This window comes from Perissodus microlepis, chromosome 4 (assembly GCF_051167445.1).
Source record: "Perissodus microlepis isolate ML-2025 ecotype Zambia chromosome 4, ASM5116744v1, whole genome shotgun sequence".
NCBI classification, from domain to species: Eukaryota; Metazoa; Chordata; class Actinopteri; order Cichliformes; family Cichlidae; genus Perissodus; species Perissodus microlepis.
In genome coordinates, this window is record NC_140464.1 from 15,306,255 (window position 1) to 15,810,497 (window position 504,243).

The window sequence follows — 504,243 nt, forward strand, 5'->3', positions numbered from 1 at the left end:
GATGTTTGTAGATTGGACACCTTGTAAGAAGTGAACAAGACACCTTCATGAATATGTAATAAAGCTAAAGGCTAGCCAGCATAAATTAGATTAGAAACTAAGCAAAGACAACCAGCAGCGTGCTAATCTCTGCTTTTTCTCACACAACAACACTGGAGAGTGTGTGAATGTGACTCTTTACAGATGTGACTGGATGTTTGTCCATTTAAAAAGCAGGCTGCTGGTTAAACTCCGGATTCAACATGAGTGAAATTATGCAGCAAAGCCTGTGCAGAGTTCTCCTGTGACACCAAGAAGAGATTAAAATGAATGAAAAGTAAATGTGTGCTGGTGATGCTCCAGGTGGTTTGGGGGAAGCTGAAACAGCTGTTAGTTAAAGTGCTTGCACATATTACTCAAATGCACTTGTTTTGGAAAGGATGGCTCTACCGATCCACCAGAAAACACCAACAGGCGTACAGGTTTTCTCAAACAGCAGGGGGCGCTAGACAACAGCTTATAAATACACCCAGAGCCTTAAAGGCCAAAAAGGTTTCTTGTTCTTTTTAAGTCCACTTGATACTGAGTGATACGACTTAAAGTCACTCTGTGGGAAGACGATCTGATGCCAAACCAGTTTCTCCTGTTTGCTGTAGAAAAAGAAGTGACCACGTGGGCAGAGGTCGGTGTATGGGTGATGTGTTTACTTCTTGGGTATTGATTTAAAAAAACAAAAACAAAAAAAAAAACAATGACGTTCTTGTTCAACAGCACTTCAGTGAAAACATCAGCAGTGATTTATAATGAATGAGATTCAAATAGCTGAAGTGATGAATTTAGAGCAAGAAGCACGTGAAGCAGGTCTCTGACAGCTCTGAGCTCTTTAGGAAGATGACCGCTGGATGATGGAGCCACTGTGTCATGTGGGTGGAAGGTTTTCTGAGGTAAAGGAGCCATCGTTTGTTATTCAGCGACATGCTGAAACCCAACCTGTCAGGCTGCACAGGAGTATATATTGCAGGAGCTCGCGAGTGACAGCTAAAATACTAAAGAGATAAATATCAAAGGCAAAATCAGAGCATTTTCTCTTTCCAAAGAAATGCAGAAAACGTTTGCACTTTTACAATGTGACAGACAATAACACACCACCATATAATGATGCCCACAATCTACCAGACAATAGAGCAGCGATTTAATATCCTTGTTAAAAGCCTTAAGTGAAGGTTGTTATTTCAAAAAAGCCCTTATAATCCTTTCATTTCATGCTCATTTTAGAAAACAGGAGCTGCGAGGTCACATGGGAGAAAAAGCTGTTTGAACGGAGAGTGCACCGAGAGGATTTTAAGCCAAATCAATTAGCGTGACTTTATGCGTAACCTCCCTCAATGACTTGTGTGATGGAAAGTGGGGCGCTGGGAGAAAGGAAGCTGCGCACGATGGAGAGGTTAGAGAGTCGGGCGATTATCGTGAAGCAGCGTTTGGGATCGTGAACCGGAGGATCACGGAAGCAGAAGAAAGCAGGAGTCTAGGCACATGCGGTCACTCTGTGGAGCTGAACTAAGACACTGCACTTTATAGCTAAATGCAAACATTATCACATTACTTCAGCGTGTTTACAGCTCAGTGTTAGGCTGGTAACATTTACAAATCTGCATTAAAGCAAAGTACAACTACAGTCAATACAGATTAGATTAGTTTTGCAGCTAGACCTATTAAGCAATAATCCTGTGAAGACCAAAAACGTAATGGAGAAAAGACGAAGAAGAGTCGGCAGACTATATAAAAGATGGATACACACTCACCAGCCTATTTTAGCTACACCTGTTTAAATGCTTGTTAATACAATTATATAATCAGACAGTTACGGTGCTTGTTAGGCTGAATATTTAAGAAACTGCTCATCTATTGGGATTTTCCTGCACAACCATCTGCAGAGTTTTCTAATCCCAACAGTGGAATTGTGTTCATTTTATAGTTTAACCTAAACCTTAAAAACAAAGCCAACAAAATAACTATCCTTATGTTGTCTATATTGTGGGCACATCTTACTTTAAATAAGCTTTTTAGATATTTATTGATGTAATAATGGTGCTGCTAAACTATGTAAAATAATATGTAGAAAAGCAAAAATTTGGGAAATCACATTTAGTTGTATATTTTTAGATCTTCACAGTAGAAAGAAGAAGTACAAAGAAGTCCAATCATATCTTTAGTCGCCCTTGATCTATGACATCATTAAACACTGATGTCAATGGCTAATTTCGGGTCTTATTGAACACACATTATGGACATTTTGTAGATGAATAGAGTCACAAAAGCACAATAAAGGATGATGTGCTTTAGGGCAGCCCTGCTCTGTGAGCCGCCACCGTATCGGTTTTGGTGTTCCTGTTTCTCAGTCAGATTCATTTATTTTGTCTGTGAGAATGACAAATATCTACTTTATGAGTGTCCCTGTTTTCTCAGTCAGATGCGACGCATGCTCGTTCATCATTCATCTGAGTTTCTAGTCCCCTTTTTCTGATAAACACATAAAGTACATGCTCCAATTAATGTCACAGTTGCTAATAGATACACTGAGATGATGCTGGCCAAAAAAGCCACATCCCAGGCTTTAGAAGAGTTGTGGGTGACTTCACAGTGGCTGTGTCTCATTTTAGCGTACCGGAGCTCATAAGAGTCCAATAGGTGTTGGAATATTTGAATCTGGATCAAAGTGGTGGATCGAGATTCAAGCTGCAAGCTGGGCTAAAAGAGGAAATCTGTGTTTCTCTGCTGCAATTAGCATTCCAACACCGGTGGGTGGTAGAAACTGTGGGAGTCTGGTTATTTTTATCTACTGTGGTCATTAACTTAAACACACACACACACACAAACACTCATCACCAGGAGACAGAATGCAGAAATGCTATAGAAGTCACTAATAAAAATCAATCAATAAAAAAAGTTTTGTCGGTTTCCTTACGTGACCTCCAAGTTTAATAAAGAGAGGTAGAGTGCAGAGTAATGGCTGACTGCACTGGCACAGGAGGAGAGAGAGGACAGAGAGGGTGAGGGGAGTGTGCCTCGGTGACCCCCCCGCGCAGCCTTCAACATATAGGAAGAAAATTACCATCAACCACCAGACAAATTCTTGTCAGTGGGGTCAGAAATCACGACATATTTTCTAAAGCATACTCAGAATACAAGAATAGTTTTAATGTTTTTCTTAGAACTGCATTTAACTGAAACCACTGCAGTTATACTGTATGAAAAGAGAGCGAGAGCAATCATGTACCAGTGGCTGTTCAGACCTGTGCACTATTTTTTCTTTCGCTGTGATGACTAAAATTCATTTGTGACTTTTAAAATACTTCTCGAGAAGAAAAACGCCCCTGAGGTCTAATTGTGAGCTTTTCCAGGAGCACTGACTGCTTTTACCCAGATGGGCAGTATGGGTTTGTACTTGGATCACATGATCACGTGAAACCTGAGTCAAAATCCATTCACCTGAGAAAGCTGGAATTTTTCATGAGGATGATGATGAGGATGTTTGGGTTTTGGGGGAACATTGAGTTAAATAGGTTACTCTAAGGGATTTAGTACTTTGTAAATCATCAGAGACTCAAAATCAGGAGGAAAACAATCAAGTGAAATCATTTGTTCTTAATAAGAAGACGCCTGGGTGGTTAAATTACCAAACAGGTCTAGTATACTCATTTAAAATGACAAACAAGCCAAACTCAGATATCAAACTTCATGTGTACACGCTCACACAGTTGCTGCAGATTTGTCAGCTGCACATTCATGATGGGAATTTCTTGTGTCACCATATAAGGTGATTGAGATCTGGTAACTGTAGAGGACATTTGAGTACAGTCAACTCTGTCACGACCTGGCTCAAAACCTCTTCTCACTAACCAGAGTGTTAGTGAGAAGAGGTTTTATCTTAAAATAGCATAGCAGGTTAGCTAAAATGGCTGGTGCCACCACGGCAAAGACTAGTGAGCTTCTGGAAAGCCTGTCTCAGGTATGCTTTTATCCACACCTGACTAGGTGTGGCCAATTAGCACCAGCTGAACATATTGAGGATATTGGGGGCTGCAGAGGGGTGTAACAAACTCGTTGTCATGTTCGAAAAAGCAGTTTGAAATTACCCTGCAGGAAGCAGACATCAGAAGATTTGCACACTGTGGTCATGAAGGGATGGAGATCAGCAACAACACTCAGGTGTTCAGGCTCTAGGGTTTAGACCATGCTCATTTGATACTATGGGGCTCGAAGCATGCCAAGAAGCTATCCCCCACACTAATACACTACAGGCCGTCTAAACTGTTGATGCAAGGCAGGATAGATCCATGCTTTCATGTTTTTTTCTGACTTTCTCTACAGTAGCATAGACCATATCACAGCACAATCTGACAAGCAGATTTTACTCTAAGGCCGTTCTTTTACAGGTCAGAAGCTTGAAGTGGGGGGGGGGGGGGGGGGGGGGGGGTTCGAGCAGGGTTCCTTTTTAGTCTCGTGGGATTCATAGATCAGGGTTAAAAAAAAAGATTCCTGTGAAAATGTTCAGGTGCAAGGACTGGACTAAAGAATGAGTGAAAAAGTAGCCAATGCCCAGAGAAAACCTCTGAAAGACCTTCAGAAAAACTGGAGAAATATTGCTCAAGAACGCTTTGAAAGCTCACAAGAAAGTGTGGCTCCTTGGAAGCAAAATATAAAGAAATGAGGGGTGGCTTTGATTTTTGCACAGTACTGTATTACTCTACTATTCTTCTAATGTTAGCATGGGATCCTGAAATGTGGAGCCTGGCTTATGTTTAGCATCTTCTGCATATTTCTTTTTATTAAACTTTTTAAAAATGATTTTCTTTTCCACAGACTGTTTTTGTTTTGTTTAGTTTTTTTTGCACAAAGACAGAAGACTCTGTAACAGCTTGGCAGGGTCAGCATGCTAATAATACTCAATTCTGGAAAGGTCTATTGATCACACAGTAGCATATAATCAGTAAGGTATGCTCTTGCTGATCCATTTGCTCTTTTGATTATCTAGCTGGTGAACTTTCTAAACCCCCACACTGTCTGTGCTGTAAGGAGTGAAGATGTGTTTTCTGACTTTCTCTAAGAAAGAAATCAAGACTAATCAAGCCGATCAACATCTTCCAACCTTCTTCTGTCCAATTTTGGTGAGCATGTGCGAATTGTAGCATCATGTAGTTTTCTTTTCTTAGCTGAAAGGAGATGCAGCGAGTGTGGCGTTCTGCTACTCAAGATTTGACATGTTGTGCATTCAGAGATGCTCTTCTGCACATCTTAGTTGCAACAACTGACTACCTTCAGCAGGTTTCTTGACTACGCATGCCTGCATGTCTACATCAGATATTTGCATTAACAAGCAGTTGGCAGCTGTATTTAATAAAGTGGCCAATACGGGTGTGCTGAATATACAGCAAATGGAGCATAAAGCAGATTGTGGCTAGAAATACAATCCAGTAAAACAAAAACAAAAAAACATATTTAACCATAAAACTGCAAAAAAACGAAAGTTTATGAACAAATAAAGTTTTTACTGTTATATGTACATATGCATTTTATTTCATTTCATTTTTTTTAGTATTTGTATTGGAATTTATATATATGGGTTTTTTAGTGTGTATCACAGCTAACGAAAATGTTAACAACAATGTAGGTACAATTATATAGCTGATGGATTTCGGAGCCTTTTGGACGTAGAGATAAAGGAGAAGGAAAATGAGAAAATGACAGACACACATAATTCTTTAGAGGATGAAGCTGAAGGCTCGGGACAGAGATGAGGGCAGTGCTGCTACTTCAAGGACAGATAAAATGAGAGGGAGGAGCAAATATCTGTGTTTAGTTTTTTTTTTTTCTTTTCCAGGAACCGCTTCAGGTCACACCAAAAAGAGCAAATACTAAAAATCATCTCCTAACAGCATTGAAACAGAGAATATAATGACTGGGAAAGGTTAAACAGAAATGCTGTATTTAAGGATAAATGTATCTTCAGCTGATTAGTCCAGCCTATTTCTAGTATTCAGAGCTCGTATTTTTTTTTAAAACCCCCACACAGAAAGGCTGAACAGCAGCACAGACCATATCACAGCATAATCTGACAAGCAGATTTTACTCTAAGGCCGTTCTTTTACAGGTCAGACGCTTGAAGGGAATCGATATTTGGCAAGTTACCTTTCAGTCCACCGCTTCAGAGCCCAATCAGCTGAACAGCTGTCCTGATGCACCTAATGGCTCCAGGCAAAGGACAGTGAGAGGATAGAAGCAAAGGGCCTCTCCTGCAGAAACTCCATACCTGTCTTCTGCTTAGGAAGGGGACATAAACATAAATAAAAATGAGAGGAACAAGAATGCACGTGCATTTCAATGGAAGGAAAGACAAGACAAGGAAGGGAGCAAACGGGATTAGCATCATCTCTTGTGCTATCGCAGTGACTGCAGCGTCCTCCAGTCGTCCCTGACAGAGCCCTTCAGTCTGCCTCGGCTCTGATCTCCGCTCTATAACACACTTGCATCTGCACAGCTAACTAGTGCACACACAGACTCACTGAAAAACAACAAGAGCCCAAAGATCTCGTGCACTGGAGTTCTTCTGTAGTCTCAAATGAATCTGAAGAGATGCTAAAGTCTTTTTCCCTCAGCTCTGTTGAAATCAGGGGTACATTAATCATTTATATCCACTTGCTGCAAGCAATATTTTCTGTATGTGTATTTAGTGAGTATTGTTTGTGACACAAATCACAGGTCTAATCATGTAGCCTGCCTCTAGAGTCACAGCATGAGCCAGTCTACATCAGTATGTGGTGTTCTGCTGGAGGGAGAGAAAATAATTAGAGGGAAATTGAGGGAGGGAGAAAAGGAGTAGAAGGGAAAAAGGTGAGAAAGGAAGAGGAAATCTCAAACATTATTAGAAAAAACGGGGGAGGGAGGGGGTTGCAATTCAGCCATGATGCACTGACAGGGTAATCTCCCCTTTGCCACTTGTAGATTCATATTTAGGTTTTAGTGAATATCTCACCAACTTCCGAACTTAGTGTACCCGAGAGAACTCACCCAGGCATGAGGAGAACATCCAAACACCTCACAGAAAGTGTGCAGAGTGGTTTCAGACCTAATAAAAAAATCATCTGGTAATTGGCAGGTCTTAAAGTTAGTTAATACAATTTCAGATGAACAACAACATGATATATTACACAGTGCTGTTTTATATTTAACAAATATAAGCCAAAAAGGAAAAATAGTATGAAAATCTAAGTCCACCCTTACTGTTTGCATAGGAATTAAGAGTCTAAGTAGCTGCTAGGAGCTGCTAATCAAATGCACCTGATTAACTGATTATCAGCAGGGAGTGTTCACTTACACATTAACACAAAGCCAAAGATTAAAGACATGAACAATGATTTCAGAGAAACGATTGTTACTGTCCATCAGTCTGACTTTGTTTTGCAAAATTGCTTCTGAACAAACCAAAAGACTTCTGGAATAATGTCCTTTAGACAGAGGAGGCCAAAGTGGAGAAGGTTGGCTATAATACCCGGCACAATGTTTGGTGAAAATCAAACATAGCATGTTGGCACACACACCTCATATCAGAGGAAAAGCATGATAATGGAGGGATGATGATTCATGTTTGTTTTGCATCCACAGAAGCTAAGCATGTTGCACTCCCTGAGTCTACTATGACATCCTTTGTATGCCAAAGTATTCTGGAGTCATATGTGAGACCAACACCAAACACTTGACCTAAATTGCCCAAAGTCCAGACACCAAACAGAATCAAATGCTGCTCAGCTCTCTTAAATGCGTAAGAGAGCTGAGGATATATGAATGTCTCAAACCTGAACCTCAGCTTTTCATCTAGTTTGAAACTTTTTTGGTGAGAGCTGGAATATAAATGTGCTCATCTCTAAAGCACTTTGGGCCAGCTTCTGTTATTTAAATATGCTTTAGGCTATACATAAAATAGACATGACAGTCCAAACAAATATTTAGACATTTTTCTTAGTGTGTGTTGGAGGTATACCTTTTTTAATTTACAAAATAATTATTTATTTAACACAATTCTTTGGGCTCCACACTGAACTTAGACGATAGACACAAAAAGTCAGTTCTAACATGCTAGTATCAATCCAAAACCAATACCAGCGTTGGTATCACTAGTATCGATATTTGGATTGATCACCTACCTCTACTTTCTACTACAAGTCTAATTCTCCTGCATTTTGCCCAAGGGTTCTTTGGCAGGCAAAACAAAAACATGAACTATGAACTATGATCGGTCAGTGGCACTGGAACACAGAGAGATAAATGTCAGTGAGTGGGGCGATTGGTCAGGTAAGTCAGAGTAAGCAAACTTAGAGCGCCTTACAGGTTTTGCAGGACCGAAGCGGTCCGGGTGAGTGTCCAGAAGCCGGGAGTCCAGAGGGAGTGTTTTCCGTGAATCCTTTAATTGTGGCAGGGAGGCAGGCAGGTGAAACAGATTTCCAACAGAGCTTGGGCTGTGACTTTGATTACCAAGAAGACCAGCGTCGGAAGTGATGAGTATTGCCAAAAGTTTATTTATCAGTTTTTAAATGGTAACAAAGCCATTTCTAGGCTTTGGGACTCCAGTGAGAGCCATTATCCACAAACGGAGAAAACTTAGAACAATGCCGAACTTCAGAGGAGTGGCAACCCTATCAAATTACTCCAAGCATGTTTGAGTGACTCATCCAGATCACAAAAGAACCCAGAACAACGTCTAAAGACCTACAAGCCTCACTTGCCTCAGCTAAGGTCGGAGTTCATGATTCAACAGTAAGAACCAGCCTGAGCAAAAGTGGCATCCACTGGGAGAGTTCCAAGGAGAAAACCACTGCTGACCAAAAATAACACAAAGGCTGATCTCACATTTGCCAAAAAACATCTCAATGAAACCTTGAAACCTTTGGGAAATTATTACGTGGGCTGATGAGACCAAAGTTGAACTTTTTGGAAGGTTTGAGTCCCGTTAGATCTGGCGTGAAACTAACACAGCATTTCATAAAAAGAACTTTGTGCTAACAGTCAAGCATGGTGATGGTTGTGTGATGATCTGGGGATGTTTTGTAACTGATGGAACCACCAGAAAATAAAGAGACTTAAAAGTTCCTCCACAGTGATGTGAAAGACTCATTGCCAGTTATCACAAATGCTTGGTTGCAGTTGTTGTTGTCAAGGGTGGCACAACCAGTCTTTAGGTTTATTACTTAATTACTTTTTCACACAATTTTTCTCCTTTAGTATTTACAAGGTTCTCAAAATTAATTTGCTCTGAAACATGTAAGTGTGACAAAAATGCAAGATAAATATTCAGGAAGGAGAAAATACTTTTTCACCTGACTGTATTTAAAAACTCTCATAGGCTAACCCAAGACTATTACACATAAAGACCGACTCCAATGTGTATTTAAAGATCCAGGCATTAGTTACATCAAATAAAATAACATGAAACATTAATCTGAAATTGTCCCTGAGTAATTTTTACTTTAATACTTTCATATATTATAATATTGTTATAGTTGCTGCACATTTAATTGAGTAGAAGGTACATCGGAGGAAAAACAGAGTTAAAAAAAAATAAAAGCAGCTGAAGTGAACTCCCGCACGCTGTTCTGCTTACTGCTGAACATCATGTGGGAGTTCAAACAGAAAGAGAGAAATGTCTGAAGGTTTAGAGGGCACAATCTCCTGATACAGATCAATCAAGAAACATAGTGGGAAATAGTGTCCATCCTTCTGTAAGTGCGAGCAGGTGTTGTCCTGCTCAGCCGCCTCTCCTGTGTTGTTCAGCTTGAGTTTGAGTCTTTTGTCCTCAGTTCGTCATCACTGCCACTGAGGATGCCAGTGTCCACAGTTTGGTCTGAAAAGACAGATGACTCAAGAGAGGAGTAAAGGAGACCATCTACATCATCTTACAACACCATCTTCAGCTGAAAGAGTCTGGAGATCCCCGCCCAGCTCCCACTCGCACTACCTCAGGTGACCTCAGCAGCTCACTCAGAGGTTTCACACCTTTCCAACTGTGATGGCAACGATCCACGTCTTTTTTTCACGTCTTAGCTCATGTGACATCAAGTATCCCCGGGACCACCGCCAAGGGGCCATCCCCCACTCTGAAGCAGCCTCTTGGATGAGAGGTAAAACATCTTCAAGAGTCCAGTTGCCTTCACTTCAAGCACTCGAGACTACCATGACCTGGATGACTGAGAACTGGCACCGATATACTCCACCCTGTCCAGTTCCCTCAAATTTCTTTAAGGACACACCCCATTGGGGTGGAGGGGGGGTGGGGGGCTATGACAGGACACAGTTTAAAGTGGGTTCTTTGCTAAGTGGAGCAAGTTTAGAGTTGGGTTCCTTTTTTAGTCTCGTGGGATTCATGGATCAGGGTGGGTTACCAAAAAATAAATTCCTGTGAAAATGTTCGGGTACAAGCACTGAACTGAAAATGAGTGAAAAAGCAGCCAATGCCCAGAGAAAACCTCTGAAAGAAAGTGTGGCTCCTTGGAAACAAAATATAAAGAAATGGGGGGTGGCTTTGATTTTTGCACAGTACTGTATTACTCTACTATTCTTCTAATGTTAGCATGGGATCCTGAAATGTGGAGCCTGGCTTATGTTTAGCATCTTCTGCATACTTCTTTTTATTAAACTTTTTAAAATTGATTTTCTTTTCCACAGACTGTTTTTGTTTTGTTTAGTTTTTTTTGCACAAAGACAGAAGACTCTGTAACAGCTTGGCAGGGTCAGCATGCTAATAATACTCAACTCTGGAAAGGTCTATTGATCACACAGTAGCATATAATCGGTAAGGTATGCTCTTGCTGATCCATTCACGTTTGATCTTTTGAGTACCTAGCTGGTGAACTTTCTAAACCCTCACACTGTCTGTGCTGTAAGGAGTGAAGATGTGTTTTTAAAAAAGATGAAAAAGGATCCTGGCATGTATACAGCGCTCACAGGTGCTCTGTGGGAACTATGACAGCTGTCTCAGTGCCATATACGTGTGTGTTTGTGTGTATGCACTGAGCAGGATTTGCTCAAAGACAACAAATGTCATTTAAATCCTGGTGTCAATTGTGTGGTGGTTTATTTGTTGTGTGTTTACCATTGGAAATTCACAGTGACTGACAATGAAAGTCCAGCTGACTGCCTGAGACCATTAGGAAAACAAGAAAAAGATAAGAGAGAGACAGCGCAGGGATTAAATTTAGCAGCTGTTGGTTTCGATCTGGCGCTGGAAGAGCACGGCTGGGAATTTGAAATTAAAGTTCAAGCAGCAACAACTGATTATGCTGCTCACTGGATACTTAGATTTCATTGGTTCTTTAGGTAAGTTTTAATTCAGTTTGTTAGATACACTTATTCAACTGCGCACTAACAAAAATATCTAATCAGGAAAGGAACACTTTCAACAGCCAATGTATGCAGAAGAGCATATATGAATGCATGAATGAATGAAGTTGTACCTAATAAAGTGTCTGTCTGGCTTTGGATGGATCTGATGGGAACAATGAAAGGGAAGCAAAACTGTAAAATATGGGACAAAAACAAAATAATGAGCTGAAATAGGCCAAATAAACCTAAGAACGAACAACATCGATATCAGCAACATTTTTCACATTACACACAGTTATTTGATCGATTGTAAGTAAGTAAAAACTTCAAAAATGACTTCATAATTAAGATGGAAACAAATCATCACCGTGAGTCTGGAAAACTTGTTAAAAAATGGGTATTTGGATCGACTAACAAATGGTAAATGGTAAATGGCCTGCATTTGTATAGCGCTTTTCTAGTCCATAGGACCCCAAAGCGCTTTACACTACATTCAGTCATTTTACATTCAGTCAACAACAGCTGCATCGAGGCGTTTTGTATTGCAGAGTGAAGAAGCACCAATACATGTTACTCTGAACCTGAACATCTCCTGTGATCAAGGACAAACACAACCCACTGGAGACAAAAGATAAACGTTAATGACATGCAGTACTGGCGTGTAAATGCATGGGGAGAAAAGAAGAGGCGTGGATAAATAAATGTTTAGTGCATCATGGGAAATCTTCAGGATGTGTCACCAACATCACATAACCGATGTTTCCTAAACTGAAGTGAAAAGCCGATCAGAATGAATCATTCAAATACACTCACACAAATTAAGAGTTCACTCTAACTTTAGCCTTCATTAGCCTCTTTGCCTCATTATAACACAGGTTAAAACACAATCGTTCACATTACAGTAGAACAGGTACTGTTGCTGCGATGCTGGGATGCTTCTCCTGCCCTCCACTCACAGCCTTTCCTGTCTTGTTTGTTTTTCTTGGCTCAGCAGCAGGTCTGCTGTATGACGGATGCTGACGAGCAGCAGGCAGACATCCATCTGGGAGGAAACAGCACTGCATCCTCTGCTGGGCTCTATCGCCCACTTAAAGATCAATCAGTACTGAAGGCAACTAAGGTTAGCACCAGCAAAGCATCCCCGAGGCTTCAGAGAAGCGTGTCTCTGTGCAAGCGATGTGTATGCTGCACTGTTACTGCTTATAAATAGCCTTTTAGGAAATGCACACATTAACGTTAACAAAGCCACTAAATTGAATTTCTCACTCACAATATAGTGTGAGACGGGGGGATCGTTTTATAGTGTAAAATTCATGTTTGTGGGAGCCTGGTGTTGTCTTCGAGATAGCTGTCAGAAGTCATTACACTTTACAGTTTTAGATTCATGCTCAACCTTTTTTTTTTTTTGTAGCATCAGTAGGTGGGATCCAGGTGCAGTATGAAACCTGAAACCTTGAGGTTTACATTACACCCACAACACTTTCATATGCAGGAAGCATCCTGTGTAGATTCAGCCGGCACTTAATTAAGTGTGCGCCGATAACACTGGGTTGGATCACCTTTTGATTTTGATTCATATTGACATGATGGCATCACACAGTTGCCGGAGATTTGTCGGCTGCACATTGTTGCAAAGTGTGCAGAGAAAATATCACCCAAACCAACAACCAACTACGAGCATGTGCTGGATCTGACTGAGAAAACAGGGACACTGCAGACTCATAAAGTAGATAGTTGTCATTCTCACAGACAAAATACATGAATCTGACTGAGAAACAGAGGAACACCAGACGCCATGAGGCAGGGAGTCATGTGCTTTAGGGCTGCCGTAAAGCACATCATTTATTGTGCTTTTGTGACTCTAATAAGGGCTGTAATTTAGAAAATGGCCATAATGTGTATTCAGTAAGACCTAAAATTAGTGACTGAGATGTCACTGTTTACTGATGTCATAGATCAAGGGTGCCTAAAGGTAGCTTTTCCATAAACTATGTGATTGAACTTCTTTGTACAATCAAATGGGTCACCCCCATTAAGGTTCAGGGAATTTCTCCAATGAGTGGGTGCACTGCGATCATAAAGGGATGGATATGTTTAGCAGTAATATTCAAGTAGTTGCTTCATAAAGGTTTTTTTTTTTTTGTATTTCCTGCTTTTTAAAAAAGCAAAAGTGCACCTTACGTAACACAGCAGCCAGACAAACACATGACATTTTCATCATAAGGCAACTCTTCTCCACAGGTGGAGCTGGAACAGTCTCTCTGAGCAGATGGTGACCATATTTCCATCTAAGTGCACTTGGCATCGTGCTGTCACTGTAATCTGTCACACACACCCATGAGTGCACGGACATCCATGAAAGGAGCACGCATGCACACATTTGCAAATAGGGGATATAAAATAAAGGAGTACGTGCAGCAGCAAAATATCCGCTGAGACTTCTCTCACGGCTTCCTCCACCCACACAACTTATGTCATGATAATGCACTTATCACTGTGTGTGCTGCAGTGAACAGGAATCAGGATTCAAGGATTCGGTGAGGTAAACCTGCTTCACGGGCTGAAAAGCTCTTGTTAGCCATGTTTGAAAGCAGACTGGAGCATTTCAAGCTTCCTGATAGATGATTTTCATTTCTAAATACTGAATCAGGAAGTAAAAAGTCTGCCATTACAATACAAATGCAGTTTCATACGTAATAAAACTACAGCTACAGCACAAAATGTGACACTCGTGTGGCCTCGGTTCAGCAGATGGCTAGCTTGTTAAATGACGCACATTTACACAAAATTACAAAGTGCATTATAATGTCCAATTAACCACACTGAGCTCTCAACAGGAAGTTTAATATTTTCACAGGAAAAACTAATCAACTAATCATATGAGTCGTATGGGAACAATCCATCACCGTGTACTACAGGGCTAAGGGCTTCTTCTGAGCTGTTTAACAATCTTCTGAAACTGAAAACTTTCTTAATTAAACCTCAGCGAGGTCTGCATAGTGAGTTGAAATCCAGCCTGGGTCACATACTGCGTGTACTGATGCTCTGTTCACAAATTCTTTATAGATACAGCTAATGATGTGCTTAACCTTTAAAGGCGAAGCAGTGCTTATTGTATTTCAGTGGATTAGCTGGTGAGTTATACGAAGCGCTGACGACTCACCTCCATCTGGGCTGAGAGCGCGCGTTGGATCTGTCAGTGCCGATCTCTACTCTAATAACTCACTATTAAGCATCTGCTGCCGATCAGGAGGTCCAGAGCAAATCGAGTCAAGCAGCCTCATCTGTGAGTCCTCTTGGCTTGCTTTACTCTCACCCCCCTCACTTTGGCTCTGTAAATACAGGGTGATCTATCCATGCGTGCAGTGAGGGAAGGCAAAAACAAAGAAAAAAGCACCTACATGAAGCATAGCCTGACTTTGTTTATTTCAGTTGTATAGATTAGATTAATGAGAATATTTCTTCAGTCATTTTTAAATACACGTTACTTTTTCCATAATAGGTTTCCAACCTTTCTTTCTTTCCATTTTTTATACATAAGGTGATGTGAAAAAAGAATACACCCTTTCTGCTTCCAAGCCAGGTGCTCATCATGATCATCAGATTGATGATCAGCAAAATGGGAGCACCTCTATAAAAGCAGAAGTTTGGGCAGTTTGCTGGTCTTGAGCATTCAGGTGTGTTTTAACACGATGTCAAGAAGGAAATATAAGCTCATCTGGTGAAAAGAAAATGCCACATACCGAATGTTCGGCATGGTGGAAGATGGGAGACGATTAGGATTTTTTTTTGTAGTCACACGACCTGGGCACTTTGCAGTCACTGAGTCTACCAGGAAGTCCTTTGTGCACCAAAGTATTCTAGAGTCTTCAGTTGTCTAAAGCTAAAGCTTACCTAAAATTTGGTAACACAAAAGGTTAATGGTCCCAAGCAAAGCAGCAAATCTCCAAAAGAAAGGGTGAAAAAGAAAAGAATTAAGGTGTTGCAAAGACCCAGAGAAAGTCCAACTTGACTGAAATGCCGTGCTGTGACATTAAGAGATCTGTGCATAAATCAGTGCCGACAAACTTCAGTGAACTGAGGCAACATTTTAATGATGAGTGGGCCAAAAATCCTCCACGATGATGTGGGAGACTGATAAAGTCAGGCAGAAAATGATTCAAGCTGTTGCTGCTAAAGGTGGACCTACAAGCTAATAAATCACAGCATGTGCTTAGTTTATTCACATTTGGAGACTCCACAGTGAAAGCATTCAATTTAACATGACATGAAACGATTCAATAAAACGAAAGAAATTAAGAAAACTGAGTTCAGAAACTGAGCTATAATCTGAATTAGCAAAATCGTTAGCATAATCAGAATGCTAACATCCTAAAATGATCAAAATCATAACTAAACATCGGTATTTAAGCTGATGTTAGCTCTGCTGATGTTAGCGTTCAGCTCATGGCACAGCTGTGATCGAGAACAACCTCACAGACCTGCTAACGTGACTGCAAACGCTCAAGTTTTATTTATTGTTTATGCATCTGTAATTAGCTTAGATTCATTCCAGGACCCTCCTGAAAGGATCTTAAAACCAGGTAGGAAACCACTGCAGTGGCAGACAGCACTCGTAGATTTCTGCTGTTGGTTCTTGACATAAATTTAATATTTCCAAAAAAAGCATCAGCTGCTGGTTCTTTCAGCCACTGAAAGAGTTAAATGGTTTCCATCATTACGATCACTGTACTAGAGAAGCTTTGCAAGTGAAACAAGTGGGGAAAGGCACGCAGACTTCATTAATAAATTAATCTTATGGCAGATGACTGCAGTTAGTCTATGCTGGTATTTAACTGGATTCCAGTGCTGCGTTCCATCAGTGAACTGTCCCATCAGACAAGTGGAAAAATTCAGGCTAATTAAAATTTTGTTAAATATCTGTTTATTTTCCTTCCTTTGAATTCGGTTTCAATGTCATTATCCAAACTGTGGCCCTTTTCTTACTTTATAGGAGTCAGCACAGCCCTCTGGGGAAAAAAACAAACATGCTGCCCACCACTGATTTTCGTGATACTTGAGATCAAATTTCCAGAAAATATATATTTTTTGTATTTCTACAAACATCCTTAAGCTGTCATCAGAAAGCAGAGCAAAGTGGCCTGATGTGATGCACTGAGCTGAATTGCTGTGACCTTCTGAAATCCTAAATGGAAAGACCACTCGAGCTGAACTCGGCGCTGCAGGTCACAGAGAAGCTAATGGGGGGTGCAGTCCTGGGAGGAGCAGTGCTTTTTCATCTTCAGCTGTGCACCGACAAAGAGAAAGGGAGAAATGAATGAAGGAGACTCTTCCTGCTGAATGAATGAGAAACATGAATAGAAAGGCCTGCTTTAATGGGCCTGCGTTGTGTGCTTATTTGTAGATTTTTGTGAATAGTCCTGAGATTGATTTTGTGAAGTAAGTGCCATTATTAGTGAATGAAAAGGAAATTCTATTTAGGAAAACCAATGAATGTCAATGCTGCTCGTGTTTTCCCATCAGCTCTAATCTTTTGTAGCAGGTGCTGGATATTCATTTAAAAAGATATATCTAAATCAAAGGCAGAAATCTATCTGCTACTTGTGTATATACACTCAAGGGCCACTTTATTAGCTACTTATTGCTAGTACTGGGTTGCTACTGCTTTAATTCTTCATGGCATAGATTCAACAAGCTGCTGGACTGTTCCTCTACGGAGATTTTGCTCCATATTTCCATGATAGCATCACACAGTTGATGCAGATTTGTCGGCTGCACATCCATGATGTGACTCTCCCGTTCCATCAAGTCCCAAAGGTGCTCTAATGGATCTGTGTACAGTGAGATTGACATCTTCAACACATCAGTTGTAGAGGATTAGAGCTTGTGACATGGTGTGGTATCCTCTCAGAAGCACCCATTAGAGCAGGTGTGTCAAACTCCAGACCTCCAGGCCTGATGTCCTGAAACTATTAAATGTGTCCCCGCTGCAACACACCTGAATAAAATTAGTAGGTCATTAGCAAGACTCTATAGGACTTGACTGCACCCCAAGGTGGCAACCCCTAATCCTACTCAAGTAAATCTAAATAAATGTAAATAAATGTAAGCATTTGGAAAAATTTACTTTTATTGCACCATGTTCATGCCCTCATGAGCTGCAGTAACATAAATCAAATGGCTGAATTGCAAGTTGCCTGTTTCATGACACCGGCCCTTGAGGACTGGAGTTGGATGGGTCATAAAGAGTTGGACCTGGTCAGTAATGATACTTAGGTAGACTGTTGTGCACAAAGTGTGCAGAGAAAATATTCCCACACTAGCAGACCAGGATGGATGCATGCTTTCTGCTGTTTATGCCAACGACTCTGCCAGAAATCCTAGACTTATCAGACCAAACATTTCCATTCTTGCTGAGCCTCTGCCAGTTATATCCCGTTTCCTCTTCTTAGATCACAGCAGTAGCACTTAGTTTGGTCTTCTGCTGCATTAAGGTTCAATGTATTGTAACTATTGCCTTTCATCTCAAACCAGTCTGGCCATTCTCCCAGAACCTCCGGCATTTCAATCCAGAGGACCGTTGCTCACTAGACATTTTTTCTTTGCCTGAGTAGTCTCTGTAAACCCTGAGTTGGCTGTGTGGGGAAAATATCAGTAGATCAGCAGATCCCGAAACACGTCCAATACGTCTGGCACCAACAGCCATGCCACATTCATGTCAAGTTGAACTTCAGCAGGTCATCTTGACCAGGTATACATGCCTATGTGTACTCGAGTTGCTGTGATGCGATTGGCCGATTAAATAGTTGTGCTTGAAGACACTGAGGTCATGTTGCAATCAAACGATGCAGTAATGTTATGATCCATTATTTATTTTTCTAATTTAATCCAGTCGGGCAGTCTACAAAGGTCAATATGTGACACAGTTTGAGTGAAATTTATCCCACTGCTGCGAGTACTTTGAGGGGGACTAATAAATTAGAAGGAGTAAAAGTGACTAAGCTCAGATAATTATAAAAATAGATTTCCAGGTCACTGAGGGGCGAGAAGAAAAAGTGAGACACGATCTTCACAGGTCCAGAGGAAATGTGCGCCTCTTGTTTATGACACTGCGGTGCTGGAGGTCTGGCTCGGCGTGAGAGCGAGAAACCATTGAGTATTTAACAAAATGCACTCAGAAAGCACTTCACTGATGCATCATGGGTAGCTGCTCTCAAATCACAGCAGGTTTGTGTCTGAGAACAAGCTCTTTTTCGATTTAATGAAGTAGGAAGAGGCGAAGTACATTTGGGCCACATCCTACAAAAACATAATGAGATTAAGCTCTGCTCCGCTTCGCCCGTCATCCTCCTCTCGATTAGATTCACCCATTTTAAATAAGCACAACACAGAGACCGTGTCAGAGTCACACACACCCACTTTTCTCTTTTTATTCAGTGATAAATAATTTCCTATGATCATAGGCTTTACGTGTAGACATCCGATCAAGGCAAGAGACAAATTAGAGGGCACACATGTTGCCATCATTAGAAAATAATAGCTGAAACAAAAAAAAAACCCAACAAAAAAAAACAAAAAAAAACAATGAGGTAAGAAGTTCTTTTTTATACATTTGTGGTGCTTCTATGTCTGTTACCTATACTGTTGAATGCACAGTGCTTTCTAATACAGAAATCCTGCCTCTTGTGTCTGTACATTATTTTAAAAAAGAAAAAGAAAAAAAAGAAGTAGGTCATGGCACAATACTGAACCAACCAAGACAGGGCACTGCAAAGTGTACAGAATAGCCGTATACATCATCAGACTGAGAGTAAGAAAAGTTGAGCAGGAAACAGAAAATACAAAACAAAAAGTCTAAGACTTGGCGAGTGAGCGACTGCGATCAGTTCAACACACACACACACACACACACACTTTCCAGGACAGGTCCTAGGGTCAGCAGCTTGCATGCTCCCTACATTTACAGTATGCTATGAATGTGTGAAAGAGCTGCAATGGCTGAAGGAGAATGAATCAGCAGCTATTTCGATAATAAATCAGAAATGCTAATCGGCTGCTGGTTCCAGCTTCGGCAGTGACACCTCTTTTCCCACCAGCACAGCACTGGTGCAGGGCCAGCTCTGCCTTGGTGTATTTTTGAAGAACTGGCTCACATTTTGACAGGTTTGATGGGGTAATTTCCGTGGGAAGAAGATAAAAATCACATTGGACAAATCGGTGGGCTGCATTTGCCAATCACTGCTGAATTTCCTGCAGTAGCTCCAAACGCGCCCAGTGAGAACAGTAGTTCCAACAATCCTGTGCCGACACCCCAGTGCTGGTGGAAAAAGAATCATTTCTGCCTCTTGTGACTTTTTTTTTTTATTTATTTTTTTATTTGATTAGTTAAGGAAAGGCTCTGTGAAGGCCAATGGAAGATGGGATGGATACACTCTGTTTGAATTTGGTGCCGTGTTTAAACCAGAAGTGTGCGAGCTACGAGGTTGTGTCGATGGACAGAAGTCAGACTTATCAGTTCAATCTCAACATTCACTGATTTTTTTTTTTTTTTTTTTTTTTAATTTTCGAGAGACTCGCACGTCCCAAGGATGTTATCCATATCAAATCAACCTTGATAAGTCCACTTCTAAATCCTAACTAAGAGCCTTCTAGTAAATTCAAAACTTGCCTGAGGATCATTGTAACTTTACACTGGTGCTACCACTGCCCAGCTGGGCTGAAGACACAATTGTGTTGGTTTTTACTTCCTTTAAAGATATATCAGTATAAAAGTTCAGAAATTCACAGATTACTACCTTTACTCTTATACCAGTGCTGATGAGGAGGATGTGTCTGAGTGGCAACTACTGTAGTCGCACCCTCACTGTTAGTATAAATGGTACAGAGCACTGCAATATTGTCCCATTTACATGGTTCAAACCTCCTAATTGATTATATTTGTTAAAGGAGCACTCTTTTTGTTGTATTTTATGCAGTTTCTATTTGTAGGAAGAGACCAGAAACAACCTCAGACATCACCCTGACGAAGGCAAGACAGCTAAGAACTTGTGGTGAGCAAAGAGTGGTGCAAATTAATCTGGACACTGATAAAGTAATTACTACAATAAAACCATGTTAGCTTGCACACAGTGCAGACTGCGTGCAGGGCTTTCCCCCTCACAGAGGACTTTTTGGGCTCCTTTAAAAGACCTTATGCCAGAATCACCAAATTATTTTTTTAATTAAAGGTTTAATTTTAATGTGAAGTGTTCAAACCTACAGGAAAATAACTCACCGAAGGTTCACTGCAGGCCAGGAAAAACCCTGCAAGGGTAAATATATTTTTGTATTTGTGTGCGTTTATGTATGTGTGTGTTGCATTCACAGACATCACAAGCAGCAAACTGAGGCACAGCCCCCCTATGCATGGACCTGACCTGCAGTCCCTTCACTGATGCACAAAGAAAGAAAGAAAGAACAAACTGCTCCTGGCTCACTTACTTCCTGTCCAACATTAAAGGAGAATACCACTGATTTTTTAGCATTCGCATGTTATTTTCACACCACTTGTAACTTCCAGCTTCCACTCAGGGAAGCTCCCAACCTGCAGAAAAATGCAACACTGCAGTGATCCCTACAAAATACTTTGAAAAGGCCACTAGGCGTGTGGCTGTGCTTAACGCAATTAAGTGTATTACTATAAATACGAGGTGCGTTTATGATGATTATTCTCTAAATTCACAGTCTTCTAGTTACTGGCTGTGGGAGTGTATCAGCATGATGGCGTTAGCTGATGGCTTAGCAGAGCTGTCTACACTCACTAATACTTTGCTGCTATTAATAACACTATGCAAGGTCTTACAGTAAGTGGCATTCTCCTTAATGGTGCTTGACCTTGTATTCTGCTGCCCAGGGAGGTCAGCCTCCCCTTTGGGGCTACCTGTTCCTGAGCAGTAGCCGGCTGGAGACAAAAGAGGAAGCACACCTGCATCTTCCTCTCATCCACAGCAGCCCGTGTGTGGCCCCCTGACAGCTGTGACCTCAGCTGCTCACCTCTCCCACACACCTGGGGCTGTGCAAATGTGACAGGAGAGAATAAACCCCACTCTAAAGCCAAGCTTTTGCAATCTCCCACCTCCCCCGAAGGGTTTCCTTCAAGGGTTCAGCTAAGTGAACCTCAGTAACACTCAAACAACTTCAGTGGACAAAGGTGGTGGGGGAGGAAGAAGAAGAAGAAGTAGAAAAAAAGAACACAAATTGTACAACAACAGAAAAAACACAAAACTAAAAATAGCTAAGAGAAGCCAAAAACAGCAACAGGAGCGGTCGTGACGGCGCAGATGATGCTGAGAGCGGCGAGGTGGGGCGGGTGGCTGGAAATCATGTCGAGGAGTGACTTTAGTGGTCCTCAAGAAATGTGCGCCAGCGTTGTGGTCGCGGTTGCCATGACAGCAGCACATTAAGCACCCTTTCCAACAGAACAACAACAGAGAGACACCATTTTTCTTTTTTTTTTTTTTCTTCTTTTTTTTTCCTTTTAAATCAACAGTGGCAGGGTGCTGCAGCAGCCTCGGCTGCCCTCGCACTCCCCCAGCCTTTTGCGTCCATGTCCCCTTTAAGTGTTTTGTTCATTTATTCGTCTTTTTAGTCGCTGGGTACTCCACGGTGCTGCGGTCCCTCGACACATAAGCAGAAACTTCCCCCGTTTCAGGCTTCTGGCCAGAGTTAGTCGTTTTTGATTTTCAGTCATTTTTGCATGTGTGTTTGTTTTTTGTTTTTTTAAATCCCATGACATTTTCAGAGCCTCTCGTGTCAGTCCAGAGGCGACAGCGTTGGAATCCTCAGCCCGGGAGGCAAACTTTGCCTGCAAACAGCAGTCCCACTATGGTGAAGAAGATGGAGAGGACGAACAGCACGTATGAGGAGCCGACCACCGTGTTGTTGGGAAGCTTGTACGGCTGGCCTCCCACCTCGTTGATATAGAAGCCTATTGGGAAGATGAGCGCCGCCATGCAGAACAGGATCACTGGAAGCAAGGGAGGGAGAGAGGAAAAATATTAGCTCCTTAAAAGATGACTCGAATTAATCTGTAGCTTTTCCTCAATGCACTGAAATCTTGTGTGTAAAATAAGCTCTGGGGACAGACTGAACTGATAAATGACACTAAAGGAGTGTCAGCTCTTATTCTAGTCTTTGTTCTCCACAGTGGATTCAGAAAATTAAGCCTAACCTCATCAGCTAGAGCAGAAAGCATAGCCTCAAACTGACTTCAATTTTCGGGAGTTCATTAGTGAGATACAACACTGCCTTTCAAATGGTGTAATTGTCCCTTCAGAAGCAAACAGACCCATGGCATGGAGATAATTCTGCCTCGCATTTTCACAAAGATGAGAGGCAGAGGCAGTCAATTATGTAATGTTAATGTGCGTCATAGATTATACATTAGTCTGACAAGCATACACTGGCCTGAGTCCAAGCTCGCCCAAACCAAATTTCGTCTCCTGTAGAAATGAGACATTTCTATTTTTAGTTATATCTTCCTCCGAAGAGGAAACAAATAGGGCAGCTGCGCAGACATCGCTGAAAATACCTCAAAACTTCAACATTCAGTTGATGAACAGCAGCTGACTGCAGAAAATCGGAGAAATGAAACACTCACAGAGAGACGCGTTCATGAAAGCAGCAGCTGGAACTTTCTATAGACAGAAGATTGAAGCAGGCACTGAAAACACTTAAAAGCACATCATATATGACTACAAGGTAAACGCAGCGCTACAATCATTAGAGTGAAACTTAACCAAGAAAGTGAAAAAGCAATAACTTATAACTTTTCGGTCACATTTTAATACACTGCTCAAAAAAATTTAAGGAGACACTTGATCCTCAGCAAACCTCAGAGATGTCCGTCTGTCCAGTGAGGAAGCAGAAACCCTGATTCAGTGCTTACTTATATAAAAAGTATAAGTTCAGAAGACAAAAGGATTTTTTTCCTTCATCTTCAATAAACCTGTGAGGTCATGAAATTACTGTAGAGCGTTTGGGGGACTGACAGTACGGAAAGGCTGGAAACCACTAATGTGCTGTGCATTTACACAGAGTAGCCGCACGCACGCACGCACGCACGCACACACACACACACACACACACACACACACACACGCACACAGTAGAGGTTTGTTGTTCACAGATGTGCAGCTCAGCATCAAAATCTTGATAAAATACTGATTAACTTTGTTTGGACTTTGAATGATGTTCTTAATAAATGTGCAACATTTTCTAAGGAACCATGTCAACGTCCTCTTCCAAACCTTTGTCTCAAAAATCCCAGAAATCGTCCTCTTTGCCAGTTATGCTTGCATTCTGCCATCGTTTGTATTTAAATAATATTTCTTACAGCACCTGAAGGCAGCATTTTTCCACAGTTAAATGTTTTAGCAAATCTCTAATAAGCCACCCAGCAGTAACGGGCTTGATTTAAGCTTTCAAGTTTGTAAAGTTTGTGTGTGAATTATTTGTTGGTAAATCATTAACTTCTTCCCTGGAGCTTTAAATGAATTGACACCATTTCCCAGACTAGCAGAATGTAGCATTAGTTTCAGTAAATGCTCCTCCAAGAACCATAAACAAGCTCTTTATGCCACCTCAGGCTGATTAACACAGTACATTTCTCTACAAGCTTAAAGGTGCAGATCAGTAATCACATTTTAAGCTTTCTAAACAAGCACACTGCAGCTCTGTTTATACGCTGCAAGTCAAGTCAAATCCAGAAAAGGGATTTACCAAATTTACAAATGTTAGAAGCTGTGGTGGAAATGACACGTTTGCCGATGTTGTAGTTTCCTGAGACTGCCACTAGATGTTACATGAGAGGTGTGATTTACTGATTGAACCTTTAGTCAGGCACAAAAAACGTGTTCATCAAAGTAGAAAAGATATAGTCTTAAGATTTTAAGTTAGAAAAGCAAAAGCAATGCTGAAGGAAACGCCGTCGACGACCAACCAGAACAGGACAAATACACAAAGTTCTCTGCGAAAGAGAGAAGATTTCCAAGGCTGAGGTATAGGACAGTAAACTCCACTCCATGTGTTCTTTCTTATCAAAGCCCATCAACTACTTTACCCACAATGCAACTCAACCGTAATATAGACCCAAAATAAACCCCCCAAAATGTGCGACAGCAAATACATTAATTGGATTTCATACAAATATTGACACTTTCGTCACTGAATAAAAACCGAGATTAAATTTGTTCTGGGGAGACTAGATCCAATCAGAAGTGTGGAAAGGCAGGACAAGTTTGGAGGTGATCCAATTAGTTCAGCTGACTCCTTTCCTCCCAGTTGAATGAAAATGCGACAAAATGTCAACATTTAGGAGGAAAAGATGAGTAGATGCATTTCACATTTGATGGCAAGGAAAATAAGATGCTTTCTAAACTGTGTGGAGCAACTTTCCCTGGTAAAACACAACAAAGTTTACACTTTAGATTTTAGTCACCTTCATCAACTTCCGATGACATTTAGTTGACAAAAACTAAAAGCATTCAGGAGCTTGTAAAACCACATTTAGCAGCAATAGCTTGAAAAAAAAAAAAAAAAAAAAAAAAAAAGAAAAAGAAAGAAAAACTTTTCTAAATGACTTTATCGGTATCTCACATCATTGTGGAGAAATTCTGGCCCACTCCTTTTACAATGATGCTTCGGTTCATTGAACTCTACAGGCATTTGTTGATGCATGGCTCTCTTCAGGTCCCTCTGCAGCATAACAATCAGGTTAAAGTCTGGACTTTGACTGAGTCACTGCAACACCTTGTTTCTTTTCTTTTTCAGCCATTCGGTTGTATATTTGCTTTGATATTTGGGATCATTGTGCTGCTGTATGACCTGTGTTGCCCTCTTCTCTTTAGAGAAAAAGGATTTCTTCAGGTAACCCAATTGTGCTGCCATGAATTTTAACATCTAATTGGCCTGTAGAGTGAGATATAGCTCTTGGGTTTTTTTCTTTCCCCCCTTTTTTTTTTTTGCAGTTTCTCTGAGCAGCTATGAAATGGATGATGATGAAGTAGAGCTGTAGCACTAAGGTTAAAAAAAATAATTACAGAGCCACTTGAAGCACAGTATGACCTTGGGGTGACACTTGCTAGGACAGGGATTTCTGGGAAGATTGTTGACTGTCTTGAATATTTTTCACTTGTGAATTATCTCTCGATGCACAATGATTTGTTTCAAAATGGCCTCATAACTCCTCCCAGCATCAGCAGCAATGATGGCTTTCTGTTGGCACCTCAATGCTACAGATCTGCAAACAGCCAAAGCTCTCACTTGCTAATGATCAGTTAATCAACTGCATTTATTTCTTGTTAAATGGCGAGAGTGTAATATTACATATACTGTATTTCATCTACGACCTGCTAAGGACCAGATAATTTTCCTTTTTTTATTATTAAACGGCTACATATCGGAGAACTCTGTGAATTTAATGTCTCAGTGTGTCTTCCGAGTACATGATGTAGAGGTCAGGCCCCTACAGGAGCTCAGCTACCATGGGACATGTTTTTCCTTTTTCTTTGTTAACCTGGTTTCCTTCTGCAAATCCAATTCCGCTGATTGGTGAGCTCTGACAATCACCATCAAGCCCTGTGGGATCAATTAGCCCGGCGCGTTGACCGCATGCTGGGAATCGCTGCATTTGCAACAGGCACCATTCTCAATAAACAGTGTGATGTTCTGATCAACACGCAGTGGGCAAGTCAGCGGCTGCAGAGCAAGCACAGCAGAGATCAGGGATGAAGCCATCGTGTGGTTTTATTAAACTGTCCAGGAAGTAGGTGAAAAATTGAATAACAAAGCTGTTGCCAATAGCAAAGGTTCCCTTTTCTCTTCCTTCCTTTGAAAGTGTTGTAACTGAAGCTCGAGGTCCAGTTGAGACAACTTATGTAACTCACAGTGACGTTAAGCAGCAAAGCAAACTGTGGCTTTTGAATCCAAATCAATGGTTGTGCAGAATTTGTGGAATAGCTTCAAGTAATTAAAAATAACTGATCTATCAAAGAGCTTTTCACCATTTTTGTGTATTTTTTTTGCTTTAGATCAACACTTCTTTCTGCACTGCCTGAAGCAGCAACACCGCAAACGGAAACTGCATTAGATATCCTTTCCTACATCAGTTCAGAGTGACTTCCTTGTTGTTTAGAAAAAGTTGTGTGTCCGTACTCTAGAAGCCCTGTTGACTTATTGAGGTTATGTCATAGTGAAATGTTGTGAAAGCATAAAGAGCCGTTTTCAGATTAGACAGACATTATAGGAGAGAAATGCAATGCTCAAAGCACCCTGAACAGAAATCAATGCCAGACGGCGAAGATGGCAGTTTACCCCGAAGAGCCAATGAGAAATCCGAACTGTGAAATATATGAGCCGGTCCTGCTCTTGCACTGATGTGTGAATACAAGTTCAAAACAGCATTAACTGTGTGGTGACAGGCGTATCAACTCATTACTGTCACAAAGATGCAGATAAGTGGTGGCAGTTTGGCTCACCTGAAAAAGCAGGTGACCATGTGTCACGGAGGTTCGATGCAGCGGTTTGGGTTCGATTCTGACCCAGAGATCTTTGCTGTGTGTCTTCCCCAAAGCTCTAGCCGCACTTTCCTATTTAAAAAAGCTTCACTGTCCAAATAAATAAATAAAAGGGAAAAATGCCCCAAAACATAATGTTTTAAATACAAATTATAATACATGCAGTTTCATCCTTGTGAGCTTTAAAAATTTAAGTTTAGAAGGGCTTTAAAATAACTGCCTGGAGGCAACACCAAGATAGCTGCCCAGCAACGCTTGCTTTTAAAGATGACTGGGTTACAAGTAGCGTTGTCACAGAACGAGAACTTCATACTTTATACCAATACCCAGAAAAATATTCAATATCATTTTCTATACCACGGGATACAGAAGTATAGAAGATTTAGTTTTAAAGTAACTAATTAAAATTAGGTTTGGAGGTTTCATTCATTTTAGAAATGATTTACATAATTTCATTTCGGATGGTGGAGGTAAAATATATTTTAGAACTTACTAATAAACAAATACCTAACGCATCTAAATCATTAAATTATTGCACAAAACGTATTACGGTAAAGTTAAAAAAGATCTTTGGATAAAGTGTAGTATTAGTTATGTTAAAATAAAGAGGTGGTAGACTGTATCAGTCACTGGATGCATGTTAAAGCTGACCAGACACTTCGCTATAGCAAAAATAAGAAACACATTTTAATCAATTATTTTAAAGTAGAAAAAGTAGAAAAGTTTATCATCCTGTCCACATCTGACTGCAGCCTTTTTCTCATCCACGGTTCACCCTGATCCACCTCGGTCTGCAGCTCGTCACATCCTCCGCTCTGCTTTTCGGGCTTTAACCCCGCGTGATCACTCTGCTCTGGATTTCACTCTATTTGCTCGGCTTTGTTCTCCACACTCTGGACTCTCTCCTCAGTTCATCTACGGCTTCGGCGCAGATCTGCACAGTCCTGGCCGCTTCCCCATGTGTCTGTGACACCAACAAGACTACACCACCAGGACTCTTCCATCCATGAGCTGCAGTCCACTAGCCGAATGCTAATAACAATTGGCTAATGTGGCTATCGGGTAACTGCTAATAGTTAAACGGCTAATGTTAACATGAGCTTTACTGGCCTCTTTAAATTCCTCCTGAAGTATTGTTCAGTGTTAATAACATCAACTACTTCAGCTGTTAGCAAAGGAAGGAGCTGTGTGCTTTGCGTCAAGCGGAGGAGGCACGACAGCAAAGTTAGTATCGATATTGTTGCAAATGAGTTTCTTAATGTTAGTTTTAGTATCTGAGTCTCAATTGTTTGGGGACAAACCTACTAACAACTTTTAATGTTTCACTACACAGTTTCCTGAAAAAGAAAAATCTGAGACTTAATTCCTGGAATTCACAGATTAAAGGTTTTACTAGGATGTAGAATATGCATAAAATAACAGACTGACTATAAACTGTTAAAATAAAGCAAAGAGCCTGTTTTTAGATTCTCCTGCAATTTAAATTTCAGACAGTTTAAAGTTTTATACGCTTTATTCCCTTAAGGCAAAGATATACAAATCCAATAAGTGAGTCGTGCCTATCTGTTTGCCACATTACCCCAAAAATATAATAAAACTAGGAATATTTATGGGTTGGCAACCAAGCTGTAACTGCGCCTGCATTTAATCTAAACAAGATTAACCGAGTGTGACATTCACGCAGGTATTTTACTAACTAATAAACCGGTTTTACAGTGTTGTGCTCCTATTAGCCGTTTTTCATCACAAATAAAAATTCCTGCGTCATCTGATGAGGTTTTACTCATAAACCTACCGGTTTGCTTTCCTCCCGTCTGTTAGCGAGCACAAAAGATCCCAGCAGAGTAAACTTGCGTCACAATTCGAGTTTAGATTTATGCCCGCTCATTACTCCGGACATGTGTTTATTCGTGAGGCGAGCTAAAAGGCAGCCAAAAATACACGACTCAGCGTTATACCTGAAAACTTGAGCAAAGTGCACTTCACGGTCAGATGCTTCTCTTAAGTGTTTCAACCAGTGACATATGGAGCCTTCAGAGAAGCAGTCATTCTTTGCACTCAAACAAGAGAGCTGCAGCAATTATCCGATTAATTCTTTAGTTGATTGACAGAAAATATCTAAAAACAACCATCAGCTACTTAATCATTTATGCACCTTTTCTAAAATAATAAAATCCACAATACTTGAGCTTTCAAAGCACTTTCTTTCCACAAGGCTCATTCACCCATTTACACATACTCACTCATACATAAACCCCTTTCTATGCCTAAATCCTTTTAACTTAAATTTCTCTCACACACACACACACACACACACACACACACACACACACACACACACACACACACACACACACACACACACACACACACACACACACACACACACACACACACACACACACACACACACACACACACGTGTCAATGGATGCATCCTAGAAGCTTGCACAAGGATACTTCAACACATAGGACTGAATGAGACAGAGATCGAACCACCACGCTTCCAATTAGCAGAAACCTGCCCAAATGACAAATATGCAGTTTTTCTTTCTTATGGCAACAGAGATTTAGAAAAATAATTTATGGTTTAATCATTAATACAAATACTTGTAAAGAGTAACAGTTACCACATTACTCATGCTACAAGTAGTTATTCTGCTCCCTTGTTCAACTTGCTTATGCATACATTTTCTTTTCTATAGGATGCTGATTTGATTTTTTTAAATACTATTCAGAATATTATTTTAACATATTTATATTATTTCTGTGAATTCACCGGTGCAGCGCTTTCCCTACAGCTGGGTGTCACAGTTTTCATGCTGTAGACTTAAGTGTTAATAAATCCAGACGATCTAATATACAGGTCTAATCTGCAGCAGTAACCACTAACAGCAACTATGAGAGCATCAGAAATGTGACAGATTTAAATAACAAGATACTGCAAGGATAAGTTAGAGGTCATTTAGAAGCAGGCAGCACGAGTTGAGCAAACCAAACAGCAGATAACAAAGATTTCATGCACAGCATATACTCTATATTTCCATAAGTATTCACTCACTCATTAAAATCATTGAATTCAGGTGTTCAAATCAGTTCCATGACCACATGTCTATAAAATCAAGAAGCTAGGCACGCAGACTGCTTCAACAAACATTCCTGAGAGAATGAGTGTCTCTTATTTTCCAGCGTGGTACCGTGATAGGACGCCGCCTGATGGACGAGTCTCACTGCTCGTGTAAACTTTGGTGGAGGGGGGATTTTGTGTGGTTGTCTTTCCAGGAGTTGGGCTCAGCCCCTTACTTCCAGGGTAAGGAACTCGTAATGTTTCGGCATAACAAGACTTGGTCTCTCAAGTTCATATGTGTGTGAAGACAGATGAGAGAATAATTTTGGCAATATAGTGCATCATCTTTTGGGCTCTAAAAGGATAATTTAGTAGCTCTTTCTGTGAAATGTTTCAGTTGAACTGTTGCATAGGGAGTATAAGCATATGCTAGTTTTTCAGATTGGACTGCCTGAATAAATCAAACCTGAATTTTGATTCCATTAAGCTTGTTTGGTGGTTCTTCCTTCAGCAATCAGATTCTAATAACTTCTTGTGCTCTGCAGTTTTACCCCTGGAAACATGTGTCCACATCAGAAATGGTTCAGTGCTCCACCAGCAGGCATACCACCAGTGTGAGCACCACTGGTTTATGTTGCTGGTAGTCTCTGACTCTCCTGAGTACTAATGTTTTTGGGGTTTTTTTTTTTTTTTGTTTTTTTTTAAATTCAGGTCTCTTATTGTGCACCAGCAGTAGTCACAGATTACGTTTTAATCAGTTAGACACAACACAATTCAGCTCTGACATTGCAACTCATAAACCTGAATCACATAAATGTGCAACTACCCAGAGAAGGACCATAAGCAGCAGTTTAACCCCCTTTAAGAATGAACACAAGATTTCCTCAACTCATATATTTGAAACACGACATTGATGCCTTGACTCACTTTTCTCAGGATGGATCACAGATTTTTAATTCAAAATTTGCAGGATCTGGGTGGCTTCTCTTGCAAAACAAACACAATAAAAAAAAGGATCAATAGGCTATTTAATAAAGTTGGCATCCATGGAAACCAGTTCAGTGTTAAATCTAGAAGAATGATTCTGTTTAAAGTGGTAAAAAAAAAAAAAGAAGCTGTAAATAGTATCTAAAGAGAGAGAAAAGGCTGCTTTGTTCATTTTCTAACTTCATTAATTAGCGAATGGTTTGCAGTTACTGTTAACGAATCTTCACAATGACATTTTCTATAACTCTACATCCACTCCACCCCCACAGATGACCTTCATACTTTGGGGGAAAACGCTGCTGGTGTGCACACAGCGATACACAGAGGCGGGCCTGTGCCAGTTACACAAAGCTGTCCATTCAAGTCCCGATGGCCTGGAGCCAGTAACACTACACACTGCCCACCTCCTCTCAACCTTCATCACCTGTTTTGCCCAAAATGAACCAGCCCTGCCTTCTTGCTACCAGCTTCACTTTATTCCTCTCTTTCCATTTGCATCCTTACATGGGCAACAACCTCTCACTTTATGTCTAAAAACAAGATTACTCGCTCAGCTTGCCATCTTTACCATCACACCAGTTTTTTTCTCACTTAACCCCCCTTCTCTCAACCACATGAAATATTTTAGACATCACAGCAAAAATTCAGCAACATCAAGCACTTTTCTCCCCTTTTCATCCACCTTACCCGCTCAAGAGTTACAAGAGAATCCCAGGTAGACCATCAGTCTCTAAAGTGCCAACTAATGGGGGTACTAAAAATAGAAAAAGTGATGCTTTTCTATCACTTCTCCCTCTGTTGCCACAGGCGTAGCTTCATCTCTCAAATAGATCACAAGTCTTTTCCTCCTCCAATCTTTTTTCCCTCATTTATTTCCTTGCTGGTAAACGTTTTCATGCTTTAAAGCTGAACTAAAAATATACCTCTTGTCTAATATGCCCAGCAGAAGCTGTACATGGGAAGGGAGGAGGATGGTGGTGGTGGTGGGGGTAACAACTGCTCACAATTGCCATGGCAACGCTCTTACTTTCCTTTGAGTACAGTCGTTAAACAATGACTCGACTGCTTTCATTTTAGCATGTAACACTGTTTTGTGATTAGTGGACAGGCAGTTTGTGCAGCGGGGGAAAAAAAAAAAAAAAAAAAAAAAAAAAAAAAAAATCGGGATTCTGAAAAGCGGTGATTCATCACATGATCAGGAAAAAAAAAAAGTAAAAATAAAAAATATGAATCCGCAATCGGCCAGGCAGGCAAAAGAAACTTCAATGTTTATGGAGAGAGAAAAAGAAATACACAGGCTTTCAAACAATTTTTGCAGGGCATTGTGACTTCACATACCACTGCTGCATCTGTACGAGTACGTTCAGGTTTGTCTTTGTCTGACCAATCAAATGCCACCCTCCTACGCGGCCTTACGAAACCAGCCCAGCCACAGTCAGTACGCGAGATGGAAGTTCTTATCGAATGGTGGAAGCGTACCTTTACAAAAATCATGTCTGGGGGGGAAAAAAAAACAGAGGAGCTGCGATTTCAAGGCAAAGAGGGAGATTTAAAAAACAAAAAAAAATTGCCGTGGCACATAAGCCACCCACTCAGGTACCAGACAAAGTGCATTACTCAATATCGGCTTCAGGGAGAAAGCATAATCGACAAAAATGCAACAAAATAAAAAATAAAATAATTCTCATAAATGTGCAAATGCAACAAAACACACACACCCACACGCAGGTCCTCGCATCACTCTGAAAAACACAAACTGACTGATATCCTGCGCGTAGCCTCGGATGTTTCTGCTGCCGTGCACATTATCGCACATGTAAATGAGGAAGTGCAAGACTCGGCTAAAACCAAATTTCCACATCGATTCAACCTAACCTCCTCCCATTTTATTATTCACTGCTCTGCATAGATGCATAAATATACTGACGTGGTGAAGGGGAATTTCTAAAGGTCGTCTCATCAGTTTCAGGGAAAATGTTCACTTACTGCCAGTGAAGGCGATCCAGCGGGCATATTTGGTGGCTTCTCTGCGCCAGTGTGATGCCACCAGCAGTCCACAGGTGACTGTGAGGGAGATGATGCCCATGATGATGAAGAACAGTGTGGTGACCCACTCTGGGGGCAGCCTTGGTGGGATGCAAGTCCGGTCTCGTCCGTGGATCGTTTGACATTGCCGGACCAGTCCGACCGTGAGGGCTCCTGCAGAAAGACGACGAGGGTCAGTGAAGCAGACATTTTAAGTCGCCCTTCTCACACAAATAAATAAATAAAATGAAACAAAAGTATTTGCCGTTTTCAGATGATCTGCATCAGGACTCTTAACGAATCCAAAAATATATTACAAAGCTATGGGAGGGGGAAAGGTTTCAGCTCCACTGCTAATCACTCGCACAGCAGGGTTACAGTTAGGAGGGAGACAGAGACGCACTGCAGACTTCATTTCCCACTTCCAGCATAAAGAGGATGTAATCTGTAAATAAGCCAACAGGAAATTACAGCTACTGTCATTCACATACAGCAATAAATGATAAATGATGTGGAAACCTGACCTCACAGACCCACTAAGTCCTGATTCAGACTTCTGTGGTGAATCTTCATAGAGGCTATGGTAAGAGCTATAGAAGTGGATGCAACATCAAACTGGCATTTAGTTACATTGACAGCACAGGGTTTCAGAGAGGTTTGCAGTTAGTAGAGGTGGGTGGATTGACGCAAATATCGATAGTGCCAATGCTGGTATCGGTATTGGATCGATACTAGTGCAAGAGGATCTGTTTCAAAATACACAAAAAGCTGAAAGGTGTTTTGTTGTATTAACTAATTATTGTGGAAAGCAAAAATTATTTTGATTTAGTAATCATTAAAATATGCTCAGAATTTGCAAATTGATGACAATTCATCTCATTAATCAATACACTTCTCCCCCCTACATATGGGAGTAGGGATGGGTACCGGTATCCGGTGCCATGATGCCACCGGTTCTGACATAAACGGTAGTAACCAGACCGAAAGCAGCGCACATTTCGGTGCTTTATTTCGGTGCTTTTTTTCCTGAGCTGTGATACATCCCCCAAAAACCCGAAGAGGAGAGTCCTGGCCCCTAGCCCTGCCAGTGTAGCAGAAATGATGACGGATGATGATGGCTGCAGCAGCCGTTCTTCTCTGCGTGAGTAGCTAAATGTTGTTCGTGTGTAATTTACGTTGAGTAGGCTAACCACGTTATTACATTAATGCATGTAAGGTGAACTAGCAAACATCATCATAGCTACATGCGGCTGTCTTCTTGTTTGATGGCAGATATTCCCTTCACCCTGGCCAAAAAGGCTAAAATGACCAAAGAAAAAGTGGAAAACAGCTAAAAATGAGAGGTTTTTGGACAAAGTTTGTGTTTTTTCCATTGTTTAAGCACTGCTTCCAGCCAAGAGTGATACCATATATGCCCTATAGCTGCAGAAAAGGCTAACATTGTTATCTTTTTACATAAAAACAGCTGAACATGAGAGGTTTTTGGACAAAGTCTGTGTTCTCCATTCTTTAAGCACCGGCACCATTTCAAAAGTACCGGTTTGGCACCGGTATCGAATAAAACCTAAACGATACCCATCCCTATATAGGAGTATCAGTATTTGTATCTGTATCGGCAATGTTGGCCGTGCTGGTAATGGATCAACACCAAAATTTGTAGTATTGCACAGCACTGGCAGTTAGGGTGTAAATTTAATGCTGAAGCATAGATCTCCAGTAACTGTGCCTCTAGAAGTCCCAGTAAGAAGAAGGACTGAAACCACAGGTGAAAAAGTTGAGAAAAAAGAAAGTAAAGACAGTAATCAGTAAAGAAGTAACAAATACTGTAAGTGCCTCCATCACTGACTGCAGAGGAAAATGTGACGCAGGTAAACTGAGAACACAGTGAAGAAGGAACAGGTGAAGGGACGATGAGAGGAAAAAATAAATAAATCCTTAAAATGTCACTAATTCACCCACGAAAATGAAACAAGGACTAACTTTCGTCACACTGGTGGGCCCAATTATTTCAGTGGCCAACATTTTTTTTCTTGCATTTTCACACTCAAGCAGAGAGGGTGAAGACTAAATCAATCCAGCCAATTACTGGATGTATCCCACACAGGTTTGTTGCTAATCACAGACACGCTGTAAGAAACTGCAATAATATCAGACAAATTTTGAGCCGCTTTACAACACTCAATATCACACAATCGGCAAACAAGCAAAAGATCCCCAGTTTTCCCTGGGAGGAGACAGAAATCCCTTTGGGGTTGCATTGGAAGGGCATTCAGTGCAAAAATATGAGAAAAAAAAAATCAAAAATACAGAGCTACCCACTGTGTCGAATATGAAATATCTTTAAGTTTTTTTAAAGACTAGAAAATATACCTACTCTTTAAATCCACCCTCTCCATCTTTCATCTTCTACACACAATTAGAGCCCAGAGACTTTAAGTAGTGCACATCTGCTATCAGAAACATGACATTGCCTAATGTTCCACAGTACCTATCCATCTTTGATCAGGCATGGGAGACAAATGGATTAGCTCCTCAGGCTGAGTCATTAGCAAACCTCTGCCAGAGTGTGAAGGCCAGTACTCAGAGCGGGATCATGCTCCAGCAGTACAGCCACTTTGGAGACACCATTCAATTAAAAGCACATCCTCGAGGGGATTTTCTACCTGAGTAAGCAGAACAGCGTCACACTGCTCAGGTCTTTGCTGATCACAGGTTCAGGGCAGACGACAGACTGCAGGGCTAAGTAGTGTCTATCTGGAAAGACTTGTGGGGTGGAGGGGGATTCAGGGTGGGGTTTCATCAGAGGATAGTGCACACTGGCATAACGTGATGAGCTGTCATGTAATTTCTTCCATGTGTAAATAACTGAACGGGGATGTGTTTAGAAAGCTGACAGCTCATCAGAAATCAGACAAGCAGGGTTTTGCCAGCATCCAGCAAAAAAGAAAAAAATACCCAAAGAAACCTCCGAGAGAGGTTTTGGCTTTGCACTAAGGAAGAAAAAAAAATCAGAAGGGTTTCATTTACTCAAGCATAAAATACATATTTATTAAATGGCCAGAAATAACAGTAATTTTGCAAAATAAGGTAGCACGGGGTTACTGCAACTATGTGGACCAATCATGCTTTCATGTGTAGTCACCCCCCCTAAAGACCAATTATGAGCCAGGAAAAAGTACTTCAAAAGGAAGTGAAATAATATTTGTTCTTCCCTGTGAGCACTCTTTGTCCGCCAACACCTTTACAAATAACAGACAACACTGAGACTTCTTTAGATTTAAGTCATCCAAACAGCTTTGGGTGGGTTTTTCTGTGAGTTGGACTGTTTTGGTGAAAATAATGATTTTTTTTTCCCCCGCATAAAACAGCAAACACTGAGATTTAACTTTCTGCAACATGGACAAAATAATTGTGTAGTTTACTTTTTTTTGCTTTTTAACAAATAAACTGATAAAACACCTTAATCAATGCCTTATAACAATCATGCACACACTCACACTTCATGTTTTTTGGGTTAAGAGTGTCGCCCAAGGACACTTTCACGTGTGGACTGGAGGTGCCTGAAATCAAACAACTGTCCTTCCGATTAGTAGATGGCACATTCTACCTCCCAAGCCCCGATCAGTGTTCCTAGCTCATTATGGCTACAGTAAGCCAACAATACAATAATCACAGTTACGTCTTTACTAAAATAAATACAAATGCCTCAGTATGGGTTTCCCAGTTCGGTGGTTGCCTGGCTCAGAGTTCTGCCACAGATTTGTCTTCAGGATTATTTGTGTGCCGTGTCTCTCGTTCATGTCTTTATAAAACTTCCTCCAAAAAGTGACCGTGAACTTCAGAGCACCACTGTAGGCCAAATCTCTAGAGAGTAAATAAAAACACCATTTGTATATCTAAAACTGCTAAAAGAAAGTTAAGTAATTGTCAGCTGAAGCTCTGGTGGTGAAAAGTATGCTCAGAATAATACTACGATAATTTTCTCTGCTGTTTTAGGACATAATCTGAGAAAAGAAAAATAAAGCAGTGGTAAACACTGACCACAAAATAACCCCATTCAGTGAAAAGGCAAGGCTGTGTGGGCGACATCATAAAAGTTCAACAGTGGCTCGGCAGGTGGGTGGACGCGAGCGTGAGACAAGTATGCAAGCTGGAATTTCAGAAGGTCAAGTGCGGCACTTTGTTCGTCTGGCACCCAAATCTAGACATTTTATAACCTTGGTACATATTAAATATATGATGCTTAAGTGCTTGAATCCAAACAGCCTGTGTGAGAGAAGTGCTCTTGTTGACCCTGGGGGCGTAGTAAGCTCTGCAGGCTGTCCAGAGGAAATCCTGTACCCTTTTTAACAGCAAACGAAAGCATAGCTTTTACGCCAACAACCAAACACAGCCCAGCCCACACAAACAATGCCAGTGGCTCAAAAGAAACGCCTCTGGAGTCTTTAAGTGTTGCATTATAAAACTCACAGCTCCAGAGAGAGAGGTATCCACACTGGAACACCACCGATGAAACATATGCCTCACTCCACCAAGTAAAAATGTTGTTTTCTGCCTTCAATTTTACCCCACAGTCTGCCTTATTGCTTTGGCAATTTAGTTCTCACTGTGCAGAACACTTACGTAATAACAGCGAAAAGAAGAAGAAGAAAAGCAGGAGGTCGTGGTTTATGACAAAACTGGCACCTGAATGGCTCACAGCTTACTCAACAGTCTATTCCTCAAGTCAGCCCAGTATTATAGAGTAACCTTGAACAAATTAAAGAACAGAAGGTGAGTGAGGACTGGTGCTGGGAACAGCAGAGCATTAGGCCAACGTTTGATAGCACATCTTAATGGCACCGGTTTACGACCATTTCCCCTGGATCCTCTGGCCTCCTGCTGTTTCACAAGCTCTCTGTGGAATTTCTGCCCTACAGCAGGCAGGCACGCTATGGTACATGGACACAGGTAAACAATTCAACAAACAGGCGCACAAACTGTTCTAGTTTAAACTTTAACGGTTATAAAGCAACAACAACAACGTGTTGCGCAGCTTTTTTCTGAAGATACCACATGATGTTCTACCTCAAACTTTGTCCAAACACACCAACAAGAAACCGCTGCAAATTTCAGGTGGATCAACTGACGAGCGGCACCAAGACAAATAAGGATCGCTGTGAGTTGTGAACAATGCAAAGCTTTGCTAACAGAGCTTATGGAAAATGGAGCTGGAAATAAGTACACTAGGCCTCCTTTTGAAGTCAAGAGCTGATCTGGGTTCAGCGAAAAACTAACCTGCTGCAGCGTGGGTCTACGTGCCCTATATTGTGATGCTGAGTACATAAATTTCAATCAATCTTGTGGTTGAAAAACTACTTGATTTAGTCCATGTCAAAACGTTCTGCAAACAACCCCAAAAGGTTGATTCTGTTCATCTGGACGTAGCATCCAGATTCTGATCTTCTGGATGCTACGTCCAGATAAAGTTACCTGACTGAGTACGCATCAAGAAGTTCTACAAACAACGTTTCTTGGTTGTTACAGCCAGCATATCTGCAACTTCAACTTGAAGGTTTTGTGTTTTTTTTGTGTGCGTTTGATGTTAAAAGAAATGTGACACAGTAGTTCAGCTTTGGCAGCTGTGGAAACCACTAATCAGACCTAAGGCTCTTTTCAGCCAAAGCAATGTTTCCCACATGACCTAGACAGCAAGTCAAAAAATAAATAAATGCATTTTTTTTTTTTAAAAGAGTCCTTGTTCTCCTCTGTGGAGCAGCACATGAACTGTTCTCCACTTGCTCAAGGTTCTTGTTAGTTCCCAATAATTCTCCTGTACAGAACAAGGACTACTGTCTACAGATGGAGTCCAAGATGGTGGAACAGGAGATTTGAGTGTCTCACATATTCTGAATATATTAGCTATAATGGGCAAGACTGGCTAGCAGAGGCTAAACTTTCAAAATAAGAGCAAAGGGGGATCGTCCACTACTAATACTAAAATTACTAAAATTAAAATTACAAAAAAAAAAAGAAAAAAAAAGAATAAGAAGCAGCTGTCTACCTAAGTAAGTAGATAGCTGCAATGGCAAGATAAGAACAGGTCAGAGTGAGGATTAAACAACTTGAATGGGATGCTATAGCAAGGTAAAGTCACATTAAACTTTCTTTAAAACCGGTGCCAAAAAGTCACAGTTCTGCTGGGGGGTCATAAATAATGCTGAGCAGAGAGATCGCAGTCTAAGAACGAAGCCTGAGCAGCTGTAGTTTTTGTGCAACATAGCCAGTGCATGTGCGTTTCTTTCAGCTGACAAAGCACATCACAGCAAGACAGCCCGGTGGGCTCTGACTTGAGAGCCCACCGGAACCAGAAGATGATTACATCCAGACAGGAAACAGAGGCTCGAATTCATGAGTCACACTACATACTTCAATTAAAAGTGAATACAAGATGGAGCAAACATTCACAAGCTGTAACGTGAACACATCCTCGCCCTGCTAGAAACAGGCATAAATCAAACGCCAACAATTCTCACGTGGCTTTTGCCCTCTTTCATTAGCGGAAAATAATGGGCCAATTCTCCATTTGATGCCCTGCTTACATTCACGCTCCCATCACGCCCTGTTACTCCGCAGTCAGCTCTGTGCTCGCTATGATCAAAACACTCCTCTCACCATGTCTCGGGCCAAATGAGAGGAAATGAGCGCTGTGTCTGCTTATCTTCAGCATGATGATGCTGTCATTAGTAGAGCACAGGGGGAGCTGATGTTTGTAAGCTCTGGAGGGATGAGTCAAACAGGCCTCTGAACTGTGGTGGGCGTCAAATGGGCAAGTCAAGGCAGTCAACAGCTGCTGCTGCTGCTGCTGCTGCTGCTGGGGGCTTTTCCAGTGCCCACTTACATGCAGGGGCAGTGGAGCACAGCTGTGTGCGGCCCAAACGCACATGTAAACCAAGGCAAACTGACGACAAATGGGATACAAACACTGACATGAATGGAAACGTATGACCCAAAGCGTAAACAAAGAGAAAAACACTTCTCAAAATATAAAACGATGCTCGTAGCTGCAAAAAAAACAAAAAACAAAAGAGAGAGAAATTAGAGTAAATTACATAAATCCCCAAACTTAAACACCAGCCCGACAAAGCAGTTTTCATGAAGACCTTCCTCACTACCACAGTCAACAATGACTGTATGCTAAATGGACAAACCTTACCATCCAGAGTAAATTTAAAAGAATGTAAATAATTTAAAAAAAATAAAACATTTACTAAACACTCACTAATATAAAAAGGACACCATCAGCCCACCAATAAGTGATTGCTAGTGTGTTTTTATTATTTGGAATCATTTTGACTTTTAACCAGAACACAAGAAGGACCCAAGGCCCCAGAGACCAATCAGTGACTCCCTGATAACTACCAGTTGCTAGGAAAACACCTGCTAGTTGTTGTCGTCAGGTGAAACTGGTTGCAAAAAACGTATACAGTGCTGCACCAAAAACCTCTTTGGATTGCTTTGGCCGCTGCCGCCCATAGCTTGCAATTACGGTGACTTGTCCCCAGACACTCTCCAAGCTGTAGCAAAGCTGAAAAGAGCAAAAGCAAAAGTTGCGTCTTACTGCTGCAACCACCACATCTCAAAAGACGCACCTTTTACTTTTAATTTGGCGTATTTTTCAAAGATTTAGACTTCTGCAGGAAATGTACATCATCACTCAACTGGAAACCCCCTTTTAACCTCCTGCAGTTACCTTCCACATCATTCAGTCGTTGTGGGCTGCGGCAACCCAGTGTGTAGTTAAATGAGTTAGGCGCATGTCAGATAAAGTGTAAGGTTATGGCGTAAGAGACAACGTAGTTTTTTTGGGGGAGAAAGAAAAGCTGTGTGCACAAAGGGAGCAATGCCAAGGTGACAGTTGGATACTGCAGACTCTGGTTGCCAAGGTAACCCTCTAACGTATTTAGTACAAGGTCATATGTCAATCACCGGTATTCTGCACTGTCACTAGTAGTCACTTTAATTGCTCATATTGCTAACGTTTTGGGTTTTTTTTGCAGTTGCATGTAGTCTCTTAAAGATGTCTAATGGTCCTCCACATTACTGTGAATCACTTCCTGTATGGATATAGCTTAAAGGCCGTGAACTGATCAGGGCTGTGATGTAATTTATAGGGTGCTGCTGCTTTGCAGCACAACTCAGCTGTCATCATCAAAAAAAGTTTTGTGAAACAAGTCACTTGAACAAGAACTGCAGCTGCCGCATCCTATATATATACACTTTAATTGTTAATAAGTTACCACGTCAATTTCTCCAGGAAGCAGGTCATTAAATTATAAAAGAATAAGTAGCCATGTAGATCCTTGTTTACAAAAAATGTATCGCCTTCAGTTATATGCCTCAAGACTACACATTCGGTGCCTGAAGGTGGTGAACATGGTCACATCTCCCACCTCTGCAGCTGTGTTTGTGTCCTTCCAACATTTCAGGTAAACTGCAGGTCAAATCTGCTGGCACTGCAGCCCTGTAACTGGAGAATTGGACAGACCGGTTTCAGTTGCTCTGTATCAATGACACTGTGTGCCCTTGTGCTTTGAAAAGAGACACCTAAAATAACAGGATTTAATAGTCTCCCATTTCATCTATTTTAGGTATTGTCAGAATTACAGCAGCAGTTCTTCGGCACTTGACTCACTATACTGTAATTTTGCCAAACGTTGCTGTAGCCTTTCAGTGTTATGTAATTGTTTGTGGTTTTACAATTTTTTTTTCATGATTTTTTTTGCAAGTTGCTGAAATCAGTCCACTTTAAACCATCATCAACTCCTCTAAACATAGTCCATTTAGATTTTCGAGCACAATCAAAACCCACAGAAGCATATTAGAGCTGATGCAGTCGAAAATAAATTTGTCTGTTTATTATTACATAAGTGATACTGACTAGCAGGCACTTAGGGGTAATATAAACATCTCATGCTTAAATGGAAAATTCCTGTAGTGGGTAGGTTATTTACAATAAGTGATGAGAAGATGATAAAAATGTAAATGCATGTGTCAGGAACTTACTTGAAGAGTCTTGATAAGTCATTACTACCGCCTTCTGAGCACATCAGCAGGACTTTTTGTTTATTTCAGCTCATTCAGTAGCTCACTGCATGCAATAAAACACATCCAAAGTAATCTCAGGAAAGAGTTTTGTTGGAATGGTAAGTGTTGGTGCACTCTACTGACAAGAGCACTTGTACAAAATTGATTTTGTGAAGAGGTTGCCTTTAAGGTTTGAGACTGAAATTAAAGTTAAAAACCATGGTACGTATGTCATCAACGGCTTTGGATCCGGCATCCTGAACCACAGAGGTGTTATGCATTTTTAAGTGCGAGTTGCACACACTCTTTCAGAGGTTACTCAGGCTCAAGAGAAAGACATCCACTGTAGTGACGAGTATCTGCAGGAGGGCAGTCGTTGGCGGAGCTTTTGAGAGCCACAGTTTGTGTCTGACATTGCTGTAACAATGGCTTTGTCTTCAAGCTCGTTGCAGGAAATCAGCCTCAGCTGTTACGGCCTGAGAATATCACACTGAGGTGAGGACAAAGTCATGGATCCACTCTCTCTGTCTGCAGTGCCGAGGGAGAACAGTGGTCACCCTCGTACTGGGCACTTTTACAGGGGGGTTGTCTTTACGTGAACCAAACCCAACTGCAATTACTGCAGGCAATAACAAGAAGAGGCAATCGGTGCCAAATGATTTTCTGAGGACATGTTAAGTCGCTTATTCGTCATGCCTTCACACGACAGACGGAGGCAAAACTTCAATATGTCTTGAGAAAGGTCAATGTGACCGTTTCTCAGTGCTCCGAGTACAAATACACTCGTGTGCAAAGATGGTGATCCGAGGTCCTTTAAGGGAAGCACTGAGCTTTCGGATAAGACAACAACAAAGCTGAAGGACACAGCTGGCTGGAATGTGAGGAGTTATCAGGGACTCTCACGCCTTAACAGATTCAAATAATGCCACAAGGTATTGTACAAGGTAGACCAATTAATGGCAACAGCTCACAATACACTGATAAACTCAGGAATTACTTTATGTCTTCTTTTTTTTTTAAATACATAAATGAAAGGTTATGGCTGTGTGAAGCTACTAGAAGATCTCTTACATTTCTGTCTCATTTGCATAGTAGTGCTGTCCAAAAATATTTAGTTTGTCCAGTTTTTTTTTTTTTTTTTTGAAAATAGGAAGGCAATGGTTTAGACTCCTGGGAGGTCCCATAGTTATATATAGGGATCAGTGTGAGGCACTGATGTTAAAGAAAGCTCTGCACTGCTAGTAAGGCATGGACAAGTTTGCTTAAGGCATGACAAGGAGCCCTAAGGCAAATTAACGAACACCAAAAGTCAGATAGAAATAGAAAAACCACAAAAAGTAATGCTGCATATCTCATACATGCTGAAAGACCACAGAGCCTTTCAAACACTCAAGTTATACATAACAATAAAAAATTCTTCATGAGACCATTTTCTGCCTAAAATATTTTTTAACTGGTGCCTGGAAGGATGTTAATGATGGATAGTCAAATAGTTCCCAGAGAAAAATCAATGAAAAATGATGATCCATGGTTTGTGTGGGCGAGAATGAAGCCAAACTAGGTAAAACACCACTTTTACAATACAATTTGTTCTGCATTCCTTTTTCCAGTAATTTCACACACTGAAATTTTATATGTGCAATGCAAGCGTGTGTTTATATTGGTTCACTGTAAGGATGGGAAAGAGTAGTTTGAACATTTTTTTTAATCTTTGAGAGGGGAGGGCCTGCAGAAGAAGTCTGAGAACCACAGGGCTAAAAGGGGTTTGATTTGTGTCTATGATGACAAGCATGTTCAGTTTTCCCACATACACTGAAAGTGCCGGCGTGGATGTGTGTTCATTTTTGCAGTTGGTTTAGTGAAAGAGTTGGAATAATGCACTTTGATATAGTGATGTGCAGTTAATTATAACACCATTGTGGTAATGAATAACTGTCTCATTCGAAATCATAATATCAGGATTTACATGACTACCGCAATTGGTTCTATTGGTATTATTCTCTGTACCCCAATAGATAACAGCAAATGGTTCCACCTTCCTGAGCCTGGTTATGCTGAATGTCTCTCCCTGTTAACAGGGGGTTCTTCCTCCCCACTGTTGCCAAATTGCTAGTCATAGAGGATCACCTGATTGTACCATCTCTAATATCTTACAAGGTTACCTTACCATATAAAGTTCCTTCAATTATATGTATGCATAAAAATAAAACTGAACTACATATTGGTTATAAGCATCCTTAAGGTGTTGAAAAGTATATTAAGAAACAGAACCACATTTTGGTTTGTTAGAAACAAATTCTAAACTTAAGGAGTATAACTCCTTAAGTTGTTAAAGCTGCTAAATCCAACCAATCCAATCCAAGTAAAGCTTAATACACACATCTGAAATGAATCTATATAGAACCTACAAAATAGCCTATGCAAGTGGGCTTTGCAGATTTGGGAACAGAGACATAAATCCACTGTAAGGCTGTGTATTTAATCAAATTAAATTCTAATGAAAATGACACTGTTTTGCAATCACGTGCTCATTTTGCCTTTAAGTAGAATTTTTAGTTTTGTTGAAATATAATTAAAAGACTAAGGAAATTGCAGGGAGCACAACGGTGTAGTGGTTAGCAAGGTTACATCACAGCCAGAAGTTCCTGGTACTGAATCCAGTCTGGTTGGTGGTTCTCTCCAGCCACTCTGACTTCCTCCCACAGTCCAAAGACATGCATGGGTTAGGTTAATTGAGGATTCTGACTTAAATGTGAGCATGAATGCCCTGCAAAAGACTGGCGACCTGTCCAGGGTGCATTCCTGCCTGTCATCCTACAGACAGCTGAGACAGAATCCAGCCCACTCACAACCCCGAAGTGGACAAACAGATTAAAGCTACTTGCAAAGAAAAGCGTCTGGACTTCTTTAAAGAAGTTAAAGAAGTCCAGACGCTTTTCTTTGCAAGCTCCTTTGACTACGATGACCTGGATGACTGAGAACCTTCACAGACAGATTAAAGCTACATTTTTCCAACGCCTATATGATAGTAAATAACTGCAATCCCAACACTGAACAAAATACTTCAGATTATGACTACCATACTTTTACCATAATCAAGGAGCCCTAATAAACAGAACTGTTTAGTGTGCTTGTCCCTCCTCCATTGAAACACTCACAAAACTGTGCTACTCTCACAAAGAGAATTCAAATCTGTGGGAAACTACTGAAAAGACATTACATAACGTTGACTAACACTCATTGTAAACCTACGTCAAGCTCCTATTATGCATTTCAAATGCTTCATATATTATTAAAATGACAAGAGAAAAACCAATTTAAAAGGTGTGAAAAAGATGAACACGAGTGGTTTATCACCCACATGCCACATAAAACCATCCAAGAGTGGCCACATCTCAGTCATCAAAGAGAAATGTGATACCTGTGAAGGGAAGTGAGAAGAGTGACAGCAACAGGGAACCTGATCACTGTACAACATCCACCCCAATAACAACGCCCACACTCATCACAATCCTCCACTTCAAATATAGCAATGGCTCAACTTTCATCACATGCAGGTACAGAAGTGAAGATCTCAGCGTGCAGTCACCATGCACACTTCTTGTGGCTGCAGTGTGCTAAGTTTAGATGAACTGAGACAAAGTGTCCAGAACTAAACTGCACTGGAGACCAATTACGCAGCTCGATCAAATTGAAGTCACTGTAGACAACGTCCTCATTTCATCAGCATCCTATTAAGACTTTTTTTTTTTTTGCAGATTAGTTATTCCACCAAGCAAACGCAGTGTGCATGTGTACTGGTGGATGATGAACCCTCCATGACCCAGTTACTAAGCTGTCATCCTGCAGAGGGAACAAAGAGTAGCAGCTGTCTGTCAACGGCCGAACAGCACGTGCTTCCATCCCAAATCAGCCGGAGCGCCACAAATAAACATGCTGGCTATGGGACTGATCACACGGAGGTCACTTCAAAAGTCAAGTCAACTGCATTAACTCAGGATTACTTTTAGTGCTTCATGAATCTTCTTAATGTCTGAAAGTAATATGTAAGCAATAACATGATTGGATTTTTTTTTAATCTAAAGATGCTGAGTTTATAGATGCTGAAATCAAAAAAAGGAATCCTTGGCTGATTTTACAAGGTGGTCCAAGCAATAATTTGTCTTTCCTTCCTTGATAAATTACTTTAAAAACACACTCAGCTCACCATTTCATCAGCCAGCTGCTCTACAGCTTTCCTAAAGACACAGTCTCCAGCTCTAGCTTTTCAAATATCTTGCACTTTCTTTGTGAATTTCATGTAATTGTTTGCAGGTGGGTTTTATGCTTGGAAAACAATGTGACACACTATTGTTAAAAAATGTTTTTCTGTTACTTATTTCTCCTTTTTGTCATAAAAAAGGAAACATTCACTACAAAAATGACTAAATATAAGCCACTGCTATGCAAACATCAGCTGTCTGTCAACAAGGTAGATATTGATGTACACAGGAGCATCCCTCAGTCTCATGATGGACATGTTTATGACACTATATAGGCTCAATGATTGATTGAAAAGAACAAGTAGTGACAAGTCTATGTCGGAGGTCCAAAGTGCTGATTAATTATGAAACCGATCAGCTTTACAAACAATGCTGCTGCTGCTGCTGTGAAAGACAAAAGATGCTGCTGCAGATGAAACCCTTGCACACACAATGGGATATTTCTCTCTTTAGATCACCTCATGGCACACACTGCTGCAATGTAAAGACAGAACACGCACACACTCCCACAAAAGTGCTTTAAATGGCCAGCCTTGTTTACCTGCTGATTCACCGGTGTTGATCCAGTCCGGGTTTGCAATGCTGGCTATTGCAAAGATATCTGCTGCCAGAAACAGACACCCTGAAATGATCGTTAGTTTATCCATGTCGCCAGCCGAGAAAGCTGTGAATGACGTGGGAAAATGTCCAAAATGTGACTCCGGGGGTGCTGAGAGACACCGTGGCCGTTATCAGTCCAACCTCGCCCCCTTCAACAGGAGCCTGCTGCTGTGGTTCTGCTGTGCATTTTGCAGCAACATTAGCTCCTTCGCGTCAGCCAAGCGAAAGCCTCCAGCTACAAAAGGCTCAAATACGAGGCACAAAAGTATCACATCTCAAGTGCTTGCTGTAGCTCGCTAATGCAAAACGATAATTTAATCAGCACCGAGCCCCCAAACAGCTTGAGTTGTTTTTTGGATCCGTTTTAACAGCTGCAGCCGCAGCAGCAGCGGCATCGGGGTACAGCTGCGGCTAGCAGGCAGCTAGCTAGCTATTTCCCAGATTCGGGCTCGGTGTGCCGAGCTGCGGCCCAGAGGCTGCTCGACGGCCGAGACCGCAACTGCGCTAGCATTTCAGGAACAATGTCACACAAACGGAGGTGCCGGAGAACAGAAGAAAGCTCCCCTCACTTGGCAATATCCGCGTTTATTTCTGTCTTTAGCTCAGGTTTGTTGTTACCCGTCAGGGAAACGAGAACCCATCACCTTCTGCTGCTGCTGGGACCCCGTTCTCCTTCTCCGCTGGAATAGCATCTGGTGCTTTCGGTCCGTTAGCCTACCAGCCTCTACCCGACTCCTGTGTTCTCCTGCTCCGTACCACGGTGATGGGAAGCCCGGAGTTTAAAACACTGCGTATTTCAATCCAAAAGCAACGCTGTGAGTCCTAGCCTGGACGTTATTGTTATGCTTTCCACCCGTATGCCCACCGCTAGCTCAACCTCCCCTCCTGCTTAATGACATCAGGCGGACACCCCCACGCAGCGTCACAAACACACACACATACACACACCTCGGTGTCTTCACGTTCGGTGGGGAGGTATCTCGCGATACTGTGTGAAGACTGGGGGTCTTTTGTCCTGAAAATAGTGCTGTGCGATCCTGCAAACGCTGGCATGGACCCGATACCAAGTAAACACAGAGCGAGTACTGCCGATACCGATACTGATACTTTTAGCCTATAATAGGCAGCTTATGATGTATGAGAGGAATCATTTGTTTGCAAACTGTTAACATATTTTAGTAATTACTAAATCACTGATTTTTATTTTCCACAATAATTAGTTAACACCTTTCAGCTTTTCATTTATTTTGAAACGGTTTTTTTTTTTTTTTTGGAAACCTGGAATATAATTGTGCAGGTCTCCAAAGCGGCTCAACTTCTCTTAATTGCCCGAAAGGCTATAAATAAAATATACCTGACAGTCAACACAAAAAAACCTTTTTTTTTTCCATTTCTAAAAATAACATATTTAACACAAATCGAGTAATCATATAAAAACACTTTTGTCTAAATAATGACCAATAATAAGAGAAAAAACACGATCTTTCATAATAAACTGCTCACTGGTTTTCATTTGAGAAATTTCAGTGTTTTAATAGTTATAACTGCACACAACATCTGCTAATTTTTCACATTTTAATTGGCCTAAAAGACCTTGTGAACTTATATCGATCCTGTCACGCTAATATCAATCCAATACCAGCATTGGTATTAATACTATATAACTGCTGTTAGACTTAGACTCCCTTTTCTAAATGTTCAATATTTAAGTGCAGAAAGGATTCGTCTTTTTTTCTCCTTTTTGATTTCATAGCCATTTACTGCACGGAAAGTACAAGTTATCTTAGAGTGTGCAGGAACAACATGCCCAGAGGGAAGTTTCTCATTTAGATATCACATATTCCACTAAATAATTACAACTTTCTGCTACTTTTTTGCACAAACTCCACATCTTGTGTGCAACTATTCATCTGACAGATACAAGTCAGTCTGCACATTAATAGGCACCTTACAGAATACACGGGGGCATAAAATAATGCATTTGTTAAATTACAGAAAAATGTTGAGCGCATGATGAGAGCTGGCAGATGTTAAACAACCTCAGTCATCTCAGGAAGTAGAGATGGCTTAGGCCTTTACTGTAGAGGGCTTCTGTTTTAAATGAAACCCAGTTTATTGCCAGTATGGTATTAGCTCTTTTACTGACTATCTACAAGACAACCCTCAAACGTCAACTTCTGTTTGTGCGCTTTTGGGTCCCCCCACTGGCTGATGAATGAAACAAAACCTCTTGGTGCTAAAGTGCTCATTACCTAAAATAACAGCTTTTTGCTGCCAGTGTTGGCACATAGTGCTAACATCATCCAAAACCAAGCACTCTTCAAGATGAGGTGGAATCATCAATCTCATGCAGAAGACCGCACTTGTGCACGGCACACATGCCAGAAACTTGTCATTCAAAAATGCAAAATCAAGCAACAACCCAAGTGTTTTACTGTAATTGTTTTAATTTACACTGATGTACAGTTACACTGATGAATCCACCCTCTCCCCCCCAACAGACATTACAATTCTGCAGCCCTCTCTGATGGTGCTCACACATACTGCAGGATAAACTACAAATGACAGGTGACATCCAATGAACTGCTGCAGGAGGCAACATCCAGGCACAGCATGCCCAAGCAGAAAGAAAAATCAACTGTTCTTATTATTCTTATGTGCATTTTCATACTTCATCCACAAATGGTGTATTAATGAGGTGTCCACTAGCTGACATGGTCTTCTTGCCATCCACAAATTTCTTTGCAGCCTGTAAAGAAAACAGAGAGCAAATTCACTGACGGGCAGTATTTCCAAATATATCCCAGTATTTATAGTCCACTGAAGCCCTGCCGCAGCTCCGACACTACACAGAACCCCACGCAGCAACTAAACACAAATGCAAGTGTAAACATATGAATAAATAGCCTGCATGCATAATTTAATAACTTTTTGTTTTTGTTAGTATAGTCTTCAGGGATATATTTTCAAACTGAGGCTGCCACCAGTGCTTAGAGGAACTACAGTGTTTCTTACTATATTTGAAATGAGGTTCAAATGTGAAACTAAAACAATATTTACTCTGTAATGATCTGTATAATCCCAAAAGCCCTTCAGTATAACGCACTGTCAACATGATCTATCGCATCGCTTCTTAATGAACTGTTGTTTTATTTGGTCATGAACAAACTAGTGAGCCTTTACTGGATGATTTATGACTCCGACCCACGCTCTACTACAGATGGGGTACATAAAGGTAAGACTGCTGCCCACTCCACAATGCCACTGCAACCCAGTAATGTAACAATGACACGACATCAGATATAAAATCCATCAAATGGGTTTAAATTTGACATGTATTGAATCTAAAAACCACATGTATATAAGTGTGGTCAGAAATTTACAGGGCCATGGATGTCATGGTCATTTTTAATGACTTTTTAAAACTTTTTCAGGGTTGAATGATTGTACAGTAGGGCTGCCACAAACGATTATTTTGATAGTCGACTAGTCACCGATTATTTTTGCGATTAGTCGACTAATCAGATCATGCATCCATTGAACGTAAACCGTACAGCTTATTGCACCAGCAGCATCTGCTCTTATATAACTATCATTAGCTTACAGCTTTAAGTGTTTAAGGTATGTGCTAACTAAAAATAAAGACAAGATGATAGTTTATTAAATTTTAATGAAATTTGCAGATTGTTTCGGTGAAGTTTAATAAACTCAGCCGTCTGCTCCTTGCTATCTAAAATATAACGGGACACCGGAGTATATTCTCGAGCATCTCACACTTCTGATGATCAGCTGTCTGCTTGACGTCTATTCAGCTGTGTAAAAACTATAACTTTAATCTCAGCCAAACCAATTTACTCAGGAACAAATAAAATACTGAAAAAAGCCAAATAATAACATTTTTAAGTTATCTAAGTGACTTATATATGTTTAACCTGAGTAGCGAAAGACGATTTGCCGGGAGTCCGGTGTTCTCACGGCTCTAGTGAGCCTTGCCCCCGGCTAGCTATCGAGCTAGTGGGTAACAGACGTCTCCGAAAACGTCAGAGCGCTTTTGAAAATATGTGGTGTCTTGATAAACTGAGCAGATATTTGAGGTTTACACAGCTACATTCTCGCCTGAAAATATGTTAAACGTTTATTTTGTGACCCAGAAAGAATAATAAGAGTAATATTAAAACTAACTAGCTGCCGCCATTGTTGGAAACTGAGCTGGGCTGCGCTATGAATTCTGGGACACAGTTTCTTCTTCTTCGGGGTTTAATGGCAGCTGGCATCCTTGTACACGCAGTGCTGCCATCTTCTGTTTCAGTCCGTTATTACACTCTTAAATCCTACTACTTATTCCTGCGTCTTTTGTGATCTTACAAAGCTTCAAACGACGCATCGACTATTAAATTAGTCGTCGACGATTTTGATAGTCGACGTAATCGTGACTAGTCGACTAATCGTGGCAGCTCTATTGTACAGTATACTTTAATGACTATTTCAAGTTATTCTGGATTTTCTCTAATCCACACAGGGTCAAAAGTATGCATATAACCTCAAATACTTACTTAAAAATAACTTTTAATAAGTGGTGCTGAAGGTTCTACAATGCCTTTTCATTTGATAACGCCTATTAACTTCTCGTTAGTGAACTAATGAGAGAGACTGACTACACCTGGTAGTTTCTCTTTGCCAACATAGAAAGGATTTGTTTAACAGCACTCACTGGACTGACCAATACTCAGAATAATGGAAAAGTCTAAGGAACCAAGGAAGAGTGGTCCCCACAGAATCATACCAGAAGCTTGTTAATGATGAAAAGCAACTGGTTGAGGTGCAACTTGCTAAGGGACATTTACCAAATATTAATAGGGGTGTATGCAAGTATTTGTATATATAAGCAGGGCTCTAGACTAACTTTTTGCCATGGGCGCACCGGTGCACCCATGGCAAAAAGTTAGTGCCATGGGCCATAATTTTCTAAATTATTAACTAACAATCTTGTGCTTAAAGTGCTTTGTCAATATTGTAGAAAATGTTAAACTTAATCATCATCTCGGCCTCCTCTGACGACCTGTTTGCTGTTGCATGCTGCTGACAGGCAGTGGGGAGAGGGGACACTTGGGCAGTGCATTTATTGCAGCATATAATGTGTTTTCTGGATACACTGTGCTTTTTCAGCATTCAAAGATTGATGGCACCGTGTCAGAGCACTGGCTATGAATTTCAGACGGATCAGGCTTTAACTTAACAAAAAAGTTATCAATAGTTCTTTTCATCTTTTCTTATTACCCACAGCTACAACCACTTCTGTCGGGCCAAGTCTGCTCACTAGGGCTGGGTATCATCACTGATTTCTATAATCCATTCGATTCCGGTTCTCAAAGTCCTGATTCGATTCAATTTAGCCTCAGACAGTCAGAAATATTATAACTCTGATCATTTATCAGTACTGATACACATGAGACTTCATCAGAATAGTGAACATCACAGCAGATGCCTTTGTGTGAAAGTAACTGAGAATAAAACACAGAAAAACACGAAGGAGATTTTTCTGGTCTGGCTTTTTATAGCAGATAACCTTAAAAATATTCTGCAATTTTCTGCAATTTTGCATAATTTTAAAAAGTTTAAATTTCTTCAGTATTGAACAGCAGAAATTAGGCTTTCTTGTCCGAGGTCATTTACGTGAAAAAACGAAAAGAAAAAGACAGCGGCCGACAGCGCTGTAAACAACGGTAGACTGGTGGGTAATAAGCGAATGAATAATGCAGAAAACAGAGATTTGAGACAGAACAGAAACTGTTCTTGAAGTACAGAGAGAGAGAGCTGTGCATGAAGTGTGATTTTTATCATGGTGGAAGCAAAACAGCAAAAGTCAGAGGGAATTCATGACGATATTTATCAAATGTGAAGCGTAGTTTGCTGCTTCTTTTGCTGCTGGCTCGGTGAATTTTGGTTGGAGAGACACAAAACCTGCAGCTCAGAATCAGCGCAAAAAGACGTAAACACAGAGCGGACCCGACACATCAGAATCGCTAAGCTCCGACAGTGTGTCCGTCTACGGGCCGTCGGGTGAGAAAGCCGAGAAAGACAAAGCTGATTCTGATGCGTCGGGTCCGCTCTGTGTTTACGTCTTTGTGTGGAGTGCGTGTACCTGCTCTCATTTACTGTTTGGTGGTTGTTGAAATAGTTTTGTGAGCTTTAATCTGAGAATCTGGCGTTTCTGGCAAAACACAGTTATATTTAAAAGTCAATTCAGGATTTAATGAATCAATATCGCTTTATTCAAGCTACTCACCTCCCTCTATCCACCTGCACTTTCAACTGGACCACGGCCAATCAGAGAGGTCCCGCTCCTGACTATCTCTGATTGGTTTAGTCCACGATAGGGGCATAATGTGTGTCTGTTGTTGACCACACGGAGAGTTGCAGAGATTTTTTTTTTTTTTTGTTACCCGAACAGTTTATTTTTTTAGTCGCACCACTGAAAAATTTGGTCGCACTCTAGAGCCCTGTATAAGTATTTTTAAAGTCTTTAGGATGATATATAGATTCAATGTATGTAAAGATGTATGCTTTACAAACATTCCACCCAGTTCAAAGAAATCATTAAAAGCCCCAAATTACATGACATTCATTCCCTTAATGAGTTGATGTAAACGTCTGACCACAACTGTACTCTAGACTGCAATAATCACTTCTAACAGCTAGCTTGTTCTTCTGCAGCTGTTTGTTAAGTCATGCTATTAAAATCTCACTGAAAGCACACACCTTAACCACATCATTCTGGGTGATGGCATCTATAGCCTTGAGGACAGCGTCAGGTGCCTGGTACACTCCAGCGGTGAGAGCCTGAGCACCAATCTCCTCAAGCAGCCCCTCTGAGCTCTCCATCGACATCAAGTACTCCGCTTTCAGCTGGTTCCTGCACAGAGGTGTCAAACACAGACAGGAGTGAGCAACAGACGAGTTAGAACTCCACCTGCGTCATCTTTGTATGAACTTACTTTGCTCTGGTGATGTCAGCCTCAGACACGCCTCCCTCGGCCACACCCCTCACCTGTGCAATGGCGGCTTTGATCACCTGCACAGAGAGAATAATTCTGGCATTTCTGCAAATTTTTTAAATCAAGTTAGACACAGAAAACTTGGCAACTACCTCTCCTGCAGAGGCAGCTTGTGCAATGGTATAGACCCCAAACAGGCCGGAGTCGGCGTACGAGACGTTGAAGGCAGTGGCCTGAAAGACAACCAGAGGTTATCTGATGTAGAGTGAGAAACTGTGCATTTATAACAAGAACAGCCAAGCATCCTAAAAAATAAAACTATTCTAAATACTCCAATTGAGGCAAATCATTCTTTCAGCAGATTTCTGGGGAAGTTTCCCCAAGAGACTTCATCAAAGGAAAAGACCACTGAAGCCTTTTCTTTGTCTGTCAGTTCCAGACTGACGGAAAGCATCGTGCGCCAGTTTTTGGCTTTTTTGACAGATTTCTGCGTTAAATCGGGGGAACAATCTCAGAAAGACTCATTAAAAATGGACTTGAACTGTTACGGCTACAAAAACCAGTGTCGCTGTCCTGTTTCAACTCACATCAAAGGGCTGTGTGGTAGCTTTGGCGATCCCCTGGCTCAGTTTGCTGGTGATGCTGGAGCCCCTCTTTACATGCGGACCAGCTCCCAGGATCCTTTGCAGCACACTGAAAGCATTAGCCTCAGCACTACCTGTCACAGCACCTTCACTGGCAATCAGAGCGTGGACAAGCTCATCCTTGTTCTGCACTCGCAGCTCACCTTACACACAATATTTCCTCATGAGAACAAGGCAGCGGCGGATTGCAGAAATAATTTAAAGTTGCTATTTTTAAAACACAAGCTCCTACCTCCACGGTACACAGATTTAGCCACAGGGGCCCCAACCCCACTGCGGGCACTCAAGAGCCCCTCACCCACTTGCCTCAGGACCGAGTGGTTTACACCTGAATGGGTAAATGAGATTAACATGTAGGGCTGCTCAATTAATCGAATTTTAATCTCGATTACGATCTGGGCTATCAACGATCATTAAAAATGACTGAGCCGATTATTAGCCCCTCCCTCGTGCTTTACTCTCGCGCTGCTCCGTGTGGCAAATCGAGCGCACCTCTCTGCATTTCGAACACGTGTCACAACAATTAAGATCAGCGGTCCCCAACCTTTTTTGCACCACGGACCGGTTTATGCCCGACAATATTTTCATGGACCGGCCTTTAACCCTGGAGAACCCATGGGGTCAGAGCCGACCCCATTGGTTTTCTAGGGAAACCATGGGGTCAAATTTGACCCCATGGGTTCTCCAGGGTTAAGGTGTCGCAGATAAATACAACAAAATAAAACTAGTACCGGTACCGAAAAAAAGAAAATTTATTCATAACACACGTGAAAAGACCAAGGAAAACCGAGTAAACGATAAAAACAATAACAAAATAACGCTGAAAACCGATAAAAACCCTGAAAACTATACATTTCACACCTGAGCCTCAACTCTCGCGGCCCGGTACCAAACGACTCACGGACCGGTACCGGTCCGAGGCCCGGGGGTTGGGGACCGCTGATTAAGAGGACCCGAGGGAAGCTCAGAAAGCTAAGCAGAAGTTATTTGGAGAGGAGAGTGACTGCCGTTGGTTGAAAAGAGAGGTAAAAAAACTTCAGTGGTGTGGAAACATTATGGGTTCGCGGAGTCAGACGTGGATCAAGTAGACATAGTGTGTAAACTTTGCTACAGTGTCGTAGCTGCACCACAGAGCAACACTGCAAAGTTCACTAAACATAGATGTTTACATTTTTCATTTATTTTTTATATTGCAAACATTTGCACTGTTATCAGTATTTTCACACTATTTTATATTATTTTTTGACAATCTTTAAAGTCATTATTCAATACATTGTTATTGTTAAATAAATATCGTCAAATAATCGAGATCTCAATTTCAGTGAAAATAATCGTGATTATCATTTTTGCCATAATCGAGCAGCCCTATTAACATGCGTAAATGAGTGAAGTGGAACAGAGTTCTGACATGTCAGCAGTGACTCACCATCTCATTGAGATTTGAGACAAGCGTAAGCAAGACTGCTTAGGCTGGAGATTGCTAACTACCTATTAGGAAAGCCAAATGAAGAAGGGGGGCAAGCTGTGATGAAGCAATCAAGGCTGGACAACACTCACCTAGTCCTACTAGAGCCATTCTGCCAGTGGTGAAATGGTCCTCAACAAATGACTTAAGCTACAGGGAAGGATAAGGAGGAGGACAGGTGTTTAAGTGCATCACAAAAAGTACTATTTTGCTAACTGAATAGACCCTTTAAGACCCTTAAGATTAAAAAAAAGATGTAACGCATATCCTTACCTGTTGAGAGGAGACATGGCCGACCATGTAGTCAGGGCAGTACAGAGAGTTGGACAGGGTGTTTTTGTATGCTGCTTCATGCAACTTCTCAATTACACCTGCAGGAGAAAATTGAACAGGACACAATGAAAACTTTAAATATGGATAATCAAAAACTGCTGCATCTAAAAAACAAACAAACAAAAACAGCAACAATGCACAGGACTTTTTTCAGAGATCAAGTTAATTAAACAACTTTTGCACAAGTATTAAAGTATGTCAGAAACCATGCAGAATATAATATATCTACATTAATATGAGAGGGACTGGAATGCTTACTGCTCAATGAGGCTACAGATCTGACTGAAATGGCACAAAAAAAACAAAAAATGCCTCAATCCCAACAGCTCACGTTAAGCATTTCTGAAGTGGCCACAAAACTCAGAGCAAAAACATTATATAGCCTTGAGGTCTACCGCAGCTTAGCGAGAAGATTTTTGATGTTTTACATAATTATAGCCAAATATAATCATCAAGGATCTTCTTTAGAAATTAAAAATCACTTTCACATCTGATAAAACTATTTCCTCAGTAAAAATACAGGCAATCAGGAGATGAACTGTTGCTTCTGTTACACACCTATCTGAGGACACTGCTGAGCCAGAGCCTTGTCAACCTTCACTCTGGGCGTCAGTTCGTCCACCTCCCATGGCCGAAACTCCTGAGCTGTAGTCACATTGACCAGAAACTCCATTAATGAATCTCTGGACACAAATAGGACAGCGAAGTGTCAACACAGCCTGACGAGTTTTAATGAAAATAGAGAAGAGAAAAAAATAACTTGACGTTAATATGGGAGCACTTACATGTCATCTCTCAAACAGTCGGCAGTGTAGACCATTGTCTCTCTTGACGATGTCGCGCTGCATGGATAGAGATGACAACACAGCCGATTCAGTGTGATCCGCTGCATAATTTTGAGCAACAAAAGCAGCGACGGTCAGTGTGTGCATGTGCATGAAGTGTGCTCACTGACCTCAGGCTGCCCCCGATTGCTTCCACACTGCGACAAATCTTGAAGGCAGACGCTCCCTTTGTAGTCTACAAAAGCAAAAATAAGATAAGTAAGCAGCGTAGGCTGTCAGGCTAGAGGTAGAGGTGCTGATAAAAACAAGTGCAGTCGTGTCCTTCTTATTGTGGTAAGAATAACCTCAGGAATAATTCATTTAGCTATCACACGCTTACAAGCTCATTCACAGTTTACCAGGTTTGCTGCCAGTCGTAACACATGGGAGACACCCTGGTTCTCCACAGTCTCATAGCGACTCCCAGCTTTCACAAACACACCAACACTTGACACGGGGGAGTAGTTTTCCAGCGAAGCTATCACCAGGCCGTTTGGGAGCTTGGACACCTGAAGGAGGAAAGAAAAAATGTTACACAAAACACACAACTTTCACACAGAAACAAAACTAGTGGTACACTGCAACTTAAGATGACACCAGCAATTAGAAAAATACTGCAACAGCTCACAAAACACAGCAGAAGTGTTTTTTCGGAAGAAAATATCATGACAACCAGCTGTGAGTTAGATTTCCATTGTGTTTTGTTCGATTCGAGAGCAGCACCTACCTGGGCATCCTGGGGAGGAAGAGGTGCGCCTTTGGACGGTTTCAGACCTGAGAGGGGTTCAGCCAGACTACCGCTCCTCCTGGCAGCTGCGTAGCAACGTTTCTGCAGGAAGGTGACACCGTAATTAAAGACAATGATTCATTAGCAGCTAAAATAAGAACAGGAAGTTATTACTGAATTATAGCCACAATCCCGTATATATTGTGCTGCTTTAAACTGTGTGTAAACAATAGATTGGCGGAATCTTAATCCAACAAAGAGTAACATGACCGCTATTGTTACATAATAGCTGCTAACACATACAAGTAACACACAGATTACACCGATATCACCAGCTAGGGAAGTCACCGCCTTTCTATCTCACATGGAGCTGCTTTAGGAAGGTCTTGAGACAACAACCTAATATAATCTAATACTGCAATCATCTAATATTATTTTTACTTTTGATTGGGTTTGCATAACTGATAATAGTAATTTTGCTTGCAGAAATGCCCAAAAGTATGATCTAGGCCCCCTAAAACCAGGCCGTCTTAATAGGACCACAAAATCAAAACAGCACCTGTGTGTGCAGGCTGATACCAGCTTGACCTGAGTGACCTGTGCACATTTATGTCCCGGCAGCAAAGTCTGGGACTAATGTGGGAATGCACTAGCATCATAATTGGATAACACCGAATTTATGACCAAATAGGGGGCCTGGTTCGCTCAAAAGAGACGCTGGTGGACTGGAATTCAGGGATGACCTTCAGGTTACATCCAGCTTACCACAGCAATGCAAAAGGCGACATAAAACAGCTAAGTCGAGCACACACGCTTTTCAAATTGTATTTATATTTTTTACTGCACACTTGATGTTTATTTTATTGTTTTCAGTACGTGTGAATGATGAAATGAGAACGTTGCCCCTAACTCGAGACAGAAACCGTTTTACGGTAGGTAAACTTGGAGAGCTAACCGGCTAACTGCTACAGCGAATGTTCGGTTTTTTTAGACCGGGGCGAGCAGGGAGCAGATCCGGCGGATGACACCACTCAGACCGCACCAACACAACACAGGACTCACGGAGATAGTGTTCAGAGACTGTATTCCTCTCATGACTCCTCACTCTCTCCTTCAGCCGGTACAGAAAGACAGATATGGCGGCGGACTGACGTCTTACCCACAACTCACTGCGCCGTGTAGTCGCTAAACCTTTCGAAATAAAAGTATCACAGCGTGTTTCAAGTTTCCTTGAGCTAGTGAAAACTGTTCGGCTTGTGGGTCATTAACAACATCAGCAAATAATAATAAACATCATTCCTCCCCTTTCTCCTCCTGCTTGGCAGCTCGTTCTTCAACATCCTTTGTCCAGTATATCCACTCACCCCTCTCTGGACGATTTATTTCCAAAGTGCTCAACCTGAGCTGTCCCTCAGATGTACTGACTTCTAAACCTGTTAATTACAGTCACTCACCTTCTATCTTTTTGTGACATAATAGCAGGTCTCACTACCATCCTGTAAACCTTTCCTTTCAGGTTTGCTGCTATCCTTCTGTCCCACTCCATCCTGCCTACATCTCTTTTTTTGCACTGTCCATCACTCTGGATAGTGGACCCCACACATTTCAACTTTATTTGCCTCTTTAAAATGTTTTTCAGATGCAGACAGCTTCCAGGCATTTTAATGAGATAAATTTAGCTAATGAAGCATCGGTTTCACCACGCACAATAAAATTGTTGCTGATCTTTTATGTAAACATGAGAAACATGAGAAATGCTGGAAAAACTTCTCAGCCCCAGGAAATCAGGGAAAGCCTGTAACTTGGAAAAGCATAGATACAATTTTACATGGCACTAAAGTTATTGTACCAAAAAGGCGGTGTGGATGTCACAAAGTCAACTACACAAAGTCTACTACAGCAAACTAAAACTAAGGTAAAAACTAAACTTCGATTTAAAACAAAAGAAAAAAAAGAAAGAAAACTAGACTATTTAAAAAACTATTAAACTAACTGAAATGATTTTGTGAACTTGGCCACCTAAGAAAATGTATTTAAAATGCAGAGGAAAAATACTTAGTCTTTGCCAGCTTGGTGCATTTTTACTGTAATGCTGCTTTTCCTAAATCTTGCCTTTGATATCAGCCCTCCAAACAATGTTAATTAAAAGGTTATTATTATTATTATTATTATTATTATTATTATTATTATTATCATCATCATCATCATCATCATCATCATTGCCATTTAGTCACTATTTACAGTTTTAGTTACACCATGGTTTTGGCTTTCATCTTACAACTGAAAATCATTCACGATTTCGTCTTAAATTATTCTTTCGTTAACGCTGACTTCCATCGTTGCTACCTGTAAACACTTTTAGTCTGAATTTCTTCGCATTATCCCCCAGATTTTATGGGGTATCTGGATTTTTATTATTTTGTTGTTGTTGTTTTTATCATCTCGTGCTAAAAGATCACGCGCTTCTTGTCCTTCACCCATTTTCTTCTTTTTCTTGCGGTCGGTGTTTCTCCGCTTCACCTGGAGGTGAACGTGTCTCCTTAAATAGATAAATGTGGGTGTGGCCGTGTGGAGATCGCACGTAGGCAGCACGAGCCCGTCTTTAAATGTTCGTGGAAACTTTTTTCGCCGTGCGCAAAAAAAAACAAACAAAATGTGCGTAAAATTAATTATAATTATATGATTATAAAACGTGCACACCGCCGTGCGTATGTTAGGAAGTCAGACTGATTTTGAACCAACAATGTTCAATCTGCATGCAGCCACGCCCCCGTTTCTCTAAAGAAGGAAACACGTTTGTGTCCAGGTGAAGCGGAGCAAGCGGTGACAAGAAGCCTGAACCAGAAAAGAAAGAAAGAAGAAAACCAAAAAGAAATTTGACTGGTAAAAATCAATTCTATAGACAAGAAACACATCAAGAGCCTCAAAGTCTTCTGTGCAACTGAAAGATTTCAAGATTGTAATATTAAACAAACAAATCTTAATTTTAAAAACAAAACACCATTAAACATGCTGACTGTATCTACTGCTGCTATGAGATGATGATATATGATTCTGATCTTGGGTATTTGATACTCTTTAAAAATGTCAATGTAGCAGGAGTGCATTCATCAATACTTTCGATTGTTTTCAGGCTTCATTTGTAAAAAAAACAAAAACAAAAAAAAAACAACTAACCCACCCGCATTCACAGTAAAGAAGTAAACATCTTTATTACAAGTCATTTTCACTTTAATTCACCAGTATGCATGACGCACATTACAAAAATATACTCAACATATAACAGGTAGTCAAGACAATCACTAAGAAGTTCAATGTGTAATTACAAAAAACACTCACATGTACACCTTTGCCCCGCCCACACAGGTAACCTTCAAAAACATTCATAACTGACTCTTTGGCCCACAGAGCTTTTTAAGAGGACCATTCTAATCTTATCAACCTCCAATAAATACAGTCACATAATACAAAAATAATCCCATTGGCTGGGAAAACATCCAGATTGTGGCGCTCGGACAATAAAACAACAACTAAAGAATGTTCACATCATACAGAGCGAGTTTAGACTGCAGACATCAGATCATTTATGTTAAATCACTGCACCTCTGCTGCCAAGCCACAAAAGAAAGGACCCCAAAGTGATTAAGACTTATTCCACAGGCTGTCACCAAACAGGTCCCAGAAACAGCTCAAGCAGCTCAGTGCCAGTTCCAGGCATCACTCCCCAGCACGCCAGTCTTCGCAGCTCTGAGTCTTGTAGCGCATAATCTCCGAGGAGAGTGCAATTTAAAAAAATAAAAACAAAACCACAGGAGATTTCCCATTTGTTGTCCTCCCTCAATTTTCACTGGGCGTCCCGGGACTGCTGCTCACTTGAATGTCCTTTCTAAGCCGGAGAGAGACGCAGCTGAGCCAGCTGCGGCTGGTAGGCATCTCCCCAACAATCTCCCACGTGTCCGTCTCGTCACAATACCTCTCGATAGTGTCGTGATATCTGCACGCAGAGCGGGATCAGCTTTAGACAACCTCATTGACCTCTCCTGTGTTTAATCCACAGGAATTTAACCCCCCTTTTCTTAATATTTCAAATAAATGTGAGCTCTGCAATCGCCTGGAAAACACGAAATTTACAGGCAACTTCTTTTCTAGAAAGCTCCTCACCTGTCCCAGCCCTCTTCTCCTCCCAAGACGTAGATTTTGCCATCCACGACAGCAGCGCCGGGCCGATAGCGTCGTTCCTTCATGGGGGCACACATAGTCCACTGGTTGGTCTTTGGATTGTAACACTCCACTTTATCTGTGTTCTCTGTCGAGGCATGCCATCCGCCTACAAAAAAAGGATTTAACAGACATGACTGCACTTTTAGGAACCAGAACAAAGCACAGTTAATGGGCTGGATGATAAGTTTGTTACCTATGATATAAATCTTTCCTTTAAGAGTACAAGCAGCTGATCCAGAGCGGGCAATCTGCATGGGGGCGACCTCTGTCCATACTGCCGTTTTAGGGTTGTACACCTGTGCCAGATCTGTGCCGTCACCATCCTCTAGGACCGCACCACCTGCCGTGACACATCCCAAGTGAATAAATACACTATATAGAATCAAAATGAACAAGAAAAAAGAAAAACCCTGCATGTGTAAAAACCTGCGTTTCCTACCAGTAACGTAGAGCAGGCCGTCCAGAGCCACCACTGCTGGACTTGTGACGGCCATCTTCACAGACTCTGTAAACTGCCAGGAGTTGGTGTGGGGGTTGTAGCACTCCACCGAGTCCAGACGTGAGCGTCCCTCCCACCCTCCCACTGCATACACAAAGCCATCAAGCATCACCAGGCCTGTGGGGAGAAGGAACAGTGGCTAAATAAACATTGTTGCTATTAAAAACAGTCCTTCAGTTTACAGTTGGACATCTCATGCCCCGGTCTAATTTTCATGTTTTCTGTCCTATTCATTAACCATTACAACGACAGATGCTCATTAACGTAGGTCAACATTTGAGTTAATAAAGTCAGTATATGTAGAAGACATCACTATTAGCAATATTAAAGTACATTTAATGCTCAGTTTTAGACTTATTTTCCACTTATGGAGGCGCATAGATCATAAGGGCACAGCTATGGCCACCTCAATCCTTCTGTTTGGGAGGGGCAGCCAATCAGATAAAAGCTGGGTTAGAGGGAGAGGAAAGGAGGTAAGACAGCTCATTAAGGGTCAGTTTGAGATAAAGATTTTGAACTGTGCATCATGTAAGGTAGTGGTGCCAAACATGAGGCCCAAAGGACAGAATTGGCCCAGCAAAGACTGCAATGGGGGCCACTGGAAGGCTTTGAAAAAAAAATGTGAATGAGTGTCTCGATTTTGAACTTATAGCTGTGTTGTCATAAGTTTTACAGCTTTTTCTATTGATTAAGACGTCTACTATTGCCATTCATACTACACAAAGGCACTTATATCAAAGCACTTTCCTGCTTCTCAGCACCAAACAGCAAAAAAAAAAACAATTAAATGGCAGAAAGGGACCCATTTTCTACTATCTGCTATGGAAATGTCTGGATTCTCTTTTTTTTTTTTTTTTTTTTAAAGTAGGATTATAACAATCAAAAGACTCTTTTTGGAGCTACTAGAATCAAACAAAGTTAGGATAGTTTATGGAGTTCTTGAGAAGCAAAATAGGGTAACGTGGCTGAAAGACAGGAGCTGTAATTACCAAGACTCCCTCACCTAACTCCGAGCGAGCTACATTCATGGGTGCCATTTCCATCCAGGAGTCAAAGCAGGGGTCGTAGCGCCACATCTCTCTGCTGGCTGAGCCGTCGGGAAACTCTCCACCTGCCAAATACAGGGTCGAATCTACAGGCGGGGACAGGGAAGAAAGGTGATTGGATAAGCAGAAGTACACATTTTCAGCACTTAAGTTTATCTGTGCATTTCAGAGTGTCTTAACCCATCAGGCTGAGTTTTACTGACCCCCTCACCTGAGACCACCAGCCCGTGTTTGCTCACGGCGAAGGGCAGGCATGCCAGGTTCTTCCACTGGCTCGTCACGGGATCGAAGCTCTCGACGCTGCGCAGCACCACCTTGTCGTCCTCCCCGCCAACTGTGACTATCACTTCAGCGGTTCCTGTTTCCGTGGCAACAGGAGTAGAGGAAGAGAGGAGTGAGCCACATATGTTAATGTAAAAGAAAAAAGCAGCCTGTATGGTACAACATAAGAGTGCGTGGAGCTGCCAGCCATTTAATATTCAACTTCCACTATTCGCTTGATTTGCATCTGGATTAGGCTAAAACTGTTTGGTCCACAGTTTGATAACACAAACCGGGAAAACCAGCAAACATCTAAAAACCTGGAATCCAAAATCTTTCTTCTAATAGAAGAAAATAGACCCAAATAATCGTCTCTCCATTGAATAGCCGAGCATTCTTAAACCCTTGCGGAGTATGAGGACGGGGAGACAGATACACACTAACAAATCACCAGGCTGACAGAAAATAGTGCAATGCTAAAAATTAGCTCTTTGATTCAGACGTGAGTGTTTTTTATTTTTACCAGTGGACCTGCGAGGCCTCGCTCTCGGGCAGTAGAGCTCTCCACGCCGGTCCTTAAGCAGCAGATAGTCCTTGGCCTCAGAGATGAGCCTCTGGCAGACCTGGCTCTCCTTCACCACGTCCAGAGACTCAATCACATCATGGAGGTAATAGGGGCTGATGAGAGGCAGGCGGATGTGCTCCAGGACCTTTGAGGAACAAAAATGGAAAGGGATCTGATGGGTGGTACTCATGAGCAGCTGCTGTGGTCATGGATTTTCATTCATGGAGTATGGCGCCCCTGATAACAGGATAGCACCAAACAGCAAAAATGTATGAACCCCCCCCCTTTTTATTTTTAAAGATAAGCCTGAAATTACCTGCTAATCACTCTCCTCTCACCTTTTCAAAGCTCTGTTTGCGAGAGGAACATTTATTCAACCACAGCATGGCGGCCTCAAACACAGTCTCCTCTTTGGGCACGTTGAGGAGATCGCTGGCAAGGATTTCCGTCAGCTTGTCCACACACAGAGACAGAAACTCCTCCTGGAGGAAGACAGGAAGCGCCGAGAGTTTGATTATTTATGTGAGGGCACAGCTTTGCATTAACAGTAGGTGATACAAGATTACCTCCTTCACGACTCCCTACTCTGGGTTTCCATCACACCCTCACCTGCTGACAGACTGTGCTGAAGTGCTCAAGGATGTAGTCCATGCTGCGTTTCTCCAGCACCTTACAGGAATGCGCCTCAGCAAAGCAGTGAATCCCCACACAGTTCATCTCGTCCATCTGACGCTCCATGAAGCGACAGCAGGCCTCTCGGACCGCCATCACATCCAGCAGGTTGGCTGCTGCCAGCAGCGCCTGGACACAGATCACTTTCTAAGCATGCACGCGCTTCACGAATGACGGCAATGAAGAGGCGTGAGAAGATTCACTACCTGCACGTTGGCTTTGGAAATGTAGACCTCTGATGTGTAGGCGTAGCTCACCAGCATGCCAATCATCTGAGGCTCAACACCATTGATGGCAACACGCTCCTGCTTGGACTCTATGAGGTCAGCGGAAAACATCGCCTAAGGATAGAGAAGGATGGAGAAGGAAAACACATGATTCTAAAGGTGGAGTCGTTTTCAGTATGGACATACCTGTGAGGAAAAGTGCGTTTACCTGGAAGTAGGAGCTGAAAGATGCCAGCACTATGCGGTGGCAGGGGAACTCCTGTCCTCCGCAGCACAGAGTCACATCACAGAAGGCGTTGTTGAGCCGCAGGCTGTTGAGGCCCTGCAGGACTGTGTTGGGGTGCCTGGTCTCCACAAACAGGTAGTCCTCGCTGCTCTGGGGAGCAGGGACAACGGCAGCAGTCGGGCTGGCTTCCTCCTGGACCTTAACGGTGGCGTTGATAGAGGAAGGCAGGAGCAAACCGGCGCTGACGGAGATTATTTCAGCCATGTCTGCCATTGCAACCCAAGCCTGGGAGGCAAAATATCACAGTTAGCACTCTTGGACGCAAACTAAGACAATCAGAAAACGGGTTGAGACATAGCTGGCAACGCAAATCAGCCTCGCAAAGCACTAATTTGAAAGTGAAATGCGTGAAAGTCGCAGAAGGCTGCAAAGCAAGGCGGGGAGAGAGGACCCGAGATTGTCTCACTAATGAGGCTTAGCTGTGAGGCAGCGGCCAAAAGAAGCGGCTTTGTGCCGAGCCAGACTACTCAGACAGCTCAAGAACAGATATGCGATCCACACACAGGTGAGATTAATCACTCAGCAGCGGAGAGACCAAAACAACTCACCTGTTACACATAGTCGTGACTGCTGCGGAGGACTACTCGCTCTCCCACATACCAACCAAACCAGCTTCCGGCAGTCCTGAGCAACATTAAACGCCTCTCGCTGCAAGCCACGCCCACACACACCCGGCAAACGTAAGAGTGTTCACCCCCATGTACTTCCTGCTTTGTTTGTTCATCAAAGAGTGACACACACATTTTCCCTACTTTTTTTGTTTTGATATTGACTATGTGCACGTTAGCATATGCTACTTCCGGTGCGGAAACTCCTGTGGGGAGCTTTGTTTCCGGTGTCCTATTCGCGTCTGGTTTACGGTCCAAAACAAGTTAAGCAAATGAATGAATCAAGCGGCGATTTACATTTCTATAGATGTCTTGGGCATTTACCCAATATATCTGTAAATGATGTTCATCGACTTGTCGATATTTTTCCCCCGCGCCTCAGAGCAAAAGAGAAAAGGGATTCAAATGTTATATTTCTCAGCTGTCCCTCGTTTATCGCGGGTGTTATGTTCTAAAAATAACCAGCGATAGGTGAAATCAAGTAGCCAATTTTATTTTTTGACGGTGCAAAACGTTTCGTGGACATACAGTACTGCACTTCAGAGTCACACTGCTAGCGATTGATGCAGCGATTCTGTACTGTACAGGAGAGACGTCACGGAGGAGATCGTCTGCAGCGATCAGGACGCAGGACACAATGTGACGTAAAAATAAGCATGCAAACTTGCACTAAAAAATCCGCGAAACAGCGAGGTGAAAGGTGAACCGCGTTATAGCGAGGGACCGCTGTAATTTTGAAGGTAAGTCACAACATACCCTTCGTAAATACTAATGTATAGAAAACGTTACCAGAAATCATTCATTTTTTGTGTGGCTTTTTTCACGGTTTGTTAACATGCTGTGTAGGTGTGTACTTGACTAGCTGATATCGACATAACGGGGGAAACATCTGGTTTGACTATTCTTCACCTGTAGTTTGAATGCTGAACATTTGCCTGTTTAAATCATAAGACCAGTCATTATACAGAGATGTGCTTCTGAATGTGGACGATGTGTCTTCTGCATGCAGTAATGCAGTTCTGCTTGTGTTGAGTGATGTAAACAACTGATCGATCTAAACGCTTTAAACGTCAAAATTGATCATTAGATTTTTTATGACACAACAGTGGTGAGTGTTCCCACCTTCTGCTCTTTGTAACTTAACGCAATCTTTCCGTTTTCGAGTTTTGGACATGATTTTGGAGTATATCTTCGCAGTAGCGATTGACCGCAAAGTAAAGCTACCGGAAATGCACAACCCCACATCCGGTCTCAAACCAGGAAGTTAGCATTGTCTCGTGCACATAGTCAATTGCAGAGCAAAATCTGATCGTTTGCCAAAAAATATGATTTCCGGTATTTTCTAAAAAATGTATGCAAACTGTTGCGAATGACTTATTGGCCTACAATCTGTGAAACATGTCAAAATCATCTCTCGTGAATAATGTCACGTCATTTCGTGTGTCCCTTTTTTCACCTCCTCCTAAATATTTCATGTACTTTAATCGGTGCTCTTTGTATATACGCTCACTGGTGATGCAAGAAGGAGCGTTTCCAGAGGTCCTTCCTCCCTGCAGCTGTCAGACTGTACAATCAAAACTGCTCTCAACAAACACAGATGTTTACACCAGCGCTGTAACTTGCACTAATCAACCGAACAAATACTACTTTTATAACTTGCACATTACTTTTTCTCAATTTATATATACTAACTTATTGTAAGTTACATGTCTACTTTTTAATGCACAGGTACAATACACAATCTGTACTTTTCTAACTTTTCTAATTATTCTTAACTATTTAAACATCTTGCAGTATCCTGCTCTGTTTGCACAATACAACCTGGGTTTGCCACTTATCTGTACTTTAATTTTAATAACTGTACAGTACTCTGTTTTGGTAACTATTATCCATGATGTAAATATGTAAAAAAAAAAATTGTGTGTGTTTCTGTTCAATGTCCTGTGTCCTGTTCTGTTTGTATATGTTTTTTTTGTTGTTGTTGTTTTGTTTTTGTGTGTGTGTGTGTGTGTGTGTTGTTGTTGTTACAACCAAATTTCCCCTTGTGGGACAATTAAAGGAGTATTCTATTCTATTCTATTCTATTCTATTCTATTCTATTCAGGTCACTCCATTGTGTTTACTAGTTCACCAGTTTTAGCCTGCCTGCTTGTATTTGCTGTGAGTCATTTAGTGGCTCCTGTGCTTGTTTTCCTCTCTTTTTTGTTGTGTTCGTAGCAGCTGTTGTTCCTGTCAGGGAAATTTTAAAACCCATTGGGAAATATTAAACTGGAGAGACTATCGTGCGTGCGCGTTTTGTTTATTTAACAGGTGTGTTATCTGAGGTCGACATGATTACAATAAAACATTCAGCTGCACAAGCAAATCATCTGTGTGCCATATCACCTCATATGTGGAGAAAGTCAGCCAGCAGGTCAATACCAACACTTTATTATTTATTATTCTTTATTTTTCTTCCCATAATTATTCTTTTCTTCTCTTGTTTTAAAACCAGATGTATAAGATATTGTTGATATTGTTGGTTGATGCTGCCATGCCACTTTTAACTTGATATAACAGTTATACACGGAACATATTGTCATAATATGATCAATAAAGTTCAATCTGTAGAAATGTTGGAATTTTTCACTAGTTTGCTGAATCATGTTTGTTTTATACAGAAATTGAACTGACAAAAGGCTTATTTTAAATTTGGAGGATAAATAACTGTTGTTGTTTCAGATCACAAGGAGCTGTCCTTCATGACGCCTGCATTTTCCAGGGCCTTTCTTCTGCGAGCAACAGCTTCTAAGATCTTCTTCCTGGGTCCGAGCTGGATGTGGATCCCTTTGAGGTCTTCATCAGAGCAAAGCATGAGTGCCTCCAAGTCAAGGTGCTCTCTGTTGAATGCGGGCGTAAAATCTGGCAAGGAGATAGAGGACAGGAACACATCCAAAGGAGAGGTTTCCTCATCTTCATCATCATCCAGTCCCAGATCTTCCTGTTCCCACGGCAGTGCGTTGTCACCCGTCATCAAGCCAGAGGTGTCTTCGTCTGCCTCAAACGGCTCGCTTTGAACGAGGTAACCAAGGCTTTCATTGGCACTGCTGGGGATGTCGTCAGAGTCTAGCCCCATCTTCTTCCTGAACATCAGACCTCCAAGGCCGGGCCGATTGAAGATGGATTGTTTCACTTGGCCTCCATCGTCGTCGTCATCTCCGAAGCTGTCCATTTCTTCTAGCATGTTCTCGTCCTGCTCGCTGAAGACGTCCACAAAGTCTGGGTTCTCAGATCCGCTCTCTGGTTTGAGGAAGATAACGTTCCCACTTCCTTCTGATCTCTGCAGCGTGCCTTTGTCCTTCTTCCCAAACTTCTTCAGGAGTGTGCCTTTAATAGAGCCAACTTTATCGTCAGTGATGAGCTTGGAGAAGTGTTCGTTGACGCCCGTGATGGTGCCATCGTTTGACAGTGACGATGCCGTTCCTGCATCTGAAAAGGAGTTGCTTCCACGCTGCATTCTATCCATTTTGCTCTTGTGTTTTTTCTTCACCTTCTCACAGAGTTTCACGCGTTTCTCTGCCTCTTTTTCTGCCTCTTTCTTCAGATTGGCGACCTTTTTCGGATTATGGTTGGTCTGCTTTGCAGCAGCAGCGTCGAGGAAGCGCACACACTCCATGTGGTCGCGCGAAGCGGCGACATCCATTGGCGTGTGGAATTCATTGTCCAGAGCAAAAAGGTTGGCGCCGAAGTTGACCAGGAAGCTGAGGATGTGCATGTGGCCGTTACCTGCTGCATGGTGCAGGGGTGTGTTTCCCCAGATGTCACTCCTGTTGGGATCTCCTCTGTACAACACGAACACACACACAAGATTTTTTATCATTAGTGATGATATTTTGATTATTTGGCTATTCTGTATTCCTGATTTATACCAAACTCCATGCATAGTAGTTTTTCATGAATTTAGGGAAAATAATAAACTGATAAAAAATGACATTTAAAAAAATGTCAGTCCAGGAAATTAAATTAAAACAGAGAATAGATCCACATCCAAATCTAGCATATGACAAATTAAAGATGGGTGAAGTTAATTGGTGAGCTATTAAGACTTAAAGTCCTTTTACTGCTGCCCCCTGTCATGTTTTGATTGCTGTGTGACTGCTACACCTTGTCATAAATCCCAGTTCATGCTGCGTAATGACCAAAGAGGAAATGGTTTAGATAATCCTGGCCACGTAGACAAGACACGCTTTATGCCCATTGAAATATAAATAAAATTAAATAAATCTTATGCATTCTCTGAATCTCAGAAGTCTGTAAGAGCACTGTGCCAGATTTTGTATGGTCTTGGTTGTAGTGAAAGAGGGACGGAGATACATGTGGCGGTGGTGGCACGGCCTGGATGAACAGCTCTTTTGTTTTTGTGGGATGGATTGGGCTGGTTAAACTTTTGGCTCAGCTAATGGGAAATAAAGTCTTAGCTCATTAAAATGGAGTGAACAATAGCTGTGGAAAAAATCCAGATGAAGTGCCAAAAACAAACAAAGTACGTATGAGAAAGCATAAAACACACTTTATTTCATGCTGGTCAACTTTTGCTCTGTGAGCACTGTTCCTGGTTCCGCTGTAGATCTTAATCTTATTTGGTTTTATAAAATATAATATATTTAAATGAAAAGATTTTATGTCTAACTGTATGTTTTCTTTAGAAATGACAGAAAAATTACACAGCCTGAAGAAAACACTTGACGAGAACTCATATGTTCAGGTCATTCTGTGTTTTTGTCTCAGTGTAAGATGTGAGATGAAAGACAGGCAATAGAAAGCTTACTTTCTGCTGCATATGAGCTGAAGAGCACTGATATGTCCATGAAAAGCAGCCAGTATGGTGGGAGTCATGCCATCCTCATCCGGCGTGTTCAGGTCCTTCACCGTGGCCTCCTTCAAGAGTTCCACGTATCCATCAATCGCTGCTTTGTGGTACCTAGACATCTCTGGTAAGAAGGGAAAAGCTTGGAGAAAAATAAAAATCTAAGTTTCTCTGCGCTCCCCCGGCTAACGTCAGATGAGCAGAAGCGACTGCAGACCCAAGCAAACAAAGAGATGACTGGGCGTCAACGCACCAGCAGCTCGGGGCCATAAAACAAAAGCAAAGTTCGCTTCACTGCTGTGAGCTGCCCCATTTCCTCAACACTATAAAAAAATCCCTTACTGCGATTTCACCCAGAAAACGTGTTCACACACAGCAGGAGTTTCTGCTGTAATCACTGTTTCTTCACAGGTTTGGAGGCAAAAGCAATCTTTATGAAAGAATAATATATTGTTGTGGATTAGAATGACCAGTAAAATGAAAATGGAACATTATCTGTTATTTCTAGTTTTCAGGTTTTAGCTCGTTAGAACTCTAAATTTTTCATCAACATTTGTAAACTGATGTTTTTATGATACATTTTTATTCTGTAATTTGTAGAAAAGTATTTAAAAGAGTAAAAAGCGACATCGACTCCCTCTGTTACCTTGAATCAACTTAAAACTTGGAACATTCAACTTTTTAACTTAAAGCGTTTATACCTAAAAACTGTCTTAAGTATAATACATGAGTAAAGCTATTATTAACAAATTATTGCTCTATTCTATTTATATATCTATTTATCCATCTAATCTAATTAGATATTGTTAAAACTTTGGCAGACATGCTTGATTGGGTCATTAATTACAGCAAAAGTAAAAATAACACACTATACTTAAAGTATCAAATGTAATAAAAAACAGGAAAAATAAAGTATTTTTATTATTAATTATTGCAAACAGCTTGTGATTATTTAAATCATGTGTTAATCTATTTTCTTGATAAATTCATTTATTGTTTTGTTTGTAAACTGTTTTAGCAAGATGAATATATTAAATCAAGGTACACGTTCATTTTTTTAATACATGCAATTCAATTGTTTTCTTTACTTTTTAAAAAACGGCTGATTAGTCACATGTTCTAATTTTGCTACTTGTTTAGGTTCAAAATAATATTGCAGGATAGTTTTCTTTTTACAAGATATTATATTCATCATGGGAGCTCATCCTTAGAGCTTAGCGTTAAAAAGAGAAATTTCTCCATGAAATGAATTGGAGAAACTGTTGATGTGAAGTAACATGAAACGGAAGTGTATGCGTACAAGCCCAGATACAGTCCAGCATTTGAGTATGTGTATTTTACATAAGTGTACTAAAAAAGCATTAGTGTAAGTCTCTTAGATCGTGTGTTGTCATATCTAGATGATTATGATATCTAAGTCTGTCCCTTTAGGGGTGTGTCAGAAAAAATCTGGAAAATCACACATGCTGTGGTGACCTGCCGCAAATAAGGGCTGTAAAATGTTTTTCCACCACTTCTCCTTCCAGTCCAGTAGGTGGCTAATAAATTCTATGCTAAAGTTAATGGTTTACCAAAAACAGAAGAAGAAGAAACAGAACCGGCAGAAGAGTCAACAAAAGAAGAAGAAGAAACTGTCCAATCAGCGGCATCTTGGGAGGAACTATCCCCCCGACCAGTTTTTCACTCTCTTCTTTGGTTTCAGTTTCTTGTCGCTTTTCAGCTTCCTATAACATGAAGTTGTGAATAATTATTGTTTAAAACGTTTCCACTGTTCGGAAAACCCGGACATCTTCCATTGGGTTCACGGCAGTTACTTCCCGGTGTTTAGCTTGTGTGGTTGGACCGGGGAGAGCCTGCAGAGATGTCCGACAACGGTGGCTCGGCTGTCGGCCTCCTATCCTATGAGACGCTGGTTCATGCTGTGGCAGGTGCAATGGTGAGTAGCTTTGTTTCTTATTTATTTATTTTTTATGGGGGTTGGGGTATTATCCTTCTAATAGCAGGATAGCATGGTGTTGAAGAAACCACTTTAACCTGAACAATGGTGTTAGATGTTGTGTTTTCAGGTGTCAGTATGGATGTTAATGTTGCAGTGCATTGTCTTTTTAGGGGAGTGTGACAGCTATGACCGTCTTCTTTCCTCTGGACACGGCCAAAAGCAGACTCCAGGGTGAGCTGGGGGGCTTTATCATCTTGGACAGAGGTCACCTGATAAGCTGCAGAGTTGAAAGAGGTTTAACGCTGGGGTCATAGAGCAACCGTAACTGCATCCCAAAGAGTAGCGCACTGATAAATGTAGTTTTTATTTTACCTCATAAACAATCCATTTCTGTTTATGTTGTTTCACGTGTCTTTTTTTTATTGCAAAGCACGCTCATGTTCAGCTCTATATAAGACATAAAAAGGTGTGTTATGCCTTTCTGCTTCCACTCTTTTACATTCAACAAGCTGAGATAATGCAGTTAAACTGATCTTTGTGTGTCAAGTCATTGTCCGGAGACTCATTACCTGATTTCTGGCATATTTGTGTTTGTTTTTCAGTGGATGAGAAGAGAAAGTCGAACTCAACTCCAGTCATTCTGGCTGAGATAGCAAAGGAAGAAGGCTTGTACGTATAGTTTGGGAATTTAAAATCACTGAGGCTTCTGGTTAGAAATTACACAAGTTAAGCCTTGTTTTACTCTTATTTGACCACATTTATAATTTAACCAAATGTTATGAACCAAAACAAGGTAATCACAGATATAAACAGTTATTGAAAATAATTGGTAGCTGCAGCTGTAATCTAATCCATAGTTTAGGATGATGTTTTGGCCACATGACTGAAAACACAGTACTCAAATGCCTCATCACTACCTCTCCCAGTCTGTCACTGTACAGAGGCTGGTTCCCAGTTATCTCCAGCCTTTGCTGCTCCAATTTTGTCTACTTCTACACGTTTAACTCGCTGAAGAAGCTGATGGCATCTGGTCCAGGCCAGTCCAGACCTGGGAAAGACTTGCTCATTGGAATTGTGTCAGGTAAGTACTGACCTGATGGAAATTGTCTGAAAGACTTAATTGGATGCAAGGTGTCCAATTAATAGAGAAGCCTGTAGCACAAAAGGCAAACTTTTCAAAAGTGGAGGGAGTGACTGTGTGACAGATGCCTGGATTGAATGGATGAATCCTGGATTTGTGTGTGAAACGTTTGCATGCATGTATCCCATAGACTGTATGCAAAAGATGGTGATATTATCCTCTGGTTTGTGGATTCAAGAAACTTCAATATCTCTTGTTCATGTAGGAGTGGTGAATGTGACCCTGACCACTCCCATGTGGGTGGTCAACACTCGACTGAAGATGCAGGGGGTAAAGTTCAGAAACGAAGACCTCCACCAGACTCACTACAGAGGCATATTTGGTGAGTGCTTCATATCTGTTAAACAGGTCAAAACTTCTGACGTGCTTGTCTTGTGTCTGTGTGATTTTCAAACCTCACTGCTTCTCTGTCAGATGCTTTCTCACAGATCATAGCCAACGAGGGGGTGGGAACCCTGTGGAACGGCACTTTGCCTTCTCTCATCCTCGTACTCAACCCTGCTGTGCAGTTCATGATTTATGAGGCCATGAAGAGGAAGGCAGGCAGAGGAGGGAGGAAGGTAAGAAGACTTAAAGAGAGCCAGTGATGTATGCAATATTGCATTATTGAAGCTAATCAGTCAGCATCCTGTCGTTCCATAGCTGAAGGGCTGTGATCAGGAGGGACCCTGTTTAGACCAATCTAGCGATCAGTCACCTGACCTGTGAATTTTCGTCTTTTACCACAGATATCCTCAGCAAAGATTTTTCTTATTGGAGCCATTGCCAAGGCCATCGCTACCACTGCCACGTATCCTCTGCAGACAGTTCAGGCCATACTGAGGGTAAATACTCTAATACAGAAAATGTTATTCCTGTATTCTGTTTTTCAAAGATTAGGCTGATGAAGTTCAACATTTTTGCAATGACAGAAAATTCAGTAAACAGACAAAAACAACTACAAATTGTATCTGTGTAATTTTATGTGTGCCAAAAGCCGTCTATTACACTCTTACACAGGCAAAATGATGTTTCCTCAAAAACTAAAAACTAAAGTGGAACTCCTGGCTGAGTCTGGGACACAACATTGTGTAAATTTGACTTAATTTTGTGTATACTCCTTAGAAACTTTATTAGGGAAAAAAATTTCTGATCCGGTCCCAGTAGATAAGAACGCCTGCTACCAAAAACCATGCTACATTCACTTAAATCACATTTCTTTCCCATTCTGATGCTCAGCAGCAACTTCACTATATCACTAAATTAGCTGAGTTGCTGCAATGTGATTGGATGATTAGATATTTCTATTGATCAGCAGATGAACCGGTTTAAACAAAGTGGCCGGTGAGTGTGTATTAATAGAAACATTTAGAGAAACCAGAGCATCTTTATATGGTTAATACCATCAAACACTCAAAGCGAATATGCATGACTGGTAAATGATATAGAATCTTTACTACACATGCATCACTTGTTTTATGCTTTTTCATCAGTTTGGCCAGTATAAAAGTGACGCTGAGGGTGGTGGTGTGATGGGGAGCCTTTCTAACATTTTGTTCCTGCTCATGGACCGGATCAAGTGAGTGCAGCATCTCTAAAATTACACTATCTAGTCACTCGACTCACAACAAGCACATGTGTGAATATGTAGCAGTGGTCACAGTTGTATACCCGTGTTTATCGCAGGAAGCACGGTGCTCTCGGTTTGTACAAAGGCCTGGAGGCCAAGCTGCTACAGACGGTACTGACGGCTGCCCTCATGTTTGTTGTGTATGAGAAGATCGCTGCAGTGACCTTCAGAATCATGGGGATGAACAAGAAGCTGAAGCACTGAAGACGGCTACCTGAACACAGCAAACCATCAGTGCACTCATCCTCAGTAGGTTTTAAAGCCTGCTGATGCTATTACTAACATTATGAATTGTTTCTGTCGCATAGGCACGATAATATGATCCCGCAATGGTGCTTTGGGAGCCCCACATTCCTATTCCATTCCCAAATTATATAACAAAACCAGAGGGGGGTTTAATTATTGCTATTGTTAACCTCTAACTGTGAACATCTGTGCATACACATCCTCTCCACTGGTGCATTTCTCTTGGTTCAGCATGGTCCTGCAGGGACTAAAGTTAACTGAGTTTATGTGACAAAGAAAAACATACAGACATCATTTATTAGTTTGGTTTGCTGTATAATATCTTCTAGTGTGAGGCGAGTTAAACAGGTCCTGTATTGAGTAACTGTTTGAAAAGAACACCTTTCAAAGAGCTGAACTTTCTACTGTTAAAAAATAAAATTCTGTCAGGTGATGATTAAAAAAGAAAAACAGTTTAGGCAAAAGAACACAAATACACCTGTTTGGCCTCTTTCTGAGAGATGTTGGCTGCACTGAAAGACTGATACAGCTCTCGTGGAAATATACATGCTCTTTAAGAAATTACTGGTTCAAATCAATGGGCCAGACTAGCTGCTTTCCCCTGGTCCGATTTTTTTGTCATGAGTCTGCTGTAGTTTCATATTTCACTATAGGAGATGAATGATATTTGTCTTTACATTTTCATATGAATTTGAAAAAGTGTATTTCAATTTAAGACTTTTATCTTAACATTTGAGCTTTATTGCACGTGATGATAAGTTTACTGCTGCCTTAATCTAAACCACTGGGCCATTCTTTACATACACTTAAGCTTTTAACTGTGAATTTATCCAGTTGTGAAATCCTGCAAGATGGAAACCTCATTAAATTAATTTAATATAAATTGAGGGAAAAGCACAGTGAATATGCGTCTGCACGTGCTGCAGTAGTTGTAGGTACCAAGTGCCTCTGATTATGAAAAAGAAACTGTATGAACTGACATACAGACGAGTGACAAATTAAAGGGAAAAAAAAAGCTAAAATCTTAGTTGTGCGTCCACAGCATCAGTGCACCTCAGCATGTTTTCTTCAAGTCTTTGGACCTTTAAAGGTCCAAACAGTATTCTTCCAAAAGACACACCCTCATTATGTTGCTGGTGGTGGAGTACACCAACTAACACCTACACACAAATTTCTCTCAAATTAGCTTGTTTTGTGATCTTGTGACTGCAAAAGCTGTAGCTTCTGATTCTTACTGTTGTGTGTTCATGAAACCACTCAGAGTATAATATTTCCTCACTGCAGGAATTAGAGGTTTGTTTCCTCCATAGACTGAATATAAAACGAGGATTGAGCCACTATCAACCACTGATTAGCTTTGTACTCTGCATTTTAAGGTTTTGGCTGCTAAAATGTTGTTGTTATCAAGTTTTGGAGGGTTTATGAGCCAGAAGTGACTATTTAAACTAGGCTGACAACAGTTAGTCAGCGTAGCCACGCCTTTTACTTTTGAGCTTTTGTAAAGTTTATATAAGAAAGCAACCATGTGGAGTTATGACTGGGGCTAACAGGTTATAAAGACAAAAAGAAACTGTATCAGGTTGCAAACACATTTATTTTTGTTGTAAAGCTGGGCATTTTAACATCAAAGGTTATAGGGTTTTGACTCTTTTGAAGCCAGTCTCACTCTAAAGAGCTGCAGGTTTTGGCACTTTTTCATTTTTATGCTTGTCGATGGTTTAATTCTTTTTTTTTTTTTTTTTTTTTTTTTGTCACTCGTTTGTAAGTTATTCAGTGACTGTTGATCTACACAAACACCTGATGCACTGAGTTTTTTCTACTGTTTTCAATATCGTAGTGTTCGACGTTCGCTCTTTTTCTTTCACACAGATGTCTTCCATTATTTCTATCAGTTCCCTGCGAGTAGTGTAAACTCGTCGGGGATCGCAGTGATTCACAGTATTTGTCACAGTACTTTCTCTCTCTCTGATGTGGTAAATGACAGTTAATGCTGCCTTTCAACTTGATGCCAGTTGACAGTTGATCCACTCCTCCTCCTGCTGCTGTTGTTAAACTGGTTTTTCTCTCTTTACGTCTTGGTTATAACCAAGAGAGGTTCTTCCCTTTAACACCGCAGCCTTTAGACCTTTTGTTGTTCTATCAATACTCTAGTCAAGTGACACATTTACCAGATTTCAGCTCCTCTGCCAGTTGTCACTTATATTTGGTAGCAGTTAGGAAAAACAGCTCCAACTGTTTGTTTTTTTTTGATTAAAGCTTTACAATTTTGCTTTTTATATTTTACAAAATGAACTTTGTTTACATCCAGTTCTTATTTGATATCATCTTGACTCATTTACAACAACAAAAAAAAACAAAACACAACACAGATTTTCTAATTTTGTTTAAATAAACATAACACTGTTTGTGGGTTGTAAATTATTGTTATAACCAGGGAATAAAAAAGATTGAGAAACAATATTGATTTCTTTAATTGTGTTTTGTTTAGATCATTACATGCCAGATAAAATGTAGTTCATCACTGCTTTAAAAAAAAAATAAAAGTATCCCCCCAGAAGACTGATGAGTAGTGATTGGTGAGCTCATGCAAATGTTTACCACGTTAAATGTCCTCCACTGGAGGTCTACAGGATAATGATGCATTTGTGACCATGCCTCAGGTGGAATTTATACTTCTGCAATTCAGTTTATCAGAGCCATAGGTAGGGTTAAATCTTACGTCACAATAACCTATGCTGACGTGCACCTCCCTTCCTCAAAACAACTGTGATTGGCCTGTTTCCTCCTCTTCTAATTGACTGGAAGGGAATGAATCAACTCCAGGCTTTCAGACTTCAGTGCAGAAGTATAAATTATGCTTTAGGCTCATATTGGGAGTCTTCACTTCTCGTCATCTCCTCAACATACCAGTGTGGCAGGAAGCAATACTGAGAGTCTCTGTGGGCAGAGTAGGTGACATCTTTGTAGGGATCCCAGGAGAACAGGTACACCACTCTGAAATGACAACAGAAAGAGATTAACATGTATTTACCCCAAACCAGAATATTTTAAAAGTGTTGTTATAGCTCACCTAGGACTGTCTTCGGTAACTACACGCTTCACAAAAGACAGGAAATCGCAGCAAAAGTTCATGCATACTGTCGGCTTCCAGCAGTTGTACTCGTTCTGTTTAAAAGATGTACAGAAGGCTCATGAAGTGTGCTCATGGTGTGCTGCCAGATGTTTTTAAATCACAAGTTATTTATTGCTTTACCTTGATGAGATGGGAGATCTTAGAAATGTGAAAGGTCTCCACGGAAACAACGACACCTTCCTGATCTCGGAAACCTGCCACCACTCTAGGGACTCCCGGGAGAAAAGACTGGGCCCACCACTTAAGCAGTTTGAACCTGAGGAGCAACAAAATAAAAGCGTTACCATCCAGCCAACCACATAACATGAAAATTATGAGGCTTTACTTTATCCTGTACCTGTGGAAGTTGCTGCGCTGTTTGGGGGTGCAGATCTCTGCAGAGGTCTTCAGCTCCACGTAACAGGCAGGAGCAGCCGGAGCTTTGGGATCTTTATCCCGACAGTCCACCTCGCCGGAGAACAGCAGTCTGTGATCCGCGAGCCGAGTTTGCACCACAGTGCAGAAGGCCTCGTTGGTGTTAACCACTCCACCAGGGTCAGGTAGACTGTGGGTATTGTCTACAGGAGAGACAAAGGTGAAACTTTACCACTGAAAGCACTGTGCTCGATATGATCTAGGTTTAGTTTTCATATCTAATATAATGGACACACGGATATGTACAGAAAAAATAAAAAAAATCATGATTTGAAGTCAGTGTTGGGCATTATAATAATCACGTTACATTTTTATAGAGTGTAGTAATTTTAATTAATCATGGTAAGATCAACAATCATACTGCATTTACGAGTCTTTGCTGTTACTCGAGTTCTTCAATTACATGAAGACATGAAGATAACTTTTTAAAAGGACAGCTGCTGGAAGCGGCCATCAAAAGATAGGCACTGTGGTCATAAAGGGATGAACATAATCAGCAACAATACTCAGGCTGTGTCATGTAAATGATGCTCAACTGGTACTAAGGGACCCAGCAGCCTGGACTGCTGACACAAAGCAGCATGGATCTGTGTTTTCCTGTTGTTTATCCCCAATTCTGCCATTACCAGTGCAGCACAAATCAAGAATCAAGAGTCTCTCTTTGATCTTTGGTACCAATGAGGAATTTTCACCCTGAGAACTGCCACTGACTGGATGTTTCCTCTTTTCAAACCAGTCTCTGTAAACCCTAGAGATGGTTATGTGGGAAAATCCCAGTAAATTAGCAGTTTCAGAAACCGTTACCCAAGTGTGAAATGGTAAAAGGTGAGGTACAACCTGGACAGGCTGCCAGTCTATTGCAGCATTAACAGAAACAGACTCCACACCAATTACCCAACAAGAGTGCCTGGAGAGAACCCACACAGGCAGCAAAGCTCACACAAAAACAGCCGGTGAAATCAAACCTGGACCTTCTTTTTGTGAGGCAACAGTACTGTTTTTGTTTGGGGGTTTTTATTATACCATTAGCATTTTTTCCCCATAGTGGAAATCTCACATGTTGTGCTTTCCAGGCACAAATGGACTATGAATATAAAACCAGTTGATTATGAGGTATGCCTGTGAATCATCAGCTGTGGGTAAGGCAGCTTTAATCAGTACCCAAAGTTTCAAAAAAAAAAGGAAAAATAAGTTACTTGTTTACTGCTACATAAACCCACCTACCTGCACATGTGTATTGCTCAAACTTGTATCCCCAGTACATCATCTCTTCATGCCTCTCGGTGCGGTTCTCCCGTTCCCTGCGAGCAGCTTCCGTTTCCACCTCACTGATGTAAAATGTGCCCCTGAACCTGGTGACTGCTAACAACCAGCCTTCCCTTGTCTCATAAGGAGTGGTCAGCAGCTTAGTTAGGTGGCCCCGCCATGTCACAAAGTCGACATCTACAGCGCTGGAAAGAGTAGAGGTTGATCAAAGAATACGTGTCCAGTAGGAACTGTTGTTGTGGTTAGAGATCAATAATGTTTATCTCTCTCTCTCTGTGTGTGGGACCTACTTGATCACCTGAAGAGAAATACAATAAAAACAGGAACCTCACAGCTACACTTACCGAGGTGAGGCTGCTGCCCCTGTTGGGTTAATCTTTGATTTATTGGCTACAATCCACCGGAGAATATGGTCCAGCCTCTCCTTCACACTGTCGTCTCTTTTTATAAAGCGATCCCTGTATCCATCCCTCAGGTTGAAATTTGGATTCCTGTCAGGCTCCACGTAGTACCTCATCTGCCTGCTGTCGTTGAAGAATCTACGCTCAGAGTCGAGGGAAAAACATCCCACTTCCACAGGCTGTTTGTAAACAGGAAAGTCTCTTTCATAAAGCTCTCTTCTCGTGCTTAAAGTCCTGCAGCTCAAAGGGTTTTGACCCAGAGCCGACTCAGACCGATACTGGTGCTGTGTGTTCGTTCTGAAGTGTTTATTCTCACGAGGATTTCTGCCACTGTCGTCTCTTTGTCTTTTGTACGAGGACTGATGGCTGTGATAGCTGATGCTGGATCTGTGGGGGTCCATAGCTGGACAGAAAGAATTTATGAGTTTTTGTTCTTTAAGTGCAATTTTTTCAGGGATAAGTTAGGTTAGGGTTAATGTATATGTGCATATTCTTTAGCTAACTTTTAAAAATACTATTCCCACTATCAGTTAATTCCACCTACAATATTGTGTAAAGGGCTTAAGCTACTCCTCATGTCTTTTTATTTTGCTTCCAAGAAGGCACTTTTTTTTTCTTTGGACATTTACTGCTTTTTCACTCATTTTCAGTCCAGTCCTTGCACCTAGCCATTTTCAGAGGCGTGGTTTTTGTTGGCTGTGCTATGAATCACTCAAGCATAAAAATGCCACCTAACTCAAAGGATGAACCAGTGTTGTATCTCAACATAACAGGCAACTTTGCAAAGAACCGATTATAAGCTGTGTCCTTACAGTCTTTGCTATTGACAGTGTAGCAAAAACGGATCATTTGATCCAATTTCTATAGATGAATCTACAGACCACAGTTTGACAGGCGGCCAACAAAGGGATTTCCATAAAGCTATTAGGTGAGCTGTGGTTACAAGTGGAGGGCAAAAGAAGTGCCAGGCCTATAAAATGATCTAAGGCAGATGAACAGTGTCTGAAATTAGTGTCCTTAAGAATTCGCAGAAAGCCCCTAAAACACCTGACAGAGGACCTGTGAGATGATTCATCTATTGTTCACTGAAACCTCATCAGAAATGGCCTCAGTGGAAGGGTTATTACAACATTATTGAACCAGTGTGGGATCATCTTGATAAAGAAGCCATCCAACATCCAAAGAAGAGCTTTGGATGTCCTTCAAGAAGCCTGGAAAACTATTCCTGAAGACTGCTTAAAGAAATGACAGGAAAGCTTTGCTAACAGAGTTCAGGCTGCGTTGAAGAATAAATGTGGTCAAACCAAATATTGGCTTTCAAGATCGTTAGAACTGTACAAAGTTGTTTTTGCCTTATATACGTTATAGTCTTGTATGCTTGAACATGTTTTGATAAATCGCTGCACCGGTTCCACATTTTCCTACCAAAATATGAAGACATGATGGGGTGGCTGAAGACTTTTGCACAGTGCTGCATATTTAAAATTAGAAATGTGTTCTTTCCTCTCTGTAACAAATTGTGCACAAACAATGAATTAGTTTAAGTTTAAATGCAGCATGTCTGGACCTAGAACCGCCTGATGTGCTTATAACAGTTTATGTGTTGAATGTTGAATGGAAAAGAGGCAGGTAATGTCTGGCGTGTGTCTGCACTGTTTCTTAATTAAATGCATGTTTAAAATTAACAAAGGTTTCCTAATACCGCTGTTACTAACCCCACTACGAAAACTAAAGAGTACTTTCATGAATAAATAAGACGTAAGTAAGTGATAACCTACCTCTTTACAGCACAGCGAGCAAAGGTTGCTAAGCTAACGTTAGAAGTTCCCTGTTTATATTATGTCAGAGGAAATAAAATAACAGACTTGGCACAGGAACAACAAACATACGTTTGTTGCATCTTTACCGACTAAAACCAAGAAGTAGCTGAGTTAGAAAAACGCTGCCTTGTTTTTGTAGCGGGACAGCTAACGAGTCTCACACGCTAACAACAAGCTAACGCCACTTCCGTGTGCAGTTTTCCATCCAATCCGCTGCTCGGTGGTAGCGGCGACACGTCTTCTAAAAACACTGTATGTCCGTGAAAAGAAGAGTTGTAGCAGTTCCCTGTAGCTGTTGGGCTGGTTTGTAGCTCTGGCAGGGAATAAAGTGATGTAAAAAAAACCCATTATTATTGGGTTTATTCATCAGGTAAGGACGAAAATTATTTTCGAGTTCAAATAGCTCGGTCTAATGTTGATAAACGAGCTAGCGTTAGCATGGCTAACGGTGTAGTGTTTTTAACCTAACAAAACTTGTTTTCTGAGGGTACTTTTATGGAAAATATGAGATTATGTCTTATAATTCATTCATCAGAAATTGGCAAAGGAGTGGATCTTGACTGTGGGGCATTGTTCTTAATTAGTAGGAAATAATGATATGATTGACCATTTAAAGGTCTTTTAATAGGCTCTGCGTTGTGTAGTGAGGAAAGCAGCATCTTGGAGTGAACAGGTGCAAATTTCTCCTTCAGGTATGAGCAGGAAACGGGCTCTGATTTCAGACGCTTTCAATCTGAAGAAGAGAAGAAATGGCGCAGAACAATTTGGAGCTACTGCTGCTGAAGAGGGTGGGTGTGTGACTCCTAAAAAATCTACAATAATGTGATCAAAAAACTCTTCATTTGAAGTTCACACTGTCATTTCTTCACTTTAAAAGGACCAGCTGACATTAAATCCAGTCTGGAGTACCTCGTGACCCTATTTCCCAGAAAGCTCTTCAATGATTCACTGCCTCAAATTGTGCTGAAGCACCAGCTCTACAGCATACACAGTGACAAGACTTTGGTGGACAAGGAGGTGGTAAGGTGGATTTTAAGTGTTAGAAATGTATGTGTAATCATTTCTGCAGATTCAGATGTGAAATACAACTCGCTGCTGTCATCGGTAACAGAATAAGATGCGTGAACGAGGAGATCTGCTGATGTTCCAGCTCGGGTTCGACGCAGAAGCCTTTGGGTTGGTTTTTACTTCTGACTACAAGGCCAAAGTGCTGGCGGGAGAAGAGGGCAAAACCACAAGAGCCACCGTGGAGAGGTTCTTGGAGAAAGTGGTGTCCGCTTGCACAGATCTGAGCTTCACGAAAGACAAAATGCTGAAGGAGTTTCTCTTCACAGACTCTGAGATAACGTATGAAAGACACCCATATATTGCATGCGTTTATTATTTAGCTTTATCATTCCCAAACCTTCTATCTTAGACATAGTTTAACATTTAACTTCCTAGATAAATAAAAAACAAAGCAACACTGCTGACAATGACTGAAAGAGTTTGAAATTTATTTACAGGGGTAGCAGAGAATAACATTTTCTATGGCATTAAAGCTGTTTATACCGATTTCCATAACTTTGTGCTTGGCATTATTGAATGAATGTGTAACCTCTGACTTGGCCATTCTGAAAGATAAAGATCAACTCAGAATCTGTTTTCTCCCCACACACAGGCAGCTGGTTAAGTCTGGGGTCCTGACTGTGAGGGATGCAGGCAGCTGGTGGCTTTCCATTCCCAACTCTGGCAAATTCACAAAGTACTTCATAAAAGGTTGGTGTTGAATCTCACTTGATTGAATCGTAACAGCGATTTCCTTTAGTTACGACACTCATTAATGTCTTTGTTCTCATTTTGCCGTTAGGCCGTAAAGCAGTGCTCAGCATGGTTAAGAAGTCCAAATACGGCGAAGTCTTAAAGGCAGAAATCGAGGAGCGGCGGACGAATTCACAAGTGAAATTCCATATGAAATACCACATTCATGACATTGTTGGCGCAGAGCTGGTAGAGAGGTAATAAGACTGGATGCTATCACTTCTGAAAATGGGCAAACATTTGATTTTATTTATTTATTTTTTTACCTCCTTTCCTTACCTTTATCTTAGTAGGTCAGTTTAACCACCTGTTAAGGCATTAAATACAGCTGCTCTCAATCTTATTTCAGTAACTGGACTAAATTTAAGAAAAATTCCCAATCCGACCATCTTTGATTTCTCTGAAAAAAGTCCAGGGAGACTAGACCTGTGTCTTTCAAAACTTTTTTAGGTCAAGTATCTGGTACTATGACTTGAGCAATGTGGAATTTCAAAATAATCTCACATTCAGTTGAGCGATAATTAGCTTAAAAATTTGCTAGTATAGCTTATACAGGCCAAATTTAAACGGCTGTAGAAAAAACAATTCAAAGACAGGAGCTTAAGTTTATAACACTTTCATGTGTTAACCTCTTATAAATGGATCCCCTCATATTAAATTTAATGTGTAGTTTTATTATCACGAAACTACTCTAATCAGATGAAGTTCTTTGTGATGTACCAACAAATGGCATCATCTGACATTTCCAATCTCACTTTTCTAGAAAGATTTGGTGTCTGGTGGTAACAGATCCAAAATGTATGATGGTGTTCTGCCTTACTTTCCCAAAGGTTTCCTTTTTCCCATTTGGTCTATTTACATGTAATAGGATTATTAGTCTTTATGGTCACTAATGTGTGCGTGTTACTGTCAAACAGTTTTAACAACTCTTGATCTTTAAAATTACGTCTGTCTTGAAGTGTGGTTCCTTTTCTTTAACGTCCAAAACAATCTGACTTGTTTTCCGCCTAACTCGAGTCAAGTTTTCGTCTGATCCCACTGATTTTAATGAATGCTTTCTTTCTTTCCAGCATACCGACAACTTCAGGGACCCTGTTGCGATCTGTGGATTCGTGAGGCTGACGTCAGGCGCTGACGGACGATGAGAAATTTATGAACGGAATGAAAAGTGTTTATAAAAAGACTGAATGGAGTAATTGAAGTATTCAAGTGCAGATTCTGTGCCAAATGTGCTACTAATGACCTATGATGACGAGACGTTGTCAAGTGTTGATTTATCTTGTAATAAGATTTATTTAAATTTCTTTGCATCACATATGAGATTCCTTGTCTACATGGAGTTCACAACCTAACGGCAATCATTGCCTCTGTGCTGAGTGTTTTCAGGAAACAAAACGCTTTGTTACAAATAAATGAGATTTCCCAACATCCTGTTTGAAACTTGAAGGTCAGTTTTCCAAAATCAAATAATGTCCTGCCTGTCAAAGCTTGAAACTGTGTCACCTTGAAGTAAAACGGATTACATCATTTTTTGTTCGCTGCTTCTCTCATGTTGTCTCTTCTGTTTTTGTGCTCAGTCAGCATCACTTGTGTGCAGCATTCATCCTTTGCCCGTACTGAACTGTATTTCAAACCCTTAGAAGGGTTAAGCTCATTATCAATTGTTTTGAACAGGCCCCTTTTCCTGAGAGCTTCAGACAGGATTTTTCATGTCCCACTAATAATTCCCAGGAATTGTTTTTCACTCATCTCGTCCAAAACCTCACAGTGTATGTATGGAATACAAGTGCAGGACTGAGCTTGAGATCATTTGGGTTAGAAGTTCTATTTTTTTTTCCTTCTAGGTTTTCCCCAAAGTGACTGCTCCACTCTGTGTGCGTGTGTGCAGATTTGATCTTTTGACTACATTGATGTCACAGATATTATAGTTATATTGATTCCACTTTTTTTGGAAACTTCCTTGTAACCTTTTGTAAACAGTTTGGAAGTGTTTGTTAAAAGAATAACTGAACAGTGATAACGGGGTTAAATTACACTGTAAAATTGCACTAAATAGTGGTGATCATATTTTGTGGAGCTCTGCTCTACCAGCTGATTGCACCGCTATGTCTGTCAACCCATCCCCACAAGGAAATATCAAACATAAAGGGGACAGTGTCTGACTCCAGTGAGCCACAAATTCACCAAAGAGGCTTTCCCCAAAAGTTCTGTGACTAGTTAGATAAAACAATGTCTGTTAGCACCAACCAAGCATATTCTATACTTGGACAAGTTGGCATAAAACATGCTCTAAAAAACAAAACTTAAATATAATTTTACAGAAAGTGTCAAGACTTTGAGTTTATTTTAAGAGGATTCATCCATCCATTTGATATGTACTGCTTATCTGGTTTCAGGTTGCAAGGGAAGAAGTTTAAGCAGAGTAATCTGGTTCAAACAAGTAATGTAAATCAGTTTTCTTGCTTATTCTGATTCTCCGGTTAAGCTTCAGGGAAGTCGTCTTGAGCTTATTTGTCTGTAAGGACTGTCTGGATAGATTTTGTGTTGATGAGCAGTTGAGTGTATATTAATGAAGATATTTCTGAGACAGTGTCATTAATTGATTTTTTCTAAAAGCATAATGCAAAATATATTTTTAAGTGTTATTCATGTGGTTTAATATGTTGCCCAAAACGTACATCTAATCTTATTTTATTGCTCTAACTAATTATATCAGTGATCGGGAGAAAAATGTACATTTTCATTTACATTAAAATATGTTCGAATAATGGTGAATCTTTATTTTTCCAGTATGGTATAAGTGAAAGATTCACAAGAATAAGTGAGTCAGCAACACTTCAGCTATTTTTGCCATTTTGGCTCAAAGGAAAACAAACAGAACCTGTTTTAGGGGAATTTCTTCGCTTTAAAAAACAAAACAAAAAAGCACAATAGCTTTTCTTCATAAAGCTAAGCGTATACAACATTCATTTCTCTCTGCTTCAGACTTCATTTACTTCATGAGAGTGAATTAACATGAACCATTAAGGCAAAAAATTAATTACCAGTAAAGACGTTACTCCAAACTTCACAGGTGGTTAGTTCAAGTTCAAGCTCTTTGTTGACACGCCTCCTTCCATAGAGAGAAAGTGGCGTTTTTAACTTGTAAATGCTTGATGTGGTTGAGCAGGAAACAGCAGCAGACTGTCAGCTGTGTTTTAAAGAGACAACAGATCAAAGAATTTCTTTTCGGCTAAAATACAGCATGTGTACAGTCAATTTGGAAACATTTCTACTACCAAAAATCAGTATACACTTTTAGGAAGCAATGTCTCCTAAAATTGACCTTACAACTGTATAACTGATGCACACATTGAAGGACAGAATCTGAAATACACTGTTTCAGTGAAGTCTTAGAGGAGAAGGCACTTCTTTGTCTTCTTGATGATAGGTGGAGGGGACACGGCAATCCTGATGGCCTCATCAAACAGAGTTTTAACGCCACGTTGAGTCAAAGCTGAGCACTCCAGGTACTTGACAGAACCTGAAGACAGGAAACAGAGAGCCAGATTCCAGGTTTATTACTGGAATCTGCTCTCTTCCGTGATGATTTAAAAGAAAAAGTATTAGAGATAACTGAAGCCATTACCAATCTCTTTGGACAGGGCCAGTCCATCAGGGTAGTTAATGGGAGAGAGATTAGTCTTCTTCTCCTTCTTGTGCTTCTCTAAAGCATCTTTGTCATCTCTCAGATCCATTTTGGTCCCCACGAGGATTATGGGAGTGTTCTGACAATGGTGTCTCACCTCATGAATCCACTGCAAAGAGACAATGTTTATGAGTTTAACTTCCCAGCTCGGCCTGCACCACCTTGAACACTTTATTTTATTGAAGCTGCAGCTACTTCCTATTTGCATTGTCATTCTTTTGATTTTTGGTGAATGAATCATGTGGAGCATTCCTAAATGGAGCTTGTATGTTCTCCCTGTGCTTTTGAGGGTTTCCTCCTACAACTCAAAGACATTTATGTTGGATTAAGTGGTGAATCTAATTTGGCTGTAGGTGTGGATGTGAGTTCGACTGGTTGTTTGAAGGCTTTAACTCTAAATGTTACAAAATAATGCTTATTACCTGGCTACAAACATACAATGCCATACAGTTGCTACATTATTTAAAAAATAAAAAACAAAAGAAGTTTCTTTTAAAGGGGGAAGACGGGAGTAAGACACCTTTGAAATCCAAAGCCAGAGCAATAGGTCGGCATTGGTACACATTAGATTATCTAAAATAACTGTGATAAAGCAATTACCCCTAAACCTAATAACTGGTAGTGCCATCCTTGGCAGCAAGAACTGCAATCAAGCATTTGTAATAACTGCTAATGAGTAATTCACATCACTGTGGAGGAATTTTGACCCACTCTTCTCTGCTGAATTGTTTTCAAATTGCAAGCATGAAAGCCCTGTTTAAGGTTACCTAAGCATCTCAGTCAGGTTGAAACCCGGAGTTTGACTAGGTCACTCCAAAATCTTCATTTTGTTTCTTTGAGCCATACAGAGGTGGACATGCTGGTGTTTTTTGGATCATCACCCTTCTGTATAATCCAAGACCTCTTGAGTCTCAGGGCATGAACTGATGGCCAAAAATTCTTCAGGATTTTCTGGTAGAAAGCGGAATTCATGGTTCCATCAATTACAACAAGTTGTCCAGGTCCTGAAGCAGCAAAGCAGCCCAGACCCTCATACTAGCACCACCATGTTTGACTGTTGGTATGATGGTGTTCTTATGAAATGCTGTGTGTCTTGGGGATCATCCAGATGCTTTTTGGCAAATGTGAGACGACCATTTGTGTTCTCAGCAGTGATTTCCACCTTGGAGATCCAGTCTGCTACTCCTGGCTGCTTGCAGTGGGTTGCTTAGTTGGCATATGTCACACTTCAGAGTAATCACACTTAATAAAAAAAACGTTGTTTATTAAGAGAAAATATGCCTAACAGAATTTTGATGGCACATTTTAAAAGTAAAAAAAATGCGAAATATTTTGTCGCCATTTTCCACTTTCTTGTCGTTTTCTGGTTTTATGAAAACTCACTACTTAATAGAAATTAACTCACACATTATTCACTAATAAAATTCATTTGTAGTTGCGGGTCTACTTTCCATCATGTTAGAATCCTTTGGGAAATATAGTTAAATTTTTCCATTTAATGTATGGTTAGGTCTTGATCCACAGCAGCTTGTGCTTGCTTTGCAGCACAGGCACAATATAAGTAAATGTCATGATATTGATATGACAGTACTGACACTGTCAGTACCTGACATTGTGCAGCCACCTTTCCATAATATAGCGACTACTCACCTTATGACGGACATTTTCAAATGACGCAGGAGACACGAGGGAAAAGCAGATGAGAAAAATATCCTGGTAAGACAAAGAAAGCAAAACAGTCAGAGCCTCAATTCTTTATATTTTGAAAATCAGTGAAAAAGCTGCCAATGTCCAACGGAAAACTTAAAGACCTTCAGAAAGCATGGAGAACTACTGCTGAAGACCACTTTTAAAAAAATCATAGGAACATCTTACTTCATTGGAAGTGAAATATAAAGAACTAAGGAGTGACTCAAATCTTTTGCACAGTAATGTAAGTGAAGTATAGCACAACATTGTGTGATCTGTCTTTTTGTGGTTCTTGTACCGTCTGTGGGTAGGAAAGGGGGCGGAGTCTGTCATAGTCTTCTTGTCCTGCTGTATCCCAAAGGTTCAGGCTCACCGGCTTCCCATCGAACAAAACACTGGCGGAGTAGTTGTCGAACCTGACAGAAGTGATGAAGCGCAAATAAACCAAACCCTTCTGGCTTTATATAGACTGTCAAAATATAACTACTGAAAAAAAAAACTGAAGTGGAAGTTGATATCTTATCTGCCTTATTGTAGACTTTTATGGCGTCTGCTCTCTTAAATTTGACTCACTCGGAAGCTTGTTTATCAATGACTTCATGCCACAGTTACAGTAACAGCTAGGATCAGAATGAGATAGGCTGAAGGGTTTCCTCATAACATCCTGTAACATGTATTTCTGGTCTAGTTATAGTCCACTGCTGTGATTGTAAGCTCCTCTGCAAGCCAAATTTTCATATAATGCACTGATTTTAAAGGAGGGTGGAGACCGATCGCTGTTTGCTAATCTTGCTTTAATAAATAAATACTCACTGCACTGCAAAGTGAGATACTCACACTGTGGGGATGTACTCTCCAGGAAAGGCTTTGGTGGTGTAGTTGATGAGCAGACAGGTCTTACCTACTTCTCTGTGGGGGAGAAGAAGCTGTATTAGCATTTACTGACAGAAGACAAAAATAAAAAAACACCAATGCTGTGTCTGAACTGATGGACATTCAACTTTGTTACACTGGACTCAGGTTGCCAAAACTATTTAGGCAGGCACACAGCCCCTCCCCTCTCTGGCAGCTAAACATATGAACAGTAGCTGACATCCACATCACTGAACAACACTTATCACAACACAACAGTTATCAGAAGTATCACCCTGTCTGGTACACATGTGAATGCTAGCTGTTTAACTAGCAGTAAATGTTAGCATTAAAGTAGCAGCTATAGCTAATCATAACACAGTAACTTTAATGACACATCGGAGAGCAAATTGGATTTTGTATCTTGCCTAAGGGTGTTTGCACACAAACAGGAGCACCCGGGGTTAACCCAGCAACCTCCCAATCAGCCGGTGACCTGCTCTACCTGCTCTGAGCCACAGCCATCACATTTTACGGGCAAAAACCAAGTGTAAAAAATAAAATAAAGTAATATTGAGTAAGTGAACTCACCCGTCTCCGACGACGACACACTTAATGGTCTGCATTGCGCTGCAGCAACTGGAGGAATGCTGTCAGCCCAGGAGCTCATTTCTTATCAAGCTTCTTTGCTTTTACCTTGAAAGTCGGATGCTGGGTCTGGGGCTGGGCGTGTCGTCAGTGTTACAGTCAAAGCTAGGAAAACAGGTTTTTTGCTCCATGGTAAGGTGGAGCCCTCCATCCATCCATCACTAGTTGTGCGCTTAAAATATAACCATTGAAGCCGATATTCAGCAGCAGTGGTACTACAGAGAGTATTGCCATTTTAATACTGTTTGCATGCACTGTTGTCCATCTTGGGTTCTGAAGTTGAGAGAGATAGGACTTCTCGCACCTTCTTCCTTCTGCAGCTCCTTTTAGCGGTCTCCATTTGTTGCTCCTTCTACACCTTCCATGCATCTTCTCTGTCCAGATAACTTAATATATAACTTAATATCTTTAATGATTTTGCCCATTGATATCTGATTTGTTTTTAAAGTGTTCCTTTTTTTAAATTATTTTTTTTAGCAGTTAATACAAATGTGTATGTGTGTAAACCAATACTCATATAATATAGTTGTTGTTGTGATTTGGTGCCCTATAAATAAAATTGAATTGACTTGAATATAGTTTATGAATTTTACACTTAAAGACAGTACAGCGAGCAGCTAAACACAAATACTGACAGCTTACTTTAATTAATACATTTGACTAGTATAATCACATGTCTAATCCCAACTCACCAAAAGCCCAGCAACCTAAAACTATAGGTGTTATTTTTTATTTTATTTTATTTACACTACTATAAATTATCTTTGTTATCGAGACCTAGATATTTCGCTAGAGTCACGAAAAAAAAAGGCGTGAAACATAAACTAATATTAAGTGAACTCACCCGTCTCCGACAGCAACACTGTTAATGCTCTGCATTGCGCTGCAGGAGCAGTAAGACACTGTCATAAATACACAACTGTGCTACTGCAGAGACTAATATTACAGTTTGACGCGCACTGTTGTCAGCTTGAGTTTTTAAGTCAGGGTTAGTTGGACTTTGGCTATTTTCTTTTCTTTCTTTTTTTTACATTTTTTATTTAGAGGTCACCATCTGCATCCATCTCCCTCTCCGGCTGGCATCCTCACTTGTCACCCCAATCCTCTCCACTTCCTCCTTCGCTACATCCGTGGATCTTCTCTGTGGTCTTTCTCTTTTTTCCTGCCAGACAGCTCCATATTCGACATCCTTTGACTTCTTGGACTTTCCGAGTAGCAAATCCAACTTAAGGGGTAAATTCCTGTTGAAATTCCAACTCAGAGCTCCAGATATCTTCATAACTATAGCTTGAGATAATATTATCTAGCATTTAACATGAGTTTACTCATAAATTATGAAGCACAACAGCAGCCACCACATCTGAGGTATTAAAAAAGCCAATATGAGTGGACAGGTCGATAGTGTGACAGGATTGAAACTTAAATTTGTTTTTCTACTCTAAATTCAACATTTTGCGGCTGTTTCATCAAACAGTAACCATGCCAGTGCAGACATACTCATCTCGCCCTCACACACACACACACACACACACACACACACACACACACACACACACACATCACTCCTCATCCTCCTCCCTGCTCTGCTGTTTTGTTGTTGTCACGTGACTAAGCTGCCTCAGACACAAACTCGCTGCAGTGAATGAGAAATGGAGATATTCTATGGCTATAAATGAAAACACTGCAAACAGTGATGCATGTAGAAAAGAAATTCCCTTTTGTGGCAAAACAAACAAACAGAAAGGAAACAGTTTATTTAAACACCAGGAATAAGAGATATTTCCCCCCAGAGCAAGCAGTAAAAGAAACTTTAGGAGGAGGGAAATTCCTCAGACACACCCAGGACCCCCCAGCACAGAGGTCAGAGGTCACTATCAGAGTCTTTCCAGAAAGGCAAAGAACATCCAGGTAGCTCAAAGAGTGGTGAAAATGATGTTTCATCAACACAAGCACACTTTCCAGGTAAGCACATTTAAATTCCAGGTCTTCAAGAACGTTTCAATTTTATTTGTCACATACAGAGTTATAGAAGTATATCGTACAGTGAAGTGCTCAGACTGACTGTACAAGTAAAGAGGAAGACATAATAAAGATGAATTCAAATAACTTCTTGAATAATAGCTATCCAATATAAATAACTAGAAGGGCAACCATAGTTTAGGGGTGAGTACTGGGTAGCTGAGTAACTGGTGGGGTGGGGCAGCCAACAAGTGGTCCCATCAAGCAACCAAGTATTAGTGACAGTGTATTGGTATAACTGTTACATGGAAACATGGAAACTGTTATGGAAGGACAGAAATACATTGTTTTTGTGCATGTGTACTGGTGTTTTTCTTGTATTTCTTCAGCCACCCTCACCAGTAGCAGTCACGTTCCCCTGTAACAGTTCCAGTGAAGGAAGTCTTAGAGGACAGAGCATTTATTTGCCTTCTTTTTGATGGGTGAAGGGCACAGGACAGCCCGAACGACCTCATCAAACACAGTTTTAACGCCACGTTGCGTCAGGGCTGAGCACTCCAGGTACTGGACAGAACCTAAGGACGGGAAAAAGAAGGCAGCTGGTTTATTACTGGAATCTGCTGTCTTCCATGAATTATAATTAACCATTTAAAAAAGTATCAGAGATAACTGAAGCCATTACCAATCTCTTTGGACAGGGCCAGTCCTTGAGAATAAGTAACTGGAGAGATTTTATTCTTCTTCAGCTTCTCCACGTTGTCCTTGTCATCTCTCAGGTCCAGTTTGGTGCCTACGAGGATTATGGGAGTGTTGGGACAATGGTGTCTCACCTCATGGCACCACTACACAAAGATAACATTTACAATTTAGGGATATAATGTTTTAGATCGTTCAGTGTTATCTTGAACACTTTATTTTATCAGTGCTGCAACTAATTTCCATTTGCATGAGAAGCCTGCTAAAGATGCAAACCAAGAATCCCAGCTGTGCACAAAAACTAGAATAACCAGATTTTCCAATATTTCCAGTGTTTGTTCTCCTAACTTCTGTAAAGATCTCTCAAAACTATCTCTGAAAATGTAATTCAGTAAACACTTTTTGATGGAACTGCAAATAAACAATGCACTATTTTGCCCCAAATCCTGATCCAGTAAAACTCTTGGCTATAAGGGGGAAACCTCTGCGCAGCCAAACACACCTAGAGTAGGGGTGTGACTTGTGCCATCAGCCAGTGACATTTGCCCACTTGGTGATATGAGTGACTTTTCTGTCTTTAGCCTGTGGTGACAGGCTGTTTGGATTGTGACTAACTGACGGTTTCTTGTAAACCTAGTGGAGGTCCTTTTTTGGGGGGGGGTGGTAAATATTTATCTATTTGGTTCATTACTAAGCTACAATAATTCAAAGAATAGGCAAAGTTTGACATCTTCAAGTTCAAAATTTATAGAAAATAAACAAAACTCGGTCTTGTTTGGTGTTGGTCTCTTACACCCTTTCCAATGGAAATTGGTTATACCGCACATGGTGTTAAACTTAAGTGGGAAACAAGTGTGACACACTGACAAATGTGTCTAATATCAGGCTAAATAATATGTTGTCTAAGAAGGTATGATAAGTATGGTGATAAATAGGCTGTGAAATCACCAGCAGTAGATTTGTAGAGAACAATCCCCTCTTTTGGGTCTTATTTGGACTCATGGTTATTCCCGTTTAAGTCTAGTGTTTTCTTTTCCCGCTATCTACTGAGAAACTTTCAGTCTCTGTAGCTCATAAATACTCTGTTATATTCATCAGCTTGTTTCTGCCAACTTATGTCTGCAAAATGAACTGAGAAAGTAAAGTTGTGTGCAAGAAAAACAACAGCAACGATGTTGCTGTGATGCTGAGGGAATCTCTTCAACACAACGGACCAGTACAGCATCCATATTATTACAGATGAAGCCCCTCCGTCTGTCACTTTCCTCCACCTGGGGCAACAACTCATCCTTGACCCGGAATAGCCACACAACCTTTTTCTGTCTGAGAAACTATTTTTCATTCCTGTCACTTCACACTCCGCTGTGAGGCACTCCAATGTGAGCGGGAGGCCATCACCTGATGGAGCCACTAGAACCACATAATCTGCAAAAAGTAGAGACAAAATCTGCAATTGGACAGGCACCAACCACCTTGCAGCACCAGCAGCAGCAGCTCAGTGCATCGACATTAACAATGAAAATACAGAAAATGGTCCATTCAGACTCAATTTTCTCTGCCTTCCCTCTGCTGTTGAAGTTCTACTGGAGGTGACAACTGAAGATAATGTAGACCAGGTCCTCTGCCAGATCTCCCAACACACCCTCACACATTGGGTAAGAATTTGATGGCAAATTCTTAAGCAGAAATGATAAACATTTGTCAGCTGTCTCCACTTTCCTGTGTTCCTTTCATTTTATGACAAGTTGGAATCTGTACTATAATTACCTATACAACGTCCTGTTAGTTACAACTTTACTTTCCATCATATTAGGATCTTTCAGGAACTATAGCTGCATTTTTCCAATGAGCTTATTGATTAGTTTTCCATCTACAGCTGCTTGTGCCTGTTTGGCAGCACAGGCATGAAATGAATGAACAACATGATGTCGACTACTCACCTTATGACGGACGTTTTCATACGAGGCAGGCATCACGAGTGAAAAGCAGATGAGAAACACATTCTGGTAAGACAGAAATACCGAAGTAATCACTGCCTGTAACAACCACTTCCTGTTAAGAAGGGTTTTTGAGTTTTATGCCAAATCTTTAGCTAATAGCTTTTTGGAAATCACCTTGTTTGTGCAGAAATACTTTTTTTTATGTCTGTTAAATTGTTATGTTTGAGATTTTTAGTCAATTCAACTAAAGAAATGGGAATAAATAATGTTTTTGCAACACGTTTATTGTAACAAAGTGCTGGAAAACACAATTAAAAATCTGTCGACACAACAGTGGTTCATCCCTCAGCTTAAGTTCGTTTTTATACATGATTCTTAAATGGGTTAATTAAATAAATAAATAAACACTGTAGAACTATTGCTCAAGAAGACTTAGAAGTGAGATATAAGGAAATGAGGGGTGACTTTTGCACAATAATGTAAGTGAACTATAGCACAACATTGACTGATTGCTGACAATCAGAACGTAATCATGTTTTTGTTGTGGTTGTTGTACCGTCTCTGGGTAGGAAAGGGGGCGGAGTCTGTCGTAGTCTTCTTGTCCTGCTGTATCCCAAAGGCCCAGGTTCACTGACTTCCCATCCACCATAACATTGGTGGAGTAGTTGTCGAACCTGATAGAAAATGAAGTGCGTAGAAGCTAAACCTTCAGGCTTAATATAAACTGGTAAAACATTACCTCTACTAAAATAAAATAAAAAAAACAGGAGAACAAGGGAAATTAATTGATTTATTGTTTCATTATTCCACTCCTATGATTCTAAAATCCTCTGCAAGGCTAATTTTAATATAAGAAATTCACACGATGTCAAGCGATGCCAAGCATGATTGTGTAAGGATTGTGCAGGAGGATGAAAAACCAATTACTGACTTACACAGAGGGAATTTCCTCTCCGGGAAAGGCATTGGTGGTGTAGCTGATGAGCAGACAGGTCTTACCCACTGCTCTGGAATGAAGAAGAGGCTGGATTAGCATTTATTGAAAGAAGGCAAAAAACTCACCAAAAGTTGTTACTGTTCATCTGGACGTAGCGTTTTCAGCGGGAGAAACGTTTCGTCACTCATCCAAGTGACTTCTTCAGTCTTTTATAAGTTTTCCCCAAGCTTATAAACACTCTGTGAACTGCCACTGATCAATGATCATGTAGTTAGTTAGGATTATGTGTTAACTAATTATTTCCACAATAATTAGTTAAATAAAATGAATAAATAAAACAAATAATTAACCACAATTCAGTGGGTACCACACTGAACTTAGAGGAAAGAAAAGTATTGATCCTATTGCGCTAGTATCAGTCCAATACCAATAACAGAGTAGGTAGTATCGATATTATCGATGTATGTCTTTCTAATCTTTCTCTGAGTGAAGTTAGCTCTTTCTTTTCTCCCTGTGAAATACAACCTTTAACTAGCAACACACTTTGAGACAAACTGCACATAAAAAGTTTGTGTGTTTGCTGATGTTTGCTGGGCTGATAGAAACGTTGCATTTGAAATGATCTGCTAATTAAAAAAAAATATTACTCCCTTTATGCTCTCTCGTCTTCTGTAGGGCTAGTTAGATGCTGAAGTAACTAATGGACATCAAAAACCAAAAAACTTTAAACCCCTGACTTCACCACACGGTTTTGCCTTATATTCATCTCATTTTATGCGACATGATTAATTAATTGATTGTGATTAATTGCCTTTAATGTGTCACTGTTTAGGCTCAAACCAGAAATAAGGAGCCTGTTCTGAAAATACGCGGAGTAGAAAGTACAGATATGTGTTTGTTAAACAAAACAAAGCAAACAAATAATAATAATAGAACCTCTTCGTTACTCATTTCCCCCCGTAGTATCAACATGGTATAAGGTATCAGCATCGAGTTTGAAATTGCAGCATCGCTAACCACCTGTAAAATATCAATATTAACTACTTATATTAAATGAACTCACCCGTCTCCAACGACAACACACTTAATGGGTTGCATTGTGCTGTAGCAGCTGGAGAAATGCTGTTAGCCCGGGAGCCAGCCAACAACAGCTCATTCTCATCACGCTGCCTTGCTTTAACCTTGAAAGTTGGATGCTGGTGCTGCGCTGGGAATGTCGTCCGCGTTCCAGTGCTCGGAAAACAGGTTTTTTTTGCACCATGGTGGAGGCCTCCGCCTATCAGGAGCTACAACAAAGCAAAGCATGTTTTTCGTTGTTGCTGCTGTTGTAACATATTCCTGGATAGAGCCCGCTCGATCATCAGTACACATCAGGTGGTACTAGAGACTTCAAGTATTACAGTTTTGTTATATACTGTTTGCACGCACTGTTGTCACCTCGAGTCACAAGTCGGGGTTGGTGGGACTTCTCCCACTTTCTTCTTTCGGCTGTTTCCTTTAAAGGTCTCCATCTGCCCCTACACCTTGCATCCTCTCCTGTCACCCCAACCGTCTGCATGTCCTGCTTCGCTACATCTACGGATCTTCTCTGTGGTCTTCCTCTTTTCCTCCTGCCAGACAGCTCCATATTCAGCATCCTTTGACTTCTCGGACTTTCCAAGTGGAAAATCCGAATTTAAGGAGAATTCCAGTTGAAACTCCCATTTGGAGGAGCTCCAGATAACGTCATAACTTTTAATGCGAGTTTACTCATAAATTTCCTGGATATATTCCCATATTTTCACGGGCTGCTCCGGAAGTAGCAGCAGCAACCGCTTCTGAGGTTTAAAAAATTTGCCGCGCTTGTATTGTTTTTGTTTCAACTGTGTAACAGTGTTATTATTCCTCCGATAAGGCAAGTCTCTTAATGAACCTTTCGGGCTTTCGTCCTCAACCGTGATGTAGTTATTATTATTTTTTTTAACTTTATGTAATGAAGAACATGAAGGAAAAGTGCACCTAAAAGATTAACTCCACACTTAAAGTCATATGCTCATACAAGATTTTATTTGCTTTTTTTTTTTTTAAGTGAGGTAATTGAAAAAGGATATTCCTGGTGTCAGATTAACAAAGTGAGTGAGTCTAACTTCTGTGTAAACAGGTTATGGCACATGAAAAGTGGAGGCAACACAACTTCACAAATGGTTACTTCAAGCTCTTTGTTGACAGCAAGGTGACACGACTGCCTTCATAAAGAGAAACTGAAGTTTGTTAGGTGCTAAATATGGTGGAGCTGAATGAACAGCAGCAGGCGGTCAGGTGTGTGTTAAACCTTTGAGATGACAGAGCAAAGGTTTTGAAGTTTTTTACTTGTAAAAGCTTGAAATACACACACACACACACACACACACACATATATAGTCAAAGCTTTCAAGTTTTTTTCAGAAGAACACAAACGATTCTTTGGTCAGTTCCAACTTAAAAAAGTATGTACCTTTATTAAATAAAATCTCAACAAACTGCATTGTATCATATACTTTCTTTTGCATATATTTGTATATAAACCATTTTAAATTGTTGGGAAACAATCTAACAACTGAATAGACAAAACCCCACTCTGTATATATCCTCTGTACAAATCTGGAAAATTACATAAAAGTATATAAGACTGACATTCATCCAGCTTTGGTTTGCTTGTCTTTTAAGGCAATAAATAAACGAATAAATAAATGTTAAAAAATAAAAAGACAGGCTCAAGAAGTGCAGTATTCTCAGTGAAATGGGCAGTGAGGCTCACATATAAATACTTTGTTAGACTTTAAATAGACAAAATATCTGTTGAATGTCTGTTGGGGACGAGGAAAAGTTTTGAAAGAAAATCATTTTGTAATGACCCTGCCCTACTTCCACTTAATGATAATAATAATGGATTGGATTTATATAGCGCTTTTCAAGGCACCCAAAGCACTTTACAATGCCATTATTCATTCACTCTCACATTCACACACTGGTGGAGGCAAGCTACAGTTGTAGCCACAGCTGCCCTGGGGCAGACTGACAGAAGCGAGGCTGCCATATCGCGCCATCGGCCCCAACACCAGTGGGCAGTAGGGTAAAGTGTCCTGCCCAAGGACACAACGACCAGGACAGAGAGCCCGGGGATCGAACCGGCGACCTTCCGGTTACAGATGCGCTTCCCAACCCCCTGAGCCACGGTCGCCCCACTTAAAACAAACTAAGCAACTGACTGTAAGCACACACACACACACACACACACAAACAAACAAACAGTGGGGGAAAGCTGAAGGCAGTCTGTGGTGTGTCTTACAAAACATCCAATACATATTAGAAGGCCTCAAGAAATTCATGGTCTCCTCTATACAGTATTGTTAGGACAGAATTAGGGTCTAAAATAGTCCAACCTCTTCTCGTAAACCTGACCCTGCGTTGGTATAACTGAAGTTTGGTGTGTTTCTCCCTCACCACTAGCAGTCATGTTCCCCTGTAACTGTTCCAGTGAAGGAAGTCTTAGAGGAGAGAGCATCTCTTCCCCTTCTTTTTGACAGGTGGAGGGCACAGGACGGCCCGGATGGCCTCATCGAACACAGTTTTAAGACCACGCTGAGTCAGGGCTGAACACTCCAGGTACTTGACAGAACCTGAAGACAGGAAATGGAAAGCCACTAGTTTATTATTGGAATCTGTCATCTTCCATTAATTACATTTAATCATTAAATTATCAGAGATAACTGAATCATTACCAATCTCTTTGGCCATGGCCAGTCCTTGAAGATAGGAAATTGGGGAGAGTTTCTTTTCCTTTAGCACCTCCAGGGTTTCCTTCTCAGCCCTCAGATCCAGTTTAGTGCCCACGAGGATTATGGGAGTGGTGGGACAATGGTGTCTCACCTCAGGGTGCCACTGCACAGACACAGGGGTGTCCTTTTTCAAAACTGTCTGTTATCTCAAGCACATTATTTCATAATCGCTTCAAGTGATTACTGTTTGCAATGCAATGTTTTGTTTTTGGATGAATTAATTATTTTGGACCTTTCTGCATGTTCTCCTTGTGCTTATGAGGCTTTCCCCCCACCATTCAAAGACACTGGTGATTCTAATTAGACTCTTGGTGTGGATTTGAATGGTTGCCTCCAAGTTAGATAAAGTTCCTTCTACATATTTTCTGTCACTTGTCCAGACCTCCCACCCCAAAGCCACCTCCTCAGGCTTATCTGTGAGGAACACCTAGGCATTTCCAAGCCGGCCAAGAAATGAAATCTCTTCAGTGTGTCCTGGATCTACTCCAAGGCAGTACATCCCTGGAAGACTTTGTCCACGAGGCACCCTGGAGGCATCTTAGTCAGGTTGCCTTAACTACCTCAGTTGACTCCTTTTGATGTAGAGGAGTGGCAGCTTTACTCTGAGTCACTCCCAAACGACTAAACTCTGCACACTATCTCTAAGGGTGAGGCTAGCCTTCAAAGAAAGCTAATTTCTGCTGCTAAAATCTGCAATCTCATTCTTTCAGTCACTACGCAAGCTTGTGACGATAGGTGAACGCAGGGACACAGAACAGTAAATCAGCAGCTTTGCTTTCATGCTCAGCTCTCTTCACTACAACAGACAGGTACAGTGTCCATATCTGCAGACACTTCACCCATTATGAGACATTTCCAAAATTTCCACTCTTTAACATGTCAGGATCCTTCAGGCAGTATAACTGTATTTTTCTATTATTGATCAGGTTTCCATCTACAGAACAGGCATAAAATGAGTAAACATCATGGTACTGACACTGAGAGCTGGACTAGTAAAACCTAAACAAGCTAACCCCATCAAAAAATCTTTCCATAATACAGCCACTGCTCACCTTATGACGGACGTTTTCATACGAGGTACAACACACAAGCGAAAAGCAGATAAGAAAAATGTCCTGGTAAGACAAAGAAACGAAGCAGTCAGAACCTAATCTCTTTGTATTTTGCAAAAAAATTGGTGCAGCAATTTATTTAAATGTGCATGCATACACTTGTGGAGTTTACATACTCTGATTATGAACATGACTGTCATGGTAATTTGGGGCTTTTAGTATTTCTTGGAACTGTTATTTTCCAAAGTGGAATGACTGTACAGCATACGTCTTTGGATACTGGCTGTCTTTTCTTATATTCCCCATCAAGGGGATCCCACACTGCTTTAATAATGTTCTGTCAGGAAAGGTTTCTTGACAACCGCCCTTAAACTGAGGTAATTTCAGATGAGGCTTTGGTGAATGGCCGATGGATCATCCCTTGAGTTAGGTGCCTTTTTTTATTCCTGAATGATTCACGAGTCAGTGTTAAATGGCTTAAGATATAGCCAAACCACCAAAAAAGAAACATTTCTCTAAAGAACTGAGGCAAGGCTCAAGTACTGTAAGTGAACTTTAACACAGCATTGTGATCTTTTTTTTGTATGTGATCTTTTTTTTGTACCGTCTATGAGTAAGAAAGTGGGCGAAGTTTGTCATAGCCTGCTTGTCCTGCCGTATCCCAGAGAGCCAGGGTCACTGGGTTCCCATCCACCATAACATTGGAAGAGTAGTGGTCGAACCTGACAGAAGTGATGAAGTGTGAATGAGCTAAACTTAGTTTAATATAAACAGTTAAAACATTACCTCTACTAAAATTTAAAAAACAAAAAAACAAAAGACACACAGAACCTAAATGGAAATCAACCTTTCCTCTTACTTATTGTGCCCTTTAGCGACTTCTGCTCTCTCTAAAGAAATATTCACTCATTTTTTAAATCTAACTGAACCAAAAGCCTGTGTATCATCCCACAGTTACAGTAATGAGGATCAGCACTTTCCACAGCTGAAACAGAATCAGATTAGGTGGAGTTTCCTCATAACTTTCTGTAACACATATTTTTCTTGGCTAGTTACACTCTCGACCTGTCCAGGATGTACCCCACCTCTTGACCCATGACAGCTGGGATTGGCTCCAGCCCTGGTAAGGATAAACAGAAGTGGATGGATGGATGGATGGATAGTTACAGTGAACTGCTGTGATTGTAGCCTCTTCCACAAGCCAAGCTCTCACATTACATGATTCTGCAACATGATCCCAGCTTGATCATGAAGTGAAGAGGATGGAGACTGATTACTGACTGCTAGTCTTGCATAAATAAATAAATGTTCACTGCACTGCACTTTTGGATACTCACACCGAGGGGATTTCCTCTCCCGGAAAGGCATTGGTGGTGTAGCTGGTGAGCAGACAGGTCTTACCCACTCCTCTGTAAGGGAGAAGAGGCTGGATTAGCATTTATTGGGGAAAGGAAAAAAAAAACAATCGTAGGTATGAACTGAGGAGACTGCACCTTTTGCGTGACTGGGGTCAGGTCAGTACCAGTTGTGCTACTTTTCTAAATCCCTGATCGATCTAATCATTTGGAGTGTACAATGCCTTAAACAGTATTTGTACACCCTGAACTTTTCCACAATTTGCCACGTTACAATGACAAAATGAAAGGGATTTTATGTGATATACCAGCAAAAAGTAGTGTGAATTTGCTTCCATAGTATTCTACATAATATTGTACATTTAAAAATATCTTAATCTAACATACAATGTGTCATAATAGAATTTTCCATTCTGAAAACACCATCACCAAAACAAAGGAATCCATCAGACATAGTACTACACGTTGCTGTGTTTGTGTCTACAAAGTGTTACTACATGAGACAACCTAGAAAATAATGTAAAAACCACAACAGCATAAAATGCTGTCGATTTAAAAACTAATAAATAAATAAATATTCCTCTATATTCTCAAGAAAACTACCTGCTTTGATTATTTTTCTGCTGATGCTTCTCCTCCTTTATTAAGTTAAACTGTAGTTTTTCCCCTGAAACAGCGCTGCTTAGTGGCTTCATGAAAGCTGAGGTGGAACGGGATCAGGTGTTCCCAGCACTGTCGTCTATCGCTTTCCCTTTCAGCACTGAGTGAAGCACTTTTGAAAGTGAAAGTCAGTTTGTGGATTTAACATTTGAGCACACTGTTTGGAGATGCAGTGCTAAAAATCAGAGGCTGGGATGCTGAAAATAAAAATGGTGTATCTTTATATCCCCACCGAGGATCAGAAATTGTTTAGCATATTTATGATTTTTTTTGTTCCAAAATAAATGAAAAATAAATAAATAAATAAATAAATAAAAGATATGGCATCGAAAATTGTTGCCTATCCCCCCCCACTATCAAGTTTGAAATGACGATATCATGAAAACACCAAACCTTTAGCTAATGTTATATTTAAAGGTAAAAAGCAGGTTTAAAACATTAACTAATACCGATTAAATAAACGTACCCGTCTCCGACGACAACGCATTTAACGGTCTGCATTGCGCCGCAGCTAGCCCGAGAGCCAGCTAATCCCAGATCGATGCTCATCATGCTGCTTTCCTTTTAACCGGATGGTCGGAGCTGGAGATGAGCACTCGAGGTCGAGGTCAAGCCAGCCGCACCTTCAATTTTCCTGCTCCTCTATTCTTAATATTACGGTACTAGTGCCGTCCAGAAATCCAGAAACCCAATGAAAGACGTCTTTATCCTGTAGCTTTGAATCAGTTTTCATTTTATTTGCAAAAATAAACCTTTACCTTGTGGTTAATAAGTAATACAAGTTATTATAATAACGTATTAGACATACATGACAAATTATAAAGCTGTTTTAACAGGATATTTAATATTGCGACATTGAAGAAATATTTCAGTAAATTTTCATTCACGTCTCCCAGCTCACAATTAGTGTCATAGCATATAACTAAAATAAAACAATACAAAAATAAAAGTCCGTAAATACTCCATCTAATCAATTTATATACGGTATTATCGTATTGCTTCCATAATATTGTACATTTAGAAACATTGTAGTGTTGCATATAATGTGTTATAATGTTATATAATTTTCCATGATCAATAATTCTAATTAAACACTTGTAATTTATATTCTAGGGTCTTACACGTTGAGACAACAGTTGCTGTGGATTGGATCTATATATATGGAATTGAATTGAATAGTTCTGGTGATGTATTAGTTTCACTGGACTGCTATTCAGGTTTACCCCAATGACTCTAGAGTACTGTACAGTCATTGGTTTACCATGACTCTACATGTGGTGAGTCTTACCTCATATCTGTACAGTTTTAGAAAAAATTAAAAAAAAATAAAAGCAAAGTTCACTCATATTACATTATCATATGTATAATAGTCTCAAATTTAGTACTTTTAGAGATGATTGAACAAATCCACTATTCCAGTTAATGGCACCTCAGAGAACTGTATATGGCTTGATAAAATAAATAACTAAAAACAGGAAAAGTCCACTCAAATTACATAGTAATATGTGTAATACTACCATTTGTGAACTGTAATTACAGTTTTCTTTATAAAAGAATAATTTCAGCAGATACCTACAATAATAATAATAATAATAATAATAATAACAATAATAATAATAATGATGCACTGGACCAATTCTGCAAAAAATTACCTTTCCACATTCATAATTTTGCATTTTTTTGACGTCCTCACTGGATTTTTTACATTTTCCCAGAATCTCCATGATTTTTCATTTTAGATTACTTTAAATAAAAACATTTGATTAAATGAAAAGTTATACAGTATAAGAAGATATATCTTAACTATAGTTACCTGTGCTGGTTAGAGTTAGTGTCAGCTTTCATGGGAACAGAGTGAAAGCTTTGTGTCACAATGTAAGGAACTGCAGGAATTATTGTTTTGATTGGGTTTTTATCAATATCCTCAAATACAACCCCAATTCCAAAAACTATGAGAAGCTCTGAAACGCAATTAAAAAGAATGCAATTACCTGCAGGCTTTTAAAAACACTTTTTAATTCAAAATAGAGCATAGAAAGAAAAAGATAAAATAATTTCCAAACGCATGGCTGAAAAAATAGTACTTAAAAAAAAAGCATTAAAATCGCTTTATAATTTATTGCGTATTTATTTATTTATTGCGTATGTATAATTTATTGTATTTATGTAACAGAACCTGTTACTTCCACAAATAAAATGTAAAAACAATTTAAAAGTTGCAGGATAAAGGCTTCGTGCTGTTCTTTCTCAGAGTATCTGGATCAATCGGTACTCGTATATACCGCGAACTTCACGGCAACTTCTTAGACGACAAAAGAACAAAACAAAAACACTTAAAAACACTGGTGTGGATTCTGAAGCCGGGATTGTTGGGAAGCGTCCGACTTTCTTTTTCTTCTTTCCCTTTAGGGGTCGCCGTCGCTCTCTTCTGTATCTCCCTCTGTCAACCCAACCCACCAAACCAGTTCAAATTTTTTGCTTTTCCGACTTTCCGAGTGGGGAGTCCGACTTGAAGGAGAATTCCAGATTAAAATTCCGACTCGCGATTCGGGATAATTTCTTAACTTTAACTGGATCACTTTATTTAGCAGTTTAACCCGATGTTATTCAGAAGATCCCTCCCTACATTCCCACGCCTTTGTGGGTTGTTCTGGAAGCTATGAAGCAAAACAGCTGTCACCACTCCTAAGGGAAAATAAAAAAATAAAACAAAATAAAAATGAAGTTAGCCTGCACCACCAGCAGATGGTGCATCCGGTGCCCTGGAGCCAGACGCCCAGACAAACTCTGGGCATGTGAAACATCCTAAAAACAAACCATATATGCAGCTGAAACAATGTATTATAATGTAATACATGTTTATCTTGGTCCTTTAAAAGAAATAACACGCTGAATGAGGAAATGACGTAATTTGTGCGATTCCTATTCATTTCTTTGGACTTTCGCGTCAGGCAAAATAGGATTTGAAAGATCTCTCGGGCTTTTTCTTGGTAATTTACTCTAAAATTCGAATACGTTTATTGATGCAGTAAAACAATATTGTGGTTTAATCGGTTTGAATCCATGTGAGTTTTACACACGCAACATAATAAACTTAATGGGGCTCATCCAAGAAAAGTAATTACATCAGTTGTTGCTGAATTTAATCGGTATGACTGTGAAGGTTTTATTAATGTTCAAAATAGCTAATTTCTTACTTTATGACCTGATGTTTGTGTCTTGTATTTGTTTACTCTGTTTAGTCAGAGCTTCCTTCTCATGCATCCCTTGCCAGTTTGCTTGTTGCCTGGTTTTAACCAAGTAATTTTTGGTCATTATTCTTTTGATACAGGAGGTCTATTAATAGGGTTTTCTGGCTTTGCTCCTCATCTGTACTCTACAACTTTATGTAATTTTTTTTAATCTTTTATCATTTAATAAACACAAATAATTAAAAACTAAACTTTCCCAATGGGAAACTTTTTCAAATGAAAGATCTAAAATACAACACAGTAACTACAACATTAATTAGTTATTTCTTTATTTACTTGCATTCATATTTATTTATAGTAAAAGATTTGTTGTGATCTGTTAGAAACAAGATGAATTTTAACTCAGTTTAAAGGAATTAACAGCTTAATACGTACAGCTACCTAAAACTAAAGCAATCTAATACAATCAAACCTTCACGAATGGTGACTCTGTTTGCGACTATTGTAATTTCTAGACAGGCAGTCAACAAAGTGTCCTGGCCAGGCATTAAATGTGATTTAACCCATTAAAAGACACCACATCAACATTTTAATTGAGATTTAAAAATCTCAAGTATCCCAGTGTCTACTAAAATGTCCTGTGAAAATAGTCTGGTGAAAGGACTGGAGTGAAAATAAGCAAATATCCAAAGGCAAATATTTAAAGACCAATAGAAAGAACTTTTTTTAAAAATATAACATTAAACATGCTGGACTGTTGGGCTGTTTTAACTGAAGTATTTTGCCAGTTGAATATGGCAATAATCTTCCATTGAGTAAATTGCACTTGGATCCCTTTTGTTTCGGATCAAAGGAAAACAAGCAGAGCAGAGTCTGTTTTACAGGAATTTATTGGCTTTTTCAAAAAGTGACAATAGCTTTTGTCCATAAAACTAAAGAGTCACAACATTGGCTTGAATTAAAGCACAGCTTGGAGTCTGAATACAATACCGATGAGCAACATGTACTTAACCCCTGATCTAGTAGTTCAAATACATTTTGTAAATAGGCAAAAAATATAACTGTAGCAAATTCTAATCTTAGTTTTCAGTATATGATACATGTACATGCTATCAGCATTAATTACAAAAAGCTAGGATTGTGGGGAGATTAAAGTAGCATTAACTGCAGAGGTAATAAACAAAAGATATTCATAGTGTTAGTTTAACAATACAGTGAGTGAGTCTAACTTCTGTGAAGAAAGATACAAAATAGTCAAATCACATGATTATAACAAAAAGATGAGTACACTGTATACTACACCATAACCGACAGTAGCTTTGTTACTGTTATTAGCAGGCATAAATGCTCTTTTAGTGACATTGCTTAGCCAGTAGTGATGCTAAAAATAAAAATAATAACATATAAATCAAATGTGCTCCACAAAAAGGTTTCGGATAAATGCCCACAGAGCATTAAAGGCTCTCTTGTTCCCCATCACCAAAACACCTGAATATTTCTCTTCCAAATACAAAAATCAAGTTTTCAGCTTCGCACTCCTGGGCAGCCATACAGTCGAGACACTTCTAGGGGGAATATTGCAAAGAGGAAGGAAAAAAAAAAAATACCACAAACACAACGGGTCCAATTGGAGCCAAATGCATAAAATACTGGAGATTTTTCAGGGATTTGTAGCACTGTTGGTGTCAGCAGACCTTTTTCCCCAGTCTCAATTTTCTCTCTGTGCTTCAGGCTTCATTCGATCCATAAGAATGAATTAACATGAATCATGTTAGGGCCAAAATTTAATTACTGGCAAAGAGGTTATGGTACATAAAAAATGGAGGCAATTAAATTTCACAGATTGTTACTTCAAGGTGTTTGTTGATAGCAAGGAGTGACGACTGCCTTCATAAAGAGAAAGTGAAGTTTTTGACTTTTAAATGGTTGATATGAACAGCAGGGAAACAACAGCAGACTGTCAGCTGTGTTTTAAAGGTTTGAGACGGCAGAACAAAGGATTTCTTTTCGGCTAAAATACAGCATGTGTGCAGAGTGTATTTGGCAAAATTTCTTCCACTTCAAACAAACTACCAAGACTGTAAACAAAAAACAAACCAAAAAACTGGACAACCAGTGGAAGAAAAAGTTGAAGACATTCCACGGTCCGTTCTACAAAACATCCAATCCATTTTAGAAGGCCTCAAGAAATTCAGTCTCGTCTATACAGTATACATTGTTAGGAAATAACTAGGGTCTAAAATAGTCCAAACTCTTTTACCCTAAACCTGACCCTATGTTGGAGTTTTCATGGAAACGGTTGGTATAACTGTTGCAGCTACACATATAGAAGGACAGAATCTGAAATACATTGTTTTTGTGTGTCTGTGTGTGTGTTTGTGTATACTGGTGTGTTTCTCCTGTGTCGTTAGCCACCCTCACCACTAGCGGTCATGCTCCCCTGTAACTGTTCCAGTGAAGGAAGTCTTAGAGGAGAGAGCACTTCTTCCCCTTCTTTTTGACAGGTGGAGGGCACAGGACGGCCCGGATGGCCTCATCGAACACAGTTTTAAGGCCACGCTGAGTCAGGGCTGAGCACTCCAGGTACTTTACAGAGCCTGAAGACAGGAAACAGAAAGGCATTGGTTTATTATTTGAATCTGTCTTCCATGACCATTTACAAGAAAAGGATCAGTGACAACTTAAGCCATTACCAATCTCTTTGGCCATGGCCAGTCCTTGGGGATAGGTAATGGGAGAGAGTTTCTTCTCCTTCAGCTTCTCCATGGTATCCTTGTCATCTCTCAGATCCAGTTTGGTGCCCACGAGGATTATTGGAGTGTTGGGACAATGGTGTCTCACCTCAGGATACCACTGCACAGACACAGGAGTTACAAGTTAGTGGTGTAAATATTCAGATCAGTCAGTGTCATCTTTAACACTTTATGTTGTCAGAGCTCCGACTTATTACCATTTTTAATCAAGTGAAAGTTTTTTCTGCTCATCCAAACTCATATAGGGCCTTTCTGTGTGGCATCTGCATGGTCTCATCATGCCTACGAGGGTTTCCTCCCACATTTAAAAGGCACATACGTTGGCATAAGTGGTGATTCCCAACTGTCTGTAGATGATGTGAGTTTGAATAGTGAACTTTAAGCGCCTGTGTCCGGACGTTAAACTCAGCCCACTCTACAGATAATGACAGAATACTCAGTGACTTTATGACATCTTGAATAAACAAATACATATTACCACAAAAAAAAAACAAAGGTGCAATTTAAGGGGGAAGGCAGAATTAACACAACTGTCAAGTTGTGTGTCACCAAGAGGAAGTGTGAAACAGCCAGGGCTTGCTTCTTATCAGCACAAATGAGGCTTAATGTTTGCTTTCTAAACCGTTTACTTTCCTCCCGTCCACTCTGAAAACTCTGGACAAAGCAGTAGGTTAGCATTGCTAAGCTAAAATGACTTTGGATTAAAGCAAATGTGTTGGTCGCTTAGACCCCTTCCCAATGGAAACCGGCTAGTGTGGACCTGGTGTGAACTTAAGATGGTAAAACGGGTGACAAGTTGATAAATGTGTTTAGAGTAAGGCCTAATCCCATGACAAGCCTAGAGATAAATAGGTTGTAAAATCACCAGCAATACATTCATTATGTGGACTTATGGTTATTTCCAATTCTTTAATTTAAGTGTATCATTTTCTTTTTTCACCAACTCCTGAAAAACTGTCTGTAAATACTCAGACATTTTCATCAGCTTGTTGCTACCAGCGTGTCTATGTTGTTTAGTGTGGCGCGGGCAGTGTAAAGTGGGTTTACAGCTACCCACAGCATCTACATTTACCATATACTGTAAGAGAAGTGAAAGTGAACCAAGACAGTAAAGCTGTGGGCAAGAAAAGCAACACAATGTTGCTGTGTGAAGCTGAGGGGAACTGCAGAGTCAGATAGTAATTTCCTGTGGTTTATCATTCCCTTTGCACTAAAGTAATCATATGACTCATGGCATATATAGTGAGGTTTGTCACACTGCTTCAGCTCATTTGTGTAAAAATATCCACAATGTTGAGCAAATGTATCTGTAGTCCAGCCTCCATGTTATTGGTCGGTTAACTACTTTTAGACCAGCAAGGAGCACAAAGATCGTTGACTTTCATACAGTCGTTTAATGCAAGGAGCAAATTCTCAAAGGTAAAGGTTAACTGATAACATTTATAAATTCTTTTAATCAAAATCAACAGATTAACGTCAATCTGCTCCTTCGTCTCACAATAAACACACTGCTGAAAAACAGACCCTAAAGATGGACAAACAGCACAACATATTGACAGTAGGGCTGGGCTATATCATACTGTTCACGGTAATACCGGTGTAATGTTGGGCAACGATAAGAAAATGAAATATCGCGATAGAATATGGGTAAAACGCGCATGCGCAGTGCCTTTGTTTACATACGCACATTGCGGCGACGCAGAATGAGAAGAACGAAAGTGGATCGTTGAATGAAACGGATGAACCAGAATTGGTTTGTAAAAATGCTGCAACTTCAGTGGTGTGGAACTGGTTTGGCTTTCGTCCGTCAGATACACAACAAAGCACTATTTTTGGTAGCGCATGCTAGCGGGCCGTCGTTATTACCGTGTTGTTTGGAAAATACGGCACACTTAAAATCAATCCTTTGATTTTTCTGAAAATCGACAGTGCCCCTTATAATCCCGTGTGCCTTATGTATGAATTCTGGTTGTGTTTACTGACCTCGAAAGGATTTTATGTGGTACACGGCACTCGAAAATCTGTCAAATGTTTCAGTACGACTTTGCTAAGCTACGAACCCGCACCGCTTGATGGATTGTCGGAGCATTACGGCTATCGTAGGCAGGAGCCTCGCGGAGTGATACGAACTGTGCTTCAACATAATATTACCGTATTGTGTGTGTATAACCTCTTTTTAAGTTTTGTGGATATTATACATGGTTATGCTGAGGATATGTCGGCCAATTTCCACTGGAAATTTTGGTTTAACTGTCAGCAAGGAATTTGCATTTGCACTGTTAATTTTTTTATATAACTTTAATGCACTTAAAAAAGCTGCTTGTTTAAGTGAAAATACATTGGGTTTTTTTTTTGCACTAATAAAGTTGTGGAGTTGTAAAGTATTTTGTCTAGTGTCAATAATATCGTCAGTTATATCGTTATCGCAGATTTTCAAATGTATATCGTGATAAATATTTTTGGTCATATCGCCCTGCTCTAATTGACAGCTATGCTTAGTTGACATACTTTGCCATTGCACTGACTTCATCAAAAATTAAAAAAAAAGCTTCATATTCACAAAGTTCTTGCACATTACCCTAAATGGTAAGCTCAAGCTCAGATCAAGGTCTTCTCAGAAAATAAACTGATTTAGTTTAATTGGCTCACAAAAGGAAATGATTCTAGTTTATCTGTGTTAACTTTAAGCTGATGTAGACAAACTGTGTAGCAAACTTTCCTTGTGTGTCTCACATGAATAATAGGGATGTACTTCTGAAACCGAGAACATTGCACCGCGTTCCATCTTCCCGTACTGCGAAACACACACAAAGCGGGTAATGCCAATAACCAATAACCAAGGCAACGCTAATCTGGTAAAGGCTGAACAATTTAAAGATAACCTGGGTAAAAGGTAAACAGGAAACAGAGCAAAATAACTGTTTTCTCCTCCTTAACTGAATGGGCCAATCTGAACAAAACTGCACAATCATCACCACATACAGTGATTATTAACATCTAAATATGAAATGAATCATTAAAAAAAAAGTCCTTAGAATTAAAAAATTTTTTTTTTTTTAATGTTTTTTGTTATTCAGCTCATCCAAAAGGAAAACACATGAGGTAGTGCCCCAGCTGTGATTTTGAAGAACTGCTACACCCTTGTTGGGGGGGTGTAGCAACAAGCAACATAGCAACAAGATCCAGCCTCACTGAGCCTTTCCAAAGTGTGGACTTGAAACTATATAGCAGTTTTTAAATTCTGTTGATAGGCTGAGTAAAAGCAAACTTATAATGAAATAATGTAAGGCATGTTTTTCCTGAATGCTGTCGGAACATTTTATCCAAGAAGAAATGGTAAAACAGGATTTTCAAAGAAAAGAGCCCCACTTCCTATGGTCAGAAAAATACATCACATCAATCAAAACAAAACAACAAAAAAAATAAGACAACACGTGGCACTAAGAAGTGGGCAAATTTGAGCGGTTTGTGAAATGTTTCCATTTGGAGTTGAAAGTTACTGTGTAGTCTACACCAGCGGTCCCCAACCCCCGGGCCTCGGACCGGTACCGGTCCGTGAGTCGTTTGGTACCGGGCCGCAAGAGTTGAGGCTCAGGTGTGAAATGTACAGTTTTCAGGGTTTTTATCGGTTTTCAGCGTTATTTTGTTATCGTTTTTATCGTTTAATCGGTTTTCCTTGGTCTTTTCACGTGTGTTATGAATAAATTTTCTTTTTTTCGGTACCGGTACTAGTTTTATTTTGTTGTATTTATCCGCGACACCTTAAAGGCCAGTCCATGAAAATATTGTCGGGCATAAACCGGTCCGTGGCGCAAAAAAGGTTGGAGACCTCTGGTCTACACCCTTTTCTTGTTTTGTGCATCAGAAACAACTGCTAAATGTCACAGATGCTAGCTAAAAAGCCACCAAAGGCAGTATTTGCAATGTAAATGCTAACTCCACCAAGGGGTGGATGTATCGAAAGTTTTTCCTCATACAATGGTTAAAATTGCTTTATTGTAACCATCGAGTATAGATTGCCGTGGCAAAATTAAGCTGTCTGCATGTAATTCAGTGTGAGTTTTTATTCTCCCACATGCTGTGAATGCATCATTAATTCCCCCTCTTCCAACAGGAAACATTTCTACCAGGCACACTGCACTTCATATACTACCAGATAGGGAAAAATATGGTGACAGCAGAAGTTTCAGACGAGCGAGGGTTTGGATTTCACAAGGAGGGTGTCGAACAAAATGCAGTTATTTGCAAAACATGCTGTAAAACTATTGCCATGAAAGGTAACAGGACCAAGAATTTATTCCAAATCAGTCACTGCAAAACTAAAAATGTTTTAAATTCGGCATGTCAACATCTCTCCACACACCAAAGAAAGCGTTAAATAAACCAGCTGTGATACCTGCGACTGTTCTTGGTCAGTCGTTTTCATAGTCACTATTTGTTCTGTAATTTGAGGTGACTACATTTTTTATTTTACAATTTCTATACGTTACGAGCACAAAACAGCACCTATTTAATTTCAATTGTTTTATTTTTTCGTAACTATTGCTTTTTTGTAGCTATGATCTTTTGTTTGTAAAAGCCGAGTGTTGATGACAAAAAGACTTACTGTCGCAATATTGTCATTTATGAAAAAAGTCTGTGTGCAACTGATGTTTACAAAAAAAACCCCCAAAACGTTAAAATAAAACATTTCAATTCATTCAGATTTTTTGCATTAAAAGAAAACAAAATATTGAATTGTTGATTTGAATGAGCATACTTGTGCAATTTTAGGCATTATACGGTTGAAAATAACATCTGTTTCTGAAGGTTATTTAAACATACAGTGGAACCCCGACTTACGAATACCCCGTTTCACGAAATTCAAGTTACGAAGGCAGTGAACGGCAATATTTCTGCCCGTGTTACAGCAAAATGTCCGAGTAACGAAATCCGCTGGCTCTGATTGGCTGAGCCTACAATGCCTTCCGAATCATGTGACAACCCCTTGGCTTCCGTACTTGCGCTTTGCTGTTCCACTTGAACGACGTATTGTTGTTCTAGTTAGCAATTAGCCTATAGCCTATCGTTCAGCATCGCCTCACTCAAAACGCGCAATGGGTGCTTCGACTTACCAAAATTTTCAACTTACGAAAGACCCTCGGGAACGAATTAATTTCGTATGTCGAGGTTCCACTGTATTGTGACATACATCATGTATTGTGATATAGCCAAAAAAATATTGTGACATTAGATTTTCCTAATATCACTCAGCCCCATCTCCAGCTGGACAACAGGAGGAGTGATACACTCCCCAAGTGTCATGCCTGTGATGTGCCCCTCCTTCTTGTGGTGAACAGGAACTATTTTTGGGGGCGGTACGAATAATTTGTGTGGCATTTTGTATGTGATATGTTACTCTGTTTGCTAAATTTGTATGTTTGTAGTTTTAGAAATGTGTTGTTTGTGGGTTTCACAGTAAAAGAACAAAAACAAATCTAACTTTTTCCTACTCCACTTTATGTTTGTTGTGTGGTTTTGGGTCCATCATGTTAACACGTGTCAAAATGAAATAACTGCTAGACATGGGGGATTGTGTTGTTTTTTTCCCCAGCAGTTCAAAATGAGTTAAATGAGTTAAAAACAACCAATTGTGTCCTTGAAGGGTATAATGCCAAGCAAGGACAAAGGTTTCACAATGAACAAAGTTTTATTGAGCTGAAACTCTTAATTTCATCTCTACTTTCCAGATTTTTTCCTTCATTTTTTCATTTAAATTTACTGATTAATTTTCTATCTACAGTGGCTTGTGAAGCACAGGCAAAAAATAAGCAAACTTAGAGACTACAAGAGCACCAACTGGACGGATGAAACATAAATAAGCTGACACCTTTCCAGCCTTCACTCGTTCTGACATACAGCAATTACTCACCTTGGCACGGACGTTTTCAAACGAGGCAGGACTCACAAGCGAAAAGCAGATAAGAAACACATCCTGGTAAGACACGGAAAACAAAGCAATCAGAGCCTGTAACAATCATTTCCTGTTGAGAACACTGGAAGGGGTGGAGGGGAATCCTGTGTTCACAAAGGTGTGCGCGTTTCTTTCTGTTTTTTTTTTTCCTTTTAACTTCCTCATTCATTCTCAGAAATCAGACTCTGGTTTATGCATGGAGGATAATACATGAACTGTAGCACAACACTGTCTGATTATGTTTTTGTTGTGGTTGTTGTACCGTCTGTGGGTAGGAAAGTGGGCGGAGTCTGTCGTAGTCTTCTTGTCCTGCTGTATCCCAAAGACCCAGGTTCACCGGCTTCCCATCCACCATAACATTGGCGGAGTAGTTGTCGAACCTGACAGAAGTGATGAAGTGCAAATGAGCCAAGCCCTTCAGGCTTAATATAAATTGTTGAAATATAACTACTAAGAAAAAAAAAAAAAAGGACAAGAAATACGCGGTGATCAACCTATCCCCTGATTTATTGTGCCCTTTTGCAACTTCTGCTCTCTCTTAAAAACAATTGCTCATTTTTAAAATCTGGCTGAACCAAAAGCCTGTTTGTCAACTGCCTGCAGAGCCAGTTCGTGCCACAGTTAAGGTAGATAAAGATCAACACTTTCCACAGCTGGTCTAGGATCAGATTAGGTGCAGGGATTCTTCTTGACTTCCTGTAACATGTATTCCTGGTGTAGTTACAGTTAAATGCTGTGATTGTAACCTCCTCTGCAAGACTATATTTAAAAAACAAGATGCCATGCTTGCTCATGCATTGATTGTGTAAGGAGGGTGGAGACCAATTACTGACTGTTATTCTCACATAAATAAATAAATACTCACTGCGCTGCAGTCTCAGATACTCACACTGTGGGGATGTACTCTCCAGGAAAGGCATTGGTGGTGTAGCTGATGAGCAGACAGGTCTTACCCACAGCTCTGTAGGAGAGAAGATGTTGGATTAGCATTTATTGAGAGAAGGCAAAAAAAAGTGTGACTGGGCTCAGATCTTACAAATACTGACATAAGCAACAATCATTACAATTTCATTTCTACAAATGGTGTTAAGATCAGTAAACGGCACTGCTTACAACAACCAAAAATCCCTGGTGTAATATTCTGGGAAAACGGAATTGTGTGATTTTCTAAGTTCTTCTTTTTGCAAGATAAAGCACATGAGAGCAGTGGCAGAGGCACATTTGCCAAATATGAAACTTTCTTGGTTCCCTTCAGCATGCTACCCTCATGTCTACTGCACAGTTCCCCTTACACTCAAAGCAAAATAAAGAGATTCAACACAGCCACGGGCTCTGAATGGGTCTTGCTGCTGCAGTATCTACCACACCCAGAGCAAGCGGTTATGAGTGCATTTACCTCCCACATATTGTTAGCACATCTTGATGTCACTGTCTTAGCTTGTGTGTTAATCCACTGCTGCTGAGGAAGCCCTTAAATTTTGGGAAGCTAAAAAAGCGCTGTGTTTGTAGCTTTAACAGTGACTTGCTAGAATACAGCAGCGAGATGATGGACACACAGACACACACAAAAGCTAAATTCCTAAGTAATAATAGCGAAACTTGAATTTAAGCTGTGGATGTACGACCTGCCCTGTGATGTCTGACTCACCTAAGGGTGAAAGATTAGTCAACCACTTGCACACTGGCCAGCCTGTATTACCAATACTTACTCATACCACCAACCCTAATGTATGAAAACTGCAGTCTAAATAAATAGATAAAAAATATAATAGTCAAATGCGAGTACCCATGTCGGCAAAATTAACAGGTAGTAAAAGATTAGCAGCTAACTTTACCCGCTCGGAAATCTGTTGCAAAGGGTTTTAACGTCAGCTACTCGGATGACAGCCTTTTAGCTACAATTACATTTTTAAAATGTAAAAAAAAATAAATAAACATGTGTTTAATATAAACTAATACCCGGCTGGGTTTGGTGAACTTACCCGTCTCCGACCACAACACACTTTATGGCCTGCATTGCGCCGCGGCTAGAGGAATGCTAAGTTAGCCCAGGAGCCAGCTAACGTTAGCTAGAGTCTCTTTTCCTTTGTCCGGGATTGCTCGCTGATGAAAAGTCCCAACGAGCGTCTTTCTCCGCCGACCTGTGCTGCTACAACCGAGCTCCTGGGACGCGAAACAACTTAGGGGGAACTTACACTAACTTTATCGAGCAGTTTACGGCGAGTTTACTCGTGAATTTCCCTTCCTACATTCCCATGCTTTCGTAGGCTGATCTGGAAGCTATGAAGCAAAACAGCGGCCACCACCCCTGAGTTAAAAAAAAAAAAAAGTTAGTCTACAACACACCAGTAGATGGCACATCCGGTGCACTGGTCCATACGCCCACACAGACTTTCGTCCTAAAAATCAACCAGAGGCAGCCGAATTTCAGAGGATTGAATGAAATGTATTATAATATAACGGATTTAAAGTTTATTGTTTAATTTAGTTTGTGAAAACAAATAATACAAAAAAAAAGTGGAGGGACTATTTATGGAATGACACTAAATGAGGAACTGACGTCAGCTACACGATCCCTGTAATTTCTATGGACTATGGCGATTTGGAATTTTTACCCTCAATTATGTCTTTCAGGCTAAGCTTTAAAAGAGGATTTGAAAGGTTTTTCTGCTCCAGATTCATGTTTTTCTGTGTTACAAAGCACACCAGGCATCTGTCCATACCCTAAAGATCATTCTTATGTCGTGATTACCCCAACTTTTTTTTATCATGACAAAATCGTATTTGGATGTAGTAGACAAGACCCACTGATCTCTCAGTAAACACAAATTGCTTCTTTGTTTTTGCTTTTGTTTGTAATTCACTAAGAGATTTGTTATTAGAGCAGGAACTTTTACACTCCCTACTCTCACCTCCACATTTTCTTCTCTCTCACTGGCTCCTAAAATACCTCCTGTCTGTCTTCTTCCTTTGTCTTTGGTCAGCAGTAGGATCATTTCCATTTGTACCCTGTTGGTCGATATCTATGGAGGCAGACATTGTTAACCTGGGCCCTGATCAATTTAGTGTGGAACTCTCATTTTTGAGCCACAACAAGAAAGTGCTCTGAGTGCTAGACTACAGAAAAAAAGGCAGTATACAAATGCCAACCCTTGCTTCAGATTGTGGCACATTTGTTTATTTATTTGGCTCGTTTCTCACATACACTTGTCACTTTTGTTTTCTTGTTTTACTTCAATTTTTACTTAGTAATATATGTGTTATTATTCTTCAGATGAAGGACGTTTCTTTTCGAAGTCAGGTTTCCTTCCTCATCAGCACTATACTTATTGCCTTTGGACAAATACAAATAATTAAAAACTAAATGATTTTGTCCGACCATTTCACTTAATTTCACATAAATAAAAATTAGACCTAAAAGATCATTTCCACACTTGCAATCAATTTTAATCTTATATATTTAAGCTTTGTGTATATTAATCTATTAATGTAAAACAAACCATTGCAACTACAGCATTTGTATGTTGTCTTGTATTTTTTACCTACTGTCTGGATAAATATGAATGTGAAGTAACGACACTTTATGTGTACTTAAGCTGTGATTTGTTTTGTTTTTTTTGAAAAAAACGAAGAACCATATATCTGAGAGTTTAGCCTCGGGGTTCCAGTTGCCCTTTATTACCTCTTACTTCCGTGTGTCACACCGTAATGAGTCCCCGGTAAACAGCTATCGGGGTGGAGCAGATTTGCCAACACAATCGATGTAAAAAAGGACAAAAATGGGGCTCGGTGTCGACGAGTGATATAAATATGAAGTGTGACACCTTTGCCATCGCTTCGCCTTACCAGATGACAAACTAACCCTGGAAACCAGCGGGCGGACTGAGCTGTATGGCGGGTCTGTCATATTTAGTGCTCCGGTTTTCGGGCTCTGCTGGTCGGACGTACGGAGTATTTTCGAAAGGCTTGACGAGGACTTTGTTGATATTTTTTGATCTCGCATGGCGGCTGCGAATCAGATTCCCCTATGTCTACCTCGTCGCCTCGATGATGTTTAATGTGAGATTACAGGTAATCATTCAGCCGCTGTAATCGGTCATCAACCCTCTAAACGGCACAGAGACAGCTGCTGATTGCAAAGGCCCCTCATGTTGGATTCATTACTGCCTTTGTTTTTGCCTGAATGAGCGACACGTTGTAAAAGATTTATCCTTAATGGCCGGATAAAAGATCAATTTTAACTAAATTTAAAGCTTAAGTATTACAGGTACTTAAAACTAAAGCTGCCTAATACAAGGAAAATTCTCCCTTTATCTTGTCTTTAATGCTCACTTTTCTCAATTAAGGAGGTGCCGATTTATTATTACCAGCATTTTATTGGCTTCCATTTTTAGTGCCTTAAACTTTCAATGAAGATCTATTAGCTTATTAATGGATTATGTTGATTATTTTTGGGTAACTCTGCCAAATGTGTTAATATTATGCAAACAAAACAACTGCCTTTTGTTAGCGATACATTGAGAAACTGTAAAAAAAAAAAAAAAAAAATTTATTTGTTCTTTATTTTATTTATTTTAAATTATTGCCAAGATACACACATCTTGGCTGACCAGTAACTGATATATCTGAAGCAGGCAACAGATATCCTGGTCGGGGACTTGAGATTTCATCTGTCTCCAGATTAAAAATATTGCTTCTAATTTGCTGCCCTTTTTGGGTCCTGTTGCGTGACCCAATTTTGGCCAAGCTACAGCTGTCACATTTGACTCAAGAAGATTTATAGAGAGGAGTTCATAACCGACTCAATAACTTAAAGGCATCCACGTCCTGTGGCTGCAAAACAAGCCCAAATCATCATCCCTCCACCACCTTGCTTGACAGCAGATGTGAGGTGTTTGTGCTAATATCCTGTGGTTGGTTTTTACTTTGGTCTCGTCTGTCCAAACAACATTGTTCCAGAAGTCTTTGGCAAATCTAAGCTGCTACTTACACGCTTGTATCCTGTGGAAGCGATAAGGGTGACCTAGTTTCTCACTGAAGGGGATAAAGTCCTGTGAAAACTTTATTTTTCACATAACTGCAGTTCAAAAGTAGATATCAAAATAATAAATGAAGATGAAAAAACTAAGAAGAGATTGGATAAACAGACTTTGCATTGTTTGTCCACCAGAGGGCACTCTGCAACTTTACTGTCAGCAACACGGTGTTTGGAGCAAGAACCTGCTGATATGAATAGAGTCAGGCAGAGCATAAACAAGTATATAAGTAACTACTCAAGACAAATTTTGGAAATGTTAGGAAAGTCTATTAATAAAAAAAAAAAAGATAAAAACTGATTTTTAAATCACCAAATATCTAAGTTGGTCAAAAATCCTATCCTACTTCTCAATTTTTTTATTTAGCACTACCTAACAGAGTTCTCATATCTTTATAGGTTCACATCGAAATCCACTGAGTCTTCAATGGCTGCATTAACACTTAACAATGGATAGTGTGCACTGCTACGTTCCAGCCATCAGAAAACACCGGCTGACCACACATAGCGATGTGAAGAAAGAAGACACTTCAAGACACTTCAGTCCAACACAATAACATGGCTGTTCGTTTTTGCCGCCCGGTGCCAGTTGCACGGCCCGGCGCCTTTGCAGGTGAAGGGAAGCGGTGATGTCTGCAGATATGAGACAGGGTGAGCGGCGATAGATGGAGCAGATGGAGCGGGGAAAGAGCCCAGCAGTCACCAATTCAGGAGAAGCTCGTCAGGTGCATGAAGATATTTCCCCCGCCTTTTCTCTCTGATATCGAGGACTGTAGCATGAATGATTGTTGCTGTGAAAGCTTATAGTTTCTCTTTATGTCTTACATGTACAGCTGACCTAAATTAACAGTATTAGTAATCACCCAAATCCTTTTTTATGTTTCTGTAATGGTTAATCCACCAGTATGCACACGCTCTATAATTAAAATTATATTTTAATGCTAAAACATAATTATTGTTATCCATGAATTTTCAAATTTATGCCCTTCAATTTTTCTGTTTCATCAAAGAAAAAACATCAAAGCATTTTTATTTAATAGAAGGTGCCAAATTACAGTTATTTACTTGCATTACTAAACAGAATATTCAGTTTGAGTTGTTAAGTCCAGTGTGCGGTTCAAATCTGGGTGTAAAAACATGAATTCGGTTTGAAGACTCAAAATGGTCAAAGATCGAGAACTCACCGAAAAGGACAGAGTCCGCATTAAAGTGCTTCACGATGCCGGATGGTCTTTCAGACAAATAGGACAAGACATAAAATGTTCTCACAGTGTGGTCAAGTACGCTTTGGAGTCAGTTGCAGAGACCGGTACTTACAGAATGCGCCAAGGAAGAGGCAGAAAACAAAAGCTGACTGACGCAGATGTCCGGCACCTCAAGATTTTAAGTACCAGTGACAGAAGGAAGACCACTGCTGATCTTCAAGTAGAGCTAAATGCTTCTAGAGCAGAGTCTGAAAAGGTCTCCAGAATGACCATAAGCAGACGACTGAATGAACAGGGCTTAAAGGGGAGAGTCGCTGCTAAGAAGCAGTTATTGAGGCCCACAAACATCCAGAAACGTCTCAGATTACCCAGGGAGCGCAAACACTGGACTGTAGATGACTGGAGTAAGGTACTTTGGACGGATGAGACTGAGTTTGAAGTCTTTGGTCAGAATAATCACCGAAAATCTGGAGAAGGTTTTGATGCTTGATGCACTGCACCAACAGTAGAGCACGGTGGAGGTTCCATTATGGTTTGGGGTTCCATTTCTGGAAACGGCGTGGGCAAATTAGTGAAAATTGACAGTATCGTGAACATAAAGATCTACCACAACATCTTGGTGGATCATGGAATCCCTTCTGGACTGAAACTGATTGGTCGTGAGTTCATATACCAACAACACAGTGACCCCAAACATACTTCATAGCTGTGCAGAGAGTATTTGACCAAGGAGAAGGAATCTGGAGTACTGGAACTGATGGACTGGACAAATCAGAGTCCAGACTTGAATCCTATTGAACAAATTTGGGATTTGGTGGATTTGAAGATAGATTGCACAAAAGTTTCATCCACAGCAAGTCTCTGTGAACAGCTGGAAACTATTTGGAGCTCGGTAACAAAGGAGACTGTGGAAACGTACATAAAAACAATGCCAGTAAGAATGCAAGCCGTTATCGAGGCCAACGGAGGCCGTACAAATTATTAAGTTTTTCTGTTTGTTTGGTTATTATTGGTGAATAAGGACTATTTAGTAGTTTCAGTTTGTTATTTGCCTTACAAATAACAACATTTTTTAGTTTTAAACAATTTCTTAAAAATTTCTAAAAAAAAAATTGGGTTTAAGGCCATCTAATGAATTTGTCAAGCACCATACATGTATAGACATTCAGTGTGAGGTATAAAGTAAACATCTCATTTTTATTTGAAGAGGTTCTTTTCCCTGCATGACGCACAATGTTTCTTTTGTCCTCTATGATCTGGACTAATCATTTGTGGCTGGGTTTAACTGGATGACAGATATACATCAGATATCAGCAGGTTTGTTGTAGGAGAAGTCAGTAAGTGCAGTAATGGTTCTCACTCTCACTCTCATGCTCAGGTGGTCACCGTTTATATTGTGTTTCTGCTTACCAGTGGGATCAGCAAATCGATGCTAGTGGAAGGTGTTACATTCAAAATTATTTATTACTGTTTCAAGTTTTTATTTCTGTGAAATGTGTGTGAGTGGGGTTTGAAGTTACAGAGCAAATGCTGAGAATGAATGAACTCTGTGAGAAATAAACGAATTACACCACGACTCTGAGCCATTTCTATGAGTAAAAAGTAACAGTTGTCTCGTTTGGGTTTATTCAACTGTCCTTTAGAAACAGATCATCTTCGATAGCATGTTCCTGAACCACATAGAAACAGCGACACGTGTGGCAAAACCACTTATTTTCTGTTGCTATGTTTCTGGTTACGTGGACAATTTTAAAAAAGAACATGAAAATCTTAAAATACAATGAAGGAAAAAGTGTTTTGATGATCAAAATGAATTTGAAACAATGGCAATGAATTGAGTTGAAAATGATGAAGATTGAGTGTCATCGTGGATGTGTAGCTGACAAATCTACAGCAGCCGATGACGCTATCATGTCAATATAGACCAGACGGAACCAGAAAGGTGTAACTAATAAAGTGTCCTTTATTAGTAAACTGATGATCCATCATATATCAAAGTTAAGTAAGAAAGAAAACTGTTTTTTTAATTGTTAGTTTTCAAATGAATAACAGTATCAATAATTAATTCTATGGTACAATTTTTTACACAGTAATAAAGAGAAAATTTGCTGTAAATTCACTGACAGTTTTTAAAGTTAAACTTCTTTGCACTGAATATAAAGGTTGAGTTGGAGGTGACTGGTTTATAGTTTATACACCATGTATTTACTGGTTCAGCCCACTTAAGAGGAAATAAAGAAGATATCAAAGTAATCTGACACCCTTGCTGTAAAGCATCATAAAAAGCTGTGATCAGACAGCTGTTTGCTTTTCATGTGGGCAAGAAAGCAAAAGAAGATTTAAGGCTTAATAACTGTTCTCTTTATAGCATTTTAATCTCACCGTAAATCCATGCAAGAAGTTGAAAGGTTCCTTGAATTTTGTCATTTTCCGTCTTTCATACATGGATACTTGACACCTGCTTCCTCTGCTGGGTAAGTGTGATGATTGTGTTGTGTTGTGGTGCCAGCTGTCCACAGGGGGGAAGCAGCTTACTGAATTTCCTTTCCTATCTGTTGGAAACGGCCACTGAGAGCTGTCAATCTCTTTGAAGCTGACACAGGCTGATATAGGCTAATAAAACTGTAAATATAGCTCACCATTATTTTGTCCCACACTGTGATCTTTTATAAAAATCTGTTATTCAGATTTAGTGCACCTGTGAAGGAAATGTTTAGTTTCCCTTGTACGATGTATCCGTTCCCTCGTTCTCTGATCTAAATCAATTTAAAAAATCCTGTGTGACTAATGTCTGTGTTTGAAGAGGGAGTGGGTCTTTGCAGTGGATCAATCTTAGCCACCAGATCCATTTGACACGTCCCTTCAGTGTGCACTTCCTTCAAGTCAGTTTCCAAACTGCTGACACCCTCCTTCAGCGCAAAATGTTCCCAGTAAACTTATCCTAGCCAGTCACTCTGCAATGCCAGGCTGCAGTGTAAAACCATAAGGGGTTGCCAAGGCAACTGTATTTTTCCATGTGACAGACAAACCATCCCTCCTGCCCCCCTTTTCTAAAAAAAAAAAAAAAAAAAAAAGAGGATTTATTTTTCAGCGATTTGCCAGAGGAAATATTTTAATAGGGTTATCATAGAGAACTGGCAGAGAGAGGGAGAGATCTATAGATGGTGGATAAGTCGGGTTATCTTTACCCTGATTTTACCATTTGTACCCTTAAAAAAAGAGGGGGTAGTGGTGTAAGGATTACAGAGTTTTAGCCTTTGGCATGTGCAGCAGCTCGCATGTGTTGTTTGACTGAATGTTACAGAGTGATAACACTGCAAATGGCAGAGGTTCAATTACAGCTGCAATGCAGTATTTTAATGCACAGCGCACATCTTTACACTTACTCATTAATTTTAAGAATTTATTGGTGCGGGAACTTGAGATTTCTTGACTTGAATTCAGAACTGAGGTTACTTCAACCTTGGTTTAACTATGATTTTGTAAGATTGGAGTCTATGTCCAAGTCAAGATCATTTTTTCCGTTGTCCTTTTTGCTCAATTAATCAGCAGAATCTATTATTCTGCACAAACACTATTAAACAAAATATCCCGAACCTCCTAAAATCTTCTTCTCCCAGACTTGCCAGACTGTTGTGTTTGACCTCATAACCCACTTTGAGAGATGCACATTACTGAGCACTATGTTTTGTTTAATTGTATGTTTGTTTGTTTTAGTCAGAAGGTGTGTTCATTTCTTTCTCACTTTTTTCTTTCTTCATGGAGGAAGGCTTTAATTTTAGGAAATATCCATTATCACTTTATCAGTTACACCGTACTAATACTGCATGTTCTGGAAACCTTCCACACAGATTTTGCTCCATCTTGAAATGCTAGCATCACACAGTTGCTGCAGATTTCTGGGCTTCACATCCATGATGTGAGTCTTCTCTTCCACCACATCCCAAAGATCCTCTACTGGATTGAGATCTGGGTACTGTGGAGGTCATCTGAGTACAGTGACCTCATATTATGTTCAAGAAATAAAGTTTGAGATTAGCTGAGCTTGTAGCTGGTATTAACTATCAGAAAATGGGTACACTGTCACCATATAGGGATAGATCCATGGTTTCATGTTCTTTATGCCAAATTCTGACTCTATATCTAAAAGTTGCAGCAGAAATCAAGACTCACCAGACCGGGCAAGTTTATTCCAATCTTCTGTTGTCCAATTCTAATGATCTTGTGTGAACTGTAGCCTAATTATTCTGTTCTTAGCTGACAGGAGTAGCACCTGGTGTGGTCTTCTGCTGCTGTAGCTGAGATGCTCTTCTGCATACCTTGGTTTTGATGTGTGGTTGCCTTCCTTTCAGCTCAAAGCAGTCTAACTGTTATCTTCTGACCTCAGGCATCAACAACACGTTTTCACTGCTGCTCACTGATATTTTCCCCTTTTCAGACCATTCTCTATAAACTCTAAAAAAGTGATGGTTGTGTGGAAAATCCCAGTAGATCAGCAGCCCATCTGGCACCAACAACCATACCACATTCAAAGTCACTTAAATCACCTTTCTTTTCCATTCTGATGCCCAGTTTGAGCTTCAGCGGATCATCTCATTCATGTCTACATGCCTAAATGCATTGAGTTGCTGCAGAGTAGATATTTGTGTCAACAAACAGTTGAACTGTACCTAATAAAGTGGTCGGTGAGAGTATTTTGTAGTTGTCTTTCCACAAGCTAAATGAGAAGATTGATACTCCTCTTGTGGGTGGGCGGCAGGTAAGAAGCTACTGTCAGCAACTAAAATAACAGCGTAAAAGAAGTGTTTCACAGTTTTGCTGTCAAGCGTATCTTCGTTCCTGGTAGAATTTGTTTCAGTACACAGAAGACAGCTGTTCAAAGTCTTTTGCTTGGTGTTGTTGGTCAGTCAGTTACTTGTAAACAGTCTGTCTGGAAGTCACATACTATAAGTCCTAAAAACCCTCCACAATTTCCTGTGCTCAACAAATCTACTTTGTTTTGTCCTTATGAAAATCCCCCGTATAAAGAACCAATCCCAGTGTAACTACCCACACTACATATTTGAACCTCTAGCTCATAGCTCTGATACACCTCATTTGAAAGTCCAAACTGTTTATGTGTCAAACTGTTTATGCCGATTGCCAAACTTTGTGTTTTGCAACCAAACAGGAAATGGGACCCAAACTGTAGCAACTAAATGTTAAGTCTCAGCTGCTGACAGACCTGCACTTTCCAAACCGAGTCTACAGCGTGACTCACAGAGTGTCACAATTCTTACTTTGCTTAACATGTGATGGACTTTCCAATAGCTTGGCTGAGAGCTGTGAATATTTTATATGACACGCATTAATGCACACCTCCATGTGTAGTCAAACAATAATCCACATGATTTTAGCTGAGATGCATTAAACACTAAATTGTGATTTATGCTTAGTATTTTGGCACCGGAGAGCATTACTGTGTGAAATATCCTCTTCCTGGTTATTTCTGAGTTTCTTTTACAATTTTAAACGCTGTTGACCAGGGAGGGGAGACATATGCAAAGCGTTAAAAAAGATGAGATCAAGTGCTGAGATGAGCTCCGAGCTGACCTGAAAACTGAATGAAGGGGGGAGGAGAGGTGCAGGGGGAAGCAGCGGAGGAGGTTGGGTGGTGCATTTGCTGTAGTCACATCGCAAGACTGAAGCGGGTAATGCAAGAAAACCAGCGTTCAAATGCATGCTTATTTTTGGCAGGTGTGATTGTGACATTTTTCTGCGTCAGTTTTTTTTTCTATCTTTTGCATTAATTTATTGAAATAGGACAGTTTCATGTTGTGCAGAGCCTCAAAAATCTGTCAATGTTTGTTTTATTCAACATATTCGTCTTAATTTATATAATTTCTTTGTTTTGTTTTTATTGTTAGGGGAAAAAAACAGGTTCATGCAGGAATGTGACAAAAAAACTGCAGATTTTACCAATGATTTGCATCATTTTGTTTAATAGAAGGACACAGTAATATTTTTGGGGTAAACTGTCAGCTCTATTGGATTCAAAAGCTTATTTTCATAGTGGTATTAAAGGATCACAGTTTAGCTGTGAATCCTTGCTGGGATCGTCATGCTTTTATCTGTGATCCTTTTATCTTTGATGTTGCACCCCCATGTTGCACTCTTCAACAGGCTTGTGTGCTGTATCCTGCATCAATAATCTCTTATTTATAATCACTGAAATTGTTTCTTGATTAACAGAAGAGCTGGGCTTTCTTCAGCGTGTTTTGAACGATACACTCATTGCTAAAATCTTAAGTGAAGTAACTTTTGCCACTGGGTATTTAACTGCAACAGGTCTTGGAGGATTTTTGCTTTAGATGTAGGGACTCACTTACAGCTTTATGTTCAAGTTCTCTGAAACACTGCCGTCTTTGTGAGCCCAAATAAAGACTCTACTCATATGTGTCCTTGGATCCAGAATATCAACTCAACTTTGCCCTTCAATCAGATGGTGGCAGGAAAGAAGTGGCCGAGATGCAGGGCTGGATATTAAACCAAAGAGCATGAAAGGAGGAAATCCTGCTGCCCTCTGCTTCCTGTGACCTCTGTCACACACGCCACATCACACCACGGTCAACCTCGTCACCCTACACAACAGGAAGGACATGCAAACCCCCGTCATATCCCCCAGGTTTAGGTTTGGTCCAGCATTTTGGATATAAACACACAGAGGAAGATGGATCAGGAACTTCCATTCATCAGTAGAATAATAACCTCCCATAAGGACAAAATCCATCAAAATAAGGATACGAATAAAATTGTCACTGTCACTCACTGATACTAGATACCAGAACACATAGTACTCCTCAGTAAGTCTGTTAATACATTTACCTATGCAGCAAGCTATGCTATTTGTCAGACAATAGCAGTAACAACAAGAATAATGCCACTAATAATGCAAGTTTTAAACTTCATAAGACTAAATCAGATGAAATTCACATGGGGGAGGGGGATTACCTAAATTAGAAATTAGAGATCAACATGTTTTTTTCTGCTCTAAATTTGGACTTTTAACTGCAGACAGAATAGAAAATGGGTATTACTACCGTGACATCCCCCATTGCTCTAAAGTCCAATTACGAAGCCTGGAGATGAGCGTTTCACCACTGTGACACATCATTTCTTCACGTATTGAAAGCAGGTGTGATAAGTAATGGATGGACTTCACTATACAACTGCATGACCAGTCAATCACTAATCACTAGCTAATTAGTGTAGATCCTTTTTATCACTTAGAATGACCAAAACAAATCTAAAATATACATAATGTTTCTAACCGTGTCCATAAACTCATCAGAAAAGTCTTTTATGAAGGTTAGAACAAGGGAACATTTGTTCATTTAGGACCAGAAATCTTTTTCCAACCACAGGTAAGGCTCCCTGCTGACCAGTCAAAAGAATGTAGATCTAAGGCACTGCCGTGTTAGGCTCCCCTTTAACACCCCCAAGCTATTGTACTTTCTAAAAGTTTCTAAATGTTTCTCTTGTTTTCTTTATGTGCTTGAAACATGAAAAATTAGTTCAGTGATTTATTGAAACATGTAAACATATGTGGAAACATGCAGTTCTTCAGGAATCTTTAAGGAGATGTAAATCTCTTCTATGTGTTCTGGATTCTCTGTCAAGATGAACCCAAAATGCTCCTGTAATGTTCAGGTTCAAGCTCTGGGGAGGCCAATCCATGACTGATAGTTTTCCACTGTGAGTTAAAGGCTGATGGTACTTTTCTGTGTTCATATTTCCAACAATTCTGACAAGATCCCCAACACCACTGGCTGAAATGCAACATCAAACAAGACCCTCCACTGTGTTTTACAGACAGCTGTGGAGACTCACTTGGTTCTAATCCACCGTCCAGCTGGGGTCTTTTTGTGTGCAGTTTATATCTTCTCCTTGCTTCTGGGTTGGTTCTCCCCGGGTTCCTCCCACTGTCTCAAAACATGCAATGCTAGATGAAGCTAAATTGACCATAGAAATTAGAAAATGGTCGTCTGTCTCTCTGTGTCAGCCCTGAGAGAGATGTTAACCTATCCAGGGCGTACCCCACCTCATGTCCTTTTATAGCAGGGACAGGTTCCAGTGCCCCCATGACCCTGAAATGGATAGGTGGAAGAAAATGGATGGATGGATATTTGATGGCAGGGCTCGTGGTGGTTGCAGAAATATTTGGGTATGGACTAAAGGGTAGCGCAACTCCCATATATCAAAATATTACTCAGATTACTCACAGAAGGGAAGTGAAATCCCTTGAAATGGTGGGTGAAATGATAGATCCAGACATTTCAGGGGGTTGGGTTTGCCGTGTAAAGTGATTCCACTTGATTGCACTGTGAAGGATTGGAGTTTTGGGGAGATGGAGACTGAGCAAGGTTAGGGATGTGAAGGGGGTTGCTTGTTTATGTAATTACATACGGCGGGGTCAGGAGTTTTTAAGGGAGGAGGTGAATGCCTTCCAGGCATCGCCGTGGCGACTGGAGCATATAAAGTGGTCTGACTGCTCAATCAGGTCACGTGAAGTCGGTCAGGAGTACCACAGACGTTTCCCATGATGGTTGGCCTAATCTACCAGACGTGGTCCTCCCTGGGGGCACGCACCCTTTGCAGCACGAGACACAACTCCACACATGCTCACTTCAAGGCATCATGTTTTTTGTTTTTTGTTTTCTTTTTTTTGGGGGGGGGATACTTTATGGCTTCTCTTTATATATCACACCCAAAAGTGACTTAACCTGAACACATTTTAATTATTGAATAAAACAAGTAAATACATTCTGAGTCTGGGTGTTCAGTTGGCTCTTTACTGAAGCTATCTGGGACACACCGCGTTTCCTCTAATGACTCATAAACACATTAGCCTGACATTTATGTAGAATAGAGCGTACTGAGGGAGTTTGTGTGCCAGAGAGACAGACTCAAGAATCTAAATGCTTTTAATGCAACTACTCTGACTTTCAATGAGGATGCTCTGCTTGACGGGTCCAGTGATGACATAAATGGACAGTAAAACTATATTTGTCAAACCATATTCCCTAAGCTATCACCAACATTATGTATATGACCCATTTTCCAGTTGTAGGGCAGAGAATATTCAAATCAGAGCCTTTTTGTGCATGTATGTGTGTGTGTGTGTGTGTGTGTGTGTGTGTGTGTGTGTGTGTGTGTGTGTGTGTGTGTGTGTGTGTGTGTGTGTGTGTGTGCTATTTCACATCAGTCTACCACATATGCAAAAACTTCATAGCAATTGGAGCTGAATAACAAAGACTCTTTCTGGTTTGATCATTGGAGGGGCTTCACCCAGATTCCCCCTTACTAAACATTCCCTATTTCCTGTTTGCTATTTCTCAATCACCACCAGACAAAAATGTTCCAGAAAAAAAAATCCAATCCAAAGAAAGTTTTTCACTTTCTTTTCTACTGCAAAAGCTGAAACTGGCACACATGTCCAGGAGTTAAGCTTTAAAACACATGGTTAGGTCATTAAAACACTTTGTGTCAGAGTGCAGAGAAAACAAACACTGTCTGGATGCCTGTGCCCAAAAGTCCTGTCTACCCCACATCTCACTGCACTAAACTGGACTTTGCTGGATTGAAGGGCTTCAGCAGATTGTGTAATCTGCTGAAGCCCTGCTGATGAGCAGAAAAGGACTCTTTTTTGAGTTTCTCAATGTCCGCTCAGGACTTTTTAACCATTACTTTGTTGGAAGATGGAAAAGCACCATTATAGTGAAAAAGAAGAGCAAAGACACAGAGCTGCAGAGTCACAACAATGATGATGTTTTGTATGCGTTTGTGGTAATGATTATTAGTCAAACTGAGCCTCATTCCATATGAAACAGGAGGGAATTTGGGCCTTTAACCTCACGGCGACATGAAGCAGCATTAGGAAAATTGACTGTGTTATGGCTGGAAAATGGCACTTTGTTTAGGACGGATCACCGAGACGGAAACATTTGTCTAAAAGAGACACCTATGAATAAACAAATGAATGAATACATTAAAACATCTGTTCGTGCTTGACCACTGGAGTAATGCACACAGGAAGCAGGACCTCCTCCTTCTCTGTGGAGGCAGGAATGCTATAATTGAAACCACGTGTGTCGTAGAAACAGAGTCTGCCAATATATCTCTTTCTGTATTCTTCACCCCCCTGTTTCCTAACCTGATGGCTCTTCTTTCTTATGCTCTCATCCAAAAGTGAAAATGATCTGAACTGCTCAGAGAGAACAAAATGCTGTGTCTAAGTGTTTTGTGAGGCCGCAGAGCTCACTGGATAAATAGATGAATCCCAATTTTGGGCACATTGGAAAGGTGGGCATTTCCGGCACACAGCAGCACTCTCCATGAGCTTTTCTATTACTGCTTGACGATTTTCTGTCTGTGTAATGATTGGATCAAGACTTTTTACCCCCCCTTTTTTGGAATTTTTAAAAAGTGGTTCCTTGGACATGGGCTGCTTTTTCACTCATTTTCAGTCCAGTACCTGACCATTTTCATTTCACTGCCATTAGATGATTAAAAAATAGATCATGGAATAGTTTCAATCTTGGTCACAATTTAAAGTAAATGCAATTACATAAAATTAAGAAAATACAATAAAGTAGTAAGATTTTTTCCCAATGTGTAGTATTTAAAAATACACTAAATATTTAAATTAAATGTAAATATTTTAAATATTTTGCTTCCAGCGAGACAGATTTTCTTCTGTTCTTGAGTGCATCCTGAAGATCTTTTAGATGTAATTTTCAGTCCAGTCCTTACAGGGTGGAGGATTTTTATTTATATATTTTAAGCCACTTCACACTGACCTTTGAATCATGAACCAGTGTTGTGTCTACACATAACATCTCAGCAGAGAAATAATTTTCAATTGTATCTTTAGGCACAAACAGCCTGTTCACTCATTATTTGTTCCCACTTCCTAGTTGAATTTGCAAAATAATGCCAAAGATAACACAGTCTGACAGACGAAAATCATATTTTTGAGAGATGCATCTGGATCTTCAGCTGGTCCATCTACAGTTCACTGAAGCCTCATCAGAAATGGTCTGAGAGGAAGGTTAGCTGTCAAGAAGCCATTCTTAAGGAAGGGAAACAAGGGGAAAAGACTGAAGTATGTCTTATGGATTGATGACTTTTAGGTTCAAATCATTGTCAATGTGTACAGAGGAGGTCAGGGGAGAGGCGGAACAGTGAGTGTAAAAACAGTGGAGACTCTATTATGGTTTGGGGCAGCATTTCACCTGGAGAGTGTTGGAAAATAAAGGTGGTCATACCAAACATGAACTTCCAAGCTCATTAGAACTGTACAAACTGTTTGTCTGCTTGTATGTATTTTCCTTGTATACTGTATTTCCATGTATGCTTACATACATGCTACAGCTATTTCCAATTTTCCTCTGTGCAGAATAATATTTACTACAAACCCAGGTTATAATCGTGGAATAAAAGTAACTTAAAACTGTAGTACCAGTAAATTTCCAGCAATAATTTTATGCCTAAAATGAAAACAACAAAAAAAGCACCGCGAATTCCCATTTTTCCAGATGATCCGCATATTTCCCGCATAACTTAATTTAAAAGAATAAAGTGTCTGTATATCTGGTAACCGGTGCTCTCTGTAGTCACGTGAGTGCTGCTCGGCGATGAATGCTGACTCGCAGCACAAGCTGTGCAGCGGAGCCGGGATGCGATTAACACCTTGGATCTTTCCGTCTGCGCAATTATTCGAGAACTACTTCCGGTTGTGAGTTCCAAAAATAAAACTCACTCTTCAATTTACCCTGTGTCTCACCTGTGCTCGAGCATGATTCGTTTATTTTGAAGTCAAAATAACAGTACTTCCGGTGCTTGCATTCGCGAGCCGACCAACTTGACCCAGCCGTGTGAAAGGCTCTCCTGATACTACTGGAGTGAAGGCGTATTTGGAGGGATAGCGATAACACGCTCGGCCGGCGGTGTGGGCTAAAAGACGAGCAGCTGCCGCCGCCGCTGCATCACGGACATACCGCTCAGTGACCGGTGGACTGACGGAGGCCCGGGGGGATTCGGAGAGGCGTGAATGGCAACAACATTTCCTAAAAGAAAACCCTGCCCGTGAGACAACCTGTATGCCAAATGCGTCCTAGAAAATAGGACGAGCGTTTGCCGTAAATTAGACGTGGGCTCGCACGGCGGAAGTTTCTGCGATCGATTTTTTGGGGGAGATCTTGGTTTATTGGCTGCAGTCATGGACGAGGACAACCAAGGTATGATTCACTGAGTCGTTTCATCCCCGTGATTTGTTGCCATTTCCCTAATCAGAAGACATGCGCCTCTGCCTCCTCAGTTTGATGATGATAATAACAACAATAATAACAATAACAATGCTATAATACTAATACATTTGGACCTGTTTGCCCTCAATTTCAGTAATCTAGGACTCTAAACAGAGTTGCTTTGACACCAAAGACATGCCACAAACAGTATTTTGTGACACTAACAAGAAGTTGGCTTCTAAATGTGCAGAAAGCCCCTCACTAATGTTGCTGCTTTCAAGAGCAGTTTAATGTCTACGCTGAGGAGGGTGATGATCGACACTCAAACAGATTATAGGGCTCGAAGCGTGGATGAGAGTCAGCGCATCAGTGTCGGTATGAGATGCTGTGAGTATTATGTTTTTCCTGTGCCTTTGTCAGCTGTGGGCTGGTGCCACTGTGGCCCAACAGGTCCTGTCATGGTCAGCCATGCATGGCCACCGAGTCGTTTATTGACTGAGGCTGAGCTTTTGTTGCAAGAATGTGTTGGCACGGATGCATCTCTCCAACAGGAGCCTGCTCATCGTTCAGCACACGGGTGGGTTTAGAAACTTTTGAATGGCAGGGCAGACTTTGGCAGGGTTATTTGGGAGTTGGCACAGGGAGTTGAGTAGAAACGCGTTTACAGTATTGCAAGCTCTTTTCGTTCTTACTTTATTACTGTGCAATGAAACTATGTAAATAAATACTTGCAAGGTAACTCTAAGTAGCCTGGAGCCATTAACAGAGTCATGTAAAGGCTCCTCCACCCCTCCTGCATATAAGATACACTTAAAGCAACACAAAGCAGCTACACACTGTAGTTTCTATCCTTCTGGTTGTTTAATTTAGGGTTCTGGTAACCTGGGGTTAATCCATGATACCTGTCACCGGCTGACTCAGGCAGAGCAGGCCAATCAGATTCCAGAGGGACCACCCCCTGTTAATCATACACTGCACAAAATCACACTTTTAATTGGCCAAGACCCCTCCAGGTTAAAATGCTCACTCCTGTTGTTTCAGGTCGGTGGTATTCAGTCCCACTGGCTCACCGCTTACGGAACTGCAGGATGTGACTAATTGCTTGCGTACTGCATGCACGAATGCACGCACGCATGCATGCATGGCACTTGGGTATAAAGCAGCCATTGTGCTGGGTTCAGGCAGCCGGGCCTCCAGTGTTGGGAGACGTCAGCATAGCCACACAGACAGACGTATGGTGCTGTGACACCAAACAGAGGTAGCTGTCAGCAGCCTCACAAATTTAATGTCTCCTTTTCCCCTTATGGCACTTTTTGCTCTGAAGATAGATAGATAGATGGATAGATGGCTGGACACAGGGAGTAAAAACATCAACAGTTTGCTGCTTATTGTCTGAACAAATGAGTGCCTACACAGCTGTACACACAGGCCCAATGCAAGGTGACAGACTAAAGTAGAGAATGAGCAGCAGCAAGTTAGTCAACGAGGTCCACTGTGCGACTGTCGCGCCTCACAAAGTGACACACACGCAGAGACTTTGCCAGGCCACAAGTTAAGCAGGAGGGAAGACTGGAAAGTGGCGGGTGTAATGACCGAGAAATGCGCGAGGAGGGAAAGCACGTGTGACCACAAAGAGAGCGAGAAGCAGTCGTAGTAGCGGCGATGGTGAGATGTCTGAAAGGGAATGAGAGAGCAAGACAGGAGCAGTGTATGTGTGTTTGTGTGTGAGAAAGAGCGTGTGGACGGACTGGATGAAGTGCCAGGACAAACTTGGAGAGTGGCCAGAGAAGTGTGGAACGTCGCCAGTGAAAGACGACGAGGGAGAGTGGCGGCGGACTGGATATTCTTTCTGAATCAATTCTCCGGCGTGTCAGTGGAGTTTCTCTCAGCAGAAAGTTCTTCTTTTCTGTCATTTTCTGTTAAGTGAGTTAACTTAACAGCAGGTGGTCTCAGCCTCTCTGTGATTATCTATTAAACCAGGTCGCCCTCTTGATGGGGACTCACTTTTCATTTCTTTTTCCATCTTTTCTTCCCCTTATGTTGACATATTCTCTTTGCTCTGCTAAAACCTCTTAGCACATGCTTTTAGCCATGCTTGGCTAAAATGTCAATTTTGCATCCTTTCCAGACATTTTTCTTACTTTTTTTGGGAGTCTATGCACCATGATAAGGTTCTGAGTTTTCGTTTTGAGTGAAATGCTCAGCTATTTAATGCATTGTGGTGAGATTGTGTGCACCTTTTTATTTTTTTACTTTTTATTTTTAAAATGAGAGAATGTGGAGATTCGTCTTTGCCCGCTTGGACATGCTGTAAAAGGCTTAGCGAGAACGGGTGTATCGTAATCCAGCTGACACACATGACATTCAGCAGTACAATGCCTACTGCCGCAGTACTCCCCTCAATGGACAATGGGCCAACAAGAGGGCCACAAAGCTCTGCTACAGTGAAGCCTGCCTGACCGCACTGACACACTGTAGCTCGCTGTCAAACATTCCCATTTTGCAAGACCGACTTTGTCAGGCTGTCAAATGTACACCTGCATCATCTCCGCTTCCCCTGCTTTCGCTCTGCAGGTTTTTGTTAGTCGATGAGCTGTTTTACCGCGCTTTCAATCAAGTGATGCCCATGTGGTAAGAATCAGAGCATTAGAGATAGATTTTGGCTTTGCAGCGTAGCTCATGATTTTGGCTGCAGATCCTCTCTATTTACACACTGTGAAACCAGCCATTTAAACTTGGCAAGGGAGTACGTGAGTGTGTGTTGCAGCGTGTGGTCTGTGGGGTTGCGGCACGCTGGCGCTCAACTGAGGCAACAACAGGCGCACACAGCGAGGTGGGTTTTAAGATCGTAGAGCCATTCATCTGGCTGCTGCAGGACAGCGCCCGCAGCTTCTTGCTGTGTTCAGGATTTGCGATTTGGATCGTGGGAGTAGTTTTGCAGCTGCTGTCTTCTTCCCCGCAGCCCACACACTGAGAAGTGGCCTTCAAAAAAACACAGGAACAAATTACGGCTTAATTGTGCCCACCTGTTATTAAGCTAAATCTTCCCTGTTTGTATTTTAACCCTTTGGAAGGGGCTCGCCTGGTTCACCTGTGTGATAGGTGGATATAGAGAAAAGGCTCTGGGGAAATTGATAGGTCATGGCTTTTGATGTCAAGTCTGAGGAGGCTCCGGCAGGCAGGCTGGCAGTTAGCGTTTGTACGCTGCCTGTGTGACGGTGGAGAACCTGTGGGCCCTGCAGGATGTCAGGGAGCAGCAGTGGGGTGTGAAGAAGAGGCTTGGATCTTTGCAATGTTTGATGGAGTTCTGCAGAAGACATGTGGGGCCCTTGCAGATTGGGTTTTTAGTCTGTTTTCCTCTGTGTACCATCAGCTGTGGCTCATTTAAAATATTCTTAATTTAAAACCCAAAGCTGCAAAGCTACATTTGTACTGGGGTTGAGTCCGGCAGTTAATTGAAGAAAAAGCAATAATCGATTCATTCTAATTACTGTAAATTTAACACATACTAAGAAATGGCTGTTTACAATTTCTTAAGTATAAAGACTTTATGCCTTTTTTCAGGTTTTATCTTTGTGCACACAAAGAAAGTAGATAGAGTTTAGTATTGATGAGTTCTGTCACCAGTAAGGATTTTCAGACACACCACCTCGGGCTGGCTCTGTGGAGTTGACGCCGTTGAGCTCTCACCAGGCCCCTCGTTTGTCATGTGCTTTATGACTCAGTCACACTAGAGTAAAAATAGTGTGACAACCTCATTCCAACTAGAAGAAATTGGTGGTTGCTTGGTGATTGTATCATTAAAAAAAGTTGCTGTTGTTGCCCAGAGGCTGAATATGCAACACCTTTAATCTGTGAGTCACCACTTTTGATCACAAGATTATTGCACAGGTCACGTGATGGGAGGCAACCAATCTCCAGACTGGTTGCAATCACTCTCAGACAGATTGGCAAAGGTTTGCAAGTAACTGCTCTCTAACCTATAAAAGCAGACAGATTGCCAATACATTGCAATTTATCTGAGTCAGTCTGTGACGTGCCTCTTTGCAATAGACTTGACTCAGCTCAATGGTTGTATTCTGGTTATGTTTCTATATATACGCATGTTTGCCCAAAATCTATATAATTTTGCAGTGGCTGTCTTGTATGTTGCCGTCTGCACGCTCAATTCAGGTAGCTTCTTCTTCTAAACCACACAGAGCTTTTTCTAGTTGTGCGAAATATTTCTGCTTTGTGCTTCATGTGAAAAAGGACAACTTTGGTAAATATCCTGACCTGATTCCCCCTGAAATTGCCAGAAGTGGATGTGCAATAACCTGATTCATTGTGGTGGATTTCTTTTTTCCTCCCTTAAATGGAGCAAGCTCGCTCTTGTATATATTACGATTCAATTGGCCGTCTGTCACAAAACCAGTGATGCTTTTAAAAAGTTGGTCTTTCGGAGTGAATAAAGCTGCATTGTCAGGCGGTGAAGGCTCAACTAAGAACTGCCACAGCTAACCTCCAAGATGCTTAAAAATAAGACAAAATGAGACTCAATCTCAATCTTCTTATCTAACTCTTGGCAGTTATGTCTATATCCCAGCTACTTCTTTATATTTGATGTTCTCATGAATTTCTGAAGGCATGAAAGCGCAGTGGGATGTGTACTTTTGTTTTTTGTTTCCTGTGTGTTTTGGTATCATAAGCTCACATTTTCTGATATTGTTTCAGCATTTCTGCTCAGTCTCTTAGACTGTTTTGCTCCCACCAGTGTGGCTCACCTCTGTTAAGGATTGTGTTTCTTCCTCTGTTGTGGCTGCCGAGTGCTCTCATTGCTGTCAAACACTGGTGGCCATGCACAAGCAGTCACACTTGCATTGGCTCAGTAACTTCCTTGAGAAATCAGTGGGGAGATGGACTTCTGGGTTCTACACTATGCTGGCCATTACTGTATAGACTGAAGTGTGTATGTTTCATCTTTGAGAGGATGGTGAACACAGAGGTCTCTTGTCAACTTTGGCCTTCCAGAATATCAGATAGCACGTTATGTTTAACCTTGGCGTCCCCTCAGTGGTTTAAGTTGGACTCGGTACACTTTAAGAAAGACTGACACATATGGAAATTGACTTTTTGGATTTAGTCCGTTCCAGTGCCTCAGCTACCGTAACAATAAGCGCTAAGTTTCAAGTGAACGCGAGTCATTTGCGTAAATCCTCTTGGACCTCCGCTCTGCCTTTAAAAACAGGTTTGAGGTTCTTTTATAAGAGGCCGTGACGCTGATGGCAGACTTAATTTTTGTCAGGAGAAGTGGAGGAAAGTATAGCAAAGGGCTTTTTAAAGGAGTATCCAGTTTCCCCTTCATCACCCATGCAGTAGTGTGCAATAAAGCCCTACCGCTAAGCCTAGTCACAGATTGGAATCTGTCTTTGTAGCATTAAAACCATCAAGGGGCTTGTAGTGTGCCCCCCCAACTCTTTGGAAAGAAATCCCAGCATGCATGCTAGGGGTCCCAGGACTCGGAAGTCATGTGCTGAAGTGAGTTTTAGCCAAAGGATGTCCTGCTCTACTTGGGCCTTTTGGGAGTCTGGGTTCATGGCTCATTGGTGGTGGTGGTGGTGGGGAGGGGGTTCAGGTCTGTAGGAAAGGGAAGAGAAAGCGGACCAAAGTGGACAGGAAAAGGGAGGTTTGGAACAATTATGTAAGCACAGAAAGATTGTTTGACCTGCTGAAGATGCAGGAAAAAGGTGTATCCCCCCGTGACTGCAATTCTTCACAGTCTGCAAACACATCACACTGTACTTTACTCTTCAGTTACAATGTGCAGCTATGATTTGTCAGGCAGACGTACTAATTTTGTTTTATTAAAACAGATGCTGCATATTTCTTGGTGAAGGCTTTAACCTGATTACCATCCCCCAACGCTCCCTCTGTCTTTGCACTTAACGACTCTGTTTTACTTCCCTGAACTCACTAAAGTCCTCTCTGCCCCTTTGTTCCACTGATTCTTACTTTTCTATCCATCTTTTTAACCATCAGGCAGAACTGTATTCTTCATTCTTCTGTACGTGTGTGTGTGTGTGTGTGTGTATGTATATATGTATATATATATATATATATATATTTCTACAAGCAACAAAAGCATCAAAATATAACAAAATATTGATAATGAAACAGGTGTTAAAATGTAGTCCTTTTTTCTTCATTTACATGCATACACCCTGTAACATATAAGACTGTAGTACTTGTTTAACATCTTGGTTCATTTTAAGCTTCAGGCTTCAGTCACACTGGATTGGAGACCACTCTGTGACCCCCTGGAAACCCAGCCAGTAGAAAATCCATTGAGTTGTGACTCAGAGCCAGGTCACTTTCTAAACAATATTAGAACTTGTGAGCTGGACTTTGTCCTTGGGGGAAGTGCTCCTTTATGCTGACAGCAGCCAACATTTATATCGAACTGAAGTCTCGGCTTGGTTTGAAGTAGAAAATGCTATAATGTGATATCATACTACGGTTGGACGTGTTACGGAGAGACTTTAGTTTTATGAAAATTCAAAGCATATAGTCATTTCTCTTGTCCTAATGCTTCTTCCCAGCATAGCTGCTGAACAGACAAAGGAGAACTATGAAAGTCCAGAACACCTTTCTTTTTAGCTCTGTTGTCCACTCTTGGACACCCAGTGTGTGTGCGTGTGTGTCTGCATGCACGTGTCTGTGTGAGTGTGGAACATCTGGCTAGCCCACAGCCTCTTACAGACCTCTTGTCTTTCCCTAAGGGTTTGTGGCACTGCCAGCCCAGCTTTTAGGAAGGGATTTGTAACAGTCAGTGCCTTTACTCACGAGGTCAACGTGTCAGTAAACTGCTACAGCGAACCCCCGGTCTTTGCTTTTTTTCTTTCTTTTTTTTTTTTTGCAAAATGTGCATGTTTCCACCTCCTACCCCCACTGCCTTTTTTGCTGTAAGATGCTGCTGCATCATGCAAAATTCATTCTTCTTTCATCGTGAGAGTAAACGAGCTGTGACTGCGCCGCTGGTGCGGTGGAGGAGGCTGAGGTTGTTGCAGTCATGTAGTCTTGGCTCTCACGTCCCCCATCATCAGCCCTGTGCAATTCAGACTAGCAGCAGTGCTCCGTTTGGCTCAGAGAGAGGCTAGAAAAAGTGCAGCAGGATGACCGTGTGACACACGGCACACGGACTCTTGAGCAACCTGTCAGCGTGTGTATTAGTGTGTGCATGATGGTGTATTTGTACAGGGAGTCGGTTTGTATATGTTTAGGCGAGGGAGATGGAGACATGCAGCTGTGGCACAGTTTCAAAGAGAGTCTGATAGGGAAGCTGGTGCTGCAGTCAGATACTCAAACTAGGTTAGTGGTGCAAGGCTCAGCCCAGCTGTGTATACCTCATATTTCTACAGAAACGTGTTTAAATGACTGTGAATGTATGCATCTGTGTAGACATTCTCACACAGAGGTTTAGTGAGTCCTGTAAGTCCTCTCCACGCTTAGACAAATGGAGATCAATCAGGCAGAGATAACATGACATTTAGTGGATTATAGGTCATGGGTTCGAATCACTTGCTGCCACTTTCCTACTTGAGTGCTGGAAAACGTACAAATGCACATATCTATATAAACAGGATTCAAGAAAGATGGCAACCCTGAATGGAAAAAGTGGTGTTTTCCTCCAAGTCTGTCATGTGAATTGTAGTGTAGGATTTTCTGCACTTCATGCCACAGTTTAAGGTTCTTTTCCTTTGCCCTGACCCTTGAATTGTTAAATTGTTTTCCAAGACAGGATGTCTTTTGTTGCTGTAGTGAAGACTGCGAGTCGCCCTGACAGAGCAGGTCAGGCTGACAGGCTGCAGAATAGCCCACAAGTGCACTGATAAGCAGGAGCATCTATGTGGACAATGGTAGCTCGACTCGTGGCCGCACTTAAATACACATTCACACGACCTCTACGGATAAAAACTCACACTTCCTGTCCTTGTCCACAATCTTGCATCCACAGCATGTAACTCGTGGCACATTAATGGCACAGCAACCACTGCTAATGATTGGGCACGCTTGATCAATCAGCATACTCACTACTAAAATCCACACACACACCGGTAGAGAGTGGCCCTCAGGGTTATCTCAGGGGTTGAGTAATTTACAGTCACTCTCAGGCACAGGTTCATTCACTCTACTTGTTGGCCTTTGCCACATTGAATATCTGTCATCATCAAAGGGAAACTATTGTGCTTTTTCTTAGTTTCTGTCAGTGCATGTACAAGTAATCCCTGTGAGACAGAAGCTGAGGTTCGGACTGCTTTAAATGCTCCATTTCAGGAGGTTTATTTATTTTAGCATCTGTATTATGTCAAAAAGAGCAGAAGCTCTTTCACTACAGGCACATGGCTCTGACTGAAGGCACAGAAGCTCCACCCACCTGGTGTTCAAATACTTTATTTGTTTAGGGCAGCCAATCAAAAGAAAGTCAGCTCAAAGTGTGAGGTGCTGATGAACTGAATATGAACTGAATAGAAAATAAATAAGGATTGTTTTGAACTTTAAATTGTGCAAAGCCGCTCTAGTAGAGTTCAACGGGGTGTTTTTTGTCTTAATTATATAATGTGGCCAGAGGAGCATGATGCAAATGCTCTGTGATTAATTTCCTCATCATAAATGGACTCAGCTGATACACAAACTGAAGCAATAATGAGTAATTATTGTTATTTTCCTCGTGGTAAAATCACCAGCTCTCCGACGCTGACACTCCCAGGGGATATGTTGCTGTCATAAATGCCTGCAAGCCATCAGGAGGCAAAACGTGTGTAGCTATGTAGTAAAACATGGGACTTTCAGCACTGGTCTGTATAAAAGGAAGTGGGAAACCAATCTGCTAGCTTTCGGTTAGATTAGAACAGCTGATATTCAAATGTGTCCTGTCTCCCCAGTTGCTATTTTTATATCTTCCAAATCATTTTTCCTCATGCACTTTCCCTGTATGATCCTCATTAGCCACATCTTATATGTACAGGACACATACAAGGAAGCATGTGTGGCTAATCTTTCATGCACTTACAAAGAAGTTAAATGCAAAAATCAAGTTCCCCGGGCGCACTTCGGTAATGCTGTTTTTTCTGTACATTGATTGCATTACATTAAAGGTTAGTGCATCATCATTTCCACAGGCAAGCTTCTTGAGCTCACAATTGGTCTTGTTGATTTGGGCTCCACATGTTACAAATTAATCGACCCTGACAACCAAAAATTGTGTTTATATACAGCACGCAGTTCTAGGCACTTGTCTGGACTCTCATCCATCATGCGCCACCGTTAGAGAGGCGTCCGATTGGGCCCAGTTTGCAGCGGGACAAGCGAGGCCAAACATACCAGCCAGTCCTAAAGAGATATCTTCAGCAAAAAGGCAAAGAGAACATCCTGCAACAGATGATGTGCATCAAACAGAGAACTGATCTCTTCTCACAGTATTACAAGAAGAGACAGTCGACACTGAGACGCTCTAAAGCCACATAAAACTGTGGCGAGCTCTCCAAGATGATACGTTCAAGCTCATTGCCAAGTGTTATGCTGAGACACCTCAGTGTGTCTAAACATTATCATTATATGAAGTACTTATTGGTGTCAGATCTTCCATTTTTACCATTTTGTGCACCTTCTGCACAGCACAAAAGCATAACATGCTCTGGAAAATATTATAAAAGCAAACATCATCCAGTTATAACAACAATTATGCTTCCAGCAAAAACACATTACAGCAGTACATAGAAAAGAAACAGGGTTTAATTCATTTTACCGCTAATGCAATGCGGAGGCCACAAGAGCCAACACGGTCATCCCGAGTGTTTTAATGCGACTTTCATCTGACTGTGTATGGAAAAACAAGCGTGTGCTACTCTGTGGTAATGATGCAAGAATCAGAAGCGTTTTCTTCTAATCAGCGCTCAGCTAGTGGGATTTAAAATGAGAGGTTAAATAAAGGGCTCTTGTTTGCAGAAGCTCAGATTCTGGAAAAACCCTTTTACCCAGAACCTGGGAAGGAGCGGTCGTCTGAACCTGAACCACCCACATATTTTGTGTAATAAAGGAGGAAAAAAGCTCAGGTTTTAACTCTGTTATGAACTTCTTTTTCCCCCTCTCCACCTCTTCACATGCCTCTTGTCCTTCCTGCTCTTTTGCAAGAAGAAAAGTGGAAATAAAGTCCAACTCGTCAGCTGGAGTGTCTCTTTGCTCTACTGACTGCCTCTCCCTCTCTGTATCCCTGTATATCGTGTATACTTTTTTCACGATTTTTAGGCCTGAACCCAATATAAACAGCCTGTACTGCTGCCTCCTCCATTTCTGTCTCTCTGTTGCTGCTCATCTGCTCAAGGCTTGCATATCAGACAGTGTGCTGTGTCACACTGCAGTCACTTCCTGGGGTGAGGGGACAGAGGTGCAGCTAAGAGTGTCTAGAGGACTTGCGTGTCGTGACAACCTCAGAGAAGATGGACCTGCATGGTTTACTGTGTTTCTTCTTCTAATCAGGCCTATACCTCTGACTTTTAATGGCTAAAATGGGCTTGCTCAGCCCTGTCTCCTTGGCTAGTTTCATGCCTGTTAAGCTGTCATTATTATTGTAATCTCTTTGATCATTCTTGACATTATGGACCACTGATTTCAGACTGTGGGTAGCAGAAGCAATTAGGATTCAGATTTTTACACCACAGACATTGATCCTGGTGGCTGTCAGTAGCAGATTTGAGTTCCTTTACTGAGGAAGGCCACATGTGGGAGCTTACAAATATCTGACATTAAAGTACAGACAGGAACAGACTAGCAGCGGTGTTGTGACCACAGACCATAGTGGCAGTGGAATTCTGTGCGTTACAGCACTGACAGGTGAAACTAATGCACTGGACTAATGTCAACTTTGTGGTGAGCAATTGAAGTGACTATCCGTGCAAACAAAGGACACCTTTGGCTGATGTGATGGGATGTGAAATGTATTAATGGACTACCCACACGACCTCAGCCTCCATCGTCCACGAGTAATAAACTTTCAGCTTCAAAGTGATGGGTGACGAGCAGTTTGCCTTATATTAGGCAGGAGCTGTAAAGTCAACAGCAACGCATGGCTGAACTGAGGGGTCATATTCTGATAAACAGATCCTCTTCACGTGGTTGGTGATGCTCAGGGAACATTTATTCACCATTTTGAAAGCGCCGCTTTTCTAGTGATTGTGCACGGGGAAGTTGGAGCTTTGGTTAGTTTGTACATGTGTAAAAATGCTGTCAACTTCCATTTATTTTTCATTATGCAGTCCTCAGCCACCCCAAGTTTACTCTGTAGTTTGCACAATTCTAATGAGCTTGAAGGTGAGTATCTGGTGTGACCACCTTTATTTTTCAACACAGCCTGAACTCTCTGAGACAGCTTTCTTGCGATTTCTTTAAGTAGTCTTCAGGAATAGTTCTTCAGGCTTCTTGAAGGACACTCAAAGCTCTTCTTTGGATGTATTTGTGCCTTTTGTTCCATTCTCTGTCAAGATGATCCCACACTGCTTCAACAATGGTAATGTCTGAGCTCTGGGAGGCCAATCCATGACTGACATTGTTCAATGGTCTGGACTAAAAATGAATGACAAAGTAGCCAATGTCCAAAGAAAAGCTTTGAAAGAGCTTCACAAAGCCTGGAGAACTATTGCTCAGGACTACTTTAAAAACATCTGGCTCCTTGAAAGCAAATTCTAGAGAGACTAAATGTATATCTATAGAATAAATATACATTTCGACTTATTTTCTTTGATCACTCTTCTTACGTTTGAAGGCAATACCGCTTAATACTGAGCACAGAAACTGAAGAGCTAGAAATATATGAAAGAAATAAGAAATATTGTATAGAGATGGCAACAGTGTGCTGTGTCACACGAGAAGTTGGGTTATAAGTTTTCCCAGTACAGCAGTAGCATTCTGGCTTAAACAAGCCCTGCCTTGCCTAGCCCACTACATTTGGTAAAGTTAGGCTGGTTAGACAGTTGGTGGTTCAGGGAGGGGTTCTGGGAATACTCTGTCTTGTTAGGAAAGTTTTACACAGTTTGAGACAATTTTCCGTCTCTGCTTCTTAGTTCTGGTAAGCTCTGAGCAGCTTAACCAAACATTTCATAAACAAGGGGTGAAAAAAAAGTATTTTTTTCATAGCAGAAATGTTTTCTGTCTTTTCTTATTTTTGCAAGCATCTTTCAACCCCTTTCAATCCACAAGCCCAACTTTGGGATCCATTGTAAACAGCAACTTGAGTTTTTGAGTTTCTCGTGCTCAGGCTATCCTGTAATTAGCTGTGTAGGCTGGCTGGGAAAGGAGACATTATTTGGAGATTGCTGATGATTAAACGAGGGAGCCGTCATCTCGACACATTTGACTCAACAGAAAAATTCTTCAGGGCTTATTGTAGCCCCCACGCATGCAGGCTTCTTGACTTGGGAGTTGGTGGTGTTTGCGTAACAGTTGATTCCTCCGTCAATTAGGAAAGGTCTTGTCTAGACAGGGTGTGAGATTACAAAGAGCGGAAAAGAAAAAAACAAAACTGCAATTGGGTTAATCTCAAACATACCTATGCTATCACTGTCAGCTGGTGATTGGTGAGGCAGCAGGCTGTCAAGATCACTTTCTTCCCTTCAAATTTCTTTGCTCTCTGGTAAAAAGGCAAGTAGGATGTAGTCTGTGTGATAAGAAAAGGTCTCCGTCTTTCTGCTGTTGACAGACTTTCCGATCGTTTATCAGTTGCAATACTTGCAAAACTTTGTAAACTGTTTCAGTCAAAACGTGTATCCAGCAGCAATAATTCAGCACTTCGTGAAAGAATTCATTAACAGTCATGATGAAAGGCCATCTATGCGCTCAGTGACTCGAAATTTACAGAAGGTGAAAACAATACCAGCCTCTGTGACGTGGCAGGCAACCAGGGATCGTATCACAGCAGCCGCTCGAGCAATTTGTCTGAGAATAATTGCATATGATGACCCAAAAATAAACCAATGAGAGAATGCCTTTCGAATCCAAAGGGAAAAGGAAGCTTTAGAGTGAAATTTGGCAAATGCACTTCATGAATACTTGACTGTGACTAGTGGGTTGTGTGAAGAGACTGTCTTGCTTCAAGGGATTGTGTTATATGGTCTTTGAGGCTTTGAAGAATCAAACAGCCATGTTGTGTTTGATGTAACCTTTGATTTTCCTTTGTAATCTAATTTTCATAAAGGGGAATGCTTTGGTTGTCTCTGAGATGAGCACCAACAACAAGTGACTGCTGTAGATTTGGAAGTCAGTCATCTCTTTGAGGCGAACGAACAGTGCAAAGAGAGATTTTTCTTTGTCTTGATATTGATGGAGTTTCGTGGTGGTTGCATGTACTAACTAAATACAAAATTAAAACATTAAACAGGTTTTCATACTCAAAGAGAATAAAGTATTATGTCTAAATGTGTCAGGTCCAAGAACCAAATGCAGTTTCCCACATCAGATGTGTTTTTCAGCGCTCAAACTGGGCAGTTTGAGTGTTTTTAACAGGCAGAAGTTGTTTTCATCTTTCACACAAAGATAAAAATTTGCTACGTCTTTTATTTTAGCCAGGTTCATATGTTGATCTGGCGGTTCACATTCCTTGTAGGATGAAGTGCGATCACTTTAGTGACCTCTGAACTTTTGAATCTTGTGGATTCATCGGGTCAGTTTTTTAATTTCTTGTAGGTGCAGGCGTATGAAAAACCTTTAGCAGCAGTGTGGAAAGTGAAAGCATTGGTGATGGCGTGACGAGCCGCTCTGTCGTGCTTGTCTTGCACCTTTTCTTGCAGTTAGTGGAGAGGGGGCGGCTGGTAAGACTTGGCTTGGTGTGAGAGTGCTTTTTAAAAACACTCCCTTAGAGCTCAGTTGCTGGTGCGCTCTCATGTCCGAGACATCCATTCGTTTTGCTGCGTGCCTTTTGCTATGTCTTCCGCACCTTTCAATATTGCATTCACTCCACTTATCCTGCACTACTGACCTTGATAACTACACGTATTATGGTTTGTTTAGGTTCTTCTTATATTTCTCTTGATTATGGTGTTTTTACCTCCCTTGTTTGTCATAGACATGCATTTTTAATTTGATAGGCAGAAAACTTTCATCTGATCCATCCATCCATCCATCCGCTCTCTACTATTTACCCAGGTTTGAGTTGCAGGAGCAGTCAAAGCCGACATGCGCAGACCTCTGTCTCTCTAACAATTCTTCCAGCTCTTATGAGGCAAAACTAAACAAGGGTCTCCTCCCAGCAGGACATGCCCGAAACACCTTGCCTAGAATGTGCTGGTCAGATGGCTGAATCACCTCAACTGGCTCCTTTTGATCTGCGCTCCTCATCCTATATCTAATGGAGTGCCCAGAGATTCTTCAGAGGAAGCTAACTTCTTCCACTTGTAAATACAGGCTGTTTTGGTCACAACTTAAAGCTCCTGACTGTAGGTGAGGCTAGGAATGTAGGTCACTTTCAGGCTCAGCTCTGTTTTCACCACAACACATCACTATGGAGTCAGTCCATGAGTCTTTCATTTGACTGTCCCTCATTTGTGAACAAGATCCCAAGATACTTTAACTCCTCCACTTGGGCAGCAACTCATCCCTAACCCTGAGTGGGCACTCTACCATTTTCAGGCCGAGGACCATGATCTTGAGTTTGGAGGTGCTCTTTCTTGTTCCTTTTGTTTTATACTCGTGAAACAAACTCTTCCATGCATGTGGGTCAGTTTGAAGTCTTGTTGGCAGAGTTAGGTCCAAATCAGAGGAGGCAGAGAAATGATTTCAGACCTGGAGCAATGTCTGGCTGTGTGTCTGAGGTAAAAAAAAAAAAAAAGAAGTATTATTTTACTATTTGTATATTCAGTACTGATGCACGTTTGATTCTACAAGTGCAATGCAGTGATCTCATTGGTCAGATCTGCTTATTTGCATGCTATAAGATAGAAAAATCGAGCTTGGTGTGAAAAAATAAATGTCACAGATTTTTGAGTGAAATTACACCATGGTTGTGAGCAGCTCCATAAAGAATGGGTGAGTCTGAAAAATGTATTTAACGAAATAGTCACAGATTTTACAAGTCCGGTGTGTAAAGGCTCAGTCTCACTTATTCTCACTTAGTTCATTTCCGTCATGTTCATATTAAACTTAAAGTCAGAACCAAGGAAAACTTTTCTCCAGTAGCTGGTTTATTAAGCTTTTACTGCAAACATGAAGTAAAAATAATGGAAGCCATTACTGATGAGATCTTTTTTTAAGCGATTCAGATTCAATAAAATGATATTGAACCCCAGCTGCAAAAACGAATGCACTCTGCTGCTGCTGTTAGGGTTTGCTGCCTTACCTCACTCTGCTGCACCATCAGTGCTGCTGATCTAATATGGAGTGCACGGCAGATGTATTTGGAAGCTTTTATTAAGCGAAGATGGGCATTTTGATTTCTCTGTTAGTGCTGATGTGGGAGCTGAGTGTTCTCATGTGGAAAGTGGCTGATGCATCTTAAGAGAAAAGAAGGATGAGTTGAAGATAAAAGACAATGCACAGAATCTGATTTAAAGAATAAGATTAGGCGCTGTATGGAGACCTGGTTGGGCCCGACTGGACAATTGCAATAAGAGGAATGTGTGCTATTTCCACACCGCTGCTGTCATCTGTCAAGAGGCAGAAACTGTCAAAGAGGCTGTCTGTGCGCGCGCCTGTCTGTGTGTGTTTCTCTGTGCCTGTGCATGCTTGAGAGCAGTGAGTAGGAGTAACGCCGAGGGGAAGAACAATTACTACACACCTACCAGCCACAATTGCAGCTTACATGAGTGCGGAACAAGCTGCTAAAAACAGTGTAGATGCTCTTATTGCAGTCAGCCACAGTACTGCCTGTTACAGGGCAGACCACCATAAGGACACGCTCCTCTTCTGAATGCATGTCAATCATCATGAGAACCGAGGAGAAGACAATGTGGTTTGTGTGTTTTATTGTAAAACTCCGGTGAGAATAGGGATCTTGTTGAGTCACATGTTGGGATCTTGTATTTTAACTATAGCAGTGACATAGAGATTTGCTAAACATGAGAATTTTGAATTTGAATATAAACCATTTGGAGGTCATTTTTTTCCTGTGTGTCACCTAATTTTGAAACATCAACTCTCACTTACATCATTCTCCACAGTCCAGCATGGGCTGTGCTGTCAACTTGTGTTAGTTCTCCTTAAGTAGCCTGTTGTGGGAATGGGTTCTGGCATCCTCATGTTTATGTGGTTGCTATTGTTACATGGAGCCCAACCTAGTGCACTGAACTGCTGTAGACATCCCCTCCATTGTCTCACTGAAAACCTGGTGAAAATCAGGAAATGTTTCGCTGTCTCTGTTTGCTGTTGTGCTCTATCATGGTTCTGTTCAAGAGTGTTACTCTCAAAAGAGCAACTCTCAAGCTCATGAACCTATAACCAGTGAAAAATCAGGATAACCACAGGACTGACCTACCAGCCACTTTCTTTTTCAGTAGAGAAGCTCTGTTACAAATTCTGTGTCAAGATAACTGACGTGAAAATAATTTCAAAGAGAGAATATTGGTATAGTTTGTTAATTAATTGGCCCCTGGCCCACTGTCATGTTCACTCAACGGCCACTTTATTAGATGCATCTTGCTAGTACCAGCTTGGACCCTCTTTTGGTTTCAATAAGCTCCTCATTTCTTCTCCAGTAGCGTCCAGAAGTTTCATACAGTGAACTGAGGCCTTAATTCTTTGTGGCATAGATTCAACAAGGTGCTGGAAACATTCCTTAGAGATTTTGGTATTGACATGATAGGATCACACGATCGATGCAGATTTGTCAGCTGGACATCCATGGAGCTAATCCCCCACTGCACCACATCCCAAAGGTGCTCTGTTGGATTGAGATCTGGTGAATGTGGAGGCTATTTGAGCACAGTGAACTCACACTTATATTCCAGAAACTAGTTATACTTTTAAATATATATTTTTTATATTTTCCAAAGAAAGCCACATGATTCAGCTCTAATCTCTTTTGCATCAGGGTTTCGCGTCAGACAGTAACTGGGGTCCTTCTGTCTGTCATGTATTATTCAAGGCTCCGGGCAGTTTTCAGCTTCATTAGGTGCATTCGTAAATATATTTTATAGCTCTAATGTGCCCTTTAGCACTGCTGTATGCATCCACAAGTATTACTTGTTGTGCTTTTTGAAATTTCTTTTTTATATAGAATGTGATCACAGAGTTCAATAAAGAATTACATTGAGATTATGTAAGTGTGGATCATGAGTGGACTTGAAAAACAGCCTCAGTTATCTGTGGCATGAATAATTTGCATGTGATCTCTTTTTATGACCACTATGAAAATCTGGAGCAGGCAAGACACATTTATATCCGGTCATAAGACTTTGCCACTAATCATAACTGATTTTTTTTTAACTCACTGACCTAAATACTGCAAGGAAGGAGAGTGATCTGCAAACATGCTTCCTGTTTGGCTTCTTTTTGACCTGGGTTCTTCTTTTCCATTTTATTAAGATATTAAGAAATAATGCTAAAAGCTAAACAGCTCTAAGGAACACTATCCATGAAGTAAAACTTAATCTTAACAAAGTACACACTGAAATTGGCCATTTGCCCTGACCCATGCCAGCTGAGCTCATCACAGATGTATTGTTTTGCACATAGGACTTTTTTGACACACTGCAAGGCTGTGGATATCTTTCCATTGTCAATAATTAGCATCTTTTCATGATGATTTGAGCAACCATGTTACAATCATATGATGTGTTATTCTAACAGAGGGATCGTGGGTTTTTCATTGATTGTGTCATTGTTTCTGGTAACTCGGTAAAACCAAGAATTTTTCCCTCAATCTTCTGACGGCTGTTTAAGGATAGCATGGAATTAATTTGTCTTACACACTTTGGTCAGTATGGGTCTTATAAAGTGACTGTACCACAAGAGTAGTCGACACTCAACTCATATGGTGTATTTTTATGTTAAAAACACAAAAATAGCAAGTGATTATAGTGCTTATATACTTTAAAATTAAATATATCTAATCAGAATCTGATTCTGATTATAAATTTGCTTTTTGTGACATGATTGACTGGGGCTCTTCATGCTCCCTGGGCTCTGTTTTTCAGGCTTTAGAAAATCTAACTCAACATGAGACTTTAACCATTCAAAGGTCTTTTCACACCATCTTAGTTGGTAAAAATACAACAAAAAGAGCAGGAAGGTCCAAGTAGACAAGACCTTTACCTGTGAAAGTAGGGTCACCCATACGTATATGAATTGCATGACAAAGCGTTAATAAGTCTGTTGGTTAACAGTGAGTAAATAGTGTTCCATAGTGTAGTGGAGCAGGGTGTCACAAACTAGTGCGATCCCCCCAGTGCTGGATGAACAGGAGGGAAAAAATCAAACATGGATCCATTCATCGATATTGATGCTCCCTTGGGAAATAAGCAGCTTTACCTGTTAACAGTAAACATATGCATCTTAATATAAAGTGCTAATCATGATCAGTTAAGTATGTCTCTCATACAACCAGTAACAGCACATGGCTTGCGACCTTTTTGCTGACCCATAGAGCCGGTGATGACCCGTCTGGTTACAGGGCTTGAAGACTGGAAAATGATGCGTGTGAGCCCGAGAAGGGGAAGATTCAGACTCGGTGACCTTTCTGTTGGAAATGTTCGGGATCACGTGATGTCTGTGAAAACTTCAGCACAGGGGCAATTACTCATCCGTACATTCTTGGCTACTAATGCAGGGGAAAAAGGCTAAGCACGCAAGTTTGAACTGTTATGATGATGTATTGATTATAACTGGAGCAGCAGCCCCCTAAGTCATAATATGAAATGGCTGAGTGGTGTTGCTTTGGTAATCTGTGTGGCTGAGCCTAGGGTTGAGCGTGGAGCGTTTGTATATAACCTAATTTAGATTTTTTGAAAAAATGGAAATACACACTCACAAACTTCTAGATGTATAGTGCATCTGATGCCCAGGGCCGGCTGCACAGTGATATTTGGCCTTATAATCATATCACATTACTCTGAGTTTTCCACATGCTACAAAACACACACAGCAGGGGGATTGTTAACCAAAACAGATTTGATCTTCTCAGACAATTTGTCCCATTCTCCGGTCCAGCCGAGCTCTTTCAGCCAGAGTAGGAGGGATGGAGCAGTGTTTTGCGCATTTCAGACGTAGGTTGTCCGCGGGGTCTCTTTGCTCCACAATTACCGCTTTATGAGGATACTTAACTGCAGCCAAGAATCGAGAACAACAGAGGCAGAGAGTGTGAAGATGTCTGGTGGGCTGCTATCTGTTCACTCTTGTGCCTTTACTTTTCTTTGCCGTTTGGCACTAAACACTCCCGTTTGTGTCTTTGTTTCTCTTAGAAGCAGACTCGTCACAACTTTCTTTGCGCTCCTTTAACCCTCCACAGACCCTTTTCCACGGGTTCAGCATTACACTCAATGACAAATATCACACATTTAAGTCAACAAAGCAGTCCTTGTAGTGGCTGTTTTGGGGCTATCACGGGATGGAGTTTGTCATGGATACCAGTTACAATTTTTCTGTGCTCTCCAGGCATGAAAAACCTTTAAAGTTCTAGAGTTATTTTTTTAACAGGGTCAACAATGAACTTTTAGTCTGAGTTCACAGAAGTGGCTTGACATTTTTAGGCTTGTTTGCTATCTTGCAAAGACTTGGATAAGAGGGCTGATACAACTTTGTCTGTCTAGGCAATATGAAACCACTTCTAGCAGCCGGTTTGCTTATCGTAGGCTAGAAACAAAGGAAACAGTCTAATATTTACTAATTAACATGATGTACTGCTTTTTTTTGTTTTTATTTTTTGTTTAATCTGTGTGGAAAACCAAAGTGTAAAAGAAGGAAGACTTTTTTAAGTGGTTGCACTCGTTTTCCGGAGTCTAGTTGCTGTGCCGTGTCTTGAGTTCAGTAGTTGCTGCAGGAGTAAAGTATTAGATTTAGAGATTTGATCACAGAATCTAGTAATGTGATTAAAGGATCCCAAAAATGAGCAAAGTACAGTAGACTCATTTTTATTAGATGGCTGAGTATGTATCAGTCTTTCTGCCAAGTAAGAATACATTAAGACTGAATCAAATATATTTAAACATTTCAGATACATCAATTTTCCTAATCGTTCAGTCACTCCAGAGTAAAAACAGAACTGCAACCTTCTTATGGCTGTGTTAAATTGGTGATTGCTTGGTGGTTGCATTTACTTTTCTCATATTCATCAACTGTAGCTGAGGCAGCTAGTTGATCACCCACTGGTTGAGCGTGCAACACCCTAAATCTGTAGGTTCCAACATGTTGGCAATCTGTCTGAGTCAGTCCATAACATCTCTTTTTGAACAAGTCCAGTTTCCTCAACTGGTTGCATTCTGGTCATATTCCGATCAACTATGTAATTTTGCAGATAAATCACCATCGTGCAGCAACTGCATTGCTGTTTTTGGAGGAATTTCTAAATTTTAGTTTCAGATCTGCGAGGTTCTGGCTGATTTCTGTGGAAAACAGACACAGTTAACTGACAAATTATCACAAATAGATTGAGGTAAAGGTGGCAGTTCCATGCATTCAGTCGCAAACTGATAAAAGTCCTGATGCACCAAAGTCACTTTGAAGACGGCATCTGACTGCGATAGTTGGAGACCCGGTCCTGGTCTTGAATGCATCAATTTCAAAGGTAAACCACGTGCACAGCACATCATCTCAGTTGGTTTGGTCATGCAGTGGTTTAAAACCTCTGTTTCCCCACATGTAACTACAGCACACGTCATCGATCTGAAGATACCATAAAGAAAAAAAGATTGAAGTTATATAATAATAAAAAGATCCCGTACAACCCACACAGCCCCAATCGTCTTCTCCCTCCGATATTCCCACTTTGCAAATCTTTTACAAAAAATATCTTGTATTGTCTAAATGTAGTAGCAGCTGTGTTAATAGCGACAGTTTCCTTGTCATTTGGAACATTTACAGGCTTAATTGACGCTTTGAGAAGTAAAAGAGTGAGAAGAGAGCACCATTATACCATGTGTCAGAGTTTACATCTTAAAATATGGTTTTTCCCCAGTGCAGCCAAGCTAATAAAAGAGCTTCTTTTGATGTCTTGGCACATTAAGAGTGCGTCATCATTCAGTCTTGCACTGCTTGGTCAACACAGTTTTTATACTCCATTAACATTTGACCCACTTATGTGTAATAATTGCGTTTATAAATTTCTTATATCTTTTTTCTTTTCTTTTTCTTCTTTTTTGAAGCACTGCCCCCTGCTTCTTTCTTTTTTCCCCTTTTGCTTTGTCTTGTAGAATTTGGTAGATAGTGTGTGAGAAAAATGTCTATCTACACCCATCTGGATCCCTACTCTCTCGACCGACTGCTCATCTGTGATAACATGAGCTCCATGCCCTCAGAACGTAATAACTTAATAGTCCATGCTGCTTCTGTCACTTTGTCTTACAGAGCAGGACCGGGGAGAGGGACTGATTCAGACGGTGTGAGAGAGCGATACAGTAGATAGATAAAGACGAGAGGAAATAACTTTCCCTTTTTTTCCCCTCCGTTATTTACAGTTGTGGAGGGGTGGGTGTGTGTGCCTGGATTGCAAAGCTGCTTAGTGGTATGATTCAGTTTGGGGATTTGAATCTGCTCTCACCCCCACTTCAAGCACTAGAGTGGAGGCGGACAAAGGGTGAGATAGAGGGGGAGTGTGTGCATGTGCGCGAGAGCGAGGAACGGCGTAGGAGACACTCAATCTGGTATAGCTCCATGTGAAAATGACCTACTTCCTGTCAGCTCGCTCTCAAATGGATTGCTGTTTTCTGATGTGTGGAAGAGTGGGGGAGATTTTTCTCTGTGGGGTCTGAGGGGGGTGGAAGAGTTTGACATGGAACGGTTAAATGAAGTAAATAAGTAGGTGGCTCTTGGGACCTTAAGGGTAGGATAAAATAAATGTCATGTTAGTGAAATGTAAATTCTGCATGCATGCATGCATGGCGAGCATAGTGTGTGCTCACCTGTGCATACATTGTCTGTTGGCTCATGCTATAAAACATGTGATGTGCTGCTCTCTCTCTGCTGTGTTAATTACCCCAAAAGACGGCTCGATGAGAGTTGACTATCAAAAAGCCAATATTTGAGGGGGCAGGCCTCGCCAGATGCTCAGTGGTCGTGTGTGTGTCTGTGCGCCATCCCGCATATCCGACACACACACAGAGGGTTGTTTATGGACGTCATCTGCTTTTCAGCAGGAAAGTTTCTGTGGTTTTAATTTGGTTTTAAAGGAAATTCTCATGAGAACCACGAAAGCCTCATATCGTCTAAACCTGCTCTTTGATTTAGATACATCTATACTTTGGTAATTAATGTATAAAATCTCAATACTATATAACACACTAACAGGATGCACATGATAATATAGATAAAGAACCTACATTTCATACTGTTTCATATACTTAAGCAGTTTCTAATAATATTTTATTAAAAAAAAGTACTGCACAAGTCTCAAGCCACCCCGCATTACTTCGTATTTTGCTTCCAAGGAGCCTGACTTTCTTCTAAATATTTTTTAAAGTTGTCTTGAGCAACAGTCTTTCTGAAGGTTTTTCAAAACATTTTCTTTGGACATTGGCCACTTGTTCACTCATTTTCAATCCAGTCCTTGTACCTGACAATTTTCAGAGGAATGTTTTTTTGTTTGTCTGTTTTTTGCACTGATACCGACCTGCTGTACCTTAATTCAAGCATGAAAAAGGGGCCTAACTCAAGGGATGAATCAGTGTTGTGTCTACACTTATCACTTGGCAAAGAAACTATTTTAAATTGTACCTTTAGATCTTTAGCTTGTCTTTTTTCTATGAAAAAAAATCAAAGGCAACACAGTTTTACAGAACAAATGTAGTTTTTGTTCCAACAAGGTGATTAAAAAGACCAGCTGATAACTTTACATATGTTGGAATGGTGTGCAGTGTGTCCTTAAAAGGTTTGAGGAAACTAGACAAGTGGGAAACAAATGAAGAACTGGCAGAAAAGCTATGTAGAGTAGATGAACAGTACCCAAGATTGATGTCCTTAAGAAACAAGAGCAAATCCACCAAAGACCTGACATAGAACCTGAGAGATGCATCTGGCCCCGTGAGTTCATCCATCTACTGTTCAATGGAGCCTAATCAGCAATGGTCTCAGTGGAAAGGCGGCTGGCAAGAAACCATTCAGAAGGAAAAGAAACAGGGAGGAAAGGCTGAGGTATGCCAAATTACACGAGAACTAGACTAAAAATTACTGGTACATCTGATGGAGTGATGAATCCAAATTTAAAGTTTGTGTTTCAAATGGTCAGCAAAATATTTGGAGGAGCTCAGAAGAGAGATAGAAAATAAGTGTCCACAGCCTCCTCAGAGTCCAGACCTCGACATTACCGAAGCAGTGTGGGACCATTTTGAGAGAGAGCAGAGAAAACGTCCAAAGAAGAGCTTTGAAGGTCCTTCAAGAGGCCTGGAGAACTATTCCTGTAGACTACTTAAAGACAGTACAAGAAAGTTTGCATAAGAGATTTCAGAGCTGTGCGTTGAATCTTCACTCCTCAGTATTGCTATTAAGTAATGACACCACTGATATTTAGATTGGTAGTCTTTAAGAGTCTATAGTATTTCACTATGACATCCTGAGTACAAAAAATGAAAGCTTGATTGCAAGACCAAGTGGTTTTTGTTTTCCCAAAAAGGCTTTTGGAAGCTGAAATGATGGACTGTGGAACGCCTGAAGAAACTGGAAACTTTACCCTGCTCCATTTGTTATGAGAGGTTGGAGAGACAGAAATGAAAGCAAAGCAAGCATGAATGTTGGCAGAGCATTCACTTTATTGAGAGACCTCTGGGACTTTTTGAAATGCGTGGAAATCACCTGTTAAAAACTAATCTGACCATGTGACTTTGTGTGAGCTCCAGCAAAGACTTTTCACCAGTTAATAAATCTGTAATCAGGGATCAGAATTGGACCAAATTTAATCTTCATATTTAGGAAGGGAATTTGTGAATAATCCAAGGTTCAACAGCACACCCACCTGCAGGATAACATAAAATATGCAAGAGTAGAAAAGGCCACAAAAAAAAATATCTGTGGAACTTCCCGGCACACTCCTTCCCAGTCTCTTTGCTGCATTTAATCCCGGCTTTCAAAATGAAGTGGCAATTCTGTCTGTTAGTGTATTAATTTGGGTCATGAGTAATGTCTCTGGGATGGATTCATCGAACAGGTATGCGCTGTCAAAGCTTAATCCCCGTGACTCTGTCTGGCTGGTCGGAAGCTGAATTAAATTAATCCACCGTCATAACCCTGCCCCTCTCTATCACTCACATGCTATTTCATTTTCCCTGCACGCTGTGTTTTCCAGTGCCCGAGGACCTGTCTTTAGAGGAAAGAGATGAGCTGTCAAACATACGGCGTAGGAAAAAAGAGCTTCTGGATGATATTGAAGTGAGTAACAGTGGAATCAATGTTATTTGAGTAATCTGATCAAACACTTCTAAATGAATGATTCGGAGCAAGCCTCAAACTAATAAAAACGGTTGTTGATGTGCGTTGCATGTCTGAAAAGTCCTCTGGTGCAGTGCAGAACAATGAACCTTATTTCATTTGTTTTCAGATCTTATATTGTTACATTTACTTATATTAGTTTCCTGTTGCCTTTTGTCATGAAATGACATATGCCTTCGTCATATTAATAAGCAAGCCTTTCACTATTAAATATATTTAACTAATAAAATCATAGACTGTGTTTGCAGATCATTCAAGAGCTGCACTGTGTTGTCTCAGGAGCTATAAACTTGACTTTATGAAACAAGTGACTCTGTCCTTCGATTTCAGCGGCTGAAGTTTGAGATTGCAGAGGTGATGACTGAGATCGAGCAGCTAACCTGTGTGGGGGAGAGGTGAGCTTTGATGGTTTTTCTTTTCTTTTTTTTTTTACATGTTGTGTGATTATTTTCATTATGAATTATGTCCTTATGATAGCATTTTCTTGGCTCTTAGTTTTGTCTGTAAGCTGTCGTTGAATAGGCAATAAAATTTAAAAGTAAATAATAATAATGCTCATTGGTGTTTTCATAGGACTAAGATAACATGAAGTTTGACCTTTTTTTTTCTTTACATAAATTCATGTAAAACTCAGAAGTATTAATTTTAAATTATATCAAGTGGACTAAAGAAGTAAAAAGCGAACATTTAAATAGCTGGTACCAGCAGTTCCTCAAATGCTAAATTAAGCTTCAGTCACACAGTCATAGAAACTGGTCGGTGCCCCCGATTGCTAAGGAAATGTGTATTTCCTGAATAGTTGTTGGGTGGTTGCTAGCTGATGCTAGGCGAAATCTGTTGCAAAGAGGGCGGTGCTCCACCAAAAACCTCTTTGTGATTGCTTTGTTTATGAGCAGATTGCCACGTCCCTCTGTAGTTTACATGGAAGTCGCCAACTTGTCTGCAAACACTCGTCAGTTTACTCTCCGAGCGATTGTGAAGCTGTGAAACTGGAAAAACTGAAACATTCACCTTCAAAGTTGTGCCTTAGTTAACCAAGTTAACCAACGTATTTCGTCAACCAGTAGCAGAATGCACTCTTTTTCCCAGTGACCAGTGGTCCCTAGATGGTCACTAATTGGTCTCTAGGCCTTAATTAGCAGGATAGCTAATAGTGTTGGAGATTTAAATGAAGTCAAGTCAAAAAATATGTTTGGATGGCTTCAATGAACCGCCAAGAGATCAGCTCATTAGTTTTTGTTTGCTTTGGCTCTGCTACTCTTTTAACATACAGTTACCTTTGCAGTGAGACTCACACCTGTCAGTTTGTGTGTGTGTTAACATGTTAATACCCCATTGTTTGAGGAGAAAAGCAGGACAGTCCCTCGACTTAACATTAACCAAACAGTCTGCATTTGATTGGTTGCTGAGGTGGGGCGAGGTCGTGTCAGGCTGTTGTGTGTCTCAGGCGCAGCTGGCAAAGGGGCTCCAGCTATTTTTGGGCACACGTAAGGCTTAGGGAGCGTTCAAAGACACGCAAAGGTGGAGATTTCCCCGAGGAGTGAGAGCAAAAAGTGTTTTGAGCATTAATAGGGACAATGTACGTCCAGTTAGCTAAGATGAATTAAAGAAAAGGGACAAGATACACTCAAGTGAGCAGTAACAGCTGATGCACAATCACATGTCGTGAACGAAATTCAAGTTTTCTCAGTTTAATCCAAATGTAAACTCAGCCTTTACTTGACTGAGTGGTTGGTAAACACAGTTATGACAGGCCCTGAATAAACTCGACACAAAGTGACCTACTAAACACATGCAGCAGCCGGGGAGCAAAATTGGACTCGGCTGTCATGTGAAGGATGTTTTCTGGGTTTTTTATTCTTTTGGTTTTTGTCACAGCAAAACCACACAAAGAAACAAGCAGATCGCCATGGGAAGGAAAAAGTTCAACATGGACCCAAAGAAGGTCAGAGGAGATCCACAGCTCCGGAGTTTAAATTTAAATCATTCATTGAAACTGAGTAAAATACCTATTTATACTGCGCTTGCTCTCTCTTTAAAAACAGGGAATCCAGTTTCTTTTGGAGAATGATCTTCTCCAGAACACCCCAGAGGACATTGCACAGTTCCTCTACAAAGGAGAAGGGCTCAACAAAACAGTCATCGGGGACTATTTAGGGGAACGGTGAGCTCTCCAGTTTTCTCTCTGTTTTCCTTCCACCTTTCTTTTTCCTCTCCCCACGTCCTTGTCAGATCTGCACTGCACGTGCTCAGACATCAGTGATAGAGCCCTGAGAAATTGGGGGTCTGGATTTATGGAGCACAATAGTGCCAGGAGACCGTGCTGCTGAAAGAGGAAAAAAAGTGTAGGGGACATGTGGTTCTTATCGAAGGGAAGTCAATGGGGATAGGATGTCAAAACAACAGGGGACATCATGCTGCCTGTCTCAGCCGGCACAGTGGCTCTCTGTCTGAGAGTGGCACTGTGACGTGGCTGCAGGACTTTGCTTTCCACCTTCAGTCACTGAGTATAGGAGTTCATCACTTCTTCTGCTTTTGTTTAAGCTGAACTACTCATCACATGTGTTTTTTTCTCTCCCCACCACCCCAGGGATGACTTCAACATTAAGGTCCTCCAGGCGTTTGTGGAGCTTCACGAGTTTGCAGACCTCAACCTCGTTCAAGCCTTAAGGTACTTAACAACTCATATTAGGAAGAAAGAATTAAAGCAGGCGACAGTGAGTGGGTACTACAGTGCAGATTGTAAAGTTTGTGAAGGGCAGGCTTGTTTTCAAGTATAAAAAAACCCAGCCAAAGCAACATACGGGAGTTTGTAGCACGATAAGATGGTGTTTTACAAGTTTTATTGTTGCTTTGGTACTTTTCTTTTGCAAAGTAAACACCAGACGTGCACCGAGTTTTACAGACCAAACTGAAAGAAATCCGCCTTGGCTTCACTTCACATATTTGGTTTTCCCATTGTAAACTGTTGAAATATGACATTATATCACGGCTGTAAAAAATCTTGGCCTGACTGAAATTGTTCCCACACTTGAGCCAACCTACTGTTTGCAGGGAAGGTGGGGGTGGGGGGAGCGGTGTATCTGTCAGAGACCTTTCCCGGGATGCACCAATTGGCATTATAAAAATAATATTAGAACAATTAGGCTAGCTGATCATTTCTTTTTTAGATGGTTTGGTCATGTTGTCGTTTGTGATGCGATTTGCAAATTTGTAAGTTGGTCAGGTTGTTGTTGAATTCGCAAAACACTTTTCATATGGGATTGGATATTGCTGAGATGTTATTGATGTAGTGCTTTTCTCTAAATTGCCAATAAGAATCTAGTTGGAGGAGAGCATAACGACCAACCATGCAAAGCGGTCCACAAGGAGACCGCTGCTCTGCACATCCAAGCAAAAACAGATCCAGGTTTAAACTCAGATGAGGCCTCTGCTTTGTCACACTTGTTGCACTAGCACTGTGGCCGTGACGAGATCAAGTGGATTCACAACGATGCTACTTTTGATCTCTTGTTATGTGCGGGCACTGTCACACGTATATTCATTGTTACATATTTTGGAATTACAAATAATTAACTTATTGGCAAATTCTGGGACAAAATATATTTTACACGTTATATTTTTATGCTGATTTACATTAACATGTGTTGTCACCATTAAATAAATATTTTTTCATGCGACTGATAACAGAGGAGCCGGTGTGCACACCTCTTATATGTCAACAATGTGCAAACCTGCGCATCAAGTTAGGTGATCAGTGTATCAGATTCCTGCCTAAAGCTGTGTTCAAAGTGCTAAAAAAATATATTTTCCCATGCACAGCTTTAAAAGTTTGCTCTAACTTCTTGTTGTTTGGTTTGTCGGGTGTCCCATGAAAGACAAGAGTGTTCTTTGTGCTGTTTTTTTTTTTTTTTTGCAGAAATATCAAAATCTAATCTAACACTAGAAAAACAAAACTGCCTGTTGGCAAAGACGTCTTCATTTATGCCATAAATACACCCTCCTAATATAAAGAAATGTCTGTGCCGATGTAATACTGTTTTGTAATTCACAGGGAAAAACACAGATACTGTTACAAACATTCACATCAATATTTCACGACACATCATTACATTTTTCCTCTCACTCTCTGCTGTTGCAGGCAGTTTCTGTGGAGCTTCAGACTTCCCGGCGAAGCCCAGAAGATTGATCGTATGATGGAGGCTTTTGCCTCCAGGTACTGCCAATGCAATCCCGGCGTCTTCCAGTCCACAGGTACCGCACACACGTACACACATACACACACGTTTGCACCGCAGCAGATATATGAGTCAGACTCAGCCAGACAGTCCAGGACGGATAACATGCTCTGCCCACCAGACCACCCGGATTCAAATCAATGCCTCTGTCTGTCTGTCGTCTCTCACCGCACAGCTGGACCTGTATAAATCTTTACCTTGTGGCTACATGCGGAGATTTCGCGACTGCGTAGGGGTGCAGCTTCAGAATATTTGTTCATTATTTCAGCCTCTGTGTGAACTTGAGTGGACCTGAAGTCCAATTACAGTTTTCCACTGAAGTTGGCAAGTTGCTCACTAATCCCTGTGCGATCAGCATTCGTGTCTCCAGCAGTGATAATGAAATTGATCACCGGTCAATAGCGGTCATTAGCGCCGTCTTGGCTTGTTGCACATAGCCTTGCTGCTCACGTGTTAGTGTTAAGGAGGATGCAGGTGACGGCTCGGGTCGTGAATATTGATGTGGTGCAGTGGTGACACACCCAGACTTGGTTATTGGTCATCCCTCAAGAGTGGTGCACACTGGGTTATAAATTACATGAGGATGTTGTCTGGGGCTCTTAGTGTGTGGATGGATGAAACCGAGTCGTAAGAGCAGGAACACACTGTGTCAGAAGATGGGCTTTTCTGTTGATTAAATTCTCCATTTTATCAGGTTTTCCTTCAATCTGTGGTGTGAAAATGTGCTACAAGATGTTTCTAATTCCCTTTTATGGCAAATAAGTTGAATGCTCTCTAATATACAGCCACTACTTTCTTGGCAATGTCATATTTGTCACATTTTCTTTTAAATTCTAACTATTTTTATCACATCCACACTAATCTATAACCTCCACACACACGTGTGGGGTGTGCATGTGCTGTATTTGTTTGTTTCCCTGTGACACTGTGTGTAATTACCTCCACAGACACATGCTACGTTCTATCTTTTGCCATTATCATGCTGAACACCAGCCTGCATAATCCCAACGTCAGAGACAAGCCCCCAGTGGAGCGCTTCATCTCCATGAACAGAGGAATCAATGAAGGGGGAGATCTCCCAGAGGAGCTACTCAGGGTGAGAGCTTTGACTTGATTACTTCGTCAGGTTTGATGAATTTATCCTATGTGGTATGCATTTGAAACACTGTGGAGGTAAAAGTGGAGGGATTAAATTAAATGTTTGGGGTTTTTTCAATGTAGCAGACAAAAAGGAATCTTATAGGTCTCCTCTGTGAAAAGCAGAGAGTCATGCCTCCCTAATTGAGACATTGCAGCTCAGGATAATGATGATCTTTAATAAGAAAAAGACGAAAAACAAGTCGATCGACTCGCATGCGAGAGGCTGTCGTGTCTGCCAAAATGCTCCTTCAGTACAAAAAGGAACCTTGTTAAAAAATCTTCGAGTTCCCAGAGTCACTGATGTATGAATCTTTGTCTTTGTCTGAAAATTGATTTCTCAGTGTCATGTTTAATGCACCGGTAGTTGAAGGCTTGAATGTTTTTGCACGTGAGTTAGAAGTGTGTGTGTGTTTTCATCTGAGCGTAAACGTTTTTCTGCTTTTTCTTTCTCTGTGCAGAATCTATACGACAGCATCAAGAGCGAACCCTTTAAGATCCCCGAGGACGACGGGAACGACCTGACGCACACGTTCTTCAACCCAGACAGAGAAGGCTGGCTGCTTAAATTAGGTTAGTCTGAGTCTCACACGCTCAGGTTCTGGGGGAATGCAAAACATCCGGCTTGACTTTATTTAGGAATTCCTGCTTTCTTTTTTTTTGGTCTGCGACTATAGAATTAGACTCATGAGAACTTAAACTGCGTGGTAACTGTTGCTCGTGCACTCTCCTTTGATCGTAAAACATTAACTGAAAGATAGATAAAACTTTGCAAACACACCCATATGATAAAAATAGAACAGCAAACATTCAACTTTTATATACAAGTCGTGCATCTTGCAGTTTATACATGGGAGTGTATTAATGATCCATCTCATTGAAGGTCTGGTCGCGTTTGTGAACGGAGCAAACAGTGCATATAAAATATGCATGCATGTCATTCTGTCTGTAAACATGAAAGCTCGAAAAGCTTTGAATGAATTCGGATAAAACTGTAGGGCTGTAGAGCGGAGTCATCCACCGAGGTCTTCAAGGTCAACTTAACGATTGACAAAAAGCCTTTTAACCTAGAAACTATGATTCTTACAAGCCGTAACTGTTTTGTCACTCACAAAGCTTCAGATATAATTATAAATGTAACCAACTGTTTGTGATGTATCAGTGAATTCCTCTCTTTCTAAAAGCCAGGCTGTGTTTATTTAAAAGCCACATGATTTGAAATTATGAACTGTGAGTTATATCTCAAACATAAAAAAAAGGGCAGTAGCTGATTTTATGTGAACCGCATACACAGGAAATTTTAAATGGGCTTCACAAGGTGTTTTACAAGCAAAGTAAAACTAATTTTAATATATTTAAATACTTTATGGTGTGAGGGACTTTCTAATGAAAACCCCGTCATGTTGTTGTTTATTAAAACTACAAAAAAAGATGTATGACAAATTATAGCCCACTTAAAAGAAAAAAAATAAAACATCATCATCCTAAGGTGAGAAACCCACATGTACAGCCATGCAGATGCAGATTCTCAATTAGCTCTGTATAAACATTGATACATATATTGTTTATTAACCTGGACGTGGAATCCTCTTATTGTGTGAGGAAGAAAAAAAAACCCATCTCAGTCATTTGAAGTGTGTGTGTGTACATATGTATGTTTACATATCTTTGTGGGGACTAAAAATTGGAAGTTTACCATACTTGTGGGGACCAACAGCTGTGTGGGGACAAAATGCCGTCACCACAAGTTTGAAGTCATTTTTGAGACTCAAATTGTGGTTTTAGTGTCGGGGTTACAGTTAGCCTAACCATAACCTAAGGGTTAGGCATTCAATTTCAATGGTGATGGTTAGGGTAAGCAGCTAGGGACAGCATTATGTCAATTAGATATCCCCACAAAGCTATGAAAACAAGAGTGTGTGTGTGTGTGTGTGTGTGTGTGTGTGTGTGTGTGTGTGTGTGTGTGTGTGTGTGTGTGTGTGTGTGTGTGTGTGCGTGTGTGCCAGGCGTGTATTCATCTCCAATGAGGTCATGCATTTATAAATCTTGCTTTTACTCTGCTTGAAGTTGGCTCCCCTCTGATCCCATGTGTTTCTGATTTGAACCTCGCTCCATCACTTGCCAGGTACTCCAGCAGTCCTCACATACATAACAGCTTATAATTTACTGTATGGCGGTGATTTATTATTGGACATAATACCTGTTTATTAGCCCACATATTGTTGGTTTAAAGAGCAAAGTCACTGCAGGTGGTTGGTTTTTACTACAGTGTTTACACACATGCACACACACCTGGCTTTGACCTGCACATTCTTTAAACTCTGTGTAACGTCTCTGTAGCCTCATCAAGCTAGTGCGTATGAATGTAAATAGCCCCATTGTGGCTCACAGACCTAACATGATTACATTCTTGCACGGTTCCTCCCTGGAGCAGTTTCCCCGCAACCAGTTCTCACTGTAATATTTCTAATTTAACTCTCTAAAGATAAACCCTGGAGGATACGGAGGAATAAGGCCTTTTTTTAGCAAATGTCTCTCTGCGCTCAGCGGAAATTTGGCCGTGCTAATTCAATAGCCAGGGTCTATTGAAATGTAAGGAAACACAGAGCTTTTTATAGCTGTCTGTGACCCATGTAGGCTTCTGTGAGGGGACCATGAAAACAGGAAGGAAATGCTGCAGTAAAAGTCATGCTTAGGAATTAATAGCACACATAGTTTTGGATGTAGTTTGCACAAATGAACACGTGAGGTGGCGAAATTGCTCTGGGATTTCGTGTACGATACGTGCGTGTATTTGCGTGAGTGTTTTCTCCTCCAGGGGCGCTTTACGTGCCACGTTAGGTTCACATCAAGTTTGCTCTCCTCTCCTGAGAGCCAATGAGGTTTTATCCTGTTGCCTTAAAAAATGAATGGGCAATGGCAATAATAATTTATCAGTTGCTCGAGTCATCAGTTAACTAAGCCTGAAGTTGGGCGAGATTGTGCTGGTAGCCTGCAATCTCACACAAGGCAGCTTGCCTGCATGTCTCAAAAGTCAAAGCCAACAGTTTTCAGTTGTCAGTGATTTACATTTAAGCTTCCTGTGGCACAGCTGTAGCAGCACAGAGCATTTGAAGAGGCGCAGCCCAAAATATCTTGCATATGCAGCAAAACAGGGTCTTCTATTTAAAAATGAATATTGGGATAAGGCTGAAACTCTGTATAGTCTGTCGTTACGAGAATCGATTTCTACAAACAGCCCAGGTACAGAAATCTACAACAGCCCTGAGCATACACAAAGTGCACATACAGTGAAATGTCTGTGTTGGGTCTCGCGGGTTCACCAGTTCATGGTAGTCTTAGGTTCTTCAAGGGAACTGGACTTCCTTTTAGGTTCTTGAAGATGTTTCACCTCACATGCAAAAGGCTTCTTCAGTTCTAAAAGATAAAGGGTATCGTCACTCTGGTCCATCAGCTGGTAACGCTGATAGGGAGTAACGGATATTTAACCTCTGGCAATGGGACGTGGACTGGTAGATGACCTGCTCTACCTCTGTCATCATGTGTCTACCAGTCATGACTCACATGACAGTGTAGTGTCAGGACCACCTCCAGTATTTTAGACTCACCTTTAGCTTTCAGAATGAAGAAGCTTATCTTCATTCTGCTGAAACATCTTCAAGAAACTAAAAAGACGTCCGTTTGTCTGTTAGCTCAGGCCGCAGCGTCACAGAAAACTGAATGGAAATCACAGGAAACCCACTAAGTGAATTTTCAAAGGCATGTGAAATATTGTTTGTGTTTAATAATGACATTTTGGAAATGATCAGCCACAGGAAATTGAATTACATTTACTAATGAGTTAATGCTTAAAGTCAATAACTGGTTTGGGCCACTTTGATTCCTTACATTTACAAGAGTAATCTCTCTTTCTTGCTTGCAGGCAAGTAGTCCAACCATATCTACCTATGTTTGCTTTTGTCATTTTAAAGCGCATAAGGAAACACAGCGGATGCTGGTTGGCTTCATTAATGACCATCACTTCCCTGCTCTTTTTCCTGAGGGCAGACAGCCAGTCTGTCACTGCGGCCTTTGTGACACTTCCTGTCTCCTCTTTTTTTTTTCCTGTCAGGGGGCAGAGTGAAAACCTGGAAGAGAAGGTGGTTCATCCTGACGGACAACTGCCTCTACTACTTTGAATACACAACTGTGAGTCTCACACCAACATGGTTTTTTTTTTTTTATTATCAAAAGGCATCTCTGCCGCTGTGTGTGTATGCTTGTGTCATCACAGAGCCGAGCATTTCATTTTTATCCTCAGAAGTCTGTATGAAATCCACCCTGAGTCTACAGCCTCCTTGTTAATTATAACAAGCAATTTATTCCATAGCACCAGAAAAACGGCGAGGATTAACAATTCAAGTTGGCTACACTGCTGTCACGGTTATGGATTTCAGCAGGGAGCTCTTCATGTAAACTCTACAAACCAAACATAACTGAATATGTTGCACTGTCTTCACACAGTTTATTGGTAGTTTGATATAAAAAGCGGCCTCTGAGTCAACATTTGGCTCTCAGAGACTCTTTGGAAAAGGTGTCGCCTTCCAAATGGACTTCTGAGTGGTTTGTTTATGGAGAGATCCAACCCAACTAAAAGCTACACACTGCAATTTTGAGCTGAACACCTTCCTGTAGCCAGGTATGCTTTGCATTGTGAGAGATGTGCAGAGTACACAGAGTGTAAGTATACTCTTGGCTCAGTCTTATTTGGCCATTAATGGACTGAAGGTTCCTACATTTCAGTCCACCTGGGAGTTCACGTCTCTGTGTCAAAGGACATCAAACCACAGGAAAAGGCCACAAGTTTACAAACTCATGAACTGATTTGGACCACAGGCTGAAAAGTTTTTTGGTTCAGGAAAGAAAATCAAGTCATCTGGTTGTGTCTAAGAATCTATATTTATTATTGATTCTCACTGAGGAAACAGAGACTTTAGGGGCCTCTAAAAACCCTCCTACTATCCAAATCCTTGGAACTATCTTCCATGAAGGGTGATGCTATTTTCTGAGAATTTATTGGTCACTTGGTGGTAATTTCACACCTGTTGCTAATCTCTTGTTCCAAAGAACAAGAACTGAACCACCTTTGTGGTGCTAAAAACCCAGGGTTAACTCTGAAGTTAACCGGAAGAGACCAAATGCTGCTTCATAGTACAGGTCTCAAAGTAAATGAACTATAGGTGTGTGAGGCACGAATGACGGACTCAACCACACTCCAACGCTTTTCAACATTTACGTTTATTAACTCTCACACGGTTGCTGTTCACACCACAGCTGCAGCTCTCTGCTCACAGCTCAACATCCACATCAACAACAACAAAACTGCAGGACCTAGTTCAGCTTTTAAGCCGGCGAGGCGTGATTGCAGATTCCGTGCCGGTGCGTCCACCCCCCTGCAGCGGCACCACAGACCACGTCACAATGTGAAAATTGTGATTTTTTTTTTTTTAAAAAAAATTTCTAAATCTGTTTAATTGAACTAAACTTATGGTAAAACAAGAACAGCTATGTAGGTAGTCATAAACAAAGCAAGCAAAAAGGGGAGAAAAGAGAAAATGTTACCACTTCAAAGCTCTTATATAGCAGTCAAAGAAGGGATTAGTGGTACGCCACCTCGCTGGACCCGCCTACTACACAAGACCAGGAAAAAATACCTCCATCTTTCTTAGGAGCCAGAAGTGACCATATTTGGACAAGAGTGTGGATGACTAATCAGCATATGTGCACTATTTTTCAGCCATAGACTGTATGCATGTATGGCACAGATATGCATACAGTTAGCACAGGTTAGTTCTGCTAATGAGGACTAAGTAACATAGAATAAAAGACTTCTTGGACACGATGTTATGTGCATAGCAAGCCACATTTATTTATCAAATAATTTCATTAAAAATAAAAAAGGCACCAGCACCAGAAACACGGTCTAAAAATCCCGCTTAAAAAGAAGCCTATGAAGTCTAGCATATGTCACTAAAAGTGGCCATACCCCCGGCAATGTGTCACCACCCCTACAGTTACAATGAAGAGGAAATGCAGTGCTGTACAGAATCAAACCACCAAACTATGAACATGCTCGTTTCTGCTATGAAATGTGTCGTTTAAGCATTTTAAGACCCTGAAGTTGCCCTTCTGGGAACTGAAGTTCTGGCAATTCTGCATTGGGATTAATTTTTTGACTTTGCCCTTGTGCATAACTAATGTAGTTTTAACATGGTTTGTCACCTAAATGTCCTCTTTCTGTATTAGTTTCTGCACAAAACGGCAATATGCTACTAAAGTAACTGGGTCATAGAAAAGAAAGAAAACTCCAGCGTGTAATTATCGCATACTTGTCTTGTGGCCACAGTGGATGAAATGTTGCATACTGTTTTAATTGTCATATGTGCTCAGGTTGGCATGGGTTACTATTAAATCAGTGTCCCTTACTATAAAAATTAGCCAATAGTGCTTGAAGATTTTCACCAGTGCCTTTGTTTCTTTGCTGCCACATCAGCACTGTCCTCTCTTTGCTGTAGTATTATCCTTCAGGACACTATCATTATGTCCCGTCCTCTGGTCAGACTGCAGCATGCACAAGTAGAGGGGGGGGTAACAAGCTACAGTCACAGTGGATTTTTCTTTTCTGTGTAAGGCTGTTCCAGTGTTTCTTTCTTATAGAAATCTCATTTTATGCCAATTTTTTATTCATCGTTTTGATTTCCCCTTTCTTCCCCTTGCTCCTTTTCTGGTTTCTGTTCTTTCTTTAATACTTGCTTTTTGACTTTGTTCTAAATTGCTCTTTCTATCTATGTCTGTCTAACTCTGGTTGTTTTTTCCCCTCCTCTCATGTTCCTGCTTCTGATCGCTCTCTCCTTTAGGACAAGGAGCCTCGTGGGATCATCCCACTGGAGAATCTCAGCATCAGGGAGGTGGAGGAGCCCAGGAAACCTGTGAGTGTTGCCTGATTAGAGACCTCAGCCTTTCTCCCCTTGGTTACTGTGTTCACTAAATCTTCCCTTTGTTAAAATATTTCTTCGCCAAAGATAAATTATCTGGCACCTGTTTTTGATGACCTTTGACCCCTCTCTGTCCCTCCTTCAGAACTGTTTTGAGCTCTACAACCCGAATCACAAGGGCCAGGTGATCAAAGCCTGTAAGACAGAGGCAGATGGGCGTGTAGTGGAGGGAAACCATGTAGTATACAGGATATCAGCACCCACGCCTGAGGAGAAGGAGGAGTGGATTAAATCCATCAAGTAAGATTCCTCGTAATAGTAATGACGGCACAAAGATCCAGTGTTAAACCAGTAATGGTTGTTGTTACGTCAGAATAAACAAATAAAATAAAAAAAATCCGTGAATGTGATTTCCTTGATGTTGGATTAATTTAAGGCAGAAACCAGTTTTAACCTGTTCTTTTTTATTTCAATTAAATCTAGACAACTTGAATATATGAGGTGCAGTCTTAAAGTCTTACGAAATCAAAAACCTGACTGGATTTCAGTTTAGGTGATCTCATTCAAGGTCATCTTCTTGAGCACCTTGTTATATCTCTCTCTCGAAGTCCTGTTCTGACCCTTATACTTCTGTGATTTCACCACGTTCAAACTAGCACAAACATCAAACACCAGCTCCGGCTGTTTGCTGTTTGCTGTTGTCTGCTATTTTTCTGCTATTTTCAAAGGCAGACGTTTTCATTAGAAAGCACTTTCTCTCTTGAAAGGACATGACAGCATAGTTTGGGTTTGCAAAGTTTCATCTTAAGAAACAACAAGACTTCTGGAACAATGTTCTTCAGACAGAAGCACATTGCTTCGTGCCATATTTGGCAAAAACCAAACGCAGCATATTAGCACAAACACCTCATACCAGCTCTGCAGCATGGTGGTGGAGGCGTGATGATTTGGGCTTGTCTTGCAGCCACAGGACCTGGCAACCTCACAGTCATTGAGTCCATCATGACCTGCTCTGTATACCGAAGTTTTCTGCAGTCACACGAGAGAGCATCTGTCTGACAGCTTGGTGCAAATTAGGTCATGCAACCGGGCAATAGTCCAAAGCATAGCAGCATTTTTACAACAGATTGGCTGAAAAAGGAAAGAACCAAGGTGCTACAATGTGGCAGGACCTTAAGAGAACTGTGCATTAAATAAAATGTCCACAAACCTCAATGATCTCAAGAAACGTTGCAGAGAAGAGCGGGCCAGAGTTCCTCCGCAGTGATGTGAGACGATAGAGTCCTACAGAAAACAACTGCTTCAAATGACGGCTGCCAAAAACTTTCTTTTCCACGTGACTGTATTTTACTACAGTGTTTAAATTAAACAGTGAAACGAATAACAACATGTTTTATTTCCATCAGATCGTATACATTCACGCTGGCAGTGAGTATACCATCGCTTTGGCAGCTGTGATAACCTTGCTTTTAATGACCTAAATGCTGGATGTTTTGTAATCGCCTGCATAAACGGTGGTGCAATGTCAAAGAGAGTTGGCTCAGCAGAACAGAGTGCTTATATACCGTAATGTAGTGCAATCATCCACCTCCCCTCTCTATACTATCAGAGTATTCACAGGAGACATGATGGGGGATTAGACATTGCGTATAACGCACCAGGGTTGAGCCAGCAAACCTATCCAACACAGGCAGCTCCAAACTAGGGGTGACGCACTCACATCTACCAAAGCTAACAAGTCACAGCTTGCACTTCACCAGAGGGGTCCGAGAGGACTCGGGGTTCTGTGGAGATAAAAGGCTTTTTATGGAAATTATGATTTGCCCCTTTTTTAAAGTAGAGATGATTATAGAGGAAAGGCCTTATCTGCTCATCTTGAGTGTCAGGCAGTGAAGTTGGACCAAGTAGGTCAATTAAGGAAGTGAGCTGCTGTTGTATGAATTAGTGTGACACGTTTGAAGTGAAAAGTGTGTTTTAGAAAAAAAAAAAATTAAATAATTCCAGTCAATGTATCAGTTTTTAAGAAGCATTTTCAGGACTGAAAAATGGTGGAGAAGGTTTTTAGCTGTGGCAGCCGCGCTCGGATTTGATTTCTCCACAGTGGAGTTATTGTTTCACAAAATTGGGTTGTAGAAAACAACAATGAGGAGTATGAAAGAGGATAGTCATCTTACACACACTCATTCTTTAGCGTGTGGCGTTATAAAGGGAATCAGAGATATCCGCAGTGGGGGGTTGAGCCTCTTCTTGCTTTGTGCTGGTGCTAACAGGATTTAGCAGCCGTGAAACTGGGCTTTTCGGTAGAGCCCAAATGGCTTCCTGACTCACTTGCTGCCTTTGTAGGCTGCCTTTACACCCCCCCCACCCCCACCCCCCCAAACTAAGCAGAAGAGTCTATAAGCAGGAGGACTGTTGTTTGCCCTCCTTCAGACCTATAAACCTGCAGCGAGAGGAAGAGAGCGTGTGCGACTGCATGGTTCGCTACGTTCTTGGCAGGGTTCTGGAGGAGGGAATCAGTGCAAGGTTCCAGCAAACCAGACTATCCAAAAAAAAGACAACAAACAAAAAATAGGAGAGGGGGTCCCTCTTCAGAAACCATGGAAACCTAACTAGGTCACTCCACTAACTTTTTTTTTTCTTTTTCTGATCTAGTTAAAGCATGCGTTTGTATAAATGTGCCTGCATTTCCATATCAAAGATGTTTGAGACCCTCCTCTCATGTGGCCTTCTTATTTATTTCATCGCTGTCCTCTGATTGGCTTCTCTAGGGCAAGCATTAGCAGAGATCCTTTCTACGACATGCTGGCCACCAGGAAGAGACGCATCGCCAACAAGAAATGAAGAGGGACAATCAAGTGAACCTCCAAACCCCCTCCATCTTTATCTCCTTAAGTTCATGCATTCATAAACCACACACACTGCAAAGCTGGACTGAAGAGCACAGAGCTGACTTCAAGCCGGAGGCAGACTTTGGTTTCTTTCCTGGACTCTCCACAAGTTGTATGCACTTGCTGGGGAGACATCACACACTTGCTGGGGAGAAAGCAGCGCTCCAGCCAGTTTGTTTCTCCTCCATCTCATATACACCCCCTACCTCCCCAGTCATGCTTATAAGATGTTTATAGGTTTCCCTAAAGCCCAACTGCCATGTTTCAGGTGCACATGCATGCATGTGGGTTATTGTAGACCAATATGTTTGTATTTGTGTGTATGCAGCAGTGTGCATGCTATCGGTGCATACCGCATCTACAGTATGGGTGCATAAGTGATGCAAGTGTTCCCTCCATTGTGCTTTATGAAAAAAGTTGTTATTCAGAATCAGTTCAGATGTGTGGTCATTGACATGGTGCGCAAAATGTAAGGGTGACTGCTGGAGAAGGGGGGAGGTGGGATGAGGGGATGGACGGACATGTTTGGGACGTGGTTATGACCGCAGTGCAACCTCACCTGGACCACGTCGTTATCTCACTCTGGTGCTGAATTTTTCTCTCAAGGTGCCACGGCTGAAGAGTAACCTCAGAGGACATCAACAACAACAACAACAAAAAGATGGCTTAGATTTAGGTTCTTTACAGTCAGCTGGACTGATTTCATTTATCTGTGTGGAGCAGAGAATTTTGTAACGTGCATCTTTTCTTACTTTAGTTGAGTAGCAGTGGCGCTTTTGCTAAAGCTTCAAATTCAACTCGCTTTGTGGACTTAAAGTTGCAATCCTTAAGATTTCAGCACCTCTGGTTTGACGGTATCCTGTCACACATTTCCGAACATCTGCTCCCTTACGCCAGAGCGGGTAGCTCCCACACGTTTGCGCCTCCTCTGCAGATCGACCCAAGCATCTTCAGCTCGAGAAGTGAATGTTTGAACTACAGCACTGTCTGCTGTTTACAGTGTTTTGACTTTGATTACAACTAGACTTTTTCACACCTTTAATCGAATTATTTTTTAAAAATAGCAAATATACTATTTAAATATTTTACATATGTAATATGGGGTAACCCATTTCCATCAGCCTTAATCTTAGTGAGAAATATATTATGTACCTATGACTGCTTCACAATAAAAGCCCTCTTTTTAAATGCTTTTAACGTGAAACAGTAGCAGGATAACATTTGTTGGCAGCTGTCAAACCAGGATCTCATTTCATTGACATCTTAAGGATTAGAACTTTCAGAGCGCTTTCATTTGAGAAAGTCTGTCTACTGAGTGGGTTTTATTTTTGGCTGTGCAGAAGCCCAGTTAGGTACCAGTCCAATTAAGCTTCTTTTTTTCCTTTCCCTTATCTATGGCCTATGTGAGTGAAGGTTGGTGTGTTGTTGTGATCCTGTTTGCATTTGGTTCGTACTCCTAAAGATCCTTGCTTGCCTTTGTGTTTCTTCTCTTTGAACATTTCTATATCTAATAACCAGCTATCATTTTTGTATTTATTTTCATTTGTGAAATGGTTTAATACTACCTGTAAATGTTCAGCAGTGTATGCCTAAGTTATGTTTGTATATACAATGTATAGCTTTCTGGTCTCTTTGTTGTAGTATGCACAAACTCTGTGTGTAACCATGTGTGAGCCGACTGGCAGTTTGCATCAGCTGAAGTTTGGGGTCTTCTTTGCAAAAGCCTTAAACATAATCATTATAAAATATATGGGGATGATGAATATTGGATAAATAACTGTGACAACGCCGTTTAAAAAGCCATGACTGAGTGAGAAAGGTGGTTGTATTTATGATGATGATGAAGATTATAGTGAATATGATGATGATTATACTAAAGTAATATCGGTGATGTGATTATATAATTGATGATGATGTCAAAAACACCAGTAGTTTTCTATATAATTGTAAAATACAATGAAAGCCTTGTGGTCAGGGCATGATATTATCTTCTACTGCCCTGTGTGGGCTTATAGTTACATTAACTTTTATATTCTCTGTAAAAGCTATTGGTCACGTTGTACATTACGTGTATCTACATAAAGTATACATAAAGCAGATTTGTGGTGTGTTCATTATTAATGCCGGTCCTGACCTACTTGTTCGCATAAATAATGAGCTGTTATTAATGAAGCACTCAGGCTGCTTAGAGCACGATGAGCTGTTTTTGTTTTTGTGAATGCGGAGGTCATCCTCCATGATGGGGAGCAGTGATGTATACCTGCATCCTGGCGAACGCAGGAAGTAGGGAAAGGTGAAGGATAACCTATTGGATTTGTGTGTTAACGTGCACGATAAGTGAAGCAATAGCACCCTCTACAGGCTGTTCAGAGAAATATCCACAAAAACCTGAATCTTTAATTTTACTATTTTTCTGCTGTTCTCTCAAAGAAAAAAAAATCATCAACCAAAATGAAAAGTCATACGCTTCAGTGTTTACTGTGGTAAAACAGATACTGAAATAAATTTTTATGCTTTATTATGTGCAGAGATTTACGTTTTTAGGTACATTTAACTTTAAATAAAACGACAGCTTTCTTGCAGTAGATTCAGTGTTTATGATTATTACAGTGCTCACTGGGTTTCTCTTATTTTGTACACACCATTTTTGTCAATGATGTGAATATAAGTGGCTCATTACATAATAAACCTAAGGAAAACATCCCTATTAAATAATAACAGCTTTAGTAGATTCATAAGACAAATAAATAAAATAAGGGAATATTTAGTCAGCACGGTAAGACAAAGCCAGATAAACTTCTGGGATACAGATGTGTTCAGCTCTAGGGAAAGGTTTCACAGGTGGTGGTCACAGATCATTACTCTCTTCTTATCCCTCCTGACTGATTATTTTCCAATTTTGCTTTTTGCTAGTGTTCTTGTGACAACTGGTAGGATTAGACAAAGTTTGAACATGTTGTCCTGTAAGGACGTCCTCCCAGTCCTGGATGAGAGCATTGATGAGCTTTAGCTCTATTTGGTCGCCTTGGATACCCTGATACATATCATCCCAGAGGTTCCTGAGGTATTAGTACCTCCTTTATCCAGGAAATGCCTGCACACTCTTGCCACTGAATTTATGAAACGAGTGGACCATCAGTGGCAGATGTGTCTGTTCTGGTGTGCTGCCTGTCAAGCTGCGAGCACAAGTCCCACTGAAGTATAGCAGGCCCCCATGCCACCCTCATGGAGTCTGATTCTGATAGTTTAATCAGAAAGATGCCCCTCAGTAGCCCACTGATAATCTTATAGGACTCTAGCAGAGCAGATGCTGGTCCTGCTGCTGGGTTGATGTATTTCTATGGCCCTGTACAGCTCTCCTTATGTAACAGCACATCTCATCATTTAAGTCGATAGCTTTTATTCCTGCATTTTGGAGCTTTCATAATCAAATTTGACCCACCTGTGTACTTCTAGTGCCTGTAACAATGACAACTTTGTATGCGGGTATGTTTTATGGAGATAAAATTGTGTGTGCAAATTGTGTTAATGTGCAAAACAAACAGTCCAGTTCAAAAACAGTCTGTATATACTTAATAAATGATTGTGTACCTAATAAATAGGTCACTAAAATAGTATATTAAAGTATTATGGGCCCAGTGCTCAGCTGATTATCATCCATGGGGAAAAAAAAATTCTACACAAAGTGTGCAGCTTGTGACTCCATTCATTGCAGCGTAATGTTATTATACTAAAAACGACTTAATGGAAATTAGAGCTAATGCTAAAAATGTCTGTGATACTTAAATCACATAAGCAATACTGTGTGTTTGTGGAGCATTAACTGGTTGGGAATTACAGTCCATTTTATACACAGTTCCCTATTTTCACAGTCTCAAAAGTAATCGGACAGTCAAAAATAGTTAATGCTATATTGTTGTTATTGTGCTTTTGTACTATAAGACAGGTTTGGAAAACTGTGGCTATAACTTGTATTTGAGCAGGTAGCATAATGATGGACACACTTGGTTTAACACAGTTTATTAGAAAAGCAGAGCGAGACATCACAGTTACAGTACTGTGCAGCAGGCTTGAGCTGCCCCTCATTTCTCTATATTTTGTAAGGAAAATGTGAAATAGGTGCAGTGATTTATTGAAACATGCACCATCACACGTGTAAATACAGTCTATAAGGCAAAGACAGATTGTGTACAATTCTAACAAGCCTAAAAGTTAATACTTGGTACAACGACCTTTATTTTCCAACCAACCTGAAGTCTGTTACGCAAACTTTCTTGTCATTTCTATAAGTAGTCTTCAGGAATAGTTCTCCAGGCTTCTTGCAGGACATTCAAAGCTCTTCTTTGGATGTTGGATGGTTCTTGTTTTGTCCTCCATCAAGATGATCCCACACTGCTTCAATAATGTTACTCTAATTTCGTACCTCAGGGAGAAAACCCTGTTTCCCTTCCTTAAGAATGGCTTCTTGACAGTCATCCATCCACTGGGACCAATTTTGATTTCCTATTTCATAGAACATGCCGTTCAGATACTGTTAATGAAATATGCCCCGTTTCCAGCTAACAGTCATTTTGGAAGTCACTGGTGCATAACTGCATTCACTAGAGAAATGGATAAAGTGTGTGTTTTTATTACAGGCTGTTAGTAATAAAGTGCCCCTAACTCAAGGTCATCCGTTGAGTTAGGTGCCTTTTTTATGCTGGAACGATTGATCGGTCAGAGTTAAGCGACTTAACAAAATTAAATCATCAGGAAACGATCAGGAAATGAACTGACAATGAGTGAAAAAGCAGCCGACGTCCAAAGAAAATGCTGAAAGACGTTCAGAAGATTAGAAGCAAACTATTTTTAAAGAATTCAGGGATGGCTCAAGACTTTTGCACAGTACTGTAAATGACAAAGACTGACTCAGTTAGTCACTGCGTAAGCTTAGGTAGTCAGGGTTTGTATTTCGGATTTGAAGTGTGCATAAATAACAAAGGTTACTTCAGGTTTTGTTTTTGCAGATTTGCACACTGATAAAAAAAAAAAAAATGAGCTGAGGAAAGAAAAGGACAAACACTGCCTCCCAGTGGATAAATATGGAATCACAGCGGTAAAATGTAAAGTGCTAAAAAAAAAAAAAATATTTTACAGATGCAACGCCCTTTTAACAAAGATCTCTAGCAGCTCCACCAGGAACAACATCATGAATTCATGTAATCTGGACATATTATATATATATATATATATATATAAAAATATAAACAAAAACCAGTGTATATAAAACAAGTATCTATGATTTCATGTTAGATTCTGGGTCAATGTATAGCTAAATAAAGAGTCAAAGGCATTTCAACATAACGTCTTGAGTATGTTGCCTTTAGTTTGATGACAATCCGGTTTTCCTGCTGCCTTTGAAGGTGTCAAATGACAACATCACTGAAAATTAGAACCACATCTGAATGAACTGCCCTTCAACTGCACAACAGCGTTTGTCTGTAGGGTTTTGTGAGATGGAGCCTCACGTGTAGTAGGTGGGTAGGCAGTTTTACTGGCTTGTTTTCGAACAGTTTTAAGGGAAAATAAAGGCAGCCAAGTGTTTTTTGCAGCAAACAGTAACCAATAACATGCTCATAGTTTAACACAAATGTGAGGTAAATGAAACTCTGTAGAAATACAAACTGCAAACGACCGGACACATTTTACATTCTACTCTTTTTTACGTTTGGCTCTGATTGCAGAGGTATTGCTGATTGTGATCATGAGCAACTTCTGAGCGAAATGTGTGCTTTTGAAACTGCACATCCAATGAAACATCAACCACAGATATTATTGTGCCTTATGATATTATTGTTATTGCACTGATGTGATCTATACTAGCACATATAGAAGGTCCTAAAACATGACACACTCATTTAAATCACAAAAGGAAGCAAAGAAACAGCTGTGAGGCACTGGAAAGTAAAAAGCACAGGTACAGTAAAAAATACAGTTCAAAGTAATCTATACTTGACCTTCTGAACATGAAAATTAAAAAAAATATTTAAATGTTTTTGAGATCTTTGCAGAAGCAGTGGCACAATGACCATGTATTGTTTCTTCTAAAATCTGTAGATTTTGCAGTCGTGTCTGCTACAACAACAAACTCCCCAAAATCTTTTCTGACCTGATAAAAAAAACGTAAAAACAAACAACAACTTGCTGAAAATAACTGGTTTCCAAATCACTTGACCACGGTCATAATGGTGCAAACTCACAGTTAAATATCAACCTTGTATCTTAAACTCTGGCCTTTTGTCAATGCCTCGGTGACTCTTTAGTAACTGGTAGGTTACTAACCGCCCTTCAGCAGGGCGAAGAGGACACCTGATCATAGTCAGGACATTTGAGGAGAGCAGGGTAGCTGGTACTCATCTGAAGGGAAGCTTCACTCGAGATGTCTGAGGGGCTCCGTCCACGTGACCAGGCCTCCGGGTGGAGGAACTGACCAGAGTGGTCGGAGCAGTTGCTGAGGCGAGGACGGTAGAAGCTGGGATGGCGGGGCTGGTAGAGCTCCTCTGCTGCGTAGCGCTTCATGAACAGGTAGACTGACATGACGCCGGCGCTCTGCAGTGAGGAAGAGTCAGTTTATTCATAAATAACAATATGATCATTATGGCTTATAGCTTAAGACATTCAGTAATTAGCAATCTGAAATTATTAGAAGGCAGAGAGAAGTATGTCCATTTATACACTCAGTACTTGGTTGGGATCATGAATTACTGCATCAGTGCATCGTGCCATGGAGGTGGAGGTGTCTGATGGCTATGCTAAGGTGTTATTGGAGCCCAGGTTTCTTTGATAGCAGCTCTCAGCTTGTCTGTATTTTGGGGTCGGGTATTTCTCATCTTCCTCTTGAGAGATGCTCTGTGGGGTTCAGGTCAGGTGAGCTGGCTGGCCAATCAAGCGCAGTAATAATATGGTCAGCAAATCATTTGGTAGTAGTTTTGGCACTGTGAGCAGGTGGAAAAGGAAATTGGCATCTCCTGAAAGCTTGTCAGGAGATGGAAGCATGAAGCGCAGTAAAACTTCCTGGTAGAAGGCCGCATTGACTTCGGACTTCGGACCAGCAGATTACACGACACCCCAAATCATCTCCGACTGCAGAAAGTTCACAGTGGACTTCAAACACCTTGAATTTTGTGTCGAATCAGTTGACTTTGCATTACCACGCTTCGATACAGCGCTCTGCAAACAGCCAGCCTTTTCAGCAGTGACCTTGGTGAGGGTGCTGATCATCAGATGATATTTACACTGTTTGAACAGAAATTCACTCAAACTGGAAATTAAATATTTGAATGATTTGTGATTCACCTCTGATGAGCTCATGAGCTATAAACACGAAAAAGAAACTAAACAAACAAAAACAAGAGTGAAACCAAACCTCCAACAAGGCAGCTCACTCTCTGGGCAGCTTTTCCTTTGAAGGGAATACCATTGTATTTTGTATATATTCAGTTTGTTTAAGAAGCTGTTATTTTCCCTTCTGAAACCTATTTTAATATACTTGACACAATTTTGAGTAGTGCTTTTTTAATACAAACACAAAAAATGAAAAACCCAACAATTATAAAATTGTTCATGTATTCAAATTGTTGACTTGTTGAACGTATTTAAACATTTGTAACACATTAATGTAATGTACATAACACAACATGTACTCAAAAATGCTAACATGTTGTCATCAGTCTGAAAACCTGTTGTCTCCTTAATAAGCTCTATAAAGCATTTTCATTACTTTGACCTTCAGATCAATTGATTGACATTGAAGGAGAGGTCAGAGGTCAAATGTAACGTGATATTTGAAATCTTTAAATGGTACTTTCTATATGTTGACAACATATTCCACACTTAAGTTACAAGGCTTTTTGTCAATTTTTGACCAATAAATCAGTCAATCTACATCTCTACGAATTCATTTAAAACTTTAGAGCCATTGTGTTTACAGACAGAATGACACGCAAACGCAAAAACATAAGTAATGAATACAGGATAACTGAAAGTTTACATTTTTATCAATTCAATAGTCTATTAGAATAACTAGTATATGAATACTGTAAACATCTGTATTCATGCATGTTAATAATAATATCATAATAACTGTTTACCTGAGGTAATCCTGTATTTCCTCAATGTGAACCCTGGAGGGCAGTAAACACTCAATTCTATGAGCACAGTCATTTTAAGGAGGAGATTTCAAAATAAAATCCTTCCTATTTACCTTCCTGTTACTACCACACATGCCAACAAGTGCACAGCGGCAATGAGAGCTCAGTGTTTTTATGTTATCTAGATTTATTCATGTGAACATATAAACATGTTTCTTCTTGAATGTTTTTTAGCGTGTGAACTGACGGATGCTGCATCCACAGCCGTGCCAAACAGCAGTAAAAGTCATTTCTTTTTTTATGTTCAGCTTCTCACCTCAGTGAGCAGGAAGGAGAGGGCAGCAAAGGCAAAGGACCAGCCGTACTTATAGGAAAAATAGGCCTCACTGCTCTTCGTCCTGTTCAGCATTTCATCATTTATACTGGAAATGTACAGCACCAGGCCCACCACCAAAGCCAGACCTGAGAGACGGAGAAACTGGATGTTAAAAAAAGTAAAAGGGAGACACGACAGGAGATGATCCAGAGAAAGGAGGAGTTGCCTTACCTGAGAGGATAAAGAAGATTCCAGAGACAAATGCCAGGATGGTGCGGTGAGGGCGGACGTGGCCGATGTTGTTGAGGACAAAACCGATGAACATGAAGAAGAGGCTGACCAGAGGGAACGGAGTGGCTGAACGGATCATCTCTGAAGAGGAGGATAAAGAGCAGATGAAGGAACCTGCTGTTTAACCACAAAAACACTAAACAAATGATCGAGCCAAAGAAGCTGAGATATGAAAAAAAATACTAAATACTTATAAATAAGAAAAAAAGCAGAATAAAAGTCTTTTAATGTGGAAATTGGAAAAAATTACATTTAGATTATCTTAATATCACAAAGGGAAATTAGGGCCTGTTTTGATCTATTTTAATTATACAGCAGTTTTTTTAATTTGTCGTCTTTGATAGAAAATAGTTTTACATTCAAACTAGAGAACCACAGAAGAGAACAATGGAGAACAATGAGTCTTGAAATAAAAAAACTAGAATAAAATTCCCCCAAATGGAGCGCTGCACTGGAGCTCATTATATCGACTAACTGGAGTGATTTATCCTTCAGTTAAGTTTTGACATTGAGTTTTACTGAAGGACTGTCTGTGAAGAGGCAATAAGTATTCCAGGGAGGAGCAGGCAGTGACGCGAGGGTTCAGATGAGTCAGACGTATGTGGTCTCACTGCATTCAGACTTCTGAACACGAGCTTATTGGAAAACAAGTTCTCAGACTGAAAAATGCCCCTAGCCTTTAATATGAACAAGTGCTAGTTGTGATTACTTTTTTTTTTGCCTAAAGCTGCAGCTGGAGGCGGTGTCTCCTGCTGGTACTTACTGAGCACGTTCACTGTGGACTCTGACGTCAGCTGGACATTCATTGGCATGATGTACTCGATGGTGAAGCAGCGACCTGACTCATCACCTGCAAAGGAACGAGACAGAAGTGAGAGTGAGACTCATTCGAATTTACCCTCGCAAACATCGGACAAACAGATGTGCAGAACTCTTTGAGGATTAAAAGTCAGTTATTTAAATGACTAGAATTAAAGTGGAGCTTAAAGAAGGTTTAACAATCAGTGAGAACAGAGCAAAAGACTGAAACAGGCAGAGAAGAGGTCAGCATGTGGGCAGAGGCATTTTGAGAGACACATGGCAGCCAAAGAGTCCTAAATAGAAATCTGTGGGAGAATTCCTGCCCCACATAACTGACTTAGTGACAATCATATGACACATACTGACACAGGCTCACAACAGTTTTAGATGTGGTGGCAGGGATATCTACTCATTATTTTTGCTGAATGACGTTTGGTAGTAGAAGTCTACCTCACAAGGGGAAAAAACCTTTTTAAAACACATTTTGGGGCAAAGTTGTCAAACTTGTGAAATATTTTTTGTTTGTTTTTGAGCAGATTTGTTTGGTGATTCTGTGCATGCTTTCTTTATGTGAATGTGACCATTTAAATGAAAACAAGCTTTAAAATAATAGAGTCGAAGCTTGGTCGTGGGACACTTATCCATTGTAACCAAAGATAGTTTTGAGACAGGGACTAGTTCCTCTGGTCGTTCCTGTGATGACCGAGTGTCAGTATGTGGGAATGTGTTGTTTTGTCTTATTGTGCTACTTATTTTCCACTGTACTCACTTAGACCTTCTCACTGTGGAGTCTTGGGACTCACTTAGGGTAATACGGACATTTACAAAATGCTGTGAATACACAAACTAGCCCAGATGATTCTAGACAAAATATATGGACAAAAGTACTGAGCCATCCCAAATACAGAAGCTGCTCAGCCATGGAAACCCATGCTGTGAAGCTCCCGGCGCACAGCTTTTGTGCTGATGTTAATGTCAGAGGAGACCTGGAATGCTGTAGGTACTGCATCAGCAGAGGTTAGGGTACTTTTACACATTATGTAACCCTGTTTTATAATTTCACGTCTGTCACGAAGAGTAAAAGCAGTGTTACTAACATAGAGAGGGACCAAAAGAGGACACGAGAAGGTTGGACAGCTACAGCTGATGGTACAAAAGATTATCTGATGTTTTTGAACAACATGGCTATCTTGTTATCTTGTTACAGTGACAGCTGTAACAAGATAACAAGATTCAAACCTTCAGTAGTGTCAAGATTGGAGTGACTTTGTCCAAAATTGTCAGTTTTTGCATGTTCTGATTCCCAAAGAGGAGCGACAGTAGCATAACCTGCTGAAAATTGATCACAGTGCAGAACACACAGTACACTGCAGCTCTGACCTTGATAGTCACGTAAAAGTAGAACATATCCACTACTTCACTGCAGTGATATTCCCTAATTGCCTTTTTTAGCTTGATAATGCTCTAAAATGCTACACAGGCATGACGTTGTGCAGGACAACGTCACACAGACACGAGGACTCATCCTCTGCCTCCTCATTGCTCTTTTTCTCACTTCTACTTGTACTCGACACTTACTCACAAGCTCTCTTTTCCACTCACACACACAGTGATGAAGTAATTGTGAATGTGTGTGAATATGAATGCTGGTGGTTTACATGATGATACATCACTGTGACAGCTTGCTGCTGTCGCCACCTTTACTGTAGAGATGATGAAGATCTTGAATGTGAGAGTGTAAAATCCAGTGGCGTTATCTGTTCTACACTTTTGATTCATCCATGACTAACTGACAGATTTCAGGAGCACAGAGATAGTCGTACCCACATATTTCCTTTATTTTTAAAATCTAGTCACTAACCAGCCAGAAAGCAGACTCTCCAGAGGCCAGAGTGCAACGAGGTCTTGATGTCAGTGCTCTGGTTCAGAGGCATAATGACTCCCTCCTCCAGGTAGAGCCAGTAGTCGGTGCTCACTGCCACTCCCAGCAGCCCCAGGCCACTGATTGCAAAGACACTGCTCAGCAAAGTCAAGGCCTTCCTGCTGCACGCACTCATGGCCACAGCAGGGTGAGCTCCAGCAGCCGGTGTAAAATACAGAATAATCCAAGCAGCAAGCTGGAGGAGAAAAAGGGAGATGGATGTGGCACTTTAAAAGAAGCTGGAAACAGAAGCCACCAAAAAAGATGCTTAAAATTAAAAAAAAAAAAAACATTGAGAAAAAAAACACTAAGAAAAAAACAAACTATAACCTCTAAAAAATACGACCAAACAAAAGTTAAAAAAAAGATCCGGTGACATATAAAACGTGAATTTTTATTTATTTTTAGCAAAATTCAAAATGTTATTTACACAATTGTGACAAAAAAAACCCTAAAAAGCCTGAACCACAAAATAATTTCCAAAAAATTCTGTTTATTGAACCTTCTGACAAATAAAAACAAGTAGTCATTAATTATAATTATTAATTTGCATATATGAGTTTTAATGTGAGTTATATTTTAACCAGCATTTTTATTTTCTTTTGCAATCTATTGCTTAAAACATATATATTGTGCAATTTATTTAGGGTTCTTTTTGTGGGTTTTGTTTTTGTTTGTTTGGGTTTTTTTTTTAATAATGTAGAGGTCTCAAAAACTCTTACAGGGTTAAAGGCTGAAAATACTATTATTAGCATGAACCTAGTTAGCTTAGCATAAAGAAACTGGGAAATCAGCTCCTGTGACTGGCTACAAGGAACAAAATCTGCCTTCCACTATTTTGTAATTCATGTATCTGTTTATGAAAATTAGCTAGTTCCAGACTATTTATCTCAACTTCTTGATAAACAGACTGCTGCTCACTGCCTTGTTTGCAGCTAGCTGCATTTAGCTGAAGCTAGTATAAAACTGAAGACTGGGGGGAGGACACAGTCTCTCAGTCTGTAACATCAGGACTTTGAAGCAGTCTACAATGCCAGCTATGTTTAGCTAACTTTGTGGATTTGTTGAGTTTCCTTTGGTATTATTGTTTTACTGTCTGAGTTTAGCATGTTTTTAACATGGTTTCGTGTTGCTAGCAGCTGTGTTTTAATTTTCTTTTCATTGTTCATTGTGAATATTCCTAGTTTTTACTTATTTTGTTTAACAGCGCTTTGTGATTACTATATGCTTCACACCTGGATGGAAACAAGCTAGTTATTCATCTTTTTGTTTCCCAATATTTGTGCTAAGCTAAGCTAACTGCACACTTCAGGATGTGCTGGTTGTATTTTTGTAAATCATAACGGAGCTAATAGTTACTGGGTCATATGGATAAAGCACCATCCAAAGTGAATTAAGTAGTTTGTATATCATTAGTGTATATATAATATATATATAAACTTGTCCCCGCCACTGATTATTTGTTTATCTATGTATTTGTTTATTATTTTTGCTGTTTATGAGTAAAAATTTCAGGCTAATATCACAAAATCTGGAGTTGAGTTGAGTTAGATATCATGAAATTTCAAATTACTCAGAAGTAAACTGAAATTTTGAGAGAGTCAGTATTGTGGGACTCATTGCTTCAAATTTTGAGTTATTTTAATGGCAGAAACAAGCTTCCTTAAATAAAGAGTACACGGTTCATGACGGAGTTAATGTTTATATTTCATCAGTCTGGCACCTTTCCCAGTCTCAATTCATTCCATTAAAGAGCAATGTTCAGATTCATAAAACACCACCATAACCTCTAAAATCTTTGCATATGTGATGAAACTGTGATGGTGCTTGAGGTGTGTCGCTGTGACACTTTCAGAGAGAAATCAAAAGAGAGAACGAGTGGAAAAAACATTGTAGGATTTTTTTTTCTTTTTACATTTGACTCCAAGTTTCATTATCACAGAAAATACTAATTCAGTCACGAGAATTAACTGTCCAACCTCCCACAAAAAGGAAAATGAAGTGTGATTCAATAAAACCTGTTTGAGCCTCCAGGCAGAGGTACATTAAATGTGTCGCAGTCTGCTACTATGAATACAAACGGTCACTTTATCTGAAATCCAAGACGAGCTTCTGACATTTTACGGCCATGAATCCAACAGTGCAAGCCAGCACTGGGATCTGGCCGACTGATAACATAATGAGACATCATCTGAAGAGACAAGGTGATGATTTACCTCCCATTTGGGAACCCCATGTGAATAATCTCCAGGTGGTGATAAGGGGGAAGGATCAAGTAGAGGACAGATATTAAAGGGGGCTAAATAGTAGCTAATTCATAGCATATTTATGAAATAGTTTTGCATAAATAGGAATATTTTCCCTCTACAAGCACATTAATCAGCATAAAGACTTATTTTTATTGCTCCTTGAGCAACTAGAGATTAAGCTGCTAAAAAAGCCAGTGGCTGTTCTTTAAGAGATCACATTTCATCAGTAGAAACACCCTCCATATCATCTAAATCATCCCCCAACAAGGTCACCTCATTTACTCTGAAACAGCCAATATTCATATATCACAAGTCAGACAAGTCACGGTCAGTATTGAAAACACAGAGACCACCAGTACACCTCCAATCAGCATTATTTTAAGTAGAAATAGAATTCAAGATATTTGTGCAAATGTTCACATTTTAAAAAAACAAACAAACAAACAAACAAACAAACAAACAAAAAGGTGAGTAAACAATAAATGGACACTGGAATTCTTCAAATATGCAGTTATATCTTTCTGAAATAGCAATAAAGGAAAAGATTATTGTTCAAATATAATGTAAAAACACATACTGGATTTATACATGACTATTATAATCTGTCATTACTTCACAGGTTAAATTCCTTTAGAGGGATGGAAAAAACACTCCTTTTAGCATTATCGCTCCATAACATGTCAGTGCACAATATTCACACTTCACTTATCAAACATGAAGGAGCTCTTTCATCCACAATCAAGACTAAGCGTCCTCAAACGTCTCTTCTTAATCCAAGATTGAACTCTGACCATGAAGGTTATAAGCACAGTTTCATTGTTACTCCTATTAAAACCAAACATGTTGTCACAATGAAGTACTACAGCTAAGATATGGGTACATAGTGAGCTAAGGAGTACTGTGTGTATAGACTTGTGTAGGAATATTAGACTCCAACTCAATACTCAAATGAAACAGATCATTGCAGGTAACTGATCAAGGATTAAAAATAGCTGACCATTTTAGATTAAAGCTGCTGATTAATTTAAAAAGAGAGAGAGAGACTTTATCACACGCACCTGTTTATGATCCGTCTGGCTCTTCCTGCACTCGGAGCAGAGATTGCACCCAGAGTTGTGAATTAAAACCTCACTCCTGCAGTTTGCCCGCTGAAGGTCTGACTTACGGAGGAAGATCAGCGTTGCTCCGTCGAGTCGGTCACGAATTCGTTCGGAAAACTGTGTAATCTTTGGGTAGAGAGGTAACGCATTGCAGACACAGTCCGTGAGATAAACTGAGACGGACCGCGTGATTTCAGAGAGAGAGAGAGAGAGAGAGAGAGAGTTGCATTGTTGATGTTGTGGAGAGAGAGACCTGCTATCAAAGCGAGTCCACTCCACTGCTAATGAGCCAACTGGTTAAAGCTTTGATTAACTCTCTGCGATGAATCAGTAAATTTAAGTCAGTGTGATGTCCTTTTACACGAACTCACGCTGTTTCTATCAGAACCAAGGACAGCTCCAATCAGAAAAGGATAGAGTAGTTTATGTTCTGTAATGAAATTTTTTACAGATCCATGTTGTATATTATAAACTAGCATTTTATCTATTTATGGTCACGTCTTAAAGAAAACACACCTCCAATCAGGGGTGGAAAAACTACCCTGGTTATATTCTCACATTATTCGAACAACTCGTTTGTTCTGCTGTAAAATGGTCTCTGTGATTCATACACTCTCTGGCCACTTCAACAGCTGCACAGAGGATGTGTACACTGTGGTCATAAACGGACGCATCTGTACTCAGGTAGGCTGCGGTGTTTAAAGTTTAAAGTAAAGTACTCAGTTGGTGCCAAAAATTTGGTGCTAAAAAGTATCCGCCACGTTATTTCACAAGCAGGCTGAACTATAGATACATGACATGTAATACATTTCATGTTGTTTACTCTAAATTCTGACCCTAGCTTCGGACTTTGACAAGCAGAAATCCAGACTCATCAAACCAGGCGCCATTTTTCCAGTCTTCTATTGTTCAGTTCTGGTGAGCCCATGTGAATTATACACCCCGTTTCCTGTTCTTTGCTGACAGGAGTGGCACTTGTTGCTATCTTCAGCTGCTGTACTCCCTCCGCTTCAAGTTTCGACGCGTTGTGCGTTCAGAGATGCTCTCCTGCATACCTTGGTTCTAACAACTGGTTATCTGAGTTACTGTTAGCTTCTTGTCAGCTCAAATCAGACTGTCAGTTCTCCGCTGACCTCTGGCATCAACAGGGCATTTTATTTCAGAGCACTGCAACGTCTATAAGTCTAAACGTGCTGCCCTATGATGGGCTGGTGTCCAGTTGAACCCAATAAAAGCGCCAGTGGCACTAGTTGGTTCAGTTTTTTGTTCTGCCCGTTTGTTAGCAGTCTAGTGACCACAGATTTTATGATATCGTTTTTTATGGATCATCTTCAAACTTCACAACAGTATTCGAGGCCTTGGGGAACATGAGTACCTTGGTTGGCTAAGCATTTGACCCTCGATCATGTTGCAATAAAAACATAAAACATAAAAAGGTTTAGTACAGCACTTGCCCTTTGGGGGGAGTTGCGCTCTCTGAGTCTTTCTTGTATACTGTGATAGTGGAACAAAATAAACATATACAGTACATCATGCATAATTCAATCACTGGTAATTTAATCTCCTTTTCCTCAAGCCTAATAAGGGTGGCGGTGACATGATTAAATCGGTAGGAAATAAATAAAAAAACAAAAAGCTGTCTTTTCTTTTATGCATTATTTATTGTGAAATAAAGTCAAATGGGGATTGGTGGAACAAAAAGGTTAAAAGGTAAAGAAAAAGCATAAAGTAACACAAGTAACAGTGTTGAAGTTGTACTTAACCGACCTCAAGGACTGTAAAGTTTTGCTTGTAAAAGCTTTTAAACCACACGCCCGTGCCATCCAGCTTCTGTCATGTGCAGTGTGTACAAAACACACAGCAATGTGAAAACAATGCGGCATAATGTCATTCATGCGCTTGCTGCTTTAGGCATTTCAGCGTGAGACAAAAATACTATGAGGCAAAAGCGAGAACCAGGAAATTTACTGCAATAACTTAAGCTGTGAGTCACACTGCCCGAGTGTAGGCCTGTGGTGTCACCGCTATTAACTCTGGCAAAGGAGAACTTAAACCATAAAATCTAAACCTAAGGTAAGAAAACAAATGAATGATATCCAGTAGGTCAAATTACCCTCCTTCAAAGCAAGAGAAAGCCTGCGTGTGCCGTTGACATGTGACATGATGTAAACGCAGATTAACACGTGACCACTAAGAGCTGCGATACAGAGTTAGAAGAAAAAGTCCACAATGAAAAAGAGCGGAGGAATATTTTCATTTTCATACTTTATTTATGCACAGTATCCGTCATACCACAAATAACAGAGGAACGAGAAGAATCAGGTTAACAAAAAGCAAGGGCAGTGAAAGGAAACATACAAACATCCCTGTGGCTCTAACTGTAGCCTGTAGTGGTTCTGCACCCTGACTAGCCCAACTTATGATGATCTCTGTTAAGGGGTTGTTTTTGTCTTTAAATCCCTCTTTCAGTTCAGATTCTCAATGTGAGACATGTAAACACGCAGATTAAACGTAGAGATCTCATTTTGGTCCTGATATATGTGACAGCTGCAGGGCTTAAAAGCTGTGGTAAAAAGTCTTCCTTAATTTGGCAGTTCATTTTGAAGATTCACTGTTTTAATTTGTACATATTGGTAATTAAAAAACAAACAAACAAAAAACAAAAAAACCCCAAAGAAATACAGAAATAAACAAACTGCTTGACGCACCTGACTGAAATCAAAAAAAGACTGTTTGGCACCGGTAAACAAAAAGCCATTAGAAGCAATTTACACACATTTGTCTGCTTATATTTCAGCATTTTAGCCAAACAGGTCCAGCTACATGACAGCGAAACTGGGAAGAGACATGAAAGCGCACGATGCTGCTTGGACTGGGATGGTGGGGGTTTGTCTAATTCTGCGCGGTAAGGTGGGAAACTTCATGCTCCACACCAGGGATCTCTGTATTTCATGCAAGGGGTCTTTCTCATGCTTAAATCAGGCCTCGCCTCACGCATGCACACACGATATATATATAAAGAATGGACGTATTTCGGCCCCGCAGGAAGGGCTCTGAAATCCTCATTAGCATTAACGTGGTTTAGTTACATAAGGAGTCAGCCCTGAGACGACCAAGGCAAGAGGGCATTCAACGGTTCCACGCACAGTAAGTGCTGCATATTCTCTATATGACACTGAGTAGAAAACAATGGATAAGTAGTGGAAATACATATAACAAGGTTTGCTGATACCAAAGCTACCAAAGATTCAGTCAAATGTTATATATCTCTTCTTAGGGCTAATCTAAACATAGAAATGTCCGAACCGTCTACGGTAATAAAAGCACATTCAGTTCGTAGTATAAAATCTGCAAGTAGCTCGTCGCTTCGAAACATATTTACATAAAAGACCCCCCCAGAAACGAATAAATAAAACAAAAACACGGTCGACTCACGACAGAGGGGTTAGACGTCGCTCTGAACGTAAAAGCTGTCTTTTAAACAGAACATTAAAACAGGGACAAACTCCCTTTTTTTGTTTTTCCCAATTAGGACCCTCTCTTTAGAAGAAAACGTACGACAGTTATATATCAACGCTGTTTATATCGTAATACTAAACTTTACAATGATACCAGACGTGTAATGCATCCTAGAGTCTACTGCTCGTACAGAGTCAGAAAATAAGCATGCAACAGAGATTTGCTTTGTGCATATGGAAAATAGCATCGTTATCATTCAAAACACTGCGACTTTTTAGCCACACTTTTCTGACCCTATAGCCACTGTCGGCAACATCTGTTGCATTGAAAAAACCTAGACAGTTTGTAACTGTAGCACAGTTTGATTCAGCTTCTCCATGTCAGGTTAGGTATACTGTAGTTTTACATGAGCTACAAAACAACAGATACAAACAGCCCCTGTTTAAGGGTTTCGGTTATTTTTTTTCACTGGGAAAAAAGGCCAGAGGAGGAAGGTTGGAGAAAAAACACTACAAGGACAGCAATAGAAATGTGTTATTCCACTTCTACTTTGGCACTCATGTAACAGTATACTACCTCTTTTTTTGTTTGTTTCTTTTAGTATATAAATATAATTTACACATGTAGCAGTTCAGAAGTAGATAAAGCCGGGACAGAGCAGAAAAAATAGGTTCCGTATTTGTTGTGCATTGCAGCTCTTTGTGTGGTGACATGGGGGAAGCATGAGAGGTGGGGTGAGCGGGAAAACTGATTAAATACCTAAAGAGATAGTAACTGATACTGACACACATTTGTTCACAAGGTAAAGGCTGCGGGTCTGGAAAAAGAGGCAGAGAGTTAGAATAAAAGAACATACTGTGAGATGTTTGGGAAAGCGATTCTCTTTAGATTGTACATATATGGTTTTCACACTTTGCTCCTCTCTCCTCGGTCATTTCTCGATGCGGGTGTTGATAGCTAGTAGACGGAGCACTGCGGAGGATGAATCGAGTCTGTTGACAGCGGGGTGTTTGGTTGAGACCGGAAGGAACCTGTATTCAGTGACAGTCATGCTTTTTTTGTGTGTTTTTCCTTCTTTAAAATCTCCGTTCTCTCTCTCCTCATACCACGCTGTGCAGGGATGGATGTAGGAACTGAGGGTTGATGTAGGAAAAGCCGGCGAACTCGCCCTGGTCGATGTTGGCAATGACCAGCTGGTCCGGAGGGGTGAGGACGGGTTGGGTACGCGTGAAAAACTTGTCAAAGTTTTCTGCTCCTTTGCCGCACTGAAAGAGATAAAAAAAAAAAGAAAAAGGGATGTCAGATGCAGAAAAGGGTCAGTTATCTTTTTGATCACCGGGCAGTAAAAAGCTAGTTAACAGTAACAGGATTGGAGTGGCATGATGAAAGGCGCTTCCTCGCTTTCGTTAGAAAGCTTCACAACAGTCCCAGGGAAGGGGTGCAGGAAAATGTCAAAGCCTGATGTGTAGCCGGGCAGATGCTGTAATTAGATTAGGAGCTAACCCTAAGCACCCACAGTGGAGGTCATTAGCATCGGTTTGTGGCCCCGCTCGGGGCTTTCATGTGTCTAAGCTGCTGAATATATATACGGTTATAGCCGTGTGTTGTGCACAGTCACGACACTTACAGGAAAATGAGATAAATTCACTCTGAATGAATAATCCACAACAAAAACAAACCTGTAGTGCATTTCAGCGCCTGCTGTTCCCAACGCATTTTCCTCAGGAGACATATCAGCATGTGAGGCATTTTCAGCTTCTTCTATAATATTACAGAAGCCAAACCATAAAGGCTCAGATGGAGGCTTTGTTTGGCAGTCCCTTCAGACCAATTAATGACACAGTGTATGAGATCACAACTGTGATACACCGCATAGCCCCCTGAATGGATGGATCTGCTTTTAGCAGTGTTTTCCTCCCCCTTGTGTGAGCAGAGGCAGACACATCCGCTGTGCAACCCGGCATCTATCAGGGCCTTTGTGTGGAAGTGAAGGGAAACTCTGCTCTTGGAGAGCTATTTTTAATCATTGGTGGCAGCGGTTGTGTTGCTTCAAGCGCTGTAGGCAGCGAGGGGATGGAGCACGTGGGGGTCCGCAAACAGAGAATGGAGCGTTTGTGGTGACAGCAGGACGTTTAGGTGTCAGCAGCAGGCAGCGGGGCAGGTGGCTGCAGCTGGGATGCAGCCTTCAGTTCTTCAGAGTGCATATAAACCACAAGACCAGCTGGAGGTGAACGAGAATACAAACAAAAGACGAGTGTTCGTTTTTTATGTTTGTGTTTTTTAGAATTGTTTACGTCCCACGCTGCATGATTTATTTGAATTTATTGTTTTTTTGTGGGGCTTTTTTGCCGAAAGGTGAATAGAACCCCCAATAAATAATTCAACGCTGCTGCTTTACGATCATTTGTGATATTATACTAGACCATGTAAACACCAATCAAATCTTTCTGCATCTGGAAATATTCACCTGAAGGAACAGATTTCACGAAATGCAACATAGAAGCAAAAAAATACAACAAAAGGTATTTTTTCCTTTTAGCTCAGCTGGAGACATGTATTGATAAAAAGAAGCTGAGGCAAAGATGAAATGATAGAACGTGTCACTAAATGCACAAAAAAATATACGTATTAAAAAAAGCAACAAACAAACTAATTCACCTCCAAGTCTGTGTTGAATTCATAAAATTCTGCTAACACATAAAATCACATAATAAGTAATTATCTGGGAAATTTCCAGAATAAAACAAAAATATATTAACGCATTAGTGCCAAATATTATAGGAAGGATTAAGCAAACTGACAGTGCAGGTTGTATTTCTGGGCTTTTTCGCTCATTTTCAGTGATGTCCTTGTACCCGACCATTTTCAGGGGAATATTTTTAATTTTTTAATCCATTTAACTTTGACCTATAAATGATTTAAGTGTTTTGTTTACACATTACAGACAACTTGGCAGATAATTCATTTTAAATGTAAATCAGTAGCATCCAGGCTTACTTTTCCAAACTTTTGGTTCAAATCATCACCAATATGCATGGAGGAGGTCAGGATGGAGTGGCTGCATTTCAGCCAGCGATGTTGGGAATTTTGTCAAAATTGTTCGAATTATGAATGCAGAGAAGTATCTTGAGATTTTGATGAACTATGCAATACAAATCTGAGAAGCAGAAGAAGTATGGGATCATCTTGACAGAGAACAGAACAAAAGGCAGCCAACATTCAAAGAAAAGCTTTGAATGTCTTTCAAGAAGCCTCGAGAACTATTCCTGAAGACTAATGAACGGAATGACAAGAAAGCTGAGAGAGAGTTCGGACTATGTTTAAGAATAAAGGTGGTCAAACCAAATGTTGACTTTCAAGGTCGTTAGAATTACACAAATTCTTTCTTAGCCTTATATACTGGATTTTCATGCATGTTTGTATATTTTATTAGTTGCAACTATTTCCAATTTTCCTAGTAAAATATAAAGAGATGAGGGGTGGCTTAAGACTTTTGCACAGCACAGCTTCAGTGTTGTTCTTTCATGTTGGAAGCACACTCAGCCTTCACTCACCACTTTGGGTTTAAACGGTGGCTGGATCTCTCTGTTGGCCAGGCGCTCCCAGTCGATGCGTCTGAAGAAGGCCTGCTCTCTGATGTCTCTCTCACCCTCCGGGCCACAGCCGAGACGCTTTGAGGGGTGCTTGGTCATCAGCTGGTGACAAACGGAGGAAGAAAAAGAAGAGATGGAGGCAGCTTGAGGGGAAGAAGGTAAAAATAGGAAAGCAGGAGGACTGTGAAAGGATCTTAAAAACGTAAATATAGAAATGGCAACTACACTTTTTTATTTTTTGAATCCTTGCTTCCATCGGCAACATTATGCAGAGCCAGACTGACACTCAACCAGCTTATATATAGTTACAAGCAATCACGCCACCTTTTCATCGCTGCTTTTTTTTCTGAATCAACAGCCGCTTTTAATTTCAACTGTGAATCATTTGTTGCAAATGAAATGTGAAGAAAACAATAAGAGGGGTCAGGATAGTCTCTCTCGTCAGCGGCTCTGAGACGATGAATGATATTTATAGTGGCGGGACGCAGCCACAGGATGTAATATCATAATAAATGAAGGCGGGTGTGTTATTAAAAACTCAATCAGACCGTGCTTGAATCTTAATAGAATTGTCTCCGGTTTCTAAATTTGCTGTGAAAACTCATTTCCATGTTGGTAAACAATCATAATAATGACGACCTTGATGCCGACTTGACTGTGATGATGTCAAAGTCCCCAGGTGTGAGAAAAAACCCCAGGTGGTCACTAAATAAAGGGTTAGTGTTGAAAGCCATGGAAATCAGTGATTTGGTGCATTTTTCCACATAAATGTTAGTGTGAAAAATTATTTCCTGCTACAGTGAAGCAGCATATTCTTAAAAAGGATCCTTAAAAATGACTGGTAATATTTATAATGTATTTACATCACTGTGGGCCGTGTTGCTAGGCAATCGTGCACAGCGTACACAAGTCGGATTGCTTCCAGTCACGGATTTAAGAAAATGCAAAAAAGCTTAAAAGTAGCTTAAAGTTGCTTGTTTGGTGTAATGGTGTGTGTCTGGTCCAAACTGGTCCAAACTGGGAGTCATTTTCCAGGCGTGGAGGGTGTAATGAAAAACATGGGACACATTTGCTGTTGCAGTGTTCTGTCTCTACAGTTTTTTATTGCACTTTTATCAAAGTGCAATAAAAAACTGACTGGAGATCCCATGAGGAAGAGCATCTAAAGCAATATTTTTTTTAGCTACAACATGCTTGTACCATATTGGATCCCCTTTTGCTTTAATTCTTTGTCGCATAGATTCAAAAAGGTGTTGGAAACACTTTCGTGTTGACATGATGGTATCACCCAGTTGCTGCAGATTTGTCGGCTGCACATGCCTGATGAGAATCTACCGTTTCACCACATCCCAAAGATGCTCTACTGGATTGAGATCTGGTGACTGTGGGGGTCATTTCAGTACATTGCATATATTGTCATGTTCAAGATTATTTGAGCTTTGTGACATGGCACCACCACGCTGGTGGAAGCGGTCGTGGTCAGGAATAATTTTCAGGTAGTACTCAGGTGTGGCGTTTAAAAGATGCTCAGCTGAAACTAAGGTGAAAGAGTGTACTATGAAAAATATCCCCCTCACCGCTATATCACCACCAGCAGGCTGAATCAAGGCTTTCTTGTTGTTTATATCAAACTCTGAGCCTACTATCAGAATAGTGCAGCAGAAACTGAGACTCGGACCAAGTAACAGTAACAAACTGTACCCTTCATATTTTTTGTTGACAGGAGTGGAACACGATGTAGTCGTCTGCTACAAGTTTCAACACGTTGCACATTCAGAGATGTTTTTCTGCAGCTTTTGAAGTAGCTTGAGTCTAACGAATGATTACTTCAGTCATTGCTCACAGGATATTTTCTCTTTTTCTCTGTAAATCTACATTTCGAAATGCACTGAGTTAATGCCATGTTATTGCTGATTAGATATTTCTGTTAATGAGCAGTTAATGAAGTGGTTAGTGAGTTAAAGCTGCAATAACTGTGCAATGCTATCATGTCAATATGGACCAAAATCTGTGAGGAATGTTTCCAGGATCTTGATGAATCTATGACATGAAGAAATAAGGCAGCTCAGAAAAGGAGGTCCAATTTCTGTTTTCTAGTTTGATCACTCATGTCTGACATGCCTCTGATGTTCAGTGTTTGGGTTCTCAGCAGCACGTAACACCAACTTAAAGTGGATAAAATAATAATACTATACACTAACTACGATAACTATAAGTGTCCAGTAAATATGTCTACAATGGCAGCAAACAAGTAATTACTGTATAGCAGCTGCTCCAGGGTAGAGCAGTGGACTCTCTCTGAGAGCAACGTTTGAGCTTAAGGGGTTAAAAGCTTTTGTGTCGAACAGATCAGACAGGATTCTTTGTTTCATGATTTGAGCTTTGATAAATATAACATAATATTTTTTCATTAAATCATACCCGACTCTTGCACACGACAGCTACTGAAACCGGCTTTCTGTTATATCCTATATCATTATACCCTGGAGGTTCAGCTACCAGTAGCAGAGCGGTGTCCTGTGAAGTGAGATTAATGACTTAACGAGCTGTGTCGAGCTTAAAGCCAGAGTTTTCTGTGGCTCTACCTGGCTAAACCTTTTTACTGTGGATCTGGTACTAATTGAATCTCAAGCCTTCTGCTCAAGGAGTTCTCTTAACAAATAAACAGATTTAGCAAAGAAGCAGGAGCCTTTTATCTGAAGTCCTTTGGCCTTTTACACAGTACTTACTCCTTTGCAGATGGACACAGCTTCTTTAGACATGGACTTGGGGTAGGACACGTTGTGCTCCATGATAGACTGGAAGAGCTCGTCCTCGTCTTCTCCATCAAACGGCGGCTGAAGAGAACAGAAGCAGTGTCGGAGAGTTCAGACAAAAGATGATGATGATGATGATGATAATGAGGATGACAATTTGCAGCTTGTTATGTGGAAGACACTTAGACGGCAACTCTGGCAGGTGAAGGTGATTCGCTGTGGTGTTAAGTGTGTTATGAGGCGTCGCTATCTTTGTAAGCTGTTGTTGTACTTACGGTTCCTGTGTGGTTCACTCCAGGTTACTCAAAGCAGTGACTCGTCTTATGAGCGGTAAACAAACAGCAAATCCTGGTATAACAGTTTATGTGATTGTTTTCAAGCATGACCCACCTAAACTAAGAAAAATGTCTTCCTCCAAACTGTTGCCTGGAAACTGGAAACCTTTTATTCACACCTTAAGTATCTGAGCCAAGATAACTTGTGATTTCTTTTTCCAAGGACACACACTGGTTATAATAATAAGACGAAATATTGCAGTGCTTTGCTGCAGTCACTTTTAATCTTCAATCAAAACCAAACTCTCTGTATTCACACAGATATTGTGAGGCTTCTCACTATTCTCTTTCATTTCTGAGCATTGGGAAGATAATTACTTGTCATTCCCCCTGTCTCTCTTTTTCTTCAACAAATTGCTCGTCTTTCATTAATACAGCTGGAGCCACTTCAGCTAGCTGCTGTTTCCGTCATCGGTTAATCTGATTACTATGCTAGCCGATCTTAATGAATAAATTTTCATCTAAAATGTCAGAATATAGAGAAGGAGAAAATGCCCCACAGTTTCCTAGAGATTGAAGGCACATCTCGAAATTTCTTTGTTTAAAGCAGATGGTCAGTGGCGTAGTACAGGAGCTCATCGGGCTCATCATGCCTCAAAACTCACAGGTTACTATAATGTGTGGAGTAAAGAAAGAAAGTGATAAGCTTTGTTGCTTTGTGGGAAGAAAAAACTCTGGAAACTCTGGCAGAACCAGGAGGAGGGTCAGCCATGTGTTCCATCCAAAGTGGGATGGATGCTAGCTTTCTTAACAAGACCAGGTTTTCCAGGGGAACAGCCAATAAGACTTCAAGAAATCAGAGATCCAAATGACTGCAGGAAACGCTTTGACTGCAGGCTGTGCTTGAGTGGCAGTGCATCTCAATCGTAACATCCCTTGTGGGGATATGCGAGCATCTTATCATCACTGCTAATCTAATATTAAAATTTGGGCTCTATCTGATTAACTTGCAACAGGTTTAAGCACAATTTTAAGACTACATCTGTAAGTACAACTGGTGCATGAAAAACAGCGCATTACCTGTCCTGCCAGCATCTCGTACAGAAGAACTCCATAGGCCCACCAGTCCACTGATTTCCCATAAGGCTGGTATGCTATAATCTGAAAGTAATGAGAAAAGAAAATATATTCAAAAAGTGGAATAACTGTGAGGGCATGAAGCAACAACATCCCTGCTGTCAAAATCCTTTTCTAACCTGCCTTTATTCTGTCACTGCTGCTCGACTCTGTGCAGCAAAAGGTGACGACTGCAGTGTTGTACTGTATGCAACCAAAGGCAGACACAGTAAACGTATCAGAGAAAAGTGAACAAGCAAATCAACCGCCATTAAACACATTCAGCTATTCCGAGCTTCCATAACAAAAGCGTTTTCTCCTACCATCCAATTTGCCAACCCACAACTGCCTCCCACACACAGACTACACACGCGAAATGATAATCACGGAGACGCAAAAGCAACGAGCTAAAGCACAGCTGCACACAAACGCAGCAATTTATGCAGCTCCCAAAGTTATAATTTGTAGCTTGGCTTTCTTGGGAGATAAACCCACAGCCACGTGAGGTGCAAATGTTTACATCTTTCTCTGGATTCATTAACTTAAGAAAAAAAAATACAGTTTAGAGTTAAAGCCTTGTCAATCTCTGTCTGTGTTAAGTTATTAATATGTGGTGTTATTTTAGCAGGTGGAGTAGTAGTCAGGAAGTTTAAAAAAAAAGAAAACGACTAAGAGTAAGGGCTTCCCTCACCTCCCACCTGGGAGTGACTCATCTCCTCCTTTTACTCTTAACTCTATTTCTGTTCCTTTTATTAGTGATCTGAAGTCTTTCTCTTTCTGAGCATCCACCCACAAATAATATTTTCTTTGAGCACCTGATTTCATGAGCCTCAGAGCAGCTCCGGTGCTCCTTGTCGTGATGGTTAAAAAAAAAAAAGTGATAAAAAAAAACAAAAACATCACAGATCACTTAAACAACTCTCACAGGCTTGAGAGATGTCTTGATATCCAAGAAACTTCAATTATTACTCCAATGGTTTCAATCTTTCTCCATAATTCACTAAAAGTTCTGTTGGATTCCACAATTTGGTGTTTTTATGCACTCGTGAAAGACTTCCAAGGTCTATTTTTAGAAAAAATGAACATTTGAAGTGTTTATATGCGCTAAATTTATAAATTGTAAAGTTTTTATGGATTCTTTTTAAACTGTTATATTACTAGTATGGTTAATCTGTGGTGGGTCTTTAGGCAAAATTAAGTTATATTAAGTTATCAGTGCTAATTTTTTTATTTGTTATCAGAATAGGGAGCTTTTAATTTCATTAATTTGCACATACACAGGTAGAATAATTAAATTCATTCTCCAACCAGCTTGGTTTCACACTGTCCAGAGAAACATCGACTTAAAGCAGCTTGCATGGCTTTATAGGTAATCTGTTTCAAACAGGCCTATAGTGCAGTACATGGTAAAAGATATGTTTCCCCCCTCCACCTAACTACTGTTCTCTTTTTTCAAAGTAGAAATCAAATTTAAAACAGTAAAAATCTTATTTTTCGTTCTACGATTTCAGTCACTGTAATGAAAATGCAAAGTTAAAGTACTGGACAATCAGAAAGACCGACAAAACTCCATTACATTACAGTATTAAACCAATAAGAAAGTCCCCAAATAACCTGCACAGTAGTAATGTCGTCTTTGTTTTGTTACTCTCATTGTAATCCCTGGGTTTTGTTTTGTTTTGTTGTTGTTTTTTTGTTGCAGACATCTCACCTCCGGTGCGATGTAGTCTGGGGTGCCGCAGAAAGTGCGCGTGGTCATTCCTTCGTACATGTTTTCCTTACACATGCCAAAGTCTGCTATCTTGATGTGGCCCTCGTAGTCCAGCATCACATTGTCGAGCTTCAGATCCCTGCAGCAGAGGCGGCATTTGTGTGAGTGCATTTGTGACTCCTTTAACACTTCTTACATGCGGCTAAGCCAATATTTCTGCACCGTCTCTGAGCAGTTTATCTGCCTGCGGCGTACATCATACACTGAGTAATAAGCAGTAATTTCTAGGTCTGAAATTATTTTCCCATCAGCTTTTTATCTCTATGCTGTCGTTGCTCTTACAATTCAGCCCGCATCTCTGCTTGTGTTTTATGTCTCGATTCTTCATTTTCCTCCCCACCCCCGGCCTTCTGGCGGTTACGTCTGTCACATACTAGACTCTGTATGTCAAGCAGAGCGCTACTCGCATATGAAGAATGAACGTGAGCATTTGGCTGGAGTACTGAAAAGGAGCGGGGTGACCTTGGTCTCCTTCAATCACATTTTTTTTTTTTTAGAATTGAGTGATCAGTATGGATGTAATACTGTGGCTTAGGGAAAGACTGACGATCAAGGCATAGCTACACGTCCATTTTAATCTCTTTGTTTAGGGGCTCAGTAGATAGAGCGGGTTATCTACTAACAGGATGGTCAATGATTAAATCCTCGGCTCCTTCCTGATTATCACTTGGAAAGACACTGAACCCCAGGTTGGGCCCGGTGAGTCAATCGTCTGTACGAATGTGTGTCTGAAGAGGCGATTGAGGCTTGCAGTAAAAAAGTGCTCGAGTGTTAAAATTAAATGCAGTTAGTGATGAAACATCATGACAAGCATCAACACCTGTCACCCACCTGTAGATGATCCCCTTTCGGTGCAAGAAAAACAAACCGACAGCAATCTCTGCGGCATAAAACCTGCAAAATTGAAAAACAGACATAATATACGAGCCATAAAATAGGCTGTATATCTTCCCAAAAGAAAACTGTCTGGGAATATATTAAAGCAATACACAAGGTTCCCTTTCCCTAAAGAATAATAAATTACAAATCATGGTGACCTGACACTACAGGGAGTGCAGAATTATTAGGCAAATGAGTATTTTGTCCACATCATCCTCTTCATGCATGTTGTCTTACTCCAAGCTGTATAGGCTCGAAAGCCTACTACCAATTAAGCATATTAGGTGATGTGCATCTCTGTAATGAGAAGGGGTGTGGTCTAATGACATCAACACCCTATATCAGGTGTGCATAATTATTAGGCAACTTCCTTTCCTTTGGCAAAATGGGTCAAAAGAAGGACTTGACAGGCTCAGAAAAGTCAAAAATAGTGAGATATCTTGCAGAGGGATGCAGCAGTCTCAAAATTGCAAAGCTTCTGAAGCGTGATCATCGAACAATCAAGCGTTTCATTCAAAATAGTCAACAGGGTCGCAAGAAGCGTGTGGAAAAAACAAGGCGCAAAATAACTGCCCATGAACTGAGAAAAGTCAAGCGTGCAGCTGCCAAGATGCCACTTGCCACCAGTTTGGCCATATTTCAGAGCTGCAACATCACTGGAGTGCCCAAAAGCACAAGGTGTGCAATACTCAGAGACATGGCCAAGGTAAGAAAGGCTGAAAGACGACCACCACTGAACAAGACACACAAGCTGAAACGTCAAGACTGGGCCAAGAAATATCTCAAGACTGATTTTTCTAAGGTTTTATGGACTGATGAAATGAGAGTGAGTCTTGATGGGCCAGATGGATGGGCCCGTGGCTGGATTGGTAAAGGGCAGAGAGCTCCAGTCCGACTCAGACGCCAGCAAGGTGGAGGTGGAGTACTGGTTTGGGCTGGTATCATCAAAGATGAGCTTGTGGGGCCTTTTCGGGTTGAGGATGGAGTCAAGCTCAACTCCCAGTCCTACTGCCAGTTTCTGGAAGACACCTTCTTCAAGCAGTGGTACAGGAAGAAGTCTGCATCCTTCAGGAAAAACATGATTTTCATGCAGGACAATGCTCCATCACACGCGTCCAAGTACTCCACAGCGTGGCTGGCAAGAAAGGGTATAAAAGAAGAAAAACTAATGACATGGCCTCCTTGTTCACCTGATCTGAACCCCATTGAGAACCTGTGGTCCATCATCAAATGTGAGATTTACAAGGAGGGAAAACAGTACACCTCTCTGAACAGTGTCTGGGAGGCTGTGGTTGCTGCTGCACGCAATGTTGATGGTGAACAGATCAAAACACTGACAGAATCCATGGATGGCAGGCTTTTGAGTGTCCTTGCAAAGAAAGGTGGCTATATTGGTCGCTGATTTGTTTGTTTTGTCTTTGAATGTCAGAAATGTATATTTGTGAATGTGGAGATGTTATATTGGTTTCACTGGTATAAATAAATAAATAATTGAAATGGGTATATATTTGTTTTTTGTTAAGTTGCCTAATAATTATGCACAGTAATAGTCACCTGCACACACAGATATCCCCCTAAAATAGCTAAAACTAAAAACAAACTAAAAACTACTTCCAAAAACATTCAGCTTTGATATTAATGAGTTTTTTGGGTTCATTGAGAACATGGTTGTTGTTCAATAATAAAATTATTCCTCAAAAATACAACTTGCCTAATAATTCTGCACTCCCTGTATGAGCAAGCCAGAGTGTGTCAGTGAGGGAAAATGCACCAAATAAAAACTTTCAGCTGGGGTTTGTAATGCGTCTTTTCAGCAGACGGTGCTTCGTGTTGTAGATTGTCATTTTTTGTTGCATTTTTTTTTTCACTCTCTTCTGAAAGCCGGCTGTTATATTTCTTGACACCTATTTGACAAGTCTGCTCTGATGGACAGAATGAAAAGAGTTGAAATTACAGAGAAGTGCTTCCTGTGAGGGGCGTAGACAGTATGACTAGCAGCAGTGTGGAGACCACAGATCATGGAGTGTCAATGAAATCCAGCGACAGCAGAGGCAAGCAAATTAACTATTAACCACTTGAAGTGGGGGAGTTAAACTCGTCTCAGCTACGACACGGGTGAAGAATGAAGCATCGCGTTGATTGACGTTTAGTGGAGCTGTAAATACCCACGCAGCTGAACCAACCAACAGGTGCAAAGCAGTGTGTAACCAGGTAGACGGGGCTTTAGTCACACTCATATTGTGACAGGAAAGGTGAATGAATGAAAGGTAGTAGTGCTTTTTTCCTCTTGTTGCATAAAACAATAATAAATAGGAATGCACTGATCCAGCGTTTTCAGTTACAATCTGATTCGATATCTGCTGACGCAGAGTCTTCTTCAAGTTTTGGGCGTCAGTACAACAGATCATCTGCCTCCATCTCACCCTAACCCCAGCATCCTCCTCACAGCAACCCTCTGCAAGTCCTCCTTCACTCCATTCATCAGTCTTCTCTGTTGTCTTCCTTATTTCCTCATGCCTGGCAGCTTTATCTTCAACATCCTTCGTCCTGTATATCCACTATCCCTCCTCTGCACATTTGCAAACCTTCTCAGCTTTGCCTCTCTAACCAAATTTCTGTTGCTCTGATCGTTCTGATATACTCATTCCTAATCCTGATCTCCCTTGACGAAAATCTTATTAAGTACCGATCCCAAAATTGAATTAATAAGCCCTATTCCCCATTGTGAGGAACAGAACGGGAATTATTTTTAAATGTTAAAGGCAGCATTGGGTCCAACTTAAACATGGCCCGAGTTCACAAATTAACTGTCGCAAATAAAAAACAAGTAGGAAGAGAAATTTACTGAACTGCTTTTGTGTTACCAAGACGATGACAGACAAGGCAATCAAAATACATGGAGCCATGCAAATAAAAGCTTATGCAAGAGGATGCACTTTCCCAACGTAGCCACAATAGCTCGTTTTTCAGCCAAAATAAGCTGTTTCTCTTAAGTTCTCTACAAGTGTTTACTTTTCTTACTCAAGAAATAAGCTGCCTGTGTAGGTGATACTGCATGTCCAGGCTTCCTCCTCACTCATCTCCCTCCACGCTACATTACATCATAGAACTGAACTGGATAGATAGGGCCATACATCAGCTTAGAGTCACCAGTACAAATACCAGAATGGTGCATCCTGAATACTCAGACACCACTGGCCCATGAGCTGCACCGAGACTCTCTGTTTTCAGCCTTTTATCTAGCATAATCATATTGTTATATTTAAAATATAACATATCTTAGAATCACCTAAAAATAATGTTATTTCAATATGATTTTCCTCTTAATTTGACACTCATCTTGTCATTATGTACCAGGTTAAAAGGAATACTATAGTTCACACATTACTCTACTATAGTACTGGGGCATCATTACTGTAAGTATGTGTACTTTTAAATAACTTGACGTGACTATAAAACATGTAAGCTGCCTGCAGGATATCAACATGCAACATATCAACATCCTTACACAGCCTGTGGCTCCTTGAACTTGCCCATACGCTGGATATGATACATGAGGTCTCCTCCGTTAATGTACTCCATCACAAAGTACAACCGATCCTACACACACACAAAAAAAGAAGAAAAAAAATTAGTTATTGTCCAAGATTACATAAAGATAAACACCTCACACTGAAAGAGCTTCAGAAAACAGCCTGTGAATCTGATGCAGATCTAATATTCAGTGTCTAAAAGTCTACAGAGTTACAGTATAATTCAGACTGAATACATTCTTCTATTAAAGCCTGCTGTACAGATTATAGATCTATATTATAGGACACAAAGGTTTGATCATTAAATATAATTTTATTTAAGGACTCCTTGAGTCACCCCGTCTACGCACAGAGTTGACGTCATACAGGAGGACTTTGTATTCAAAGGGTGGTCTCAGTTCAGTTTCAATTTTCTCTGCAGGAGCGCCGTTCAAATAAATGTAAGTAGGAAAAAGCAAATATAGACGTAATGACAGACACACACAATAGGACACACAGATTGAGCACTAAGTAACGGCTCCCTTTGTAAATTAAACGGATATTTTTGGAAGTGTGATTAAAAACTTTGATGTCAGCAGGGGCTGAAGTTTCTACACACCACTGTCTGGAAGCAGGAGTGGAGCTGCGTGAGGAAGGGCGGTTTGTCTCTCAGGGCCAAGACTCTCTTCTCCACCATTGTACATTCGACGTCGTCGTCCTGGATCACGACATCTTTCTTCAGGATCTTTATAGCGTACAGCTCCTCCGTCGACTTCATCTCAGCCAGCATCACCTGCAACGGGGGGAGACGCCAAGAGCCAAAGCCACCATAAGACAAAGATTAAAAAAATCAAGCAAATGAAAAAGCACAGGAGCATCTATTTTCTCTCACCTTGCCGAAGCTGCCCTTCCCGAGCAGAGCCAGGAAGTTGAAGTCATTGAGTCGGACCCGGTCCATATTCCCTGACGGGAAGCTGAACCGCCGGTGGTCTGATGGTGTGATCACTTTCTTACCGTGTCCCAGCTTTGCTTTCTGCAGAGACAGACGTGTGTTAGGATACAGACTGCATTCACTCACGTGCCAAATAGAGTCAAATTAGAGTTTGAGCGTGGATAAGGTTTGCACATTTTTGTTCTGTGCTTCAGATTTTGTTTTTGCTTGTAAATAACTGTAAGCATGATCCCAGCAAAGTTAAAGAAAAGAACTTAATCACCACCACCTTAATTTGTGACAGTCAAGAGGATGAAGGAAGTATACATGCCACCTGTTGCTGTTGTTTTCCAGTTTATGATAAGATATAAAAATCAGAAAACCATACTGTAACAACTCACAATGTAATACCAACAAAAACATGTCAAAATGTGATAAAAATATCTTTCGGAATGTTTGAAAATGCAACAAATTCTAATAAATGATGGTCAACGTGACAGTTCTTTACACGAAAGCATGCTGTAACATATTTACACCTCATTTAAGGTTACATTTTACAAATGGAGTTTTCGTGATTTGTTACATTTTCAATCTCTCTGGAGATATTTTAAAATGTTTCGCATGCTGACAATCACATTAATGCATGGGAGTTGCTTCTGTAATTGTTAGTTATTACATTGTGATATCGTTACAAAGAGCAATGACAGACACATGCATCCATACAAAAAAAAGAAAAGAAAAACAGGTTTGCTGCATAATCACAAGAAAATATAAAGTCAAGCTTGTTTAATCCTTCCAGACAGTAATCAGCATCTAATTTTTTTCTGGCACTCATGGCAGTTTCTTTGTTATATTCAAACATCCTCGGTTATTCAGCGAGATCTCACTACTGGTGCATTTTGGGAAACTGTCTGGTGGACAGTCAGCGGGGGTTGCCAGTGTTGTGAGGATCCCTGTTGTTATAATCACTGCTCTGCTGAGCATCTCTGAACAAAAAAAAGGGGCAATTAGAACCCTGCCAGCTCCCATCACGGGTCCAGCGGTTGTCTGTTTCTGTCAGATGGAGCACACAAAAAACAACAACAAAAAGAAAAACATACAACCAGTGTGAGCCACGAGAGCCGTTTCCAGGACAACCGTTTCTCTACTCTTTACTAAATGTGACGGTATACTTCACATAATACTTATCACATATTTATTGGACTCGGGTCAAGTGGTTTTACGCGTACATCTGGTTAGGTCAGTGAGCAGCTGATTATTCTAAACATTAAGTAGGTATGTCAGTAAACAAGCAGGGCGGGATGAGTGATTTTCATTTTGACCCTGAGTGCCGCCTGATCCACTAATTCACTGCGGTTAATGAATTTCACCTGACACTCCAAGTGTAATTGAGGTGGAGAGGAGACAACTGTGATGAAAATGAACTGACCAGATATTTGCAGGAGTGCGCAAAAGCGCGGGAGACAGGAAAAATCTAAATAAACAGCAGTCTACAGTCAGCGTGACCACACCCGAGGTTCCCTAGGGGGGTAACTCCACAGCTGAGGTCAGCTCACAGTGCAGGCCAGAGTACAGGCCATATTTAATTTGGGGTTAAAATCTCCCTTTAATGCAATTTTAGGTGTTACAGGCCTAAAAAAAAAGTGGAAACATAAAAATATGAGATAAAAAATGATGCTTTTGTTTTGAAATTGCACACAAAATTGTTTTATGTTGCTAGGTAGATCTGACATGCCGCATTGCTGCTGCTCTTTTTATTAAATAGTAACACATTTGAATAAGACAGTAAACACTAGGTCGTGCTGTTGATTGCAACTGAAGTTCAGCTTCCACCGCTTGCTCCACTGATACCCTTACCTTGGAAGGACACCTAGTGGTCATTCCTCAAACACAAAACTGCACCTATCTAACATGGACCAGCTGCCGGTATATAGCGTATAAAAGGAAACCGGCACGTCTCGCACACAAGCACTCACACAATATCGACACAAAGATGCTGTGGCCACACAAAAGTTAGGCAAACCGTTACAAAGCAGCCACTCACTGGTCTCTTAATAAATCTAGGACTGCCACTGTGTTGAGGGATCTGGCATGTGTGAGTGTTCATCAATGCCTCATATTTTAACATTTAGACTCTTGACTAAAGAGACACTCATAATAAAACTAATTGGAAAGTCTGCCTTTGAGGTTTGTGCCGGTATCTTTCTCAAAAAGACTTAAGAAAACATCATGGATTGGACTTAAAGGTGTTAATCTTGTCTTACAGAGCCTCTCGGTAAACTTCTCTGTGCTCCATAAGTTTACAACAGAGGGACAGACAATGCTGTCTGCTGTTTGTGTGTTAGAAGATATGAGGGACATAAGCTAAAGAGTGTGCATGCGGCATCTTCATAATCATAATGAAAGATACAGACTAAAAAAACAAAAAGAATTTAAGTCATTCGCTTCCTTTGTTCTTTTATTTTTCATGTTGCTTAAATGTTTTTGAACCTCCTGCATGAAAGATGAAGATGTTGCAGTCAGTTTGGAGCACTTTCTGTAGTTCAGAGATTTTTTATTCTTCTGAGTCATTCTATATATAGCTAATGTCATGTTTTAGCAGTCTGAGTTACACAGATCAAGCAGATACTTACCAACATAGTGCTCTGTCTACTTTGCCTTGTGTCCTGTGTTAAGTTTTACAGAGAAACAGAAAACAACTGGAAACAGCAGGCTTTGCTGATTAAAACCGCCCAGTAGATCACTGGCACCAATCATTCCAGTATTAGAGATACTGGCGAGCTGTCTGCACAAAGCCCGTAAGTAATACAGAAGCATCTGCTGCAGCGCTACCAGACTTCAGAGCAGTTTCTTTCCTCAAGCTTCTGATGCTGCCGAATCCATCCTCCAGAGTTCAAGATGAAAAATGCCTTCTGTTTTTAAAATTATTCATTCTTTCTTTTATTTATTGATTTATTTGTCTAGTGGCACGGAGGTTCTACATCTACAATTTTGATGTAAAACCCTGGCAGGAATTCATCTATCGTCTTGAATATATTTGTGCACAAAACAAGGATTGTGGATTTTGTCCTTGATACTGGAATAAAAAAGGGGGGATGCATTAATGGGTGGTGTCAGCGGGTGGAGGAATGTTTACTGCAAGCAGAACCCTTCTTTTTTTCCACTGCTTGTACCTGACTATTGCTTTAACACAGGCTTGAAAAATTGCGAGCCACTCCTCTGCAGCCATTTGCAAGTGCTGCAAATGTCAGACTTTGCTGATGTGACCTTCAATGCGAACACACCAGGAGTTGTGAAAACCTCAAAATGTGTCATTCATTCATCGTAATGTGTGGTTCATTTTACTTTATGCTTACATGTGATTATGAGCCTGAGACAAGGAGAGAGTATAAGAGTGCTCGAGAGGAGTTAGAGAAAGAAGACAATTTATTACAAAGGGTCTGTAACAGCAAGCAAATTGGGCTGATTCAACTGTGTGCTGTTGAAAGCCATTGTTAGTAAATCGGATTGATTTGTGGAATCCCAGCAGAGATTCACAAACAATCCTAATTCGGTAAGTAAATTAAGTGCGAGGCAAGCTACAAGTGAGAGAAAAAAAATTAGATGAAGCAGGCAGGGGAGCTACCTTCAGATAGTGGATATTTAACTGGCAGTCCTAGAAGAAAGGAGAAACTCAAAGGTTAGCCGGTGTGTGCGAGGGTGTGGACAGAGACAAGAGAAGACATTATTCTGATCACTTGTAATCCTAAAATCATAATTGGCCCGGAGAACAGAGAGATTCCTGCTCTGTCACATCTGTCGCATCCCGCCTTAGTTTCCACGGCAACCGCACAGTCGTGCATAGACGCGAGCCTCGGAGGAAAGTCGAGGTCAGCGTCGTACGGCGTGGAGAGAAAAGAAGCGAAAAAATTAAAAACAAAGCAGAGAGAGTCGGCGCTTTGAGGACTTGCTGTGAGTTTACACAGAGTATTAAAACCTCCGCCTGCACACACGCAGGGCTGGACTTTAATAAAACGCCTCTCGCTCTCTGCCGTCTCGGTTTTCCCTTTTTTTTTAAAAAATCTCTTGCAGTTTTGCACCTGTTTTCATTGCACTGTTCAATATAGCAGGCACCTTAATAATATGGACATAAAGAGGTCGTGAGTTTTATTTAAGGCTGCATGCTGTAAGGTGTTAAAATAATGAACAACCTGCAGTCGACGGCGAGGCCACTAGAGAGCCAACGTTAGCTGTAAAGCCTGCTTCCACTGACTTGATTAGAAGGACTGTGCTGGGGCTGCTGCATGCTTATTTCACTTGGCTCTAAACATGTCAATTCGAAACATTTTCAAAGCCTTTAGTCGTGTTTTTAAACGACTATGCATCATTTTAGTTTTGAATTATAAAGTGATGTGGAATCAAATATGTTTAAACATCTTAGTGAGCCTGGAAGCGCAACTGAGGGAGAAATCCAGACGAAAAACATGATTTTCAATTTAAAAAATAATCAAATTTTAGACATCAAGGACTCTTTGACACAGTGTATGAGGGCTTCTTGGGATTTCTCATGTTTTACTCAAATGTTAAAACTAAAATTGTTTTTTTTTTTTTCAAACATCTTGAACGTTAATGTTTTAAATCTCTGCTGCTGCAAACAGCTTATGGTCGAGTCCACTGAGGCCAGGGAAATGTAGCCTCAAAGCTTACCTTTCCAATTCAACAACAAAGCTACCCTCGAGTCAGAGTACAAACCCAGCGGTCCACATGGGATTGTGGCACTTCATGTGCACAAACTTACAGTTTAAACCTCTAAGTGAGTTTTTTTCAATACACACAACTGTTGTCATGCATATTTTATAAATTCTCCTACAGATTTTCTTCTAAAGTAAAACTACCTGTGCCTATGTAGCACTTATTGTATTTCTTGCCTTTTATTTGAAGCCGATTTTCATTTACGATTTTCATAGACTTGTTGAATAGCAGCTTCTGCAGCGAGCACCAGCGTGAGAAAGATAAATTATTATCTGCTGCTGCACTTCCCACATAGGGGTCTCTGGGATTTGCATCCTTCGTTGTCCGCTCTGTCTACCGCTTCTGCGCGGTCTTATTTGTGCTGCTTGCACCTTCTTGTTTCAGCTCGCCAAGCTTTTAATGCACAGTGTACACAATTGTAATTTAAAAAACAAGAGCGCTCATTTGGATGCCGGGAGAAAACGATCTCCCTCTCAGGCGCACAGGGTGAAAAGCACAAGTAGGAACGGGATGAGGTTACCATGGTGACAGGGACACACATTTTGTTAAAATGAGTGCGTACAAGTACAATAGACACATATGACAAAGGAAATCTAGTTGTGCCTTTATTAGAGTTAGAAATCGCGCAGCTCCTCACCTCAAACTTCTGTCGGAGCTCAAGGTTGACATCATCCACCTCGGGAATGGGAACATTGTAGTACTCTCCCTCTTCCTGGTTCAGCAACTTGTACCTGACAGTAAAGAAAGCAGAGAAATGTTTGTCGAAATGTGCAAAAACTGAGTGCATTTATTATTCACTTTTCAAAACACATCACAATCTTTATTCAACAGAGTTCCTGTTTTTAGATGTAGCTGTTTGCAGACCTGTTCTGTGAGCAGTAAACACTTAGTCACGTAAAATACACAAGACTTACACAAAACTTTATGTCGTCCTGTGGAAAACTAAGTACGCCCTTACTGCTTAATTAAGTGGGTAAGCAGCAGCCAGGTGGTGCTAATCAAATGCACTTGATTAACTGATTATCAGTAAGTGTGAGGCGCCTCTATAAAAGCAGAATTTTGGGGAGTTTGCTGGTCCGAAATATGCATGTGAGTGTTAACACAATGCTATAATTGTCACGATCCTGGGTCTTTTGACCCAGCGTTTTGAGTTTTAGTTTATGGTTTACGTTTAAGCCCTTCAGGTTTTCTAGTTCATTTTTTATCATGCCTAGGTTGTTATAGTTTGTTATTAGATTCCCCTTGTGTCTTCCACCCTTGTTAAGTCTCCCTTGCCCTTCATGTGTTTCATGTCTGTGTCTTACGTTGTCAAGTTCAGGTTGTCATGTCTGTGACTTATGTTTCCTGTTTTATTTTGAAGAGATCTTGTGTTCCTTTGTTCATCGTGTTTAGTTTTACTTTCCCTGTGAGTTCATTATGTTCATGTGGGTTGTGCTGTTTTGATCTTTATAGTTATTATTTCCCTAGGTTTCAGTTATGGTTATCATAGGCTTAGTTCTTGTAATATGGCTTCACTGTGTTCCATGTTGTGTCTGCTGTGCCTTTCTGTACCATGTTTCAGGTTCCTATGTTCTGTCTCCCCAGTTGCTGTTAAGTTTACATGTTTAGAGTTCAGTCAGTGTGTTTCCTGTTTTACTTTGAAGGTCCGCGTCTCATGTCAGTGTTTCTAGTTTTGCTTCCCTTGTCTCGTCCAGCCTGATTACTCCCAGCTGTGCTCTCCTTCTCTGTCTCATTCCCTTGTTATCCCTCAGTGTATTTAAGCCCTGTGTTTCTATTTGTCAGTGTCGTAATCTCCCTCATAGCTGTGTGATTCGCCATGTGTTTTCACGTATGAGTTATTTGTAGTTTTCCCAGTTTAGTTTTGTTCTTTGTTTCCTTTCCAAGCCTGCAATAAAGCAGTGTTTTGAGTTCACTTTTGTCTCGGTGAGTTTTGCGTTTGGGTCCTTCTCTTCCCTGCACACAGCCGAAACATGACAATAATCTTCCCAGGAGTGGACAGCCGCTGCAAAAATCCATAAAGCAACATTTTAGACTCCACAAGCCTCAGTTACATCATGTTACATATCATAATTTAGGTTTGGAGTGGTGGAAGGGTTATGATTTGGGCTTGTGGGCAGCCACAGGATATGAACTCCACTGTATACCAAAGTATTCTAGAGGCAAATGTAAGGTAATCTGCCTGACAGCTAAAGCTTGGCCAATGGGAATTTGAGCCTCAGCACAACAGCAAATCTACAACAGCATGGCTTAAAAAGCAAATAATTAAGTGCTGCAATGACCCAGTCAAAGTCTAGACCTCAACCTGTGTGATGGGACCTTAAGAGTGTGTGCATAAATGTCCCCAAACCTCAATGAATAGAAGTAACATTAAGAGTGAAGAGTGGGAAGACGAGCGGGCCAAAATTCCTCCTTATTGACGTAAGAGAATGACAAAGTCACACAGAAAACAGTTACTACAACTTATTACTGCTAAAGGATGTATTTAGTTCTCACAGGACTGCAGAGTCCTCCTCTACTTCCAGTATAGACATCTTCCAGCCACTTGTCTAACGACCTGTAATATCCAGTGAAAAAAAATAGCAGCGCGCACACATGCATACAGTACACCTAAAAATGTTTTGGTCCGGTGTCTCGGAAACTACTGCAGGCATTTCCCAGAGCTTATAACTGTGCTCACAGCAGCAGTCAATCAGACTTTGTTTAGGCTAAGTCGCTGCAGGTATGCTAACAAGGTTTATGGAAGAGTCATTTTAACAGGTCTGTGAGTGTGTGTTTATCAGACTGAGACAAAGCAGCCAGACAAAGACAGAGAGGCGAGGAAATGAGTCTAGTAGGTGAAGTTTGTCAGCGTGAGTGGACCTGGCTGCAGATGGCATTTCCGTCTGTTTTACGCACACCCTGCAGCCGTTTTGTTGTGGTCAGTGTCATGTCGACTTTACAAGTTGGCAACCTGCGATGACAAATAAGCTCTATATTAAAAATAAAGCAGATGATCTACAATATGACGTTTAAAACTAGCTTCCATTGCTGTCTAAGTTTTTGTAAATATGACTTTCCAGTGTTACTGGCACTGACAGAATTTAAAGCTCGTGGTTGTTTATATAAACACACGTACCGAACTGTATTTTGACTCTTATAAAACAGCGCGGACAAAAGCCAACTAAAAGTGTTCACATTGACCATCCTCCTATTCAGCTCTCTGAACGCCCACAATCATGCACAAACAATGAATGCATGAATGATGCCTGAAAATGAGGCTACTGGACAGTAGTTCTTCCATTCATGCAGTCCTCCAACAGTATAACAGCATGGTGCACATACATAACTGCAGAACTTCCCACAATTATCACAATTATAAGTGGCATCCTCTAACCTGGGATATCATTGGAAATTTGAAGTGTCATTGATAAATCCAATTTATTCATTTGATGTTTGTAATTGTAAATTGGGCCCACACATAATTAGGAACACAATGAAGGTATGTAGTGTGTGTGTGTGTGTGTGTGTCACTGGGTTTATTTCCAGATTGTAAATGTATGTGATGTTCACACATGAAACACTAACTTAACACTAACTCTGTACTCGGTGATACATACGGTACTCAGTACAGCACAGTAATAGAATATATCATTTATATTACTGATGCTCCATTATGTTTTTTACCACTTATCTTGTCTTTCTACCACAGATTATGATAACAGCATTAGCTATTATGTGAGGGGGAAAGAGAATAAGCTAAGGAAGTTGGACTATTATGACTTCTGCCAAATCCTGGCATCATCCTGGATTTTAAAAGTCACGTAGCACTCCACAAGTTTCATATAATTAGTTCACTATTAGTTTAAAGTGTGAATTACTGAACTGATTGATGTAAATTCTACTTTTTTTTACTGACTGATAGAACAACCATCAAATAAAGCTTCTTTAGCCACATTTCTAATTATTGAAATGCATGAGTGAGTGTACGAGAGTCAGAAACATAACGGACCATCCAACTGTAGGAGCTTTGATGAGCTCAGACACTCCAAACGACATGGACCCCATGAAGTCATTCCGAGTGGTTCGGTCCCAGTCCCACACCTCGATGGACAGACGACGGTCCTTGTCTGATGCTTTCAGCTTACTGAGCACATATACACAAAGCAGGAGGGAAAGTAACACAGTGATGTCATGCTTAATATTCACCTGATTTAATGAAAGTATGATAAAAATGTCATTTAAACAAACACACACATACAAACTTTGTCACTTACAAGGTGAAGGACTCATTCCAGCAGGGGTTGAGAGAGGAACGGATGGTCCTGGTCTTCTGTTTGGTTTCATTCTTTGGATCCGGGATGAGCTTGAGTTTAACATATGGGTCTGATAAACCATTTGGATCCATTGGAATCAGGTTCCTGGCTTCTCCGACTAGAAGAAATACGACACACAGAAAATATGGTAAGACTTTATGATACAGCCCATGACTTAGGCTGTAATTCCCCTGTAATTAAATTGAATTAAATGCATTTTATTTTGAAATTACAAAGTAATTATATTAAAGAAGCACACTAGAATAAGGAGGTAACAAGTCAGGTTTTTACAGGAAACAAAGAAATAATTATGCTATAAGTAAATCTAAGAAGTGTATTATTTAGGTGCTGTATGATTTCCCGGTAATTCAGTGAAAAAACTAAAAGTTTTCCTCATCTTAGATCATAAGTACGCTCTACTTTTTGGGGAGTGGGACATACTACGGAGTGGCTTACCCCTGTCTGACTTCTGGGTATTTTACAGAAGAGAAGACACATTATACATATAAGTAGTAAGTAATTATATAAAACAGGACAAATTAATAATACAAAGTCAAACAGAACATTAAATCCACTCCGTAATACAGCACACGCCCAGGAAAGTACAGTGTACATATGACGGGGAATATTGTTTAGAAATATTACCTGTAATTATGCAGTATTTAAAATTATTAAAGTATTACTTTAAATTTTCTTACGGCATAATTATTCTTTTCTTTCCTGTAAAAAGCTGACTTGTTACTGCCATACTATGCCTTTATTTTTGTAGGGAGTTAGAGCATAATTTCAAAATAAATCCATTAAAATTTCATTTAATTACAGGGGAATTATGCCATTATTCACAGGCCATATTATAAAGAGTTACCAAAAATATAAGCGTTAGAGTATTTGCCACCCACCTCCCAGCTAAACGCAAAGACTGTGACTTCGCACTGACTCAGGGGTTAAAAGGCGCACACATGGGAGAACGTAGATGAAGTGTTGATGAGAGGGATGGATAGAAAGAAAGAGGGGTGAGTCACTGCAAGTCACTCCACGGCTGAACAGCCAACAAGAACGATCTGACCTTCACTCAGAAGCAAATTATCTGTTTGTACTCTACTGTATACATGGGATTCTTCTTTAGATAGACAGGCAGATGGCTGATCAAATCAGGAACCACATATGTTCATAACAGGTGCTGCAAGGCAAAGCATACTGTCAAAATTCACTTAAGTTGAAGTGTGAAAAAACACCAACAGGAGTGTAACGCTGGTGGGTGTTAGGGCGCACGTACACGTAAATCAAAGAAAGAAAAAAAAAGAAGTGTAATGCTCGGCCAAAAGTCACATTTTCTGTTGCAAAATGAGCAAAAGTGAAAGCAAAAGAGGTGAAAACACGTCTTTTACTGTCTCGCAGGAAACATGTGTGAGCAGATATTGTGAAGGACACATGAAAAATGATCACATAAAAACAAGTGATAACAGCAACAGGAGCAGGGGGATGAGGTGGCATGAGCGGGCCACCATCACCATGGCGACAGCATCTAGTGTTAAATGGCCACTCCCTCATATATGATGTAATGTATAACAGGGATCAAACAGAAGCAAGAAAGGAAGGAAGGACAAAGTCTACTTTAAACAACAGGCCACTAAATGTAAATCTGAGATTTTGAAATGACAAAACTCTTAACAGATGGAAAGCAGAAACAGGATCCCACTGATCCTGTAAAATAATGTTTTTCAACTCCACTCTCCCCACTCTGTATATTTAAATGCAATCAGACACACTGCAGGATAAAGCAGCTCTGGAAAAACAACAAAAGAACGACTTATTCGTTCTAGTTCCACCGGTGGATTTCACATTTGTGGATGTGAAAAAGTAAAAAAAAACTCTGGAAGAAAGACAAATGAAGGCTTTGAGTTTGTGGAATAGAGTTAAATGACAAGTCAATTAACACATAAACATCAGCTATATTCATTTTAAAGCAAAAAAGTCCTGATCTCAGTGATCATCTGGTTGGATCCTGTACACTATATGATCGCATATACATTACACCTGTAGGAGCTGCTCAGCCATACAAACCCAGGCCGTGAAGCACCCATGAAGCACCGCTTCTGTGCTGATGTTACCGCAAGAGGAGGTTTTGAACTTGGCAGTTACTGACTCGGCAGAGTGTTGGTGCCTTTTAATGGACTATGTGCCTCAGCACTCAGCAAGCCTGCTGTGTAACTGTGTGTGGCCCGTCACTTTGTGGCTGAGTTCCTAAATGCTTCCACTTTGCAATAATACCAGTTAGAACTGATCGTGAAATATCTAGGAGGGAAGAAGAATAGAGATCTCTGATGTTGTGCCTTCAGCCCCTGGTACTCCTTTCTAATCTTGCTGCTCTCTGGGACTGTCACATCCCAGGGACTCCTCCTCTTCAGCCTCCACTATGTCTGCTTGTTGGCCAGCAGCTGCTTCTCTGTCTGGAAGTTGAATTCCCACAGGACATTAGCCTTAGTGTTGTTCTCAACCACCTCTGGCACTGGACTTGGGGACTTCTAATACATGTGTAGCATAGAGGTTCGTCTACACTATCCCAGCCCCAGCTTGCATCTTAGATCCTGCTACTATGTGCTGGGGCACCTCCAGCCTTTATGGAGCTGGAGCTCGGGGCTTGTTCTTGTGCTGATCAGAGCGTGTGTGTTGTCCTTTAGGCTGACCATTTCTTCATATCAGTCACAGCCTCAACCACTCAGTGGTACATCCCATGGAGGGACTTGGTTATCCATGGCTCACAAGCCAAGAGCTTAGAGTTAACCGCATATATGCTGTATGTATCCATACAGATTACATGTATTAATTTACCCTCTTCCAGTTACATCCAAGCTTAAATTGTTCCTTTGATGTTTCATGACTTCCAACCTCTGGCCTCGCCCTAACCAGTCAGCCAAAATGAATTCTTCCAAAATAAAGAAGAATAACGTGAGCTAACAAAAACACAATGTATAAAAAAACAAAACAAATCATTAAACACAATGGTAAATATAGTACATTCTATCAATGAGTCAGTCAGTCAGTCTGATCAACTTCCTATTGCTTCATGCACTTCCAGCTTAATGCAGTAGAGGGCAGTATAGGTCTCCTGCTTGGAGTTGCAAACATTGACAAAAGCTCTTCTCTTTTTCATTGTTGTGTTGTTTTAACCTCATAGTTAACTCTCTGTCCAGTGCACATTCTCAGCTACAGTAATCACCTTCCCAGTCTTATCGCCTCTCTCTCTCTCTCTGCGTCTCTCACGGACCACACAGACACACACACAGACACACACACACACAATGAAACAAGCGGCAGAAGGACAATCTCCCACGTTCTCATCTAAATCCTCCCCTCTGCTGGCTGTGGCTGTGCTCACAGGCATCAGTCACTTCCATGGCAACGCTGGCACCAAACAACGCCAAAGAAACTTAGGCAAGCATGTAAACACCCTAACTAGACACAGGCACACAGGCGTGTGTGTGTGTGCGCGCACGCCATGCGTGGATAAACAGAAACTGCTGTTTAACAGACTCTACATAAGTGTGTGTGTGTGTGAGAGAGACCTGTGGCGCATGTGCTGTGTATGTAATTTACACACACACACACACACACACACACACACACACACACACACACACACACACACACACACACACACACACAATGAAACCTCATCATCAGCAGTGATCAAGGACTATCTCTGCTGTCGGTTGTTGCTTAGCTACAACAAGAGCTGCTTGCCTTCTGTGTCCTCCCCTCTACTCACTCCTTATGAGGTAGCTGCTAATATAATTAGGGTGTGTTTGTGTGTGTTTTGTTTTTATGCAGACATATTTTACATTAAGCATCTGCGTCAATAAGTAACTTCAGCATTGGAACCTCTCTGCTATTGTCATGCTTTGTGAAAAAGCCAAACATAAGCCTCATACTGAAATCTTCTACAAAGCAAAAAAACTAACCCTTGGCATTGCCTTTGAAGTTTTGCAGGGTTTCTTCTCGAAAATGACTGCTGTCTATTATCCAGTGCCAATCGTTTCTCTAAAAAGTCTTAAATTAATTTATCTGTTGCACTTAAGGCTGTTGAACAAAATCTCTCCAACAGCAAATGCAAAGATACCAGCAAATCGTTTCAAATTTCCTGCGTATTATTTGACGTATAACAACAATAGCACCACCCTAACATTATCTCCTGTATCTGAATGTCAGCTTGATAAAAATGTGCCACAGCTAAAAATGACATATCATTTGGATCCCGGGGTGCGTGCATGCAGGGCTTCTGTGGGCCAACAGTGTAATCTCTCCCAAAAAAAGCTTTGAAATTCAAATGTGTTGTTGCATAACAATGCCATGTGCAACCAATGAATGCCTGATAATCTTGGGGGGGGGGGGAATATGCACGGCCAAATGGGAACTAGATAGATCCCTGCTGTGCAGTGCCTGGGATCTGAAAACAGAGGAACAGAGAAACAAAATGAACTTAAAAGTTCTATTTCTGGCTGTGGTCACTTTTAGGAATAGCAATTAGGACATTAAGTACAGGCTTTAGGGCCAGTTCCCACTGCACGCCTCACACACACACAATGAGACTAATACCTTTCCATCTCTCATCACAACTCCAAAGTATCAAACCTGTTCACACTGAATGCATAATGAGAGAAACCGCACTTTGATGACATTACTTTTACAGTTTGAAAAACAAATCGGTATATGTATCATTTGGTTCTAGTATATATATACTAGAACCAAATGATACATATACACTATACTCGAAGCTTCCTTGACAAATATCAGTTTGTTTGTACCCACACAGTTCGAACTACTGAGGGTTACAGTTAGGGTTAGAAATGGAGTTATGGAGCAAATTGGTGTCTTGTCTCCATGTTTAGTCTCCAAATTAAATACAATGTCCTTACATCAAACACACCAAGGTGATGGGTAGGTTGCTGGAAAACCAGCTACAGTGTTGTTAGAGTCAGTGCAGGGACACTGACATCTCATGCAAGCTATTCTGCATTTTATCTCACAGACCAGTAGAATTCGCCCTCACGTCAAAAGAGGGTGAAACCTTGATTTTGACTTTTGATGTTGGGTTTAACGAGTTTCAAAGTCTCGCTGCTTCTGGTAGTTTCTAATTTGCCTCCGATTTTAGGTAATGAAGGATGCAGTAATGTCCTTATGAAGAACACGCGGAACAACATAAATGATTGAATCATTGTTTAGGATATTCTGTAATGTAGTTTTAATGAAACATTAGGACATTTGAAAATGTTTACGGGTGTCAATAAGGGAAGTGTCAATAAATCCTGCACATAATCAGTGAATGTCCAATCATAGCTTAACAACCAAACTATAAAGTTTGGACACAAATGTTCATGGGTGTATCCATGGTGCTAAACAACAAAATTAATTAGGACACAAATGGAACCTAAAACTCTCAGAAAGCAGCGTCAACCAGACAGTTACTCTGGACATTATTACCTTTGGCTTCCAGTAAAACTACAAGGAACCTATGAGGAATAAGTAAACCAATTTCTAGGACTGCCTCCTTCATCTGCTCAATATTGTCCAAATTAGGTACACATTGTTCAAGAGTTATGCCAAAAAATGGCTAGACTACTATAATTCGTTATTAGCCAATTATCCTAAAGGCTTCACAAAAAGCCTTCAGTTTACCTAAAAGGCTGCAGTAAGAATACTTATGGAGAGAAAAAGAGATAACATTTCATCCATATTATATTCTCTTCATTGGCTTTGTGTTAACACAGCAGCCCTTATCCTGTCTTAAAGACTTCATAGTATCATGTTATTCCAATAGAGTATTTCGCTCTCAGAGTTCAGTCTAAAAAGGGATTTCTTCCTCCCCACCATCACCAAGTGCTTGCTCATCGGTGTCTGTCCGATCACTAGGGTTCATTTTTGGATATTATAGGTTTTATTTACACTGCAGTATCAGAACACTACAATACCTTTTTCCAGAGTCTTCTATATAAATAACTATTCCTTTTTTTTCTATAGAATTGGGCAGAGAGACTGATCAGGTGTTTTAAAGACCCAATGAATCCTAAAATGAGCTTAATGAACTAGCCTGCTACAGACATTTAAATGACTAAACCAGCAGATTTGAATAAAAACTCTGATTTTCTCGACAGCTTTCTGAAATCAAGGACTCCTTATTTTCAAGAGTTTCAAGTCGCCTAAATCTGCCATAGAAACTTTATGATAACTGAAGCCTCCATAACTAGACTATGAACATTCTGGTAATGATAAACTGAAGCACCTTAATCATATTTAATGCTTCCAAACATGAACATTAGTGAGTTATAAGACAGTTTTTGACTTCACACATGGAGAGATCTTTTGCATGTGTATAAATTGTGTTTCAACATAATGTCCTGAATTTTAATAAGCTCTCACACACAAACAGATGGCCTACTAGATTTCTCAAAAATGACAGGCATACATTTGCAGTAACACATTAAACTCTTCATATTAAAATAATTGTATTTTATTTGTGTTATCAAATATTACCAAACATTCAATATCTGTACTGTACGTCTGTCAGCATCTGTGGAAAAGTATCGGCCCTGATTTCAGAGTTTTTTGCGTATATACTTAAATGTTTCAATTAAACTAATTTTATTATTCAACAAAGACAACCTAAGTGATTACAAAGGGCAGTTTTCAAAATTAGGATTTCATTTATCAACAGAAAAAAGCTATCCAAATCTGCCTGGCCCTGTGTGAAAAACTAATTGACCCTTTATTTTTTTATTTCACTAGCTACACCCAGGCCTGATTACTGCCGGACCTGTTGAACCAAGAAATTGCTGAAATAGTCCTGTATGATAAGGTAGACTGAAAGATCTCAAAAAGCAACACATCACACCACCATCACAACAAACTCAAGAACTCAAGAAGGTCATTGAAATGTATCAGTCTGGAAAGGGTTACGAATGTGTTCTTTTGGGACACCGATGAACCACAGTGAGACCCATTATCCACAAATGTGGAACAACTTTGGCTAGCCAAGAGTGGCCGGCCTACCGATATTACACCAAGAAAACATCGACGGCGACATCCAGGAAGTCACAAAAGAACCCAAAACAATATCTAAAGAACTACAGGCCTTGCTTGGCTCAGTTAAGGTCAGAGTTCATGAACAAAAACAAAGAGACTGGCATCAATGGGAGGGATCCAATGAGAAAACCACTGTTGACCAAAAAGCGCTCAAAGGCTTGTCTCACATTCGCCAAAAAGACATCTTGATGATCCCAGAGACTTTTGGGAACATGACGAGACAAAAGTTGAACTTTTGGTAAGGTTTTAGTCCAGTTACAACAGCATTTCATAAAAACAGCATCAAACCAACAGTCAACATGGTGGTGGTAGTGTGATAGCCTGGGGCTGCTTAGCTGATTGGGGACAACTTGCTTTAATTGATGGAACCAAAAATTCTGCTCCCTGACAGAAAATCTATCAGATGATGTCCTGACGTTCAAGCTCACTTGAGTTATGCAGCAGAACAACAGTCTGGAACACACCGGCAAGTCCACCTCTTAATGGCTTAAAAAATAAATTTAAAAAATAAGTCCGGTTAAAGGGTGACTGATTGAAGTGCAACCGCATGATCTTAAAAAGGTCGTTCGTGCTAGAGAAACCTGTTAAAGTGTGACTGAATTAAAACAGTTCTGCAAAGAAGAGTGGGCCAAAAGTCCTCCACAGTGATGTGGAAAACTCCCAGCCAGTTATCACACACTAGATTGCAATTGTTCCTGCTGAGGGTGGCACAACCAGTCATTAGGTTGAGGGGGCAATTATTTTTTCACATGGGGCCAGGTAGGTTTGGATAACTTTCCCCTTAACTTCAGGAAGGAGTGCTACTCAATGTGAAGTCTCACTAATTGTAGCCCTTATCTTTGGCTACAGCCGCACTACAGTGTGTTCATTTATTTAAGACACACCCACAGACGATTCAAAGCCCTGATCAGACACACTTAGATATGTAACTGTTATCCTCATATTTGTCAAAAGCCTCTTAGAAAAAAAAGGCCTAATATTAGATATTAAGCCCTTAAGTGTACTAAAAGCCTAGTGGCACTATGTGCAGTGTCAGCGCAGGGTAAAATTTATTTGTGTTCAACTACGCTTTAAACCTGAGGCAAAGATGTCAGCAGTAGAAAATCTCACCCTGAGTAAACCGCCGTGCAATCCGCCATCCTCAGATGCTCTGAGTGTGTGTGTGTGTAGGCAAGTCATGAGGGGACGTTTGCATGTTTGCCTTTTCTTAAAACTCCAGAATAAACGTCTGCTCATGCCCATAGGTTATTTATGTGACTTTCATGAGAAGAAACGGCAATTCGGGAGAGGAGTAAGAGAAGGATGAAGGATGCAATCAGAGGAAAGAAGAAAGAAACAAGCAAGGATGGAGAAAATAAGAGAAAAAAGCCATGAAGAACAAAAGCAGAGGAAAGGACAGAGATTATGGAGGGAAATGAGTAGTCATTCAACTGAAAAAAAGATAGGGTCCTATGATGATGTCCTATTGAGGAAGAAAATGGATGTGGGGAAAACCTAGACGGGTGAGGCGAGCCCAGGTCTCAAAGGAACAGGTAGGCGAAGACAACACGAAAAGTCAATATTGGAGGAAAGATAGAGGAGAGAAAGAAGGAGACAGAGAGGAGCGGGTAACAGAGAGAGAGCCTCGAGAGCTTTGTCTGTTTTCTTGGCTGGAAAGATTTAATCAAGTTCACATCGTGCGGTGAACCACAAAGGCCCGCCACTTGTCTGAGGGGAGCCAGAGGGGAGCCAGAGAACAAGCTGAGCCTTCGCTGTTCAGACCGCTGTCGTTAGGGAGGAGGGAAAAAAAACGCAAACCAAAACAAAGCAGCACAAAGCACACACTTTCTCTCCCGCCCCTCCTGTGTTGATCTTTATCTACTTGTTACCAAAGAAAACTCTCAATCATGTTTAAAGCTGCGTGTCAGCGTTCCCATCAGTCTCATTTTCAGCTTTATTTCACTTGATGAAAAACTCTTTATCTATATTTATGGATTTAAAAACTTTCATGGTACAGTAGAAGCGCTCTTTGCACCTGATGATAAAGATCTTCTATTTAGCTGAAATCATCAACATTATTATGTTAACAGCTTTCATTTCCAGCTACAGGAAGCCCCTGTGAACTCACTGTATGTGTCTGCTTGACACCAAGCAGGAGACACATGATGTTAATGACTCTCTGTTGAACAAAGTGGAACCTTTTTACAGCTGAATAGACAAATGGAGACCCATGTGTATCAAAAAGAAGAGCAAATATTGGGCTTGTTGTACGCTGGCAGAGCCAGTAATAGACCATTAAAATACTAACCATGGCTATTTCAATAACTAGTCACTTTAGTCTGAATAATGCCCCCCTTCAAGGTTTGATAAGTTTTTGCTTGTATGCAAGAAAACAGTCAATGTTGTCTACAAAATTAAATAACGGGTTCTCAGAGTGGGTGTCAATAGAAGTTGAATGCACTCACCGGTCAGTTCATCAGGCACACGTGTTTAACCACTCGTTAACATTACTATCTAATCAGCCAATCACGTGGCAGCAAGTCAATGCATGTAAGCATGGAGATGTGGTCAGGTCGACCTACTTTAGTTCAAACTGAGCAGCATAAAGAAGGGATAAAAGTTTTGTTAAGTAACTTTAAATGTGTTATGGGGGTTCATGCAGGATGGGCTGGTCTGAGTATTTAAGAAACTGCGATTTAATGGGGTTTTCCCACACAGACATCTCTCTATTTACCAAAATTGGTCCCAAAAAATAAAGAAAAGAAAATATCCAGTCAGCAGCAGTACTGTGGGTGAAAATGATGTGCCGATGCCAGAGGTAGGGAGAGAGGCATGCTTTTAACTGCTTTCAGCTGATAGGTAGGCCATGGTACCTAAAATAGGCACTCAGTACAATGAAGGTATACAGGAGCACCTCTGAATCCCAAGTCAAATCACAGGGTTGCAGCAGCAGAAGTCCACACTATATTCTGGTGTTCCTGGCAGACTTTGGGTCCCTTTGTACCAACTGAGCATTGCTGAAACGCCACAGTTTACCTAAGTATTACATGAGTATTACATGGTATATCCAATAAAATGGCTAGTGAGTGTATAAGTACAGCTTTTTTGCTTATTTTGCTTGACTTGAATGGCCTTTTAAATATAGGTTTGCAATGTCCGTCCATCCAACCATTTTCTTACGCTTATCCAGGGCCGGGTCGCGGGGGCAGCAGCCTAAGCAGAGAAGCTCAGACCTCCCTCTTCCCGGCCACCTCTTCCAGCTTTCCAGGGGAACACCAAGGCGTTCCCAGGCCAGCCGAGAGACATAGTGTCCTAGGTCTGCCCGGGGGACTCCTCCCGGTGGAACACCTCGCCCAGGAGTCATCCTTATCAGATGCCCGGACCACCTCTACTGGCTCCTTTCGATGTGGAGGAGCAGCAGCTCTGCTCTGAGCCCCTCCTGGATGGCTGTACTCCTCACCCTAAGGGAGAGTCCAGCCATCCTTTGGATAAAGCCCATTTCCACCGCTTGTATCCACGAGCTCGTTCTTTCGGTCACTACCCACAGCTCATGAGCATAGCTGAGGGTAGGGACGTAGATCAACGGGTAAATTGAGACCTTCGCTTTTACACTCAGCTCTCTCTTCACCACGACAGACCGCATTGTATTGCTGTGCAATCCCACCATCCTCAGATACATTGTATTGCTGGAAAATAATCCATAGCTTTAATCTACTGTACAGTAACACCAATGCCAATGAGATTAAATGCACTTTCCCAAAAATAAAACCTTTAAAAAAAAAACACTAAAAAACTAAAGCATGTGAGCTGCAGAAGGTATAGCAGGTCCCAACTTTTTCTGCTTGACTTTTCTGTCTGATTGATTTGAGCACAAACCTAACTGACTGACTAATGAAATAATCACATGTTGCAGCTCTGACAAATACAGACAGAGCAGCTGTATGATGAAAACAAACACAGAAGTCCAGAGTTTATATTTTATCAAAATATTAAATGACACAAATGCCAGTAGCAGGTGCTGCAGAGCATACTGTGGTACATTCAGTGAGAAGTAGCACAAACACATTTAAAAAACACTGGAAGGCTGGTGGGTGTTGTGGCGTGTGTAAGCATAAAATCAAGGACAGCAAGGCAGAAGAAAAAGAAGGCTTATCAATTCAGCACGGTAGCAGCCACCTATGCCGCAGTCTCCGCAAACGCGTTCACTTTCAGCAGTGTCCGTCTAGCCAAAAAGACTGAGGTAACCATGTCAACGAGATCCCTGCTGTCATCATCACGGCTAATAGCCTGCCTCGTTTGCCCATCGTCACCATCCCACAAGTCAAATTCACAGACAGACGAAAAACAAGAACATAAAAGAGGACATGTAGCTGTCAGCGCGGTGCACCAGATCAAAGCAGTAATACACACAAAAGAGCTGGATGTTGTGTGCAGCACACCAAATAATAAACTGCAAAGTAAAAAAACAACAACTGAAAAGCACTGCAAGCAGACCGAACAATCAATGTCAGACTGATGCTGAATATTCCTCATTTTTCCCCCCATTTTGAACACTATAAACGAACACACACTTTTTTATGAAAGCAATATATTTCCACGTCAATCACATCTGCCACTCTGCTCCCGCTGTGCCTGCAGGTTATTCCTGTCTGAGCTGCACTGAGTTAGAAACTATTTATTGGCCTCAGCAATCATATTCCCTGACCACCGCTGTCTCGCCCAGCTATTGCATGTGTGTGCGTGCGCATCTATGTGTGTGTGTGTGTGCTTGAGTGTGACAGTGAGAGAGGTTGTGGAAGTGACCCAGCAGTCATTTCTCTCACTGCCAAAGGGTTTTTAACACCAGAGAGATCTCCACTCCAGGTGCTGCTTATGACTGACAGGATAATTTGGAGGTGTTGAAAACACACGCACACACACACACGCATGCACGCAGGCTATAAAAGCAGCAAAGAGTTGATTTTTATGCTGGCAAAGTAGCACGCTACATTATTTTTAGACATAAGTCACAGTTTTTATTAAGTTACAGGCTTGAAAATTGAAGAGGATTTAGTTCCTCTTGTTTTTATTCATTTCTGTATTTTATGTATATAAGTTTAGATTAGTTATTTATAGTTGGTTTACACAGCTTTGTGTATGTATGTGTATGTATGTGTAATGTGTGTATATAGACACGTGTGTGTGTGTGTGTGTGTGTGTGATTTACATTGCTGTGCTTGAGAGCCACCATCTACCGGAACCAAATTCCCTGTATGTGTTTGCACATATACTTGGCCAATAAACACGATTCTGATTCTGATTCTGATTTTAAGTAAATCCTTCTGTCAAATAGTGTGATTTGGAATCAGGTAACACTTTATATTACAGCTGGGGCTGGGTAATAAAACAATAAAGATAATTATCGCAAAATAACTTTTTCTCGATGGAAATAGCAGACAAGATTTGTGTCCCAGTTCAAGGATTGCATCCTTCAAAGGCGGATTACATCAAAGCGTGGCGTAGAAGGCAAGATTCACTGCGCCCCAGTGGCAGTGGATCATTTTCTTTTTCAAAACTTTTCAAAATTTATTAAAAAAGAAAAAAAAAAGATGGGAAACAGCCCAAAGAAAGCAGCTGAGAAATAAACTTTTAAAAGTAAGTAATGGGTTTCATACCACTCAGTTATCTAACAGTACAAATAACAAAATAATGAGGAACCTTAAACCTGTGGAGCATGAATCATCGAATTTTTTGAAACTACCTGCGAAGTGAAAAAAATTAAGTTTTAATTGTTTAAATTTGATTATTAATATGTTTTTGCTATATCTGGCTTTTAAATGTGTTTCGGGGGCTGGAGAGTCACACTGATGATGTAGAAACTTACAGAAACCCATTTATCAAATATAAAACATTCTGCATTACCAATTTACCAATACTGAGTACCAATAACATATCCTAACATGCAGCTTTCACTTTTACCAGGACAAGCCGTTTGTAACATTACGATTTTACCACATTGTAGTTTAAATTTATTGGGATTTTTTAAATTTGTTTTCCCCATTTTCTCCCCCAAAATAGAAAACCTTCAAGGAGGATTTCCAATTTTTTTCCGGTAAAGGCCTTGGTCTGCGAGTTATCCATCCTGGCTTCTTAAGAGTGAAACTTGTAATGCTCCAGAAACATGCTAGAGCACAAAGACCTGAAGTGAAAACAAGCAATGAAAAGCAGTCACTGCTTCCACTGTCTGTATTTTTCATGCTGTATTTTTTTTTTTATCTTTGATGTCTTGTTTTTCTTGCTTTTCCCATTCCCAGTGAGCTCTGTTACTGCTTCCATTCCTGTTCCGACCAACTTGTCCACTAATTAGCATTTGACCAACACACAGAGCATCATTTATGTCAAGCACCTCTCCATAGGCTCCGTGTGGGCAAATACCTCTGTAAACAGACATAACCGTGGTAGCATAAATTAAGCATGAGGTGCTCCAACTAAACTTCCCAACCCTACAGCAATGGCGTATATCTAATTGAACTTCCCCTACATCTAGAAAAATGCTGTAACATTTTCATGTGGTAGATTAAAGTTAAAAATTGAATATGAATACATCCAACATAACTCTGAGACTGAGTACTTTTGTGCAATCAAGTGATTGACAGACAATAATTTAAACCAACCTGTGACGTGTAGCCTGTCTACGCTGACCTCTATCTTGAGGAACAGGCGACCCCGGCGCTCAGTGTGGTCCGTCCCACACAGGCTCGGCACATTGACCACACACTGTTTGTGCACGTTCATGTCGCAGGCTTGAAAGAGACAGGAAACAGAGACAAACATACAGAGGGTTGACTTCATCTGGAAAGGACTTAGTGTTTGGCTTTTTTTTTTGACTTGTGCGTGCAGTCATGCAACAATTCATGCTATTGCTAAATGCTAATTTAACACTTGCTGAATTTGAGGTGGAATACTTATATAACAGAAATGTTTAGGGTAAGAGGAGTTACTGTATTTGCATATACTAAAGAAGATGCTGATGTAAAGAACATCTTCTGCCCCTGAAGAAAATATACAAAAATAATACGCTTTCGAGAAGAAGAACCACAACGCAGGAAGATATACAGAATTACTCCAGTTAGCAAAAGATCAAGATTATTTAATAATTAATTTAATAACTGTAAGTTAAACTTTATCCTAAGCTTTGCTGTGCTTACATAGATGCTGGCAAGAAAGGAAGTTGTGTCACTTTCAGACACATACTGACAAAGATAAAGCCCTTAGCTACTCTACTAGTGCAAAGGGGATGCCTGTGAAGCAGTGCAGCTCTTTCAGATAAAACAGTTAAACAAGGCTCAAGTTTGGACACCTTTTGTAAGCTCTGTAAGTCAGAATATTTCCACTGAAATATTAATTAGTTTCTCTATGAGTGTTGAAGCATGTTGTGTTTAGGCATCACAGTGACAGAGCCCCTCAAAGAGCTGTATGCTGTGCTAACATGACAAAACATTTATTGCAGAGAGTAATCAGAAATGTCTGTTTCAAGTGGTTAAAAGCAGTAATTAAAAGCACCGCTTGCTTTCTCAAATGTGCTGTCTAGTACTTTAACATCAATAAGTAATCACCACATGGATGTGCTATAATCCCTGTGAGCAGATGAGATCACTGTTCAGTGGACTAGCAGTGGGTTGGATGTTGTAGGAAATGTGCTGAATCATGTTACAACATGAGCAAAGGCTGCTGGATTCTAATAATTAAAGATGCTCTTTGTCACGAATCAAAAAGGCAGACGAGAAATGTGTTTTTAATTATTAAATTATCGCCCTGGGATGAGCTAGAGTGCCACCTGACTTTCTTACAGCCTTTCTTCCCCTCTATATACTGCACTTTGTCCTCCCCTCTCTAACCCTCCATCCGTCTCTCCTGCTCTCTTCCCTTCCTTCCTCTTCTTGGCAGGCTTGTCAGGCTGACATGCCGAGAGAAGACAAGGAGAGACGAGAGATGGGGAAGCAGCTCGTAATAGCGATGGCCTCCCCACATCAATTTGTTCTGGTGTGCTCCCATTACCATCTGTGATGAGGCCACCACCAGAGACCCACAGATGGATGGACAGAACAAGAGGAAGGGAGAATGAGGCACGGTGATGGATGAAGAGGCTTTGGAAACAGGGGGGGAGGAGGGAACAGGAAATGTACAGTGAAGGATATAAAAGTGGGAGAATCTAAAGAGAAATTTGTTGTTGGAGAAGGAAAAAGAGGTGTGGAAGTAGGTGATCAGGGGAAAATACCAGGGACAGCGGAGGGGAAAGGAAGGGAAGAAGTGGGAGGGAAAGGAGACTTTAAATGAGGGAAATATGGTGCCGGATTGGGGTCATACATGCAAAGAAAAGGAAGAAGACTTGAAGGAGGAGCGTGGGTGGAAAGAATGGGAGCACACAGAAGACTCAGCAGGGCAGGATAGTGAATTGTGCCTGGGCTGCAGATGTGTCTGAGTGTAGTACAGTACCAGCCTATTCCCATCTGTTCTCATTAGGTGCGGCTCTAGGACGTAAACCGGCACAGCGTGTTTGACACGGCCGCGCTCTGCACGCTCACATGCACACATGTGAACAAGGTGATACTCACTGTCACATTTCATCCCTTGGTGGATGAGCCCATACAGCAGCGAGCCACAGTGGTCACAGAAGGTTGGACTGCCGTATGTGTGAATCTTGAACTTGTGCTTGCTTCTGGGGTCCTGGGCAACAAAGACAGAAAACAGTAAGATGATTACAGCGAGTCACACCTCATTTCTTTTTATTTTGACTTTCTTTTTCAAAGCGGTCTTGAGCAATAGTTTTTGAAAGTTTAAAGTTTTACTTTGGACATTGGCTGCTTTTTCACTTATTTTCAGTTCAGTCCTTGACCACGACCATTTTTAGAGTATTTTTGTATTTGTTAATCCATTTAACACTGACCCATGAATCATTCAAACATAAAAAAGACCTTCTTTGCTAGGGTAAAAACAAATTGCAAATGTAACACAGTTTGATGGATATAAAATGATATTTCTGTATTAACACAGGGATTCTCAGTGAGTTTTTAGTTTTTATCTACAGCACATGAACAGTGTCTGTATGTCATGTTCTTAAGAAACAAGAACAAATCCAGCAAAGAGCTGCCACAGGACCTGAGGGGTGAGTCCACAGCCATCTGTAAAACACAGTGTAGGCTTTGTAATGGTTTGATCCCAAACACACTGCCAATGCAGTAAAAAGCATACATGGATAGAAAAACACATCAGTCATATCAGTCGTGGATTGGTCTCTCCAGATGCTGGATCTCAACATTACTGATGCAGTGTGGGATCATCTTAACAGAGAAAAGAACAAAAGGCAGCCGACCCCCAAGAAGAGCTTTGAATGGCCTTAAGGAAGCCTGGAAAACTATTCCTGAAGACAACTTAAGGAAATGACAAGAACGCTGACTAGAAAGTCAGGCTGTGTTAAAGAATAAAGGTGGTCGTATCAAATATCAACTTTCAAGCTTGTTAGAATTGTATAAAATCTTTTTTTGCTTTTATGCGTTTCACTGTATGCTTGCCAGTGTTTCAATAAATCACTGCACATAGTTCCCCATTTTCCTACCCAATTAAAAAGAAATCAGTGGTAGCTCAAGACTTTGCCACAGTACTGTATGTAACTGATGCTAGGATAGATACAATGTTAACCAGCTTCCTCAACAGTATTGAATACATTGTACATGCCAATTTTTAAGCTTGGAGTTTCTGATCAACTATGACAGCGGCGCTCAGCCTCCAGGCCACGTACCGGTCCGTGAGTCGTTTGGTACCGGGCCGCGAAAGTAGAGGCTTGGGTGTGAAATGTATGGTTTTCAGGGTTTTTATCGCTAACTCTGTTTCCCTGGGTCTTTTCCTGTGTTGTAGTCATGTGTCTTATTTTGAAAGAAATGTTTACACGTTACCATAGCAACCAGAGAGCATTAGGGGGCAGAAAGGAGGATGTTACTCTCAATGTTGTTAGCGCATTTCAGGAGGACGCTGCTAATAAAGTTACACAATTACACAGTGAATTCGCATTTATTATTATATTTACAAAATACCACAGATTTTGACTTGGTTGTATCATTTTATTTTGTTGTATTTGTCTGCGACACCTTAAAGGCCGGTCTGTGAAAATACTGTCTGACATTAAACCGGTCCGTGGCACAAACAAAAATGTTGGGACCGCTGAACTATGACACAAGAATCTTAGAAAAACATGGATTGCAGCTTAAGAATTTCTTTGCAACATGTTAAATCAACATTTCTTCCAATGTGTTCACCAGGTTAGCTAATTTCCACAGTCACCACAAAATAAACATAGCTATAATTAAAGGCCTGCAAATGAGGGTGGATAAACCCCCACCAGCATTGCCTCCATCATTCTGAAATGTGTCAGAGTGGCTGGATGTGTAATTATCCAGGCCACTGACTGAGTAAGTGGGCCTGCATCATTGAAAAATGCCCTTTTCTCCACAAACACGCTAAATCAGATAAACAAGAAAATGACAGAAGAAGAGCGCGAGAGAGATGACAGCAGAGGGAGGGCGGAGGAAAGCCTGTGTGTGAAAGAGGAGGGAGCCATTAGGGTGTGATTGGCAGGGGAATGACTCAGTGGCGTGAGGGTTCCAGAAAAGTCTAATTAACATGTTCTTCTTTTAGTAAGCATGCCTATTTTTACCCCTTTCCTCCAGCCTTTCTTCGAGGCTTTTCTTGTGAGGAAAAAAAAAGACGTAAAAAAAGATGCCGTTGTGGTCAAGCCCCTTGTGTCCCGACTGTCTTTTCTCTCTGGTATTCTGCAGACCATTTTTACCTACTTATTGCTGCATGAACACTCCTTCCTCTCTATTATTCAATTGTTGGAACAGTGAATTTATCCTAAAAGAGACTTGCTGAGAGAACTGCAGACACCAGGGACCCAAACAGCAACTGAAGAGAGCTCACATCTCTCTGCTGTCTGTTCCTGTGCCTTTCTTTGTCTATCCAGCTTTTTCCTCACTCCTTTCCCAGCAATCTGTGGACAGTGAGCCCAGGAAGTTTCTTGCTTTTTCTGAAGCTTTAAAGGATTTTATAGGTTTTCTCTCTTTAACTCACTGTCACTGTCTCTTTGCTTTTGCTCCCACTCCTCTCAGGAGCTAGGGCTGTAATAAAATTTTATTTTTTTCTCATGCACTTGCAGCCCGAGTCTTTAACTCAGGATTGCAGGAAGAGGCAGGGCGTGAAAACATAATGTGTTTAGTAACCTTGGATTCCGAACAATGTACTGGTGAAGGCGCACAGATAAGTGCAGATGCACATCATAACCAAAATCTAATACCTGCACAGGCTCAAACTAATTTCTCTCTCCCTCTCTTTCTGGCTCTCTTTTGAACTGCCTGGCGATCTCTAATAAGCAAGATGATGATATAAGACATCATAACACCATCAGTATCTCAAAAAATCACCACATACTTGCCCCAAAACCTCTCTTAAAGTTAGAATAGAATAAATTAAGCGTACGTAGCATAACCGGCCTGGAGTTCCTGCTCAAAACCAATACCAATACCAACATTAGCAGTATCCACAGCACCACCAGATCCCAAAATGTTGATTCTGTTCATCTGGAAGTAGTGTTTTCAGTAGGAAAAATGTTGCATCACTCATCCAAGTGACTTCTTCAGTCTCAGCTGACTGCAGGTTTCCCCAATCTGTTTATAAGATTGGGGAAAATGCTGAAAACGCTACATCGCTAAGTCCAGATGAACAGAATCAACTTTTGGGGATTTTCTTACCTGGATGATTGAGCATGCATCAAGAAGCACCACCAAATGTTCATTACAGAAGATGGAAGTGCAGATAAAACCTTCTTTTGGCGAAAGTGACTAATTTGTATTTTTTTTTTCAACTTGTATAAACCAATGCAAATCAGGCGATTGCACATTACACACTGTTTGAGACGATCATGAATCATAGAACATGGCTAACACCATTAGCAGGATCTCTCTTGTACAGATGTTTCAGATCAACAAAAAGAAGGAAAAAGAACAACAAGTTGTTTCTTTCTTTGTTGTGATTAGGTTTCAAAAATACTAATATGCATAATATTTAAATGTACAAACACTTGAAGAGGCAGCACACTTGGCAGCTTTTGATTGTGGCCCACGCTGCCACATTTAAAAAATAAAAAAAATCCACAGTTTGGTTGAGTGAACACACAGTTATGGATGTTTTTCATTTTTTCCACCAGAGTCAGAGGGCCCGTGTTGCTTGATGTGAGTATGAGGCACAAAGCCTTAATATCCCAGGGAAACCTTTGCCGTTAGCACTGCATGGCTTTTTCGACTGGCCCGTTCAGCCTTGGGATCCCTATTCACCAGCTGGACCATTGTTTCCACATCACCTTTGAATCGAGCTGCTTTTTTCCGTCTCTCACGGTCTGTCAACTCAGAGGCTGCTAAACAAATCACATGTAGTGGTAAAAGTCACCAGCAGCAAACGCTGTGGTGGCTCTGATCTCATCTGTGTTAGTCTGTAACACTATTTTTAAAGTTAAACTGTTTCTCTGGCTTCAACCGGACCGTTTTTCTTTGTTTGCTCTCCCAAATTCTCTATTAGTGTCATTTTATATCCAGTATAAATTCTGAAAATTAAATATTGCCTAAATATTATCTGATGAAACCAGCGGTGATGCAAATAATGAATTAAAACAATCCTGAGCTGTTTCTTTACACAGAGCTTTTTGGCCCTCTGGGCCTTTTAAAAGTGTCAAGTCATTCATCGCTGGGTGCTGAGAGAAACACTGAAAGATATTCGTACTTGCTTTGTTCGCTTAGAAGCAAACATGCACATCAACATTGACCGGAGCTTTCAATAGCGGCGTTCTACAGGCGACTTGTTTGTCTGCTCCTCAGTTTTCATTGTTGTTGAAGCCGTTATGAAAAACATGATTCACAGTTCATCAAGAGACAGTCAAAAACGTAAGGAGGTTAGTCACAGAGCCCAGGCACTGGAAAATAAAATTCACAAAACTGCGCTTGCATAATGCACAAAATAAAAACATCTGAAAGTATCAAACCTATTTGACAGGTCATCCTTTTAGCCTCAAACACGCTCTCAGTTATTTGAATACAGGACATGGTGCGCTGAGGAAAGGTGTTATCAGATGAACCGCATTAATACTAACAAACAGAGCTGTGGACTTAAAAATGGGAGGTTTGGCTGTGGTGAGTCAAGATGCTTCTGCTGCTGCTGAGTTTCTCAGAGCGTAACAGGTAACAGTAACAATAACTAACAATAACAATAATCTATCTATCTATCTATCTATCTATCTACATATCTACACACACACGTAAGGTGGAACAGTGGTTGCCTCACAGCAGGAGGATTTGGGTTGCGAATCCACCGGGTGGCTGAGGCCTCTCTGTGTGAAGTCTACACGTTCTCCCCGTGCTTGTGTGGGTTCTCTCCAGGTACTCCAGCTTCCTCCCACAGTCCAAATGCATGTTAGGCTGATTGGTGATTTCAAACTGCCTTGAGATAGACTGGCAACCTGTCCAGGGTGTACCCCACCCCTTGCGTTTGGACATCTGGACTCGCAACCCCGTGACCTTGAACTGGATAAGTGGTTAAGAGGATGGATGGATGGCAAAAAACACTTTTCCAGTTCGGGATGTTTTGGGTAATCATATCCGATACTTTATTCTGCAGAACTGCTCAGATTCGATTATTTACAACACTCTCGGCACTGTCTGCAGCACATGTGGCAGCAGAGGATGACAGTAGTGTCGCTTCAGTACAAGCTGCTAACCAATTTATGAAATACAGTGCTGGAAAGTTATTAAAGAATGACCTCATCATTTACCCTGTCCAAAATAACTCTAGTTGTATGTATAAACATGCATACATGTGTGACTGTAACTAATTTTGTGGAGCATAAAGCAATCCATCCATCTTCTTCTCTTTATGCAATTTGGGGGTCACTGAGGGGCTGTAGCACACCCCAGTGGTCACGGGGTGAGAGGCTGGTTGCCAGACTGTTGCAGTGCTAATACAGACAAATGTAGGAAGCGAGGAAGGAACTCGCTTTTCGGGGCTTTGAAGCCGACTGCTGTTTGCTTGCAGACATTCTAGACTACGGTTGCCTGGGTAACCCTCTAATGTATTTACTGCCATTAAACATGTCAATCAACAGTATCCCGCGCTCTGCCTGGAAGTTGAGAAAAGTTAGTCTCACCCATCTTGACCCACGTTGCCAGGTCACTCACTTTCTGCGGCCTCAGCAGAATTCAATTCTCCTTCAGAGTGAATGCAGCCTAACAAGTCTGTGTTTGAACTGTGGAAGGAAGCTAGAGCACCCAGAGAGAACCCAAGCAGACCCAAGGAGAACACGCAAAACTCCACACATAGGAAGGCCCCAGGCAGCTGACAGATCCAAGTCTAGGATCTTCTTACTATAAAGTAACAGTGCTAAACACAGCAGCACTGTGCTGCCCAATCCTCAGCTGTCAAAAAACATGGCAAGGCTAAAAAAGGGTGGTGCTGCCAGATGGAACAAAGAAAGTCAGTCCGATGCAGCTCAGTCCCAGATGGCTGCAGCGTGTAGTCAGCCATGAATCTCTGCCAGGAATCGTATGACTTTCATGTTGCCTAATCTGACACAGTGATATCAACAGGCAACTTTTTTTAAGTGTTTATATAATTTAAAGTTAAAAGTACTTCCATGGGAAATTTGTCAGGAGAATTGGGACCAACAACAAAAGGTTCTTTAAGGTTCACCTGGCCCAGGTTAACAGAGAGACACTTTGTGGAGGTTAAGGAAGTTCACCAGACAGGAGGTGTGACCTCAGCCTACTCCATTATCCTGTCAGGTCTGATCTCAGCGCTCCACTGCAGTCACAGGTCTCTTACTGGGAAAAGTAGCACGAACCTCCTCGAAGCAAAACTTCGGAACTGAATGTCAGATCTTCGCTTTAACACGAACAGATTGGAGAACTGAAATGGTTTAATGATTTAAGTCAGCAAAGCTCCATCAGGGATTGTTTTTCTGTTCATCGTTTTACTTTTTATTTATTTATTTTCTTTATTTGTATTTATGCGCTCCACAATCACACACTAGATAACAGCAAAACGGTCCCCAGACATCACTGGGGGGAATTAAATCCCTCAAAAACACCAACAGAGAAAAACAATGAAACTACAATTAAATTAAAAGACCAGAATCATACTGTGTTTATGCAAGACTGTGCATGCTCATGTGAGTGCCTGTGTGCGTGTTGGAAAAAGGCACCTGGGGTAACAAAGTGAACAACTGTACAGTTGCTATGGTGATAACGGGCTGGAGAAAATGCAGTGATAGATTGAAAGCAGGCAGAAAAAAAAACTAAGAGAAAGAGAGAAGGAGGTTTAATAAAATTAAGCACGTGCAGTGCAACTATGAAGAGAGTCTGGTTAGAAGTAAAGGAACAAGAAGAAGAAAAGAAAGAGTGCCAATCTCATAGCCAGATACACGTGATGAAATGCTCCCTTTTCTTCCAAGCTCAAGGTCAGGTGAAAGAAAGGACTGCGCAGGGTTGTTTTTAGCTGAGAGAATCATCAGTTATTCTCTGCCGGTAGAGTGGAACCCAAAACAACCAGTGTTGTCAGGCTCGCCCAAACAAACACTGCCCAGAGCTTCGGCTGAACAGGCGCTAGTCTGACCCGCGATGGTGAAGGGCACACACTGCTTATTGCACTCTGTGACTGCATTAAAATGAGTGTGCCTCAGTGTTTGTGTGCGCATCTGTCTGTTAGAGTGTGTATGATGGTACGAGCACCAGAAAAACAAGAAGGAGAGGAACCAGCGCAAAAGAAGAATGAGTAGAAATAGAAATAATAGAAGAAAAAAAAGATAGATGTCTACCAATGTGGAGACAAAGAGAGACACATGGACAAAAAAGGAGAACGATGGCAGAGAGAAAGTTGAGCGGCGTTTGTGTGCGAGTGTGTTTGTGGGTGGGTGGGTTTGTTGCATCAAAGTAATACCAAATCTCCAGGCCAAGAGTTGAGACTTTCCACATTCAAGCCACCGTGGGCTTTAGTGAACTGGCTGGCGTACACAATGCCCAGACAAACTCTGTAAATTACACAGCGCATTTACACAGAGGGACGAGCCGCAGTGACAGTCAAAGTGAATCAAAGGCACAAGAAAACATTTTAAGCTGGGATTAAAAGGTACGGAAGCCCAGAGAGGCAAGGGGTGAAAAACTTTTGCAGGAATTATCTTTTATAATGTATTTAGTGTAATTTATTTTGTCTCCGTTATATGTGTTCACTATTTGTTTGTGTTTCTAGTATTTCCTGTGGTTCCCCTGTCTCTGACTTCATGTCTCAGTGTTACTTTAAAGATTAGTTTTCTCTTGTGTCTTGTTTTGATTTCACTTGCTGCTTTTGTTCCTTTGCCTCTGCTGTGATTGTCTGCCAGAGGCGATTTATACTTCTGTGTTAAAGCTACATGCACAAACCCCTCTGAAACCCTGCACTGTAACCTCACGGCCGCCTCCCTGGAAATGTAACCACTCGTCACATCAGTGCAGCCCACCGTTGTGCCTGGCCTGTTTAGGACAGTCAATTTGTCCATTTCCTGCCACTTTTTTCTTTTCTGTGTTAAATCCGCACACTAGGTATGTTGTAATTGCAAACCCCTCTGAAACCTCACATCATAATCCGACTTGGACCTCCAAGGAATTGCAAACATCGCATCAATATAAGGACAAAATGCAAGGACCCAAAGGGGGGGAGAAATAAATCCCAACATTTTACTTGTTTCTATCATGTCTGGCACCACTTACCAAACACCAGGACACAACCACAAGGTAATTAACACATAGTGCACCAGCACAAGCATGAACGTCGGCCATTCATGTAATGAATAGTAATGACAATGATGTGGGCCGCTTGCATAGCTCATGTGGCCGACGTCACGCTGGAAGATTCATCGCAAAAGTCTAAATCAAACATGAGTTTCACTGGAGGTCTCAGTCCCACAGATCAAGAAAACAGCCGGCAACTGGTCGCTAGAAGGGGGAAAAAAAGCATGTTCCAGCTGCAGAGAAGGTGCTGCATCAAGAACCCCCTTGGAACCTTTGGTTGCTTGCAGGTTGCTTGCAGGTTGCTTGCAGGTTGCTAGCGACTTTCTCAGGGAAAACTCGCCAACTACTCAACAAGTAAATGTAAACAGACACCATTCGCATTCAAAGTAAAAACTGAGCCTTTTGAAATCTAAGTTACCACTTAACGTGTATACCCCTACTTGCCAAACGGTGGGGATAAACACTCTTCTCTTTAGTGGTTGCCATGGAGTCACAGACCAGTCTTTAGGCTTGTTTGACTGAATTGCGTTCACCTGTCTCTTGTTCCCACTCCAGGGTGTTATAATCCTGTCTTTCCCCTCGTCTTTGTCAGAGCATCATTGTTGAGTTTCCCCTCTTCCTGTTCCCCGTGCTCCTACACATATTCTAGAGTCAGAGTCAGAGTCAGAACTCTCCAGAATCATACCACATATTAAAACAAATGGAATAAAGATTTGGACTGAGAAATATATGCTTCATCATGGGTTCTTTTAGGATTTCTAGTCATCGTGAGTAAAATAAATTACAGTTCTAGTACTGCCATGTCAAATACGATCACCAAACCGTAACTTGTCTACCAGTTCACACTGACTTTATCCCTCTTTCTCATTCACCCATGCATAAAACATGCACACACTTAGCTATACAGATACAAACCCTGACAGCCACCCGAGTCCTGGGTGGGGTTTTGCTTCAAGCAATCAATCGTATCACAGGGACTAATCTGTCATCACTGATAAAAACAATAATGAAGCCGTGACTCAGTACGAAAGAAAAAGAAGACAGAGGACAGAGGGCGGCAGAGCTGACACGAGATATATCAACAGCAGAAAAACTACTTGAGACGAGCAGAATAAGACTTAGAGAGAAGGAGGTCAGGCGATAAAAGGGGGGAAAAAACCCAAAACTTGTCAAAAGTCACTGAAAACTAGAAAGCGCTGCTGATTTAGAAACAGCATAATGAGTTGCTCTTTATCATGTCGCCGCTTTTATTATCTCCCAGCTAACGTTTCACCCATCAAAGAAGACTCACAGTGACAACTGTGCATGCATTTGCTGTCTCCGGGTTCATCTGTGTCTTTAAAGGTACACAGATGCTTGTAAAGGTACCTCTTTCCATCACTGATTTAATTAGAGGTATCCCATCTCTCTCTCTCTCCACCTGCAGCTCCTGAGTGTTTACTGGACCATTGTTATCAGACTATCCCTCTGTAAGCCGCATTACGTTAAAGACCGATTTACAGCCAGGCAATCCAAAGTGGAAATTTTTAAACAGATACTGGAGGATATTTGCATTTTAAAAAATGTTAGCCCCGAGGTTGCTTCATGGAGACTTTATTTTGCAGTATTTTGCCATTTCCGAGCTCCCTGAAGTTATATGAAGTGATGGAGTGTAAGGGTGTTTTCACCCCATGGCCTGCCTGTTCCAGCGGCAGCATAATACACGTCTCGTCAATGCGTCGTTTGTTGCGTGCCTCCTCTGATTACATGCCTTTCTGGTCTTTTTAGAGAATCAAACATCAAAAAGCATTAGTATATCATGGTTCTCGCATACATGAAAGGATGCACTGCTGCATGCGTTCACGCAGGCACACAGACACACACCGGGAGTGTGCGAACAAGCTCATTAGTGAGGAATGGTACAGAGAGCAATGAGAGCAACTTTCCAGTGATTCTTTAATATGAATTGTGCAGTTGGATATCTAGCTGAAGCCACGAGAAGACTTATTAGTCTTGAGCGTCTCATATGGCTTATGGTGCACACCAGTGAAATTACTAGAACAGTCATATAAACATAATCCGTTAAAAAAAGATGTTGTTTCAAAAGTGAAATGACAAATTCTGAAGAAAACTGTTGGTTTGTATTAGGCTATTTATACATCAGGTTTTCTTCTTTATTACTATTTCGGTATCATTTTCTTGTTGTAGATGATTGATGTGGTGAGAAGAGTTTAAAATAACAGCCTGATTAACAGACCATCAACCTGACAATTACCAGTCTTCCCCCATACTTCCGGGTCTACTTTTATAGCATTATTATACACCCAGCCTCCAGTTAATTACATGCACCTATCCAAGGTGATATAATCTGAAAGCGCAGCGCTGCAATAAAATACTTTTATAAAAAGGTATAATGTAGAAATTAAGCACCTCTAAAACAGATTTAAAGTTTAGATTGCTGTTCCTGATTAAGGAACTCTTAATCTGTTTTCAAAAAAAGCAAAATAAAAAGGAGAGGAGAAGAAAAAGCAGATTACAGAGATTATGTTGTGTGGAAGTGTTGTCATTTCTGCAGTTATCCACGGTGAGGACATAGTTAACCACACCCTGATGACTACAATCCTACAGTGCTTCAGTAATGTTGAGGTCTGGGCTCTGAGGAGGCCAATCCATGACTGATAGTGTTGCAGTGTGCTTTTTTTATCCAGGTATGCCTTTACTGCATTGGGAGCATGTTTGAGATCACTGACATGCTGAGAATTGAAGCTGTTGCCAATCAGATGCATTCCCGATAGTTTTGCATAGTGCTAATGATAATTTTCTATATTCATAATTCTATAAATTCTGAGAAGATCCTCAACACCACTGACTGAAATGGAGCCCTAAACCATTACAGAGCCTCTGCAGTGTTTTACAGTTGTACCTCTCGTCTGACCTCTAAACACAACACTCAAGCACATCTTGGTTGGTTGTAGGACTAGCCTTACTCAGGGCTGATACACATGGAAACACAACCAGGTTCTCAGGTGTCTAGCCGAGAAAGTTGAGCGCAAAAGAAAATCCATCATCGCTCAACCTTTCACAAACCAAGAGGAGCGTCAGTTTTCATCAACATTTGTCCGGGAAGGAGACAAGCTGAGGACAAGCCCCTCAAACCCAGACCTGGGCCCACTGAAGGTTGCCAGGGATTGGCAGATGCAAACAGACTTGGAACAGAGGCTAATTTTTCCCACAGAGATCGTAACAACAACTTTGCGACCAGACCTCGTCCTTTGGTCTAACTCCCAAAAACTTGCGTACATCACTGAGCTGACGGTACCATGGGAGGAAGCAATTGAGGAAGCGTTTGAGCGTAAGAAGCTGCAGTATGCCAACTTGGCAGCTGAGGCAGAGGACAGAGGCTGGAAGATCAAGGTGCGCCCGGTGGAAGTGGGGTGCAGGGGCTTTGTTGCCAGTACAACAGCAAAACTGCTTAGAGAGATTGGGATCAGAGGACAGGCGCAACGGCAGGCTATAAGAGAACTAGCTAACACTGCTGAGAGGACCAGTCACTGGCTATGGTTAAAAAGGGCTGACATCACTTGGGCATCTAAGGCAGTCAGCTAACCGCGACAGAAAAGAAATATTCCGCTCTCTCTTCTTCCCTTTTCTGGGAGGCAGTGGGGAGGTAGAGCGTACAGCCCGATCCGGCGGGGAGGTGTGGGAAGCCAGATCGGGCGCCCCTTTCCAGCTCTCCTCTCTGCTCTCTCCTATCTTGTCCCTCTTGTCTTACTTCTCTCTATCACCTTTTCTATCCCTTTGAAGAAGTTAGGTTCCATAAATGCTAGAGGTAAGTATTATTTCTCAGTTGAAGTGAATAGAAAATAAACTGTAGGAAACTAAACAGAAGAAAGAAGAGGAGAAATAACAAGTCAACATAAACCAGTGACACACTCCAGGGCCTGATCAACCCTGGCAGGGCCTTCTTGGATGAGGGTGTCTAGTGATAATGGCCGAAACACCCGATGAATCCAAGGTCCAGTACTGACGATGTGTCCCAAACTGGTAAAGTGTCTGGGCTGCCTTTCCTCATAACAGCCATCCCTCCAGACTATTTCCATTTAAAGCAATGCATTATCAGGGACTGTAACATCTAGTCCTTTTTACTGAATTCTGCAATTTGTTTGCCTTTTCTTCTTGTTTCCCTTTCTTAAGAATGGCTTCTTCACTGAGACCATTTCTGATGAAACTTCAGTAGTTTGATCAAATAGAGACCCAGATGCATCTCTCGGTTCCTGTGTCATGTCGTTGCTAGATTTTACTAGTGCTGTTCATCTGCTGTATTAGTTTTTTGGGTCTGCCATTACATTTTATATTCTACACTGTTTTGTCCAGTTTCCTCAAATTGTCTTAAGGATGCACTGCACACCATGCTGAGACAGGGCTGTGCGATATGACCAAAATGACCGATATGACCCTAACCCTAATCCTTGGGAACTATTGCTCAAGGCCATTTTTTAAAAAAGGGCTCCTTGGATACAAAGGACCTTTGCAAAACCTTTGCATAGTACTGTAAATAGGAGGATTAAAGCATCAAAAACAGCTTAGACTGGACTGTCCCACCTCAAGTTGGTAGAACAAGGCAGCCACTCATCTTGGAAACTAAATACAGCCACTGTTCACAAGTGATCCTTGCAAATGTCTGCTCCCTATATATCTTCACTTGTTTTACCAAGGCATAATCCAGCCAATCTTACTGGACTTTTACTCCCACTATTTCTATCTATAACTTAGAAAATCATACCAGCATCACAGATGATGCCTCAGAAATATTCACAGGAAATTTATCACGAACAACAGAGCCATCACACGCTCATTACACTCATAATCGTAGAACTATTGATCGTGTCCTCAATCCACGCTTCACATTACTGCCTGGTTGGAGATGAACAAACTGCCTCATTGACTCTGTTGTCTATAGTATAAGGCTGTATGTGAGGCCAAGGCACTGATGATATTTATGAATATGAGCAAGTTTAAAATGACAACAAAGCACGGCTCAAGTTTGTCAGTTTCAAATAAAAACTTCATTGCAAATGAAAGCATTCTGTTTTTAAACACATATAAGACCAAATTTTACTTAAGAACTAAATGTGTAGACACACACACAGAGAGTACAGAGTAAAATCAAACCGAGCAGACACAGGTGTTCGGCCCTTAATCCTTTCCCGTTGCTATCTAATTAGCAGATCTAGTGTTGAGATCCATTCAAACTGCACCTCTGAGCCACGCACACGCTTTCATCACAACCCAACTTTCATCATCAAACAGAGCATTTAATTAGATTGACTAGGATATGAGGCCTGCTTTTATATGCGCGTGGGTTGCCCTTTCTGTGACATGAACTGTAGCTACAGTCCTTTGTTGCTTCAATTCGCACAAAGGCCAAAGCGGGATCTTTAACCTGTGAGAGTATCATCACTTCCTGTTTGTGCCTCCATATGACTAGGGGTCTCTGCGGCAGCAGTTATCAGGCTCCATTAGGAGACACTGGTGGCGATAGCTCCATCTCGGCTCATTGGTAATTGAGCTAAATGGCTGTGAGAGAGGATGAGTTGTTCAGAGGATAGTTGACTTTGTCAAGAGGTAGTGGAGAATCCCACTTAGTGTAACAGAAATCCACTGTGCCTATATCTGGCCTGCACTTATGCCTACATGCAATATGTAAACACAGACAACTACTGCTTCAGCACATTGAGGACTGTGGTGAGGACAGGTTGACTGATGCAGTCCAGTAGGAGTCTCTGATGATGTTTGCAGACTATATGTTAGATTGCTGTGTTGTGGGTTTTAGAGAAGACAGTATTAACCAAAAGACAGGAGGCCAAACTGGAGGTGGCAGAGTTTAAGATTTTCATTGGGAGTGATCAGGTACATCGGGGGGACAGCTCAGGTTGAGTCAATCTGCAGACAGACTTAGAGATGTAAGGTTGAAATGATTTGGACATGTGCAGAAGAGGGATAGCGGATATATTAGACAAAGGGCGTTGAAAATGGAGCTGCCAGGCAGGAGGACAAGAGGAAGACCTCAGAGAAGATTCAGGATTGGTGTGACAGAGGAGGATGGAAGATACAGGAAGACATGGAGGCAGATGATCTGTTGTGGTGACCCCTAATAGGAACAGCTAAAAGAAGACGAACAAAGGCGGAGATATGTGGTTTTCAGTGAGAAATATCTTCTGAGTTCACATTGTTATTCTATTATTGAACATTAGTGAACCAATTCCATCCCTGGAATGAGCCCTCTGAAGGGCACATTATCTGCAACGTCACTTTTTTTTCTCCCCACAGTCTTTTCTAGATAGCTGTTGCAGCATCTCCCTCTGTATAATTTGGGAATCCCATGTCTTCGACCTGAACGTCACCAGTCGCACCACCTGCACAAGGTTACAAAAATTGAGAAGTGTGCGACCAGCTGAAACACCACCAAAGCGTGGCCCCCATCAGTGAATGTGGAGTCACAAAAGCAGTGGGTATAGGTGTAAAAAAAAAGAGAAAAAAGAAAAAAGAAAAAAAGCTGAGCACATGAAATAAACTGCTCCCATACCTAAAGAAGCAAATGGTTGTTTCTGTGAAATTTTCCTGGACACATCCAGTTATTTAAAATAACATAAGAGAGGAGTCTCTAAATAAAAGGTGCACCAGCAACAATGCCAAGAATCAGAGTCGCTCTGCCTTTTGTCTTTAAATAGATAGTACCATGTCCAATCAGTAAACATAGAAACACAACAGTGCTGTGCTGGGACAAAAAAGAGAAGACCTTTAGAGTGCAGGTAGAGCTAAAAATAATCCAGTAAGAAGCAGACAATTAGTTACTGACTCAGAATATCTATCAAACTGTCTCTCACTGTTTGCTGCCAGCACTTCCCTCTTAGATCAGCACTGAATAGGAACATCTATCATATCTATCATCATTTTAATTTAATAATAATTGATTTAATGATTCTTCTTCTTCCTCCTCTTCCTCCTCTTCCTCCTCCTCCTTCTTCTTCTGTCTGTTATCTGTTGTTGCTGTTACCCGTTTCTCATTCCTCACAGCAGACTCAACTGTGTAATATACTGAGTCAAACAGCGCCCCTCTATAGATGTGTGGTGAAAGATTGTATTACATTCCCAAAAAGATAAGCAGGGAGCTGAGTTTGCTTCGCTTGGAAAAAAAAAATAATAATAATCAGACCAATTAAGTCATACCACTGCCACACTGAATGACTGTTTTTTTTAACAGTATCCTCTTCACCAGTGGAAGGTGAAGAGGATAACATCAAAGTCTGTGACCTTGACAGGAGAAAAACATTCATTTGTGCCATCACTGTGGAAAATGATGTGCAATAACAGAGCTGCTAGAACGTCAGCTGCATTTTTACTGGCTGACTTGCTTTTGCTGAGGGTTCCTGCTCACTCAGCAAGTACAGACTTTATCAACGTTAAAGAATAAAATAAACGTGTCAGAAGAAGACTTGTGGACAGGATGGACTTTTCAGCTTTAGTGTGGATTTGTTCAACACAGTTATCACAAACAAACGCCACCCTCTTCAAATAGGGTGAGGGACAAGCACACCCCTTTTACTCTGTGTCTGGACACAGAAAACATACACAGATGAATATTTTTTATGTAAAATTATTTATGAGTGATTACAAATGTAAAAACAATCTTGTTTTATTATCATAACAAGTGAAAAACCCCAGAGCATCCCTGATGAACAAATTATGACTCTGATAATATAATTGAACAACGTTTCTCCCATCTCTTTACTTTTTAAATTTTTATTTAGTGGCATACTAACATATCGACTGATATATTGGCCCTGCAGATGTACAATGTCAGGCTCTGGCTGACTGAATTGCTCATGTATCCATGCTTGCAGTTTTGCATATAGAGTCTTGGCTGGATTTAGCTGCACGTGTTAGTCCACTGAAGCAGTACTTGTAATACGGCTGTATACACACAGAAAACTAGCATAGTGGGCGGCAGCTGTAGGTTACCTGAACAGATTGTGACTATTTACAGCCTCGGCAAGTTTATTATTGTTGTTAGCCTGTTCTGTTGGGCACTGAACATTTGTTATAGTTTTAAATGATAAGGAAGCCTGAACAGGATTTTTGTATATCAGGGAAATAAAACAGAGTTACTAAGTCCTTTCTTTTAATACATTATCACAGAGAGGATGTGTTGTGCATGCCAGTGAACTTGGATAACAAGGCATGTGCCAGTCTTGAATCTGTATGATGCCGTTTTGTGTAAAATGTAATCCAATAGATGGGGGTTAGTGTTTCAAGTTAAAAAGTTTAAGAAAAGGGGAAAGTTACAAAACTTTTCAGGTCATCTATCACCTGGCTTCCCACAATGTTTTATAGCAGCCCCCACTTTTACCCTAGTTCCCCTGGTGTGTTTATTAAAGCTTTCACTTGCAGGAGAACAGGACAACTGGCTGTTAACATACCTGCCCGTTAATCACTGCAACATCGCCACTGAATCCAAGCAGGACGGGCCCCAGGTGGCCATCTCACACGGAAACTATATTTAACCATCGCACAATATAAACAACAGAAAAGAAGAAGCTGCACTTTCATAACTAAGGAGAGTGTGCACATGTTCATGTGTGAACACACACACACACACACGCACACACACACACACACACACACACACACACACACACTCTTTCTAAACACAAAGTACTATTTTCTGTAGGAGGCACAATAAAAATACAGGCATCCAACCCTATTTGTCACTCAAATGACCGACTGAAAATGGCTATAACTGATATTTTTATAATAACTAAGCATGAAATGTAATAGAGAAAACAATGTGACGGTGTAAAAGGGGTCGCTCATAGTGATGAACCTGCAGAAAATGATGAATCTGTATCTCATCTTGGCTTTACAGAGATTTATACACAGATTCATCTCTTTGTTTTTTTGCCCTGATGCAAAGTCACCGTTTTGGTTTACTGGCAGTGTGTTGGTTTCTCATCTCCAGGCAAAGCTCTAAAAACACAGTGCACCACAAACACTGAGCAGACACAGTCAACATCTAGCTGGGTGCTAGTTTCTAATACCTGCCTACATGATGAGCACAAGGGCAGCCTGCATGTAACAGTGAATATATAAGTATAAGAATATAAGACTGCAGATTACAAGTCACTTTAGAATTGACTGACACGAAAGCATATTGAAGCCCAGAGAACTGTACTTTAGTACAATGCACACAAAAAAACGGATATTTTGTTTTGTTTGAACAGATTTTGAAAATTGAATATTTACCTTTTTTAACCCCCAAAATGCCTTTGCATTAATGGCACTTGGTCTTCAGCAGAGAACTTCAGCAGTTTAATAAATTAAAAGAAAAAGTTATTATCTTCCCTGTAATTGAATAAAACCTGGGTCACCACAGTGATTATATTTCATGAAAAATGCTTAAGATACACATACAAATCCATTACAGACTGTTGTGTATATATGGGATTTAAAGTAAAGAAAAAATCTGCTTTACATTTTCTAAAGCGAAGAGAATTCCGATCTAGTTTGTCGTGTGTTTGACATGTAAATGTGTAAACAGATGCTCTGTTTGTCCTTCCTTATGCTGGCTGTGTGTGTACTAAACCCTGTGACATTCAGGCTGTGTGTGTGTGTGTGTGTGTGTGTGTGTGTGTGTGTGTGTGTGTGTGTGTGTGTGTGTGTGTGTGTGTGTGTGTGTGTGTTTGCGATCATCTTGCATGCACTAACATGTGTGAGTGAGGATTATGTCAGATGCCCTGTAGCTGGCAGAGAGACCACTTTGGCCCCTGATGTTTCTGTCCAGTGTCCAAAAAGCTGATGATTAGCGCCGCGCCACTTGATTGTCTACGTGCGTACCATTTACTCTCTGCAATTACATAAGCAACACAGCTGTTCTCTGCATCTTTGTCTTTCCTCAGTACAACTGCTGAATGTGCAGCTCTCCTCCCAACCACACTGCTGCCATATCCAGATTACAAATGACCGGCTGACTGAAAGCTTTCCGGTCATCTAAGAGTTATGCAGCATAAGGATGAAGCCAAAAGATCAACAGCTGTCAGTGGGGTTTTAATCCACGAGGTGTTAGAGATACGGGAACATCCTCAGCTGGCTTATGCATACGTGATTAGATGTAGGGGCATATCACTGGTGATATGAAATGAACCCTTGACCTATGCCTTTGCACTCTACTAGAGATAAATCTGCAGTTATAGATGTTATATATGTTCTGATCCTTAGATATGTTTTGTTATTTGAGAATAGCATATTTTATTTATAGCCCACTCTTTTTCAGTGGACCAGAGATAATTGGGCAACTGACTCAAAATGTCACATCAGCCTTAGACTCCCCTCGAACATCCCATTCTAGGTCAGCCTGACCTTTTGCCACTTCTAGAATGACTCTCTTTCTGTCTTTGTTCTTTCCTATAACAATAAATGACCCTGCCTTCCCCTTGTCTGTATATGTTTGGGTTCACCAGTTCTGCACAGCCCAGAAGCTTTTTCATAGGTAGGTAATGGTTGTTTGTTTGTTACATCTTCATCAGTTAAGCAGGCAAAAGGTCTAAAGTTGAATATATGTATGGGTATTTGCATTTTTAAGGCGTCTGCTTACGGCGAACCTGGTGTGCGCGTTTCGAAAGGCAGAACTTTTAGTTTTAAGGCACACATTCTCCATTTCCAGTTTGTGTTGCCTCTTTACGGTTTCACAGCTGAACGAGTCGCTGCCAAGTGTTTGCAGACAACTCTGTCTTCCATGCAAACTACTGGTAACCGCGGCAACCTGCTAATAGCCAAAGCAATCACAAGGAGGTTTTCAGTGCAACAACATATCACTCTTGGCAACCAATTTCATTCTCGCTAAAGCTAGCAACCACTTTCCAACCTTTGTCTAGCAGCTAGTTGTTACCAGGGGGGCACTGACCAGTCTCTTGCACTGAATTAATGAGGCAAATAATTTGCCAGTGACTGCCTCCAACCTCCAGAACCGATCAGGTCCTGAGTCGTCCTTGTGACCGACAGTTGCTAGATGATTGCAGAGTGGTCTCTAGGCCTAAAGCAAATCCATTGCATACAGAACATGCTTGTGAAGCCATTTACAGGAGATAACAGTGGCAGATGATCACAGAATTCTTTCCATTATACAATAAAAAATACTGGGAATTATCAGTGTTACTTCTCAGCCTCCCAGTAGACTCACGTACGGTATCAATTTTAAAATCCTACAGTATGTCACCTTGTTTTTGAGTTATTGCATTCACAAGGTTTTCAGAAAACTTGACCTCTGACCTTGACCCTGAACACTAAAGGGTAAAAAAGTTCCAAAAACCTTAACAACATCCAACCAAGTGAAAAACATAGGAGGTAAGCACTGTACTAAGTCCACCAAAATGTTACCACAACATAATTTTTCATAGGATCTAAAAACATTAAGACCAGGTTACAGCTAAAGTATACAAACATTTTAGATACTTCATTATGATTTGATCATAATTTTTGGTCTCAGTGAGGGATATTTCACTCTGCCTAATTTAGCTAATAATTTATGTTTGTTAGACGTTTGTTAAATGTTTAATCTCTGTTTGGTGTAGATTTATTTTTTCATCAGTACAACAATACCTTTCCTTTTAGCAATCATTATTCATCACTACTGATTTCTACAGATCTTTTTTCATACATCTTACAGCAAACTACATCTGTATCTGTTTTCACACATGAACTCCTAACAATTTTGGAAGAGTGAGGTCAGGAAATTGTCTTCATTTTTTCTTTCTCACACATAGCACAGAGCAGATGATAGACCCGGTCTCACTCTCTGGGAGATTGGTTTGGGATGAGGTGATGTAGAGTGTGCGAACGCTGGGTAGCTTTTATCAGAGCTGTTCTCACATCAGCTGTGAGAATAGTGGATGATCACTAAGGAGCTATCAGGTTAAAAAGATAATAAATACATCAGCAGTTTTGAACTCAGGAAAAAGAATGCTGATGTGAAAATGTCACATTGAACTTTAGAAATCTGTGACTCAACAACTGACACACACAGTTAATCAAGAAAATAATTATTGAACTAATCAATATTTTTGAATGCCACTGTCAATTTTTTACTTTTCCTTTTAACAATATGGACTTGGAGTCTTGGTTCAGTACCTAACCCTCCAATCTATTGCATGAGGTGTGATCGCCTTAATATTTCAAAGATAAATAATTATTGGCATTCTTACAGATGACACACACGACACATTATCAACCCACTCATGACACAAATATCCAATTGCGCAGCTCTTGTGTGAGCGCATGAATATTTCAGACATCGATGTTAATACGCTACGGCTGAGCTCATCGATTATTTGTCAAGGTGGGGAAAGCGGCAGCGCCTGCTCAGACTTGATTGTGATTCAGATATTTGGAGACTATTAGAGGTTTGGGACGTTAGGCTATTCTTGTCAAGCTGGGTGTCTTAGACAGGGCTGACTAATGATCCAATGGTCTCAGCCACAGCAGGAGGGATCAGTGACAGCTTAATGAGGCCACAGGGCTTCTGTGCTTACAGTGACAGAGGGAAAAGGAGGAATGTGGTGTGATGGGAGGTGTAGAGGGGACAAAGGAAGGTAAAAGTAGTAGTGAGTAGAGACGAGATGTTTTGTAAAACCAGATAAGAAAAACAAGTTCAAGGCAAAACAGAAAAAAGGCTGGAAGAAGATAAATGAGAAAGTAGTTAGTATGCAATTTGAAAGAATGCACGGTGTAAGGTGTCCCACTGACGTCCTCCCACTCCTGAAACGCCTGGGATTCACTCTTATGGAGGATCCCCAACAGCTCGGTGCATTTAAAGTGACAACTCAAGCGGGTGGTTTTTGTCTCCTGTGTATCCTCCTCCTCGTCTTCCTGTGTTGGTGTTGGATGAGTCACCCACAGTAATAGTTAGGGAGGGTTGTGTTGCTCCTCTCGTCACTGCTCGAGATGGGGCCACCGTGGGGTGTAGGAACTGCATCAGCATGTTTGCACCGACTGGCAGAGGAAGTTGGCAACCAAGAAAATAACAGGTTAGGTTGAAAGCAAGGGAAAACAACAGCGCGAGCAGGTGAACACCAAGCTGAAATGTTATGAGCAGTCACACATGAAGCGAATAACATGCTATGACTGGGTGCAAGAGAAATTGGCCAGTGTGCAACTGTGACGAGAGACAAATAGCAATGGCCACCTAATTTTGTCTCCATGTCAGGTGCTCATGGTTAGCAGACGTAAGCACATACTGAAACAAGTCTGTAGCCTAGGAGGAGGGACCTAACGATGAGGCGCAATGCTGCAGCAGCAGCAATGCTTAAAGTATCAGCTGCTGCTGTCCTGGTGAGATATAAAAGTCGTGCATAGTCCATGCCCAAAAACACTAACTCAAGGGTGTCACTCTCATTTGACATCATACAGCCGACTTTGATTTTAAGTGGGCCGGACCAGTGAAACTACATGACAAATGTGTAAAATTACAGAACAATATCTGGTAGTTTGTTGCCCATAGTGTCCTGTAATTTTAAAATATAAATTTTTAGTTAATTTAGAAAACAAATCTCATTTTTTTTCCCTTCTGCAGTGGATTCACTGTATTAAAAAAAAAAAAAAGGAACATTTCTGTGATTTCCAAAGCTGACCAGTGGGCCCAAGTGGAGTCTTTGCCAGGCCGATTCTGGCCCCCAGGCCATATGTTTGACAACCCCGTCCTAGATTTGGAAAGACTCCAAAATGTAATCATTTTTTAAGTCGTGCCAAGCCCCACCTTTGGTAGAAGTTTCATACTAATATGTCCATAACTTTTTGAGTAAACCTGCTAAAAACCATCAAACAGGCAGACAAACTGAACCAATCATGAAATCTCCAGGGCACGGTGGAGTGAAATTAACTTGCACCCATTAAAGCAGCATTAGCCACCTTCCTTAAAGTTATTTGTGTTTGCCCATGACCCACACATCTGTAAAGCAGGGGTTAGTTAAATGAAAATATAGTGACCGAAATTAAATTTAAAATGAATTTCAAGGGAAATAAGGTATAAAAACCACAGCCGCACCCTGACGAGAACTAATTTTATTCACATCTTTGGTCGTTTATTTGGCCATGACACCTTTGTTCTAAAAAGAGATCCAGAAGACAGAGAAATACAAAGAAAGGGAGATGTGACCAGTTTCATCTTCTTGAAGTATTTCCCATCTGCTCACACATCCTTTCCCCAGCAGAAGGCCTAATCTTCAGTAGAGGAAAAGCAAATCTCACTTATTTCTTTTTGTAAAATGGTGCAACTCAGTAGCTATGCAAATGCCAGATGTGTCACTGTGCTCTACCTGAGACTATAAAGTAGGGCGGCAATTGTGTCTGTTCTCTGGGGAGACAGTCTTGAGTCATATAACTCCCCCATAGCCCAAATATCCCCTGGCGAAATACTGAAGGTACACACACACACACACACACACACACACACACACACACACACACACACACTTAAGAGCTAAAGCACAAAAAGCAGCACATGGACAAACACACATATCTGCACACACATACGCACTCATATGAGGTGCAGCCACAGACAACGAAACTTTTTTTTTTTTTTTTTTTTTTAAATACAGCATTAGGTAATCTTCTTCAAGTGAATCCAGAAGTGAGGTGAGGAGGAGAGGAGGGAAGCTAAGAGAGAAGGAAAGACCTATAAGGTGACATCCCTAGTGGAGCAGCACAAATCATGATGGCTTTGTTTGAGAGACCTCAGCATGACATCTCACCCCTGCTGCTTCAGGAGAAAAATCGATGGCCCTGTTTTAGCTGGAGATTTAGATCTTAGATAGCCACTTTGCTAAGCCTAATACACTTACTGGTCCAAGACTTCTTACCGTTGTGAAAACCGTGATTTTTATCTCTTAGCAGCAAAGGCAAAGTGTAAAATATCTTACATTACCAATCTTTCCTACCAAGCTAACAAAGCCTTCAGAAACTGATGCAAAAATATGGTTAAACTTTCTGAGCTGATAAATAATTATGTGGTAAGATTTTAAAGATAAGATAAGAGGACCTTAAGTTGGTATAGTTTTTCAGTCAGCGCAGCTTTAAAAATAATACATAAAAGTGTCAATATAGACTTGTTATGGTCAAAAGTGCCAAGGAAGGGGAGTATGTGGAAGCTGACATTTTATTGTACAGCGCGAGGGGGACACATTCTGGTGTATTGTTAGAAGTCACAGGAAACACAGAATACACACAGGAACGATGGCATTATCAGCAGTGCAGAGCTCATTATTAAGGCGGGGAAAAAAACAATGTCCTCATTAGGTGACAGGAGCATTGGTGCTGGCTTAAGTGAGACATTTCCCAGGAGACGACAGTGATTCATTTCCTATTCTGGATCTCTGTTTCACTTTGTTTTCGATCGCTGATTAGTTTCACTTTCACACCTTTTTTTTTTACTCTGATTTCCACTCGCTGCTTGGTTAGGTTTAGGAGCCCTGCACACTAAAAACAATCCTCAAGGCTTTTAAGCGCAATGCCAAGGGGTGTTGAGTGATAGGTCCCACCATTGTCTAGGTGCTTATCTCTTTGAAACCAGTGGCTCTGTAAAAAACGACAGCATTTTAGCTCTGAAAATAAGAACAAATGGTTAGAAAGACCTGTTAGAGACATCATGCACTGGTTTGGTTAAATAATTAGACATAAGCAGCGGAAATAGTGAATGTAAACAAACTGCTTTGGAGCCCAAAATAGTATTTCTGTTTATAGCTGAACGCATGGCAGTTTTAGTCAAGTATATTTGCTTTAAGATAATTTTAAATGCCTCAGCATGTATTGCGGGCATGCTGTGAAGGGCCCGTCAAGGTGAATGATGCATTAATAAGCGAAGGCCTTATTACAGTAAACAAGTCAACAGGTTGTGAGTCATTTTCATGAAAGCGAAGCTGGTACGTGACACCTCTTAGCCGATTTTAAAGATCATCATCCACGGGGGAAAAGAACATGTATTTTTGGACTAAAATGCAGCATTAACCCTACAACACCCCCCGCCGCCCCCTTCCCCATCTCTCCTGTGGTCCCTCCCTGGTGGTGACATTAAACACTGAGCTGCCTCCGCCTCCATTCTACGGAATAGGTCAGCTCCCTGGCTGCCGTCTGCCTGCAAACACACACCGTTTACCAGCCGGTCTGCAATTACACACACACATACACAGGCAGAAGGAGGTATGAGTAGATGCAGAGGCTCATACGCTAATGAATGCAAGTACACACACACCTCATATACTGTGGGTGTATAAATTATTCATAGAACTTCGAATTTATTCATCTAATAAATTCAATTGCCTGACTTCATTATCTTGAAGTGCTAAATAATACTATATTTATGCTTTCACCTTAGTCAAGTTCTTATTAACAATAAAGGGGGCATTTCAGTGTTTGTTGTTGATCTTATTTATCTCAGCAGCTGAATAAACAATATCAAGTCTAATAAGTTTGCATATCCCACTGACATTATTTTAGGATACATTAAGGCAGAATCAAGTTTGAATGACATTTAGTTACTGCATTTTTTAGTTACAGCAACATCAGTGTGTTGTTAATGTGCCATTCGATGTGGGATAAGAGTTGCTTATGTTTTGGGGGAAGTGTCACAAGCTGACATGTACAGTCTGTGCTTGACTGACAGAGGCAGTTTGAAAGGTGTCAAAGTAAATAAGCAGTAGACTGTGTGTTATTAACAGTGATTTCGAAGCTCCACAACAATATCTGTAGAACATGCAGGTACATGCACTTTTGCATTCTTGCTAACCATATATTTAGCTTTGTAGCCTGCAAAGTGACATTAGTGCAGGACAGCACATTGGAGTATGTTCCCAAGTTAAATAGGCTCATCAGGGAAGCTAATATGGCTTATTGTTGAGTCTCCTGGGCATCAGTGTTGTTGTTTGATTACGCTGCCTACACTTTATAGCATTAACATTCATCTGGCTGTTTTCATATACATCAATGGATATTCAACTGTATTTCACTGGGATAATGCAATAAAATCGGAGGATATACAATATTCTCTTTGTTTATTTATGACTCCCTCAAGAGCTAATAATGGTATCGACTTTTGGTAATGGAGCACCAGGATAATGGGATGATCAGATTATGGAAAAAGACCACTGAACCCTAATAGGAGAGGAGACACTGCTACACTAAGGTGTGTTATGCAATGACATGCTAACTAGACAAGTTGTTGTGTAGCTTAAAGAGCTAAATGAGGCAAGTGTGGTGAAAGCAGCAATGGCTGAAACCATTCAGGAGTGCTAATGGAGTTATATGTTTAGTTTATGATTCAATACTGATGAGCGATTGAGTTTTTTTGTACCTTAGGTATAATAGACAAGTTTATCCTTACATGCTGAATAAGAAGACGGACACTCAAAAGCACAGGAGATGGCAACAAGTTGCTGCCTTAGTGGCTTCACTCAAGATCACTGATAGACAGTAAGAGTCAGGAATGGAAGTGCTTTGTGTTATTATCCTGAAATTAACTATTTGTTTGAGATAGCAGGCCAAACCAATTCAGGGTCACTCTGTAATATCCCAGCTATCACTGGAGAACTCATATGCATTTTTCTGGATTATGGGAGGAAGCAGGAGTACCGGAGAAAACCCACACAGACACGGGGAGAACATGCGAACACCGCACAGGCCGGCCAGTGGAGTCAAACCCAGGACCTTGGTGTGAGGCGACACTGCTGCCTCTGCACATTTCCATTGGCTAAAATGTTTGCTCTAAACCGCTCTTAATAGATTTTTACTTGCAATTAATTTAGTCATTTGTGAGTCATCACTGCTCGAGGCAAATCGAGCCATTTGGAGGATATAAAAAAACAAATCTGCAGTGCAACATTTATGAGTTATGACCAAGCGTAACCCAGATGCTCTACTAAAATCTTACTGTGGCAGTGAGCTAATAAAAACCCACAGCTTTTGGGTCATCTGACACCCGATAACTAAGAAATAAACAATATGAGCAATACCAGGGTGATGGCAGCTTCACTGAATGAAATTAATGAATTAGAGCAGGTATAATGCAGTCCTGAAAGATGCTGAAAGGCTCCACCGGGGAACTCTGTGAATACTTCTCAGTCGGTTCATGATGAAGAGTAACACCTTTCACTTTACGTGCACCCCATTTTCTCCAGTTATTAATATAAACGCACAGATCAAAGCAACTTTTTAAGTTCCTCTCATATTTCCTGTCTTGTGCTGGATAGGCAGAAATGTTTGCTGCTGCTGACCAAATGCTTTTCACATGCAGGAGACGCTGAAGGCAGAGCGAGATTAACACAGCACACACCTGCACCGAGCGTTTGTGTGTGTGCGTGAGTGTTGACTTTATGACAGCAAAGCAAGTCTTATGTCCCTGGTCAGTGTTTGCGGTCGCATTCATGATGACTGAACGGCAATAAAAGCAAACTGCTGGAGCTGCAGGAAGAAGTGATGAACCTGAAGAAAACGTGATGAATGAGGTCAAAGGAAAGGGAGACGAGAAAGATGCATGAAGGTTGGCATTCAGATCTTTACAGAATTACAGACGCCTGATGATTAAGTAAGCATGTATGCATTCATCATGAGAAAAGTGAACCTGAATCCAGACTTAATGTTCTAGTTTATTAATGTCAGGCAACAAAATGAGTCTTGATATCAGTGTGGAATTTGTTGGATGCCAACAGAGCCATGACAGCGACATCTGAATAAGAAATGAACATATGATAATACTAAATCTCTCCGCAATCCAGGTTGTTGTGCACATTAATCATCAATGGCGAAACTCAATTTGATCTTTATGAAATTACGCTCAGCGGTGAAGTGTTCATGCACACTCATTAAGTTATTAAATCAGGTTAGGCTCAGTAGTTAGCTTCCTCGTCTCGAAGACTTCCCAACAGGCCACTCCAAGTCTTTCACCTGCTGAGACTGCAGGCTTTATGACTATTCATCTTCTACCCTTCACCTCAGTGGGGAGCAGGATCTGGCACAATCTTTAGTCTGTCTGCACTAAATGAGCTCCCGTTCATTCGGCAATTACATCCACTGATGAGTGCTTGTGTGTTTGGAATAATTAAAGACTGAGTAAGTGTCTTAGAGCAAAAGAAAAAGAAAGATTTTGCTGTTATCTGAGGAGACTGCTGGATTGCACACCTCAAAAGTTTTTATCCAGGTTGGTGAACTCAGGCAATGGAGGTTCCCTGATGCAATCAGCATAATGGAAAATAAATAACCTATTTAAAAAGGTCAGAGTTTCTATTAGCCACTTTGAAGTCCTCTACAAAAGTGGCATCTGAAAACCCCCCAAAATGGACCAACCTCTCGAGGAAGAGAAAGTCCAACTTAACAGAGATCAAACCAGGTTAGTGTGAAGAGTACAAAGGGGCACAATGACACGGCGTCTCGACCCAAGAGATGCAAGCATGTCGGGGAGGCTAAACTCCTCGACAGTCTACCTTTCTGAGCGACTCGTCTCTTCAGTAACATTGCAGCCACAAGCACTGGCTCAGACTGACATAACTGGGGCAGGTATCTGTGTGGGTGTGTTACTGTGTGTGTACTTGACTGAGACAAAAAACAATCTAAAACTTGCATAAATAATTTAAAAGCAATGCAACCAAGTGGTCATGGCAACTAATAAACAGTACATACAGTAATGATTTACTGATATAAAACAGTAACCTTTTACACAGTTTCCCCGCCTGCTCATGACCGCAGCTGAGGGGCCACACATGCATCTGTCTTTTATTGATTGGATGTTATGGTCTCTATATATAAATAGATACAGTCCACATTATCTAATGAAATGTGGCAGCTTTACCATGTTTGTGGTAATAACTGTGAAAATGGAAAATATATATATATCAAAAGGACTGCCTTAAATCTCCATGACATACATTCAACAAGGTGCTGGAAGCATTCCTCAGAGATTCTGGTCCATATTGATCACACAGTCGCTGCAGATTTGTTAGCTGTACATCCATAAAGAGAATCTCTTGTTCCATGACACCCCAGAGGTGCTTTATTAGATTGACAAATGGTGACTGCAAAGGCCATTTCAGTACACTGAACTCATTGTGATGTTCAAGGAACGTGTCTGAAATGATTTGAGCTTTCTTTATAGTTTTGTTTCAAGTTGCTTACTTCAAGGAAGACCCTACGAAAGCCACTACACTGTGATTGTAACAAGTGGTTATTTGAGATATTGTTGCCTTCGTATCTGCTTGAAGCAGTCTGGCCATTCTCCTCTGACCTCTGAGATCAAAATCCCAGCAGATCAGCACTTCCTGAAATACTCAGACCAGCAAGTGTGGCACCAACAACCATGCTATGTTCAAAGTCACCTGAAATCACCTTTGCTTTCTAAATTCTGAAGCTACGTTTGAACTTCAGGAGGTAATCTTGATCATGTCTACATACCTTGGACAGCTGCCATGTGAGTGGCTGATTAGATGTTTCTAGCAGAAATATGCCAATTAAAGTCACATATCATCATAAACTGTACTGACATAACATCATACAGTCTTTACAGTAACTGCCAGTATGTTTATGTATGAGGGAATGCTAAGGCCAGTCATGGACCATGTGGGGTCTCCATGAGGCCCATTTGCAGGCACGCTAATTATACTACCGTCTGCCTGTATCTCCATTGTGCCCTGATTACTGCTCCTCCTCTTGCTCATCACAGCCTGGTAAGGATTGTCCTTTTGACACAAACAGCATATTATAAACCACATTCTCCTCCTTTAGTCTCTCCCATTACACCCTCCCTTTCCCCTCCATCTTCCCACAAGCAGAAAGCCCTCCAGCTTACAGGCGCCTTGCTCCATTTTGCCTTTCGTTTAGAGAAACAACAACACTGTAGACATTCCCTTTCTAGCCTATGTTTCCCATCGTTGCTCAACTTCCATAGTTCCTTTTTCCCCACCCTTCATTTCTTGTGAGCATCTCACATTAGCTACCTCTCTAACTTTTCAGGCTACTTTTCAAAGCCCAAGGCCCCCGGTATGGCAACCCACTAATCGTTTCATAATCTTTTTAATAATAAAAAACCCCCAAAAACCTTTGATAGAATACAAACGTTTCCACCTTACACTTCTCTTGATGCCTCAGTTTCCCTTTGCCAAGTCTTTAGTCTTTACCTGGATGTGAATATTTCTCTTTTTTCAAAAGCAGCTGCACTCTGGGCAAACACGTTTCTCCGCTTTCGATTTCCTCTTATTAAAAGGAGAAAATTAATTCTCATCCATGACCTAGCCACATTAATTAAAATTCCAAGAGGAAGCCGCACATATGGGCCATGCATTGCATGTTAATAAGGAAGATGAATCCTTCCATTTGTGCTGATATAATATCTGTGTTAATCTTCAAGATGATCACGCTTTAATTACCCTCCATAACAAATGCGTTGGTCACACAAAGCTGGAAGAACTGTTCAGGGGAAATGTATCGTCATTAGCTCACTGACTCTTTAATCTAAACAATATTTGAAACCAAGCGTCCTATAAATAACGTACCAGCTGTGTGGGATGAGACAAGTATGAGGATTTAATCTCTGTGTCCACTGATATTATGTAGCTTTTAGTTACGCCTATAATTTTTCAGAGTTTTAGAACTTTATTAGCAGTAACACAGCTGTTATTCTGAAACTCTGTAGTAAATCTTTGCCATCTTCATAATTACTTCGCACTAATTTCCACCTCCCGTGCTTGCTTTCCTCTTCAGGTCTTGGGGGTTTATTTAGGAAGGAGGCTTCTGTCATTTTCAGCCTGTAAGCAGATTTTAATGAGCTAATAACTGTTATTAAGTAGAAGGAAGTGCCACTTATCATACATGCTGCGGAGTATGAACAAGTATACAGCAGAAGTGAAAACACAAACGCAGCAGTGTTGCATAATCACATTATTAAATATGTTGTCTTTCGAAAGAAGACAGTTGGTGTTGCTTTATTCAGCTGTTAGAGCCACATTTGCTGTTTTATCTAGCTAAACATAACAGAAAATAGACAAAAAAAAAAGTTTGCTGTGAATTAACTGTGAGATTTTTTAGTGGCAATAATAGTTCTGGTCCAGCAGCTCTGGAGCCACATCACCTTTTCTCATCTCCACTGGATACCTGTTAGTTTAACAAAAACATGTGACGACGCCTGACTGTTAGTCTCAACCTTATCCTCTGCATGTGTTCCAGATTTCTAGCAAGCATGGCAGGGCTCAGCAAGTAGTGCCAGCTATAAACACCTGAGCTCCGCGTAATATAAATGACTATAAATGTATGGTTGGCTTCTTTCTGCCTCACGCTTAACTACCTGTTTGTCACCATGCCATGTAACAGCTTGGTTTCTCTTTAGTTTCTTTGCACTTGCAACACCAATAAACACTTCTACACCCATGCACGTCCTACACCCCGATCTTACTGATTTGCACACCTTAAAAATTGCTTTGTTAAACTGCTGAACAGTGTGTCCACCTTTTTTGTAGGGGTGTTACGAGCCAGGTTGTGCAACCAGATCCCGGATGAGCCCCCAATTTGTCACAACCTTGCTTATTAGCAAATCAAGAAAATCAGGGGTTAAGGGTGTAACTGCAAGTTGATGACGTGTACACATAACTAGCTATGGACTACAACTACCAAAAAATAAACTTTACTTAGGAAGAAAAAATCTCTCTTCCTAAGATTGTTAGGAAGATGGTTTCACTTTTACCATTTGGGCTTGATCTGCTGAATTTTACTTAAAAAAATGTTTTTAAAAAGAGTAGTTTAACTGTTTTTAAAGATATTATGTTATTACCATTTTTTTTACTGGTAACAAGTAAAATGGCCTCACAATTGTTTTGAAATCACAATTGTTTTACTTAGCTGGCAATTAAACAAAACAAAACACCCCCCCCCCCTCCCAAAAAAAAACAAAAAACAAAAACAAGAAATAATTACTATAATTAATAACACAAAAGCATTTTATTATTGTGGGGCGATCGTGGCTCAGGAGTTGGCGGTTCGTCTTGTAATCGAAAGGTTGCCGGTCGTTGTGTCCTTGGGCAAGACACTTCACCCATTGCCTTTGGTGGTGGCCAGAGGGCCCGGTGGCGCCAGTGTCCGGCAGCCTCGCCTCTGTCAGTGTGCCCCAGGTGCAATGTAGCTTGCCATCACCAGTGTATGAATGTGTGTGTGAATGGGTGGATGACTGAATGTGTAAAGCGCTTTGGGGTCCATAGGGACTAAGTAAAGCGCTATACAAATACAGGCCATTTACCATTTACTATGTAATATCAAAATAGGGACTATCATAAACAACCATTGGAAGAGTAGCAGTAGTAGAATAATAGTAAAACATTTTAACTATTTCTGTCTAATTTATACAAATTCATTTCCCTCTCTTTTGTGCCATCATACTTTTTGAAAGTTTTTAGCCATTGAAACTAAGATGCAGTGTGTAAGATGTGCTGGCTTATTGGCTTACTAGCTCAGGTCTTCTAAATTTCCCTATACTTACTGCTGTGCAGGGACAACACTGCTATAACAGAAGCAGGCAATCGCAGGAGTCAGCCGGTGGCTGCGCTACAGTACAGACGCCCCACTGAGGGTGTTTGGGTAAGCTGGCCATTTTTTAGTGCACACGAGCTGGATGATAATAAGGGCAAAGAGACCGGAGGCGAGGAGAAGCAGACTGTGTGCTTCACTGTGTGAGTGCTTTCCCTCTCTATCCAGAACAGGCTGGGGAGAGTCACGTAAAAACCGTGCTTGGCACACTCCAACATTTACATACGCTGCATTTAGGCAATGTGTGATGTATTATTTCACACACCATATCAACAGCACAAAAAACAAAAAACCTTCTAAAGCCAAGTGTGTCTATGCACTCACACTCAAGCACAGTGTAAACATGGCAGGGATATCAATAAAATGCATTCACTGCAGTTGAGATTTACACATTTCCTGTGCAATTAGGTGAGCAAGGCTGGCTGTTTAAAAGCCATAAATAGCATCTTAGTGACGCTGTTATCATGCTCATCGTACACTTTCTGTATACAGATGAAGGTCTTGGATGTACCATAACACTCCTATTCTGTGTAAAACTGAATCCTGCCTAAGGACAGCATGTGGATAACCTCAGGTGTCCTCACCAAGCTCTAAATAAATGCATTAACTACCATGTGGGCTTATGAAAGCAGGCATGATACTGATAACTCCAGATTGCAATTTGATATCTCTAATTAAATCAGCAGCTAATGTAATTGCTCAAATTTTCCAGCTGTTCAGACATCTGAGATTATTGAGCTTTTTGATTCTGATAGTTAAACTACGTGGTTTCATGCACACCATGTCATTAACATAGCATTCAGGCCTGTGCATAAGTCTTGAGCCACCTCTCTCTCTCTCTCTCTCTCTCTCTCTCTCTTTTTTTTTCTCTTTGAAAGAGCCAGATGTTATTATATTTTTTTAAAGTGGTCTGTAGAATAAATCTACAGCCTTCCTGAAGGTCTTTCTAAGTTTTTCGTTGGACTTTGGCTGCTTTTTCACTGATTTTCAGTCCAGTTTTTATGTCTAACCATTGTCATGGCACGTCTTTTATTCATTAGGTGACTTAACACTGGCCTATGAATAATTCAAGCATAAAAAAGGGACCAAACTCTAGTGCTGTGTCTACACACAGAGAGATTAGCACAGAGAGATTAGCAAGTAACAAATTTTTTTTTTTTTTTTTTTTTTTTTTTTTTTTTTTGTGTCCCGTTTGGATCTTTAGCCATCAGAATTGTTGTCTTAAGGCCAAGAAAGATGCCAAGCGGATTTATTTTACCAAGTGGATCATCATGGCCTTGCCATATTGGTCCATTTGATTGACCTTTATTATAATTATGTATTTATTTTATTTTCGGTTGCTACAAACGGGACAGACGTGACTGGGGGATAGGACAGGGAGAAAGAATGAAAGAAAGAGAGGGAGAGAAAGAAAACCAAAGGGGAGAAGAGACGGTGAGAAGGGGGGGAAGAAAGGAAAAAACAAACAAACAAACAAACAAACAAAACGCCTGGATCACCTGTATGGAGAAAAAAAACAGAAGAGAAAGCAAACAACAAAGAGCAACATAATAAAAACAGCACCATCACAATAAACTAGCTAGCAGTAGATAACAGTAGATACTAAATAATAAACGATATTGTGCAGCACGCAAGATAGACAGCGCACAATGTGCTTTGAGGCAGCAGCCAAGAAAGGTGTAGTCCGCGTCTGTGAACACCCGTGTGTACACCTGTGTGCACACCTGTGTGGATCAGCATGCTTGTATTCCAAAGGTTTCTCCATGTAACGATCTGCTAGGGAGTGTGGGGAGCCATAGCCCCGTCCACCAGGGTATGAAGCAGGTATGGAGGAGATCCAGGCCCCAGATATCCAGAGGCCCCAGAGTACAAGGACCCGAGGAGGACCACCAAAGGGGGGGGGAACCGTGCCACCCTCCTGGGAAGAGCTGAGTAGAGCCCCAAACGAGAGGTCACCCCGCAGCTACGGAGCAGAGGCCAGAGGGGGTTGCAGTGGCGTGCCCGCGGGCTCTGCCGGCAGCCAGCTGTGCCAGAGAGGACCGAGCTTCAGGCCCAGAGGCCAGAGGCCTGAGGGCATCCCACCCCCCGGAAGGAGCCCAGCCGGGCCACAGGCGCCCGGCCCCGCCAATCGGCCACCAGGAGTGAGCCGGTACATGCATGAGCGCCCAGCCCCAGATGACAAGGACCACCAACACACCAACGTCTAAGGGCATCAGCCACCGGCAGGGAGTGTGGTGAGGGGAGATAGGCCTCCGTACTTTAGAGGGCCTGAGATGTACCCAGAGAGGTTGAGTCTAAGACCCAACCTGACATATAGACACAGACAAACAGGCACACGCGGACACAGACGTGCATTCCCACACCCATATGCACAACCAAATACTCGGCACTCACCCAACGTGTAGACAGACACAAATAGACACTGCACAGACAGTCGCACTCCCCAAACATACTCTATATCCCAGGTCCAGGTACCCCCGCCCCCAGAGGGGCAAGCCGCACCTAGACCCAGGAGATGTAACCCTTCTTTCTGGGGTGGAGGCAAGCGGACCACCTCCTTATCTGCAGTAGCAGGGAGGCCCCGCATCCCAGACCCCAGTCTGACGGCCAGCACCTCCTCCCAGCCCCCCAGCCCTGACGGCTAACAGAACCGGGGTGAGTGAAGACCTCAAACCTCCCTACGCCCGCTCATATGTAATGTTGTTGTGTGCTGTTCTAAAGTGCATTTAAAACTCAGGAGAGCATGGTACTAGCTTCCTCTCAGAGAGCAGCACGGCTCCTCCCGAAAACCCTCAGTGTCTAAATGCATTTAAAATTGAGGGTAGGGCACCAGCGCCAGAGGTGGGTTGGAGTACAACGACCATCCTCTGGATGCTGTAAAACGTGCCCACCCCCAAGGCCCTATATGCATGTGTTATGTGAGAGTGTGAGTAATGTGGATGTCTAGGTTGCAGAATAAAATTGAGGCACAGGCGGCCAGAAGGGGACAGAGGGGGAGTGCCTCCCCTGCACCCTGGTGACATACCTGCACCCCAAGCCCTGCGTGTTTGGGTGGGTGTGGTAGAGCGGGAATAGGGAGGCAGCTGAGGATGGGGAGGGAAGAAAGGGAGGGGCAAGCGGCCCCTCCCTGGGGCCATCTCCCCCGCTGACCCCAGTAGGCACCCCCACGCTCTGGAACCCACCAGGGCAAGGAGGCCCAGGCCCATCCGGACCGGGGCCCGCAGCAGCAGCACTGCCCAGCCCCACAGAGTCTGGGGCAGCCCACCCGACTCCACCCCAGAGAAAACTGCACCCACCCCATCATCCAATCATCTCCCAAACTACACAAGACAATAGACACCCAGGTTGAGTTCATTCTCCCCCTCTCCTATATCTCTCCCCCCACCTGCAGAGTGAGCTCCTGTAGTGAGGAGACCACCTGCAAAGATGTAACAACCTCCCCACCAGTTAGAGAGCCCCCTAGTTGGGCCGATGCACCAGAGGTCCCCTGCACTGGGGCTGAGCCCCCCTGCACCCACCCGCCCACTGCTCCGGCGACACAACAGCCAGGACCCAAGCCCCCAAGGCCCGGCCAGCACCCCAGACCGGGGGGCGGAGCACCCCCCCCAGACCCCCAAGCCTCCAGTTTTTCGTTGGACTTTGGCTGCTTTTTCACTGATTTTCAGTCCAGTTTTTATGTCTAACCATTGTCATGGCACGTCTTTTATTCATTAGGTGACTTAACACTGGCCTATGAATAATTCAAGCATAAAAAAGGGACCAAACTCTAGTGCTGTGTCTACACACAGAGAGATTAGCACAGAGAGATTAGCAAGTAACAAATTTTAAATGTCATCTTTAGACACATTTTTAGGCAATATGAAAAATGCCCAAAACAAACAAACAAACAAACAAACAAACAAAAGCCAAGAAATTTTTTGGTTCAATATGGACGGATGAAGTCAGAGAGGTACAACAGTAAGTGTTTACAGCCATCTGTAAAACATGGTGGAGGATTTGGGGGCTGCATTTAAACCAGTGGTGTTGAGGCCTTCTCAAACTTAATGGGCTTATGAATGCAGAACAGCCCAGTGAGATTTTGACACATCATGCGATACCATCTGGAAAGGAACAGCTTCATTTTTTTAGTACGACATCCCAAACACACTATAAACACAACTGTTCCTAAAGACTACCTGAATTGACATGAAAGCAGCTTTAGCAAGTTCAGGCTGTAATGAAGAACACCGGTGATCATACCCAATATTGACTTTCAAGCTTTTTTGAATTGTACAAACTCTGTTATATACTTTATTTCCATGAAAATTTGCACAATTTAGTAGATTGCTGTAAATATTTCGCATTTTACTGGCAACATGTTTTTTTTAAACGGGGAGATGGGGGACAAAGTTATAACACTGATGACCACATCGACACACCTGTTGAACATATTTGTTATTCCCATGCTTATTCCCATGAGGGTCTCTACAAATAGAAGGAATATTTTTTTGACTAAAATCGTCTAAATTTGTATGCATGTGCTAATATGTTCATCAATAATAACATACCTAACATTGTCAGTAGCATAAATTTAATTTGTATCGTTTGACACAGAACAATAAAACTGCTGAAAACCCAAAAACAAATCAACAAATCTGGTTTAATCATAATAATAAAACAGAAAGTAGAAAAATGTTTTTCCACATGGTTTCTCTTTGAGAGCAATCTGTGTGGAATTACCAGAGGCTGTCTCAGTGCGGGACATCTGTTCAGCCTAAAGTAAGGTTGCTTACTACTTAACACGCAGATTGTGATTTTTGACTGAGAGCAGCCTCGTGTCCCTCGGTGTCATGGCCTTGCATAATCACGATGTCAGTAATATAAGAGGCGATCTGTTCCGCTGAGTTAATGACACACAGCAGAGATTCATTTTTTGACCTTCCTCCCTTACATACTGCACAGAGTATATGTCAAGTTAATTCATCATCTTTTCCCGCTCTTGGGCTGAACTCTGCAGCACGTGTTGACGCACTGAGTGAGGCTCGGCTCTCTAAGCTGTAATCTGCTCTCTGTGCATTTCAGCATTAACATGTAGAGGGATTTGATATTGTGTAAGCCACGTTCTGTTGCGAGCGTGTTAGGCTAGCTTACACAGCTGTTGCTGCAGATCAAAGCTGAGTTGATGGGAAGGTAATGGCTCGAAGCTGGGAGACTAATGGGGCGACACACTGCTAAAATGTAGGCTACTGTATTCTACGGCAGATGAGCCTAATGCTATAGCAAAGCACTTTGGCATGTACGTGATGTATAGCAGCTAGAAAGAAATCTGAAAACATCAGGAGGTGAGTTTGAAAGTGAATTAAAGGACAATTTTAAATTTAAGTAAGTAACAGTAAAAGGGAATAACGGGAACACAGATATCGAGAGTAACTGGGCTACTACACTAACTGTATGAGGACAGAGACTGCAACTTTTCAGGGTAAAAAAAACAAAAACCCAAGCAGTCAGCTGTCACAGCTGCCAACAGCATTGGGAGGAGATGGAAGGAACAGGGGATTTGCCATGTTTTAGCTCACCAACTGTCAATGTGTCAAAGTGATGCAGAAACATGCAGAAACTCGACTCAGGGCATCACGACTCTTTTCATCTGAGTCGTGATGCCCTGGCTCTTTTCCTCCATACAGGTAGGCAGTAAGCAGATGACAGTCTACAGGTACTCTCCACCAGGCAATTAAAAAAAAAAGCCCACCATATTGGGGCTTTTTTCCAGCACAAATATATGCAACATTAACAACATAAGCACCTGTGGGGGGATTCAGCATGCAGTGAGTGATTTTGCACTTACAGTCATCAACATCAGTGTTGAAGTGTATGTATAGAACCCCCCCGTATTTACCCGTTGCACTACCAAAAACTGTTACGCTACTTGGCACATTGCTTTTGCAGAACTCCAAAAACACTGACTTAGATGTGCTGTTTTGTAATCAGTTAACAAGAAAGGGTTAAACCTCACACACACGCACCTGTGTCACAAACACCAGGACAGTTGGTGTTATTTTTGTGACCAAAAGGTCACACCTAATGCGATGAAAACCAAGCCAGAACGAAATGTTGGTCATTTTTGGTCATGTTTACTGTGCTATGTTCCCTCTCACCTTGTGTGGCCCGTGTTACCGCTGTACTCTCTCTGAGGTTTCAAGTTTCTTGTGTTAATGTATTTTTGCATATTCAAGTTTAAGAGTATAGCAATAAAAGTGGCCTTTTTGAGTTTACGTTCTCCCTCTGGAGTCCTGCATACGGTTCCATCCTCCATCTGCCACACAGCCGAAACATGACCAGATGAATAATGGATAAGGGGGAAAACTGAACTCTTAAAAAGAATCAAATGAAACAGATTAGAAACTCACGGTTATGATTCCAGTTTAAATTTCACCTCATGCCTCTTCTTTCTTTTCAACACATTAAATGAACTTAAAGTAATGGATGCTTCACTTGCAGAGTCTCAACAAAAACTGAAAACGATGAACTCCTCAGTTAGTATTTACTACACGCTTCTTGTGCTGAATTGCCTACAGGTGCTTGTGATATTACATCCACCTCTTGTGGCATAATAAGCAGACACTCACACACACCAAGGCAGAGAAAGTTAAGTGTCCTTTTAGTGCCACACAGTCATGTGTGCGGGTTGATTAATTAGCTCAAGTCTCCCACACACACACAAGTATTCTGACTGACACACAGCCCTCTCAATGTCTTGTTTTAGCTCATCCACAAAGCACTTTTCTTTCTTGAGAACTACCGAGCTTGTGGTGATCTCACTAGCAAATTCATACTTACAATTACTTTTCTCTCTCTCAGCTTTCTTCGACAACATCCTCATTTTCACCAGAGCCAGTGGCTAATAGCTCTCACTTACAGTGTAGATTTCAGCAGAGTCAGAATGTCAACAAGCCCGAGCACTGATGATGGGGAGCAGAGGGTACAAGTTGGCCTTACTGGTTTACATAGATACTTTCTGAGTGTGGGAATTGTAAAAGTCTCATGAATGCATCACAGTGGCAACATACTTTAGGCCAAAAAGCTGTGCACGTACACTATACAGAACTGGTGGAGATGAATGAGATTAATGAATTAATTTGCTTTACCCCACTGTTTAATGTTCTCCCCAGTCAGCCTTCTGTAGTTCTGGTGGCTGGCTAAGATTCATCCAGTGTCACAACCAGTTTACCAGTCCATGCACATTCCCATCACAGCCAGAGTCTGCAAGCTTCAAGCATGGCAGGGTCTTTATTTGCAAATGCTGCCATACACGTGCCTGTTTGCAGTCCTCCCATAAAAACCAACAGCACGTAGCTCAAAGTAAATGACATCGTGCATAGGAGGAATGCTGATTGGTTGAAAAGTGGTCTAGAGAATTAAAAGGATGACAGTGGAGTTAAAAAAAATGGGAGAAATGTGAAAAAAAAACGACCAGCAACTGCAGAAGCAAGAGACTTGTTGTTTGTGACACTGCCCCCTGGTGACGATAAACCACTACAACATGTAGACAACACACTACGAAGCTGTCTGCAGGTAAAAACCGACAAACAGACACAAACGCATTGCATTCCTGCAAATCTGTCTTTAGCATTCGCTTGAGGCAGGAAAGAAAAAGAAACTTAACTCTCACATGACATCAAAGCTAGTAAAAAATAAAACCACATCACAGCAGAGACATTAATGGCTCTTACACATCCTAATGTGATACTGAGTTGGAATATAGCCGCCAACTACACCACCAAAAATTTTCACCATTCACGGTGCTACCAGCTGTAGCACTGCAGTAAGTCCAGTCAGTGATCCGTCAAAAAATCATCGCATTTCATCAAGCTGGACAACATCCAGCTGGTCGGGATAATGATGTCAGATTTTTCCAGAAGATTAGGAAACGGCATGGGAGAAGAGTGTTTTGGGCAGTTTTGATCCAGCTGTTTGTGCAGACATTACCTCAAGTTTATTTACAGAGCTGGGAGATGGACCTTATTATAGATGAAACAAACAGTCAGTCAACTGGAACAAAACTAGCATTTTAGATAACGGAATAAGTGTGGGAGATTTTCAGAAAAAAAATGCTTCTAATTGTTGGTCAGCAAAACAAACTTCAAAAATGTAAATATTTTACAGCTTCAATGTTTTTTTTAAAAAAGAGGTAAAGTTATGTAACCAATCAGTTGTGAAAAATATAATGTTACATGCTGCCACTGAGTCTCTGGGAAAGATAATACAACTCACCAAGAGAAAAAGATGATGGTTGCTTTGACGGGGTGATGATAAGATGGATGTGTCATATATACTAAGATTAAAAAGGCTTTGATTGTGCACAGTTAAAGTGAAGCATGGCTTGAGAAAAAAAAAGATGGCAGAGCTGACTCTTAAAATAAATATCAGAAGGCTGGTTGGAGAGAAACAGAATAATCTCCTCAGACACAGCAACCACATCTGTCAATGAAATCAAGTGAAATCACAAAAAAGACTTGATCTGGTCAAAGATCTGGGCCCATTGTGAAAATGTAATCTGGTTGTGAAATCCATATTGTTTCTCCGTGAATGAGTCACCTTCATTCACAGGTTTCAGAGTGATCCTTGACTGATAATACAGAACTATTTAACCTCCTACGCCTCAGTGTGCTGAATGAGAAACAGAAAGAGGAAAGAGAGAGAGGGCGCCTTTCACTCACATGCTAATCTGAACATCTCTCTGTCTTCTCCATGTCAATCTGCGAGTGGATCAAAGCATCTGCTGGACAGATGACGCCATTCGCACGCCAAGGCTGGTGCAAGGGTCACTCTCAACCCACAGTGCAAAAGGGACTTAGGGTGTATATATATATGTGTGTGTGTGTGTGTGTGTGTGTGTGTGTGTGTGTGTGTGTGTGTGTGTGTGTGTGTGTGTGTGTGTGTGTGTGTGTGTGTGTGAGTAAGAGAGAAAGTGACAGTGAGTGTGTGTGTGTGTTTCCAAGCCTGAAGCCAGACTCAGAGAGCCTTGACACCACACATGCTGAATCAGAAGCTGAGGTGCAGAGATGGGGGAGTGTGTGGAGTGATGTGAGAGGGAGGGATTAACAGGTGCTAGTGAGTCATTGTCACTATTAAACGCAGATACTTCTTAATGCATTAGTGCATGATGGTAAAATCATATATACTCAGGGAGAAGGTGTGAGATTTTTTTTCCCTGCGCTTGCTGAAGCCACCGACCAACTGGCCGCTTGGTCCTTTAGTTTATTACTATTATGCATGGAAATTGTTCTGATTTAGGAAAGTGTCAAAAACTGATGGAATTAAATAAAATGAAGTGCTCTGCAGGTTTTTAAAGCGCTGTCGGTGAGTAAGTCCTGTATCATCACAGAAATTCAAAGAGGTTCATACCCTATTCACCGTTTGCCAAAGCTAGCCGGTGGATAATGGGCGCTAACAACATGGCAAAACTCACAATGAGCACTTCAAGCTAGCAATGTAGGTGTACATGTTAGCAAGAGCGAGAGAAAGGGAGGGAGAGATAACAGAGAAGCACAGAAAGATAGAGAGGAATAGTTAGGCATGAAGACAGAGCAGAGTCGAGGAGATACATGGATGAGTAACAAGGAAACAGCCCAGGAGTGTTAGAGAAAATGAGCAATGGGCCTCAGAAGGTGGGAGAAATGAGTAATGACTGTTAAAGTAGTTAAACCGAGATGAAGAGAAGCCAACAGAGAGTAACCGCTTTGATAAAAAGTTGATCAACACCAGGCATTAAAGATGTGCTCTTTCTCTCTTGATTGCCTGGGATGTAACCGCTTTCACCAAACTGTACTGGGTTTATGTTTTCTTAAACCACTTTAATGGCGTTTGATGTTATTTAATGAAGAAAACACGGAAATCTTCGAGAGGAGGTGCTGATCACAGAGTATCGTCGCAGCAGTTAATCAAGCATTTGAGACAATGCAGTCATTAAAAACAAAGCTTTTGATTACAGTTTGTGAGAGAATATTAGCGTGAGAGTGCGCCTAGTCTTCTAATCGGCTTTGCGAGGGAGCATTCATTAGCAGTTCTTTCAGTCTGGTGAAGCTGAAATGTGAGAACACCAGAGCCCAATTGGAGTATTATGTTTGCCCACTTAAAGAAGATGAAGTGCTGGGGATGAAGAGCTGGTTTGACAGGATGGGGAGTTTACAGTGTTTTTCTTGCAGCGGGCGGTGTGGCCGTGCTTGACCCCCACCTCTTATCTAACCAAGGACAGATCGCATCATGGCCGGCGGAAAGGGGAGGCTGAGGTTCAACTGTTACAGCAGGGTCGCACGTGCGACCCCGAGGGACCTTTGTTCCAACACCACCCTGAACCAGACAGCGTCACATGCAGTTTGAGGAATAAAAGATGAGTAATGAGGGATAATGTTATCACACCTGATGTGTAGATGCAAAAAACAAACAAAAAGTGCCTCACATGTTTTATACTACAAATAGATGAATGACTCAATATAGTCACTATTGTAAAATCAATATAGTGATCTTACAATACAAGAAATCTCTCTGTCTGTTCGTCCGTGAACTCCTCCCAAACCATCAGGAGCTGAGCATCCAAATTTGGCAGGTACATCTCAGGCACCTGAAGGTTCTTATCTACATTGCGACACATCATGTTGCCTAGCAACGGTATAAAATGAGTTGCTTTTAGCATTTACGCACGTATAACACCTTGCAAAAACATCGGATGATTTTTGTTTCATACAGTACCATCTAATTTATATCCACAAAAGCTGAATTATGCCTGCCATATTAGGATGTCACATCGTTGCCTGGCAACCACCGAGTAATAGGCCGAAATGACCTGGTTTTGGCCTTTATGCATCTATAATATCTTTATTTCAAGACAATAAAATCTCATTTATATCCATAAAAGTCCAATTATAAGTGTCCCTAGCAAGTACCTAGCAACAAGCTAAAATGACCCATTTGCAGCAAACTAGCAACATCCACCACCTCTGTTTTTGATACTTTTCTCAATATGGTCAAGTTTATCAGCCAAAAGCATGCATAGGCACAAACTTGACAATTTTGTCACATTGGCATGTACTAGTACGATATTTTTGACATAATGTTGTCTAAAAGTGAATGCAGTCTGTAAAGATTTCAAAACACATGAGAGAGGTTTTATTATCTTTTTATATCTGACAGCTTCATCATCACATCCAATAAATCCATGAAATCCTACATCAAATACACCCTAACAGCTACGCTACAGACAGGTAAATGTTGATCATTTAAACAACTATGAGACAGAACCACATTGTATAAACTAACCTACATTAGGCCTACAGCATTTTTTCCTTATTGCTGTTTTCTGAAGATGTTCGGTTGTAAATAGAGTGAGAAACGATTGAATCAGGGTTAGATTTAATATTGCTTTTAATTTGTTCATTTTTTGCAGTTATGTAATCCCACAGAAAAACTAACAAAAATAGTGTGGTAAAGGTTATATCACCCATCGCTATTTCAGCAGATGTTTTGTGAACACATCATTATAGAAGGAAATGTTAATTTATGCTGGGCTAAGTTACTCATCATGTATTTTCATGCTTTACTCTTGTGGACTCTCTTCATTACACTTTCTGTGGAGACTCTAAATATAGTGGATAAATCCTGTAATTAATTCCTACTTCAGTGTTTACACACAGAATCACACTGAGCTGTGACACATCATAGAACTTACTACATATGTTACATATATTATTTGACTGGGAGTGCAGATAGATGCACTCAGGTGTATGCATAGAAAAACCTGGAGTCATGCAAAGTGTTCACTTACATCTGTATCGGGACCCTTGTCGGCTCCGGGACACGAGAAGCTGACAAACTCATGGCACCGTTTGTGGACCACGAAACAGCAAACTGAGAGAAAAGAAGAAAGAGCAGAGAGTTTTACAGGAACAACTTATGGCACAATATTGTGAGCTGTTTTGTCTTTCAAGTTTATGAAGGCCATTCGACCATAAAATCTGCTTCTTTAAAAAAAACATTTGCATTCACAAAAAAGTACCCTCAATCCAAGTTTCAGACAAACAGTTAAGAGATAGAAGGAGACACAAAGAGGAATGTACTTGTCCATTGTCACAAACAAATGCAAGCAGACAAACAGACTGAAATGCATGTGTACACCCACACTCACACCCACTCAAAAAATGTTTCTGCAGCTCTCGGCTCTTTACAAGCTGTTGGGGTTGATACCAATTGTATCATTGTCTCCCACTGAAATGGGATCCGCCTATACCAAAGTGTCACTCAGCGTGACACGGCTGACATGACATCTGACGCTGCTATCAAGTCAGCGATAGTGGCATTTACATTTGGACTCTGCCGCTGATCTGGAGGGGGGGGGAGCAAAAATGTGGACATCTGTGACAGCTGGCGCGCGAGCTGACTCCCTCTCCGTCTCTCACTCTCTGTACCCAACAGTATTTTTCTCTTGCATTGTTTGAAATTCTTCATTCTTTCTTCTTTATCCATTCTCACACAATCTGTCTGCTTCGCTCATTGTCAAGCTGCCTGCTTGCTCATGTGCACTACTGCGCTCTCCCACTATCATATATGTGTGGTTTTGTCTGTAATTCTGCCAGCAAAGCCACACAGTTGCCAGACAATCTGACAAGCATTGGTTAAACAAGAGAAATTAGTTTGCTGCCGTCCAAGAAAAAGCAGGGGTTTTGACTGAAAGGCAGTTGCATCATTCTGCCTGGCTAATTAGATACTTTTCAAATAGATAGTTAGATACTCATTTAGAGATCATTAGCATAACTGTGAGCGTCTTCAACATAACGCTTTAGCGTCGCCCTAATCCTACACTAATAATCAACTGCGATTTCTTTTTGTGTTCTTGCCTGTGGTTAGTGCCGAGCTGGTGGCAATGTACAGTATGAATTCATCTCTTTGAGTAATAAACACAAAATGAAGCAGAGAGGGAGGGGATGGCATACAAAGCTCAGCAAAAATAGTAGCCCACAGTGATTTATCCCTGCTCTGAAGCTGTCATCTGTGCCATTCGTCATTTTCATAATGTACAGTACACAACAGCCAAACCAGGCACTCAGTACAGGTGTAAATGCAAACAGTGGGGATTTATGAAATCAGATCCGTCCATGCTTGCAATATTGCTATATGAATCTTTGGTCTGTCATTGGGTATCTCAACATATTGCACACATAAAATGTTATGACTGAGATGGGATTCACTGATGTAGTTAACTGGGTTAAAAACTGTTGTGAAAAAGAATTTCCAAAACTATATTAAGGGTGCACTTGATTATCACACAATAAACACAAACACAAAGTCAGTTAAACTTCAGGGATATCATTATGTCCAGTTAGGAAGTAGAAACCTTTGTGAATCAGTTTCACATTTCATTGGCCATGACAGATGTTTGTGATTGGAGAATTTAGTCACTAGTGATTAGCTTGACATGACCTCACTAAGCCGATTCACTGAACTGGACTTTTTAACTATATTCATCGTGTTAAGACCTAAGAATCGTAGGTGTTCTATTACACATTCTACAAGTCTACATGCAATAGTTTTTAGGAGTTACATTTTTGCATTTTGTTTGTATGTTACAAGTACTTACAGTAGTAACAGGTATCTGTGTCTGTGTGATGAACCCATACAGTTTATCAGTGTCCCTCACTTGCCAAGTTACAGTGCTAGTCTTTAGCCATCCTGCATTTGTTTATATCATAAAAAAACAAGTCAAGGTATGAACCAGTGTTAAGTCTACATACAGCAGACAACTTAGCAAAGAACCAGTTTTAAATTGATGCTTTAGTCAGTGTGTTATTAGCAGTCTGTTCGACAGCCACATAATTTGTTTTTGGTGATTCCCAAAGAGCTATTAGTCAAAAATTTGGCATATCTCAGCAAGGTGTGCAGTGTGTCCTTAAAAGATTTGAGGTAACTGGAAGACAAAAGAAGACAAAAGAAGAAGGCTAAAAAAAAACACTACAGATGAACGGTGTCTGAAATCATATTCTTAAGAAATAGGGAAAAGAGATGCATCTGGGCCTTCAGTTCAGGGCTCGCAAAATCGCTAGCCCAACGTCCCAGAGCTAGCGATATCTCCGGTCGGGCGACCAAAATCTATCTCAGCCCCGTCGGGTTATCATATAGCCCGACGGGGCTGAGATAGATTTTGGTCGCCTGACCAGAGATATCGCTAGCTCTGGGACGTTGGGCTTTACAAGCCCTGCAGTTGATCCATCTACTGTTCACCAAAGACGTAGCTATTTTGATCGAGTCTTTAAGAATATGTAAAAATTAATTTGCTAGATCTGTATCAGTGTGTCAGATATTATTTCACGTCTTATTCTGAAGTTTAGATGACAGTTTAGCTGGAGGACATTCATTTCCAAAAATGGCCTACATGTTTCCTTGATATGGCAGGGCTCACACAACAGATAGCGTGATCATTTAAATGCAAATTTGCCAAGCCAACCACCTTAAATCTTTTTTACAACTTCTAAAAGGTGAGATCAAGGTCCCTTTTTTCTTCAAAGCAACTGAAAAACACCAATGTTGAATTCACATTAGACTTCTTGAAAGAGCGTTTCAACATTTTATTATTTCATTTTTCTCCTATCGGTGCATGCTGATTATATTAGTAATTGTTTTGGTGCTGACCTCAGGGCATTCATACCCACTTTATATCCACCTCCAACTTGCCCAAAAGTCAAACTTTCAGTCCTCCCATCCCACATCCTGCCCACTCAGCCGTCATTCAAATTAAGAAAACATTTGCTTAGATGCAAAGGAAAAGCACAAAGCACATAAAATCTGCTGCGTGTATTTTCATCTTCTCTAACACAGAGTTTTACTCAGCAGGATTAATTCTGAGTGCAATCATCAGGTTTTTCTTTTTCTCCCTGCAGCCTACTAACAATATGTGAATCACGCATGTAATGACGTCTGTAGTTCTCTCTCTCTCTGCCCGTCCATCAGCACTCCTCACACCCTCGGCTACACACCCACATGCCCATTACTGCCTCTGTTTAGTGCTGATCCCAGACCCGTTTGAATGTCTGCCGGCAAGCTGAGCTGACCGACTTGACACTGATCCCAGTTCAGAGGTGAAGGGGGACACCTAAGCTGAATATAGTGGAAGGGATAAATCTAGCTTTGGACCTTGTGCGCCTGAGTCCAGGAGAGTGTGCACGTGTCAGGAAAGCTTAACCACACTTACACAAGTCAGAGACCATGCTTCTCTGCGACTATAATCCTTGGCATTGACTTTCATGTGCATGCACACAGAATGATACACACATAAATCTAAAAGCTGTCTTAAGAAAGTAGAAGCCAACACTGCATGCTGCCGCGGCTGAAACACTGAAGCTCTCTGGGAGCTTATGGGAAGTTACATGCACTCAGTAATTTCCATCTATACAGTGCTGTGCAAAAGTCTTGAGTCAACCCTTACTTCATTAAATTTTCTTCCAAGGAGCCAGGCTTTATTATAAATTTTAAGTGGTTTTCGGAAGGTCTTTTAAAGCTTTTCTTTAGACATTAGCTCCTTTTTCCAACCATTTTTCTTCCAGTTCTTGTATCTGACCATTTTATAAAGAACTGTTTTGTTTTGTTTTTTTTGTCAAGCCACATAACACCCAACTAAAACAAGAACTCTAAAGCAAAAAGGAAAAACACCTAACTCAAGTAATAAACCACTATTGCATAAACTTAGCATATCTCATAAATTGTTTTAGTGGATGGTTAGCTGTCAAAAAGTCAGTGTTAAGGAAGGTAAACAGAGAGAAAAAGCCGAAGTGTGCCAAATTACACAAGAACTGGTCTCAAAATCAGTGGCAACAGGTTTTCTGGAGTGATGAAATCCAGAGTGGAGTGAAACAATGAGTTTACACCCAGCTGTAAAACATGGTGAAGGTTCTGTCAAAACTGATGGAATTATTAAATATAAGCACATTCTGATCTACCATGTAATACTATCTGAAACGCTTCTGACTGGCTTCATTTCTCAGCAGGAAAATGATCCCGAAGACCCTGCCAATGCAGTAAAAGCACACATGGCTAGAAAAAGCACATAATGGATCACTTTTAGCCCAGAGGTTAACATTATTGAAGCTTTGTTAAAGAGATGACCAAATACTGACTTTCAAGCTCATTAGAATTGTTAAACTGTTTGTTTTGAATATCTTTGCCTTATATTCTTCCATTTATGTTTATACATCACTGGACCCATTTCACATTTCCCTAAGAAAATATAAAGAAATGATGGGTAGCTCAAAACTCTTGCACAGTATCTTATGAACTGAAGTAACAGAAAATCATTTTCTCTATTTCTCCTGTGTTAAAGGAGTTTTGTTATAAAGTGCTGGAGGAGAACGATAACGGACTAGAATTAATCTTTCTGGTGACTCAGGGGGATGTGACTGACGAACTCAGTAGTGAGAAGAGCAGTTGTCTCCAAATGGTTTCATTCTCGCGGGGAGAGCTATGTAAAGCAGCGGGAGCAGAGGTGACAGTAACATACTGTATCGTCAGGGATATTATGATTAATTACTATGGGCTTTGTTTTACCAGCCTAATTACATAAGCACAGAGATAAGGGGCTTTGGCATTATAAAGCAGCTTACACAACATAAAAGCGTTCTTGCAAGCGTGCGTGTGAGCAGAAGGTGGAAAGCACATGTTTATATGCATCATCCCAGTGCCTGTCTCTATAGGTGGCATGGTTTCACACATACCATTACATCCATACCCCTTCTCCTCTGATCCTTTCAAGTGTGTATTTAGCTCTGGCTAATCTGGTAAAATTGATAATCTACCGAGCCACCGTTAATAGAATTATGATGTGCTCCTGCCCAGAAGAAAAGTTTGCAGTGGAGATATGGGAGAGAAAGCGCGCAGGACACGGGCAGCACAGAACTCAATACCCTCCAGACACATTCAATCAATCCAGGTCCCCCAGAGTGCATCTGAACACAAAGAGAAAAGAAGCTTTGATCTGAGATTCGCAGGAGGAAAAGGAGGAAGTGTGTGACACGATGGATGAACAGGCAGAGAAGGTGGAAACAAATCCACAGGGGTTCCTGTGACTGTAGAGATGGATGCTTCCAGTTAGAAATGCTGCTCAAACAACAGCTCATCGTTTTCGCTATGAAATATTATCGAGGTGATGCTGGGTGACAGCTTCTTCACCTAGCCCTGTCTTGGAATTGCTCGCAGCCTCCCATAATGCAGTATCTTTTAAATAAACACAAAGACAGGTTTCGACCCAAGCAGGCACATGACTGTGTAAAATGCTCCTTTTTGTCCCCTCCACCTTGATCTCGACTGTGCTCGTTCTGCAGCAGATCTTCTGTCATTTGATGCAAGACAAATGTCAGAGAAAAGGAGCGGTGAGGAAAAGAGGTTTCTTGTCCCCTCTTAGTTATTTTTAGGGTTGGTTCTGGCCAGGGCTGGAACAGCGTGTACTGAACTGCGACGTGGTGAAAATGTGAGGAAAGACATTTCCCCTGCACTTCTCTTTCACCTGCCCGGTGGACGCTGTAAGTGGCACGCGCTGATACAGACATCCAGCCGCATCAACGTATCTGAGGCCGGCATGTGTGTGAGAAACTGAGAATGATGAATGAAAAGCTATTGCTGCCACAAGCCTGCGCAAGTACTCAATGACAGATATGGAAAAAGCTGAAATATAACCATGTACAAACGAGCCAACACAATGCATCCGGCAGACAGACGAACTTCTAGCCTGTGTCAAGTTCTCGTCAAATTTTGATGCAGTTCAAAGGTCAGGGAGAAACTATATCCATCAGTCGCTTTACCATCCTGATTACTTGCACTAACCCTTGGCTTTTACACTTCAACATGCATGAGTTCATTTGGATTTAAAGAGGCTTGTTAGAGGTTTTGAGCAGTCTGGCTCTACCACTTGACTGAGCAACCTTTTGGAAAATATAGAAATCTCCAACATTCTGCTCAGCATCAGATCGTGCGAAAATGTGACCAGATGAAATCACATTTCCGGACAGAATCCATAGATGCATAAACAAACTTGGACATCAGTTCTAGAGGTTTTGACCGTTAAAGGGTCCCAATTTTTTGCTTGTTTGCAATTGCTTTAGTCTCTAGGGGATTTGCATGGTTTCTGCAAGACATGTTAACTAACCATCAAATGGTGAAACTTGGAAAAAGTGTTAAAGTTGTGCCTTATTACTACAACCAACACATTTTAAAAGGTGGAGCTTTTATACATTCTCAAATTTTCAAGTTTCACAACCACTCAATGGTTATTTTGAAGACCAGCTGGTACTCCGAGCCCAGCCATAGCAGTCAGAGGTTGCCACAGAGTCGCAGACTGGTCTCTAGGACTATGTGACTGAGGCCTCATACTGTATACAGTTGGGGAAATAATTGATCTCCTGCTGAATTTGTAAGTAAGGAAAACATCACCTAGTACTTGGTGGAAGAAACCTTGATGGCAAGAACAGCGGGAAGATTTTTCTTGTAGTTGGTCACCAGGTTTGAACTCATCTCGTGAAGGATTTTGGTCCACTACTCTTTCCAGAAACTTTCTAAATCCTTTCAGTTTCTTGATTGCTAAGTTTGCTCAACTCGAAGCTTGAGTGAGCAAACTTAGAAACTCGCCAGGGGATCAAATAGTTGTTTATATGATTATGAGGTGAGTTGATAAAAGTCATTTGAGAATTTAAAAACAGGAAAGTCATCAGTTACCCATTTGGTAAAAATGTGCCCCAAGTAATAGACTTGTTCAGAGTTATAACTGTGAGAACACTGTTGCCGACTAAATTGTGTCAGTATATACATCTCTGTTTTTGACACTGCCACTAAGAAATGAAGTACATGTGCAATATACCGGCAAGCAGCATCTACATGGAGAGGGGGGAAATGAACGGAGCTGAAGCTACAACAAAGGCCTGGAAATTTGATTTCCGTGCATACATTCAATTATGCATGGTATGGGCACATAAAAGGCAGAGATGCAACAATAAGGGCGCAAACAGAGAGTTTACATGAGCGTGTAACCTTGAAAGCAACAATAGAGCTATTCACAAAGACCACTGAAGGAAAAAGAAAACAGAAGATGAGAGCAGAATGGGAGAAATAATAGAGCAGGAATTAGAAGATAGTGAAAGATAAGATTTGATGAGGACAGAAAACAGCATTATAATCTTTCTCCTGTCAAAAATTTGCAAAAAACTTCCCCAGAAGTCTGTTTGTGCCTACCAATTATTACTGTCACCACAACATCCTGCTATTTGAATATGCATGCATGCAAATGCAATTGTTTATAAATGTGCACATAAGACATTTCCGCTTGTTAGTGGGAAGTTGCAGAAAACAGGAAAGAAAAACCTTAGCCGAGGTTCAGCACAGTAGTGGTGCGATAGTATCCTTGAACATGGTTTAAGGACATTGGATTGGTTGGAGAAATTCAGATGGAGTTCAAGGTGATGCTGGCCTTGTCAGATTGCATCTTAGTACTCGGTGGCCTCTCCTAGTTTCCATCCACACTGCACTGCAGGATGATAGTTGATGGCATTTATCATCTTGGCCCCCTGCCTTCTGGGATCTGTCTTTAGGTATGCATGTCTGGATAGGTAATAGAGTAGACACAGAGCAGTGATGGTGTCCCCAGGTACGAGCTTCTTTTCATGTTTTGCATGTTGTGGTTTGTGTTTCACACATTCCTCTCTTTTAAAATAAACCTACTAAACAGCCAGACCAGACGTGTCAAGGAAATTCCATCTGTTATAATACACTTCCGTGTGTTTCCCCATATATCTCCTTAGTGGTTCAAGCCAGGAGCAATATTACAGCTTCTGGGATTGCAGTTGGTTCTTTAGTGTACAGTGTAGACTGATCTTAATAAATCTGCACATGAATATGCAGAATCTATAGGCAAGCCATGAGACCTTTGGTACCAAAGGCTTCCTTGTTTGCATTCACAGCCAACTTGTTATTTGATATGTATTGATTAATAACATTTGAATGAGCTTTAGCTGCGTGCAGAGAAACATAAAGCACAGGAGGAACTAGATTTGTTGAAATTCAAGCGTGAAACCATTGTTTATTGTCAGATGTTGATTTAGTTTTTCTAGTTTTAAGATTTTTTTTCCTCTCATATTAGCATTCATAAACTCTGACTAGGGTATGGAAGGGTTGTCACCAGAACCAACAACAATATATAAACAATAACCAACAATAGTCAAAATTTGAGACGATAACACAAGGCAAAAAATGGTTTTTAGTGGTGGAAACAAGCTTCCATCCTAATAGATACAGGATACAGGAATTCATGGCCAGAATGTTTGCTGGCCTCACCAGAAGCCCCCCCCCCCCCAAAAAAAAAAAAAAAAATTGGCCCATGCAAAAACACTGCCATGATTCAAATCGAATCAAATCAAATCCTGCGGTGGAATTTTATTAGAGCTGGATCAATATTTGGTGATTTAAAACTTTTATTTCACAAATGAAACATAAACAGATTTTCCTAATATTTGGTATCTGTAGATTTATGAGTGCTTACTAAGAAAATATGACATGTAATGACAATGCAGTTTACAAATAATCCTGTTTTAATGTACAAGTCGTGGATTACTAGTACTATTACTATTACTATTACACACAGACTCTGCTTGGATCAGCTGGTTTGCTGTGTTTGTGGCATGCAGAGTGCCCTCTGGTGGACAAACTATGCCACTTCAACAAGATGTTTGAAGGGTGTTTCACCTTTTTCTTCTTTATCCATGTATTTTTTTCATTATAATTTATTTGCTGTTATAAATGCCACACATCAGCAAAAAAATTCTAAATTGTATGTCAGTATGCTAATATCGCCATTTAGTTGCTAGCATGGATGCAGACTTCTTATTTTCCAAAATTTTAGCTTTATTTACACCCTCATAATATATTTTGGTAGAATATTTGGCATTGTTAGACAATCACATAAGATTGTGCATTATTAGGAATGATAAATAGACCGCACTCAGTCAAATATGCACTCTTTGCAGCAGTAGTAGTGTTTGTATAAAGGATGGCCACAGGGGGAAGGGATCAATTATTTTAAACTAAAGGTGGGAGTGTTTGGCTGCTAGACATCTCTGAGTCACTCAGGGGAAATGGTGATACTGCCTCATGAATTTAATATGACTCTGAAAACAAATGCACGCATGTGCACACATAGACTCACGAGTACACGGGTTAACGCACACATATAGGTACGCAGATACATTTTTACATTCTTTCGGTTGTACACATTTTGAATGTGCACAGTAATGAGGCATATATCAGGGACGTCTTAGCACACTCATCCTTAAACTCGCTTGATCTCAGTCACACAGGACACACACACCAGCACGCACGCGCACATCGGGCACCACTTTGTCTCGTTCTCTTGTCTTCTCAATTACTCACAAAGACACTCGCTTGGACATATATTTAAATCCAACCCCGTTTCCAGCGAGCGATGTACTGTCTGCAGGGGTCTGCCTTAGAGCCCCCTCTGTCTGCATATGGATCAGATATCACAGCAATAGTAATGTCATGAGCTGGGTTATCTGTGGCTGACAGAGCCAAAGGACCAAGTTAGAACTCACAGTAGAATGACTGTTAATAAGAGGTGCGAGCGTCTACAGTTAAGAAAGAAAGAATCTTTCTTTCTTTCTGAGTATTGCATTCATGCTATGACGCAGTCAGTTGCCAGAGGACTTCTGCGTGCTCAACCTACACACAGAAGACGCGACGAGGCAAAAGCTAAAGGTCATGGCCAAGTCCAAGCCTGGTGCCGGGGGAGACTCTGATACCAAACATCAACATGAGAACATCTTCTGCTCCTACAGCACTGCACGTCCTAGACTAATTTGTTGAAGACAAACGAATCCAAGGCTAAGGTTTTTGCTGAGAACAACCTGAACCACAAATAATGCACTTCTTTCCCCCTTCATTTCAGCTGCTTCTCCTCAGTTCTCACTCAATTTGTTTTTGTTTTTTGTCTCTAGTAGAAAAAAGTGAGAAGAGCCCGAATGAAATTTTCTATAGAAAACACCTCGATGAGTTCTGTGCTAGAAATAAACACCACTTAGGATGTAAACACATTTACTCACTGAATATGATTATATAACAGTTGCTACTACTGACCATAGGTTATCTGACGCTACAGGCAGGAAGGCTGCTGCAGGGCTGTAATGCCAGCTGTTACATCTGATAAAACGTGGCAGCTTAGCAGGTTGGTTCGCCTGCTGCACAGATGTGCCAGCACTGATTTCCGTTCATGACCTTCACCTGGTTCGGATTCTCGCATGCTTCACATAAATGTAGTGAGCAGGGTTGCTTTAAAATTTCTTGTACAAGACCAGTGAAATGCATTTATGATGATAGTAAGTGTTCCTCAACAGCGCTGAAGTACCAGCATGTAATCTGGCCTTTCTTTGATAAATGTACCCTCGGGGATTTTGCTGCTGTAGCCCTGCTTGTTATGATATAGCCTTTAACATGGCTTACCCTACAGTGACAACACTGTAGTGTGCTACATTTCTTTGCATCGAAGCGCAAAAGAAAAAAAAATTGACTTAACTGCTAACTTTAGCTCACAATTAGCTTTTAGTTGTTAGTGTGCACAGGGATATTAAATAGATCCCAGAAGTCGGAGCTAATATATTCAATTTTATTTATATAGCCCCAAATCACAACAGTTGCGTCAAGGTGCAAGTTAAAGAATCTAGAATAATACATAGAAAACAGAGAAAACCCCAACAATCAGATTACCCTCTTATGAGAAAGAGCATTGGTGACAGTGGGAAGGAAAAACTCCCTTTTAACAGGAAGAAAGCTCCAGAAACCTCATCTGCTGGGACCGGTTTGAGCTGAGGGGAGGAAGACAGAACAAAAGGCATGTTGTGGGTGAGAGTCAGGTATAAATGTTTCTATCAGAGGATATTGAGAAGTTTAACTCCTTTAAATGTTTTATTTTGATAGGATAATAGACAGGAAAACAGGGAATGATATGTCCAGGGTAGACTCAAAGCCAGCCCCGTGCAACCGCCTGGCAAATGGGTCACCTGCTCTACAACTGAACTATAGCAGCTCCCTTGTAGTTTTATTCTTAACTTCAAAAATCATGATTCCTGGAGGAGCAAAATAGGAATTTATTTACACTCTGCTCTAAATACAGGCCCTGCTCTCCTCAAGATTTGCTCCAAGTAGCTGTTTTTAGAAAGCACATCAAAGATCTCCCCGCTGATCAGAAACCGCGGCATCAGATCGGTGACAACGATGACTGTGTCGCAGGTACAAACACGATGACTGACTTACAAAAAAATAAAAAACACCTTTTGCGGATAGCGGATTGGAACGAGAAGTCAGCTTTAATAACAAGTATACCTGACGGTGCTTTGATTAAGAAGTGTGAATCATAGCAAATATGCTGTACACATGAATCATGATTTCCCTGCTGGTGCTGGGAGACTGGAGTCAGGTGAAGAGATGCTGCCTAAATTAGGATCAATCATCCTGGCCTTTTGCAAGTATGAAACACTGGGTATTTTTTGTGAATAACAAGTGTTTTTTTGACAGTAAATTAGTTTGTTTACTCTCACAGGTATATATATGTACACAACTATGAGTTTCAAGTTAATGTGTCACTTTTGACTCTTATGCAACACCAGGGTGATAAAAGGCATTAAGGTGTTAATACACATGATAAAAGCTTAATCAAATGCACTTAATTAAGCGTGGGTGTGTATAATAGTGTTGTGAGTCAGTAGTTAGACGCCTCCTATCTGATCGGCTGATGAGCTGATTCTGGGTCAGCTCAGGTGAGTTTTCTCCACAGCAGAGGTGACAGGACAGGCTCTCGCTGTGAGGTCTGCCTTCTGCTACAACATATGCAAATGCACATGCATATATACATGCAGATATGCATGCAGGGGAATGCCAAAAATACCTATCTATAGTCTCCTGCATGCATTAGATGCTTAGTTTGTACACACACACAGGTGTGAGAAGAAAACCCACAGATGGACACTTGCACATGCAGACACAGCCTCTTCTTTTTTTTTTTCTTTTTTTTTTTTTTTGGGCCACTCCACCTCTCTGGGAACTCCCAGGCCCTCCAAAGGTCTATCTCCCCTCACCACACTCCCTGCCGGTAACTGATGCCCTCAGGGGTCGGTGCGTTGGTGGTTCTTTGTGTCCGGGGCTGGGCGCTCAGGTATGTACCAGCTCACTCCCGGTGACTACTTGGCGGGGCCTGGTGCCTGTTGCCTGGTCAGGCCTCTTCCGGGGCAAAGGGGGCCCTCGGGCCTCCAGCCTCTGGGCCTGCAGCTCGGTTCACTCTGACACAGCTGGCTGCCGGCAGAGCCGACGAGCACGCCACTGCAGCCCCCTCTGGCTTCTGCTCCGTGGCTACTGGGTGACCCCTCATCTGGGGCTCTCCTCAGCCCTTCCCAGGAGGGTGGCACGGATGCCCCTCCGGTGGTCCTCCTTGGGCTCTCGCACTCTGGGGCCTCTGGATGTCTGGGGCCTGGATCTCCTCCATGCCTGCTTCATGCCCTGGGGGACGGGGCTATGGCTCTCTACATCCTCTAGCAGACCATTACATGGGGAAACCTTTTGAATACAAGCGCGCTGATCCACACAGGTGTGCACACGGGTGTTCACTGTTCATAGACATAAACTACACCTTTATTGGCTGCTATTTCCAAGCACATTGTGCGCTGTCGGTCCTGCTTCCTACACAACAATATTCAATATTTAGTATTACCTGCTGTTTACACTTAGCTAGATTAACGTGATGCTGTTGTGTTTAGTATGTTGCTCTGTTTTTTTGCTTGTTTTCTCTTCTTTTTCTCTCAACAGGTGATCCAGGAGATTTTTTTTCTCTCCTTTCTCTTTTTAAGTGCCCTTTCTCACTGTCCCTCTTCCCTTCTGTTTTTCTTTTCCTTCATCTTTCTTTCTCCCTTTCCTATCCCTCAGTCATGTCTGTCCCGTCTGTAACAACTGAAAATAAAATAAAATAAATAATAACAACAAAGGTAGATCAAATGGACCAATACAGCAAGGCCATGATGATCCATTTGGCAAAGTAAATCCATTGGGTATCCTTGTTGGTCTTCAGACAACAATTCTGACGGCTAAAGAACCAAATGGGACAGGAAAAAAAAAAAAAGACACAGCCTCTTCAAAGATGCAGACCTAAACAGATTTTAGACAGACACACACACGCACACACTGACACAACCCGACACTCACTCTGTCCCTCTCTTAAGCTCTTCTGGGTGTTTCTCCAGCACAAAAACTGCAGAGCCCCAGAGAAACACAGTCATGCCGTATTGAGGTCAAGAGGTTTGAGCCAGTAAAACCTGGCCGTTGTAAGAAGAAGAGAAGCAGTCAGTAAACTGTAGTGTTGCTTCAGCCCCTTTATTGCTGATTAATGGCACTCGGCTGAGAAAGGGAGCATGACTCTTCTCATCACTAGGCGTCTCTGCGCCTGGCTAATTGGCCTAGTTAATTCACACGCCCCGCATCCAAGGCTGTGCGGAGCGATTAGTCAGCCTGTCGAGTGCATGGCTCATACCATTTGGAACCGAATAAGAGAGAGAAAAAACGAAAGGCAGCAGCTGTGGCGAAATGGCATTCTGTGCTTTCTGCAAGATGGTTTCAATTAGCACCTGCTACCTCCCACGCCACCCCGTGCTTTCTTATTATTTTTTCTGTTATCTTTAATTTTTTCTCCCCATTCAGTTTCAACAATTACTTTTCCAGCACTGCCACTGTGAAAACAAACCTATATAATCTACTCAAAAAACTCATAGAACATTTTGTACTTCGTATATTTGTGTAGATTTCACCCCGTGTTTTTAATAATGGGTATCTACACTGAACAGCTATGGTGATCTAAAACATATTAGGTAAAGTCTATGTAGCATTTCCTAATGACTGGTGAGCCCAGTTGTAAAATGTAAACAATATGCACTCTTGCAAGACATGTCCTTGAACTTTGTTGCAACAAACCTTTAACTTCCCCAGCACGAACACTCCACAGCAACTGTTCAGGGAAGCTTAGCCCTACTTGAAAAATTATTGCCAGAATTGACAATATAGCGAGGTAACAAGTCTGTCCGTCCGTCTGTCCATCCAATTATCACTTATCCGAGTTGCAGCAGCCTAAGCAGACATGCCCAGACCTCTCTCTCCCCAGCTACCTCCTCCAGTTCACCTATGAGGAAACCAAGGCATACTAGAGCCAGACGAGAGACCATAATCTATCCACCGTGTCACTGGTTCTGCCCTGAGATCTCCTCCAGCTATACATGCCCGAAGTGTCTCACCTAAGGTGTATCAAGAGGAGGCACCCTAGTTGGATGCCCGAACAGCCACAATTGCCTCCATTTGATTTAGAGGAGCAGCAGCTTTACTCTGAAAAGTATCAGAGAAGACAATGGCTCACACTCAGGGTTCAAAATCCAAGAACCTCCTGCTTTCCCCACACATTAACACTGCTAAAAGTTTCTAAATATCTCGAGCTTAAAAGGAAAGGGCTTTAACCAATGCAGTCCTCCATTGCAATTTTATGATTGCTAGATGAGTTTTTTGGTTGGCTCTATAAAAGAATTAATCCACCCATAAGCATATACATGCAAAAAATTTTGCTTACATGATTCACCATTTATTTCTAGATAAAAAATAAAATAAAATAAAAGACGGCCAAAAGAACTGGGACGACCTGAATGAAATGCAAAGAGCAACCCAATTCCTGCTGCCTAATATAGCTCTCTCCTATATCTTATCTATTAAGTTATAACATGTCACTATCAGATACAGTACACTGCCTAGCCAAACAAAAGTCACCACCTGGATTTAACTAAGCGGCCAAGTTTTGCCATCAACATTTTCTTCTTCCCTAGTGGCAAAGGCATATTCTGAGACGACCATGCCGGGATTCACTAGGCTCAAACTGTGGAAGAGCAGGTCAAGAAGCGTTAGACATAATTTTCATGGATGAACAGACCAAAACATCCAGACTTTAACCCCGTTGAGAATCTTTGGGATGTGCTGGAATCCATCTCTGCCATTATCAACGCAAAAAAAAAAAAAGAAAAAGAAAGAAAGAATGAAACGCCAGATGGAAATGAAAAGTTGTGACACTGCATGTGCATATCAACATCATGCCATTGCCATCATCAAATTTAAGGGTGGGCAAAAAAATATTACAGTGCGACTTTTTTCCTTTTGTTTATAATAAATAATGGGCAGGACTTCTTATATTATTCCTCATATACACATAATTATACACGTTCTGTACTGCTCTACATTATGCAATATAATTTTGGAAGTTGTGCACTTATATTCTGAGATGTGAGTAGGTGTTTAGGTAAAAGCTTGTGAATAACATTGAAAGTATTTAGCACTAAAGTTGAGGATCTAAAGATATTTTAAAGCCACCAGATTGTTCCAGAATGTGGTCCTAGCACAGAGACATGAGCGGTATGTTTTCATCTTTTCAGATCAAAGAAAACTAAAATATTTCTGGGCCAGAATGCAAATTCCAGGTCTAGTTGGAGCTGCGAAAAGTATGTTCTTATTTTTCAGCCTCTTTTGGGACAGTTGGAAAAAGATATGCAGTGCACGGTTTGATAGACTCGAACCTGGGTCTCTGCATTAGACTTACACTGTATGGATTTTGGGGTGTTTATTTAATGGGACTAGAGCAGTCAGAACTGAACCTGTAGAAACAGAGAGTAGATTTTAGGATATGTTTGCTCAATTATGGCCTTTCATACCTGTAAATAAAGAAGGTCCTGGTTTGGTACCTTTGCAAAAAAAAGCACACCCATTCCATATTCTTATTTATTATTTTCAAAATTCAGCTATTTCAGAAGTGTAAATGGTTCTTTGGGAACAAATCTTTTTGCTAAAACAAAGCATATACTGAAACCAAAAGTGTGACAATAAAATACTCTGAAGTGGTTTTGAGCCTTCTCTTCATTTCAACTGCTCTCCACAGTTGGGTAATTCAGCCCATTGAATACGTGGGCCAGTATGTGGTTAACCTCACTTTCAGATACAATTACGCCCACCTCTCTCGCTCGCCTCTCTGTCACCGTGTTTCTTACTGGCCCTCTCTAGCTACAGGTGAAGAGCTGCTCTTACAGATCGAGGCCTAATTTTTCTCTCAACAGCTTCCATTGCCACATCGTTCCAGCGGGATCTGCTCTTTCCATCCAGCCGGCCAGAATCAAAGAGCTGTTGACACAGTTTGAACTGACTTGTCAAGGCCACCGTGTCTGCATGACATTCAGTTTGCATTACAGAGCCTGTGAGTGTGTCGCAGTGCTGATGCACTTTTGTGTTATCTGCTAGATGGAAAGAGACCGGGCATTAGGACAGACACTGTAGCCCTTCAGTATACAGATGTGAGTGTATAGTATGGGAGTAAGTGTCAGTGGTCCTGACGTGTGTGTTTGCCACATGAGATGTGGTTGATATAAAGCTTAGTATTACTTCTATGTAGACAGACACTTTGCTATTTTTTTGTACCTGCAATAGCAACTGCAGAGTGTGAATACTTACACGAAATACACGTCTGCAACTGAGCAAGACCACATGTTCATTTCAGGCAGATATGCAGAAAAATCCACAGAAGTACAAAACTCACATATGCATTTTCTGCTCTCGTGTGGTTTTGCTTAGTTGCAGACATGTTTTTTGTTTGAATAGTCAAAGATTGCAGTTAGTAAGGTTAGTAGACAAAAGCTCTAACAATCATCATTTCTTCTTCTAGCGTTTCCTTAATCACGAGGGGCCACTAGAGCAATTGGAGTCCTGTTTCCTCTTAGTCTGTGTGTTAAGCAAATGTTTTAACCATTACACTAGAAAGTCACTACAACATAGACTTATTTTAAAATGAATTCATCACATTTAATTATTGTTTGTAGTTATAATCATTAGCTGATAGTTCTATTCAATAGCAGGCTGGTAGTCTAGTCAGTGGTGAGAACAATGAAATTATATCAAATTTACTTAAAGGCTGTTTGAATCTGACTGAGGAGGAAATTTCCTACATTTTCAATGTACACCTGATGCAAATTTATTTGTTTGCATTTTGTTTGTTTTGTTTATCATTATTACTGTTGCTACGATCATTGTTGCTGTTGTATTGCTATTATGGGTATCACTGTTGTTTTTACTGTTGCTGCTACTGCTGTTGTTACTGTCCAGTTAAATTTTATTTATATAGAAACAAACGACGGTGCCTCAGGACCCTACAATAATATAGAGAAGACAGAAAAAACCCAACTATCAGATGAGCTCCTATGAGCAAGCTCTTTGGTGACTGGAAAAGTTGTGTAACGCTGATTGCTTCTATCATGCAAGCCCATAGTCAGCAGCATCTAAACTGAAGTTAATGTTCCCTTTCAGGCAGCATGACAATGACACATAAGTGAGCACTCTTTCTTCAGCATCAACATTTTCTCTCTGGCTTAAACACTGAACCAGAAGAGACTGATTGGTTGGTCTCTTAAACATTCTGCCAATTTAACATTTGTTATTAAATCCCTTTAATTAAAAATAAAAATGATATTTGTGACCAGAAAAGGGGTGATACTTTAGGGAATGAGGACAGCTCGGGATCCATGGTGGTAGCAAACAGCAGGCTCAGCACTCTGGAGGCATTTCACCCTGGTTTTATGATGCATTTTAGTACAATATAGTATGATGACACAACAGGAAAAAAAATATTATTAAGATTATTATCACCATTTGAGACCTCAACAAAATTCTGAATCGCTGCATGTCTAACAAATACTGAACCTATGTGTGGCTTTTTAAAAATCACCATTTTTTTAATACAAAATACATAAAACAAGATTTATTGGTCATATTTCTGTTTTCATAAAGTCAATATTCCAACAATGGTGCCTTATAAATACAAGAACAGTTGGTAAGAATCAATGCAACCCCCTCAAACCCACACACATCCGTCTTACACTTTAGGGCAGCAAAAATAACACTTCATTGCTTTCATTTATTTAGTTAAGACTCTCTATGCCTTGCTGATCACTTCATGACTGCATCTCAGTCTAGTCAAATGATATTCTGGCTTTCTTTCATGACCTTTTTTTACTCAAAGCTAAAAATATATAAAGCCTCTGGATACATAGGTTACTTTTACATATAAACAGAAAGGACTAAGTAACAGAATCCCTTGCAATTTTATCAACTCCAGAGCAGACCCCAAATCAAAGGATCAAAGGGAAAAAAAATCTTCCATTCGCCGACAGGGATGCCAGTAAAAACATGGTTGCAAAGCACTCATTCTCCCCTGTGGTGCATGTTGCTATATTTGCCATGAGTGGACCAGAGAGGCTGGGAAAGACGAGGAGTCAACCTCAATTAGGAGTTGGAGTTGTTGGGATCTTTCTCCTGCCTTTGTCCTCCTCTCATCTCCCACAAGAGACTATGGGGTGAGAGTACTCAAGATGAACTATATCTATGTAAGATTAAATATTTGTGTGAGTGCATGTGTTATTTTTGTTATTATGTCCAGAAGAGTTGTTTTTCCCAGTACTTCCTACTTTTAAGGTGAACGGTGTAAAAAGAGTCATTGTGGGGATATATCTGTGGTTGTGAAAAGAGTTCTGGTCCTATAGAAAAGTTTATGGGAAAACGCTCCTGGGACTTGGAACAACACACCAAGTTGATTTTCTAAATTCTCAGGTATAGAAAGGAGAATGCTCCAGAGTTTGTTCAATTGTTAATCACAAGTCAATACCCAATGAGCACACAGTTTTCACAGTCAGATCCACTGCTTTAGTTCTTTTTCCTGGTTGTCAAAACACTAAGAAACCCTCAAATTCACTGCCTGTATTAAATGAAATTCCAAAAGCTATCATAACAAATTGGAAAATAATGCTCGGTGGAACATTTTGTGGTTACTGATTCAGCAGCGGTCAGTTCGATAAAGTATCTGAAATGCATAGCTTTCATGTACATCATGTATCATAGCAACCAAAGCATTTCAGCAGATAAAACACTTATAATTCAAGCACTCTTGCCTTGGAGTTTTCAGCCAGCCAAGAAAGCTTTGCTGTCCAGTTCGATTTATTGGGGGTGTAACAAGTTTCCAAATTCATTCTATTGACACCTTAAATGAACTGAATTTTTGGTTTATGAAGGAAAAATAAACTCGACTCCTCAGATATACTGGTCTCTATTTACCTAACCAACCTTTACATAGTATTCACTAAAGTCTAAGGAGCTTGGAAAGAAAAGCGAGAGTTGCTTGAAGACGTTTCACCTCTCATCCGAGAAGCTTCTTCAGTTCTAAGGGTCAAATGGTGGAAAGTCCCAGATTTAAACCCAGTGGGAGTTTCCCCCCAAAGAGGGACAAAGGACCCCCTGATGATCCTCTACCTAATCACATGAGCCAAGGTGTGAAAGCGGGTGTGGGTCACAATCAGCCAGGGTTTCGGGTGAGCTCATTGTGAAACCTGGCCCCACCCTATCATGTGATTTCCTGAGGTCAGATTATAGATGGCAGACAGTTGGTGTCGTAAACCACCGCCTCTGTTCAAAGATGGTCGCTCACAGTGGACGTAAATGGCTTCTTTCACTCCTCTTTCAAACCATCTGTCCTCTCTGTCCAAAATGTGAACGTTGGCATCCTCGAAAGAGTGACCTTTGTCCTTTAGATGCAGATGAACTGCTGAGTCTTGTCCCGTGGAGGTGGCTCTTCTGTGTTGTGCCATGTGCTTGTGAAGTGGCTGTTTAGTCTCTCCGATGTAGAGGTCTGGGCATTCCTCGCTGCACTGTACAGCATACACCACATTGTTAAGTTTGTGTTTAGGAGTTTTGTCTTTCGGGTGAACCAGTTTCTGTCTGTGTGTGTTGCTGGGTCTGAAGTACACTGGGATGTCATGCTTGGAGAAAACTCTCCTGAGTTTCTCCGATACACCGGCTACATAGGGGATGACAATGTTGTTGCGTCTGTCTTTCTTATCCTCCCTCGCTGGTGTCTGATCTTCTTTTCTGTGCCTCTTTGCTGACTTTATAAACGTATTCACTAAAGAACGCTTAAATGAGGCACAGCTCCACATGGCTTAACATTAGCACATCGCTAGTTTTACAGTTATATATGTACATTACATAGTTTTTCAAATTATATTTTTCAACTATATTTTAAGCAACATAGGCATCTTAGATTAAAAAGTAGCAAAAGACAGCTGCTTGTTTAGGTCACTGAATAATAACAGTCAACCTATATGCTGCGAAGCTAATGCATAGGCCCGGGTTTGAATACGCCCAGAAGCCATTTACGTTTCATCTTCTCCTGGTCTTTCTCCCAGTTTTCCTAGCTTTTCTCCATTGTTATATTGCAACAAAGACCGAAAAGCCTAAATAAAATTGGCTAAAAAGATATCCGGCTCAACTCTGTATTTTAAAAATGTTAGAAAATGTACAATTTTTGTACATTCCCCTCTGTACAACACCACACTGTATTTTGAATAAGAGAATCAAGATGTGATTTAAGTGCAGACTTTGAATATTAACTGAAGTGGTTTAAGAAAAGTATTTCAGGTTACATGTCATGCATTGAGTATCTTAAAACGGGGGACAAAATTAATTGGATGAACAAACATTTTTTTAAAATACAAGGATTATTTTTAATACTTGAATAAAAAATCTTTGCAGTCAATTACTCCCAGAAGTACAGAACTCATCAACAAATGCTGTGTTTCCACTCTTGAGATGCTCTCATCAAGAGTGAAACTCTTGGGTTTCACTCAAGAGTTTCACAAGAGAGAATGCCAAGAGTCCCAAAAGTTATTATCCATATGGATGCAGTTTCGCAGTATTTGGCTGAATCTAATCAGAGAGTATAGCCATGTACAGTTCAGAATTCATCTTGTTACTTCTATCAACAGTCGCATCAGAGATAAACACTACTGGCAAGCCATACATAACATTGCCTCCACAATGTCTGGCAGATGCTTCAGATCATGAGCTGTTACTTTCTCTCTACACACTTTTCTCTTCCCATCATTCTGGTACAGGCTAGTCTTGGTTTAAATCTTTCCAAATATTTATTTTTCCAGAACTGTTCAGGCTCCAAAGTGTGCACCTTGCTGTTATTTGTCTTAACCATTGAAAGAAAGCAGCTGGCCATGAAATTGCTTGTCCAATTAATTCTGAAAATGGGGCCTGTGTATCATATCTACTATCATATGTACAACTTTTACTCATTTGTAATTATTAAACCCTTGCTCTTTCTCCCACAGTGTTTCTGTTGTCCAGTCTGGAGTTTTTCCTTTCCACGCCAACAGTAAATCTAACACTAAGGTTATGTGATTCTTGGAGATTCTTTCTAATGTTATAGGGTCTTTACCTTACCATATAAAAGGGCTGTCATTGTGAACTGGCCAAAATCCACCGTGCTGGTGTACAGATGGTTGATAGACATAAATGTACATTGCAAATGCTGATTTTCAAAAACATGAAAGTGGCGAATTTGCACAGTGGACTTGATTCATACTTTACATAGATACTATGCATTTTTATAACTATATATATAGGAGAAGAAACAAAAACAAATTGGGCCAGATTTAAGAGTAGTCGGGGCTCTGAGACAGACTTATAATTTATGAATATGCTTACTGGTTCAAATGGACAACACAGCTGAACAGGAATCAACAACACATTTTGTTTGTGTGTTTTTGTTCAAACACAGTAGAGCCTCCGTACCATTTTCAGCCGTGCCTTCTGCCTTTTGTAGGCAGGACTAAACTCGTTAATATTTCCATACACACACACACACACACACTATGTGCTCACTGTTTACTGTAGCCTCATGTAAAGGTACAATTTGCTCACTTGAATTTGCTTCCAGCAGGAAATCTGTTTCTGGTGGTAAATATGTGGACAGATGGACAGTCAGGTAAAAAGGGGAGAGGTGTGAGGATGACTAAGATCGGCGCTGCAGTCTCTTCCTGGGTGACCCTCAAACTGTGCAAACACATACACACCAACACACTCACACGCACACACACATACATGCACACACAGCAGGCGCAGGAAGAAGGAACACACGCTTCAGAAAACTGGCACACAATCTCTAACCCTCTGCCTCTCTCTCACTTTCCCTGCTGCCCTGTCTTCCTGCATCTTTGTCCTTGCACAGAAATAGCATGAATATTATTCTGAAGCTGGGAAAATCCCATGTGTCCATCTGACACACACACACACACACACACACACACACACACACACACGCACACGCACACACACGTCTTTTAGATCTATTTCATCAGCATCTTTCTCATCGCTCCTGTATAGCTTTATGCACAGAAACTTTAAAAGGATCAGATACAGTAAATAACAATAAAAGCCAGCTGATAGAGCATTAATGTAAAAATATGTTGCTAATTTGACTTATCCGTCGATTAAAACGGGCCACACTATTGCACGCATCTCATCTGCAGATTTTTTTTCTTATTATTGTTTTTTAATTTTTTCTGTTCTTGGCTGATAAAATTACATAAACATCTTACTCCAGACTGGTGGAAATGACTAAAACTTTCCCGCTGTTCCCAAAGGAAAAGATTCAGGAAAATAATGGGCTGATTAATCAGCACTAAGATTAACTGACAGCTGTCACAATAAAAGTCAAATACATCAGTGTTACATCAGTTATGGAGAAAATACAGTAAAAAGAGTGTTTGTCTTCTCAGTATTGAAGAATAGCGGTGATGATTTTACATTCAAATCTCATCTTTTCTCGGTGCTCATACCTTCGGTGGCACACAAGCATGCAGGGTGTAAGACTCTGACCCACTGAGCTCCAAATCCTCCTGAGTGCAGTGCACATTGTACTCACCTTGTGTGGGTCAAGACTGAAATCTCTGACTTAAAACCATTCCAGAAATAGCCGTGGGAGTAATCACCACAGAATTCATCAAGCACAGCTGGAGTGGTGAGACACGTAAAGATGAACGCTTCTGCTTTCAAATCCCCCGGGGAAAGTCTTTCTGTCCAGGACACACTGCTGAGCGTTGCACAATCCACACAAATACACAGTCGCCTTATTGATCCATTAGACGGATTATAACAAGTGACACTAAACATATAACACACTGTCATGGCAATTGATGGTTTAGGGAGATAAGGCCTATACACAGTAATAGGGTTAAATGTCTTCTGTTCTGCACTGATAGTGTCCTGTTATATAAATCGTTGCGGCAGCATCTATTATGAATGAAGGAAGGTTTAACACGCTGCCATCTTCCACCTTGTAAGAACACTGCTGAGATAAAAGAACGGGCTTTTACAGATAGGCGCTCGCCCCGTGTCCATCTGTACATGGGTCAAACAACTAAAACTGAATGCAAAGACAGACTGAGCTGTTACACATGAGCATAACCCAGTCATTGAGGGGGGGGGAAAGTTACACACTGGCGTAATACTGCGAAAGAAAAAGTCATTTTGTAACAGATGCTCAGCCAGTGTGGTAGAACGTTATCAGCATGTTTGTGGCAACACTGAGCCAGCCGTTTATTGGATCTTGTCAGATGTCTCTTCTGCCTCTCCTCTCTGTGCCATTTCTGGAAACCACAAAGATTAAATCACAGTGCTGCTATTGCTCCTGCCACTCTCAGTTGCTGTTTACAGACACACAGAAGACAACCAGCACTTCTCACTTCTTCGCTTCACCATCTCACCTCTGTCCTCCAGCCTGTGACCTGGAAAGTGACCTCAGAAGGATGTGTCGATTCCTAAAATGCATCTCAAGGAGACAGAAAGCTTGCAGGAAGAGCTTCCCTTCATAGATAATCCTAACTATGGCTGCTGAAGCTGTTATGAACACTGCTTCATTTATCTTACAGAGGTTATAATACAATAGCCGTAGAGAACATAACAGAGCCAGGTGGTGCACACAAGCAAATTATTTGTTATTGTCAAATGTATGTTGCCTCAGATGTTTGCGATTCCTTCTTGCCTCCTCAACTTGCATCCCAAATGGGAAGAATAGGGGGATGGAAGTAAAAACGAGGAAGAGGAAAAGAGGGAAGCATAATCATGCATATCCTCTGTCTTCGGTGTCTTCATTATTTCTCCCTTCGAGGCCTCTCCCAATGCTCTTTTGCCTTTGTTTGTTAAAACACAGTGTCATCTTATTACACTGCATTGTGTCTCAGCAAAAACACACAAGCAGCTCCCTGACAATTAACTACCCACTCTCAGCTGAGTAATGCTGCCGAGCCTCCAAAGAGACCCCTTTTTAATGTCACCAGATGACACTGTGTTATGCAAGAAAAACACTGTGACTTGATCTGCTCAGACAGTCTGATAACGGGGAAATATTGCAGCTGCGGTGGTCAATACTGCACGGAGTCTGCCAGCGTACTGAAAATGAAAATGACATCCTTCCTTTTGTTGTGCTTCAGGGTGCGGCCAGCGAGCGCTGCTGGTCTGGCATTTCCCCGCCTCATTAAGGTCTTGATTTAGACTGTCTGATGAGCTCGCAACGATCCAGCCGCACAGACTCACGGAGGCACTGTCGAAGCTACTGAGACCCCTTTTTATTAGTTAAATGGAAGCTGAAGAGGTGATTTCAATGTTGACTCAGCATTTAAGGATCACTTAGAAGAAGTTTTGTGTTACTGGACTTTAAACGGGGAAGGGCCTGCCTAGGGTAAACTACGTAACAGAGATTTGGCACATCACAGGCAGTGCGAGGGCCAAACACTGTTACCATGGTAACCTTGGCACACCATATCTGGCACGAGTTTACAGTAGCAAGTGAACATGAGGGAAAAGATATGGAAAATGTATCTTGTAAATCAAAACTGTTTTACAAGATATGACACAGGGCAGGTTACCAGATGTCTCTCACACCCACACTCATTTATTGAATAAACACAAATCTGGCAAAGCAATATTGTACGTGTGTGTGCACATAAGTGCACGTGTGTATAAAAACAACAAAACATTAAAGAGATAATCTCAATGATCCCCTATGGGAAAGCATTTGGCAAGAGTAGGGACAAAGAACTCCCTTACTCTACTACTTTTGCATTGTTATACACTAGCTGCCACTTCAACTTGTTCAACTGCTCAATAACATGAATATCCAATCAGCCAATCACATTGCACAAATTCAACACATGTGTAGTTGCTGGTGCCAGACAGGCTGGTCTAAGTATTTCATAAACTCAAAAAAAATACAACCACATAGGAAGGCAATAACTACTCATTTATGCACAAGATCATCTCTGAATGCACAAGAAATTGAACTTTGAAGCAGATGGGCTACAACAGCAGAAGACCACACTAGGTATCACTTCTGTCAGTTAAGAGTGGGATCCATCCTGGGGTTCAAGCTGCTGCTGATGGTGTAAGAGTGTAGGGGTTATTTTCTTGGCACACTCTGGGCCTTTTAGTACCAACTAAGCATCATTTAAACATTACAACCTACCCGAGTATTGTTACAGATCATATCCATCTTTTTATGATCACACCGTGCCCATCTTCTAGCAGTCATAAAGCTCAAATCATCTCAAACTGGTTTCTCAAACTGTCCTTTTGGGATGTGTTGGAACAGGAGATTCTCAGCATGTACAGCAGACGAATCTGTAGCATCTGAGTGATGCCATTGTGTCAAATCTCTGGAATGTTTTCAGCACCTTGTTGAATCTGTGCCACGAAGAATTAAGGTAAATGGGGTCCAACAGATATTAGCAAGGTATACCTAGTGAGTACCTAATGGCTGATGAACATGCTTTAATTTCATTTTGCGTTCAAAGTTTGAATTAATAGAATTTTCATCAAATTCAATCAATGTCTATTTGACTGTGGCTGCTTCAAATCAAAAAACATCATAACTGCCTTGTAGGAGGAGAATCACAGTCAAGTTGAAACTTAAAACACTTTCCCGTCATCATCTATTCCTTCTCACTCCCAATCCTCTCTCCTCCTCATCCTCTTCTCTCTATGTCGCAGAGTTTTAATGAGAGCTCTTTGTCTAGAACGCACACTTTGGCAATCCTCTTAACAGTGAAACAGAAGAAAGTCTCACAACCCTCTGTATTTAGGGGTGCTAACTGGCGCACAGATTAAAAAAGCCTTCTGGGCATGGCTGTTAAGGCCCTACAATTCAATTTGACAAGCTACCAATTCCCCCCAGAACAGTAACAACCAATATATTTGACAGTGTGAGACTTTAATGACCTTTGAAACCCATAAATAGCACTGCAAAATCTGCTGAAATTGAAAACACTACCTGCTCTAAGATAATATGATTCATACTATTTGACTATGTGACATTTTTCTGTAAGGCAAATTTGCTATAAAATTTGCTATAAATACCACAGATGTCTTTTTATGAAAAGCTCTGCCATGTCATTGCTTTAATCATTTGAATATACAGTACAAGACTGAGGGGTGGGGGGTTAATCATCGAGCGCAGATGCAATCAGATAACATAAAACGCACATCGACACTGCCCAGAGGAGCCGTTACCATGATAACAAAATGGAAATGGCCCACTTTGTTGCTACAGTGGTTGAGCGAGAAGGTGGGAGAAAGGAAAGGGAGACAGACAGACAGCGGGAAAATGAAGGAGGGCGGTGGCAACAGAGAGACCCGGTATTCAATAGTGGGGGGGAGACTGGGCATTTTTGACTGTGAAGCAGAGACAGAATTACACATAATTATCCAGGCCAGCTAAGTTTCCACTCTTGGTGTAATTAATGCCATTGAGCTGAAAGAGGGTTTTAAAATTGCTGATATATTAAAAGAATGTTTCCGTGATTTCTCCACATTCAACTATTCTAATTAGCCCCAAGCAGATACTCTCTTTTCTTCAAGCTTGATAACTGTGTAGCGATGGCTTAAATCAAGTTTGAAGTGAAACTGAAAGGCCTGCTGTGGGATTTTGATGTCAATCAAGGAACTACTTGAGAAATTTCGGTTGCCAAATAGTTTCGTCAGACATTTGAAGTGAAACTTGGATGCTCTCCCTGATTTAGCGTTTCACTTTGTTATTCATCTGGGAGCAAAAAGAAAAGAAAAAGTGTTGGCTGTAAAAAAAAAATTCTTTTCAAATAGCTCAAGGTATAATATACAACAGAATGACTTCTTTCTTTTTTTATTTTGCATTTCTCTTTTTTCCAACTTAACTTTTTAGAATTCATGAGAGGGCAAAACTCATAATGGAGACTCCTCACTATCTTGTAATTCTAAATACTTAAATAAGGACCCAAACTTTCAGTTTTATTTCATGCAAATGTGACAGAGTAAATACAACACCCACAGGGATGTTTCCAAAAAGAAAATATATATATGAGAGTGAAGCAACAAAGCTTGGATGTTTTTTGTAGAGCAACCAAAAACATGATTTAATGAATTAACATATTTAGGCCATCTTCACACACCAAGCAGAGTGGGGCAGGAGGCCCCTTCAGATCTCAACAGCTTAAGAGGAGCAGCGCTGCGTCTCAGCCTGCTGTTGTGTAAGATGTTTATTGTTTGGGGGCTCCCCATCAGGAGCCGCGCAGCTCTCTCCGTCATGTTCCAACTCCCCCACGCTTCTGCTCCTTGATTGGTTAATGAGGTCCACAGCTCCGTTCAGAGCTGAGGAACTGATTGGCTCTACACCTACACCATCACGGCGGTCTCTTTGGAGGAGTATCGGCCCTCGTATTGCTAACTGACACATACGTGTCGCCCACAGGGGTAGCAAATGTACCAACTGAGCGGTGGAGGAACCCACATCCAGTGCGCTCATCTGACAAAGTGAAAACGATATCATCCCTTGATGAGAAGTAAAACAGTCACCGGGTCGGGACTGAGAGTGGGCAAACTGGATGCAGTCGGTATGCAAATGTATTCCAATCACAACAAAAGCCACACTGGTTGCTATTATGGAGACACCACCATGAAAGTAAAGCGCTACAGACAACATGGAGATTAGACAAAGCAACATGCACGCCTTTCTAAGGAAAGCAGTGGATATAAATGAGAGGAATGTTGCTTTTGGAGATCAATGCATAAAATCAATTCTTTATGCACAGATGGAAAGCTGCTTTCAGCTGCTCCCTTATTCACAAGGGGTCACCTCAGAAGCTAGCTCTGCATTGCATCCTGATGCAACCCCAAAGTGATTTCTGTTTTAAACTGGAGATCTTTCCTTGTCAGGTGAATGTGTAAATCGCTACACTGTGAAACCAGCTTTATGCACAGACAATGACTTCAAAGTTATCTAGCTGTGGGTCAGGCATAAGTCTCTTTTTAAGGCAAACTCACACATTTTTCTCTTGTATGAAGCTCGAATTTTGTCTTTTGCTATCTTTGCTTTCTAGTTAAATGCAGGTTTACCAAACATAAGGTGATATAGTTCCCCTCATAGCCAAACAGTTTACAGGAAGAGTGCCAACAACACTTGGTTCAAATTTTTAGCATCTTTCTATCATTTAGGAAAAAAAGACAAGCACAAAATGAACAGGATGTGTGGAAAGATTTCAAAGAACACGTGACTCGTGTCTTTTGTTTACTCTAACTTTAACATTAAATACAAAGTTATATGTTTTTTTTACTCATCATTATTGTTGACTATTTTTGGTCATCTTTCAAACAAAGAAGGCATGTAGGTGGATGGTTGCAGAGCCTGATTGGTTTACCAGCATGCCAATGCAATCAGCTGATATTAGCCATTTGATATTAGCTGTTGGTACTGGCATTCATAAAGGCTAATGAATGAATGAAAAGTGAAAAAAAAAATAAAGAAGCTATTGGAGAAATCCCACCCCAACTATGACACGAGTGTTGATCTTGCATTGATTGTCCACCAGGGGGCGCTCTGGTGGACAATCAATGCAAGATCATTGATCAGATTTTTTACAATACATAACATTACTTAATAGGTACTTGATAAATATGCGTCAAATGAAGCTTATTATATTACTTATGTTAAAATATGTCATTCAAATGAATCTAAAATTTACATAAAACTCATGTAAACATGTTGCCTAAGGGATCCGTACTAAGCACCTCTTAGGCATTGCTAAAGTAGTAGTACTGGTATCTGGGAGGTATCTGACTGATATTTGTCACATTTCCAACAGTATGATTGTGCTAAATGTTAATTTGCCATTTCTTGATCTAACAACAAAGACAAAGTAGCTGTGCACACTTTCCTGCAACTCCGTGGATGCAAATCGTCAAAACAATTTAAAATGAAAGGATATATAATTTCCGCTCACAACACCTGCTGCAATATCAGCTAGAACAGGTAATATGTTGTTAATTAATAACAACTTCTGCACTTGAGACAGCGCTACTTGGATGCAACTTGGCCGCAGGCTACAGTCAGTCACCGCGCAGACATATTGTGCACCCCTGTTTTCGCTCTGCTCCCTTTCATCTGCTCTGAGTAGTCACACTGTTTGCTCTATCGTTGCCAAAGCTCAACAGCAAGAAGCCAAAATGTGTAAAGGGCCTCTTTGACTTAACCATCTCTTCACCCTCACACTTCCACCCATACAATGACACATCTTCCTGTGTTTATTTAGTCTTGCACATATGCCTTCACCTTTGCCTCCTTTTTAGCTTCCTTCCACCCTTTCTACACTGTTACCGCTTCTTTCTCTTTTTTTTCTTCTTCCAACTGCCTGTCCAGACATGGTGCTTTCCTTCCAAACATGGCTCCTCAACTCTCCAGATGGCACAGTCATTTCCACGACTTCAAAGGATGAGGAGTAGGTGGGGGGGAGGCAAGAAGGGATAGCAGAGCCTGCGCCACGGTGGCAAGTGATCCAACAAGCTGATGCACACTCGCTCACACAGAGGACCGCTTTCAATGAGACGATCTCATGTTGGAAAGTTCAGGGAACAGAAGAAACTGTTTAACACCGAGACATCGGGGCTGTGTCCAAGTCACATTTTGATGCTGATGTCTTCATGTTTAATACATTTTTTTCAATCCAAGCAGACGCACAAACATTCGTCACGTCATTTCCAACGCCCGTCCGCTTGTATGCTATGCACTAATGCAGCAAAACAGCCTCTTATGTATTTCTGCATTATCTATCAACAAGTGCACTCACATTACTGAATATGTTAAATGGACCAGATCATACTTTAAACAAGACAGCTGGTTTTCACTCTGCAGCTTTATCTGATTAATTCCCTTGATGCATAAATGCAATTTTTACCATCTGGGGTAAAGAACGTGTGTGACCTGTGACTAAAGCATAATTTCAGCTGTTTGTTTGCCGTAGGCGCAAACAGTGTTTTCTATATATAAGTAGCAGCAGAGAACATTGTATAAGGGCAAATAAGGAAGAACAGTACAAAGAAACTAATAATAGACACGCTTTATATATATTATATATACTTTAACTCAAAATCTGAGAACACGCATACTGTCCAAAAAAAAGCCTTTGTGTTTGTAATTCAGATTGCATTTGGTTTTATCTTTAGCATTACTTGTGGATACAATATTTACCGGAGTATACTCAGATGCATACACTCACTGGCCACGTTATTAGACACCTAGTGACTGTTCAACTGCTTGTTTAAGCAAATATTTAATCAGCCCGTCACATGCCAGTAACTCAGTGTAAGTCGAGAGGACCTGCTGAAGTTCAAATTGATCATCTGAATGGGAAAGCAAGGTGATTTAAGTGAACAGAATTTGAGTGAAAGGTGACTGAGGTGAAATTGGCATGGCCCGAGTATTTCAGAAACTGCTGATGTGCAGGGATTTCCCCATACAACCATCTCTAGCGTTTTACAGAGAATGGTGGAAAAAGAAAGAATATGAATATGAGTGAGCGGAAGTTCTCTGGGTGAAAATTCATTGTTCGTGTCAGAGGTCAGAGAAGAGAATGGCTAGACTGCTTCAAGCTGATAGGAAGGCAACGGTAACTCAAATAATCACTCGTTACAACCAAAGAATGCAGAAGAGCAACTCTCAACGCACAACACATCACACCTTGAAGCAGATTTGGGCTACAGCAACAGAAGACCACACTGAGCGTCACTCCTGTCAGCTGTGGACAGGAAACTAAGGCTACAAGTCACATGGGCACAAAATTGGACAATATGGAAGGTTAGAAAAACGCTGCCTGGTTTGATGAGTCTTAATTTCTGCTGTAATATTCAGATGGTAGGGTCAGATTTGGTGCAACATGTAAGCATGGATTCATCCTTACTTCTCTCATCGATTCAGATTGGTGGTGGTTTAATAGGGTGGGGGGTATTTTCTTGGCATGCTCTGAGCCCCTTAGTGCCAATTGAGTATCGTTTAAACACCACATCCTAATGAGTTTTGGTGCAGATCATATCCTTCCCTTTATGACCACAGTGTGCCCATTTTCTGATGGTTGCTTCCAGCAAGCAACATGTCACACAGCAACTCATCAAGTTATCTCAAACTGATTAACTGAACATGACAGTGAGTTCACTGTACACTAATGGCTTCCACAGCCACCAGATCTCAATTCAGTAGAGCACCAACAGCGTGTGATGCTGTCTTATCAATATGGACCAAAATCTCTGAGGAATGTTTCAGGCACCTTAAATCTAAGCCACATGAAAACTACGAAGCTGTCAAGGTAAAACCAACTCACTAATAGCAAGGTGCAACTAATGAAGTGGCCAGTTCATGTATATTACATTCTGCCAAAATCTGTTTTTTTTTTCCCCAACACAATAAATTTATGGGTCACAAAAAAAAATAGAATGGGGATACGTAAACACAAATGAGCACAACAGGAGAGGGAGAGAAGGTACGGGGTAGTGACGTCTAGGTTGAGTGTATAATGGTGCTGGTGTGCCGAATTTAACTCAGCACGCCCATCTGACAGGATGTATCAGTGCTGATGTTTCTCCATCACAGCATTTTCCACGTACACTAACCAATGCCCTGTACAGCGCATCGTAAAGAGCGCTTTGTAAATAACAAGGTGTTTTAGGTGAGTCACATCCTGAGTGTTCCTATGGTGGCCTTAAATAAAGTAGGTTACAGTGAACGTGCGTGTTCAGGAAAACACAAGTAGATACGAGGTTGTTCAGCAAAAAAGGTATCACTTATAATCTTTTTATGAGTGATTCATTCTGCATTAATGAAATGAAAAAAAAAAAAATGCATTGCGCGATAACCTCAAACAACATTACCTTTGTTATGCTTAGCAATAAACAGTCACCACACTGGGAGCTGCAGGGGTTTAGTCCCACACCTACACAGATCACTTCAGTAATAAAAACATTTATTTTGCCATAACCATACTTTGACAGGATTTGCCACTGTGTGGTAAGGATGGGTAATCACAGGAGAATTATTAAGAAAAAAAAATGTTATCTGGAAGCTCTAGGCAGCCGTTAATCTGCCTGCGCCTACGAAACCATAAACTATCAGCCACGCTGGGAAAAGGATAAAGATGAAGGATTCCAGGAGTTCTGCTACATCACCTTTCTATTAACTCTTAGAGGCTGAGTGCTATGTCAGTAACACATGTCACCTTTAGCCAGCATAGATACGAGCATCACAATGACTGCCAGTGTTGTAGGAGCACTACTATGTGACTTTACATGCCTGCCTCAGAGAAACAGCTCCACAGAGATTCCCTTCTGCATGAGTCTGCACTACCAAAGGGAGAAAAAAAGAACTCGTGCCTCGATTTAAAACTTAAAGGAATCAATATTTGAACAAAAATGTATCTCAACTGTCCATTTTAGTGTTCCACGTAATAACCATCATATTTTTAGTTCTCAAAAAGCAAAGCTTGTCTCACTTGGACACTTTCAAAAACACAAAGTCTTTCTGCATCCGAGAACGTGTTTCTGTCAGCCTCCTCCAAGATGCATTCACTCCTCACTGACAATTAGCACTGCAAGCAGACAGCTCAGCCCGTGCACACCATGTATATATATGAATGTTCATGCACATAACATTCCCATCTACTATAGCCTCTTAAAATGGAATGGGACGTCTGAGTTAGTGATTGAAAATGTAAAGGTCAGGCGTGGCTGTGCAGATGTAGGACAAGGAGCACGCAGATCTTCTTGCATGATTCTGCAAAATGACTCAGTAAGTTTGGTGCAAAAATATCAACACATGCATGAGATGAAAACTATATTAAAGTTGGTACACTTAACCATTTATCGCAGCTCATTTTATTATGACGCCGGTTTAACTGAATAGACATGAAATGTTCTATCATTGATCACTGCAGAGGTTTTTTTCACCACTCTTCTTATGTTATTTACATCCAGGAGTACTGGAAGTGATTCTGTGGTGCAGTGATTACGATCCATGGTTTGAGGCAGGGCAGAGACACAAAACCCAGCCTCAGGGGTCACAAGCTAGTGTGCTCCCAGTGCCGGGCCCAAGTCTGGATAAATGGGAGGGTTTTTGCCAGGAAGGACATCTGGTGTAAAATCTACACCAAAATAACATCTGCTACAGTAAATCCCTTGGGAAATAAGGTACTTAAACACCGAGGTACTGATTGAGCCATTACAACATTTTAGTACTATAGTTGGATGACTGCACTAAGCAGAGATTGCCACTCTGCTTAGTGCACAGCAGCCTGGGCACTTCTTACATCAGAGTGTGCTGATGTCTCCACTGGTTGACTCCTGGTATTATTTTCTTTATTGTTAAGCAACCCAAGTGGTGACTTAACTTTTATTTGACCCTGTAATAACTATTAAACTTTGCTCCTACTGTAATATCTTTGTCTCCCTCCTTCATTGCCCTGTTGCCACAGTGTCGGATATCTAAGAGAGAAATCTAAAACTGGCAAAGACGGCGGGCCACGGGGGTGTTGATTTCAGGGAATATATTGCAACCTGACTCAAGAGACAAAGTTCTCGGTCAGTGAAAAAGAAAAAAGAAAGAAAGACGTTCAGTGTTTTCCAAATAATCAGAATAGTTCTGTCTACACTGGAAACATGTTTACAAGGGTGACTTTGACACCCACACAGAGGGTGGTGCTGTTCAGCTGCCACACCTGTTAACAACCTGACCACTAATTGCCACGTGAGCAGCAGCTGAAAGTGGTCTTTGTTAATGAAGAACTGGAGTGCTGGTATAGAAAAGTAGCACAGAGGGATGTATTGTACAGGACAGAGGTTGCACTCAGGTCCTAGATCTAATCTGCTTGCCTTTAAGCCATACTGTCTGAGGAGTACAGGTTACTGCTTCTCAGCTAACAGCCATGGCTCTTGGACTCATTTTCTGGTATGTTTTGTTGATGTTAGCACAATTTATTCCAGTTACCTCTAAATGAGACTTTAATCTGATGGCATCGTCTGGCTATCTTACAGGGTTTCCTGTATTTCTTTACTATTTGATAGTAATGGTGGTTCACCAACTATAAAAGGTAGTTGCTTTTCTCAATTCTGACATTAAACCTAAACTCTGCAGTTTCTATATAAACTTTCTCTCACTTTACAGGCTATGGGCATAGATATGGATATATGTATCCAAATAAAGCAGAGCCACGTGACCTAGTGGATGATGGAGATGATGACATTTTGACCTCTGATCAGGGTAAGCAGCAGGCTGCAGACAACCAGCAAGCTGGATTTGTGTACAAAAGCTATAACAAACGTTCGACTAAATAGCAGCAGACTCAACAAAAACAAGCAAACCCACAAATCGCGCCAAAGATAGAGGGACTTGTTAATGGTGAGACAAGACAATGGGGGCTAGTAAACCTTAATGAGCCACTCCTATTCCCTTTAAAGTCCAGCTCTGAGGTAGCTAACCCAGCAAAGCCCAAACTAGCTGCTGTAATGCCTCGCTCCGCATCATTTGTTTATACAAGCACTATGCCCCTCTCGACAAGCACTGGTCAAACTGCATACTATGAGCCTGCTTCATCCTCAACCTTTCAGGCTGTGGCACCTCGCAGCTATGAGTCCTGGCAGCCTGAACCAGTGAGCAATGGTAATGGGGTGGCTGATTCAGGTTTTGATTACCCAGGCCAGGACGCCGGCACAATCTCCAGTGGATATAGCTATCGTTCAAGAAAGAAACACAGTCTTGTGTTTGAGGAAGTATTTCGGTATCCCTCTGAAAACTCCCAGCCTCCTCAAAGTACTGGTCCTGGCACTAATGCTGTCGAAGGATACGACCGAGCCGATTACATGAGCAGGGGGTCTGCAACTGGGCAAACCTTCACATCAGTGAAGCCATCCTCTCTGAGTAACGTACGAGCCCAGCCTTTCTCTCAGTCTTGGAGGGGGGTTCCTGCTTTTTCGAAGTTCTTTGGAGGCAGGAAGCTTAAATTTAATAAGATGTTCCCCCGGCCACAAAATGCAGTGTTCAGCCCCCCGTGGGTCCAGGTTCCCTCAAGGGTCAAGGTTTACCAGAGTGTCATGGCTCCGTCAAGAGGTTATCAACCGATCTTTCATAACCCACATCCTTCAAGGTATATTGTCCGGTCCAGAAGCAGCTACCAGAGAGGAAGGTATGTCCAAAGCAAAACCAGATACACTCCGGATTATCCTCCCAATGGCATGGAAGGTGTCGAAAGGCCTGCACAGAGCTAACCCGCTGAACTGTTTTGCATGGAAGTACACTCAAAGGTATGCTTATTTCAAACAAAACTTGGAAAATGCTGACCATTGAAATGGTTGTCCAGGATATTAAATCTAAATGTTTAATGTTTGAAATACTCTAAACAGTTCAAAGTTACTGATCTGCAAATACTAACTTCTGCTTTCTTGCTTGCAGATGTGCTCTTTGACAAAAATAAACCTTTTTATGTTTAAAGTGTTTACTTTCCAGGCTGTTTTTATATATTTTTTTCTCTTCATACTACTATACCTCAAACGATCACTATTGCGCAACTGCTAATGCTGAAGTGGATGTATTGCGCTTAACTTGTCTCTTCAGTCAAACAGGCAAATTGTGACTGTCAGTTAAGGGGTGTGTGCCTATATACTGAGTCTATGGCTCCACCAAAAAATGCATCAGTGCAGACATGCAGGTGGTTTACCTTGGCATTGAAATCCTTGTTTCCCAAAGCCCCTGCAACAAAAAGACGAGGAAAGCTAAGCAAATTGGATTCGCTTTATTCCATATTGATTAAAGCTAGTTAATGACATGCATTAAATTCGATGAAAGCTTTACCACAAAATGCCACAGGTACATTTAAACTTGAACACTGCAAATCGCAGTGACCGAGGATATTACGCTGTGTGTGTGCATGAGTGACACTTACCAAATGAAGTCTGTACAGTGACTGCAGAACGTCGGCTGCTTGAAAAATCTCGCAGTAAACTTGTGATTTTTCACTTCATGCACGTTTTTCTGCCGCAAAGCACCTTTGCGGGCGAATCTGTTCCCAACCCCAGCTGAATCATTATAATGTAAAAGATGGTCAGCCATAATTGGGGAAGGGGGAGGAGGAAAAAACCCAAATTAAAAACAAAAACTACACAATCAAGTTTGTGTTGTCCCGACCGATTTCTTTTGAGTGATTATCCCTGTCTCTTCAGCTCTGGACAAGTGCTGGAGCTTTGCCTGCTGTAGACGGACCGCACGCCTTCCCTCTGCCTGGACCACAGCTGAGCGCTTCTTTTTCATTCGGAGTGACGTCGGAGAAGCCCGCCTTCACGTACCGTGGGAATATTTCACTCCAAGTTCAGCGCACGATTAATCAGAGGCGATTCTTGCATGATCTATGCAAAGAAATTAAAGAAGCAAAAGCTGTATTTTATTATGTGTTGGAAGACATTTTTATTTTCTAGCAAAGTACAAACATATGCCCACTAATGGTACATCAGAATGGGTCAACTATATTTAATTATCCCTAAAAGAATGCGCAAAGTGCACTCTCTATGGATTCGATATTCTGTAAGCACACAACTATTTCCTTATTTGCTGTACTTGTTAGAAACGACTCTATACCATCAGCTGGGATTCTGAAAAGTTTCACCAGTGCTAAATTAAAAAACAAAAGAAAAGAAAAAAAGCTAGGAAATGGCTTTACTATTCTGCTCCTTTTTACACTGGAGCAAGAAAAACATACGAGGATCACTTGAAGGAAACGTCCATCACTTACTGAATGCAAATAAAACTGCGGGCGTTTAGCGCCATCGTGTGGACTTGAACTAGATCTGATACATCCGTGGCTACAGTGCAGAAAAATTTGACTGCATTTGATACCACCCGGCCTGTTTATTTAAAACCATATACATATTCATTCATGCCACAGGCAAAAATCTCCATTAAGAATAGATTTTATAGACTTATCTTAAAACAAGCTGGAAAATAAAAGTGTGAGCAAACCAGAGACCACGAACTGCATATAAATGATTAAATAAACGTATTAAGCTGTAAAATGCCAGAGACAAATATGTACACATACTTATGTACGTTTACGGATGCAAAGGAGACGTGTTTCTATGGCAACATGGAGACGCTGCATGTCTGCGGAAAACGGATGTTGCGTAGCTGGAGGACGCTAAAGTTTTGAACCGTTTTGAGCGGCGGGGTCAGTGCTCAGGGAACGCCGCTTTTTGGTTAAGTTTTTACATGTTCACTAACAGTGTGCCCTGTTTTAGCACGTTCTCGTTCTGCTCGTGAAAGCCAAGCGAAACCGTAAGAGAGGAAAGGACGAGCGTTACGTTTGCTCGCTTTAGCTCGGCTAACGGTATTTGCAACATGTTTGCTAATGCACTGCTCGAGACCCAGTCAAGTAGCTAATAATTAGAGTTTGGGTTTTTTAAATATGCTGGTTATTTTAGTTAATGTTAGCATGCTAGTTGTCATGCTGCCATGTGTCGTAAGGTTTCCGCTTTGGATCACTGTTTAACTAATGTTAATATATGTAGTGTTTGTCAACAAAGCAGCACAGCGTACTCGTTGTTAGTGTCTTTTTTCACTTGCATACTCCATATAGATCACCATGAGCAAATATGAGCTGTCATCGGAGAGACTGGACACTGAGTTTGACCATTTTCTGCTGGACATGAAGCCATATGTCCTCAAACACCCAAGCAAGACAGGTGAGCCGTTATTTCCTATGCATTACGCTTCAAACCCGGGTTTAAATGGTAAATGGATTTGTACTTGAATAGCCATTCTTTTGAACTTAATTCTGCTCAAAGTGCTTACAACTACAAGTCTCAGTCACCCAATAACACACACAGTCATACAGGGCGTTTATCTATGTCTAAATGCTTTAAAGCATCCATACGTGTGTGTGTGTGTGTGTGTGTGTGTGTGTGTGTGTGAGAATGCTTTAAAGCATTTAGACATAGGTAAAAGCTAGGGTTGAGTTTTTCTCCCAAGGAGTCTTCGACCTGTGGAATGACAGAGTTAGGGATCATACCATCAGCTCGCCAGACAATCTGCTTATAATATCTGAGCCACAGTCACCCCAAGTACAAACAGCCCTAGACACACAACCCGTAACCCGCTTTTGTTGTTGTGAATTTGCACCGAATGACAGCTGTGAATGGCTATAGCCTCCACACTACCCTGTATCTGATATGTTAGTCATGTCATTCAGTTTTCAATTCCATTTTATTTGTGCATCACTAATTAATATCAGCAGTCACCTCAAGGTGCTTACATTGTAATATAAAGGACTTACAATATAAAAAAGAAACCCCAACAATCAGCCGTCCCCTGTGAGCAAGCACTTGGTAGTGGGAAGGAAAACCTCCCTTTTAAAAGAACGATGCCTCCAGCTGCAACTAGTTGGGGGTTGAAGAGAAAGACGAGAGACAGGACAAAAGGCAAGCAATGAGAGAGAGCCAAAGTTGAATAATTACTAATGATTAAATACAATAGTGATGTATAAACGCTATTGCAAAAAAAAAAGTTATTACATCATAGTTCCTGATCCTTTCTCTCCTTGTCTTCTCAGAGCGTCAGCGCTGTGCCCAATGGATAAAGAAGCTGTGCGACCCAGCCACATGTGGTTCAGGTCTGATTGGTCGCAAGAACCGCAACATGTATGCCCGTTTGCTCCTTCAGATGCTCAAAAGAGGGGTCCTGGATGGGCCTTTCACCAGCAAACCAGAGCCAGGAAGCCTTAAAACACTTCCTACATACATGGTAAGAGTTACTGCTTGAACAAGTCGTATATTTTCCTGTATTGACAACTGGTTTTAACCACTTCAGAAAGTTTGAAAACTGTCACACTATTCATTTCAATGAGTGAGTGTGTCCAAACCTTTGACTGGTACTTTATGTGCACTATTGCAGCGGATTGTTTAAACAGAGAGTTTATAACTAGCCAACCGAACCTTCATCTCCTGAACCTTGTACTTAATTTTAATTTCTAGTCCATCTACTTTGATGAGCCACTGAGCAGCCTGAGTGTGGAGCATGGTGTTAGAAGCCTGCCCGACTGGGTGACGGGGGAGCTGAGTGGCTGTTCTGATGACAGTTTAACAATGGATCTGCTTAAGGACAAACCCAGTTCTACACCTGTTAAAGATCATCACAGGTATTGTCAATGAAGATGACCTACAAGGTCTAATTGTGTTGGAGTATATGTATAACAGGGGTAGGCAACCTTTTTGATGACGAGTGCTATCTAAAATTTCCTCAGAAGTCAATGTGCCATATAATTGCATTAGCAATAATTTTAATAACGCTCTATATTAACAGTTACTGCGCTGAGCGGAGAGCTCCTGAAGCATTTGAAGTGTCGGAATGTGGAAATTTCAACATCGCTTGAAAAAAAACTGACAGCTAGCAACGTCCCTCTCACCAGTAGGCTAAGTGATTTTTAGCCAATTACAAGTTGAATCTGGTAGTTGGGGTTGTTAGCTAAGATACCGTCATTAAGAAGCGGCACAACTAATGTATCTATGCAAGCTAATTTGCGATGTGCACCGCTGGCCCGGCCATTTTTTTTTTTTAATGCACCCTCTCAGATTAATTCACTGCGTGTCGTGCCCACGGCTGGACTGGGACAAAAAAATCGGCCCGGGCATTTTGACTAGAGACCGGCCCACCAGGTATTATAGGAAAATCCATAAAGCCTTTGAATGAAAACAAATGCTGTTGTGACAGTGATGTACACCGTCTTAGTGGTATATGTATGATTTCTATACGTTGTACATCAGATAAAAAACTTTGGTTCTAAGATTCAGATAATTATTTAATAAAAGCGAGACATTTTAAATGAGAATAAGAAAGAAAAGTATTTCTTTGTGCCCCGCTTTCCCTGTTAATGCCCTACCTGGCCCCCTAGCAAAACTTTGCTAGACCCGCCCCTGCACAGTTACCAGAGTAAAAAAGGATCCTGGTGTTATTTGTCTCTCAGAAACAGTTCATAACTTCTCTTCAACTCATTCATGTCACCTAAAAGGTAAACCTGTTTCTCCATCACCTGTTCAGCTCTGATGATTCAGTAAGGACATCTCCTGGTTTCATCTTCATGTTTCCCTCTCACCACATATCCAAACTGATATCATGACCAGCAGCTTAACAGCTGTGGCTCCAGCAAACATCAGCTGATACTAGAAATTAATATTAAATAAATTCTAACAACAGCTGATCAAGCTTAAACGCGCTGCTGTTGTTTAGCGCGACATCCGCTGGTTTCCTCTTTCTGGCGCAAAGTGGGCGATAAACAAACACGAGAGAAAAGCTGATCATTGATCAGTTTCATGATTGAATGAGAGAAGAAGAGGCAGCTGACACCGTAAAGACGCAGAATAAATCCAGCTTTGTGTCTTTTTCATTGTAGCTGAAGTACGGGACAAACTGCGTTCCTTTTCAGCTCAATACGAAACGCGTGATATTTTCTCTGAATACGGGACGATTCCGTTTTTTATGGCACGGTTGGCAACTCTACTAACAAACCTTATGAATAAAATAAAGTTCACTATCAGTAAAATCATAGCACCCACCCAGCTGTATAGAAACTCCGTCATGCTAGCTAGTAGCAGTGCGAGTTATTGTAACTGATTGTAAAAACTCAGCACAACGAAAATAAACTCCACCTAAACTTGGTTTATATCTGACCCTGATAGACTGCAGGTCATAACTTCTTACCTGAAGTTCAGTTCACCTGACACTCGGACTGGCGGCCACCTCGGGTCTCTCCTCCTCCTGCCTCACCTTTCCCTCATCCACCTGGCCTCTTGTGGCAGCTCCACCATAGCTACCACCAAACAACTGAGTTATTTTTACAAATCTGCCAGCATCTGGCCAATCCACCATCTTTCATTGTTTATACCGTTACAAAAAAAAAGAAAATCATCGGTGGCCAGTCCAGCTATGGTCGTGCCATCAGTTAACCCTGCCCAGGGTTGCCGACCCCTGATGTATAATGTATAATTGGAGTATATGTATATTTTAAGGATTCCTTAAAACATTTTTTTAAAGTTATTTTTTTATGCATTTTCTCATGGTTTACTTTCTTTCAGTCGGGACACCTACACTTTTTTTGTTTGTTTTTTTGTTTTAAGCTGATATTTCCATCTGTTAATTTATTTTTGGTGGCATGGCTGTGTGGCTTTCTGGGCCCAGGAAGGCATCTGTCTCCCTGCATGGAAATCTTGTGGTGAGGAGAACCGCAGCAAGACTGACAACACAGAACAGAACAGGCATCAATGGGAACAGATACAACACTGCCTGAGAATGAAAGGTGGAGCAGGGATGGTAGAAGGTTGCAAAATGGCTTGCACAGCAATTGTGGGTGTTGCCTGGCTTAAGTACCTTAACACTTTCCCCTTGAACGCCTGCTAGGGGTAACCCTTGTTTCTCTTTTCTGAACTGAGCGGTTTCTGTCATACTTGCATACATGCTTCCAAAATAAAAGGCCTGTGTGTGCATCAGGAGTTAGTGATTATGATCTCTGCCTTTATTATCATACATGGGCATCCCATTATAGTTCTTATTGGGGATTGGGTTTTTTTTTGTTTTTAAGACTGATGTTGATCAGTTTTACATGGTCTATTTCTTAAGTGGGTTCTTGGTTCTAGTCTAGTCTTGGCTTCAGTTGTGGTAAATTGTGACCTCCCCTACATCAGCTAGGCTTATTTATTCCTTTTTTTGTTCAGTGTATAATTTGCAGTACGACACAATGAAGAGCTGTCAGTCTGCTTTGTAGGTTTGTCTAAATACAATACAGATTTTTAAAACTCCTCAGTTTTGATCTGCTTCCTGTCTGGAGTGATACATGATCAGGCTAGTATGAATGGAAATTAATTCAGTGATCTGACTGACCAGCATATAGAAAGTGCATACAAACAGATAGGGCTAGCGTTTGAAGTTGAACTTATTTTCTTGTGATTATCTGATGTATTTCACAGGTTTATCAGTGAATAATTTGCAGCTTCACTGCAGTGTCTCCTAACACTTGGATAACAGCGTCTAAGTATTTAATACTTTTCTCTATAGCAGTAAGCTGCTATGTATATTGAGACAATATAAATATTGTCTCACTGAAAGAAAGTTGCTGTGAGACAGATCTTAAGTGTTTTTGACAGTGCTTTTGATGCATTAAAGAACTGTTTGCATTAAGCTGGCAAGCTGCTTCCTCATTTGATAAATGAGCAGAATCTGATTCAGTGGGAAACAAACAAAAAGACAAACTCATTTGCATATAAAATATAACGTATCTTCCCCAAGTTATCTTTTATCTCTTGAAAAGTTCACAGTTGCTTATTAAAAAGGCAACGAGACATCCTGGCAATCATGTCCTTTGTTTTCTATGAAATGAGAGTTCAAACAACAATTGGTATGTATAGTAGGATGATGGCATGTTACTGCATGATTGGTAAGCTCTCCCTCCTGTTTCTCCTTTTGAATTTAATCCTCTATAAGAAGAAAGTGGGAAAACAAAAACCCAAACATTTTTTTGTCAGATATACAAGGTGCTAATGTATAAGGTATTTATTGAAGCATTCTGTTTTAAAGTTCTTCTACCAGACTTAAAATACTGAACTTTGCTGTGAAACTGGATACACGCAGCTTTTGTGAATGATTGCCCATCGTATTTGCTCAGCAGCGCTGTCTGAAAAAGCCAAAGACATTGCCAAGTTGTTGCATCAGTCCGCGTGAGCTGTCCATTCTGACTTTTCAAAGAGAAATACTTCAAAACAGCATGAGAGGATGAACCTCTCGTATTCTCTATCCATCTTTCTGTTCCTCCCCTCTTTACACTTTACCAATTGTTGAACTTGAGGTGTAACCCCCACAGAGCAGATAAAGAGAAGAATAAAGCTTGGTAGCTCATTAGTGTGTTCTCCGTTTTCTTTAATTGTTTGGCTTTCATTTCTTTTTGAACATCAGCCAAATGCCTAAAAAAATATTGACTTTTAAAATTGGCCTGTGTTTTAAAGACGCTTGTGCTGCTCAGGTATACATCTATGTGTATAACACGCCTCGATAAAACATTAAGCATCCTAGCATGCTTTTAGATATTTTATCTGACTCAAGGCAGTTCAGAGGCTCAACAAAGTAACGTTAGTAATGGCTCATTGATTTTTCACTGCAATTAACAAGGAAAGGCAAATCACCGCCCAGTGGCTTCATAAACTCATTAGCATAATAAAAAGAGAGCACTGTAAGTGCATTAAAGAGAGCTTAATATACACCAGGGCACTGTGTAAGAAGAAGCACAGGCCCGCCGCTGCCATATTTAATTCAGATTTTTTCTGTCGGCTGTGGAGTCATTATGATTAGGCAGCGTGGTAGTTAGCTCTGTCACCTCACAGCGAGACGGGTGTGAACGTTTTGAACAAAGAGGCCTGATGGGGCCTTGCTGTGTGGCACAAGCATGTTCTCCTTTTGTCTTTGTGGGTTTCTTCCCACAGTTCCAAAAGATCTTGATTTGGTTAACTACCAACTCTCTGCATCAGCCCTGGTGTCTTTTCCAAACTGTCTCTGCTCCTGGGCTTTATTTTATATGACTTGCTCATATTGTTTAAATGAGTCTTATCCATGTATGGCCATAGGCCTGCATCTGTTTGCTTAGTAGGTGCTCGAACTTGAATTACAGATGATGTAAAAGAAAACGTGTGGCTACCTTCAGTTAGATACAGCCTTAGACGGTGTGGATAGAGGGGATTTTTGTGGCAAACAGACTGCTGAGTACCATGGTGTCTGATTAGGATAAGACCATGAAAGACCTTCAGATCACAGACTAATGTCCTGATGGAGAAAATTAGCCAGACCAAGAGTCCTTTTATGTGTCTCTCTCATTTAGATAAGATTAAATAGAAGGAACTTGTCTGAGTCCCTCCCTGTGATGTGGCAGCATTTGATCTGTTTCACGCACCATTAGTCAGGTGATAGGCAGGGCTACGTTTAGCTTCTGAAGCTGGCCGGTTCGGGTTTCAATGTCTAAATGTAAAATTGTGCTGTGTTTTTTTTTTTTTTTTTTTTTTTTTTTTTTTTTCTCGGAGGTTTTAAGATCACACACAAGTGGATGTGGCATGTTGTGTATATATGTGTGTGTGTGTGTGTGTTTAGCTGATAATATTTTGTAGCATTAGTCAGAAATATTGAATTCCAAGTATGCTTTCCTCTTAAGCTGTGGTATTTCTAATTCCTTATTTAGCCACCAGATAGAGCTACCGCTTCGTATATAGCAGCAGCCCAGGTACAGCAATGCTGTGGGACATAAAAGCAGCCAATCTGCATTGGTCAGCAGATCATATAAAACATAATCTGTGTTTCATATAATGTCTTATGCTTAAAGATGTTTCATTGCTAAATTGAAAGGATGGATAATAAATCCTCTGCATTTTCTGAAGTCAGTTGTTGATGTTGATTGAAAAGCCTCACATCTCGCGCTCACAGGCCCCCACTCTCCTTTTGTCGTCCCCCCCTCTCCCCCCTCCAGGTGGTGTAGGGTTATGGTGGAGAATAGGTGGGGGCAGAGGGATGTTAGTGTCCCAAGGTCAGACTGCTTTAGTGAGGGTGCCCGAAGCCTGAGACCCGGACCCACTGGCTCTGCACCTGGAGGTCAGACTGGTGTATGGATGTCAGGTTTCTTTAATCAGCCAAGCTGCAGCTTCTGAAGGTCTACATGGTTTTCTCATTTTCGTGTGTGTGTGTGTGTGTGTGTGTGTGTGTGTGTGTGTGTGTGTGTGTGTAGCTCTGGCCTGACTTGCCACTGCTTTGATCTCTGGGCCTCAGACTCCAGACACATCTGATTCAATTATCCTCATCCACCTGTTGACTTAGAGGCCCAAAATTGCAAAGCTTGGCCCCCTTATCCATGTTCCGTGTGTGTGTGTGTGTGGACACATGCTTAGAGAGGGAAACTCTTTCTTTTGAAGTGTCTTCACATAATTATTCACAGACTAATGAAACAATATTGGAATTTATTGTGAGTGATGTAAAGAATTCATTTCAGTTCATTCTTGACATCCACTGACTGGTTTCTCAGAAGTGATATTAGACTGCGGCATGTTTTTGTGAAATCAACTCTGCATCTACAGAAGCTGTAAAATATGAAATAGACTCGAGCGCTACCAGACTTCTTCCAGCTATTAAACACTCCAAAATGAACTATTTTGTAAATGCTACATATAAAGAAATGGGACCATCATTTCTACATCTAATCAGCATGTTGTAACATCACCAGTGTCAATTACAAGTGTGTTATTAGATCAGAATCCTATTTATGCCACTCTCTTTGGTACAACAACTTAATAACATGATAAATACAGTGCAGTGAATAAGTATTGAGCAGACAAGGAGGAAGATTTCCTCGTCATTTATTAAAGTGGTCTTGGTCTATAGTTCTCCAGGTCTTTTGAAGATTTTTCAAAGGATTTTTTTAGGACATTGACTGTCCAGTCAAATGTATCTGACCATTTGCAAAGGAATGTTCTTGTTTGTTATGCCACGTAACACTAACCTATAAATCATTCAAGCATAAAAAGGCAACAAACTAATGGTATGCATGAGTGTTGTCTAAACATGAATGGACTAATTTTAAATTGTATTTTTAGCCTCTTTGTTGCTAATAGCCTTTTGTTCCAGTATCTTTAGTTGAATCTACAAAAATGCCATTGATAGAAGAGTTCAGTAGGCATGAAATAGTATTTTTACACCAACAAGGTAATTCCCAAAGAAATATTAGCCAAAAATGTCGCATAAATCAGCGAACTATACCTAGATACTACACAAAGAGTTGATTGACAAGCCCATTATAATAAATGATAGGCAAAGCCACCAAAGATAAATTATAGGATAAGTTCTAATTGTCTAAACTTGTTGCAAAAGTTATGTAAGCGATTCTGTTAGTAATACAGTTGCACTGATTATCAGTTCAATGAGTTTAGGTTCATTTAATGATCTCTTATTGAGACCAAGGTCTCTTTTACGGGATGCATCATAATAAGATGATCACACATTTACCCAGATGACCTTAATTACTCACATTATGACAGGATATGGTAACGTTTTCACAACTTGGCTCGTGACTATAAGGACTCACCGAATGACTGTCAAGACATGCTCCAAGGTGGCAACCCCACTAGGGGTTAGACACCCAAGTTTATCTTTCAGAACTGAAGAAGCCTTTTGGGTTTTGTGAACCTAAAAAGCAGTCCATTTCCCTTCATGTGTCTTAGAGAGATTAGAGATAAAACTTTATTAATCCCTCAGGTGGGTTCCTCTGGGAAATTCGGTTTCCAAATAGCACAGCACCGACAGAAGTTACAGACTGTGAGCAGAATACTATATATAAATACAGAGACATATATAAATAAAGAGTATACAAAATGGATAAATAACATAAATAGGAATAAGAATACAAGGGAATTGCACATTTCAATTATTGAAGTCTATTGCACCGTTGAATATTAGCAAGAAGTATTGCACAGTGAAAAGGCACTACAGCTTAGTTGTCCCCCCCCCCTCCTTTGTCCCCCTGTTTCCCCTCCCTCTCCCCTCCAGAGAGGAGTTAAACAGTTTGATGGCGTGTGGGACAAAGGAGTTTTTAAGTCTGTTGGTTCTTGTCTTTGGGAGAAGCAACCTGTCACTGAACAGACTCCTCTGGTTGTTTATGGCCGTGTGCAGAGGATGCCCAGCATTGTCCATAATGTCCAGCAATTTTTTTTTAGTGTCCTTTTCTCTGAGTGTCCAGCTTCATGCCGACCACAGAGCCAGCCTTCCTGATCAGTTTTTCCAGCCTGGATGAGTCCTCCTTTGCTGTGTTGCTCCCCCAGCACACCACAGCATAGAAAAGTACTCCAGCAACCACCGACTGATAAAACATCCTCAGGAGCTTCCTGCAGATGTTAAAAGACCTCAGCCTCCTGAGGAAGTACAGTCGGCTTTGGGCTTTTTTATACAGGTGCTCTGTGTTGCATGACCAGTCCAGTTTGTTGTGAACCCACAGCCCGAGGTACTTGTTGACTAGGGCTGTTCGATATAACGATATATATCGGATGACGTAAAAACGTCTATCGTTTCATTTTACGCTATCGTTTGTTTCGTGGTGTCGCAAAATAAACTGTTTACGGCAATATTTTTTCATCCTTTTGATGGTCACTGTAGTGGCTATATTAATTTCTTCTTTCTCTTATATTTAATATAACCACACTACTGACGGACAAGCGCCTGTTTTTATGCGTTGTGGTTAGCAACAGCGACGGTAACACCATCGCGTGTCCGCTTGTTTATGTTCCCCATAAACCTTTCACAACAAAGCTCAAGATCCTGTTGAGACTTTTCAAAATAAACCGAATCACGTGAAAGAGCAGATTGTTGTTGAGAAGCAAAAAAGAGCCGCCAGGTGCTAAAAAAAATAAACCTTAGACTCAAACGTTAGAACATGCTTTTCCCCGCAGCACGCTGTGTAATAAATACTCACAAAGAAAACGGCGGCCGTTACAACTTATGTCTAAAAATCTAGTTTCATGCATCGGTTAAAACACTGGACTCCAGGTACACGACGCCCAGCTGGAAACACTTCCTGCAAGTCGAGCTGCCTGAGATTCACATAATTTACAGAAAATGTTACATTTTTGTGATTTATATCGTTATCGGGACGATAGAATTCTTATATCGGGATATGAGATTTTGTTCATATCGCACAGCCCTATTGTTGACCACCTCCACCTCCTCTCCCTCTATCTGAACCGGCAGGTCCACTGCCGGCTCAGAGTATTTACCAGACTATAACAATACACAATCGAGAGCATTAGTTATTGGCAATACATGCCACTTTGATAGTGAACCAGGCATCTTTGTATTTTTTTAAATTTATTTCGATAGTTGAATACTAATTGTTTACTGACATGACATTTAAATGACATGACAAATGAGGTTTAGAATACCAGGAATGCTTAAAAAAAACAAAACAGCAGTGATAGGATGCCCAGAGGCTCCACATTGAGAGTGTGAAACAGTGCCCTCTACAATGAAATGGGATGTCTTTATAAGATGATAGCTGCTTTTCTTTTTTTATTTTGTTCTTCACTGTTGTCCTACATCTCCCTGCTTTCTCTAACATCTTCATTCAATTGGCATCAGTGGGCTTTAAGTGCCTTGTGTGCGCCAGTGCTTAATGAGATTGTTAGCTCAGTTATGCAGATGTGTGTGCGCACGTGTGGGAGAGAGGCAATAGTGAGAATGAGGAGTATGTGTGTGTGTGCGTACTTGTTTGCATGTGTGTCAGTGGATATAAGCTTTTTTCTACATCAGACTGCTTGTTTAAACCATGACGGATGCAATGTGAGGCATCAATTGAGATATGCGATTATAAAGCGATTGTACATGTCATAGACTGGTGCCCCGTGGGCTGTGCGTGGAAACAGACTGATGTGTAGCAGAGACATTTATTGTTCAGATGGGATGAAGTGCAGGCCACAAACCATGCAGCCAGTGCCAGATGTTGATCTGTGCAAATAGCAAGGCAGGCTGCCTATGCAAGCACATTCATATGCGAAGAGCGATTCGAGCAGACTCCAGAGATATGCACACACATATTGTAGGTTAACCTTTTACATTTGTGTTTGTCTCTCAATTTTTTCTTCCAGGAGAAGGCCATATGAGGATAGGGCAGCATCACGACCCGTGTCTTCCAGTCCACTGAGACAATCACCCAGACAAGTTACAAGAATGGTTAGTTCATCGCTATTCTTCAGAATTTCTAATCGCACCTCTGGACTTCCCCGGCATGTTTGTGTTATGATTCAGCATTTAGATTTATAAGTCCCTGCGAGGTAGCGTTGATGAGACATGAAATATTAACAGCAACCAGACTGCTGTTGCCAATACAAACAGCAGACCCAACGTTTTGCTTTCTTCTTTAATGTTGACCAATTTGGGAATTCCTAAACTCATTTCCCCATGAAGTCGGAGGAAAATCCCTGTGCCCGCAAGTTTCTGTTTCGCAAAAATGACGATAATGTCTTCACAGCTGACACACATAATGTGTGCAGCTTAAAACAGCTTTACAACTTCTTCTTTATGATTGTAATATTGTTTTTAAAAAAAGGTTTTCCTTCACCTCTTTATCAGGTTGCAGTTTGTGGTGCTGTCCGCTGTTATTGCATTTGTTATGATCCATGATTGTGAGCCATTATTTACATGTTTGAATCCCCCCACTGGGGTATATCCGTGTGCTTTTTTTTTTTTTTTCTCTCCTCCCTCCAAGGTGTGTGAAAACTAGGGGATGCAAAACACATTGCACTGAGAGACATTGTCAATATTGTGTCCTGGTTTATTGATAGTCTTGAGCTACCCTTCATCTCCTTATAAAGTGGGAAATAGGTGCAGTGATTTATTGATGTGGAAAAAATACATGGAATTATATAAGGATATAAACCAAAACAATGCTTGTAAAGGAGGTTTAAAGCCAATACTTGATATGACCACCTTTATTCTTCAACACACCCTGAACTCTCTTAGGAAAGCTTTCTTATAATTTCCTTAAGTAGGAATAGTTGTCCAGGTTTCTTGAAGGACATTCAAAGCTCCTTTTTGGATGTTTGCTCTGTTTTCTGTCAAAATCATCCCACACGGTCTGAGCTCTGGTGGAGGCGAATCCATGACTGATAGTGACCTATATATGCTATCACACACTGACAGTTGTTTGGAACCATTGTCATACTGAGAAATTAAGCCAATGTCAATCAGCCTCACAGCAAGAAGGTCCTGAGTTGGATTCCACCACCTGGCTGGGTCTTTTATGTATGGAGTTTGCATGTTCTGCCTATGTTTACGTGGGTTAGTGAGATTCGGTTCATTCTAAATTGCCCATAGATGTGAATGTGGGTGTGAATCTGAGTGGGATGGTTGTTTGTTTCTATTTGTTAGCCCTGTGACAGACTGGCGACCTATCCGGGGTGTACCCTGCCCAGGTAGCTGGGATAGGCTCCAGCCTCCCCGCGACCCTGAAAAGGATGAGCGGAAGACAACGGATGGATGGACTGCACACCATGCTGAGATATGCCACATTTTCAGCTAACAGTGTGGGAATCTGTGGGAATCATCTTGTTTGTGCAAAAATACTATTTTATACTTATGTTATCTTTCCATTTTTCATATATTCTAATAAAGAAATAGGAAAAAAAATTGTGGTGTTTACATCAGACTGTCAATAAAGAGGCCAAAGTTACAGCTTAAAAATCGGTTCTTTTCATGTCTTCATGTGCAGACAACACTGGTTCTTCTATTAAGTTAGCTACTTTTTTTGGTTAATGATTCATAGGCCAGTTAAGTGGCTTAACAAACAAATAAAAACACTGCTGTGAAAATGGTCAGGTATAACTGGAATGAAAATTAATGAAAAAGAAGCCAATGTCCTAAGAAGAACTTTGAAAGGCCTTTAAAAAGCCTGGAGAACTATTGCTCAAGACCACTAACAAAAATGACATGAAAGTCTGACCTCTAGGAATCAAAATATTAAAAAAATGAGTGGTGCCTCAAGATGTTTGCACAGTACTGTATTTAAAAGTAATGCTTTGAATTTATGGCGCAATTCTGAGAATGTAGCACGCTGTTTTGAACAGCCGGTGGCCTGCATACCCAGCATTCCTAGATATCGAAATGTTTGTTTGAGGGCGAGGCTCTGGAACCTTAATGCCTTTTTAATCAGAAAGGGCATTTAATCCCAAGCTATTCCATTCTGCGATTTCTTTGCATCAGTGCAGTTCTGCTGAGGTACACCCAAGGTCCACACTCCACGAGATCTTAATCAAATTCAACAACATATCTCCTTTCCCTATCACTCTCTCAACTTTATTAGATATTTCCCCCATTTCAACCTTGCTGCCCAACCTCGACTAGAGTAAACTGATCTTGTATCAACAAAAGCCCCTGCAAGCATTCAACTTATCCTGCATAAAATAAATCCGGCGCCCCGTCGTAAAACAAAAGGCTGGAGAAAAACAAGAATGACAGGCAGCCGAGCTGCACATATGCCCCTCTTGCGGAATTTACTGTGTGACGGAAATGATGTGGAACTGCCAAACATCTGGAGCGCTGTATGTGAGAGGGAGGAGAGCGAGGGAGCAAAGGGTGGAGAAATGGAGATAACAAGGGAGTAGAAGGTTGTTAGTTAAACACATGTGGGTGCACTGTGTATCTGTAAGCTTTTAAAGAGCCCTTTTGTTGTTGCCAAGAGAGAAATTACATTGTGTCAGCAGGCAGTGATAACCTCCATCACCGCCTGTTCCTCTGGCCAAACTGCCAATCAGAGCGCTGTCAGAAAACATATCAACCATCTTAACTTCCATTTTATTCCTGCTGTTGATACCCTTCTTTTTTATCCCACCCTTGTCTCCCCCCCCTCAGGTGGATGGGGAGCCAAACCATATATCTCCCGATGACAGTGACCTGGAGGCTCGTCTCAACAGCTGGAACCTGGGGGTGAGTCCAGGGGCATGCCATGAGCTTCTTTGTTACATGCAGCTGTCAAACGTGCTGTTGCTCGCCACAGTGACAGCAGTGAGTCTGAGCACCTAAGTACATCCGCATCAGTAGTGCAGTGACGCAGAGTTAACAGCACCGTTCGAACAAAGGGTTGAGAGGCCTTTCACCTGTGTTCTCTTGAAAACACTTCCTTTAGGCAGTTTGGCGCTATTGTAGGATGTCAGGGTAGGACGGGGAGCGAGAGAAAGGTTGTGTAAACTGAGAAATTGAAGATGTGTGAATCATTCTCTATCTGAGTGCATCAGGCCTGGGCTTGATATGCCCCCTGCCCTCATATGTTCCTATCTCCTCACCTGCATGACCCTTCGACTGTCTTTTTTTTCTTCTTCTTCTGTTTTTTTGTTTTGTTTTCTTTAACATGCTTGTTACCTTTGACTTTCTCCTTTCTCCACTAATATTTTGGCAAAATCTCCCCTTTCTGTTTTCCGACTTTTTGCACGTTTCTCCAATCCATTGTCCTCTCCGTCTGTCTGTGACTACCTCCCCTTTATTCTCCCTCTCTCTTTCGGTACAGGGGTAATCTGAGGCATCCATCAGCCGACGTGAAGCCGCGCACCGCGCTGCTCTGCTTTCCTCTGTGTTGAAACGCTGATAAGAGGCATTGCTTGGCAACCCTCCCCCTAGCCTGCATCTTTCAAATCAACAGATGTTCCTTCACACACAAATACACACAGGCCTGCTCAAGTTTATAGAAGTTTTTATAGATGCGCTGCCTCAAAGTGCCCGACGCCTATGAAATTTCAGCACAGCTGAGCATCATTTTATCTGGAACATCTTTAGCGTCTCTTTAGATGTTCTGAAGCAGTCCATATCGATTTGTTGTTCATTTCACCCTAATGTAATAAAGTGAGTGCAGTCAGCATTGGTAACATGGTAACCGGACAGTGTATAACAAATTGCTTCAGACTTGGAAAGCTGGACACAAAACCTGAGTCAGCTGGACCTCCATCTGTTTTTAACTTTCATGTGGTTTGTGTGTTAGAGCAGCTAGTTTTATGTAAAATGGGACTTTTGCTACCTTAGAGATGGGTGCAATATGCACAGGACTACCTGTAGGCAGAAGTTTTTTAAACTTGTGTCACATGTAATACAGTTGTTCAGTTGTTGCCCCTACCATTGGCTGTCTGTGGTTAAAAGGGCTGTGCCGACGACTTGCTCAACACCAGTCCAAAACTAGGAAGCTATCAATCATGGCCTCTCTTTTGGCTGGAGAGCCATCCCTTGCGATTTGGAGTGTTTTTCCTCTTGTGCGTCCGTCCATCCATCCACGTCAGGATTCAATGACACAGGACGCCGTGCCAGCTGCGAGGCTGGACAAACATATGCTTAGAGGAGTGTGTGTGTGTGTGTGTGGGCAGGCATGCAGGGCAAGAGTATGTGCACAGGCATACATGTGCACGGAGTCCAAGTTTAGCATTGCACCATGCCAGCATTACACCACAGCATTTAGTCTGCATGTCTTCCTCGCCCTGTGGGCCGTGCTCAATCAAATGTGATGACTGGCTGTCTGTAGATATAAAAAGAAAATCCCATTCTTGTTTTCAGTCTGGGCACTAGTTTAGAAGAATATCGATTGATTCATCACTTGGCGAATGTGGATTTGTTTTCTGGCCTTCGCCAGACTTAAGTAGCAATTCATCACACATCATTGCACCCACCACCGCAGCGCTGGTTTTTTTTTTGTTTTTGTTTTTTATAGCGCTGGTTATGACGAGCGGTCTAACTCGGACGTTTCCTTTTGTTGAGGACTTGCAGTGAAATGTATGACCTGTTTTTACCTGCGTGTAGACTTAGCAGGGAGCCACAGTTACTCACCCTAAAGCAAAGATTTTGTCTTTATCCTCATACTGTAACTGTAAACGTTTGAGGCCCAAACTCTGAGGTTTTTTCAGGTCCTGTTTTTTCCCATTCATTCTGGATTAGCTTTGCGTGGGCCGTGCCACCTTACGGCATTAAATCCCCCCCACCCCTTTTTTTTTTTTTTTTACATTGAATGAGTCCCACACTTCCCTCCTCTTCCTTCTCTTCCTCCTCTTCCTCCTTGTTCTCCTCCTTCATTGCTATGTTGAAGAGATTAGCAACAGAACTGTTTACTGGGCGTCATTGCTGTCATCTCTAGAGTCAGCTCTGCTGCTTTGAAAAGCCGTGATCTTGCTGCTAGTTGGCAGCCCCTACAGACAGCCCCAGTGCATCAGAGCGAAACGCTGTATGATAGTGCGAGTTCACAAGAAAGTAATGGGGTCATAAACAAATGTCAAATAGTGCAAGCAAAAACAGCAGGCTGTCAAGCAGCAGATATTTTTGCAGTTTGTGTCACAGTTAGTGAGGTGTATTGATGTAACACCGCAGTGAGACATGGACCGTGACCCGCTTACTTTCAGGTGGTTTAGCGGCTCGCTCTTTTTCAGTCTACTGTGTTTCATATTGTAATCAAAGAATACGCTGTGTCAGTGTTTTGGCAGGGATGTGTACACATTTGTCTCAGCGTGACAGTAAATGGACCAGGGATAGCTTGGAGATTAGCGGTCCTGAGTGTTGACAAAAGGGACAGCAGAAAGAGGCCAAGAGCGGAAACAGAGCTCGCCACACACACAAAGCCTTGAAGTGTCCCGACGCATTCTGCCTTTCTAAACAGACACAAGTTGACGGAAGAGGCTTCAGCCATAGCACTGGGCTTTTGATGTGCTCCCCACATTGTTTATGGCAGACTTAGGGTGGAGGTAGTGGTAAGGCTTTGTTAAGAGAGGAAGGAGCCAAAGAGAGGTCTAAAGTTTTTCTGTTTACTCTTTCAGATTGAGAAGCCAAGGTATTTGCGAGAGGAGCCCGTTCCCTTGTCACCAGTAAGTTGTCAGGGGGTCTCTTGTACTTTATTTATTGTTACGTGAAGAAAATTGTCTTTGATTTCCTGAGTCTTCTCATTCCCACATCTCTCTTTACTATATCTCCTTAGATTTTCAAGTCAAGCTTTGGGGGGAAGAGTAACTTGGCCAGTGATCAGGGTGCACAACTGTTACAGAGCAAAGAGGTATGAACCAGAATGAGAGAAATTTGCCACTAACTGAGAATATACATACTTTATGCAGTCACTGGCCACTTGGTTTGGTCCATCAGTTCAATCAGTTTAGGGATGGAAACATGGTCAAGATGACCTGCTAATGTTCAAACCGAGCATCAGAATGGGAAAGAAAGGTAATTTCAGTGAATGCGTCATGGTTGTTAGTGGCAGATGGGCTGGTGTGAGTATTTCAGAAACTGCTGATCTACTGGGATTTTTCCCAAACAACGGTCTCTAGGGTTTAAGAGACAGTAAATCAAATAACCACTCGTTACAACCAGGGAAGGAGACATTCAAAGGGACGGGACAGAATCTGCTGTAAACAGCATGCAAGCATGACTCCCTCCTGCCTTGTATCGACAATTCAGGCTGGTGGTGTTGTATTGATAAGGGGGATATTTTCTTGGCACACTTTGAGCTCCTTAGTACCAAGTTAGTATTGTTAAACACTACAGCCTACCTGATTATTGTTGCTACCCATGTCCATCCTTTTATGACCACAGTGTGCCCCTCTTCTGTCATATCCCAAAGCTCAAATCATTTCAAATTTGGTTTCTTGAACATAACAGTGAGTTCACTGTACTCAAATGACCTCCACAATAACCAGATCTCTATCCAACACAGCACCTTTGGGATGTGGTGGAACAGGAAATTCACATCATGGATGTGCAGCCAACAAATCTGTCATGACAATAAGGACCAAAATCTCTGAGGAATGTTTCCAGCAGATATTTTAATTCTAAGCCATTAAGCCAAGCTGGTACTTGCAACGTGCACCTAATGAAGTGGCCAGTGAGTGTACATATACATTAAGTAGCCACAACAATGGCGAATGGTGAATGGCCTGTATTTGTATAGCGCTTTTCTAGTCCCTAAGGACCCCAAAGCGCTTTACACGTTCAGTCATCCACCCATTCACACACACATTCACTCACTGGTGATGGCAAGCTACATTGTAGCCACAGCCACCCTGAGGCGCACTGACAGCCATTAGTTTTACAACAGTAAAACTAATGGCTGACAGCTTTCATATAATGTATGTTATTATTGTTGAACTTTTCAGCAAACTATTTCACCAGCTAGTGAGCGAGTTAACATGAAGCCATCGCTTGACACAGACATTGCTTACAGCATAGAATTTAACACAGTCAGAGACACTCTGCTGGACAAGCTCTCTTGTTGCTTTATGGCATTAAACGCCCCCAGAGCCACGTGCGCGCGCGCACACACACACACACACACACACACACACACACACACACACACTGTTTGCACTGTTGAAATAGCCAAGGCCTCTTAAAAAGACAAATATAATGCAAGTTCCCAGTGATGACACTTTTTTCCCTTATGTGGATTTAAGCTGAAAATCCTATTCTGAAAACATGCTTTGAAGTCCCATGTGCTCCTCCCAAACTTCCCCGAACCCCCACACATTCCTCCCACCATCCACCTTTTAATGCACTGTTAAATATAAAACTGAGCATGACTTGTCTGTAGTAGCTATGGCTTTTCATACCTGCAGCCAGTCAGTAAGCACTGGCTGGAAAAACATACAGGACATTTTGGACAAGAATGGTCTGGTTTGTTGGTCTCTCATGACAAGGATCTGTTTGTGATCGGTGGATGTAAATCTTCTTTTACCAGTCAGGCAATGTTTCTGTGCACTGACTGAATGAGGCAACTCCGTTATGAAAACATTAAAGCCACGTCCTATGCTGTTTGATCCCACCTCAGACTAGCTCACTGGCTCCATACAGCCGTGTGTGGTGGGAATATAAATTTACCTCAGCAGAACACATTTAATGCAGTGAGTTACCGTTTTATTAGATACACCTGTGTGATCTAGTGCAGTGCGACATAATTGTCCGTCAATAAATTGTGTAGTGTAATGTTTATGACATTCAGTGTTTTTGATGTTTGTGAAAGTGGTATTTGAGCATATGCTTAGTGTTTTTGGTGCGCACAGTATATTGACACTGGTGTGAGCTGTGAGATTTAGTTCATATGTGAACGGCCTTGAATATGAGCATGGATTTTTAGGAAGAAAGCCATGGCAAACGGCGCCGGCCGTTTACCGAGGTCACATGCTAGCAATGTGGGAAATACTAAAAGTTCAGGAAATCCATTGCACTTAGTCTCAACTTGTATTGAGACTATGGTTTTCTAAGAAAAGTGCATCTAGATTGTTAAATATAAGCGTATGTGATTTAGGCTTAATACATTACGGATGGACAACAACTGCATTTGGTACCAACAATTTGTAATTTGTTGCACTCATACGTGTCCTTCTCTGGATACTTTGATATTTGTAGAGGAATTTCTGTTTTAGATCTGTGGGGTTCTGGCTGGAATCTGATTGTAAACAAAGTGCAAAGTTTTGTGTATGTAGACAATAAAAGATTTGCAATTTTCACCAATGTATCACAGTTAACCGCCGCATTATCACAGTTACACGTGTCATTTCCAACTTGGCCCCATCCAGTCGCAAACTGATAGCAGACTGAATCTGTCTTATTGCTGTTGTATCGCTGTCTTGATGCACCAAAGTAACTCAGAAGACAGCAGCTGTAACTGTGAGTTGTTAGCTGACCCGGTCCGAATCCATTTCATCCGTTTCAAAGGCGCACAGTCGCAGTCGTTTATGATCGTGTTGCAGAATCTAGCCACTATTTGGCCTAGTGTGACCGTAGCATAAAGTACCACATAGGTGAATTTCAAAGTCAGTCAGTTACCCGATGATGGGAGTGCTGTTTGTACTATTTATTTAAAAAAATGGAACATACCATGAGCAGTTCCTTATTCAGGCACAGTATTTAGCTGCAGCTTGTGTTTTGGACCAGTCTGTGGCCACTGTAGTGAGGTATTTAAAATGCTGAAAAAAAACACAGACTTACAGCAAAAGGTAAGAGTCAAACATGAGCTGTTACATTGAATCTACAAACTGCGAGGTTTGTACGGGTAAAGCACCTTCTTCGTAGTCAACCCATGTTGCCCTTTGACTTTGCCGGCATGCAGAAACTTTTCTCGTAATCTTGTCCGGCTCTGCTATTCCGTGGCTGTCTGGGTTAGGTCTGGGAAATCACAGTGACATCACTTCCCCGTAATCCCTAAAGCATAGTTGGAAATTTACCCAGGTTTAAAGTGTTATACACGCCACATGCCATTAAGCTGGTGGCAGCTTAACGAACATCTCAGCTTTCACACCAAGCTCATCCTCCTGCTAATCTACTGACTGCATTACTAAAAATGCAGACTGTTTTTTTTTTTCCCTTGTGGAACAATGAGTGGCAGCTGAGAAACTTCCCTGCAAGCTGCCATTGCTTTAAGTAACTTAGCTTATACATATGTGCACACTTACAGGGGAAAATGTGGAAAATGTCCTGCTAAAGTCCTGCTAATCCTACAGCGCGCTCTAGCAGTGCTTAGCATTAAGAGGGCTGGGCCTTTATTTGGAAATTCAATTAAATGTCGACTGATGAGTCAGGTTACGCTATACATAGGCCTAAGTCTTGTAATTATGGAACATACTGACAGACTGACTAAAATACCCAGACTTTCTTCTGCAGTTTGTGCGTTCATGCCGTCTACAAACCTGTCCCCCCCCTTGGTACCTGACCTGAGGGATTGGCAGTGTGTTAGTGTCAAGCATTACCATTCTAATGGTCACAATTCCCTGACTGAAGATCAGTACGCTTTGGTTTCTGATGCCATAATGATGCAGTCTCTCTATTCTAAGACCCTTAGGATGGAGCTTGAGCTCACAGCCTGTGACTTACAGGGCCATAGCCTGCCTTATCTGATCGCTTTTCAAAGCTAAAAAAAAAAAGAGTAACCTAGTGAGTCTTAGTATTTTTTAAAGGGACTAGTTCAGTATGGCGCTTCAGGCTAGAAGATATAAAGGATCTGCAGTGTTCCAAGATGATGAAGTTACTGCTCAGCTTTTGAGTTTGCGTATTTGATGTTTTCATGTTAGAAATTTTTAAGTAGTGTGTTTACTTACTCTGTATTCAGATCTGCGGTTTATTTATCTATTTATTTATTTCCCCACATGTCAGAGTCAAATTTTAGCCAAAGTTTTTATCCGGCCCAATCTGGACAGACTACAGTAAATTAACTTCTTGTCAGACTGTGGAAATGGCATCTAGCTGCTCCTGAGCAGATAGTGCAGCGCTGTATACCAACTATCCTAGAGCATCTGTGTTTACTGAGGATGAAAGATGCACCGGGACATTGTACATCTCAAGCGCGATGAAGGAAATGCAGAAATGCAACCTTGCTTTGTGGAGCCTAAACAGTTAGCAGCCGATTTGTGAACATGTCCCCCCCCGAGGGAAAAGGCCCTGACCCCGTGATGGTTTCGAGAGCAGAAAAAGCAACCTCCTTCCCTTTCTCGTACCCGTCCTCGCTTTCTTTCCTCCGTCTCTCTCTCTCTTTCTCTAGCCTCTCATCCTTTCAAGACCGAAGTGTCAAAAAACATGGCATCTTACAGCGCTCGCTACAACTCTGAAGAAGAGAAAAGGGAAAAAGCTGTACCACCCAGTTGGGCTGATTGAAGCTGTCTCAAAAGCCTTAGGTGTACGACATTCCTCCTCCTCCTTCCTTCACCGACGCCTTTTATAAACAAGTTTCAGACACCCCTGATCTAGTTTGGCAAACTTTCTCCAAAGAGCATTTGAACAGAGGATGAGAAAGTGACACCCCCACACGTTCTTTTTTTGGGGAGTAGAGGGGACGGGGGGAGGGCAGAATCAGGTCTCTACTAACTCCTTTGCTTTTCAATCACTGCTACCTCTCTCCCCATCTCTCCCTCTGTCTTTTCTTACCCCCTCCTTTTCTTTTGCCTTTTCCTTTCTTCTCTGACACGTCTCCTGTGGTCCCCTCAATTGCACAAGAAATGGCAGTAAATCAAGGAAAAAAGAAGCAGAATACTTAACAGAGCTTTGTCAAGGATACAGTGTCTAAGTGTAGCTGAAATACAATAATGAGGAGAATCGTCTAGAAGGCAATTCAAGTATTTTAGTTGGAATTTTATTTTTAACACGGCTCTCAATGTAAAGTGAATTGGCGACATGTATTTATAATTTTTTATATGTTTAGTATGTTGTTGGTGTTTTTATTGTATTGTATGTGTACACTTAAACACCTGTGTAGTTAAATCATCTCTGTACTCAGACATCACAGTTACTTCCCTTTGATTCTCACCAAGAGAGAAGGTCTAATGTGGTTTGAGTGTGCCAAGTAATGTTGTGGGAAGTTTCTGCTTAATAGTTTTTGATGACTAGAACAAACAAGATCTAGCCCTGGGACGTTATAACTGCTGACATAGTCATACACACAGCCGCACTTTCAAAGGAGGAACACTGTCACCCTGCTTTAGGGTTGATTAAGACACCAGAACAGACAGTGACTAAACATGAGTAGGGACATCAAAGGAAATGGTCAGTCATCTTTGTGTCAAAGACTTTCTTTGTGCCTCCGTGTGTTGTTGTGTGTTGTTGGCACTTAACGGCAATCTAACTAGGAAAATGTGAGAAATACTTTTTCCAAAGATGGAATAAAAATAGCATTATTATTCCATGACATGTGACGGATTGACATCAGCCTTTGCAAGGTCATCCTGTCTACCAGAAAGGGAGGGGAAAAAGAGAGACAAATCTGTATGGTTGTTGCACCAGGAAGGTTGTAAAAATCTGCCAAATCAAACATGCAAAGTTACCTGCTGTAGCGACCCCTTGTAAATAAGGGAGTAGCCAAAAGTAGCTAATTATAGAAAATTCTGGTTTGTTTGAGTAATGAAGGTCTTCTTCATTACTTATCCAGCCAGTTTATGTTTACACATGTTTAATTTTAACGCTCACACAAAGAGGTTTGATATGTTTTATTGATTTTGTGTTTTGTGGGTTTATTCTTATTGGCAGCCTCCAAGCTGGTACTGGTGAAGGCCTGGGAACAGAAATCTTTATTCGCAGAAAACATTACTTTAGCATTAAACTGATGTGTATTCTAATGGGTAGGAGGACCCGTTTACACAGGTCAGGCATAACATAATGACAAATGGCAGGTGACTTATTATCTCTTAATCATGGCACATGCTAGTGAGATGTATTAGGGAGGAAGTGAGCATTTTGTCCTCAAAGTTGATGCTGAAATTAGGAAAAATAGGCAAGTGTAAAGATTTGAGCAAGTTTGAAACAGCCAAATTAAATGGCTGAATAAACTGGGTCAGAGCATCTCCAAAACTGCAGCTTATATTTGGTGTTCCTGGTCTGCAGTGGTCAGTATCTATTAAAAGTGGTCCAACAGTAGTGAACCAGTGATGGGGTCATGGGCAGCCAAGGCTCACTGAAGCACGTGATGAACGAGGGCTTTCCTGCGCAGTGCAGTCGAACAGACGAGCTATTATAGCTCAAATTGCTGAAAAGGTTAATGCTTTTATATCACATGGATGGGCCAGGTGTGTCACTTACCTGGGTAATGTTCTGATATCCATGTGAATGGGAGGAGTTGGTGGATGTAAGCTAAATTTTAATAGATTGTTAACACAGGCCCAATCCACATCCTTATAAAGTCTTCAACAAATGAATTCAAAGCTTTTTGAGCTATACTGTTTACAGACAGAATGACACGCACACGAACGCTACCAAAAACATAACCTCCGTCTCTGAGGTAATTATTAATGAGTGTTTTCATAAAAACGATGATCACTGTTACTAGTGGCAGCTAAATAGTGGTAGGATACAGTGTGTTTTGGACCACAGATGCACAGGTCAAAAGCTGTAAGTACAAATTCCTTAATACTGTAAGGCTTAGAGTATTATCCGCTCATACTTTCACATCTTATTGGGTAAGACTAGGCTGTGGATCAAAAGGTGTCCTCTTCTTCTTTTTTTCTTTTTTTTTTTCTTAGCTTTGAAAGTGTGTAAAAAGCACATTTATATCTTTATAAAGCTGAGACAGCTTTATAAATCAATAAATTCTTAGTTTAAGTTTAAGCCACTAAATATTTAGAAACCACGTTTTGTCAAAAAGCTGTCATTTTGTAGCTTTGTCTCTCTCCAGACAGATGTAGTTGTGTGATGATTAATGGCTCTTTGAAGATGAAAAACACATAGATTTTTTTTTTCTTTTTCTTCTTTTTTGTTTGAGTCAATTACAGAAAGTGACGAATCATTAGGGTTTTGTTTTACGGTGTGTGAAAGTCCTCTAGCTCCAGGAGATTTGTTCCAACATGCTCGTGACAACCTTGAACTTTTGATCCTTTGAAAACAGTGTTTGAATGAAAGCAGCCTTTCCCTGCATGATTAACTTAGGATAAATATACACAAACAGGTTTTTACTTTGTTTATTGTAAACAAACGTATACACAGAGTAGAGCAGGGCGATATGACCTAAAATATTTATCACGATATACATTTGAAAATTTGCGATAACAATATAACTGACGATATAATTGACACTAGACAAAATACTTTACAACTCCACAACTTTATTAGTGCAAAAAACCCCATCAATGTATTTTCACTTAAACAAGCAGCTGTTTTTTATGTGCATTAAAGTTATATAAAAACGTAACAGTGCAAATTCCTTGCTGACAGTTTAACCAAAAGGCATTTCCAGTGGAAATTCGCCGACATATCCTCAGCATAACTATGTATAATATCCACAAAACTTAAAAAGAGGTTATACACACACAATACGGTAATATTATGTTGAAGCGCAGTTCGTATCACTCCGCGAGGCACCTGCCTCCGATAGCCGTAATGCTCCGACAATCCATCAAGCGGTGCGGGTTCGTAGCTTAGCAAAGTCGTACTAAAACATTTGACAGATTTTCGAGCGCCGTGTACGACATAAAATCCTTTCGAGGTCAGTAAACACAACCAGAATTCATACATAAGGCACACGGGATTATAAGGGGCACTGTGGATTTTCAGAAAAATCAAAGGATTGATTTTAAGTGTGCCGTATTTTCCAAACAACACGGTAATAACGACGGCCCGCTAGCATGCGCTACCAAAAATAGTGCTTTGTTGTGTATCTGACGGACGAAAGCCAAACCAGTTCCACACCACTGAAGTTGCAGCATTTTTACAAACCAATTCTGGTTCATCTGTTTCATTTAACGATCCGCTTTCGTTCTTCTCATTCTGCGTCGCCGCAATGTGCGTATGTAAACATAGGCACTGCGCATGCGCGTTTTACCCATATTCTATGGTGATATTTCATTTTCCTATCGTTGCCCAAAATTACACCGGTATTACCGTGAACGGTATGATAGCCCAGCCCTCACACAGAAATAAGCAGCGCAAACAGTGGGCACATTTGAAGCTCTCTGTGTGTGGAAAAATCTTTTTTTTTTTTTTTAAAGGTTTAATGTGGTTTTATTTGATCATCAGCTGCACTTGTTTGGGAGATGCTGTAACTGTATCATCCTGATTTATGTTACCTTTGACAGACAGGCTCTGTTATTCCGTGTCGTGTCTGTAAAACAGTTGGGACACAGATTTTAGTGGTTAAAATATCTTGCTCATAATATTTGGTGGTAGGATGACAAAAGTTAAATCATGGTGTTAAACGTGTTGTAAATGTTACATATGGCATTTGGTTCTCTTTGTTCTCAGACCGAGATGAAGATCAAAGTGTTGGAGGCCAAGCACCAGGAGGAAAAACTGAAGATGCAGCAGAGACACGATGCAGAGGTTGAGAAAGTAAGGACAAAAGCTTTTGCATATTTCACAGTCCTTGCTTAGTGTGTACTTTGTAAATAAATCAATTATTGTAACTTTTCAGCTGTTTGGATATTTTTAATTATGGCAATTATTGACCTGTGTTTAGCTAGCTCTTATAGGGAAGTGACAAACATGCATTCCCTGGACACTTTATTAGGTACACCTACTGTAGCTGGTCTTGGGTTGGACACCCTTGCTTTCATAACTGCCGTAATGCTTTGTGGCTTAGATTCAACAAGGTGCTGGAAACATTCCTGAGAGATTTTGATTCATATTGACACTGACAGACTATTTGAGTACAATTAAGTCTTTGTCCTGTACAGCAAACCAGTTTGAGAACTGAGCTTTGCGACATGGAACATTATCCTGCTGGAAGCAGCATTCAGAAGATTGGTACACCATGGTCATAAAGGGATGGACATGGTCAGCAACAATACTCACCTAGGCTGTGGGGTTTAATGGTCAGTTGTCACCACCACCACCAATCTGAGTTGTTCATACAATGTTTGATGGATTCATGCTTTCGTGTTCTCCATGTCCAAACTCTGATCCCACCACCTAAATGTTGCAGAAGAAACTGAGATTCCTCAGACCAGGCAACATTTTTCCAATCTTCTGTGGTCCAATTTTGGTGAGTCCGTGTAAACAGTAGCCTCGTGGTCTTCTGCTGCTGTAGCCCATCTGCTTCAAGGTTCAGTGTGTTTTTGTGTGTGTATTTCAGAGATGCTCTTGTGCATACTTTGGTTATAACTAGTGGTTATTTGAGTCTGGCCATCTTTCCTTGACCTGTGACATTACCACGGTAACCAAAGAAATGTTGCTCACAGGATATTTTCTTTTTTTTTCTTTTCTTTTTTGGTTTTGGACCATTCTCTGCAAATCATAGAGATTGTTTAATGGGTCAATTCTCTCCCCCCCCCCCCCCCCCCCCCCCAAGCTAATGAAGTGGCTGGTGAGCGTATGTAGCAAACAATAGTTGACTTTTGGCTGTGGGGTTATACTCGTAACAACATCTCTTTAGATAACTTTTAATTATATAAAGTTGGTGCTAATATAATGCCCTCTACATGAGTGAAAATAGTTTGTGCAGTTCTTTTCTTGACAGGCCCGCTCACTTCGGTGCTCAGGAGAGCTGTTTAACCTACGCCCGTCACTGATCTTGATTCTCATTTGGTGGCTAATGAAAAGTAAAGGAATGAGTCTGTCCTCTTCTTAGCGCTCCATCCTGCATGTAATCACCTCTTCAAAGCTTTTTGTCAGCTGGTTAAAATAGCAATAAAGCTGGTTTATTTCACACTATAGTCGGTGCCCGTCAGTTAGGCTGCAGATCAAGCACCTGGGATCTGTCACGTACTCACTATGACTTTCCTTTGCTGCCACACAAGCTTCTAATAAAACAGAAAAAAACACTCTACTTTTCTTCCTACTTTAAAATGCCCATTGCATCTTAGTGTTTGACAAGAGACAGGATGACAGCCAGCTCTTTTTGCCCCCCCTTCTCTCTTTAATTACATACAGATTGCAACTTATGTCCAATTTAATTTCCACTGAATGTTACCCAATATTCCCCATAATGGCTTCAAAGGGGAGTTATTCAGGGGTGGACTTTGATGAGCCGGATGGAAAGTGGACAAGCTAGGTTTAGTTTTAATTAGTCTACTTATAAATAATGTATAGGCTGCTGAAAGGCTACGAGTCGTTGTCCCACTGCTTTAAATCCAAAGCATGGTGAGAGTAGTTCCAAAATATTTGATAAAATCAAGTGCAGAAGAACATCTTATGTTATTAACATGCAAATCTCCGTTTACTGTACAATATGTTATAAATGGCGCTGAGATTAAATTACATATGTTACAGATTCCGTTGGTTCTTTCTTCTGCAGTTTAATTTTGTCCTCTTCCAGTGATGGTATTGGTCAAAGTCAAAGCCAGCCAGGCTGGATCCCCTTTCCCCCGCATAGGATGTATTTTCAATCCTAAAATGGACATCCTAAAAGCTGCCATTTCCCACTGTCTGGTGCACTCTCCCTGGAACTGACACTATGTCATCGGCTTGTTCAGTGGAAATGACAACAACGCCTCTAGGGTAGTAAAATGGAAAAAAAAAAAATGGGTATCCCTAAATGCTCTGTGAACTTTGCTCCAGTCACCCTATCCTCCTTTCATCTCTCTCCCATCACACTCTCACTCACAGAGACGATGGTAGACTGGACTAATAAGTGCACTTAAATTGAACAAAATGCTAAAGTCTCATGGGCTTCGGGAATTAATGGAAAAATAACCACTGGTCCATTTCAGCCAGAGCATCATCTGCTGTTGAAATAACGCTATTTATTCCCTTTTGTTAATGGCATTACTCCCAAACCTAAAAATACAGCCCAAAAAATCCATTAAGCTTATAGACAGGTTCAGAATGATATTTCAAGTAGATGATTTGATATCACTACGAGAGCTGAATTCGATAAAATGAGACTTGGATTGTTGAGTTTGGATTCATTTTGTCTGTAAAGTAAACCAGTCTGCTTGGCACCATCTGCATAGCAGATAGATTCACCAGTTGCAGAATGCACTTACATATATATGCATATTATGCAACAGAGTAATTGAGAAACTCTCCATGGCCTAATTTAACTAATTACTTACAGATGGCAGCAGGAAGCAGATGCAGTTACCTCATCGCGCCTTAGCACAGGTGGTTCATTCAGCTGCCATTTCTCACACTTTGCACGTAGTCTCCTAAGTAATGGATGTGCTTATTAAAGATGAAATGAATGAAGTCACACAGTGAAATGCCATACAGCGTGTTTCATGTTGCTACAGATAACAGCCTTTCATTTAGGCATGCCTGAGATAAACACATGATTCATAGCAGACGAACGATCTCTTTTTCTGTCTTTTTTAAAAACGAAATTAATAATAAATTTACATTAGCATCCATAAACAGAAGACTTAAGCGTCACCACCGTTAAGCTAGTATGGCGTTAAATTCCCTCATTTTTTGTATCTTCATATCAGGGTTGTAGTGTGGCTGAAGCTTATCCCAGCTGTCATTGGGCAAGAGGCAGCGTACTCTCTGGACAGGGTGCCAGTCTCATGTACAGCTTGAAACAGTGGTTTTCTGTCTGACTTTATTAGTCTCGCACATTGTTGCGAGTGTATTCTGACACACTCTTCTTTACATCGTTACTTCAGTTCATCGAGGTTTGCAGGCCTTCATTTATGCACACCTGTCTTAAGGTCCCACCACAGTCTAATCTTTGATTGGGTCATTGCAACACCTCAAGTCTTTTCTTTTTCAGACATTTTGTTGTAGATTTGCTTCTGTGCTTAGGATCACTGTTGTCTCAGAACCGAGTTTCAGCCAAGCTTTAGCTGTCGGACAGATAGCGTCACATTTGCCTCGTGGCTGCACTATGTGCCCTGATCCTATGGCTGAAAAACAAGCCCAATCATCACCCTTCTACCGTGCTTTGCAGTCGGTATGAAGTGTTTGTGCTGATATGCTGTTTGGCCAAACGTAGGTATCGCAGTACTGACCAGTATTGTGTGGTCTGACCTTCCTGGGAAGATTATGGCATTGTTTTAACACACATCTGAATGCTCCAGATCAGCAAACTGCTAAAACTTTGATAAAGGTGATCACACTTGCTAGTGGTCAGTCAATCAAATGTATTTGAGTGGCAGCACCTGGCTGTCTCTGGGAAGATGCCAGAGTACCTGGAGAGGACCTATGCAGGCACAGGAAGAACATGCAAACTCCACAGTCCAGCGGATTCAAACACGTTTACCTTGAGGAATATATTGATATATAAATATACATAATTTTTTTTCTTAAACCTTTTGATGTATTAATGTTCATATTCATGTTTACTTCCTACTTGACCCCTACCTACAAGAGTAGTAATAGTAGTAGTCAGTGTTTGGGAGTAACGGAATACATGTACCGTCGTTACGTATTTAAAATACAAAATATGAGTAACTGTATTCCGTTACAGTTACCATTTAAAAAGGTGGTATTTAGAATACAGTTACTTTGTTGAAATAAATGGATTACACGGCGGTACTTTCCTGTTTCATATTGTCGCGGGTCAAGACTGTTTGGGTTTTGTTTGACAGCTACGTTCTGTTGTTCCAGGTGGCAGCGTTACGGTTGCCATGGTTACAGGGTGACGCTCTGTCTCTCTGCGTGTTTCCTGGGTGAGAGAGCGCCTTTTTGTTGTTGTTGTTGTGCTAAGCTAATAGGCAGAATGCTACAGATATAGCTCTAAAGAATGTAGCCTCATGGGCAGTGTAGTCTGTGCTGCAGGGAGAATGGACTGCCATACCCGTTATGTGTCTGTGAGCGCGAGGAGGGAGAAAAAGGCGAGTGGAAAAGTACGAGTTGTCATCGAGCAAAAACGGGAGCTGGAAGCATGTAAATATAATAATAACCACTGCAGCCAAGAAGAGTGCCTGACGAGCCCAGCTGTAAGTAAGCTATTAAGACTCGACTGTACGCTGTGTTCGTGTTTTCCTCCGAAACAATAAGTTCCGTTGGAGCAGCCTTTCAATACCTCTCTTTGTCTCTCGCAAGGGAAGTTGACCCACACAGCAAAGTAAAGCTATTTTTCGGCTACGAGCCCGACACGGAAGCCGACGTATTAGCCAGAGGTCCCTTTACTACCGTTCGGAGTCGCGGACCTTCAGTAACAGTAATAAATCACAGCAATAGTACATTCATGTAGTTGTAAAAAGCATGATAATATATTAAGTAATCCAAAGTATTCAGAATACGTTACTCTCATTGAGTAACATAACGGAATACGTTACAGAATACATTTTGGGGCATGTATTCTGTAATCTGTAATGGAATACATTTTAAAAGTAACCTTCCCAACACTGGTAGTAGTAGAGTCTGAATACTTTCAGCTGCATGTGCTGTTATGTGTTTTCGTGTGTGTGTGTGTGTGTGTGGGGGGGTTATACATGAGCTCACAAAGCAAGAAACTCTGCACAAAAAAAAAAATCTTCTTTAGTGTTACTGGTTGTCAAAAACTCCAGGGTCTCTGCACTGTCTTTGAGTGTGGGCGGTTGCATTTTCCTTTTTTATATCTGGGTCACATAGTGCTTACTTAAATTTAGCCTTTGTGAACTTTGCATGCGAAAACTTTAATAGCTTTAGCTTTGCTATGACAGATGCCATTTTCTTGGCAGTAAGAGAAAAACAGCCGAACACACTTTCAGTGTCTCCCTCTCCATCTGTAGATTCTGGACCGAAAAAATGGTGAGATTGAGGAGATGAAGAGCCTTCACCGGACCAAGCAGAAAGAATCAGAGGAGACGATCCGTAAGCTGGAGAAGAAAGGTGAGAGGTCACGTGATTGCGGGGTTAACATGAAGGATGTTTATACTTGTCTCTGCCACTTGGAGTAAAAAGCCTAAAAAGATGCAATTCCACAAAGGATTGCACTGGTGTAGAGTGACACTCTCCAGCTGTGCTGCTCAATCTAAAATTCAGTCACCTTATGTGTCTTTTTATACTTGATTTCCTTCTTTTTGGTCCTGTTCCTTTCTTTTCTCACGTGTCTGCTTTAAGAGTGTCCGATGATAAAACTGCGTCGCACAGAAGAAATAGTAGCCATTCAAATAGAAACAAAATCTTTACTGTCATTGATTTCCTGACAGCACATCAGTCGAACACAAGTGTGCGTGCATGTCTGTTCATGTGTCCATCTGTTTATACCCTGAGGCAGGGCCTGACTGCTCTTTTGTGTGTTTTGTGTCTGCGCTCACCCGCAGTTCAAAGTGTGCTGCGGGAATCCCAGGTCATCTGCGAGAGCAAAGAGAAGCAGATTGCAGAGCTGAAGAAGATGTCGGATCAGAGCGCCGACTCTTTGAAAAACGAGTGGGAGAAGAAGGTATGAGGATAAGTTGAAGGGCTTAGAAATTCTACAGGCCAACACCGTGTAAGCAGCCCTGAGCCAGAGGAAGACTGTTTGTTAGCATGAGACAAGCAGACTTTGCTTTAAGCAGCCAGGCTCTGCTGTACCTCATTCCTTCATGTGGTGCTTAAGTTAGTGTGGGTTTTTTCACTGCTGAAAAATTAATGCTCTGTGCCCTAGGTAAATTGTCTTTTCACTCCTACAGCTCCAGCTAGCTCAGCTGTGGGGGCTCAATAAGATGCTAATGAAATTTACACTCATCTCTTCAGGGTCGCTCAGCATGTGCTAAATGATGTTATAGAAACTTTTTTTTCTCTCAGATCACATAAAAAAATGTGCAGCATATGAATTATGTTTAACCCTGTTCAAAAAGAGATACTGCACATCTAAAGAAGCAGACAGTACTAACTCCACTCTTTGGAAGTAAGCACTCACTGTCACTGTATTAGGTACACCTGTTCAACTTCATGAACATGGTCCATCATAGACATGGTCAAGACGGCCTGCTGAGTTCAAACTGAGCATCAGAATGGGGAGTTAAGGTGATTTAAGTGACTTTAAACAGCATGGTTGTTGGTGCCAGGCGGTGCCAGGGCTGATCTGAGTATTTCAGAAACTGTTGATCTACTTTTCCCACGCAACAATTTCTAGTGTTTACAGAGAATACATGATGCCAGAGCTCAAAGGAAAATGGCCATACTTGTATTATTAATATTTCAAGCTGCCGGTAGTGGTGTAACTGGACAATGACAGTGGGATTCCCATTACAGATAAATCTTCAGCAACTGTGTGATGCTATCATGTCAGCATGGACCAAAATCTGAGTAGTGTTTTCAGCACTTCATTGAATCTATGCCATTAAGAATCAAAGCAGTTCTGAAGGCAAAGGTGGGGCCAACTCATTATTAGCAAGGTGTACCTAATAAAGTGGCTGTTGAGTGTATGTATGTGACATTACAAGGTGTGACGTAAATGTCATTTTGTAACTGTTACCCAGAAGCCCAAAAGTTTCAGTCACTATATACTTTATAAACAAAGAAAGTATGGCATGAAGGTCTGGTGGAAGTCTGAAGGTAAAAGCCCATTTGATGCTGCTTTTGACTGTGAGATATGAGATTTCTTCATCAGTCCACAAGTCCTTCATCGAGTGTTTTTAATATAATGAATTGGTTAGACAGATTGGTATCTGTCCAGGTTGTACCCTGCCTCTCGCCCAAAGACAGCTGGGATATGCTCCAGCCCCGCCGCAACCCTGAACAGGATAAACGGCAGAGAATGGACGGAATTGATTTAAAAAAAAAAAGAGTATTATGTGGTCTCTGATTGCTGAAAAGTGTTTTTATACTTTTAAAAATTAAAAGAGAAATGATTGATCAGTCATCAATGACTGGAATCGCAGCGAGGAACATCTGTGACTGACATGTAGATGTTTCATGCCCTTGCAGCTGCATGCTGCCGTGACAGAGATGGAGCAGGAGAAGTTTGAATTGCAGAAGAAACACACACAGAATATCCAGGAACTGCTGGAGGACACCAACGTCCGACTGGCTAAGATGGAGTCTGACTATAATGCACGGTCACAAGCAACTGTGAGTACAGAAACAGGCATGTGTGAGTCTGGATGTGTGTGTATGTGTCAGCTTTACTGCATTAATACAGCAGCTAAGATTAATCTTACTAATATTGTTAGCTGTTTTTTTTCTGGCTTTCTGTTAATCTGTGTACTATGTGCACAAACAGTATGTTGATGAAACGCGTGGGTGTTACTCACCCATAGTTGTTGTGTTACTCTTATTAAACTGTATGCAATGACACCCAGTTCAATACTACACATGCTTGGATGTCTGATCACAGCAGCTCATCAGTCAAGTGTGCGACACTGCCTCGTATCGTCTTTTAACTTTTATCGTTAAGCAACCATTTCATGTTTTATTCCTGAAATGCACGTGTCACATTTTATAACACTGTTGACATGAGATGCGTAAGATGCTACAGTAGCTCAGATTGATATAGACGACTTCATCATCATTTTATTTATTTATTTATTTATTTATTTAAGTCATCTTTTTACAAGTTAAATGAAAGGAAAAACAACACCATCTGCCTCTGGCTGTAGATTTGAAGTGTTGAGGATCAATTGCTCTGCACACTTCAGACAAAAAATAATTTTCTGGAGCAGCTTCTTTGAAATGTTGTGTTAGCGCTCAGTCTGTTGGTGTTTTTTGTTGCAGCTGCTGTGTGTTGTGTCTGCTGAGACCAATGATGTGATTTTCTGACATTGAATTATTAATCTCCACACCCTGATTTATGTTGGACCTTGTGTTGCTGCACATACCAAAGTAGCAGATGTGCTGGAAGACTCCCACTTAACCAGTGGTCCCATGGATTTACAGATACAGTGTTGTGCAAAGGTTTTGAGCCACAAATATGTATTGTAACGTGCAAACATAAATGATTATACAGTATATAGGACAAAAACAGAGCTTGTACAATTCTAACAAGACTGAAAGACAATATTTGGGATGAGCACCTGTGTTCTTCACCACAGCCTGAACTATCTAAAGCAGCTTTCCTGTCATTTCTTTAAGTTGTCTTCAGGAATAGTTCTCCAGGCTTCTTGAAGGACAGTCAAAGCTCTTTTTTGCATGTTGGCTGCCTTTTTTGTTCTCTGTCAAGATGATTGCACACTGCTTCAATAATGTTGAGGTCCAGGCTCTGTAGAAAGCAGTCCGTGACTGATGGTGCTCCACTCAGTGTTTTTCAATTTAGATAGCCTTTTACTGCATTGGCAGCGTATTTGGTGTCACTGTCATAACAAAAAAAGGAACTTGTTGCCAATCATATAATATTGTATGATGGATCAAAATCTGACTGTACTTTTCTTGATTCATATTTACATAAGATTTGACAAGATCCCCAACACTAGGGCTGAAATACAGAATCTACACCATGTATTACAGATGGCTGTGAAAACCTCTCTCCTGACCTTGTCCATACATACTTATAACTGATTTTTATTTATTTTATTTTTTTATTTTTATGGCTTCATCACTCCACAAGACCTGTTACTACTGATTTTCAGACACTTTTCTGGAATTTGGCAAATCTCAGCCATTTCTGTCTCTCTCCCTTCCTTCAGAATAGCTTTTTGTCAGCCACCCTTTCACAGAGACCACTTCTGATGAAGGTTCAGTTAACAGTAGATGGATAAGATGAAGGGTCAGATACATCTCTCAGGTCCTTTGTCAGGTCTTGGCTGACATGACTTTCAGATACCGTTCACCTGCTTTGGACAGTTTTTAAGGCCTGACACTTCTTTTGTCCGCTACTTGTCCAGTTTCCTCTTTTTTTCCCCACTAACTAAAGAAATGGAAACAAATGGTGTGACTGGCAGCAAGTAAATAAAGGACCTAAAGATACCGTTGTTCTTTTGCTAAGTTGTCAGTTATGTGTAGACGCGACACTGGACCATCCATTGAGTTAGGTGCTTTTTTTTAATACTTTAATGATTTGTAGGTCAGTGTTAAGTGACTTTAAGAACCAGAAAAAAACATTCCTCCAAAAATGGGTCAGGAATAGTGACTGCACTGAAAATGAGTGACAAAGCACATTTCATAAGGTGGAACCATCAGCATCAGAGGCCAAAGAAATACTTTAAAAGGCCAGTGTGATGGACCGAGTTGAAAAAGCAGGAGGAGTCCTAGGAATTATTAGAAAAATAGGGTTTCCATTTATTTAACCCTAAAAATTATATTTACAAAAGTAATAAATGTTGAGCTCATAAAAGAGGTCAAAGAAACAAAACTTAACTCAGGCCAAGAACTGCAAACTTAACAAACCAAACAACTGCCCAAACAAACATAACTGACCTAAACAGGAAATGACCCACAAGGGTATATATGATGGCTGATCAGATCACTATGACACACGAGGGGTAACTAAACAAAACACAATCATAAACCACAAAAACCATGCAGTACAGGCTAGTTTGTTAATAAGCTAAATACCAAAGAAGAACATCAAAACCACTGAACCCTAAACTCAAATATCTAATCAAATATAAAAGCTTTCCAAACCAATCAATAAACTTATTGGAAACTAAAGTGTGTTATTGTGTTCAAATGAAGAAATGAAAATACACAAAAGTTACCGAATTTAGAGTGTGGCCATGGGTTTGGGCATCGCAAGCAGGCTTCTTGGAAGCAAAATGCGAAGAAAGGAGGAGTGGCTCAGTACAGTAGTGCACAGTAGTGTAAAACTCACATGATGAGCATATAAAACACAACATATTTAGTATTTTATTCTGGGTTAACTTAGTCACATTTTTGTGTCCATCAGTTACACAGTGAGTGTTTGTGTAAATCGAATGTAACTACCTGACTTGTCGTGTTTTCCCTTACTTTTTTTATTATTTATTTTTGTATGCACATGTTTGTTCCATCTGTCTGTGATCACGACTTATACTTAAGATAGTGTGAGCAGCTTTCAGAGATTCATCCTAAAGAGCAGCAGGGGATGCAAGTGTTCAAACGCTTAGTGTAGGCAGATTATTTTCTATGCTCAGCACCACCTTTCACTGGAACAAACAGGATTCTCTGCGACTAGATTTACTTCTGCTAAAAACTCTTTCCTCAGTTAGTTCTAAATGTATACATCTGTCGCATGGCTAATCAGGGGGGGAAAAAAGGACCCACAACACTCGGTGGCTGAAATGAAAGGAGACATTCTCTAACCTCTGACCAAGAATGACTCTCATATCTTGTGCCTGTCATCTTTAAAAAGGTCTTTGATCCAAGTATGTATTAAATCTTACCCATTGCCGTGATTGTGCTTGAAGATGTGCGTGCACACATGCGTACACACCTCCCAAAGCTGCACTTTCTTTGAAGTCTTATGAAAGGACTTTGGTTTAAGTGGGACTATGCATATTTCATTAGTTGGGACCGTCAACACCAGAGGCCAGTTGAATGCACGTGTTTCATAAATACAGTTTCTATCAGTATCAGTGTTCATGGGTTGCCATACACACAGGTTGCCTCTGGCCTTAGTCTGTCAACAGGGCCACATTTAAGAGGCAGCAAATACTGAATGGTTCATGGTTGATTCCCCCCCCCTATTTTTTTTTAATAATTAAGGCCAGACAAGGTCCAAGAAATTGGGGGGAAAGGCCCCCTGTCACTGTAACAGCTGCTGTCCTCCTGTAGTGTTGGGCTATTCACAAACACACGCTGAGGATATGTGTTGAAGGTAGTCTTTATCTCAGGTGAGTTGGTACAGTACCTTTTTGTCAGCGATTGTTGTCTCTGTGCTTGATCCTTTAGAGCTGGAGTTGCCTCATTTTGCCCCATGTTGACTTTCTTGAGCCTTTCAATATCCAGATGAATCTTCCTTTCAGTCCATACTCCTCATTAAATAGAAGTGAGCTCCAGTAATGCTGAACATGTGCTTTGTGCAGCAAATCACATTGTAGTTGTTTGTGTTCAGTGCTACTCCTCTACTAAATACACTGCTCAAAGAAATCAGAGTAACACTTTTAGATCTGATGCAGGATCACCATTCACTAGTTGTGCATTTGGCTGTTGTGGGTGTCACTGCTGGTAAATGGACTGATTCTTATATAGCGCTTTTCTACTCAACTGTAGCGCTCACAGCACTTTATACAACATGCATCAGTCACACATTTATACAAGCACTTTTTTCTATGCTTTTCCTACCTGAGTGCTTTCTATCGAACAATCAAAGACAATGGTCCAAATTGAGTCCACGATGCCAGTGAACGCTCTTGGTGAACCCCAAGAGCATATCTCGGATACTTTGGCATGCAGACTGTAGCAGCCAGAGATCAAACCACCAACCTTCCAGTTAGTAGATGACCTGCTCTACCTCCTGAGCACCAGCCACCAATACTAGAGGTAGACAATGCTTGGACCATACGGAGGTTACAGTGGTAGTCTAACATCTTTCAATCTTCTGTACCCAGGCCTGTGCTTGTTATGGCACGCATGTGCCATTGCCAGGAAGTTCTATGTCTCCCCGGCATGGAGGCAATTCCAGGAGAAAGACAGTTACTCTAGGGTAGCTGGACAGGGTCATAGAAGTTCCTTAATCTATCAGGAGGACCGGTATCTGCTACCTTTGTACAAAGACGAACAGGATGAACACTGCCACACCAAACAATCAGAAGCAGGCTTCATGAAATTGGCCTGAGAGCCAGAGATCCTTTTATGGGCCCTAGGCTGACTGCCTGGCACCAGTTAACCTAACATTAATGTGTTTGGAAACCACTGCACCACTGTGCCGAAGAGATGTAGATCCTAAGTTTATATCCAGGACACAATATGAAAAGTTTGCTCACATCACACGCAACACAAGCAATCCAGGACAACCTCAAGTCGATGATTCATTCCCTTCAAATACAGCAGACTCGATGCAGCTTAATAACAAATGAAATAAAGACTGTTCATCTGCCCACCGCTGCCTTGTGGAGTTTCTCTCCAACAGAGATCACAAAAAGATACTTCGGATGTTGTTTTTGGCTCTTATCTCTGCGCAGGGCAGAACAGGTAGAAGTGACTGAGTAGGTGTTTGAAAATAAAGACAAGCTGCTATCTGCACCAGCCAAGCTTTTAACAGTAGTCCGTGCACGTCCAAACCAAGTAAAGATAGAGATGCATTTGTAGCAGTGCCACATTGTCTCCATTGCTGATATTCCACTGATTGAATGGGCCTTTCCTATATATAGGATATAATTAGTAACACTGTTTTAGACAAATACAGAATAACTGGTTTCTGAATATGGCACTAAACCTTTAAAAAAAACATTTGCTGGACACTTATTCCTCAAGCTTACTATTTCCCCCTTACTCTATCCTCTTCCTTTAATAGTGTTTGCTTATTCTATATATGTATTATAGTGATGTTTTTATGAGGACTTTTGTAAGTCTAACCAAATTCTATTATTAGAATTTGAAGCACAATATGCGTGGCCTCAGGAGACGAGCGATGATACAGGCTGCCTTCCAGTTGCTGGCTGTAGTTCAGATACAAATATTGTGAAAGGTCGTCCATCACTTTTTATGACTTTTTTTGTCACAGCTTACATGTTTTGTTTTGTTTTCCCCCCCTCTTCAAAGGCTTAATCATTTCAAAATCTTCGAAGAGGAGCGTAGCTCATAATCTAGTTTAGTCTGCACTTCACACAAAGTCATTCTCCTTCTAAAACACCTAATTAGGGGACATATTTTGGCCCCACTGAGGGTCCAGGTGTGCCGAGTCAGGCTTCAGTATGGAGACGTGTCTTCTCATCTCCTGCCAGAAAGCTAAGTGTCAGCACGCGTCCCAGCACAACACAGACTCCTTGTTCCTTTTCTTAACGGCCTACACTGCTAACACAAAGACAAAGGTCTCTCTCAGCAGCCTTGCCGGGCGCAGCTCGCATACTCTTTTCAAACGCACCATTCCCCGCCTTTCCCGTCACTCCACCTTCAGTCATCGCAATCTTCTGTCATCATCTAGATCAACTAGCACGCTCCGTCTTTAATCAGCGCCCCGTCATCGCCTTTATCGGCCCGCCTACACTGCATTCCACGCTGTCATGTGTACATACACACACACGAAGACACATATGTGCATGTTGATGGACAGTAGGCAGGGAAGGGAAGTTCTTTTTAATCAAAACAGTGTAGGAAGAAGCTGTCTGTTTAGGCTGGACTTTGATCATTGTCTTCTGAAAGTCTGAATCTTGATCAAGTTTTTGACAGTGGAAAAGAGACTGAAATACCTCAACGCTGTCATTGTGTATGCTGGAGTCATTTGATCTGATGCAGGATCACCATGTTCAGATATTTAAATCGATGAAGTTATAGGCTTTTTATGATGCCCTATGTTTACTGCCACCAGCGTTAAATGTCAGTAATTTAAGAGATGTGGCTAGACTGTGAAATTGCCAGTAATATCAGGCAATTTTCACACACTGACCCATCTAACAACTGATTATTGTCTGTTACTGGAATTGTAGAAAGAAAATGCGGCCTGTGCAGTTTGCTATTATGGAAGCATTCATTAACTTTTACATTTTCGGCTGGTATCACTATGAGTTTATTCTTATGTCTCAATTTGGGTATTAAGTTTAAACAGTAGCCAGAATGTAACAGAGGAACAACAGCTGACTAGAAACATGTGCATCTGAGCTTTATTTTTTATTTTTTAACTTGAGTCTTCGTATGCTTACAATGACAGTAAAGGTTATCTCGTCTTTTCTCTTACAAAGGGGTCTTCTAAAAGTTTGCCATGTGGAGCAGGGAAGGATTTTCAGCTACAAATTTTATTAGCATGTAATAGTTTTACACATTTTTGGAGTAATTATCATTTATTGTCAATGAGTGAAGTGAGAGGATCAGTCAGCTGCACCGTTAGCCACATGTTAGCTTCGATACGTTCATATCAGTGACCTGATTTCTGTGGAGCATGCGATCCTCTGACTTGTGTTCATTTTCCCGTGCTGACGCCCTTGGTGGTTCAAGCTGTTTGATTTAGTAACAACTTGTGTGTCCAGGAGCAAACGATGAGAGAGCTCGAGCTCCGGGTGAAACAGCAGTCAGCAGAAGTGGAGAAGGGCAACACGCTGCGTCAGAAAGTGACACAGGAGAAGGCTGAGCTGGAGATCCACATTGCATCTATCAGCACTGAACTCCAGGAGGCCAACAGACGGTATGAACCTGTTTGGCGTGTGGTATAGGGGTGGATTGAAAGATAAAGAGAAGAAGAGTAGCTAGTGCTAATATTGAAAGCTTTTCAACACTAACCAGCTTTTCATGACTAGGTTTTACTGCCATATGCTATTTAATTTAAATGTCTTCTTCACATCTTAAGAAATCTTTATGTAATCTATTGCTAGTGTGCAGCGGATGGACAGTAAAAATGGTGTATGAATAGAAACGGATCTGTATGTGTGAAACTCTTTCATGAAGTCTGAGTCAAGCTGTTAGCTTTTCACAGGATTATGATCCTGCAGAAGGAGAAGGAGGAGCTGAGCGAGCAGCATGAGCAGGCCACGCAGAAGCTCCAAGTCAAGTACGAGACCGACTTGAGCCACTTGCACCATGAGCATGCTCTCTCTGCTGCTAAGGTTCACATTACCACAACACACTCACACGTATCTCCCTCGGCCTGCTAAATTTTGCTGCTGACTGATTAATAACACACAACTTTTAGCAAATCTCTCCACTCTCTTTTGCAGGCCTCTGAGGTGATGGCAGATTTAGAGAAAACTGTGGCTCAGATCAAACAGCAGCTCGAGGACAGTGAACATCGAAGACAACAACAAGTCAGGGTATGATATGATTCGGGTGGCGACGCTCATCTTAAGCCTCTCTTTCGTCACTGCAACAATACGACCTTTAAAAGTGCTTGTCATTAGCAGCTCTCTCTGACCTATTGATTCGACTCTGCTTCCTTTCAGGATCAAGAGATGAAGTTTCAGCAGGAAAAAGATGAACTGCTGATCAGCTGTGAGAAAAAGGTAGTGTGTTCCTGTTCCATAAGGAAAAATCCATCTGCCAAGCTCAGTAACCTCCTGTCATTATATCAAAACCACCCCTGAACAAAGTGATTAGTGGAGATCAAAGCTTGGAGCCGCATGTTCCTCATGGTTCTCTGCTCTTGTAAAATCCTAAAAGCCTCAGTTAATAGGTAGATGTTAGGCTGGCGCAAAGGAAGGAAGGATGGTAAGTTGGTAATTTAAAACAAGAATTATATAATTGTAAAAATAAGAAACAAGTTAGAAGCAAATTGAAATAAACATTTTTTTTTTGGGAGGGGGGGGGTCTGTCTGAAGTATGCACTGTCTCTGTACCCAGGCCTGTGCTTGATTACCCCCTCTCCTTTGAGAGACCCTTTTTAAAGCCATAGAGCAGCCATAAAGCATAGAGTACAAAGGCTATTGTTAATGATCTGAGCTGGACCAGACTAGGCCAGGCCAGACTTCATAGGTAAAGGTTTAAACTCCACACTGCAGCTGGGTCATCTTCAAAGTGCCACATCTTGGTGGCAGGCTGGCATACACATCTGGCTGCCTGTGAGTGATACACCTGCAAAAACTTAGCAGGCATGTGTGTTCTTTATTTGGGGTCAAGGAGGATTTAAATTAAGCTTCCCTCAGTGGATTGCTTTTGATGTGTGTGTGTGTGTGTGTGTGTGTGTGTGTGTGTGTGTGTGTGTGTTTTTCTTTCTTTTTTTTGCCCTCGTAATCCACCTGTATTTTTTTTCCTACCTTTTCCTCTTCTTTCTTTGCTTCACGAGGTGACGGGGGAATGAAAGACAGACAAGTCCGTTGTTCATTTTCCTTTTTGTTTACTCTGGAAAGATTCCTCGCTCCGCTCCCGAGGAGTGCTAAAGGATACACAAGAAGGAGACTGTGGTATGGTATCTGGACATAAGAAGGTCCCATATGGCTGCCATAGATCCAGATTGAGAGGCCCTCTAAGGCAGGCGGGATGGGCTCAGATGGTACTTTTGATGGGGTGATAGAAGAGATGAGACCAGATGCACAAGGTCACAGGCAGAAGAGTTTCCTTGAGTGATGTTTGATGGTGTCTGCTTTTGCACTCACTCGCACCTCTCTCTCTGTTTCTCCTATACTCTCATCCTTGCTCCCTCTTCCTCTCTCTCTCTCTCCCTCTCTCTCTCTATCTGTCTAAGGTTTTGGCACTTCAAACTGAGGCAGAGAAGGAAAAGGCAGAGGCTAAAAGGAAGATAGCCAAACTGGAAGAAGCACTCAGGTATGATGGGAAAAGGCTAAATGGAGAGTTGTGTTGAATTAAAGACGTTTCATAGGTAATTACATCCTGGGTCTATGCTTTAGACTCCATTGATAATTATTTAGTCTGTTTAAGATACTTCATCAGCATTTCAGCATCAGATGTCTTTCAAAAATCCAACAGAATGAGGAGTAAAAGGACGATCAGGCAGATTTTCAGGCACAAACACAATACCGAACCAACCCAGTCATATTCTGACGTTGTCACATTGCCGTTGTGGCAGGTACATGGAGAGTCATGGTGCATTATCACTATCTGTACTGAAACCGGCAGCAGTTTCCAACATGTCTAATGTTAGCAAGCATGATTTTTTTTTTTTTTTTTTAAAGAGTCATTAATATCACAGATTTGGGCCTCGATTTTGTGGCTTCAGACTTTATTAAAAGGAGTTGTTTATGTCTACCGACTTTGAGTCTTTGATCATAAAAACAGCGTGTATAAATTCTGTTTTAAGGCGGAGTTTGGCTTTAACAAGTCAACCCTTGCGCGCTTTCTTTGATCTCTTCTTATAACTGAAACTAGTACTGAGTTGAGAGGCTTGAAAGTCTCAGAGCTTCACATGTGACTGGTGTTTGTGATGACTTGATGAAAACTGGCAAATCTAATCCTATTGTATAAACCGAGTAGTCTCTATAGTAATGAAAGCTGATAAACAAAACTGTCGACTTTGACACAATCATACGGCTGATATTTAATGGACGAGAAACAGCCTGGGTATTGGTTAATATTAAAGAGTGTTATGGGGTGATGCACATTGAGTCAAGAAATTTAAAAAACATGAACGCTACACTGATCAATATTTGATATCAACAATTGATAAAATGGCAAAGTAATGACGTGCGGTGAATCCACCAACAGTTCTTGTTTAATTCGCTTTTCCTCAGCCTCCACTCAGCTTACTACCATCATTCAGCAATTTGTTTTGATTCAGTCTCATGATTCTCATCAGTCCCGTTTCCAGATGCAGCATACAGCTGTTTTGAATAAACTAAAAAGCCATATATTTCCCACAGGAGTAAGTGAGGGTGGCCTGTAACACAGCTGCAATAAATCTGCTCTTTTTAAGTCAGTGAGATACCCATCATTGCTCAATTGTGAAATCTGTTAAAGTGACCATATTCTGTCATTTATATACATGATTGCTTCACTCAGACATACTCATACGATTACTGAACATTGTCAGTGTCACTCTAGTGAAGGGTAAATACACTTTTGGATTGTTTAGTTCTCTCCATCTTTGTCACCAGAAGGAAGACCTATGCGTATGTGCGCCCTCAACCCTTTCTGCCATCCAGACTGGTCCTCAGTCACTAATATCTCTTTAGAAATGTTCAAAAAATTAGTGCAGACACAAAATAGGCATTGGATTAAGTGCTTCCTCTGGATTAAAAGTGGTTAAGAAAGAAAAGTAAAAACTAAAACTCACTGTGGCTCAAGTTTAAAAACAAAAAAGAAGAAGAAGTTTACATAGAAGTATGAAAGGCGATCAGTATTAAAAAGATGTCCAAGAGGAGCCATATTCTCCAGCATCTGTGGAAAAGTGCCAAAATTTTTTGACTAAGTGACGACATCCAGCAAGGATGAGGATTCAATGAAGGATAAGATGAGAAATATTAATAACATTAATAATGCTATGTTGTTGGTATGTTTGGTCTAAGGCACATATACAAACATTGTGGAGCCCGGTGGTCCACAACAATCAAGTTTTCATACATATGGAGTCTTAAGCATGTGCATTTCATTAATGTGTCTGCAACACAGTCAGATAAACTGCTGTGACAACTTTTAAGGACACGCAATCGAATGGTGGCGAAGGATGTCTGAAGGGGAGGAATGTCAGTGTTTCTTTGGGCCTGTCTGATTGTTAAATACACAACGCTTTGCAAACACATTCACTATGTTTTCAGCATGATATACTGCTGCAGCTCCTGCTTCGAGGCAGTTGTGTTGAGCGTTGAAAGTGCAGATTTAACTGTTTCCAATAATGATTGCTCACGTACATTGCGTGGTTCAAGAAGTTATTGTGGTGCACAAATGCAGGGCAATGAAACAGCTTTACCTAAATGGAATGTAGCCACACCTAAATAGTGTTGTTAATTAAACTTGTAGCTACAATGTTTCAGAATGCCTACTATAGAGGAAAATATTATTAAAGGAATGGATAAAAAAATAACATGTAATCTACTCTAAATGCCACGTCCAACACTAACTCCTTTAGCTTCAACACTCTCTTCTATCCAGAGCTGCATATGTTGAAATGCTCGACTTCAGCAGACTGCAGACAATCAGCAAACCAACCAGCGAGCCAGTCAGTACATTCCACTGGGTAATTAATCCCATACAGGGCCATATTACTTGGCCACAAGCAGATTATAGTTTCTATGGCAAGACTAGATCATGTTCTGCACAATTAAACAGAGCGCCAGCTCGGCCTATTCAGCAACTGTAGCTCCAGTTCCAGCCATACATGGCCCAAGCTCGTCACAGTGCCATCACTCACCCCGAGTGGGTTTTAGCTGTTTGTTGTAGCATAATAGAAACCCAAAGGTCTTCCAGGGTTCTTCTTCTATGGTCAAAGTGGTCTTAGACAAACACTCTAACAATAACACTGTGGCTGTTTGAGGAAAAGATTGTATGGTTATTACTCCTCTTCCTTTCTTTCGGTCACCATGATGCAACAAGAAAACACATTTTTGTAGCATTTAGTAAATATCAGTGTAAATATCATAAGGTGACACTGATGGTTGTGTTTTCTTATTGTTTGCTTGTCATTGTCAGCCCAGCTACAGAGAACGTCCTTAAACACAGCAGACAGATCCGTTTGTGCATAAATTATCCTTGTTGTTAGTATCAGTAACGAGCCAGTCATTCCCTCGTTTAAACACTGAAAACGGCAAGTGGCCCGTTGGGCTCTTAGCTAATTAAATACTCAGGCTGCATACACACGCACACAAACACGCACACACTTTCTCGAACACACTTAGCAGCCTGATGTCTGCTACCTGCCTGCTGCCGTGGCAACACTGACGGCCTTTAAAGGCGATCCAGCGGAACTTCAAAGTCAAAGCAAGACCGCACGCAGGTTTGTGTGTGAGTGTGTGCGTGTGTGAAGATTGGAGGATGAATGATAAAATTAAACAAATAGAACTGCTCAAGAAGCCTCCTCATTCAGATACTCTGTGATACATGCATCTGTATAATGCATGCACAATGATCCATGCAGACTAATAAATCTATGTGAACATAGATTTATTATTAACAATCTTTGCCTATATAAAAAGAAATATTTAAAAAATCCACAAATTTATATTTTTTTCTTAATAAGTTGATGCAACTGCTGGTTGTGCATTTTTAATGGATCTGATTATAAGTGATACCCATTCAAAGTCTAAGAAGAATATGATCTTCTTGTCCTGCCATGCAAATAAGCATTGCTGTGTCAGTTTGAGTTCCTGGTCTGTGTTACTATGGCAACAACAACAGAAAGCACTACAAAGCTGCGCTGGGAACAAGTTTCTCTCCTTTTTTTTCATCCCAACGTGCCTCAGATCATTACAGGGCATTAGCATGGAGATGGAGAGATACACCACAGATAGTGGTGGTTGTGGATGGGGTAGTAAAGAGAGGAGGGAGCTCATCTGGGGAACAGCTTGCCTGCTTTGCAACAACGACCTCCAAATCACAATTTGGGGAAAATAGAAAACCACTCAAATTTTTAGAGTAGAGAAAAAGAAAAAGGTTGTAGATTATGGCGTTTCTTTTCTCTCTGAGACGCAGGCATCATTTTATTTTTCATGCCGCCCTTCCTAGAACTTGTATCCCAGCTGCGTTAAACAAAACCACGTCTTTACTAAGGCGTGGTGCAAACTTTGGTTTTGTCTCTCTGATTATTTACACTTTGGAGTGGCCGAAGTAGCACTTGACTGTGAGCGGCTATCCAGTTTCACACGCGGCATCATTAATATGATGTTTCAGTCTTTGATTTATTTAATAATCCATCTCTAGTTTAAAGTTTGTCGCTTCCCTACTAATGTTGATTTTTTTCTTCTTTTTTGGGGGGGAAAACGTCGCCTTTTTTCACTGTTTATTCTCTAATCAGCTCTTAGCAACAGTTGCTCAGGCCGATAACGTGTGTTTCCTTCTGGCTGCGTGTCATTGTTCACCTTGTGCATACCCATATGCATTCATGAGATAGGGTCCCTCATGCATGTCCTTCTACTCTTAAAGATAAAGGATTCATCCAATGCCTTCTTTCATGCTAGTGTGTGTGTGTGCGCGCACATTTTCTACAACTGGGTGTGTCTTTGAAGTGGTCTTATCTTTCTCAGCATTCCTCTCCCATGACAGGAGGGATGGAGGGAAATAGGGATGGGGGTCCTGAGAGGGACCAGAGGTAGCCAAGCAGGGGCCATCCAGCAGCACGGTTAATGTTCAGGTGCAGGAGGAGCAGGTGGAGGTATGGATCCTGAATATTCAGGCTTCAGCGGGGCTCAATATTGACTCCCATGATAACTACTTTGAAAGGGGGAGTTGGGAATGGGTTAAGCGTCAGTTCAATACCACAGATTTGACAAAATGAATATTCTGTCCTTTAAATAGATTTTGATAGATTTTTTTTTAAATGAATACTTATTTGTATGTTTATTATTCAAGCTTGTAATGATCAGATAGCACTGCAAGGATATAACTGAGTCGGTCTAACCAGTATTTCCTCCTACTTCTGAATACTGAATTAGTAAAGTAGATAATGAATAAAAATGAGCAGTAATTCTGGTTATTTGTTATTCAGCTGTTATTTGTCATATTTAATCACCCCATCACTTAATGTTCTGACATTTTAATATCCTGCTTTAATGATTTTTAATTGGTTTTCTCTGCTTTCACGGTCGTCACTCGAAACCAAGCTTGGCATTTCTACGCGAAGCTGGTTTTCTTCCAAATCTGCGCTGAGGTTGAATTTAGACCAGCAGGCTCGCTTATAGCTGATGGTTCAGACTGCACGGATTGTCTTCAGGGCTTTCATTGTTTCACTCAACTTCATCTTCCACTGCATTATGTTTGGGATATGTAAATACAGTAGTCTCACTTTAGGGACTTGTGCCTTGTTGATTTAGCATGTTTCCATTGTAGTCTGCATAATTCGTGAAGCCAAATAGCATTTTAAGCCAACAGCAGAGACAGGAAAACCAACGTAGAACAACATTTTCCTAGATTTATCTCAAACTTTTATTAAAAAATTGCTCCATTTGGTTTTTTATTGCTGTAGTTTGAATCGGCTGTATAGAGAGCACAAATAACAGCCTTCCCTCGGCGTGTCTGCGCTACACTAAAGCGACAAGTTGTTTGGAGGGAACAACTTTTTCTTTAACGCCTTGGAACTGAGCGAGCTCCAGAGCTGGTTTGAACAATGACAAACATATATTGTTCTTTGTCTTTTTGCTCCGTCCCACCCACCATGTTTATCCACCTACATACTGCTACTGCCAGTGTGTGTTGCACCAGATTCATTATTCTCTCTCCTTATTGGTGTTTAGGTGTTTTTGAGGTACGACTCACTAACTAGTGTGAGGTAAAGTCGTTTTTCTTCTTCTTCCTCTCCGGGGATTATGCGAGAGCATAAACTTCACAGCAAAGTTTGAAATGTCATCATGTCAGATGTCATATCCTTCTAGTTCTCGAGCAAAGCGCTCCAAAGCGATTCCCTTTGCAACTTCTCCGAGATGTGGAAATCAGCTACTTAGTTATTGCATTGTCGCATATTTCCGTGACTGATCTGGTCTAAGATATATCAGAAAATACTGAAATATATTCAAAATGTAGCATCTCCACTGGCCAACTGATGTGTCTTATTTTTGCTCCACAAATTCATATTCAGCTTGACTGAGAAAAACTGGAAAGCGGTTGCCTTTGAGCGAAGCTTTAATTCTGAATTGGGTTTTTTTGTTCTTTTGATTATTCAACTTAGTTGTTGCATCTTTGATTCATCGTTTTGCTGCAAAATCTTTGGGGCTGGGCAAACTGCTAGAAGGTTGGGGCTTAAATTAAAAAAATAAAGGTCAACAGTCGTGTCTTTAAAGATGCTACCGAGGCAACTGTTCCCTGCAGGCACGCGGACGACTACATGTGTAGATGCCACTGTAGGCGGAGGGCTGTGCTCTTTACGTTTGTGGCTGTTTTTTTGTTTAATTTATTAAAGTGAAATGCTGCTCATAAACAGGGCCAGAACTGTAGGTTGGCTTTAAAGCCATCCAGCTCGACGATGCTCTGTTTTCTATTCCCTCTTTTCTACCCTTTCTGCCTTTAATATTTTCTTGCCCTTGTGCTATCTCTCTTTTGTGTTCACTTATTTGTGGTCTCTCTCTTATTCTGTGTCTGTTTCTGTCTTCTTCTTTTTTTTCCCACTCTCTCTCCCTTTCTCTTTCTCTGGGGATGCAGATGAAAACCAAGCCTGTTTTATTTTTTCTTCAGAGGGCGCTGAATATTTCAGTTTTGCATTTTCTCTCTTTTTATGTGCTCTCGCTTTTTTTCTCCGAGCCCCTTTGATGTGTCTGTGGATTCGTTATCATTCCGTTTGGATGAGCTCACAGACGCAGATGTGGAGGCACTCACATGCACTTGGCTCTCTCTCACACACACACACACACACACAAACACACACTCACACTGACTCTCTGGCTTTTTATGCTAGAGACCAGCAGCATCCACATGCAAGCGTGCATTCTGGTCTGTTTGTCAGTCTTTTCCATGTGCTGCTCCACCCACATCACAGCCCATACAATTCTTAAATGCTCTTGCTTACATGAAAAGAATATTTGCATAAGCAATTAAGAGTTTCGTCTTTGTGCACAGACGTCAGCGGGTGCTTTTGTGTCAACTGCATGCGTGAGCCTATATACAGTAACTTCATTGTGTATCCGCCATGTGCTCGCGCACTCGCACAGGCGGCATGTGGCACCGTGTGGTCAGAGGAGTCCGGAATATGCCGGCATCCCCGCACCCCTCCTGTCTGCCAGGCGGCTGGATGGCGGAAGCTCCTTCACCCTCTCTAGTACACAAACACTCTTCTCTCTTTGCCGCCCTCTCTTCCTCCCCTTTAAACAGCTGTTTAAGGATTGAGGGATAAGAGGACTTCCTCTTTAGCGAAGGCACATCTTTAATTTGAGCCTCCTCTCCTTCCACTTTTCTGACCAGAGATCCATTTAAAGCCAACAGGCCGCCCTGGCGCTGGCACCCCTCTCCTTCCCTTTCCCTCTCCATTTCTCTCTGCCAGGCCTCCTTGACTCCTTTTTCGCTGTCCTCTCATCTCACCCTCGTTGCTCTGTTATTGATGGTGACACGCTGTCTACCGCTGTAGTGACCACACACGTTCACACGTGCGCGCACATACACACACACACACACACACACAGTTATGCTCCCGAGATTTCCCGAAGAGGCCAAGCGTTCACCTGCTCTCCTCAGCTTAAGAGCATAATATGTTTCAATCTGTCACATACTTGAAGTTAGCTGCAGTCACTTTTTATTCTTCCTGTGTATTCTCTGAGGTATAGGCCCAGCAGCCAGCTCCAACTTACTCATAGTGCACTCCTTGAGTAGAGTTGTCAGTCACACAGAGAGTTTGGGATTGTGGCTCATGAACAAAGGCCTCTGTACACGCACGTGAGCGCGCACGCACGCGCAGGCTCGGTTGTCTCTCAAGTGAGACACACACCCAATTCTTTTCTCCCTCTCTCTCTCTCTACGCTCTCCTCTTGGAAGTTTTAAAAAAAAACTTGCTATTTCTGTGACATCCATTTTTCCATCTTCCTCTCTCTTTTCCTCTTTTTTTTCTCTTTTTTTCCATCTCAGTCTCCCCACATATCCTTTGTGTCTGTCTGAGTCCGGAAGGCAGTCGTGCAACGAGACTGATTAATAATTACAGAGTACACAAAATTGGGAAAGAGGCAAAAAAAACACAAAACACTTTGTCGTTTGATGTCCAACATGAGAGAAACCAAAATTACAAAGAGACAGAACTCTATAAAGAGGAGAGAAAGCTTGCACATTCCTTTCTCAATCCTCTGCTTTTGTTCTCTGCTGTTTTGTTTTTTTAATTTTTTTTATTTTATTGCCTCCTCTGTTTTTGCTGGGGGGGGTTTTATCGCCTCAGTTTCAGTTCTGTCTTTATAAACACCTAAAGTTGTTTCTTTGATTACAGGAAGAGATTAACCACTTTACAAAGCTGCAAACCACTATATGCCTTTCTTTAGATGTACTTCCAATTTTTCATTTAATTTATTTTTTAAGTTGTGCACGGATGCTCATAATCGTGCTGCTTTTGACAACCTTCCTGCTTTGTGAAGTACAGATAAATGCACGGAGCATAGTGCCTCCCCCTACCACCACCACCCGATGTGTGCCTGTTGTAATTTAGTAATAGTTGTACTTCTAATTGGTTTAAAGTCCCACTGGCCAGAATTTCATTCTTGCTGCTGCTTGTCTGTCCAGAGGGAATAATTATCCATACCCTCTTAGAGTAGCAATTTACAAGGGAGCAGAAAAACACAGCCACACATTCACTTATACTCAAAGCACTGCATAAGGCACACTGTAAAGAGGGAAAAGTGCACAGTCAGTCATACTGTCCCCCCTGATATCGTGCTCTTCGTGCTTTAATCAGATGAAGCATCTTGAAGGGTTGAAATAGTGGCTGCAGTCCATGTACCCGTTGTTGTAGTTGCACATTTAGTGTTACTTTTTGTGAAAATTAAATCAATTCACGCAATTCTGTTTTTAGCAAAATCCCATTTATGCACTGTACATGGATAACAGATGCTGTCGTTAAATTATTACGATGTTTTTTGGTGTTTTTTAAACCTGGGTGCGCAATTCTTAAGTTGTTTATTCAGACTATATTCGTGCACGCCACACATGTGAGGAGCACGTGTGGCGTCATTAAAATACGAACGTTATACGAGTGTAAGGGGATAATATTTTCCAGGTTTGTGGGGTTTTTTTGGTTGGATTTTGTCAACATGGTTTCATCAAGAAGTGTCATGCAAGAGATGAGTGAATCTGCCAAATTCCAACACTTCGAAATCTACTGTGGGTATCATGTGACAAACACTTGGAGGTGGCAGAACAGATGTGCGTGCTTTTGCGCATTATTTTTCACAGTCAAGTCTGAGTCGAAGTCATTGGTGACAACAGAGTTTTGTCATCACAATATTGAGTATAGAATCATATAATAATAGCAAACGTGTGTCAACTAGTCTGCCGTATATTTATTTTTAATTCTTTAGTAATTTTTTAGTCTTTAATATTTTGCATATAGCTGTGTATTTTCTTATGTCTGCCTTTATTTTAGTTTTTTTTTTAAATCAGTTAATAAACCAAAAAATATGCAAAGAGGTGCAAATTTAGAGCAAGAAGTTTAACCTGGCTCCAAAAATATTTCAGTTCATTTGCATCTCCAGGTTTGAATGTCAGCAGCAATGTTGTCTGGTGTCAGTTTCGTGATTGACTGACAGCCTGTTCGTGGTGTCGCGTGTCTCCTGCCCAGCTCTACCCTCCCGCATAAGCAGGTGTAGTGGATGGATGGACAGAAATTTAAAAGCTGTTTACAAAAATAACACCTTCACACACTTCCCTGGCTTCTAGCGCTGTCATTTTTTTCTACTCTCTATCCCTCCGCCCAGACACACTCCCTTCCCCACCTACCTTCTGTGCGTTAAGCTTGACAGCTACATTGTATATGATGTTGCGGCTGGGCCTGTTGGCTGGGCTCTGACAGTTCTCAGTATGAGGCCATCCCTCTCAGTGTGCCTGTCAGTCCCTCTCCTCTTGGAAGACTGTGACCTGACATTTACCGGCAGTAGCATCGGCACGCCTGCCTGGGAGATACAGCCAAGCATTCCGATGAGCGAGGCTATACCGCATGCACAAGTGACTTATTTTAATTTAAAACAGGGTGAACGATAATGAAGGATCATGGAAAATCTTCACACATCGTTCAACATGGGAAAGAAACTTGTTGTTTGTTGAATATTTCACTCTTTGATGTCGAGAGAAAGCACCACGTTAAAGCACTATCGTGTTTGATACATGAGTGTTGCTGAGTTTTTAAAACTTCTATATTATCAGTGAACCTAAATAAACTTCACAATACATTTATAATCATTAAATTGCAAAATTGTCAGCAGTAGCAAATTAAAACTCATATATGCAAATTAATATGTCATTATTTAATCGTTTGTTAATTTGTCCTCAGGTTCCATAAATACTCCATTTTCAAAAAATTAGAATTTTGCAAAATAATATGGCAATTATTTCACAGTTCAGGTTTTAAAGGGTCAACCAAACCTGATAGAGTGTATGCAAAAAGAACAGTGATGATTTTCTGCTTCTAGTCTATCTTCGTTCTCTGTCTTTTACTATGAAACTACTGTTTTGAGAAGTTCTACAAAAATAAAAGTTTACTTTCTTTCTTAACTATTTCTGGATTTCTTGTCTGCAATTGTGTTTCTATGGCTACGTAGTGTGTGTTCATTTGTGTGTGTTTGGTTTGAAGGGAGAAGGCGAGCCAGCTGGACAGAGCCAGGGAGAGCCAAAGACAGCACATCCAGCAGGCAGATATGGCGCTGGAGCAGTTCAAGAAACAGGTGGAGCTCAGCTCTGAGAAGGCCTACGCTGACATGAAACTGCAGGTCCGATAACGCACATCAGCGCGCACAACGAGCAGCACGCGCCGTAATCACAATGCATGCGAGCGAACACGGGCTGGCATCCACGCACACCTGTTTTCTGTTACACGAATGCATCCATATTCATGCGAGGACTGCACATTCCTCTTGTGCAATGTTTGTGTTTCCTGTTGTGTGCCAGAACAGATTAGTGTTTACACATGCACACACACTTTAACTGTAACCCTGTGTCAGGTTTGCTGTACCGCAAGCGGAGTGAGCTGCCTGCTTGGCAATAACCAGAACAATGGGCACACACACACGCTCTTTATATTTTTTCAGCCTAACCACAGAGAACATATTCTGCAAGGCATCATTTTCCAGCACCTTTGCTCTTACACTGAAAAATCTATATGCAAGAGCCAAGAACATTATCACCCTCAGGCCCTTTTTTGAGCCATCCAGTCATTCCAGATGAATGTAATTATTTGTAATCCCGCTCATTAAGCAGGTGTATTCACTTCACCGCTATCGCACAGTGAACTCACTTGTCAGTGGGCGTGACGTAGGCTGGTCAGGTTCCAGAGGAGAGCAGGTCGCCGCATTAAGCAAGCAGACTAATTAGTACGTCGGGCCTGCCTCGTGATCAGCGCTGCCTCGCTGCGTGGGCTGCTGCTTATTGGGAGAGACTTCCGATCGATACGCACTCGGCTCGAAAACTTCTGATGCTGTTTTACAAGTCAGTTTAGCTATAGGCGCTTTTGTCAAGCATTTCTGGCTATACTGCGTGTGTGCAGTATTGACCAGGCTGCACCGAGTGTGGTCCTAAATGTTTTAAAGGGCCCAATGCTGGAGAGATTATTAAGTTTTAGTTGCTGATTATTTTTATTTATGTATTTTAAATGGCTAATCATTATTATGTCTGAGTGGGAGTTTTGGATATTTGTGGGCAAACAAACTAAACGTTATTTCCCAGGCCTGAATTTAAAATACCCTCTTGTATTTCAAAAAGCGAAGAAGAAGAAGAAAGAAAGTGTGCTGCTTGCATCTGAGCATAAAAAAGGAAGAAGAAGATCCCATTCAAGTAATAAAACATATTCAGGTGTTGTCGAAGCTGGGACTTTCTTGAAGTTTTTGCGTTATTGCGAGTAGACTCTTTTGGATCGGTGCCACAACACTGAATATTTTTAAATATTTGCACAGGAAGACAGAACTTTTGTTTGCCTTCTTTCTTTCTTGTTCTTGCTACTTGAATTCAAGGCCACATGTGTGGCGAGCAATGCCTTGGAAAATGTCTATATCGGTGCGCCACTTCGTCCTGCTACTCTTTTCTGATGTTCTCATCCTTCTATCCTGTTGCTCATTCTTTCTTTTCCTGTTGAGCCCCCCCTTGGCATCCTGATCTCCAATCTGACTTTATCCTCAGCCCACATCAAAGCCATGGGAGAGGGGAGCAGTCTCTCCTGCATCTCTGTCATCCTCACCCCCCCTCTTTCCTCTTCTTTTCCTCCCCACCCCACTTGTGCATCGCTGCATCACGTTCTCCGGCTAAGGCTTTAATGTTGCAGAAAGAACTTCAAAAGAAGTTTTTACTCTCCTTTTTCCCCCCTTCCTTCCTTCCTTCCATCACCCATCCATCCTCTCGTCATCTTCTCTCTCTTTCTCTGTCTGTAGACGGAGTTATATCTAATGGATTATCTGTATCACCCCCTTCCTCTCTCTGTCTGTCTCTCATTTTAAAATCACCATCTCACTTTTAGAGCTTACTTTAAAGGAAAGAGTCTGCCCTATTTTGATTTAAAAAAAAAAAAAAAGAAGAAGAAGAAGAAGCACCACGCAGAATCAAATCTCTGTTGCGCGCATAGTTCAAAGGAGGCTTCGGCATTTTAAATGGATTAATCAAAACACATTTAGCATTTCCTGAGCGTTACACACAGCGTAGCCCAAATACAGAGGCGTTTGAGTAAATTGCATTTCCAATTGTTGCTGATTACCGTCACCTGAACAGGAAAATCTGAAAAAGGTAGAGTGCGAGGAAGTAGAGTACAGGGTAAATACTGCGGAATCCCTTTTTCCACGAAAACACAAAGACAAAGGCTTATAAATGTTTATGTGAACTGCTTGCGTAACAGTGCAAATTATTCAGATTTCAGTTTGAGTAGATTAGTATATCAGCATGCTGCGTCATTCCAGCATCATCACAGGAATTCGTTGTGTTCTTTCCCAGTGGCACTTCATTAATCTCCAATTAAAAGACAAATATTCCCGGAGCGTCACTTTCCTGCAGATCCCGGGTGTTATTCTGGTAGTTTGGTGTATGAGATTTACTGTACTTGCGATTCTGCAGAGATATTTCTAAATATTAGGGGTGCAACGATATACAAAATTCACGGTTTGGTTCGGTTTGATACTTTTTTTTTCGATACAAAAAAAATGTTCATGCCTTTTTAATTTATCATTTATTAAAATTATAAATATATATTTTAACTCAAAAGTACAGTTTTTAAATTGAATGTTGCTGAAACAACAAAATAAAAACAATAAATCAATCTGATTGAGAAATCACTCATCTTTGGAAAAGAGAGTTTATTACAGAGAAATGTCTCTTTCCAAAATAAAAGCTATACTATACGCTTCTTCTGGGCTATATTCTCAGCAGCATATTAAACATATCAGGTCCCCATAAGGAGAATCATGTGCTAACGGCTGTCTAAATGACTCGGGTAAAGTTTGTAGCATGCATGCTTGTTGTTTTTGTCTGCTTCCACTTGTCTTTGCACTAGGATGCTGTCGGAGTAAATGTGCAGTCATATTCGTTGTGTTCCCACTAGTGCTGTCAGCGTTAATCTCGTTAAAATGACATTAACGCCATAACGGCAAATCTCCGTTAACAAGTTACCGCGGATCGCCCCGTGCATGGGGCTGGACGGCGTCAACATGTTAACAAGCTAACTGCGCTAATGCACTAGTTCCCACAAATTGAGCATTGCTTGGCACATCCAACATACTGTTTTACTTTTGTCCATGACGCGCTTACCATCAGGGTCATGCTTCACATGAAAACCAAAATAGTTCCAAACGCCAGATCTGAATGAGGGTGGGGGAGGTTCAATTTCGGGTAGCGTTGAGGCAGTTGCCATGTTGCAACGAGCTTAGCTTCTGTCTTGCTAGCTTGCGCTGCGCTCAGTGGATCTGCACTCGACAGTGCAGCCTAGGCGGAGTAGTCGATCGCAGATCCACTGAGCGCTCAACACAGACAGCATCGTCAGAAGAAAAGTTGATAAAATAAATAAAAAATGTTGTATTGTTCGATACATATGCGTACCGAACCGAAAGCACTGTATCGAACGGTTCAATATCGATACGAGTATCGTTGCACCCCTACTAAATATACATATATGTATACGACCAGCCTTATTCTTGTGTACTAATTAATGAACTTATGTGCTGGATTCTTCTGATGCCTTCAGATGGAGAAGGTAGAGGAGGACCTGAAGCGCTCCAGGTCCCTCAGGGAGAAGCAGGCCAAAGAGTTCTCGCAGCAACTCGACGACCTCAGACAGAAGTTCGAGCAGCAGGTCTGTGAGTTTCTAACTCACTGTGCAATTGTTCTTGACTTCTGTGCTCGTCTCCGTCATCGCCATCATCATGTTATCTTCACTCTATTATCAGCGAGCACTCGGTCTATTGGAGACAGCTAACGGGCGACTGACATCCATTTGGAGCAGTCTTGTTATTCCTCCCCATCTGTTCCGTCTGATTAATTTCTCATGATAAGGGGCATGTTTTAGATTAAGCTTAGATTCCGGCTCAATAAATATCTTAAACGTGGCCAATTGAAAAGTAACGCAATCTGCATAGAAGATGTGTAGCTCGCTTATCACCCCATCTCACTCACTCTTCTTCAATTAAGAGTCGAGAAACCATTTTCACAACCCATTTGAAATCTGGCTCGCTGATAGAGACGCAGCAGATTCAATTAAACCGCAGGAGCCAATATTAGTGTTGGCGGCTGATCTTACTGTGGGAGGCAAAGAGCGTCACTTTTATTTCTGTTACTGTAACAAATGTAAACAGTATTTATATACCAAATAAAAAAAAACCAACTATCTAAATTACTCCATACGAGACTTTATGACCATGTGACACCACGCTTGTTTTGGGCGTGGATATTACTAACGGCTGTGACATCTCTTTTTTCCCCATCTATATCCACAACATGATTGCTTTCCAGGCACCAAATAGCACTCAACCTTTGTGTTAATAAGCATGCTTACACTCATTTCCAGGCCAGATGGAGTTTACGTTGCGTGTAATTTGCTGTAGATCGCTGTAAATGGGGGGGATATGAGGCCAGTCTTATATCTAAGGAATGGAGAAACTGTGCTTCATTATCGATTTGCTCCATGGCTGAACAGTTGGGTTTGTAATTAGAATGGCATTTATAAAATAAAATGTTAAAAAATAGCATCTTTTAAAACCACTTAAATATAAAGACTATAGTGTGTTGAAATATTTTTCAAAACATCCCCGGAAACTGAAGAAAGGGCCGGGACATAAAGCGCTTCACTGGCTGCTGCAACGATAAATCGTCATATAAATAGACACTGCCGGTTAAACCATTAAACAGATTGCATTTGCATCTAAAAGACACTGTCATCCCCATGTAACCATCCAGTAAATGCAAAGAGTTATCAGTGTTTTGAATGCCAGCTACAGCGTATTGTTCTGAGAAGTCATAACTAACGGGTAAACGATCAAAGGTTTGCAGGAAATATTGAAGTGACGATTATCAGCCACTGCCACGCTGAGTGGGGGTGCAGTTGACAGTTGAAGACAGCCACATAGGGTTAGCGGCATATCAGAAAGGCTTTTGTCTTAAAGATAAAACATACATGAAAACAATGGACCTGTCTCTGTGATGATTTTGATATGGGAGCTGAGATTTGCTACAAAGAGTTTGGAGGGAGGGTGTTTTTACACCTAGGCATGTTATTATTCATGAGATACTCTGCGACCAGCCGCTTAATGTTAGACATGCGTTATATATTGTTTTGAAGCAACTCCACATTCTTTACTTGTTTCCTTTCTCTCGTGTCTGTGTGAGAGTACATTGTGTTTTCACTCCAGAAAAGCTGGTGTCACAAGATTTCTGGGGTCAAGGTAGTTCATTCAGATGTTCACAAAAGAACATTCCCTCAAGTGCAGCTTCGGGGGGGGGGGGGGGGGGGATCTGTGTGCGAAGGAGTTGTTTTCCACTTGACCCCCAAGGCAATCAGACATCGTGGTTTCTGACAGAGCTCTTCCTCTTACAGTCTGGGAGACGTATCAAGATTAAACGGCCCATCGCGACCTTGAGAGTTTAAATACACAACCGGCCTCTTTCTTCAGATGTTAGGTTGGAACAATAAATACTAAAGCAGGCTGGTTTATTGTACAAGTCGACCGGTGATATTGGTATCAGTGAATATGTTGAGATCTATGGGAGAATGTGTAGCTGCAAGAATTTGGTAAAAGTATATCATACAGGAGGGGAAAAATAACACTTATCAAAATTTATTTGGGAGCAAAAATGTTTTTTCTAGCCAGTGATAAAATAATAATAAAAGTATTGCATTAGCTGTTCAGGAATTTCGGTCTTTTATGTAATAGACAGTTCTCCATTTCACAAACTAGGATAATTTTTAATACAAAATTGTTTTTAAAACTGAAATGAAATGAAAATCCTTTGCAGTCAGTGATTGCCTAAAGTCTTAAACCCATGAACATCACTAACATCCTCCCTTGCGATCCCCTGCTAGGCCTTTACTGCAGCTGTTATTAGATGCTGCTTGTGTGTGGGTCTCTCTACATTCAATTTCATTTTCAACAACAGAAAAATAGCTCTTTTGGTTTGAGATCAGGTAAATGACTTGGCCATTGAAGAACAGGACCTCTTTGGTTGCTTTTGCAGTATACTTTGGTTCATTATCCATGTCATCTTGCTACTTCTATCAGCAGACATATGACCAATAAACACTAGTGACGTAGTTACACTGCCATACATGAATATGCATGGTTATACTTGGTCATACATGCCTGCTAGTTCTAGCTCGGCCGTACATGCCCATGCTACGACACTTTTCTTCCACCATCTTTGATAGATGATGTGTATGTTTTAGATCATGAGCTTTTTCTCTTCTTCTACATTTGTTTCTCGTACCTTCATTCTGGTACATGTTGATCTTGCCCAAATTGTATCCATTTTTTTCCCCAGAACTATCCGGAGTCTTACATTTTTTTTCTTGCTAACTCTAATCTAGCCATCTTGTTCTTGAGTGTAATGAGTGGGTTGCACCTTTCTGTAAGTTCTTGGCTGTAGACTTTGGCAATAATACACATAGCTTTTCAAGTCTGTTCCTGATATGGGTTGAGATTGTGAAAGGGTTTTCTTCACCAAAGAGAGGATTCTACAATCATCCACTTTAATTGTCTTCTATGGTCTATTAATTCTTTTGGTGATGCTGAGCTGGGCAGCGCATTTCTTATTTCTACCATGGTACCTGATTGCTGATTTGGCCACTTTTGCAGTTTTTGCGATCTCTCTGGAGCTTTTCTGGGGGCTTTCAGCCTAACCCTAACCATGACCTTTGTAATTCAGAATCAGTGAACAGCTACCGAATCCAAGTTCAATTCCATCTGCTTGATTTGTTGTATAATAACGAAGGAACACATATAAAAATGGCTGTGAATGCAATAATTTTGTTGAACTCTTTGATTTAAGTGAAAGTCTGCACTTGAGTCACATCTTAAATGGTCAATTTAAAATCTTCTGTGTGCAGAGGCAAAATTACATGTGGATGTACAAGACGATATGTATATTGAACACATATTTCAGCAATAAATAGAGTGGCCAGTTGCAGTACAAACCTATAGTGAGATTGAAGGTGTCTTTTTTTTTTTTTCTGTTCCTCAGTCTCTCTCCACCCGCCTTCATGCACCCCATTCTCCCCTGCTGAGACCAGACAGGCCTTCTGTTCTACTCTGCTTTCCTCCCTCCTCTCCCCTCCGCCTTTCCAAACATTTTCAGATTTCCCTCCCCAGGGTTGAAAGAAGCCTATTACCTCACTGTCCTGCTTCAAGGCATGCAGCTCACACACATACACAACCATGTCAGTCCAGGCTGACGGGAGTCGTGCTGTGCAGTAACACCCGACTCACTCTGTATCTACGGCACCCAGCTGTGCCATACCCGTTTCAGTCTTCCCTCATAAGCACCATGCCGGTCCCTTTAAGAACCACAGCATCCAGCATCCTCTAGTCCACAGTGGCGCTACGTGATGTCACAGCCAGGCTCCTTGCTATGTCTGCTCTCTGTCATCTCCTCTCCGTGCTTTTCTAATTTTTTTTCCCACCATCTTGCCCAATTCTTTATCCTAATTTCTCCCGAGATCCCCTCTTTCCTCCAAACCTCCCCCCATGGGCCGAGAGTCTGAGCAGAAAGGAACAGTAAGTCAGGACGTCCTCCGCCACTTTCTCTTACCTGCTGGGGAGTTCTTGAAGCAGCTGCACGCTGCTCAATCCCTCAGCTCTAAAATGTACAGCTGTATGATTCTGACTCTTCGCGTGGGACAACGCATTCTAGCTGTGGATCTGATTTGCATGTGTTATTTTGTTAAATGGGAAAGGAGGTGAAGGCGGTGCAAGTTGTCACTGGAATTTTCTGTAGACATCATCATCGGCAGCATGTGAAACATGTTGCGCTTGTTTCGTGTGGTGTTTGCCTGCCTGCTGTCCTGATCTGTTCTGAAAAATGGCATGTGTGTGAGGTTATCCTGAGGGTGTATGTAATTGTTTACTTCTGCCATGCCATCAACTAAGCCTCAGAGATAAAATCCATTTTTATTCAGTGATATATCCTTTCATTGCTATTTGCTGAGGTTGAAGTTGAAGTTCTCCCAAAAGTAGAGGAATACATTCTTGGCTGTCTAAATCAAGTTTCTATTGTGGCCTTCGTCTCAGTGCCAGGGATGGAATCCGGCTTCCTGTAGATAGCCCCTCATTCATCACCTGCTCTGAATAGCAGGCAACTTTGGAAGATATAACCATGGATAGAGCAGGCAGCGGGCACAGAGGCCGTTGATCTCCGCTTCTCTGGCAGGCCAGGTAGGGTGCCGTCATGCACAATGTGCGGGGGATTAGCTTCAAAGCAGGGAGGCAAATGGGCCCCAAGCCCCTGCTGTCCTTTCAGGGCTCCGACTGGGCCTGCACGGTGGGATGGTGTGGGGGTCACTTGTCTCCCCGCCATGGGGGAGTGGGAACGGAACGGAGCCTGGGAAAGGCTTGGGGGCTTGGGGCTGGGAGCTTCACTGGCAAGGCTCACCTCTCAGCAGGTGACTCCGCTTACAGCCAAGATGGAATACAGACTTGGTTCAGCTGACAGGATGATTAAGCCCTGAAAAATTGGGGCTTTGCGTCCCATTAGAAGTGTTTTATTTTGCTCTACTGTTTTGCGTGTAGCTGATTGCAGCTCTGTTGAGACTAAAGGCTTTGCTATGGTGTTTTTAACCGCTAACCACGCCTTCTTATTGAATGGTTGGTGCAGGTTCTTACGACACGCTGACTGCATTAGCAGCATAAACCTCAGTTACATTCTGGTGGCATAGACATTTACATTTTGAGAAAATGGAATTGATTTTCATTAATATGCGCATTTTCTATCAGTTAAATTCACTCATAGATTATAATACAGTACCAAGAATATTTTAGCACCTTCTCCTTTCACCTCTCTTTCCATTTTTTTTTTCTAATTTGGGTTTATAATAATCATCATAGTCATTGCCTAAGCCGATTTTCACATGCTGTCAGGCGCATAGCATGGGGCATTGGGTAGTTGCTGCAGCCAGATGGCTAACCCCTACCAGCTTGCTTGCATAGCCCAAACTCGCGGCTCTTTTATATGCCGATCCCAGAATAAGGCGAGGGGGACAGATTTGAAGAAAGAGGAGTGGGACATGGAGGGCCAGTCTGTACAATTGGCAGGAGAGGCGGGAGGGCGGGGGGAGCGAGCCAGATGTAAACACATCACATCATGTCGTCCTCTGACGACGTGAGGAAGCGGCAAAACTTTTCTCGCTTTTTTTCCCCCCTCCCCGCACTTTCCTACCAATTTCGCCAAATTTGGCTTGGCACACGGGGGTTCTTGGGTGGAGGAAGAGGGTTTGACGGAATAGGACGAAGAAAGGATGGATGGATCGGTGGATGGACAAGTTGTCATGACGACAGGGTTGCTCTGAGTGTGTGTTGGCTGATGAAGTCTCTCTTTGCCTGCTTGTCCAATCAGATGGCTGAGCAGCGCATGCAGCACGAGCAGGAGAGGACACGGCTACAGCAGCAGCACAGCGCGGAAAAGGACAGCCTGGTCCAGGAGCACCAGCGGGAGGCGAGCAGCCTGGAGAGGCAGGCCAGGGCCGCCCTACAACAGCACCAGCAGCACACCCAGGAGTGGAGGAAGCGCGATGCCCAGGTAGGGGGTCTCCACTGATCCACGCACTCGCATGCACACACACACGCGCTGACCCGCCGGTCTCCCGTGGACAACCATTTTGTATTTTGCTCATTGACGTTTTCCTGGGGTTTCAAAAGCACAGCAGGTTGAGATACTTTTTTATTTGAAGCAAGACATATATTGACGTGCGGCGCGAATAATTTTAGAAACCGTATGTTCAGCGCGAGAACACAGAAGATCCTACATGCTGCCGTTTGAATTAAAATATGTTTTGAAGCAGTGTCGCGCGCGACAAAAAAGTTTTTTAAAAATGGAATAAACAAAACGCAGAATGGCACCGTCCCAACTTCAAACGATTTCCCCGTTGTATTTTAACTCACTTTTTATCGCAGCAGGCTTTGTGTAAAGTGTAAAGACCAAAAATCCAAAAGACCCACAGGTATCTATGTAAAGGGGAAGAAATCAACGCTGTTGAGTGCCTAGCTTTTATTCCACAACCACGGTTTGAATTTGTGTTTTAGATAATTGTGGACGCCCTGTAAAGCACTTTTTAGTCCCACCAAAGTGAATTTTTCTGCCTGCCATTCTCCTTTCACCACAGGTAGCTATCTCCCTCTGGAAAACAGCGATTATTCTCTTATTGCAGCATGGTCAGCCACAATGAGTGTATGACATTTTGGGTCTATATTAACGGATATCCCTGACAACTGAGAGACTATGTGGTCACCATTTAACCAAAGCAGCAGGGTTTCATCTCAGACCCCATCACGCACTGTCTTCGCCTCTCTCCAGCCTGGGCAAGACTGGAGCTCTGTGGGAAGCCATTCGACAAACCAGCCCCCAGCTGGGGTTTGTATTTGACTCTTCAAGCTTCTTGATGAAATGAACATTGGCAGCATGTAGAGAATTTTGTATATTGGCGGTTAGCTGACGATGGGAGCCCAGAGAGACTTTTGTTACATTTGTGGACCGAATTTCCTCACACCGACTCTGGTCACTCATCGCGAATGGCGAGGAAATCAAACCTAGACAATTTTCTGGTTAGTTTTTGTCCTCACAAGACAACAATAACTTTAAATGCAATAAGAATGAAATAGTTTATACCTAGTAAAAGCTAATATGCAGCAGTGTTATCCTTTAAGGAGTAATATACACCTGAGCCTCCCCAATTAGACAAATTTGATCAGTTTATCCTGTGTCTACGGTTTGAGTTTTAACATTAAAACTAGATGCAGTGCTCCTACTTAGTTTGAAAATGAATCCATATTTAGGATACGCTCGGATTTGTTTACTATAACTTTTATTTTCTCGACCCCGTATATCTTTTAGCCATATCAGTATACTTCTACAGTAGCCAAGTTATTGCAATATAAACCATCTTCAAGGCTGGAAGCTGTGTCAAAAGACTAACCCAAAAAAAAACTGAGATGTTTCTTTAGATGCCGTCACCACAGGACATTTCCACTGATAGCATGTCGCCCTGCTCGTGTCAACATGACGTGCAGTTTGACAAATCTCACAATCTCAGCTAATGTCAGTCACACAATCTCAGCAAAAAAGCAAAAAGCAAACTTCCCCAGTCCTCATTTCATATTCTCAGTTCCTGTTTGCTCCTGCAGCATTTTCAGCAGACATCAGTCGCCTGCCTAATGTCAGATGTTAAAGCGTCAGAAATCAGGATTTTTCACTCAGGCCTCTGAAAGATGGAAAGATGGATAACTGATGGTTTGTGGGGGGGTGAGCTGGTTTGACTTCCTGTGTGAGAGCAGATGCACAGATGTGCTGTTTGCTGTTAAAAAAGAGCCGCAAGCTGGCAGACTGTCAGCCCATATGTATTAAAAATATGCCTATTATATACATACTTATTATTAAACACAACTGCAGTGCTAAAGCTGTTTTTTTCCACTTAGAGCTCCGCCACACTGATATCATCACTTTGCTAGCATGGCTGTTTACATGCGTCTCTTTTAAAAAACAATGTGTGAAAGTTGTGATATAAGAATTTAATTAAAAACAACTTTTTATTTTTGTTGCATGCAGACAGTATGGAGCAATTCCTTGCAGGACGTGTTACCGCTCATTCTTTTTTTGTGTTGCCGAGCTCCCCCTCAGACAACAGTGGACCATAATATCATCAAGCGACAGTCACAACATCATCATATCATAACAGATAGCTCAAAGGCTTGCTGTGGCAATAGGGCTCAAGCCCCTGTTTTTTTTCTGCCTAGCTCTTCTCACTTTCTCTTAGTCTTCCTTGAATCAGTGGAAGGACAGTTGCAGCTAAAAAAAAGTTGGCAATGACAGAGAACAGCTAATGTCTGTCACACACTCTCAGGGTGAGTAATGCCCACTCATCCCCTTGATGTGGTGGGACACTAATAAATAGCATTCCTGTCTCTTGGCTTGTGTTTGAGAAGCAGAGCCAGTGAGTCGACTCACACAGGGACACACTGTCCTCATCCCACCAGAGTTTATCATCCAGGAAACTCTGGATTCTTCCACTATGTAGTCGCCACTCATAATAACAGCGGCGTTATCGGGGCTACGTTTGCGTAAAGGACGATCATATGCAAGGAGTTATCATTGTTTACATGTTTACATATCAGTCTTTTATAATCACGGGATTTCTAAAGAGAAAATATTGTAAAAGAGAGGAAAAAAAATAACATGGTTCAATGTTCTCATTACAGAATGAACCATAGACTTTGAGCTGGTTGAACCATTAAATTGATGAAATATCTTGCTGGTGAAACATGTTTGCACATAGCGTGTTTTGTTAGCTGATTAATGCCCCCCAAAGGACGAAGCAGCACAAATAATGATGGCATGGACTTTCTCACTTCCATTCTGGAGACTCTAGCAGTGTGTGTGTGTGTGTGTGTGTGTGTGTGTGTGTTTATATACTTACTAAAACTTACTATTTTGTACCTCTAAACAGTAAAATATCCATAATAAAAGAAAACAGACAAGTATTGGATTTTACAGCAGAACATTTCAGTATGTTGTTGTGTGTGCTATTGTGTGCTATCACATTTGCGATTATTTATTTTTTTTATTCATTTCTGTTTATTTTGATTCAATTTTTTTTTCCTGCGAAGCTTTTCAATTGTTAAACATTAGTAAGAGTTTGACTTCAAAAACTAGGGCCAGCATTATAAATTAATTGGAAGTTTGTGTTTGTATGTGTGTTTTTTGTCTTTCTTTTTTTTCTTCTCTGCAAACATCAGGATTGTTTGTTCTATGCAAAACCCATCGTTCATATTTTTCCACCTGCCCCTCCTCAAAACTCATTTTATGGGTATTATTTTCCCGAATAATTGTGTTTTTTTTTTTTATAAAGGAACGTACGCACCATCTGAACTTCAAACAGCATGGGGGAGAGAGCGCGAGTCTTGCGGGGTCTTTCTTCTGGGCCGTAATGGACTAAATAATGATGCTGTCAATTTTTCAAAGCGCTTCATTCCCAAATACGTGATTAAAATGAGTCAAATGAACAGGGTGATGACAGGCTGAGTCAAAGGTAAAAAAATCAAGAGAACAAGAAAGTGCAGTTAGAAGGGTGTGTGTGTGTGTGTGGAAGGGGGGTGGGGGGCTCATTTGTTGTTTCAATCCTTCCATGTTGTCATTTATGAAATGATTGGTCCCCGGGTGTTGTCAGGTAAATCTTTGTTACACGCTGATTTCAGTGGCACGTGAATATCCTCCTGAGTTGAGGTGTCATTGTGTTTGTGTTTTTCTCAACAGATTTCATCACGTTTTCTCACGGGGGAGTATTTATGTTAGAACTCAGCTGATTTTTGTTTTTCACTGGGGAGCTATTGATCATGCCTCAAGTCATCAGCGAATGCTGATGTTCTGTGATGTGTGGAGTGTTACAACATGCTCCCCTTTCAACCCCCAAAGCCATTTATTATGTGCATACATCACATGTTGGATTCCAGCCACACACGTTATCTGCCTGACAACAGCGAATCATTCATTACACAATTCAGCTACACATTTTAATTGCCTATAAGAGTCAAATGTCACACGTCAGTGCATGCGTGTGTTCTACTTGACTTTATACTTTGCAGATAATTGCAGAGTTATTCTGTTGTTTATAATATTTGTAGGTTAGTTTTTTGGGGGGGGAGTTTTTTGCATACAACACTTTTTTGAGTTACGCAAGTCGAAAGATTATGAGCGCTCACTGATGAAACAAACAGCTTCAGTTATCCTGTTCAACTGCAGAATTCTGAGATACTAAATTAGATGTTAAGTGAACAGTCGGCGCTTATAACCCAAACCACCTTGAAGGAGGCCATATATTTATGTTCATACCCCGACATGATGCCAGAGTCCAGAATTCTGAGCGATGAACCAAAAGCGTAGTTATAGTCGTGATATATTGTCGAGATCGCTGCATGCATCTTTGGCAAAACTTGTTACCGTCACACTCAAAGTGAAATTTTCAAAACTTCGTCGAGCTCTGTTTCAGTAAAAATGTCTCGCACTCTGTTTGTGTTTATATGTAAATAATATGCATTATACATCACATTATGCAACACTGTCACCTTTATTACCAAATAATTGCCTTTGAAATTCTGTCAGAAAGCTGTGGATACAGAAATTCATCATAAAAAAGAAACTGTTAACTTAATATTGCGTAAATAGAATAAGATAGGATATTGCCAGCTGTATGCGCAGAGATAAATATTTCTGCCTGCAGTCAGAATGTTAAACTATAGACCTCACTTGTAGGATGCGAGTCGAAATGCGGTGCCTCCAAACGGGGTAGTGCTCACATTGTTGACGAGGGCAGTAATTAGAAATGCCTCCAGCGTGTTTCTTGTGCTATTCTTGACCTTGCAAGTGGATACTTTCTGAATTCTCAGAGTTCGGAAATCATGAAAACAACTTCCTGCGTTGTTATCACAGCTCACGAGTTCAATCTGCAGGAACATAAAGGTGAAACTGCTAAGAATATTTATAGCTCTGTTACATTTAGCTGTAACTGTAATACATAAAGCTAGTATGTACCAGTATGTACCATATGTTATTAGTTACAGCTGTGTCTGAAAAGGGTTTTGTCATGGTCCCTTGATAATGGGCAAACAGATTTCTCTCCTCCATCATTTTCTTAGCTCTAATGCTAATTGTGCTACAACAGTATACAGTAACTATAGAGTAGAGCTGGTCTAGACCGACTATGTGATTCTGTGATAGCATCATCTGTATCTTTTCTTTCTGCATTATGTTCTTTAATTTCATATTTTGGTCCATCTAACACACTCTGACACTGTACCTTTGATGAGTCCCTATCGTCCAGTGATACCGGCCGACTTAAATGAGGGTTGGGCTCTGGTTACAGTTACAGTCTCATTTCATATTTAACATCTGACATTAAAGTCTCTAAAAGAGCCTAATTGGCATACCAGCGGAGTAATTATGCAAATCTGTTGAGACTCAATTAATGTTAGATATACTGAACTGATTGCACGTTTTTCCTCATTATTTTGTTTTCTGTTTTGTGAAATCGTGATAAAGCATATTTACAGATACCCATCGTTTATTATGCATTTCTTCATTTTAAAAATGAGCCATTTTGTTTTCTTCACAGAAGAATCACTGCTCATCCTAGCTGTGCGGCGTTGTCACTGTGCAGTTTAGTGGAGAGTAGGAGAAAAAGCAGTTAGTTGTGGTCTCGTAGAGGATTTTAGAGAATCTTAATACAATCTTTATAAGTGTTGATAAAGTCTTATGACTCATCCTCACTTGACTGTGATATTTTCCCTTGATTGAACTCTTATTCAGTCCTTAACCACTCTCCCTGAGGTTGTTTTGCCAGTGTTTTGTCATCCTAGCTGACACGGTTTGACCCAGTATTTCATCTGACACTCTTCTATTGTTACCAAGAGCTGCTCCTTCACAGAGCTCCCCATCAGCCTGCTAACACGTGCCCTCTTGAAGCGACTGTGTTCGCTCCCCCCAATGAAAACATGCACTTTTGGCCTCTTAAGTTCCTGAAGTGTCATTGCCAATGTCTCTGTTCTGGTAGATTATGTTCTAACTTATTAAAAGATTTTTTTTGGAGGACACATTCCCAACATTTGTTAAAGAGAGAATTATACATTAAAGACTCTTGAGGGCTCAGATCTCATAGCTGCTTGCACTTGAAGAAGGCACTAGAGGAGCAGTGAGACTGGTAATATTGAGAGACAGAAGAGTGGGACGCAGAGGATTGCATGCGTTTGTTTGTTTTACCTCACATTCTCTCTCTCTGAATGCACTGCATGACAACCTATGTGTGTGACAGTGTGCCATGTGTGGCTGCTTCTCTGTGTAGGCATGTGTGTGTCTGTATGTGTGCAAATGGATCTGTGTGTGTGTGTGTGTGTGTGTGTGTGTGTGTGTGTGTGTGTGTGTGTGTGTGTGTGTGTGTGTGTGTGTGTGTGTGTTTGTGCCAATGTAGAAGCGAGTGAAACACAGCCACAACATCTGCCTGTTTTTGTGACACTGCTTTGAAGTCTCCCCAGTGCCCGCTAAAAAAGACTTCAGACACTTTCTGTCTGATTGCCTTAACGTGGCGTTGTCCTGGGATGCCCAGGCTTTTGAGGAGAGGGAGGGGGCAGGAGCCTGAGCGCACAGTGCAAACCACAGTAAGAGGAGTAAAAAGAAAAAACCCAAGGAGAGTAATGAGGATGTGCAATAGCTGGGGAATACATGCAATACAGGTAGGGAAGTGTGAAACACTGCAATTCATCTTAGATCCACCTACACTTAACTACAATGCTCTTTGCTCATTGCTTGTAATTTGTGTAAAATGATTACAATATGCCTGCGAGGTGTTTTATTTTTTTCTGTCCATTGCTGTTTACAGTATTGAATGTATGTGAATACAGCTAACTAAAGTAGCTGTAAGGATATAAGGCACATTTCAATGTAAATTCCCCCACCCATATTTCTTACAGATAGTCTCCATCATCCCAAATATGTGATGTAGGTTTGACAAAACAGTAGACTTATCTTCTCCTTTTGACATCTCCCAAACTCTTGAGATGCAGCTTCACAGCATGTCAGACCAGTCTATTTCTGGTGTTTCATGGGCCGTGGAGGGTTGTACTTATTAGCATTCTTACTATGTAATGTTGACTCTCACTGGCAGCGCTATTAAAACGTTCTTCGGAGCAAAGTCAAGGCTGAGAGAGGTCGAGAGAGGGGTAAGGGCTTCATCGCAGGGACCAAGACGAATTTCATGGCGGATGGCTCCGTGCGCCTGGTTCTGCTGAAGGTTTCTTCTTATTAAAAGGGAGTTTTTCCTCCCCCTTTTGCCAAATCCTTGCTCACAGGATTCCATCGGATTGTTGGGGTTGGAGTTTTCTCTCCATTAATGCAAAGTCAATATAAAGTGCCTTGATGCAGCTGTTGTTGTGAAATAAAATTGAATTGAACTTGACACTGAAGGAGAAAAACACTGACTGGAACAGAATGGAGCACAAAAGGGAACTCACTAAAAACTGCCTCACCAAGACACACATGCTCTGTTGGAAGATATAAATTACATCAAGCAAAAGTATCAACAGTACAGCCGGTGTTACAAAAGAAACAAACAATAAAACTCAAACACAATTCATTCCCAAAACCAAAAGCAGTCATGAACCCACAAAAGTTCTAAACCCTGGGTCTAAGATCCAGGACCATGACAACACAGATGGTAAAAAACCCTCAATATGCAATTCTCAGTAAACAGAAATACAAGAAACCTGTACTTAAAATGTGGACTTTTTTTGTATTTTTTGTGATGTACTTAGTGTTACAATGGTGGGACGCTCATATTGAACATGGCCAAAGCTTCAAATAATGACCTCAGCAAATTTGAAAGTAATCACCTTTGCAAAATGCAGTGTGAGCCTGAGCAAAATTCTCAGGCTCAAACTGCTCTGCATGCTTAGCTAAGCTTATCTTAATATAATCATCGCGTGCACCCGTCAGTCCCACCCTAACAGCCTGTTTGCAAGTGGCAACCAATCAGAAGTTGTCTTAAAGGAAGATCAGCTCAAATGGTTTGTTTCAGACAGTGAATCGACAAAAGAGCTGTACTCAGGCCTAGTATAAAAATAAATATTTAAAAATAAAAGCCAAAAGTATAATAGTATCACTTATAAAAGAAAGCCTTCTACACATAGAGGAAAAAAATTACTGGACATTAATTTTAATTTACTTAATTCAGCAGGTTTCTTTTTATCTCTGTCCAGACAATTGCAGATTTGGAGGCCCAGTTGTCAGAGCTACGTGAGGACCTCAAGAAGGCCCATGCCCAGCATAAGCAGCAGCTGGCCGAGATGGCGTTGCTCCAGGAGGAGGAAAAGCAAAGAGCAACCCTGGACAAGCAGGCATCCCTGGGCCGGCTCGAGAGAAACCACCAGCAGGAGAAGGATGCTGCACATGAGAAGGTGAGAAAGTATAAGATATGGGTTTTTAACTCTGTTTTGACTGGGTGAATGAATACTGGAATGCCTGGAGTAGTAAAGGTTAAGGAGGTGTGGGGAATCTGCATGTCAAAGTCAAAGAAGAAAACAACCTGGGAAAACATCAAAAGCAGCAACACAACATCTCAAATAAGTTAAACAGTGAATTTGAGAAAAAGAGGATGAACTGAAGAGGTTGTATACCTGTATAAAAGAGAGGGGGTTTCATAGAAGCCTTGTGCTTAAAAACAGTACCTGAAGTCAAGAAAGATGGGATGCAGAAGCTTTGTTTTGGAGGCTGAGTGATATGAACAGTGATTCTCATTTTCACATCAGCTGTTAGATCTACTGAACCTGATTTGTTGCTCTAGCAAAGTTTCTGGTCTCTTTAAAATCTTTGGTAGGCACCTCATCTCCTGCTATTAGGAGATTTTATCCAACAACCCTGGGTATTTAGTCTGAACATTGCACGAAGTTGCCCTTTCATACTGGGGGACATTCACTCCAAGCACGTTCTCATTGCTGCAGAGCAGTTTGGTTGAGGTGAGAGTACTGCATGGGCAAAATGCGCAGGAGGCGGGACACGTGATGTCCACTCGCTTTCTGTGAATTCTCGATCTGTTGTCACAGGCTCACTCGGACATCACACAGACTTCGAACTAGAAAGCTGGCATGTTAAAAACTGCTCAGTGTCGAGTCCTGGCTGCTTACATTTGGTCAGGTAATGTCTAGAACGTTTGTGGCTGCAGTGAGTCTGGGAAACTGTTTTAAATGTCGGAGCATTTGGCTAAGAATACAAATGGACCAATGTTATCTGACCCTAAGGACAGATTTCCCTGAACTGCTCAATCAAATCAACCGAATATGCCTAAACAAAAAGTTGGGCAATAGTGCTGTCAAAATCAAAACTATTTGTACTTTTGGGTCTTTGGGGTAACCCACTTATCATCGTGGAATATACTGTTTTGAAATGTGCAAGGTCAGTTGTAGAGAGAAAACCGCAGCATTTCAATAGAGCCATTGTTCAGCATTGCTTTTTACTATTCCTAACACACCAGGAAGTACTTCAATGAAATCTTCCATCAAGTATCCATCTTCTTTTCTTGCTTTCGTGCTTTTTTTTACTTTCTCTCTGTCATATTCGTTCGTTCGCCGCCTTAGAAGCTGGACCCACGGTTGCGAAATCGCTCATAATCTTGTGCTTGCCTAGCAGGAAGCTGACCTAAGGTGGTGTTGATCATAAACTAATCCTTACTGCAGGGCCCATCAAAGAGAGCATTTTTCATTAAACACCATCCCACACCAGCTGTGCAGCATTAGGCCCGGAATGTAGGGACCTCCGAAGCACCCAGGCGGCCATTTTGGCTCCATATGGCGAACAGAATCAGTAATTCTGAAGCAAGAAAGACCCGAGAAAGAGAGTGTGCTTACGACAGCGTAATCTTTATTTGAAGAACTCACGCTATTTACTATCAGTCCCTTTTGGATATGCGAAGGCTGTTTTTCAGCTAAAAGTTGTTTTATCTTTTAGGCCCCGCTTTAATTCCTCTGTGTGTCTTTGGTCTTTTATGTACGCAAGAAAAAAAAAATGACCCACAGTTGCTGGGCAGTCTGGAGTGGATTCAAAGCTGCGTTGAACTCAGACAGATAACACTATCAGCAATGCGCTAGTTTCACTTTCATGAAGAGATTAATGATTTCTCCATCCTTTTTGTCAGCTCAACGTTGATTCTTCAAAAAAAGATTCACCAAAGGTTGAACATCTTACTTTCCCTTTTTTTTGTACTTTCTTATCTGTCTCCAAGTTTGACTTTGCAGTGGGCAGGGAAAACTTTTACTATTTCTTACACCCTGTTTCTTTTTTTCCCACATGCAATTGAAGTCAGCCAGACCTCAGATCCATATTGACTCGTTCGCCCTGTTTTGTAAGCTGAAAATTTCTCATTCTTTTGATGCAGACAGAAATGCTGTCCTCTGCAGTCCACCATGCTCTTGGAAGCAGAGGCTGAGCAGGCCAGCTTTCCCTCTTTTTTTATATATATATTTATATATTTTTTTAACCCATCTCCCAGATCCTGAAAAAAGAAAAAAAAGAGGCAAGAGAAATCCATTAAATCCATGAATGGATTCTCATCAAAGACACGTGCGTTTAAGGGAGAGACAGAAAGGGAGAGCGATGGATACAGGGGGGGATGTGGGTGAGCGGTGTTTTGGTGGAGGTTCTGGGAGTAGACGGGCAAAGCTTCTGGAATGAAATGATGAGAAGCGGGAAATCAGAGGAGATAAGATCAGACGTTGAGATAGTTCAATGCATTTGATCACCAAAAAGGAAAGGAGAGAAGGAAAAGTGATGGAAGCAGGCTCAGGAAAAGGTGTGTGGAGGTGTGTTAGACTGGATGCTATTGAAGCTTATCTTTGCTAGTGTGTGTGTGTGTGTGTGCGTGTGTGTGTGTGTGTGTGTGTGTGTACACACATACATGCACATGTGTGAACACACACAGCCCCAGACCTCTCAATCTCTATTCTGCACTGAGGGGTCTGTGAAGCCGCTTCTGTGCCTGATAAAGACGCCTCATCTCTGGGCTACAGTGAGCATGAATCCTGCCTCTTACCCACACCACCTCCTTATTTGACTTTTTTATTCTACCCTACACCTCCACCCTCCATTTCTCTGTCTCTCCCTCTCTCTCTCAGTCTTCACCGATATCTTTAACCCTTCCTTCAAGCTGTAGCAAGACTTATAATGTTTGTGCTTTCTGTAAATAGTTAGATTTAACTAGAAACCTTCGCTAAGCAGCTTGGAGGCACAGTTTCTTACCACATGCATATGAACAGGTTCTTGTCAAACACCAGCTATATTTGCACTCAGTGCTTAGTAGAAGTTGAAATCACCACACACCCCACAATAAGATATTATCAGAATACTACACTCACATTACAACGCAGTCGTGATCACGGTAATATGCCTAATTGATCCCCCCACCCGGTGCTTAATAGGGATATGAAGTTTGACATTTGGCTAGTGGAGAACAGATCTTTATGTTGGACATCTTCACCCCACACAACTGTATATATGCATGTATAGCCACACCTTGCTTGCTAATACAGCCAAGAGTTCTGAGACAATGAAAGACAAAAGATCAGGAGGCTTCAGGTTTGATAGGAATTTAATGAAATTTGGAAGTTCAAATTTATATTTACCTTTAGTCTGGAGAGTAAAGCACCTTGAACTGCAAGAAGAGATTAGATGTGTGAATTTTGTCTGATATGGTTGTGTGGACCTGACTATATCTGCATGAGTGTGTACCGGTAGAAAAGAGAGGGCGCATAAATACAGAGACGTGCTGAGTTTCCTTGTTGCATCTGTATGACATACACCAGCTTCTTTCTTATATTATTTTAATTGTTGGTATAACCAACACGTGTACATTAAAAATGAAGGAGAAAAAAAGCTTTCCATGGGTAAGTAGTAGAAAAGGACTGTGTGTGCATGCACAGGGTAGTGTCCATGTGCATGCACACTTGCACCCCACATCAAAGGAACGGGGCATTTCATCAAAAACTAACCAAGTGTGACAAAATTACCTGAAGGCAAAGTCAGCCAATGAGAAAGCAGCTTTTTGGCATGCAGTAGCCAACCGCTGCTTCCTGTCACTGCACTAGTTTCCCCCTGGCTGTGCCCCATGTGATGTCCATGACATGAAAGGCACTACAGAACTCAGTCATCCTCTGACACAGGCGCACACAGGCTGAGCATCAGACAGCTACACCATGGAGGCCTGTGCCTTCCAATTGGTCTCTTTAGTTTCACAGGTGTTTTTGTTTGCTTCAAGGACGTTTTTCACTTTAACCTGAGAGGTTTTCCTCTGAAAGCTACCTAGCTTCAGAAGGTGAATGAGACTGTATTCCCTAACTGGAACTGGGGCTTTGTTTTGTGTTTTCGCTCACTGGCGCAATGCTGCAAATGTATAAGCCTTTTATAGTCATGAAAATAAGAAAGTGCACCCTATTTCAATTCCAAGGGTTTACATACCAGGACTTCTCTTTTTTTTAATAATCTGGTCCTTAGCAGGTTCTAAACTAATTTAAATACCTCAGGTGAACAGCAACACATATTTTATTGCAATGTTTTTTTTTATTCAACAAAAGCTAAGTGAAAATGCAGAAGCAGAAAAAACTAATCAGATCCTTTTAGTCAGCAGCTTGTAGAACCACAGTTAGCAGCAATAACTGAAGTGATCATTTTCTGTATGACAATTTTTTTGGAGGAATTTTCATTCACTCTTCTTTATTGTCTTGCTTCAGTTCATTGAGGTATGTGGGCATTCAGTTATGCACAGCTCTCCTAAATGCCTCAGCATTTCAATCATGCTGAGGCTGCATGATCCACTCTGGGCCAAACTGATGGCCGCGCGTCTCTTTCTAGAATACTTAGACATACAGAGGAATTCATGGTCCCGTGCCTGCAAAATAAGCCCAAGTCATCACCCCTCCACTGCTGTGCTCGACAATTGGTACGAGCTGTTTGTTCTCATATGCTGTGTTTTGATATCCCCAGACATAGTGCTGTCCATCATGGTCAAACATCTCTACTTTATTCTCATTTGTCCAAAGGACATTGTTCCAGAAATCTGGTTGTTTGTTCAGATCTGATTTTACAAACCTGTGCTGTGCTGAGATGTTCTTTTTTGAGAGAAGAGGCTTCTCTTCGTAACCCCCCTATCCAACACCCTGAACAGGTCACTAGTGTGTTGTAGACAGAGACAGAAAGCCATTTGCACTTACATTTGCAGCTATGGGCAATGTAGAGTCACCAGTTAACCTAACCCAACTAACTCTATGTCTTTGGACTGTGGGAGGAATCTAGAGTACCTGGAGGGAACCCATGCAGACATGAGGAAAACATACAAACTCCACACAGAAAGGACTCAGCCAGATGGTGGATTCAAACCAGGACCTTTTTGCTGTGGGGCAACAGTGTTAACCACTGCACCACCATGCTACCCTAGTTCAATTCATCCCTTTTCTATTTTCCAGGTTTCTCAATGGTGCAGTATAATCTGTACACCACTGTTTCAGGCTGAATGATAATTACCCCTCCGCTGTTAAATTGCTAAAACTGTATGGATTTTCAGGCCAGGGCAAAATTTGATCGGAGAGGATTTAAAAGATATTTCATGCTTATTTTTTTAACATTAAACAATAAGCGTGGAACATCTTTTAACCTGCTAAGAGATGATCTGGTATTTTAGAACTTGAACTTCCAGGGCATTTGTGCCACCTAAAGATTATACTTCCAGGTAACACTGGCAGCCGCCAGTATTTATCTATTTATTTATTTTGTATTGTTAACTGCAAACAGCTAGGAATTGAGAATATCTGTCATACAAAGCAGGGATATATAATCCGACTTCTTCAACCTTCAGTCTGATACAGATACCTTTCTGCTGATACCAAGCTCACATCTGATATTCAGTGTATAATAAGTATAATAAGGTGTATTCTCCCATCTGAGAAGGTGACTGGGAATCATTGTTTTACACGTAAGGCAACATCAGGCTCAGCCTTGAACATTGATCTCCTAATTTCGTAACATAAATTGTCCAAAAACATCAAAGAATATTAATTTACTGAACTTTTTTTGTGAACTAAAGTGAATACAATAATAAATGTAAAAGTGTAATGGCGCTATTTATCAGGTGCTGTGAATTTATTTGCATTAGAGTTGTTTCCTCTCAAAGCAGTAGTGACTGGGTTTTTTACCCCTCGGACGTAAAAGGCTGATGGGGTATTATTGTCACTCTGCTGGGCAAACAGGCAGGCCAATGACACGGACACCCAAATTTGAGAATGAGATAACTCGAGGAGTTTAAAATTAATAACATAAGTGCATCTACTAAAAATATTGGACTAGTTTTCAGGTTTTCTGAAAATCTTGTGAATGCGATAACTTAACAGCAAGGCGATGTAGGATTTTAAAATTGATACCAAAGGTGTGTCTGCTGTGAGGCTGATTGTTAGGTTTTTCTTTTGTTTTCAGTATTACATCTGGAGAACAGGGTTTCTGCAGGCCTTGGGTGCTTCAGCTTGGCTACAAACTTTAAAAACCTAAAAACCACCAAGGAATTCATGTGTATATAAGTTTTGTTTGTTGTGCTGTGCACTACGCTGACTGTACAGACTTTTATGTGGCCGTGCACGCATCTGCTTTCACACAACTTTCCATGTGTGGACGCATGCACCCCTGACCGAATGTGGTTTGACTGTTTGGATCCTGATGTGCCTTCAATGTGTTGCATTCCCATCCATATTTAGAGCCGCGCACTTGTGATCAGACCACCCAAGATGCTTTTAGTACAAAACAAGCACACGGCTGATTTTCCTAATTTTCAGAGAATTTACAGCTCCAATTGGCAGACTTTTTTTTTGGCTTTCTTTATTTAAAATGCTTGTGTAAATCTTTACGTGCCCGTTTTCTGTGTGCCTGTAGGAAATTAGCAGCTTACTGCATAAAACGTGAGAAAAGAAATCTGCTCAAACAGAATAGCAGTTGAGGTAAAAGATGTATAATTTTTGCAAGCGTGACAGTGAGCCACAGAAATATTCCACAGGTGGTGTTTTAGAGGACTGCATTTGTTATCATCATTATTATGAGTGTTTATCCTGGGACCAGCCATAAACTGGTCCATAAATGTCTCATTTCTTTGGAGAACACAGTCTTTTGGTGCTAAAACTATAGAGAAGTCTTAGCTTCCACATCGCGACTCAGGAAGATGTGATAGCTGTTTAATTTTTTGTTTGTTTGGTTGGTTTTTAATACATTCGTTCATATTTTATCCACGTGAAGCCATTCATTCTTTCTAGCTCTGATCCTGACCTCCAGAGAGCTTACTGTTCTCTCTCTCAGCCGGAAGATGGTGGTACAAGGTTGTTGTCATTGTATTTGTCATAGCTACGTCTCGTTCTTCTCTCTTGCCTCCTGTCGTTGCTGACTTATTAGGTTGGTCCTCTGCCATTTGGAGATATACCAAATCATATTATTCAGTCGGTCATGGATTAGGCGAGGAGGAGAAAAACAGTGGCTGGGGGATGATCAAAGAGGGCCCACATGCACCTCACACTGACAGACTAACTGGGAGACAAAGAGATTGGAGGGGCAAGGCAAGGGATCTAATTTTATGGGGAGGGGTGGAGGGTAAAGTTTAAGATGTTTTGTGCAGATTATTGGCTAAATTTGGATTTGCCTTTCATTGGTATATGTTGACATCAGAGCTCGTCTGTGCGCGAACGCGCGTTGTGCGTTTGCCTCCGTGCGCGCATGCCCGGATCTCTGCGAGCTCCTCGTTTCCTTAGTGCACCATCGGGCCCGGCGGCGGAGAGGGAGGGAGAGAGCGAGCGAGTGAGTCACCCAGCAGATGAAAGAGTCAAAGTAAAAGCTCTGCCATCCCAAAAAAAACATCACACAGCTCCCTCGCTCACTTTTTGAAGTCATCCAAGAGGAGGGAGGGAAGCGACACACTTTTTTCCAATCGCATTAAAACATGGCGTCAGGCAGCTCCCATCTTGTTGCACGCTATAGATTACACTTTGGTTTGAAGTGGAGTTTTAAGTGGGACACCACTATGTTGTTTTTTTTTTTTTTTTAGTTGTGTGTGTGTGTGTGTGTGTGTGTGTGTGTGTAGCGAGGGGGAAAATCTCTCAGTTCAACTGAAAATCATGCTGCACCTTAACATCAGTAACATCAATCCAAAATACACTGAAGACATAAATAGAGATGTACCTACACAGAAAGTCTAAACCGAATTTCATTGCGACTCTGTGAGATTTCAGTGAATAACTGAGACGATTCTGCGTGTTCTTGTGTTAAGTCACAGCTTAACTGTCATCTTAAGTTAAGACCAATGCCTGTGAACAGTTAACGCACAAATCTGGGCACAGAAAGCATGACTGAGACACTTTCAGCATCTGATTCAGCATTCGGAGCGTTTAAATCCTCAAACTTCTTTTTTTTTTTTTTTTCCCCCAGCCTTAAGATGTAGGTTAGATTTTAATCCCTTTCACACTGATGGCAAAAGGATATAATTGGTTTTCTGTTATAAAGATCCAGCTGGTGGAGTGTGTAATCACTGAACATTTGGGATGTTGCGTGTGTCTGCGTATTTGATGTATGTTTATCTGCCTGTGCGTGCCCGTGATGCATTATTTCTGTGCTGTGTATGAAGCGGCACTGACAGTTAGCAGCAGGGATGAAGAGAATCACTACTGACAGGCAGTGATGGCAAACTGTGAAATGGAAATAAAGCCTCTTGTCATTACAGCAGCAACTCTCTCTCGCACACGCAGATACACAGGCGAGCGCAGCAAGACAGCAATGATTACAGACAAACGAGCAAATAACATCTCCCAGCTCTCCCTCACTAGCAGATTGAACTCAAATTGTTATGAGAGTCATGCGCGGCAAACAGAGAATCGTTTTGAATGCTTACAAATACTGCTGCCACTAAAACTGAAGGCTTTGTGGAGCAATGGAGAAAAGCTTCTCTTTGAAATCGCTTTCTTTCCTTCAACAAACGAACCCCCACAAATCTGCTCCCCAGCGTGTCGTATACAACTTGTTGTATGCAGGGTTAAACCACCAACAGCCATTAAGAGAGCATGTTGTAACTCACTGTAACGTCCCGGCTTTTTACCTAACCACTTTTCGGATTGGAGTCCGCACTGTGTCCTTTCGATGTGTCGTGTGATATCATCCTTGCGTAAGCAAGTATTGACTTTAGTTTTGTGCCTTTTGTCAGAGTTCAGCTTTAGGACGATGCTGAAAACCATAATTGCTCTTTAGCAATGTGAGATGATTGGAAACACATCGCAGAAAAATGCCATATGGAAGCAATATCCTGTCCAAGATGGAAGAGATTTTGGAAATAAAACCTTGTTTTCAGAGAAGTTGGGATTGCTGTTTTAAATGTAAATAAAAACAAATGCAATGATTTGCAAGATATTTAAACCCCATTTTTAATTAAGTGGTGAAACTAAGGAATGTTTTAGTTCTTTGAAATATATGCTCAGTTAGAACTTGTTGACAGCAATTCTTTGCAAAAAAAGTTGGAAAAGTCACATCGTGCTTAAAAAACAAAGTGGGAAATGTCTCGCAGTGGATCAAGTTAGTCAGTAACATGACTGAGTGCTAAAAGAACATCCCAGAGTGGCTGAGTCTTTTAGAAGTAAAGATAGGGAGTGGTTTACCCCTCTCTGTGAAAGACTGTTTGGGCAACATATTGCAAAGAATTTGGGAATTTCATCATCTATGGTGCATTGTGTAATTAAAAGATTGAGGGAATCTGGAGAAATCTCTGTACACAAGGGACAAGGCTGAAAACCAATATTGGCTGTCTGTGACCATCTGGTCCTCAGGCGGTACTGCAAAACAAAAGAAATAAGTCATTGCATGGATTCAGGAACTCTTATAAAAATAACTGAACATAGCTTGTCTTTGCTGCCATAAGTACAATGTGGCACAAATGCAAAAGAAAACAAACATGCATAGTAGCAAAGCAGAAAACTTTCCTGAGGTCTGAAGAATCAAAAGTTGGAAAACTCTTTCTTTCTAGTGAGATGGAGCTCCTCACTTGTTGTAAGTGCTAAGAGTTTAGACGTTGGCATCCGTAATAATATGTAATATGTCCAATAATATGTAGTGTGCACAGAGGTGCGGTGGTTAGGGCTGTTGCCTCACAGCAAGAAGGTCGCAGAGAGCGAGATTGCTTGTCTTCCTTGTACCTGTTTAGAGTCTCTCCAGGTACCCCAGTTTCCTCCCACAGTCCAATTACACGCAGGTTAGGTTGATTCTAAATTACTTGACTGTGAATGAGCATGATTGTCTGGCTGTGTTGGCCCCACGATAGACTGTGACCTATCCAATTTGTACCCCGCCTCTTACCCCTGACAACTAGGATAGGCTCCAGTTCATGGAGTATATTCCAACAATATGTTTTTTCCTTTTTTGGGGGGAGAAGCTACGCATTCGTCCACAGTAGCTTTTTTTCAGTGTGGACATTGTTCATTTCAGTAAAACAATACCAAACTGCATTCTGCACAAAAACAAAGCTTCAAAGAAAAAAAAAGGAAAGTACAGGTGTTAAATTGGCTTCTCTACAGTCCAGGTAAAAGGTACTTGTGGGAATGGGATACCATTTTGCTTTTGATTTCCTTAGTTCAAGTACTTTGAGATTTTTGTTACAAGGAGAGGTGATGAAACACATCCCAACTTCTTTTTGAAATGCTTTGCATGTATGACATTCTTAAAAACCTTTTTAGTAAAGTTTGAACATTTGATGTGTTTTCTACTGCTGAAAACTGTGCATCTGACTATAAGACACAAACATTACCATGCAGTGACTACATTGATTACACTAAGAAGTGTTTACCATAGCTGCTTCCTCCTTTAGCAAGAATACGGCCGTCTGTTGTGAACAAAGGGATTGCACACCTTGAGCAAATCTCATTTCCAGCAATAGATCAAACTCTGGATGTGTGTTTGGCCTTCATGCATCCTCTTTGCCTGTTATGTCTGTTTGAATAAGTGTGACTTGTGTGCATATCGTTAAGTGTGTGAGAGAAAGTCTCCCCCCCCCCCCCCCCCCCCCCTTCGCTTTCTTTGTGCCACTCATGTCCCCATCCTTTTTAAGTGTGCCCATGTATCCATGTGTGCCCGTGTCTATGTGTGTGTTTGGCCTGCTTCCCATTGCAGATTATTAATTAAGTCCCGGTAAGCGGTGCATGCCTTACCTTCAGATCTACTTCCACTTTCTTTAGCACACACTGGTATCTGCGCACGCACACACACATACACAGACGAACACACTTCAAAGCAGCTGCACTCCACACCGCTAGGATTAAGAGGCGATTGAAGAGCCTGATACAGCCTCAAAGTGCCTTCAGCGCAAAAATGCCTTTGGCAGGGCGCAGGTACTCTCTTTGAAAGTTCTTACACACTCACACAGACACACACATATGGATGGGCTTTTAATTTAGCACTGTTTTCCCTTTGTATTTGTCACAGTCCAAATGGGGTATTTTTCACTGCGTGTACTATCCATATTTTCTTCTGCTTCTGTCCATTTTTATGTGTGTTTAGATGGTAGAGGTTTATAATGTTTGAAGTTTTTTAAAATACTTTTTTATAATACTTCCTACTGAAATCCCCCGAGTGACTTCAGGTAAAAGGAGTAAGTTAGTAGCAAGCTCTTCGTGATTTTATAAAAAATCTGAGCCTGTTTGTGTGTCAGTATGACCACATGCTAAGGGTACAGTCAGTAATTTGAGGTCATTTAATGGAAAATAAGGATATATAGTGTGTAATTAGATCTTCCAACAAATTGATGCATTCTCAAACTTATAATTAATGTATTAAAAATAAATGGGAGTTGGTTGGCATTGGTTTGTGAAGGCTGCCATGTTCCCTTACTATATTTGAATACAGTGACCAGGTAGGACAGCTCCCTTCCAACTGATCGCATTTTATGTAGAGACACCTGCATTTTCAGGCTGAAGTTATAAAGGATCATATCTATGTTTTATCATCGGGGGAGGGGTCATCTTCACCAAAACCACGAAGGAAAGAGACAGCACCACTGGCATCTGTGTAAAATGTCATACTCTTCCTTCGCATCTCAAGCCTCATCTCATAATATAAAGTCAGGGCAAAAATGTCCATAAACATGCTCATTTATTCCCAATGTTGTCACAATTCCTTGTTGTCAGCAGATTAGACATGTGACACTCCGTCTCCGGTTGACAAGAAATAGCTAAACCACAACAGCTGGTTACAAGCTAACATCATACCAGCTAATGTTAGACTTGAGTGTCCTAAAAATCTCACTTGTCTTTCTTATCCATCTATTTATTCTTTTCCACTTGTCCTTATCAGGGTCGCCGGGGGGCTGGAGCCTATCCTAGTTGTCATAGGGTGAAAGGTGGGATATATCCTGGACAGGTCGCCAGTCTGTCACAGGTCTAACAAGGACAGACAGACAACCATTCACACTCACATTCACACCTATTGACAATTTAAAATCACCTGTTACCTTCACCCCACTGTCCCATGTCTTTGACCTGTTGGATGAAACCCAAGTACCTGGAGAGAACCTACACAAACACAGGGAAAACATGCAGAGGACCTTCTTGCTGAGGCAATAGTGCTAACCACCGCGCCAGTTTCTGTTTTTTCCTTCTGATAAACAGTTTAATTAGATTCATATGAGAGTTTATTCACCAAGTGTCTGAGTCCACTTCAAAGAAAGTTTCACTAAAGGCAGTTAGCAGCAGCTAACAGAGGCTAATAGCAGCGCTTACCAGTAGTTCAGGATATCTTCAACAACTCACCTCAGTGTGACTGTCGTGGGTCAGAGGTGAGTTTCACGGACTCATCAAATTATATTACAGTCCTTTGACAAAGATTCCCGGCTTCCTCCTGAGTAAATAAAGGTGGACACTACTCATCCAGCATTGACAGCTGAGGTAAACAGTGGACTGAATCTGGATCGCCTCCAAGCAGTAATAGAAACATTCCAGCCAGCTGGGGCCATTATGGAGTGCAGTTTAAATTTAATGTTTTTGATCTCTTGGCTGTTGAAAACATGTTCGAGGGGTAACAAAACACAACTCAGTTTACTGCACTTTGCAGTCTACTGACGTCAACTTGAATCTTGGTCTAGCTGTGAAACTTTTACACACTGTAAATTTAAGAAACCCATGTACAGTCTCACATTGTGCAGTATAAACATCACCTAAATTAACTGTAGAGACGATTATGTATAAATGGAGAAATAGATACATTTATGACTCTTCTTTCATCTTTTTTTTTATTTTTCTAAATATAGAACACGAACAATACACAAATATCCATTATTATAACAGAGCCACTCACAAGATGGAGCAGAGCTGAGACAGAAAATGTAAAAAAAAAAAAAAACTCCATTTGTTTCCCTTTCGCACAGACAGTTCATTCTCTCGTCTTTCCTACGCCCTCCTTTGTCCTCAGCGCTCTCATCAGCTGCTTTAGGGCCCCTAGGGACAAGCGTGCCGCCACTCAGAGTCCTGGCGCAGGAAGACAGGGCTTGTATCCTTGGTGATGGCTCTGTGTTTCCGTGGTGACAGGTGTGTCCGTTCAGAGCGGACGGCCGTGTTTGTCAGGAAGTGTTTGGAAGGGGTGCGGAGTCCAAACGCAGCTCAGGTGTTGATGGCTGTGAGTGGGAGTGTTCAGCGGAGCAGTGTTTGTTCATGAGTTGCCTGTCTGTCAGTGGCTGTCAGGAGAGTCAAGTAAGTGTTTGTGTGCGCAAAAGAGAGAGAATCATGTTTACTACAGTTTAGAATAACTTTCTGAATACATCTCTGCATGGCTGATGGTTTACAGTTGTGTGTTTTTCAGGAATTTAGAAGAAATATATTAAACTGTGGCCCCTTTTTTAGTGGCATAGCAACTGAAGCGTCTAAATAATATATAGCATATAAATGCTGATTTCTGTAGTTTTAGAGCAGAATGTGAGACTTAAGTTTAATCCTCGTCCACTGAAAAGCTTTGCCTGGCCTTCACATAATGACCTCTGTCCCCCATTAATTCAACCCTTAGTGTTTCCTTAGTACTTGTATGGACCACATCCACGTCCATACAGGCCGCTACTGACGTCCCTGTGGAATTCCAGCACTTCACACCTAATTATCTCACTCCACAGTTCAGCCTCTTATTGAAACTCTGGCAGCACAACACAGCTAGCTGAAAGGAGAAAGATCTCGCATTAGAAACACACAGCCTTTGCTTCCAGCTGGCTAGCTTCCCATAGAGAAACAACGGAAAACAAAAGAGACGAGCAACGCTCACTAAACTTCCAGCAACAATCGCCATTCACTTCTATTCTGTCTCCGCCCTGTTTAGTTTCCCAGCTTCTCTCAAATGTCTCCCTTGCTTTTTTTTTTTCTTACCCTATAGCTAATTGGCAGCAACATTTTAATTCCCCCACCCCTCACCGTAGCCCCTCGTCTTGTTAAGTGATGAATTGTTGGCAGGGGATCAAAGGGGAGTGGTGCCCACTGTGCACTGTGCCCATCGCTACCTGCTGGCACACATGAGCGCTGGGAGTGGCGCGGAGCCAAGGGGCCGCAGGCGTGCTCAACAGGGACACACTGCCAAGAGGCAGAGGTCAGCACAAAAGTGTGTGTGTGTGAGAGGATGGTTAGGTTGGGAGGGTAATGTGTCTCTGTGCACTTCCTAACGGAAGATTGAATTTCACTACCCTGTCTCTCTTTGTGTCCCTCAACCTGCCCGTCTGCATATCTCTTTCTCACACTCCCCTCTCCCTTCTTCTCCTTGCAGACCAACAGCAGGCTGAAGCAGATTGAGAGGGAGTACAGTCAGAAGCTTGCCAAATCTGCCCAGGTAATCAGTTTTCACTTCTGCCCTTTCATTTCATATTCTTGTTTTTCTACTCGACTATGTGACGGAACAGACAAAATGTACTGATGGGGGAAAGGTGGTGACACACACACAAACACACACACTCTCCTGAACATGAAGCAAGCTGCCATGGCCTTTTCTCTTAAGCACATGTGCACGAGCGCAAATGTACGAGAAAGTGCACGCAGAACATTCGTGTCAGTGCCAGAGCACGAAAGTTCATATTAGAGTGAAATTTGTAAAGCTTTGCTATCTGACTTTTATCAGCCCCTCTTTCATCCTTGTGTCCAAAGTCAGAGCATTTTTATCAGGCTTCAAATTTACACATAATTCTTCTCCTTATCTTTGCTAGCCTTAGATTAGAATTAATATTTGCTCTCTGAAAGCCGCACCAATCAAACACCGACACATGAGTTGAAAGGGCTGGAATGAGTGCAGCCACTACACTTACATTCATGTGGTGATCAGACACGAATCCAGGAAACTTTTGCCAAACATTAATATATCAATTGTGTCTTTTAAGTTTGTTCAGCTGCCCCCCAGTGGCCACAATTCCCCGGGTATAAAATATCTTGGCACTCTCTTAAGAGATTTTTCCTCCCACGGGACAATCACCAGGATTTAGAAAAGGGGGAGAAAAAAGAAAAAGAGTTGCAAAAACACAAGCAGTCCAGCTCCAAGTGTACTACGGCTCTCTCATGGGAGCTACACAGCCCAAGCAAACTGTTAAGCTGGCGAAACATCTTGAAAACATATTGGTGAAAGTCCTTTTCATATACCATACCTGTCTGTCCGTCACCTGGCTACACTTCAAATTCAGGGAAATGTGTTTAACATTACTTCTTGTGTCCTTAGGCCACATAAAATTGAGTTAATTCTTCTGTCCAAACAGAAATATAACTTCCTTGGACACACGTTGCCATTCAGCACGACGTCTCAGAAAGTTCTGGCAGCTTTCACCTCACCTGTTTAAAGATCCAAAAACACCCTAAGTAGTGTTTACATTACAAAAAGAAAAGTGGTTTCTTCTTGATTATGTAGCAGGCTAAAATATTACAATCATTTGGCTGTAATTGCACCTCGTTACCCAAAGAGGAGATTCAAAAAGGCTGGGGGGGAGGTGACGGGGGGGAGGAGAAGGTTGTTGTTTTTCTTTCTTTCTTTCTTCTCCTCTTTAAATCTCCCCCATTTCGGGTTGGTTGGCAGAGGCTCCGAGTTGAAAGCGGGGTTGACAAGCAGATGTTGTGAGGAAAAACGGTAGCTTATTAGGTTACACAATGCTCAACTTCAAAAGGAGTTGGGTGCTGTGCGAAAGTTTAGCCTCTGCCCGCTTTGGAGGGTGCAGGGCCGCCGCAGACGAGCAACAAGTGATTAATCCTCTGGTTTGGGGACACAGAGCTGGCATAAGTTTAACAAACAACACTCGCTGACATTAGAAGATGGTCCCAGAGCGCCGAACTCAACACCGCTGTTGATGCGAGCGGTTACATAAAGGTTATGCTAAAGGAGTGGGTTCTGTGCAAACATGTTAATATGCGTGATTATTTCTGAGTATTTGTTATGGGCTTGGGCGGCTTTGTTTTAAAAGGTAAAGGTGGAACCAAGAAGGCTTTTTTTTCCCCTTCCCCCCCCCCCCTACCCCTTGGAGCAACTCAGTCAAATGTAAACAAGAGGTCTTTGAACCTCAAAGGCTAACCCCAGCTGTTAACCCCTCAGTGTCTGACAGGGAGCATCGCTCTTGAGCTCAGCTGCATAGCTAATAGCCCAATTAAAAACATACCATGCCATGCATTATCCTAGGGGGCCTGATATGTATGTTTCTTTGCATTCACACACACAAACATACACACAGAAGTGCAGATCCTATTCTTCTGTATATTATCTCCCTGCTTTTGTCTCTGTGCTCTGGTTCTTTCAATCAGGCACGCACACACATACATACACAACTCTCCTAATTAGTGTCTCCTACCCAGTCCTGTGTGTTAAGCGCCTAGCTGCGAGTGGTCCTCCTGGGTGACCTGTGAACTAAACAGGGCCCACTTAATGGTCAGGTTACAGTGGGTGGGAGTCTTGATGCTGATAGATCATTACTTTATCCCTGACCGCAAGTAGGTGGGAGGTGGAGGGAATGTTCTCTGGGCGGCACAGTTCACGACAGGTTGAAATTAATATGTAAATTTATTTCATTTATTTAAACACAATGTTGGGGGTTTTTTTTGTTTGTTTGTTTGTTTGTTTTTACTGTGCTTTTCTGTGACCTTTTAGGAATTTACTGACCAGCTACAGGGTTTATTCCTTTGGAGACATTTTCACATCAAAACAAAATCGAAATGTGTCAGCACTGTTTAAACTTTGGGTTCTTTTCTGTATTGATTGTTAGTAGAGCTTTTGCTCTCTTTCACAACTCTCAGCATATTCATTTCCAGTAATGCAGGAGACAACTGGTTTCTAGGAAAAAAAAAAAAAAGCTCTGAAGTTTCTTTGTGAACTTGCTGGCCAATTAATATCTAGCTGGCAAATACGGTCATGCAAAAAGAAAAGCTTTTCACACAACTCTCTGCAGCCCCTTTTTCATTCCAGTTTGAAAAGTCAGAGCATTTTATCAGGCTTCAAATTTGCACACAATTATTCTCCTTATCTTTTCTAGCCTTGGATAATAATTAATATTTGCTCTCGAAGCTGCACCAGTCAAATGTCAGCCGGTAAGTTGAAAGACTTACATTCATCAGGTGATCACACTCAAATCCTGGAAGCTTTTGCTAAACATATATCAATTGTGTGTTTTAAGTTTGTTCAGCTGCCTCACCACCTTTACCAGCAATAACTTTAACAGCACGGCTTTTTCGGTCTCTCACATCTTTGTGGAAGAATTTTTACCCACTCCTCTTGACCCTGTTGCTTCATTTCCTTGAGGTTTGTAGGCATTCATTTATGCACAGCTCTCTTAAGGTCCCGTCACATTTCATATGAATCAGGTAGAAGTTCGGACTCTCACATTTGACTCAAGTGTATCCAAACAAGCCCAAATCATCACCCCTTCTCATGTGTTTGACAGTTAGTATGAGGTGTTTATGCTGATATGTCTTTTGGCCAAAAGTAGCACTATACATTATCTCCACTTTGGTGGACATTTTTCCATAAGTTTAGTTGTTTGTTCATCTTTGCAAGCCTAAGCTGGAGGGTTGGGCGATATGTAAAAATGTTCCAACCGACAATCCTAAGTCCAATAGTCAACGATGGGCGATATATTCGCGCATGCGCAGACTTTTTGATGGACGGAGCAATGTAATCATGCACGGACTGATTTGTGCATTTACAACATAGTTCATCTCTGTTTGGACTTCTTCTAATTGCCCAAAAATAAAAAAATAAATAAAGTAGCCAATTTGGGATTTCTTTGGCTTTAAACCGGATGTAAACCTAAGGATGTAATCAAAGCGGTGTGGCGCTTGTGTACGTATAGTGCGAGCAAAGGACTCAAACACGACTAACTTGCATAAGCTTGTACGTATCCACCATCCGAATGTTTTTTTCTGAACATAGGCTACTGCCTTTCTTTTTTTCTGTTATGAGCTTGAGTAAATGAATCGCTGCATTTGGGCGCACTCTGAGATCGTGCATTTGCTCGCAGATGTGAGAGGGTGCTGATAAAACGGAGCTTTTTTTTTTTTTTTTTCTGTTGGCTGCGTCTATTAGCTCCATCATTATTAGCAAACGTACTCATGGGCAAATAAATAAATAAATGATCTGTGTAAAAATGATCGATAGTCGATATATTCTTCCAATCGCCCACCCCTACTGTACTGCCATGTTCTTTTTCAACAAGAATAAACTTTCTCTTTGAAACCCTTCCAAGCTTCCATATTTGCTCAGTCTTCTGCTCACTGTACTGTCATAAACTTTAAGTAATATTTAATATGCTATAGAACCCAAATCATAACCCTGCCGCCACCGTGCTGGCTTGTGCCGTGTTTCACCAAACGTGGAGCTATGCATTCTGGAAAGTTCCCAAAAAGTCAGTCAGCTTTTGTCAAATGAACCTATAAACTGTAAAGATGAATGGATCTTATAGGAAAATACTAAGGAATACATTTTATGTGGAAATCTTGTAATACCACTTTTAGTTATGCAGAAACATTAAGTGCAGCGTGCCTGATGTCTTGGGAAAAAAGATACCACAGAGGTTCCACACTTTGCACTGCCACACAGATCTGAAGACACAAATTCATGCAAATATTATGTGGATTGAAAATATTTTTTGCACTCACCTATTCTTAATGCAGCTGTTCACACACACAGATCTCATGATTTCACTTGATTAAATTGCAGAATTTGTTTCGTTGGACCAAGCTTGATTGTTTTGACCAATCAGACCAATGCGTTTGGCAACAAGTGCACTCGTAGCTCAAAACACAGTACTGAATATACAAATAGAAAAATAATAGTATTTAACCTCAGACAGACAACACTGCTCCGGCCCAGAATCTCTGTGTCTTCCTTTTCTTGTTTAGAAACATCCGGACCAGCTCATCATCTTTTCATGCTGACTTTATTTTTTCACACCGCGTTTCTTTGAGGATGAATTCCCCCCCCCCCCCAAAAAAAAAAAAAAAAGCTTTTGGTTTGTTTATACATTGGAAAAATTCTAAATTTCGTGATTATTTTTATTTATTTATTTTTCCAAAAACACACTTGGTGCCTAAAAGCTGTAACTTAACAACAAGTATGTCATATTTGGTATAGTTTTTTGGGAGGTTCTGAGACTTTTACATCATCAGTGTGATGAATAAATAACACCATGCATTTTTAAGCAACTTTTTAAGAAAATGTAGCAAAATTAAAAGTCAGATATGAAATTTAAGAATTTTCTGGCAATTGTTTCATATTTCAGGCTTTATGGGGCTAACACAGCTACACTTTATTGGAGAACGTCTGCTGTTATGGCAGAAATGTTACCAAACAAAGAGGCAATAAGTGAAATGTTCTATCGTTTACACTGTTTTTTTGCTGGCGGGGTCAAAGCACTGGAATCATTATCAGAGGAAACGGGCAACTCAAATTAAGCATCAGCCACCAGGTTTTCGCACTTACAAGTGTTTATGTTCTTTTCATGTATCATTACAGAGCAGCCTTTCTCCTCTGGTAGCCTGTTTACCCACCTGTTTGTAAACAGGTGGGTAAACAGACTCGTTTCTGTCCTCCTTTCTTTTTTTCATACTTCAGGTTCATGGGGAGGCAAGCCTGCCTTTAGCCCTAAACAGAGATGCTAGCAGGCTGGGAAAATAGGCAAGTCTCACCAGACCAATTATAGACTTAAAAAGGCCTGGCTGCCTATCAGAGAGTGAAAAAGGTGCTATGGTGTGTGCGTGTGCATGCGCGCGTGTGTGTGTGTGTATAAATATATATATACAGGAGTAACAAGACAGACAGCTGAGTTTACTAGTTTGGAGTGCCGCCACTGCCCCGGGGCTGAAGACCAGCAAATGCAGGGAATCCATATTGCAAAATAATTATTATGACCAGAAATGATGTTCACATAATGATGTGTCATTTGTTGCTTTCATGTGGCTGTCCCACTGACTAAACAAGCCTAATCTCCCTAGCACCCCTCCACCCCCCTTCGCCCTTGCCGTCTCTTTCTGTCTGTGGTCGACCCGCGCCGCTTTAGCTCCCATACTCCCACACAATGTGCAGATTCCAGCGGGGCTAGTCCTCCAGAGTTTGAACATGGTAAACAATTATCTGTCTAGCCCAAAGCAGCAGCAATACCCTCCTTCCTCCTCCTCACCTCTTTCTCCCTTCCCTCTCTCTTTCTCTCTCTTTTTTTCTTACTCTCTCATCTTTCCTCTGCCTTTCTCTGACAGTGGCTTAAATAGAATGTTAATTTTGACTGGAGGTTTTCAAAGCCAAGACACTTCCTTTTCATCTTGGTGTGCACCGCAAGTTCACCAACACAAAGTCACTCCGCTCTTCAAAAAGGAAGTTGTTTTTTCCTTCCTGTCTATTTCTTTTTAACTCCCTCTTCTTTCTCACTCTTGCGCTTTCTCCCTCTCTCTCTCTCTCTTCTTTGTGTCTTCTGTCTCGTCTCAAAAAACAAAAAAGAAGACATGAGACTCTGGGAAAAGCGGTCTTTCAAGGTGATTGTTACTGCCTTCCCAAGCCATGGCAAATGCAAAATGCATTTTCCATCTGATACTAGTCTTTTTTTGCAAGCCCAGTGAAATGAAACGAATCAGAACAGCATTTTGTTAAGTGAACGTATTTTGCATTTTGCTTCTGGCAACAGGCTTTTCTCTCTTTGATCGCTTTACTATGTCGCTTGTTTCAAACATAAGCATAGAAATACATAGAACTTCCAAGTTAACTTTGCACTAGGAAAAAAAAATGGTTCCCAAGTGCAAGCAGGCCAAGTTATGATCTTATTTAGTCACTGCCACTTCTGTTAAGTTTCTGTCAGTCCTGCACACACTTGAGGATCAGTCAAAAACCTGACTTTTCTTGCCCACAGCTAATTGCGGAGCTACAGACGTCTGTATGTGACTCAAAGGAGGAGGCGATACGTCTGCAGACGGCAATGGAGAAGCAGCTAAAAGAGGCCAATGCTCGCTGGGAAGAGGAAAGAAAGACAGTAACCCACCGTGCCGATCAGACCCACAAGGTCAGTGTTGGAAACCACACACTTTAATAATTACATCACTCAGCACTGAGCAACGGGTATTTCTTCACATTCTATGATCCAAGTATGCAAGGTGGCACATGCCCCTTCTCTACACGTCTCATTATAAGCAGCTTTAATCATTTGTGTCCATTTATTAGGTGTGTGGTCCAGCAGTACTCTGTATTATTAAAGCTTTCAGTGGTATACTGCAGTGTTCCGACTCTGTCTTGTGACAGTTGTTGGGGTTGGAAGTTTAAATTTGAACACACCAGATATGATGAGTCCCCATATTGTTGTATAGAGACGAAAGAGCTTGAGAAACACTGCTTTCATGTTACTTAATCGAATGAGCGTTATAATTTTAAAAAATGAGAGAGTAGGAAGTGGTTTGCATGAGAATTACCACCTCAATAACCAATGCCAAGGTTCTCAAATAGAAACGAGTGGATTGCCCACTTTGAGTTGGGAATGAGTTGAGTTCAAGTGTCTTATAGACTTGCTTAAGATTAGACAGTGGAACAGGAAATTGACAAGCAGATTGGTGCAACATCTGCAGTGATACAGACACTTTTACTGTCTGTGGAAAAGAGAGAGCTGAGGTAAAGCCAATCGATCTAAAATTCCTCCCCTCACCTGTGGCTAAGGGTATGAAGCTCTGGCAAAGGACTGAAAGAATACGGTTTTAGATACAGACAGCAGAAATCATCCTTCTCTAAAGGGTGTCTAGGCCAAGACTTAGAGATATGTTAAGGATCTCAGTCAGCCAGAGGTGCTCAGGGTAGTGCCAGTTTTGGTCTGCATTGATAGGAGCCAGTTGAGGTGGTTTGGACATGTGACTCAGATGCCTCCTGAACGCCTTAGATGAGGTGCTTTGGACATGCTCAACCGGGAGGAGATCCCAGTCCTGACCCAGAGCACACTGGAGAGATTCTGTCTCTTGGCCAGGTTGGGAACAACAATAATAATAATAATAATAATAATAATAATAATAATAATAATAATAATGGATTGCATTTATATAGCGCTTTTCGGGGCCCTCAAAGCGCTGTACAATTCCACTCTTCATTCACTCTCACATTCACACACTGGTGGAGGCAAGCTCTGGGGCAGACTGACAGAAGCGAGGCAAGTAAGCAGTAGAAAAAATGGAAGGAATTTTATAAAATACATATTTCCTAAAATTACTAAACTATAATTAGTTCATTAACAGACCTGAATTTATAGTCAATATTATTGTTTTCAGTTACATTTTTAGCTGCTATGACACATGTTACACTTTTGTCACAAGTCCTAGAGACAGGTTGTCAGCCTCTGGTTGCTAAGGAAAAATGTGTGTTCCTCAGTTAGTTGGTGGGTCGTTTCTGGAAGTTTGGGCGTCACTGTTCACAGTTTCACTACTGCTTCGACAAGCAGTTTGCAAGTGTTTGCAAACAAGTTGGTGTCTTCAACACAATCAATAGGCAACCAGGCAAGGACGTTCTTGTATATTTCTTTGAGACCTGTTTCACTTAGTAACAGCAAGAGACCGCTCACCAACCAATCTGGGAATGTTTTCTCCAGCAACAAGTGGTTGCCATTGCTGTTGACTGGCCTCTTGACAACTGGCAAGAAAGCTCACAAGAGAAAGTAGCAGCTGCAGTTATGTACTTCTTGTGTAAGCCAGAATGTAGTTTTTGATATTTAAAGACAAACATAGCAGTGATATGGCTGAAAACACAGAAAAAGAAGCACTTCACATATCTGTTTTTTATCCTACCACAAATGGCTTGAGCTGTATGAGGATGCTTGGCAGGAGAAGCGTTTTGAGTAACCGAACCCTCACAAAAACCTGAACTTACTTTTTATGTCAGTAAATGTAAATACACTATTAACTATGATGGAGGTTACCACTAACAAAAAATACAGGAGCTTCTGTCCAAAGTGCCGGCCACTTTAATGGTTCATTCTGATTCAGCAAAAGGACTAGATGTTACAATCCCTGATAATGCATTATTAAGAAAGGATGATAAAGTCCCAGCAGTCACACAGTTCCTCTTCTCAGTGGTCTCTGCAGTGTTTGGTATATCTAAAGTATCTTTAGACCAGCAGAACTGGGGGTATGTCAGTAAACGTCGTGCTCTAAAAAAGCCTCGTCTGGATTTCACTTTTATAGAGTAGACACGGGTCGCTTTTCTTTAGTTAAAGCGCACTGCCTGTTTGTATGCATGTGCTCTGTCATTTTTATGGCTCGCTGCAAACTCCATAGTGACTTTAAGTGGCTTGTGTGCTCTGTGTCTGGCTGAATCTTATAAATCTCTCTGTTTCACCCAACGTCTTAAGTCATAGCCCCTCTTTATCATTTCTGACAATCTCTTTTACTGTTAAACTTTACACTTTGGCTCATTTCTTTTAACATTTTACTCTTTTTTTTCTCTTTTGCTTCTGTAAAAAATGTAATGTTTTATTAAAAAAAAGAGAGACGTGTTAATCCTTTTCCCTGATCCATGTGGATTTCTTTTAAGGAATCGGCTTCTTGTGTTCCTCTTCTTCCCAGAAGCTGAATGGAGTACAGTTGAAGTAGCAGTTGACTGGGTGTGGCTCACTTTAAAAAGACTTGTTGTGTCTGGGATCAGGACATATTTCCAAACACAACCTTGTCTGTTTGTGGCTGGAGCTGTCTCATATAGTAAAGAGGCAGGTCCGTGAGCCTCTCTTCAGAGCACTTCTCCTTCCAGGCCCTGGAATCCCAGGCCCTCCTCACTCAGACGTGCACAAAAGCAACCTGTTTTCTATGAAATTACTAGTCCGGCCCCCACACTCAATTATTGTGTTGTCATTTTTATCCATATGTGATTAACAGTAAAGGCAGCCGTGTACTAGATTAGTTAGGACTTAATGATAAAACAGCAAAGTGACCTGTGGAAGTGCCTAATATCAGCAGTAATGATAATAATATTAAAATGTCATCCAGTGTATTAAGTGCTGACTCCAAAGAACATCACAGGCATACAACTCCAAATTAGCAAGCGTTACACGAGTTTACGTCCCTGGAATTTTTAACTGCAACATTTGAATGAAAAAGAAACTTTCAAATCACTGTGCTGGGTGACAGTGTCTGTGAATATCCACAAAGTTTCTCTTCTTCGAAACAACAAGTCATGCTTTCGACCCTACAACAAGTTCAGTACCACTACCAATGTTTCATGTCATCATGGGGCAAGTGTAAGGACATATGGTGAGAATTGGCAGGAAAAGAGACGTGCAGGAAAATGTTTTAGCTGTTGAGGCCTGTGTGAAATTGGTAAAGTGCTGACATTCAAAAAGTGACTTTCAGCTCCTCCCCTGCCACAAGGGGTCACCACAACAGGTAGCTCCACATGCTTGCTTTGGTAGACTATTGCGCCGGATGCCCTTCTTTGCAACCCCAAAGGGGATTGATAAAGCGCTGGCATTAGCAAAACAAAAAATATGACGTCAGTAGAGGTCTGCTGCTAGCATATTATCAGCTACCGTACAGTTAACTCTGTTCATTAAAGCCTTATAGCATACTCTTGCACACAGGCACAGGGACACCCGAGTAGTACTTCCCATTATGCTTCCTCTGAAGGGCACATGGACAGTTACTGCATTGTAACTTAGTCTCTGTGGGCGAGTCCTCTCCATCACAAAGAGTTTTTATCAACATGGACTCTTCTGCTCATCGTCTAATGATGAAATTTCCATCATTCAGACCCTAGCAGACTTGCGGATGCAGACGCATATCAAAACCTTCAAGTATTCAGTGAGTCTCAGTAAGTCAGCACTACTCCTATAAGTCAAACAGACTCAGATCTGGCTTGCATCATAAAGACATTCACTTCTGGCAGAGATAAATCAGGAAACATTGCAAAAATTGATGGCTGGTTGGTCTGCTGTGGAAATCATTTCAGTCTTAAAAGGTGTTTGATTTAAAAAAAAAGTATTTGCGACATTGGATACATTTCCACATTGTTCGCTCAGTGTCTAAATTAAACATCAGAACTGTAGAAGAATTCTTATGTGATTCAATTATTGGCCAAACGCTCACATACATGGTGACATGTTGATTAAGGAATTGGTTACTGTCTGTGTCGCACTGTAGCATGCAACACTTGTAGATCACATCGTGCTTTTGTTGTAATCTAAGTGCAACATGACACAGTAACACGCATGTGCCGACTTCCCCGTTGTGTGCGGTTTTACAAGACACGGGCCTTAGCATCTCTGTTTGGAGGAGACGGCAGCTTTCTGTTTCCATTATCTGTACGCTCATTATTATGATCCCCCTGTATTAACCACCTGCTAACGAGGCTCTAATTAATGGTTGAATTGCTTATTAAAGGCCAGACGTGAGGGGGAGAAGTGAACGGGGGAGAGGAAAGTAAGATTAGACAAACATCAAATAAACTGAGAGAAAGTAAAGACGTAAAACAAAGATTTGTTGTGATCTTGAAAGAGAAGGTTGAGATCCCATACAGTGAAGGAGAAGAAAGGGAAACGACGGAGGACGTGTGAGGATTGAGACGAAAGGAGGAAAGAGCAGGGGAGAAAAAAAAGAAAGAGATGGTGGAGAGCTGTCAGTGGGCCATCGGAGGGAGTGTGTCGCCTGCTGACATTGTTTCCACGCTGCTCACTTCAAAGGGCTCGGATTATGAAGAGAGCGAGGGGCTTCAGACAATGGGAGGGGAAGAAAATAACATCAAAGTTAGCCGTGCATTTGAATTGGGATAATCCCAAAACAGTTGTTCTGAATGCATGCTGCACCAGATCAGATGTCCCTTTTTCTTTTTTCTTTTCCTCGCCAGCCCCATTCTGCCGTTTCTAGCCTGAATTTAGCTCCCTCTGTGGCTCTACTGTACTTGGACTTCTTAAATGTGGGTGTTAACTGCAGAGACCTTTGTATCTCATAAACCCTTTTTTTAGAACAGCGGCAGTACAGTTAAGTATGCTCATTATCTTCCTTTTTTCGTACACATGACGTTTAGGTGGAGTAGTGTATCCGTGCGGTGTGTGCGTGGGAGCGTGCTATGTGTGTGCGTACGTACATAGGGCGAGCTTTAGTGTCTGTCTGCTTGCCATGTTGTTGCAGACGGGGCCCTTAGCTTTGCTTTCCCAGGCACATTTTTGCTTGAGTCGCAAATAGGTTAAATGTTGAAGTGTGTGTTGCAAACAGTTGCAGACGGTGCCCTGGTCCAGGATAATGAGCAGACTCAGCCTCTAAAGCTGCTGAACTGAACCTACTTTTAGCTTGTTGTTTTATTTGATATTTTCTTTTTTGGCTCAAACTCAATTTTTGCAAAATATGCAAATCAAATGAGCAGAATAAACAGAAGCGCATTCATTAGAAAGCTCGAGTGTCATAAATGGTACCTTCACCTTTCTCCCTAATGTCATTTTTTATGAGTAATATCCCATATACAGTGTAGTCATATTAAAGTGGGGTAAATAACTCTAGACTGAAATTTAAGGAGGGAGTTTGGCACTCTGAAGCCCCATGTGGAAGCCTTCTGCTCGGTATATTGGCCTTTGAACACCGTACACCCATACAGTGGCATCCTACTAATCACGATGTCGGCCCACCATAAAACATGCCAGATTTTATAGGTTGTTTTTTTATGCTAATCTGCAAAATTAACTATTAAGACTAATATGGAGACTATTTATTTATATATCAATTAATTCATGAGTCATTTTCCCAAAGACTCCTGTATAATTGGACTTCTTTTGCAACCATTGGAGTCACCCGCTTATGGCCAAAAGGAGAAATACAGATTTAAGTTGTTGACTTCACTTTTCAGGCCAGAAGCCATCTATTATATACAGTCTATGGTGGTGACTCACCATTCCTAATCCAGTTAATTTTAGAGTGCCAATTATCTCATAACAGTTGGCAAGTCTCTTTGAGTGCACTGGAACCTGGCTGGTGGACTGTGCAAGGTGAAAGCAATACAATGCTCTCTGTTTGTTTTCATGTGTCCTGTTTATTTATAGTAGTTAAAGGTGATATTGGCCACTGGACCACCGTGACACATAGCTAGCGGTTTGTTTAGAGGATTATTCACTTCCTGATGTCAACCGCTTCTCTTCTTGTGGTTTTGTTATTAAGTGTCTGCATATTTGTGTGGATTTTTCCGTTTCTGATGCATAGCGATTAGAGGTAAATATGTTTAATAGTGAAGTTATCTGGATTATTTGACCACATGATGTGTGTCTATGTGGCCGTGTTTGCAGGTAGTGTCTTTTCTTTTCTTTTCTTTTTGGTCTGTGTGTTCATGTGTGTGTCAGACCGTATTTATGAGTGTGCATGTACACTTGCCTGAAATGTGCAGCTGCCAAATCTGACAGAACTGAAGCCCACATTAGCTTGCCAAGAAAAAAGGTACAAAGACACACACACACATTCACACACATTCACACACATACACACGGCTTGTCTCTACCCTCTCTCAGAGCCTATCTTTCCAACTCTGTATCTTTCGAACTCTTTCTGTCTCAAACTCTGACTCTACACACACACACACACACACACATACACAAGCACACATGCTCACCTCGCCCTGCCAAAAGGGAGAGGTGGCTGGTGAATAAACAATGGCACTCCGCCCATAGTGTCACCCGCCTGGGCTTTGATCAGCACCGCTGTTCCTGCTCCCCACAGCAGTGCTTCCTGTCTTTCTGCCTGCCGAATGTTGCCACGCACGTCCCCCGAAACGCACGCACACACACACACACACACACACACACACCTCTGTAACTTAGTGTTCGTGGACCTACATACACTCTCTTTCTCCCATTTTCTTCTCACTAAGTCTTTATCTGTGTCTTTCCCTCCCTCAAACTCTCCCACAAACACAGCTTTGAGTTAGTGCCCTTGTCTCTACAGTACATCTTCCAATAGTATTGCATTCTCTAACATACACCCACATATATTCAGTGTTTTCAGACACACACACACACACACTGAAGACAGGGATACACACCTTTGATCCAGGCTCCTCCAGCAGTAGCTTCTAGTGCGAGTCAAAGAGAAGGTCCTGTTGTAGTGTCCTCTGGGTGAAGTGACAGGAGACACATTACATAATGCAACAGTGACCATTGTCTCACAGTGTTTGAGGATGAGAGTGAATATGTGAGGTGCACTGTTCTTTGTGCATTAGACAGTGTGTTTCTTGGTTAAATTTGCAGTAGATGTAGTCCATGTGATCTAGACGCTGTTTTTTTTGTGCATGCATAATAATGAGGGATCCTGTGCATGCACACACGCACACACAGCCATACAAACATGCACACATTAAGAAGGTTAGTTGTAGCAGCTGCAGTTTGTCTGTAGTTCTGTAGTTATATATGCATTAGTTTCTGAGGGGGTTGAAAGGATGACTTTGCCCGTGGGAAGGAATGGCAGCAGTGGATCAAGAACAGGTGCGCTGGATACTCTCTGTAGCAGAGGCAAAGAGTTGCTTCAGTAGTTGTGTGTGTGTGTACGCGAGTGTCCATTTGTCTCCCGTGTTTCTGTGTCCGTCCACGTCCTTCAACACATCCGAGGTCTTTGTGTCAACCTTGAACTGCACATTTGTTTGTTAACCATCTGAACCATCATTTTCCTCTCTTTCTTCTTCTTCTCTTTCCTCTGTGTGTGTATGTGTGTGGGCATGAATACAGTTTTCATTTGTGTTGTGTGTTTGGTATCTGAAATGGTTGATGTTACTTGCTGAAAATCAAAACAGCAGTCTGCAGCTTTTCCTAAACTGCTCTTTACTTTTAGCTAGGTTCAGGTTTATTGGTCCAGTTAGCCAAAATATATGTAACTGTTTATGCTAACCACAGATTGAGTTAACTCAGAAAATGTTATGTGATTTGTGGAATTATCTGAACTTGTGGTTTAAAGATGTGAGACTCATACCCCTCTTTGGTATGACACAGCAATGAGGGAGGGTCTGTAGTTATCCATTATCAGCCCTCAACTTGGTCCACGACGTTCCTCTCAGCCACCGTTGGACCCTGGTCAGATACTGGCTAGCTTTGGTAGGGATGTTTACATGTCTTTTGACCAACTGGCAATACAGAGACGAGAGAATGGTGAGCACAGAGCGCCACTTCCTGTTCTCTTGCTTCAAAGTCTGTGTTTTTGTTTTTACGTGGGTTTTTTGGTTAGATGCTTGAAATAAGATCTGTGGTTAACGTGTTTTAGACATTTTCCAGTTTCGTTCTACAACATAAAAAAACCTCAGTCAATAAATCCGCCTGTAAATGTTGAAGAAGCACCAGCAAGTGGCTAAATGAGACTAGAGAAGAGACTGAAAGGCTGTAGTGATGATGACACTGTGACACTGAGAGAGCTAAAAGAGGCATTCAGTAACCTTTCTGTTTCGGTGGCTTTTTGTTTTGAGTCACTTTTATTTTAATCTGTGGTTTCCTCCAACGACTTTCTCACTTCCTGGGTGTGTTTGTTAGCATCACTAATAAAAGTATATTTCTTAATATAGGAGCAAACACACTGGGGCACTTCTTGTACTCGTGCCCCACCGATGGCTGTTGTTCTCTTAAATCTTAACTCCGTGCTGTCAAGTAAGCCCACATTCCAACTTCCAGCTAATTCCGGTTTGTCCTTTATGTCAGCATCAGCGTTAGCCAGAAAGTTATAGTCTTGGATCTGTATACACACTGTATTTATAGCACGTGTGAAAGCGAAGGTTGCTCTCCCTCTTTTTTTTTCTTTCCCACTCTTTCCTGTATGCATTTGTGTGCGTGCGTGCTTGCTCCACACGTGTGCATTGTGTCGGCTGATTGATGAGTTTTCCGGCCGTGGGGCCGATTCCCAGCAGCGTTTGATCCACATATCAGAGGAGGTGGAAGTAGAAGAAAGATAACATTCCAGGATGCTATAAAAGAACGTGGGAAGTAGAGTAGCTCATAGAGAGCATATTTGCAGACAACAAATGGAAATTACTCACCAAACCACAAACCTTATGCAATGTACAAAGAAACCAAGAGCTCTTTTGCGCTTTGGCTTGGGCTCCTCAGTTTGAAGGATACCATAGAACTTGGCTGAGGTCACAGATTGCATAATATCACTTAATAAGAGCTACAAGAGTTAGCGATATAGTTCAGAAAACCACTAAAATTGTCAGTAAGTTCAATGCAAGATATTTTTTGGCATTCACAGAATGGTGATTTACTATTTTAATAGCCACAACATTATTTATCGTTGTAACCACTTATTTTTATTTTAATGTAAATTACAGTGCTGTACAGTGGTTAGCCATCAGCAGGACACCAGATTGATTCTGTGCAGTGAAACGATATTAAATAGATGTGTATCACATAATCTTGCCCCCTTTTGTTTGTACCAACTTCTTTTTTTAAATCCTGGTAAGAATCTGAGGATTTACTCCTAAATCAAAAGAGCACCTATGTTTCATAAGATGTTGTCAAGAGTTTTTAGGATGCACTTCATATGCGTCCTTTTCGATAAGCAGAACAAATGCACGAATGCCCACACACAAACGCACACACACAGCAGGCATATGGTGTATGTTTTATAGTCGTTTCCTATTCTCTTTCTAGCGCAGCTCACAGCAGCTGAAAGAGACGGGAAGACCGAGAACAGCGCGTTCCCCCCAGTGGGCATAGCTCGGTTGCAACATGTCTTCATTAGCGTGGCAATTGTCTTACTATTTTCATCAGTACCAGAAAAGACAGGCAAGATAACCGTTCGATTTACTGCTCAGGAGTTGCTCCACAACTGCTGCCATCACGCTATCTTCCCACTTTACTTCTAAATCAACTCTGGGAAGAAGAACTGAAAAGCATTAAAGCACTGAAAGCAAGTCAATTCACACCAATATCGGTGTTATCTTTCAGTGGGGCTGTCCTGGTCGACTTGCTAAACCACTTTTCTTTTTCTTTTTTTTATTCCTACACACAGACAAGACAGACCAACAGCAAAGCAAAAGTTTCTCTTCTCTTAACACCTCAGGAGGGAGACCTCTCTCCTCCTCCTACAGCTTCTCTCTCACACTCACTTTTTTACCTTTCCCACAATCCTTTGATAAAAGTGCAGATAAAAGAAAGTCTGTGCTCATCTCTCTGGCCATCCATCTCTCCTTGAGGTTAGCACCTCCTTTATTATTTACTATTAGATCAGTAGCCATGCACACACACACCACCTTGTTCTACTAAAGCTGGTGTGTGTGTGTGTGTGTGGGCGCAATCCACAAACTGTGTCTCTGCTTATGTATGTCTGTGTGCTTTGTGCGCCTTGTGTATGTATCTGTTCTTACCCTTGTCTGTGTGTGTGTGTGTGTGTGTGTGTGTGTGTGTGTGTGTGTCCTTGGCTGGAGGCGGTGCAGTGTGAGGTTTTTGCTGCTGTCTGAAGTCGTCCAGCCTCAGTGTCATTAGAGGATCTCTTTAATCCAGACTTTGGGAGAAACTTCTGACAGCACGCTGCAAATAGAAGGCCCCGCCGCACATGAAGAGCAGCTCAGCTCCTAACAAAACACCAAGTTTAAAGAGGCCCCTGGCCTTTTTTCCTCCTCCCACTATTCCCTCCCTTCTTTCTTCTTTGCTTTTCTTTTTTTTTTTCTCCTTGCCCTCTGTTGCTTTTACTTCACCCTGGGGAAACATGCTCGCCTTATCTGCGCAGAAGGACCACCCAGGAAAGATGACTCAGGCATCGTTGTGCCTGTGTGACGCCGCGTGTATGTTTGTGTGCGTACGACGCAGTAACTGCACACTCATTTGACTGCAGAGTGTAGCGCTCACATTTTTAGAACTTTTGCTGTTAATATTAATGCATGCCTATACCTGTATGGATCGCTCTGAGCGGTGTGTTTGTTGGTGCTTGTGTGCGCGTGTGCCTCGCTAATCCTTTGAGCCAAAGTTTGGAATGAAAGGCAGAGGCACTTTGCTGATGGAGAGGTGAGAGAAACCTCTAAGCCCCCAACCGATGTACCGTGCGCCAGAAGTAGAACCGCTGCCCCTGTCTCTTCACTCCGGCCACGTGGTTTTTTTTTCTCCTTCATGTCCCTCCTCCTCTTCGGTATCTTGCTGTTTCTCATTTTTCACCTTTCTGAACTTTCTCTCCTCTTGCACTCTTCTGGATGTGGTCACATTTCTCTTGCTGTCTTCTCAAGCTTTTCCTTTGCAATTTGCTTTTCTCACTTTCTTTTTTACACCTTTCACTTTCAGGCTTCCTTCGTTCATACCCCCTCCCAACATCTCTTCCTAAGGAAATCAGACCCCCCCCCCCCCCCCCCCTCCTCCTCCTCCTCCTCCTCCCTTACACCCCCACCCCCTCTTCCTGCCCTGTTTTCAATGATCCCAGTCTGCATGACTGATACAGACCATATCACCCTCAGCATCTGGAGACATTTTTGCTGAATATTATACACATGGTCATTCATGTACTTACACACTCAGTACTAAAGAAAAGAACTGTGTGCGTATGTTGACTACTTGTGTGTATCTGCAGTACATGTTATATGTACAGTACAGAGTTACAACAGTGGAAGTTAGACTGAGAAAATGAAGAATCAATAATGAAGCACCAGTTGGAGGTTTTGTGTCTGAACAAGTGCCCTCATTGATTAAAGTCAAGGTCAGACAGACCATGCACATCAGCTTCAGCACAGTATCTGTTGCTAATTCGCTTAATATGACCATTGTGTCTGACGGCAATAATGACTGAGTATCTGCAGCTCTTTCTGACTCACAAAGCTGTACTGTTCATCAGCAGAAACATCCCATATGATTCTATTAATGAAGGAACCAGGGTTGAACTTTTGCACTTAGATTTGCTTTGAGTACATCAAACGTAGAACCCACAAGAAAGAGAAAAACACGTCACCAGTGAGGTCAGCCTCACTTCCCAGAAGATGAGGTCGAGAAATGTTGTGTCACATTGCGGGGAATCACTAGTGGGACAGGAAGAGATGGGTGGGGTGTGATCTGTTAAGGACGCTTATCTATATTGTCTGCCACGGTGCTGTTTTAAGAATAGTTGTAGGTGACATTAGGGTCACAGTGGGTAGGTTTTACAAGATGATAGCAGACGTTTGCAGCTTAATCATAGACTGTATATAAGACATAGATGTAGCCAACTTGATGTAAGCCACTAGTTTTTGGTCTCTGTAGTTTGAAGCCTTCGTGTTTGCATTTTGACGACAGCTATGCTGCTTTCTTTGCAGCCAGAAGTGATTATATTTTAAAAGAAACGGTGCTGCTGTTACCGAGCCTGGTTAGTAAGACAAGGTTAGGTCCATATATATTTGGTAAAAGACAACTTTTTTCTCATTTTGGTTCTGTACATTACCTCAATAAATTTTAAATTAAACAACTCGGATGCAGTGCAGACTTTCAGCTGTAATTCAGTGGGCTGAACAAAAAGATTGCATAAAAATCTGAGGGACTAAAGCATTTTTTAACATCGCTTCATTTCAGGGGCTCAAAAGTAATTGGACAGATTAAATACAGGAAAATAAAATGTTCATTTCTAATACTTGGTTAATACTCTATCCAAAGAACGTTTTTCCAGAGCTGTGCTGGCTTTTTTAGATGTTGGGGTTTTGTTTTGTTTTAGCCAAGTTCAATCTAGCCTTTCTATTCTTGGCACTTATGAGTGGCTTGCACCCTGCAGTGAACCCTCTGTATTTACCTTCATGCAGTCTTCTCTTTATAGTAGACTTGGATATTGATACGCCTACCTCCTGAGTTGTGTTGTTCACTTGGTGGGCTGTTGTGAAGGGGTTTCTCATGACCATAAAAATTATTCTCAATATCACTTCTTGGGAGTGTTTGTTAGCATCACTAATAAAAGTGTATTTCTTAATATTGGGGCAAACACACTGGGGCATCCACCACGGTTGTCTTCTGTGAACCTCCAGGTGTTTTTGCGATGCTGAGTTCACCAATGCTTTCTTTCTTCCTCAGGATGTACCAAACTGTAGATTTTTCCACTTCTGATATTGTAGTAATTTCTCAGATGGGTTTTTTCTGTTTTCACAGCTTTAGGATGGCTTGTTTTACCTGCATGGAGAGCTCCGTTGACCACATGTTGTCTGTTCACATCAAAATCTTCCAAATGCAAGCACCACACCTGAAATCAACTCCAGGCCTTTTAGCTGCTTAATTAATAATGACATAACAAAGGAATTGGCCACAACTGCCCATGAAAATAGCCTTTGAGTCAAATGTTCAATTACTTTTCCCTTTAAAAAGAGAGTGACACATGTTAAAGAGCTGGAACTCCTAAACCATCCATCCAATTTGAAAGATGGGAGTCTACTCATTATATAACTATATTTGGAATATGTTTCAGTAAATGGGTATAAAAAAACAAAACTTGTGTCAGTGTCCAGATATGTACTTCATACAGAAGTACCTTGTGAACACTTTGTGTTACTGTGGGACACCGGATATGCCTGTAAATCTCGTCGTCTCTCTTTTCTAAAACTGTTAGAAGTTTGTCTCCAGCACAAACAGAAACGAAGGTACAGTCACTAAAAGAGCACTTGTTAAATGGGCCCCCTGTTGGGATGATGGTTAAAAAAAGAAATAACGGGGTGGGGGGTGGTAGAGTTACTACGAGTTTACAACATTATAAAATGAAGGTATGTAGGATATAAACCTTGTTTTTAAAAAGAAACACATTTTATTTGTGATATCACGGAAGAGAAGTGCTTTACCCACAATCCAAAATTGAAATGGTCACTGTTACCATGGAAAAGTATTTTTTAAGATTTTCTTTTCTACACTCTCCCAAATGTTTAATTTGTCTCAAGAGACCATCACCACAATAAGCTGTGCATCTCTCTCTGCCCCTCTCCTCCAAACCCACTCCCACCCAAAAATAAATACTAGTCCTTGCATGCCTTCTCTACACTACCACTACAGCTACTTAAAGCTCTTGTAATTCATGTCAACTCCACTGAAAATGCTTTTCTTAGTGTCACTGAGACTTTGATTCGTCAGTAAACAAAATGAAATGATGAAATCAAAGGCAAAGGCTTTCACAGAATGGAGATGTAGGCTACAGTGGGGTCGTGACTAGTTAAGAAATACCCTGATTAATAGGATAAGCACGCTGGAAATGGGCCGCCTTTCATGTTGAAGAGCTGAAACTGACCTCGACGTGCTCTAGAGTCATGTTGGCCGATTAATGTGTGCCGAGGGGGAAAAATCCAACTACCAGAAGCCTAAATGAAGCCTAAATCACCTGCGTCAGTGCAGTTGAGGTTAGGTCACACTGTGTTTTAAATTAGTGAAAGAAAATGGTCATATATGAGATAAAATTGCCAAGAGGATCAGACACTGTGAAATCCGAGTGTATTCGGTATAAAAATCTAACTAACAAATCCGAGTCTGTGTTTCTTTCTTCCTTTTTACTTCGTGGTGTAGTTTTCAGAGAAGCTCTACCTAAAAGTTCATCCCGGCCCTAAAGCCTTACAGTCTGCGCGTGATTTATGTCAGTGGACTGAATCGTAGATCAGGCGGTCATGCCTATCACCTGGACTGCGTTTCCCTCGGCTCGGAGAATCAACAAGTCAACACCTGGCCTGCTCACTCAATTCCAGTGGGGGGAGACACTGTGGATATTGATGTTAGCCAGTGCTACACTCACACTTCTTGGAGGTGTGTGTGCATGCAAGTGTAAATGCACGCCTGTGCTTTCATCTTAAGATATTTGTGTGTGTGTGTGTGTGTGTGTGTGTGTGTGTGTGTGTGTGTGTGTGTGTGTGTGTGTGTGCACACGCACACTTGCACGTGTGTACATATCAGTCCCTGCTTTCCATGCAGGCTAATCGAAGATGAAGTGTCCACATGTGCACTCGGAACATCTGGTTCTGGGTCGTACGCAGGAACTGTGCCTTGCTATCACTTACGGGCAGAAAGGGGGGAAAACTGCTTTGTGCGTTTCTTTTTTTTTTTTTTTTTTTTTTTTTTTTCATTCTTCTTTCTTGCCTGAGTCTTAGAAAGCAAAATAGATTGAATTCTTTATTGGTACCTTGTGGGGAAATTTGATCGGCACAGGTACTGGAATACATGCGAGAGGGCTCGTTATCCACTAAATGATACAGTGTATGTTTCTTAGTACTGCCAAGGAAAGGAATAAGAACTGCAGCTTTATAAAAGACTAGAAAGTTTGTTCGTTTCCATACTGGGGAAGTCTTTCTTTATGCCCTTGTCTAAAAATCAGTTTAGGGTTAATGAGGGCAGCTTCATAGTAATTACTGGGATTGCTTTGTTAATAGCCTTTTACCTCCCAAAAAGTAATCACAAGCTGTATCTCTCTTCATTGTCCTTCTGTCTATGTTTGTGTACTCTATATTCCTATTAGTTTTCTCCATCTACTTGTTTTTTTAGCTCCGGTCTTGAGTCTGGTGTAGCCTCTTATTGAGATAAAGCGTGCATCTGTTTGCAATCTCAAATGTAACTGCAGATTAATGTCTATCAATTTGTGCCACATAACACTTAACGCCACACCGAATTCGAAATGTTTTTCTCATTGCGTCAGTCAGCTGACTGACTGTCTCTCCCTTCCCTCAGGCTCTGCAGGAAAAGGTGGAAAGTCTACAGAGACAGCTGCACTTGGCAGAGAAGAATCTGCTAAGCAAAGAGCTGGAGACTGAAGAGAAGGTGACGAGTTTCTCTTTTTCTCTCCATATCTCACCATCTCTTTCAAATGCTTCTGAGAAATGTACGAATGAGGCAAGACCGCCTTACCCAAACTGATTCTCTCGCCAACAGTATTGCTACATCCCTCTCGCTGCCCAGCATTACCTTTTTTAACCCTTTTTCATCAGAATTCCTTTTGGTTCGTGCAAGCACACAAGGCCTCATCTTTGGCCCCTCGTCATCTTATGTCACCAGTCCCTCCCTCCCAATTTACCAACCTTACTTGATCCTCCAGGGGGCCACAAAAGGTAAACAAAATAGATTTCCCCCCTTCCTTTCCTGCCCTCCCTTCATCACTCTGCCATCTCTCGTTCTCCTGTTCACAACCAGAGATATGCCCCCTCACACATTTCCCAAATTCCTTGAGATCTGGCTTCAAGAGCCAGCGCCTAGGGCCAGGAATGCCACCGCTGCCTGCGTTCAAAAGGGAAGCCTCTGTGTGCACACATGCCGACAAACACACACCCACAGCTCTCTAGAGCGCCCTGTAATCAGGCTCTGTTTTGACCTTGACACACACAGAGAAGAAAGCACTAATGACTACACTCACACAGGAGGTTGTTCTTTTGTACTGTGGTATGTACACCAAAGGCATTCGCTCTCCTGCGTCCCCCTCTGATCCACCCACTGACCCTTGTACACACTTCACACACCCATTGCGCACCTCAGTGTCCAGCCTTCGTAAATTTTCAGGAAGAGTCCAGAGGTTTTTAGGAGCCATCGATCACTGTGCCAGTCCCAGAAGCAGGGTCATATGGTTTCCTATGACTTAGGAGCAGCTGAATCAGGAATCTACCTGCTCCCATGTCAGATGAGGGGTTGGGTTGAAATTTCTGAGTGTTTTCAGCATTAATAAGTATCTCTGTATATCATAAAGTATACTTAAAGTGAGTGTATGATTCCTCATTTGTTTTAGGGGTCCTCAGTGCACACCCTCACTGTGTGAAGTGTGCATCTTGTAGCTCTAAGGCCGCCCTCTCTTTACACCAACTTTCTTCTGACTGGCTGAGGCTGCTGTGCTTGAGATGACCATATTAAGTACATCCACTGTTGCTGACATCACACAGATGCAGACTTGAAAAAAGCTGTCTGAAACCAAGTGTTTATAAAACAGTCTGAATTTAGTCCATTGTAATAGTTGTATGACAGAAATTAATGGAACACAAACTAGTTCCCCTTAAAGGGCACATCTGTTGTATTGCAATTTCCACAGTGTTCTCCTCTTTTGCAAAGCTTCATCACAGTTTTATTAGTCTTGCTAAATTTTTGATTGCGGTGCCACTAACATGAATTATGATGCTGATTCCAAAAAATGCTGCCTTCTGAAGCAAAAACAGCAACACTGCGACTGAAGCAAAGAACGGGTAAACACGACTAAAAATCTGTTTAGCATTTGGTTCCAATTTTAGGTGCTTGACAGTTTTTTTTTCACAGCCACTAACACATTTCGCTAATCCAGCACAGATTGTTTTGCTGTAGCAAAGTTGGCAGCGCAGAGATCAACAGGAAGTGAGCCATCGTAGAAATAAAGTAATGTGTGCATGTGCCAGAAGAGCTAAGAACCCATTACAGGGTACACATTGCAGGGCAGCTGAGATAGGATCTGGAATGATGGGGTTTGAAGGTTTTTAATAAGGTACAGCAGCTAATGTTTCAGCACAGAGTATGACTTCATCAGAGGGAGAAGAGGAGGCTTTGGCAGTGTGGATGTTCAGAGTACCTGCACCCAGCTAATAAGTGTCTCTCATAGCATGAACAGGTTTTACGTGTGTCTAGCCAATACCTTATTCCGAAAGAATGTATTATTATACATCCTGGGTTTGTGAGACATGTCTATCCACTGCTCTTTTTATGCTTGAATAATCACTCATGAAAGTTGTACGTTTCTTTTATCTTATCCACCAAAGTTTTGCTGCTTTTAGCGAAACCTGAGGGTAATTTTTTCCTCACTTTTCTGATATTGTACCCGTTCATACCTCAGCAATGTCCTGCTCCTGAATTGTTACACGTCACAACTGCTGATGTGAAGCAGACTTTGGTGTTGTTTCGGCTTGTTGTGACCCTTCTATCACAACAAGGCACAAGGGTGTGTTTCCGGTTCAGATTCTGCAGACAGTGGCGTGATGTACCTCAATAGTTAGAATAACTTTCAAGACCGTAGTTGTTTTTTTGTTTGTTTGGGGGGTTTTTTAGGCTTAGGCAGCCTGTATTCCAAGGCTGAAGAGGAAAGATGCCCACAAGCAGAGGAAAAAGTGCACCTGGAAGACAGTGACTTGGGAAAACTGCCACATTAGCTCCTCTCGCAACTCGTTGATCAAATGCCAATTTTTGCTGATTTTTTTCCCCTCTACAAACAAAAATCAGAGTTTACAGAAAACAAAGTGCTGTGCTGAAGGAAAGATGTACAGATGGTTAACTGAAAATCAGTTGCTGTACACCATTCTTTACTTGACATATTATACCTTAACCAACAAAAGCAGGTGCAGGTTTTGCACCTGCACATGTTACTGTATATGAATGTTGGTCCTACGTGAGGCTAACCAGGCTGAGAACCCTGAAAATAAGCTGACTGTGGTTCGTTGTCATTTGTTTACTGCAGCTCTAATTACATAGATGCTCAGCTAATGTAATGAAACTGACATTATATCTTGTAATAACATTAGCTAGCTACTTGTCAACCATCCTAGCATTTCAGTCTGTGCGCTGTTTTAATAAAAGGATTAATTTTTAAGTATAAAAGGTAATTATTTCATGATTGCTCACCTTACTCAATTCAGTTGAATTCTGCTGATACTGGTAACAACTACTACATTTCTAGTGTCTCGACCTCCCTATTTAGGACTCGAGCTAACTCATCTGGAGGTCCAATGGCCCAGGAGTCATTCCTCCTGCGCCATCTTTGAAGTCCACTGCCTAGTGCGCATGCATTGTTGGTGCATTGTAATGTAAATTCTCCGTGGACTTGCAGGCATGCAGACATTGACCCAGACCCTCAAAATGACAAAATGTACACTACCACGACGAGCAGACCTTAGCAAACTTATGAATAAATATGACCAAGAATGTAGGTTACAGTTAGTTATGTGGAAGTATAAGTGGTTATGAGGCCATGTTGGCATTTGTAAGTCATGTGAACAATGTTTCTTTTCCATTGTCAGCGTCCGGCAACTTTATAGTATCTTGTAGCAAATGTTTGTAGGTGCGTATTAGCATCGTTTCTTAGCGCAGTCGTGGAAGTGACTGGCTACATGATATATTGACTCATATAATGCTCTTGGTCAAGAAAACGACATAGTTTGCATGCAACTATCAGGATTAATGTACAGTATACATGTGTTAGAGATGCTGTGGACCGAGTCTGCGCATTGTTTTTTATTTGCCATTAAACCTAAAGGTATCCAGTCTCCACACACCAATAATATTGCCCTGGTTTATCTGCCAAGATGTGTCTTTGTAATCCGATCCCTCTCATGCTAAAACAGCTTTTCTGCCCAGACTTCACACAGATGTTGCTTGCCTTACACTAGCAGGGCCCTCGCAGGCTCCCCCACTCTAAAATGGCAGATCATCAGCTCGCTGTGTGGTTCAATTCTCCTTGAAGACAGGAGCAGAATATTGAAGACTACAGCTCTTTGTATAAATACATAATGATACAGTGGGCATGGCGAACTGTACAAGTTTTAGAGATGTATCCTTGTGCAACACGGGAGCTCGGTGTAATAAAAAATAAATCATGTCTCTAGTTGTTTTCAGTATTGATGCAGACATAAAAATGCAGAAGAGCTGAACTTAAGTTCTGTAGGCTGAGCCGTTTTCCTGTGTGCTGTTTTTGTTGAGGCACATTACATCAGCAGCCACCAATCCATCCCATAGTTCTAACAACCTCACTAAGATCTGTAGCCAGTTCTAATCTCCTTCTGCCTTTCCTTTTTTTTCCCTTCTATTTTTTCCCTCATTTCTGTGAAGCGGTTTCCTTTTTTCCCTCTCGCAGCAAAGCGTTTCTGAATTCAAATCGCTCCTTGGTGAACTCACTGAGTGCCAACTCAGTGGATGTGGAGGCGCAAACTTTATGAGTGGCGTCATTTTTGATGTACCCCCTTGTTCCTGACAAGGTTTTTGTCACTCTGGAACAAGGGTGTATATCAAAAATGTCTTTCCAGCAGCTACCCCCACTCCTCCTCCCTCTTCCACCTCCACCCCCCAACCTGTCCCACGCAAGCCTGTACACACACACATACACCCCAACTTCATTAGCATACATCAAGCCTCCCCAACAATGTGACAAACTTCATTTGAACGTTGAAAGTGTTGAGGGCTTGTTCCTTTCTGCTGGCAGCTGTCAAAAACCATGCCATGTGACGGTACCAAACGCAAGGGAAAGTCAAAACCACAATCTAAAGACTATATATAGATGAAATGTTGTCATTTTAAGATGACTGGGAGGGGAAAACGACTGCCGCTCCTCACAGTCTTCAAAACTAGAGAATCACGCTTCATCAAGAACAAACAAAATCTCATCTCTCAAAGAGCTTCTGAGATGAAACCAGATTTCTCTTTAGAAAGTCAGCGTCCCTTTTCATTGCTCAGGGAAAATAGTGGCACACTTTTTTTCTCTCTGTGTTTCCCTTTCTTTCTTTTCTTTCCTATTCACTTGCATCTGCAGTCCGTCAGTGACCAAAGAACCTCATGGAAGGTTTGATCAGCAGTATTGTTCAAAGGCATCAAACATCTGTCCTAATAAGTGAGGAGCCTTTTTTCTCAGATGCCGTCACATCTCCTTCCACCTGTCAGAAAAATAAACACGCCTTTGCTGCAAAAATCATGTTGAAAGAAAAGTAAAATGTGTTTGCGTGGAGAAAAGGAGAGATGCGAGCAGAGGGACCTCGGATAGGGCAGGAAAATGCAAAGTCGAAGAAACGGCGTCTCTTAGGAAACGAGTCAGACATCTGCGGAGAGTTAGATGCTTCTGTCTTGAATTTTAACTCCATTGTGAGACATGGTGGAGTCAGAAATTTGAATTGATATTATACCTATTCTTGTCTGCTTTATTCTGTAACTGTTGTCTGTTAGATGTGTTGTTATGAACAAAAAAAAGAGTCCTGCCTCCACCCACACATGTTGCATAGTAAACTATGGCTAAGCTTTAGATCAGGGAAGGCAAATGTTGTGGTCTGCTACACTGTAGAAAGAGCAGAAATACACCCTCAGGTTAAAGGAGCCCTATATATATGCTTTTCCCTATGTGCTCCTATGTACTCTCTTACAGTGGTGGATGCTTAAATTAAACATGGCCAAAGTTTGAAATAATGAGGTATGCACAAGTGAGCCAAAAGCTCAGGCTTCAGGCTGCTCTAAATTGTACACAAGTTTCTACTCTTGGATCCCTGTAATGTTAGTATAGACATCAGGCGCACAGCAGCCCTGCCTCTCCCACCACCACCACTGCCATCACCTGCTATTCAAACGTTCTCTTTACGAGGGGCAGCCAATCAGAAATTTGATTTAAAGCTATGCAGTTAACTTGCAATCTTATTGCCTATGAAATGGCAGCTTTGAAGATGGAGACCAGGTCTGCAATTATTCTCAGTCAGCTGCTGTCTTCAGAGCGACTTTAGTGCATCAAGACGGCAATAAAATCGAGTCCGTTAGATGGAGTCGCTCTGCTACCAGTTTGCAATCAAATGAGATCAAGTTGGCAATTACTTGTCATCTACATAAATTTAGTGTCCATCCAGAATCTCTTGGATCTGAAACATAAATTCAACAATTCCTCCACAGATAGTGACATAGTTACTGCTGGACCGCGATTTAACTGCAGCACAACATAAGCACTTGGCAAACTTTGATTTTATATAAGATCCAATACAACCAGTGGCCAACCAGTTATGGTGAGTCTGTTATTGCAAAGAAAAGCGTCATAGACAATGGGCACTGATCGGCGCAGCATGTTAGCAATCTGCTTGTGTTTATAAATTAGATTGCAGTTATTTGCAAAGCCTTCACCAACCTGTCTAAGAGTGATTGTAGTGAGTCTGAGTCACACCACTATTGTTTGGAGGTCGGTTACCTTCTACCAGGCAACCTGTCCAATCGCTTTGTAATTAAAAAGTTGGTTGTGCAACACCCTCAACCTCTGGGTGACCAGTTAGTCGCCGCAACTACTTGCAGCCCAAAAAAAGATCAATGCAATCAGCAGGAAAACGCCACTTTTCCTAATCACATGCAGGCTGCTTTTCTATTTTTACTCTTGTGCGACTGAGCCATAAAACATCTTGTTTCAGAGGATGAACTGAGGGGCTGCACAAAGGGCTCGGTGAAAGATAAACGTATTATTTTGAACTGTGACTCATTCAAAGCTGCTCTAGGACAATCCAAGAATGACAAATATGCAGCTGGAAATTTGTATAACAGGTATAATTCATCTGGATTTGAGGTGTATTTTTGTGTTTGTGTGTTCATGGAATATGTATGTGCTGTGCTGTTCCCATCATATTATTTTATGATGGGAACAGCAGCAGAAAATTCAAGTAATATTTTCTCTCACAGCCAGTCTTTCAGTACCATAACCATGAAGTCATTGGGGCGAATGTAAGCTGTATGACCTTACCCTGTCATATAATACATGAACTTTTCTAGTTTGTCGCCCTTACGACCGTATGTACATCATCCAGCCGCCCTGAATGCGTTATTGCTGCCTTGCCGAATGTATGGGACAGAAAATGGAGACAGCATTGCCGCAAAGGAGCTTGTAATTTAGGCAAAGCGGATTTCTCGTTGCTGCGGTGACGGCACCATACATGAATCAAGAATGCAACGCTGAGGAACTTGGCTTTTGAAGAATCTAAGACTTATATTCAGAGTGGTTGGTAAGGGATGTGTTTATTCAACCATTGTTTATTGCTTTGGTCTGAGGTAGTGAAGTGTGTTTTGTCTTGGCTTGCCGTTTTGTTATGACTACAGAAACTGCTATAGATAGAGACAGACATTTTGAAAATCTGCACTCCTCTTCGCTTGAGCCCATTTTTTAAAAAATCCTGGACATTCAAGTTAAAGCTTCCAAGTTTTGTTTTGTTGGGTTTTTAGCCCTTGTTTTTTAAAGGCCTCTCTTTCAAATTATCCTTGACTTCATTCTCACACAGCGTGGACGAAAAAAAAAAAAAAAGACATATTTTTGTAAACTGATGGATTCTCAGCCTGACGTTATTGGTCCAGCACTTTCAAATGAATAGGGCAGACGGAGCCTGAAAAATTGGCAAAGTTGTGGCAGACTAATCTACAGCACACTGTGCCGAGACAAAGTGAGCTGCTTCATGTTGGGATCATTTATACTGAGGGTTGCTTTGAAGTGCTTCCCAATCCCTTTCATTGTGCCCAGGAAGATTAATTAGCCAAAGCCAGAACAATCAGTTAAATCCACAACAGGAAGATTATTTTAGGGAAACCAATCTTTTTTTTTTTTTTTTTTTTTCCCCTCCCCACCCACCCACCGCCCCCACCACCTCATTCACGCTCTCTTCACTTGAAAGACTGATGAGAGGTGGGGATTGTGGGGATATTCTTAACGCTAGTGGACTTTGGCTCTGTAAAACACATTATCGTCATTTAAAATGCTCAGACTCTCCCCTGGTTACACCTTGAAATATGTTGGGGAGGAGGGGGGCAACTGTTGCTTTTCACGGGTCGAATTAATCCCCCGAGCTCTGTTAAACTATTCATCAAGCTCTGAATTAATTGATTCAGCGACTCTTCAAAAAATGCTGTAAATGTTTTTACAATACTGTTAAAGCGTGTATCTGCGTTTGTGTGTGTGCATGCGTGCGTGCGTGTGTGTGTGTCCATACATGTGTGTTTCTGGGTAAAAAGTGGGGGTTGCGCTAACCAAACCCTTTTCAACTTCTATAATCAGACTCTGGTTTAGTGGAGTGTAATTTAGCCCCAGACAGACTTCCTCCAGTCCTCCCCAGTGGAGATAGCTAGCTAGCTATTGAGCCGCTGCTGCTGCGTTTGATGTGTCCTGCCCTCCACCATGGCCCTGTCCTTTTCCAAACCCAGCTGTCTTGAGCCCATAAGTGCTTTGTGTCAGATCTCGCTGTAGTCACTATCATCCAGTAGGGGGTGTTGCGCAGAGCGAGTAATGTCAGTCTGCGGACCCCCCGTGGAGATGTGAAGGAGCTGTGAAGAGCGAGGGAATACTCTGAGCCATGAATAAAGAGGGGATACCCACAGTGTGTGTGTGCGCGCGCCTCATCTAAGGGAGTTGTTGGTTTGGCCTGAAAATGCATACATGTGAGTGTGTCTGTGGAAAGAAAGAAATACTTATTCAGCAACAATACCACAATTGTTATCCAGTTGAGACACACCGTTTAAGAGCGTCTCTGGGGCATCAGAGACAACAAGAGAGTGCATGATTACTATATATTACTTAATAAGTATTATTTGATTAATGTGGTGCCTTACTTTCTTGCTGACTATGCGTCTTTCCAACCTCTGTCTTCTCAGGTAACCATGGTGCATAAGGAGTATGAGGAGAAGATCAAAGGTCTGATGCCGGTGGAGCTCAGGCAGGAGCTGGAGGACACAATCAGCTCACTGAAAGCTCAGGTGAGGTTTGATCTGATAGAGGCAAAACCAGAGCAAGAAAGATGTGTTCAGTCTGTTGAACATCTCATTGAGAATCCATTCATTTTCTTCCATTAACAGCATTATAACTTATAAAGTCTTGAGCTGGGAAGTAGGTACAGCGATTTGTTAAGACATCTGCAAAAAATTAAATGGATATACAGTCTTTAGCTCTTTACCTCAGCTTTCAATATGTGTCCATGTCTGTTTACTCTGGAGGAGGTTGTAAAACTTGAGTCAGTGAAGCTCACTTCAGCCTGATGACACTCATACTGAGCGATACTGAGGTCAGTAGTTAAGGATAGCTGCTGTTAGCTGGCATTAGTGAAAAACTTTGAAGTGGCTCTGACACTGTGGCAGGAAAAAAAAACGTCGTACAATGAGGGGATGTAATGAGAAATGGGTACCATCCTTCATATATAACTCTCTAGTTTTATATCTGAAGCGGTAGACACAAATTAAAATTTTCACTTGGCCGGTCTTTAGCCACATACATGAAACGCCATTAGGCAAAGCGGCGATGTTCGTGTCGGCCACTGTATTCAAGCTGGCGGGGCGCCATGGTGGCTCCCACGAGCCAACAGCTGCTCCTTTGCATTTTTATGGATTATTTTTAAGTTTATGAGAGTTCATCAGTTTGTTGGAAGATGTAATTACACACTAATCTATGTATGTTTATGAGTACAATATTCTTTATTTCTATTAAAGAAACTGAAAACATGACTGTATCTGTTAGTAGTTTTTAGGAATAGATCTCCAGGCTTATTCAAGGGTATTCAAAGCTCTTCTTTGGATGTTGGCTGTCTTTCATATTCTTTGTCAAGATGATCCCCCACTGCTTCAATAATGTCGAGGTTTGGGCTCTGAGGATGGCAATCCATGACTGAGAGTGATGTTTCATTGTGTGTTTTTGGATTGGCATTGTATTTGAGATTATTGTCATCCTGAAAAATGAATTTTTCTGCCACTCAGACACTTTCCAGATGGTACTGCTGGGTGGATTTAGTTTGCTGGGTGTAGATATACAGAAAATGGATGTAAGCTGCAAACATGCCAGATTTGATCATATCTGCTGATTTACATCCTTAACCCCCCCAGGCAGGTCCCATGAAACTATACAGTATGGAAGTGATTGTATGCAGATACACAACAAACCACACATAACAAAGACACATACAAACAATATACCATCCTCAGGTAGAAGTGATCACAGATCAGGTTGGACATAAGCCATTGCCTGAGATCTGGAGAGCATTCTCTTTATTTTAACTACTAAACTATTGCAGTGTTTACTTCCTTTTGTTGCTATTGCAGGATTTTGTGTGTTTTCACTTTCTTCTGTTCAAATCAATCAAAACTGATATAAACTGAGGTAAAGCCCTCTGTATGAAACTAGATGTAGACTTATTTGTTTGAGTGAGACCTCTCTCGCAGTTTTGGCGTAGCACTCGATCATGGCCTCGGCATTCACTTCGGACCCTGCTGATCCTCTCTGCAAATGTTAATCTCTCATTGTCTTCCCCTCAGATCAAACAGTCAGCCTTTGCATAACCGCACTCGTACGTTTCTCCTCTGAGCCGTGTCCTTCGTCTCAGCATTTACATTGTAAATAATTTCGTTGGAATAATAATAATAACAGCGTGCAGTGCAGGTCTCTATAAAACGCTCTCATCATTAACCCCTGCCTTGTTCAAATAGCGCTTCCAAGATCCCGTTTCATTGGACAGACCGCAGCTCTGCGATCAGAAATGTTTATAAAATGCGATTCATGACCAGAGCGGCCTCTCCTCTCATTGACAGTGTCTTGGGTTTTGCACATTAAAGTGCATTATTTTATTACATAGTTTGAGAAAGAAAAAAAAAAAGGTGCAGAGAGTTTCCGTGTCTCTGGAGGCATCCAACCACATTTGGGTATGGTTTTGCATATACTTTCCCAGTGCGAAGTGCCAAATGAAATGCTAGAACTTGAACTGAGGTCTCCCCCACAGAAAGGAATGTACCCTCGGCTCCAGTACGGTAGTCCCAGAACAATGCGGATTCTTTTGGAGCTGTGATTATTCTGCCAGGCTCTAGATGCCGTGTAAATGTAGATGGAGTTTATTTTCACTTCAGCGAAGCACACTTCATAAATAAACCGGCACTTTGTAGCCAAACAAAAGAACGGTGCTGCCTCCTAACCTCGGCTAACCTGGGCCTGTAATCTTCCCAGCGTGCCTTAACCCCGCTGCCCTAATCTCCTGACCCCCAGCCCCTGCTGTCGTGACCCCAGGAGTCAACAACCGAGCTTTTCTTCTAAAAAAGCACAACCGACCTAAATCAATCAAACCCTTCTCCACTTCCAATTCCTGTGTCCTGATGAACCAGTTCTTGCTTCCTTCATACTGAATATATTTGAACTCTTTACCCCTTGAAAGCCAACTAGGAGTAGCTTTTGATGCTCTTTTCTAACCTGAGTGGTTTCGGTCATGTTTCAGGCCTGATTATGGATATGATTGGATTTGCAATTAGAAGTTAGTGAAGGTGGTCTCTGCCTTTGCAGTTACCCTTGTAAAAACATAGAAAACTCTTCTAATGGTCACCAAACCACGTCTTTGTTTCGTTTTCGAAACTTGTCATAATGGTGGAAAGAGTTGAAGATTACCCCGTGCCGTTCTCTGTTTCAGGTTAACTTCCTTCAGATGAGAGCCTCTTTGCTACAGGAAGACCTGGATGCCTGTCGCAGCAGCAGGTGAGCATGTCGATCTGAAGTAGGCCAGAGCAGTAAAACTTTATGAGAAATGAGTAAAATGACAGAAAAGCTTCTGGTAATTCATTCCCAGACTATTCTGTAATCATAATATATGAAGTTTTCGTGTTTACTGTGGACTGTTAAAAAAAAAAGACTCTACAAGTTAGTGGAAAACCAGGATTTTTTTTTGTCATTTCATTGTTTCTGTTTACTTACAATTACCTTGGTGTAATATGAATGACCATAAATCAACAGAAAATGGTGTAAAATGTATGAAAATACAGTTAAAAGGTCCAAATCCGTGCATTGAGTCACATATTTTGAAGCTGTCCAGTGGGCCAGATTAGACTCTTTGGCGGACCGATTCTAGCCCCATGGCCTTACGTTTGACATCCCCGGTTTTGAACCTACAGAAATGCATGTGTGTAGTACACATCATAATCAGTCTGCTGCCCTGCTTTAAAGGTGCAGATACGAGCCTTGTCTTTGACTAAGACAGCTTCCAGTCTGAAGGGCTTTAATTGCTTTCCCTGCATCCATCACACTGTAAGAGCCATTTATGTTTTTGCAACTATATACATGTGCAGCGATGACAGCGCCCTGTCAGACAATGCCGCAGCTCACGTCTGTGTGCGCAATGCTCCCAGGACTGTCACTCACGGCAGATCACAGGAAAACTGTTATTTCCCTGCACTCTGCCCTCATTCCTAAAAGTGACTGAGTCAGTAAGGAGTGAGTAAATCAGAGTCGGTTTGCATTTGTGTTGAAATTACGACGAGTGTCTCTCTGCACAGGTAACAGCACGATAACGTCAGGCTGATCTTCCGCCCGGACATGAAGGACGGCGTCGCCGATCAGGTGTGAGCACTGTTGGCTGTTACGAGTATTTCACACACCTGCCACGTCATCTTTTACTTTGAAAGACTGTTTTTTTTCTCCATTGGTTTAACATCTGAAATATTTATTCATTGTCAGATTTTAGTTTTGTCTTGTTCAAAAAAAAATTCTCATGTTTTTAGCTTTTTGTATTGTTGTTTTTCATATCATTATTAACTTGATGTTATTGATGTTTTTTTTTAATATATCAACTGCTTTTAATAAAACACTTTGCTTCAGTTTTCTATTGTCCTCCTATTATTTTTTCCTTATTCCGAGCATGTTTTTCATCTTCTTCAAATACCTCATAATTAATCCCTTATTTAGGGGGAGCTGTGCCATTGCCTTTGTTTTTCAATGACCACAAAATGCATGTTAACCAAGATTAGCTGTGTAACTACAGTCCCAGACCTTGAAATCCCATCTCCCCATCACTGTTTAGCATTGCCTTTCTGCTTAAGACCCCATTTGAACTGTAAAGAGTGGGGTGGGGGTGGGGGGGGGGGGGGGGGGGGTTGTGGTTGTTTCAGATAAAGACTGCCGCAAGTCGGTTGTTTGAATCTCAGGCCAAAGGCTACAGTCCTCGGCCCCAGTGTTTCTGCCTCTGCGCACCACTTTGTGTTTTTACCAGTGGCTCAAACCCAAGCCAATGATGGAGTCCGCAAAATGGTCACCCCGTCTCCAAAGTCTCCAGCTCAGAGGCTTTTTGATGATAATAACATTTGGTGGCTTCATAATGAGCCATTGTCTGTTGGGTGCTCTGTATGGTAGGTGAGGAATGCATGGGCTCGAATTGATTTTTGGACAGTTTGGAGGTGTTATTAAATCCCTTAAATCAGATTGGATTTCAAAGAGAGGCGTCTGCACGTATTTGCACTGGAACAGCTTTTCTTCTGACGCCCACAGTTCGCGTGTTGCCGTTGTCCGTGACCTTTTTCCCGCTGTCTCCAAATGAAACACGATTCTCTTTGCTCTGTATTTATTTGATGTGCTGATTCTGCTGCCCAGGCAGAGACAGAGGAGAAGAAGAATAGAAAAAAAAGAGACAGAAAGGAGAGAGGAGTGTCAAACCAGCAGGAATTTAGTCTTTCAGCACAAAGCCTTTGTAGAGCGTGTTGTTTCTGGATGAAGTGCACAGAGGAAACATAGCTATTACAACACAGCATCTTCAGCGCATGCCTGTACATCTAAGGAAGTATGCGAAAGGGTGGTTTGCATGGTGTTTGTAATTACATTGCCTCTCCTCTCATTGACAGTGTCTGGGGTTTTGCACGTTAAAGTGCATTATTATTATTGCATAGTTTTAAAAAAAGAAAAAGTGCCGAGGGTTTTCGTGTCTCTGGGAGCACCCAACCCAAATGAAAGTACTTTGTACATCATTTCCAACCACTTACAGAGACAAGTTTTAATAGCAGGGACTGTATGTGAACATGGCTGCTGCTCAGTATTCAAGTTAGGTTGGGACGTGGTACTGAGCTCCTGAGTCTTTAAATTTCAGGTAGATCAGCTGGTGTCTTTGATCAAATTTAAAAAGAAAACTTTCATTGATCCATCACAGATTAGCTTTAAAAAAGTTGGCGTGTTTCATGGCCAGTGAGTGTTGTAAAAGCACCCGGCACACATCCTCTCGTCTTAGCCAAAAAAAATGTTTTTCTGGGCCGTGAGCGTGCATAAATTGTTTTAAAAGCAGAGCAAGATTTTAACTTTCCATCTTTGGCTGCGGTACACAAATTCATTCTCATGTAAATCTGAGACAGTCAGATGGGAGACATTTGATGAACACAGAATCATCCAGTCTTACAGATGCTGACAGTGCAACACTGGTTTAAAAAATCTTGATAGTTGTTAATAAGTAATAATAATAACAGTTGCTGAATAATTTGTTTCCTAAACATTGGTTGTGTTCTTGCATTGCTTCAACGTTAGCTACTCATACATTTATGTACAGTCCCCATAAACCTACTTACATATGTTCAGTATGGGACCATTTTGAAGGGGGCAAAGACCTCATAATCGTGTCCTTGTTGCACCATTTTCTACAGGAATTGTATTTCTTTTCCACGTCTCTTTACTCTTAATGCCCAAATATAAACTCATCTGCTGCTTTATTAAGGACATCTTACCTTCAGAAGTGCCTTATGACTGGAGGTTCTGGAAACATGACATGACAGAATCTCTCTCTCTCCAGACTCTCTCTTCCAGACTTTGAAGGCCATTTGACTAACATGAACTCAATGTCATGTTCAAGAAACCAGATGATTTGAGCTTTGTGACATGGTGCGTTATCGTGCTGGACGCAGAAATCAGAAGATCGGCACACTGTGGTCATAAAGAGATGGACATGATCACCAAGAGTGCTCAGGCAGGCTTAAACGATTCTTATTTGGTACTAAGAAAAAAATCCCCCACTACATTCCACCACAACCAGCAGTGTGAACCACTGATATAAGCCAGGATGGATCCAAGCTTTATGTTGTTTACTCCAACTCCACTGCTCTAACCCCACCATTGGCATTTTGCAGCAGAAATCGCGACTCATCAGAGGCAACATTTTTCCAATCTTATCCAGGTGAACTGTAGCCTGGGTTTCATTATATTATGGCAGAAGTGGTACCTGGTGTGGTCTTTTGCAGTCCATCTGCCTCAAGGTTCGACATGTTGTGCGCTCAAAGATGCTCTTCTGCGTACCTCAGTTGTAATAAGTGACTTACTGTTGCCTTCCTATCACCATGAGGCGGACCTCTCTGACATCAACAGGGCATTTTCTCCCAGAAAACTGCTGTTCGCTGAATATTTTCTCTCTTTCAGACCATTCTCTGTAAACTCTAGAGATGGCTGTGTGTAAAAATCCCATCATCTCAGCAGTTTGTAAAATACTCATACCAAACATGCCACAATCCAGCTGACTTAAATCACCTTTTGTCCCCTTTCTGATGCTGATTTTGAACTTCAGCAGGTCGTCTTGAGCATGTCTAACACGCCTAAATGTGTTGAGAAGCTGCCCTGTGATTGGCTCATTAGATATTTGCGTTAACTAGCAGTTAAACAGGTGTACTTACTGAAGTGACAGTGAGCCTGTATAAATTCAGCTTGATTTATAGTTGCGCCTTATGAGGTTGCACGCTAGCTACAGAGCCTTGGTACATAAATACAGAAACTAAGCAGCGTGTCACGACTAAGGCAGCTTTAGAGAAAACCTTACATAAACAACGTAATTATGACAAATGTAAGGATTAACACGAGGCACCATGCAACGTGAATGAAAGAATGTAAACTTAGGTTGTGTGAGGCATGGGGGGATTAAATTCAATATGGTTGTAGTGTTGCTCTCATCCATTGAAGTGTAACAGTGAACTAAAAATCTGAATCAGCAAGAGTCCCATTAACCCCAAAATTGACGTCATCACTGTAACTGATGCAACCGAGCCGACACACGTGGTATTTATTAGCTGCTGTTTCCTGAACCTGCGCCTGCTGATGGGTATTTGCTTTTAATGGTAACAATATCTGCGTCCTCTTTTTACCTTTACATCAAAAAGAGATGTTTTACGCCCGGATATTGTCTCCTGAGTGTTTTTTTTTTTACTGTAAACACGAGAATTTTTTTAAAAAAAAGTTAGAGCTCAAGCCACATCTGGTTTAACCTCTGCATAAAGATCATCTATAAAAAATGTCAAACACCCACTCCCGAGTCTGTCATTAGAAAGAGGGCTGCAGACGCGGTTAGACAATAAGACAGGCACTTTGTTTGAAGCATACGGAGCTATTAAGGTTGGCTGTAGATCTAAAGGTTAATGTGTTCTTGGGCTTATTTAGCAGAAGCCCGTTTTCCTCATTTACACCCAAATAGGCTCCAGCCATAACCTTTCCTTTAATCTGTGTTATTACTCGGACATAGTTTCACTCTAATTGATTGTCCACCAACCAAATTACCTCCATAATTGTGCTTGTGTAAATACAAGCCATGAATGTCATTTCCACAGAGCCGACATGGCCCCATTAAGGATCAAAGCCCTCGCTTCCTCTCGGCTATCTCCACATCAGACAAGCGGACTGTTATGTGACAACAGTGAAGGGCAGTTAGGCAGCTCCAGAGGTTTCCACTCATCCACCGTGTTCTTCCTTGCTGCTGCTGCTGCCTCCGCCGCTGCTCACGGCTGATGTGTGACGCTCGTTCAGCTGAGATTCCGGCTGATTTTTAACGGGGCTCTCTTCAGCTGGAGGTTTTGGTGTTTCGCTGTCCTAATGAGGGGTTTTCTCGAGCGCGTGGGAATTTTAAATGCCGCCGCAGGCGAGATCAAAAGTGCTGCATGTCACTGAATCTGAAATGATGCAGTTTCTCTGTGCAGATGAACCTTAAACTGTTATTTTCTGTATGTGTTTTACGCCTTTAGGATATCAGAGAGGTTATTTGAGGACATTCAGTAGCTGGCAAACCGAACAGGCTGCTGTGTGCGTGTATATACCTTAGTCTCAGCCCTTGTGACAAGCCGCCGGGAATGACTGTACATCAGTGTTTGATTGACAAAGTTGCTGCTTGTGTGTGTGTGTGTGTGTGTGATCATACGTGCAGCTGGGTCTTTTTATAGAGCTTCATTGTGAGTCAGACCCTAGGAGGCCGGCGTTTGGTTGCTGTACACTGCTTGCATAAATAAACCTGTTTATCGCCAGCACTTCTGTCTCTCTCACACACGCACACACAATGCCTTCAACACGTTTCACTTACGCTGTTTATTCTGTCTTCCATCTAGTTTTTTACCTTTGTTGATTCTGTATTTATGGCAGTGATCCCGCCCCCCACCCCCCTTCCCCAACCTACTCCACCTCCCCTCCTTTTTTCCTGGGCCCTTGTCACTCAAACGCAACAGGAGCTATGAAAAGGATATGCCGCTGTGTGATCTCAAGAAGAAGTGGGTTACAGGCTGGAGTGAAGAAGGCACAGCAGGTTGTGTTTGTGTGATTGTGACACGGATCTGCCGTCTGGGCTGATCGTGTGGGTTGAGCAGAGGGACAGACGTCCATGCATTCAAGACAGTGTGGGAGGTTTTGTCTGTACCACTTGCCCTATGTCTCTGTCTGGGTATGCGGTATATCTCGCTCCTTCTTTTTATCTTGCTCAGCCTCTCTGCCTAAAGTGATAATGGGTCAGTAGACAATTGCAAAACTGGCACTAATCACCTGAAAATACATCTGTTTTTGTTTTGTTTTTTAGCCATTCAAACCTTTGCAGGCTTTTGGATAATTTACCTTGGATTTTCTCTGTGCTGTCACGGTACTCCCACTGTCCTGGGGGGATGACTGGCATGGCAGGGCTGTTAGCTCATCTAGTTGGTCTATAAAAGCTCTTCCATCACCTTATATTGAATCTACACCTTCCTCATCCTCACAAGTACTTTGTGTACTCTGACGCTGCTGACACCATCGCACCATTCATGTTTAAATAAGGTGCACATGGCGCATTAATGCTAAGCAATAAAGCTTATAAAGAAGCACATGCACCCGCCCACATTTAGTCTTTTTCCATCTATTTTACTTTTTCAGTTAATGCAAATATCTAATCAGTCCATCACATGGCAGCTATTCAGTGCATGTAGGCATGTAAACATGGTGGAGATGACCTGTTGAAGTTCAAACCGAGCATCAGAATGGGGACGAAAGGTGATTTAAGAGACTTTGAATGTTGAATGGTGGTCTGAATATTTCAAAAACTCGTGATGTACTGGGATTTTCCAACACAACCATCTCTAGGGTTTACAGATACCAAAAACAAAGATCTCCAGTAAGCAGCAGTCCTCTGAGTGACAATGCCTTGTTGATACCAGAGGAGAATGGCCAAGCTGATAGAAAGGCAACAGTAACTCAAATAACCAGTCATTACAATTGAGGTATGCAGAAAAGCATCTCTGGATGGACAACATGGCAGACCTTGGAGCAAATGGGCTACAGCAGCAGAAGAGCTGCCTCTCCTACTGGCTAAGAGCAAGAAACTAAGGCTACAGTTTAGGATCCATGCTTCCTTGTATCAACTGTCCAGGCTGCTGCTGGTGGTTTAATGGTGTGGGGGAGATTTTTTTTGGCACACTCTGGGCCCCTTAGTGCCAACTGAGTATTGTTTAAACACCAAACCTACATGAGTATTGTTGCTGTCCATGTCCATCTCTTTATGACCTCAGTGAGTCCACATCCCAAACCAATAGAGCATCTTTGGGATGTGGTGGAACAGAAGATTCCCATTGTGTGCAGCTGACAAATCTGCAGCAACTGCGTGATGCTGTCATGTCAATATGGAGCAAAATCTCAGAGGAATGTGTCCACCGACTTGTTGAATCATGATGAATTAACGCAGTTATGAAGGCAAAAGACAAAAGAGCCGTACATTGGTATCCAGACAGCCATCTTTTTGAATTATGTCATAATGTTATTGTCAACTTATGAAACTAAAAGGACACCCAGAACTGTTGATATAAAATTTTATGTCAATTGGTTTTCAAAGCAGAAATTGGGCTTCTTTTAGTTTTGTCATTAAAAAGTGGTTTCAGAAGAGTTTTATTATTAAATAGTTTCGATGTGCTTGTTAGTAGCTGCAGTCCTAAAAGGGGATGTCTAAGTATCTCAGCCTTGATCTGATTGTCATGTGTATTTGCCTGCACAGACAATGTGATAGCTTGGTATTTCTTCTCTGGATTTGGACTAACATCTGACAGATGAACAACATCAGACTTTTCCGGGAGTTAAAAACAGACCCTCGTTGAGCGTTTTAGCCCTCATCGTAGCATGCCCCCGTTGCCATGGCACTCACTCTGTTGATATGTCACACCCTTTTAATGGAGGAACAGGAAGTGGGGATAAAGATAAAATCTGGCATCTGATGAATGGACGAGCAAGTTAATCACCTTCACAGGTCAGAGGAGGGGGGAACCCTACATCTCCAAGTCAGGAAGGAGGAAGACGGGGTTAAAGTGATAAATTAGAGATGAGTGGGGGGGTTAGGTTAAGACTGATTCAGAGACGGATCACTGTCCTGTCAAGCATGGTAGAACTGGGGCGTCCAGCTTGTGAAGTGTCTGCATGGTGCTTCAGTGCAAGCAGCAGAGGAAATGAAAGTCATTACTGTCAGTGTGGAGTGAGCTTCATGGCCCAAACGGGATTAGACGGTGCATCCGACATTGTTTCTATACATTGTTAGACTTAAAAGTCAAGCGCAAAATGGGATTAAAACGAGGGGAAAAAACCAATAAATAACCTCCAACACACTCCCCCCTTTGCCTCTTTTATTTCTTCTCTGTCTTCCCTACCTTCCAGTTCCCTACCTATTTCATAGTCTTTTCTCTTTCACCTGTCTCACTTCCCCTTTTCTGCTCTCTGGGATACGTTTATCTTTCCCTACTTCTGTTTTTTTCACACACTCCTCCCCATCATCATAATTCACACGTAGGCGCAGACTCCCACTTGCACTTTACATTCTCTGTTTTGCAAATAAAAAAAATAAAAATAATACATCCTTCTGGGGCCAATTGGTGCTTGAAATCCAACTTTACTCCCCTCAAACTGAACCCTTTCAAAAACAAACCCCCTCCACAACTCGCACTCTTTTCCCCCTCCCTTCCTCCTCTTCCTCTTTCAAAACAGCCCCATAACAAACTGGTGAATTGTTGCCCTTCCTTAACTTTTAAGGGTATTATGCACCATGTCCAACTTCAAAGCCTGTCTTAACTCCACACTTTAATTGTATCTTCCCCAGCTCGCTGCATGCTATTTGATTCTGCTGACAACAGCACTTCTCCCACCGTTCTTCTCCATCGTTCTCCACCTTTACTCATCTTGGTCCTTCCTTAAGTTGTGTGTGGACACCTTGCGCCACCATCAACACTGCTGCACCTCTCTCATCAGCTTCTTGCTTCCTTTAGAGACCATTGCCCCCCCCAGTTGTCACCTGCTTTGAAGAGGTGGCCTCCATTTCCTCTCTCGGCAGTCGCTTGTCGCCTGGAGTGTGTACACACCAAACAAACTTGAAACAGTAACCCCCTGTCCTACATTGGTTAGCCTCTTTATCTGTTCTCTCTCTCCCTCTCTGTCTGTGAGAGCTGACTTACACCTCATGGCCCTGGTTGATAACTGCCGTAAGCTTCCCTCTTGGTTTCATTTTCCATTGTCCTCCCCCAAATTCTTGGCTCTGGCTTGAGATAAAGGGATGAGTACTTCAAAGGGGTCTGCAAAGAGTTTAACCCCGAGCCGAAAAGGAACAGCACACAATACTGTAATTGAGAGCAGTTAGTGATCACAGAGCTTCTGCGCAGAGAGGACAGCACCGGTGGACTCGCACACACGCACACACTCTTAGTGTTTATAGCTACAGCTGAAGTGGCCATCAGCAGTTGGGGCAGCCCAAGGCTACTCATAACCCATCCATAAAAAAAAAGAAAAACTTTCCTGTCCTCTAAAGTTAAATTCAGTTTTATTTATATGGCACCAAATCACAACAATAGTCGGCTCAAGGCGCTTTATATTGTAAGGCAAATACAATAACACAGAGAAAACCCCAACAATCAGACGACCTCCTATGAGCAACCGCTTGGCGACAGTGGGAAGGAAAAACTCCCTTTTAACAGGAAGAGGAGAGGGAGAGGTAACCCATCTGCTGTGACCGGATGGGGGTAAGGGGGGGACGATAAGATAAAAGATTCTGTGAAAGAGCCAGAGATTAATAATTAATATTAAATGCAGAGAGGTGTATAAACACATAGTGAGTGAACAAGAAACTCTCAGTGCCACATGGGAAGCCTCCAGCAGGCTACGCTTATTCAGCATAATTAAGGGAGGATTCAGGGTCACCTGATCCAGTCCTAATTATATGCTTTATCAAAAAGCTCATTTTTTAAGCCTCATCTTAAAAGTAGACAGAGTGTCTCCCAATCCAAACTGGGAGCTGATTCCACAGAACAGGGGCCTGAAAGCTGAAGGCGCTGCCTCCCATTCTACTTTTAAATATCCCAGAAAGTAAACCAGCACTCTGAGAATAAAGTGCTCTACTGGTGTGATATGGTACTATGAAGTCTTCAATATAAGATGAGGCCTGATTATTCAGGACTTTGTGTGTGAGGAGAAAGATAAAGTAAATTTAAAGTTGATTCTGGATTTAACAGGGAGCCAATGAAGAGAGCCGATATGGGAGAAAAATGCTCTCTGTCTTTCATTTGTCAGAATGTTTTCCATCAAATATGACTTAAGGTGAAGTACTGAGATCCATGTTGCGCATAGAGAGAAAAAAGCAGTCAACATTAAAGAAGTAATGGGCTTACACCTGATTTATGTGACTCCCCCTCCCTCCCAATCCAACCGTCTCTATTTATAGAGCTCTTTGTAGCAGGTCTGAATTTGACCTGTCCCTGTAATAATATCTGCCCATAAAGAGAGACAGTTACATCCCATAACCTCTCCCCTTGAAGCCTCTCTTTTCAAAGATCTTTTTATAGGAGACAGAAACCCCTGGGCAGCCCCGGTCTCTGGCTGGTCACAGACCTGAGGTCAGCTCCTGAGGGGCAGCAGGGAAAATCCGACCAGTTGAACCACGGAGGGGGTTGAAGAGGCAGGACACGAGGGTCCAACTGGCCCCTGGTACCGGCAGGGGGTCCCTACCATCACCCTGGTGATGTCTTCCACCCTGATGTGTTTACTGTCAGAGGTCAGCCCTGGCTGTCCAAAGTTAACAAAGACTCACTCTGTCAGAGGTGCTGTTGGTATATTACCCAGATGACCTGTATAACCTGCACAGAGACCTCTGCTATGTAGATTTTTGTGAGATAAGAAATTGTGCTTGTGCTAACATTTCTCTCGCCCCAAGTCTGACTCATTATTATTATTATTATTATTATTAATGTCTTTCATGGGACAGGGTTCAAACACACAAATTTTGGTGGCAGTTTATTCTTTTGAACCAATTCCAGTGTTTATTCATTGCTTTTCAAGTGTTACAGCTTCCTCACAAAGCTGGTCGAGTTTACATGACAAATTTTCCATATGTCCTCCCTGAGAAACTGTAGGAGTATCTGCTGGGCTACATGGCTGTTCAACTTTTTTGCCGGGACAGCGTGTTTGAAATAGACACAATGGGAATGTTTTTGTGCAGGATGTGACAGAATTTGAAGGCGGTAAAGTGGCCTTTGAATGATGAGTAATCCCTTAGTCATCATGGCCTCTTCCAATTTTCTCTTTTATTAACCTCGATGGGAAAAGAGGCATCAAGGGAGAAAGTCTCACAGCACCTTTAGCAAACAGGCTGATCAAAGTGGTTTCCGTCTTTGTACTGTACTTTTTTTTTCTTCTTTTTTGGATCCCTGTCCGCTGAGACAACAAGGACACACACAGACACCTACTGTCTCTCTTTCAAGAACATAGGCAGGCATCTTGCACAAAGGGTCCCCTGTGGTGGCTCATTTGAACACTAAAGACCCCTCCAAAACACCACTGAGTCTGTCCAATAAACACTATCAACACTACTGTAGCCACCACGGCACAAATAAAGGAAGTGCAGCTTCTAAAATGTCCATCTCGATGGACATTTTGGCTGCCTGAGCTGCTTTCCAACCCCCTTTTCGTGTTATCTCAACAGTGCAGTTAAGGAGTAGAGAGCTTCATAGTCAGAAGTGCAAAGAGGACTTATTCTTGTGCTGCTTAAATGATGTGATAACATCTGTCAGTGAACTTATCCACAGTGAGCAGATGTTTTAATCTGCTGTGTATGCACGTGCCCTTCTAAGCCACTGGTAGGAGCTGTGGAGTGATAACAGCACTGTGATTTCCTTTCCTATGGCAACACACTGTATCTTTATAAGCACTAGAGATGGTAAAGTGACTGTCCTTGAGTCAAAACACACGTTTCCATTGTTGGGAATTCCCTTCAGTATCTTTGAATCCTGGAGCAGTTCAATGAAACTTTCATTACTCTGCAGGATGTTTGCCCCCCAGCCACCCCCCTAAAAAAACCCAAATCATATTTGTCCATATTACACGTGCTATTTTGAAACGCGCCGTTGCATTTATTGTGCAACCCCATGAAAGAAAAGAAAAGGAAAAAATGCCCGCGTCTTTAAAGTTTATGTAGCAACAGAGGGATTGTAGCGATAATGCCATTGGGGCGGCAGATCAGTTACTTCTGACGCTCCAAAGCCTCGGGGAGTTGGCTCAAGATTGCCTGTCTTTGATAAGGTCCTCACACTGTAGCTACAACTTCGTGGTCTAAGGAAAGCTTGCCAAAAGATGGGGAGGGAAAGGTCAGGAAATAAACCGAGCAGCCTTTAAACAATATTTCGTCACCAGTAACTGCACAAAACTGAGGGGTCTCCACCACTTGTTTCGCTTTTTTCTTTTCTTTTCTTTTTTTTTTTTGAAGGCACGAGGTTGCAATTGTTTTTTATGCAGCTGCCGGGACCCGGCAGTCGGTTCCTTACTTTGAAGTGCGCTGCTCCAGCCTCTCGGTTCAGTTGGTGTTGGAGTCGCCTACAGGAGAGATCTACCGTGCGGCATGGCAGCCTGAAACCATAGGGAGGAGAAAAGGAGGAGGCAGAAAAGCGATATATATATTTTTTTCTTCCTCTCTCGAGTGCATTTTTCCCTCTGTAAACCGACTCGAACCTGAACGGACTGTATGTGGACGCGCTGAGGAGACCAGCATTGTGGATTATAAGCGATTTTTTGTATGTGTGTGTATGTATTTGTGGAGGGAGAAGGAAAAAAAAGAAGAAACCCGGAGTTTTAATTCGAGCTGAAGAACTCGTGGATCGATGGTAAGTTGCAAGAGTGTGTGCCTCCTCAAAGTGGCCCCCATTGGAGTTCTCTTTGATGTGCTGTTGACTCGCCTTTGAAGTAATGTTCTGAGGGTTGGGGAGGGGGGATGATTGGTCGCTTTTCTTACTTTTAAAGCCCAAGGAGGAACTGAGTCATCTCTGTGCCGTGTTCACGGAAATTTCCTTTGCGATAATATTTCGTACTTATATTTTTACATATTGAAGTAAGTGGTCGTTTCTATATATATATTTGTGTGTGTGTGTGTGTGTGCGCGCGTGTGACTTTCTTCCCCTCACAAGATCAGACAGATCAGAGACTTCGGTGCACTTGGAGTCTGGACGTTTATTTATTTATTTTTTAAACCAGGGCTTGTTTCGTCTTTAAACGCAGCGTTAAAGAAATGTGTGACAAGTGTGTGGGGGTGTAATGTGCGTTATCATTCTCTTTCTTTCATTTTTCGGTATCCTGTGGGAAGCTTTTGACTTGTAGCTGTGCCACGAGCTCTTTTTTCTAATCTCTTGACATGTTTAACAGTCGAGCGGTGGATCGGTGATACTAAGTGACATGTTCAAGGTTGCACAGCAGCCGCTAATACACTGTAACTACCGCTGATGCTTCGGGGACACGTTGTAGCGATCGTCTGTGCAACAAACTGGGGGATGTTTTAAACAGTTGTGGAGGCTAAAGCTCCACAAGCAGCAGCCTTGCTGCCCGTATTAACTATTTCGGTCACGTTTTTCCATCACTTGGAGTTTGTCCCACATCGGTGTCCTACAGGTACTTGAAGCAGTGGCTCGATTTGGTGTATTTTTTTTAAAGATGAGACGTAGAGAAATGAGAGAGTGGCAGGGATGGTAGGGGTAAAACGATCAGGAAGCGGCGTCCGTGCGTAATGCTTTGGCATTTTATTGGGAGGGAGAGGAGTTGGGGAGGGTACATGTCTTATTAATTGGCGCTCAGGTCTTAACCCACTTTGACGTGCATGTAATTACTACTTCTCGTGATGTTATCGAAAAGGATGGCGGCGATCCAGTACAGACATCGCTTAGGTGGGTGCCCCCCTTCCCCTCTTGTTAAATGTTTTAATTTAACCAACAGCGCCTTCTGTAGAAATCATATCCCTTAGTTGAGATATGAAGAAGTGCTGTTTATGTAATTCTGCTGCAGCTGGATTTTTTTCTCTCCCCCCCAAATCTGAACTAGTCTGTCTGTTTCTGTAAAAGTCAGCGAGGGTCTGAAAAGGCTCTTACTGCGTTTCTGCCCCCCTTTGAAGTTGGGGCGGATCTGGTTTTGATTAGATCAATACTTTGTGTTTCAGAGAGAAGCCGGGCAGCCAGAGAGAAGCCCCCCCGCTGACATAAGAGAGTGAGGAGATTACAGTAGAAGCTCAGAGGAGGTGGAACAGCACACACGCGGGCTCTCTCCTTGCTGCCGTCAGAGCCATGAGCCGGGCGCTTATGGACCATATCGCCAGTAGTTTTCGCGAAGATGCGCCTCGACCCCCTGTGCCCGGGGAGGAGGGCGACGCGCCCTGCTACCCCGGCAAACTCCCAGTAATGAAACCCCTGGAGTCCCCCAAATCCGTTCTGCTCGGCTCTCCGGGTTCTTCTGCGAGGAGGAACGAGGATGGTCTCGGGGAGCCAGAGGGGAGTGCCTCCCCGGATTCCCCGCTTTCCCGGTGGACAAAGTCTCTGCACTCTCTCCTCGGGGACCAGGACGGCGCTCTTCTTTTTAGGACATTCCTGGAGCGAGAAAAATGTGTGGACACTTTAGACTTTTGGTTCGCCTGCAATGGATTCAGGCAGATGGACCTCAAGGATACCAAAACGCAGAGAGTCGCCAAAGCAATTTACAAGCGCTACATCGAAAACAACAGCATTGTCGCCAAACAGCTGAAGCCCGCGACGAAAACCTACATACGGGATAATATTAAGAAGCAGCACATAGACTCTGCCATGTTCGACCAGGCGCAGACCGAGATCCAGACCGACATGGAGGAGAACGCGTACCAGATGTTTCTGACCTCTGACATTTACCTCGAGTTCGTGAGAACTGGGGGAGAGAACCCGAGTCACGTCAACTCGAACGGGCTGGCGGACCTGAAAGTTGTATGTGGATACCTGCCCACGCTCAACGAGGAGGAGGAGTGGAGTTGTGATTTGAAAGCTAAAGCACTTATTGGACTTTCGGCTAAAGTGCAGAGGGCCCCCATTTCCCTGAGGGCAGTGGAGGTGATGGACGGGGGATTCAGGTATGGCGCTTTTACTCCGTTTTCTGGTGCAAAGTGTAAACCTGTTGTTGCACACCAGAGGCAACCGTGCAAGCATTTCTCTCCTGTACAAGTGCTTTTTCTCAACACCACATTAGTTTGCAGAAAACTGGTCAGCCTACCCCCTCCCTGTCTTTCACTCTGGCCCCCTCTCTCACCGTCTCCAGCAGCAGCAGCAGCAGCAGCAGCCCTCTGCTGGCGCTCGCCTGGATTTCCGGGGCTTTGAAATAGTTCCGCAGAGTGAGGGATCGTCTTCCACAGGAAAAGTTCACAGAGCACGCTGGCTCTGGCCCCAGCCAGCAAATAATAGATGATGACATTGCTGTGCTATGCCTTCTCTTGTACCACACTGTCCTCAAGCTTTTGGCAGAGAGATAAATGTATAGCAGAGCTATAGATGGCACTTTGAAGTGGCTGTTTTGTAGTCTCACTCGGGTGCTTGCTAGGCCCTTTTCTCGTTTTTTTCCACGTTGCATTTAAAGGAGGGTGTTTAAGATTAAGACTGCATCCCAAATAAATTGAAGTGATTCATGAGTTTAAAGGACAGCAAAGACAGCAGTGTCAACTCTGGGGCATCCTCTGATGTTCCTGTTGCTAACTTACAGTGACAGGCTGAGCTAAGCTGACAGCTACCTGCTCAGGACAGCAGGGATTGGCAGCTCTCCCTTTTCTCTGCCCTCCCATTGTTGTCACCCTTTCAGATTCAAAACATGTGCTCTTAATTTCTCCCCCTCCCCTTTTTTTCTCCTTTCCTCTCCCCTTACCTCTTCTCATCGGACTCAGATTCTCTTTAAAAAAAAACATAACAAACGGCAGCAGCTACAGTGCAGAATCAACACCCACCACCACCACCACCCCACCAAAAAACCTTCTTCACTCTCTTCTTCCCTCTTTTCTTGTTTGCGTCAATTCTCCTCTGATTCCCTCCTTCGCTGCGTTCCCCCCACCCCAACCCACCCGCCTTCTCTACTTTTATCTTTTTCCTTTGAAAACTCAGGGATAGGGACTACAAGGCATGCTTTTGGAGCGAGAGTGAAGGTGGGGAGGAGGCGGTGGGAAGAGGGAAAGGGAGCGAAAGGAAGGAAGGACAGAGGGAGAGGAGGTGGTGGGGTAGGGGTGGTGGTGGGACGCATAAAAGAAAGGGAGGGAGGAGAAAGCATAAATGAGGGGGTGAAAGAGGCAGGGAGGGAAGAATGCAAGGCCAGCTGTGTTAAATACCTGACTCTTTGCGAGCCCCTCTGAAGGTCAGCCCGGAGCTGGGGGCCTACAGCTTTAGTCATGCTGCGTTTCTGCTTCCTCGTGAAGAACCCACCTCTCCCCTTTGTTTCCTTCTCTGACACACTCTCATGCATCCCACTCCATACTTTTTTCCTTTTTTGGGTCATTCCCCCTCCTTTCCTCTCCTCCTGTACCGTGGCAAGAATGCATACACAGCGGGAGATGTATGCCGGGGAAATGGAAAGAGAAGTTATGGGATATTTAAGAAGCAATAAGGAGAAAACTGAAGTTTTCCCAGGCCTCAGACTGCTCTGTCACATCCATTCGTTGTTGTTGGGAGCAGATGAGTGAGGCTATAGTTATAGTCCTCTGAAACATTAGAAGATGCAGCTTGTTTTGATGTCACCTTCTCAAAATGACAGAAACACAGTGAATTGTACCCACCTGTTGGATATTGATTCATATTAATCAGATTTTTGTTGGAAACTTCTCAGGTCATACAAGAGAGGAGACTCACTCAACCCCTGCCATTCAGGCTCTTTCGCTCCTGTCAGCAGCACGAATGACAGCGAGGTTTCCAGTGACGCCTTGACTGATGACGCCATGTCCGTGACTGACAGCAGTGTGTAAGTGAATATTATCCAAACATGCGTTATGTGTGTGTGTGCAAAATGAGAGCAAATCCCAAAGAGCTTTCTGTTTGAAGCTGTAGCCATACTGGAAGAATAGCTTGCCATTGATGGATTGTGGCACCTTAAAAAACAACCAAAGATGCACTCCAGTAGCCAGGACGTGGTGTAGATTAATGCTAAGCTCCACCATAACACACTTTTGACTTTGCCACTGGAGTGTATATGCAGGAAGACTTTGAGTCGATTAGAAGGAATGAGTATAGTAACTTTACATTTTATGCATCTGTGGGCATGAGCAGTGTTTTGATGTCAGCTGATTTGCTTGTTACACTTTCTGATTAGCTTCTTGCTGAGTCTTGCCCTGCTGGGGCTCTCTTTTCCTGCTATTAGGGAATATTTCTTCTCCACTGTCACCAAGATGCTTGTTGTGGTGAAGAAAATCAAGAAAACCTCATTTTTAAAAGTTGACATTTGTCTAAATTAGCTCTGATTGATCACTTATCCAGGAACTTACAAATCAGTCGCTCATGCTTTACATGTGGTTTGCGCTTATCTGTGTACGTGCCTTGGCGCTCGTTCTTCTAAAGGATTGCTTGGCGTAATCACGTGTCTCTCAAGTGACAAGGTGCTATGAAGTCATTGCGTGGTGCACAGCTCAAGGCCAGATGTGCTTTAGTCAGCTGGCTTTTGGACGCAAAGCAAAAAGAAAAGTTGGTGCAACAAGTTGCTCTTTACCTCGAGTCACCTGGGAGGCAGGCGGGGTTGTCGAGGCACGGATGGATGCAGTAACTATGACCAAGCTAATGAAACTCAAAGGCTGACACATGGTTGTTCAGCTGAATTAATGGGGCTGGGTTACACATAAGTATGGCAGCTATAAAGGCTTTTTTTTTTTTTTTACAATGGGATGTCCTCTGTTCTGGCATATCACTACACAGCCTTGCTTCAAAGGGACCGAGGCCTATATTGCCCTGTTCCGCTGTACTTTGCCCAGAGCCAGTGACAAAGCCCTGGCCACAGGGATGCAGCTTCTCCACCTCGTTTTCTGCCCGTTCTGGCCTTGATCTGAATATCTGCCTCGCCGCTTTAGGTCAGTTAAAAAAAGACCCGTAAACATTTGAATTTCATTTACAGATAAAGAGGAGAAAAAAAGAGAGAAAAGGGAAAACGCAACGGGGGAGGAGGCGGTTGGGTGGGAAGAGAAAGAGAGTAGCGGAGGGGGGATTTTTGCTTATATCTTATTTATGGATTTGCTTGGACGCTGGGGAATGCAGCTGCGCAGACTTCAAACATTACCTTATCTTACAAACCAGCCTTTTGATGTGCGGAGATCAGAGGCTGGCTGCAGCAGCGCTTGCCAAATGAAGATTGGGGAGGGGAGGGAGGGGTGGTTGCTTATGCGCATGACTGTGGCATTTCAAAGCAAAAGTGGAAAAGTGCTTCTCAGTTAGGCTAGGTCACCAGGAAACTGCTGTTTAGCATGGAAGGAAAGAGATTGTTTTACACTGTCAAGTGCTTCAGTTTGAAGCTCTGCTGTTTGTTGTTTGATTCCCTCTTTTTTTTTTTTTTTTTTTGAGTCAGTCAGCCCTTCATCCCCTCAGACTTAACCAGGTTACCTGCACCCTTGGGTCCTATCCTGCAGTAACTCTTTGAAAAAGCATAATGAGTAGCTAATGCTAACTGTGTCCTCAGCTTACCATAAAAGTCAGGAGGGAGATGCTAATGCTGACGCTACTTTTGGCCCGTAAAGTGGAGCACAGTAACTGCAGTGTGCATTTGTGTGTATGCTGGTGAAAGGAAATGACCAGCAGGGTGCCCAGTGTTGTGCTGGAGCCAGCCCTGAAAATGAGTGTCGTTTCTAGGGCAAATAAAACCTTACTCATTGCAGCGTAACCCGAGCCGCTCGGAGGCAGAAATGCTGTCATAATTTACCTCTGAGTAGCCTTTTTGTTCTCAGATTAAGCCTGAAACATGAAAAGCTAAATGAATTGGAGAATTAATAAATTAGATTTGTTCTTGCCTGAACTGTGTTTGATCTGCCCATTTGGCTAACAAGCTTCTTCCTGAATGTCTGTTTGGTCTTTAATGATGTATCCGATTGGGTAATTGACCTTTGTGGTCTGTCTGCGTACCCCCTCTCCCCCTCCCCAGAGATGGCATCCCTCCATATAAACTGGGCTCCAAGAAGCAGCTACAGAGGGAGATGCAGCGCAACATGAGGATGAACAGCCAAGTCTCGCTGCCTGCTTTTCCTGTAAGTACACAAACGCACACAGACACACACACATGCATACGTACATGCATAACTTCACATACACATGCTCAGAAGTCTCCATACCACCCTGTGTTTGGGTCTCTCTGGGTTCTATGAATAGTATTGCACAAACTGTATTTGGCGTCTTCAATTCAACAACGCCAGCAAAGATCTAAAGAGTAACGTCAAAGACCCAGCCTCCCACTCTCTCGCACACACACATACACACACATTCACATAAGCTCACATGCAAACACAACCCCGCTCCCTACCTTTGGTGTCACCTACACCCCCATTAGGGTTCCTTGAAGTCTGCGGGAGACGGGGGGGTCTCTAAGCTGTTTATCGCCGCAGCGCTCGGAACACACCAGGGTTTTTCTTCCCCACCGATGGTGTAAATATGGAGAACAGAGAGAGATGAGGAAGATCTCTGCCGCTTTATCCCGAGGGCTCTGAAATCAGCCCGGTTCCTCAACAAAAACACAAAGATACTCAGACACATTCACACGCACGCACATTCACGCACACGCGGCGCTTTGATCCACGGATGAATGGAACAAACGCACAGGGAAGTGACAACTTCCAGCAGAGCTGGCCCCCTTTTTTTTTTCCCCTTTTTTTCACAGCCCCGCCACCCTTCCAACCCCCAGCGCACACACACATACAGAAACACAAATGCTCAGCCAGCCCCCTCCCCTAAAAGTGAAGGATCTAAGGGGAAGAGTTTGAGCATGTCATGTGAGCTCTCAACAGGTCAGAGGGGAGTTTGTAGCTTAAGGCTTAAGAGAAGCTAACTTCAAGTTGAGAGAAAAAAAAAGTCCGAATCGAAGGCGGGGGGGGGGCACAACTTGCAGTAGTAGCTGTAACAGAAGCAGCTTGTTAAAACAAACTTAAAGTAACTCCCTTTTTTTTCCACATTATGAGGTATGCAATAACTGTTGCTGTTGGATCTTGCCGCTTTCACTCACTCTCCCCCTTTTGCTTTATTTTCTTCTTTTTTGGCTTTTATTCTTGTTTTTGTTTCCCGTCTGATTTTTGGCGATGGCTGCCATTCCCATGGTGCACCAGCTCCAGGCACCATCAGACAGCTCCTCTTTTTCTCACTTTTTTCTCCCCTTTATCCCGACTACAAAGGCTTATGAGAAATTTGGGGGGGGGGGAATCAAGAAAACCCTACTGCAAAAATAATTTAAGATGCGTGTGCGTATGCACCCAATCTCGTGCTGTCACTTTACTGTACGTTAAAGATGCCCAGCGTGTGGGGGTGGGGCTAAATTACCTCAACCTTTCTGATCTCCCATCCTGTTTTTCTGGCACCTTTATCTCTTTCCTTCAGTCCTTCCCTCTCTTCGTTTTTCTCCCACACACATCTCAACTTCTCCCAGTTTCTTTTTCTTTTTTTTAATCCCTCATCCTTTTCCTCCCTGGAGTTCTCTTCCACCCCCTGTCGATATGTGGCTTTTATTTCTAGATGTAAAGCCACTGCTTCCCATCAATCTATCCCTCCATCCCTCCCTCAGCCGCTCTATTCTCCCCCCACTGAGTGTTTGATATTTGACGAGGAAGGCTTTGAAGTGAGCTGACTTTAAAGAGGCCTGCTGATAATGACAGAAGGAACCAGCCGAGGCCCTGGCCCAGCATGACCATGCACCAGGCCTGCCAACCCCTGAAAACAGCCCTGTAGCCATAGGTGCCAGTGCGAGTGCCCTGATCAGAACTGCTATTAGTGGGAAATGCATGCTATAGATGATGTGAAGTGCTATAGTAATGGAGGGATGGCATGAGTCTTGCAGTTTCTTATATATCTTCTGTTTTTATATATCTCCTCTACAGCGTACTCGCCATCCACCCAAAGAGATGATACCAATGGAGCCAGCACAGTTTGCAGCCCAGCTCATCGCCCGCCTGGAGAACCTGAAGAGGCAGCAGGAAACTATGAACACGTTGGAGGAGAGGCTGCAGCAGATTCAGGAGGTTTGTGTGACTCTGGTTCTTACTGAAGAAATGAAAATGAAGATGTTTTGTTCTGGCCTTGACTTAGTTTGCCTTGTTTTTATCAGGAGGAGGAAAGAGAAGATGCTGAGATCATGGGAAGTGCTCCCGCGCTCTCACCCCACTCCTTACCCCTCCTCTCTGGCTCCTCTGACGAGGACCCCCAGGCCATCCTGGACGAACACCTTTCCCGCGTCCTGAAGACCCCCGGGTGCCAGTCCCCGGCCGTGATCCGGCATTCCCCTCGATCCAGCTCGCCAGAACACCGGCCTTTCACGCGCGCTGGCTTCAGCGTCAAGGGCCTGGTGAGAACCGGGCCCTCCAGTTCGTCTGTATCCAGTCCCGACCAAGGGGCGATTACCCTGTCCCTGGGTCCCAACAGAACCCTCGTAAGCAGGCAGAGCACGAAACACATCCACCACCACTACATCCACCATCACGCTGGTCCGAAGTCTAAAGAGCAGATCGAAAGGGAGGCAGCCCTCAGGGTGCACAGCGTGTGCTCCGGCAGCAGCGAGTGCCAGCCCTGTCAGCCGTACCAGCGCAGCCGCAGCCTAGGCAGAGAGATGTGTGGGGCCATCACCACAGACAGCAGCACGGGGTCAGTCCCAAGCACTTGTTTCATATTTGTCTCCCATTTGTTTTTTTCTTTTTTGTCAGTGTTTAAAATAAGCAGTGCAATTACTCTTCCAGGCGTTCAAGCTCTCTATCGAGGCGGGTGTGTCGCTCAGGGGCTGAGGATGGAGTAGCGGAGAGGTGCATGGAGGACTGTGGACCCTTACAGCTGCCCACTGACACAGCAGATCCCACCCAGAATGTGCTGCAGTGGATCCTGGAAAGTAAACGACAGGGCAGACACAAGTCTCACAGGTGAGTGGAGGATAATACTAAGAGTATCTGTGTGAGTGTTGGGGACACCTTTTCATGTTGTTAAAGTCAAATTTCCCCGTCTCCCTCTCAGTACCCAGAGCACCAAGAAATCCTTTGGCGGCTCATCTACTCAGACACACACGTGGGGCGGGGGTGGAAGCTGCGGCCACCTACGTGGTCACCAGCCGGCCCAGCCATTCATCCAAGACCCAGCTATGCCTCCGCTCCCTCCTCCCAACACTTTGGCGCAGCTGGAGGAGGCCTGCCGCAGACTGGAGGAGGTATCCACCAAGCCCACCAAGCAAAGGTACACACAGACTTCAAAGAGCAGATTATTATTAAGTAACGTTCTTGGTTATAACTTCAAACTATTCCAGATGTGCTTTTTAAACTCAAGTCTTATTTCATTTCTCTTCCCAGGCATTCAGTGTCCAGCCTTCAGCGAGAGAAGACCCACCTCATGCCTGTTCAGGACGGGGCGTCTGTCCCCCTGCCGCTCGTCAGTCCCAGCCCCGCTGGCGTCCCCGCGACCAGTCTCCAATCAGAAGAGTACGATGCCTCTACAGTCCTGCCCTCCCTCTCCTCTCCTCCTTTCTGCTCCTCTTCCTCCTCCTCTCAGCTCTAGCCTCCAACTTCCAAGTGTACTTTGACCCTTTTTAACTCTTCCCACTTGTCACCCGCACCACTTGCTTGCACACAGATAGATGAGAAGCAGCTATGCTACACACACATTACACCCCCACAGACACTCACTTATTTAAAGCTTTGTACACCTAGCACTGCGTCTTACGTCTGCATGAATCGCGTGCATTTGTGCTGTGCATGGAGAGCGTTTGTCTGTGCGTGTGTGCAGTCACTGCACCACCTGACCGAGACATCCCTTTTCATATATCTGTATCATTTTTATTGGCTGTCCTTCAGTGAGCTGGCGCTAGGTTGGGGCGAGCAGAGCTTAGCAAAGGGAGGGTTCCTCTGAAGCAGGCCTACAAAGCCTTGGACGTAGCTGAAGGGGAATTGATAACCGTGCACACACAAGCACAAACTTATAGACGGCACTGGGTCACTCCGTCACTCAGGATGCTCTTAGTTACTGTATTTCTGGTCTGTTGTGGGAAAAATTTAGTAGATTGCTTGTTGGAGAACTTCTTATTTCTCTTTTGTCGAGATGTTGTCTGGTATAGCGAAAGCGCTCGCTGCTTCTGACACCCTTCCTCTCTGTCTTTTGTTTCCCGGCAGGTGTAAGAAGGGTTCAGGAAGCCACGCGGTGAGCAGCGGGGAGACAGTGGTGACGTACTTCTTCTGCGGTGAGGAGATTCCTTATCGGAGGACCATGAAGAGCCACAGTCTGACATTGGGTCACTTCAAAGAGCAGCTCCGCAAGAAGGGCAACTACAGGTGTGTGCAGGCACATTAAGATATACAGATCAGTTTTAAAGTTTTACAGTAGTGAAGCAGCTTTAGTGACATAAATACAGTTAACTTTTTATGAACTGGGATTAGTTCATTGGCCTTGATATAAAACAGTCTTTGTGCTGACTTGTAGACAAAGTTTACAGTGGGATCATTTGATTTCTAAGGTGTGGGAGTATCTTCATTTCCAACATTACTGAGGGCATTTTAACCACAGTGACCAATCAGAATGATGGAGACATAAACCCTACTACCTTCTCTAGTGGTAAAATTCTGCCTTTGAATGGCGGTCAGCACCTGCAAGCATAAAAACCTTAAATACTGTCTCCGTGACTACGTCAAGGACTGATATCAGCATTTGTTTCCATCGGTGTCTCCACTCAGGCAGGCCTCTGGATAAGTGTGCGCTTGGTGCGAGGGGTGCAGTGAAAAGGAAGGGACAAGAGGAGGGAGGGAGGGTGGTGCAGGGGTTAGTGGGAGAGTTTGAACTGGAGCGATTTTTGGGTCCCATCTGGTATTGATTTCCATGCTAAGGCACACTTAATACACATGGCTTTGAAGCCCCAGCCCCTTTCATTTCAACCAACAAAGACTCACACAAATGGCCAGCGTGCAAATTCTTCACTGATGCTATCAGGGCCTCTTTTTTTCCTGCTCTGGGGTCTTGTGTGTGTGCGTGCGTGTACCCGCGCGCGCATTAATGTGCTTTGCGTTGAACGCGCACAGTGTTTACACATGTTGTAATCATTTTATGGATATTTTTGAAAGGCATACATTTACATGCCAGATCCGCTTGTTTGCTCTGCTACGGGGCCTTCACCGAGGCCGCTCGGCTTCGATGTGTGTTTGTGGAGAGAGATTTAATTTGATTGTTTCTTTCCAGTGGGCATTAAAGGGGGAAAAAGATCAAACATTTATTGTTTAGACTGCCACGGTCTCCAAGATAAGCACGGCCCAAGTATTGTGTTAATAATTACAGGTATCAAACTGGTGATGGGGGGGAGAGAAGCAAAAGCAAAAGAACTTAGCAAAACCTCTTCCTGTCCAGATGTCCACAACATTTTCAGATCAACAAACGTGACAAGCACTTAGCGCCGAGTTCTCCACATCTGTCTGTTTGCCCCCACCCTTCCTTACACCCCTTACTTACTCTTCTTTTCTCTCTGGCTCACAGTCTCAGTTCTTCTGTCATACCATCCACATTTTTTGGAAAGAGAGCTGCACGGCGCTTTAATAGCAGCCAGAGAATGTGTGGAGTTGGGTCATTTCAACATGGCAGCGGTTCAACAAAGAACAGTACTGCTCGGCCCTGCCAGACGATATTGGTGCCAGATGTCAGTGCAAACGGAGGGAGAAGGGGAGGGGAGGCAGATCCAGCCACATAAAACATGTTCCAGTGGAAATTCAGGCTCTCTGTGTCTCTGTCTGTCTCTCTTAGCAAGAAAAAAAAGAGGGCGATCATAGCTCTTTGAAGATTTTGGGTTTTTTTTTTAAAGTAGGAGGGCTCGACTTTTCTTTCTTCCTCTCCAAGGAGGGAACAGTTATCAGGCGTGTCCTTCGCTCTTTGATTTCATCTGATCGGCGCGCTTTTTCCTAAAAGGAAGTCGCTTTATTTCACACCCTGTGTCGTTGCCCTTTATTAGTGATTACCCTCGTGTTAATTAGCACACGTGCACGCTTGTGCACCTCTGCAATGCTGCAGTTCTGGTTTTATAAGTGTTGCATGTCTTAAAAACAAAGAACAACCACAAAAAATGCTCGCAAACATGCCCGCATTCCAGTCACCACACACCGAGCAGATCGAGGAATTTTTCCATTACATAGTTAATGAGTGGATTTCGAGTCCCGGTTAACCAACCCACCCCTGCTGATTTCTCTTCCTCTAAAATAAGGACGGGGGGGGGGGGGGGGGGGGGGGGGGGGGGGGGTTTACATCATTATGGCCCAGTGAAGTCATGGCTGACGAGAAGCCCCTCCTGAGTTTGCTTCTTCTGCACACATACACAAAAGTCAGCTGCCCTTCCTATAGGTCTCAGTAAGCGCTCACACTGTCAACACGGGCGAGGAACGACACACGGCATACTGCTTGCTCGTTCTCCTCCTCCTCCTCCCCCTCTACTTTGTCTCTTTTCTTTGTCCCTGTAATAATGAACCGGGGATGAGGAGTGAGTGAAAGCCCTGTGCACGAGCGGGTGTGTAGGAGTCAGGGGTAATGACAGGCAGACTTGCAGGCACCCAAAATTTCAGCCTTTGTCAAAGGACCCCTTCATTTGCACACGGGTCTAATTGGCCCCTGTTAGCCAGGGCAAAACTCACAGCAACACAACGGGTGGGGGGGGAGAAGAGAAGGAACGGGAGAAAAAGTAAAAGAGAACAAGTGGAGGGAGGGATGTGGAGAGAGGAAGCCTGCTGTTTAAAACCAAGTCTTGTCAGCAGCAGGTTTTCCACCCTGCCCTGGTATCAGCAGGCTTGGCTGATTGTGTACTCAGTGGCTCGGCTGCAGATAGCAGAAATGAAACTTAGGAAGCGTTTGACTTATCAGGTTTTCTTTTTCTTTCTTATTTTTCTTTGGACTTTTTGTTTATGAGCTTTAAAGTATCTTGAATCAAAGGGAGAAGTATTTTGTGTTAACGCTTTCATCTCTCGGTCACAGGTACTACTTCAAGAAGGCCAGCGACGAGTTTGAGTGCGGCGCCGTGTTCGAGGAGGTGTCCGACGACTGCTCCCTGCTCCCCACCTACGAGGGGAAGATCTTGGGAAAGGTGGAGAGGATGGAGTGAGCGCTGCCGGAGTTGATCAATAACTCTGCGGATGCCCTCCTTCATGTGCTCTCACACATGTACGCAGCGTGTGTGTGTGTTTTTTTAAGCTAAGACTTGAAGGACTGGAGATGTTGTTGAAGGAACGCTGGTTTTTGGGCATGCGGACTGGAAGCGGGACAAGATATCCACATTACCGGACTATCAAGTGAAAAGCTCATCTAGAAGTGAAGAAAACGTGGACTTTATGCTGCTGGGCTCAAAACTTCCCAAAAGAGGAATATCTAGAGACTCTAGGTGAATGACCACTTGTCAAAGAAGCAGGGCGCTGTGGGTTTAATTTGAAACTGCGAGCCTACTTGAACCCTCCCCACCCTGCCAGTGTCTGCCTATAGTTGCTCACTAGCGCATTACTAATATGTATACGCAGATATACATGTACATTGCATTGTATTGTGATGCTCGTATTGCTGTGTAAAGATTTCTATAGCTATTTATTGGAATTAGCCCTTTCCCAAATCCTATCCTTCTTCTACTTCCATGGACAAGCTGCTTGGAGTTGGACAAACTTCTCGAATTATCCACATCTGTGAACGCCCCACCCTACTCCACCCAACCCTCTCCTTCTGAGCATCAGTTCTCAAGCAAAGGTTTTTATTCCTTTTCAGCCCCTCATATTGAACTGTAAACATCAACAATACCTCTTCAAGGACTCCACTCCCACTCCGGGACATCTCCGCTCTCCTGGCCGGAGAGCGTACTGCTGAAGCTTTGAGAATGGCTCTCTTATCACTTAAAAGTTCGATAATATATTTACTACTGCAGTGCTATTTGTGGATGTGTCCCCGTCTGCTCTTAGGGGTGGGGGGGGTCTTCAGTGTGCTATGGAATTTAAAACAAAAAAAGAAAAAAAATGCTATTAATGTTTAATTCCATACTCTGGGACTGTGCCCAGCTAGCCTTGATCTGTCACGTCTTAGTGCCTTTGTTTCAGCGGCGCAGGCATCGCACAAATAGCCTATATATTTACGAGGAGGAAACTGCCCTGAACAGGTCTTTGAGTCCCCAAAATGTGTTTACACCATATTCATATTTACCAAGAAAAAGTTCTATAATGTGTTCCCCTATGTGCTTACCTGTTAGTGAGTGAGTGAGTGTGTGTGTGTGCGTGACTGAGAGTATTTTAAGCCTGCACTATGAGCTGCAGATGCTAATGATGGTGGTGATATATATCTATATATATATATATACACTATGTTCATAGTGTCTTTATTTGAGTACAGTAGCTGTGCCTACATGGATTCTTGCCATGTTTTTCACCCAGTTTTCAGGGTCCTGTTACTCCCTTGGTTTTTACAAGGGGCCTTATGTTGAAAAGATATTTTTATGCCTTTTAGTATCATCATGTTTATGTTTTATGGTATTTTTCATGGCTTCCTTGGTTCTTCTTGTAAACTGTAAATTATGCGTTCTATAGAGCTCAGTTGAAAAGATGCCTCGGTACTTTAATTATTGTAATTATGAAGAGATGTAGCCTTTAATAAAATGTTCTATTTTTCAAATTAGCAAATTGCTTCCTCTTGTTTCTGTGTGTGTGTGTGAGTGTGTGAGGGAAAGAGAGTTTTGATTGGACTTTGCTAGCACTAATTGGGATATTAGGATGGTGGCGCATCTGTGTGTGCTTGTGTTTAGAAGCAGCTTCACCACACACATACACACACCCCTGCTGCGCAGACTAAAACTCATTGGATCCAGTGAGAAATTTGCATCCATTATCAGCTCTTAATGTACTCCCTGTTGGAAATGAAAACATGCAGCATTAATTTGGCCACTAGAGCCTCCATGTGTTTTAGGGGAAGAAGCAGACAGAGACCAGGAGAGCTAAGTGTGTGTTAATGAGACATTTTGGCAAATATATGTTATAAGTACATTTTAGCCAGTTATTTACATGGTAAAATGTTTGGCCTCCTGTGGCACTTTATGAACTGTGTGTGAGGGTATAACGTGCATTTTTGCTCAGTCCCAATTAGGGCAGAGGGATGAGAACTCTCAAACATAATGCTGTTTGACATTAACAGAGAATCCCAAGATCGTCTGATGGGCTACATCAACTTTGTGTCTCTGAACTGAACGGTAAAAAATAATCTTATTTACTGGAAAAAGGTATGTTTGGTTAAGTGAGTCCAGGAGGCGGGACACGTGATGTCCACTCGCTCGCTGTGGATTCAGCGGCACGATCAGATATTACATGGACTTTGCACTGCAGCGGTGGGGCATTAAAGACTGCAAAGAGTCGGATATGACTGTGCCGTGCACGTGTGAAACCTTTTTTTCCCTGATAGATTCTCATAGACTGGTTTTACGCCGCCGTGATTTCCCGTCTAACTCCAGACTACTGTGCATATGCAGTGTTTTTAAGACGTTTTACAGCACCATCATTTTCTAAACAATTAGCAACTATGGGTGAACACAGTTGATGCAACAGTGAGTAGGAGTGGTGAAGCTAATTCAGCATGTGTGTTTTTTGGGTTTTTTTACATCAAAAATGAGGTAAACACAGGTGTTACTAATGACATTAATGAAGGTTTTGTTTAATATAGCCTTAATCTAAGTGATTAGTACCACCTGTGTTTACTGTTTCATGTGAAAGAGGTCTGTCGGAGGCCTGGCTACATGCAGTCATGGTAAAAAAAAAAAGAAAGTATTCTTATTTCAGTTTGAAGGTTTTAGGTATGAGGACATAAAAATTCTCAGGAAGTTTTAAAATGAGGTAAATACAGCTTCAAATGACATTACTTGCTACACCGTGTCATTATTTGTTTAACAATAATTAAGCTAAATGGCAATTCAGTAGCTTGTACAACCACCATTAGCAGCTATAATTTGGAGTAGTCTCTCACATTGTTGTGGAGGGATTTTTGACCACTCCTCTTTACAGTGTTGCTTCAGTTCATAGAGGTTTGAAGACATTCGTTTACACGCAGCTCTCTGAAGGTCCCACCAAAGCATTTCAGTCAGGCTTGAGGTGTGTGCTTTGACGGGTTCATTTCAACACCTTAATTCTTTTCTTTTTCAGACATTCTGTTGTAGGATTGCTGCTGTGCTTGGGATCATTGTTGCATCACCAAATTTCTGCCAATCTCTAGCTGTCTGATGGCCTCACATTTGACTAGTTTGCTACACAGAGAAGTTCGTGGTCAACTCAACAACAGCAAGGTCCCTAACCTGAATCATCACCCCTCCAACACTGTGCTAGACCGTTGGTAAGAGGTGTTTTTGCTGATATGCGCTGTTTGGTTTCTGTCCTGAGAACAGAGGTCCAAGAAGTCTTGTGGTTTGTTCAGATGCAACTTGTTGTTTTTAAAGAGTCTAGGCTCCTTCCTTGTTGTACTTGTTCATCCATCCAGTCTCTTCCAGTTATCCTTTTCAGGGTTGCAGGGGGCTGGAGTCTATCCCAGCTATCACAGGGCGAGACATAAGCCCTGGACAGGTCGTCAGTCTCTCGCAGGGTTAACACAGAATGACAAGCAACCATTCGCACACATTCACACCTATGGGCAGTGTAGAATCACCAGTTAATCCAACCCCACTTGCGTGTCTTTGGACTGTAGAACCTGGGGAGAACATGTGAACGCCACACAGAAAGATCCCAGCCAGATGGTAGATTCAAACTCAGGACTCAAACACAACTCTTCATGCTGTGAGGCACGCTGCCCCATATTTGTTCAGCCTTTTTCTAATTGTTCTGTCTTTAACTTTAATGTTTAACATGCTAACTGAGGCCTGTGGAGTCTGAGATGGAGCCCTTTCTCTGAGCATTTCACGACTTTACTTGGACGTCCATCCCTGGGAAGACTGGCAGCTGTAAATGATCTTCTGCTTAGACCGATGGGCAGCAATTGCCTCTCTAAGAGCAATGCCGATGACAGTTAAGTGTGCGTTAACACCAGACTTGGCTGCGCACACATGCTGATGATCAATTAATCAATAAAGTGCATTTGATTTCCTTCTACCATGACTGTGCGCAATACTTGTTAGAAACTCCTTTTCAGATTTTTCATTGCACTTATGGGACGTCTTAAATTAACACTGTCCATCTTTTGCAAAACTGTTCCTCAGTGCGCTATCAGGTGAAACCTCCGGCTGCGTATGGTGATGTAATTAACTCAAACTAGCATGCAGGCAGCATTTAAATAGCTAACGGCTTATGCTATAGCCTCACCTGCACACCGATGCCCCCCCGATGCTATTTTACCCGTCACGCCCTTCTGTCACACTCGCGTCCTTCAAGTTTCATTGCTTAAGAGTGTTACCTATGCTGCCTTTCATATTGAAAGGGCATCATGATATTGTTAAAATACCATTTTCAGCCCTTTCATCAGCAAAGGTCAGTGCATACACTTGAAGGCCATCTTTTAGAATCTTTAGAACTAAGAGACCCTCACAGAGCGGCGCTCCACTGTCAGAAGGCCTTGTGAACCCACCTTTGTATGGGGAGTTATTTTAGATGGGGTCATCTTTTTGAAGGATTCATGGGGTTGGGAAGACTAGACTGCTATTCATGAATGTAGGAAGGCTTTTTAAACACGAGTGATGCATTTTGGGGTTGTTTTTTTCACCGTTAGCTTTTATGTCTTTTAGCTTATCATCAATTAGTGCCATAGAGATCCTGAAACCAAGCAGTGATCCTTTGTGCTGGTTCAGAGTTATTGGCATTAAAGATTGTGGGTAAAATGGGTTTCTAATGGGAGAATGCACATAAACACTACTTCAAGTCTGAACAGCTTAGAGAGTTTAGAAAGCCTTGCTTGGTCTGTTGATATCCATGATGGAGAAAAGTGTACTTTTTCTCTTTCTAATCTGTGTTTTAAAAGGACAAGAAAAACACTGCAGCTGAAAGACCAGGAAAGGAAGGATTCAGGAAATGTGACCATCTGAGGAGCACGGGAATGCACAATGAGGGATGGGCACAACACACGGGCACGTAGCGTATCACAGGGGATGCCACATCTGTGATGCCTCACAACATCCCGGCTGAAAGACTAGCATATTGCGCCCCCTTCTTCCAAGGCTATTGCTCATTTACAGTCTCATCTTTGGTAGGTTACCCCCTGATACATCCTTCCTAATGACAGGTTGACTGGTTGGTGCCCAGCGTTTCGTCTGCTTTACAGGGAAAATTTTATGGCTGTAAAACCACATTTGACGCAGTGATCATCCTGCTAGCCATGCTGTGTCATGTGATAGTTGACAGGAAAATGCATGCATGTGAGCATGTGTGAGAAAGGTGCTAGATCTAATTTCCCAAATAAATTTGCATGTAATCAAATCACAGTGAACCCAGCAGGATCGAGACCATCGGCCCGTTTCTCACGAAAACATTCAAAGTGTGTTTGCCGATTAAAAAAAGAAGGCAAACAAAAGTTCATGGAATTGAGAACAAAAGCAAGAACTTTTACACTTTAATCTGTTTTCTGTCCAGTTCTACATTTATCCACTGATATCTTTCTGTTGGATCTTATGCAGTGAGTACTGGCACATACTTGGGTGCACAATTCAAAGTAAGGAGCTGTGAACTTTAATCAACTGGCACGACTTTGAGTTAATCTGCCACCTCAGCCTCCCCCTCACATCTCTGCCTGCTATTGTTTCACCAGTTCATATCCAAATTCTGCTACCTGTCCCGCCCACACGATGTGAGATCAAAGGCTTCTGACTTGGAACAATGGCAAACAGGAACCTAAACAGGATGTGGAACCAAAATCTCACAGAGGCACGCTGAATGGCAAATGCGAGCCGTTGGCGTTTGTGTGCGGCCGTTACAAAGCCCATTTTCAAAAATGGATTGTTAGTGAAGAAAAGGTGTGACCTTGATCCCATCCCCCCTTTGGAGTAAAGCCATTTCAAAGCAGTGGTAATGCACTTGCCACATCCCCTTCCTGAGCCTTAAATGTTTTGGATTTTACGGCGAAATGGCACAGCAGTGTACATTAAAGCACACGATAAGTTGATCCAGTGTTAGAAACACAAACCTAAAGAACAGCTGAGTTGCTCGCTTTCTGTCACCGCAAACCTCTTTTTTAAAAAAAAAAAAAACGACAAAAAACCCTTCAGTCATTTCACCATAGACTTGTAAAAGAGAACGAGACCCCCAATTTTCCATCCAGGTTTAACAAACCCCATCATTTAACCTGCATCAGCAACTGCAGTCGCAACCATCAACCCAGACAACCAGTCACTGTGGTCAATCAGCGGCCCACGTCTGGATCCTGAGTAGACGCCATTGTGGAAACTGATCCCTTCACCGTTTAACCAATCAAGTGACCTTACACCACTTTACACTAACGATGTCATGTTTAGACAACAGCTGCTTGGCCACGGTGAGCTGGACGGTACCCATAAGAGAGGAATTAACAGAGTTACCACTGTAAGGCATAAACTGGATCTGCATTGTCATTGCGGGCTTATAAACGAAGGCTTGAGAGGAGTAGCTGCTCTTTTATCCAACGGTACAGACGTTGTATTTTCCTCACCAATCAAACAGCAAGAAACTGAAGAGATTATGTATCTCACTGTGCTTTGGGGAATAAAGAAGACAGGGGCTTGACACTGAAAGCCAGAAACCCAATCTGCTGCCGCTGCGGTGAAGCAGCGCCCGGATGCTATGCTGCCAAAGGGCACTGAGGACATGAGGCGTGATAGCCGGCCGGGCCGCGTTGGGGAATTCTGCGTGCATCCTCCCCACAACTGAAGGGAAGGCATCTTTTGTAAAGAGAGGGAGCGCCTTTGTCCTCCTTTGGTGTTTACGTTTGTCTTAAATTTCACCTAGTGCACAGCGCGGCCCCACCAAGCCACAGGATAGGCATTGTTCTCGGCCCCGTGCAGGAATGGTAGCCTGCAGTCACCTTCTTTCTGACTGTCGCCATTGTCCCACCACCAACCCCCCAAACCTCTTTGTTTTTGCTCCCTGCCTCAGACAGCTCAGATTGTTGCCTGATGTTGCTTCCTCTCTTCCCATTGTTTCCATGTCTCCTCTAATGTATGACTTTTCTTCTCCTTCTAGGTCGATGTGTGTGTCGGTTGGCTGGGTGGTTGGAGGGGACGAGAGTGTGGGGTGTGGAGGGGGCTGCAGTACACAGAGTGCATGTGAAGTTTTATGGTTAACCACATGTGTTTTTGAATCTTTGAGCTTCCACATTTTTTTTTTCCCAGGGTAAGGAGTCGGGGGAAGTATATAGCACGAGGATGGGGTGGAGAGAGGGAAGTCGAGCAGGGGAGAGAAATTATTAAAGAACCAGAAATCAGACATGTGGTTCTTGTTTGGGGTGCTACATGCAGAGATGGTGGGTCTGGCTTCTCTTTGCTCCAACCTGCATGTGTAATCTAAACAGCCCACTGATTATTAAACAATATGGATGCTTCTCATGCCCCCTCGATGTGAACCAGAACCAGCTAAACACAGCAGGATCACAACAAATTAGCAGCACGCTCTCCTTTTTTTAAAATCTGAGAGTCACAAGACCAGCTTTTTCCCTCAGTGAACAAGCAAAATTCAAGAACACACCACTTTTCACAAGGCAGCTCTTACAGATCAATATTTGTTTCTTTGTAATATTTTATCCTTTTTGTTGGATGTAGCTACGTGGGAGCATATTAGCATTATGCAACAAGACTCTGGCCTCGATACACAATGTAGTAAAGTTGGACCACGTGAACATCAAACATCACAGCACGCCTTCAGTCTGTTGGATACAAGCATCACCCACACAACTCCACTCATCTGGGTAATGAGCTGTTTTACATGCACACACCCTGAGAACACCAAAAGGCCACCATATCATACCGCCGGACCTTTGGGAAAATTAACCAAAATTCATTTTGTCATACAGGAGTTACAGGATAATTTTCAATAAGCACCAGGTTACTGCAAGTTAATCAAAGAAGTAAACATGAATTTTGTCAACAGCAATAATATTTCATAGATAAATTGTAAATTAAAAACTAATTTTGCTTTGGTTCAAATAAAACTCCTTTGTTTTTTTCCAAAAACCTAAACCTCTGATTTTTTATTACAACATGATGACATGATCCATCCATTCGCTTCCTCTTATCCTTTTTCAGGGTCGCGGGGGGCGCTGGAGCCTATCTCAGCTGTCACAGGGTGAGAGGCGGGGTACACCCTGGACAGGTCGCCAGCCTGTCGCAGGGCTAACACACAGAGACAGACAACCATTCACTCCCACATTCACACCTATGGGCAATTTGGATTAATCAGTTAACCTATCCCCACAAGCTGATGATGACATTAGCATTGCTGTTATAGAAAACTAGTGTAGTATATTCATCTATATACAATCTTGTGTCATTGTGAAGTTATATATTTTATTTGCAAAAATAATGTTTTAAAGAGCTCAAACAAACAAAGTACTTATGCCCCCCAATGACAAATATGTTGCTTGGAGATGATCCAGTGGAAACGAAAGCATTTTCCTAATTCATGTGAGCCTGACCTTTGACCTATGACCCTGAAAGCGTTACACAACAAAATGGTGTATTTTTATTTTATCTTTATCCATGTGAGTGGAGCAGCATTGGCGGAAATCTTTGGCTTCTATGAGCTGTCAAACCTGAGATTTTAAGATATATTCATGTAGTGTGTAACTTTGCAAAATCTTATGGTTTCATTTTGACGCCAAAAGGCATTGAAACAATTTAAAAAGTGTTGTACAGCTCTGTCCATGCCCTGCCATGTGATATATTACTTAATATGGTTTCTTACATTTTTTTTCTAGGTCAACTTTGAACTTGGGAGCTAACATCAAAGGTCACGGTCATACGCTCATCCAAAAGTATTCATGTCTCAAACAGCCTGGCATGTTGTTGTGAAGTTTGTAGGTGATCCATTAAAGTATTGTGGGTAATTTCAAGTTTTTACTCATTTTCACATTTGGTGTGACCTTTCCCCAAAATTCAATCAGCTCGAGTTGTTACTGACATCCACCATCACACAAAATTAATCTTGAATTACACTGCTAACAATCAGACGAATAAACAAACAGAGCTGATGATATACTCGCTCCCTCTTAGGGGAGAAAACTCTCTCAACCGCTTCTGACAGCGTCTCTAAAAACAAAATTTAATGTGATGTCTTCTGTTTGTATCTTACATTTGTAAGCGGGGTAACATGGGGGCCCTAAAATGTGAATACGCTGACCTTATTTGTTTTAAACATTTCAATTGATGTAATAACATTGTAATAATACCCTGATTTTGTAGTTACACTGATAAAATTGAATGTAAGTTCGTCTTTTTATAATTACTTGTTAAATTTGAATAATATAATGGTACCAGGCAACCTTAATGACTACTGCTACTCAGGCATACAGTGCATATGCTGGTCTGCACAAACAGTACATACATCTGTGCAACATGATGCGGTGTTTAATGTTTAATCACTTTTTTTGTTTTAGAAATGTGTCACTTAAATTTTACATTTTAGTATATTGACTACAAACTAGTTAGATCACAATTTTTGTTTAATATCTGTTTAATTTTTAATAATTACCTGAGGTAGATGCTTTATATGTTTGACTACAAAACCAAATTAATCCTAACTCATGGCCAATTTGATAGATTTTAAGCTCTTAAAGTCCTCAGGAGATGAAGATTGCTCCATAAGGTAAGCTTTAAAAAAATAGAACAATGAAAAAAGTCATTACATGCTAACCGTACACAATCATAATTTCTGGTTATTTGCTTTTCATCTTGTCGCCATCCTGCGACCCCCTTGAATTATGTCATCTCACCAGCTGGAAAAAAAAAAAGAAAGAAAGAAAGGGAGGAAGGTGAGAGCGCCAAGGAGCACGGTGAACTGTGAGCCGGAGTCCTCACTCCTGATGGTCTGCCTGGGAAAAGAATGGATCTGGCTTCACATCACACACAACTGCACCAGCACAGGCTACGTGTGAGCATGCACGTGAGTGGATTCACATGCACGGCAGTATGTATTCTTGTGCATGACTGGGAGAGCTCACAAAGAGAAGGGGATTGCTTCAAAGTAGCTGGAGAGTCTGAGGAAAAAAAGGATAACAAGGAAGGTGTGAGAAGGCAGAACAAAATCAAGGAGAGTGTTTGAGTTCAAAAATAACACCTCATAAATGCGATAAAAGAAGCCATGAGGCTCGCAAAAATGGACGATGGCTCCATGGCTAGAAGGGGAGAAATGAAAGGGGTAATTGATTAACATTAGATGAATGGTTAAAAAGAAGTATTGGATACGTGTTGAACGAAACTTTTTTAAGTGCAAAGACAGGTGGGGTGGGGGGCATAAAAATTTGAAATGAGAGAGGGGAGAAGTCTGTGATGACAGCAAAAAATACCAAATGTGGAAAAAGAGCTGCAGTGCTTGTGCGTCCCTGGCTGGGTGTGGGTCAGAGCTGGAGTAAACAAACCCACAGCTTTGCAGAATGTTTGATCTGTTTGACTATGAAACACTGAGTGGAGTAAACAGAAAAATTAGCCTTGGTCAGCTACAGGGGGGAGCTGTAGAGGTCGTGCGTGCATGTGTGTGTGTTTGGTAGGGGGGTAAGTACATACACACCAAAACAAGTGAGCTGTTCCAACCCAAAAGCAAACGAATGGGGATTCTCACCATCGTCTGTTACGACCACTTTTCAGCACCTCAAACTCGGCCTGTCATCACTTATTTTGAGTTCCAATGAAACGTGGAGCTTTCCAACAAAGTGAGCTTCTGAGTTAAACAAGGATGTTATTCTACCAAATGAATGGCCTGAGTAATGTAAATCCAACATAAATTTTAATGGGAGCTGTCCTCACCAGAAAAACTCAAGCAAAAGTTGTTAGCTGTCATTTGTTCAGACATTTTACAGTGATCTTTAAATAGCAGCAGCATAGCAGGAAGATGGTTTTATGTTTTATGTTTATTTAGGGGGTTCAGCACACCAGCAGGGACCCCCTTTTGCCTTAAGGACCGCCTTAAATCTTGATGACATACACTGAGCAAAGTTCCTCTGAGGTTTTAAACCATATTGACATGATAGCATCACACAGTTGCAGCAGATTTGTCGGCTTCTGATGCAAATTCCCCCTTCCACCTGACCACAGGTGATCTATTGGATTGAGATCTAAGGACTGCAAAGGCCTTAGGTACAGTGCACCAAGATGGAAAGTTATTAGTGTATCAAACGTAATCAAATGGCAATGAATACCTGCATCTAGGCATTGAGACATAATCAAGATGAACTTCTCAAGTTTAAATAGAGCATCCAAATGGAGATAAAAGGTGATTAAAGTGACTTTGAACATGGCATGGTTATTGGTACCAGACAGGCTGTTCTGAGTCTTTCAGAAATCTGCCTGGATTTTTCACACACAGCCATCTCTAGGACCACATCAGTCCAGCTCTGAGGTCTTTACACTGGCTGCCTGTCCGTCAGAGGATAGACTTTAAAGTTTTGATGCTGGTCTATAAAGCTCTGAATGGTTTGGGACCAAAATACATCAGTAACCCCCTGACCCAGTATGAACCTTCCAGATCCCTCAGGTCATCTGGATCCTGTTTTTTATCAGTTCCCAGAGTCAGAACCCGACATGGAGAAGCTGCATTCAGCTTTTATACTCCTTATATCTGGAACAAACTCCCAGAAAGCCTCAGATCAGCTGAAACTCTCAGTTTATTTAAATCCAGGTTGAAGACTCACCTGTTCTCAGCTGCATTTGAATAAAACACCAAATCCGCACTGTTTTACTTTTAAGCTTACATTTCAAAACTTACATTTTAACTACTGATTTTATCTTCAGTTCATTTCTTTTTTTTCCCATTTTAAATCATGCTTTTTATTTGTTTTTGTTTTTTGATGTCTCTGCAAAGCACTTTGAATCACCTTGCTGTTGAATTGTGCTGTATAAATAAACTAGCCTTGGCTTGCCTTACAGAGAATAATCTGAAAAAGAGAAAATATCCAGTGAGTGGCAGTGCTCTAGGAGAAAATGCTTGTTGATGTCAGAGGTCAGAGGAAACTGGCCCAACTGCTGATGGCAAGAAGTCAAACAGCAACTGAAATAAACACTTGTTCCAACCAAAGGTTTGCAGAAGAGCATTTCTGAATGCACAATGGGTTACAGCAGCAGAAGACCATGCGTGCGTGTCCTGTGAGCTAAGAACATGAAACTGAAGCTGCATTTTAAATGGACTCAACAAAATTGCACACAAGAAGATTGGAACAATGTTCCCTGGTCTGATGAGTCTCAATGTCTGTTGGATTTATTTGGTTGGTAGGGTCAGAGTTCGGCATAAACAACACGATGCATGGATCCATCCTGCCTTGTATCGACAGTTCATCCTCCTGGTGTTGTAATGTTGTGGGTGATGATTTCTTGCCTCACTTTCAGCCCCGTAGCACCAACAAAGCATTGATTAAACACCACAGCCTACCTGAGTATTGTTGCTGACCACGTCTATCCCTTGATGGGTACCCTTACAGTGTAATATATGCCATGCTAGAAAGCTGAAATCATCTTAAACTGGTTTCTTGAATGTGGCATTTCACTGTGACTATGAGATGAAATGACCTCCACAGTCACCAGATCTCAGTCCAATAAAGTACTTTTGGGATGTGGTGGAACGGGAGATTGACATGATGGATGCAGAGCCAGCAAATCTGCAGAAACTGTGTGATGCTGGCATGTCAGTGTGCCACAAAGAATTCAGGCAGTTCTTCTTTTTTTTAAAAAAGTATTTTTAATCTTTATTATGACAGGAATCCTGGGAGGGAGAACAGAGGGAAGACACATCAAATGCCCTAGGGCAACTCAAACCTGAGGTCTGTGACATAGGCTGACAAGCTTAACCCAGTGAGTTAAACCAGTTTTCCAAATTAAGGCAATCATGAAAGCAAAAGAATCCTCAACCTAGCACTAGCAAGGCGCAAATAAAGTGACTGGAGAGTCTATATTCCTGTTTGATTTATTCACCTTAAAACGATAAAATGATCTTATGCAGGTTTGAAGTCTTATTCAGGATGGAAAAAGACACTGTGATGCCATCTGCCCTCCCAGCGCTGACAGTGCTGAAGCCTTAAGGACATATATCCCTTCTCCACCTCAGAAGTTCATGGGTGTTTGATGCCGATGCCAAATTTTGAACCAGTTCTGCGTGTTTCAACAGCTAAAGCTTTTAGCCAGAAACGATAGTTTGAGCGTGGCTCCGACAACTTTGTGGTCTAGTACTAACTCATAATTTAGACTACCACTGTTGTATTTAGCAGTAATTTTGTATACAGTAACATTTTGACCTGTTTCTCCAGACTGGCAAGCAAATTCTTAAAAGTTTAATTAATCTGAACCACCACTGGTGCCAGAGCTAGACCCATGTTCATGTTACTGTAGAGGGCAGCAGTCCCCAACCTTTTTTGCACCACGGGACTGGTTTATGTCAACAATATTTTCACGGACTGGCCTTTAAGGTGTTGCGGATAAATACAACAAAATAAAACCAGTACCAAAAAAAAAGAAGATTTATTCATAACACATGGGAAAAGACACAGGGAAACCGAGTTAACGATAAAAATTATTTTAAAAAAAACAAAACGCTAAAAACCGATAAAAACCCTGAAAACCATGAATTTCACACCCGAGCCTCAACTCTCGTGGCCCGGTACCAAACAACTCACAGACCGGTAGTGGTCTGTGGCCCGGGGGTTGTGGACCGCTTCTTTAGGGTTAGCTTAACTTGGATTGAGCTAGCTAGTTAATTCAGTTGTATTGAATCTCTCATGAATCATTGCAGCCACCAAATTCACTGATTGAACTCTATGCAAACAAATTCACAAATTGTGCCATTTAATTGATGTTGCTCTTGGAATGATGGTTAGACTGGGACCATAGTCCCAATGGGGGCGCCAGGCCGGCAGAAGATGCAAATAAGTTTTGCTGGCACGGAAACAAACACTGTCATACACTCAAGATAAAAGCTGATGTGCAAAGCCTGTCAAAGATACAACACTCAGTTTATCAGCCTGCTGACATTGAACATCAGAGACATGGCGCTACTTTGGTGGACCTTGGCTACCTTTGAACACCCGTTACTTGGCTGAAAAAGAAGCACGTCGGGCAGAAGAATCTTCGATGCGCCTTTGCCTGTTTTTCCAGCCTTGAAGAAGTTAAAATTAGTCTTTTAAAAGGCAGAATTCAAAGCTGTGAGCATGAAAAGGAGGGCAGAATGAAATGTCGGCACTGCAGTGTTAAAAGGGAGATGGGAGATGAGAGATCCTAGTGTCTGACTTTGGTGTGACTTCAAAAGACTGTGTTTAAAGCGGCAGGCCTTAATGCTGGCCTGATAGCAGAACTGTCATGTCTGTGTGACCTCCCACAGCTGGCCAGCCAGGGACACAGGACTCCTGCCATGTGTGTGTGTGTGTGTGTGTGTATGCGCTTGATGATGTCTCGATGTGTGTGTGTGTAGAAACGTGTTTGCTTTTTTTGTATATTTGTGTGTCAGCACTCTTGTGGCTCTTGCTGTGTGTCTTGATGTGATTGTCTGCGTGCCCTTTAATGTTTGTGTTTTGATGTCAGTATATGTGTTTGCCTAAGCTGTGAATTAGTGTGTGTGTATGTGTGTGCACGCGCACACAGAGGTTGAAGATCTAAGCCGGGCTCTGCCCTCTCTCTCTATGCACAGGGGCCTTTTTTCCTTCTTGTTAAGATTCAAACGCTGATAGGCTTTGAACTGCAGCTGTAGGCTCTGCATTCATTTCACCACTTTAGCTCAACTAGCTAAAGTTGCCATTGCACTGCCTGCAACACTATATTGCTACAGACCATCACACCAGCCGCATTAACTGCACAGCAGTGGTCGAAGGCGTTCAGCTCTGTTTATAAAAGCAAGGATTTGCCTTTGATGTGGCAAAACAGACAACCGGTCTGAACATGATGTCACTTAGCTCAACTTTTTGCTTGTGGAGAAATACAGTAGATCCAGTGTTTTAAACTGAAGAAAGGTATATTCATTTGAACTGTTGCGTGTCTCTCTTGGCCTTCGCTGCTTTTACAGTCACCTTTCCCGACTGTGACATGGTTGCCTTGAAGTTTTGCACAGATTAATGTTCCCTTGTGGTTAAATGAAAACAGATTTGGTATAACGTCTCTAATAACACTAGCAAAAGGCCAGCCTACAGGAGTTGTTTGGCAGGTCTGTGGCGCTTTTTCAGATTCTTCATTCTGCATTTAGTCGTGAGCTGAATAAATTTCCATCACGGATACATGATGTTGATGTTCATGCAAAGTTGTTCATATTGGCCCAGCAAGATGTAAGGTGTATATAAACTTTTAGAGTGACCAACCGTCCTCTTTTCCCCGGACATGCCCTCTTTTCACGTTCTGTCCGGGGCGTCCGGGGGGATTTTCAAGATTGATAAAAATGTCCGGGTTTTCCGATAGTCCGAGAGAGGACCCATGTGTGTGACCTCATCCCCAAACTTGCTTTGTGAGCGCTTGTTCTGCGCTCACAGACAGGAAGGACAGCGCACAGCAACGCGCCTAATGATGTTTAAAAGATCCCAAAGCGCAAGTCCTTCTTTCAGACGAACTGCAAAAGAAATTTCCCTCCTACCGGCCATAGCTGGACATGGCCATCGGGCATACCGGGCGTACCGGGCATTTGCCAATAACCCGACGGACCAGTTGCAGGAACCCAAAACATGGTAGGTGTGTTTTATCATGATTCATATAATACTGATGATGGATTTTTAGGCTAATAGTTAGGCTAACACACTTACCTCTCATCTTTTCTTTCCTCACAAAACCAATAGATCCTCCACTTCTTTTAAGTGTCTCCCAGCGCAATTCTTAGCATATTTTGGTTCCTGCAACTGGTCCGTCTGGTTATTGTTTCCCCAGAAACATTTCCCCTGTGCTTTTGAAACTCTGTTTTTTTCTTATTTCTGTTTTGTTTTTTCCTATTTCCGTTGTGTTTTGTGTGCTTTTGCAGCGTTTTTCTTATTGCTGGCGCTTTCTTAAGTTGCAGTCCGTTTGACCTCTCAGGGCCACCGTAACAATCTCCCTGGATGGCCTGCATTGCTCACTAAGCCATTTTATCAGTCAGATAACTCCAATAAAAAGCTCAAAAAAGGAGTTCAGGGACCCTAATTAGTGGAGGTGATTCCTAGCACACAGCTACTGGCTACAGGTGCCTTCACTGGGACCTCTTAAACAAAGTGGCCATGGCCCTATAATATCCAGGTGACTCTATAGGGTTGTACTCACCCTCAACTTCAATATATAAGTAGCAGAACTTCAGTTTTTGGGAGACTTGAAGCAAAGACAGATGAAAAGGTGACTTGAGTTGAGTGCAATGCCCACTATCACTAATGCAACCAGCTGTCATCTACAAAGCAATGGGTGAAGAGTGAGTTGCTTTATAGATGGGGCTTTCTCTTCTGTAAAAAGTTCTCTAAGAAGCGTCTTTAATTTCTAAGACTGAACTCAAACATTGCTGATAATCGCCGTCATCTTGACAGATTAATGAGTCTGAGTTTCTTTTATAGCGCTTATCATCTCGCAGACGCTTGTCAGTTTATTTTCCTCTTGCTTTCTGTCCCTCGTGTTCCTTTTGCTGCTTCTCCGCTTATCTGTTGGAGCTGCCAGGCAAGAAAAGGCGAGCAGTCTCCTGCTCTTTTAAGTCCAACAGGCAGGATACTGCTGAGGACTGCCTCTCTTCTCCTGCACTTGTTTGTTCTCATTTCATCTCTCTCTACGTTCTATCGGGAGAGAGCGCGCAGTCCAGCGTAGATGTTGCCAAAAGACCACCACATACACACAGATTTACCGCACCTGTGTATTACACACACACACTCTCTGAGGGGAGCCCACCAGGGAACCTTTCTCTGCATACGCATCCTGCCACGTCCATATCCTCGTTTCTTGTTTTGAACTAAGCTGGTGAAGGGTTCTGTATGCGCCTATCAGTTGATCAAATAAAAAGTTTCCAGTGGTCACCTCCGGGCGTCTGACTGTGTGTCCGCTTTGCTGACAGCGGGAGAGCAAAGGAAACATCGGGAGACGCTCCTGTCACACCCTGATCTCTGCTTTGATGAGTCACATCAAACTGTGTCCACATCTAAACGTCATCCTCAAAGGAAAAACTGGGGGAGGTGTGTGTAGCTTATTTGTGTGGAAGACACACTAAAGGGGGGAAAAAAAGAAAAAGAAGAAGGGGAGTAAAGACACGCATAAACAGTGGACTGAGCTGTTGATAAGGTTTACTTACTTAAAAGTGCCAGATCCAGACACTGCAGTTTACTTTAAAGCTTTGTTCGTACAGGGTTGTGTGTTTGGTCGAGAAGCAAGTTGCCAAGGAGAGATAATGGACTTCTAAAGGGATATTAAGTCTTGGAAGTCTCTCTCTGGGCCATTCAAGGGCAGAGATTTAACTACTATCCACTCAGTTGTGAATTTGCATCTCACACACTGGCTCAACTGTTTCTACAGATCAGGTTTTATTCCAAACCGTCACATGCTCGCGAGGAATCTGTGATGATAAACCCCCGTAGAGAGCAAAGTCAGGTATCCCGATGATGTTACCGGACTGGATATGAATTCAATCTACTGTTCCTCTCATCCATATTCTACTTCCTGTTTCCCTTTAGCTGTTGCTGTTATTGTCAGTGTTGTTTTCTGTCTGTACTTTCTTTTCCTTCAGTTTTCCTGCATTGTTATGTCCTCTGGCTCTTCTTGGCATTGTGTTGAAACAACAGCTGCCAATAAAGCGACTTTTTCCTGTGATGAAGATTTAATGTGCCTGTCAGATGGCACAAATGGCATATGTTTGCCCCTGTTGCTGCTGCTCTCCAAATACTCAGCCCAGGATCAGGTTGGAGGCATGCATTTATTAATCATCTCCTGGAGGTTCTGGTGCGGAAGTCGTGAGCAAATTTACAAATACGGTTTGGCACCAAGGTGAAAGTGTTTTGGGGTAGTCTCAGTGTGGGACGTATAGTTTTCTTTGAAATATGTCGCTAACTTATTTGGATATGATCCTTTTTTCATGTCAGTCAGATTCTGTGCTGTGAGCTCACCATCTTCCCTGCTAGTCTTCAGTCTTTATTAAAGGGAAAAAAAGTTAACCAATCCTACCTGCTCCTGTGTGAAAAAGGAATTGTCCCCTAAACCTAATAACTAATTGTGCCACCCTTGTCAGTGTGAAATGCAGTCACATGTTTGCGATAACTGGCAATGGCTTTTTCACATCACTACGAAGGAATTTTTGTCCACTCTTCTTTGCAGAATTAATTCAGCCACATTGGAGGATTTTTGAGCATAAACGACCTGTTTAAGGTCACACGAAAGCATCTAAATTTAATTTAAATCTAGGAGTGTAACCAAAGTATGAGCTTCAGGGTATGAACTAGTGTCTGAACATTCACCTTCAGGACTTTCTGGGAGAGCAGAATTCATGGTTCCTTCAATTACTGCAAGTTGTCCAGGTCCAAAGCAGCAAACAGCTCCAGACCATCATACTACCACCACCATGTTTGACTGTTGATATGTTATTTTTATGAAATGCTGTTAGTTTTACACCAGATGTAACAGGACTCAAACCTTCCATGAAGTTCAGATTTTTGTTTCATCAAAAAGATGAGATGAGCCTTTGAGCTCTTTTTGGTCAGCAGTGATTTACACCTTGATGCCCTCCTGTGGTTGACATTGATGCCCAATCTCTTTCTTATTGTTAAATCATGAACTCTGATCTTATGTCAGTTCTGCAGTTCTTTAGATGATATTCTGGGCTGGTTTTTGACCTCTTGGTTGATATGCTCTCTGAGTAATTTTGGTAGGCCAGCCACTCCTGGAAGGTTCAGCCCTGTTCCAAGTTTTCATAATTTGTGGTTAATGGTTCTCACTGTGGCTCACTGGAGTCCCAAAGCCTCAGAAAAAGCTTTGTAACGTTTTGCTAACTGATAGGTGTCAGTGACTTTGTTGCTCACTTGTTTCTTTAGGTCGTGGCATGATGTGTTGCCTTTTGAGATCTTTTGGCTCGCTTCACTTTATCAGACAGGTTCTATTTAAGTGATTTATTGGCTGAACGGGTCTGACAGTAATCAGACCTGGGTGTGGTGTGATTAATCTCAGGACATTTAAAATTTAACAAAGGAGGCAGTTACTTTTCCACATAGGGCCAGGCAGGTTTAGATAACTTTTCCTCCTTAATAAATGAAATCATCATTTAAGAACTTAATTTTGTATTTACTTGGGTTGTGTATATGAATCCTTTTAACCCTGCATGAATTTGAGAAAAATTAAAATAAGTTCAGACATGTGCACATAGTTGTTATTGTTTTTTTAAGTCTTTAAAGATGTTTGCTCTACAATTATTCAACTCTGGAAAAAGAACAGAAAGAAAAAACCAATTAGATTAATTGCCATGACATTCATGCCCATGATGGGTGTATGTAATCTTCTGACCACAGCTGTAAGTGTGCGTAGAACAGGCAGTCTCACCCTCAATCTCAGTCTACAGGACTTTCTAAAGACAACTTGGGGGTCTTAATTAGCAGAAAACTGAGCGGCTCCTTGAACAAAATGAGCCTCATCCTCTCTTTACATCTACTAGAAGACAACATAATAACATGCTCTTCCATTCAGTCAACAAAGTGAGGAAGGGCAGAGCCTTGTTACAGAGATGCATGAAAGGCAAATAGGATTGTGACATACAGTTAGCATAGACATTTGTGTCCCTGTGTCTGGCTGTATTGATGTATGTAGCGTGTTGCGTTTGTCTCCATTAGTGCCACCCTCCCACCTCCGCGCTCCGCGTTGTTCCGAAGAAAGTGATCCAACATCCTGTGCCAGCACGGGGCCCGGCTGGCTGATTAAAAATGCTAATGTCTCCCGTTGGGTCTTTGATGCAGGACCCAGGACCACAAAGCCAGCCAAGGTTACCAAGGGTCTGTGTAATCCTTTATTCGGGCCCGACGCAGGAGGACACCCAGCTGAGAGTCCTGACAGTCACAATCAATCATGCCAGGGACGCCTCACACAGGTCTGCTAACCCCCTGCTACATGTTCTGCTTTAATTAGCAAACACTGGAGAATCACAAGAGCCGCCGCACATGCAAACGCGCTCACAAACTTAGAAATACACATATTACCGTCATCTTCTGCTAAAGAGATGAGCATCATTCACAACGTCCTAAGCTGTCTAATGTGTGTGACTTAATTACTACTGCTTAGCGTGGGTGATGAGAATCAGATGTGTATGTGCATGCGTGAGAGAGAAGAAGTCTTTGCCACAGTCTTGTGAGCTTCTGATCACTTTTCTCCCCTGACAGCAAAGCAGTGATGCTTTAAAGAGAGAGAAAGTGAGTGAGGGATGAGGACGTGTGTGTGCGTGGAAGGGGTGGTGAAGAGGCAGAGGATTGAGATGGGGGTTATTTTGAAGTTTGCTTGACATCGTGTTAACAAAGCTTGCCTAATCCCTACGGATGGAAGGCTGGGCAAGAGCTGTGCTGATGCAGTCGTGTGTGTTTGTGTGTTTGGGACACATGCTAAGGTCCTGTCTGCCTCGTAACAGCAACACATCAACACAAATCTGCAGCTCCTCACCAACGTTCACATCCATAAATGTTTAGTATTCAGCACGGCAGCTCTGATGAAAGCATTGTATTTCTGATGGACGCTTTATGAATTTTTACCAAACAACGTCATATTTTTGCTAGTGTTGCTGGAAATCTGGGCACAAACTGAGAAGTTTCTGCACTCATGTCATATTTACCGAACTTATCACCACATAGGTCTGATGTTAGCCTTGATTCTAAAATGCTGTCCTGTACCAAAACACACACACAAACCTGGTTATGATGAAAAGATTGTGGTTAAAAATTACAAAAAAATGCATCTGAGATTTCTCATCCATCTTTTTTGATTTCCACACCCTTACTTGATGATCTGTTACGTAAATCTGGGGTTTGGGATCCACATGAAGAGGATAAAAATGTTGGTTGCGTGATGTTGTTTCTCTGAAGTACTTTCAGACCTCAAAGAAATAGCCAGTGGAAAAAATATCGATCGGGCGATGATTAAAAGTCTTCTTCAGGTTTCTCATGTGATATCATGTGCATGTTGCATGAGAGTTGTTAGCCATATTGGATTTGATGCGTGGAAAACGTGTATTCCCCTGCTGATCGGCAGTGTTTCCTGGAAGTTCCTGGATTTTGCAGTTTGAAATGGGTTACAAAGGTCCTCCACCAAAAACCTACCTGTGATTGCTTTGGTTGCATGTTTGTCTGCAAATACTCGCCAACTAGTGTTGGTACAGCTTGATGAAACTGGAAATAGAGAAGGTTTGCCTTCAAAAAGGGCGCTACTTTTACTTTTACTTTTCAAACTTTTAACAGTTTCATGACAGCATATGAGAGCATGAGGGTGGGAATGGATGTCTGTATCTGTGTGTGCCTGTTTGTCTGTGTCTATATGTCAGGTTGGGTATCAGACGCCACCTCTCTGGGGACATCCCAGGTCCTCCAAGGTATGAAGGCCTATCTCCCCCCACCACTTCCCCTGCCAGTGGCAGACACCCTCAGACATCGGTGCGTTGGTGGTTCTTTGTGTCCGGGGATGGGTGTCCAGGTACACACCGGCTCACTCCTTGGTGGCTGCTTATCAGGGCCTGGAGCCTGGGGCTCGCTCGGGCCACTTCGGGGGTGGGGTGCCCTCGGCCTCTCGGCCTGGGGCTCGGTCACTCTGGCACAGCTGGCTGCCGGCGGAGCTCACGGGCACGTCACTGCAACCCACCCTGGCTTCTGCTCCGCGGCTGCTGAGTGACCCCTCATCTGGGGCACTCCTCAGCTCTTTCTGGGATAGTGACGCGGCTGCCCCTCTGTTGGTCTTCCTTGGTCTCTTGTGTTCTGAGGGCCTCTGGATGTCTGGAGTTTTGATCTCCTCCATACCTGCTTCATGCCATGGAGGACGGGGCTGTGGCTCCCCACACCCTCTAGCAGATCATCACACGAAGGACCTTTTAAATACAAGCGCGCTCATGCTCACAGGTGTACACACGTGTGCTCACACACACAAACGACACCCTTTTTGGCTCCTACCTCACAGCACACTGTGTGCTGTCGATATTACGTGCTGCACAATAATGTTTAATATTTAGTATTTACTGTTATATTCCCATAGATCATCGTGATGTTGTTTATTATATTGCTCTTTTTTTTTTTCTTCTGCTTGTTTTCTCTTTTCTCTTTCTCAACAGGTGATCCAGGTGATTGATATATGTATTTTTTGTCTGTTTGTTTTGTTGGTTTTTGTTTTTTGCCCTTTATCCCCGTCCCTCTTCCCCGCTGTTTTTCTTTCCCTCTTTCTTTCTCCCCTTTCTTTTCCCCAGTCAAATCTGTCCCGTATTTAGCAAGTGAAAATAAAATAAAATAAACAATAAAAGGTGAATCAAATAGACCAATACGGCAAGGCTGGGATGGTCCATTTGGTAAAGAAAATCCGTTGGGCATCTTTCTTCGCCTTTAGACAATAATTCTGATGGCAAAAGAGCCAAACAGGACAGGCAAAAAAACCAAAAAAACAAAACAGTTTCACGACAGCTCGGAGAGTCACTGGCCAGTGCTTGAACAAAATGTTGTTACTTCCATTCAAATTATGACGACAACGATGTGCTGGCAACCGAACCAATCACAAGGAGGTTTTTGTTTACTGGCTGGGGAAAACACATTACCTATCAGCTAGTGATATTTCCCCGGCCACTGCAATCAACCTACCAACTTAATGTCTAATGTGCGTGACTTTTCAACCACTCACAACCGGTTAGGGCATACTCAGTTTTACCTCACGACCGGTGGTTGACTTGGACCTTAATCGCGCGATCCTACTCTGTCACCATGATTGTCACATGTCCAAAATGGCGGACAATTTAACATCACATGGTTGCAAAACCTGTATGTGGGTCCAAGTCAGGTAGTTTCTTTCATAACAGGATGAAAGTAAGTCTTCATGTGGACATTTGCTCTTTAAAACTGGGATCATACTTGGAAGCACACACTAACAGCTGCGGACACCATAAACAAATTTTAAGGACTCATTCATTGTAGTGGCAGTATCTCGAAGAAGAGGGCTCCTTGCTGTCTTCACTGCCTTAAGGCAAGGGAAACCTATACAGTTTGTTTTTATCGTCTTTGTTGAGCACTTTGGGTTTGCGTTTGATGAATTGTGCTATATAAATAAAATTGCAATTACCTGGATGTATGACTAGACTAATTTATTGCAACCATGTGCACTTGTCCACATAAATACTACTGGCTGCGCATATAATCTCAAAGCAGACTGGAATAACAAGTAGTATAACACAAACTATTCATCAGTGGTGAAATCTTGGCCTTTATTTGCAATGAATGAATATGGATAAATATGGATCTTTGGTATATAGGGTTTGCAAAAACAAATACATGGTAGTAAAGATGGTAAAGTTGCACACCAAAGTTGTTTTGCTGTGTAGTCAGACATTTCTCTCCGAGTGTTGTTGCACTGCGGGACTCTGGGCTCTTTGTTGTCTTCCCTCAGTGTTTTTAAAATCTAGAGGTGTAAATATTGTAAACAGAAATCCTTATATTTTACGGATCTGCTCACACCATCTACATGTAACCTGCACGGTTAGCACAGCACACGGTTTGAATAGCATTTGCAGTTTCATGTTGTGTATTTACATACTTTGAGAGGCTGATATTAGAATTCGGTGCAGGTGGGCTGATGTAGAGCTTCCCTCAGGAGCAGAGTTACTTTGCTCTTTGTAACAAACTTCTGAATCCGCTGCACACATAGTAGGCTCAACTCCAAACAAAACCTGAGCATACCTTCTTTTCCCGCTGTCACGCTCTGCTTTTATTTAGTATATTCTTAGCTTCCCCAGCCCCGAACACTTGGCACAAAGCTGCTGTGTGGCCTCATCATCATCCACTGTACTCAAAAATAGAGTGCTGCTTTCACTTCAGAGCTGGGCCAACTCCTGTTTGCTCTGAGTCCTGACAGCGGAGCAGCCTGGTTGGAAGGTGGCTCAGAGAGAAGACAGAGCAGACCAAATGTCTGCATGGGACTTTTTTTTTTCCAGGTGCCTGCTGGAATGAATTTGATTAGTAACTGGGAGGGAGCACCGAGGCAATCAGTTTGGCATGAAACAATCTGGTTCATCTCTTCTTCTTCCTCCTCCTCCTCCTCTTGCTTCACCTTTTTGGTGCCACACGTCAAGGGGAGGCAGGAATGCAGAGAAGGGGAAGCAGCAACAGTGAATGTCCTTTTCCCTGGAGCTATCTGGCAGGGTTAGATTACAAACTGAACACACACAAATGTATGCACACACGCACTCAACTCTTTGTGGTGAATCTACCTCTTGTCTCACCTTTGCCCATTCTTGGTGGTTGAAATGTGAGACTACGCTGGCTCCAGGGCTTGGCTCAGGTTGGGGCTTGGCACGATTTCCACTTTTTAAGAAGAAAATCGACAAATCCTTAAGCCTTTTAGGAAGCCCTCTGCTTTTAGCTTTCTAAATTGTCAATTGAGGTCAAATTGATGTTTGTGAATCACAATGATCTGATCCGAGTACATAGTGGATGCAGAAAAAAAAGAAAAGAAAAAACAGCAGGATTGATGGATTGAGAAGCCAACCGGCTTGTTGATGAGTAGGCTAATCAGTCAGGCAGCTAGAACATTCATTCAGGCTGTCAGTTAAAAAGCCATTCAGCCAAGCCAGTAAATCACACATTGACTAGAAAACACAGAATTGAAAAGACAAGCAAAACTGGAGAGCGTTCGGTGGCGGCTCCTACTTTGAGATTCCAAAGGAAGCAGCACTGTCATCCAACACTTTAATTACCCGTGTGCTGTATGCCTGCATATCATGTCTGTGTATTTGAGTGTCTGTGTGTGTGTGTGTGTGTGTGCGTGCAGCAGCGTCAGACCTGTCTGACCAGATAGGATAACTGTCACCTCTCATATTCTCAAATTAGTCCCCCTCCCACTGCCACCGCCTATTATGGGGCAGCCCATACCAAGTTTCAGCCACACACTTTTCAACACTTTTCGGTGTTGCTTACACTGAGATCCTTGGCCCTCATTTTTCTCAGCAGAAATGTAAACATATCATCCTCTTTCTTCTTTTATCTTTTTTTCTGCAACTTGTTTTTTACGCTTTGAACCTGACAGTACATGCTGAGAGCCTGGAAGTGTGTGCTGTATGTCTGTCTGTATATATAATGCAGGAATTCACATTTTAAAAGGAGTTAAATATTTTTCCATTGGATTTTAAATTCTTGTCTCGTGATTTGGCAGAAATCTCAATCGCATACTATAAAGGAAACTCTCACAGGCCAAAAAATAAAAAGGATCATACCAATATCATGTTTCTGAAGGTAATGCATTAACAACAGTGTTTGAGAAAAGATTAAACTCCAAAGAGGAACAGGTTAGAATTAGTGAAATCACTCACTATTTATTCATTAATTGCAGGACTCAGAGACAAAGGGATAAACTAGAAGAGGTAGCTTTATTGCTATTACTTAAAACACAAAAAATACAAGAACCCAGGTGAGGCTAAAAACTAGAACTCACTAACAACATGAGAAAACACACTGTGAGTGGACAACACAACAGAGAACAGATGGAGACGCAGACAATATAGATACAGGTCGCAATTGTGGTAGAGTGGACACACCTGTGGAACACAGCTGAACAGAATCTAAACACAAAACACAGCTAACAATCTAAACATGACATACATGAGACAAGGGACTGTCAAAATAAAACAGGAAGTGACACACACACACACAATACACACTAACACTAAGATACATTAACTTCAGAGACTGGGAATAAACAAACATGGAGGAGTAACAGACTGGGGAGACAAAAGGGTGAAACACAGAGAGAGCATGGGAACATGAAGGGAGAAAACACAGGGACAGGACTACAAATGTATTAGCTAGACAAGACAGGGGAACACAGACAGCCACGGAGACAGCCACAGAGTGATCAGACAGACTCGCGTATATGACTGGGGTGACTGAAAGATAACAAAACATGGAGATAAGACAAGGACAGACTGGACACGAAGGGAACAAACATGAAAAAAAAAATAGAAATCAAGAACTATAAATAACAAACTCAGAGGCACTGGAAAGTAAAACACAGTCATAAACTAGAATATAGTTATCCTATACTTTAAAAGACGTAAACAACAAGAAAACAAAACTCAAAAACTGTGTCGAAGACCCAGGACCATGACAGAGAGACAGACAGAGTGCATTTTGAGTGATTTCTTGTGTCGTCCAAATAGATAGTAAGCATCTATACAGTTAGGTCCATGACATGTTGGACAAACACACACAGTGGATTTTAAATCAAGCAATCAAAATGTAATTAAAGTGCAGACCTTCAGCTTTAATTGCAGAAATTTTGCACAAACTGTCGCGGAAAAATGGCTATTTTTATACACTGCCTCCCATTTTTAGACTCTCAAAAGTTTTTGTTTTTTTTAACTGAAAAGTTAAAACGCTTTGCTTTTGGGTCATTACCTGTTTGCACTGTGAGGTGACGCACTGTTTCATCTGTTTAGCAGTATTTTGCTGAATCTGAGCAGTTCATCCTGCTGCTTCTATCTGCTGTCACATCATTCATAAACACTAGTGAGACTAGTGGGATTACTTTTTCATGTAGGGTTAGATAGCTTGTTCCCTCAATAAATGAAATCAGGATTGAAAAAATACAGTTTGTATTTACTCGGGTTATCTTGTCTAAAATTAAAATTTGTTTGATAACCTGAAACATTTAAGTGTGATTGATAATTTGCAAGAAACTGAGAAATCAGAATAACTAAGAAAATAAAAAAAGAAATCTATGTCTGAAGATATGTTTTGATTTCCATCATTTGCACTCGTCTTGCTCGTCTCTGGCTCGTCTCTCCTTTAAAAAACCCCTCATCATTTCCTTTTTATGCCCTATGCTCTATTCTTCCAGATAGGTTTCTTACAATAGACCTGCAGAGAGAATTTGTTGACATTATTTAAGTTTTTGTAGTTTTGTGTAGTAAGTACTGAGGCTCAGGAGGTAGAGCAGGTCAACAACTACTTGGAAAGTTGGTGATTTGGTCCCTGGCTCCCCCAGCTTGCATGTTATCTTTTTATGTTATAAATCTAAAGAGGCAAGGTTAAGGCACCAGTACTTAAAATTACCTACAGTATATTTATCTTTCCTGTAAAATGTAAATGTAAATGTTACCCACTTATTATGTCCACTAGTAAAGATTTGTAGATAAATATACTTACATAATTACATAATTTATGGTAAAATAGACTGAAATTCCACTTACTTCTCGGTTAATCACACCCTTAATCACAGGCTGTATTATAAAGTTCTACCAAAAGAAGCTAATTATTACAGGTGTTAAACAAACCTTCGGGTTTTCCTGATGTATGTTTTGGGGCTTATTTCTCAGTTTAACTTGGCTTGAAGTAGTTTAACAGTTGCTTTGCTTACAACCTTTGCCTCCATCTAAATCCTCACCTTTATTGTGTTTTGTTGTCACAGTGTCCCCCACGTCTTATCTCTTCTCCGCATCTCCAGCTGTTCCCTGAATACTTCTTTCCCATCAAGCCAAAGCTGCCCTCCTGACCCGTCACCTGCACATGCTGACTCAAGGTGTTCGCTTACCCTCCCTTCCCCTCCGCCAAGTACCACTGATATGCACAAACGTGCACCTGCAGCCAACAATAGAGGCTTTATGCAGGGTGGGCACACTGCTGATCCAGCCGGCCGTCTATCAAAGGCTAGGATCTGGACATGGGTGGATATCATATCAAGGCCACGGTGCTTCTGAGGCTTACTTAAAAAGTGCACCAGTCTGAGAGGCGCATGAGTTTTTACTCGTGTCTGTTTAACAGTCCTCATCAGCCTAAACAAGGGCATTATCCAGAGTGTCACAGCTTTGTCACGTTAAGAGTAGAAAAGCCTCTCTCCACCACACAGGCGGATAAAAAGCTCAACTGAGCAGTCTATGATATGACTGTCTGTCATTACATTTTGCAGGCTAAAGCCAGATTTGACCACGTCTAAATCCTGTGTTTCTCCTCGCCGTTGATGCATGGCCTCAGACATAACACAACATCCCCATGGCAATGACATCACTGTCTAAATAACATGCTTGTTAGGAATCTCCCTTGATGTCTGCCTCTGCGCAGAGGGATAAAAGTGGGCGAATGAAAGAGAGGGCAAAAGCCATCAGACGCATCTTCAAGAGCAGCTTTGGGCTTCAAAGGCAAACCTCAGGCGCTGTGACAGAGAACAACGGCTGATGACGTCACGGAGGGCGCAGGACGTTTAACCGAACCTCCTTGCAGCCTCGGAGCCTTTTCTTGAGCACGAGCAGAAGAAGACAAAGATGCATGAGAGAGCTGAGGAAGAGAGGGAGAAGCAAGAGAGAGGAGGGAAAGAGAAAGATCCAGAGAGAGCAAGGGTTCACGGGGGTCGGTTTGCGCACACATCGGGGCGGCAGGCGAGATCACATCCACAGGGAGCATTCCTGTGTTTGGGATAGGAGGGAAAGATAAATAAGTCAGTATGGCTGCACAAAGAGCGGCAAAGGAGGAAACGGGAATGTTGAGATTCCAAAAAGGAAAATTCGTGCCTCCCGCTCTCCCTCTCACACATAAACACACACAGGCAGGTTCAGATGGAATGAAATGGTAAACAGACGTGTGTGTGTGTGTGTGTGTTTTGTAACCATGGAACACGAGTTTTAGAAGTTTGTTATGGATTTGTTTTCAAACTGACGGCCTTTCACAACAACTCCCTTCTACTGCTGCGTGCTAGCGGATGGCGTATGTTTTACATCATGGCTCTCGTCCTGATGCCTCGGAGTAAATAATATGCAAACAGCAAACTAGCTGGCTGCACACTGCATATCACTAGGTGCTCTTATTTTCATAGGACCGAACTTGAACTAACTGCTTTTCAAAATCTTAAAGAAAGTAGAGCATACACGTTTAACTGTTGTGCTATTTGGGTGTATTTTATGTGTTTTTATCTGCCTCACGCCCTCCTTTTTGTGACCTGTGGTACATTTGCCTCTCGCTGTCCACTGACTCGGCTTCTCAGTCCCAACTGAGGTTAAGGAAAGAAGGTTGCAGTTATTGATCTCTATTGGAAAACTCATCCTAAGTCCACCAGCATTGCTGTGCCAGGTGTCCAACTCCAGATGTGAGTGAGTGCTTTGGTCAAGGGTTAAGGGATTGTTAAGTGAGGGCTCTGGAGACACCAGAGCCCTCACTTAACATGGGTTAGGATGGCGCTCGAGCCATTACTCTGCCAGTCGGCTCTTTCTGGATGATTTCCGGTGTCTTGATGAGGTAAACTGCTAGACACAGTGGGACTATTTTATCACAGATATGTCAGAGCTTGACATTGGTGCTCTTGTTTTTTCACTTACGATGTGTTTATACACCACTCTGTCTTTAGTCGTTATTAATCTCTGTCTCTCTTCCAAAGTTCTATAATTATTCTTTTTATTTAATTAATTAATTAATTAATTAATAATAATAATAATAATAATAATAATAATAATAATAATAATAATAATAATAATTTTATTTATTTTTTAAACAGATTGCTTCCTGTTAAAAGGGAGTTTTTCCTTCCCACTGTCGCCAAGTCCTTGCTCATAGAGGGTTGTTTGATTGCTGGAGTTTTCTCTGGATTATTTTACCTTATAGTGTAAAGCACCTTGAAGGGATTGCTGTTGTGATTTGGCGCTATATAAATAAAATTGTTTTGAAATTTTTGACACACCAGCTTAGTGAGCAGAGTAGTACCTGTCAACAATATCCCGCATCCACACACATCTAAACCACACGTTTTCTTCCACACTTACAGCTAAGTGCATCCAGAAGCATTTTTCCTTGAGCTTGGAGTGAGGGAGTAATGAGAGGACACTGGCACTGCACAATAGCCATAAAAATCCAAAGTATCCCAAACAAACTTCATCGTTCCCCTGTCGGCCTCCCCTCCCCTCTGATCTCTCTCCTCTTTCATCCTCCTCTGGTAAGACACCCCCCCTCTCCGTTGTCCCCATTCTCGCTCCTTTTCATCTCCAGGCAACAAGGCAACGGCAAGGTTTGAGCAGAGAGGGAGGGAGGGAGAGAGAGGGAGAGCAGCAGACGGGGAGATAGCGAGCTGCTCTTGAAACTTTTGAGACAGCAATGTAAGGAATGCAGGTGCCTGCTGTGAAGACAACAAAGTGCGGGGGACCTCCACAGGAGCGCAGCGTGGCCGAGCAGCACGTCGGTGCGAGAGGAGCCAACCCACATTTCAGCTCGGCTGAGCCGCCTCTCATGTAAAGCACTTGTTCCAAAGTTCACTTTCAAAGATATGCTTGTTGCCGCGCGAGGCTACGTGACGCCAAGTCTAAGAAGTCTAAGAACTTTGCGTTTATCATTGTTATCTGGCTTTCACAAAAACTCACCTGAAATATTTGTTTACCATGAAAATTCGTAGTGGTAGATAAACACATTTCATGCAAAAACAAACTTGAACTGAGCATGACCTTGTCTGATATTTGGGGCACATTCTGTTCATCAGTGCTGTTCTGTGTGGTAATAAGAACAGAGAATAAAGACACTTTAACTCTCTTTTTATTGTCTGTTTTTCCCGTCATAGCCTACCCCCTCTTTCTCAAAACATCTGCATTTCTGTTAGTCTCTCACCTTCTCGCCCTCTTTCCTGGGCTGTGTTTTATTCAGCAGAAAACAGAGTAGCCACAACACAAGGATACCAGAAGGGATTGAATAGGAGCACACGAGGGAAGAGAAGAGAAAAGAAGAAAACTTAAAAACAGGAGAGAGCTGCAGAGAGCACGTGTGATGTGGCTGAGTAAAAGGACACAGATGACAGAGACTATTTTAGACACAGATATAAAAGAACATTATTTAGTGGTGCTGTGTGTGTGTGTGTGTGTGTGTTGTTTGTGCCAGTGCTTGAAAGTGAGGTAGCGTGAGAACGGCAGATTGACTTCTATGTAGGTTTTATGTGTGTCATATATGTATAAAATCTTGACTAGACACATGTATGTGCATAAAAAAACAATTTCTGCCGGTGTGCTTGGTAGTTTGTGTGTGTGTGTGTGTGTGTGTGTGTGTGTGTGTGTGTGTGTGTGTGTGTGTGTGTGTGTGTGAATTTGTGTGAGCAGCTGCTCATCTGCCTGGTGGAGTTCGGGGGCCCTGCGGCCCTCACAGCCAGTGACTGATGTGATTTAGTGACGCAGGTCAAAGGTCAAGAGCCCTAGTCTCCATCTGCGTCTGAAGAAAAGGCCATCAGGAAGGGATTAGGTTGGAGTCAATGGTCCTAGTAACATGTGTTCTCCTAGAAACACACGCACACGCATACACTTACACACACATCGTGCTCTTGTGGATTAACCATCCATATCCATTAAGTATCAGTATTTACACTGGTGTAAAGCCTTTATTATCTCTCCCCCCATCCTCTTGGGCCAAGTTAAATTGACTAGCTGGGAAATTTGTTTAAAACTGATCATTGGTTGTTATAACTATGTTATAACTACTTTGCTGAATATAAGAGTCACTACAAATGAAGGTTTCCCTTTTCAGTTACAAATATTATGCTACAATAGTAGATGTTCATATTTAACATAGTTAAGGTTTGAAGTTATAAAGTCAAGTGTGTGCACACTGTGCCTATGAGTCAAAATGATCAGGATTCAGTTAGTTGGAAATCCTCTGTTTCATTTTGTTTTCTTCTTTTGGATCTGCATGATGTCAGATGTGAGCAGTTTGTAACACCAAATACTTGGTGTGTACACAGTAAGCCCTGCCTGTACACAAACCTTGTGTTTATGAGAGGCAGCCAATCAGAAGAAAGTTGGCTCAAAGACAGGATTGACAGTGGATGATGTGTAGGGCTGCATTGAGGCTTGGTGTAAGATAAATAGGGATTATTTTGAACTATAAATCAGGCAAAGCTACTTTGGCGTAACATAGCACGGTTATTAGTAGTATATGACTGGCCTGTTAGTTCTGGTACACCAGAATCTGTATTGCCCACTTTGTCCTTGAAAGCCCAGAAAATTCAAGCTGCTTGTTTAGTAGCTGCATTTCTGTAGACGGCAGGAGAAACCCAGGGAAAGTGCGATTTACGATGAGCCGTTTGACAGACAGGCAGGCCTGCGATGGCTGAAGACAAGTGTGTTTGATGAAACATGGCAGGAGCCAAATCCCAGTCAGCCCTCTTATTGAACCTACTGAAGGAGGACTGTGTTGTGGAAAAGTTACCCAAAGTGGCTCAGAAAGAAGTGCACGCTCTTCTGCAGGTGAAGAGGGAAATGGCGAGCTGAGGGAATAATGTTTATGTATTACATTTCAAACACTTCCGTCTTGTGAGGAAACCCAGATGTAAAGGTATGTTCCTCTGCCTCGAGGATCTGACGGATTCCTTCTTCTTTTTTCTCTCTTATTTCCCGATATTTTCTTTCTCCCCGTGCCACGACAGAGCGACAGAGTTTGGCTCTCCATCATCACAACACACAGAGGATTTTTTTTGGAGCTAAATATGCATACAGGTTGGATGTTTTGCTTCTTTTTAAAATTTACCATGTGGGCAAAGTGTGTTTTTCTCACAGTCTCACACACCTTTAAGTTTGTAAAGTGGAATTTGAAAAAATTAAAAAGCCTACCATTAAAAGGACTTATATCAGTTAAAGGCTCTCCCTATAGACAAACCAATTTCTAGACCATTTATATTTCTTTCAGGAAAGTAGCCTGTCCTATAATGGCGACAGAACTTTTAATCTTCAAACAAACCATATCCAGCTCTAGTGCCCCCCCCCCCCCCCCCCCCCCCCCCCCCCCCCCCCCACCTCACTGCTCTTATCTTCTTACAAGCGTCGTTGCTGGAGTGAATTTCTATATATTCTTACTTTCTTTGTCAGCACATATAAACAAACCCAAGGCCTTCACAAATACGTACCGCCCTGCTTTCAGAAGTCTGATAAAGTCTTTCTTTTTCTTTCCCCCCCCCCACGCTACTCAGAGAGGAGAAAGCGGGTTGTTAGCTCTTTGAGCCGGCTATCAGAAAATCCGGGGGAAATTACGCTGAGCGCAGCAGTCGTACAGCAAAGGGTGATTACAAATTCAAATGGATGCTTTTTGCATCAATGGAAGGCTTTGAAGACCTCTTAATGAGCAGATAGCCGGAGTTAAACATTTGTGGAACTGCCATCTTCGAAAGAGAAGCAGAGAGGGGGAAGAGAGGGAGAGGGGAGGAGAGGCGAGAGGAGAGAAAGAGGGGTTTTGATCCTGGCAGATATCTGCAGGGCAGCGCTGAGCAACTGTCTATAACGGACCAGCGGTTGTCTTCTGAGAGGGAGAGAGAGCTGGTCGAGGCTCTGTTTGGATCCAGGGGTTGATGGGGCTCTTCAGAACAAACTTGCACCAGGACAGCATCCCTGCTGCTCCGTGCTGATCAATGTCTGTCAGATTTGAAAGACTGGCACATGTGATGAAAGCTGGATTGAGATACAAAGGGGGGTGGTGGGTGGAGGGGTGGGATAGGAGAACAAGAGGGCTGCGTAGAGCTGCACGCACCACTAAATCAAATATTGAAAAGGCAATAAGAGGAAGAGACAAGGCAAGAACAGGAGAGAAGGAAGTCAAAGGAGAGCTAAGTTGAAAAGAAAGAGCGGATGCTAAATAAAGTAAAAAGGGGCTTTTGCTCAAAGAAGAGGGGGATGCAGAATAAAGGGAGGAAAGCAATGGAAAAAGAGAGTAAAGCAGGGAAAGAGATGGTTGAAAGAGAGCAAAGCAAAAGATAAACAAACACAGGGAGGCAGAGGGAGACGAAAGAGTTGTTCCTCCATCTCAGCAAAGCAGCGGGAGTCTAGTGGAGCTTTGAACTTGGCCCCCATTAGAGGCCTGATGACGGTTTGAAGTGAACGGTTGAAACGAGCCGGAGCATTTTAGATGTTAATTTGTTTTTGTTGTGTGTGTGTGTGTGTGTGGGTGTATTTTCTCATCCTTTTCAGGGCTTCCGAATCGTTCATAGTCACACCCAATTTAACACAGCAGGATAAAATGCTTCCTTTAGCTTTGTTCTTTTCTTCTGTTTTCCTTTCGTCTCGTTTTCTCTTACCTCCTTGTTTTGTTTCCGGAAGGGAGACAAAGATTGTTACAGCACAACTTTAAGTTGAATTCAGCTTTTCTTTATTCAAAGGAGAAAACAAAACTGAATCTGTGGAGATGTTATCTTCATGTGAAACTGTCTTGATTTGAGATTTTGTTTTTGATCTTCCCGTCTTGTTTTCACCGTTATCACTCGGAAGTGCATTGACAGGGAGATATGAATCTTTCAAGTGTGCAAATAGTTGGAATATTTTGGGATTATGACTCATTATTCTTGTGTTCTTTTGTTAAAGTGTAGCCATTAGAGATTTTTCTCATTTTCTTTCAGATATAAACTGCTGTAACAGTGGATTCACGTATTACACGTGCTCTGTGTAATTAGTCAGTTTTTGTGTTTGTATGATATCGTACAGCTTTCATATTCCTCATAAGGTCTGAAGCCCCAGTCAGCTGCTGTTTAAACCCTCTGTTTGTGAGGAACAGCCAATCAAAAGAAAGCTGGATTGAAGAAAGAGTCCAAGAACACAAGTACAGAGTTAGAAATGAATAGAATCAGTCCGCTGACATCTTCGTTTCTTGCACTGAGAATTGAAGATGATCATGAAGTTATTGCTTAGTTGTTGTTGTTTTTTGGGCATGTTTGAGGTCAGTAGCCCCTTCAGGAATTCAGCACAGTGAATTCACATTAAAACAGCTGTAATCACCATCCATCCATCAAGCTACAAATTTTTTTGCTGCGTCGCTGGGGCAGCAGCCTTTCAGAGAAGCCCCCTCTCTTCAGCCACCTCCTCCCAATTCAGACATTCCCAGCCCAGCCCAGAGATGTCTCTGGAGTGTCCTGGGGACATGGACTTGTTCTGGACATGCCCAGAACACCTCAACCAGGGGTGCCCAGACATGTTCCCATAGTGAGCTTCAGTAGCTGGTGATCGGACTGGCAGGGCCCCTGTCCTTGACCACTGCTTGACATACATTTTACCCAATGACTTTGGTGCCTGCTGCAGGTGTTGGGACTCCTTTTTGGGCTGTGCCTGGCTGGGGCCATGGGCTAAGACCCAACCTCCCTCAAGCTCTCTCCCCATGTCTGGCTAAACCTATCCCGGGCAGGCTAAACTGGTGATTTCGTCTCATAGGAGTCCTCTTATTTTCATCTTGTTCATCATCACCTAGGACCAGTTTGCCTTGGGACATCCTATCAAGGGCAAAGCCCCAGACAGCATAGCTCCTGGGATCAATGTGACATACAAACCCCTCAACCATGATAGGGTGGTGATTCACAACAAGCTCCAGTCACAAGACATTAAATTCAAGTGTGTGCTGGGAGAAGTTGTCAAACAACCCAGGGAAGGTCAGCTGACTTTTTTATAGCCACTCTGACCTGTGACCATTGGTTGTATCTCACATTGGGTCAGCGGCAGCGTGATCAGATTAGAGAGCCAGTCTGGCACCATCACCACCACCAGGTTAACTCCCAGTCTTTGTCCCCAAGCCTCCTCAGTCTGGGTGACAAGTTTCTGTTCGGACTGGTGGAGGGGTCTGGTGGAGGGGGTTGTGTGTCTGGATTGGTCTAGTGTGTAAACACTGAGCGTCTGTGATCTGGTGACACATGAAAGGGATCTGCCTGTGGGGTTGGCGGCCCATCGTCTATATGTTGGCATCCCCCACCTACTCCACCCCATACACACATGCACACACACACCCACACATTGACATCAGATTTATGTATTTATGCATTGCTGTGGCACAGCTCAAAGGGCTATAGCTGGAGGGAGGGGTGAAGGAGAGTCGAAGGGGAGCACGGCTGCTTGGTCTGCAGACAGAGACTGATGGGGTGCTGGAGGTTGGAGGGCAGCTTGTGAGTGACATGAGAGATTGAAACGCAGGAGGGTAAGGGGTGTGTGAGACATCTGGAGAGCGATGATGCTGATTTATAACTTACTGCTTTGGTCCTTCTACAAACTTGTGCAAGTGCATGATTTTCAAATAAAGCTGGGGGGTTTTTTTTGCTCTTATGTTGAAATTATAAGTATGTTGAAGGTCCAGCCTACGCATTATATCATCATAAAACCTGAGAATATCAAAATTAGACAATTTCACTGTTAATTTTAAGTAATCAGTCATGTTCCTGTGATTCAATACAGCAAAAAATTAAAGTGCAGTTGCAAAATCTCAACACTAGTGGGTATTCATGTCCGTGTATCACTGGATGCCTTCTGCTTAGAGCCATTTCTTGAAGATAGCAGCCTCGGCTGACAAGAGGTCATCAGGCTGTACCCACCGTTCATTGAATATTTTGACCCTTAACCACAGGACTCTCTGTTTAGCAGCGTCAGCCAAGTCCCACATCCAGACCTCCAGCTCAATTTGTCCCGTTTGTGTCAGAGCCAACATGAGGGTCTGTTACTGCTTTTCAGTCCCGCCTTAGCTGACCACACACACACACACCTCCCTCAGGTGACTCTCCACCGCCTGGGTGGCGAGGCATTAATGTTCCACTTACACTCTAAACAACCACGTTTTGTGAAATGTGTTCAAAGTCCTGCACCAGCTGTTGTTACCGCTCGGGTCTCTTCACAGCCCTGTCAGAATAATCTTTCCTTTGCTGACCAGATGACTTCATTTGACCCAAAGGTTGTGGAAAGTGCAGCTTCAGCTCTGCTTTCATCTCTCAGGTGCTGACTGAGTAAAGAATGTCTGGTTTTACTGTGATTTTCTCCCAATCTTGATGAAGCTGATTTGGGTTTACTGCCACTGGGTTTTCTTCCAGAATGCTGGCAAACAGACGTAATGCTCTTTTAGGATGACACCTGTATCTCTCCTGGGTTAGTGCTACTTTTCACACAGTCAATATGCCGACATGTGCTTTGGTTTCTTATTAATTCCACTAAAAATACTTTTATTCTCACTGGTAATGCCTTTCCAATGCTACTAGAAATGCGGTGTTCATAGGCCACATTGGTTGTCTACAATGACCTTGAAACAAGAGTTTGAACTGATCACACCCTGATAGATCTAGTTGTGATCCCTCTTTCATGAATTTCTTGCGAGGCTCTCGAGATCATGGACAGCGTGCATTTGACAGCTTTGAACTCAACGGGATGGATGGGACTCTGTAGCTGTGTAGCTCCTTAAATGATGTGAGCCTTCAAGGTATTTCTAAAATGCCAAATGGAGATTTTTTTTTTTTATCTCAATATTTCCCCCTCTGCCAGAATGCATTAAAAGCCTCCTATTTTTACTGAATTCTAATAATGATAATAATAATATGAAAAGTACCTTCTAGTGTACCTATCTACAAGTAAATACAAATAAACAGTGACTGACCATACCAACCACAAGATCTGCTTTTGCAGATAACATGAAAAGGAAACATAAAAACCAACCATCTCTGCAGGCCATGAGTGAGTAAAATGAGATATTTCTTGACTGATTTATGCTGGGACACCTAATGAGTTCACACTAGGATGTGATTTCTTGCTTTTGAAGAGCTGATGTGCCATACATGATTCCATTTGAATTGGAATAAAAACTTTGCTTCGATTAAAGTTTCAAATAAGTAAGTAAGTAAGTAAAATTTATTTATATAGCACATTTCACAGATAAAAATCACAAAGTGCTTCACAATAAGATCAGACATACAAGTTAAAATTAATTAAAAGCCCGTTTGTGTAAAAATGTCTTCAGCTGCTTTTTAAAGGAGTCAGTAGAGTCTAGACAGCGTAAAGACAACGGCAGGGAGTTCCACAGCCTAGGTGCCAGTGCCTGAAAAGTCCGATCCCCACGTGTTTTAAACCTAGTACGTGGGACCACCAGTAGCCTCTGACCTGAAGACCTAAGTGCTCGGGATGAAGCATGAGGTTTCAACAGGTCCGAGATATACTGGGGAGCTTCACCGTGCAGAGCTCTAAAAGCTACAACTAAAATTTTAAAATGAACCCTAAAATTTACTGGCAACCAATGAAGAGAAGCCAAAACTGGAGTAATGTGTGACCTCTTGTTTGTACCAGTTAAAAGTCTTGCCGCTGCATTCTGTACAGACTGAAGGCGATCCAGAGCTGTTTTGTGGAGACAAGTAAAAAGACCGTTACAATAATCCAAACGAGAAGAGATAAAAGCATGAATAATCATCTCAAGTTCTGCCTTTGACACCAGTAGCCTGAGTTTAGAAATGTTTCTTAAATGATAAAAACAGTTCTGGACAAGTTGTTTAGAGTGTTTCTCAAGAGACATTGAACTGTCAAATATAACACCTAAGTTTCTGAGACTCAACTGAAATGAAGGGTCTAAAAAACTGATATGCTGCTTAATTTCTGAGAGCATGTGATCAGGTGCAATAATCAAGGTTTCTGTTTTATCTGCATTTAACTGGAGGAAATTGTCATTTAACCATTGTTTGATTTCTGACAGACAATTATTTAAACAAGACAATTTATAAAACTCAGAAGCTTTGAAAGAACAGTATAACTGAATGTCATCAGCATAGATTTGATAAGAAATATTATTGTAACGTCTGATAATTTGGCCTAGAGGGAGTATATACAGCAAAAAGAGAATAGGACCTAAAACAGATCCTTGAGGTACCCCAGAAGGCAGAACTGATGTTTCAGACAACACATGATTCATACAGACAGTAAAGGATCTCTCAGATAGATACGACATAAACCATTTTAAAACAACACCAGTAATCCCAAACAAGTCCTTCAGCCTATTTATCACGATGCTGTGATCAACAGTATCAAAAGCAGAGCTGAGATCCAACATAACCAGAACGGTGTACTCTCCAGAGTCTGCTGCCATCAGAATGTCACTAGACACTCCACTGAAACAAAAAGCGGTTTCAGTGGAGTGGTTTTTATTTGAATAATTTAAAAAGATTACATAAAGATGATTTTTTTTTTTAATGAATTCCTGTTAAATTCAGCTGAAATAATTCAACCTAATTGGCTCGTGTTCTCAAAGCCGTGGCCATTGTGGTTCAAACCAAATCAAAGCTTCTAACGGTCATATTATATTATGTTTGCTCAAAAATCACAGATCAGATTTTGTCGCAAAAATGAACACAGGAACCGTTTCAGCTCCCCGAACAGTCTTTTACTCTTTTCTTTCTTTGCAAACACCAAAGTCTTCAAGATTACAGAGAGAGAGAAGGACAGAAAAGGAAAGAAATAAAGGGGGATGTCTGGGTAACTTCAATAGCCTCTCTGTGTCCATCTAATATGGAAGGCTAGCATGCTGGGAGTTGGCCCTTTCCATTCAGACAGACCCCAAACTCATAAAGACCTCTTCTATGGCCCCCAACCTGAAACCCACCCACCAAAGCCCTCATTGGTATAGGCCTCTTCCATGGGAACTTGCAATCTGCAACGTAATCCCACTTTGGCCCCTGGAGAAGCCTTTCCAAACAAACCATGTGAGCCCTAATACCCAGGGCTTCACAAGTGGCTCCTGGCTAGGCCTGAGCTCCACCACCAACAACAACTTGGCCCTCCTTCTTCTTTTTCTCTCATTCTCTTGCTTTCCCTCTTTCCACAGATAGACGACAAAAGAAAGGGATCTCCTTCTAATTGCTTCGGAGATTGAAAAGCTGAGAGGGGTGGTGGGCAGCTACAGAGGGAAGTGAGACGTAGGCTCTAGAGGCAGCGGGGGACTGTCAGTCTGGCTTTGGCCTTCCCTGGGTGTGTGGTAGCTGGGATAAAGGAGCTGGCAGGACAGCCTCTGCTGCAGAGCTGAGCCGAGTGGATCAGAGTGGAGGCGGGCGACTCCCAGGGCCTGGCTTTACAACTCCGGCCAAACAGAGGACTATGAGAACGTTGAAGAGCTTCAGCGGCTCTGCTGGAGGCCTTCTTCACACATGGGAAAGAACGTCTGGTCCTCACAACTGTGATTCAGAAACCATAGGGCCATGGAGAGCAGTGTGTCCAAGCCAAGAGGGAGTGTCCGACACTGAGAGGGCAGAAACACGGTGTATTGGTAGCCATCCAAACATTGTGCTCTGTACGAACAGTCGAGCCACTGTTGATCAGTGAGGTCGATGATGAAGTGTGTGAACACACAGCTGGGGTGGTCCGTGACCTTTGGATCTGTTGCCATGACATGCAGAGTTGCTAATAACACTCACACTCACTCACAGACACATACCTTGACCTCTGGAGCATGCATTGCCACAAATCCAAGCCTGTTTCGCTTGCTCTGCATCACCCAGCAGCAGCAGCTCTTTGAAGCCTGGCAGAGGAGTTTTGCTCAGCTGTCTGTTTGCGTGAAAGAAAGAAGCTTCTTTGGCGATGATGAAAATGAAGATAGCATTGCCTATTTCTTGCAATTCAGTAATAGGAGAATTGCAAATGCAAAGCAAAAATCAAATTTTAAGTTTTAGTGCAGCTAGATTAAGCTTCACGTAAAGTTTAAGTTCAAAGGTTGAATATGAAAGGGTCTGCTCTTCTGCATGTTTAGTGACATGGGATCCAAAAGGATTTTGGCCTTACTAGCTCCTGAAATTTCCTTTAGTCTCCCCTCCCTGACCTCCTTTCATCCCTCCGTCTTTCTTCTTTTTAATACAAATCAGCCACTCAATGCCATGCACATGTTTTAGTGTTATTTGAACTCTGGCAGCGAACTTCAAACAGCTTTTAAAGTGAACAGAGTTTTTTCCTCTCTATCTCTGTCTCTCTCTCTTTTTATATGAAAGAACACAGCCTGCTTCCAAGTACACCTGATCAGAAGGTCGAGAGATGGGGATTATGATATGCAAATGAGGCTTTGTTATCAGCGCTGACATTCGTTATAAAGCTGAACAGCAGAGAGGTAACATGAAAAGGTGGCAACTCACTACCCCCCCAACCCCTTTTTAGCATAACCTCTCCTCTCAAACACATTGGCCTACCTAAGCCCTCATTCCCCCCCCCCCCCCCTTTCAGTTTAAAAGGTTACACCAACAAAGAAAAGCCTGTGTGGTAAAAAGAAAGTTCCCCTATTCTACATACTTCTATATAGTCAAGAGTATTGGTTGGTCAGTCGGTCCTAAGGTGTGTGCACCATCTCTTACTACTTTTAATGCAAGACCTGATATCTAGAACCATCCGTGTGCTGATGAGGGTGTCGTCTCTTGTGCTGTTTAGGCAGCGCGCAGGACTTTGCAATTACCAAACACTGTAGAAAGGCTTTCATGTCTCTCCCCTGCTGTGACAGGATAAGTGTGAGGACACACACAAGTACACACTCTCACACGTACACCGAGAGATTTAGTCTTCCTCTTTTCAAATGCACACAGAAAGATGCATATGGTTGCCCCCCCTGTTCAATCTGCATACGGTTCAGTTCAAAGGAGTCCAGGCGAGGTGGCGGTCTGTGCTACTTTTCCAGCTATTAGCCTGGCCCACCATCTGCAGTGATCTAGCGAGGAGTGGGTTTTATGAAGTTCATAAAGGGATGGTTATTAGAGCGTCAGAGTAGAGACTGGCTGTCTGGCCTTTGAGTTTAACAGCAGGGGTCCCGGGTGCTTTGATGTGAATCATACTGTTAAATAACTTTGGAGAGGTAGAGGGAGCCACTGAAACCTTACAAAAAGGCCAAGCCCTTGTTATATAAGTGATAATTGACCCATTTTTGTTCCTCTTCCTCTTTTTTTTTTTACTTCTTTGAGTGTGATGACAACCTCAATGAGATGCAAATGATGAGCCATTTGGTGTCCATCGGTTTCCAGAGTTAAAACCCATAGTGACCTTTGAAGTTCAAGATAATATGGTGTCCAAGTACAGTGCAAGTTTTCACAGTGCTTTACTTATTCCACATTTTGTCATGTTGCAGCCTTATTCCCAAATGGATTAAATGTATTCAAAATTCTACACGTCATACCCGACAAAGTGACAAATGTTAGCTTGAAATTCTTGCAAATTTTGTAAAAAAAATTATATTTATATATAACATGAATATTGACAGCCTTTAATCAGTACTTTGCTGAAGCACCTTTGGCAGATATTACAGGCTCAGCTCAGTGTGATGCTCCAAGTTTGGTCCATGTATTTTTGGGCAGTTTCTCAATTTATTCTTTGGGGAACTTCTCAAACTCCATCAGGTTGGATGGGGTTCAGTCAGTTTCAAGTACTGGCTCTGGCTGGGCCACTCAAAGACATTCACAGAGCCACTCCTTTGTTATCTTGACTGTGTGCTTAGGATTGTTGTCCTGTTGGAAGATGAACCTTCACCCCAGTTCGAGGTCCAGAGCACTCTGGAGCAGGTTATTATTAATAATGCATTGTTATATACATTGCTGCATTCATCTTTCCCTCGACTCTGACTGGTCTGCCAGTTCCTGCTGCTGAAAAACATTCACACAGCATGATGCTGCCACCACCATGCTTCACATGGGATGTAATTGGCCAGGTGATGACCGGTGCCTGGTATCCTCCAGACATGACGCTTGGCATTCTAGCCTAAGAGTTCAGTATTTGCTTCATCAGTCCAGAAAATGTTGTTTCTCGTGATCTGAGAGTCATTCAGGTGCCTGTTGGCAAACTCCAGGCTAGTTGTCATCTGCCTCTTAATGAGGAGTGACTTGCCCTTCTGGAAAGTTCTCCTCTCTCCACAGAGCAAGGCTGGAGCTCTGTCAGAATGACCATCAGGTTCTTGGTCACCTCCCCAGTTAAGGCCTTTCTACCCCGATTAGTCAGATTGGGCAGGTAGTCAGCTCTGGGAAGAGTCCTGGTAGCTCCAAATTTACGGCCACTGTTCTCATTTGGACCTTCAATGTTGGAGAAATTTTTCAGTACCTTTCCTCAGATCCGTGCCTTGACAATTCCTTGGACTTCATGACTTGGTTGGTGCTCTGACATGCGCTGTCAGCTATGGGACCTTTCATAGACAGATGTGTGCCTATATTTTTGTTTTTAATTTTTAACAAATTTGCAAGAATTTCAAGCACTTTGCCATTATGGAGTATTGTGTGAGTTGAATCCCATTTTGGAAAAAGGCTATAATGACTAAATGTGGTGCGGGTGAAACGGTTTGAATACTTTCCGGATGCACTGTAGTGCATGATGCTGCCCAGTTTGATGTTTGGTGTTTAATTCCCTCCATTCGTGCTGTTGTGGGTGGAGGCCGGACTCAAACAGAGAAGGTGTTTTGAACCATGACATCCTCCCTGTGGGAGGTGAAGAAAGGAATGTCGTCCTGGATTTCAGCCTTTTCACAATTTTCCATCACAGTTTTGGGGTTAAAATGATGGTTCAGACATTAAATATTAGATAAGATTCTTGAGCATCAGATGGGAATTAAGGCCTTTGTAACTTTCCATCATAATCATCAAACTGTATCTAACTACAAACTGAGAAAAACTATGACACAAACTTCTATACCCTTTGTCTTTAATAAACACTAGATAATAGAAGCTATTATACCAAATCCAGACCTGCTGCTACTTTCTTCTGGAAGATCCTCTTTTGTTAAACATTCCAAATGGGCTGCAACTAAGGGTCTAATTCCCCTGTAATTAAATGTAATTTCATCATATTTTGTTTGAAATTACAATATAATTATAATTACCTACAAATAGGGTCAACAAGTTAATTCTTTTACACTAAAGGAGACACCAAGTTTTTAAAGTTATTTAAATTAGGAGCCTATCCCAGCTACGAGAGGCAGGGTACACCCTGGACAGGTCACCAGCATGTTGCAGGACTAACACAAAGAGCCAGACAACCAATCACAATTATTTACTCACTACTTAAATTTACTTACAGCATAATTATTTCTCTGTTTCCTGTTGAAACTGGACTTGATACCCCCTTTTTGTAGTGCACCTACCTTTTAGTAGGTAAATGTATGTAAATATAATTACATTGTGGTTTCAAATAAATTAAATTAAAATTGCCCTTTATAACAGGGAAATTACACCCTTAGTCACAGGCCGTATTATAAAGTATTACCAAATCCAGCACTCGTTTGGTCCGATCTCTGCCCTCTTCATTAAATAACCACTTCTCTCTCTTCCATTTTGGTCAAATGCCTTTGTGCAGAATTGGAGGTCAAAAATAAGCCCAAAGTTCCACACAGAGCTTAAAGAGCCGACAAATATTGTTTACCCAGTAAGACTTAGATACACACTTATCAACAAGTAAAATGACTGAGAACCTTCACAGACAACAAGTAAAATGTTTTTAAGAAGATTTGACAACTTTGTCGAGACAGATGGGAGGCAGTCTACAAGACATCCACCTCATGCACCATGTGTCAGCTGCTGCTTTGTAACCTTGGTCCTTATGCACTTTTGCATGTGTCTTTTCAATTTAAAATATAGCAAAATATATGCACATATAAAACACGGGTTACTCTTTGTTACAACCTTTGTTTCTTCTCTTTTATATGCATTCAGCTTTAATATGTTACCTTGATGGATAGATAGACTGAAGTCTTTGTTAACAGCAGGGACACTGGAGCGAATCAGAAGACCATCCTGCTTACAGTCTAACCCATCAGAGGAGGATTAACACCATGAGCATTCAGATAGATATTAGTATCTCATCAGAAACATAAATGGCTCAGTTTGACTGAGTCCATTTTGACTCTCACTCTAGCCTGAAGGTGAACAGGCTAATCCCCAAGTCCATCATTTAAACCTTATATTCAGTTCAAGGTAGGACAACCACAATATATCAAATGATGGAGCAGATTCACATATTTAAAAAAAAAATACACGCTTAGTTTTTATTTTCATGCTGAAAGCATCTTTCAACAAAAAAGATAGGACAGTGGCATGTTTACCACCGTGTTGCATCATCTCTTCTTAAAAACAGAGAAAAATAAATAATAATAGTAATAAGAAAAACTCTG

At 41.6% G+C, this 504,243-nt stretch overlaps 17 protein-coding genes and 1 pseudogene across 29 annotated transcripts; 7 read left to right on the top strand and 11 right to left on the bottom strand.

The window, feature by feature from the left end:
- Positions 1–18,751: 18,751 nt before the first annotated feature.
- mosmoa (modulator of smoothened a) lies at positions 18,752–47,924 on the bottom strand. Its single transcript, XM_084926022.1, has 3 exons — positions 46,855–47,924; positions 32,947–33,159; positions 18,752–22,357 (listed from the first exon to the last, which is right to left on the bottom strand). Exons 1-3 carry the CDS (start codon positions 46,958–46,960, stop codon positions 22,173–22,175), a joined length of 504 nt encoding a protein of 167 aa, XP_084782148.1. The 5' UTR covers positions 46,961–47,924; the 3' UTR covers positions 18,752–22,172.
- A 1,416-nt stretch (positions 47,925–49,340) lies between these two features.
- Positions 49,341–59,073, bottom strand: uqcrc2a (ubiquinol-cytochrome c reductase core protein 2a). The gene is made up of 14 exons (XM_084926023.1): positions 58,964–59,073; positions 57,902–58,003; positions 57,534–57,683; positions 57,306–57,370; positions 57,136–57,192; positions 56,909–57,033; positions 56,291–56,388; positions 56,110–56,167; positions 54,785–54,880; positions 54,496–54,695; positions 54,061–54,141; positions 53,909–53,985; positions 53,673–53,826; positions 49,341–49,662 (listed from the first exon to the last, which is right to left on the bottom strand). The coding sequence occupies exons 1-14, from the start codon at positions 58,994–58,996 to the stop codon at positions 49,579–49,581; spliced, it is 1,380 nt and encodes a 459-aa protein (XP_084782149.1). The 5' UTR covers positions 58,997–59,073; the 3' UTR covers positions 49,341–49,578.
- A 2,014-nt stretch (positions 59,074–61,087) lies between these two features.
- On the bottom strand, positions 61,088–66,357 carry LOC146388615 (kelch-like protein 24). Its single transcript, XM_084926024.1, has 12 exons — positions 66,227–66,357; positions 65,601–65,903; positions 65,372–65,506; positions 65,103–65,294; positions 64,832–64,975; positions 64,452–64,638; positions 63,879–64,025; positions 63,625–63,753; positions 62,562–62,738; positions 62,316–62,462; positions 62,063–62,228; positions 61,088–61,895 (listed from the first exon to the last, which is right to left on the bottom strand). Exons 2-12 carry the CDS (start codon positions 65,889–65,891, stop codon positions 61,739–61,741), a joined length of 1,872 nt encoding a protein of 623 aa, XP_084782150.1. The 5' UTR covers positions 65,892–65,903; positions 66,227–66,357; the 3' UTR covers positions 61,088–61,738.
- Positions 66,358–68,566: 2,209 nt separating this feature from the next.
- Positions 68,567–71,387, bottom strand: anks4b (ankyrin repeat and sterile alpha motif domain containing 4B). The gene is made up of 2 exons (XM_084926026.1): positions 71,094–71,387; positions 68,567–70,107 (listed from the first exon to the last, which is right to left on the bottom strand). Exons 1-2 carry the CDS (start codon positions 71,252–71,254, stop codon positions 69,009–69,011), a joined length of 1,260 nt encoding a protein of 419 aa, XP_084782152.1. The 5' UTR covers positions 71,255–71,387; the 3' UTR covers positions 68,567–69,008.
- Positions 71,388–72,299: 912 nt separating this feature from the next.
- On the top strand, positions 72,300–77,070 carry slc25a17l (solute carrier family 25 member 17-like). Its single transcript, XM_084926027.1, has 9 exons — positions 72,300–73,068; positions 73,242–73,302; positions 73,674–73,740; positions 73,998–74,152; positions 74,418–74,534; positions 74,627–74,772; positions 74,941–75,036; positions 75,685–75,770; positions 75,878–77,070. The coding sequence occupies exons 1-9, from the start codon at positions 72,994–72,996 to the stop codon at positions 76,023–76,025; spliced, it is 951 nt and encodes a 316-aa protein (XP_084782153.1). The 5' UTR covers positions 72,300–72,993; the 3' UTR covers positions 76,026–77,070.
- A 1,452-nt stretch (positions 77,071–78,522) lies between these two features.
- On the bottom strand, positions 78,523–83,290 carry dxo (decapping exoribonuclease). Its single transcript, XM_084926025.1, has 7 exons — positions 83,060–83,290; positions 81,225–81,684; positions 80,839–81,065; positions 79,538–79,757; positions 79,321–79,456; positions 79,138–79,232; positions 78,523–79,061 (listed from the first exon to the last, which is right to left on the bottom strand). The coding sequence occupies exons 2-7, from the start codon at positions 81,680–81,682 to the stop codon at positions 78,920–78,922; spliced, it is 1,278 nt and encodes a 425-aa protein (XP_084782151.1). The 5' UTR covers positions 81,683–81,684; positions 83,060–83,290; the 3' UTR covers positions 78,523–78,919.
- Positions 83,291–83,340: 50 nt separating this feature from the next.
- On the top strand, positions 83,341–86,428 carry LOC146388619 (winged helix repair factor 1-like). The gene is made up of 7 exons (XM_084926028.1): positions 83,341–83,471; positions 83,794–83,889; positions 83,979–84,121; positions 84,213–84,448; positions 84,762–84,859; positions 84,951–85,098; positions 85,972–86,428. Exons 2-7 carry the CDS (start codon positions 83,796–83,798, stop codon positions 86,015–86,017), a joined length of 765 nt encoding a protein of 254 aa, XP_084782154.1. The 5' UTR covers positions 83,341–83,471; positions 83,794–83,795; the 3' UTR covers positions 86,018–86,428.
- Positions 86,429–87,528: 1,100 nt separating this feature from the next.
- Positions 87,529–91,852, bottom strand: LOC146388620 (ras-related C3 botulinum toxin substrate 1-like). The gene is made up of 6 exons (XM_084926029.1): positions 91,722–91,852; positions 91,116–91,187; positions 90,577–90,694; positions 90,240–90,302; positions 88,530–88,698; positions 87,529–88,424 (listed from the first exon to the last, which is right to left on the bottom strand). Exons 1-6 carry the CDS (start codon positions 91,754–91,756, stop codon positions 88,294–88,296), a joined length of 588 nt encoding a protein of 195 aa, XP_084782155.1. The 5' UTR covers positions 91,757–91,852; the 3' UTR covers positions 87,529–88,293.
- Positions 91,853–93,929: 2,077 nt separating this feature from the next.
- On the bottom strand, positions 93,930–98,408 carry LOC146388621 (ras-related C3 botulinum toxin substrate 1-like). The gene is made up of 6 exons (XM_084926030.1): positions 98,374–98,408; positions 97,309–97,380; positions 96,930–97,047; positions 96,374–96,436; positions 94,420–94,579; positions 93,930–94,312 (listed from the first exon to the last, which is right to left on the bottom strand). Exons 1-6 carry the CDS (start codon positions 98,406–98,408, stop codon positions 94,182–94,184), a joined length of 579 nt encoding a protein of 192 aa, XP_084782156.1. The 3' UTR covers positions 93,930–94,181.
- Positions 98,409–99,843: 1,435 nt separating this feature from the next.
- Positions 99,844–104,675, bottom strand: LOC146388622 (ras-related C3 botulinum toxin substrate 1-like; annotated as a pseudogene). Its single transcript, XR_014800064.1, has 6 exons — positions 104,641–104,675; positions 103,497–103,568; positions 102,764–102,881; positions 102,160–102,222; positions 101,051–101,210; positions 99,844–100,948 (listed from the first exon to the last, which is right to left on the bottom strand). The product of XR_014800064.1 is annotated as a ras-related C3 botulinum toxin substrate 1-like (transcript).
- A 3,562-nt stretch (positions 104,676–108,237) lies between these two features.
- Positions 108,238–118,402, bottom strand: LOC146388623 (ras-related C3 botulinum toxin substrate 1-like). Its single transcript, XM_084926032.1, has 6 exons — positions 118,054–118,402; positions 116,961–117,032; positions 116,334–116,451; positions 116,030–116,092; positions 110,059–110,218; positions 108,238–109,962 (listed from the first exon to the last, which is right to left on the bottom strand). The coding sequence occupies exons 1-6, from the start codon at positions 118,086–118,088 to the stop codon at positions 109,832–109,834; spliced, it is 579 nt and encodes a 192-aa protein (XP_084782158.1). The 5' UTR covers positions 118,089–118,402; the 3' UTR covers positions 108,238–109,831.
- A 1,362-nt stretch (positions 118,403–119,764) lies between these two features.
- Positions 119,765–123,887, top strand: smim10l3 (small integral membrane protein 10 like 3). Its single transcript, XM_084926033.1, has 2 exons — positions 119,765–120,142; positions 121,506–123,887. Exons 1-2 carry the CDS (start codon positions 119,963–119,965, stop codon positions 121,524–121,526), a joined length of 201 nt encoding a protein of 66 aa, XP_084782159.1. The 5' UTR covers positions 119,765–119,962; the 3' UTR covers positions 121,527–123,887.
- A 10,306-nt stretch (positions 123,888–134,193) lies between these two features.
- Positions 134,194–176,525, top strand: cyth3b (cytohesin 3b). 2 transcript variants are annotated; one of them, XM_084926034.1, is made up of 13 exons: positions 134,194–134,589; positions 159,047–159,129; positions 159,520–159,584; positions 161,068–161,134; positions 161,235–161,353; positions 161,780–161,860; positions 163,331–163,443; positions 164,375–164,523; positions 165,026–165,137; positions 168,676–168,752; positions 171,461–171,532; positions 171,684–171,838; positions 174,307–176,525. In XM_084926034.1, exons 1-13 carry the CDS (start codon positions 134,571–134,573, stop codon positions 174,377–174,379), a joined length of 1,185 nt encoding a protein of 394 aa, XP_084782160.1. In that variant the 5' UTR covers positions 134,194–134,570; the 3' UTR covers positions 174,380–176,525. The 2 variants fall into 2 exon arrangements, with proteins under 2 accessions (XP_084782160.1, XP_084782161.1); XM_084926035.1 differs by lacking the exon at positions 134,194–134,589 and adding an exon at positions 136,501–136,521.
- A 1,905-nt stretch (positions 176,526–178,430) lies between these two features.
- cacng5b (calcium channel, voltage-dependent, gamma subunit 5b) lies at positions 178,431–189,285 on the bottom strand. The gene is made up of 6 exons (XM_084926036.1): positions 189,192–189,285; positions 185,825–186,080; positions 183,926–184,012; positions 183,103–183,243; positions 182,872–183,017; positions 178,431–181,014 (listed from the first exon to the last, which is right to left on the bottom strand). The coding sequence occupies exons 2-6, from the start codon at positions 186,018–186,020 to the stop codon at positions 180,754–180,756; spliced, it is 831 nt and encodes a 276-aa protein (XP_084782162.1). The 5' UTR covers positions 186,021–186,080; positions 189,192–189,285; the 3' UTR covers positions 178,431–180,753.
- A 2,196-nt stretch (positions 189,286–191,481) lies between these two features.
- On the bottom strand, positions 191,482–312,598 carry prkcab (protein kinase C, alpha, b). Of its 2 annotated transcripts, XM_084926048.1 has the most exons (18): positions 312,268–312,598; positions 312,043–312,074; positions 275,823–275,905; positions 232,202–232,313; positions 230,261–230,389; positions 216,510–216,666; positions 216,245–216,379; positions 212,894–212,987; positions 211,151–211,180; positions 207,487–207,627; positions 207,214–207,387; positions 206,591–206,682; positions 203,035–203,097; positions 202,144–202,282; positions 200,397–200,477; positions 199,015–199,122; positions 196,247–196,387; positions 191,482–193,957 (listed from the first exon to the last, which is right to left on the bottom strand). In XM_084926048.1, exons 1-18 carry the CDS (start codon positions 312,432–312,434, stop codon positions 193,793–193,795), a joined length of 2,043 nt encoding a protein of 680 aa, XP_084782174.1. In that variant the 5' UTR covers positions 312,435–312,598; the 3' UTR covers positions 191,482–193,792. The 2 variants fall into 2 exon arrangements, with proteins under 2 accessions (XP_084782174.1, XP_084782175.1); XM_084926049.1 differs by lacking the exon at positions 211,151–211,180.
- On the top strand, positions 310,111–312,638 carry LOC146388628 (uncharacterized). Of its 2 annotated transcripts, none has more exons than XM_084926051.1 (5): positions 310,111–310,277; positions 310,364–310,419; positions 310,494–310,589; positions 311,473–311,629; positions 311,778–311,819. In XM_084926051.1, exons 1-5 carry the CDS (start codon positions 310,255–310,257, stop codon positions 311,788–311,790), a joined length of 345 nt encoding a protein of 114 aa, XP_084782177.1. In that variant the 5' UTR covers positions 310,111–310,254; the 3' UTR covers positions 311,791–311,819. The 2 variants fall into 2 exon arrangements, with proteins under 2 accessions (XP_084782177.1, XP_084782176.1); XM_084926050.1 differs by lacking the exon at positions 311,778–311,819 and adding an exon at positions 312,545–312,638 and having other exon boundaries at positions 310,113–310,277.
- An 844-nt stretch (positions 312,639–313,482) lies between these two features.
- cep112 (centrosomal protein 112) lies at positions 313,483–434,272 on the top strand. 6 transcript variants are annotated; one of them, XM_084926038.1, is made up of 27 exons: positions 313,483–313,570; positions 313,951–314,056; positions 314,923–315,113; positions 315,344–315,507; positions 325,019–325,103; positions 327,780–327,854; positions 330,710–330,757; positions 330,868–330,942; positions 339,594–339,680; positions 344,945–345,044; positions 345,479–345,597; positions 347,067–347,210; positions 354,176–354,330; positions 354,619–354,748; positions 354,860–354,952; positions 355,082–355,141; positions 356,320–356,399; positions 366,988–367,123; positions 370,570–370,677; positions 376,422–376,604; positions 384,821–385,018; positions 399,402–399,464; positions 405,991–406,140; positions 421,681–421,770; positions 430,309–430,410; positions 433,092–433,156; positions 433,951–434,272. In XM_084926038.1, exons 2-27 carry the CDS (start codon positions 313,957–313,959, stop codon positions 433,952–433,954), a joined length of 2,805 nt encoding a protein of 934 aa, XP_084782164.1. In that variant the 5' UTR covers positions 313,483–313,570; positions 313,951–313,956; the 3' UTR covers positions 433,955–434,272. The 6 variants fall into 6 exon arrangements, with proteins under 6 accessions (XP_084782164.1, XP_084782165.1, XP_084782163.1 ...); XM_084926037.1 differs by having other exon boundaries at positions 313,541–313,701; XM_084926039.1 differs by lacking the exon at positions 433,951–434,272 and having other exon boundaries at positions 313,540–313,701; positions 433,092–433,160.
- Positions 434,273–439,655: 5,383 nt separating this feature from the next.
- axin2 (axin 2 (conductin, axil)) lies at positions 439,656–460,790 on the top strand. 4 transcript variants are annotated; one of them, XM_084926043.1, is made up of 11 exons: positions 439,929–445,815; positions 447,135–448,067; positions 449,798–449,929; positions 452,087–452,189; positions 454,023–454,163; positions 454,250–454,782; positions 454,875–455,051; positions 455,143–455,358; positions 455,472–455,600; positions 456,288–456,446; positions 459,115–460,790. In XM_084926043.1, exons 2-11 carry the CDS (start codon positions 447,259–447,261, stop codon positions 459,239–459,241), a joined length of 2,526 nt encoding a protein of 841 aa, XP_084782169.1. In that variant the 5' UTR covers positions 439,929–445,815; positions 447,135–447,258; the 3' UTR covers positions 459,242–460,790. The 4 variants fall into 4 exon arrangements, with proteins under 4 accessions (XP_084782173.1, XP_084782169.1, XP_084782172.1 ...); XM_084926046.1 differs by lacking the exon at positions 439,929–445,815 and adding an exon at positions 445,822–446,039; XM_084926044.1 differs by lacking the exon at positions 439,929–445,815 and adding an exon at positions 446,059–446,865.
- Positions 460,791–504,243: the final 43,453 nt, after the last annotated feature.

What these genes read in the sequence shown, in the direction of transcription:
- cacng5b (XM_084926036.1), bottom strand. Translation starts at nt 186,020, where the DNA reads ATGAGTGCGTGCAGCAGGAAGGCCTTGACTTTGCTGAGCAGTGTCTTT. An exon ending in GTCCACAGTGAACGTGCTCA is followed by an intron (nt 183,244 to 183,925) that starts GTAAGTACCAGC and finishes CCTCCTCTTCAG; the next exon opens with AGATGATCCGTTCAGCCACT. An exon ending in AATCTTCTTTATCCTCTCAG is followed by an intron (nt 183,018 to 183,102) that starts GTAAGGCAACTC and finishes TCCGTCTCTCAG; the next exon opens with GTCTGGCTTTGGTGGTGGGC.
- cyth3b (XM_084926034.1), top strand. An exon ending in GGGGACTATTTAGGGGAACG is followed by an intron (nt 161,354 to 161,779) that starts GTGAGCTCTCCA and finishes CCACCACCCCAG; the next exon opens with GGATGACTTCAACATTAAGG. An exon ending in AACCTCGTTCAAGCCTTAAG is followed by an intron (nt 161,861 to 163,330) that starts GTACTTAACAAC and finishes CTGCTGTTGCAG; the next exon opens with GCAGTTTCTGTGGAGCTTCA.
- anks4b (XM_084926026.1), bottom strand. Translation starts at nt 71,254, where the DNA reads ATGTCTAGGTACCACAAAGCAGCGATTGATGGATACGTGGAACTCTTG. An exon ending in CAGCTCATATGCAGCAGAAA is followed by an intron (nt 70,108 to 71,093) that starts GTAAGCTTTCTA and finishes CGTGTTGTACAG; the next exon opens with AGGAGATCCCAACAGGAGTG.
- mosmoa (XM_084926022.1), bottom strand. Translation starts at nt 46,960, where the DNA reads ATGGATAAACTAACGATCATTTCAGGGTGTCTGTTTCTGGCAGCAGAT. An exon ending in CAACACCGGTGAATCAGCAG is followed by an intron (nt 33,160 to 46,854) that starts GTAAACAAGGCT and finishes GTCTTTCTGCAG; the next exon opens with GAGCCCTCACGGTCGGACTG. An exon ending in CTGGATCGCCTTCACTGGCA is followed by an intron (nt 22,358 to 32,946) that starts GTAAGTGAACAT and finishes CCTTGCTTCCAG; the next exon opens with TGATCCTGTTCTGCATGGCG.
- LOC146388619 (XM_084926028.1), top strand. Translation starts at nt 83,796, where the DNA reads ATGAGCAGGAAACGGGCTCTGATTTCAGACGCTTTCAATCTGAAGAAG. An exon ending in CTTTGGTGGACAAGGAGGTG is followed by an intron (nt 84,122 to 84,212) that starts GTAAGGTGGATT and finishes CATCGGTAACAG; the next exon opens with AATAAGATGCGTGAACGAGG. An exon ending in GGCGCAGAGCTGGTAGAGAG is followed by an intron (nt 85,099 to 85,971) that starts GTAATAAGACTG and finishes CTTTCTTTCCAG; the next exon opens with CATACCGACAACTTCAGGGA.
- uqcrc2a (XM_084926023.1), bottom strand. Translation starts at nt 58,996, where the DNA reads ATGAGAGGAATACAGTCTCTGAACACTATCTCC. An exon ending in TAAATCTGTGTACCGTGGAG is followed by an intron (nt 54,696 to 54,784) that starts GTAGGAGCTTGT and finishes ATTGTGTGTAAG; the next exon opens with GTGAGCTGCGAGTGCAGAAC. An exon ending in CTACCACACAGCCCTTTGAT is followed by an intron (nt 54,142 to 54,495) that starts GTGAGTTGAAAC and finishes GTTGTCTTTCAG; the next exon opens with GCCACTGCCTTCAACGTCTC.
- LOC146388623 (XM_084926032.1), bottom strand. Translation starts at nt 118,088, where the DNA reads ATGCAGGCCATAAAGTGTGTTGTGGTCGGAGACGG. An exon ending in TGTGTTGTGGTCGGAGACGG is followed by an intron (nt 117,033 to 118,053) that starts GTAAGTTCACCA and finishes TCTCTCCTACAG; the next exon opens with AGCTGTGGGTAAGACCTGTC. An exon ending in CACTTTCCTACCCACAGACG is followed by an intron (nt 116,093 to 116,333) that starts GTACAACAACCA and finishes GTGTCTTACCAG; the next exon opens with GATGTGTTTCTTATCTGCTT.
- LOC146388628 (XM_084926050.1), top strand. Translation starts at nt 310,255, where the DNA reads ATGGCTCTTGGACTCATTTTCTG. An exon ending in CATTTTGACCTCTGATCAGG is followed by an intron (nt 310,590 to 311,472) that starts GTAAGCAGCAGG and finishes ACATCCTTCAAG; the next exon opens with GTATATTGTCCGGTCCAGAA. An exon ending in GCATGGAAGTACACTCAAAG is followed by an intron (nt 311,630 to 312,544) that starts GTATGCTTATTT and finishes CTGTCTCTTCAG; the next exon opens with CTCTGGACAAGTGCTGGAGC.
- smim10l3 (XM_084926033.1), top strand. Translation starts at nt 119,963, where the DNA reads ATGGCGGGTCTGTCATATTTAGTGCTCCGGTTTTCGGGCTCTGCTGGT. An exon ending in TGTTTAATGTGAGATTACAG is followed by an intron (nt 120,143 to 121,505) that starts GTAATCATTCAG and finishes ATATCTTTATAG; the next exon opens with GTTCACATCGAAATCCACTG.
- prkcab (XM_084926048.1), bottom strand. Translation starts at nt 312,434, where the DNA reads ATGGCTGACCATCTTTTACATTATAATGATTCAGCTGGGGTTGGGAAC. An exon ending in CACTGTACAGACTTCATTTG is followed by an intron (nt 312,075 to 312,267) that starts GTAAGTGTCACT and finishes TTTTTGTTGCAG; the next exon opens with GGGCTTTGGGAAACAAGGAT. An exon ending in CTGTGTCCATCTGCAAAGGA is followed by an intron (nt 196,388 to 199,014) that starts GTAAGTACTGTG and finishes GTTTGTCACCAG; the next exon opens with CTGATGACCAAGCACCCCTC.
- LOC146388621 (XM_084926030.1), bottom strand. Translation starts at nt 98,408, where the DNA reads ATGCAACCCATTAAGTGTGTTGTCGTTGGAGACGG. An exon ending in CCCTTTCCTACCCAGAGACG is followed by an intron (nt 96,437 to 96,929) that starts GTACAACAACCA and finishes CTGTCTTACCAG; the next exon opens with AATGTGTTTCTCATCTGCTT. An exon ending in ATGAAAACGTCCGTCATAAG is followed by an intron (nt 94,580 to 96,373) that starts GTGAGTAGTCGA and finishes ATCTTTGTGTAG; the next exon opens with TGGTGCCATGAGGTGAGACA.
- dxo (XM_084926025.1), bottom strand. Translation starts at nt 81,682, where the DNA reads ATGGACCCCCACAGATCCAGCATCAGCTATCACAGCCATCAGTCCTCG. An exon ending in GGGGCAGCAGCCTCACCTCG is followed by an intron (nt 81,066 to 81,224) that starts GTAAGTGTAGCT and finishes TACTCTTTCCAG; the next exon opens with CGCTGTAGATGTCGACTTTG. An exon ending in AGATCTCCCATCTCATCAAG is followed by an intron (nt 79,233 to 79,320) that starts GTAAAGCAATAA and finishes TCTTTTAAACAG; the next exon opens with AACGAGTACAACTGCTGGAA.
- slc25a17l (XM_084926027.1), top strand. Translation starts at nt 72,994, where the DNA reads ATGTCCGACAACGGTGGCTCGGCTGTCGGCCTCCTATCCTATGAGACG. An exon ending in ATGCTGTGGCAGGTGCAATG is followed by an intron (nt 73,069 to 73,241) that starts GTGAGTAGCTTT and finishes TTGTCTTTTTAG; the next exon opens with GGGAGTGTGACAGCTATGAC. An exon ending in CAGGCAGAGGAGGGAGGAAG is followed by an intron (nt 74,773 to 74,940) that starts GTAAGAAGACTT and finishes CTTTTACCACAG; the next exon opens with ATATCCTCAGCAAAGATTTT.
- cep112 (XM_084926038.1), top strand. Translation starts at nt 313,957, where the DNA reads ATGAGCAAATATGAGCTGTCATCGGAGAGACTGGACACTGAGTTTGAC. An exon ending in ATGCACGGTCACAAGCAACT is followed by an intron (nt 347,211 to 354,175) that starts GTGAGTACAGAA and finishes TTGTGTGTCCAG; the next exon opens with GAGCAAACGATGAGAGAGCT. An exon ending in AGCTGGAGACTGAAGAGAAG is followed by an intron (nt 421,771 to 430,308) that starts GTGACGAGTTTC and finishes CTGTCTTCTCAG; the next exon opens with GTAACCATGGTGCATAAGGA.
- LOC146388620 (XM_084926029.1), bottom strand. Translation starts at nt 91,756, where the DNA reads ATGCAGACCATTAAGTGTGTCGTCGTCGGAGACGG. An exon ending in TGTGTCGTCGTCGGAGACGG is followed by an intron (nt 91,188 to 91,721) that starts GTGAGTTCACTT and finishes TCTCCCCCACAG; the next exon opens with AGAAGTAGGTAAGACCTGTC. An exon ending in TTGAAAATGTCCGTCATAAG is followed by an intron (nt 88,699 to 90,239) that starts GTGAGTAGTCGC and finishes GTCTCTTTGCAG; the next exon opens with TGGATTCATGAGGTGAGACA.
- LOC146388615 (XM_084926024.1), bottom strand. Translation starts at nt 65,891, where the DNA reads ATGGCAGACATGGCTGAAATAATCTCCGTCAGCGCCGGTTTGCTCCTG. An exon ending in GCAAACAGAGCTTTGAAAAG is followed by an intron (nt 64,639 to 64,831) that starts GTGAGAGGAGAG and finishes TGTTCCTCAAAG; the next exon opens with GTCCTGGAGCACATCCGCCT. An exon ending in TGTAGCTCGCTCGGAGTTAG is followed by an intron (nt 62,739 to 63,624) that starts GTGAGGGAGTCT and finishes TTCTCCCCACAG; the next exon opens with GCCTGGTGATGCTTGATGGC.
- axin2 (XM_084926043.1), top strand. Translation starts at nt 447,259, where the DNA reads ATGAGCCGGGCGCTTATGGACCATATCGCCAGTAGTTTTCGCGAAGAT. An exon ending in ACCACAGACAGCAGCACGGG is followed by an intron (nt 454,783 to 454,874) that starts GTCAGTCCCAAG and finishes TTACTCTTCCAG; the next exon opens with GCGTTCAAGCTCTCTATCGA. An exon ending in ACCAAGCCCACCAAGCAAAG is followed by an intron (nt 455,359 to 455,471) that starts GTACACACAGAC and finishes TTCTCTTCCCAG; the next exon opens with GCATTCAGTGTCCAGCCTTC.